Source organism: Coturnix japonica, chromosome 7, assembly GCF_054131305.1.
Source record: "Coturnix japonica strain WE chromosome 7, WE-NBRP24, whole genome shotgun sequence".
NCBI classification, from domain to species: domain Eukaryota; kingdom Metazoa; phylum Chordata; class Aves; order Galliformes; family Phasianidae; genus Coturnix; species Coturnix japonica.
The window spans coordinates 28,627,338-29,186,124 of record NC_140669.1 but is presented as its reverse complement, the minus strand read 5'-3'; the positions used below and the strand labels follow the sequence as shown (position 1 = coordinate 29,186,124).

At 38.2% G+C, this 558,787-nt stretch overlaps 6 protein-coding genes and 3 long non-coding RNA genes across 43 annotated transcripts; 7 read left to right on the top strand and 2 right to left on the bottom strand.

The window, feature by feature from the left end:
- The first annotated feature begins 12,816 nt into the window (after positions 1-12,816).
- SLC40A1 (solute carrier family 40 member 1) lies at positions 12,817-27,244 on the top strand. 5 transcript variants are annotated; one of them, XM_085552803.1, is made up of 9 exons: positions 12,817-13,073; positions 13,231-13,298; positions 15,859-15,969; positions 17,166-17,325; positions 18,112-18,227; positions 18,555-18,681; positions 21,764-22,006; positions 22,479-23,144; positions 24,083-27,244. In XM_085552803.1, the coding sequence occupies exons 1-9, from the start codon at positions 13,028-13,030 to the stop codon at positions 24,400-24,402; spliced, it is 1,857 nt and encodes a 618-aa protein (XP_085408929.1). In that variant the 5' UTR covers positions 12,817-13,027; the 3' UTR covers positions 24,403-27,244. The 5 variants fall into 5 exon arrangements, with proteins under 5 accessions (XP_085408929.1, XP_015723321.1, XP_085408932.1 ...); XM_015867835.3 differs by lacking the exon at positions 15,859-15,969; XM_085552804.1 differs by lacking the exons at positions 12,817-13,073; positions 13,231-13,298; positions 15,859-15,969; positions 17,166-17,325 and adding an exon at positions 17,361-17,494.
- A 10,147-nt stretch (positions 27,245-37,391) lies between these two features.
- Positions 37,392-43,894, bottom strand: LOC146760141 (uncharacterized). Of its 3 annotated transcripts, none has more exons than XR_014948115.1 (3): positions 43,798-43,894; positions 37,945-38,227; positions 37,392-37,839 (listed from the first exon to the last, which is right to left on the bottom strand). It is a non-coding gene; the product is annotated as an uncharacterized LOC146760141 (long non-coding RNA). The 3 variants fall into 3 exon arrangements; XR_014948116.1 differs by having other exon boundaries at positions 37,945-38,224; XR_014948114.1 differs by lacking the exon at positions 37,945-38,227.
- Positions 43,895-48,355: 4,461 nt separating this feature from the next.
- On the bottom strand, positions 48,356-67,959 carry WDR75 (WD repeat domain 75). Of its 2 annotated transcripts, none has more exons than XM_085552802.1 (21): positions 67,849-67,959; positions 67,632-67,761; positions 67,038-67,103; positions 66,856-66,949; positions 66,002-66,126; positions 65,533-65,603; positions 64,572-64,688; positions 63,975-64,063; positions 62,756-62,914; positions 62,392-62,451; positions 62,193-62,308; positions 61,571-61,740; positions 60,677-60,840; positions 59,207-59,390; positions 57,678-57,772; positions 57,179-57,274; positions 56,454-56,623; positions 55,650-55,709; positions 54,454-54,594; positions 54,282-54,373; positions 48,356-48,553 (listed from the first exon to the last, which is right to left on the bottom strand). In XM_085552802.1, exons 1-21 carry the CDS (start codon positions 67,932-67,934, stop codon positions 48,538-48,540), a joined length of 2,301 nt encoding a protein of 766 aa, XP_085408928.1. In that variant the 5' UTR covers positions 67,935-67,959; the 3' UTR covers positions 48,356-48,537. The 2 variants fall into 2 exon arrangements, with proteins under 2 accessions (XP_085408928.1, XP_015723319.2); XM_015867833.3 differs by lacking the exon at positions 48,356-48,553 and adding an exon at positions 51,277-51,543.
- A 7,663-nt stretch (positions 67,960-75,622) lies between these two features.
- On the top strand, positions 75,623-109,104 carry LOC146760140 (uncharacterized). The gene is made up of 3 exons (XR_014948117.1): positions 75,623-75,751; positions 96,386-96,465; positions 108,965-109,104. It is a non-coding gene; the product is annotated as an uncharacterized LOC146760140 (long non-coding RNA).
- A 12,302-nt stretch (positions 109,105-121,406) lies between these two features.
- Positions 121,407-226,124, top strand: COL5A2 (collagen type V alpha 2 chain). Its single transcript, XM_015867838.3, has 54 exons — positions 121,407-121,677; positions 174,889-175,113; positions 176,591-176,604; positions 177,747-177,779; positions 178,547-178,579; positions 179,184-179,237; positions 182,717-182,827; positions 184,137-184,214; positions 185,770-185,814; positions 186,310-186,363; positions 186,964-187,017; positions 188,303-188,356; positions 189,551-189,604; positions 190,338-190,391; positions 191,711-191,755; positions 192,919-192,972; positions 193,645-193,689; positions 196,578-196,631; positions 198,283-198,381; positions 198,838-198,882; positions 198,970-199,068; positions 199,348-199,401; positions 200,501-200,608; positions 201,213-201,266; positions 201,916-202,014; positions 202,533-202,586; positions 203,343-203,441; positions 203,551-203,604; positions 203,745-203,798; positions 204,296-204,349; positions 204,874-204,927; positions 205,259-205,303; positions 207,026-207,124; positions 207,816-207,923; positions 208,041-208,094; positions 208,942-208,995; positions 209,113-209,166; positions 210,168-210,221; positions 210,964-211,071; positions 211,160-211,213; positions 211,365-211,418; positions 211,949-212,110; positions 212,217-212,324; positions 213,614-213,721; positions 213,850-213,903; positions 214,252-214,359; positions 214,514-214,567; positions 215,808-215,915; positions 216,671-216,724; positions 217,414-217,521; positions 219,138-219,429; positions 221,396-221,583; positions 223,337-223,561; positions 224,483-226,124. The coding sequence occupies exons 1-54, from the start codon at positions 121,575-121,577 to the stop codon at positions 224,627-224,629; spliced, it is 4,491 nt and encodes a 1,496-aa protein (XP_015723324.2). The 5' UTR covers positions 121,407-121,574; the 3' UTR covers positions 224,630-226,124.
- A 16,252-nt stretch (positions 226,125-242,376) lies between these two features.
- GULP1 (GULP PTB domain containing engulfment adaptor 1) lies at positions 242,377-377,002 on the top strand. 18 transcript variants are annotated; one of them, XM_032445745.2, is made up of 13 exons: positions 242,377-242,434; positions 307,440-307,533; positions 310,463-310,545; positions 318,560-318,621; positions 341,172-341,243; positions 346,283-346,381; positions 348,629-348,766; positions 350,350-350,466; positions 350,848-350,940; positions 358,658-358,885; positions 361,723-361,861; positions 367,747-367,841; positions 369,714-371,424. In XM_032445745.2, the coding sequence occupies exons 3-13, from the start codon at positions 310,476-310,478 to the stop codon at positions 369,858-369,860; spliced, it is 1,260 nt and encodes a 419-aa protein (XP_032301636.2). In that variant the 5' UTR covers positions 242,377-242,434; positions 307,440-307,533; positions 310,463-310,475; the 3' UTR covers positions 369,861-371,424. The 18 variants fall into 18 exon arrangements, with proteins under 18 accessions (XP_032301636.2, XP_085408911.1, XP_085408915.1 ...); XM_085552785.1 differs by lacking the exon at positions 310,463-310,545 and adding an exon at positions 284,539-284,664; XM_085552789.1 differs by lacking the exons at positions 310,463-310,545; positions 369,714-371,424 and adding an exon at positions 374,941-377,002.
- A 1,081-nt stretch (positions 377,003-378,083) lies between these two features.
- On the top strand, positions 378,084-383,961 carry LOC146760139 (uncharacterized). 2 transcript variants are annotated; one of them, XR_014948112.1, is made up of 3 exons: positions 378,084-378,618; positions 381,975-382,090; positions 383,835-383,961. It is a non-coding gene; the product is annotated as an uncharacterized LOC146760139 (long non-coding RNA). The 2 variants fall into 2 exon arrangements; XR_014948113.1 differs by lacking the exon at positions 378,084-378,618 and adding an exon at positions 378,952-379,062.
- Positions 383,962-397,617: 13,656 nt separating this feature from the next.
- Positions 397,618-488,994, top strand: LOC146760138 (uncharacterized). 9 transcript variants are annotated; one of them, XR_014948105.1, is made up of 11 exons: positions 397,618-397,782; positions 412,355-412,542; positions 415,473-415,638; positions 418,091-418,176; positions 420,910-420,997; positions 421,178-421,323; positions 428,497-428,592; positions 432,700-432,895; positions 446,989-447,119; positions 447,695-447,832; positions 488,455-488,994. XR_014948105.1 is itself a non-coding variant. In XM_085552800.1 (8 exons), exons 3-7 carry the CDS (start codon positions 415,622-415,624, stop codon positions 424,436-424,438), a joined length of 378 nt encoding a protein of 125 aa, XP_085408926.1. In that variant the 5' UTR covers positions 397,618-397,782; positions 412,355-412,542; positions 415,473-415,621; the 3' UTR covers positions 424,439-424,444; positions 424,933-425,060. The 9 variants fall into 9 exon arrangements, 2 of the variants coding, with proteins under 2 accessions (XP_085408926.1, XP_085408925.1); XR_014948106.1 differs by having other exon boundaries at positions 447,695-447,836; positions 488,455-488,563; XR_014948107.1 differs by lacking the exon at positions 432,700-432,895.
- Positions 488,995-500,450: 11,456 nt separating this feature from the next.
- Positions 500,451-550,806, top strand: COL3A1 (collagen type III alpha 1 chain). Of its 2 annotated transcripts, XM_015867839.2 has the most exons (51): positions 500,451-500,656; positions 515,976-516,184; positions 518,031-518,063; positions 518,637-518,753; positions 520,844-520,918; positions 524,102-524,167; positions 524,691-524,744; positions 524,959-525,012; positions 525,728-525,781; positions 525,940-525,993; positions 527,540-527,593; positions 528,069-528,113; positions 528,299-528,352; positions 528,803-528,847; positions 529,503-529,556; positions 530,011-530,109; positions 530,236-530,280; positions 530,402-530,500; positions 531,180-531,233; positions 531,556-531,663; positions 532,618-532,671; positions 532,837-532,935; positions 534,479-534,532; positions 534,869-534,967; positions 535,121-535,174; positions 535,295-535,348; positions 535,874-535,927; positions 536,286-536,339; positions 536,576-536,620; positions 536,712-536,810; positions 536,905-537,012; positions 537,584-537,637; positions 538,685-538,738; positions 538,843-538,896; positions 539,540-539,593; positions 539,907-540,014; positions 540,188-540,241; positions 540,648-540,701; positions 541,623-541,784; positions 541,892-541,999; positions 542,693-542,800; positions 543,238-543,291; positions 543,441-543,548; positions 544,173-544,226; positions 544,339-544,446; positions 545,643-545,696; positions 545,912-546,019; positions 546,266-546,548; positions 547,085-547,272; positions 547,447-547,689; positions 549,656-550,806. In XM_015867839.2, exons 1-51 carry the CDS (start codon positions 500,578-500,580, stop codon positions 549,800-549,802), a joined length of 4,383 nt encoding a protein of 1,460 aa, XP_015723325.2. In that variant the 5' UTR covers positions 500,451-500,577; the 3' UTR covers positions 549,803-550,806. The 2 variants fall into 2 exon arrangements, with proteins under 2 accessions (XP_015723325.2, XP_085408910.1); XM_085552784.1 differs by lacking the exon at positions 520,844-520,918.
- The last annotated feature ends 7,981 nt before the right edge of the window (positions 550,807-558,787 follow it).

Genomic DNA, 558,787 nt, shown 5'->3' with positions numbered 1-558,787 from the left:
CTGCTTCTGGTTTTTTTCTCATAGAGCATCACTGGGGACTGAAATTTTTGTTCTGGTGGCAGAATATTTTTAGCCTGTACTGGTGGAACTGCTAAAATCCTTGTGCTAGCACCTCTTATCCTGTAGGATTTTGGTATGATGATCATGAAACTGTTTATAACATGGCAGTAGTGCCTGCTAATACGCTACAATCTCCTGAACAAGAGTGGGTTTTCTGAAGTTTGTAAGGCGGTGTCCTCTCCTTCCCATTTTCTTCTTATCACATTGCCACTGCTCTTAACATATGAATTCTGAAAAAATTAATTTGTCCTAGTTAAGCCTTATTAGAAGAATAAAAACAGTTCTGGGCTGTCAGTAGGAATGAAAACAAAACAGGAACGGATGCAGGAGATACTTAGCAACTGGAAGCACTAATTGATTCCTTGGTTAAGATAGAAAGAAGATGCAGATGAGGACAGTCAAGCTGTCAAGCAAGTTCTCTAGAGAGGTTTTGTCATCTTGAGTCTTATGGGTTTTCAAGACCAGCCTGGATGAAGTTCTGATTAACCTGTTCTCAGAGCTGACTTCGCTGGGAGCAGGAAATTAAACAAGTGACCTTCTGAGGTCTCTTCCAACCCAAATATCCTGTCATTCAAATCTGTGAGTTAAAGAAAAGCTTCAAGGCATCTAGCACGAGGCTGATAAAAACTGCCACAATCTGGCCTGTTGTTTACCCGCATCCTCCTCCTTTCTTTGATTGCCCTTCTTTCTAATCAGACTGCTTCCATCTCCTTTTTCTTTGAGTTGACCCATGTTTATGTGGAGTGCTATCTAAAAGAGAATCACAGGATGACTCAACTTGTAAAGGACCTCTGAGACCAAATGTTGTCCGCCCCTTCTGCTCAAGCATGGCCACCTAGAGCAGATTACCCAGGAGCATGTCCAGGCAGGTCTTAGAAGGAGAGAGACTCTTCAGTGTTTCTGGGCAACGTATGCCATTTCTCCATCATCCTCACAAGACAAGAAGTATTTTCTGCTGTTCAGCTAGAACCTCCTCTGTCTCAGTTTGTGCCTCCTATCCTGTCTCTCTGTACCACTGAAAAGAGCTTGGCTCTACCCTTTTTGCGCTTTCCCTTCAGTTATTCAGTGGCGTTGCTGAGTTCTCCCTGAGCCTCCTTTGTTCCCCACTGAGCGGTAGTAGCTCTTTCAGCCTTTTCTCCTTGGAGAGATGCTCCAAAACCTTTGTAAGCTTTGTGACCTTCTCTTGGATTTTCTCCAGTATTTCTATGTCTCTGTAGATGTTAGGAACCCAGGATTTTCTCCAGTATTTCTATGTCTCTGTAGACGTAGGAACCCAGAAGTAGACTCAGCGCTCCAGGTGTGGCCTTGTCAGCACTCGGGGATCTGGTGTCTTGAGCTGCTGTAATACTTGAGCTACTGTATCCCAAAGTATCATTAACATTCTTAGTGGTGAGAGCATGTTGCTGGCTCTTGTGCAACTTGGTTTCCACCAGGACCTCCAGGTCTTTCCTGCCTGCCGGCTTTCCAGCTGAGTGGCCCCCAGCATATATTTGCGCATAGGTTTGTTCCTCCCCAAATGTGGGACTTGTGCTTCTTGTTGAAATTCAGCAAGTTCCCATCAGCCCGTTTCTGAGAACCCTGTTTCTCAGATGAGTTCCTGTCAGTCCATTTCTCAAGACACATTTCTCACTTCCAATGACTTCCAATGACCTGCTCTGCGCTCTGGTACAAAGATCATATTGATGAGGTCTCCCCAAGACTGTTCACAGACTTTCACAAAGTTATCCTGGGGAAAGAAGTGAACAGGGCTGAGGTGTGAGGTGTACCGCGTTATATATTCAGGAAGTCTTGCTGTTTCCTTTCATGTACTCATGTGCTGAGGCTAATTTACATGCCTTTTTCATGCTGTTAATAATACTGTATGTGATTGGTTAACCTGTTTTCCCAACTTTTATGGTTTTTTCTTTTTTTTATTCATTGCTTCTGATAGGATAGCCTTTTTTACTTGCCCAGTCAAGCTGTTTTCAGCCTTTTTATCTGGCCATTCTAACATCCTCATGTTTACTCTTACACTCTCAATAAATGAATCACATATTTCATACTTTAGTTATGCTACTTCTACTTTCCCTCCTGTCTCTTCCATGCAGTAGATATGTGTTGTTTGCTCCTGCACTTGCTCGCTTTTCTGTACTTCTGTGTCCTACTGCACACTCACTCTTCAAGTTGTTTTTACTTGATATCACAATTCTAATTTGGGCTGGTCACCAAAGAGCTGTATCAAATCAGAACGCAAATAACAAGCACATTGGACAGACACGTTTTGAAGAGGTGGCTCTGAAGACCTTCAAGGGAGGTGCACTGAGTAGAACCCAGTATTGTGGACAGAGCACACATGTGTTTTAGACATGAAGATAACTTATCCTCCCAGCAAACTAATTAAGGCTTGTGAATTATGCTAATTGCACACTTTCCTCTGGGATTTTGCAAGTCCTCAGTATCCTGCTATAGGAATCTGCAGCAGAAGCCTGGTGGACATCCCAAAAAAAGGAGCTGAGTTTTGACTCATTTGAGTTTCTCATGTGTAGCATAGTAGATATGTGAACTGAACTACACATTTTCTCCTGTATAAACACTTCTCTACAAATAGCCAAACACAATTACCTCTGAGAATTGACCTCTTTTTAAAGAACTGTCTTATTTATAACGTCACAACTAATGGAGTACTGGGTGCTAAGCCTCAGCTGTTGTTTCACTCAGTTAATTGTGTATAATTGGCTTATAACGGCCATTGTTCTAACATCAGTCAGGGCACAATAACACCGCTGTTCTCTGCTTCCTTTTCCGTGGCCTGTCTTTAGAATGACGCTTTATGCAATATACATGTGGTGAAAGTAATAACACCATTCTTTGAGTATTGCCTCCCTTTTTATGTTTTCAGTATACTTAACTGACATTCATGAATTTAACCTCTTAGTGACCCTTTAATTATAACACGGGTAGTAATTGTCATTTTACAATTTCAGGGAATTGGAAGATCTAAATTAAACATGACTGTATATGACAGCAGACTGAATTTACTATGACGGATATTATTCATCTACAAATTTTAAAAGATTGATGAATTATCTCATTTTTCACAACATGGGACATTAAGACTGAATGTGCCTTTGTTCAGGAATACATAAAGAACCTGTTGTAAAAATGAAAATACCAGTAGGTGTGCTGCTTTAATCTCGGCACAGACAAAGCATCTGAGCATATACACCATTTTCTATGTGGACTATGTAGCTTTTGCTGAGCTCTGCTATCATAACTGGATTGATTTTTTTGGTACTGCAGTATAGGTGCACCCTGTGTTAGTAAAAAAGCCAGAGAGCGTGGATTCAACTTAGTGATTAGCTAGGTACTATGCTGTCTTGTTTTGGTATCAGTAAGGAGTGAGAAAGCAGTCCCATCCAAGATTTACTGAAGGCACATAAATGGGCTTTATATATATAAAATATATTCAGATGTAAATATTTGGTTTTAGTGTTGCTTTTTGAAGTTTCTCGAGCTGTGTTATATGTGGTGCTCTCAAATATTAGAGATTGCATTTGTTTGTGTTCAGAGACACAGCCCATGTTTACTTTAAACTTATCTGATAGTCTGTTTCTCTAAACAATTGTATCAACTGCAGGCAGATGTTCTGGTTCCATCCTTTCCCAGCTCCTTGGGCTCCTCAGCACTTGCTGGCAGTGTCATAGGAGAGACTGAAATGTCCTTGGGTCTATGTAAGCCCTGTTCAGCAAGGACTGACACATCACTGTGTTATCAATATTATTCTCATCCTAAATCCACGACACAGCAGCAAATCAGCTACTAGGAAGAAAACTAACTATCCCAGCTGAGACCAGGAAAAGAGCTTTGTAAGCTATTATTTGTATTTGAAAGAGTATTTTATCAGATTTTCCTGTAGATATTATGATAAAAGATGATTGCTTTACATACGCACATCGCTTAGATTAGAGATTGTAATCTGACAATCGGTTGGGCACGTGATTAGCTTTAGCTGATAAATAGATGTGTATGTGTGATTTTCTTGAATCAATTATTAGTTAGATACCAAGAGTAATTGTAGGAGAAAATAGATAGAGGACAGAGTAGACTGCAGTAGTAGAATGTTTTGAATTCTTTCTGTAGGAATAGGCTCTATTTGCCAAAAAAAAAAGCAATGAACAAGTTAATTTGTTGACTCCTAGCCTTTACTGAGATTTTGGCCTTTTATCTTCCAAGTGCTTTCCAAAAAAATTATTAATTAATCTTTACAACATTCCATGAGACTGGTAGATAAATACCACTGTGTTTTATGAGAAACTGAGACATTAAGGTGGAGTCATTTGTTCACAGCCACATGGTGAGTCAGTGATGAATTTGAGATGAGAATCTAGAATTGGCTGGCACCCAGCCTGTCAGTCACTGGATCCAGCCTCTTTCTCAGTCTTGTCTTTCTGTGTGCCAAAGCCTTATTTTTTTTCCCTCGCTTTCTTCCCATTTGTCGTCTACTTCTCCCAGGTCATACTAGGAGGACAGATTACACCCACGTTGGCAAGTTCTGTCTTGACTTTTTCCTCATCATCCTGCTTTAGTAAATGTGTAGTCTTCTTCTTTTAGGTGCTGTCTTTGGTCTGTGGTTCTTAAAGAAGGTAATAAGCCTAATTGAATATATCTTTCTGTTTTTGAATTTGATAAATCAGGACATATTTACATATTTTTTGCTAATTAAATGCCAGGATATAACAAAACTTAGTCACAAGAATGAATCCTGAGTCTCAAATTAGTTAATCAGATACTTTTTAATATGGCTTCCTTGAAGCCTCTAAGTCCAGGTATCTGCTTAAAATCTCAAGAAATGTAGTAGCTTTATTCTGAAGAGCGATTCCCAAAGCCCGTGTGTTTAATTTGATGCATTTAATTAACTACAAAACAGTAATTGTGAAGACAAACATCTTCCCCTGCCCACTTTGAAATGATCCTCTCCACCCTGGTAAGTAACTCCTGCCTCGTAACAGCACAAGATAATGAGTTGTGGAGACCTTATTTTCTCCCTTTGGTTTTCCTACTTAAAATAAATCAGGACGATTTCCCCATTAAGGCTCCATCCAAGGTTCTGATGGCTCCAGGCAGTCATCCCGGAGGAAGTAATGCATGTCCAGACTCAGTAGATCCAAACTAAAGATTTAACGTGTCTCCAACCTCCCTAGTAAGGTCTGTGGAGAGTAAGGATTTGGACCATTTTTCTAGATTTAGACATTTAGACATCTGCCTTGCAGTTAATACTTCAGAAGAGCACAGATTGCTTATAGAATCTGTCATGAATTTGCCATTTTGGTGTTTCAGACATACAAGGGAGTCTCAAACCAAGTGCCTATGTTTAGGTGGCTTAATTTGGGCCTACGTAGCATGTAGTCACTTCTGTTTTTCAGCTAAGTTAATGACCATCTTTATACTTGTGATGTTAAACAGCTTAAACAAAATGGTTGTTTTGCAATGGGAAGTATGAATTTGATTGCTGACAGTAAGAATGTGATCAAAACAGAAAGACCGCAGAAGAAAGGAATTCACAAACAGAAAACCTATGTTCCTCAGGATGGGTGTAAATACTGTGTAAATAGACATTAAACTTAGAGGTTTAATTGTGCCAGTGTTTTTGTCAATAATTATATGTTACATCAACTCTTCTTTTTGTTCACAAGGTTAACAACATCACAACAGCGCTTCTGACCGTGTCTGACATCCAGGGTTGCATATTCACTTAAGAAATATCCTCTGCCTGTTTGTGCTGTGAAATTTCCCAACCACTTTGTTATGACTTTATTACGGACTCATCCATAAAACACTTACAAGCACATGCATAATAAATACTTGAATATTTCTACTGAATACTGTAATGGACAATTATATGTTTTTGTAGGGCGGAAGACTTTATTAGGGAGCAGCTTGTAGTTAAAAGACTACTTACTTGAAATCTACCTTGAAAAGCAACTTAAGCCAGTCTTTGAGGCAGTGAAGCAAGAGTCATCCCTCAGCTGCAATAGAAGCCAGAAAAAAACAACAACAATATACAATTTTTAAGAGACAATTTGTAATCTGCTGGTCTTCCTGTTGGTTCACTTTTCTGTGTGCAAACCCATGCAGTGTAGCTGAAGAATACAGTTAATATACATCTGCCCTTCACAGTGTCAGCAATATCTAGATATCATTATATTGCTTTCTTCTCACTGTTTGGAAATATTTGATCTTCTTTTCTGCCACAAGTCCTGTAGGGAAGGAGTCTTTTCAATTCATGCTTGACTTTCTTGCCAGGCTACATGTATATTTAGACTAAACCCTGCCTCCCCCCTCCTTCCCTATTCCCTCCCCCAGTGTTACTGGCATTGGAAATCAGTTTCCTTAGTTGATTGATCTACTGATGTGCAAAATCTTAAGGATCTGATTCTGTTTATTATTGTATTGGCTTAAACTTGGTTTAAATGGAACTGGCTCATGAGCACTGAATATATATTTATTACTTACAAGCAGTTTGCCTGTAAGATCTAGTTATTTAGAACCCTTCCCTCAAATCAACAGCGCTTTTTCAAATAAACAGAACAATTTTTTGACCAATTCTTCCTTATGTGTACTGATGCTACTTAGTGGATCTGTAATGGGATTATTTAAACTTCCTCCAGAAGCGTAGTTCACAGCCTGCAGTTTGAGAAGTTCAGCATTTGAAATGGTGATTTCTGTGATTATGGAATAATTTAAGTTGGAAAGAACTCTGGAAGTCATCTTACCTCATTCTGTGTTCCATTTTGTGTGTTGAATATCTTCATGATGGGAATTCTGCAGGCTTTCTGGGTGATGTATTCCAGGATTTGACCACCTTTGTGCTAAAAAAAAAATAAATACTGCACTTATTAGAGTTTCTCGTGTTCCTACTTCTATCTCTTCTCATCCTATTGCTGTGCATCTCCTAGAAGAGTCAGGCACTGTCTTTTTTGTCTCCTCTGACAACATTTTAGTTTCCTCTTTGTTTTCATCTCTCCAGGCCTCTCTCCCTCAGCCTCTTCTCTTATGTTGTGTGCTACAGCCTCCTGACCATCTTGGTGGCCCTTTGCTAGACACAGTCCATTATCTCTATGTCTTTCTTCTCTGGAAAAGAGCTTTCTACAGGAACAACCAAAACAATAGCTAATTCCTGCTGGTGCTAATAAACATCTACCAGGTGACAAGAAGGTATTGGATTAGGCCTGGTGAGTAAAATTACTGTTTCAAAAGCTATGGCTAGGTTTTGTTAGAGTAGAAAACTACAGAATTGTAGAATGATAATAAATAGGTGGGTTGTTATGAATAATCAATCTAGCACTAGCTCCAAGAGATTATATAAATCATATTGCCAGATGGGAAAGACTGACAGACAGCTTAGTTACTCACTGTCTAACATCAAGTACACTAAGGTGGTAGTATGTCTTTTTTTTCTCATACTGAAAAATACACTCTAGAATCTTCTGTGCAGGTTTTGCTAAAGATATATTTGGCTAAGCATTGTGTTTCACTGCAGTCCCATTGACATAGGGTACTGCATGTGGGCCTCACTCATCTTGGTCCTCCTGGAAAACTGGTGCTGACAAAACTGATGGCTTTTGAGGTTGTTCTTAGTTTTGTACTTGCAGAACAGATTCTTTTATTTTAGGCGTAATCTTATTATCTCATTTAATTATTATCTCATTTAATTCAAAGTGTTTCTAGTACTTTTTACTTTGCCTTCCAAGAGATTAATTTAAAACTATGGCTGATTTGAATATAAGCAAGTATTGGCTCCAAAGTCAGAACATGTTTATGCAAGGATGGTTCTCGACAGCATGCCCGGAAACCAAAATGGATAGTGCACGTGGATGTCACAGAAGAAGCTCTTCTGAGGGATTTTCTTTTTTTTTTTTGTGCTGTGGGTTCAGTCATACCACAGGTAGTTCAGTTCAAACTAATGCGTGTCAGAAGAAACTATTATTCTCCACTTCTTTCTGTTCTGCAAAGTCTTTCAACATTCTCTTAAATCTAGGATTATTTTATTACCTTGAAATCAGTGGACGTTCAATACAGGCCAGATTTTTAAGAATGTGGGTATTTTTCTTGGCACAGAATCAGAATATAATATTACAGAGAGGTGAACAAAGATGTCAAAATCTGACTATATTAAGGATGTGAAGTGTAGTCTTCCATGGGAGTTGCATGGGAGAAGAATATCTTCTGCTTACAAGAGGGTGTTTTTTAAGAGATACAAATACTTTCTGACTTTCTTTCACATTTGGTTTAGTTGCATTTGTCGAAATTCCTGCACACTGAATTGAAAAGTAAAACCAAAATCCACAGGTGTCAGAAGGCTGAAGGGAAAATAGCAAATCTAAATGTTTTCATATTGCCTACTGAAATGTGGACAGGAAACCAAATACTGTTTCTTTAATATCACTGTATTGTTTAGTAACAGAACAGTGACACCCTGGAGGTGACTGGTTGCAGCAAATTCTAATAAAGAAAACTAAAGCAAATGAACTTGGCTTGCAAATAGGCTGTTATCTTACTCTTGAGACTCATTTCAGACTCCTGCTCGATACCAAGTGTTCAAATTTCAGTCAATAATTTTGAACTGAGAATTACTGTTCAGTACATTAGAAGGGGTTAGCAGAAATGTTTCTGCTGTCATTGAAGTGTGAAACATCCACTTATTATTAGGTCAGATGTCTGCCTTTATTTTAACTTCTTTTCTTCTCACTTGGTAAAAGATGCTTTCATTATTTGTGTTCTGTGTATATTGTTTTCTTATGACTGAAAACGATCTGACAAAAGGAGTCTTTGAAAACCTTGTCACAGATAACTGCATTTTAAACAAGTCTGTTTGTTCACTAGCTAGGCCATCACTTGCTTTACAAATATTTTGGATTTTGTATGTGAACAGAGAGCTGGTTCAGCCTTCTGATCTGGAATTTTGTATAAGCTATATCAGTCATATTCCACCCTAATAAACCGCTAATTTCTGAGTTTGCTAGAGCCTCTAAATGGTTCCCCTCCAAGGGTTTGTCACAGACATCCATCAGTGGTAGTGAGGCACCACTAGGTACGTAACACCACGTATCTTAGAGAAAGGTGGGAGGGATTAGATGTTTTCTTAATGTAGATTAGTACATGTAGATATTCAGGTTACTAAGCTATTAGTGAAAATAATGGTTTTTGAATCAAAAGCTCTCTCTCTGAATGGGAGCATAACACCTAAGAAACCTAGGGGACTTCTTCAGCTCACCCCCTCCTGGTTTGCTGTGCAAATGCCCTGCAAGCTCAGGACTCTGAGCATCAGCCCATATGGAGATGTTAATTGTGAAAGCTGGATGGATGGGCTTGTAAGCAAGAGAGCCACAGTGCTCCACTCCTGAGTCATGGCAGCGACCAGCTTGGTCAGGGGTTCTGTGCTTCACCCTGCAAAAAACCTTCTTGTATAAACTAATGAGTAAAAAACCACTTTGCACACTAAGAGGGAAGAATGGTAGCATCACAATAATGAAACATCACGAAACCTCTCAGCTGAGTGTAATATTTGAGCTTCCATGAGTTCTTTCACTACTATTCACACCTCTTTGGTTGAATCCGAGATGATGTTTGTTGGAAGTATTTTGTAAAACTGCTGTTGCACTACATTCGGAAGGTCTATTGCAAGCACAGAAACCAACTGTCACTGATGTGGGCAGTGGTTTAAAGCCAAACATATTCTTTCTTATTTTTCAAGACGTGTCTTTCCTGTAAGTGCATCTTTGAATATTCTTTGAATCATTGTTACGCACTTACCTTCTGCTAAAATATTTCCTGTTGTTGACATCTTGTAGTTGAGTTGTCCTTTCTGCCATGCAGGTTAAATGTAGGACGGCTTTTTTACTTGTGGATAGATGTCTCATTAGAAACACTCTGAAGAATGTCTTCTGAATTGGAATCCTGGTACATTTAATTTGAAACTTAAACAATCTCAACTATCCCAGTAGTTACATTTTTTTTGTTCTTCATAACCTGAGAGACAACATCAATCATATTCCGAAGAAATCAGAAGGAATTGAAGATTTTTGACTGTGAAGGCTATAACACAGGTACAGGTTTTGTTGATTCACGTGTGTCTCCAGAGGCAGGCTGGAAAGAACTGAGAGATTTCTATTGAAAATGAAATGCCTTTGTAATAGATACAGTAATAGAAATTCCAAAAGGGTTTTCCTCACTTGAAAAACAAACAAATCAAAGATAAATTATTTTGGGGCTGTCTAGTAATCTAGATAAGGCAATAATGAAATGAGTAATTACATCTTTCTGGGGAAAAACAGAGATGTAGGTAAGTTAATAAGTAGGCTGGGGTTGGCCTTGCAATAGAAGAGGCTACTGGGTTGCCCGCAAATGTGTACATGCCAGCAAATGGTGGAAAGCCAGCATTATCAGCATAGCAAGGTAGTCCTATAGTTTTGGTCAACCCTTGTAAATATGGTTTCTGCACATACCTGTTGCCCTTGTTGTAAAGCAAAATTTGAACCTTAATGTTTATAACTAAGAAACATTATTTGCAGACTTACTGCACCTTAAGATATCTTTTAGCACAAAGGAAAGGCCTTCTGTCTCCAAAATCTTGCCTTTTTTTTGGTCTCCAATTCTGCTCTGTCAATGACAATTAGTCAGGCCTGGGCTCAAATCCATCGCTTTCCCATTATGTAAATTACTGCTGTCAGAATGCTGAGTCTGGTCTATACCAAGTAAAACAGGTAAGTCCTCTTGCACGGCTATAAAACACCTCCCTAAGAGCATCTGAAATCTGCACATACTGTGCTGAGAAGACTCTTATGAGCCAGTCCTGCAGTTACAAGAACTGCCTCTTTACAAATAGTCGCAATTCCAGTCAAAAATATTCACAAAAGAATCTAATAATGTTTGGAGTTATTGGAGGTGTAAGTCCAAATATAAGAATCTTTTGGCTTTAGCATCTTTTTAAATGTACAAACCAAATGCTTTAAACTAATGTATGCGTTTTAACATAGGCATTATAAGGAATGTTGTGTGATTCCCCTTTTTATGGGGAAAAAACTGGGCATAGACATATTGTAATGAGCACCTGGATCACATAGCAAAGTAAGAGCAAAATTAAGGAGAACTGTTTGATTTCAGAAACAGATTCTAACATGTGTAAATAGCAGTGAGCATTCAACCAGAAATGGTTATTTCAACTTAAATTCATCCGAGTTATTCTTTAGTAGCAATCAAAGGTGTAACCAGCAGTGCTTTTCTGTTGTTACTATACAGGGGGTAAATCTCTTCAGGATCCAGTTCTACTGCTGCTGCTGTATTAGGTACTGCTGCTGTATTAAGCACTGCTGCTGTATTAGGTACTGCTGCTGTATTAGGTTCTGCTGCTGTATTAGGTACTGCTGCTGTATTAGCTGGCAGGCTAGGCCAGAGCCCAGATCCATCCCATTCAGTCACTAAATTGTATCAGCATCCAGAAATTCCACTGGTTGCAGGGATGGAAATGGTGCAGGTCAGCTGCGTTGCCCTGTATGGATCACATGGGTGTCTCTCAGTGCTGCTGCAGAGCTTGTTGCTTAAGGTGTAAGGTGCTTAAGTGCCAGGAGAATGCAGAGCTCATTCAGTGCCTCTGCTTGCAAACACACTTGAGCTTCCAGGCAGGGTGCAAGGATGGACAGTTGAGACATGGGCATGACAGTAGCTCTGTGTCTGTTGATTTGTATATACTGTAGATTATTTGTCTAATACAGGGTATTAAAATGTGAAGTTTTAGGAAAATCTTTTCTACGTAAACATAAAGAAGAATACAATTGAAGCAGTATGTCTACACCAATGTGGGGAAAGGTGTGCTTCTCCTAAGGAGAATACCAGGAGAAGAAGCACTTAACTTGTCTAGGATGGCCAATCCCATGAAAGTGGTAATTCAAGGCTTGCTATGTTTATATGATTTTATTTTGTGTGTTATTTTTTCCCAAGGTGGTTGCCTTTATGTAAAGGATGAACTGTGATTCATGCGTAGAAAGTCATCTAATTAATACAGCAAATACTTTGAACGGGGTCACAAGAGTGGCAAAACTAGAACAGACTATTGCTGTATTACGTAGGACATTTGGTGGCCTGTATAGTAGGGGAAAGGGAAAAAAAGGTTTGACACATATAGGAAGGAACTCTGCAGTGCTACACAATGAAAAATGTATTATTTCAGCCCTGGTGAGCAGAAGCAGTCACAGAGGCTTTAGAAGGACAGAACTCTTCAAATGTTTTCCGAGGATCCTTGTGTTCTGACTATTCTGGACTATTGCCTAAGTCTATAAGAATACTGGTTTGATGGTGGTGAGAGGGGGAGGGAGATCTTATGGTAGGAACTAGGCTACTTGGTCTAAGTTAGTATCAAACGAATGGAGTCACCATCTTCTTTAGAAGCTTATTTCAGTGAATGAGGCTTACTTAGTTTATTTTGCCTTTTGAAGGCAAAGAATTGGGAGCGCTGTCCTTTACAGGCTTGAGAGCCACAGCCTTGCGATACTCGGTGCTTATCTCACAGTTTCAGCTTCCTGAAGCGTTCAAAACTCGCGTTTTGAAAGATGTCAGGATAAAGGGGACAAAGCAGGAGCAAACCAAACCAGATCGCCGTGAGCCACGGGCGCTGGGGCTGCCCGGCCCGCCGCGGAGCATGAAGCGGTACCGCCCCGGGGCGGGGCGGAGCTGGGCGGTACTCGCCGCCGCCTACAAAGCGCGGCTCGGCTGCGAGCCCCCAGCCTTCGTGCTTCCGGCAGTGCCGCGCCGAGCCCACCGGGCCGGCGCCGGGCTTCTGTGCGCCTTAGGGTCCCGCAGGCAGCGGCGCATAAGGCTAGGGCTTTCCGACTTCAGCTACAGTGCTAGCTAAGTCGGGGAAGGCAACACGGAGAGAAGCCGCGCGTCCCCCCTTTTTTCCTCCCGGTGTTGCCCAGCGGCGGAGCGGGCCGGCATGGCGCGAGAAGCCGGGCCGAAGGGACAGCGACAGCGGCGCTGCGGTCAGTGCGGCGGTGGCTGTCGGCTGTCGGCGGCCCACGCTCGGCTGCCAGGAGCGGAGAGGGCTGGGGGGCTGGAGAGGCGTAGCGGCGGGTCCTGAACGGCCGGGGCAGGGAACCGCTGCCGGCCAGCCTCAATGTCTGTCTCTTTCTCGTTTAGGAGCCTTGGTTGGCTATTTCACGTCTGCGAAGTTTCTGCTTTACCTTGGACATGCGTTGTCCACTTGGGTAAGTGGATTGCTGGCCTGCTGGAGGTGGAGTGCTGCTGCTCCGGCACTTACTTACCTGCGTGTTTTCGGTACTTAGCATGAAAGAGTCGCGCAATAGCGCTACGCCGCCACTACGGAGGATTTGCTACTGCACCTTGTCATCGAAAGGATTTGTAAGCTTTTTAAGATACAAAGCTGTACGCTCAGCTTCTAGTAGCACGCAGGAGAGCAGTTTTATGAGAGCCCGATTCGGTATCTGTTAGTGTTCTGCTTTCTTTTATGCTTTAAGTAACTGCTGAGCCAGTGAGGCTTTCTGTGATGTAAGTCCAAAGTGTAAGTGTGGGGTATGGTCGAGCATAGGATGTGAATGGTAACCCACTGCACCTTGGGCTCAGAGGGCTCCTACTGCGTGCGCTTAATGATAGGAAATGTTTTCTTTTAGTAGCAAACCCACAGAGTGCCAGTTTGCTCTGTCAAAACACTGAACCTGCTGAAATGCTTTCTTTGTGTACTAAAGCAGCTTACTGCTCCAGTTCTTACTAACTGAGGGTTACAGTTCAATAAACTTAAAATATAAATGAAAAATAGAGAATCTGATAATATATAATAAAACCAAGAGCCGTATAACCTTGCAATATAATCCTAAGTCTGCTTCAGTTGGGTTGGTTCTAGAAGTGGACAGTTTCCCCTGTCGTTCCCAGCTCTCTTTCCAGCCCTGGCTGTGGACTGGATCATGGTGTGGTTTGTGCCACTCAGGGCAGGTTGCTGCTGCACCCCTGTAGTACCGTGTGCCTCACTGACAGCACCTTGCATCCACCAGCTCAGCAAATCATACTGGTGCTTTTGTTAAGGGGGTGGTTGTTCTGCATGGAGCACAATTGGATGCTTCTTTAAATAGGAGCAATATCTTAACAATTATTGATGCTATTGACGAAGCTATGTGATGGTGTTTGATTGCTTTGCTCTTCTGTAGAGTCCAGGGCTGTTATCTGCAGTAGCTTATTGGTAATGCCAGCAAGTTGCTCAGCTGGTAGTGCTGGAAGCCCAGCCTGGAGCCTGCTGGAGCTGAGCAGTGAGGCTACTCCCAGCATAACAGGTGAGGTGGCAGAGGGAAGCTGGGAAGCACTGGCATGTGCCCTGACAGATATGGACTGCAGTGTGTCTGTTCAGCTGGTTAGCAGGGTTTGTTACTCCTCATTCCAGCGCCTTTTCCTTTGTGCTGAAAACCTTGACTTAAAACAAACACCGCCAAAGAAAAAAAAAATAAATCTGCTGAAACAACAGAAATTTGGCTTGTTTTGGCAGCTCTGTTGCAGGAGTTCACCTTCTGTATCTTCTAAGGTTTAGTGTAATGTTATTAACAGAAACAGCAAGCAAGAACCTCTCTTCAGAACTTAAACTATTGTATATCTTTGTGGTGAACTATGTCCACAAGTAGAAATGTTGTTTTGCTCTGATTGAGCTTATTTGGTTTCCTTGTTACTAAGCCATTCCCAAATACAGAGAAGCTGTAAATGATTAAATGTCCTCTGTTCAGATTTGAACCAACTCTAGCATATCTTTTTGGCTTTTGTAAGTAAAAAGTTTGAATGTGTGTTTGGCTTCAGAGGACTGCTTTGCTCAACTGGTGTCTGAGACCTCCCACTGTTGCCTTTAGGTACTTAACTCATTCCTGTCTGTCACTCAGGACTAAAGAAACAGAATCTAATTGTCTTTGCTGGGTGATGCTGGGCCTCGCTCTTGTCAGGAGGCTGGTGGTGACTCCTCAGCACAGTCCAGGGCTCTGCTGGCCTCGGGAGTCTTGTCAGCTGGCAGAACAGCTGTAGTTAGATTAGAGTTGAAATATTCACTTTATGGAAAACTGGATTAAGTTATTTAAGGCTTTACTAATTTCTGAAGGCAGTACTTCTTGTTGAAAGTAAGTTTTAGCTTGAAATTGCATACCAGCTTAAAATCTCTGTGATTTGCTATTACTCTTCTTCTGCAATGCTGACTTATCTTACTTGCTCATTAAGTCTTTTAGTTCCTCAGAATAACTTGTGTTTACAGGTAGGGAGAGCTGTAGTTGTCCAAAAGTTTGCAGGGTGGCTGACCTAACTCCATTACTCTGGGTAAATGTTGGTTGGTGTAGCAGAATCCTGAACTTGCTGGAGTCAGGGGAGTCTTCTTATGAATATGAAATGAAACTGGGCTTCTTCCTCTGACAGTAATGGCTGTCACTGCTACCTTTCATACACTTCAGTGCTTGCTTAATTATTTCTCTTCAGAACTAACTGAAAAATCTCTGTGTAATCTCATGTAATTGGGGGTACAGTTCTTTTTCTGCCTGTGGCAAAGGAAATGCATTTACACAGTTTGAATAAACCTCCTTCAGATGACTCCATGTACGTTACAAGCCAAATACTTTGTATGTCTCTGTGCTACACTGAATACTTTAATCAAACGATCTGCAATTATTTTGACCCTCCAAATAGTACATGCCTTATATCTCTTTACTACTGCATTATTTGATAGTTAGATGTGTCAGGCTTTTGCTCTATCGATGATTTTCTGTTGCGTTTTCTTCCCCAACCCTTTAGCCCTTTAGCTTTTTTTTGTCTGGAAAGAGGAGGCTCAGGAGAGACTTAATTGCGATCTGCAGTGACCTCGAAGGAAGTTGCGGTGAGGTGGGGGTTGGCCTCTGCTCCCAGGTAACAGCGATAACACACCAGGGAATAACCTCGAGTTGTGCAAGGGAGGTTTGGGTTGTGTATTAGGAAAACCTGCTTCTTCAAAAGAGTGGTCAGGCACTGGAGTTGGCTGTCTGGGGGGTGATGGAGTCACCATCTCTGGAGCTGTTTAAGAAACATTTATGTGTTATGCCAGGGGACGTGGTGGGGAAATAGTGGTGGTAGGTGGACAGTTGGACTAGATGATCTTAGAGGTCTTTTCTGACCTTAATGATTCTATGATAATATTTGAGGTTCTTAGGAATTTGTAGTATTTGCTATTTCACATAGCAATTGCTTTTTTTACATGAGAAAACAGGAGAAAACAGTTTTGTCTCTTATTTATGAAAGACTAGGATTGTTTGTTTCAGAAGGATGCCTAATACTAGATTAAATAAAGCACTTCTGTACAGTACTTATAACATGCTTAGAAATGTGAGATGCTGACTCCCATCATGTGACAATGTGAAAACCTTGATATACTCATTAGCAATCTACAGGTCTCTTTGGTAACAGATCAGATGGTGTTTTCAGTAGTCTGAAAATGATGTCTCATGTAGCTTTTGGTCTTTTCTGCCTGTTGTTTTGGTACCCGTAACATGCAAGTTTTGTATTGCAAGTAAAAGTATTGCTATAGGCCAAACACGCTTTAATATTTCATCTCTTAGTAAAACGCCACTGTTGGCTGTTGTTGAAAAAACTGAAGTTAAAATTCAGGGATGTTGAGGACAACACCGAACCCTTGATTTGTGCCTTGCTTTGACCTGACTTGCTTTTGTTTTTCAGTACAGCATTTAATGATTATTATGAAGTATTACATTGTGTTGATAATTGTTACATCTGTTGCTAACCTGATCTCTGCTGGAGGCTTTGTGCAAGTTGGGAATCTTGTTAGCTGTGGCAGGTAGCAGACATGGTTTGGTTTTATCAAGAATTCAAAATATATGAAATAGTTATATTTGATCTTAAGCTTGTGCTGTTTTTGATGAGGTCACATGATCTTATTGGTGCTGGGGTAAAAATCAATGATAACAGGATGCATTTATCAAAAAAGCCCATGTTATGTATTCAGTAGCTTTCATACAGATATTTTTCAGGGCATTAGTAAATTATTTAACCATTATGCTTTAAAAGTATGAGTATTAATGCTGCACATGTACTTTCTGTTACTCTTGAAGGGAGATCGTATGTGGCATTTTGCTGTGTCTGTGTTCCTGGTTGAACTTTATGGAAACAGCTTGCTCCTGACTGCAGTCTATGGACTGGTTGTGGCGGGATCGGTTCTTCTTCTGGGAGCCATTATTGGAGACTGGGTGGACAAGAACTCGAGGCTCAAAGGTTAGATGTCCGGAGAAGGCTATTTACTTAAGGACAGCCTAAATGAGTGTCAAAAGGCAAAGCTGTTAGAGTCGACTTCTGAAATCAAGTATGAGAACTGGGCTAGCTCAGCTTATTGAGGATAGTGATTGACAGCGGTAATAATCATAAAAAGTTTCCAAGACAGGAGGTGGGTGGTTTTGATTGTGTTATTTGCTATTTCGGTAAGCTTGTACAATATGTAGAGATAAAGAAGCCACAGGTTGATGTAAAAACAACAGGCAAAGTTCTTTTCAGTCTAGTGCTAGCATTGCATGTCTCATATGTCTTTTATGTAGTTAAAAACCATCTTCCGCTTAATGCAAATGCAGTATGCTTTCACTTAGGTATAAGTACTTATTAAAACTAGAGTATAATGGCAAGTTCCTCATACATACTGGCAGCTGCCAGGGCTTTACACGATAGAATCACTTCTATGCTATGCTAAATTGCAAAAGCTTCAGCTAAGCCTTTTATCCCTTTAAAAAAGTTTCAGCACCTAAACAGTTGGGTTTAGTGTTTGTTTTTTCTCTGTGAAGGCTTAATCGGTTACTGCTTTAGCTTTGAAGTTGTCAGACGTCAGTTGATTTTCAAAGGCAATAGAAAAGTCAAAATAGAAAGTATATTTTTATCTCGTGTTTGAGTGAGCAGCGTAGGAAGCTAGAAATGCCTAAAGAATCTTTGCATGTTTCTTGATTATACCTTCTGTAGTTTAATTATTTGTTTTTTGTGTTAATGATCATTATTCTCTGTTTTGATTTAAAACAGTGGCCCAGACATCCTTGGTTGTTCAGAATGCATCTGTCATCCTATGTGGCATTATCCTGATGATTATCTTCTTGTTTAAGACACAGCTTTTGACCTTATACCATGGATGGCTTCTCGTGAGTGCTCAAATTCCTTAATAAGGAAATAATGTATGAAGAACTTTACTGGAGTATGGGAGACTGAGTTTTTCTTTTTCTGTTCTTTTGTTTTGTTCCTGTGAGCTGTAAGTGGCAAATAAACCAGGAGCTAGTTAGAGAAACAAATAGGTATTTTTTTCTAGGAACTGTAATGCAGACTTAATTGTGTTGTCTGAAGAGTAACAGTAGAACAGTAACAGTGGAATATATGATTGCAATGTAAAAGCCTTTTCTGGTTTTACAAGGCAGGGGTCAAGATCCCTTTATCGCTTTTCTCACCTTCTGACTTTTCCCCCGTTTCTCTAGACGATGTGCTATATCCTGGTTATCACGATAGCAAACATTGCTAATTTGGCCAGCACTGCCACAGCGATCACAATTCAGAGGGACTGGATTGTTGTGGTTGCAGGGGAAGACAGAAGCAAACTGGCAGGTGAAATACATTGCCTTTCTAATACTTTAATTTGTTTTACTTTATAAGATTGATGTCAGACTAGAATTTAATGGAGGATAGAGCATCTTGTGGTTCCTGGTACTATGAGAAAACAGCAAGTAAAGAAAAGGCAGCCTTTATTCCCTCCACTATTCTGAACTGTTTTTACAGAGATTAGAAGTTGTTGTTGTGATTACAACTGTTTGGTAGCCGTAAACTTCTTTAGTCCTTGTTTTAGTCCAATTGCAGCTTTGTAAAAGGAAATTTTTTTTATTGCTGGCTGAATAAACGTGCACCGTGCTCTGGAGTCAAATATCCAGTGTTTATCCAGGGCAGCTATTTGACTTTCAGGAACTTAAAGCCAAGTGTTGCAATACTTTATTTTTAGGTCCCTGGAATAAACAGTGCCGTGTAACTGGGCTTCTTACATAGGGGTCAAAGAGAGGTACATAGGAATGAAGTCCAGAACAGTAACGTGCATGGATTGGGAAGCCGCAGATAGGAAATACTGTTCATACAGCTGTATCTTAAATTCCATTAGTCTCTAGCATTGTGTTGAACTCGCTAAGAAAAATTCTTCAGTAGTACCTGAATACTCAGTATTCCTTTGACATCTGTTAACTTTGATATCAAGAGCTCAGACTTAATCTTTTTTTGCCTTCGTAATTATTTTTACATTTTTCTCTTTCCCTTCCCCCTCCACCTCCCACCCCCTTCTTGCACAGTGGTATGGCATTATTAGGAGAGCTAAAGAGTTCCTCTGCAAGTTCTGCTGCAGTTTGGTGTTGATTACGCTATTTGGCACAGTGAACCTGGCTGCCCTTTGCCGGAGAGTACTCATAGCAGCAAGGCAATTCATGCAAAGGAATGTGTGATTTATCTTTAGCTGTGCTGCTACACTGATAAATAACATAAGACTGGGAAGTGGCATCTTTTGTGATGAACTTGGGTGTGCTTTAAGGGCTCTGAATCTTTCCAATACAGAGGCAAAAGTCTTCTGTACAGAGGAACTGATACTGAAGTGCCAGCAAGGCACAGAGCAGCTTGACCTTGCTAAGACATTTATAGCTCCTTGAAGTAACAAGGGAACTGAAAGTTCCTAGTCTGAGATGTTTCTGGAGCTTGGATACTTCTAAACTTTGCATGATTTCAGCTTCTGGATTTTTATTTTGTAGGAAACTGCGTAAATTACTCATTAGGAATTAATCTGTAATATATCTCTAATGAAGGAATGTTACTTGACCAAATCATCCAGGAGAGATCAGCCCTTAGGCACATGAAGCATATACTTGGAAATGAAAGTGAGACGAGTTAGTTCTCCACCCAAGTCTTGTATTGATCTTGCGGTGCCTTTCTAGATTATGCGTTTTGTAGAGCAGCGGTGCTATTAACTTCCTTTATGTGTATGAATCATAAGTGGAAAAGTCTGATCTTTCCTTAGGAGATTTGAAGTGCCAACGCTTCTCATTAACCTTTCTTCCTGTGTTAATTCTTATTCAGCAAATCATGTCTCCAAACCCTGTACTCCTGCACGTCAGATAAGGTAGCGGCCGCACCTGCAGAGAACTGCTGTGTGAGAGGCAGTCCTGCCTCTGTGTTGCTTCTCAGCTCCAGGCAGTTTCATGACCACTATGTGTGGTATTGGAAATTCAGGCAGGATGTTAGTGGAAATTCTGTTGCTACTCAATTTAAAAATCAATATAAGAAAACAAAAACTAAGCATCTTGGTTCACCAAATCTGTTTAAAAGCAGGCTTCTCTCAGGCTGGATAGGGTTGTTTTATCTTGATTCGTGAGTGGTTTTGGAATTGCCTTTAAATAAAAAATGAGTGTCAGTGTTAACTTGACAGAAGACATCGTTGTTTATCTCTGCACTGTGAGGTTTCTTCCAAAAGTAGCCTTAGTTAAAAATGTGAGTAAAACAGGCAAGTACTGATTGCCTTGGCTGCCCCTTATTCCTCAATATTTTTTTCATTCACTTTGGTTACTTTATAGCTGTTCTGAGTTTGGAAATACTCGCCTTATCCAAGCAAAAGAAAGCTTTGTCATTGGAGCTTTTAAAGCCAAATATTTTGCAAGTCTCTAACTTGGTCCTTTTACTTAAATGTCAGTGGAATTGTTAGTATTGAATGGACTTTGAATTCTATATTGAATAACCTCAACATTTATTTGAACGACTAGTAACAATTCTTGATAGATTTAGCAAAGCAGCTTTTTATTGTTTATCCCAATTTCCCTTTATAAGCTTCATTTTCATAATAGGACTCTGAAATCAGTTTATGTACCTTTATGCAGACCAAAGCCCTGGTGTGTAATAAAGCTTAGAGCATTTGATAGCTTCTAAGGGTGAATCAGTGACACTGTTCATTGGGAGTCTGAAGCAACTTAGAGGGTGTGATGGCTGAAGCTGATTTGCTGGCAAGTGCCTTGTCCTTCCCATTCAAATGTAAGATGCATTCATGCTAAGAATGGATTTCTTCTTTTGACCATAAACATCCAAATGTGGAACAGAAGGGAGGGAGGACTTTGCTCATTAAGTGCTGAGTAAGTGTACAGCTGCCATCTATCAGTGTGACTTGATAAGAAAATTTAAAGCCATTTCAAAGGTCAGCTGCTATCACGTTGGGTGCTGTGGTCACCAGTTATTAGAAATAAATGGAGGGAGACTGTAGTTTGTAATATTATCTTTTAGGGGATGACTTCTACAGTGGATGGTTTCTAGAGTTGTGCGTGCTGTGTTTGAGTGATAGGGAGACTCAGGATTTCATAGTGTCACTTAACTGTAGAGGTAACCGGTGGTCTTGTGAAAAATTAATTTACCTGCAGGAGGATGCTTCCACTCAATGCCAAGAATTCTTAATGTGGATTTTGACAGAGATCTGGCTCAGAAACACCTGGATTGGTCTCAATAAGTTCAGATGCAGGAACACTTTAAAGGAGACTCTAGCGTATTTTTATTCTTCCTGGAATCACTTGTAATTGAGTCAAGGCTTTTTAGTGTGTTGTGTATACGTGTAATTCTCAGATGTGTTGTTGAATATTTTGCAATGGCTGTTCAGCAATTTATATAATCATTCTGACAGATATGAATGCCACAATACGAAGAATTGATCAGTTGACCAATATCTTGGCCCCAATGGCAGTTGGTCAGATAATGACATTTGGCTCCCCGATGATTGGTTGTGGATTCATTTCTGGCTGGAACCTGATGTCGATGTGTGTGGAGTATCTGCTACTCTGGAAGGTTTATCAGAAAACTCCTTCTCTGGCTCTCAAGTGCTCCAAAGTTGAAGAATCAGAACTGAAACAACTGAATGTAAAGAAAGGTATCGAAAGCGTAAATGTAACTGTTCCAATCCACACAATTCTTGCTATGGCAGTCAATACTCTACTACCAAAACATGATGTTTAAGTACTTCCTGCTTTCTCTGGTTAATGAATTTAACCTTACAAAACTATATAAAAATACCATCTAATGCTAGCTCATGTGTATGAAGTAAATTAATTCCTTAGGAAATAGAGTATTCATTAACAAGTTGGTTAGTTGAAGCATTCTTCAATCTGCATTCTTACTGGAGTTGCACTGAGGAAGCAGCAATTTAAACTGATAGAGAAACTTGGCTTGATCATACTATATGGGTCAGATTTAAGACTCTTATCAAAGTAGGGTTAGAATAGTTACCCAGTTTAACTGATGCACTTTTGAAACGCTGAATTTGCTGCAAACACTTGTCTTGCAGTTTGTACTCTGCAGTTTTGTGGTAGGAGTGTATCTAATGGTTGCGTTTCTGTTTGCAGAGAATGATGTGAAACCTGCTGAAGGAGTGCAGTTAATTGTTGAGAAAGATGTAAATGGCTTTGAGCCCCAGCGGGAGAAGGAAGTTGGCTGCACTGCCCGAATTGCTGAACCTTTCATCACATTTCGTGATGGATGGGTTGCATACTATAACCAGCCTGTGTTTCTTGCAGGCATGGGTCTTGCATTTCTGTATATGACAGTTCTGGGCTTTGATTGCATTACTACAGGCTATGCATACACTCAGGGTTTGAGTGGTTCTGTGCTAAGCCTCCTGATGGGTGCATCTGCAATCACTGGAATAATGGGAACAGTAGCTTTCACCTGGCTTCGTCGCAAATGCGGTCTGATCCGCACAGGCCTTATTTCTGGAGTTGCTCAGTTTTCCTGTCTGGTCTTATGTGCCGTCTCTGTATTCATGCCTGGGAGCCCTCTGGATTTGACTGTTTCCCCATTTGCTGACATCAGTGCCAGGCTGTTTGAAAATGAGCCATTACCAACTATTGCATCTCCAGGAGGTGAGCCTGGAGTGGCTTTTGCAACTGGAATGCCCGACTTGTTCAACGGGTCTGCTGCTCCTGCTAATGCTGACCCAGAGATGAGTCCTCAGCCTGTGCCTTTAATCTCTGTTAGTCTCCTATTTGCAGGAGTCATTGCTGCTAGAGTTGGTGAGTATTATGTCGCTATTAACATCTGATGTATTGAAGGCTTTTAATTCTAGAACCTACAATAACTGACAACAAAATGCCTATCTGAGTTCAGAGCTTTAGGCTACAGTGGAAATATTGCATTACAAATCTAGGATGAATTACATTTAACATGCAAATGAAATGATCTTCTGTTAGTATTGCTAGTGCAGAGGTTGCAGTTCTAACTTGTGTATCGTTCTGTTCTAATGTGAAAAATTGTCACACTTGGAGGTGACTTTTTTTTTTTTCTGGGAATCTCACCTCATTTTCTTTTTTTCCCCGATTTTATGAAACTATTTGTTGATAGGAAACATATCCGAACATCAGTGCAACAAATACCTTCTGTTTTCACAGCTTACAAATTAGCCCATTAATTAAAAGGATAGTCTAATCTTCAAACTTGTGACCAGCAAAGGAGATCAGAAGAGGAAACTGTGATTTGAATGACAGGGTTTTGTTTTGTTTTTATCTTTTTAATTTTGTTTAATTAAAGTAATTGACAGATAATGTAGTGTGAGGATTGTAGTACCTTTTTACCCTGTGAGAATTCCTGGGGCTTTTGCTGAATTTTGCAGGAGGGTCACACATAAGAATTGTTTTGCAGGGTAAACTTTCTATAAAATAGCTAGTACAGATGAGCAAAATGTTGTTAATAGATGTGATGAAGCAAGATGTGACGGGAAAGTTAATGCGTCAGACTGTAAGGGCTGGTTCAGGAAAGGTAGTAAAGGAAAATAAATGGCTCTTAGCTGTGCCAGTGTGAAATCTGTTCTACTGTGAAGGGAGGTTTATTTGACCCGACTTGTGTATCTTTAGCAGAACTGATTGTCCCTAGGTGTGAAGTAGGTTGTATCATTAATGAAAGCTTACCTTGAGCAGCTGTGTTACATGGGTAACTGTGTGTTTTTCTTCCATAGGCCTTTGGTCCTTTGACTTGACTGTCACACAGTTGCTCCAAGAAAATGTGGCAGAATCTGAAAGAGGCATCATAAACGGTGTCCAAAACTCCATGAATTACCTTCTTGATCTGCTGCACTTCATCATGGTCATCTTGGCCCCCAATCCGGAAGCTTTTGGTTTATTGGTGCTTATTTCTGTATCTTTTGTTGCAATGGGCCACATAATGTACTTCAGATTTGCTCAGAAAAGCTTGGGAAAACAGCTTTTTGCTTGTTGCACTCCTGATCCCGAAGCAGTTTCTGATAGTTCGATGCCTGGTAATACCTCTACTGTGTGAAAGGATCCACTTCCCTTACTAACATCCTACATTAATATCATGGTTAAGCACAAATTGCCTTTTGTGACCGTGCCTAGGGTGTTTCTCTAGAGTTGAATGCATAACTTAAACATGTCATGAAGCCTTCTGAAGGGAACTCACTGGTCTTAAAGGGACCCACAACAAGCTTTTCCATTTTTGGCCAGGGACAACTCCATTGAATCTTGACTTCTGGTATTTCAAAGGAAAAGCTAGTAGTCCTGCCTAGTATTTGATTATGAGGTCATGTTGGTTCTGTCCTTCTGCACTGCCCCCCCATGATGCCATTTAGCAGTGAAACATAGATACTTGTCCACAAATTCCAAACAGTTACTTGGCTCGTTGAGCGAAAAAGACTTTTTAGTTGCTTTAGTAAAGTTTGATGTACCATGTTTGTTTTTCTGTTTTCCCTTTCCATAAACGTGTCCTATTCCATTTATTGCCCCCCTTCCTTCTCAAAAGGCTTCAAGTGTCCTTTTTGGTTTCCTGAAGAGAACTATTTGTTCTGATGTTTCCTGGATGAGGTGTCTAGTATTGTATTTGTTCTGGTTTAACTTTACAGAAACACCTGTATAGGTTTTTTGTTTTTTTTTTTTGCATGTTTTCTCACAGAGTAACTATAGGTACAAGATATTATATTACAGTGTTGCACTTCATAAAGTAGAACATAACCTCATTTTAGAAAAGCTACTAATATACTGTAACATTATTAAGCATGGCTCTTTTTTTATGTTGTAAATGACAGGTCTGCTCGGGTTTGATGTAGCAGAGAGTACTAAGGTCAGGAGTGCTGGTACAGAAAAGCTCAAGTCTAGGCTAATTTAGCCTTTGCTTCAGAGTATGAGCAGCTTTAGTTTATTTTAAATGCTTTTGTGTTCGGAAACCTATTCAAGTGTTAAGTATCGGAAAATAACATGTGTTCCAGGCAAAAGAAATGAAGTGGATTACTTGCATTAATCTGTTTTACATTTATGTGAGGTTTGACTTGTTTAGAATGAACGATGAGATGATGGATTGTGTGGCCCTCTGAAGCAGCTTAAGAGAAACAGAGAAACATTTATCACTCTGATTTATAAGTTCTTGTGTTAGTTGACCTTACGCGTGTACTAACACGATGCTTTTAGAGTCACTGGCCATTTGTGCACTTTTGTAAATACTAACTAAGCACTTTTTCAGTACAGTTGAACCTTCTAGTGTTCTGAGTTTACCTTTGGTAAGACAGTATGACTTAGAAATATAGATCTTTATGAAATGTTCCTTGGCAAAGTTTTAAGCAATATACAAAACCATGAAGGATATTATTCATGTGTTGCTGAAGTATCTTGTAAGTGGCATCACTTCTAAGGTCTTTAATTTTAGCTTCCGTCCTTAGCAGTCATCTAAGTTGTCGTACCCTGAACCCTGGAATGTAAGCCTGTGAACTCTTAGCATTCAAGGCGAAACATCGGGTTGTATGTTCGCCATCTAAAACCTTGTAACATTACCTAAATAGAACGTAGAAAACCTCTAGTGGCTTTTGTCTCACCGTATTCTGTAAGGGGAATGAAAATGAAGGAATGGGCATCCGATGTACAACCCACTTGCAGCCCTCAGAGTTCTAGAACTGTTGTTGAGTAGTAATTTTTCTCTTCAAATGGACCAAAACCAATCGTTACTGAAAGGTTCTCAGGGATATTTTCCACTAGATTTATAATTGTTTATATTTTGACCAAGCTTTAGGGTTTTCTTTCAATGTAATAAAGGTAAAATGTGTAAATTAGAAGAGCTTTAAAATTTGTGACTTGATCCTGTGTTTATTCTTGAGGTAAAAGGGAACTTGGCTGTCAGCAGAGCTAGAGCCAGAAGTAAAATAAAACCAGCGTATCTAGCTTTGTAGAATACAGATGCCTAGAGAGTTGACTTTACAGTGTGTGGAAGAAGAGCAGGGTTGAACCGGTAAGGAATTGTCTGTAAATGTCTGATTTTCCAAATATATCGTCTTGTTTATGTAATATAAATTTGGATCAGTTTTTAATGTTGCTTGATATAAACAAAGGTAGCTTGGGTGTCTCTATGCTGTACTTGAGGAAAATCTAAATGCCAGCGTATCTATGGACTTGCTGTCCTGCCGGGAAACTGAGGTAGAAATGCAGTTCCTTGGGGGCTGCCCTCCAGGAATACACAGGGAAGTAGACTCGGGAGCTTCTTAGCTCTTCTCAAAGTGGTGGTGTTGTTTTTAAGATCACCATAGCCTTATTTCAGTAGAATAGTGGTTTATTTCACAAATAGTCCCACTAGGTATTGCAGCCTGGATCTCAGACCTAAAAAGTAGTATTGGGAGAGGGGGCTGGTCCTTCATATTTTGTATACATACTGTTCCTAGGATTTGTATTGGTAAATGATTGGCAGGCGAGACAATCCTGAAATGCAGAATAGCAACATGGATGCTAGTTTTTGTGAGGAAGAATGAGGTCTAATTTGGAGATGTAGTATGTTTTGGACCGAATCGGGTATGAGATGTTTGAAAACCAAATGCTGCTGGAGCACAACTATGTGTATGTCTTTAAAATGTACACAGACACCTGTACTGATGAGTGCTTGGAAGCAATGTGGAGCCTCAAGTCTTACTTAGCAAGAGTTTCATTAAGTAAGCATTTTTGGCCTCGTATTTATTTATTTTTTTAAAATATGTCCAATTTGGATGAAAACTGCCCTTAAAATGTACACACTAGAAATCAATATTTCCCAAATAGCCTATTTTGTTATACAACCTTATGCTGGACATAGTATTGATTTATGTATTAATCTTGTTAAAGCTAATGAATAAATTTGCCTTAAAAATGTTTGTCTTGTGTTTTTCAGTTTGTGTGTGTCTTGGTGTGCTACATCTAGTACTCTTTCCATAGCTTTTCCATAGACATGGGGTGGAGACCTGAACAAATTGCACTGAGGAGGGAGGTATCGGCAAGTTTTGGTTTTAATGTTCAGGAATAATTCGGCTGAGTTTTTTGTGCAGGACTTATGCTTTCTGTGTAAGGTGTGGGATTGCTTGCAGTCAGTCTTTGGAAGAATACCATACTTGTTTAATAGGATGTTTCTGAATTCCATTTTAGGCTGTGGGGTTTTCTACAAAGATTTCTTTGTGTAGTCCTCAGTTAGGTTATTCCACTGGGAAAATTAGAATTATTAATTGTTATTTAGTATTAGATTACTTATTTCCGTGTGAAAATGAGGTTGTAGGGGGTTAAAACTATAGGCTTTACATGTATCAGATTTGGTAGTGACAGGATAAGTGACTTAGCACTGTATAGTAGGAGCTGCCAAGATGTCAGTGCTGAAGTTAAGGTTCTAACTCGCGCTTCTTGTGGAGATGCAAGCCATGCCTGTGGAAAGCGCTAAGTATATTGCACACTGCATACTTCATTGTTATGCCTTGGATTGTTTCATTGGTTTTATTTTGTAAATAGTTGTTTTCAAACCTAGCACTGATGATTCAGGGTCAGAAAATTGAATCTTAATACAAGATGACAAATAGAGTGAATTCCTTCCCTGCAGTTTAAATGAGCTAACTCATCTGCTTAAATTGGCTGAGTGTACGTTTCCTGTTGTTTTCAAAGACAACATATTTTCATGTGGTGTTATGTGCTTTTCACACTGAGCGGAGGCTTTTTTTCCTCATAAGTTTTCTGAAATTAGTTGTCTGGAGATCGTGCTGTTTTTCTATCTGCTTCGAAGTCAACCGCTTTTCACATCCTCCAGGACCAGTGTTTGCCGTGCACACATTCCTCTGGCACTTAGTCCTGGTGAAGCTAGTAGTTCGTGTTAGTACACTGGTACTTAGTACTCTTATCCCCTCTACTCATGTTCTTTTTCCTCCACGCTGGTGCTATTAACTGCATGCTGTAGTAAGCAGTGTAGGATTAACTAAGAGGATTTTGCTCTTGGAGTAAGGCTGTGCCTCTAGCTTCTGCTTTCAATTTTGTAGTGCTGAGGAGCAGAAACAACTGGACAAGGATGTTTGCCTAAAGACTTGCAGAGTTTATGGACAAAGTGCAAACTATTCAGTAATGCTTTTTCAAATACTTTGGCTTGTCCTGTCCTTGTGTGGGTCAATATTTCTTTCTAGTTAAACTTTTATTGTGTTTGGTCATAAGCGTGCAGCCGTGTGCTTTCTACTCTTTTTCTAGGTAGGGAATGATGGAGCAATCTGTTTTCACCCAGAATTTGAGATTTTACTCCTTTGTTCAGAATGTTACTTGACTTATATTTATATAATCAGTTTTACTCCTTTGGCAGATAAGGGATGAAGAACATACAGTAGATGCTGTTGATAGGGCTTCCGCAGCAAACTGGGTCACTCATTTAGACAAAACAATCTCCAAATAACAGCATAATGCTTTTTCAAGTTGCACAGTTTGGTTCAGAAAACACAGGAAGCTGTTGGTTCTCAGTACAATTTATAGCATATCAGCATTCTCATAAGACCATTATCTGAGCCTGGAAATGAGTTTTCCAAGCAGTGAAGCTAGCAAAGTTTGGCTTTCTATGTCTGCGCGTCCTAGGCAGTAGCTTTAGCTCTTAGCCCCTGTTGTGCAATCTTGCCTCTTCCGTCAGCTCTCACAGCATTCCCTTGGGCCCCATGCTATCAGCAAGACCAAGCTGAACACACAGTCATTTCTCCTTTGGGAGCGTTGTGCCTGCAACGGGCGCGCAAGTGCTTGTGGGCTGATTAGCGAGCAGCCAGCACAAACAGGGCAGAGTCCTGCGCTTGTGCCTCTCTGTGAAGGGAAACGTCCCATATCCACTTTTTTCTCAGCCACTGATTCTCGCAAAACTGCTAATGGGTTTGGATACCTTTCTCTTTGGTATGTGTAGATGAAATTATCCAATTGGTCCAGGAGCTGTTTGTTAGGAAGTGACAGAAGAGTGTGACTGTGTCACACATCCCTAGAAAGTGGTTAAAAATGCAATGTGCTTTTAATGGGCTGTGTGATATGGCTTTAGTTAGTCTGTTGTCAACAGCACATCTTAACAATTGAATAATATCAACTTAAAGAGAATTAAGATGAAATCAAATGTAAGCAAGAGCACTACAGTTCTGCTGGATTAACAGACTGTTCAAATACTGGCCTATGGAATGCCTGGCAAATGTATTGCATGTTTATAGCAACAAGGCTAAATATAAGTCAGTTCTGCGACATGAAGAGAGCAGTGGGAACAGATGTGTTTGATTTGTCAAGTGAACCCTACAGGCACTTGGGAAGTGAAAGACAGGAGTACAGCAGCCCCTTTTTCCTTCATGACTTTAGTGAGCGTCAGTGCTGACTGAGGAGGAACCAGGGGTGTGCAACAGTTGTGATTAGAGCTCTACAAAACAAGACAGGAGTGAAATAATTGTGGTCATTTAAATACTGAGAGGTGATGTGTTCAACTATATTTGAGTATGTAAAAGGGAATGGGAATAATATGTAATGTTGTTTTGGAAGATGGGCATGAATGACACAGCTCACACCATGCTTACAACTCCAGGAGCTGTGTTACTTTTTTACTGATTATTTTCCATCCTGTTTTTCCACCTGTGCTTATCCCACTACACATAACGCATGTCCTCCGTTAGTATGCTTCAGTATTTCCCTTGGAGCCCTACTGAGATAGCAGACAAGTGCACACGGACTTCTGTCACCAAGAAATAGGCAATTAATTGTTCTCCTTTAAATCTTTTCAATGTATAACTAACCCATCAATAGATGTATCTCTTTGTTTAATGACTGAATGTTTGCTTTCTGCTTATGAGTGATCTCTGCATTCAGTATCTCAAGCTGCTCTGCAGGGTTGTTAAAATCTTTAAGCAACTTCTATGAGATTTAAATGTTTTTTGGTGGGTACTCGGTCAAAGCTCCAAACCAGTTACCAGTCAGCTTTCACAAAACAACAATTCAGCAGATCTGCCAAGGGATCCTGTTGAATTCAGAAGGCAGAACTCTGAAATATGTTGCTGAAAGAACAGGATGATAACTGTGAAAATCCTCTTTGTGCTTAGAGAGTAACACAGCCTCAGCACCTTCTCATTTAAGGATCTCTTTAAAATAGGACACCTAAAGCAAGAGAACATAAATTACTTATGTTAGCACTTTTGATACAGTTCAGCTCTTTCAGGTATTTTTTTCTGGAACTAAAGGAGTCAAAACAATGCCTCTTTCTTCAAGTTCATATTACTTCAGCAGACCATCTTAACTAAAACTATTCAACTATAATTATTTAGCATGACAATCAGGATTATTACATTTTCCCCTCAACTTATTTTGTTGTAACAGTGCAAACTAACCTGTTTTCCGAAAGGCTCACATGCTATAATAAACTTATGCAAAGCCTGCTGACATCCATATACGTCTCCTATACGGTCTGCTTCTTGAAGTGCCTTGGAGAGCTTTTGAACTTGGAGAGTTCAGACCATTTTCTCTGGGGATGCTCCTAGGAGTGTATGTTCTGGTTAAGTCTGCTGAAAAGGTAGCTGTGCTATTTGAATTCCTTCCTTTCTGGGAGTACCTCTGCAGGCTGACCACATCAGACATGAGAACTGACAGGGAGTTATAATAATGTGTGGTCTGTCCATCTGAGAAAGAGGGGAGTTGTGCATGTTAGAAATATTTGTTCAGCTGCTGCTGGAGTAAGGCCAGTCTAAATCACTGCTTACAGTATGAAGTGCACTGCAGTCCATTTATATTCTAAAGATAACAAAACAAGATAAAGAACCCATTCTTTGGGATGGTTTTGACAAAAGTTTCAGAGAAATAAAAATAAGTCAACTGAAACTTGATGAGTACAGATATTTTTATTTGCTTGGCTGCAAAATACTTATTCCATGTCTGCTTATGGTTACTTGGCATTGCTCAGTCATGCCCAAAAGGAGCAAACTGTGACACAGCTGGGGACCTTAAGAACCTTAAACAGCCCCTGTGAGGTGCAGAGTTTCCTTGCTGAAGGCCTAAGCATGGGGCAGCTTTATTCAACATTGTCTTTCAAGAGGTTGTGACTGAGCTGGCAGAACTGCTCTGCAAAAAACCACTGTAAGTTTTGGGGGCTTAAGCACAGGATTTTAGAGGACTGAGTGGATGGCACAAGGAATGAATTTCTACACAGCTCCTGAATATCTTGAGGCAGTGGGAACACGATCGGTGCCTGGAGAGAAACACACAGAACAGCACCAGAGGTAACATATCCCCATAGAAGGAAATATGAAAACAACAAGAAAAAGATTGAAGACTTGCCACAGAAAAGAGTTTTGTAGAAAAAAGTGTGCTTAGAGTCTTTTGAACAGTTTCTTCCTCATCTGGAAAAAATAATGTAGAATCGGTATATTAACATAATCAGGAAAAGTGTATTAATTTTTTTTTAATGCTACAATATTTCTGTTCATTTTGTGTGGAGTTGCAGTCCTAGAAATTGTCTTGCAATAAAGCAGTTGCTGTTTTTGTCACACAGGGTTCACAAACCTTCATTGCCCTTCTTTTACTGCCTTTCCTGTGTCAGAATGGCCTTTCCAGACATTTTCAGTAGTCTGAGAAATAGAGTCATGCTTTGGCTCCCTTGATTTCTGCTATTTTCTGTGCTTTCACTAGTGCCTGAACCTGGGAGACAGCACAAATCTCAGTGTGAAACCACTGCATCTACAGAAGAATGAAACACATCTCAGCACCTTGAAGTCCCTGCTCTCATTCTTAGTCAGTTGTTCTCATTTTGCCGAAAGAGGCAAGAAAGCAAACTGTGCTTCTGCTGTTTGTTTTCCCCGTTTCTTGCATTCAGTGGGACTATGTGGACAGATGGGTGAATATATTTCCTGAACAAAGGATTTCAGAGAATAGGGGAACCAGACTCTTTGGAATCATAGCAAGCGCAGCCTTGAGTAACTGATAAGAGCAAGACCTCTTTGAAGAGGATACATAGGTTTCTTCTCTCTCCACTGATAATTAGTTCTTATCCAGTTCTGCTTTGCTCACTGAGATTGTTTTCAGTAACTAAATGATAACTTGACTTCAATTGCTTGGGCTTTAACTTAAGGTACTGATTCAAACTCAGAGTTATGAAAGATTGTAGGGTTTCAATTTATTTGCTTAGGTTTGCTGAGGTAAAATCTAATTGTTTTTCTTATCTGAGTGGAAGAGACCCAGGCCAATAATTGGCTCTTTAGCAGAAAGCTGTAACTTAAAGCTGTATTTATGTTTCTTTCTGATGTTCCACCTTCTGTCCTGTTGAGATACCCCATTCAGATGCTGAGGATGTAGGTCAGGTGGTTAACAGAGCTTGGAAACTGGAGCACCAGAAGATGATATGAATAAACGCTGCACTTTCTGGCAAATGTAAATTCTTTTAAGTGTGATAAAGAAACTGAAGTACAGATCCACATCTTCTTTCCACTGTCCATGCACCTCCACAACCACACAGCTCCAAACCACAGAACGCTGCCTGTGTCTTCTGGATATGCACATTCTCAACATATCAGTTACTGGCTGAGGCTACTTTTGTTTTTTCAGACATGTTAGACATTGGAAAAGAGGGATATGGAGGAGCTACCCTACTTGCGGCGCTTTATCAGGGTTATCAGGAGCTTTCATGGGCTGAGTTTCAAGGAGCAGACTCTTTTTGAGGCCTAGTGCCAAACAAGTTGTTGAGGGCAGCTGCATGTTTTGTTTGTGTAGCTTTTGATTGTGTGTTACATTTCTTGAGGCCGAGCTATTATAAATTCCAGTGACCCTCATCCCTGGAAATGACAACAAGTAAAAGTACTGAATGAATAAAGATATATTCAGAGAAAGATTTCTTGGAGACCATTTTGGTCATTAAAAGGCTGAGCTGTTAATTAAAAAAATGCATTTCTGATCATTCTCACCAACCCTGCAAGATTTCAGTGTGTTATCCCACCTCTTACTGGCCAACTTACAAACAGTTTAACGGTGAGATATTGATACTTGCGTTCAGTGTTACCAACTAAAAATTTAAGAAGTAATATAGGTACAAATAGTTCAGTTCAGGAGAACTGCATACATTTCTTACAGTGTGTTCTCACTCAGCCAACTGCGCTCTTATCTACGAGCAACGCTACCCCCCAAAAAAATAAAGAACTAACGATTTTGCAAGACCTCTCAGAGGAAGCGATACAAGGCATTATTAGATGTACTTGAGCATGAGTCAGCAACTCTTGTCTGACATCATGCTGGATAAATAAGCCAGAAGTCTGGTTACAATTATAAAGCGATAAAATGGAGAAAATAAACACATGCTGGAAGTCTTAAGCACAACCCCTGGTTAGAAATGGAGAAGGTGCTTCTGACTAGGTTTTGGGGAGCACCATCCTTCCCTGCTCCCTCACCATAGCCTTTACTCTGGCCTCTGAACTCATCTGGAGTGAGATGGCTTTGCGCCATCCTCATGGCGCTGACTAAGGGTTAGTTAACACAGGTTAGTTATATCTCCGGCTTGGCGGCTGCAGGGAAACACCACTTCTAGACTTGGATAGTCTCAGTCATTTGTTGTTAAAAATGAAAAAAGTCTGAATTACATGGTTAAAAAAGAAGAAGTCATAGGCCAAGAAGAATTGCCTAAATACAGCTGTGTGGAAGTTCTGAGACCTATGTAGCACTAGTGGGAAAGCTAACTAGGCAAATATAGTAACTATAACCTCTTGTGCACTGTGGATGCTGCATGTGGCCTGTGCTGGGAAGCACTGCTCGAACAGCAAACTAACTCAGCACATCTCTTCAACCAGGTGTCCAACCTACCACAGCCTGAAGCTTTGTAAAGGAAACACCAGAAGTTCCATTCACTGCTTTCTGAGTAAACGATCTTCCAAGGAGACTGAGACACAGGGCTACCCACAGTTCCTGCCCAGAACACTTTCTTATTTTACAAAGATGGATTTTGTGCCAGAAAAATTACACAATTATATGTAAGTTACAGGCAAAATGCAAGAGCTGCATCTTCACATGGCTGTGTCACCACAGACAGTTTAATTTCTATTCCAGTAACATGAAATTTGTGGGAACTTTTCATTATGTGATACTCAGACTCTTACATTACACAGCAAATGGATAAGGAATAGAATACTTTCTGTTCTGTTGAAAGACACCAGTGTGTTTTCAATGGTCAGATTTTAAATGGCCAATAGAATCCTTATCTCACTAGCAGACCTTGCACTGTTTTCAGAGCACCAGCACAGGCTTGGGAGCAGCAGATGATGCCCTGGTCTGAGCACATGTGGTGGATTCAGTGCTGGTCAGCCACTGCATGGAGTTCTGGCCATGGCACATGAAGGGAGCACTGCTCCCAGACTGAGCTGAGAAAACTGCAACCATCTTCCTTCCTTATAATTTCTTAATTCCTGTCCCCTTGCGGCTCTGATGAAGGGGCTGCACTGCACAACCTTTCCCTTCAGCAAGGTTAAAGCACCGCCATGGGTGCCAGAGGACAAAGAGGAGATGAATCTTGGGCTGTAGAAGAGGGACGTTAGCCCTTCTTAAATGGACTTTGCCAAGTTCATGCCAGCAGCCCACACTGCGCTCTATGCTGATAAACCCAGGACTTCAGCCTGGGGCTCCATCATGCCAGGGCAGAAGGAATAAGGGAGGAGGTCACTACAAACCCAGAGATAAACTCTGAGAGCACTTCTTGTCTCTCCTACCGCCTGTAGGACGCCAGCAGTAGGGAAACAGTCATTACAAAGCCTATTAGAGAACATAATTAACTCCAGCTGGAACTTTTGAACTCAACTTTTAAAAAGCTCTCACCTCTCATTAAAGACATTAAGCAATCATCTTTTCAAAGATCTCAATGAGCACCACTTCCCACATAGTAATTCAGTCTTCGATTGATATTGAGAAGTTCTTTTTTCCTTTGAGTCTAAGAAATCAGAAGCTCTGTATGGAAAGTAATAGCCTCACCAGAGAGAACTGTAACTAAGTGGCAAGCGATATCTGCTAGTGTATGTGAAAAGGAAAGTGAGACTTGTTCTGAGGTGCCTCAAGCTCAGAAAACTCACAGAGTGGTTTCAAAATATTTTGGAGGCTTTTTTTTTTTTTTTTCCAATTTAAAAACTAGTGTAGTGAAAGTACTGTAGAAGAAGATATGCTTGCCATTCTTTTCTTCCCAAGCAAATAGCAAAGATAGGATAACACTTTCTCATCCTTACTGAGCAGCAGCTATTCAGCAGACATTAAACAATAGGGAATGTTAGTAGCTTACATGTGCTTTGCCAAATCAAATGCTATTTTCAGTGTGACTCAAAGGGAATGATTCAGCAGTTTCCTAGCCAGCAAATAGTTCGGACCTGACCCAGAGTATTTTAAGGTTTGTTGTCACATGTTTCTTAGTTGCAGCTTTCCCATTTTACTTTATCTGTGATTATGTGGTAACTCCATTAATGTATCACCCATTAGAAGTATGAGAGCACACGAGGCTGTGCAAGATAACGAGAGGATTCAGTTGTCACTAAAGTTATTCTTATTGAACATAATTATCTTTGGTGCTCTTTATGATACTTCAGTTCTTTTAAGAAAAACGATATTTGAGCTAAAGAAACCCCACACCCATGAAATATAATTGTGGCAAGGTGACCTCATTTGTATTACACCATATAGCTTTGTGCCACTCGGTACACAGGTAGGAGAGCAACTGAACAACACAATAATTAGAGGTCAGCTGTAAACTTGAAACAAGAAGGCAGAAACAATTTAAAATGCAGATTTCAGCTATCTTGAAATGCAGGATGTGTGTTGAAGGATGCTTTTGTTGTTTAATCTACAGCTGGGTGTGCATTACTGTAAGTATCACTGTAGGTGGCTGTTGAGAATTCATTCTGTGTAGCAGAAACCCACATCACGAGCAACGAGCAAAGCTGTTGCTGCCCATGCCTTAAAAGTTGTGATTAGAATTAAAAAGGAAACAAAACTCACGTGATGGATGGTTCAGCAGTTTGTAAATCCCCTTTCCTTATTCACACAAGAACGCCTCGCTCTTATCCCCTTTCTCTGTCATCTCTTTGGGCTAACATCACGTGCAGGAGCGTCTCCTCCATCAGCTTTGCCACAGAGTCCTGAAGTGGAGCTCTCCTGTGAGCCACTATTTGGAGCTCCCTGCAGCAGTGCTCTGCCTGACCTCTAAGCTGAGCTTTCATGGTCCCTTGTCAGTTTTCAATCAGAAAATAGAGTGCAGTGCATTAGATGCCCCTGCATGCATCCACCTTGGTGTTTGCAGAGAGAAGAAAAGCTTGTTTATCAAGAAGCATCCTCTGGAAACTGCTACAGTCTGCTAAGTTGTGAGGTAGCCCTGGGCCCAAGAAGCGTCCATGGAGCTTCCTGCAGTAGCACTTCTGCCAGGGACTGCTCAGCAGATTTGTTCTCTGTGGGGCATGAAGGTTGAATGGAAAATTGTGGAGCAGCCTCCAGTGTCTGTGTAATTGAATGTGTTCCTCTGAAGAAAAATTTCTGGATGTTTCTTTTGCAGGGAGGGGTGGGGAACAAGAGCAGGAAAGAATATGACCTGGTAGCAGTGCTCACTGGGAAAGCAGAGCGTGATCAGCATGGTTTGTGGGAGAGCTGGTGAGAATTCATGTGACTCCTTTTGCCTCTGTGGGAGTTGGTACCTAACTGTCTTTGCTAAGTCCATCCGTGACCTTGAACTGCAGTGAGTTTTCCAGCTGGGCAGTAAAACTAGATATGGGTTCTGTGATTGTGTTGGGGGTGAAAAGGAATTATTGAGGAAAGACAAAACGTGAATCTTGATCAGCCTCAAAAACCTCAATGTTCTTGTTGGAGCCAACAAAGAACAACAACTAAAGAGCATACACCCTGCAATGTATGTTGGGGAAGCCAAAGTACTAAGCCTGCTCCAAAATGTGACTTACAAAACATCATTCTAAGTTAAGTAACTTCAGAGTAGGAGACTGAAATGCTTTTAAATGTCAAGCCCCAAATGTTTCTTTAAATCAAGGGGAAAATCTGTTTATTGTAGTTGAAGCAGCTCAGTGATTTTATTATTATTATTATTATTATTTGTTTTCCTCGAGATTCACAACAGAATTTCCTTGCTGTTGTCCCAGCCTATTGATTTGCATTTAGGGTGGGGGGTGCGGTTTGTGACGTGTGAAGATGAAATGATAAGAATTAGTGCCCTGTGGCATCAAGGCCTTGGAATAGCAACAAACCCAAGAATAAAGAAAACAAACCCCCTCCAAGAATGAATCATTTGTCCTCTGCAGGTAGCAGCAGGAAAATCGCCACTGGGAGTTCTGGAGCTCCTGTGCTCTCTCAGCCACTCATGGGCAAGATGAAACATTTTGGCAGGAAAATACAAACGTGAGGCACTTTCTGTGAGCTTTTGTCCAGGCTGTTTCTGGCAAAGCAGGAGTCTGTGTGTCAAGACGAGATGAATAAAGCCAATGCTCAGTCACTGCAAGGGAAAAAAGTGTTTATGAGAAGGCATACTTAGCAGGGGCTGCATATTGTAGCAAAAGCTAACCTGTGACTACAGGCTTAACGCACTATGAATTAGTACCTTAAAATGGAAGCTTTCTTTTCACTGCATTCCCACAGAGCTGAAACTGCTGTGTGTGAGTAGAGCCTGATGAAGATCTGAAAGCCAGACAAAGCTCGGTCCGTCAGCCTCTATGTAAGGCAAAGTTCAGCTTTCTGCGTGCTGTCTCTGGGTTTGTTGGCAGGCGCAGCAGAGCTTCCTTCCCTCTCACCGCTGCTGGAACCTTGCCACGCTGCTCTGAACCTTGCCCCGTGGTAGCTGGCGAGCAGCTGGTGGACTCACTGAGTACTGTTACCTGTACCTGCTGGGAAAGGGGGTTAAAAGTGGTCCTTGGAACTGGTGTGTTAATTCCCTAAGAAATGAGTTCAGATCTGAAATTTTATTGAGTAGTTCCAAACAACAACTCAAACAAGCAGTTCTGGTAAACAGAGATCTATGGTAATCCTGAGCTCTGGTAAAGGTAACACTTATACAATGCCTTGTCCTTAGCTGACATTGTTTCAGGATGTTCCTCTCAAGACTTCCTTGTGGTGAGTGTTTTCTTTCTGTTTTTTCACCAAGTAGGAAAGATTTTTGCCAGCATGCTTTGATTTTTATTTATTTATTTATTTTGAATGGAGATATTACTTAGCTGCTGTAACTCATCCTTTTACCCAACACTTCGTATTGATTGACCTGTACATGTGGATGGCTCCTGGAAAACTAAGCACCTTCTGAGATCAGGCATTGGAATCTGTTCACACAGACAATACTGTTAATGAAAACAGAGAGAGGTGAACAAGGCCCTCCACCCTTTAAAAGATGAAACAATATAATCTTTACCACCCATCAACTGTTTCAGATTCTGAAAAGTTTTTTACTGAGTAAGAAGATATAAAGTTTGGATGCCATAAATCTGGTAGCTATTGGCTTGAGGCATGAACTTTTATTTTCATTTCAAGCCATTAACACGTGCAGCAAGTGCTTTACACAAACATGAACGGATTCCCTGTGTGGATTACTGCTGTTCAGGATGAGGAGGAACTAAAAAATACTGTTTTTCTTGATAATAAAGCATTATCAGAATGACAGTTGCAGCTGGTCACAGAATAACAGTCCACCTCTCCGGCTGCGAATACTGATTCTCTACTGACACAAGCCAAAGTCCTATTCACATGGCTGGGAGATGGATGCAGTCTTTTCTAAGTCAAGTTCATAACTAATTATGTGTATTTGGAATTGCACTAAACCCCGAGTAGGAGTTCTGATCATCAAAACACAAAACAGCTATTGCACAACATGGTAACATAGCTCATTATGGAAGAGACCATGTATTGCTTTGAGGTAAAATCTTAATCCATTTGTTAGGAGGCTTACGTTTTTTGGGAGGTCCAAGTATTTTTCTTAGTTATGCTTAACATACAAGGATGGGTAGGGGCCAATCAACAGAAGGATTTAAGCTTTCTAAACCTGGCAGTACTCCAGTGCTGATAATTATTACTTCCATGGCCTGTCTTAGTGCTCACTGTTGATTTTGCTTCTTGTGTAAAGCAGAAGTGCAATCGAAGCAGAGAGTCTCCAAGTAAGAAATGTGCACGGAGAGTGTTTTCCAAAGTGACCTAGGTCTTACTGACCAGCTGGGATACAGGAGTGGGCACAAGTAACTGCCAGGACTCTATGATAACCAACACCTGGAGAGCAGAGTGCTGCTACCCTGCCCTTTATACCTGTGGGGCACTTTTAGGCTGATGTCGTATCTTGGGCTTGTTCTTCCCCTGAGCCTAAGTCTCAGTTTCTTCTGCTGTCTAGAGGCTAGAGCCACTGAGTGGCCTTTTGGGCCCCCTTTTTATGCCACAGTCTTCTCATAGTGAATATGTTACCAGAAATTTTTAAGCACCATACCAAGCCTATGCTTAATTTAATCCAATAAACCTCAACTATGGAATATATGCAACTGTCTTTCACACTGCCACTGATATGGAAGAAATGAGCACTGGAGAACAGTTTACTCTGTTTGTCCATAGCCTTTGTATAGTACAAATGCTGTAGCTGCTGAAGAGTCTACTGCAGTGTTAAACGTCAGAAGAGTTTGCCATGACATTTAGCACAGGGGGCTGTCAACTCCAAAACCATATGTCTGTAGGAACCAGGAAATTCATGTGATGCCTCCTACCTTAACAAGGATCACTTGTTAGGATATTTGCTATTCCTTCTGTACTTAGAAGTATAAAGTCACACTACGCTGACACGTAGCAAATGCAATCGTGCTGATACTTGAAGCTGAGGAGTTTCATTTCCTCGAAACTCTTTTCTTTCCCCTGTCCTTGGAAAAGCAGAAATGCAATTAGGAAGTCAAATTGTTGTCTATTGGTTGTCTATGGAAAGTTGGCACATTGCTCACATGATCTTTATTTTTGTCTTGAAAAGAGCTAATGTGCTTCTTTGACCTTGTTTGTGATCTGGAATAAATCTCTGTAGCTCCTGTTTGTGCTCTGTCAGAGTTGGGGGTTTTTTGGAACATAACTGTTTTATAAATAACAAATATGTGTATAGTGTTAGTTTCAAGTAATTTCAGCTGGCAGGATAAGAAGGGATTATCAAATGACATTTCAATTTGAAAGTGGTTTTTGCAGTAGTTGGTATAGGGCTGAAAGTTACTGGTCATATCAGAGAGACGCCAGAAATGTGAGGATGAGAGGCAGGAGCTGAGAAATGAGTGAACTACCAAGAGACGCTGAGCGAAGCTGTGCAAGCACATTGAGAGCTGTGTGGAGAACGCTGAACTAGAAAAGGAAAAAATGGACGTGAAAGCATGTGTGTTGTCCGTACAGCTGCAACTGAAAACACATCTTTTCACGTCACCTGCACCTTTCTACCTTTTGGTGAATGTAATTGAATTTTCATGCCATGTTTCATGAAACTACAGTTTCAGAAATACAGTGGTTTATTACAAGTCCTGAACATACCTGGGCTTGGCCAGGGAGAATTGTGTTTCTTACCAGCTTTGGATGGCTTAGTTTGTTACAAGTTCAAGGGAAAGATAGAAGCAGCAGCATCTTCTGCTATTTGTTTGAAACAATCCAATGGAAAAATTGTTTCTCTGCATCTTTCATATCCTAATTAACGTCGTCAGTACCCAACCCATAGTATGTGCAAGGTGCATAGTGGCAAATCCTTGTAAAAGCATACATGTAATGTGAAGCTCTAAATGCACTAGAAAAAAAAAAGATTTCAGAAGGGGAAGTTTCTTCAAAAAGGGCCATTAAACTGTAAATAGTCTATTTTAATAGATCAAAATCTGAGTTTGGTGCATTGTGATTCCAGCAAGAAGCGTGCTCTGAGATCTGCTGCTGGGAGCAATCACGTTCATTGTGCTCCTGCCATGTACAAATATACAAGCAGCAGTACTTCTGAGGTTTCACATCCTTCTGCAGAGTAATCAGAAGACACAGCAGGAGATGTCTGAGCCGTGATGGGGTACTGTGGAGTCATATGTTTCCCATGGAAATTATTTGTGACTTCCCGCTCTTTATTGCCATTCATCTTCAAAGTGAAAAAAAAAAAACAACTTGTCTTTCGGGCAGGACAATCACTTGCTTTGCATCAAAGTTTTATGTAGCTCCTAATTCAAACTAGATTCCGAAGGAGTAAAGCTAGCAGTAGCAGATATGCAATACTGAGGATAAATGACCTTTCTTCCTGGTTCTGCTACATGCAGAGGGAAACCTCAACCTGCAGCACAAACCTCCACCTCAAGCAGCATCCTTCAGGGAATAAAAACTAAATGTATCATATTAGTGCTTGACTACACTGTCATTAAGACATCTACTTTATATATATTTTTTAAATCTCTACATTTCACTTTTTTTAATTGAGAATAATCCAGTTCTCCTGCTAGAGGCATTTCCTTCTGGGCCAGCCTTAGAGAAGTGTCTGAAAAACAAATAAAACTCTAAGCTGGTTTTAACACTGTGCTTTCTCCTTAATTTCTTTGGTTGCCCTCAGACATCTCCTCCTGCTTGCAGACCGCTGAACTTGCTGGATTCAGACCTGAGGGGAATAACATAAACTCTGCTAACCCTGATCTGAGTTCGCCTTCCTCATGCTGAACTCTTCAGTTCTTTGTTCTTTGTGACTCTGCTGGCAAGTTCCCAAGGCTAATTTGTGCTGTAAGATGCCAGAAAAGGCTCGAATTTTTTTATTTTATTTTTTTTTTTTCCTAGCTACTGAACCTTAATGGGTTCCATCACTCCCTTAAGCTGCAAACAGGATGAATATCCATATTCTACTTTTTTTTTCTTTTTTTCTTTTCTTCCTACTTTTCACTCTGTGTTTTCAGTGGGGACAGCACAGTGCATTGCAGGGGAGCCGCCTCTATCTCTGTATGAAATACATGTCATCTCATGAAGGAAGTCAGCTCGCAGGAACAAGAGGAAGGAAATGCTTTTCCTGTTTCACATTACCTCCAGAGCCCAGGAAGCTCCCTTTGTATTTAATCTGACTGAGCAGCGGTTTGATGGTATGAGAAGAGATGTGTGTAGCCAATATCTGATAATCTTTCCTCTTTGGCAGTTGAACGTGGGATAAAATCCCCGCCTTAGGTATATTATTAAAGGGATAAAGAGTATATATATTTTCCAGTCATATAGTTTGCTGTTGATCAGAAACTGAAGATAAAAGCACTCAGGGTGAGAGATGTATTTCAAGCTTTCTGCATCTCAGCTATTTTATAGTTCTTTTCTAAAAATATTTGTTATCTAGTCCAAAAGCTCTACTTTGAGACAGTGTAAACGATGCTTCAGCGGAATGTGGCCACACATGCAGTATATGTGGCAAGGTATGCCTAGGAGGAAGGCAGGATGGCTTCTGTGGCCCTAGAAGTCCTTATGGGGACATGTTCCAGTGGGTCTGAGGCCACAGCTTACTTCCTTTGTCTCCTGGGTGGTTCGTTCTCTGTCAGGATACTTTAAATAAATAAGTGGTATGTGAAAATGTAAAGCTGAAAATCATTATAAACTGTAAGTAACAAGATTGCTAGCAGAAGACAGTGCATTACTCAAGAGTTGCTTTTTGTGGTTAGTCAGAGTGGCTTTTCTCTGCACAACCATGGGGATTACTAAGCATGAAAGATCCACTTCAGAAAACCATCCAAGCCACAACAGTTTTGCTCTGTCAGCGCTGTCATCAGTTTAGGTGCTGAGAGCAGGAGAGAAAGGCTCTTGAGACTGGCTTAAAGGCCAGACATGTCTGAAGCAACTTTTAAGGGGTAAAAATTAAGTTCTTTTGATTTGGGCAATGTATTCTTGGGATCCAGGTGAAGTTAAGCATATTCTTCAGCTTCTACTTACTGTAACTGTACTGTATGTTTTTATAGATCTAGAAAGTCAGGTCTTTCTTCTGTCAAGCAAGACATATATACATACATATAATATATTGAATTCCCTCAAAGCTCAGAGATTCTGACTTAGAAGGGAGAACATGTTTCAACTCATACTTTCCTATAGTGGAGCCCAGCTATAGGATAATATTCTACCAATAGCAGGTACTGTGGTTCCTTCCCAAGCTGTCTTGGCCCTCCCCACAGTAACTGTTTGTCTGAGATACTGCTTAGCAGTTAACATGTTTCATTAAAGACAGTATGCTATAAAAACTGACATCTACTCAGTGCGTGTGTACACATATATATGTGTGTATATATATATATATGCATACATATCAGTATAGTTGTAGGAGAAGTAGTACTGTGCCAAACAGAGGCAGAGCTGCCAGGTTATTTATACAATAATCTATCTTGAAAGAGAGAAAAAGCAAAAGCAGCACTGAACTGTGACAGCTAGAAGCTTGGGCTGAAGGTAGAATTACTATAAAGAGAATTTGTGAAAGCGTTGCACTCACCTGCTATCTTTTTTTATTCCATACTCACATGTAGAAGTGTGATGTATCAAAGAGTTTGTTCCCCTTGCAATAGAAGATAGCACACAGATGATTAAGTAGGTAAATTCTCATGATCCACAAATATGAGCTTTCTGAAGTGATTTTTTAGTTACTCATTACTTTAATCAATTCATGTTTGTTTAAATGCAAACACAGCTGTTTCAGTTGTTTGTTTGGTTTCTGTTTCTTTCTTGAGGGACTCACGAGGTGAGCAAACAAATCACATTGGATTGACAAATCTTATGTCTTCACAACCCACAACCCAAAATGACAAACACATTGTTCTCCAAATGGCAGGGAAGGAAGGGAAAGAATTGTTACCTTATTAGCTGGCTTTGGGTTTCCAATTGAGACTTAAAGCTGTAAATGTAAACTAAATTGAACTTTTAAGATGGATCACATCTCCATCACCAAGTTACCAAAAGGCACAGACTTTTCTCCCCATAAGAGCTTTCCTATAAAAAAACACCAGAAAGGCCAGCTTCTCTCCAGTGACTGTAGGAAGTAACAGAGTTCTTCTGAGTTTCTGATTTGTTCAAGTTTCTCCAAAAGTTTCTAATAACCTACTTTACCTCTCTTTAAATATATATTTCCCTCATTTCATGATGTTCTCTTTTTATGAGCACCTTCTTAACAGTTTGAAGAAGTCATAAAAGCAGGATTAGCACTCTGGGTTGGTTCACATTCCTTCCTTTGCAACATGATCTCACTAACGAATAGTCAGAATGAATTTGGAAAATGAACATGGGATTAAAAAAAGGCTGTTTTGTACCTCTCACATTCTACTTTAGAAATAATTAATATTGACTGGATTTAATTTAGTAGCTTTTAATTTATTACTTTAAATTGAGCGTTTGCTCTGAAATTCTTTGTTCTTCTAATTTCTTGGGAAACAATACCCAGAGATTCCAAATCACTGCTGTGGTGCCCTGCTGCTTTTATTCTTAATGCATTCTATAGATCAGAGCCTACAGGTACTCTGAATCTTGAAAGAAAATGACAATTAAAGTGATTAAGTAAACTATTAAGAAAATACACTGATCTCTACCGTCTTTCTCTTCCCCTGTGGAGAAAAAAAAAATTAAACAAATGTCTCATTAAAAGATTTTGTTTTCTGAGTTCTGTCAAGATGCTTCTTTTTCAAATTTTGTGTAGATTGGAACTCAGTATGCATTCGGCTACATGTTTTTTTTGTTTTTTTTTTTTTTTTTCCAGTAGCTCTTAGATCTTAAGTAAAAAAGGAATGTCAAAACCTGCCATAGGGATTTGGATCTTTAATGGAATCAACCCACTTCCGTGGCTCAGTTGTTTTCTTAATGAAGGATACATGGCATGTCTAACAGGGTGTAGGTCTGTGTTCCCTGATGGCTGTCCAGCACCAAGCGAGCCCTTGTGATACACTGTAGCTATAGCTGTTTGTTTGATCAGTATACAGGTGTTTGTGCATGGGAAAGCTGGGTGTGCTTTGAGAACACAAGTTTGCTATTCCTGGCAGGTCTTTGATTGTGTAAGAGCAACTTAGTTATTGATGGCAAGTATTACAGATACAAGCTTGATTCTCTGGAGACATTTGATGAAAATTAAAATGAAGTAATTCCCAGATGCCATCTGTATGTTCCTTCGGAGACCCTTTTCTTCTCTGCCATGTTTTTCCTTTTCTGAAGATCACTATTTTGTCTTTTGTTCCTATGATGATCAACAAGACTGCAGACCTGATAGTTTTTGCCTACTGATGAGCTGAGGTGCCACACTTTCCCTATGCCACACTCTAAGAACTCTGCTCTAGGAGCTATGTGCCCTGTAATCTACTCAAAAGGTTTTTTTGTTGTTGTTGCAGGTAGGCAGCTCTATGGATTGTTCATATTTGAACCAGTGACCACCTTGAATTTGAGGCCTCAAGCCCAGCTGTGGTACATGCATACCATAAAGATAACTTTTTAGCACTGTTACCAGTGCTACTAGACTTCACTATGTGAATGGCTTATGGTTATACTAAGCTGTGAAGGGCAGCATGAAGCCTTCACCATTTGTATATTGTAGCCTATCTTTAGTATTTTTAAGTAATTATTTTGTAATTCTACTTACTGCACATGGTTCCACCTTGGACTGTTTTTGGAACATTCTTCACCAGTTAAATGGACATCTTTCATTTACTGCATCCAGATGATTTTTAGTGTTCTGTATCCAGGGTGGTTTTCTGGGTCCAACTAAACCTGCTGACTCAGAAGTGGCTTTTTATTTAGCAAACGACTTGCTTTCCATTCAGTCTGTGAGATCAGCAAGTAGATTTCACACTGGAGCAGCTGAACTTTAGTTTTCTGTATCCCCAGTCTGGTTGCTGTTTGCAGTCCAGAAATAACACGCTGATGGAGGAAGCAATGCAAACTTTCCTACTGTATGTGATAGTTCTCAGAAACACAGCTTTCCTTTCCCCTATGGCAAGTGAAAAAGAGCTCTTTTCAGTACGGGGTATTTTGGGTTTTAAATAGTCTCTTTGTACTGATGGCATGTGTGCTCTTTTTTTTACATGTGTTTCTACTGTTTGTAATTTACCTCTGGTGATTGTGAAGCTGCATGGGAAATAGAGCAAGCTGCAATCTGTCCATCTGTGAAAAATAAGGAGCAGAGCCTAAATCTGGGCAAAGACTTGCTCACACATTATGACCTCTTCTCCCTCGATTGCAGCAGAGCATCACTGTTGATCTGTTTCCTGCACAGCAGAAGGTGGCAATTCCTCCTTTTTTTCCACATCAGGCCTCTGATTCTATGAGACAGTTCTTTCAGATCTGGAAGTATTATTTAATTTAATTATAACAAATACACTGAACCTCCTGAGATATTTAGTTGAATTTTCAAAGTGCCAAAGTAGGACTGCAATGTATCTCCTACCCCAAGATCTCTTCCTTGATAGAACTAGAGCTCCAAGCAGGAGAAGCCACAGCCATAAGACATCCTAAGGATAGAGGGAACTTAACCTAAACAGAACCTTTCACTGCAGAAGCATTCCATTTGGGATAATGTTTCATTTTGCCTATGAATAACAGATTGCAAGACTACAAAGTTGCTCTTGCCTTTAGGATTCATAAAGCGGTGACTTAAAATTGAAGCGATGACCTCTTAGATAATGCTGATGGTTTCATCTGTTGTGCCAGCTTGAGGCAGAAGTGAGAGCAGAAAATGGCCAAGGTAGCTGAAGTTTTCATCACAGTATCTAATCTGAATTAAAACAAAGTAACATGACAAACAGACACAAGTAGAGGCAGGAACAGAATATACTGATAATCAGTTATTATAGTTTATCAGTTATTATAGATTATCAGTTATTATAGTTACGATAATTTAGATCATATGCTATTTATAAAACAAGGAGTTTAAAGTATAAGCAAGCCATTTAGAAAAGTAGGCAACAGAACTGGCTTTTTTAGGTTGTACCTTATTTCCTAAAACCTGCTCTCAAGAAGAAATTGTTCTTGGCTGTTCTCATAAGATAAACAGCACTAGGTTGTCCCCTCAGACAGATGCCTTGGGAACAGCCTGACCAGGGGGCTGCAGCAACAGAAGACAGGCTCTGTGTCTGTGTGAGAAAGGAGTGGGATTCTGCACATTTAGCATGGGAACATGGTCTCCTGAACACACAAAAAGCTCTTGAAGAAATGTCCTCTGTTGTTCTCAGTGGAATTTGGCTGCAGCTCAGTAACCACCTTACACAACACACTTGTGTATCATCTGGGATAGTGCAAAGCCAGATTTCTTCTCCTGGTCTAGTTCAGCGCAAGGCAATGGGAGCTTGCACCAGCACAAGGCTGGCAGTGATGCAGGAGCAGAAACGAGCAGAGGATGCAAGCTGGAAGGTGGGAAAGCTTCTTTCTGTGGCAGCCATTCAAAACATCTGAGAAACCTGTGACCTCAAGAAACTGCTGAGCAGCACATTCCCAGAGCTGTGCTAACTTCCTTACACCCACATCTTGTTATTTACCTAAAGGGCTTCAGTCCGTATAAGTAAATTTTTCTTAACACAAGTAGCTGGAGAACATGCAGTTTGAACCTAAAAGCAACAAGCAGTTGGAACTTAAAGCAACATTTAAGAACTTAGTACTTGCTGTGTGTTTTTTGTGTGCCCAAGGTGTAAAATCAAACTGGGCTTTCTCAACTATTTGTGAAGAGTCAGGACTTCACACTGAGCTGCTTTGGGGACACAGTTGGTGTTACTGTCAAGAAGTTCCAGAGGAGCATTATTGTGCTTCTCAGGGCCTAATGCAAAGTGAAACTGAAAGGCTGAAGAGCTGTTTTTTACCCTTGTTGCTGTTGTTTAAAGGAAACTTAGCAGCATACTGATTGCTTCCATGTTTTATAGATGATTAACAAAGAAGCTTACAACAAAAACGTGGAAGGAAACATATACTGCAGGGGAAAACACTACTTGCATGAGAAAAACATGGAACAGAATAAGCATAAAGTGTAGAATGCCTTTTGGAAGTTTACACAATTAGACAAATACCTGTCAGAAATAAGTATTCACCTCAACTTTCCTCTGTAAGGGCAATCTGCAGCAGTTTCCTGTCTCCCTAAATTATATTTCAGGCTGTCATTTTCCTCTTGTTGTCTTCTAACTCTCCTCCTGGCCGTTGCCTCTTGCCTGCATGGAATCCATCTCCATCTGCCCAATCCCACTAACCAACATCTCCAAGGGACTCCCCAGGGTCAAACTGTCCAGCAACTGTTGAACAGAAACACAGAACACACAGATATGGATGCTGCTTAAACATCTTCACACAAATTGCAGTTTGTAGTTTTGCCCTGTTCTTGAATAGCATATATAAAGCTCTGAAAGGAAAACGGTAGCCATGTTATGTCCTGTCCCTTCATGAAAGGGTTATCATTCTAAGAACAACACTTTTCAGCCTCCATGCAACTAGGCTTGTTGGGTTGGGAGGCAGCTACCAAACCGATCAGCATCACCTCTCATTAGAGCAACATCAGAGCAGGGCTGCCTGAAGGCAGTGCCACACTCAAACCCCACTGGTGCAGCCTCAATCTTTTCATTTGCTATTTATAGCTACTGAAGCTGCGGGTCCCTGCTTTCAGCTGACCACTTGACTGAGTGCAGAACATTGGAGGCAGGCAATTCCTGCCCTAAGGCTTCCACCCCCGCTCTCTGATCTGTGCCTCAGCCCCAGCAAAGATGTGAGTGACTACTTCCTTGAGAATCACTGACTGGGAAGGATGCCAGAGCTACTCCAGAGTTACTGAACACTGACCTCTACATAACAGAACTATTTAGTCACTTGTTGAGTTCCTGGTCTAATTGGAATCACGAGATTAAATTCAGTCTCCATGCTCTTTTGTATCAAATCTTTCTGATTAAAAAAAAAAAACAAAACACAACATACTTACAAACCATAACAAAAAAAACCAGACAAGCTTTGGAAGTACAACTAAAAACTGCTTTAAAAATAAAGCATTCCCAGGCAGCAAGACTGTGAGCAGACCAGGCATGCAAGTTCCAGCTGTCCCTCTGCATTCTTCACTCACATTATTGCCATTCCTTTCAATAAGCATTTTCAATTGAAGTTGGTAGAATATCACCATTAAATGTGGCATAACAGAACAGAAATGAGAAACCTACTTCAACACAAAAGTACGCAATAAGGACATACTGCGATCCCAAAACATGCAGTGGAAAACCAAATTGGTCAGGAAAAAGGATAGAAACATTACTTGTGATAGATGGATATTTCCTTAATGAAGACTCCTGGTACACTTCCCAGCATATACCTGAATGCCATCTCAATTGCCTCCTGGTCATACCCGATCACTTACCCATTAGACACTCTACTTGCACAAGAAAACGGCAACTCCAGGAGAAAACTCAACACACAAAAAAGCTTTTTCCTTACCTTAGAAGTATCACTAACCTACTGGTCAGCACAGCATAGCACCAGGCTGCAATGCATCCTTATGAAACTTATGAAATGATACGGGTAGATTTCTCTAATCAACTTCCACTCCTTTGCTTTCATATCTGCTATCTCTTGTTATTCAAGAAAAAGACTTACCAGGCTTTTCCAGTATAGCACATGCTTTGAAAAGGGGAAAAATATTCCAAAATATAAGAGAGACTTAAATTGAATTTTAACAGGGATTATTTTTTGTTTGTTTGTTTGGTTGGTTTTTTAAAAGTAAGGGTGGACAGGCACCAGAAGAGGCTGCTCAGAAAGGTGGTGTAATTCCCATCCTCAGAGACAGTCAGGTCAGACTGAATGAGGCACAATCCAGAGCAGATGTCCTTGTTTGTTGCAGGGAGTAGGACTAGATACCTCTTACAGGTCTCCTCCAACACAACCATATGATACAATGAAATACCTACTTCTTATTACCTGCTGCAATTATGAATGTAGTCCACTTACTCCATATCCACTTCTGCTAAGGTTGCACAGAAAAGTCAGGCAAACAACCACTTCTTTCCAACAACCTTCTGTATCATGGACAATACTCACAGACATAAAAGTTATTTAAGAGTTTGTTTGTTTTCTTAATAGAACTGGGTTCAGAACAGGCTACTAATTCCTGCCAGGGTAGTTCCTGGATACTAAGTAGAACACTGCTCTGTCAAATCCTAGGTAATGCCATGTTTATCTATCTTCATCTATCAACTGCTTGATACAGATTTGAATGATTGCTCATAGTACATAGTGTGGACCAAGAAACTACATTCACATTAAAGTACAGAATATAATCCTTACAGCAAAACCAGCATACTGTCCTATCCTTAAAGCTCAATTATGAATTACAGTACTGTCCATGCACATGAACAAGTGACAGCTTTTTCAATAACAGTTGCCATTCCTTTCAGTGTTTCTATTTTCAGTGTCAGAAGATTAAGTACTGGCCACTTGATTTTCCAATGCAGTACAGCAAACAGCTAAACAGGGAGAGCATCACTCTTACCGCCCAAGTTTACTTAATGACTGGAATATAATTTTCATTACAGCTAAAAACACACAAGTACTGTCAAAACAACTGTACTCACATTAAGACCACAAAACATGAGGAAAATGTTCTAGACTCAGAGGTACTGAATCACCCATCCACCATCTCAGAAGTAGAGGAACCTCTAAGCAGGAGGCTTATGACTCACCCATTTACAACACTTAGAAGAACTCTCCCAGACTGCCCTACCATATCTTGACTTCAGCGGGCCATAAGCTCAAGTTGCTTGTTGCTCTTCTTTGAGCCTTAAGTGGCCTGGTCCCATCAGGGGAGATTTGCTAACTGATCACAAGTCACTTAGTAAATTCAGTTTTGCTAGTAGCCTTTGAAATACATTTGCAAGGGGAAAACATACAGGTTAAGTATTTAAGATCAGATACAACTGAAAAAAGTTCTGTTTTCTCAGTGAAGTTCAAGTTGCTAAAAACAACAGCCAAAGGACTTGCAGGATTTTTGGAAGATTATTTAATCCACAAAGCTGCAACTTTAACTATAAAAAAAGCGTACATTTAGAAAACCGATATCCAACTGAAGTCCATTTTTCTTATTTTTCGTAGTTCTTTTTCCTCAGATTTAGACAGTTTATGTGTGGTCTCTCCTAACGATTCCATAGGCATTGCATCTTCCTGTTGCATTTCAGTAACAGCGTCTTCATCATCTGAATCATCCTCTGCTTCCTCACTTTCCATTTCAACTTCCTCAGGAGCTCCTTCAGCACTGAATGAGGATACAATTGTAAACAACCAGTGAAGTTGTTGGATAGTTGTGATACTACAGAGTAAATTATTACAAAAATAACTTCAAGAAGGCACTGGGTTTTTTGTTTTTAAGTATCAGACTTGTGAGGAAGCACTGTGCTTCTTCTGCCATCTCAATTACAAGCCATCTTTCAAACAACCATTTTCTGCTTTCAGGAAGCTTACCAAGCATACATTTTTCTTTCCTCTGCAGATCAGCATGTGCACATTAGCATTACTTATCAAGTAATGTAGCATTTAGCATAGAATAAACATGCAGACGAGACAAATAAGGCCTATCTGCTCTTAAAACCTGAAAAAGCTTAATTGGACTTAATTACTACAGCACCTAGCATTTTACTAGGAAATTTTCATTTTTTCTTAACAACAGTGTGGCTTCTGAAGCAGCCTTTCCCTTCTGACTTAGCATACTCAGAGTTGCACAGAAAACTTACCATTGGCAATGCAGTAATTTGACATTATTTGATCAAATGCCTGCCTCTTAAGTCTTAGTTTAGATATCATTAAGTTCTACATGACAGCAGAGTACTCCTTAATGTCACTTGTTTTTACTAAAGACTCATTTATCATACTTAAAATCTCAACTGAAGGCACACATAGAAAAAAACATTAAAATCATACTTGAAAAGAAAAACATTAATAAGGAAATGCTTCTGCACAGCTATATACAGTTGCCCAACCCTCCAGTTCCAATACTCATACGCAATTTAAAACGCACAGCCATACTAATCACCAGTGTCAAAGTACAAGCTCTAGAGCAGCAAATATTTACACAGGCCACTGACCTCCTAAATTCCTCAGTACTGAAACCGCAGACAAATTCCTGCATCATCTTCCTATGTGATTTTTAGCACTTCTGTTGATGCTGCAGGACTTTTACTTGGGTAACCTCATAAGAAAGCTAGCAATACCAGCTAACACAACACAGCAGAACTGATGACACTGCTGTGGTATCAGAATACAACGTACATATAAAAACATACCAAACCAGCATTTCTTCAGGCTAAGTTGTGCCTACGCAAACCATCCTTTCATTGGCCTTAGCAAATTTAGGATGGCCACTGATACCAGTGACATATTAGCGTCTTAATCTCAGTAGAGAAACATGAAACACTTAAATGAATAAACGGTACAAGTAAAAGAACACTCTAGTTGGCTTCACTTTAAGTGGCGAGATAATAAAGTAGCCTTACATTACCATTAATAACCTTGGTGTTTGTGACCATTTTCTAGGACCCCATCTTAGTCTCAAAGGAGCACACATCCACACACTTTAAGTCCTTATCACATCATGCCACTAAACTGGGATCAAAGCACTGTCTGACAAGCTTGCCTGTCTTCCCAACCTTATTTTGTGAGATTAATTAGGAATTAAATTATAACTCAAAACTAACTCTCAAGTGCTGACCTTAAGATTAGGACTACTAATTATTTAACGTCCTCATTAAAACATGGACAGCAGCAATGAATGCTCTTAGCAAATCTGCTGTCCACACTAAGCTGAATGAACACTGAACTGAGGCTGACATCCTGAAGGGAAGGGAAGCCATTAAGAGGGATCTCAACAGACTGGAAAGCTGGGCCCCCATACACCTCAGGCTGTTCATACAGGCCAAGTGCATGGTGCCATACCTGACTTGGAGCAACCCTAGACATGACTACAAGCTGGGCAGGGAAAGCACAAAGAGCAGCACTGTAGAAGATAACTTCAAGGCATCGAAGACAAGAAAATAAACTATGAGATGATGATGTGCCCTTGCAGCCCAGAAGGCCAACTGTATCCTGGGCTACATCAAGAGATATGTGACCAGCAGTGAAGGAGGTCAATGTCTCCCTTTGCTCAACTCTTGGGAGACTCCACCTACAATACTGCATCTGAGTCCAGGGACCCCAGCAAGAGAAAGCTCTGCACCTGTCAAGCAAATCCAGAAGAAGCCATGAAGATGACCAGAGGGCTGAGAACCTCTCTTAAAGAGAAAGGTTGAAGGAGCTGGTCCTGTTCATCCTGGAAGAGAAGGCTGTGGGGATACCTCAATGTGGTCTTCCAGTACTTGAGGGGAGTTAATAATAAGGAGGGAGAGTAAGTTCATCCACAAACTAACGACAGTGGGATAAGGGAGTAGTGATTTTTAAATAAAAGAGGGGAGATTGAGATTAGATGTCAAGTGGTAATTCTTGACCCAGAGGGTGGTGAGGCACTGGCACAGACTGCCCCAAAAAGACATTGATGCCCCATCCCTTTAAGAGTACAGGCACAGGTGGGATGGGGCCACAAGCAGCTTGACCTGGTGAGTGGCAGCCCTGCCCCTGGCAGCACAGTTGGTACTACATGATTTTTAATGTCCCTTCCAACTCAAGCCATCCCAGACTTCTACAAACCTTACCCAGAAATCAATTTAAATTTATAAAGAACATTGGAAAGTCAAAATACAAATTATGCTTAAAAGTACGTGATGCCAAACAACAGGAAAACTAAGATCAGCAACTGAAAAGGCCAACACATTTAGCAGCTTGTCTTGCTTATCTCTCTCAGTTGTGGGTTGTTTTTTTTTGGCCATTAACATGTTGCCTCAATTAAGTACTCACCTATATTAAAAGAATCGCTAAGAACGCTGGAAGACCAGTCTAATGCTTCAAATAAAGATTTAATTCACCTCAAGTAACTTAACACAGAAGATTTCTTAGAATCTCTCTTACCTTTTGTTCTCTTTGGAGATGAGCAATGAGTTAATAAATATGGGACACAGGAAGGAAGCAGATGGCAAAACGTGTGCTGGAGTGTGCAGGAGCTGAAGAGACATAGAAGAGGATTCATGAAAGCTTCCGCTTGCCATGATTTTGCTTACACTCTCAGTGTAATTTCTCCTACCTCTTTGACAGCAGGGGATTCTTGTTGGTGGTGACGGCAAATCATTTTTCCAAGGTCTACATCCCCTCGAGATTGTTGATGCCTGTGCTTTCCCAACAACAAGCTAAATGGGGTCACAGGAAGACTTTCCTCCACTGCCAGCTTGAATTAAAACAAAAACAACAGTTTGTAATTGAAAGAGAACAAAGTTATAACTGCAACTTAGTAACACAGATTGAAGTTGCATCTCATTTTCAGCTTGCATAGTTCAAGTAGAATTTAAAATCAAACCAACTGGCACAGTTCTACACTCAGGTTCAACTCTGAGCCATATGATAGCTCTTCAAACTCATTCTTTGTCAGGCATCTTTTCCAACAAATACCCCACAAACATAATAGAACTCCCTAGAACCCAGACTTCAGCTCTTGGAAAAGACCACAAGACATAAGTTCACTAATACACTACTTAATTTCCAAAACCAGAAGTTGGCACATGAGCCAGGAAAACTGAAATAGGGCTTTGATATGCCACTTCCAACTAAAAGATCCTTTATACCACACTATCTGCTGAGTCAGCCAATTGCTTATGTTGAGGTAGAACACAGTAACTTCCCCTTTGGCATTTTTCTAGATCAGCATCTCTTACAGAGAAACCCATGGCTTATAACCACATTCCAACTGAACTTTACCTAAGGACGACATCAGCTTGTATTTCCATCTACTTGCCTAGCAAACCAGTCAATTAAGCGCTACTGTTTTATTCCTCTCATAAGGCATACAGCAATTCTTCAAAATGAATTTATAAGACTATTTCACATCCTACCTCTCCATGTAAATACGTAACTGAAACCATTTGAAAGCTTTTTGCCACTGATAAATCAAAGGGGACTGACAACAGCTCCATCTTCACTAAGAATTAACAAACGTGCCATATTCTAGATTCCAAACAAAACAAACCAAAAGAAAGAGCTTGTTTTAGACCAGGGAAATAGGAAAGTAAGAGTATAGCTTACTAATACTTTACTTTCTAAAGGTTTTCCAAACAGTAATTCTGCCATTAAGTAAAAAAAGTACTGCTCCTTCAGATAACTGCCTGAAGCTTCACACTAATGTGATGAGTCTTCTCACAATGAAAGGTAATTTGTATCCAACAATGAAACACCAGGAAAACATGGACCCGCTCCGCTCACCCCTAAGAGAACACAGACAAATGTTACCTGCGTGCTTGATGGCGTAAGTCTTTCTTCTAGAGACTTTGTGCTAACTGTCAATAGCTCCTAAAATAAATAATGACATACAATTAAAATACATTAAACTGCTCATTGTATTTCAGTACCTTATCTACAAAAGTTTGGCCCTAGGGCTTTTGTTAGTCAAGCAAAATAAGCATACACCTCTTGATTTTTAGAAAGAACCCAAAGGAAGCATAAAAAGGTCTAAAGGCTCTGGATAGCCTTTATGGGCAGAATAGAACTCAAACTAACTGCAATCACACTAATAAAACAGATAGAACTGATTATTGTGGGAAGGATTTGCATAACTATCAATACTACAGCTCCTACACACTTAAGCTCAACAGTGTAAAGCTATAATGGCATAATAATATCAGGGTGGCAAAGTCTCGAACTACATCAAATGAGAATGAGCCCAAATGCAACAGCCACAGATACTATAAATGAAAAAAAAAGAGCTGCTAACCTTTGGAAGGCCTCAGGTAGGCAGGTATCTCCAGCAAGAGATGCCCTTATCTCCACAACCAAGCCTTAAACTAAGTCTGGGAAGGGATGGATTCTGGCTCCTCCCCTTCCAGTCCCTCAGATACAATGCACACAGCTGAGCTCCCCTGGCTCCATCACTGCTTATGTCCATGACTTAGCCTTTGCACTACAAATAGCACAGGCAGCGTTCCCATGTTACCAAGAAGTAAACTCATAGACTCAGCAGCAATTAAGCGTTATTCTTCATGTAGTATATTTCCACCCCCCTACAAACCACCTGCCCCACCAGTGACTCTTTCTTACTTGCGTATCTGTAAGAAAAAAGAGCTGGGAATTTCTTAGCCAAAGGTGTTTCTCTGAACTGATTGTTTCAGGTTCATCTCTTGGAACAAAGGCAGCACACTGGATCCTTTCCTTACACAAATTCCTCTGGATACAGACTGGACGTGGCTCATTTGGCTTAAATACAAACACTGCAAATACAAGAACACCTTGCTTTTAAATCATGAAATTCTAGATAGCTATCAAAGCATCATGCATCACAGCCAAAGTGCTGGACAGGACTGCCTTGAAACAGGAGTTTTATTTAGATACGCTGAACACATAATTTAAGGTCCTTTTCACAGTCAGCCAATTCTGACAACACACTTCAAAGTGAGCTTGTCTGTAGAACAGTAGTTCTGGAAATATTGATCTTGACTTAGATCACAAGTTTCATACCTAGCTCTAAAGCCAACCATGATTTTGCACTTAGAGGTGAGTGCTGAGACAGTTTATCTTACACCATAGTCTGTTCTGGAAACACATTATAGGAATAAAAGTCAGGAAACACGTTTAAAAACTGACATTTAACTGTACTTAACTGCCACTGGACAACATAATTCAGTTTTCCCCAGGTTGGCCACAGACTCAGGTCTGACTAATGGCTTTTACGGAGCTGAATTCTAAGAAAACTTTTTACATAAATTACACTTTTCCAGTTTTAAGTTCCACTGACTACTGCTCATCTAAAAAGCCTTTGTACTCACAGCTGGACTCTCTAAAGACCCAGGAGAAAGCAGCAATATGTTCAGAAAGGGGATCAGGTTGCAGAACTACGACACTGAGGTGAGCACTCCACTCCACTGCAAAGAAAACACAGCAATAACCAGATGTGAAAAGAGAATTTTATTCAGGTGTTTCACCAAATAAAAGGTCAAATGGAAACGACCCACACAGTTTAACCTCCACATAAGGCATTAAACTACGGTTATTCATAGATAAATAGAAAACACACAAACATTATAAACTGTATAAAGATGAAGGAAATGCTAGCTGTTGTGTTAACAACCATTTATAACATTATTCACTACACACGTGCATACTGGGCAAGACACTGCCTATACTCAGGAACAAAAGACAAATCCACAGGACATTTTGTAGGGGGTCAAACTAGAATCAGACACCAATAACTTTAAGGTATAAATAGTATATTCTAAGGTTAAACGTTTTCACTTCCACTCTAGCATGCGTTTAAGCTGATCTTACATGCACAGCTGAGCAGGTTCCAGCAACAGAGAAAGCCGTGGTCAGTGGCACCAATAAGGTATTTAGAACACTTTAGTCTCCCAAAGCAGATGCTCCTACAGAAGAAAACAGCCAAAACAAGTTAATGACCTTGAACTTTGGTTTCTGTTTCCCAACATAGTTTTGGTTCACTAATGACAGACATACTCATTAAAGATTTAGTTCTGATATTTCATCAGGTGAAATTTGCATTTTGTTTTCACCTCTGGCAGCAAGACTTGCACACACAGGACCCACACACAGGTCAGGGAGATATCAAGTAAACTAGAGTCTGTAAGGATTACAGAGAATTTGGAACCAATCATACAGTATTTTGACTTAAAACAGCAACTTAAAACTCCTAAGTAAGTGATAAAGCTTTAATTACTACAAAGTGCTAATACCAGGGCTGGGAAAAACACCTCTAGAATGTCTAGCATTGTGCTGAGCACTAGCAGAAGGGAAGTAGTAATAAATAAAGTCAATTTTAATCTAATAGCTCACTCTGACTGAAGATGCACCATTTGTTTCCAGCCACTCCTATTTCTTGTTCTTGTTTGAGAATAAAAACGGATTTCTAATGGTACATGAGAATGCTTTCAAAAAGGCAAAGAAATCCTCTCTATTTAAGCAGAGCCATTTAAACTTACGTATTTCACAGACACTTAATATAGTAAATAGAGTACCTTATTTCATTTTATTATAGCATATAGCAAAAGCTTGTAAAGGAAAAAACCTCTCAAAGGAAAAGCTTGCCACTGCAGCAAGCTACAAGGGAAGCATTTCCCTCAGATACAATTGAGAACTAACAGGCTCTCATGATTTTCCTGCAGACCTATTTTAGGAACAGAACTCTCTATCTCAGACAACCAGTATGAACAAAACAAACACATCCCAAACTTGAAATCAATTATCTTCCAGCAATACTGAATTTCTGAGTACTTAGAACACTGCAAACATGCTATATTTAGCTGTTCATTTTAGACGCCTTCTAGATATTTGGAACCTTCCACATGAATCCAGCAACAGTGTGGAGAAGCAGCTAAAGAACTGAAACAAAGCTGCCATTTAGTTGTAGCATCCTGCTCATTCAGAATCTGTTTATGTACAGAGAACTGGCACAGAGCTTCACTACACGGAGCAACAAAGTAACCTACTGGCCTATTTTCTTAAGACAAGTACTAAAACAGATAGTTGACAGGGATCACAAACCGCTGTACTAATTGCACGGCCCTAGAAGCCTATATTGAGGTCGTCCTATTCTTTGCATCTCTACTTTTTCAAGAATATCACACTTAAGAAGAATGAAACACTAACTTGTTAAATTGATACTCTTCCAGTACTTTGATTCACCTTCAGAGTAACAGGGAAGTAGATACTATGCTTGTTTATGAACTTAGACTATTAACTCAAAGCTTGGGTGAACATACTCCAACCTGAAATCCTACAACATGATTCTACCTGTTCCAACAAGTTCAGAAAGAAATAACAAGCTAGATGTAAAGCCGTACCTTATTTTTCCAGGTGGATGGCAAAACGTACACTTCAGATCCCAAGTGCTGGAATCCCATACAGTGACAGTTTCCTCAAAGCTAACAGCAAGCAAAGAGCCATCTTCTGAGAAGCAGCAGTTGGTGGCCTGGTAGCCATGGTAGCTGCCTACGAAGTCACAGCTCCAACTCAAACTTTGCTGCGCTGCAGTGAATAATCAAATCAATTACATTCAGGTCTATACACAGAAAGAGAAGAGCTCAAATTGCAGTGCTGCGAAAGTGGCTCAAGAGCAAGCAAATTTTCTTCCAGAAGGCATCAATTTTTGTTTAATACAGAGAACCTACAAGAAGCATCTAATAGGTTTCCTATTTGCTCCGTCTTGCACCATACCAGTGAATCCCATGACTGATATGGTACAGCATATGTAATCATTTAGCCAAATAACAGACAGACATAAGATTAAGAAAAGATACTCAAGTACTTTTGCTCAACATCTACTCTTCTTAAATACCTTATTCTTCCTAAACTGTAGCCAGAACACGAGCATTATTAAGTTAGAGCACAAGTTGCATTTAATTCCAAGAAAACTTGTGGGTCATTTATACAGTGTCAGGATAACAAAGAGACCCATCAGCTTGCTTTCTTGCCTTGTTTAACCTGCCAGCCTGTTCTACTGAGATATTTTTTCTATAGTTGATAATGACTATAACAAAACAAAGGGATAAACTTAAAACCACACACTCACATCTTCCAGTATAGAGTAATTTTTACAGCCTGCCTTTAAAACTTAAATAAGATAAGGAAAGAGAGCAAAGTAAGTTCAGCCCATATGAATAAGTCCTTGATATTTAAGTAAAAGCTGTGAGTTGGTGACCACAAGACTTAAAGACTAGAACCACATCCCTTCAACGGCTCAGCGCCCTCTAGCGGCACAGCAAGAGACTTGCTACAAATAAAAACACGAACTGTGGTCTACATATAACTAGTTTGCTTATTAATTGCTGCTAAAAGAAGCTGCATTATGTCAAATACTTGGACCTACACAATCTTCTCCTTCCCAGGACAAGCACAAGCAAACTCAATTTATTTGTACTTCCATGCATGTTACAGAACATAATCCCATCATGTATTGTGCTTCTGTAAGAAGAAATTTAGAATACTATACCTGCAAAAAAAGAAAATACAGCTTCCTAGAGTGGAGAAACCATTCTAAAAACACCCCTTTAAATAACGAATAGAGGCTGCCACACCCTTCTGCAGCAAGCTCTGTCAGGTCTTTATATGGAGGTTCCTTACACAACAAATTCTCATATCACATAACTACAGCAAAAGCCCATGGCAGAGGACACTCCGGAGAACACAATACTGCAAGCAATAGCAAAGATAAACACAGGGATAGGAATAGATGACCTAGTTTTGAAAGGATTAACTTAAGGTCAGCATTATAAGGTGACAAATAGAGCATATTATGCTTTGACCATAATTACCCTCTGGATCAGAGTCTTCTACTATCACCCAGACCTTGAACACGCAGTCTCTCCCAGTTGTCACCAGCATCAGAGAGTCATCTTCCAATTCCTCCATGTCACGGAAGCACATAGCCGTTATGTGATCATCGTGAGGCATACTTATTCTAGTATTCAGTTTAAAGCTAGAGAAACATTCAAAGAAAGCTCTAATTAGATAGTGAAAGTGCTAATGCATTTACAGATCCATTTTCTTCCATTAGTTCTGCACCTCTACAGATAGAAACTCAGCAGCTAATATTCTTGCTTATATGAATGTCATCCTCAAACATACAGCCTGAAAACAGGGAAACCTCTTCCACATTTAGGTTACCAGTCACACTACTACTGCTAAGCAAGTCAGCATTATTTTACTTCATTTTCTCTTTAAAAAGTTAACTTGTATTTATTTTTTTTTTTAGTCTATAAAGTTGGGGAAATGTCTGAACCAGGGGCCTATTACTTCAGAGAAGAAACAAACAAGAATTAATAATTTTATGTAACCTGAAGAGACCGATCAATTAACAACACATCTGAGAGGCACTAAAAAACCAAATAACCTGCACATCCTTCCCATCCAGCCCAATAATTTAATATCAAAAACATTACAGAATTAAAGCCCCCAGCCACCCTGTACAATTAATATAAGCAAATTAAATTCTTAAATTCAGAGCAAGTATTCACAATTGTCTTTCATTTAGTTTGAGGGTTGTTTGAGCGCTCCACACACAGTAACCCCTTCCTTGGGTCTTCTCTAGAATGTTACCAGTTAGTTTGGAACACCATGTCTTTTCAAGACAAAGCTTCTATAGGAATCTGCATGATACTTAACCTACAGACTTAAACACCTAGAGGACCAGCTCTAATTATCATTACCTTTGTGTTTTCTCATCAAAGAGCCACAGCTTCAACTGTAAATCCAGGTCCGTTTCTTCTCTCTCTTCTACTGTTGCTAACCACTTGCCTTGGGCACTGAATGCAACACTTACCAAGTCAAATTGGTTTAAACCCACTTGCTGGATGTATTCTTGCTGAACAATATCCAACTGAAAAACAAAGCAAAAGTTCTAAAGTTCAAGTGCAGATCTAGAGATACCATTCACTAAGCAAAGCAGAAGGATGCCTTGAAACGACTAATTAGAACTGAGTGGGCTGTGGCACAAAAGTAGCAACTTAGGAAATGCAATACTATGGTACGTAAATACCACAGTAACATTAGGAGGATAATGTAGGGGGATGTTAATGACAGATTGTTTATATGTAACATTTTACAAGGAAGAGGACATCAGCAGGTGAATGAATTTTTCCAAACAATGTTTACCTATGCTTACAAGTATTACAGATCCTAACAAAGCAGAAAAAAGTATCTCAGGCTGGAATCTATTCCCACAGCACAGCTGATGGCTTGTCCTTGTTTACCATATACAGTCTTCAAAGACATTCTGACATGTAAGTAGAACCAAGAAATGAAAAGTTAGCACAGGCCTGTCCAACTTACACTGTAGAGCTGTTTGTCACTTTGGAGACTGTAGAACTGCAAGTGGCCAGGCTCCCCGTTCAGGACCAAAGCTTTGGTTCTAGGATCAACCACTAGGCCAGTCTTGACATCCCTGGCTGGGAACAAGACAACAAATAACCGATGACTGAAAGAGACACACTGTACGCCACATGCAGAAAATAAACTTAATCACACATACCTTTAATTAGCCCTTGAATAGTTTTGGCAAATCTCAGGTTGCTGTTGATTATACTAATTCCTGAAAGGAAAAGCATACCAAGTAATGCAAAAACCTTTCATAAGTAAATCACAACTACAGCAGAGAAGGGAACTTAGTTATATCTACTTAACTAAATATATATATAGCACATACACAACTTCTCACAACCTGTCAGACTCCAAAAATCAAGAGGAAAAGCCAAGCTATAAGCAGTCCTCAAACAAAACTTGCACAACTAACAAAAGATCAAAAGACTGCTTTAAGCATCTGTCTGCTTGAGCTGAATTAACAAAACAGAGCTCATATACATTTGCAATAAGTTGTAGTTAAAATGCTGACATACTGTTGTCTGTATGCAAGGTGCAGTAGAAAGCGCCATCAGATGAAATGGTGACGTATTCAATAGCAGATCCCAAGCGAGGAAGGAAATCCTTGTTGTAGTCTGATCCACTGTGCCACTGAACTAGAACGGATTCAATTCCTCCACTCAGCAAGTTAGTTCCTTTTCATATAAGAGAAACACAGAGGTTTTGTTTTAGAAATAACATCAGCATACGCATGACAATGACATAAGCACAGATTCCCAGAAAAGCCTTTCTTTAACTGTCGCATACAAATGAATTGTTCCTCATATCCAGCCCGGGCACTACACATAGCTACACTTCTTGTTACCCTATGTAAAATTCATACAGAAACTTAGATAAATAACAGGAACTTCTGCCTATGGTACAATTTAAGAAATGCTTTCTAACTATTAAATCCTATTATCTTTTGGATTACCTGAGTACTTGTATTAGAATATAGAATATATTACTTGCTCTGCTTCAACTAGAAGTATATTGCTGTTAATACAGTGCTAAGGAATACCTTTATGTGATAACTGACTGGATTTGTGCCACTAGGCTTAAGCTCAGTCAAGCCTGAGTCTGTTTATTTGGATTCAGACAAGAACTTATTGGTATTGCTGGCAAAAGGGAAGAAGGTGTTAAGTAGGGTTTAAGATATTTTACAAGTTAGATTTGACGTTCTGTCAAAAGTGGAATGTCATAAAAATGGGATGATAATAGCAGGGTGGCAAAGGCTCCAGCTACAGCAAAAGAGAGCAGGCCCAAAAGCAGCAGCCACAGATGCAGAAATGAACAAAAACAGCTGCTTACCTTAGGAAGGCCTCAAGTAGGCAGGGATCTCCAGCAAGAGATGCCCTCACCTCCACTGCCAACCCTCAAATGAGGCCAGAGAAAGGGAGGAACCTAGGCTTCACCCCTTCCAGTCACTCAGATGCAACGCATGCATCCAAGCTCCCCTGGGTGGCTTGGCCTTCCCACCAGGTGCTCCATTGTACTTTTTCCATTGCACTTTGTACTAAGCATGTCCACTACAGGCAGATCTTAGACATAACAAACATCAAACCAATTTGTATAAAGAAAGCACAGCTGCTCTCAGTATTTTCAGATCCTTCCAGGACATACTTAGAGTAGTCAAAGTCAGTAAGTGGATTATATTGAACTTCTGTTGAATTCTCTGTTCCCAACAATTTGGCTTTTAAAGATCTTTGTACTCACCTTCTAGTGAAAAAGCTAGATCCAGGACTTGATCATGATGCCAGTGCAGCGTAGAGAACGTGTACTCTCTTTGGTGGTTGAAGTTTCTCCTGTGGAGAAGAACGAACAGCTTTTTTAAACACAGACATGGACAGCAGGGCAAACAAAGGGGAATGCTGAACACCATCCTTCCCTCTAACCTCTTGACTATACAGCCTTAGTTTCTTGAACTCATGTAGAACAAAAGGAAATAATCATACACCAGCAGCTTGCCTAATGCATGCTGTACACCACCCTTGGTTCACCACACAATGCCAGTAGCATGCTGTCAGTAGGACACCAGCTGCCTGCAACTGCTTACTACAACTGCTCTTACTTTTTCAAATACATTTTAAAGTAACAGTGTGTTCTCACAGGAGTATCTTCCTGTTTGACATTAAAGTGTACTCTCAAGTCAACACCAGGATCACAGATCAAAGGGTTTGCTATTCTTTACTCATTTTGTTTCTAAGAAAATCACAACAGCAAGAACCAACTAGACTTATCTGCTCAGATCTCACTTAATTCCCATGCTCAAGTCAGACTACAGGGTACACAGGTGAATCACAACATGCATACCAGAGACGAATCTTCCCATCAGCGTGGCCAGTTGCAATACAATCCTCCTGAGGATGGCAGGCTACACAAGTAAAGATGTTGTTTCCACCTTTTTTATTTGTTGCTCTCAGAGAAAACCTTCAAGTTAAAAAAGCAACTTCAATTATACAACATATAGGTATTCCTTTTTTTTTTTAAAAAAAAAAGCATTTAAAGAGACCAACTGATGCACCAACACACATGAGAACCATTCTGAGTAGCAAAATTAAAGACCCCGAAGTTCCTAGAAACCAACGTAGATAGTGAGAAACAGACATAGTCAAAAATCTTTCTTCCCATTTTATTTCATTAGATCTCTGACCTCAATCAAGCTGAAAGCCTTCTCTTTGTTCCACCGTCCCTGTCCACTTTTCCTTGGATTAAGCATCACTTCTTTCAGCCCAGCATCAGGCTAAGTAATTAACAGTAAAAAGTAATTACTTGAGCTAAAAAGTTCAGCTACCAACACAACTGCTGCAAACACTCTGACTCCTTAAGAGGAGCTTCTAATATACTGGGTTGAGCTGCACATACACCTCACCAGTTAACACAGCAGTTTAAACACGTCAAATAGAAGCAATAGTTGTGTAACTATCAGAAAGATCAACAGAACAGAAAGAAGATACAGGAAGTGCAATGACAAGAGGACCAGAGTGAAAGAAAGGTGCTATAAAGAGGACTGCTCAACCATTACTGACAACCCATACTTACTGCAGAAAACTTCAGAAGGGAGAGAACTCCTGAGGGAGATCCTATCCCAGCAGCAGTCAGCCCTTAAACTGTGTCTAAGAGAGCTTCAGCCAGACCCCACCCCCCCAGTTACACAGCTGAACTGCCTTCACACGTGCTCCCAACACTGACCAGGTTCTTCCCCCAGGTGCTCAATCAGTGCTACAAGCCTTGACTCAACACTTCCCATACAACTTAATGTTCTCACTCATACCTGTTCAATTGCTTCCTTTTAAGGAAATAAACTTGGAGATGAACATCCTTTACTGATGCCACATATTCACCCTGTTACAATAAAACAGCAATCAAGAAGTTAAAACATGCAGATTGGGTACTAATACATAAATGAAAAATAGAGAAAGTCATGTTTCACTAAGAAAGGACTTAAAATTGGCGAGAGATGTTAAATCATGTTGTGTTTTTTTCCATAAAAAAAAAGCACAGTACACACAGATAACAAAGTCATTTCTTCAATTAAACGGAGCTTCAAAAGCTTGTGGAGAAATAAGAACATGCAAGTAACAGAATACAGCCAAAGGTTCATGAAGGTATAATTTAAAAGAAAAGATTTGATCAAGGAGCCTAAAGTTCTGCTGTACTTCTATAAAAGCATAAACAGTATCTAAGTTAACTGTAAACTAAACCAACAAAACAAAAGCCAATCCCCCCAGAGGTGAATGTACCTCTCTTCCAAATGCAGTACACTTGGGTGATGCATCCACAACCTCCAAAATCACAGACAGTTCCTTGGCTTCCACATGTTGGCCTGCTACTTTTGTCAGCTTAACTGAGACCAGCTGGAATGTACCTGGACAAAGGAAAATCTGTTAACAAAATACTCGCACAAACAGGTTTATACTCTGTACACGTGGAATAATACAAGTATATAGTTGTAACTACAGAGTAAATAGCCAGAGGGTATCTAATAAAAAGACTCGCCAGTGCTGAGGCTTTCAGGTGAGATACATGCTCACCAGCGTTGAGGCTCACCACAGAAAACTCCACAGAGGCTATCTCCATAAAGAGACACTACCTTAGTGGTGGTCAGCTCTTAAATGGGATCTAGGAGAGGTGGAGCCAAGCACCACCCCTTCCCAAAGCACAGCTGAACTACCTTCATGTGCTCCTGTAGCTGATTCATCTCTTGCCTCAGACCATTAATCAGAGCCTGAATGCTGTGATCAACAGTTACCATTACATATACACACTATAAAGGAGATTTTCAACTATTCTACTGTAACATATTAGTACCTTTCAGTAGTTTTGAGCTGAATACCTTTCAAAAAAAATAATTATAAAAATTATATTCTAATTCCAACAACAGCACTGAGGTTCATGGCCAAGATAGTGGGTTCAGGTGCAGCTGCAAGCAGAACACAAACAAAACATGATACACACAATACAGACCTGCAGCTGATCTAACACTCAAAGAATATCAAGACTAACACATTAAAACACTTCACAGCATACAGCTCAGTCAGATGCTGCTGCTCAGACTGACAATAACACTGTAAGGATGGCAGCAATCACATCGTACCTCTGACACCACTCTTAGGAATGATAACAAACACTGAATCCTCAGAAGTAGGCAGTGCATACAGGGCCAGGAGCCGATATCCCACAGTGAATGTCTGGGGAAGAATACAAGTCCAACAATTAATGCACAACATTTTCAGCTGACCAAAAACAACATCACTCAACAGGAACAGCTCATCGTACCTTAATAAGAATCCCATCTGTAAAGTCCCACAGCTTAATGGTGCCATCAAGGGAGCAAGAATAGAGCTGAGAAAAAACAAAACACACACAATAAAACAACGAACCAAACATTAGTTACAAGAATCGGAATCACAGAATGACCCGGGTTGGAAGGGACCTCAAGGATCATGTAGTTCCAACCCCCTGCCTGGCAGGGCCACCAAACATACACCTTTACTAGATCAGGTTGCCCAGGGCCCCGTCCAACCTGGTCTTGAACACCTCCAAGGACGGGGCATCCACAACCTCCCTGGGCAGCCTGTTCCAGGGCCTAACCACTCTCCTAGCGAAGAACTTCCCCCTAACATCCAACCTAAATCTTCCCTCTTTTAACTTAAAACCATTTCCCCGTGCCCTGCTATTGTCAGCCCTTTCCAAGAGTTTACTCCCCTCCTGGGAACACAGCACGGTCAGGTTTTACATCGAATCCCTAACTTTGTACTGAAGCACCGAGACTCAACGCGGCTCAATCACCGCAGACAGACACGGAATAGCTCCGTGCCGCCATCGCACCCGATTCCTGCCTACACACACCCGCACGCCGCCCCATCCCACCTGCATACGGTTGTGCGGGGCGAGCTGCACGCCCGTCACCAGGTCGCTGTGCCCCCGCAGCAGCCGCACGAGCTCCTCGGTGGCCACGCTGTACATCTTCACGAAGTCCCCGGAGGCGCACAGCAGGAACCTAAGAACGGAGGACAGCCGTGAACGTCCCGCGGGGTCACCCGGACCCGGCCGGAGCCCCAACCAACCCCCCCCCGGCCCCGGTTACTTGTTGCCGACGGAGAACACGGCCCGAGCGCCGTGCAGGGACCCGCCGCCGCATCGCACCACGCGGAGCGCAGCGGGAACCACCATCTTGATCCAGCGGAACCGCCCGGCCCAAATTCCGGCACGGAGCTCCGCCCAGTTCCTGCACGGCTCGGAGCACGTGGACGGCTGTAGGGGCGTGAGACACCGGCGTTAGGGTGGGCGGCCACAGCAAAGTGATGTGCGGAATTAGACTCTGTAAGAGGAGAGTGGTTAGGTCCTGGAACAGGCTGCCCAGGGAGGTTGTGGATGCCCCGTCCTTGGAGGTGTTCAAGACCAGGTTGGACGGGGCTCTGGGCAACCTGATCTAGTAAAGGTGTATGTTTGGTGGCCCTGCCAGGCAGGGGGGTTGGAACTACATGATCCTTGAGGTCCCTTCCAACCCGGGTCATTCTGTGATTCTGTGATAACCAGAGATAGGTTATAAAGCATGTACGTGTTTATTCAGCGCTGGGCACATGGGGGATCACTCCTCCTATCACACGAAAGGCAGGAGCGTTACAAAGTTAAAGAGCAAGTGTATACATCATCAAATGTCTGAGAAATCATTAACATAATCATTGTTTATGTGGAACCTCATTTACATGCTGTCCCTCCTACTGATGCGTGCGCAGTCCGTAGTGGGGGTCTCGCTCCGGTGGTCATTGGGATGAAGTCAGAAGTCTTCCTCAGGTTACTTCGACCCAGCTCCTCTACTCAATCAGTCAAAATCAATTTCTTTGGTTCCCTTTCCCTTCCAGCTGTATTGTCTTAACTATAGACTCAGCTGTGCTATCCCAGCTGTGTTAGTAATGTTGACATGTCCCACTAGTCCTTCTGACATTCCCCAAGGCCTAGGATGCTTTATCTTCATGAAGGGTCCCTATTTTCTTGATTCTTGTTTTCAAAAGCAGCCGTCTGACATGCCGCAGTCGCACATCTCCAGTTTGCCTTTAGCTGGTTATTAAACAGCCCGAGGTAAAGTGACGTGTGCGTTCCAACTGCAACACAGGAGTGTCCATACAAAGATGAACTTAGCAGTGTCTGAGCTCAGGAACACGCTGTCCAGAGGCTGTGGGGTCCCTTCTGTGGAGACATTCCTGTGCGAGCTGCTGTGGGGACCTGCTGTAACTGCAGGGACAGAGTGATCCCACAGCTCCCTTCATACACCGCTGTGCTTCTATCACCTTTCTATTATTAATTGTGTGCTACAGCAAAATAACCATTATTTTACAAAGTTAGTCACAAGGTCTGAAATCTTGCATCATAAACTACACAGTGTTCCTGAAAACCATAAAATTAAGGTAAAGACCAAGCAATGGCACTACCAGGTCAGTGCAACACAAAAAAGCACAAAAAGCATAAAGAACCAGAACAGCTCCTTAGATTATCAGGAGGATTTGGGCACTAAGAGTTGCCCTAAGGTACCTGTTTCTTTTCTGGTTAATGAATGAGCAAGGAACAAAAACCAATCTCAGCTGTTGGCAATACTAATTTAGATTCACGTGGTTGAAGTGGGGCCTTAGTGCTGTATTTGAACTAGTTCAAATGAACATATGGTAACTACAATGTGCAAAGCCAAAGGTGTTGGCTAATGTTTCTTCCAGAGTAACACCTAGGTTCTATTAGGGACCGCAGTGCTTTCAGCATGGCTCTTATTCAAGAGGAGTTGTGATTTTCAAAGTGCTTCAAGGTATATAGTTCTATTGTGTGCACTGCAGTGAATCAAGTGATTAGTGGATACAGCAAATGGCTGTTTGCTTTTAGAATCCCCTGTGTGACTTAATGAGACATTTTAAATAAACCAATGAGATCAAATGCATTTGTTCTGAAACACTAAACAGCATATGGAGAAGATATTACTATATCAACTTAGGTGGAAAACTCCCCAGGCAAAGAGGCACATTCTAAACCAATCTTGCTTGTTTGGTTCACCTACAGTGTCAAGATTGTGCATTTGTTCACTGTCTGCAAACTTGCTACTTCAACACCAAAGCCTGCATTAATGGCCCAGTAGACAACCCTGACTTCAGGCAGCAGAATCAAGTCTCTTAAGGTAGGATGCGATGTACTTCTGTACCATTTTGATGTGTGAAATCAGTATCACAATTTAGGGTATAAGCTTTTGAAGTAATGATTTTGCTCCCCATTTATTACTTAGTGGATTTGCTTTTTTGAAACCTTGCTTCATTTCAGTCATGCAACTTAATAGAACAGCTGATTTCTTACCTCCCTCTGCTGAGGAATGCTCAGAATTGGCTACAGTCAGCTCCCTGCTTGTAAGCTGCATGCTGCTTTAAACTATGTAGATAAAGTATTTAGTAGACTTTAGAACTTGACCCACAGTTTATAAATAATACAACTAATCTTAGGTGTCTTTTGGTAATATATTAAAATCACAGGAAAATATACCTAATACTGATTATCTTCTATTAGTTGTATGTGATGTTCTAGGTAACTCATACAGTGGGGTAAATCAGGAGTTCTCCAGTGGGAGAAACAGCTCTTTAAACATCACAGATGAGATGATAAACTTTCTAATGGTGCTTCATGATGGCTAGGAACACTAGAGGGTGCTAGAAGGATAACTACTGCAATAAGAACTGAAAAACTAAGAAATAAAAAGCAAGTTGGGATGTCCCTTAAGAACCTCTATACAAACCCAACATTCCTACATACAGAGTTTCTTACTTTTTGCTACTACACCTCACTTCAGCAAAAAAGCAAAACCAAAACTGTGTTGCCAAATAATGAACTGATAGTATAAAATACTCTGCTTCCTTAATGTTAATAAGAAGATAAAGATATTATTTGAGACCATGAAAACAACAACTCATCAAAATAACAAAAAACAGAAAGAATTAAACTACAGATACTCACTGTATCCACTACAACATGCAGTATTCCTACTTTAGCTTTGATTATCTAAAGCAATCTCGTACTAACAAAATGCAACCCATTGTCTATAGTTGAAGGCAACACTAGTGTCTCCTTACCTTTAAAAATAGAGCATTAAGATCTTCTGTGAACATCCTTTCTGTGCGACTAAAGAAATAACGTACAGCATAATTGTTGAACAACAAAATTCAACAGTAACTTGAACAGCTAAAAAACAAAAAAATCAATTATGGATGATGTTTTATTGCATGCAGTACTATTCAGCATTCTCACCGCCTAAAAAGACTTCTGTAAATTATTCTTTACTTGTACCATAATTGTTTTAAGTAGCATTTCACACAATAACATACAAAATTTAAGTATTTCTTATTAAATTCATAGCAGATAACTACCTCTTCACACAAAGCACCATATTAAAACTGCTTAAGCTTGTAAAAGTTAACAATAACATATGAACTAACTACACAACTCTTTCTTTTTCCTAAAAAAGTTTTAATTAAATGTAGTTTTTAAATTAAATGATTAGCATACAGTAAGCAAAAGAACAATTCTTAAAACAACAAAAATACAACAATAGCATAATAACAACAGAGCAGTAAAGCTCTTATAATTATCCCTTTGACCTTCTGGCCATGACTCAGTATTTCTGCCACACCTCTATTAAAAACAGCATGTTTCAATGTATTCAGTATCAAATAAATAAATCTAATATAAAATTAATATTGAAATACCAATTATGCTATTGTGGAGTTTATCAGAGACTAAAGACAACTAATAGATGTTTGGTTGTTAAAGTGCAAATGCTCAGTCATGCCTTGAAGCAGTGATGGAGCACCTGGTGGGAAGGCAGGGCCAACCTAAAGAGTTCAGGTGCATGCAGTGCTTCTGAGTGATTGGAAGGGGAGGAGCCAGGATCCACCCCTTTCCAGACCTGATTTAAGGGCTGGCAGTAGAGTTGGTATTTTTTGGTGGTTCCTGTGTACCTGAGGTCATTTGAGAGTAAGTACTTTTTTCTTTTTGTTTTTGTAATTATTATATTTATGCATATTTTTTGTGAGCATAGTCTGGGGTTTTGTTATTCCCCCTTTGTTGTGTTGCTGGAGGTAGTGCATCTGCTTTGCATTGTAATGATTCTGTTTATGGTGCTGTTTAGTACAACCTGTTTTAGTTGTTGTTTTAGTTTTGTGGCTGTGTTGTTTAAGGTGTGTGTCCTCAAACAAGCATGTGTCATTCCATACAGTTGTTTCTTAAGTTGTTTTTGTTTGTTTTTTTTTTTTGTTTTCCTTATCAGTAATAAAGTAGGCTGAGGTTTGTGCAAGTAGGGGAAGTGAGTACTGCAATATATATAAAAAAACTGGAATGAGAAAAAGACTTTTACTCACTGGAATTCTGTGCTTATAGTCCAACAAATGTTCTTAGCCTTTTCTCTGATACAAACCAGCTGTAGCTATGCATTACTTTGTGTAAACAGTATTCCCTTGCTTCTTGCATTTTCAACCACAAAGCAACAGATTTCAAGCTGTACTGTTCTCTTTCTATTTGTCTTGTGCTCTTTCTTACTACTAGTAATCTCAGTCTTTGTTATGCCCTTTCCCATTCCTGCTGGAAACAGCAGCAACGTGGCCCAGCAGTGAGTTGAGCCCAGTTGCTGGGGAAGCAGGCCAGAGATATTATGGCTTGGGTGGAGCTTTCTGTGTTGTGAGAGGTTTCACTGGTAAAAACAAAACCAGCAAATGAACAAAGAATTGGAAGTTGTGGAGAGAATGTTTACTTTCTTACAGCAGTTTATTAAGACTAGCTTTCTATATTGCTTTCTGAGGGGCTCTTCAGAAAGGTGCTGTAAGGCTTAGGTTTTGTATATTCTTTAAAAAATACTGAGATAGAGCTCTGTTGGGGTGAGCAAACTGAATGGAGCCTTAATGTCTAATAGAAAAAATCAGAGGTGATGCCTCAGTACTGAGGTTGCTCTATCTTACTTAATGTAATATGTCAAGTCAGAACCCATTCTTCCTTGTATTAACTCTGTATTTTTTCCTGCACACCTATTTTATATGAGAGACAGGTTCTCCACTTTAGTGTGGTGTATGGCACTAATGTTTCTTTCATGCCCTGGTGTTTGCTTTATAGGTGTCTATGCTTGGCTGAGGGCACATGTTGTTTCCTATTACAGGTTGCCTCAGAGATAAGTGGTGCTAAGAAAACTCTAGTTAATGAGCGTATTCAAGCTGATGAAAAACGCTTCAGATTTCTTTCCAAGGAATCAAGTTCCAATGCCTATCAATAGACTTTTGTCTTGCAGCTCATGGGTAGATTTTAAACTGTTGCATTGAGTTTCATCAAGTGGGAAACAGTTTTGTCGCCCAAAAGTTGGTACTGTGATCTCCCTTCAGATGGAAACTGATAAGAGCAGGAGTCCTAATTTGCTGTTTCTTTTAGAATTCTGTTTTCTTATGCATGATTTTATTCTGATTAACTCCTACTTTAAACTATGGGGAGGAAAATAACACCTCAAACCATGAAGTATTATGAACAGGGCCTTTTTGGCTCTTAAAAACAATCCAATAATTATGGACTGGAAGTATGTTTTAGAAAATATTGGTCTGACAAACCAATTAGCAGGAGAGTACTGCCTACTTTATGGGTAATTAAGCAGTTTGAAGTGAATGTTGAACTGTTAAAGCTTTTTGTGCATATTTCTTTCGTGTAGATCCTAGGGACAGTTACTTGATCTGCTGCATCACATTCATTCTCAAGCATTAGTTTTTAGGCACTGATTCTAACAAGTAATCTTAAGTGTTGTGCACATAATAATCCATGAGGTACCTAATGTTCCTTTTCCCAAAGTTTGTTTATTGTGACTTCAGAGCAGTAAGAGAAATCCCTATTGCCAGTTACAGAGCTAGTGTATTTTACCAGGTAGTTGTTTCAACTTATCTATAGTTTAAGTGGTGAGGATGGCTAATGTGCTCTGTGGAGCACTGTATGTATTATGGAAGCCTTTATGTTCATTAACTTTTTGACAGATTCCTGTTCTAAACAATACTTAATGTGATTCTTTCTGTTGGTTTTAAATGTCTTGGTTTTATGTGACAATCACCTCAGATTGTGTTACTTCAAAACATCATAGGCAGTATACCGCCTGTGTATACAGTGTATGTTTATTTACAGTGTACTGCATTGAAACAGTCTTGAATTAAAAATAGTCTTTATTTCCTTGAAGCTTTTTGTCTCTACTGTGCTGGTTTTGCATATTTTCTGATTAGAGTGGGCTTTGGTTTTGTTCTAATTTAGAATAGTTTCTTGGCAAACAGTTTGAGGGTGGATCAGTTACTTCCATTCTTATTTGCTCATTTTAAGAATATGTTCCTACCCCCTTCTACTAGACTACTAGATGGTTGCAATCTATGGTAGGAAATGTGTGAGTGGGGTTTAAGTTCCAAATGCTATGGTTCTGTGACTCTTTATAGTGCTGTTCTGCATTTTTAATCAGTATCTAGGTAGCTGAAATTGTTGAATTATAATCTTTTTGTACCATGTACCTACCAATATCAGTTTTATTAACATGATGCTTGTATTGCCTTAGCTTAAGTAACATTGTATTTGAGGAAGACAGTTATGGATAGATATTTTGCCACTGTATCAGTCAGCCTGAGGGCAAATGCTGAAGTGTACTTGGAGTGCATTTAATGTGTATGGGTGTGTTTCAGGCCTGTGGAAGTGACTATTTGTTAGCTTTGTGGATTGTGTTTTAATTATAGGTTTTAATGTGAGATAAGTCATGTAAAAGAATTCAATATAAAATGCTTTAAGTGAGATTGCATGTAGTTTGCTTGGACACTGTTACTTATTACTTGGATTGCAATTATTTACTGAGAAGCCAAAGCAAATGTACTGTAGTACTAAACAAAGAAGTGTTTTGGTTTCTATTATGCTAGTTGCTTAGCTGGGAGACTGTATTTAAGATATATGGTTTTGTTGGTGTTCTTGACAATCAGTTTTACAGCAGCCGAGTGATATGAAAAGGGGGGAAACAAGTTGGGGAGGATAGAAATGAAGTCTTGTATTTTTACTGAAAAGGCAACAGGTGATTAGATGTTCATGTACTCTAAAGAGAGGAACAAGTCATGATGTGAATAGCAGCTGTCTCTGATAGTTTAACCATGCTATAGATTCTTAGAAGATCTTGAACAAAAGAGTGCATTTGGGGAAAAAGACGATGCTTGTACAGAAACAACAGATGTTCAGAACTGAGCACATTAAGCTGTAATTGCAGTACAAAAAGGAAAGCGTTAGGCTGAGACTTCCAGAGGAAGTCCTTCCTTAGCTACTACGAATGTCATTCCTGGAGTGTCATCAGCTTTTTAAGTTGTAGTTGATTGTTGATGTGTGGAATTGGCAGAAGCATAACGGGCTATGAGTGCTGAAAGCTGAACTACATACTGTTGACTTTTTTCCTAGAGATCCTGCCTGGCCCAGGGTTTTGAGAATCTGCCAGCAGAGCGATAGTGCAACTGGTGCACTATGGGAGGGTGCCACTTCTTTATTTTTTGTGTGTGGTTCTGTAATTTTCGGTTCTCGGGTCATTCCAATATAAATAGAAATGCTGGAAGGTTTTGAATGGGAATTATGCAGGGGATAAAGATTAGTTAAGTTAGATTATATGCATGTTGATGGTGTCTATGTTTAAATATACATTGTATAGGCATTGATGGCTGCCTAGTTATTTGGCTAAAGGATATTCCCTGTGTCTGAGCTTAAGGAAAAGTATACCTGTGTTGTCTATCACAGAACGTGCATCAGATCATACAGTTTCCTGATGCTTATTAGTTTATTTTAATCTATTTACAGGCCTTCTAAGTGCATTCGTCTGCTTGCTTTGTGCCAGTTCCTGTTGTTGGCTTTAGTGGATGGGCCTTAGGGTGAAGTTCACACAAGTTAAGCTGCTCGGTTGTCATCTTCACTGGTGCTGGTTGACTCATACTTGGGTGGTAAGATTTATGTAGTTCAGTTAATTGAAAATGAAATACTGGCTTTTTAGTTTTCAAGTAACCTGTGTTTGCACTTTCACAGTGGTGTCTTTAATCAGGTTGTAATGGTGTTTTCTTAAATTGCCAGATGTGTTGCCATAACTAACAACAGTGTTGGGACTAATTTGGTCTTTGCAGAAACTCTCAACTTTGCTCTAAGTTTGGCCACTGGCAAACTCAGGATCCACTTTACAGAATATGATGGCATGTTTTTGTTTTTGTTTTTTTTTTAAGGGAAAGAACATGCTTATTACTGACTGCTTAACCAAGGTATTTTAAAGGTAGTCTCCATATAACCTGACTGAATTCCTTTTAGTCCTCTGCACTCCAGTTTCCTCTATTTTTAGAAAATTTCAGGGCAGTTGATAAACCCTTTATAGTTGTGTTTTTAGATTGTGATATTTCTGAACAGAGAAGGTCCCTTAAAAACTGAAGCTCTGCTTATTGCTGTGGACAAGTCACAGATAAGTGCATTTCCGTTCAGCCTTTAGGAATACAGCTGTGGTTTACTTCTGCAGGCCAAATTGCTTCTGTGAGGGGAAGTTTATTACTGAGATGCAAATCTCAGATTTTTCCAACTTTAAATATTCGGTGTTTAGGGAGAAGGGCAAAGCCTTCTCTCATCCCAAGTTAATGGCTGATTTTAGGTGTACATTACTGCTTTTTGCATTAAGTCCTCCTGAGGTTCATGAGCTGCTGTAGCCATTAATGAGAATGGTGTTCACTTGCTGAAGGTTGCCTTGCTGTGTATCTTCTCTGTTCCTTTTTTTACACATCAGTTAGACCCTGTTATTTTTTAAAGAGAGGCATTGAGCTGTTCTGTTCGTTTTGCAAGTAAAATTTCAAGATAAATGTCAATTTGTGAAATGTGTGTAGCTTTACAACAAATAATTCTGTAAAGGCAGTTTCCTTTGTCATTTATATGTATTTGAGTGAAATTTACTACTTGTATTCTGCATGTTTATGTTATTTAGGCACATGAACTTTTGGTTCTTATGTTGGTTGCTGTTCTTTTAAGCATATTGAAGCTTGATGGTTTCTAGTGGTTACTGAGTGTATGGCTGCTCGAACCGAACCTTCCAGAAAGCAGAAGTAGTAGCCTGTGCTGTATTAAGGTGTTGCCGAAACCCCTTTTTAAGCCAGTTCTTAAGAGGAAAATGAAGTCATAATTCATGTACTGAACAGGATTACTTTTTTCTGTAGTTAGAGTGGAAAAAGCATTCCATCGTGTTGTTACACCAGCCAAGTGCATCTGTGACACGTTATTAATCAAAATAATATGCAGGCTTTTTTAGTAGGAAAAGGAGAAAACTAGGCTTCCTGCTCAAGAAGGTGTCCCAGTATTATAACCATACAATAAAATAGTACTTTGATGTTTCACTGTAACAAGGTGTGTGTAGGGATTTAGGACTGTGTTGTTTTGTTTTTGCTTTTGTTTTTGTTTTTTTCCCCCCCAGAAATTAGGAAAAACAGTGTAGACATGAGGATGTTATTAGGAAACAAATTCTTTGCTTATTTTATGTAGCCTAGGCTTATATGAAAGAACATCCAGTATCAAGTTTTTTATAAGTGTTTCTTAAATGTGTAGGTTAACTATGTCCAGTCATACTGTTCTTACCCATACTAGGAATGTTCACAACTGTCTGTATTCCTTGAGACATGATGAACCTATTTTGAGAACAAGGCTTAATGGCTGAAGGTTTCAAGCAGGGCATCTGGCTCTTAATATTGAGTACCAAGTCCCTATTCTAATATGGTTAATCTGTGCATGTAGCATTTCTGACTTACCAGTTAATTGCTGTAAAGTGCAGTGATTTAAAATGCATTGCTGCATTTGTTTAGGGTCTCATACTAGAGATGATACTATAAGTGCTGGGGATGGCAGTTGTCTGTATGTCTGCACTCAGTCTGCACCTGCTAAACGACATCAGTAATGCTAGAGTATGTGTAGTACAGGCAAATTGTATGCAGAAATAATTTGTACATTGCAAACCTGAGACTGGTTCACTTGTAAAGGCAGTTTTATGGGATCTTTTTGCAAACATCAGATTCCACACATACATCCTCATCATGTTAATACTTACACCTTGCTTATTTAAACTGCTTAGGTGTCTCTGAAGGCCATGTTTCCTTTGTATTTTAGTCAACACTGCAACAGATGCAAGGATGGCAATAATACATTTGGATAGAGCTAATTCTTAAATGCGAAACTCTGTCACAGTCACTACCACTAGTGCTGCATTTTTGCCAGAGGTAAGAGCCTGCATGCTGTGCTTGTTAAAATCTGCCCAGCTGTCTGCAGTGTGCTCTGTATTTGATGTTACTGTTGTGCACCCCACACCACTTGCTGTTAGGTCTCCATTAACATTCAGCAGCTATTGGTGAGGGACACTGGGTGCCGTTTTTCAGCAAGGAGGGCTCTAAAACCATTGCTTTGCTTCAGATGCACTTCCATGTCATCTTCAGTTTTGTTAGACTGCACCTCTGCTGCCACCTATCTCATGGCACGATGTGTCACAGGTATGGAGAAGTTTCAACCTCTACTCCTGTACCATTTAGAGGTCTCATGGAGTAATAAAATTAAATACATGCTGAGTAATTGGAAGTCTCCCACAAAGGTAGGTTTTATCTCAGATGATCACATAGATACAAACTTCTTTCACTGTTGTGGTTATTTTGCGATGCATGCAGTTGTTTTTGTTGGTGACAGATTAGATGGGGCAGTATGTTAATCACTGCATTTTTAAGTATAGTTCAAAATAATGTAAAAATGAATAATCTCTACTTTAGACTGAAGAATCTCCTGTATCAAGTCTGTTTGGAGCCACCATCCCCTGAGATTTAGAATCCAGAGACAACCGTGTTGGATTTCCTTAGATGTGGTTCTTACCTGGGTATGCAGTACATGAGTCATATGTAGATTCCTTATCAGCACCTGTTAAGGCTTTTGTGGACCAAAAGAAAACCATGTTTCACTTAGTACTTGCTTTAGCTGGTACTCTATAACAGGAGGAAGACTGATTAACAGATGTGTAGGGTTAACTGTTTACCTGGCCTTATGTTTGAGGCATTCCATTAGGGTTATTTCTTCTAAGTTAAAGAAGAGGAAGCATAATTTCCAACTATTTGCCCAAACTTTCCTGTAAGTTATTTCCATCCATCTCTTTCCCAAATATGCATGTGCTATTAAATGAGTGCTTAATGAATGAAAATTGATTTTCAGTAATTAGTTCTTTGACCAGTGTCAACTTCATCTTTGTAAAGGTTTTAGTTCCTGTGCAACATTCCTGCAGACTCTGATTTTGAAGGAACTGAGGTGTCTTTTGTGTTTTAGCTCCAGACTGATTCCTGATTAAGCTATTTTGGGAGAAAATCTGTCATTTTTTAAAAATTATCTCATATTATAATGATTTGAAATATTTAACTACTGAGAGAAAGGTAGTCAAGGAGTACTTTTCATAGAGCGCTTTGATTTTATTTTTATGGCTACAGTTAGGATCAGAAAATGTCTGAAGGAGAACTGCTGTTCTTCTAATGTTGAGAGTTCATATGGCATTTAAAAGCTCTTAAACTTGGCTAATACTTGACATTCCTCTGTAAGCAGATACTGCACAGCAGAATCCATTTATAAGGTGTAGCTTACTTTTACAATTGTGTATTTCTGCTGTGCTTAGCAGCTGAAGCTTTGCAATGAATGCCTTATTTTTAGTGGGTCTTCTGCTGTGGCAGCGGTGATATCAGTCCAAAGCAGAGCTGCACTCACTGGAAAAGGCACATAGCGAACTGGCCAGCAGTGACTGTGTGTCAGACGGTCGGTCTGTGCTGTGGAACAGATAAAAGGCCAAATGTAGCAGCTGCCAGATAAATAACTTCTAAAATAAGGAGGTAGACTTCTGCAATTGAAGAATCTGCTTTTCCTTAAGTTTTCTAGTCTGTAGCTTCTGTTTTAGACACACCACTGCAAAGCAGGCAGCAGTACATGTTTCAAATGTGATCACGTTAATGGAGTTAGTGTTATTACAGTTCAGAGCACTGTTTATTGTCAGTCTACCCAAATCTTTGGAATACTAAGATGAGTACATTTATTTCTTATAGTCTGAAGAGGCTCAAGCAATCTGTGCAGTCTCAGATGCTACTGCTGAGTACTGGAAATGGGAGTGAGGGCATCCTGGAGCTAGAGGTGCCTTGTGTGGTCTGAGGACTGGGCTGTCTGCATGTTGGAGAGCACAGGTGTAGAAGAGTAGCCCATAGAGCTCTCAAAATAGTTACTCAGTTATTGAATAATTTTCCTCTGCAATTAAATGTTAAGCTTGTTTTTGTACTGTGAAAATTATCCAAGTCCATTTAGTATCTATAGATGAGTTGTGTTACTGTTATCTTCTTCTATTGCTAGAAACAGATGTTGTGCAAATGAACTTGCCATTGTTTCTGAGTTGTGAATAATTACAGATAAAGCACTTTTAAAAACCAAACACGTTTCACTTTGGATTCCTATTTATGTGGTTCTTAATCGGTTGCAATTTGCTCATATTTTTGGCTGTACTTGCAAAGAAAGCCGAATTGTAGCAGGATCAACACAACATTTTCCATTTCTACCCACTTTTGGAACCGTCTGTGCTATTTAGTGAACTTTTTCCTTCCCCAGTGTATTCACTGGCAGAAGATGTGGTGTTACAGCTAAAATAACCTACTTCTGATTTTGTAATCTCAGCTCCAATTCCAGCAAAATTCTTCATACAAATGTTAATCCAAACCTTTAAGTTTGTAAGAGAATCTGGTGTGTGAAAACAAGGTTGTTTTATTAGCTGAACTTCTTGCTGCTTCAGAACCAGTTTCCAAGATATTTTGAGTCAAAAATGAGGGCTATGGCTACTAAGTCATAGCCTGTTTTCTTGCGTATGTTGATTCATAGGCTCAATGACACTTCATTTTGCTCACTTCAGTACTTGTTTCTTTTTAAGAGTAAGGCTTTAAGGAGTTGTATCAGCTGACAGTGAAGTCCCTTAATTTCACCATTTTCTAAGTTTTTCTTCTTCTTTGGTGTTTAAATCCTTGGATATCTGAATTGTTTTATTTTACTTCCTGGGTTTCTCTTACAGGAAACTCCAGAGATTTATTTATTTTTTTTTCCTATACAAAACCTCCATTCAGTTAAATTAGTTTTTGCCTTTGTCTGCTTTCTTTTTTTTAAAAATTTTTCCTTCCCAGTTTATTTGCTGTTCAACCAGAGCTGAGCTGAGATGTGTGTGACAGCTTGCCAGGAAACACTGAGGCAACAAAATCAGTCATTTTGTTTCCTCTTGAAATAGAACAACACAAATGCAGGATTCTGCTTACATGGGATTTGTGTTATGTTCTTGATTTTAACACTTATCTTCATGAATATGACTGCTCCCTATGCTCTATGTGTAAACAATACAGTTGTTGCATGTTTGTGAGATCAATCTACAGATCATCTCATACTCAGAACAGAGTATGCCTTGAGTTTCCTAGCTTTTCTGTATTTTACAGTAGAGCTCATGATGCCTTTTTGAGCAAGGCTCTTAAATGTAGGCTTGAACTGTGTTTCTGGCTTTCATTGCTTTCACTGCTGAATGTGTTTCTTCTTTGGAAATGAATGTCTGATCAGATAATAAAGCTTTTTAGGTTGTGACGGACCCTCCATGTCAAACTTCCAAGCCACTGGCAGTCTTTCAGAGGTGTTCATACCTTGTATCTTTTACCTCCAGCAGTTTAATATGCATAGCAGCAAAACTTGGTTAGATTGATACCTGCAGCTTTTGAAGACATAAAAATGAAGCAGACTTTGTACCTCTCTACTGAGCTCCTTAATTTAGCTTTTATTTTGTCTTGTCGAACTTCTTTACTGTAACTCACTGCAGTTGATTTAATTCAGTGTAAGTAACAACAACAGTGCTGTGGCATGCTTGTCCCCGCTTCAAAGTTGCATCACGAATCATTTAGATAGATCTGAAGCTCAGCACTTGGGGAAGCTTGATTATAAAGCAAAGGAAAGGAGTGGTTGGTTTGTTTCCTTTGTTCCTTAAAAGGGTTTTAAAAACTACAGCTGGAGAGGAGAAAAAAAGAAAACCACAACAAAACCTACATCAGTGCTTTTAGCTCTTTCAGAAATTATATCCATCTGGTTTAGAACCCATCAGAAGAAATCCAAGAATCATCTAAAGCTCTTCACAGTCAAAGAAAAAATACTCTGTAGTTCAGCTCTGATTTTCACTGATACTCCTTTGAGCTGCATGGAGCAGATGTCACACTGCTTTGCTACACAGGAGGCTCGAATCCCGGGGGTTGGACTCAATGATCTCTAAGGTCCCTTCCAACCTGCACGAGACTGTGATACTGTGATTTTATTTTCCTCACGACTTCAAGCTTTTCTAAGAGCTTGTGTCTAGAATAGTGTAAAACATTTCCGTGCTCTTGTGTCTGTCTTGCTCTAAGCCTTCAGCTTGCTGGTGCTAGCTTATGCTTAGGGCAGGTGCTTATATTTCTCCATGTTCTGCGCTGTCTCCCTTTGCCATGTTAGGGCTGTATTTCTGACTTGAAATGAGGATTCTCGAATTGTTTTTATTGTGCTTGATATGTGTAATATTTTCTGAAATGGAAGATGAGGTTCCTAGTATGTGAAATCATCATTTTGGACATGAGATGAATGCTTCAGTAACTGTACATCAGTGAAGTGTGAACCTGTAGGTCTTATTATAGTTTCTGGAAATGTTAATAATCTCACCCTAAATGCAGGTTGAGTTATTTTGCACAACAAAACTTAATTGCAAACTAAGCTACAGACTCTTGAATCAAATTTATATTGTTGGTTTCTCTACCCCAGAATCATTCACTGAAAATGGTAGAGAGAAGAGGAAAAAAAACAAACAAGAATAGACAGTATGAACTAACAGACAGGTGCCTGCATTTCTTGGGTTTTGTAGCAATTTGTGAACTATGCCACCCGAGATGTGGCAGTGCTGATTCTCAGTAACACAAGGGAAACTGTATGGACAAATTCTTAACTGTGTAAACACAAATCATTCTGAAGTGAGTGAGATACTGATTATTTCTGCTACTTAAGAGACTCCTCATAGAGCTATCTAAAGGCTTAAGTTGTTCTTGCCTGTTCTTCGGGATTTCAAGTAGAACTGTTGACCACATTCCCTTTGCGTTGCTATTCAGAGTTCGCACGTGCATAACAATGCAGTTAATTGCCCGTGTCTTGTTGACTTAACCTTTATTTCTACTGTTAGGTTTTGGGGTTTTTTTGTTTCTTTCTTTCTTTCTTTTTAAAGACTGTCCTTTTTCCAGGGAAATGAAAGGCCTATGAAGGCTTTACAGAAGGTTTTCTCTAAAACTCTTCTTGGCAGTTTCCTCCTTGTTAGTTGGTTTCCTTTGTTATGGTCACTTTAATGAATGCTTCAATAAATCAGCTACAGTGAAATCATAACATTGGAACTGGGCGGAGTAAGGGTTAAAAGTTAGACTGTGTGGATGTACTGGCTGGCTAGGTATATGCACAGTAATGTATGTGGCATGTGAGTTGAAGTTGTTTCTCTTAAAACAAACAAACTACACTCTAACTACAAAGCTGTGAACTCTCTGATCTGCAAACCACATGTTGGATCTCTTTGAAGTTTCATTTTTACAAGCAGACCCATCATCTACAAGAGTTTTTTTTTGTAGAGGCTTTGCAGAGCAATCAGTTTAATAACATTTTTTTAATCTGTGTTTATTTCATTTTCTGGTTCTCAGTAAAGTTAAGCTCTAGTATTGATCAAATATGTTTTAACTGGCTTTGCTCTATCAGAACCTTATGATAGGGTTGTTTGCTTGACTGATAAATCTCCTATGTTTTGGTTAAATGTCACATATTTCTGCTTCTGTGCTTTTCAAGGCAGCCTACACTCATGTGTAGGTGAAACTGTTTTAATCTGTAGTATTCACAAGTGATAATTTTCTGATGTGTGCTTGAGAAAGTTTGTGTGTGTAACATGGTTGAAGCAGAAATGCTAGGTCACAGCCTGAAACATTGATTGAACACCTGGTGGGAAGGTGGGGCCAACCCAGAGTAGCTCAGGTGCTTGCGATCTATCTGAGTGACCAAAATGGGTGAAGCCAGGATCCTCTCCTTTCCAGACCTCATTTAAGGGTTGGCAGTGGAAGTGAAGGGTTCTTGCTGGAGACCCGTGTGTACCTAAAGCTTTCTGAAGGTAAGCAGCTTCATTCCTTTTTGTGCCTGTGGCTGCTGTATGTGGCAAGTCCTCACTTGTTGTAGCCTGGGACAATGGTATGTTGCTGTCATAGCTGTGCTTACTGTTGTGTTGCGGTACTACAATAGGAAAACCAGTTCATTATATTGGTGTTTTCATTGCTTGTTCAACACGAGGTAGAAGAGTTCACCCATTTTTTTTTCACAGCCTGGATTGCATTATCACTCTTACTGATTTGTGTAACTTTCTTGCCCTTTTTGCAGTAGCACAATTCATTCACAGAGTGATTTATTTTTTTTCTTTAAGTGAAGTCGTGGTGTACATAAACAAAGTAATTGTTTATGTCCTTCTGAAGTTTGACTTTGATTTCCACTTGTCTTAACAGTGTAGACTGAGTGAGGGTTGTCAAGAAAGCCTGTATGTGCCTATCTTTGTCCAAACAACAAGAGTTAGTGTTTCTGAAAACTGATCAATAGCAAATGGGCAACTTAAGGAGTTATTTAGACTTGAAAAATGAAATGAAAGAAAAGGTTATTTATATACATTGAACATCCTGTTAAATTCTTTTCATTTTTTCAGCTGTCAGAAAATTTTTGGGTTTGTTTAGTGTGTTCAATTTGAATTCCCTTATAGAAAGATGCAGTGGCTTGAAAATGACCTTTATGTTTTGAGGTAATGACTGTTGTAATAAATGGGTTTTTTTGGATGCTTTTATTGTAATATCTGATGGCTGCACAGCTGTAAACCAAGTTTTCCCTTTATATGTCAAGCCAAAACATTTTTTAACAGCAGTGTTGTAAGTCTCTGATGAATTTTAAGTCTTCACTCTTTTAATTAACAGAAACTACTTAAGTCTTCAGATAACCAGTTGACTTGTTTTCTGTTTAGAATCTCCTTCAAGCTCTTGATAGAATTTGAACTAAGGACCTCAAATGTGTATCCATTAAAACTGTGTTGTGATCAGAGGAAATGTTTTTCATCTGTATTCACGTGTTCTCTTCTGATACTCTCTATTAAGTTTACATTAATTGCAGTACTTTTGCAGGTGCTACTCAAGTGTATCTATTTTTTCCCGAAGTTTGAATTAAAAAGTCACTGAGAGCTTCATAATTAATGTGGAAAGTAAAAGTGCTTTCCTCTAAACTTAAAAATGCTGTTGCATCTTGGTGGGATCAAGTTGCTGTGTTCTCCTTAGTGGCTGTTCTGGGTGTTTGTGTGTGCCAGGTAGCTTAGTACTTCTCTATAAATAAGCTGCTCCTCAAGGTGGTTTTTAAGTTAAGGTGGCTTGATTTCATGGTTTTTTATTGTTAATCATGTGTAGAACTCCTTAACAGTAGTGGCTGCTTTGACTACGCAACAAGAGAAACTCCTGTCTGTGATGAATTGCAGAATACAGCACACATAGTTTATATATGGGAATTTTTTCTTTATTTTAGGCAACTGGTAACAAACAAATCTCACACCCTGTTTTTCAAGCTTCAGTTCAAGTGTTACTGTTAAGCAGGAGGAATGCGTGAATGCTTGTGGCAAAAAAAAAAAAGTCCAGTGTTATTTAGTTCAAGTCAGTGTTATTGAAGTGTGCTGGAGATGTGTTTATTTACAGAAAGGGCAGATGACTTGTGTGTGGGAGAGATGTTATGATGGTTTTAGAATTACACCTAGAACAACTCTAGCTCATCTCTGTATGTTTTTGGGTTCACCTGGATGTAGAAAAGCTTTTCAGGCGTGGATCCACATCAGACTTTCATCCCCACCATTGAGTTGATGCTTAATGAAACTCTTGCACAGCAGATGTTTTTTTCCTTTTCCGTCAGCCGTGTTGTGACATACATTGTTACAATCAACCCACCTGTTTGATTTGGTAGTAACAATGGAGGACTGCACAGTCATTATACTCCTTCAGCCTCCCAAACTAATTGGAGCAGCTGTATTTTAGTATGTATTCAAGCACTTCTGTATATATGTATATGTTTATTTGAATTTATGTTTAAAAAAGTCTTTTATGTACTGGGATATTTTCTCTTCTTGCATGTGAAAGGATGCTTCTTATTTAAAAAATAACAATAAAAAAATTGGAAAATGCTTTGCCTCTGAATTGTGAGTGCAGAGTTTTCAAGGGTGGCAGACACTTGTTTTCCTCTGATAATCTTATGTTTCATGTTCTTGTAATGGAAATTACACTTGAACTGGTGTGCTTAAGGGAATGCTGGTCTGTTCCTTAAAGGTTTTAGAGGGAAAGCTCTCTGCATTTCTGTGATCTGCTTTGTTGCAGTAGCCAAAAAGAAAATAGCTGCTGCTTAGTGGCTGTCAGGGATCAGCAGAGCATTGGAAACAACTTTAGAGAATCTGAGGTTGGGCAAGTTAAGTGATATATATGGTTGGGGTACTGGAGTTATTTCATTGAGTGAAGTGACTTCTGGAGGCAGCACAACAGGGAGATGCTTGTCCATAGGTTTGGAGTTTGGCTGTTACTTATAGTTACTTAGAGCTACTTAGCCATGTGCTATCACGACTGTTTGAGGCCTGATATGGAGCTACTAGGTGCCCAACCCAGCCTGATGTTTGGACTCCACAGACAGCATAAAGGCTAGAAATGCAGGCGAGGGCTCTTAAGTACATCCTGAAATTGGAGAGCTGGCTAGCAGTTGTGTAGTCAGGTAGAGCTATTTTTTCTGAAGCTTGTATGGAAATATAAGTAGGCTGCTGAGAAAAAAGTGTATGTTTTCTGGCATTTTCTTGGAACAGGTATTATTGAAGTATCATATTCAGAGCTTAAATTGTGTCGTAGAGAACTGCACAGAAACCCAGCTATTTTGCTGCTGAGAGGGAGTTCACACTTAACTGAAATTAGTAAAACTGTTTAAAGAGTGCTGTAGACTCAAGTTAGTCTTTGGATGCTTATTATGTTTCCTATAGTTTTATTTTGGATATCATCTGCCTAATTCATTTAATAGGATTTATAAACTGTCATTCCGACTATAAAGGCAATGGAAGGAACAATGGTTTTCATGTTTCTTCTGTAGCTCCTGTGGAAAGTTCTGGTCAGTAGATCTTATTTAAGTACATAAGTTTAACCTTAATTCTGCAATACCTTCATGCTGTTGACTAAGAACAAAGGGAGCAGTTAAAGACTAGAATTGTGTTTCTGCCCTGCACTGGTTAAAATGATAGTCTCTTTGGGTCACCTCCATGCCAGTCTGATTTGTGGTAGCTGCTGATGAGAGTACAAGGCAGAATAGCATGTGTCAGTATGGGGTGGGAAGGATACTTGATGTTCCCTCAGCTGTATGAAACAGGGAAGGTAGAAGAAGCTCTGTGCTAGCTTCTTTGTTTAGGAGCCAGGCTTGTGTGTCATGGCAGGTTCAGGGAGGTAACAGAAGATGAGGAAGTAACTGTTTATTACAACTGTTGTGTGTTTGGTAACATCCTTGAGTAACCCAGGAGTATCTGGAAAGGAAATAGGCAGGGGCAACTTGACTGAATGGAAATTCTTCAGTGATGTAGGTGTATGCTAATGCTGCACGCAGGGTCTACTCTGTGTTCACTGAGCTTTTAGCTGTTGTGCTGGAGGCTATCCCTCGCTTTTTCTAGTGAATTTATTTTAGGCCTACAGACAGTTGAGCGTTAGTTTGGTCTCCAACTGGCACAGAAAATACATTTTTCCCAACCATCAATCCTGTGTTAGCGAGTGTTTGGGAAAGTATTTACATTCATTTTTCTTAAGTATGATATTCTTCATTGTAGAATCTGGCCTTAAAAATGCAAACCCCCATGAGAATACTTAGTTCACTTCAGGGAGACTGCGGAAATCTAAAAGTATTCTTGTATGTCTTGAGTTTACACTGTTCACACTCAGGACACTGACAGAAAAATGTGGGGTTTCAAGAATACAAAAATGAATGCCAATTTTTGGCTCATTGTTTTAGTTTTGCACTGCATTACCCTATACAGAGGTTATTTTTCTCCATGCTGTTGTGTTGTGTCAGAGGGTACCTGGTCACCTGTGTAGATTTCTGAATGTTTATTCTTAATAGATTTAAAGATGTAAAAGTCAACAAGCTGTATGCAAGTACAGGAGTAATTTGAATAGTTTAGTTTCTTTGGCACTGAGGGTGCAATGGGAACATTTTGTAGTGAGACAAATGACTGAGTAGCCAACTAAGTCTGTCTCTTGGCTAAGCAGGTCAAGTAAGAAAGAAAATAAATGATGCATCTTAGCTTAGCAAACTACTAGTCTGACATTAAAAAATCCAGTGGAAAATAAGTTAGAGAGGATAGATTGAGTCAGGTCTCTGCTGCTCTGCAACAGAACTGTTTTTAGACAGTGATCTGCTCTGTAAGCTTTTGCAAAAGCTGTGGTGGGTTTTTCATTTGGAATTGCTTCTTGCCCAGCTGTTTGCTGCTTTGGAGTTAAATTCTGGTACTCTAATAAATTCATTGTCTTGTCTGTTATATGCGAAGTGGTAATTTCAGTTTAATTTGCACCTCCTTTGAGTTAACTATTTTGAAAAGCTGCGTGGACTTCTAATACAGGGCTTAAGACCATTACCAGTTCAAGTACTATTCCTGTGAAGCTGCATACTGAATTTCTAAAGTAGATGAAATGTGTTCCTGCGAACTATGTACATCCAGTGCTCACAGCAGAAGTTAGAGGTTAGAGAACTGAAGTGTATTAGTGTTTTATGCAAACAGGAACATCAAAAACATCTGTTGTGTGTTCTGCAGCAGCTATGGTATTAAATAGGTCTTCCCATGTCAGTTAATTTGAAATCAAAACTAATCTATATCATTTTGCACTGACATGACAAAGCATGCTTGGTTTTCGAGAGGTTTGCTCCCATTCCCTAAATACGCACTCGGGATCCTTAATGCTTTTCTTAGGTCCCTAACTTTTGTAGAAGTAAATAATGTAGTTCTGGGGTTTCACTATTTTAACAATGGAAACTTACCAAAGGCTTTCTTCCAATGGATGCTTTTCTGTTTTGAGACTTGCAGAGCTTCTTGCTGTTTCTATGGCTCTCTAATCAGTTATGGTTACAGGAGTTATCCAAAATGTCTCCTATGTATAGAGGGTTGGTGTAATTCCAGAGGTACTGTAAAGATATTTGTTTTAATCTTTGCGTTTCTAAAGAGTAGCACAGAAACCTCTTTGTTTGAAACCCACAGGTTTTAAGAATAGTGAAAGCCAAAATGCAGTTTAGAAAAGAAATAAGAAACATCTGGTTAGTTCAGATTCTTTCTGCACTGGCACAAAGATGCAATAATGAAAAGCCATTCTTAGTCTGTTCTTGCAAAAAATATTATTACAGCAGTCTGGCTGCAGAGTACCTTATGGGAATGAGAACATGCTGCAAAGATAATGCACGGAACAGCTACGCTTCAGAAACAGTTCTCCATTGGCTAGTTACATGAGAGTAGAGTGAGGCTGGCATGGAATTGGGGCAGACTTGTGCACATGTCACAAACGTTTGGGTTAGCAGCTAGTAGTGGAACCAAGTGCAGTGTAACAGCTGGTTTGTTATTAATGGAGACAGACATTGTACTCTGTAATTGCTTATTCACAGCATTGAACAAGTCACTGAATGACCCTTGGGAGAATAGATAGGCATTTCTCAACCTGGCTTTGATATTTGTGATGGTGGGCTGTGTCCAGTAACAGAGCAGGTGTTACCTGCATATAGGAAAATTTCAGTCCTCAAATCCTACCTGTGCTAGGCTTGCTATAGCATGGGCTAAATTTCCAGTTGCTTAGGGTCAATTTGCCTTGGACAAGTAGCCTAGTCTCCTAGCACATGGTGATTCCTCAGGGCTCTAACTGTGGATTGGAGTGGCTATAGCACGGTGAGCTCATGGCAGCCATGGCCTGAACACTGATGATGTGTATATGGACCACTGTTGCACCCATGTAGTGTGTAAGATGTGCACATCCTGGCAAAGTCAATCCTAATGCTTCACTTTCAAAAGCAGTAGTCTCTATTTTAGCTGCAGTTCAGATGGCTTTAGTATATGACAGTACCACCATTTTGGAACGAGTATGTTGCAGAAAAGGTGTTGCTGTTTATGTGGGCTCTCACTGTCTGTCCTGGCTTTTAGTGCATTCTTTGACCCGTTTCCTTCATTTTCGCTGTAGCTACTCCTTGGTGCAGCGCTGCTTAATCTTACGGTCAGGCTTAGGTAGGCGTTAGAACCCATCAGTGGGCTGTAGCGTTGGACCCTCTGCCCCAGTGCAAATGGCTCGGCTGGCACCAGGGGTCAGTGTCGGTCCGTGGTAGCGGGCCCGAAGGGCACAGCTGCATCTCCTCTCTGTGTCTAAGGCTGGGTACGCACCTCCCAGTCCAGAGAACGTGCTGCTGGGCAGCTGACATCGCTTGGAGCTGAGCTGTAGGCGTAAAGTGCTACTGACATGCGGTGGTCTCCATTTATGAACCGAACTGGAGTTAAACCTCTTCTCTTTTGCTTGACGTTTTATGTGCTCCGTTGAATACAATTATCCTAATGATTCAGTTTCAGTTCAAGTGCCAAAATGGATCTGTATGCTAATTGTTTCTAGTTTTACATATCTTGAGGTGTGCTTAGCTCAACTGCTTGAAGAAGCTCTTGAGAGACACTTTAAAAGTTATGACACTATTTTAAATCTGGTATGTACAATTAGTGTGTTAAACAAGTTTAACAAGTACTACTCGTAGGGTCTCAGTGTTTTCCCTTATGCCTGTAATGATCTTTATTATAAGTTGTTTTTCAAAATAGGCTTTTTGAACATTAAGTTGGTAATACTAGCAGTCTAAACTGCTTAACAAGAGTACCACTCCAACTTGCTCAGTAGTACTCATTAGTTGTCATGTTTAATGTTAAGCTTCCAGTAGACTCCTAGTACTTTGGGGTAGTTCTTTGGTAGTCATTAAGTAAACAAACTAAAGAGTGAAAGAACTCTTGTATTGAATTGACGGAATGTGAGATGAAAGTTCCTCTGTATCAAGTATGGCTGATGTGCCAGATGCTGTCACCTCTGGGCTTCCCGATTTGCTTCTGGAGACCTTTGTATTTACTCAGGATTTGTGGTAACACTCAGTGGCACATCTTTCTATGTCTTTGTGTCTTTTACACTTGCAGATGGGTATTTATAAGGAGCTCATGCGTGTGATGACTCAGTCTCTTCAAATTATGTTTTTATTGTCTGTATTCCTGTTGTTCTAATAGGACTGTAAGTATCATTAAGTAAGCAGGGGGGGAAGCAGTAAGTTTAGTGTGGCAGGACTGGAAAAAAAACCTCTTTGGGAAGAGAAAATGCTAACAAAAGATTTGAACCTTAATTGGAAAGAACGCTAAACTAACGTTTATTTTAGAATAAATTACTGGAAAATACTAAAAGAAAGTATGAAAATATTTCTAGACCACAAGGTCAAGAGACTAAATTTTAAGAGGACACAGAAGGGAACCTGAAACTTCCTGTTATTCTCCTAGGTTAGAATTGAATTAGAAATAGAAAAGTTATCTTAGCTAGAAATGTATCTCATTAATCTCTCTGCTTCTCTTAGCACGTTACCTTGGAAAACTGTGTTCCTGTTTTGGTCAGGAATTACCATGTTCCACATCGCTTCTCTAAGACTGGAAATAGGAAGATTATCATGCAAACAACTTTACCATTTATATTCACAGAATCATAGAATCAACAATGATGGCAAAGACCTCTATGGTCATCAAGTTCATCTGTCCACCTAGCATCAATATTCCCGCTAAACCATGTACTTCAGTACAACATTTGTCTTCATTGAACACCTCCAGGAGGCTCTGTGACTCCACCACCTTCCATTTCAGAGATAGTCCTGGAGAACCTGCTGTTTTCTATGCGTTAAATGCATACAAGCTGGCTTTTACCCTGTTCATGTTTGGTGCCTTCTACTTACCTAAAACTAGAAAGTCTTTTAACTACTCATTTTTCTGTTAAATCCTAGTTCAGTTCCATTCAAGTGAGCTTTGTTTCAACCGAGTTTTATTAACTACAAAAATATTGCAAGGAGCTTTAAGCTTTATGTTTAGAATTATTACTGGAATCATATCTTCTTTGTGCAGTGAGTTCCCTGTCTTCCTTGGAGCCCATTTTAACCCTAATCATAGCTAAGTATAAAAAAATGACTGACTGGCTGTCCTTCTAACTCCTCTTTACCCTGAACTAACACAAAAACTCAATTTTTGGCCAGTGGATTAGCTCTGACTTCAGATTGCTCATTAGACTCTCTGCTTATGCCCTTGTAGTTCCATCATTTGTAGTCTCTCATCTGTGTCTGGCACACACTTCTACTTCCTATTCTTACCATGAAGCTGTGATGACGTAATCCTGGACTGGTATTTTTAAACCCCTCAGTAAAAGTAAAGTCATCTGCCATGCAGACATATTCTGATAGCAGTGTTGTAGAATGTTACAGCTGTAATAATTTGGTTTAAAAATGGGATTACTGGCCTATTTTGGAATTATGTTGAAGGCAAAAAGCACCACAAAATACATGATAATATATTATTCTTAAAAATTACTACTTGCTAGAGTATTTCTTGCTATGTAGTGGGTCTACGAATGAAACATTCCATTTAGGCTTTTTCTGCTTGGTTGTAGTAAGAGCAACTGATGCTATGGGAATGGTATTTTAATAATGCTGTGAGAGAGATTATGTAATACTTTGGTCATTTAAAGAGGTCATCTTTATTTAAGGATTGTTGTTTTGAATTGCAAAAAAAAAAAGCCCCTCTTATTTCTGTGGGTTTTTTTTTTTTGCACATCTTTTAGGAAGAATGAGAAGTACAAAAGCTATTTTGTCATTCTATAGCTCAACAGCACTTAGCCAAATACTGTTCTACTTGGAACACTTTCCAGCTATTTCCATAGGTTTTGTACCAAGTTCTAAATACTATATAAAAAAATCCTTTGTTCTTTCATGCGACTGAACAACTCATTGCTCAGATCATGAGGCTAATTATCATTGGGAGTCAGATAGAAAAAAGATACCTTGATAGTGACTGTGCTGCTGTGTTTATTTTTTTTTAAGTTTTTTTCTTCTGTGCAAGGACTAATCAACATGTTGGCTTTCCAAATGTGTTGGCTAATGAGTTCTGTGCTGCTCATTTTTCCTTGTTGAGCAGACAGATTTCTTTCTTTATTCCCAAGGCTGCCCAGCATTGTATCTTCCTAGGAAAAAAAAAATAAATAGGAGTATGGAGGCTGCTTACAGCACTTCCTCACATTTCCATTTAAAATGTTCTGTGCTTGTACTTCATTTTTTTTCACTGCATTTACTCCAAATATTTCTTTGTGAGTAGAGAATGTTACTTAAATCCTACATCTGTTAAATGAATCTATTTCTGTGTGGCAGACTGCTATAATGATTAATAATTCCCATCTCCTTGGGGACAGTTGATGCAAGACACAGAATAGCATACTCAAAGCTACACATTTCCAACTAGGATCATATTAGTCATCCTTTCTAGACAAAAATGCAGAGCTATGTCTGCACTCCAAGTGAGGTTACTTAAAAAGCAGACAGAAAAGAGTAATAGTGAACATTTTGAGAGTATGCATCAATGTATGTAGCTCTAAAAAATTCCAGGGTGTGGATTTTCTTCCTTCTTTCTGGAGGGAAGACAGATATTTGGATGTTACCCACAGCACTAGTCATGTTTTCCAGCTTGGCTTCTTGGATCAACTGTGGCTTCCAGTATATATCAGGGGTTCCTCTTCATCAGCCTCTGGTGCAGTAATTTTAAACAGTTTGGTGATTATTTTCCCAATTAAAAGGCATGTGATGTTAAAAATGGTTAAAGGTGGTGATAGATGTGAACATACAAAGCAAAAACAGTTTGGGCTGCAAAATACCACAGCTGCTTTAATGGTGAAATGTAGTTTATTAGTTGTGGGATGTTAGGGAGTCTTGTCATAATTTACTTCCTCTTCTTTTTTTGGCTTGTGTGAGTACCTTCATCAAACAGTTGAATAATTAGTGATCAGAAAGGCATCTGAATAAAATTATTGATGAGATGGAGTAATTACCTGGAGTCAGATCAGAAGGGTGTTTGAAGAAATAAGCAAAGGCAAAGCGTGGTTCTTTTTCTTTTTACTTAGGGATAGTAAAATAGGAAGTTAACCCATATGTTGCTGCATTTGAGCATGATACTAGTGCATGAGATGGTGAGTTTGAGACAGGCAGGAGGTTGATGAAATCACAGCTGACAAAAGGTAGCTCCATTTGTTCAAAAACAAAGTTTTTGATCTGGACTTCTGTATGTTATCATCTTGTAGCACCCAGAGTGCGATCTCCTTCTTCAGCTGTAAGTTGTATGTCCCTAGTTTATGCCGCCTTACCATGATTTTTCATGTCATTTTAGGAAAGTCCTGCTTGTCCTAACCAGATATGTTTCAATTTCTGTGATTTGCAGTACTGTGTGTTAGGAGTTAAATTAGCTGAGATGTCAGAGTGATTTTTCCCATTATGTGTCTGGACTGCACAGAGTTGTATTGCAAGGACTTAAAGACCACAAATTATGCATGAGTCACTCAGAAGCCTGAACATGGTGACTTCCAGGAATACTGCTAAAGAGGGTATACCCCTGTCGAACAAATCAAGTTTCCTTTTTAGATTATGGGAGAGCAGAGAAGTGGCTGGCCAAGCTTTTGTGTTTTCATTTAATTTTGATTTAGCTTATTGTCTATTTAAGTCATTGAGAGTCTTGGAGGTGGGTTCAAAAAAGAAAAGTCATTTAAAATTAATACATGTGATGTATGTTTGTTCTTACAGTTAATCTAGTCTAGTCTGATCCAACAAACTCTGGTACAGAGGCCAGCTTGGTTTTCTTAATTTACCTTTTCCCTTTTGTCCTGCAAGTCTGTCTTTTTCACTTGCTTGAAAGCAGTCCCTTCTGAGAAAGAAGGGGGGCAGGTGATTTCTGTATGTAGCAAGGAATGGAGCATGACCTCTGTTCCTTCCTGAGTGCCTGCTAGAACTTGAATTCAGAAGGATATCCAAGAGTACCTACGAATGCTCCTTTTAAAAGTCTGTCATGACACTTGAGTCCTCTATATAAATATGGAAAACTGTTTCTCTGCAAAGAATGCATATGAATAAATAAATACATGTAGTAGTCATGGATTGGTACCAGTTTTGCCACTGCAGTTATGTTTTGCTTTTTTATTATCTCCAAAGTTTCTGAGTATTTTGAAGGATTATTCAAACCTTTGAGTTTTCTCAAATGTTTCTGATTTATTAATGCAGCCAGTAACATTTGCCAGAATTTCTTATTGTAGTCATTTCTGTAGCTGCAGTCATGGCCAAGTCTCTTGTCCCGTGCTCCCCTGAGAGTGCCTCTTTTTGGGATTCCTTGAGAATAAATCAGCAACTGTTTCAGCCCATGTTCTAGTGAGTGGAGGACCTCTGTATCCCTTTGGATTGCTCTGTAGTGACTCATAAGTTTTGTCCAATCCTGGCTTTCTTAATAATTTCCATTTAATTAGGCTGCAGAACAGGGTTGCTGTTACATTTTTCCCAACAGTCCAGATGTAAGCATATGGGGGAATTCTGTTTAGCATAAATAAAGTCCACTAAATCTGTGTTTCTTGCTGGGTTATTTGTGTGGCTGTTCATTTCAGTTTCCTTACTGTGAAGTTTTATGTCAGGTTAGCACTGTCAGAGGCTAGCTAGCAGATGGGCATCTTTCTGGCTATCGCTTGCTTGTATGTGTCGGGGTATGGAGTGTTACCTGTGTTTTGAATGCCCTTTTTGTTTTAAAATACATTCTCAGAGTTTATAATATGTGGAGTGTCTTTTTTTTTCCTATTCCCTTTTTGTTTTTAGTATGAATGCAGTTGGACAGCATGATGTCATTTGGCCTGTGTCAGCCACCTGAGCTTTTATAAAACCTGTCTGTGTGTGTGTGCTGTCCAATTGTAGCTGAGGATTTTGCCACAGCTTCGCTAACCAAAAGACTGGCCCAGTTCTCTTTGCTCACCTGGAAGGAGACAAGGCAGTTGTTTTGTCTTCCTCCCTGGGATGGCACTTAAGGTTTCTTTTCTGGCTGCAGTTTTAGGTACTGGATTGGACTGCCATGATGCTAGCAAATACCTGTCAGACAGAACTAGATACTAAATATTATGGCATTTCTTGTAAAAATGTAACTTGTCTAATATGCTGAATGGGTTTGCTATTCCAGTGGCTGGTGTATTGTATGAAATGTAAACCACTGAACTTCTGACTGAAGCAGGCAATTCATTGCTTTTTATGCATCTAAGCCCTGAAAATTGTTCTATGTATAGATGTTTCTTTACAACCATCATACAGGATGAGGAGAAAATGTATGTATGTTGCACGTGTTTTAAGAGAAAATTGGTTTTTTTTAACAGATTTGATCAAATCAACTATTAAGGACTGTTTTTATGACAAAGGCTGCTTCTGAGAAACTTAATTCTGAAGATTACGTGCAGTAAGTAGCAAGAAAAATTTCTAATTCTTAATTAGTTCTTAAAATTTTGGTTTTCTAATTAAATTTGAGAATTAATGCTTAATTAAAAAAAAATAAAATAATTAGGGTGCATAGCTTCACAGGTTGCATCCGGGGCACTGGCACATCCCTGTATTTACTGAACATGCTGCATTTTTCTTTCACTTCTATGGATTGATTGAAAGGAAGAGAGGCTGATATGGAGCACCATTAATAAAAAACAGGTTCTCAAAGATGGTTGATGTTAAATATCTTAAGGTTAAGGGCTCTTAAAACCAAACACATGCTTTTTACTGTCAGAGCCAGTCTTGAATTTTACATGTTCTGTTATTAAGTGATAGTTGCAATACCAAATCTATGCCCTGCTACATTTAAATTCTTTTTAAAAAACACCTGAGAAGGCAGTTACTTCTTGTGTATGCCTACCTGGATTCATTAATGTGAATGCTAAGTAGAGGAGTTGATCTGTGTTTCTGAAAAGTGATAATGTGTGTTGTTGTGTAAAAGAAAAAAAAAACAACAACAAGAAAACCAACAGGAAATGGGGGAAAACAAACAACCAAATACTGAAGTTTCAAGGAGTCTACAGGAGTTGGGGTGGTGTTGCTCCCAAAAAGTCCAGATGTTATGGCAGAAAATACCTGTTCTGATTTCAGCTATCGTCATTGTGAACCAACAGATAATTGGAAGTGAGTGGTTTCAAAAGTTTGACCTCAATCGGACTGTGGAGCATATTTTTGTCAAGTAGTAATGTAAGTTTAAGGGAAACGTTAACTATGATTTCTGAAGTCCTTCATACAAGTAATATTTAGTTTGAATTAAAGAGTACTAAAAATATGTAGATTAAAACTTGAGGGCAAGGGGAGTATGAGAAATCAAATGATGGCATTGGCTGTTGTGTTCCCTTCATGTCTGGGAGGATTTATGTGGGCTGTTTGTGGAGCATAATTAGAACTGAGACTAATTTTCATTATCTAGTTCTGCTAGAGGTGTAAAACAACAAGCTTTCTATAACTGTAACTACTAGCCAGTATTATTGGAACTGCAAGTGTTGATCAGGTTTTGAACTGGTAATCTAAATAGAATTGTTTGAACCACTTGCCTGCTTTTACATGCAGGGTGCATGTGGCTTTTGTCTGGATACCTGTTATATCCATTTTTCTAAGGTATAAAGACATCATTTGACATGTTACATGAGCAGTATTTAAGGTTGTGTTTTGGTATTAATTCTGGAAGCAGTTAAATTGCACAAATGGTTTGCTTTAGCCTTTGAAATCTCTGCTTTCTTAACATCTTATACTCTTCTGTGACTTCTTGGCTCTGTAATAAAATGATGGTAGTAACTACACTTGAGCCCATTTGCTCTAGTGTATTGGTTGTACAATGTGGTACTTATGTGAGCCATAGAAACAGTAATTTTAAGTTAGTAGGGATGAAGGAGTCTCACCTGTTGCATCAGTAAAAGTAACAGTGTCTGTACCTCCTGCCTGTTAGAAAGGTGGCGTGGTTGGACTTGTGTGAGTTATTTTTTTCATTATTCTATGTAGTACAGAAAATTCTGGAGTTTATCTTTAAAAATTCCAAGTTTGATTGTTTTTATTCCCTCAGCTTGACATCTGATTTCTAGCAAACCTGTGTTTGAAGTATAGTGTGATGTGACTATAGGATTCATGTTCTTCCATAGTGCATATATGTGGTTTGTGTTAGCTGTTTTTCTCATCACATATTTGGACTCTTTAGTAAGATATGTAACAGAAAGGACAAGGGAAGTGGTTCGGGAAAATAAAGAAATTTGACTTTAAAATAAAACAATAAATGAGGAAAACAAGAAAAGCTTTGTTATATTTCTCCTTAGCCTGTGAAGATGTTATTTTCCACTCTGACATATTTGAGAGGTCCTGTGAAATGTGATACATAGCAAGCTCAATTTCTATGTTTACCTAAAACTTTTTTTTCTTATTTCCTTAATTGAATGACTTGTATGTCATTTGTGAGGCCTTTAGGAATTGCTCTGGGTATTATAACGGTGGTTTTCACAGCTGTATATAGCGAGCTGTTTCTACTTCTGTTCTGTGAAACCTTCCAAGAGTACTTGCAAGTACTGGGACAGGATTGCATGGCTCTCTGCATGTTTGTGTGATGACTGAGGAATGCAGCTTTGTTTGCTGCTTCTAGGAACATTAGATGTGAAAATACATCCTTAAAAAACAAAATGGCTTAGAGAATGTTGCCAGTGGAAAAAAATGTACAGCAGAGTGTGTTAAGCTCTGAAATGCTGACATCGTTCTACACAATTTAAGTAAGTTTAAAAAAAAAAAACATCCCTGAGACTGAAGCTCTGTGATGTTGTAAGAGCATCTCATGCTGTGTTGAATGTGAGCTTTCTGTTTTGGTTTGAAAACAATTTGAGATGGTTTTACAACATATTAGAAACTAAATGTTCTTCCATGGTGGGTACTTCATAAACTTACAAGCAAAAAACATGAATTTCTTTCTGGGAGTCTATGAACAATTTTCAGGTTAATTTAATGAACCAGTAACTTTGTGTGTACTTAGCATTCCGCTTTCACAGTGCGTTGAACCATATGCTCAACATCCTTGGAAAAATGTCATTTAAAATAGATATTTTTGGGGAAATATAGGTATTCCAAGATTGTGTATTTGGTAAGTGGAGATACAGGAGGAAATGCTGTGCAAACAATGTCAACTTATAAAGGAGCTCCCTTCTCTTCACAGGAATATGGTAACTCTTGTAGGCTTGCCATACCTACCCACTTAGTGCATGAGAACTGCTGATGACTAAACTCAGAGCAATCAGAAGAAAGAAGCTCTGAAGTACTAGTACCTTCCTGTAGTTCCTTGCTTGTATGCTGGGTATAAGCGATTGAACTTGGAGTTGAACTGTTAATTATGTGCCTCTGATGTAACACATTGAAAACTAGTTCGGATTGAGGTCTTAATTTTTCTGTTGCCTGGCACTTTGCCCCGTGTGCATTTTCAGAGGTATACTCTAGAAATGCAGAACAAATGGTTTTTGTCACAGCCTGGTAAAATCCGTGTGGTGCATTGCTTTTACTATGCCAAAGACATCAAATGCATTGGAAACTAAGGAAGAAGTTCTGTGCATTTTATTCCCCCTATGCCAGGTCTCAGCTGTCGTTCTGGTCATTGCCATGCTGAAATACTGCATGCTGCTGCTCTGCTAGCAGCAACCAGATTTTCTGCTAATATACTGGGGAACTTAATGGTTCCTATACAGATCTAGGGTATTATGGTTAGGCTGAGGTTGGACTTAATCTCAGAGGACTTTTCCAACCTGGGTAATTCTGTGATTCTATGATCTGTGGTATTGCTCTGTAGAATACTAGGGGGATTTAGTCATCTTGGACTGTGAACAGTAAAATAAAACAGTAAAGAATCAAGAACAATGAATGAGGTACAAGTGGGTATGGAGTAATTGGGGACTTGACTTGAGGTGTATAACTGGACTAGATCTTGGAGGTCTTTTCCAACCTTTTGGGTTCTGTCCTTCTAAACACATTCAGAGCTTCTGCCTGCCCGGTCCTCTGCTGTAGTCTGTTAGGTTAAGAATGTAAAGCAAGATTATCTTTTTGGTGGAATTATATAGACAGCTTTATTTGGAAGCAATTTGAACAGTCTATAGCATTTAAGATACCACAAAGGCTTTGTGATTTGGAAATGATTTAGTATTCCATCAGTCTAAACCCTTTAGTAATTGTAGACGTGTAGCTGTTGCACTGTTAGAAGTGGAATGGTCTAATACTGTATCGCCAAACAGAAAGTGAGGTAAATAAGTGATATAGTCAGGGACTGATCATATGGGGAGAAACAATAAATTGAAATCCAAAACCCAAATTTTGTTTTGGTTATTAATATGCGGTGTATTTTTACATGTGGGATAAAATATAAACACATGTGCTTCACACTTCTGTATGTTTTTTTGTGATTATCAAATGCATTTGTAGTTGGGAAAATACTTGCGTTCTGTTACCAAATGCAGTTCCATGGGAACTCTGTTTACAAACAAGGTTTAACATGAACTAGAAATACCTTAATGATTATATCTTTCTTCTTAACGCTGTATCCTGGTCACAAACAGGACTGCCAGTTGATGGAGGAGAGGAATGGTGAATGTATTTTGGGTGCAGAGGAGGCATTTTCTATGCAGTGGCTGGGGTTACAGAGCTGCTTGGAGGAGGGCATCTTTACTCCTTCAGGATGTTTGTTTCTGATGCTGTCAGTTATGCTGTCTTCTCTGGCTGAAAAGCAGAAAGTGGGAAAGCACCGTTATAATACAGCAAGCCAGAGGGTTTCAGATTATGTGAGCAAGAAAACGTACACTGCTGGAGGAATGCATTTAACTCAATTCATAATCACTGCTTAGCAGCTGTAGCAGAAAGCAGAGACTTTTTCTGAGTTGACACCCACACGCCGTGCTTTTTGTTGCAGTCTGAGGAGCTCCTGAAATAACTTAGTACTCTGTAAGCAGTTTTCCATGTGAACTGAAAGAATAACTCAGCTTCACCATTACAGCTGTGACTTTTATCCAGTTTCAAAGTGGAGTTCCAAAACTGTCTGTGTTTAGTCTCTGAGGGATGAAAAGTAAGTTTGCCATTCTTACTGCAGCCTCTCACCTTTGTCAGCTCAAATTAATGTGAGGCAAAAGATGTTCCTGAGCAGTGGAGATGGTGGCAAGATGTGCTTCTTGGGCTACCAATGTGCTCTGTGTTGTGTGAACTTCTCATTTCTGTCCAAAAACCATTTCATTGTTAGTCACTATTAATTTTGGTTTCTGTTTTCAGTTCATCGTAAGTCACCTAAAACTTTCCAATGTGTAGATGTTTAGCTATTTTGGAATTAACATTCTTTTTTTTTTCTTTATCAGTAGTTGAAAATGTGCCTCCTTGAAATACAAATAAGTGTCCAAAGAATGAATCAGAGGACAGTCTCATTCTTGTATTTTTATGTACTTTAATAGCTTTAGCCTGTTACTTTGGGTGTTCTTTCCTATTTCAGAGAAGGGCTGTTAATTGCACGTTCTCTCAGGGAACTGCAGAACTTCATTTACTCAGTTTTCTCTTGCAGTTGCAAATAGTTCTGTTTCTAAAATAAAGCATCTGCCCTTGAAAGAGTTTCTCAAATGCACAAATGATACAGTGAGTATAGGTTCAAGTATTTCATTTTCATCTAAGAAAGCTCTCTATTTCAGCTGTGTTCATTCTATTATTGTGTGGATGTTTTGGTGCCATCAAGTTTTCTGAATGCTGCTTTACTTGTTTTTTCTTCTGTTTTGTGAGCATTACTTTCTGAACTTGACTGTGGATTTGATATGGATGCATTTTAAAGGCAATAAGTGAACACCTTCTGGACCTAGAGGAAACTTTGACTGTATCAGCTTAAGTACAGGGGAGGAAGTAGGTAAATGTTTCTCCTTGTAGCTATGACTAGAAGAAACAATTGCAATGTGAGATAATTGAATGGAGCTGGCATTGTCTGAGAGATAAGGTGGAGAGGGGAAGGTCTGACTTCAGGAAGCCTGCAGGTAGTGCAAGGAATGTTTCTTCTCTCTCCATCCAGACTAGTACTTGTACTATAGTATGTTCTCACATAGGAAGCAAAATATCTGTCTTTAGAATGCAGAGTCTAAAACTCTTTTCCAATGCTGTATCTGCATTTGCTTTGCTTCTTTGAAACTGTCTACAAGGATAATAGGAAGGAAACTATACAGCTGTCTACAAGCCCCTTCTTCCTACTTGGACCTAAAAAGAATCCTGACAATATTTCTACCTTAGTTCTCTGTAAGAAGAAAAAGGGTTGTACTCTGGAAGAGGTGTCTTAAGGGGGTGGAAAATAAGCTTGCATGGGGTTGAATGAGGCAATGCTCTTCTGTCATGTTGAATATCCTAGAACAAAATGTGGATTAGCTTTCATTTTTATCTGCTACGTACAGCATAAAATTTAAGAACCTTTGTCCAGATAATTTGTGTTGCATGTGTTGTATGCATTTTCCATACCTGACATCTGTGATGCTGAAAGTGTATTTACTTTTCCTGCTAATTTTTTTTTTTGCTTTAATAGTATTTAAACTTTGCTATTGCTTCTGCAGTCCATTAAAAGTGACTGTGAGAGACAAAATGAGTTTCTTAACCTCTACCTTGTTTTTTGTTTTGAAGGTTTAAGAAGGCAATCCATCTCCAAAAGACACATGAGCAAACAATTATCTTTGGAAAATATATCACTTCAGTGGGTATTCTGATTTCATTGTGAAATGGATAAAATACTGTAAATATTGAAATCTGGGCATCCTGGACATAAGTAGGACTTCTGACATTCACAGTAACAGGATTTCACTTATAGATCACATAGAGAGCTCTTAGTCTCTCCCTGAGATGCCTGAAAGCTTTTATGGTTTATTTTGTTTTTTCTTAGGAAATAACAAGTCATTTCAAGCTCATGTCAGAATTCATCTGTGTGTGTGTAGGAGGCGATAAGTCCCCAAATCACTTTCCATTAAAATTGAGGCCACTGATAGTTTGTGTTCCCTGCTGGCTGCCTCTTACGCTTCTCAGTATTCAAACATAGCTTTAAATTATGTGGCCGCAAGGAAGGATTACCATTATTATCGTATGATAAATATTAAGTAATCTATTTGAAGTTTCTCTGGAATTTGCCACTCCTATTTTTGTACACCCTTGGCGACTCCTGGAGGAACATGAGCAAAAGGAATTTCTCTGATATTTGTATGTGTGAGCTCCTGTTCCAATAACCAATGAGATTTTAATTTACATGGAAAGCGTACTGTAGAATCTATTTTCTCTTTTATCATAACTGATAAATTAAAGATTGCTGTTTCACCAACCAAGAAACTGTCAGTCAGACAGATCATCTGTGATAATGAGTTGTTTACTTTTAGAGTGTTCAGGAAAGTAATTGGGAAGAATACATTCGAGTTTTCATTCTGAAATGCTATTTTGTACAAGGGCTTACAAAGACTGCCCTCTAAGCTATAGTGAGAGAGTAAGCAAGTGAAGAAAAAAACTGCTCAACTATTTATGTTGCCTTTTTCAATGTGTTCGAGGTATTGCAGGCTGTAGCTTATGATCTTAACAGAAAGTTCATGCAATTAAAATAGTGTGTGAATAAGGAATGTACATATATATGTCTAGAAAAATTTACACTATGGTTCTTTGGAGTAGGTGGCACCAAATGACTTCACGGGTGGTTGTCAGCTCTCATTTGGATGATTTCTATTCCTTATGTGGGCCGAGACACTGATTAGGACAATTATTCTGGGAAGCATGGGGTGTACAGTGAGCAGTAGCACAGCAATGGGCTTCAGTGCAGAAGTGGAGTTTTGTGACTCCTGAAGCTGTAGGCACATCTAAAGGACACGGTTTTTCTCTTAGTAGTACAAGTATATCCATGCCAATTTCTGAGTTTTGTGAATGGAGAGTTCTTATTTGGCTGCATGTTCACGGAATACTTGAGGACTGATGATATGCTCTGAAGATGGTTAGGCCTTGGAGTTTTTTAATTAGATACAGTAATTGTGAAATGTATCATTTAACATGGTTTAAAATCTGTTTGTTTTTTCTAAGAACTAATTTGGCATGGATAGGCATAGATCAAGCTTATAACTTACTCATCCTAATTGAGAGACACCTGAAAGCACACTGGAGCACCTAGGGCATCTTCTGATGGTGAGCTGTGATGGTTTATATACCAAATGACACTTGTTCCCTGGAAAATCATTTTGAAAACAGCTCACCTGTGTAGTCATCCTACAATTAGAGTTATGTGAGTGACTTAGCTTTCAAATACATGCTTACAAGTTAAAATCCATATGTTTCTTTATCAAGTGTCTAATTTCATAATTTCACTACTCTTTTTTTTTTTTAAGTAGTTAAATGAGCTTCCTTTAATTTTAACTAAATGATGGGAATTGTTATCTTAGACTTGATTTAGGTTTTATGGGATTGTAAGAGCTGTGAAGTCAAAATGGTGCTTGTGAGGTAGGTGACATAGAGTGAATATATGTAATAGCATATTGTGAAAAGATGACCCTATATATCTGTTTGGTTTGGTGTATTCCTTGCATTTTTGACAGTGCTATCAGCAGAATTACACATATTTCTAATGTGTAATGTGAATTTTTTTAGCATAAACTGAAGTTCTCAGTTATTTTTGCTGTTTACACTGTAATAGGCAGATGTGCATCTTCCCATCCCATTATGTGGCAGCGGTCTTTGTTGTGCTTTGGAAAAGTTGAATGTTGCTGTTGAATCATCTGGCCTGGGACAAAAGAACTTGTCTGGAGCCATCTTACCCATCTTACTGCTAGCCAGGTGCTAGCAAAAAGCAGTTTCAAGAAGACAAGAAGTCTTCTTGGTCTGCTCTTCAGATGCTGATTTTCAAACTCATTCTAGAAATAAAGTGCTTTGAGCCACTTAAATTATGTTGCATTTTATTGTGTCATATTCTGATCCTTTTACTACTTTCTTAAGGGAAATAAGCATGAGAAACATTAAACATGAAATTGCTGGCAAAAAAACCCAAAAAACAAAAAAAGTCATGTGAAACAATTGGCACTAGAAGAGTTCATTTTATTGCTTGTGCTTGTTGCAGGTTGGTAACTCTTCATATTTTAGTAGCACTAGTGATACATAATCTTGGAGAGCAAGGCTGTGTTCAGATGCGGATAAAATATCATCTCCCAAATGCTGTAATATGTTCAGGTAAAGCAGGCATATTTTGTTCTCCACTGCAGACAAGAATGTTTATGATTTCTGCCCTAAGCTGAGCAAGATTATATGAATTCATATATGGTGAGATGAAAAGGGTTGTTTTCAGAAGGGAGCTTGAGAAAAAGAAAACTACACTATACTTCTCAGGTATTGGTGGTTAATCACAGCTGCTATGGTGACCTTCTGTAGGAATTTCAGAGATACAAGGAAGACATACTTTCAATGGCTGTATGCAGCATTTCATAAAGAGCTTTCTTAATAGGACAGCTCACAATTAGTTTTGGTCATTAAGCAGCTTGGAGTGATGACTTGAAAGATCACCTGTAGTTAAACTTCAGTGGTTTCTCCACTGCCTTTTCTTTCTTTCTTTCTTTTTTTTTTTTTTCTCTCATGTGGAACAAGATCTTATAACAATGAAAATAATGGTAGGACATTGTCATGCAAATGACTATTTTTCTAACTGAGAACTAATCTACGTTAATGCAAAAAGATTCTGTGAAATGAATTATTCATGGACGATATATACTAATTAAAGCAGACCTCCAAAGACACAGAGGGTAACAGAAGCATTTTTAAGGATTTGGTTGAGAGATGCCTTCTCTTACAGGTAGAAAATGTGTTCCCTTAATGTACCAAAATTGGTATTTGCTCAGAGAAGTACATCCAGCAGAGAGCGCATGGTATATGGAAGTTGAAGAGGTAGTGAGTACTGCTTCACTTATTGCTGCAGGACAAATCTCCAGCTCCACTGTGGCAAGCCTTTGTGCAAAGTGCTTTATCCAAAGGCTTCTATCTAGTAGCTGTGTACTATTTCCCTTGGAATGCAGGTTTTGATGTCTCAAATTAGTTTTATAATTGTATTTAAAATTGCCTTTATCAGTTGTGTTAAGTCTTTTGATGCTATTTGCTCTTTGTACTAAAGACACAAAGAAATCCTCTTTAACCAAGTATGCCAGTGAGAAAGGCAGAAGGTAGCAATGCCTGCTGGTATCTTGTTGTAGAATAGAAAGTGTGGGCTTGCAGTCAAGCTCTGAGTTAATAGGTGCTCTGTCCAACAGGCTGCCCCACTACTGTAACTTGCTTACCAGGTTGAAAAGGAAGAGTAAGAATTCTATCCTTAAACAACTAAGGTTGTAGTTAAAGCCTGAAACAAGTGTTTGGCTTCTAGAGGACATCTAATAGAGTCTAGATCTTGCTGGCAAATAGAAAGAGTAGCATGCAGAATAAATACCATCTTTTTTTTTTATCTCTAGATCAATTTGATTTTTATTCCTGGTTAAAAATAATTTTTCTGACAGTACTAATAAGTTCAGAGCTTTTTGAGTGCTGAAATTGTTTGTGTTAGCTTTGTCTAATTTGCTTTTTGAAGGCCTGTATTGTTTTTACTGTCTGTTATCTGTTTGCTTACCTGTTTTACTAATTATGATGTGAAATGAGTTCCAGAATGAGGTTAAGGTTTTCTATGTACTTTTCAGATTCACTTGCATGCAGGTTTACCCATCTAAATTTCTGCTTTTTGGACTATAAGAAATTTTAAGTGAGATTTACAAGTTAAAGTTGGCCACAAATGAAAAGTCGAAAATCACCAGATGAACTGATTCATGGAAACATAATAATAATAAAAAAAGGACAAAAAGAATGAGCTTTGCTTCCTTTTTAAACTGGAAAATATCCAGCTTTTTTTGGGGGGGTAAGAATATTTGTGCTGTGATAGTTGTGGTCATTTTAAAATATTCAGACTGTAGTTCTCTCTCTTTGGTCTGCTGTTTGTGAATTTCCTTCAATCGGACATAGTTGTGGAGAAGCATAACCACCCTGAAATAGCAGACTTCTTGAGAAGGAACATAAATGATGACAGCTGGAACTACTTTAAAAAAATGAAGACTGCTAATCCATGTAAAAACATATGGTGTTCTAGAAAGGATATTTTGTATGCTGAAGTGAATGCATCTAGTTGCTCACTTTTGATTACCTTAGGCATAAATACTCAAAGCAACTTGAGTTTGCAGGGACTCACAGTGCTCCCCAAAAGTGAAATACATAGGTCTGAGTTCTGAAGTAAATTTGTCAGATTTTTCTGAAGTAGGGCACAATGAGAAAAGAGTTTCCTGAGGTGGAAAGGTGATCTTTGACACAGATGAGCTGGTTTTGATCTTATTTTCTGAAATGCACATGAAAAGACATCCTTACATGATCTTATTATTTATATCTTTTCTACAGTTTCAGACTCTTTACTTGAACCAAATAAATTCATTAGATTGAATGGGAAGCTTGGTCATAGAAGATGACTGTACTTATTACCATCCCCAAGTTGATATTTAGAGCTACTGTTTTAATAATAACTTAAAAAAAAAAGAAGTTAATTATTCAGCATTTCCCTATGGCTTCTTATTCTACAGTTGCCATGAAATTATTCCTAACATTTTTTTTTTTTTTCCCTTTCATCCTCACAACCTTGTCCAATCTTAATTCAAAATTGGATTAAGTGGAGAACATTTCTTATTGGTCTTTGACTGTCATGGCAAGCTCAAAATCTGAGACAGGTAAAGAATAAAACTATGAAGCTAAACTTTAGGAAAGCTGACTTGAAACACTTCAAGGAGTTAATCAACAAAACACCCTTGGAAGCTGTGCTCATGGGCAATGGCTGTAGAGGTGAATCTGGACAGTGGCAGTCAATGGCTCAGTGTCTGGATGGAGATGGGTGACAAGCAGCATCCCCCAGGGGTCAGAGCTGGGGCCACTACTCTTCAGTTCCTTCATTGGTTGCATCAGCAGTGGGATCAAGTGAACCCTCAACAAGTTTGCTGATAACACTAAGCAGTGGCGTGGTCAACATATGAGATGAATGGAATGCTATTCAGAGTGATCTAGACAGGCTTGAGCAGTGGGTCCAGGTGAACCTGATGAGGCTCAACAAATGCAAGTGGAAGACCTGCACCTGGGTCAAGGCAATCCCCATTGCCTATACAAAATGGGGGATGAAAAAATTGAGAGCAGTGCTGCCAGAAGAGACCTGGGGCATATGTAGTGGTGGATGGCAAGCTGGATGTGAGCCAGCCGTGTGGCCTTGCAGATCTGAAGGGCAACTGTATCCTGTGCTGCATCAAAAGATCAGTGACCAGCAGGTCAATGGAGGTGATCCTGCCACTCTATGCTGCACTGGTAAGGCCTCACCATGAGTAATGTGTTCAGACATGGAGTCCTCAGTACAGGAGGGATACGGACCTGTTGGAGCATGTGCAGAGAAGAACCACAGAAATAATTCAGGGAATGGAGCACCTCGCCTGTGAGGACAGGCTGAGAGAGCTAGGACTGTTCATCCTGGAGAAGAAAAGTCTCTGAAGTGACTGGATAGCAGGCTTTCAGTATCTGTGGGTGAATTACAGATTAGTTAGTTCCCTTCCTGGTTCAGTCCTTCAGCAGTCACATGAACATGTCATACTGGAACATGCAAATCAAATTGGAGTTTTCTGAATGAAGCTGTAGCTTTTATATCCTTCATGAAGAGACAGAGATTCCTAGCAGATGACTGTGCAGCTGCTGTAACCTCATTGTTCAGGCCAAAGGGTTTCTGCTTAGCATAAATCTGGATTTCCATTATCCCTTTGCATTTTCTGGGAAACTTGGTTCAGAAACAGAAAAACTGTTTTGTATGTAGCACTGTTTAATATATAGAAAGTTTATTTTTTTCTTTGCTGGTTTCCTTTTATTAGCCTTGTTGGGAAAAGACTGGGGAAGGGGATGAAGAGGAGGAGCTGCATGCAGGCAAATAAATGTCTGGGAAACAACTACAAAGCTGTGGAATTAGCTCCTGGAACAGCACTGCTGAGTGAGGTGGACTGAAGAAGAAAGGAGAATGCTTGGCTGTGTGTTGAAAAGGGGAAAACTCAGGTGGGACTATTAATGGGGTGATTTATTGCATGTTTCTCATTTCCAGTAACATGGCTTGAATCTTTTTCCTTGGAGTTTGCACATCTTTTAATGTTCTGAACAAGGTACATGCCTGCATGGGGGCCCCATCTTTGCAGCAGTGAAGTCCTGGTTTTGCTTGTCCATGTTTACTCTTTTGCTCAATTCTCTTATGTGTTCACTTGCATGTCTTGCTTTCAGATCCACTCCCTTCTAAGTTGGGATATTAACCTGTGACCTTCTATTTCCTTCATTTTCTACTATGTTAAAACCATCTGGTGCAAAATACAAATTAGCAGGAAGTTTTAAAACAGCTTTTTCTGTTGCAGTGATGGCTTTTAAAGTACTACTGTGTACTACAGTTTTGTTCACAAGAGGACAGGACTGAAGTTATCTGCTGTTCACCCAAGTCACTAAGCTGTCCATGTGCTTGCCTAACCCTGCAGGACTTCCATTTCATAGTTAGTAAAATGACACACATCTTTCATTTGTGCAAGTAATTACCACAACAATCTGAAACTTAGTTTTAATGTAGCATGACCTGGGCTTATATTATCATATTGTTTAAAAAAAAAAAAAAGTATTTAAAAGATATATCACACATTCAGCAGCTTATTTCCTTTAGATTATAAAGCTCACTCTTGGCAAATGTTTTACTACTGTGGTATGAGGCAGGTGGGAAAAGAATCAGAGCAGTAATCTGAACTTGCTCTTTCTGAGCAAGTGGGACTGAAGTGTGAGGAGCAGAAGGCTGCCCCACATACATGTTACGTTTCACATAGATATCCATTAAACTGTGAAGCCCAGCACTGACCCTCTGGCAGGGATGACTAAAGGAATTGAGGCCTTGAGCCACAGCTTTTTCCTGCTGTGGACCTCAGATGTGGAATGAAGTCTTCAGCTAGCACATGCCCAGAGCCAACCAAGTTCATTAGTCCACTGAAACATATTGCATTTTTTGCCCTTTTAAAATGTAATTTGGTCTACAGTAATAAAAAATCATGAAAATGAGCAGTCATTGAAGAAGTGTTGCAGCTGTAAGAGTTGTTTTTTTGTTCTTGACAAATGTCTGTATAATGTCTATTGAGCTTAATGAGAGCTACACTGGTATGATGATGACTAGATTTCAAAATATTTTGGGTTGGGTTCTTTTTGTTTGTTTGAACATTAGTGACAGAATTTTCCAAGCTTGCCCTGCTAGTTGCCTTACAAGAATGAAGACTATCATTAAACTCTGTAAATCCTTCCCCATTACTACAGCAGTAAAAAAATATTGGACAGATGAATTGTACTGATTCCACTTGATTTTCACAAGCATGTCATGTAACTAGTCATCAGATTCTTAACTATACACATGCTATCATGTTACATGAAAGCTATAGTTTTCTTAGTAAAAGTGTGGAGAAGTTATGTGAATCCATTTCTAGTCTTTTTTTTAAAGTATGCTTGGATTTGCAGTCATTCTGCATCAGTACGGAAAGCTCTTCAGTGAGCACTTGAGGCTAGAGTGCTCAAAGAGAATTAGAGGAGTGTCTTAGGCTTCATAGGATTCACAACGATTACCGCATTAAAATTTGGTGAGGTACTTCAGTACGTTTTGTACATTTAGTTTAATTGTGAACTCTGGTAATGGCCAGAACCTGAAGTTTTACTACTCGGTTATTTATTTATTTATTTATTTTGCCATTTTTTTGGTGTCATTTCTCACTGCCATTGGTAAAACAGCCTTTGTCTTTGCCTTCTTCCGTGTTCATAAAAAGTGCTCGGTGCTGATAGGAGTCTGTCTATGGAAAAGTGACAGCAGGTAAAAATGGAAAATATACAATGGCAGAATGCCTTTAGTTGGATTTGAGGGATTTTAGTGAAATCTACTTGCTAAGAGAAAGGAATGATCCTTTTGGTATAATTTACATGATTTAACATAGAGCATTTCAAACGTGTTATGATGAGCATTGTAAGAAAACACATGCTAATAAATCTTTAGAAAATAATCCAGCTTCATATGAATGAAGATAACATTTTTAGTTACGTGTCCATTCTTTTGTTTCTTTGTCTGTACTATTACTTGAGGTAGCTTTTTATTTTTTTTCTTAGTAGCTCAGACACTTTAGATCCTGTAAAAGAAGCAGGATTCAGTTTCGTTCATGTTTATACAGGCTTGTTCTCTACCAAAGAAAATATTCATTTGTGTGCCACCCTAACTAAGCATTTCCTTTTGTCTGTGGCTGCTATGAGTTCAGCTTGGGCTTCTGTGGTGGTTTAAAGACATTAAGCTAAGGTGAGGTGCTTAATAAATTCCTTTGTTTAGGTTTAGTAGTAAATGTTTAAATAGCCATTACAGTTCTAAGATAGTAATCATTATGTGGCCTCACTTATTTTATCTTTTGTCACCATAATTTTTTTTGTCACTGCTGACACAAAGAAGGCCTGAATATGGGTTATTGGCTGCTTGCTTTTGACCATAATGTAAAGTCATTTTCAAAGATGTACTTTAGCAGGTCAGTGGGCTGGTTTCTCTGCTAAATTTAGGATGTCTAAGCAACAGTGCTACAAGCCCTCTGATTTGCATGTCCACCTTGACAGGATATGTTATGTAGTTTTAAAATGTTACTTCTTAATTAGTCTAAGAAGCATTCTGCACAGTATAGGTTCTCAGCTGTCTGTGGCACAAAGGTGAGACTGAGTATCTCTGTTTTGACCCTCTCTCCTCTTTATTTTCTGTATACTATTGTCACAAGATGATTTGGAGACAGCCTATGTACAAAAATATCTGAGGCTTTAAAAAAGACCAAAACAATAGAGATACATTAACTTAATAAAAATTTGTGGAGAAACAAAGCCCTAGGAATATTTGAATAAATGCTGCTGACTTTTGAAGACTTGACAATGTTCTTCATTCGCTATCTGTACAGAGCCCTACCAACTTTTACTGGGGCTTGTGACTGCTTTGACAACTATTCTGAAGAGATTCTTACAAGATAAGGCCGAGATTCATTGGTGTTTGCTTTTCCTTTAGAGAAAGTTTGTTGTGGACTTCTTAAATCTGAGTAAGTGATGTCAAGATTTTAAATTGAAGATTTTCCTTTACTTCAGTAGGAGAGGACTGGGGTTTCATACCAATCCCTTATTTGTATATATTATTATAGTAATAGTTAAGAAAGAGGATGACAAATGCAGAAATGTGTTCTTCACTGATAATATGTCAGCTGCCATATTACCTACTGCTAATTGTGTAAACATACATGGAATAAAAATAACATAAAGCTCATGTTATAGCTGCAGAATCATAGAACCATCATGGTTGGAATAGACCTTCCAGATCAAGTTGTCTGACTATCCACTTACCACCAATGTTTCCCTGCTGAAGGTTTTAGATGAGCTGTTTCCTGAATATACTAAATAAGAGCATCTGTTGTGTTCTCTTTTAAAGTATTGTTCACTGAGAATTTGTGCTTTGATTTTTGTAATAGTGAAATTACTGTAGTGTAGAATGTTGGAAGAGGCTGTAATAAATTTTTCATTCATTTATGTTATGTGAGATATTAAATACAAGCTTAGAATAGCTAAGTATAGTAAAGTATTTCTACTGTCCTACATTCAGTGCAACAAGAAGTATGTTCTACCAAGTAAAGTCAAATAATCATTTTTAAAGTAATATGGAAGATTTTTGTGAATACTTTTAATATAATAGAACTATACAAACAGTCTGTAATGAATAAGCGCAATTACAAGATATATAACTTGCAATAAACTCATACCTGTGCTGCTTTGTTTTATTTTAGAGTGGCTTTTTTTTTTTTTGTGTGTGTGCATGTATTTATGCTTAAATTAAGTGAATAAAGCTTAAGTAACAAAAATTTGTGGCAATGAAACCTGTAAAATAGCAAATATGGAATGAAGCGGATACAAAGTGTTATAAGTAAAAAGCTATAGCACTTTTAAAATCTGCATTGTGACTTAACAGCGAGTGCTGTGCCATTCACTGAGCGGGGGAGGCTTTGGGTGGATGGTGGCTGTTCGTCAGTTTGCCAAAGAATGACTGCACTAGTGACTGGGTCAGGAGGCTGTATGGAAAACATTAGGTGGTAGGAATCTGCACGGAAAGAGATCTGTAGGCTTTGCTCTGTTACGTTCTAAATAGACTTGATATTTGTAGTGAACTGATGAGGATGTAAACTCATATTCTGCATGATTCAAATGTCAGTTTACGTAACATGGTGTAATACTTTTCAAGTACTTGAATATGGATCCTTTATGCAAACCCCTCATTTCTAGCAAGAGCTCTAAGTCTTTTGAAACCATTGTTGCCTGAGTAATGCAGAGAAAAGAGTGATCCTGTCCCTACAATGCAGGATTACTTATCTCTGGTTTAAATCAGCCGATTTCTGAATTACAGGGCTCAGGTTACAAGGTAACTTTGTGGTCATGTGTTGCAGTGCTGTAAAATTTAAGTATTTTAGCTGCTTGGATTACTAGCAAGAGTTATGAAACAGTAAGTTCCTACCTATTATAAGAAGTTTAAGCATCTTTAATGAGAAATAAGACAAGCTTCTGAGGAAGTGTAAAATGGTCTCTAAGCATTAGTAACTATTTTATAAAACATCTCAGGATCATCTTTAAAAGGCTATCAAGCTGGTTTCCTGTAATACTTCAAGGAGTTAATGAGTTGCGGCAAAATAAAACTTGTCAGTGAGTACTCAGAGTGCATATTCTCCTTGAACTATCTGCTTCAGCCCATTTATCAGATGAAAACCCATTTGCTGATGGACCGTAGCTTTGAAAATAAGCCTATCTCATGGATAGTTATGGCATAAAATCCCTAAAAAGACTCAGTTCATACGTCTTCTTAGCAAAAATTAAGTGTAGGCTTGATGGGTTTCTTCTGAGGTAATTACATTTCCAATTATCACTTAATGATTACAAGCAGTGGGAGATGTGCTTAACCGATGTATTCAAATCCTTATGTAATAAGAATCATAAATGCAATAGGATGCTGGGAAGAAGACAGAGAGAAAAGGAAATGGAAAAGTAAAGGAGGCAGAATTGAACCTTTTAATAAATCTGTTTTGCATTCTGTATTTGAATCCAGCAGAAGGAACCAGGCAGTTGAACTCACATTTGTGTTGTGTTGTCTTGGCCTTATAAGTCTAATGACATCATCAGTACTCCCACTGCTAGACCCACAGCTCTTAGTTGATTTTTTTTTTCTACTTCAGTTTTGGCTTTGTGTGAGTGTGATGCACGAACTCAAATCTTGTATCCTTGCTGTATTTAAAAGCTGATTCCTGTATTTGTCTCTCTTCTCTATTACTTCCTTCTGTGGTTGTTGCTATTTCTTCTTCTGTTAATCTTCTTTTTTGTTCATCTTGACAGTATTTTTCTGCACTGCTTTGGCATGGTAGCTGCATTGGTGTGGTGTCAGGGAGACCTGCCCCAAATACTGTTGTTTTCTTTTTACCTTGCAAAAAACCAAAATGATTCCAGTACAATACCCTGAGCAAGCTCAATTCCTTCTGTCAGTAGAGCTCAGGCATTTCCTAGCTTCAGAGTGAAAATCAGATGTTCTTTGACTTTTTGGGATAAAAAATATAAAAAAGTAAAGGAAGATTAAAAATGGAGATTTTCTGGCGAATGTAAATTTAATTTATGACATTATATCAAACAGTCACTAAACATCTGCAAAGATTTTTACATGGGAAACAATATCCTGTGTAAATGGATCCCTTTAAGTTTTACTTTATTGCCTGTGTAAAGTCACAGGCTCTTTGTTTCACATGGGTGTATTTATTGTTCCTAAGTGGAAAAGAATATGGTGTTGTAGAGGAGAAGTTAACTTTAAGTCTCTGGCCTTTTTCTTTAGCATTTTCCTCCTTGGAAGTGAAATTCTCCTTGGACTTGTCTCTACTTCTGGCATGCCAATGCCTTATCTGCTTGGGATATTCCTTCCTGCAGACCACCCATTGCTCCCAGGTCAACAGCAGTCTCTGAAACAAGTGGTGGAAGATCTCATGTTTGAGCTAACAAAAAAATTCCAGTACATTTGCTTACTCTGGAGTTTATGTATTTTGGCATCTCAATCTGTAGAGCATGATCAGCTTTCCTTGGGACATTATCTGCATATTTTCCTTCAAGATTATTTTCAATATACATTTACTGTGATTCAAACATTTCCCCCAGAGCACAGTTGTGTTTTTTAGCCATTCTCAAATCCCATCTGTAGGCCAACTCTCTTAATCAGCTTATAGTAGGTACAGTTTTTTTCAGCATCCTTATTTTGCTAGGAAGTGGTGACCTGCATATTGTCTTCCCATCTTTTCACTCAGTTCATTAATAATGCTTAGGCATCATAAGAATAAATTTAGTAATATTTTAGAAGATGTGAAATCTGTGGTCGTTGTATGATCTTGTTAAATGGAACAGACTAAGAACAAATAACGTTGACAGAAACGATGGTTTGAATGTTTAAGATTTTAACTGTGTAATTAATTAACATATTTTATACTAGGCAAGTGTAGTATTTAATGTCTTAAGGGCATGGTATGTTATACTAGGAAGTGGAGACAAGTTGTCAAAGGGCCACATGAAACACAAAAGCACAGTTCTTGGGTCTGGTACATGGTATGATTGACAATAAAACCAGTTAGGTATATCTGCAGTTCTTTATGCTGTTTGTTTGTCTGTCTCTTTTTCTTTCTTTCTTTTTTTTTTTTTTTTTCTTTGTTTTTTTTGGTTTTTTTTTTAAATAAAAGATTCCTTTTTGTGGATGAGTGAAATGAGCGTAAAACATTTTGAGATGATGATCCAGTACTCTCTGTGAGACCCTGAGTACAGAGACACCTCCTAACCAGCCTGAAATAGCAGAGAGTAGAAAATGGACTTTCAGCCAAATTCCTGTTTACAGTCCCATTGTTATAACTGAAACCCACAAAACCAAGAAAAACAAAAACCAAGAAAAGATGAAGGTAGTTGGTGCCTGTTTGAATTGCAGATTAGCATTTGTCCTTGCTATTTAAAAACATAGCTTGCTGTGTGTGTATTTTCACTTAATCAGTGTAAGTACTGCAGAAGAAGAAAACTAGGTTGATAATGAATTTGGAATAAACACTGAAATGTTTATTCTGTAAAAAAGCATAAATGATTATGCTGTTTTTCCTGTTCTAGATAAAAAAAAAATAAATGTAGGGTCTTTTTTCTTCAGAATTTAATGACATTTTCCCTTATTATTTCCCTTATTTATTCTTGATCTTTCCCTTGTTACTAGTGTTGAGTTTAATTTAACTGAGGCATTCTGAAGGAAAGGCTGCCAGTGCTAATAACTTTACATAGCTTATTAGGTTTGGATTTGCTCATAGCAAAAGCAAACTTAAAATGACTGTCGTAATCCAAGACCTCACACTAACATTTAAAACAAAGTATCATCCTACTTCCCCAAATTAAAACTAGCTGTGAAACAGTATTACGTGATTTAAGAGTAATCAGGAAAGAAAGCTTTCTTCCCTGTCCTCCAAAAGGACTCGAGTTCCACTTCTTTAAACCTCCCCACCCAAACGTTGATGGGAAAATTCTGCTGGAAATGGGCAGCAACTTTTCTGATGTGACAGCATTTATTGTTTCTAGCTGCTACAAATAGTTTTTTTCTGTGGAATTTTAAGCAGGGAAACTGGAATCTTGAGACAGTGCAGTTTGGAATTTAGTCTTTTTAAAGCTCCAAGTTACAAGTAGCATCATATTTCTCTGTTTATTTTCTTGCCGTTTTTTTGCAGTTTCCTATTACATTTTCTGATCTTTAACATGAGTATTTTCTGTCATTTACTTTGTAGAAAACTAATATAAAACAAGAAAACGGTTTTCTTACGCACTAAAGAATCTTGAAAGTATGATGTGAGCATGCTTCAGAGGAAAGGAAATAATTTCTCTCATACTTGATTTCAATCATGTTAATTTTAATGGTTGATTCTAATAAGACCGTAATATTTTATGCTGACTATATTTTTAAGTTAAAGAATGTGGCATGTCTTTTTTTCTTTCTCTCTTTTTATTTTTAGCTAATTGCACGATCAAAGAGCTATTATTCAAGGTGGAAATTTCTAACAGCTCTTACCATGGGTTTAACTACCTACATAAAATCTGATAGCAGCTCTCACATTCACTTAAGCTCTGCTTCAAAAGCAGCACTTTGGAAAAGCTTGCTCATTTTTGGACAGATATTTTGAATTCAAACTGAGTTTGAATTTCCCCGATTCCATTAATTTCACGTTGCTACTAAAAGTAAGGTCTGGCATCCTACTTTTAGTATTAGATTTTTGTTTTATATAAATTTATTTTTATCACATTGGTGCAAAAAATTTTTAAAGAGATATATATTCCTTGTAACCACATGAGAGTCCCTTATATTCTATTGAATACAATGAGCTTTTCATAGATATTGAAATTTTAATTGCTCATATGTATATATACTCTGAAGAAATGAAAGCTAGTGTTTTTATTTCCTGACTTGGATAATGTGAACTATGTAATCATATGCCTTTTATTTTAATCTATTTTTGAATCATCAAACGTACATAATGGTATTCCATAGCTTCATCTATCAGTAAAAATGCTCTTTGAGTATGAAATATGACTTTGTATGAATTTTAGCCAAACTTATTGGCTAAAATGTAGGAGCTGATATCAACGGACTGGATTTTAGGGAGTATTTAGCTGTTTCTTTCTTCAGGTTACTGCGTCTGGGAATTTCCAGGAGCATCCCAGCTTTGGGGACAGTTGTCATTCCATGGAGATGTATCCAAGCATACAACAAAAGAGGCACATGCTTCATCTGATATAGAGATCCTTTGAACCTGGTTGCATCTTGAACCAGCGTCTGGTTGCTCTTGAGTGAGGTAGGATGCACTGGAAAGTCATTTTTTAATCACTTATCTTTTTTGGTTTTGTTTTGTTAATCTTCTGGGAGTCAGAAATTGACCATAAATCGGTAGCTGTGACCATCCCAATTGCAGAGAATTTCCAGCCTAGTTTTATGGCTGTGTTTCCAGATCAGTTGCTTTACTGAGACAGACTGGAAAGAGGATAATTCTCAGTCCTATCACTCATGCAGTGTCTCTGTCTACTAAATTTGCGTTTGTTGCATGCTTGATGTTTAATAAATAGCAATGGGTAGAATGAAGTGTGTTGGAGGAGAATTTATTCCAATAGGCAGAGATCTGGATTATTCTGTCTAGTAACTTTCATCCTGTATAGGTTTTCCTTGGCAAGGAAGAAAAATGAGCTCCAAAAATATGTATCTGATTTTACTTGTACTTAATGCATGACCTTAGCTTTGCTACATTCCTCTGCTCTTACAGAATCTTAGGAACTGTGGAAAGAGTGAAAAATGGTTGGAGAGCAGCTGTTCCATAAATATACAGTATTATTGTATACAGTGTTGGTTTCTTCCCTGTTGAGATGAGGAGAGGGGAGGTGTTTTTGTGCATACTTGGAATTATTTATCTGCCCACTCTTAATTGCTGAGTCTGACTCTGCTTACAATGGTGCTAACTAAAGAACCATTGTGATGCAGTCGCATACTTTAGACCTAGAAAGGAATTTGCTTAAATTTAAATAAAACAATAGACTTAACGACTAAAGCTGTGATGCCTGTAATAAAATTGAAAAGCTCATCAAATGTACAGACACAGTGAAAGGAAGTATTTATAGGGAGGCACAAAAGGATTGATTTGGCAAATCATTTACATCCTTCTCTATTTTATGTTGTTAAACTTCTGTAATTATGTGGTATAATTTATTAGTGAGATTGTGGCAGAAATGGATGTGAAGGGCAACTTCAGATATTGCTATAGGAAACTCTTTAAGGGTCTGACCTCATTGACTTCTCAGAAAAAAATGTTGTACTTAATATAGTAAAAGAGGTTTTTCTGATTCTTTCCTTCTCTCAATGAGCTGTAGAGAGGAAAATATCATCGCTGTGTTCTTGTGATGTTTGTCTGAGACAAAGGATAATGATGGGAAGGCTCATTCCTGCTGCAGGTACACTAGGAATTTTCAGACCTGTTGCAGAATAAGACTTAGGAAGCACTTTTTACCTAATTTTGAAGACAAGGCTCCTAATGCTAATGGTAAGTTTTACCAGTGAATGGACATTTATATAATTCCGTCAGAGTCAGTATCTGCTGTGGTTTTATCGTAGCTTTCCCCAGGCAGTGTGCAGGATTTTTAGCCGAGTTCTCTGAGTGGCTGTCATCTTTCTTTTAAGCGTTTTCACATAAATACCCTACAGTTAGTAGTACATAGTTCACAAATGTCTATGTCTTTGTCTTAATGGTTTTTCATCAGAGTGCATGAAGAGTCTTCAGAGCAGTGCCTGCATTCTTCTCCATTCTCCTCTTAAGTTATTAATACCAATTTTCCCGTTCTTAAATAACTATAGAACACTTTTATCTGTGGGAAACCTTACAAGGCATGGTTCTAAAAATACGTTCTTTCTATTTTCTCATTTATGTAATGATTTTGTGCTATGATTAATTTTCATGTGGTGATTTAATAATAACAGCTTGCTTTATTATGGCTCTGAGCTACTTGTTTGCTGCTTTCTTGTTGCTAATGTGTGTACAGACCTGCGCCAAAGATAAGGTTTGGACCTATTCAGAGAAGATCTGGTGTTTCTAGCCAGCATCACATAACCACAGCTTTTCAAGGGAGTTATGCCTTTGATTGAGAACGATATCAACAGTGTATGATTTTTTGACCGGCAAACCATACTCATGATCCTGTCAGAACTGAACTTCACCTGTGACTGGGCAGCTTAACAGATACTAAATTTTGTTCTATCAGTTGTGAGTTTCTCAGCTGGTACTCACCAATGATTCCACTTGCAATGACTCACATTCCTTCAGTATTTTCTCTTGTAGTTTCTGCTCCTGAGCCATACTGATTGTGGGATGCTGTGCTTCTGCAGTGGTTACTGTGTCTAGACACAAGGCAAACAGAATTTGCTTTTCCAATTTGTTCTGTTTCAGTGTCAATTAATCTTTGGTGTTCCTAAATGAGCAGATTTTCTATAGAATTGTAGTTCTATACAAGTTCTGGTGTTGCCTTTCCTTTCCAGGGCGCAGAAGAAAACTTCCTAGGCTTTAGGCTTTTGCCTGACTTAGAATGGTTAAATACCATTGTGATAAGCAGCGGGCCAGCATATATTAAAACTGGTAAAGAGATTTACTTCTCACTGCAATTATTTGGAATGGGATTGTTTTCGAAGTGTGATGGCTGAAGATAAAAAAAAACAATAACAAAGCCTTCCAGCTGACAGATGGGTATTTCCCTGTAGCATGTATTGGCAACTCCATTCTTAGAAGGGGAGGAGAGTAGTGATAGAGCTTCCTTTCCAAACCATCAACTTGAGGAAGAGGAAATCTAGCATCCTACTCCCAGTTTCAGTGATGCAGAAAAATGAGATTTACTTAGTGCCCATACTAGGATGCTAATGCAGGGGCATTATTAAAGGAAAAAGATGAGGTTAGAAGTGAGGAAGATTTCCAGTTGTCACTCTCCTGGGGGGAGAGATGAGGGAGAAAGCAGGTATCTGATCATTGTTCCTGTCATTCTCATGCTTCAAGTGTAAAACAACTTCCAGAGGTTTACAACAGTCATCCCAGCTGTCAGGGCTGTAAATATGGAGCGCATCAAGCATTTAAGAAAAGATTACACAGAACCCCGTGGCAGGGGGAGGAGATGATTTTACAGGTTCCTGAATCACGCGGCACTGATAGCTCAGTGGCCCCTCTCTGTAGACTGCAGTCACGTTTCCCAGTACAGCTGGAGCGAGGCAGGGGGCAGGTACCAGGGAGGGAGGAAATCCTCCTCTCTCAGCGAGCTGGAAGGGATCAAGTTCCTAATAAGTGAATCAGCTCCTAGTGGGGCTCTACCCTTCAGTCCCAGGAAGTGCTTCGAGGGGAAAAGCAGGGCTTTTTTCCTCATGGCAGCTTCTTACCGAATTATGCTTTACTTTCTTAAGAAATGGTTCTGACGCAGCACACGCTGCTCTGTAACAGGAAAATATTCTGCAAGTATATTCTTACAGAGAAAAGTTCAAGGAAGAGTGAAGCTAGCTCTGATTCGGTTATTTACCATCAATCAGATTCTTGCTTGGCAGGGAGTGGATGATTATGAGCCTGAACAAGCCGAAAAGGGGCAGGAAGAGAAGTGGAGGCAGCATTCTTCCTATTTAAAGCTGCATCCCCTGAAAAGAGCGCTTGCAGACTGCACTGGAGCTGGTGCTGAAAAAAAGGGCTCTCAGACTTTGTCTCAGGACTGATGCTGAAAGACGGAGAGATTCCCCAGCTGGCTTCATGGTGCTAAAATAACCTTCAGTTTCTGCACATTTTGCTGCCCGGGAGGATACATGTCTAATAGCTAGGCATGATGGCAACCAGGGCAGAAACAAGAACTTTTTTCATCCTTGCTGCTTTGTTAGGGCTACTTGTAGCCGTAAGAGCACAAGAAGAGGAAGATTATGATGCCGGTGAGTTTTTTTCTCTCTTTTTTTTACTTTTTTTTTCTTCTTTTCCTTCTTTCTTTGAGTGCTGAGTGCTTATTGTGTTATTTGGTTAATGAGAGAAATTCAGAACTTTTTTTGGGATTTGTAGTTTATATGCTAAGAACGGGACTGTAAGGCTCGCAGTTTGGGAATATAATCAGAAAACAGAGGTTTTAAAAGCTGGACTTTTTTTTGGTGTTCTCGGGTCTCTGTGCACAGTCCTGTGAACATAGAGGAGAAAGGAATGATTAAATGCAAAATGCAGCTGTGGAGCACCCTGAAGTAAACTCTGCTGCCTGGCACAAACAACACGCGGGGCTGGAAAGTTTGCAACAAAAGAAAGTACTTAGGATGAGGCTAAAGGAGGCTCCGGGGCTGGAGACCAACCAGAGCTGGGAGAAGTAAACACAGGAGCTGTGCAGGGTGGAGTCTTTTTGCACCAAACGATGTCTGCTTTCTTATGTTCTTTGTTTTAAAAACACAAAAATGTCATTTTCCTTTCTTCTCTTTTCTTTTGTTTCTTTCTTTCTCCCCTTTCTTACCCTTCTCTGTCTCCTTCCCCCTCTGGCCCTGGCTGCAGAGGCTGTTTAATCCCCAGTGACAGGCTGTGATGGAACACAGCCTTCCCTGCCTTCGTGCTTTCCCACCCTTTGGCTCACTTATCTGAACAGCAGAGGTTTTTAGCAAGCTGTCTTAAAGCGGGAGGTTCGGCCAGCTGTGTACCCGACCTGTGCAACTTGAACTTTCTTAGGCTGTTCTGTTTCTTTTCTTATTTAACATCATTTCAGTGTATGTAGGGGAGAGGGCAGAAGAATCTGTAGTAACTGTTCTCTTTCATCAATCTGAGTGCCCTTGCTGTTTGTTGGTTTCCTGAAATGTGAGAAGGCTGGTTGCAGGACAGTTTGTCGCTATTGTACTCCTGAAAATGCTTTCCAGGCTTCTTGTGTGTTGCGTTTTTGGATGTTACGTGGAAAAGAAGCCAGAAGGGCCACTCTGTTGCTGTACAGCACAGTTAGTAATTATTTTATTGCATATTTACAAGAGATTTATTTTTCTTGCAGCTGTATGTGTCTTGCAATACCCTGAGTTGCACCAGAGAGCAAGTTTCAAATTCTGGTGACTAAAACAACACAATAGTTGTGACAGTTTTGTTCTACAGAGCAAAGCAGGACACCCCTGACTCTGTGTGACTGTCTAAGAAGTCCCATAGAGGGGGCAATTTGTATAATCTTGGGAGTGTAATTCAGATACTTGCCATAAAGGGAGAGCCATGGTACAGCTCTTTCAGATACGTAAAACACAAAATAAAACACTTTTGAAAATACTGATTTCAAATTTGGGGGGTGGGGGGAGGGGAGAAAAGCAAGAAATGTTATGTGAGACGGCTGTGGGTTCAAGTTATTACGTGCCATTTATTAGGTTGCTGCTATTATGGAAATTAAGGGATGAGCCAGTAATGTAGCAACACCTTCTGGGGTGTACTTCCCATATGCTGATGGCTGAAGAAACTGAGAGGTATGTGGTAACTCAGAGAGTAAAATATCCCGTAATAAATTAGTAACATCTGTTTGCACTTATTTCACTCGTTCCTTTTCCTGTTTGGGAAGTTAAATAGCTTTCGTCTACATGAGAAAGCTGCCTATGTGAGAAAACTGCTTCTTGTATACTCAGTATATTAAAAATGAAATCACAAAAAGAAAACAGACTGTGCTGTGAGGGATGGAGCACAATGAGGAGGGTAGGTCTGGTTTAAGTGCATAAATAAGGGAGTTTAAATTCTGATGCAGTTCATGACTGAAGCTCACAAATGCTTCTGCATGGGGAGGTTTGGGTTTTGGCTTCAGTGTTAACCTGCACGGAGCAGTGCATGTTGTATTGTGCTGCAAGTGGTTTCATCTTGGCAGCTGCTTAACTTCTACCCATTCAGTTGGTCACTGTCACTGGAACAAATTCCAGAGGCATGTGGAGAGACAATGACGGCATTTGAAAAAGCAAAAATTAGAAAAATGTATCAGATTTGCAGAAGGTATTTGAAGTTGTATTATACCATTCAGTTTTCATACCAACACTGGAGAAAAATGGGAAGAATTAGAAGCTGGTTCTGTCAACTACAGTGGAAGAAAGAAGAAGCTTTTCTAGAAGCATCTTAGAGAGTTTATCACAGCAAAGGTGATATCCGTATATTGATAGATAAGTTAAAACCATAAAGCAGGTAAAATTGCTTTAAAACGAAAAACAAAAACATGCAGTATTACAGCTTAACCATTTTTTTTTTTATTTTTTTTTCTGACAGTTACCTTGTACGTTTAAGTAATGCCAGTTTTATATTCTTTTTTTTTTTCCTCTTGGAACCATTGCAGGTTGATCTGTTTTGCTCAAGAGCACTTGGCTGGCAGTGCTGAATAGTACACACACTTTAGAATGCACATCCAGAATGTGAAAAACAGATACTTTCAAGTCTAGTTCAGCAAAGTTGGTCATTTTGAGTCTGACTGCTTTGAATGTGCCCATTAAAAAGTTAGATGGGACTAAAGCCTGCCCTACAAATGCCTAGGAATGAATGATCTGAGTTTTATGTTCCCTGTAGGGGCTCACACAGGCTCAGAGATGGAATAAGTAGCCAGAAGAGGGCTAAAATTACATTATTTAAGCTCTGAACCTCTGGTGAATGGTTTTACACAGTGTTGACTTTCTTTTTCCCTTAGGATTCAGTACACAGGAAGCAACTGGCAGAAGTAGTATGTGCATCCGGGATCCTTTCCCACCCACTCCCTACAGGAGTTTAAATGTGGTTACTCTATTCAAAGCTGTTCCTTAAGAAAAGTAGAAACGTACTTCTAGTGGAACATCTCTTGGTCTCTTGCTCAGAGCTGTCGCTGTGGGAATTACCTCCTTCAGGAGTATTTGTCTGCAGTTGATTTGGGCATAGTGGTGGTGATCTAATGTCACAGTCTTCTATATTTCTCACTTTACTCTCAGACTTGTCATTAGATTATCATTAGTTTCTGAATAATGCTCTTTTCTGAAAATTTTGAGTTGATTTATCCTTCCCGGTCTGTCTCTGGTAATGTCATCCCTATATTAGCTGAGATCAGTGCAAGCTCTAGTATTGATTCAAAGTATCTGAGCTAATTTCCTCTTGTTCCACTGTGTGAACAAGAACAAACAAATGAGGGTCATTCCCTCTGAATTCATGATCCTCTCTGACCTCTTTGAATTCATCAGGTCTTTCAATTTGTCTGGAAACCTTACAAAGAGCGAGGAGACTGAAACAGCCGAGCTGGTTGAATAGGGGCTATTAAATATGCCCATCTACCCCTCCCTAATAACAGAGATAGTATCTTCAGGGGGAAAAGAGGTTAATGTGTTGCACAGTATCCTCTCCGTGACAGGTGCTGGAAATGTGGTAACAAGTCTGCTTCATCTAAGAGAAGGAAAGAGAATTATTGAGCCTGCCAGATGCTCCTTTGATTTTCATAGGTGTTTCAACCTTAAAAAGGAGTCGTCAAAGTTCCATTGAATGATATGAAAGAGGGGAGAATAGTCTGTCCTGATAATTCTCACTATTTTAATGAGGATCTCATAGTGCTTTGGTTTTCTTTTCCCTTTGTTCCATCTCCCAAGATCACTGGCATAAATGCATACCTGTGCTTTCGGTGAGAAAGTGTGTGTGTATGTGTGAAGATACTAATGACCGTGGGTCTAATTTTTGCAAATATCTGGGAAAAAAAGAAGAGATTTTGGGTTCAAAAAAGCAGAAAATGTGAACCCATCAATTATATTTAAAAAGCAAAAAAACAACGTCAAAACGAGCAACCCACAAAAAACTGTTCTGCGGGGACTGACTCATGATGTGACTTCTGAATATCTGTGGTTGGTTCCCCTGCCCATGACAGTGTGGGGAAGAGAAATTTCCAGAGTCCTCAAGAAGATTCCTCCTACTCAGACTGAGTAGTCTCTTGCTCAGAAATTCCTCAATCCATATAAGTGAGGTCTTAAGCCATCCACATCAGCTCATATTCTTTCTATTTTGTTTTTTGAAGTTTTTTTTTTGTGTTTGAAGAATTACACGTGATGGTTGTTATTGTAGACAGTTTTGCCATCATGTTTCCATGCATAGATCATTTCCCTACAAACCAAATGGACATTTCTTTCTGTCAATCCTCATTCATGTTTTGGCACTCACAGGTCATTCTGTGATGAAGTCCTTTTATCTTCCCAGTTTGTTTCACCGTGATAACATTTGGGGTGATTTGTTCATGTAAAACACTGCAGGGTTGGTTCTGTTTAGCAGTATATATTAACTGAAAGCTTGGCCTTTTTTTGGTTTATGTCAACCTTCTAGAAAAAAAAAAAATTAAAAAATTCAGTTTATTATGGATGCACCTAAGAAAATTTCGCTTAATAGCAGTTCCTGATGTTTAAGTAGTATTTAGCCAAATTCATCTCTGGGTTAGCTGGAAGTTGCAGGACTTGTGTGTGGTTAGAAGTCAAGCTGGCCAACTCACCAGATTGCTTGGTTTACAGTGTTTTGTGAGACAAGAAACACATGGATTCTTCTGCATACGTGTGGGGAAGCAGTTACTCTGAAGGCAAACCTTTATGCAACACTACAGTCCTTTAAAAGACCCAAGCAGATGTTCATGGCCTGTCTGCAACTAGTTTTCCGTATACAGAGAAAGGCAATGAACTCCGTGCCAAAAAATAATACAGCAATAATAAAAAATAGTTGAAATTCCAACTGCAGGCACGTGATCTTTCCTTATATGTACACTGATTGTTTCACCCGTGTTTGTCTTTGTGAATCTGCTCATTTTTGAGTGTAAGCTCCTGACATACAAGAATTTCTGAGGAAAAATTTGATTAGAAAGAAAATCTCCATGTGCTGATCCAGTGAATTCTGTTTGATCAAAGAAAGACTGAACTTATACTTTATTTCATAGTCAGGAGAGCCTGTCCTCATTGGAAAGTGTAAGGCAAAAATAAATATCCTTTATTGTAAAATGAAAAAATCATCAGATGAATTTGGAATTACTTTTTTATTTTTTTGATAAGGCATTTGGGACTTGGAATCTTCGATGCATGAGGCAAGTGGCATTGCTGTGTCTGCCTGAAAGCTAAGCTGCAACAGACTGCAAACCCCTCTTGGTTAGATTGCCCTTCTCAAGCCCTACTGAGAGTGTCACATGCAGAAGGTCAGATTTAACTTGAACTGGAACGTGTGATACATATTTGGTCATTCATTCCAAATGTAATGAGAAGAAGATAAAGAAAGCGATGGAGCTTTTAGTACTGTAAAATAAATGTTCTTCAGTTATTGAATAAATGATATGCTTTCAAGCTGTGAAAAGGTTGCTGATAAGTCACGTAACATTCTGGGTAAGAGTGGTACTTGAGTGGTGCCATTGTGTACTGTTTACATATCTGATGTAGTCAATACAGAATGTGTGTATAAATTATACCTCTGCTATTTTAGTCATGAATTTTATTACATGATTTATGTTGGGTTTGTTTTTCTGATTTAAATTTGGCAATTTAAAGAGTTAGCGCAGTTGTTCAGCTACTAGAAAATGTAAAGCAGTGATACTGTCCATAGGAAGTAACACAACGTTTTCTACTTTCTGCACCTTCTCTGAAGCAAACTTTAGTGGTAAGTCTCTCCTTTAGATCATGTTTATTCCACTGAGGGACTTTCACTGAATCACAAATTCCTGATTGTTCTGGTTTTGTCTGTGGCTCATCCATGCCTATCTTTTATTTTCATGTGCTTCTTCACTTTGTAGTGCTAAGAAATTAAAGCCAGTGAAGGACTGCTTGCTACTACTATAAGAATGTAGTTTGGTGTAGAAGGTGTAGAACTCCACCAGCCATTGTCTTGCACCTCTCATACTGCTCCAGTGGCTGGCTGGGTCTTGAGCTGCGTGCTTGTGTGTCAGCAACAGGAATGATGGGCCGGATTCTGTGTAAGTGCACTGATAGATGGATCAGATGGACACTAAGGAGGTTTGACTTGCTTAGATTATTTTAAAGCAGAAAGTGGCAGGAAACATTTTTTTCCCTAAGTCACCCAGTATGACTTAAAATTGTCTACTGTGAAAGTACATGTTGTGCCATTTCAAGAGATCGTTCATTGCTGGAGGTCCTGGAAGGGAAAACTCTGTATTCTTTGTCTGCCCCGTGACTGATGCATTTCTAAAATTCTAATGAACATTTCTGCATGTTTTGGATATATTTCAAGTTAATGGCTTAAAGAGACCCAAATATTTAGACTTTGTTATTGCTGATTGCAAGGAAGAGCACGGGGGCCCTCATGCTTCTAAACATTTTTGCAAATGTTAATTTTGAATAATTACCAAATCAATATGAAAGCCTTCTGCAGATAGCAACCAATAATGGGAAATCTAACCCCCTGTTGCTTTTTCCTAGTAATAGAGGTTTTTGATGCTACGATGCCCTAACGCATCCTTGCTATAGGCCAAGAAAATGATTGAGAGTTCTGAACTTATTTGAAGTCTATGTTAGAAGTTTATTTTTTTATAGAAAAATAAATGTTAAATGTTCTGTGACTCTCTTTAATGCTCAGATATGATTGGAAGCTACACATTACTCGTACAAATAGTGATAGTGCTTTTTCACTTTGGTTTCTTACGCTAACTGTACATCCATCTCTTACTTACTCCTGAGTTGCATCTGCCTCACTGAAAAGTTTGACGTGCACCATAAGCCGGGGGAGAGGTTGTCTGCCATTGGATTTGCTACTAAAATTCTCATCTCATAGGTTAATTTACATTTATGAAAATAATAGTATACACGAAAGTTTAGATGCTGATAAGCACTCAGTGCTGTGGTAATTAAAATCTCTAAACAGTTGCTTACAGTTATGTTTCCTTTCCAGCAACCTAAATTTTTCATAGCCTGCTGTGCTGTCTTTTATTCTCGCAGTGTGAACAATTCCATTACTCTGCTCTCCCACCCGCGTTTGCTGTGGAAGGGTCATGTGTTATGTAAGCATGAAGACTAAGGAGGATTGTCAGGGGTCAGCGGCGGTGTGCTGCTGTCTCATACAGGAAACCACTGTTCTTGCAGACCCTTGAGATTCTTTTCATATCAGCTGCTGAAGAAGAGACTTCTCTCTGGAGAGTGAGGCTCGTGTGGTTCCTTGGCCATGCTACTGTCAATTGTAGGTAGACTGGTTTTGGAATTTGGGAGAATTTGTGTTTCCCAGTATCTTTCTGTAAATAGTAGAGTGGGGAAAATGATACAATGGGGCCATTTTTGTACTGAAAAGCTTCCATGGTATTTTCCATGTTCTGTGATTTTCATTTATAGCATAGCATGAGCAGACTGGAGAATTAATGTGAATCTCTGTGCCCCAGTTCTTGGGATAATGGGGCTAAATAGAAACACAAACAGCGACTCTGATACTGCTGGCAGGAATTCAGAGTTCTGGGCATGAACTCATGGAGAGTAGGAACAAGAGTAAACTGTTTCATTGAGGCGTGTTCCCTGCTGTGCAGTAGATGGCTGATGAGAAGGTCAACACGTTATCTTTCTCCAATAAAATATTTGCCAGCATCCTTCAGGAAGCTGAGAATCTTAAGTGAAAGATTTAAGGCGTAATGTCCGTATAGTGTAGAAGGAGATTAAGGAGGTAAAATATGTCATCATGAGACTATGTTTTGGCCCAATTGGTCCAAGATTAATACTGTGCTCTGAAATTACAATGGAAGGAAAAAAGACAAGAAGAATTTGCTTCTTATTTGGGAAAAACTTTAGCCACTTGACCCTGGATGCCTTCAGGTGCCTTTAGAAACTGTGCTGAGAGTTCACTTTAAAGCAGTCCTCCCTCTTCTTGGAGATCATAGTAAACCTTGATTGATCAGTCATTTATTTTATCCCTTTACAGTCCAATGTCTTATGTCACCTGTTTTGTTAAATATCTTAATAGGCCAAGGAAAAAGGTTTGGGGAAAATACATTGAAACAGGATCAACAAATGGAGGCTTAGGTTGCTTAGCTGTTTTATATTCAGCTTTGCTCAATTTCTTTACAGGGTTCTAACAAATATTTGTATGTATGAAAATACATGATCAGTATCCTGGGGTGATTATTTTCATCGCATTTTCTTCCTATCTTAGTGATTCTTTCCCTCAGCTGCAGTGCCTTAGGTTTTCCAAATATACTGCTTTGCATGTGCAGTGGCTGGGAACCAGCATCCTGTGGCACATTGTTGAGATACATGATTGAAATTTCACTGCCAATTGAAATCTTACTTTAAGCCATCAGCTTAAAGAAGTTAAGGCCCAATAAACAGGAGAGCATTTTGGTGGTATCTGTAACCAGGCCCATAGAAACGTGTCAAATGAATGAGTTTCCTTGAAGGTAAACTGCTGAGGGCTCCAGCTGGCAAAGCATGACTGCTGGTGCTACTCCGAAGCTTTCAGGTATCAGGCCATTGATTTCTTCTAGTGCTCTAGGACTGCACTTGAGACTTTAACCATAGTGTCTACGGTGTGTGTCATTGTTGTCACAGGGGAAATAGTTTTGTTTTGTTAGAAACCTTTTTCTCCAGATCACTGCAAAATTTTGCTGCTTGATGACTTTATGCTGCACTGATAATGTTGGAAAGCATTTCACTGCTAATAAAGCATTTGGTACTGGCTTGAACGTTTCTGGTGTGAATGGTGGGAAAATTAATTAAATATACATAGTTAACAGAAATCTATGGTGGATGATACATTAAGTTTAGGAGTGGTCTTCTGGAGTCATCTACAAAAAAAGCAGGTTTTTAATGAATCTCACTGATGACAATAAGGAACAAAATAATTGTCATCTGTGCGAAAATGTGGATGAGAATTACAGAGAACAGAATTATTGTAAAGTGAAGTCTGGACTGAAGGTTGTTTTTAAAAGAAACAAATTAATTTTGTGTTTTTTTATTCTTTACAAATTTTCCATTGAAAAAACGGCTTCTTATATTAAACAATAAAAAAATTAAACAATTACACATAATAAATAAATTAAAAATCTAGTGGATTTCAGTCTAAAAGATTGTTATCATCTTAAGTTCATGATGCAGACAAATAAACCCTACAGTTAAAGGTATATTTTTTTTATTGATACACAATCTTGAAACGTGGAAAAGCTTTCCATGTCCTATACATCAACCCTGGCAGTGTTTCTTCAGGAATGTCAGGCATTGCAACAATGTTTTTAGTGACACGCTTATAAGACTAAATTGGTGCAGTAAGTATACATTGCCTCTTATGAGACATAGTAATCTTGTATTTTATAAAAAAAAAACCTGTAAAAGCAGCATGAATTGTCTGAGTAGTGGAGTAGCATGTGAGAGCAACTTCTGAAGACATGGTTAAGACTTTCATAGGCCCAGTATCGAAATCAAATTACTTTGATTTCATTTTTATAAGCAGCTCACAGAAAAGGCTCTTGGTTTTGCATCTGAAATCCAAGTTTTATTTATCCAAGGCATTCTTTACAGGAAATCTTAGTGGAAAAAATATATATGTATTTTAATTTCAAATTGCATGCATTAGAAAAAGAACACAACTCTGAATTTAATCTTATAATTCATATTTATTTAGTAATAATATTACACCCTAATTCAGAATTCTTTCAAATCAGGGATCTTTTGGATGAGAAAGCTACTTGAACTTAGTACTTAGAAATTCAGATGTGTTTTAACTTAATGTTAAATTTTAAATGGGTATAATATGTAATGCGTTTGGTATATATGTTTGTGTGTGTGTATGTGTGTGTACATATATATATAATGCAGTTTATGTAGTGTGAAGTCTCAAGGCACTGGTCATTTCCATTGCATGGGAACAACGTTGCAAGACAAATGCATCTCACTGGTGAAGAAGGTAATGTAGGATGATTTCCAGATGTTAAAATGCTTGTTTTGTCAAGAGTTGGAAAACACTGAAACTTGCATTGGCAACAGAAGAAAAAAGGAAGCGAAGAACCCAATGTAAGAGACATCAGGCCTGGTGACAAGGAAAGCAGAGCATGGAAAATGGAGTTGTATGGAGAAGGAACAGCTAACAAAACAGTATGGCTGCTTTGGCAGCATCAGATATTAAAATTACATTGATGACTTGCAGAGTGCAGGGCTGCAATTAGACAAATTGTATTTTATCTATTTTTCATTTTTCTGATTGCAACTTTTGCTCCAGTCAGTCTAGACCTCGATACTGAGATTGAGTAGTTTTGGTGTGATTTGTTTCTGTGTTGTTACTGCAATTTGCAGGACTTTCCTATGAATTTCTGTAGTGCTTATGAATGCAGAGCATCCTTGATCTACTGTCATCTGCATACTGAGTCATCATGCTAATAATATTTTTGTTGAATCACATGGATTGCCATGCTGAATAGCTGATGTGTTTCGGAGGTAAAATTTGGCTCCTCTGCAAAGAAATCTCTAGATAGTGAACCACAGGAATTGTGGCTTCTTCTCAGGTTTCAGTACATAAACCTCTCTGTTGGGTTTGTCTTTGTTTTAGTACTTAGACCCAAACTTTGCAGCTTTACCACATTGTGTCAAAATGTGCACACTTGAATTTTTTTAACTTTTTATCAGGGGGCTGGGCGGGAGAGAAAGGTTAAATCTCAACCTCTTCGGGACATGCATTTGCCATTATGAAGAATGCCAGGGCCAACCACTGTGAGCTCTACTGCTCTAATTTTTATTAGTGATATCATTCTCATGGTTTTACAACGGAGGATATGGAAAACTGGATACTTTTTTTTTTTCTTTTTCTCCAGCTGTTCTCTGTTTCTTTGAGCCTGCCCTGGTTTGCCAGGAAATCTTTGTAGGATGGAATTTGTCTGTTTTACAGGCACTGTGCGAGACAGGTGGTGTATTTTGTTTGTGCTTAAATGTAATGAACACAGAAAGTAAATATTTGGTGATTTTAAAGCTCCTATTCAGCTGAAGACTTCAGAATCTATCTCCACACACGTCAATAGCTTTTTTTCTTAGAATGGGATGATTTGTATTTCTCTGTGTTTCCTAAGTACCATAATGAATGAGGATTTTAATTATCTCCATTTTTCATTTGAAAGAGGGCAGCAAACATCAGGATCTATTCATCTGAAGTAGGAAGCAATTAGGAAAAACAGTGTAGCAAGGAGTTGCTTCAAATAAAGGAGTAGTTATCTTGGAAATCTTATGTCAACTATACTGAAAAGAATGTAGGTGCACACAGTGATTATTTTAACATAAAAATATTTCATGTTTTTGTATTTTAAATCTATTTAGATGTTTACAGTATTAGAGGTCTGCAGGCTTTCCATAATCCACCTCGATATTAAATTATTCTGAGTTTTGATCTCTTTCTGTTGAAATTGTGAATTTTTTGCCATCAGCTATGAGTAAACACAAGGCCATAAACTCAGCCTAGTTTCTGGTTTCAGCAGCTTTGATTTGAGTCAGATTTGAGTGAAGGACAGGTTCTTGTACAGACACTACAGGATTTCTGCAGTAAGAACTGGCAAGTATGGCCTTGAAGGCATGAAAGGTAATCCGTGTGCTTAGCTATTGTAGATGCAGTCTTGGTGACAACGTAATCCATAGGACTTGGAGTTGGTTTAGGTAGAGTACACTTTTATTAAAACTAGTTTCTACTGACAGAATTTCCATAGATTGTACTTCTGGTCACAAAGAAAATAAATCAGAATGTATTTTTCGTGAATTGGATTTTATTTTTTATGTGATGACTAAATTCACTCTTCATCTTGCCCTTCCTTGCTCTCTTTAAAAAAAGTCAAACAAAATCTTGTCTATTATGAAGGCTGAAAGGCTGAAATTCTTTCCTGAAGTTTGGAAGTCTAAGTCATTTGTTTATACAGTGTAATGCAGTTCACAGTGTAATGTAAATACCAGGGCACTGTGATGCTCCAAAGTCTGCAGACAAAACTGACTTAGAACTGTTTATTCCAAGGCAGAGCTGGTTTTAGGACATCCTGTCATAGGCAGTGCAGACAGCTAATCATTTTGAGCCCTTCTGATTTGCAATAAATTATGATGTTTGAAAGTAGAACTATTTGCTTAGGCCACATTCTCTTAGTATCTGTTGCAGTAAGTAGATTTTTTTTTTAAAAAAAAGTTACCTGGTATAAATATAATTGGGATTTGGCAAATGATTTCTGAGCTAATGCAGGAAAAGCTGCTCTTGCCCCTTGCAGCGTGCTGTAGAGGCACTGCTGTGCTTCTATTCCTGGCTGTGCTCTGAGAGGACAGCAAATGGTATAAACCGACTGTGGCTAAAGCAAGCTTATTAAAGGAAATTAGGCATAGTTTTTGTTGACAGTAGCTTCTGTTAAACTGGAAACTGAACTTATATCCTCAGTTTAAGTAGGAATAACGAAACCTTTATTTTATTTTATTTATTTTATTTTTCATTTTTCAGGAGCACAGTTATTTAAAAGAAAAACAGCTTCTGTGTATGTCATTACAGGTGACATAAAATAATAGCAATTGTATTAATATGTTTTTTATGCAGTACAGCAAAATCTTTGCCAGCATCTGAAATCTTCCTGAACTAAAAACATCCCCTGCTCCTACAGCTGATGTAGGCATTCATCATGTGTAGCTTTGCCATAACTGCTGGTAACCACTGGCTTTTGGGACTGGAAAAAATTTATTATTTCTTCTCTGTTCCTCATCCTGTGGGAAACATGTAGGAGCGTGCTACCAGATGGCTCTGCTTTTGGAAATAGAACCGTCTTCACACAGAATGCCTGAGGGGCAATGTTTTTCTTTCAGCCCAACTACATGCGCAACGAGTTTTCCAGCACCTGTGGTAATGCACTCCCTGCTGTATTACAAGGAGTCTGGAATGCTTACAAAATTCAGGTTTTCTTAGCCTTTGAAAATTCTGGGTGTCAAATGTAATTAAAGCTCAAGTCGTATGTTGCGCCAGTGCTTTGGGTAGTGATTAATGAGAGAAGCTTTCTGCACCAAGGGGCATCACTGCTATGTGTGCTAGCATATACTATTTGGTCTGGGCACCAACATCTGTTGTCCAGTTAGGAGGAAAGATTTAGTGAAACCCTGAACAGGCTGGTATGTCGATGAAAATATTGAGAAGGGCAGAACAGAGAGTAGTGGGAAAAACAAATGTATTCCAGTTGCCTTTGTACAACTAACTTTGTATTTTTGATTTAGGAATATTCTCTTTGAGTCACTGTATGTTTGAATTTTTATTTATTTATTTATTTAAATACAAGATGTAAATAGTGCAGCAATTACCTGAAATTAAGCATTGACCTTTCTAGGACAGTTTTCTACACAGCTGAAGCTGTAAACTTTGTTAATAAGAAGCTTGCTAGTAAGAGATGCATTGTGTTTTCCATCCTGAGCTCAAACTGTGTGTAATTACATAAATCTAGGCAGCATAACAATATGCAAAGAGAATATAGATTTTTATAGAGCTTGCAGCACTTTTAAGTTGAATTTATGTAGCATCTTATAGAAAATTTATAGTTCTGTTCTCTGCTGTACTCTACCCTGGTTCTATACTGTGAAAGAAATGCATTGTTGGTGTCAGCGTGGCTGTGACGCTGGCTTTGAATATTTTGGCTATTGGATTTTAATAATGGCTCGTGCTGCCCTTTAGTGCCTGTATAACGACGTTCATTTTGCAATTAAGAGTTTAGGCACAAAATGACTTGTTTCTTTGGTATTTTCAGTTCAGTCTGTCACAGTGTTTGTAGTTCTGTCTCTGTACACATCTGCATCTCTAGATACCATTGTCAGCCTGTTGTTCAGACTAAGAGCAGGGCACAAAGAGCTCTCAGAAGGTGCAGTCTCTCTCCAGTTATGAGTGAAATAATGAAGGGAATTTCACTCTGGTGATGTGTCATATATTTCGGGCATGGGAGCAGGATTTGGACTGAGATTTGGCTGGACACCTTCTCTGCTGATCTGCTTTCTCCTTAGGGCTGGGAACTTGCTTTAGACAGGGTGTGAGCTTACCCCCTTGGCTTTATATCCCTGTAATGAGAATATTTTCCTTGTAGTACCAATTGAAATACTTTGTGGGAGAGAAACCTATGAAGATCTTGTTAATAACTGAGAGGGCAAACATTATATTTGAATGCAGTGTTCACAAGGAAGATTTTAGCTTAGAAAATAAGGATTGAAGTATGCCTTTTTTTCTCAATGCAACTCTCAGAAGATTCACATTTTATGTGTTTCTCTTCTGGTCTGCAGAACATAATGAAAGTTCATGTCTTGAGAATGGCCTTAAGAAAGTGGCTTGGGAGCTAAAATCCCTTTCACCAGCAAAGCCTGTGCCTGGGGCTGGTGCTGAGCTCCAGGAGCAGGAGCTGACTTGAGGGTGACCCCTGGGCTGCTGCTGTGCAGAGAAGCCTTTCCCAGCCCTCTGGGTCACGTCTTCTAAGTCTGAATGGGTCTTAGTCGTTTCTGAAGTCAGCACAAAACAAGTGAAATAAAGGCAAGCCACCATTTATTTACTTCAGCTTCCATGAAGGAGGCCTATCTCAGGCTCTAGGCAACCTGCCATCAATTATCCACACAATTCATAACAATAAAAGCAAAAAGCAGCAAACCACATTTGCCAACTGCCTTAGGTTAGGGGAAATGAAATCATCCAGCCCCTCATGTTCCCTTGGGCCCAGCAACTCTGCCCCTATCAAACGTTTGTTCCAGAAACAAGCTCAGTCTCTGTTGGAGTTAAAAATGTACATGTTAATATATTCCAACAGATCATGAAATTTCCTAGCTTAGAAAGCTGGCTGTGCCAAGCTCTGCTTGTGCAGACTATAATTTCCTTTCTAAAGAGAGAAGAAGCATCTGGACCCACTCAGCCCCGGCGCAGTGTGCCTCTTCCACGTCAGCACGTCGGCACTGCTCGACTGCAGCCTGCCCTGAGCTGCCTTCCTCAGCAAGCCCTGTGTCTGAGATCCAGACCAACCCCCCAGCACTGGACGTACCAGAATGTTCACAAAGTTCTGTTCCTAAACCAGCAGTGGGTTTCAAGACTGTCATCGATGCTTGCTGCAGACAGGCACGGTCCTGTGCTCTCTGAGACTCAGGATTTGAGCACAAAGACTTTTCCCAACATCGCTAGGATTGAAAATCCACTAAGTACAGGAGTCTGTTTTCATTCATCTATGCAAAAGAGAAGGGAAGAGGCTGCACTGAACTTCTTGAAATCCAACTAGACGTTCAGAATTATCTCAGTTCATTTATGAAATTTTGTTTAAAATTTGTTCTTTGTTCTTTGCCAGTGCACCTTAGCAGAAATGTTATCTTAGTGAAATTTCTATCAAAGAGCAAATTTCAAGTATGATAATATAGGGTTATATTTGGGAGGTATGATAATTACACTGGGGAGAGAATTGTGTAATATCTAATTCCAGTGCTGGTTTCATATCCTTAGTTTTTTCTAACTACCCTCCCTTCTGGTTTTGCTAACAGAAAATAGTCACGTTATTCTTGGCACTAGTTTAACCCGGGGATAGTTGGCTACTGGCATGCTAGGGTTAGTAAAGATATAAAAATGTGACTCTCAGAAGGCATTAAGCATGGAGATTGGAACAAGATGGAAAGGAGCCGTCTCCTGACCTTATTACCTTAAGAGAAAAAAGCCAATAGAAAAACATCACATGCAAATCACAGTAGTGCCATTACTTCAGTGGAATAACTTACACAAGCCAAAGATCTGCAACATTTTCCACAGATAAGATGATTAAATGTTTTGTTTTGTTTTTCTATTTTCTGTAGAATCACATTGTATCTATTAACAATCTGAAGGATTTCTAGCATGGAGCAGGTCTGTTTGGGAGGCCGTGTGTACCTATTGCTAATTACATTCAGCAATCATGCAATGAAAATATTATCCTTACTACTGCCTACTTTGCACATAGAGTTCATCAGTAAGTTAAACTTCAGGCTGTAACTTGATAATTGTAAGAATTCATTTAGTTCTTTACTTGGTCCTTACCCATCATAGCCCTGTAGTATGTAAATGGAGCCCAGGATGAACACCTCTACATAGTTGTGATATTGTCACCACAATGTACACCTTTTTGTGTCCTGATTGCAGAAAGTGAGGTTGCTTTTCTGTCTGCTCGGGTGAGCCCAGTTTTGACTTCAAAACTGAGCACTTAAGAAGTCAAAGTGGATGATCTTTCAGACATTGTTTAATGTTATGCATGAAAGCGGATGGATTTAGGGCCCTTTTAAGTTTACGTTAGAGGTGGAGAGTCTGGGCAATGAAACAGGTGGGCTTTAGTGCCTTAATTCCCACTCCTGCAGCAGATTGCCTTGTATTTCCACTGATGGCATAATAATTTTTTTGAGAAAGGACCAGATTTTTTTACTGATCCTGTGACTCCAGCTGTTACCATAAAACAGATTCCAGGGCTGTTACTAATAATGTAACCTAAAAACAGCTATAGGAAGCTAGTTTGTCTCCTCCTGTCTGAAATGTTTTACTGGTAAAATAAAACATTTGAGGTACCATCAAGCTTATGTTTCAGTAAAATGAATAAGATCAAGCAAATGATTTATTTTTGCAAAGAACCATGTAGTCCTTTCCTGTATTTCATCAGATAGTACAGCAGCTGATAAGATTAATGCTCACACAATCTAATTGGTCAATAATTACATTTATTTGAACTTGTGGTTATGTCATTTCTTGGAAGTATAGGAGTTATCTGATTGTTGCTACATGGCACTTCTTGATAGAAGAGGGTGGGAAGCATGTTGAAATTGTGAAGAAAATATGTAGGAATTTGTGCATATGTGGAACAAAAGTAAAAGGAGAAAAACAAAGTAATATATTAATGAATGAGTATGTATCGTTTAGGAAAGAAATGCAAGATAATTTTGAATGTTGGCATCCCACAATGTTGCTATCTCTTCTTTCCCAGCTTTAAGCATACATTTAGGAATTATTTAAGCCTCAAAATTCATTGATCCTGTTGCCAAATTGATGCATCCCTATTGAGAGGCAGGAGATAGTACAAAATGTATTTCCCCTATTTTGAGACATTAATGAATTTAATTTCAGCACACTGTCTTTACTGGTAAAAAATGGAGTTAGAGATTAGAATTTTTTGCCATTGTGAAAATCCTTAAATGCTTTCCATTTCCATGCAGTCCTCTGAGCAGAGAAATAAGCTCCAGCCCTGCCATAAATTCTATCATCTGTACCCTAAAGCCAGAAAGGTGGGTGTTTTTACTGGAGCACTATAGTGGATGTTGCTAGTACTGTTGACTTGACTCGAATTTATGCACACAGGAGGGAAAAAGGAAGCAGGGCCAGTGAATTTGTGAATTGTGAAGCAGAAGCTGAGGAAGAGCCATGCTGTAAGGAGACATTCATTGTTCTGCTGGCTCCTTCCATAGCAGGACGACAGGCCAATGCTGAAATGCAGAGGGCAAAAAAAAAGCTCAGAATTATACCTTTCTTTTAGCATTGTTCTAAATCTGTGTGCATTTCCATTTAAAGCTTGAATTTTTTATCAAGGTTTTCAATTTTGGTGATATTAAATGTTCAAGAGAATTGACTCAAAGCTGAGTAATGTGGTTGAAAGTAGTTTGTTAAATATTATGTATTAGTTAATACAACACCTCATGTTCCTCAAGAAAGATATCTAAGCAAATATACATAAAGTTAATGACCTGACCTACTTTTGCAGTTAATAAATTACTATAATGAAATGAGATTCCCTTAATAACTCTGTTCAGTTCATATCCAGTTGGTAAGGTTAACTGAAGGCTGGAGTGGTTTGGGAAAATAAAGGATGAAGACATAACTGGAGACACTGATGAGATGAGCAAATGTTTCTACATTTAAGGATGTCTGTCATCATAATACAAGGTTCTGGCTTGTGTAGCTGGAGAGTCAAGGTAAATGCTTAACTGAAAAAAAAGTATGTGATCTTTTATGATCAAAGCAGTGCAAGCAATTACATCTGTAGCAGTTGATTTCCCTTTTCATGACTGTGCTGACAAAGTTTGAATGTGAACAGTTCACATTTCTCTTACATTTATGGAGGGAAATAGCAATAACTGGACAAAAGTTTACAGTGTAGAACAAATAAGCAAAACTTACTATATGTTGTTGAAGAGTAGAATCTGCTCAAAAAGACTGCAAAGTGATTATACAAAACTATCTGCTGGGTAAGTGTGTCATTATGGAAATGCTGCTTTCTCCCAAGACTACAATTAGACAGCTTTGAGTCAAGAAACCTTTTTTTCTTTTTCATCTGCATTGAACATGGCAAAGGATGAAACATCCTTGAGAAAGTATCGCTTTCAAGAAAAGACAAGGTATGAGAAATTGAGGACTGGACATGTTTATTGGGACTTGCTAATGGCAAGTGAAACCATGCATTTGCTTAGTGTTTGTCTTCCAGAAATGTCAACCTTAATTTGCTGCGTGACAAAACACAGCGTGTTAGAGGCTTCTGTTTGTGAAGAGCACGGATTGGTTACTTTCTAGTAAAACTAGGGGGGAAAACAGATACTTGTAGAGTGTTATAGAAAAGAACAGAAGGTGTTTCTTTTTTTTTTCCAGTGATCGAAAAGGCAGGTGTTTGGTTGAGTTCGTCGGTACTGGTTACTGGTGTCGCATATTATGCAGTGGAATTTATAAGTGATAGCTCTTTCACTTAAATCTCTAAGACACTTTAAGATGTGTGTAACAAAACGTAATCAGCAAATTTAACATGCTCTTGTTCATTGCTGCAGTGTAATTACTTTCTTTATAGCCTATTTCATTTATTTCATAATTTACTTTTTGTAGTTAATGTGACATGAAGCAAGATTTGTGAGATACAAGCTGAAATGAAAACTGATGATTATAAAATAGCCAGATGGTGTAGTTGCAAATTACATAAAGTTGGGACATAAACATGGCCTTCTGCTCTTATTATTTGGTGTGCCCTTGCTTTATATCTTGCATCTTTGAGGTCCAGAAGTGGGAGGTTTTTAGCTTGCTGTCTCAGATGTACCTGCTTCATATCAAAATCAGAGGGAAGTCAGCCCAGTTTCCTCAAAAGTTTTTAGTAGAAGACATGAACAAGGGATGCAGGTGAAATACAAGCTTAGCAAATTATAGGAGAAAATTGCTTTCCAGATTTGTAAAGGTATTTCTTTTCACATCCTAAGTGTTAAATAAAATGTAGTTCAATTTTTTATTTTTTTTTTAAATTATTTATTTATTTTTTAAACATCATTTTATCTTTCCAATGAAGTGCAGGCTCAGGTCAGATTTCTGAAAAGTGACCTCTGGTTGGATCTTTCATTAGCCAGCTAAAAAAAGGAGGAGGAATTTACTTGATTTGTAGCTGTCCTCAGAGGGTCTCAAGATGAATAGGCCTACTATTTCAAAGAGGTAAAGATTTCAGTGTTCTAAATTGGGAGATTTTTAGGCCTGAATTTGAAAGGAGCAATTTATTTGCCCTTTTTACTTCAGGTTGAATGATAGTTGTACATCATTTCATTAGGAAACAACAATAAATGAAATCTTTCCAGCTCAACAACCAGAAACAAGGGACATCTTTCAAATATTCCACATTCCTCCACTGTAAAACAGGAACAAAGTAGTATTATATAATGTAAGTTTTTTTGAAACTTGAAAGCACTTAATATCTTTTGATGGAATAAATTATACATTTAAAATATTTCATGTTAACAACACCACCTTAAAATATTAAGCTTTTATAATAAAAAATCTTCTTAAGTTATGAACTTCACAACTAAACCTTACAGAACATTAGTAATTCTGATATATGTATGATCAAACTATACTGACACTTCTGAAATGCTGTAAAACATATACAATGTATGGATATTATAAAAGCTATATAATGTGAAGGTAAGCATCTCAGTCTCTTAGGAATGGATTGTACAGCATACCTGGCACACAGGCTGTCTTCCTGAATTCACTGAATGAACAGAAAAAAAAATCATTAAGAAAAACATATTTTAAAAGAGGTTTCTCAGTTTTATCATTATCTTAGGGATGGGGTATCTGTTGATTCTGTCTCTGATTCCATTATGTGTGATGCTAAGTACAATGAGTGACCCCAGGCGCTAAATAATTTAATACTAGGAGATTACCTAATTGTCACGGGTTACTTAGATTTACCTATGCCCGTGACAGGGGAAGCCACCCCACGCCCCCCCCCCGGGGCCTGGAAAGGAGGGGGAAAAGGGGAGTGGGATAAAACAGTGACAATCTAAGGAGGAAAAACTTATTTTACTAAATATGATATCGAAATACAAGATAACACAATATAATATAATTAAGGCTAACAAAATCGAACGAAACAGAGAGAGAGAGAGTCTCCGAAAACCGAGAGGCCTACTGTGAACTCTAGGCGACACGGCTGGAACGCTTCCCACTCTCCGAGAAGCTCGAGAGAAGAAGGAGGGCACTCCAGCCTGGGAACGAGATTATATAGAGTCCTGGTCCCGTGACTTATTGTTACTCCTGTTGTTCTCTGGGATATGTAGTCTTCTTCTGTGGACTGCACATTCAACAGAAGTATCCATACTTGACATGATGTTATGATGTGGAATACTGATAGCAAAATTACAAAATTACAAAACCATGACATTCCACCCCTTATTCTACATTATTACATCATGGTTAATATATACATATATATACATATATATACACGTATGTAAAATTGTGATAGCTAAATAGTAGAATTGCATGTAACATAACTAAATGTACAACTATAATAACTAAAATACACTACACATGCAAACATATACATATATATATAGATACATAAAATTATTGACTGCACTCCCCCAGCATCAAATTCCCTTGTGGCACACATTGAACATCCCCATCCTTCTGCATTACCCACCAAGTGCACCCAGGTCCCTGGGCAAAGACAGTTCCACGGATAGGTTTGCCCTTTCCAGAAGCTGGAAGGACCCAAACAGCTTTTCCCAACATGTTCTTTACATGTATAACAGGGACCTTATCTCCTTCTACAGTGTGTAGGGGGCTAGATTGACTAGGACCATCACGATTGACAGATCCTCTAGTATTGACCAGCCAAGTGGCTTCTGCCAGATTCTTCTCCCAGTGCTTAAATGTTCCACCACCCATTGCTTTCAACATAGTTTTCAACAACCCATTATATCGTTCAATTTTACCAGAAGCTGGTGCATGGTAGGGAATATGATAAATCCACTCAATGCCATGATCTTTGGCCCAAGTATTTATAAGAGAATTTTTGAAATGTGTCCCATTATCAGATTCAATTCTTTCTGGGGTGCCATGTCGCCATAGGACTTGTTTCTCAAGACCTAATATGGTGTTTCGAGCAGTAGCATGGGGTACTGCGTATGTTTCAAGCCACCCAGTGGTTGCCTCTACCATAGTGAGTACATAACACTTACCACTGCGAGATCGTGGCAAGGTGATATAATCAACCTGCCACGCCTCCCCATATTTATACTTTTGCCATCGCCCTTCCTCCCAGAGAGGTTTCATCCTTCTGGCTTGTTTAATTATGGCACATGTTTCACAATCATGAATAACCTGCGCAATAGCGTCCATGGTTAAGTCCACCCCTCGGTCTCTGGCCCACTTATATGTTGCGTCTCTTCCTTGATGGCCTGAGGTCTCATGAGCCCATCGAGCTAGAAATAATTCGCCCTTATTCTGCCAATCCAAGTCGATTTGAGCCACCTCAATTCTAGCAGCTTTATCTACCTGATGGTTGTTTTGTTGTTCTTCAGTAGCCCGAATTTTGGGCACATGTGCATCCACATGACGCACCTTTACAACCATATTCTTTGTTCGGGAAGCAATGTCCTTCCATAGTTCAGCGGCCCAAACAGATTTTCCCCTCCGTTGCCAGTTATTTTGTTCCCACCGCTGTAACCACCCCCATAAGGCATTTGCCACCATCCATGAGTCAGTATAAAGATATAGCATTGGCCACCTCTCCCGTTCAGCAACATCTAAGGCCAGCTGGACAGCTTTTACCTCTGCAAACTGACTTGATTCTCCCTTACCTTCAGTGGCCTCTGCAACCTGTCGTGTGGGGCTCCACACAGCAGCTTTCCATTTGCGATGCTTCCCTACAATGCGACATGATCCGTCAGTGAATAGGGCATATTTCTTTTCATTTTCTGGTAATTCGTTGTATGGTGGGGCCTCTTTAGCACGTGATACCTCTTCTGCTGGTGATGTTCCAAACTTTTTATCTTCAGGCCAGTCCATGATTACCTCTAGGATTCCTGGACGATTGAGGTTTCCCATTCGCGCTCGCTGTGTAATCAGCGTAATCCACTTGCTCCAGGTGACATCGGTAGCATGATGGGTGGAGGGAACCTGTCCTTTGAACATCCAGTTCAGCACTGGCAGTCGAGGTGCCAAAAGGAGCTGTGTTTCAGTCCCGACTACTTCGGAAGCAGCCCGAACCCCCTCATATGCGGCTAAGATCTCCTTCTCAGTTGGAGTGTAGCACTCTTCAGACCCCTTATATGATCGACTCCAGAATCCCAGGGGTCGGCCTCGGGTCTCTCCTGAGGCTCTTTGCCACAAACTCCAAGTGGGGCCTTTCTCTCCAGCAGCAGTGTAGAGGATGTTCTTTACATCCTGTCCAGTCCGTACTGGCCCCAGGGCTACAGCACGGGCTATCTCTTGTTTAATCTGTTCAAAAGCCTGCTGCTGCTCTGGGCCCCATGCAAAATCATTCTTCTTCCGCGTTACCTGATAAAGGGGGCTTACAATGAGGCTGTAGTTTGGAATGTGCATCCTCCAAAAGCCTACTGCACCCAGGAAAGATTGTGTCTCTTTCTTGCTAGTTGGTGGAGACATGGCAGTGATTTTGTCGATCACATCTGCTGGGATGTGACGACGTCCATCCTGCCACTTTATACCTAAGAACTGAATTTCCTGGGCAGGTCCTTTTACTTTGCTTCACTTAATAGCAAAGCCAGCTTGTAGAAGAATCCGGATTATCTGCTCTCCTTTTGTGAAAACTTCTTCTGCTGTATCGCCCCACACAACAATGTCATCAATGTACTGCAGGTGTTCAGGAGCACCACCCTGTTCCAGTACAGTTTGGACCAACCCATGGCAAATGGTTGGGCTGTGTTTCCACCCCTGGGGCAAACGGTTCCAAGTATACTGAATGCCCCTCCAGGTGAAGGCAAACTGTGGCTTGCATTCTGCGGCCAAAGGAATAGAAAAGAAGGCATTGGCAATGTCAATGGTGGCATACCATTTGGCTGCTTTTGACTCCAGCTCGTACTGGAGTTCCAACATGTCCGGCACAGCAGCGCTCAATGGGGGTGTGACCTCATTCAGGCCACGGTAGTCTACTGTCAGCCTCCATTCTCCACTGGCTTTACGCACTGGCCATATGGGACTGTTAAAAGGTGAGTGAGTTTTACTGATCACTCCCTGATTCTCCAACTGGCGAATCAAATCATGAATGGGGAGCAAGGAATCCCTGTTGGTGCGATACTGCCGTCTGTGCACTGTCTTTGTAGCAACCGGTACCTGCTGCTCTTTTACTCGTAGCAGCCCCACAACAGACGGGTCCTCTGACAGGCCAGGCAAAACAGACAGCTGCTTAATGTTGTCCATGTCTACAGCAGCTATCCCAAAGGCCCATCGATACCCCTTAGGATCCTTGAAATGCCCCCTTCTGAGGTAATCAATACCCAGTATACATGGAGCCCCTGGGCCAGTCACAATAGGATGTTTTTGCCAGTCTTTGCCAGTGAGGCTTATTTCAGCCTCCAGCACAGTCAATTCTTGAGAGCCCCCAGTCACTCCAGAAATATGGATTGATTCTGTCCCTTCATGACTGGAGGGCATTAGGGTGCACTGTGCACCGGTATCCACCAGCGCCTTATATTCCTGTGGTTCTGATGTGCCAGGCCATCGAATCCACACAGTCCAATAAACTCTATTATCCCTTTCCCTCCCCTGACTGAGGGCAGGGCCCCTCTATTGGTTACCTGTGATGACTGGAGCAACTCCACTGGTGGTTGGTATGTCTAGTAGTTCTTTCACCCGTGCTCGTAGTGCAGAAGTGGGCTGATCATGCCACTTCCTCATGTCTTCTCCACGGTCACGTAGGTAGCGCCACATGGAAACACGCGGTGCAATCGTACTGTTGTTCTTTGCTCGAGCTGGGAAGCGTGTGCGTTTAACAGCTGAGACTTTTGATGATGCAGGTGGGGAGTAGGACTGGACTAGTTTGATCAGATCCTTCATTAGACCTGGTGGCCCGTATGAGGACTGACCTTCATCAGTTGTTTCTGATACTATTACAGGATCATTACAATTAGTTGATGGAAACAATTTCTTGCACATTTCATCTACTCGGTTTTCTAGCCGTGAGATGGCAGAAACTGCGGCATGCAGTTGGGGGAGCTGCTGATCGATGGTTTGAAGCATTATAATCAGCTCAACAACTCGGGGCCATCTGTCCACGAATCCTTTAGATCCTGATACCAATGACTGTGCAATTCTCTCTGGTGCTGTACTTGTGATTTTCTGCCACATGTCAGGATCGGCCCTCACTCTCTCAGGGTCAAGTTCGCTTGGATCAGGGCTGTACAACATTTTCGCCATGGCCAATTCCCTCAGGCGCTGAATACCTTTTTGGACGGTATTCCAACTATCAAATTTAGGCTTCAAAGCATCCTTATAGGGGTACCTTTCTCTCACGGCTTCTAACAGCCGCAACCAGAGAGTGGCAGCTCCATCCGAACATCTGCTAATCCCTCTGTCGATACCTGCATCTTGGGCAATGCTTCCTAGTTGGCGAGCTTCATTACCATCTAGAGACAAGCTGTTGGCCCCGTTGTCCCAGCAGCGAAGCAACCAAGCAAGGATACCTTCATCTTGACGCCGTGTGAACTCCTTTCTTGAGCCTTGGATTTCAGTCAGCTTCAGAGGTCGACAATAGGTGATTTCCTCCTCATCATCAGTCTCTTCTTCATGCCTCTTGGTTTTTGCCTTTGCTTTTTTCGGTACTGCTCCATGCCCGGCACCTGGGTCTTCTGCTGCCCCCCCCTGTGCTTCTCCTTCTTTTCGTTCTAGACGCATGGACACCCGTTTCCATTTCTTGCCTTCCACAGGGGCAACTGATATTGCTACTGATGCCTCCTGTGACTGATCAGAATTAACTTGGGCTTGAATCTCAGATCGGAAACTCTCTCTCTCCAGAATAGTATGATACAAAGCACGGTATGCATAAGCCAAACCCCACATAAGGTTTACCTCCTTAGATCTCTGACCCAAATACTCACTTAATTTCTTAGGGTCCCTTAGGTGTTCAAGAGTGAAATCCCATGACACTGCGGGTCCCCATGCTTCTAAGACTTTTCCTAAACCTTTCCATATTCCCTGCCAGTCATCATTCTCTGGTTCTGGAGGAGACTTCCGCATAGAACGAATGCATAGGAACATATATGCATGCATTGATAGTGATAACATGAATGCAAGTATGAACCCTATCTCAGTTATTGAAAAGCGTGTGGAAATCTGAGAGTACAACCTAAATAAAAAGGGTCTTTTTAGCCTGTACAATGAATTAAACATGGTGGTGTTTGTAAAATTGCCTGTTCCATCTGGGATGCAAGTATTTGTAAAATTGCCTGTTCCATCTGGGATGCAAGTGTTTGTAAGATTCACAATTCCATCTGAGGTGTAGATGCCAAAATTCTGACCATACCACATCTCGTAAAAGTACCAGGCAGGTGTCTCCATCAGTATCCACCTTATTAGGCTATATATCTGCACAATTCCACAACACCAAATTATGGTGTTAATAGTTGACCAATACTTTAAGAAGATCATAATTGCTTTCAATCCCTTAAACAGAGCAACTGGGATGAAGAGTGGATTCATAGCTGGCAGGCTCTGTAAAAGTCAGAGCTAGCTAGCTTTGCTCTAAGGGAGAAAGAAATCCCTTTGTTTTCTACACAAAAGTTAGATAGCAATGCTGAGAATGTGCAGCAGCCCTTAATGTTGACAATTTGTCTGGTATTTCAAGGTCACGTTCTCCGTGAGCAACTACGGAAAGATAACACTCCCAACACTCCCGTAACGAAGCTCTTTAAGAGCAAAGTGAGAGTTGTTCTAAAAGCTAAAAAGCTCTATGCCCGCATTCTCCACCAAAAAATCTGTCACGGGTTACTTAGATTTACCTATGCCCGTGACAGGGGAAGCCACCCCACGCCCCCCCCCCGGGGCCTGGAAAGGAGGGGGAAAAGGGGAGTGGGATAAAACAGTGACAATCTAAGGAGGAAAAACTTATTTTACTAAATATGATATCGAAATACAAGATAACACAATATAATATAATTAAGGCTAACAAAATCGAACGAAACAGAGAGAGAGAGAGTCTCCGAAAACCGAGAGGCCTACTGTGAACTCTAGGCGACACGGCTGGAACGCTTCCCACTCTCCGAGAAGCTCGAGAGAAGAAGGAGGGCACTCCAGCCTGGGAACGAGATTATATAGAGTCCTGGTCCCGTGACTTATTGTTACTCCTGTTGTTCTCTGGGATATGTAGTCTTCTTCTGTGGACTGCACATTCAACAGAAGTATCCATACTTGACATGATGTTATGATGTGGAATACTGATAGCAAAATTACAAAATTACAAAACCATGACACTAATATTTCCATTTCAATTCAGACATCAGATTTTTGCAGATCTAGATGTGCAAGCTGAAACTGGAGCTGAGTCTAACCAAAACACAAGTTATTGTACAGGTATTAAAAGACTTCCAACCTTATGCAAAGGTTAATTCAAGGTAGCATGAGGTTTGCTTACTAGTGCCAGCAGTGATCCTGAGTAGTACAGCAGCATGACTGAACATGGTTGAAGAAACCATGTGGCAGCCTGTCTGATTCAGCCTGGCATTTGCACTCCTTGGAAAACATGTTTTGTGTCTGTTGGGACAGAACCCTAATAATGCAGATTGTGGATCAATTGAATACGGCAGTGCTACAGAATCACAGGGGTTGGAAGGACCTCGAGGGATCACTGACACTAACTCTCCACTAAAGCAGGTAAAGCCAGAGCAGGAACAGGTGTGAGCACTCGGGAATCCCAAGCTCAGCTGCACCAGGGGGTATATCATGCCAGATGAAAACACGATAGATTTCCTTTATATAAATAGCACATCTGATGTGTCAGGCTTTTAGTTTGAGGAAAATTGATTGTGAGTAGTTGGACCTGCCAGAACCTGATGGTAAATGTGCAACTGGCTGCAGGTTGGGACTCATCATTGAACTTTTTCTGTTCTCATGACTTGGAATGCATTTTACAGCAAAATACCTGAGCTCTCTTTTTGTTATCAAGTTGTTTTCTAAAATCTGGGAAGATAAGCCAAACCAAGAGTTTCTTGATAATGCTATGAAGGAATGTTCCATCAGATGCTTTTGCATCACTTAAAATGATAAACATTTACTGCCCATGAAGTTGAGTAAACGTGAATTCATTAGTGTTTTTTTGTTTTGTTTTTGTTTTTTTTGTGACTGCTGTGTTGTGTATGTGTAAAGATAGGATATAGGAAATGTTTACATGCTGCTGATGGATATATTTTATACGTAGGAAACCATAACCTCTTAGAATCAATAGACTAAATCCAGCCAAATTGGGGGGAGGACATTTTCTGTTTATGTACGTTTATTTGTATGGAAGGTAAACACATGAATTTATAAATGCCCTTGTGCACTACATCTCAGAGTCTGCAATCTGTGATTGAGCATATAGCAGAAACCTTTCCTCAGCTTTATCTTTACTTGGTCCTGTCTGATGTGGTACCTCTCAGTGGGTGAAGCTCAGCTGGGAGCCCACTGGGGTTTTGGTGGTCTGCCTTCTCCCCTTGCAGTTGTGGAAGGGACCACGTTTTCATCCCTGTCACGCTTTCCTTGGGTCTCTTGGCATGGCTCAGGCCTTGCTGGGAGGACTAACCCAGCCTCTGCAGCTTTAAAAGCTGTGAGACATAAAATGAAGAGACAAAAATTAAAGGCAGGTGGGCAGGTATAGCTAAATGTGTATATATTATATATAAAGTTATTTTTTTGTATCTGCGTATAAAAAAACCATTCCTTTCTGACAGAAAAGGCCCAAATGACGGTAGACAGAAGGAAGCCAGGGTTTTCAAACTCTGTGCTTCATTCTAGTCTTCATAGCCACCACTATTTGGGCAGCAGGCCAGTGTATTTAGTCTTCCTTATGGCTTATTAGTGCACACAATCAGCTGTCTAACTACAGTGTTAATGAGCAAGTTCTGGGTGCTGGTTGTCCTTTCAGTAGAGTAATAAGGAATGTGCTGGCTGTTGGAATATATTAGTTACAATTTGTCTCATGCATTATTTTTTTCTTGCATGAAACATGCCAAGGAGCTGGGTTGCAGGGAATGGACCAATTTTCAATTTTCTAGGAGTACTAGAAAATAAACTGAGGTGGAGCCTTCCTGAATGTTAGAAGCCTACGAAAGGCACAGTTGAACAAACACTTCAAACAAGTGTCAACGTATAATTCAAGAACACCTTGACAGATAATTTAAGCTTTTGCTTAATGTGGAAGTAACCTGAAAGTTTTCCAATTGCCACGACCTCTTTCTAGATTTCAGATTTGGGTGGAATTCTCTTGATCTTACAGTGAAAGACAAATGTCTGCTTGTCTATAAACAATTGCAATTTTAGCTTAATGTATAGGCTTCCGGATTGGTGTTCTTCACTGATTCAGTCTGTTACAATATGAAGGACCACAATATCAAATTCTGGAATTAACCTGTGTAAAATGTAGTTTTTATGTAATGGTTTTTTAGTGACATTTTAATGATATCTTTTGTCTATCTGCTTTCAGCTGTTTAAAACTGCAGTGCTTTAATGATTGGCAAGTCTATTGATATGAGGAATTACGAACTGTTCCAATTAAATAATAACCAGCAAAGGTGCTTTATCAGTTACCAAAATGAGAGCATGCTTATTCTAGATGATTCTATAAAATGCTTCATAAGTATGAGATGAAATCGGTTTGGAAACTGATTTTCTTTTTGTGCCAGAGTGAACAAAACAATAGCTTTGTCCTCAGTGCCAAGTAGATGCGTTTTCACCACTAGATAATTAATATGCATTTACTCATGCCACCGTAGAAAAAACATCCTGGATTTTACTGTAAGGTTGATCTCGTCTCCACTGAGATCTTACAGTACTTTTTTAATAGTAGTTTTTACACTGTTTAAAAAACAAAACCAACAACACTAACAAAAGAAAAACAAAACCACAGAACTTGGCCAACTGGCAATGAAAGCACCCAAATTTCTATTTCTTTGTTAAGAATTAGGCCCTTCCCCATAATTATTCCTTTCCTACCCAACCACAACTGTATCAGCTAAGGAACACAAATAAAGTAGGAGCTGTTTGAAACTTGCTAGTCTAGTTGCAGAGCAATGAAAAGATGGGACTTAGAGTTATTCTTTCATTTCTTAAAGGACTTTGGAGTATTTTAGGGGGTGGTGAATGAATATTTTTTTCTGTCAATGATTGGGACTGAAGTTCAGGAGAGGAAGCTGGAGATTTGGGATGAAAAGGCATGGAATCCTGAATGTGTACTTCTAAAAATATATATCGGTACTGCCAATCCCAACCTTTCCGCTATTATAAGTCATGCTAAAATAACTGAAAGCCTTTTTTTGTTTGTTTTTTAGGTGCTTCTGGGCTAGCTTGAGTTTGTGGCTCCCCCTCTCTGTAAAACAAACAGAAACCACAACAAAATGCATAGAGTTTATTATTTAAAGCTTTCCTTCTTACAAAAGCAAGCTTGGGGATAGAAATGTCTATGGTGTGACATGGCCCATGTTCATTACTTCTCAGTATTGAAAGATGTGGTTATATTTGGAGTGTAAGTAAGGTTGTAGTGGGACATACTGTACTTAATATTTGGTGTAATTATGAAATAATTATTATGAAATAATTATTCTGCTTAATGTTATGTGGGAAGAGTTTTATTATTCTAGTTAAGATAAAACACTCAGGAGTAGCAGGTGAAATAGATCATTTCCTAAGTCAGGATGAAAGCCAGAAATGTTAGATTAATCTGTGTTTTTCTACAAGCAAATGTTAAGTGATGCTTTTAAAGCTTCTTTTGTTTTGTCTTAGACAGTTATGTTGAATTACATAGGTCACATATTTATTCAAAACACCAATGAGTTAGAACGTGCGGTGCATGTGTTTGATATCTTGTAAAGGCCCAGCTGCACTAAAACTTAATGTGTGGCTTGAAACATTTCCCAAACAGCTTTTTGTACCATTGTTTTTAGAAATTTCTGTGCAGATGAATAAGACAGGATGTTTCCTTCTGTGTACAGCTGATGCAAAGAAGAAGGGGTAGAACACAGCTATGCTTTGTGATAGTGCTTTACAAAATATATGGTCATTTATAGATAACTAAGGGCATGTGCACAGGGGATGGACCTGAATTTGCCCCAGTGTCTCAGAAGCTTTCAGCTCACGGACTAACTACTGTGGCTGGTAGAACCGGGGATCCTGGGTGGTACTCGGCTCACTGAGGTGTCTATGGCAGCTGAAATATCACAGCTACATTCTGGAAGTCGTTTTACTGAAGAGAAAATGCTCTGCATGTGCCTGCTTCTCATTTTCCAAACAGTCTGTTTGGTGAGTGTTCAGGCACCACCACATTTAGGAAATGCAAGAAGGGCTCTTTGGAGCTCCTTCTGCAGAGCCAGCTTGTGGGCTGTTCCTGCTGCACCTGGGTTGCCACAGATAGCTGGAATCTCTGCTATTTTGCTGTGCTTCACTTCTAGGTTGCTCTGTGAATTATCAGCTAAATGCCCTGTGTGGCAATGGAAATATTGCACTCTCACTTCATGTTCGGTAGTCCTTGCTACACTTAAACTCTGGTCACCATAAACTCTCCTTTGGTGACTGATATATGAGGCTGAAAGCTGAAGCTGAATACGGCATCTCATCACACTGACTCTTTTCTCTTTTGATGCAGGTTCTGTTTTTGGTGAGTGCCATGGCCTAGATCAGGACTTTGTTCATTTTATTTTTATGAGTAAGTCAGACAGAATAATGAAACAAAATAGGAAGAAAACATAGAAAAAATGGTTTCTTGAGTGTAAATGAGGAAGAAAAAAAACCGTGGTCAAGGACTGAAAACAAATCTCATCAAGCTTTGTGCTAGCCTGGGCCTTCAGACTGATTTTTATTCCACATTTTTTGAATTTAATCTGCCTTGGGATTAAGGAGATGTTTATAAAGAAATGGAATACTTTTCTGAACTTTGGAATACTGAGGTTTCTCTGTGAAACAGCCTTCTTTCCTGGCTACATCTTGAGTTCCCCATATGTATTAAAATAGTGGAAAGTGTGCTCTTGTACTGACTTGTTGTCACCATCAGGTGTTGCCGTCATTTTAATTGATCTCTTATGATACATATCTAGTTCTATTCAGCACTAGGGAGGCTGTAAATATATAGAACACAGCGATGCAGTCTGCAGGAAAGGAAAATGAGAGATTGGAAAATAAAACCAAGTATTTGCTTATGTTTTAGATGTACAGACAGACACATCCTCACGTGAAGGTAACAGTTCAAAATACGTCAGTTTCTTATAAACTAAGGTACCTGGCTGAGCAGATGATACCGAGGCACTGTAGAAACGATGCTTTCATAAGAAACTGTTGAATATTATTATTCATATAGAGATACTATGTGATTACTGTGCAATTTCATAATGTTACCAAGAAGGGACTTGTATTATTTCTGTTCTTCTCTGAGCTTTAATGCTGATTTCATGGAGTCTATCTGGAAGTATATTTTGGGAAATTATATAAATAATTGATTCTAGAATATATTCATGTGTAGTGGAAATGCAGAGTCACGTCCTGAAGCACTGATTGAGCACCTAGTGGGAAGGCAGGGCCAACCCAAGTGAGCTCAGGTGCATGCAGTGCATCTGACTGATTGGAGGGGCTGGACCTCATTTCAGGGTTGGCAGTGAGGGTATGTGCCTGGGGTTCCCTGCCTAATGGAGGTCTTCCAAGGGTAAGTAGATTTTTTTCTTTGTTTCTTTGTCCACTGCTGCTGTATTTGGGGTTGTTTTCATTTGCTGTAGTCTAAGGTTGTGCCACCTTGCTAATATTGCTGTACTTTCCATTGCATTATAGCATTACATTGTATCTACTTAAATTTATTATATGTGTTAAATATAAGCTGATATATAATAAGTGATTGGCATGTAATTCATTTAATAGATATAAAATGCAGTACTATATAAGCAATCCTGTGCTTTCCAGTTTGGAGCAGACATAACGATAGTAAAGATTACAGTGGAAAGCTGGTTGGGGAGGTATTTACACAATTATGCTAAGAAGCCTCTTTGAATTGAGTCTTGCCAAAAAGAAAGTGTCCATTTCTCCAAACACAGGTGTAATTTTTTTTCCTTCCAAGATTTCTTTCAACTTGTTCTATTTTTCCTTTAAATTTTGTTTGTTGTTGCTATGCTTTGCTAAAGACTCATAAAGAGACGGGGCAGAAAAATGACCAGTAATGATATCGTTTGTTCCTAACGCACACTTAATATAATGGGTGAATGAATTTCAATATATAGTTTTTTAATGCAAACCTACCAACCCAAGCTGATAGTGGCATGCTTGTCTGTTTCAGTGGGCAGTGTGTAATGGTTGGGAACATGCTTCAAGTGTGTGTTAGGCACAACGTGCTGAACCTGGTGTGCTTCCAGACTAGAGTGTTTGAAAGGCAAAAATTGTATGTATGGAAATAGAAAATTCGGAAGGAATGTGAACACAGAGCAGTTGTCTGTTTTCCATTTATTGTATATGCTACCCAGTACAGAGCAGGATATTATAAAATACTTTAATAATGAAGCTGTAAGTAAAATTTCTATGGGCAATTCTAATTAATGGAAAAGAAAGAAAAAAAAAAAAAGAAAAAAAAAGGTATTTCAACCTGTGACTTATATTCCTTGCAGTCACTGATTGCTCTCCATATTCAGCAATTAAATCCTCATGTGGGGCAGGTCAGCACAGTTGTGCTCAGCCTAATGTGGTTATGAATAGCTACGCCAAGTGTTCACGTTCTTTGTGATTCTGCAGATTTCTGTACCTTGTCCATGTTTATGACTTCAGTAAACAGTTGCATCATCCACTGTCAGTAATATAGTTAATCAATATTTGTATTGGCAAACAGAAATTGTTTAAGATATATAAAAAATATTGGATTAGGCTTGTGTCTGTGTTTTCAGAATTTCATAATTATCAAGGGTTTCTCTCCTGAGAGTCAAAGAGCAAGTGAAAAAGTGTTATTTATGGAATTTTCTGTTAGACGTAGACGTCTAAAGAACCAGAAATTACTTTGAAAAGCAGTTAAGATTAAAAATTAATACTTTCTACCAGATACTACATGTTGAACAGCACTCTCATTAGGTGCAGGTGTGTATCTCATCCAGCTGCTAAGGATTCCTTCCAAAGTAGTTCAGCAGGGAAGGCAGGGCTGCTGCCTTGGGTTTCTAGTTCTAGTAGCAGGGTGGTCCTTAGGGATGGAGCGAGGGGGTCTAGCAGCTAGTGCTGAGAGACAGAAGCAGAGTATGTTTCTACTTGCTGTGTGAGGGGTGATGCTTAAAAGGCAGCACTGCTAGTAAGGTGGGAGGGAAGGAGGCTGCAAGATCAATTCCTGCAGAACCGCTGTGATATTTGCTCTGTGTCTGAAGGCTTTGAAGTTGTTCTGGCTTGTAATGGTTTGGTTTGCTGTTAGGAATGTGTATTTATTATGGTTTCCAACAGGCGTGGAGATAGCGAATGAGTTGTAATAACCCATTTAAAAATATGGTATGTGCTGTAGCCAATGGAAAATTGAGGAATGCACATGAATTTTAAGCGCTGACCACCTATTTGCTGGATAAAAGCAACTGGTGGATAGTCATTATTTTGTGATCCTAAATTGTGGGGTACTTTTGAGGAAGGGTTTCTCTCATGTATATTTATACCTCGGGGTATTTTTCAAAGCTATGTTTCAAGTTCTTTCATGCAGTAAGTGCAGCTGATGGTCTTAAAGTCGGCTTTTTGGACTTCTTGGTGGCTAGCAAGAGTTGTGCCTGATGTATTTATTACATTTAGTGGTGATGTAAGTGAAGCAATCTTCTCCTCCAGGCAGAGGAAAGAATATGAAGAATAAAAATGGTGTTAATTGTGTAATTTCTTAAGTCAGCTCCTGGCGGTCTGCCATTTAAAACAATTCTTTTGAATTAAATGAGTCTTGGTACTTAACATGAATGCAGGAAATGCAAAGCCAAGCATCAGCGACAGTCTGCAGCAGTGTCTCTTCATGCATGTTGATCTGAGCAGCTGATCTAGAAACAGAACAGAAATTGTGTGGTAGAACTTTGTGTCACAAAACTTAAATCAGTGGTTTTGTTAGGTAGAGAGCTTTGATCTTTGCTAGGCCACAACAGCTAGTTTGGGGTGTTCTGTACCATGAGAAGCTGTACTGTGAGTGGGTGGATGGAGCAGGAAACTACCACTTATATCCTAGAAAAACAAGCTCTTATGATACGAAAATAGATATAAAACGTGGCACACAAACTTCTTTGTCTCTAGGGACTGCCAGGCTTTCTGTAAGGACAGGACTTCTTGCAAAGTCCTTTTGGAGGTGTTGTTTGGTTTACTGATCTGTCACTGGAGAAAATGAGATAATAACTTTACAGGGGCTTCTGAACCAGTGGAGAATTTGAGATCCAAAAAATACATCTGCAATAATTGAACAGAAAACTAATCATCCTGTAAATCACATTAATCTTACCTTAAACAAATACAACTGTGCTTTTTTTAAACAAAGTTCAGCTACTTCTCAGAAATACTTGATTAGAGGGCTCAGTTTGGGTTTTAAAGCTTTCATGAAGTAGGAAAGAATTGCTGAAGAATAATAAGCCAAATTTTAGGTTTGGATTGAAAATATAGACTCACTGGTTTTTAGTGTGGGCAATTGTAAAGCATTTCAAGGTACAATCCTTGTTTTTATTTTGGATTGGAGAAGTCATTAGTCATCTAGGCTTCATTCATGCTCATTTTCTTTCAGGCAATCTGGAGTTTTTGCTGGGTCTTCGTAGCTGCTGGGCAAGGTTTTGGTTTGGAGTTATTAAAAAAGATTTCTTTGTGCTTTCTTTGATTGACATTTTTGAGATAAGGGTTCTCAGTCTGAACAGATCACAGTTTATAAAAATGCATAGTAGTGACACAATTGGCTTCTATTTTCAATTAGGTTGCATCCTGTAATGCTTGCAAACCTTACTCAGATTACAGGTCTTGCAGGTTGTGTTTGTGTGGCGTGTTGTGACTTAGTGAAGGTTTCCTTCTTTTTTCTTGTCTGAGGTTGAATCTCTGGTGCTGGATTAAAATAGTTCCCCACTTGTGAGTAAGTTCGCACTCTGAGATAAGCCTTACAACAGAGGAGCAGTATGGCTGAGTCTCAGGCTATTTACTTGATTCTTCGATGTTAAAGAGTACAGACTGCATAGTTTGATCTGAAAATAATGCTTTCTATTTATTTCCATGGAAACGACAACAGATGCAAAGAACGCGATAACACTATTTGGTAGATCAAATTCTCAACTCCAAAAAGTTATTTTGCAACACAGTCACCACTGTGAGCTATGCTTTTTCATAAGCAATGAAAATGTCTGCATGCTGGGCTTATAGAAATATGCATGGCCATCAGGAAATTTGCTTGTCACTGCTGCAACGCACCATCCTTGACCTCACTCTATTCATGTCCACATTTTAGTCCCTGTTAATATTGAGCAGGTGTTGATGAATGTCTATGGATGCCATTTTTCCCACGAGGGAATCCATTGACTCTGGGAATCCAGACTATTTGCTTCATATACACTTCCTGTCCGATAGCCATTTAGTCAGACTGCCTCTCTGATGCTATCTGTCACATGCCAACAGTTTACAACAGGACATTGATGGGAATCTTAAACCCCTGCTGCCATCCCACAACCGTCTGCCTCATTTGAAAAAAAAAAAAAAAAAGAAAAGAGTTGCAATTAGAGCAGCCCTTATACATCAAGTAAAGAATGAAGCAGCAATTTCAGAAGGTGAACAGTGGAATAATCTTGCTAGTTCTATATTATAAACGTATAGAGCTTATGCACAATGGAAAATATTGGGAGACTCTTTGGGAATTTGCCCCTTTTAAGGGGCAGGTCAGCCCAGCTGGTCAGCCCGTTCCAAAGAGCAGATGTGTCTGCATTGCCAAAACCAGTATGTTGCTAATCTGGAAGGCGTGGATTTAATCCCAGAAGTTTTCTGCAGTATTAAATTCTTGTAAAACATTTAAGTGAAGCACTCATTATGTAGCAGAAATGGAAGTCCCTGTAGAAATCTGTAGTTTGGAATGAAATCTAAACAATTACAAAATGCATCATGCTATTCAAAGATACATGTAGACATGCACAAAATTATGTTTTCTGTGGTATCTTATTAAGTTTGTGAACTCCGCGGGGTTCTTGAAGGTGAAAGATGTGAAATGATCTTTGTCACTCTCTGCATCACATTTCCTTCATTCTTGCTGTTTTTACTCTTGAACCCAGTAATCTCAGTTTGACTAAACTGGTTTTGGTTACATCGTTATTAAAAATTTTGGTGTGCTCTGTTCTTCTGGGTTCTTAAGAATTACCGAGTTAGTTTTCAGTTTTTTAGTGCTTCCTCAGCTCTTGATCTGTTAGCACAGGTGAGTTCTTGTGCATGTTTAGCTCTCATCTGTATATAATAAAGTCACTTGGGTCTGATTCCTTGTCCATTTCCATGTTATTTGAAGACTTGAACCCTCCTTTTGTTTCTTAGTATTTAAACTTAAAACATGAAATACATTTTAAAATGTATTTTTTCCTTTTACTTTTCTACCATAACATGATCTGTTTTCTTATGTGTCTCAATGAAAGCATTAAAACACAATGATATCTGTTAGATGTTATCTATTACAGTGTATCAGTATTCATAGATACTAAAAATCTTAGTGTTTTCCTTGCATTCTGGCAGTAATTGGTTAACTATAAAACTGATCATGGATCAAGACCTGAAAACACTTAGAATTAGTTAGACTATGTTGCTTATTCAAAAGTGAGCAAATGCAGGTTCACTAATAAAGTAATTAAGAAAAATTACATTAATCTCATAAGGTGCTTCCAAAATGCTGTGTGGTCATTGTGCAGAATGTAGCTTTTAGTAGTGTGCAAATAAGATATTTACTAAAAGTTTACACAAGTTATTAATTCAAGCAGCATCTCGCATAGAAGCATTGATACATGACATGGTCTAGGAATTACAGTGGTGATTCATTTTAGAATTTAATTACCTAATCTGAAATAATAATATTTTTTGTTTAGCATTACTTTTTTTGTATTTAGTTTATTATTTTTAGAATTGACAAATAATAGCTAATGAATTGGGATGTTTCTGTTTCTTTGTATTCAGCAATGGAAAATAGTACGTTTTTAACCAGTTTTAATGGTCAGGTCCTCAGTTCTTGTGTGACATTATTTCTTTAGAATTGCCTCTATTATGTAGGGTTTTGTTTGTTTTTTTTTTTTCTTGTGCATTCTTTCTAGGATGAAGTGAATGGCTCTTCACTTATTATTGCTCCTTTATTTATTATTACTCCTATATCAATTTGCAGTTTCTGTTTTGTTGGAAAGATGTTATAAAGCATAAAGAACAACATCTCAACTACGTGCTGTTGTAAACAGTGAGTGCAGTCCTTGGTGAGAAAGGTTTTATAGTCCAAATATAAGAGAAAATTCAAATACCTGAAAGGTAGTAGTAGAAGATGACTAGAGCTGGTCTGTAGAAAGTGAATTGAACTTGACTGGTTTTAATCGTGCTGTCAAATTGCAGGTTTGATCCAGAACTTAGCAGTACTGAGTGAGAAGCTTTGTTAATTTCACCTTTAACACGGATCTTAAAACATCAGTTAACTTTCAGTAAATGCAATTAGTGTATATGCACCTATGCAGGAGTGACCCTGGCTATCTGTACAGACTGAGGGGTGAGATGCTGCAGAGCTGTGCTGTTGAAAGGGATCTGAGGATCTTTATCAACAACAAATTGAACGTGAGTCAGCAGTGTGCCCAGGCAGCCAGGAAAGCAAACCATTGCTTGGAGCACACCAAGCGTGGCATTGCCAGCCAGTTGTGGGAAGTGAATGCCCTGCTCTACTCTGTACAGGTGCAGCCTCACTTTGAGTATTTTGTACAGTTTTGGGTGTCACTGTACGAAGAGGACTTCAAACAACTAGACAGTGTCCAAAGGAGAGCTACAAAGATGGTGAAGATTGTGGAGGGTAAGGCATGTGAGGAGAGTGGGAGAGGTCCTGAGGTTTGTTCATCCTAGAGCAGAGCAGGCTGAAGGGAGGCTTGTGGTGGCTGCATTTCCTTACAACAGTGCTGAGCTCTGCTCCCTGGTGACGGCTGCATGATGGAGGTGGACATGTCTGAGCTATCGTAACTCAACAAGTATTTGGATAACGCTCTCAGTAAGACAGTCTGGTTTTAATTTAATTATTATTGTGGGTTGGTTTTCTGCGGAATCAGGAGTTGGGCTCAGTGGTCCTTATGGGTCCCTTTCTAACTTAATGTAGTATCACAGGATCATAGAATACCCTATCTTAAGTAATTATTTAGTACATCAAATGTTGCCTCTAGGTCTCTGCACAAATTCCATCATGTAGTTCAGAGCACAAGTTGGGCCCTAACTTCTGTTTTAGGAAAGTATTCAGAGTTAAATCCTGTTGAGATAAGGACTGAGCTGAACTAACATTCTCTGGAAAGTATCTGAACATTGTTTGTTAACTTGGGGTTAGTTCTAGCAGTAATGTAGCTTGTTTGGCCATCCATTAGAGGAAGGGGTTTTCTTTTAGGACCTAGTCTTTTCAATCATAAATAGCTGTTTTACTTTCTGTTCCTAATGGATCGTATGTTTGTTTTACATCTTTTCATGAAATGACGTAATGCATATGCATATTTATTTAGGCAGTAAATGACATACAATATATGTTATTCTGCAGATGCGCTGTGAACATCAAGAGCTGCAGATGAGTACTTCCTTGCTCATTTAACGGACTCGTTTCTAGTGGAAGTCAACAAACTAACTTCTCTGTCAACCTCCTTCCCTAAAATTTGCCTTCTTTCTTCCAATATTTGTTTAATAACTTACTTTTTCCTAATTTTTCAGAGTACCGCCTGGGATTGTGTCTTGTGAATTGACGTATAAACTTTGTCTGCCAGCTTGTAAACCACAGGAAACAGGGAGGCCTTTACAAAAATGCTGACACAACTAAATCTATAGCAGAGCAATGTAAACCATCTGTTTCATATAAGTAGATAATTAACTTTTCTTGTCAAATTTATCACTATGAAAATTTTTTACTCTTTCTTAAATGTCTGTAGCATTCAGCTGTACAGTTGCTGAGATGCAGATTTATCAAAATGGACAACTATCTGTAGACCGTGAAGTTAATAGACCAGTTCATGCTTTTGCAGAGAGAAGGTTGCTGCTTTTTATTTCTCTGGTTTTCCAGTTCTGGTGGCTCTCTGGGGATGCGGTGCATGGGGTCACACTTGCATCTTGTACCATTGCTCTTAATTAAACTTACTGCTCAGTCCACCTGTTTAAAAACTGGTGTACCAGCTAATTGCACTGGAGAAGTGCAGTAAGTAGCAGGTGATGCTGTCTATTCTTCAGCTGAACTGAATTGTAATGCATTGGTGCCAAAAAGCACAACCCTGAAGCCTTGAAAGTGGACTGGAAGCATGAAATAAGTTGGCCACGCTCTGTGCATCTTGTACACTTCATGTTATTACTGTAAGTCTGAAACCTCACATCACTTTCAGTAAAGAGCCAGGCAACAAAGCAATCTAGCAAGGAGGTGTGAACTGCTAACACAGCGATACTCTTTTTGATCTTTTTTTTTTTTTTCTTTTAGGCAGAAATACTCAAGTCATACTTGAAAACAGTTAGAAAGCTGGTCTTGAGTATGGGGTGTTCATCGATTATTTGGCCTGGGTGCTGTGCAAGTGCATGATAGTCCTGACTGTCATGAAATACAGGGCTCAGTCTCACTTGCACTTGTGACAGAGTCCAGCCCACTGATTTATTGTCTTTGTATGCGCAGGTCTTGTGGTTTGTGTGTGATTACATCTATTACTGTGGTAACAGAAAATGGTTGGAAGTAGCTGCGTGAGGCTACAAGAACACAGATTACTAGTGGAGAAAGAATTGGTGAGGACAGGCATTGGCAATACTACCATTTCCTCACTACTGTGAATAAGTTTAGCAATAGGACGCTGTGTTCTGGAAATTATCACAGACCTCTACTGTGTTTTGTGGATAGATGCCAGCTATTTCTGATTCTCTGGGAACTTTCTTAGAACTGAAGATAGCTGTCTATTTGAAAAACAGATGCTGGTTGAGGGTCTAAAAGTCAAAATGTTTATCTGGGGTTAACTGGGTCAAGTGAAGCTCCAGTTTACTGACAGCTGCTCAGTTTTCAGATCTGTTACTGATTGTATCATCTAAGCATGCAGCACCTCATGTCCAGCTTATTTCTTCAGAAGTAAGAAATATGAATACCTTTGGAGATGCTGTTGATGACTGTAATGCTATGAAGGAGGTGAAGGTTAGAGTTTGCTCTAAAGCTGTGCAGAATCAATTCCTAATTGATGATCTGAATTTCAGTAATGGGTAGAAGAAAACATTGATTTGCTTGCAGACATCTGAGCTTATTTTATACGGAACAGGGAGTAGTGACTCAAGCAACCATGCCTATTAAGGCACTAGAATGTATAAACAGGAGGAATCAGGATAATTCACTGTTCTGTGCACTCAATCATAATTCATTTTGGATTTCATTGCTGTTACCAAAAGCACGTCCCCACTTATTTAGTATGTCAGTGGACTGGATTTCTATTTATAACTTGGGAAAACGTGTCGAATGGTTGTCTATTCCTGACCAATGAGTAGTAATACCTCTTGCCTATGGAATTACTGGTGCTTTGAAAATTGTATTGAAAATTATCTCAAATGTGTATTTGTCATGTTAGCTTATGCTCTTGGCACCTTAAATTTTTTAGAATGCTGCACTGAAGAGTAGGAAAGATAGGTCAGTTTCTTAGAGAAGGACAGCAGAAATACAGAGGATAAAGCTGGGGTTTGGAGGAAAAGGGTGAAGTGGAAGAGCTTTGCAGCTCTAAAAGTTATATTGTTTAGAAACATAGAAGACTGGAAATTGAGATGCCCTTTGAGGAAGATCTTGAAGGGCTCGGTGTGCTTCTGTTAAGCTGGGATTCAGCAAAATGTTATTTGAAATTCTTTTGAGTTAAATGATGCAAAAACATGTCAGTGTTTCTAGAACTCAGCTTTTTAAAAGAAAGTTCTTATTGGCTGGTTGCTGCCTTGTAGGTCTTTAAAAGGCTTATATTGAAGAAACAAAGAATAAAATAAAAAAGATAAGAAAAATGGCTAAATAGTTTTGAAAGGAAGAGCTAAGGGAAATAGCAGATCAAGTTCAAATGAAATAGTAGTTGGAGTGATGATGGCTGGTTTGCTTTAAAGTATGGAACTTTATTTGAATTTTAATTCATTCAGACCATTTCTGTTTGTCTGACCAAAGTTCATAATGCTTCATCCCTGAAGCATGGAAGATATCCAGTGAGTAAGAGCAGGAGAGCCTGCAGGAAAGCCTTTCATTTCCTTTGTCCTAGAAATCTAATCCTGCAGGAGAGTGAAGTAAGGCCTGGTATGTAGCTATTAAAAAACTTTTATTAACGTTATGCATCTAAATGGCAGCATGGACAGGAGTTTGTTTTTTTTCTGACTTGTTTTTAAACATGCAGTGTCATTTTTTGTGCTTTTCACTCTTAATTTCTAAGTATTTATGGACTAACAATTGGGGCATTAACAGAGCTAAGGTAAATGTGTAATTGAAAAATTGGATTTCCAATAACAGGATGAAGTAGCAGGGAGTCTCTGCACTGGATTTTTCTTACTATGCTTACCTGTAAATTTATAATGTTAACATTGCCCACGGTTGTGCAAAGACTAAATAAGAAAATAGGCTTTCCCCCTTCAACTTAAAGAAGTTATGCAACACTTACAGAGTAGGGATTTTCTTCCAGGTGGAATTAAGTTGCATTAGTCTACAAATAGGAGACTCTACTTGAGGACACTTTTGGAGTTGCCATATGCAAATGGTAGACTGTGCTGGAGAGGAAACTGTTTATAAATATCCACTTTTCTCCCTATCCAGTCAGATGAAGTGATGCAACCTTGGGAGGCCTCATAATATCAGTAATGATGAAAATGATAGAATCAGGTCAGTGAGAAAACTTTCCCTCAACTTGACTCAGATGTCTGTTTTTATATGGGTTTCTTGGTTTGAAGATCTCCATAACAAAGTCTTGAATTAACCAGTATTTTTCAATTCTGAAGATAAAAATGGCTATCAAGTGGGTATGTCTAGTAAAATTACCTTATTTGTTGTTTTAGTATTTTAGTGCTTTCCAATAACAATCTAGATCTTACAGTCAGGAAGTTTAGCATGGTGAAAAGGTGAAGCAGGAGTGAAGTGGTAAAAGGGAGAAACGGGAAAGGATCTTTCATGAAATGACATTAAAAACATTAAAGATGTTAAAATGTTGCAGATCCTATCTGCAAGGATCTAATTTGGGGGGGGGGGGGGGGGAAGTCTCCGTAAGGGAGGAATCTCCAACCACAGATCCTTCCTTAGAGGCAGTTAGCCCTTAAATGGGGTCTAGGTCTAGGAGAGGTGCAACCAGGCTCCACCCCTTCTGGTTACACAACTGAATTGCTTTTACCCGGTTTCCCAGGGCTGGCCAGGTCCTTTCCCCAGGTGCTCAATGAATGGTTCAGCCATGTGACTCAACAGTCCCTATATAGTAGAAAACTTTCTGTCTGGTTCTGGTTGTCCAGCTGTCATATTCTGTCTCAAAAATTTTCTCATACCTGATCTTTATGGAAATGAGTTGGGTTCTACTTACTTCTTACTGACACTTCTTTTTAGACACTGAAGGAATGAAATTGATTGTTGCTCCAGTGTCTTTAAAGAGTTGAATTGCTGCAGAAGCGTAACTTCTTCTTGGCCTTGAGTTGCACTGAAATCATTGCCTCTGTTCTCACACATGTGCAAGTGACTTTAAACTGCATTTGAAAATAAGCTCTTGCTTTATGATGTTCCTGCTTGATGCTGCACTGAAAACAGCTAGTATGTCCCGAGGGCTGCTAAAGCTTGTTCCATATCATCTTGAAACCAGAAGTTGCTGACTGAGCTGTCTGGTGTGTGGTAAAGGTAGTGGTAGCAGAAAAGAAAGGTTTTGTCGCTGGAAATTGTGTAGGCTTTCTTGCTCTTTTCTATTTTCAGAGGCCAAGAGTTTCAGCAAATGAATAGCTTTACTGTACAAACAACATGTTAAGGGTATGGCCTTCCAGTGCTACCTTCCTATTCTACTCCACCCAAACACTGGGTGGTTTTCTGTCCTTTTCGAAATGCTGAGCCTGTTGGAATGTAAGTGTTTTTAATTATGGAATTGAATTTTTTTACTGATCACAAATGTTTATTTTTAGCTAAGAAAGGGGATATTGTTAGTCAGAAGGGGATGCATTTAGGGATTGTGTGAACCCACTTTGCAAACCATGATGTTTAAGAGGTTTGTGGGAAAGGCTGTGTGATGATAGGTTTCTATGGAACTTTGATGTTTATAGCTTCAAAGAATGAGGGTATTTATGCAGTAGCAACTGTGTTTCTCTTAGATGACATAAGATGATATCTATGCCCATTTTGTCTTACTTCAAAAGAGATAAATGTGACCGTGTAAGAAAGGCAAGCTAGTTCTTTTACAAAGCCAAGTATTATTTTGTCAGTTAGACTTTCAGTGTTATTCCGTATGTGAAGCTAGAACAGTGGAATGAGCCTGTAAGAATTGAGTAGTTGGGAACACAAATGAGATAGGCTTGCAGTTAGGCGGCTGCTTCATGAATCTTCCTGTTGCTTTTGAGTTGGTGCAGTCTGCCTTGGGTAATGTGATAATTCACTTGGTGAACAAAGAGAAAGCAGTGTAATGCATCTTTATCTTTTGTAAGGAACAGAACAAGTTTTACTACATTTGTTCCCCATCTTTTTCTTCCAAGTTTGCCGTCAGTTTTTATTGTGGTATTTAGTCCTCCTGGGCTCATGCTGTGGTGTAATGTAGTCACATAGGCTAACTTCATTGATAGTTTCAGAACAGGTGGTAGCTTACTTCCCTGCTTCACCAGAGAGGTTAAGCCATTTAGACTGAAAGGGACAACACTTAAAAATTTATGCCAGAGTCAAGAATGTGTTCAAACACTTCGCTCAGAAAGCTAAATGTTCTCTGGTTCCTCAATCATCTTTTGAAATAATGAAGTTTAGTAACTTGTTGTGGTAAGCACACTAAGAGGTTTGATTTCCCTGAGCCGGGAAGTAAACAGTGGGCTGGGTGGAGTAGAGCTGAACTGGATTTGGAACAGTGACTTTGAATGACGAAGTCATCCATGCTGGTATGGATGCCAGCAGAGACCAGGCACCCTGTGTTTTCAGCTGATTTTCTCCAAGTGCTGAAACCTGCTGTAGTGTTTTCTCAGCCATGCCCTGAATGCCTACCCATTATGATCTATGCATGGCCTTAGATATTTGGAAGTTAATATATATATATATATTTTGCTTCCACTTTTTGCCTGATGCTTAATTGATGTTTTCTGAGACTGTTTATGTATGCACTTCTGGCAGATCAGGCTCTTTACCCTATTCCTCTCGAGGCTCTGAATAACATGATCAGCCATTCTACCCCTGAACCAAAGTAAAAACAGGAAAACTAAGTAAAAAATCCTACCCTTATTTATGGAATGACTTAAGTGACTTAGATTAAACCAAGTGCTTCCAGAGTGCAAGGATCCAAGGCCGTGGAGTGACCAACAGAAAATGACCAACCTGAAACATCTTTACAGTTCACTGCCCTGTTAATAGCATATGAAGGGGGTGTTTAGAAGGGGTGAGTCTTGTTCATTAATTAAGTCAGTAACAATGAAGTCAATATGCAGAAACATCATCAGATGGTCTTTGTGAATTGAGCAGTATAATAAACAGTGGATAACGCTGTAGGACCAGCAAGAGAAATCCTTTTTAGTGGATAAGCTCCCAGTATATTCTGCCTTTATATCCAGCATGTGTTGGACCTTGTAATAATAACTTTGTTCTTGACTGTTGTTGTGGAAATTAACTTATTTCCGTGGAAGATGGGCAAAACTTGAGTTCTCAGTGATTGAGACATGAATGTAGGAGCTAGTGAGTTGCTGGAAATATAGACTAACATGATAAATGTGCCATAGTATTGTTTCCAAATAGTTAATAAAAATTAGGGAATCAGATGTTTACAATGTCAAGTGAGAATTCATTCAGAGGAGTCTAACCATATCCAAACCATGCTTTTCCCTTTTCAGTTAGGATCTTTAGAATCACCAAGGTTGGAAAAGACCTAAAAAATCATCCAGTCAAACTGTTCATATATTACCAATAACTCCCACTAAACCATGTCCCTTAACACAATATCCAGTCGCTCTTTGAACACCCGCAGGGTCGGTGACTCCACCACCTCCCTGGGCAATACATTCCAGTGCCTGACCACCTTTTCTGGTAAATAATGTTTCCTAATGTCCAGCCTGAATTTCCCCTGCTGCAGCTTGCAACCATTCCCTCTGGTCCTATTACTAATGTGAGGAGAGAAGAGGCCGACCCCCAGCTCACTACAACCTCCCTTCAGGAAGTTATAGAGAGCGATAAGGTCTCCCCTGAGCCTCCTCTTTTCCAGGCTGAACAATCCCAGCTCCTTCAGTCTCTCCTCATATGGCCTGTGCTCCAGACCCCTCACCAGATTTGTTGCCCTCCTTTGAACACGTTCTATGGCCTCGATGTCTTTATTGCAGCGAGGGGCCCAAATCTGGACACAGCACTTGAGATGCAGCCTCACCAGTGCTGAGTACAGGGGTACAGTAACCTCTCTGTTCCTGCTGGCAACACTGTTTCCGATGCAAGTCAGGTTGCCCCTGGCTTTCTTGGCCACCTGGGCTCACGTTCAGCTGAGCATCAATCAATACCCCCAGATCCATTTCCTCAACACAGTCTTCCAGCCATTCTACCCCAAGCCTGGGGTTGTTGTAGCCAAAGTGCAGGATGCTGCATTTGGTCTTTTAGAACCTCATCCCATTGACTTCAGTCCAGATCTCCAGCCTTCCAGATCCCTCTGTAGGGCCTTGCTTCCCCTAGGCAGATCCACACTCCCAGCCACTGTTATTACTGTTCAGCTAAATCTGGAATTCCAGTGCTGAACTGAAAAGCAGTATTAATTTTTTTGGCACAATTTTTGGGAGCATACAAAAACAATTGCCTGATCACACTCGGAGTCCTTTAGCTGTGAGGTTACCCCTTCACCTGAGTCCAGATTGGTTTTTGCCTCCAGTCTGTTGTTTAGATTGAATTTTCACAGCTGACAAACCTTAGTGAGTGAACTTGTTCCCCTTACTGCCACCTTGAAGTGGCTGTTAGCTGCAAATTGTGTATCTTCAGTAAAGCTCTGGTCAAGTGCTGAATTCAATTCAGCAGTTAAGTCCCTTTTTAGGAGCCTGCTTGTGTCTTGATGCTTAATAGTATTATTCATACTAATGGTATGGTAGTGGACTCGGCAGGAAGAGCAGCTGAGTCTCCGTAATTTTCCATTTCTAGAGTATGTGTTTTAGAATGACCAATGCTAGTTATCGAAGTCCCAGAGAATAGTCTCATTCTGAAACAAGGCACGACGGCTTTGTCTCCTTGCCTAGGTGGTTGGCTAAACAATCACATTGAAAGCTCACTGGGAACTAAGACCACTGAACTACTTTTAATGTAGAGAATGCTTTTAAAAATCTTGCAAGGATTTCAGGAAAGAACTCATGAAACTAATTGAAAAGGCATGCTCAGCTTTCCTGAGAAATGCTTCTGATGAAGCCTGGTTTCTCAAATAAATAATGATTTTATTATCCACTCCTTTTAGAATGGAACCTCTGTTGTACTCTAATGTGAGCCTACCTTCTCTTCCCAGTTGCATGTTAACAAAACTTATGGGAGTGCAGTATTTTGGTGACTCTGTTTCTCACAGAGTCTCTGTCAAACATGGTGGAAACCAGGCTCTGAAATCAGATATGTGTGGGGACACACAAGCCTAATTTACTTAGGAAAGCATGGGAAAAACACAGAATGAAATGTTCGTTTGGACCTTCAGATAGTGTAAAACAATACAGAGCTTGGACTTGGATGAAGTCATTTTAGACCAGTGAATGCCTTTGTTAGTAGTTTTTGAGGCGTTCTGATAACAAGTCAGTCCCTTAAGCTGTAATCATGATGGATTTGTGTGGTTCCTAACTTAACTCTCTAGGCTGTGCAAAGGGACTTAAATTGGATTTCAAGCTATGAGAGAGCATTTATCTTCTGTAATACTTGCGAATTAACAGTGTGTTAAAGGCCTTGTTAGTGATGAGCATTTCCAAGAGAATGCTGTTATTTGCATTTACGTGCATCTTTGTACTGTAGCTATTATGTCTAGTTCACTGAGGTGCATGATGCATCCTGAATGGAAGAGGCTGAATGCAAATTTGATTTGATGGTGCCAATTGGGTCTTTCATATAAAGTGAATTCTGAATCAATTCACTTTTTTATTCCTAAAGTATTCTAGGCTTATCCTTATGTCTGTTACTGTAGGTTAGATTTTGTGTAAATAGTGTTGATTGTGAAGAACAGTCTTTTCTGTGCATGAAGGCAAAGCCAGTTTTATTTTCATCAGCACTCCTGAAAAGTATAAGAATTTTCAAAATAATTGATATTCATGTTACAGTTTGTGTGATAACTTAGATAATGCTGTTTATTACTGCTCAGAAAAAAATGTTTTCAAAAGATGATATCTTCACATATAGTGCAATTCCTATAGGAGTAAATGACGGTTTTTTCCACTGATTTAATGAGAACTGGACCAAGTCCTACATTAATGTCCCAACAATCTGGCAATCAAGTATTATTAACACCAAGCTCCTCTTGTCCATTTCTTGGCAGTCTGAACACATACCCAACAGTACATCTGCAGAATGGTTTTTAGCACGTATTGCCTTTCACTTCAATTTTCTTCTGCACCTCTGCTCGTGAGTCATACAATTTGATTCTTGTAGTTCTTAATGTGAAACTCAGCTTTTCTTATTCTTCAGCTTTCTTCCAAGTTGTTATATATATTTTTAAACTAAAATGCTAGATGTATTTTACTGTCATCTTATATTTCCATATACTTCTCATAAACTAGAATCAGGATGAACATATGAGAAGCTACCTGCAGAAGTTGTTGCGTCTCCAGGCAGTTTTCTTAAATAATCCTACCTTTTTCATTCCATACTTTTTATGTTAAGTAACATAAAAATGCTGGATTTTGTTTAGAGTGTGCATCCAGAAGTTCATCTTGGCAGAAGAAAGAGTACAACTGACAGACTATGTTTAAAAGACCGGCCATCATCTACTCTGGCTTTTATTAAATACATTCTGTACTGCTTGTAGGACTATCAGACTTTAGCTCCTTTAATTTTGATTACTTGAACTAGTAGAAATGTAATGAAATGGAGCTGCTTTGCTGCCAAGTCCTTTTCCTTACCATTTTGTAAATCAGCCTAAGTTGTTAATGTCTGTGGGTAAGCTGTATATCTGCAAAATTTGGAAGACATATATCCTGGCTTCTCTTCCTATTTGTAATATTATGTTGTTTAATAAGCATGGATAGGTAACATGAGAGCACAGCGTGAGGCTTTGGGGGCTTTTGTGCAAGGGAAATTAATATCTTTGGAAGATACTTCTAGAAAGCTGCAGACTGGCTTTCTTCTTTGTCTTTCAAGCTTTCTTGAGTATTTTTTGATGTAGAGACTTTATTTTTTTCTTTTTCCCCTCCATTTTCTCATTTCTAGGTGTTATTTTCCTTTTGTCCATCCAGGTTCCACGCTAAGGCCTTATGTTTCTTGTTCATATACAAGACTTGAACGAGAAATCAATGAAAGCAGTGAGGCAATGTGAATAATTCTGATTACTAAACCAAAATGCGTTCTCTCCCACTTTTTCCTCTTATTTCCGTTTTTTCCTTTTCCTTCTGCCCTTGGAATAGCAGTCTGATATCCACATTCTGCTAATTGACCATGTGTGCAGAAAGCACAGTGTCAGTAAGCATCTTGGATCTCTGGGTTAACTTCCACAATGGTTCATACCTGGTAAGTAATTTTAAAAAGGTTAGTGCTGTCCTTGGCTTGTTGAAGAAGGGAACTGTTCCAGAGAAAAGTCAGCTTGAAAGGAAAAGATGCTCAGCATGGAGTGCCAAAAGCAGGGTGTGGCTTGTCCGCTTTGGCTGGGTGCAAACTAATTTTGGATTTACTGATGGTGAATGATGGGCTTTGACAGCCATCTAGTGGCTGTGATGTTTGTTTCCCAGTAATTAGCACAATTTCAGTGTTCTGACAGAACTGGTCCTGCATTATGGTAGTGTGCGATCTGATTTTTACCTCAAAACTTTTGACGATTGTTGTCTGAAAAGAAGACTTGGTGCATCAGCTGTAGCTCACTTTGATTTCTGGTTGAATGGTTCTTTCTTGCACAACTGATATTCCAGGAAGTTAAGATATAATAAGGAAAAAAATCACTTTGTACTCATGGTGGCTCTCAAATGAAATCAGTTTTCAGAAATATCCTTCCCGTAAGTATATGAATATGAATGAAAGTCTTGAAATATTTCATAGGGTTTGTTTGGTTGGTTGGTTGGTTTTTTTTTTGTATCTTACCTTTTATATCTGCACATGATGTGAGACTCATTTTCCCTGGCTGAAATGAACTGATTACCCTGTAGATTCTCCAGTCAGATCCAATAGTAATAATAGTTTTACATCCTCTTGGTTGAAAGGAATTGGTTAATGGGCCATCATCTCATTTTGCAATATTAACAGTTTCAAAGCTGCTTCTGTAGTCATTCAGCAGCTTGTGTTAACAGCTGCCAAGGTAAAAAGGACGTGTGAAGAAAACAGTGCTTTGGTCTCTGTAATATAAAAGAACAACCAACCAAATAAAAAAGCTGCCACCAACAAAAAGAGCCTGTTGATTTCCAGGCCAAGAAATAAACAGAGAGTAAAATTTCCTCTGCTGTCTTCCCTGGTTTGGGTATGGGCTGATGACATGCCTATGGTTCAGGTCTGCTACTGAAGTAGCAAAATGTGCTTGTAATGAGTTAGAATTGTAATGGCAGCTCTTCACATTACTGTTAGTATAGCACTGTCATAGCATAAAAGTAAAGCTAGAATCAGCTAACACAATCAGAAGTTTTAACACGAAGAACGTGCTAAATTTTTCCTTTGAAGTTAAAGGCATATATGCAATCTGGCAGTAAATTAGACCTCTCAGTACGTTTCCAGAAGTTGGGGTGTGTTCCTTTTGTACATCTCTCTGAGCTAGTTAGCAGGACTCCATCAGAAGCAGTCCCCTTCTGGATTGGCTCCTATTTGCCAAAGCATTTGTTGCTATGTGGTTTATTTGAAGTTATGACAGAATGCTGACTTTGGGCTCGGTAACTCAGAAATTTCATTTATGCAAACTGTTGCTCTTGAACAGCACAGTGAGTTCTCCTGGTGCTACGTTAAGGAAGACGGAGACCATATGCCAGACATCTGGGGGGAAAAAGGCTAAAGATGTCAGACAGCGTGTTATGTCATGCACACAAGGGAGAAGTGAGAATAGTGCTTTCCAAAACGCATTCTGCAGTTTGGAAAATGATTCTCACAGTGTCATAAATGGACTGTACAGTGAACTTAGTTGATGTCTTTACTTCACACTGAAAACATTTCCGCCTGAGCTTCTGCAGCACCCCTTTGAGCCATTTGGTCAGTTTATGTGATGAGTTGGTCACGATCAGGAGATGACCTGGTATAAATTTTGATTTCAGTTTCTGTTAGAAAGCCGCAGGAGCTGACGATGGCAGGCAACAGTTAATGACACATCTGCTCCGTTTCTCTGAGCTTCTGACATTGATGGAGTAACTGGACTTGAGCTAAGGCATGAAGCCAAAATCCGAAAGCTGTTCCTATTTATTACTTTGTGAATTTCTGTTTACATCTGGTTCAAATTAAAGCAAAAAGGCATAGAACGGCAAAGCTGGCCTTGTGCTTAGTGCTGTTAATTTTCACACAAATAGCAAGTTTTCTTAACAAATTAAAAATTGTGATCGTTGACTATTGGGACACACTCAATGTATATATTTATAATTGTCTCTATCCCCCATCATAAGATCAGTTAGAAATTAGAGCTGCTTGGGAGGCTTTGCTTAGCAATTTTAGCCCAATTGTTGCAGTTGTGAAGACATTTTTCTTAGGAGATTTCCATGGCCAGATGGAGCTCCCACCCAGGGTATGACTAAGCCTTACTGCGGTATCTCATGGTCAGGAGAGTCCTTCAGAGCACAGGAGCCCGCGTGGGAGCTCTGCTGCCTCTGTGGCTCAGAGGGAATCATGGCACTAGAGTTTTGAGTTGCAGGCTTGTGACCTCCTGCCTAGGGGCAGTTTAGGGACTGTTGATTGATTCTGTTTGCTGGAGCTTGTGTTCTTTCAGAGGATGAAATACTGATAGGCCAAAGTAATAATAAAATTTTATTCTGCTGCCAGGGCTTTTTTTACCAGATTGGACAGCAGAGGTAAACTGTATTTTGTTTTAAAAGTGTATTTTGCTTTTTGGGAGAAATACTGGTAGTTTCCTTGGTATCTAAAAAAAGCAGCAACACCAAAAACACAAAAATATACATAGATATTTGGATAGATTGTGTACACAGTAGGTAAACAAAGGCATGGACTTGACTTTGGGTAGGACAACATGTGAAGAGGTGGTTACTCCCTGCATTCCCCAACCAGTCTAGTAGGGAACGTTTTGAAAATTTTAAGTTCTTTCAGGAGTATTAAACAGAAAAGAAAAAGAGAATTCAACCCCGACAAGTTGATCTGTCTTGCTGGCAGTATATTGTTTTGAGAGGAGAGAGTAAAATCTGCACTGAATAGATTTCTAAATGAAGCTAACGAAAAAGAAATAAAGATGAGTATTAAAACAAGAAAGTTAACTTGTGATGAAAGAAATTTATTACGTTAAAAAAAGGTGTGCAACTGATGTGAGAATATGTACACAGGCAAGAAGTGCAAACATTCAGTAGCTGTTGCACCTGTAGAAATGACCACTTCGGACATTCTTTCATTTATAGTTATTTGAGAGTTGATTGGTATTTAGTTAACATATAACAATGCGTTATGCATGTGCTGGTGTGATCGTGTGTCAGGAGACGGTGAGCTGGATTATAAGAACTGAGTAAACTCAATGGTTTGAAGAGTCTCTCTTCATTCAGCTGCTGCTGTGCATACCCTTGCAGTGCACACTTTGGTTGCCACTGGACACTGACTAACCGTCTTGCTGGGATGGCCTAATTCTGTGATGCTATTACCTTAACCATGATCCTAACAAATAAGGTTTCTTCCTTTTCGCTGAGTGTTCTTTTGTATGTCTTCCACAAATACTGTTTAGTCTGGCTGTGTGAAGTGTATGCAGCAGGGTATGGTAGCACATACAGGTTCTTTTCCACAGAAAATGCCCTGTTGCTCTGTGCACAACAGTTGTTAAGAGCTGACATGTGGCAGGAATTTTTGACTGCAAAGTTGTATCCCACTGAGCAAAAAGGCATCCAGCAACTCATAAAGCAACATTCATTGGAGACCACATAATAGATTTGTGTATTTGCTGATGGCTTTATTTTACTTCCTTTTGATTGAGAAATAAGCATCTACTCAATTTTACCATGTTAAGTTGACTGATATTGAGAGCTTTGTAATACTGACTTCAGCTATACTGGTGGGCTGTGTTTAATTCATGTATGAGGTACTGCTTTTGATCTCCAAATGCGTTCTTTGCTCATCCAGACCTACTCCTCCTTTGATTTCACAGTTGGAAAATGCTTTGTATATTCTCTCTCCTTACCAGGAGAAGATGTTGAAGAGGTTGCCTGCACACAGAATGGCCAGATGTACCTGAACAGGGATATTTGGAAGCCCTCACCATGCCAGATTTGTGTCTGTGACAATGGAGCTATTCTTTGCGATGAAATCCAATGTCAAGACGTGTTGGAGTGTGAGAACCCTCAGGTGCCCCCAGGAGAGTGCTGTCCAGTGTGTCCCCATACCACACGTGATTTTGACCCTACCATTGGTAAGCTTGCTATCTAATTTACTTTTTGAAACATGAGCCGATCAGGCTGGCCTTGAGAGTGAAATTTGCTCTGCTTCTGTGGCTCAAATTGGAGCAGGGAGGATAGTGGTGAGGTTCAAGTTTTCTGAACTCAACCAAAGGAATAGGAAACTGTGGATACTGAAATTTCTAATAGTACTGCCATGCTGAAGATTTAAATCCAAGGACAATAAATACCAAGAAACTAGTTTCTGACTTGATTCACATGCTGAAAAGTTTCCTTTGACTGTGAATCTGAGAAAGCCAAAAGGCCTTAGAACTAAGAGGCTGATCTGAATTCTATCCTGATGTTTTGAGGATAGTTTTTGATTGTTGTGGTGTTCTTTTTTGTGGTATTGAAAAATTAGTCTGCTATGATATACAGTAATATAAGCCTGTGCTTTGATAAAATGCTTAATTTCAAGCCTCTCCAATAGCTGAAAAACTTTGTGTAACTATAAGTAGTCAAATATGAGCACTATTAAAGTGGTTCCCCAAAATAAAATGATGGACAGACAATTCTCTTGTGAGATATGAGAAAAAAGCACAGTATGAAGTATTCATACTCTTTATGTACCTTCTGTGATGTACCTTCAAGATGATATCTTTTCCAGTTCATTTTTTCTTCCGGAAGAGGCTTGGATGAAAAAAATCTCTCCAAATAGTTTCCCAAGAGAAAATCTCTTACCTTGCAATAACTATTCATTAATAGAGTCTGATGCATTTATTTTTTTTTTAATAATTTTATATGTAATAATTAAAGCATTTTTTTTACGAGAGACATGATTAATTTTGATTAACTTAGTATAGGATGAAGTAATCATGTGTAGTATAGACACGTGTAACTGAGCAATAAAGCAAGATGTGTCAAGCATCAATAAACATGGAGCCTCCTGCTGTGTTTTGAGAGGTGTTAGGCCAAGGGCAACAGATAGACCCAAAAGATAGAAGAACACTATCAAACATTGCAGAATTCCCTACTGTAATTTAAGACATTAATATTTATCAGAAGGATTTTTATGAGTCTGTGTGTAGTTATATAGCTCTGTACCCAGGCACAAGTAATATTGCAAAAACTTAACAAAGGTGTGGAAGATCCTTCAGTCAGTTCTATCTTATGAAAAATACCAAGTTGTTTGTTATGGATTCATCAATATTGCTTGTTTTCAAGTAAGTAATAAAGCCAGCTCTTTAGACAGTGCAAAGAGCTTCTAAGAGTTCCCCCCATGGATATTCTAAAGTGTTTTTTCTTATACTGTGCAATGCTGAAAAAGGCTGAGGATCAGGGGGCATCTGATTCTTCAGACAAGGGAGTATGTGTATCCCTGGGACTTCTCCAGCTCCTTTTAAATCCAGGATCTGGTGTGGCTTTATCTATAATACCTTCACTCAGCTCTTTCTGTCTCTTGAAATAAAGGCATTAATTTATTCTCTTTTCTTCTTTTGTCCTTTTTATTAGGTAGAGGAAGAAAGGTAAGATTTCCTTCTTTCTTCATTTTTTTTTTTTTTTTTTATCTATTAGAACTGTTAATAAATCTCTTGCATTTCTTCAGATCACTTCACAAAAATTAGTTATAAACTCTTATTAAAACATATCTTTTTTCTGCTGGTGTTTTTCCTCAGTGGGTAGGGAGTTTACATTAGAAAACATCCTGGGATACAGTAAAAATCCTGGTCTTAATGTAGAGAATGTCCTTACTGAAAATCCCTGATGTTTATATCAAAGAAATCCCAGTTTAAGTAATTTGGTTGTCTCATCTTTAAAAGTGCTACAAAATGAGTGAAGGGACCATTAGGTTATTAGAAGTCGCAGCTGTAGAACTTGCAGCTGCCTGCTGCCCAGTGTGTGACAGAGGAAGCATAACCACTCTTTAACCAGCCATTCCTGTTGAATTTGTTAAAACATGGAGCAGAAGACCTGTCTTAAATTCTGGTGCAAAGTATTATTGCTTCTTGTCTGGGCTTTCTTGTGTTGGCTTAAAACTATAAGTAATTCAAATGACAATCATGTATTTTAATTAGTATATTTTATCATTGAACATACTCAGCACAAGAATAAGTAAATTGGCAAATGCAGTCCCCTTCATTTTGTGACTGGGTGATGTTGGTTTGTGTTCTGTCTCCATACAGATAGACATGTGTTGTTGTTGTTTTTTTTTTTTGTACCTGTGATGATAGTAATACTAGTTAATATTTGAACAAATAGCAGCTGAATGCTGTGGTTGAGTTCGGCATCTCAAAGGAATCAAATCATCACGTAGCAGAGTGAGAACATGTGGTTTTTGGATTTTTTTACTACTGAAAAGGTTGTGGTAATGTTTTAGTCTATCACTTTTGTTTATTTTTTTATCAGCCAGTGTTTTGTGGATTTAGAGGAAGTTGGTTTAGAACCTTCATTTAATCAGTCCCTGTACTCGTTAAAAATAGTACAGGTTACCTTTTGCAGGGATTTCAATTTGGTTTCAGGTGTATCTTTAGATAAGTCTTTGTGTTTTTCACAATCACAGGGATGGAATTGGCCTAATTGTTACTGTTGTACTTTCATTTGTCATCTAACATCTGCAGTTTTCCTCTTTATTTATTTTAATAATATTATTATTGTATAATTTTTACAGGGGCAGAAAGGGGAACCTGGAATAGTTCCACCCGTGAGTCCATTTTCTCTTCATTTATCAGAGCTCTGTTGAAGTGTATATTTCAGAATGTCAAGCATGCAACAAAAACATATATACTGACACTGGAAGGAATTGAATGAATTACACTTACATATGTGAAATTGTAAAAGCCTGTCAGTTGAATTTTGAGGAAAACAAATCTTAGAGAGAGATCTGTCAATCCTTTATTTTTTTACTTCAGTTCTGTTTAGCCATGTGCTATACTAGCATTTGGAAAATGCATTTAAAAATAGAGAATTGGTGCTAAACATTCTCCCTTTACACCTTTATCATTATCTTTTTTGAGAATCATAGAGCCATTTAGACTGGGGAAGTTCTTTAAGGTTATCTGAAGTCTCTCATTAAACCATGTCCCAAAGTGCTACGCATACACATTAAATGCCTTCAGGGATGATGACAGCTGCTTCCCAGCCTGTTGGGTGGAGACAAATTAAAGGACTAGATAAACTTCAACTATCTCATTATCATTTCTTTATTTAATTTTTTTCCTTTTTGCAAAAAATAAATAAATAAATAGTGATGATGCTTCCAAAGACTTTATTCATGTAGCGTATAGAAGTTGTGCAAAAAGGGATAAGAGAGGTAGTAAAAATTACTTTATTTTCAAATAGCTTTAGAACTTACCTGGTATCTTAATTCTCTCTACTGCTATTTATTTTTCTAGAAATAGTTTTCTGTAAGTCATGAGAAATATGGGCATAATATTGTGTGTTAACTTCTATTTATATTACCTACTTCAGGTTTCAGGAATACGGGGACGCCCTGGACCTGCAGTGAGTTACCTTAAATTTGCTGATAGCTTTTTCCACTTTCTCCCATTTCTCTTTTGTGTTGTGAGAATGATATAAATGAGGAATCTTGTTATGGGATGTTGTGTGCAAAATTGCTGGATTTTGGGAGGTAACAAGAATATGGAAATTTGTACAGCATCAGCCCATGACCTAAGCAATAGATGTGTGCTTTTAGCACATGCTCTTCCATGGTCATTTGAACATGGTTTTTGCTGAGAAATACTTTTCTAGTGGGACAAAGGAGGTGCAGTCTGCTCTCCAGCTGTGAATAAGCAGAGAGCTTAGTCACCTCAAACCTGGACATTTCAATATTGAGAGCTTCCAGCATTCAGAAAATCTGTGCTAGATTAAGCTGTGGAGCACATGAGATATAAAACCATTCTGAAGATCTCTGCATCCTGTTGCTACTCCCTTCAGGCAAAATGCAATTGAGAAGAGATGCTCAGTGGTCATAATTGTTTTCTTAATGATCACATGGGGGAAAAAATTAGAAATTACTGTTCATGCATGGCTTTCCATATTAACAGAGCTTTATAGATCATTAGCTAGTTTAAAAGGCATTTAGTATTTCTAAACTTTCTTTTAGGGACCTCCTGGTTCACAAGGACCACGAGGAGAACGAGGACCTAAGGGAAGACCGGTAAGTTATTATAAAGTATTAGAAATTAATTGCTGGACTAATTGCAGTATGTTAGATGGCTTTAAACTTTCTGTTTTCCAAGGATTAGCTAACAAACGAAAATGTTTTGTCTTGCTATCTCTGTGTTTTGAGATAATAATTGAGACTAAGTGATAGTTTCACTACTGGCTACTGATTACTGCAGTGTATTAGTGGCAGTGTGGGCTGTAAGGATTGGAGTGTTTCAGAACAGACAAAGCTCAGGAGGTTAGCAGGAGTTAATATTTGACTACGTATGTTGGTATGCTGGTGAATAATATAATTGAGATTGCTCAGTGGAAATAAAGACTTCATAAGGGAATTTCAGACGTCTGCATGTGGAGAACCACAGAAAGGCTAAATGGGAGTGCTGAAAATACCAAAGGTGGCATGTTCCTGTTGAAAAGGCTAGGACACAATAGACGAGCTGTTTTAGGCAGGTTTTAGAGAGTTGTGTCCTTGAAGTTTCTATGTGGATGTTTTCCTATCCCTCTGGATAGAGCAAGCCGCTACTTCAAGTATTTTACTTGAATAACAGAGCTGAGGTTTAGGCATAGGCTTGAGGCTGACTCTCTTCTGCTGTTCCTCTGGTGAATGTCTGCTGTCCATAGATGGTAATAACACTGCTTCTAAAGATGTGGAATAGCTGTGTTGCCTCTTGAGATAGATGCCAGGCCGCTGCTGCTCTCTACATCAGGCAACATTAAGACCTTAGAATGGCTGACACAGTGCATAAAGGAATTCATGAAGTAATTGTGAAATTTTGTGGTGTGTAGAGGAATCTCAAATGTGTTTGCAGAGATGTCTGACGTGTCTTCCCAGTGTGCAGTTTTATCAATGAGACACTTAAATTCTGATCTTGTGCTGTATATGTCTTTACAAAGTGATGGTTGGAAACACTTTAACTACCAAAAGGTTGTGTTTAAAAAAACAAACACAGAAAGAAAGGTTTGAGTTCCTTTGATGTGGATTATTAATAGTGCTTTGAAGAGAAATCAAGGGATTAGGAACCACTCAGCTTCTTTGAAAGTGTTATGACAAAGGTTTTGGTGAGACCGTATGTCAGACTGCAGATCTGAGAGCACAGGGCAGTGCTTTAGATATGTATTGACTGCTAGTGCAGGGTTTTGGATTTGTACTTCTGGGAAACAGGAAGTTAGCTTTCACCTCCTGTTTATAATATGACCAACTTCTCACGTCTTGTTTATTATTTGTTTAAAAGTTCTAATGGAACAGATAGCGTTTTGCAGACACCCTCTATAAAATCAATAGCAAAGCCACTAAAGCACGTTCCCAAGCCTTTTATTTGTTTGGATATATTTTTTTTTAGGTCTGTCTAAGTGGATTCCTACTGACTAGTGAGTAGTAGGAACTCAATCTTGCAATGCATCTCTGCGTTTTAGCATACACTTGCATAGACAGTGAATTCAGAACTATTAGCATAGTATTTACTTCCAGTTATTTGCTTGTGTAATAGTGAGAAACATAAAGGCAGCAGTATGTTTGGATTTATAAAATGCATCTGGGGATGGGAAGTTTAAGAGTATGATAGTACAAATGAACAATGTACAAATACAAATCAACCTTTGAAGACAGAAAATATACTTGAGCATGCTTGGAGTATCAGTATGTTTTGTTTCAGTATTGTTACACTAGACAGTAATTGAAGCAGAAATAAAATAGTTTTGAAGTGCTTTGCTGTAAGCTGCATTTCCTGACCAGCAGCAGCAGTGGGCCAAAATTAATGGATAATGGATAGTTAATATTCTAAGCGTTTAAACGATGCCACCTTGTGGCCTCTGCTGGATTTTTAAAGCGTTTGGTAAACCTCTCTGACTTGAGCTGAGCTGCTGAACAGAAAGGTTGCTACATGCACATATTAAATATATACCATCAATTAATTTTAATCTATATCTTATTGAAGTGCAAGGAGATCTTGTTATATACCACTGGCTAGTTAACAGCTATAAAGAAAGGAATGCTCTTCAAGGACTTCTGGGCTTCTGGGGTGGTTGCAGTGTTGCTCTTAGTGACTAAAAACATGATTCTTTTCCTAAGCAGGAGCTAAAGAAAATAGACATTTTACTATTTCATATCTTGTTAAGGTATCTTGGTTTGGGCATTGACAAATTGTAGTCATTTCATAGAAGCTTGCTGAATCCCTTCAGGCAAATCGTCATAATTTTTCTGCTTCAGATATTATACTTCCTGTTTTGTTAGAAATATGGGATAGTAAAGTTTTTTGATAGAACCTTTTGTTTCTGTACAATATTCAAGAATCTGCACCATCTGTCTCAGAATACCAGCTTTTCACAAATCAGGTGTGGTAAGTATATGTATGTGTGTATGTATATCTGATAAGTAAAGTTTTCCACTGATAAGTTGTCATGGAGGAATTTAGACCATAAAGATATATTGAGAATTAGGAGAAAGGAATGGCTTATTCAATGGAAGTTTCCAGGAATCTTAATGCCAATACCATTTGAACATAGCTCTTTCCCAAGGGAATGCTTTATCTTCAATGTATAAATCATACGAGTTCAGACCCTAAATTTCACCGCAATGTGTTGCAGACTTCAAGGCAACACAGTCCTCATCTTTTGGAAATATGAGAAAGCTGTCTAATTATGATTTTGTTTATAAAGATGAGTCATTAAGCCAGGCTTTCAATGTTTCATGTGTAAGGATCCTTAAAGTAGAAGTGCTCGTTATATAGCATAGACTTTTCCCCTCAGTGTTTTCCAGCCTTCTTCTTTAATGAAGAAAGCAGCAGTGACAAGTACTTCGAAGTCTGTATTTAGAATTGAGGAATATCTTTACTGCTCTTACTACGATTGATTTTGTTCTACTCAAGTTTTTATTAGCTGCTGCTTTATTTAATTTTGGTTCTGATACAAGATAAGATCATGTTCAGGAATCAAAAGTTGGATGATAAAAATGGGGGCAGTGGAATAGCCTCCCTGTCTAGTCTGCGAACTGTGGTTTGAAATAACATCAACACCGGGGGACTTGCTCTATATTTTTGGCAGTGCGACTGTGTTGGGAATTGAGCAACAGTCTGAGCTAAACCGTTCTCGATGTCAGAAGGCTGCAGAAATCAGTGGAATTTCCTGAGTTTCTTATGTGTGCATAGTAGTCTGAGCTATCTGTATTTTGGAAATAAATTCTTGATCTTCTCTCTGTACAGTGCACAAAGCCAAATAGTTTTTCAGGAATAGCATACTCTAATATAGAATGATAGGAAGCCTGAATTTCCAGAGTAGTTTTGGAGAGAAATTACTGCCATTTACTGATAACTCATGTTAACTACTGCTTCTGATCTAAGAACAGGTGTTGGTGGATGTAGTTTATTTAAATTTCTTCCTCTACTGATTCAGATTTATTCAAGATGAGTGTTTGTTGTTTATAGGGTTTTCCTGGATACCGTTGTATTCTGTTGGCATTGTTTATTTTCTTTCTAGGGTCCTCGTGGTCCTCAAGGGATCGATGGAGAGCCTGGTATCCCTGGCCAGCCTGGTGACCCTGGTCCTCCAGGGCATCCTACCCACACAGGACCAGATGGACTAAGCAGGGTGAGCTTTACATTTGCTTTCATGGAAAGTCAAGTGTATGTTGGTTCAGATCCACATCCTACACAGTAACTTCTGTTTACTTCGGCAAAGGCAGAATGCTGTCCTAACTATTCCTGTCCCCCACTTGGGGGGACAATGGAAAGCAGGAATGAGAGATCTGCAAAAAATTGAGATAATTTGAATGTGAAAATACTCTGAAAGGACTCTTGTACAATATGTTTTAACAAAGAAAAATATGTCTGGTAAGAAAAGACAAGGTTGCCGAATCTAAAGCCCTTAATAGAGCTCCATTAATTCCACCTGACTTAAATGCAAGAACAAATCAATAGTGCAGGGTAACTGATATGCCAAAGAAGTAGTACAGCAAAGAAAAAGTAGGATTGACTATAAATAAGAAAATAAACTATAGGGACAATTAAAATGTGGTTAAGTCTACTTCTTGCTGAAATTGTTCAGACCTACACTTTGATGATTAATCAGGAATTATTTGTGGAAAACAATACTAAGCAACCCTACACAGGGACAAAATATTCTGCAAGATTTTACTTCTTCCCTAAATTTTGTGGAAGACCAATGACGACTGACAATGATGTAGATATCTGAATTTCTAAGGGACATTCAGTTACATATTTGTTTCTATCTGAAAGGTACCTGCTCTGTTTCTTGATCTATTGTTCCTGCAATATTGCTGAAAACAGTAATTATTCTGCAGTAAGAAGGAATATCACTTAGGCCAACAGCCTGGAAGTTCAGGAAGCTTTTCTTGGCTAAAACAACTTTCTGAATGGGCCCAAATCTGGCAGTTTCAGTAAATCTCTTCAGCATGGAGGAATCTGTTAAAACCACAGAATGCAGTCTAATGTAGCTGATTTTATGATTGCATATTTCTGTTTGCCTTCAGATAGTTTTCGGCTTGAGGCACAGGAAGTGAAAACCAAGCAGTCTTAGAAGAAATAAAGAAGTAATGCACGTGAGGTTCAAGTGTGATTTAAACTTGAGAATGGTGAAAGAAACGTAATTACTTTATTTGGAAGCTTTTCTGTTTTTAGGTCATATTCTTTTTTTTTTTTTTTTTTTAATTAAAGTGAGTGTAGAGTCAGAATAGAAAGCAGGTAATTTGATGCATTTGACTGGCCTTAGATGCCTTAAGGCACTTCAAATAGGTAAAACGATAAATAATTTTAATGTTTGGAACAAGAATTTACTCATAGTGCTGCAAAGCCACTGTAAGCGATGAAGACGTTAAGTAGAATTTTGCTTTGTGAATCAACATGATTGACAACTCAAATCACCCCTCTTATTTTTTCAGCCATTTGCGGCTCAGATGGCAGGACTGGATGAAAAATCTGGACTTGGTAGTCAGATGGGATTGATGCCTGGTGCAGTGGTAAGACCAGATCAGCCATGGAGTGCATGTACAAAAAACAACAGTAGCATCCATCCTCTTCAAATTCCTGTGGCTTTAGAAATTAAACATACAGAGTTTTCTAGTGAAGCTTTTAATGGTATCTGAAGACAATGAGAAGATGTTCAATTGTCTCTCCCGTTATCCAGCTTTTTGTCTTCCTTATTCCTTGTGAAATTCAACAGCTATTAGGGTATGTGAAAAAGCAGTGCATCGTTTCCTCATTTACTGAGTCACTGCAAAGATACTGGAGAGTGTCAGGTATGGTATGAAGCTGAGTAAACAAATGTGCAAGTTCGGAGGTATTTTTTTCATGTTGTGCCATCGAAGATACTTATTCTTGGTAGCAATTTGAAAGGGTATTTCTGAAACCAGCCGTGAGTTTATTATTTTAAGACAGGTGTTATTTTTCTACAGTGAGTCTGGTTTTCCCTCCCTGTTTAGGTATGCCCTTCGTTTTCAGTGCAATGGGAACTTACTGGTAACATGGAAATGTTTTAGTCATCTGTGAAAGCCATTACACCACCCTAAACTGTCTGTTTGGGTTGTTTTTAATATTATCTCTTTTTGCTACATACATTTATCATGTTGTGATTTCTTGAAGGTATTGCTGACTTTTTTTTTCCTGTCATTTTTAGCAAAAATTCTTGAGGAAACAGTCCTGCATTGACTGCCCTGTCAATGAATTTGCCTGCGTGCATCATATCCATCCAAGCCCTCACCAGTTAGAACTCAGTTTTAACACTGTTTGAAAGGTTCTCAGTAAAACTCAGTAACTGTTATTCAGTGAACCTGCTGCTTTTTTTTTTTTTCTTTTCTAAATTTTGTTTGAAAAAAGGGCTTAAATGCAATATAAAATTCCTAAAGAATAATGAATTGTGTTAAGGAGGAATCTTGTGTCTGTCAAAATGGAAGTCATTGTCTGCTTCATACTTTTTGTCTTGCTGTAAGTAAAATAATCTTTTTGTGAAAGGAGTTTTTATTTTTACTTTATGTTACAGGTTGCCATTAAACATAAGACTGTTTTAAAAATACCATGGAACTTTTTAAGGGCAAATCTATGTTTTTCAGTAACAAACAACAACCATTAGGAACCTGTTTTGTGTGATGCATAAAAATATATCCTTTCATTTCTGCTTGTTTCTGCTCCTGGCTGAGAATAGCAGTGTAAATTTTTTTTATTATTGTTTCCAGTAGTAAATCTAAATAATCACATTCAATTGAAGGGAAAAACTATTTCCTCCTAACTATAGATGTAGTCTTAAATTTTTCTAGTAAAGTTATGTACTTGTAGGTGTGACTTCCCAAGCCCATTTTTTTTCAGTGGCTAATGAATTATGCTGCTATGGCTTTTGAGTCTGAAGATTTTCATTTGATGTGCTTTATTTGCATTTCATAACTTAAAAGCTTTTCAGAGAGTTTGACCCTAGAAATGTGAACTAGGAGGTCATTACCAGGCAATTTTGCTGTCTCCTAAGGATGATGGTTACTTTGGGAAGTATGTACATCCGTGTGTAACATTGTATTATTTTGATAGGGTCCGGTTGGTCCAAGAGGTCCTCAAGGTCTCCAAGGAAAACAAGTAAGTGTTTCATCTTGGGGGTTTTAAAACACTTGGCCAAACAACATGCTGGAGCACGTAGTTACTTGCACGTGTAGAAGAGAATCCCACTCTGAGATGTATTTGTCTCAAGCATTGCTGAATGTGTCCTTGAAGTGAACCTAAATGTAATTCCCTTAATTTTCACTTCAGATCTATAGACTCTACAGTTTGTCACATCCTTAACAAGGCTTTGACCCAACACACATCTTGTAATGAGGGAGTGAAAATCACATTTATTCATTTGTGATTTTGCCATTAGCACTATGTTAATGTCTTAAGGGACTTCTTTATGGCTCAGGGCTTCTGTAAGGGTTGAGGTATCTTAGCACTTGCCTTTTGCTCATCTTATTCTTTATGAAGTAAAATCCAGACTGTCCCATATTCTGTTGTTTTCCTCATCCAGAATTTTAGTTAATATCTTTTTATTTTTGCTTTATAGTATATGTAACTGTAGTCATGTCTCATCAATTATAGGGTGGTGCTGGCCCCACAGGCCCTCCTGGTGAACCTGGAGATCCAGGACCTATGGTAAGACTGTTTAAGTACAAACACTTAAACAACAAAGTAACAAACGGTTTAGTACACCTCCTTTAGAGATCTTTTTTCCTGCTGTCTCAAGCAAAGCTAGGTAGTGAATACTTAAGTAAAGAACTGTGGTGTTCAAAGCATGCTTTTGGGGACCAGTGAATTTGTATTATTTTGTATCTGAAAGATACTATAAACAATCATTTTTTACTTTGCCACCACAGACCTGAGGACAGTTAACCACTAGTAACACCATAGCTGGTAGGATAGCACTTAAAGGTAGATGAAAATATTCATCTTTTGGAAGTGATATAATGACTCAAAAGTAAAAGTGAGAGACAGACTGAGAACAGTAACTGATTTTTGGTTTGCTTTTTCTTGAAGAATCCATCCTACGTTTTTATACTATATATACACATTTTAACTTAATGCAGCCTTATTAGGGGAAGAATGGTTAAAGCACCACAAAATATAGCAATCGTGCTTAGGCATATAATCATCCTTTTTCTACAACTGTTTTATTGTGAAACAAGGCATTCAAATAAAGCAAACAGCTATTTTAGCGATTGGATTGACTTCTCAACAAATCTGTTTATTCCTTAGGGTCCAGTTGGTTCTCGTGGACCAGAAGGGCCTCCAGGCAAACCTGGTGAAGATGTAAGTTTGTTATTGCTCGTATTTTGTTTTATTTCTAATAAAACAAATATTGGCTTCTTTTAAGGAATGACTAATCAGCAGATGTGTCTGCCGCAGCTACATCTTTTCTATTTCCTTTTCGTAATCATACTTCTCTTGTCATAACAATAGCAGTGTTATTCTGTTCAAGACCTTCCTTTCTTCTCATTACGTTACCACGATACCCAAAGCACTGTCATTTTATTATGCCTTTTCTCAGCCAGTTCTTCACTAAAATGTCTGTCTTGAAATTGAAGGGCAAATTGCAGCCCCTTCTCTCCTTGGAATCATGCAATGAGCTAGAAGAACTGTAACAGTAACATGCACCTGGCTATAAAGCATAACACTTTACTATTAGAAAACTTAAATAAGTGATTTATTATATCCATAATTGATTTAGTGGTTATTTAGATGTATGTTTATATTACGTGTGAAATACATGCATATGAAAAAATGTATACAGTACCTCACAATAGTAAGCTGGGGATTTTCCATTGGACATGCATTCTGTTTGCAAAGCATGTTGAATTCATCTGAGTGGCAAACTGTAACTGCCAGGTGAATTGAAAGCTGGAGATGCCAGATGTTTTAGTATAGAAATTACCATGGTAATGGTTGCTTTCCCATTAAACCATAGAAGACATTGTAAGAATCTGTGAAAATAGTTTATTCTCAGTGCCATGAAACTAATTATCAATTCTACTTGAGGAGTTTCCTCCATTTCCACTGTTTGTGTGGGTTTCTTTAATTGTATCTGTGTTGTGTTTTCTTGTCTCTTTGTGCAGAAATGACTTTTCTCAAGCTTATCATATTTTTACGGTCTGATGTCCTAGATGTATGTCAAGTACTTGATATGTATGATGACTATTTGATTGTGTGCTAGATTTTCAGTCTTTATTATACTGCTTTGTGGAGAAAATGGTCAATGACAGACTGATGTAGGATTAAATTACACTCATTTTACAATAGAATTTGAGAAGAAACAAGCTGTGATGCAGTTAGTTTATGATTTCTGTTCCTAAGGACAATCAAAATGATGCGACTGTCAGTACAGAGATGGCCGAAGGCTGCCTGCTTCTAAATTCGCAGGCACGCCATCTCGCAGCGCCACCTGGTGATGCTGAGCTGCACGTGTGTGCTTGCTTTATGTTACTGACATTTTGTGCTATGTATTTATTTGATTGGAAGGTAGAGGTGACAAAACTGAATTTTGTTTGCTGTTTTCATCTATCTTTTTTTTTTTTTTTTTTTTTCTTTTTCCTTTTAGGGTGAACCCGGTAGACCAGGACAGTCTGGTGAGCCTGGATTTCCCGGATCTCCAGTAAGAGCATAAGTATTTGCATTTTAGCAAATGGCCATAATTATGTCATCATCATCTGTTTTCATGGGTGCAAAACTTGCCCATTCCATTACGTATCACCTAACTCTAACAACCCAGATAAGTGTAATTGCTAAGAAACAAACAGGTATTTCAACAGTTTTCTCAGTTAATCCTGAGCATTATTTTAGATATGAAATAAGCATGAAGCAGATGACAGTACCTGCAAGTTGTACAGTTCCCAGTAACACACTGTTATTTGCAATCATATATATTATAGAATAAAATGATGTCAGGTTAAGGTGGCAGTGTTCTTTCAGGTTTGAGAGGCAGGGGGAGAAGTGATGGTATCATGAAGGTTATCAAAAATGCTGTTAGACATTTTCAGTATGTAAACATGATTGAAGTATTACCAAGTAATAGGTACTTGTACTGCAGAGGATGCTCATTGTGGTTCACTCTAGAAATAAAAGAAAGCTGTTATTTCTGATAAGCCATTTTACCATCACATATAATGTGATAATGTTATATTCGACCTGTATTGGTCATGTTTCTATACCTGGAAGGGAGCTGTAGTGTGGCTGAAAAGGAGACAGATAAATTCAAGAAGCTGCCTGATACACATCATCTCTTAAACTTCCTCCTTTTCCCTCAAGCATGCAGTTTTTTGCCAGTTAAAATTTTTAGCAATAGGAGATAAAATTTCTTCAAGAGAGAAATGATCTTTTACTGAGGCAGCAATATCTCCTAAGCCTTCCTTCAAAATTTAATGGATCAAAGACAGTGTTTTGTAAGCTGCTAATGTAGTCTATGAAGTATTCTGTTCAGATTAAGCTGTTTCATTTCTTACTCAAAATCATTATCATTATAAGCTTTTAGAATAGTGCACGCTGTTAGGCATGTTCTGTATTTAAAACCTCTAATGAAAGTCTGGAAGAAGTGTCAGTATCCGTGAAAATGCACATAATGTTGGCATCATCTAGCTTCATAGGAAGTTACCTTTTTTTTTCTCTGACCTTTTTAAATGCTGTACCATGCTGTATCAAGCCACTATGGTGAAGGAGTTTTTGGAACATTATTGCTCATTAAAAAGAACATCTTTCCTGTTTGCAGTGTTGTAACTAGTCTAATCTGCGGAAATCAGTTGTGTTTTACTTGGTGTGTTTGTTTGTTTTCTTTTCCCTTTTCTCTTCCTAGGGGCCTCGAGGCTTTCCTGGTGCTCCAGGTCTTCCAGGTCTCAAGGGTCACAGGGTAAGAAACATGGTCTGCCCCTTCCTTATTGATGATGTTTCAAGACGCTTTCAGAGTAAAGACATTCAGCTGGTTTTGTATTTGTGGTGAATTTGACTACACTGTTAGTCCTGCCAACAATAGCAGAACCGCTGCCATTAGAGAGAGAGAGGGCCTTGTAGAAATTCAGCTCTATTCCCCATTAAGCTGACCTCAGTTGTGTTCTTTTCTGCTTTCTTCTCTTTACTTTCAAATGTTCTGGGAATCTGGAAGGAGCTTGCATGAGCCCTGCCAAGCTTCAGGAGGCACAAAGCTGACAGTTCTCTCACTCAATTGGCAAGTCTTCCATTAGGGTGGGGAACCTGGGAGGTGGATATGTTTGCAAGATGGGGTGATTACAAACTAGCAAGTTTTCTGGCCAGAGCTTTACTTCAGGGAGAAATAAATAGGTTTCCTATTGCTCAGAGCCTATTCCTTGTTGTTCTAGAATATATTTATTTTTTTTAATTTTTATTTTTTAAAGGAAAATTAATCCAGGGAAATACACCTCGTACAGTTTCCATTTAGGAAATGTTTAATAACTTTTTCCATAATTTTTTCCTTCTGTTTTTTTTCTCTCTTTTTCATTCTTGCTGACTGGAGACCATTCTTGAGGTTCTGGCTTTGAATTATTTTAATAGTGGAAATGCTGTGTGTGCACGTGTGTGTATGTGTATAGAAATATAATTTCACCAGATTTTTATAACTCTTACAGGGGTTAAAAGGTCTTGATGGTCCAAAAGGTGAAATTGGAGCTGCTGGAGCAAAGGTATTTTTGTGGCCTAAACAGTTAAACCATTAACAGTGTTTTGTGTAAAGTCAGAGTAATGCAAGTCAGTAGATTATAGAATAAAGCTTTGTACCCACTTCTGTTGGTGCTGCTTGCTTGCAGTTAATGTATTTTTCTGGGAAGGCTATGTGGAGTTGTCCATTTTTACTCTGTGCTCCAACAGTATTAACTATTATGAAATTACACATCTGGGCTTTTTACAAAAAAAAAAAAAGAAAAGAAAAAAACCAAAATCAGTTGAGTTGGTGTTGGTCACAGTTTGACTTGGAGTTTCCCAAGGTGAATCTGTTGCCTGTCTGTGACACCTATGTAATATTGAAGATGCTCAATTCTGTTAGCCCACACGCGTTGCCACTTGGCCACTTGGTCCATGTTGGTGTTGTGTGAGCTGGTTGAGGCATCATTGTGTTACTTCTGTATGAGTTCCCTTCGATAAGCACAGACCAAACAAGTGACTTGTAACAGACAGTAAAAACAATTTTCTATTATTTTGTATAGTGTATATAATAAAGCAATGCACAGTGAAGGTCTGATGTTCCTCTCTTAATTTACCTTACTAGGTTTAAACAAGATTGACTTAAAGGAAACAGATGTTGAAATGGAAAGAAAACATTTTATCAATGCAAATTTTTTTCAGCTAACTATTTCTCTTGAGAATACTCTGGTTCTGTAGCACCCCTGCTGTTTCAGCTCAAAGCAGGATAGTGAGCTGCTGCCAGTGCTTTCAAGAGAGATTATAAGTTATTTTTATAAAGCCTAGAAACCTATTTTCAAGCTTTTATTCCTTAATTAGTGCTCATGCTAAAACTTTTTTGGCTTGCTGAAGGTGATAATCACTGGTGGAATAGACATATTCCTTCAGATTACAAATGCAGTGAATGATGAGTATTTTCCAAAAGTGTGTATATAAATGTGAAAATAGAGCTCAAGAGAGTTTCTCTAAGATGAGGTATCTTGGCTAAGTCTAACGACGTGGAGACGAGAACAGCAGAAACATTGGACTTGGTAGTAACAGCACAATAGTTGGTATGGGCTGACAGATAGGAGGAGAATAGAACAATTTATTGCCTGTAAATCCTGCTGGCTGTTGTTTTGTGTTGCTTTTTTCTCCTGGTCAACCACTGTAAACCTAGCGTCAGGGTGAAATTATGCCTTTGGTGCATGTGTGATGCACCCTGGTGACTGTTCATGTTATCTTCTTAAGCCTTATGTAGGTGCAGATGAAGGGGTTGGGTTATGTAATTCTATTTTCCTTCAACATGTGTCTTCTTACTGTTCTATCTCATTTCCTTTTCTAGGGAGAATCTGGACCAACAGGTGCCATGGGTGCAACAGGTCCTCTAGTGAGTATTATGTGTACTAGTACTGATCAGTGGTATATGTAGGAATTTCATGGTTTTGAAATCTGTACGTGATGCCTTGAAGTTTATCTTTGTTCTTAGCTCATGCTTTGTTTTCTACTGTACTAAAAGTAGTGTTGGTACCCTTTGAGATATTTTGCTTGACAATTAATGGACCTACAAGTAGTTATGATAGATTTAACACAAATTTTCATGTAGATTTTGTAATTATTTGCCTACTCAAAGAAGTTTAAACATTTGGGGTAACTGAAGTATGCTTTTGCCATGTTAATGCTTCGTTTGAATTAGGTTGATCTTAGATGGAGTAATTTAGATCGCACATGTACTATGTATGAAAAACATGGAGAGTGGATTTTGGACATTATGGTGAGGATAAGCCCTTGTGGTATTGAAGTGGAGAAGCTTTTTCTCAGCATAGCTTTCCTTCAGATGTGTTTATGAAAACTGAATGCAGTACAACATGTCAAAAATTCACTTTCAGCAGTGCTTGCAGACATAAAGCACATGCATGATATCAGGTAATGCCATCTCTGCAAAACGCATTACCATGTGTCATGCAGAATTTAATATCCCTGAAGGGGATCCTTGTTTGTGAATGAACCGCAGTAAATGAGATTTCATTATTGACCCTGGTAAGAATGTACAGAATTCATTCTAATGCTTTTAGAACTAGAAATACTGTTGGAGCAGGAAAAGAGAAATTACAGTCTGTTGAATTTCTGCTGTGGGCAAGCCTGTGAAGCTGCAAGGATCGGTGTAAGATTCTATTAATTTCCTGTCATTGAACAATATAAAATACACCCGTAGGAAGAAAACTAACCAATAAAGAAGCTTGTTTTCTATGATGATAGTTTAAATCAGCTGTCCTTTTTGTCCTTGAAGTTTCAGCGAAGCTTATCATGATCTAATTAAAAACATATAAACAAGACTGAACAGACAATTCCTAAAAAGCAGTATAATGCGAAGGGAATTTGAAACAAAGGAAAAGTCAAGAACTATTGAAGAAAAAGTAAGAGTAAAAAAATGGATGGTGGGGGGGAAAAAAGAAAGGTCTCCTCTGCTATGAGGAAAAAAGTTAAGTAAACCACATTCTTCGCTTCTTGTTGTTCTGTACTTGAGCATTGTGTTTCTTGCTCTTCTTCAAGGGACCTAGAGGAATGCCAGGAGAAAGAGGTCGAATTGGACCACAGGGTGCCCCTGTAAGTAGACTTGGTTTGACTCCTTGTAATTCCTATTATGTTTTAATTTAAATTTAAAGCTGTGAGCCTGGAGGCTTGTATGTGACTGCAAGTCACTTCAGGGGTGAGTTGTGCTGTAGCTTCAAGTTACAGCCTCAGTGGAGTTTTGTAGAGAGAGATTTTTAATGTGTATTTCAAATCTGTTTTAAGAGGAAAATGCCATCTGTATGCTAGCATTGTGATATCTCATGCTAGAACTTTTCATCAGGACAAATATCCTCATAATCCTGTTTTTTTTTCTGGGATTCGTTAATTTCTCCTTTGTTTCTGTGAAAATTCTGTTGCAAGGCTATTTTCAACAGAAAATGCTGAACTTGAAAACAAAAATAGGGATTTGCCTATATGTGAAATGAAATTTGAGTAGCAGTTTCCTTCTGTTGCTTTGTTGAAGTTACTGCAATGTACAGTGACACTTTCCAAATTTTAGAAAGAGAATTCTATTTCTATGAAGGAAGCATGATATCTTCCTGAAGTTTTATACATCGGTGTTTGGATGGGTCTGTAATCCAGCATTTATTTGAGCACTGTAGTCTGTGTGGTTGGTATCACAAATGGTAACGATAAACAAAACCAAAGCAACAACAACAAAAGGAGTTCTTACAGACTTTTTGTCTCATCCATTTTAATATCTAGGGTGGACGTGGTCAGCATGGCATGCCTGGGAAGCCAGGGCCAATGGTAAGTTGCTTTCTTAATCATGATTTTATTCATCTCATTTTTACCACTTAACTTTGGACATCATCGAGAGAAACACAAACAACTGCTGGCCATTGTTGGCGCCATAATTGATTCCTGATTCTCACACTGGACCAGGAAGCATCTGATCTTGGCTTTACTGCTGTTTTCTGAAAATGGTGCAGAGTATTTTACTTAATTATAAAGGTTTTAATTTGCAGGGGACTAGGATAGCATTTTCCTTGGACAGATGTTTTGTTGGTTTTTTTTTTTGTTTAAAGTGAGATCCATGTTATAGGGTGATTATCACCTTATATAATATATAATGTAAAACAGTTTATAATTGCTTATATTCTTCCTCTATATGCAAAGTTGACAAATGCCATTTTACCCAGCAAGCGGAAATCCTCACTGATAGCAGAAATTGATACTTGCAATTGCTCTGTCGCAAAACATAGAAGCCTGTCTTTTAATTATTAACAGTCACACACTGAACTGCAGAACCAGCAGCATGTGTATGAATGTCTCCAAGCTGATGAGAAGTTCCTCACTGAATAAGCTTGGTATGCACAGTGGCCAGATGTCTCACACAATTGCAACAGAATTGCAGCTGATTGTGACAGTGCGTACTGTGGGTGTTAGCATATTGAAGGACAGTAATTTGAGCCCTACAATCCAATCTCAGTGCATTTGCTAGATACATTTGAGTCAAGTCACAGGAGCGAAGGTATAAGGAAGCCTGAGGATTTATTTACACACATACTGTAAATTATGTGCTGCTTTTGCAAATTGAGTTTTAAGATGATTTCATAGTATTTGTGCTAGGCCAGCTTCTACCCTTAAAATACAGCCAATGTGATTCTTTACTGCTTTTCGATATTCAACTAAAACCCAACTGATCCCCAAGCATATCTGCCCACAATTAATTTCTTTAAGTAAAGGCTTCCATAGTCTCAGAGTGATATGAGCTTGAGAAACATTTATTTACACGTGTTGTCTCAATGACCAAGCAATTTTATAACAAAATTCGTTAAATAATAACTGTAATATAGGAGCTTGAAGATGAGTACTGTCTAACAACTTCAAAATGCAGTTAGTGTATCAGGGAGGAGGATAACGTAATAGAAGAAACTTCAAAATAACACTGAAATAAAAATGTCAAGGTTAAACAAAGCTTGTTCCCAAACTATGAAATTCTGCTTGAAGAATAAAACTCTTTTTTGGTGTAAAATGTGAGTTCAGTTACACTGGACACAACAATTGGTTGGCACACACTTTAGGCAAATTTACATGCATACTCACAAGGGAGATAGTGATTCTTAGTGCACATGTTTCTAACTGGGGGAAGAGTTAATGAAAAGCATTGTTATTTGAGTCAGTACAGTGGCCTACCCTAATTCTGGAATTTTTGAAATCAAAAAGATGTAAAAGATATTTGGCGTGTGTGTATTTGTGATCCAGCTAACTGGGACATAGGTTTTTAAAATTATACTTGGGAGATATTACGTAACTCTATAGAAATCCAGCGCGAGGTCATGGCAGAAATGTCTGTAAGTAATACTCTCTGGGACAAATTGTTCTTAAGTTGGTCAGCAAAATTTCATTACATAGAACATTTTTTCACAATGTGCATCAGTTTATGAAAAACTAAAATAAATCAGGAAAAGAAAGAGGGATCATCTGGAACCCCAGCATTGTAGTGAGTATGTATAACCACTGTGTGTCACCACTCAGGCGGTTATAATACAGTAGAAGTGGTCTTCTGTTGAATGTCATGTTCAGCACAGGAGGTGTTGTGGAAGTGGGAACCATTAATAAATTTTACTGCAGGGTCCTTCGTTGGAAGTCTTTCTGTTGAACAAGTTTTGCACCATAATATGCACGTGTACTAAAGTACATAGGCTTGAAGTTTGCTTTGCTGTGATTTTTGACTGTCTGTCATGTAAGACAAGTCTGGCTTTTGCATCCATGCCCAAACAGAGGAGCCTTGTAAGGGTGAGCCAATGCACTGTATTACAGTGCATCCAGAATTCGATTCTAGATCTAGAAATAGTGTAGCCACATAATAATCTGTCTGCTCGAGCTGTCAGACATCCTTATGTATCACAGTGACTGTCTTGAGGTATAAAACTATTTAGAAGGAAGTATACTGCTTTTTGGAGCTGAAGATGCACCTCTGCACAGAAATTCATTTCATGGTGTGCCATAATCCAGCTTTTACTTCTCTTCCTTTTCCAGAAATATTTGCTTGTTCCAGGACAACTATCTAAACAATAAGCTGTTCCTACTGTGTGTCTTTTTATAACTTGAAAAGCCTGATACGAAGTTTGCATTGTAACTTTAGCAAGAATTTGGTTGTGAATTTGAAAATTTCCATGAGAGAGAAGTGTAGAAAATAGGAATGTGGAACTGCACAGCCTTTCTCTTTTTTTAACTATCTTTCTAATTATAATTTTGCTTGTCATATTCACATATTCTCCTCAAGTATCTTATCAAGGAACAAACTGTTTGTTTGTTGTGATTGCCTAACTATTATCTTTTCCTTGCTATACTGTAGTAACGTGAGTGTAGAAAGAGGAGGTAAGGCTTTATTACAAACAAAAACTGAAAAATTATGATAGTAATAATGAACTGCACACATTGTGATTTGCACATGAGTAACCGAATCAAGAGCTGTAAGGTGGCTTATAATTCATTAAATACATTTTAAAGTGCCACACCGTTATTTCAAAGAATGCATATATCACTCAGAAAAATAAAATTTATTTTTCTTTTTAATAAATGTGTTATGTTTAAAGCTGTACTTAATCCTAGAATCATATTTACCCAGTGATTAGATACTAGTCTTTCTGAAGAGTGGGATTATAGCTTTGTATGTTCATCTTTTATAGGGTCCCCTTGGCATAACTGGTTCTCCAGGATTTCCAGGTGCTCCTGGTATGAAGGTAAGAATAAGTTCAATTTCCTTGTATCATGTTTAACAAGAGGAGTTCGTCTTAGAGTTTTTCATACTGACCTGTGTACACCTCCCTAAGGGTGACTGTGACATCAATCTTAGTCTAGGCCTTGAGAAAGAAGTTAGAAACAAAATAAGGCAATAGCAATTTCTACATTTTTGATTTTTATCATTATTTGCTTTGTGTTTTCAATAAGGAGTGATAACAAGATACTTTTATCCTGTAACCCAAAATCTTGTCCAGTGTATTCAGAGAAAAACAAGCTGTACTCTGCAGGGTGAATTGTAGTAATTAGTTCAGGTGAGCGTGGAAGCAGCATCTTCCAGTGGCCAGTTTTGGCCAGTAATACTTACTGAGTTGACAAAGACATGTAAAGAAAATACCTGAAATCCCAACAGAGATTTGCCGCAACTCACCACAGTAAGGCAAATGATGTTTTCAGGCTTTTGTGGTTCTTTGTGATTGGGCTGGTGAGGAAAACTTGTACGATCTGCAGTGATTTCTCTGTGGGATTTTCTTCTTCTGTTTTTCAACCTCTTCATACTACTTTCGCTTGCTCCCCACCCAGCTCCTTCCCAGTGTTCCCTTCCAGTCCTTAAACATGACATGAAAAATGTATTGTAAAGAAGTTTTTCTTCAGTTTGCCAGGCAGCCAAGTTCAGCAGATGTTTTGTGTTGTTGTGAAGCTGACAACACTCATGGAACAGTTTTTTGGAAAGGAGTCTCAATAGGAGTATTAAGATAATGTATAATTAAATTACTTTGCTTCTTAGTGCATGTCTAAACTGTACTAAAAATCAAAGTAAGTATTTGGGGAAACTTTTATGTGAAGAATCAATGAAGACACTGTGAAAAAGCAGGCTTACCTTCAAGCTTGATCATCAGGTTAAATTGGAATAGCTGCTATGGACTTACAAAAGATAATCAGACCATATGTCGAAGATGTTGACTTAATATTATGTGTTCTGAAACTAATGGACATCAATTCCAAAAGGCATATTTCCCTTATTAAAATAGAATTCTAAGTAGATCCCAGGAGGAATAATATTGTTGGAGAGTCTGTTCCACTGTTATAGGGCTTTACAAAGTCTAATAATGTTTGTTCTGTTCTACTCTGACCAGCATGATGGTGTGTGACTATCAGTGTATTACATCTATCTTTGTATCATCTGTATCTCTCTTTAAAGATATTGTGTTTAATATACTCAGTAGTGCTGCAACAGCAAGTCCTTCTGTGCTGTGCAGGAAAGCCAACCAAGTGTTTTGTTATTGTTAAATCTCAATCTTTATCTGCTAACAAAGCAAAGTAAAGCTGTTAAATTACAGGTATGGACAAGGGTTTTCAACAGAGATATGTCTTTAAAATATTTGATCTGATTTGGGCCACAGGATGCATCAATCCTCCTCTGTGTAAAGTTTTCTTATGAGCATTAAGGGATAATTTTTTTTTTGTAGTTTTAATGTCTGTATACGCGTAGAAGTCGGATTAGGTAAGTTAATGTATATTTTAAGGATAATTAGGTATATCAAGATCTGAATTGTTTTTCTCTTGTGAGCATTCAGTATTACTCTAGTGTTAGTTGCAATTGTTACTTCTTAGCAGAAGATAATCTCCAGTTTTCTTCTGTGGAAATCTTAGGGAGAAGCAGGTCCAACAGGTCCTCGAGGTCCTGAAGGCCCCCAAGGACAAAGAGGTGAAACGGGTCCCCAAGGCCCAGCTGGATCGCAAGGTCTTCCTGTAAGCATTTTACTTTGAATTCCTCTCTGCTCAGTATGTGCATGTTGCCTGTTTATTGGGTATTTTAACATCCTACTTGGTTGACAGTGAGTTTTGTTCAAAGTGCTTTTTCCCAGAAAAAGAAAGGTATCATTCATCTATTTTCTGTTTTTGCTTGTTTTTTCAAAACTACATTTTATTTAATTAAAACAACTTAGAAAACTGGAAGTTGTGCAGTATGATGTGGTCACAATCCTATGGATACTTGATATGCTTAATGTGATTTTCAGTCTTTAAGATCATTACTTGTACCCTTTGTTACTCACGTTTGCATTTGCAAGTAGATCTTAGGTTTGTGTATATATTTAATAGCCTTTGTTGTCTGCTATGCTAAAGTGTATCAAATAGCTATCTTCTGCTTTTGTTATCAATGTCCTCCTCAATAAAATTAATTTAATGATTGGAATTTATTTCTAGGGTACAGAAGGGACAGATGGCTCTCAAGGTGCCAAGGGCCCAACTGTAAGTAAACGTATCAGCTGTTGAAGTAGCTGTGTTAGTGGATTTATTAGTATTTTAATTTTTCCTTGCTGTCATTTCTGTTTGTAGGGATCTCCAGGCACTGGGGGCCCCCCTGGCTTATTAGGTCCACCTGGTTCCCCAGGACCCCAAGGCAGTACAGGCCCACCTGGTATTCGAGGGCAGCCGGTAATGACGTATTTTCTGTAAAAATTATGGTATCTATCAAATGTGTTACTCTATGAAACAAAAACGCTGGTTAGCAGTGAGATGTCTTGAAATGAGCAGTATGGTGATGAGTATGCTGAGAATGAGATCTCGTAAGTCTTCTATGAGTCTGACATAATTTTATTGTTTTCTTGGAGATATGAAAAGCGTGTCTGTTTCTATTTAGTACCTTAATACAGAATGAATGAATTACTTATGCAGTTTTAACTTCATATGTACTAATTGTGTGCTTGTTTTCAGGGAGACCCTGGTGTTCCAGGTTTCAAGGGAGAAGCAGGACCCAAAGGTGAACCAGTAAGTCTCCATATGATGTGTAAGAAGAATCACAAAGGTTATATGTGTGCTTTGAATGGGCTTTAAAATTTTATGACATTTCTGATGTTATTTTTCATTATTACTTTTGTTTGTCAAGTAATTTCTATTATGGAAGACCAGCCACAATGAAAGTTAGAAAATCTTCAGAATGAATAGCAAAACAGTTCCTTTGATATGATGAATCACCTATCCTGTGTAGGCTTTATAAACCTGAAATTGCTCAGGGACCAATTAGTACATTTACTCGGGTTTCTATAGTGCTCAAAGTGACTTTATTCCAATTTCTTCATTTCAAGAGAAATGGATCTCATGTGTTTCTAGACATTTAAAATCACTCAGATCTGTGTGCTAATCATAAGAACAAAATAGTTTTAAAACTATACTTTTAATACATCCTATCCAGGTGTGCATAGTAGATATAAATATTAAAATAATAGAAATGTGTATATAATTGTATGGCATGAATAGCTGCTTATCCTACAGCTAATATTTCATAAGTATTCTCTGGAAATGTGGCTAATTTCATTCTTCATCTGTTTGAATTTTTGGGGAAAAAAAGTGATTCTACACAATTGGGGTCTGTTAGGCTCATTTATCTTCAGTCTTTCAATAGTTTAGATGATTGCATAAAAACTGACAAAATCATGCAGATGAAATCACGGTTTCCTTACTATTGACTGGCTTTTCATTTCTTTCAGAATGTCTTTGAGATTGTCATTGAGTTTTAGTTCTTTGTTGCTTGTTCAGTTGATGATTGTGATGAGTACAATTACGTAGTACTGTGTCTGAACAAACAGGTCTTTTTAATAACTACCATAGGGCCAAATGATAGTTGGAGTTCACTCGTATTGCCCCTCTTACTGAGATCTTTGTTTATAAATGAAGAAAAAGAGAAAAGCTGGTTCTGAAATGTTTTATTTTGATTATTCTATTTTTTAACTGATTCAGATCCTAGCCATATTTTCTTTCCTCCTTTATTTAGAAAAAGGTTTTGATATTATAAAGATTGTCTGTTTCAATATGCTTGATAATTGGTAAGCTTAGAAAGAAATTTTTACAAAATTTTAACTTCCGATAGGGCCCACAAGGTGCCCAGGGTCCCATTGGCCCCATGGGTGAAGAAGGAAAAAGAGGCCCTCGAGGTGATCCAGGGTCTGTCGGTCCACCAGGTCCTGTTGGAGAGAGGGTAAGCAATCCAGAAAAACAATGTTTTCAACTATCCAGTATTTCTCTCACAAGATATCTCAGCGTGACCTAACCGTGTATTTTCTTACGCTTAGATTGTGGGTGTGATTGGACTTGATTTTCCTAACAGCATCAAATATTGGTATACCACTTGGTTCTGTACCAGATTAGTGAATTCAGGGTGCTGTCTTCTGTGATAGACTGTAATCTGTGTGAAAGTTACGCTTTGAAGCTCAGGATCTAAAATTAGGGTCCGATTATTGTCTTATGGGGAAAGAAATTGGTGATGCTTCTGCTGTGGATATTGTAATTCATAGATTCAGTGCACAGAATAACATGGTAACAAATGTTGGAAATACAATGAAGTAATCTCAGATTCAGTACTTAAGCTCTGTACAAATGGTCATCCTTCATTGAATCATGCTGTTCAGTGTGCATGAATAAAACAGTGGTATTTTCATGTCCCCAAGTGAATGAGAAAATCCCAAATTTATACTGTTGAAGAAAATAGCAAGGAAATAAATTGAATTGCCAAAGTAGAAGTCAGATACCTTATTTGCAGTAATGTATTCAGGCAGTAATCCAGTGTCTGTGACTTTTCCCAGGGTGCTCCTGGGAACCGTGGTTTTCCAGGTTCTGATGGCTTGCCTGGACCAAAGGTAAGTGAAATAAGTGTTTTTCTAAATGCATCTATATAGAGAGAAAGGGTTCAATTCAAAATACACTCTTCCGGGCAAATGAGCAGGTAATTAAAATGACAAGTAGAGTGAAAAGGAATTGGAAAATGTTAAAAAGAGGTTAGAAGTCTTTCAGACTAAAATTTTATGGGGAGAAAACACTTCGAATTCCTGTGATGATGTTCAGCTTTCATTTTATGTGCCTGAGTTAATGGTCCCTCAAGCTCATAAGAGAAACTGACCTGTTTATATTACTGTACTGTTACAGAAATAATTCTATAATGTGGGACTGCTTGAAAAATTGTGTGGTTTTTTTGTTTGTTTTTTTTTTTGTGGTGTTTCTTCATATTCTTGTCTCTTGAACAGATCAGCTAATCTGTGTTTGGCTTTCTGAAGTGTTAGAACTCTTGCAGAGTAGTGTCTCACTAAATACTTTTCTAGTGTTTCTCTCAATACCTGACTTTTTGGTAGAAGTACAGGAATTATAATGTCCTCGCATGAGTTTGCGTTATGGAAGATGCAACTTTCTGCTCACCAAAAATACGTCCTAAATTGAAGTTAGGCATTTTATTTACCTTTCTCACTGTGACTGTTCTATGTCCTAACTAATAGCTTATTGATATCTCTACAGGGTGCCCAAGGAGAGCGTGGTCCAGCAGGTTCTTCTGGTCCTAAGGGAGGTCAGGGAGATCCTGGGCGTCCTGGTGAGCCTGGACTCCCAGGTGCAAGGGTAAGTAACTAATAGCAGTACACTATAAACCAGGACTAATGTTTTCAAAATGTGAGCATGCACTTAATGAAACTGGGTAGTTGTTAAAGGATGGACCTATGTCAGTGGGACAACTTAAAAGCTTAAGGCCAGAATACCTGTCTTTTTCTTTTTTCTGCTTATGTTGGAAGGTGCAAGTTGCATTTGTCTTTCAAAGAGGAAGACACTTGATTTGTAGACTGGCTAGTGCAACTAAAGGATGTGACCCTGTTGGAAGTTTGAGAGGTGTAAAAGTAACAAAAAGGGGGAATAGGAAAAGGAAGATCGAAAACGGTGAGGGATGAAGGTGTTAAGTACTTTAAAGATAAGGATGAGGACTTCGGATACAAAGAAGAAAACTGTGTGCAAAATGTTTTGGTGTTTTTCATCATGGTAGTAACAGCATATATTCTGGGTTTGTTTACATTTTCCTTGTGTTTTACTTATTTTGTGATAGAATTGTATGCACAATCTAATACCATTATTATTCCCATTTTTAGGGTTTAACTGGAAACCCAGGCGTTCAAGGCCCTGAAGGAAAACTTGGCCCCTTGGTAAGCAGCAGTTGGTCATTTCAGCTGATGCCACAGTTGTTTGGAGATCCCACCTCACTGAAATTACTTCTGTTAATCCCATTTTTCTTGATTTCTGGAACTTTGCCTTCTCTTTTAAGTGTTAATCTTGGGTTGCTAAGTTGAGATATGTAGTACAATTAATAATCTTATAGTCAGTTTAGCTGCTGCTGCAGTGTTTTCTAAGTGCCTCTTGTTTGGGATCAATTAATTGCTTATACATAATGGCTTGATGTTAATAAACATGATATTTATTTAGCTCCAGCTGTCTGACTGTAGCTCTGTCTTAGATACACTTTGATAACTGTAGCACAAAACAAGGCTAGTATTATTCTATTTACTTAAACAGTATAAGATAACTGTGTATCCTTACTTCTTGTTATATTCACTAGTTTTGAAGTGAAAAATTCCAGCACCAACAGCCTTTTTTAGGTAGGATGTTCAGTATTATGTTGGAAAGCACTTAGTTGATGAACTTTTTCCTCTATGACACTTAGGTAACAGTGTGGGTTCAGTTACTGATCTACGACACAATTTGTACCCTGTATTTTAATTTCGTTTAGGACAATTATTTAGCTGAAGAATTAGATGTGAATATCTTGTCACTTAAAGGTTGTTCTCAAATTCAATTAGAGCTGTTTTGTAATAGTAGTGCTGTTAGTCATTTTCTAGAGGTTAATAGGCTCACATAAATAATTAATTGTTTGAATTTAATGCAGAAAATGTTTTTTCTGGTAGGGTGGCCCTGGAGAAGATGGACGTCCTGGTCCTGCGGGTTCCATAGGAATCAGAGGTCAGCCAGGCAGCATGGGCATTTCTGGGCCAAAGGGTAGTAGTGTGAGTATGACACTTGGTACCCAAGATTTGCTTAATTTCAAACATTTGTGCAAATGTTAATGGCTGAAAACAATATGTAAAACTAATCGTTTCTCCTCCTGTGAATTAGGGTGATCCTGGTAAACCCGGAGAAGCAGGAAATGCAGGTGTTCCAGGACAAAGAGTGAGTGTGACTGTTACCGTTTTTCAGTGATTACAGAAAGTATGCATTTCTGTTAAGTCTGCTCACTATGCAAAGCTTTTTTCTTATGTCCTGATTTTTTTATTAATTTTTAAATTTCTTTTTCTTTTTGTTTTTTATAGGGAGCTCCTGGCAAAGATGGTGAAGTTGGTCCTTCTGGTCCTGTTGGCCCATCAGTAAGTCAGCTTCTTTAGCACTGTCTGTTTACCTGCCTGTCCCTCCATCCCTTCACTGATCTTTCTGCCTCCCCGCTTTTTTCATCTTTATGCCAGTTGTTGATTCCAAACAAGAATAACTGTAATACCAAAAGAAATCCTACAAAAAAGTGTTTAATTAAATATTAAGACACAGATGTGTTGGTAATACAATTTGTGTTATGGCAATTACAAAATAAAAAACCAAAACAGCACAAAGGAGAAATTTTTTTCCAAAGTTCACTTTTCTTGCTTTCTTGGTTTTAGTGGAGCTGGGTGTCTTGCCATTAGCAAAGAATTGCAAGTGAGAATCTTAATTGACAACCAGATATTTCCTTGTTTTTGATAGGATTTACTTGGTCTTCTGTAAGTAAAAATGCACAATAAACAAATGCATAACTGCAACAATGACTATTCAGAGAGAAGGAAAATTGCTCTACTGTTTTTCTAATGTGCACTTATTACTTCCTTTTGCACAGGGTCTGGCAGGAGAAAGAGGAGAACAAGGCCCTCCAGGTCCTACAGGGTTTCAGGTGTGTGCATTAATTTTTCTAAGAGAAAAAATAAATAGTCATCTCTTTACCAAATGAGGTTAGGAATACAATGAAATTATGTGTAACAAAACAGAGCATGAGAATTGATGACAATAGTATGTAGAATAATTACTGATAGCTTTCATAACAGCTGTATGGTAAACTTAACTGGAAAAGCAGCTCTGTATCCACTGAGAAAACCTTTCCTGTTTATTATTAGGAGATTTTCCAAAGATGTTCCAAGTATGGAGCAAAAAAATTGTTTTGATGATGAAGTATTAATTAAATCTATTTATAGACAACATGATTTCTAGAGCTGATGTGTATATGTCTGACAAATGTTAAAGAAGGGCTGCTATTTCATTTAGAGCGATGCAGTATTGATGTAACTGTTTTGACTGAGGACTTCTGACTGCATAATCTTGTACTGTATTTAATATATCTGTATCATCAGTGTTCTAAATGTGACTTCAACTTTTCCTATTTTATTGAAACCATATTTTATGTTTACCTATTTTTTACAGGGCTTACCTGGGCCACCAGGTCCCCCAGGTGAAGGAGGAAAGCCAGGTGATCAGGTAATTTCTGTATATTTTTACAAGAAAATCACTTTGTAAGGTAGCTTTACCTTTTCTCCTCTTAGTAATTTAATTTCCCACTCTATTTCAAAATACTTACCGATGTAGTCTAGAAGCTGTCTGTGACAGGACTGCTTTTGGAAAAAGCAATGAGTAGAATATAGCTATCTTACTGTTCTTGTTTGGAAAGTCTTCTCTTGTTCTGCCCAGATATTATTCAGAGCTAGTCATCCGCATTCACTTCATTTGTAAATTAAATGATTATTTCTAATTTTCACAGCTATAAGGTTATGAATAAGCTTTCATCCTAATGGTGAACTCTCTTCTGTAGGGTGTTCCTGGAGATCCTGGAGTGGTTGGTCCTTTGGGCCCTAGGGTAAGTATTTTCCTTCAGAAGTTTATAACAGTTTTCTGAGGATGAAAGTTGATGTGAACTTTTATGGGCAAAATGAATGTTTTGTCTTTCTAGGCCCAATAGAGTAATTCAAAGCGTGGGTATATTTAAAGTCGGTGTGTTTTCTATAAAACAGACCATCTTTAATGGTTCCATAGCCCATGAACTAGTGTTATTATCTGCTGATTGAACAGATATAATTATAAGCTATTTGGATACAGTCTGTGAGAACGCTGTTTTGCTAAGCACTGTTCTATATTGCCTACCTTTAACAATAAAAACATAATGCTGTTTGTTATTTCATCAGTTAGCCTATGTAGGTTGCTCTGAATGTAATGCTTTCTATTTATTTATGTAGATACTACAATAGATAAAAAATGCAAAATAGCACTATTTGAAAGGGCAAATTCTCAGCTACAAGATATTTTTCAGTATAGTCACCACCATTAGCTATACATTTTTTACCAGCAATGAACAATAATCTTTGTGCAGCACTTAAAAATTCTGTACTTGCAGAGGTGCTTCACTGTTTCACAGCTATATGGTGGCACTGTTTCTAGGAAAACATTGCCTATGACATCCATCTTGGCCTCAACAGATAAAAGTCAGAGGGCACCAAGTGCAGACTGCACGGTGGGTATTGTAGGACAGCCCCGCCAAGATTGGCAGAGTGCTTCAGGCTGGTAAGGAGCCTGGTGTTACCATGTCACAAGAGAACGGTTGTTATCTTTTCAGACCTAACTCTGAAGGTTTGAGCCTTCAGCTTAGTCAGCAACATGATTTAGTGGTCAGAGTTGATGGTTTGTCAGTGTTCCAGAAAATTGAAGGAATCTCTTACTGCCAAAGACAGTGCATGTCTCTATAACCTCTAAAGGCTGCATCCTGAGCATATTATTCAATGGGAAATTAACTTGTCATTGCTTCAAGGTCTGCTGTTTTGTCTCTGGTTTAGAGTGGTGACGTGACATCACTGATGATGATGCAGATGTCACCATCTGTCATGTATTTGTTCAGTAGGTTGTCACAAACTTGTGTATGGTATTCTTTCTGTTCCTGTGTTTGTGGAAACCACCTGACACAAACTTTGTGATATTACAGTGTTACCACCATTTCAGTGCACTGAGGATGATGTTTGGCTCTGTACACAGTTCCCTGGTTGTAGTCCTCTGGTTGGCACAGATCAAGATGCTCTTGATTTCATGGTGTGGAAGTGCATGGCTGTCCAGAACATGGCTCATCTTTCACATTGCTTTTGCCACTCCTAAAACACGCCACCCAGCATCTCATTGTGCCACATCCACTTTTTGGTCTCTACAGAATTTATGGAAGCATCAATGAATTCCCTTGGGTGCCTTTTTTTTCCACACAGAGGAATTGAGTGATGCACCTTTGCTTCATTTGTGCTTCCATGGCAGGTGCCATTCTGTCAGACTGCCCCTCTGCTGACATCTGCTGCATGGCAACAAAATATAACAAGATATTGGTGGGAAGGTTCAGTCTCTAATACTGTACTACTAACGCATACCTCTGACAATGTGAGCCAAAGTAATGAAATAGGAGGCATTACTTTTGGAGCAACCCACGTAGAATTAGTTCACAGGCTCTTTTTTTACATAATAGTTCTGTGCTTATAGTGTACTTAATGTTTTTGCTATCAGAATTCTGCCCTGACTAGTAAATAAGAAACAATTATCCATTTTATAGGGAGAACGTGGCAATCCAGGGGAACGGGGAGAGCCGGGTGCGTCAGGACTTGCAGGTGAAAAGGGTATGGCTGGAGGTCATGGTCCTGATGGTCCAAAGGTAAGCTACAGTGATATTTCTGTTGCTGAAGTGATGCCTTGTATAATTGCTTTTCAGAAGAGCGTCAGAGAAATTGTTGTGTATGCTTTTCAGTAGATCCAGGCAAAGCCATTTCTAAACTGCTAAAGAAAAAAAGACTAATAATGGCTCTGTGTTAAGAACTATATCATTTTACATGAAGAGAGTTGGCAGTGTTGAGTATTTAAAAGTAAATGCTGCAAAGTCTGTATCTTCCCTTCACCTGCAGTTGACTTAATTGATCCTTTGAAGATCACACCAATTACGTGAGATCTGTATTGGGTGTGCACTGTGAGAAAAGAGGTGTCAGTACAAAATCTCTTCCCCTTGTTACTTATACCTGCTGCCACTTTGTGTAATGAACTGGTGAAGCGTCAGGGTAAAGGCAAAGAGAAGCTCAAGCTTCTTTTTTGACTTTTTCTAACCGCCAGTGTGCAGTGGTGTGGTCACACACTAATGTGTTTGGGAGGACTATGGTATTACAGCTGTATTTCCTGAGAAACACAATGGGAAATGAGAAGTCTTTGGACATGAATAAGTTCAAAATTTAAATTAAATTATTACTTAAAACTGTGCCCAAGAGGCTTCAACACAGGCACAGTGTGTTTTGCACCCTGGAGACAAAGATACTTCTCAGATGAATAGACAATAACTTGCACTTAATTCATTTCAGGGAAGCCCAGGCCCTAGTGGGACACCTGGTGATCCAGGCCCGCCAGGTCTTCAGGGTATGCCTGGAGAAAGAGGGATTGCTGGAACTCCTGGTCCAAAGGGTGACAGAGTAAGTATTTCTATTGTGCCAGGTAGAATCACCTGTCTCTTAATATTGCATTTGTGCAGTAGCATGAGCTATTCAGCATTCAGTGTCATAACTTAAAGTTTCTGGGTTTTTTCGTAGGGTGGTATAGGTGAGAAAGGTGCTGAAGGTACTGCTGGAAATGATGGGGCAAGAGTAAGTAAAATCTGTAACTCTTTTAATATGAGCCCTCCACACAGAAAATTATTACCCCTTGTGGTAGGGGGTACTGAGATCAGATTTAAACTGTACTCAACTTGAAGATATGATGAGTTGACACATTTCTTCTGATGTTTCAAATCTGGTCAAATTTTGCAAGACAATTGTGCAAAGTGTACTTGTATGTCCATTTGAAGCACGTGTTTTGTAATTATAATAATTGGAGTTCAGACTTTAATGGTAAAGATTTGTGGAAGTAGCGTGTTAATTTGAGATTTTAAATACACAAGGAAGCCAAAGTGTTAGTGTTGTAGGATCCGGTGTGGTTGATCAGTTTGGATGGAATGACTGGAACTCACTTGCTCAACAATGCCATAAAGAGAGAGTATGCTTTAGGGGAGCGTGCAAGATGTTTGCGAATCTTCAAAGCCATGACAGACACTTTAATTTTGAAGTGTGAACAAATAAGATAACAGTTATCGAGGTCTTCTGTGTTAAGTGGGTAAAAAAAGAAGTTAATTTCTTCCTAAGAATGCCAAATAAAGCCAGGGCTATTATTGTTTTTTATCATTGGCTTTACTCATAAATGCAGAAAAGGATAAGTTGAAGTTAGTGAAGAAACAAAGAATGATGGAAAGGAAGACAACAGAAATATGGAACTTAGGTCATTGTGAAAGGACATGAAAATAAATTGTAGTTATGAAGGACCTGGTAAATTTTCAGATAAAAAGAAGAATTTAAAGGAAAGAAGAAATAATGGGAATGGTATCATATCAGAGGCTTTGAAATAACTGTTTTGAAGCATTAGTTACCTAACTTTCTTTCTACTTAATTTGTTCAAAAGGGTCTTCCTGGTCCAATAGGTCCAATGGGTCCAGCAGGGTCCACTGGAGAAAAGGTAAACATATTTCCCTGCCATTCCCTACTCAAGTTTCTTTATGTCATCATACCTTATTGGCACTTCTGCTACATATCAGATAAATTACTGGGAACTAACTTCAAATTTTGTTTGAAGGGTGAACCAGGTCCTCGAGGTCTAGTCGGTCCTCCTGGTTCTCGTGGAAACCCTGTGAGTAAATGTTCAGTTTATATCTGACATGAGTTAAAAAATACTACAAATATATAATTCTGATCCAAGCATCAGGTGTTTGTACCATTTGCTTGTATAGATTCCTGTTTTTCTTTATTTTATTTTATTTTTTTTTTAAAGCCAAAGTGTGTAGTTCTCATCTTGATATTGTGCACTTGTGAAAGTGTTGCCAGGTCTTGTTCTTCTGTCTTCTACTTTTTTTTTAGGGCAATCTTTACTTAGAATTACCTTCTTTTACCTCAATTCAGAAAGTATAAGATCACTTCTAATCACTGATATCTTTTTTAAAAGATTGCCAATTACAGATATTACTGTATCCATAAAATTATTTAGAAGGACAAAGCGCAGAGATAAATCTTGATTCATCCAAAAGTGTCAAGTCTTTTCATCTATTCTTCCTTCTATTTGTGATCTTAGAGTTCTTGATAGTTGGCCTGGATGACTAAAAAGTTAAAAGCTCAGCCCTTCTAGATTCTTCATACTGATTGGAATTGATTATGTCTGTCATAAATTAGAGCAATCTCAATTCTGGTATAAATTGAAACAGCTTGCACCCCTCTGGGGAATGCTGGAGTTTGGCAGCCTTCAACTCCTCCCTTTCCAAACAAATGGTATGTGAAAAGCTCAGCTGAAGCAGTTCACAGCCCATTCTGATCTTGCTGAAGAAGTATGCCTTTGAATGGTTGGTAGTTTGTTTTTCTTTTTTCCCCCGGATGTATCTGACTGGAATGGTAAATTCTTTAGAATGTGTGTTATTAGCTAATCCTGATACTACTGGAAGTGGCTGTAAGCAGAATTCCTTTTGTTGTTCTACTGCTTGCATACATCTTATGTCTCTAGATTCTAAAAGTTTATGTAGTCTTGACTACATGGCAGACCTAATTGTTATAGTCAGCATCTTTTATTGTGTGACTAAATGGTCGTGTGATTTGGATTAATAATTTAATAATAATTTAATAATTTATTTTGTTTCTTTGTAGGGTTCTCGAGGAGAAAATGGCCCAACTGGTGCTGTTGGTTTTGCTGGTCCTCCGGTATGTGTTTCGTAACTCTAATGAGTTTCTTTTAGTCATACTTTGACATTTTTAGTTTCCTTCATTATGAGTAATACTGCAGTGTTTTAGAACGTGAGTCACATTTTTGGAAGAAGATCTGCTTTTTTTTCCCCATCATTATACAAAGTAGTGAACAGGGCTAATGAATACCTTAGATAAGTGAAAAATAGATTTTTGGAAAAGATGATGTAATTTTTCACTGGATTTCATATCTTCATGAATACACTGAGTTGTTCCTTTGAGATTAAAATGAAGCAGATTGTGATGTGTTGTCTAGTGAAGGTAGCAAAGGCTTACTTTATGGATGCTGGAGGAAGGCTTGAATTCATGGATTAAACAGAAAATCTGTGAGACTTTTCAGTGAGTACCTCAAACTTCCTCACAAGGAGTTAGGCGCCTGCTTTCCCTGATGGGAAGATAGACTGGAGAAGAGAATATTGGTTCTGTTTCTTTCAGAAACGTAACAGGTTCTGAGGAAAGCATAACATGTAAATAACTAAAATACTTAATTAGAAAATATTTTCTATGGAAATCCCAACTTCACAGAGTTTTCAGAAAACCATACCTGTCATTTTTGGCAGACTGTGATGAACAATTACATTTCCCTTGAATTAACCTACTGATTTTGATTTCGAGATGTTCTCTGCAAAGTGACCTGTTAGGTTAGAAGGAGGTGGTATTCTCTGTTCTGGTGCTGCTTCTATAATATAATTTCTTATAGGGCCCTGATGGTCAGCCAGGTGTGAAAGGTGAACCTGGGGAACCTGGACAGAAAGGAGATGCTGGATCTCCAGGACCGCAGGGGCTTGCTGGATCTCCTGGCCCACCAGTAAGTACAAATAGCATCATCAGATAATAGTGTCATAAATTGATTCTGAATGTTGGTTATCATCCCTCTCTTTCTTCTTTCTTCTTAGGGTCCTTCAGGTGTTCCTGGTTTGAAAGGTGGTCGAGGAACTCAGGGTCCCCCTGTAAGTAGTTTATAATTTTTTGTGAGTTAACTGTAGACAATCTAATTTGACAACCTAATTCAGTGTGTGTGCCATCCCCTTGGTTAAGAGCTCTTCAGGTAACTCCGTTGTTTTATTTCTTTTTGTAAAGTTAATATTAATGTATTTTTAGGGTGCTACTGGATTTCCAGGATCTGCTGGAAGAGTTGGACCTCCTGGACCTACTGTAAGTCAGTTGATGTTTTAGTAATAGATGTATATTATAACTCAGTCATTGAAAACCTGAATAAAACAGGAAGCATGAAGCGGTGTTTATCACGTAATGCTACAGAAGAGAGCAGTTTGTGAACACTCACTTGTGTGACTGTATTTACATCGTACTTTATCAAACAGAATTCATTCATCTTGCAACTGTTCTGTTGTGTCCAAATTAGCACAAGGCTAAAATAAAACACTGAATGCAAACTTGCGCTTGATATTGGAAACAATATCAAAAAAATGTTTTAGCAGTAGTTATGCAATAGAAGTTAAAAAATAAAAAGTGTCTTTTAATGGAGTGATTTGAAATTGTGATGGGAGGAGGGAAGAAGGTGTGAGTGTGGATGTAGTTGTAAAATCCTTGGAGTTTAGCACCTCTGCAAATGAGATTGTATGACCTCCATGTTCCATCACACGTGGTTCCTCCCTGAGTCTTTGGTGGTTGTTTGTCCTGATCAGATAAATGTCCATTGTTTAAAACTTTTAAACTCTTATTAGGGAGCTCCAGGGCCTGCTGGGCCTATTGGTGAGCCAGGAAAAGAAGGACCTCCGGGTCTTCGTGGCGATCCCGGTTCTCATGGTCGTGTGGGTGATCGAGGACCAACTGGGCCCGCTGGTGGTCCTGGAGACAAGGGTGATGCAGGGGATGATGGTCAGCCGGTACGTTTGTGTCATTACTTCTTCCTCAACTAACTTTAGGTTTGGTCTTGTCATATTATTGCTACAAAAATGATGGTAACATCATTTTATCTCATGTGAATTTCAGGGTCCAGATGGCCCCCCAGGTCCAGCAGGAACTACTGGTCAAAGGGGTATTGTTGGTATGCCAGGACAGCGAGGAGAAAGAGGCATGCCAGGGCTGCCAGGTCCTGCAGTAAGTAACAACCACATGGATATACTGATGTTGCATTTTCTCATTGTCTTTATGGGATTGAGAGCATAGTGCACCGCAATGTGAAGAGAAAACTGGACAACATCAGTTCTTGGTGTGAACATAGAGAGAACAGTGAATAACTAGATATCATAAAACTGTATGAAGTGGGAGACTTTATTTCTGATTCTTCGGATGGCCTGAACCTGAATTAAGACTAAGTGGGTTATATGCTAAGACATATACCTAAAACATTATTAGTTGACTTGAAACACAATATCCTTGGGGAAAATAAAACAAAACAAACAAACAAAAACAACCCTACACCAGACTACTTAACTGCCCCAAAGTCACTTGAATGTGAGTAAATGTTCTATAACTGCTATTTCATAAATTGTGTCCAACAACATTCCCAATTGCCATTTGTGCTTTTTACTTCCTTGTGGTATTTATGAGAAAACCTAATTATCCAGGAGACAAAAACATTAAATAAAGTATCAGGAAAAATGGTAGTACGGAAGTTCTGTCACTAGTACTACACCCACAGAGTCACTTTGTAGTTTGACAGGTGGAAATCATTCCAGGGTAAAAGAATTCATTTTTGTAAATTACTTCCAAGTGTTTTGCATTCTCCCAGTGTTGGGAAGACTTCACCTACTGCAGATGAGGCCCTAAGACACTGACAAAGAAATTGTTGTACTAGTGATCTGCTACTAGACAGTGAAGCTTTTAATCAATGCAAGCCAGTTTAAAAGTGAGCGACATAAATAAATTGCATAAAAATGTTGCAGTATATTAAATATTATTCAAAGTCTTTTAAAATACTGTAACACTATAAAGCGATGGGAAGCACAGCGATAATAGCAGCTTAAGTCCTAAGCTGCAGCAAGTGAGGATATGCCCAAATGCAGCAGCTGTGTAAGCAGTAATAAAGGAAAGAATCTGCTTATCCTTGGAAGGCCTTACGTACATAACGATCTTTAGCAAGGTCCCCTTGCCTCCACTGCCAGCCCTTAAATGAGGTCTGGGATAGCATGGATCCTGTCTCCAGACCTTCTGGTCACTTGGATGTGTTGTGTGCCCCTGAGTTGGCCCAGCCTTCCCACCTGGCACTCAATCGCTGCTTCAAGCTGTTGTTTAGATTTCCATTACAAATACTTACCTTAATTTTCTGTTTTAGTAAGTCAAAGATGTTGAGATACTCATAAGCAGTGTTTTATAGGTGTTATTTTTCTTGTGCTTTCTTCTTCAAGTGATTAAATTGTTGATGTAATATTTCTCATTTCTTTAAGGGTACACCAGGAAAACAAGGTCCCACAGGGCCACCCGGTGATAAAGGTCCCCCAGGACCTATTGGCCAATCAGGTGCCACTGGACCTGTAGGGGAAGCTGGTCCAGAAGTAAGTATTAGAGCCTAGTAATGTGCAGAAAAAAACCCAAAACAAGAGAAAGACAACTTCATAATTTGTCTTTTAGAAGCGTGAGATAATGGAGCTAATCAGTGATTGTATATGTCTCATATCTCTAGGGACCTGCTGGAAATGATGGTACTCCAGGACGAGATGGAGCTGTTGGAGAGCGTGTAAGGATAAGTTGTTTTCTTAAATCTGAAAATCTCCATTTCATTACCATATCTTTTTTTAACAGTTCTGTTTTTTTCATTCAATTAACTGTAATGAGGAATTTGCTTTATAAGCCTATTACAGCTTTGAGTAAGAAGAATCTCTCAGAATTGAGAGCACCTGTCCCTGGAAACTGGGACTTGAGTTCTTAAAGAATGATTATCTTTGTAGGTTGCGGTTGTGAGGAAATAAATTAGGAATGCTAATGTCTTACTGCTTAGGGGAAAATACGTCAAGAATGTAACTTCCTATTATTTTTGTCTACTTCCATTGTCTTCATATAAATAATAGTGATTTATGTTTTGCAGGGTGATCGTGGTGAACCTGGCCCTGCAGGCTTACCTGGTTCTCCAGGAGGTCCTGGAACTCCAGGTCCTGTCGGCCCTCCAGGAGATGCAGGTCAAAGAGGTGAAACTGTAAGTGACTTGTTTTGGTTCGGTTTTAATAATTTGTTTATGTGTGTATGTATGTGTGCATATATATACATATATATATACAGATAGATAGATATATAGTATTGTGTCTACTTTTGCTGATCGAGTCACATGTCATCTCTGTGCAATCTTTCAGGGTTCTCGAGGGCCAGTGGGTCCCCCAGGCCGTGCAGGAAAAAGAGGTTTGCCTGTAAGTTTTCCATGATCTCTGATTTCTTCTGAGATACTTCTAACAGGGTAGAGCATGAGAAACAGAACCCAAATCAGAACACTGAGCAAAGCTTCAACATCAAGTGTTTTGATGTCCAAATGCTTTTCAGTCTCTTTGGAGCGTGATGCTATCCAGGGGATGGTAGAGTTAGTAATTGGCAATGATCTGTCTGAGAATTCGGCTTAAGAATGAAGAAATGAATGCTAAAGAAAAAGGCAGATAATTAGGTCAAAATGGCAGAAATGTATAAGAGAGAAAAATAAAAACAAACAAAAAACACCTGTTCCCATGAAATTGCCTTTTCAGCTTAGAAGATTCTGAATTCAATCTAATGGAAGAGCAAACAAACCCCTTCTACTTGTGTTCCATAACACTTATAATCCAACATGGGGAAGAAAAAAAAAAAAAAAAAAGACTAATGAATTGCAAACTTGGGAAATTCAAAGAATGTTGTCCAGAGCCCAAGCAGAAGATATGAGTCAAAGGAAATGTTTATTGAGTAGTTAATGATAATGATACATCGATAAACGATTTGGTATTCGGCACTGAGAAATGGAGCATGAAAGCTGTGATAAGAAATACAGAACTGAGAGCTTAAGGCGTGTTTTGTTTTTGTTTTTTTTTTTAACACTTTTTCAATGAGTATGGAAGTTTTCAGCCTATCTAAAATGAAATGAAAGAAACTGAAAGCAGGAGAACTCAGCTGCTTGTACTGGGGAGCCCAAACTCTGTTGTCTGCATTTAGACAGTATAACTTTAGTTGTACTTCAATCATAACGGAGGCAAAAGGAGCTTCAAGAATTCAAAGTGCAACATGGAGGCTTTTTGTTTATTGTTTAAAAACCTGTGGAAGGTACATCATACTTCATCATACCATGGAAATAATTTCTAATATCCAGTAATACAGGGGTGTTTCTCAGTGTTAATTTCGTGATGTAATTTATTTAGTATTATTATTACAGTTTTTTGGATATTTTTTTTACTCTTTTGTGATATTAAGTAGACTAAGCTTATCACACTTGTAATTAAGTACAGTATGTTTTTGTGTATTTGTTTGCTTATACTTGGGTAAAAATTGCAATTCCCACAGCTGCCTCAGCAGCGTATTCTTTTTATCTTTAGAAGTGAAGGAGGTCTGAATGCAGCTCCTGAAACAAAACAAGTTTTTTGTCCTTTTTTATCAGTTTAGAAATTTACATATAATTACTGATTCTTACAGGGTCCTCAGGGGCCTCGTGGTGACAAAGGTGACAATGGAGATCGAGGTGACAGGGGCCAGAAAGGACACAGAGGTTTCACTGGTCTTCAAGGTCTTCCTGGTCCTCCTGTAAGCTGTTTTGTTTATACTAGAATCATATTTGCTTGGCAGTTAAACTGTGTATGAGAAACGTGTTAAAAAACAACAAGAAAAACTCAAAATGGAAGAACAACACTGCAAGTTTGTTTGGTTTTTTTCCCCCACTAGGTATTTTTGAGTGTTTTATCTGTATGCACTTGCTAATATTTTATTGCAGTATGACTGTACTGCTTTTGTAGTAAAGTAAAACTTTGCTTTCCAAGAAATGCACTTTTCTATTTGGAAGTTGGTGCCTTTGGGTAATGTCAGTGTATTTTAACAGTCAAGGAATCAAATCAAAAAATCTCATGACGGCTGTGGCAGTCTCTCTCTCTCTCTCTCTCTCTCTCTCCAGTACTTGTAAAAACTTCATGAGTTCAGTGGTAATTGATAGGAAATAATAAAAAAAAAGCCTGCTGAAACAAATAAATGACCAGCTAAACCATCTTTAGACTTGATAATAAACACTGATTCTAAATGACGTGAGGCCAGCCTATTCTGCAGAAACAACTTTACCAGTATCTACATATCATTATTCTGTTCATTTGAATTGAGATTGGTGTTGTTACCATGTTTTTATGACAAAAGAAAACTAATCAGAAGAGAGAAAGGTTATTACCTTAGTTCAAATATAACATAAACTTATTCACACATAAAGTTTATATCACACTTTTTCTTTTTAAGGCAAAAAAAAAAATAAATCTGCTTTAAACATTGCAATTAAGTGGATAATTTCTTCTGTCTAGGGCCCCATTGGTGAACAGGGCAGTCCTGGCATTCCAGGCCCGTTTGGTCCTCGGGTGAGTGTAAAAATTCGGTCTGGTACTTTTTCCCATTTTTGTTTTCTACAATTAGATTTCTGTTTGAGTTTTATTTTTAATTTAATGGCTTTTATTGGTATCATTGTTATATGTTTATTACCATATCTTTTGCTGAGAGATGTTGCCTTGCCAAATAAATGAGGCTTAAGATAAGATGCAGTTAGATGAAAATAGCTAGTAAAAGAAAGATAGATGAAGAGAGCTAGATGGAAAGTTCAGGTTAACTACCGATCTGCAGTCTCTTTGTACAGGTGCTTGAGCTGCATCTGATGCGAAGCCACATATGTGGCAGTTCTACTTTTTGGACCATTTTGCATGGTGCCCATCAACAAGACAAGGAGCTTCAAGTGCAAACTCAAACACAAGTAATTCCATATGAACACGAAGAAAAACTTTTCATTTAGAGCTTCAGAACACCGAAGTTCAGGCTGCCCAGATAGATTGTGGATTCTCCTGTTCTGGAGATAATCTAAACCTGCCCAGATGCTTTCCTGTAAAAACCTGCTTTAGGGAACCTACTTTAGCAAGGCGTTGAGCTGGGAAATCTCTAGAAGTGCATTCCAGTCCCTACAGTTCTGGATTTCTGTATTTGTTTGTAGAAAGGTGGTTTTGTATAACTTTGGTACTAAATGCTGAAACAGATTGCTTCTTTCTCCAATTTTGTGTAGGGTCCTCCAGGTCCAGTTGGTCCTTCAGGCAAAGATGGAAGCCCTGGACCACTAGGGCCAATTGGGCCTCCTGGTGTTAGAGGAAGTGTAGGAGAAGCTGGACCTGAGGTAAGTTGATGGAAATAGACAGGTTACGTTCAAATAATGAGTTATTTTTCCATACTACATTGCAGCACTTTATCAAACATCCACACACTCAAGACAAATCACAATACCAAATATAGTATCTCCATCAGCTAACTGGAGTGACCATGCATAAAAAGGACTAATACCTCATTCACTGTCGTCTGAACCTCTTGGTATCCACAATCTTATTCACCAAGATTTCCAGCAGCAGCATAATCTATCATGCTTTGCATTCAGCAAATAGTCTGTGTTTTCATCACAGACTAATACTGACCTCAGCTGACCTTCAGACCAAAGCTGTAAGCCATCCACAATGAGCGACTAAGAAAAAACACTCTCTGCTTTGATAAAACTCTTAAACTTTTCTAAATCTAGCAGGCATATCACAAATCTATCAATCCATGACATATAAAATATATGCTATATCGTCCCCCAGAAGGATAGCTGGAAACCGGAGGGATTTGAGAAAAGAGTGGCATGGATGCCCACGTGAAGATTTAAGAAATGAAGATACTTGTTTTGAGAGATAAGGTAGAAAGGGTAGAATACATGTATGTTAATGTACAAACAAGTTGGTTCCTTTTCTGCCACATACAATAAATATTCATGGTGTTTCTTGTCTTTATCGTGTGGTAATAGTTACTCTGTTTCATTTTAGTTTCTACCATTTATCAGTATTTCAGTTTCTGCTGGAACATCAACAGTGAATGAATAGTCTGTGTAGAATAAAATGTGTATCCAGATAGTTCTTTAGTATCATGAGACAATACAAGAAATACTATATAGCAGTATTTTAAGTTTTGCTTCTCATGTTGACTTGCATGCAACTAATAATTGGAACAAAAAATAAATAAATGCTGTGTTTTGTTTGAGAGATGCGGTTTATATCACTTTGGCTGTATACTCTGTCTTACTTAGGAACTTCAGTCGTGAATTCTGAAGTAATTTACCTCAAAGGAAATGCAACTTTATTGTATACCATCTCATGCGCTAGAGCATCAGATGTATGAGATAGATAAATTGCAAGCATTCTGCTCCCAAAGAAGAGCTCTCAGAACTTGTAGGTGGACATATAATGCTTGTTGGCAGATGTCTTGCATCTGAAGACTCACTTACCTCTGTAGATAGCACAGTCTAGAGTGTCTCAGGGTAGGCAGGAATGTTAGATTGCTCTGAAAACTGCTTGCAGCTGTGTGGAAATAAAGCTATTAGGCTGGGATTTGAGAACAAGGAGGGATGGATGACTTATAAATTGAAATTGTGAGGCTTTGACTTCTTCCAGCTGTTGTCAAAAAGCTAAATTGAGAAGTTGAGCAAGATACTAAGACAGACGGTGAAGAAGTGAAGCAGGGCACAGCTCTAATCTTAGAGTGTGGTACCTCATGTGCAGTACTAATCTGTGTTCTCTGTTCCTGGAAATGTAAAGTGTTTATCTGTATATGATTTTTTTATTTTTTTTTTTCCTACACATCAGTGTGAGTGACCCCAAAGTTTTGGGTTTTTTTAGTGACTGACTTCTCTGTTAGTTTACTTAGTATTTACTCTCCTGTGTCTCTATTGCCATTTTTTTTGTTTTGTTTTGTTTTGTTGCACTTTAGGGTCCACCAGGTGATCCTGGCCCTCCTGGTCCCCCAGGCCCTCCAGGACACCTCACTGCTGCCATCGGGGACATTATGGGACACTATGATGACGCTATGGCAGATCCACTACCAGAGTTTACTGAAGATGAAGCAGCTCCTGATGACCACAATAAAACAGACCCAGGAGTCCATGCCACGCTGAAGTCACTGAGCAGCCAGATTGAGACTATGCGCAGCCCAGACGGTTCGAAGAAACATCCAGCACGGACTTGCGATGACTTGAAGCTGTGCCACCCGTCCAAGAAGAGCGGTGAGTGTGAACGCACTGCCTTCTGTATGTGCTGTGGGAGTCTTCTTACTTCCAGTTTTTACTTAATCATGAAAAATGTGTGTAATATCTATTTTGATTTTTGTCTAATCCAGCATGAACACGAGGAACTGAAAAACTTCTCCCACGTAGGAAATGATATCTTCTTGCCTGTGAGATATGTATTCTGATATAAACCACATTTATTCATTTGGTATGTAGAATAGAATCATTAAGGTTGAAAAAGACCACTAAGACCATTTAGTGCAACCACCAGCTCTTCATCACTAGGCTCTCTAAGTGTGTCACTCTGTGTCACATCTCCATGTTTCTTGTATGCCTCCAGGGTCAGAGACTTCCCTGTATCCCTGAGCAGCCACTCCTTCTGAGAAGAATTTTTCCTATATAAAACCTAAGTGCCCTTGGCACAATTTAATGCCATTACCTCTAGTCCTCTCAGTTATGCAGGAGAATCATAGAATTACCCAGGTTGGAAAAGACCTTAAAGATCATCAAGTCCAACTACAGCCTAACCATAGCACCTTAACTCTAACAGCCCTCTGCTAAATCATATCCCTGAGCACCACATCCAAACGGCTCTTAAACACGTCCAGGGACGGTGACTCAACCACATCCCTGGGGAGCCTATTCCAATGTTTAACTACCCTTTCTGTAATGAAGCGTTTTCTAACGTCCAACCTATACTTACCTTGGCATCACTTGAGGCCATTTCCCCTCATCCTGTCACTTCTCACCAGTGAGAAGAGACTTGTCCTACTCTCATTGTAAGCACCTTTCAGATAATGGAAAAGAGTGATAAGGTCTCCCCTCAGCCTCCTTTTCCCCAGACTAAACAGCCCTAGCTTCCTTAGCCTCTCCGGAGAAGAGGCAGACCCCTTCCTCACCACAGCCTCCTTTCTTATTTTTATGTGTTTTTACATCTGAAATACAACTAAGTGTTACCAGCAGGTAATACCACTTAGATTATGACAGAGATAGTTACGTCAGTTGTGAATATTTGCTTAATTGCTATTAGCTCAAAATATTACCATCAAAGTAGTATTGATGATGTGTGAGTGTAGGTGGTAAAATGCTAATGTGCCAGTTGGAGTTGCCCTAATTAACATGAGTAGCCACTGATAGAATAGTCTGGAAGGCAGACAGTTTTTTGTACCCCTTACCATCTTCTCCCTTGTTTCCTGAAATGCTACAACTGGCATCAACACTAGGAGAAGCACCCACAGCAAATACTTGTCTAACCCTTCCATGTTCTTTATGCACTTGGAGCATCCAGAAGCTTTGAAATAGATTTGAGCAGCATTAACCTTAAACAACTGTCATGTCTCGATTCCTCAGTTTGGTAATATTTGTGTCACAGGAAAGGAGGAAAACTTATTTTACTAAATATGATATTGGAATACAAGATAACACCATATAATACAATATGATTGAGGCTAATAAATTGAACAAAACAGAGAGAGAGTCCCTGAAAACTGAGAGGCCTACTGTGAACTCTAGGTGATGTGGCTGGAACACTTCCTACTCTCCGAGAGTCCAAGAGAGAGAGAAAGCCAGCCTGGGAGCGAGATTATATATGTCCTCCTCCCGTGACTTATCTCTGGCTGTGAAGTCCTCTGGTATACGTAGTTTTCTTCTGAGAGCTGAGTATTCGGGACATTGTTATTCCACGGAACTGGAGTATGAACCTTTTTAACGATTCATACTGCACTTGATGTTATAATGTGGAATATTGACAGCAACATTACAAAACCATGCCAATTTGAAATGCTGATTCGCTCAATTCTGAAGCGACTTTAAAGTGAAGTATGTGTCAAAACATGTATTGGATGCTGACATGAAACAAATGCTTGTGTTTTGTACTGTCAGGACATGGTTTTGATTGTATTTTCCCTGTTATTTCAAGTATCCAGGTTATATAACAGAATTTTATGTTTTGTATCCTTTGCAGGTGAATATTGGATTGATCCTAATCAGGGATGCGTTGAAGATGCTATCAAAGTTTACTGCAACATGGAAACGGGAGAGACCTGCATTTCTGCAAATCCATCAACTATCCCACGTAAAACATGGTGGGCCAGCAGATCATCTGACTCGAAGCCCATTTGGTATGGCCTTGATATGAACAGGGGATCACAGGTAACTAGACGTATTTATTTTGAAGAATTAGCTACTTAGGATGAACATTACTTCCTTTTGATGTGGAATTTCATCTGCTCCACTGAGCAAATTTGGTTTAAATTAGAACATTTTGTTTCTTGATTTGACTGACTTAGTATACAATTAGTTATCATACAGTTATTACAGGAAAGGGAAAAAGAGTGCAAGTACATCTGAGGCAGAATTGGCTGTAAGCTGCCACTGCTGGTAGATGTTTATTTCTATTGACCTTAAAAATTTGAGCTTCTCTGACAATCTACTTTAGTGACTTACTTTCTTTTTCCTTAAAGTGTTTTGTTTTCCGAATATGAGATTGAAATTGTTCTTGTTTCAATTGATTTCTTTTCTTTCTGAAAAAAAGCTCTTTACTGCTGAAAACAAGACTCACTTTATAGATTCTCTCATTGAATCTACTTTTATAGAAAATAAGCCCCATCATTCCTTTTAAAGTACACAGTGCTGAATCTGTCGGTCTCTAGGCAGACGAAAGTTTTGTCCTTTGCTTCCCATTCAGTTTTCTTTCTGTGGTCAACCTGCTTTTAAAGATAGGTCCGGTGGTCCTGCCAAGTGACAGAAATTTATGCTATGTACAACATATAATTAATTGACCACCTTTTATCATTTTTAGTCCTGGTTTGTTAAATTAAAACCAAATATATTTTTTACTCGTTATTTCATATAGAGTATTTAAACATATTTAAAATGAACATGTGATGGGTAAATACAATAGGGCCTGTATCAATCAGTTCCTGTAGACTAGTCATAATTGAGAGCAGGTGTAATGTTAAGAACAGATGTGATATTGATTGCTTGTTTTGAGATGCTTTCACCTAACTGTGAAGTTTTGGAAAACTGTCCTTGACCCAAGAGGTAACAGTTGACATTTAGCTGCCTGCAGAGCTATGTCTGGAGGTTTTTTGGTTTAAGTCCTGTGCTCTTGGGAGGAAGTAATAATCTTCTAGCCTGGAGAAGTGAAGGCTCTGGGTAGACCTCATTGTGGCCTTCCAATACTTGAAGGGAGCGTACAGGCAGGAAAGGGGAAGGGCTGCTTGTGATGGTGGGTAGAGATAGGACGAGGGAAAATGGCTTTAAAATGAAGCAGGCGGGAGATTTGGGTTAGATATTAGGAGGAAGCTTTTTTACTTAGAGGGTGGTGACTCACTGGAACAGGTCACCTGAGGAAGTTATGGATGCCCCATCCCCAGAGGCTTTCAAGGCCCGGTTGTATGTCACTATGGGCAGCCCGGTCTGGTGGTTGGTGGCCCTGCACATTGGTAGGGGGGTTGAAACTGTATGATTGTTGCGGTCCTTTTCAACTCAGGCCGTTCTGTGATTGTATGATCTTGAGTAAAACTGTAAAAGAGTATTTTGTGTTTGGAAACACTGCCCATTCTAATAACTGATGTTAGGAACAGTATAGTAGTCAGATGCCCACGTTGCAGATTTTAACTAATACTTGTCTGAGGTTGTTGTAAAGCACAATTTCATTCCGCCTTTCAGCTTCAGAGCTAATTGGCCAAAATTCTCCCAAATGATCCCTGCTGCAAGTTGCCTACATTTCCTTCATCCTCAGCATCCATGAAATTAAATAACAAACCTGCTTAGATTTTACGTCATAAAGCTCCTACAAGTTGTGTCTGGAAAGAGTTAGGATAATGGCATGTTTATAGAATTTACAAGCTGTTAATGACTTCTTATGTAATTAATGGTGATTGACTTCATGTCTTCGCAGTTTGTGTACGGGGATACAGCTGTCACTCAGATGACGTTCCTGCGTCTCCTGTCAAAGGAAGCTTCCCAGAATATCACTTACCTCTGTAAGAACAGCGTTGGGTACATGGATGACCAAACTAAGAACCTGAAGAAAGCTGTCATTCTGAAAGGGGCCAATGACCTGGAGATCAAGGCGGAGGGAAACAGCCGATTCAGATACACTGTTCTTCATGACAGCTGTTCTGTAAGTTGCCTCTCCTTTGCTGGTATGGAAAAAAAGAACTTCTGGCTCTTAAAGGTGGCATTTCTTGATTTGTTAAGTAATCCATGTAAAAGGATAAATAAAACACTGCAGAACTGCACTATGAATTACAGAAGTAACTGAATAGGCATTTTACGTCAGTTTTCAGTTCATGTAATTGATGTCTTTGGAGGATATTTATGAACTATTAGTTATTAGTCAGCATACTGAGATGCAAATGATCCCAGCTTGCATTTTTGCAAACAGTATTTGTTGTTTCTTTGTGGAATTTCATAAAGAAATTCATCTGAAGCATTAGTCTAAGAAATAGATAGGATTATTGCAAGAATACTCTAGAGAAAATGCATTGGTACCAAGACGGACTGAATTGGAGAGGAAAATGTTCCACCCCCAGAAGGTTGTAGTAGCTTTGAATCCACCAAGTGAGCATAGTGTAGATTTTGTCCACAGTTTTCTCAGCCAAATCCAAGGTCTGAGCAGAATTTGTCTAAGATCAGTTTTGCACTTGATATAAACCAGAGTACTCTCTGTGTTTTAAAGGAATGTACTTCAAGTGTGTGTGTGTGCAGGTACATATACATAGAAAGCATAGAAAGAATAGAAAGAAGTTAATAATGAATGGAAAAATCAGTCCGTCATGAGCGGGTAATCATCCCGTATCAATTGGTCAGGTCCATTCATCACGATGAAAGCAAGACGTAGACAGATGCTTTAAAATAGTGAAGGTACAGTGCAGGAAGGAGTGGACTACTCAGCAGAGGTACAGTGAGATAATCCTGAAATGCCTCAGACAGTTGACTCACCCAGCTGGACTTCAGATGAGATCTGGACTAATCTTTCTCCTCTTTTTTTTTTTTTTTTTTCTTTTTTCTTCTGCTTTTTTTTTTTTTTTTTCCCTTTCAGAAACGTAATGGCAATGTGGGCAAGACGGTCTTTGAGTACAGAACGCAGAATGTGGCACGCTTGCCTATCGTAGATATCGCACCAGTGGATGTTGGCAGCACTGACCAGGAATTTGGAATTGAAATTGGGCCGGTTTGTTTTGTGTAAGAGGAAGGGTGGAAATGAACACAGTACTCAGCCGCAACAGCAATTAAACTCATGAACTTAGACTGATTGAAGTTAATCCTGAGACTCTTGAAGTAATGGCTGATATTGGATCAGCACTGTATATACAGTTTCTAAATGCCCGGCTTCCTTTTGAATATTTATTTTACTTGCAAACCTTCCATTTTAAATGGTTGAGCCCTCTTTTTGTGCCACAGTACAGTTGTAAGAGAAACAATGACCATCTTTTAAAAATAACATTACTCCTTTTCATCGCTTTTTTTTTTTTTTTTCAGATGACTTCAGAACTTGAGGTGTTCAAAATAGGTAGTTTTTATGTGGGACTATGTAAACATCTAGTGGTAATTTCTTTTGCTTGGATACATACCGAATAACAGGAAAGTGGAGCACTTTTGTGAACCGTTTGCTATATTTCAGGCATATCTACCCTCTCTACCCCAGTTTATCTTCCTGTGGGTGCCAGCGTAATAGCTATTTGTGTCTCTTGCAGACAGAAAGCTAGCTCTCAGACAGGGTCATCTGAATCTGGCATTGTCTTTCTTGCACTTTCTTATATTAAAATCTGCTAATAAGAGTATTCTACAGCCATGATTAATTTATGAAGTAGAAGCACTACTGGGGTAAATACAAGATTTCAGAGTAAGTGTCCCATTTCTTCAATTTTGAGAACCGATTTTACTTCTCACCATGTATCTATGCAGTTCCATTAAATTATTATTGATCTTCACAATATATATTAAACCCTACACTTGTTGATTTTTTTTTTCTAATAATTGCCCATTTAATAAGCCATTACGTATCAAAGCTTCTTATATACGGTGCCAATTTACGTACATTGCCAATAATTCACATGTTTACCAGGCCAATGGCTAATAAGGAAATGTTAGAAATCCCTGATTTTTAGCTGGCATCCTGACACGAGTTACCAATAATTTTGACTTGCTGGTCTTGAACTGTCAAGGCAAGAAAATTCCATCATTTCTTAGCGTGAGCTACCTCATCTCTGAAAGTTGGGATGCATTTAATATTCATATCGTTATTTTAGGTATTAAAAGGTGCTATGCTTCTGTTATTATTTTGAGAAAGGTGACAGGCAGGGCAAAAACAAAACAAAAGCGATGGTGCTAAATGGCTCTGTAGAAGGCTGATGAAATAAAGATGCTGACTCAATATCGTTTTCAGAATTTAGCTGTTAGGCTTACGGTGTTTGAGAGAACAATGATACAGTGCATTTATTTGTTGGTCATACAGTGTATAAAATGTTTTGTACCACCAACATGCTTTATTTTGTAAAGTATGTGGGTACAACATTACTTAGTTCTTCATTTCTTAATTGCATCTGTGCTCTCTGAGTTTTTTGTTTGTTTCTTTAAAAAATAAAAAATAAACATCTGGGGCCATCCCTAAAGAAAATCATGCACATAGCTTTATTCATGTATCTTTGCAAAGCATTTAATTAAATACGTGCTTCTTGCTATTTAAGTGGTTTTCTTTGTGTAAAACTCCTTCTAGTGTGTCCCTTATCAGTCTATTTCCAGAAAAGTAAATATAGAAGTGTTATAGTAAAAATAGAAGTGTTATACATATTAACATGTAATATAAGTGTTATAAGGGTGCCTTTAAAGTTACGCATACAACATAGACATTATTAATAACATATAATAAACACACATTGCTCCAAAGAGTTTCCTAAAATGAAAACAGAAAGACAAAACTAGAAAACATATTTTTAGTAGGTAATATTAAAAGTAGGTAATGTTAAAGGTCCAAGTGTATTAATTGGTGTTTAAATACTCTGGAAACTATATGATCAAGGATAGGTTTACTTTTCCACTGTGAACTGCAACAACAAAGATAACAGTTGCCTTCCACTGTGAAATCTAGTCTATAGAAGAGAAGTGCTAAACATATTCTGGAAGGAGTTGCATCATAATTTTGGATGAATCTGAAAAGATATCATAATTGCTGTGAGGCTTAATGTTATTTATGCAGAAGGAACTTCATTACTGTGTTCTGTTAGGTGTGAGGGTATATGTAATCAGACTATAAAAGCAATTTTCTGTTCTAAAGAGTCTTTTATTATTTCCTTGTGTAGTAGTAGACAGGTGACAGTACAATTTATATTTCTTTAGAAGATACTGAAGTTTGGTTTTTTTTCTGCAATATGGGGAGTTAAACTGAAATTAGCTTTGTCTGGTATATGCTAAAAGTCATGAAATTGTATTCATAATAGGATATTCTACAATGAAGAGAGATAAATTTGATAAATTTTGTTTACCTAATAAGCTTTCAGGGAGAAGAAAAGCTTTTTAGTGCTACAGTTGAGATGTTAACTGCGATCTTTGCTTTCATGGCTATTTAATCAAGCAAATTTCTTTGAAGAAGGTGTCATTTTGTAGAAAAGTTACCTGTTTTTAAATGTCAGTCAATAATAGCAAGGTAACTGTATATACTTTGCTTGGAAACACTGTATTTGGTCACGTCTTGGTGTATCATATTAAAAATCAGACTACTTATTTTATTCCACAGTTTTCTGAAGCATGAAGTATGTCATACACTTTCATATGCAGGTGCACTGTGGAATTTTCTTTTTGTTTGCAAATGGACAGCAACATGTTGGTTTTGTCTGTAGAATGTAAGTACTGGGTTAGAGATGCAGTTAACTGGCTGTGAAGAGAGTTTTGTGGTTATTTGTTTTCAGAACATTCCACCAGATGTTCTTTAAGTTGTTTTGTGGTTTTTTTTGTGTGTGTGTGTGTTTGGTTTAGTTCTGGCTTTGACTTGGCAGATTGGGTCTATTGGAATTGACTTAATTGTTTGATACTTTGTGGCCTTAATATGTCCTATATTAGTTCAGAAAGGCTAAAACTAAATGGACATTGGATGGACATTGGAAGACTATTTTTGAACATAAAGGTAACGAGAAATTGCTTTTCTTGTTCCAGAAACTAAGTGAATGTTTGCTTCACTAATGTCAAAACTTGCAGACTGATTTGTTCTGTATTTCCAGTTTTTTGCTGGAAGCACTTAGCATTTCACTACTGCCCTGCAGGTTGCTGGTATTAAGAGCACTGAAACTGAATAGTGGCTCTCAGGCATAGTCTTGCCTGGATTCTATTATCCCATTTTCTGTTTGGTCAGATACCACCAAACATAGGTTAAGATTTCATAGCTATTTAATGCTAAGTAACGCCTTAGTTGTTGGATTTTCAAACAATATCAGCAAGAAGGTACAATGTGCTTGTTAATTTCAACAGCATTGTTGGTATCAAATATAGTTGCCTCCATAATTTCCTCCCTTCATTCCCCCGACAAGATCCTAACATCTCCAGCAGTTGTTTTCAGGCTGGTTGGTTGGCATTATTTTGTTTGCTTTCAGCTATATGTAGCAGAGATAGAAGGATGGTGGGGAGGTGCCTCAAGGCAGGTTTGAAGATGAAAAGAGTAATGCTAATGAGCTGCAACTCTGAATGTCACACAAATGTGAAGCAGGTAACCACTTGCATTTTCTTAAGCTGTTTTAAAAAGAAAAAAGCAAGTTTAACTCCTCTGCATTACTTGGATACCTTGCAATGGTGTGTGCTTGTCAAAAAACAAACTGGAGTGGAAAAGGATGGTGCTTGACTAATGTGTTTGTAATACAGCCTTGCGTTAGACTATTCTAAAAATTTACAACCCAATATGCAGTTATGCAGCTAGTTCATCTTTTGCTTTGTAAATGTCTAATTTAAGAAACTGTATGGAAGCATAAAAAAATGTTTGAATGACCAATTTAGTTTATTGCTTTCCCCTTTTTTTGGAGTTCTCTGGTCTCTCACTGAGATAATGTTAAAAATCTGCCCTTCAACTCTGAAAAACAGATGGTATCATTTTTAGGAAAGAAATGATTTTTCATTTTCAGGGAGAAAACAGATGTAGCATGGAAGAGCTGTACAGCTAAGTGAAAAATTGTGGAGCAGGGGGCATAGTAGTTAGTGCTTTGTGAATTGGTTGTACTTTCAGTGTGTGAAAAACGTTTAATTTCACATTGCGTTGTGGAGAAACACTGTGCTATTTTTTTCTCATGTTTGCTGCTTTCCAGAAGTGTTTGCTTCTATTGTATTGTATTTATAGCTGCAAACTTAACTGCAGTTAGAGAGAAAAAAGAGATATCCCAGATACTATTTTAAGGTTTAAAGCAAAACACTTCTTTAAAAAAGGTCAGAAAACCATTAAAACTTAAAAAAACAAACAAACAAACAAAAAAACCAACAAACAAAGAAACCCACAAACAAACAAACAAAAAACTTAAAAAGTCAGAATTTAATCAGTTTACAAGTTGTTCTTTTCTTTACATGTTTATATAGAGTTTTCTTATCTCCCTACAGTAATTTTTATCAGCCTTTAGGACAGAATTACTTTCTTCAGGCTTCAGTGACACACGCTGTAGTTTAGCAGTCGATGGTAATCCACACTGTCCAAGGGAAAAAGTATTCACTGTTGCTTTAAACTTTTCTAGCAAATGCCCTTGAACCCTTCAAAAACTTAGAAGGGAACCATAAAAATACAAGTCCTGTAGTAGTCTCATTTTTAAAAGATGAGAGTGATGATGTTTTTTTGAAACAATCTTAAAAATATTTCAAGTTCCTGGTTGGTTTTTCTGCAATTCATCTTGCCTTTTCTGAATTAAGACTATATGCAGAATGTTACTTTAAGTTTATTCATTTACACCAAGATATAAAAACCTGACGCGTGACATATACTAAATTCTTCAGTCACAAATTGCTATCACAGCTTGAAGCTAAAAAGTGTAGTTGTTAAAATTAATTGTGTTGCTGATATACTCTAACAATTTACTTATGAGGTATTTATTTGGCAAGGAAGAATGGATGTTATTCCCTTTGTAAACAAAAATTCCAGTCTCAATTAGGTTTTACATTGCATCTTGAATTGCTCATAATATCACTACAAAATACTATATACTGTACTTATCTTCTATGGTTGGACTAGAAGTAAATCGGCAGGTAAATGAATTCTACTTACCTTCAAGTCTGTAGAGAAGTGTCTGCATGCACAGACTTGATAAAAACCCTTAAAAATGTTGGAGAAGTTTCCCAGTGAAAACCAAAGTGGAAGATGGGGTGAAGTTCACAATAGTGGAATTTATTGACGTTTATCAGCTCCATTCTTAAAGAAGGAACAAACCTCAGCTGAAGACTTTTTGAATAAGTAGCTAGCCATAAAGCCACAAGTCTAACTTGCATTAAAACAGGTATTTCACTACTTGTTCCCTGACCAACTTCTTAGTTATTGGTTTATTTTATCCTGATAGGGTCAGGATTTTGTCACACAGAAAGTTTTAACTAATTCTGGAAAAAACACTTGATTGCTAACATAATTTTCATGTGAAGAACAGTATTTCTGTTAAATGCATGTCCTGTAGTATGATTTGTATTAATGCATGTTTACAGTTTTATTTAGGTAATATTTTAAGCTAGTTGTATGTAGAACCTTTTTTTTTTTTTTTGACCTTTAATTTCTCCCACCTCCTCTCTTTCTACTATTTGAACCCTGAGCCAGCTATAACCAAATGTAGTAACTGACAGTACCTTTTAGCCACTGTAAACTTAACTCAAAGGTCTGAGGAGACAGCAGGAACATCAAGTACAAGGTAAGCTGTGAGTTGAAGCTCACTACAAGAAAATGTACTGAAAACACTGCATACCATATCCATATGGCATATCAAGTTTCAAGCCTTAGACTGCTCATAAAGTATTTTAACTGTAATTTAAAGTAAGGTGGAAAAAGAATTGCTGATAATATTTAGTGAGAAATGGCATTGATCAGGCTCTTGGAAAAAGAGGTGTGTTAGAGGTCACAAGCAATGTGTCACATCAATACTTGAATGTTTCTGAAAGTGACTTTTCTAGTTCGTTTCTTTCTTTTTTTCTTACAGTTAACCATAGCAGGTATTATTTGGAAGATCTGAAAACATTCCCTGTACTTTTCTAGACCATGTTCTTCCTAAAGGAAAGCTTTTCTTTTGAAAAAACAAGAAATATCAAACAAAAAGGTTTTCCTTTAAAATAAAAAATAATCTTTCAATTCATGTGCCATGGAAAGACCATTTAAAACTAAGACTGATTTTCATTTTGATTATTTTACCTGGCATATCTCACTGGCTGTGTGAGGTACATTTAGGCATTTATGAATATGTTTATGATGGTTAGCAGGTCTTTTTTGCTTCCAAAGTTCTATGATTTCTTTCTGTGCAGAAATAATTGAAGACATGCGGTAGTTGTTCTTGTCAAATGCATAGTTAATTTCAAAGGCACATGAAAAGTTATTGAGTTCTGTAGGAAACATCTGCCCTGGATGTTTATTTATTTATCTAAAGCCAGTTTAACTTATTTTCATTCCAGTCTACTTGATACTCATGATGTGGGTGTTCGCATGATGTTTTGGTCTACTCTGGTAAATCAATTTCTTTTTAACCTATAATGTAATGATGTAATGACAGTTTCATCAGTTTTATAAATTCCTCTTGGCTTTTTTCTTTTTCCCCCTTCAGGGCTCTTGCTTAAAATTACTGCTCTCAGGAAACTAACCTGGAGAGAAGAGAAGGGGTTTTGTTTTGTAGGACCACAGAATGATAGAATCCTTTGAGTTGGAAGGGATCTTTAAAGACCATCTAGTCCAGCTCCTCTGCAGTGAACAGGGATGGCACACCTAGATCAGGTTGCCCAGGGCCTGATTCAGCCTTGCCTTTCAAGTCTCCAGGGGTGGGGCATCAACCACATCTCTGGTTAACCTGTCCCACTGCCTCAGCACCCTCCCAGTAAATGATTTTGCCTTTATCCAACCCAAATCTACCCCTTTTATGTGCAAAACAATTTCACGTTATTTTATCAGCTCAGTTTCCCATTTCAATTAAATTATCTTGGCATTACTCCTGTGTTGTACATATCAATGTAATCTCAAAGCTTTAAGTATTAATTGCATCTCTATCTTGTTGAAGTTGCACAAAACTCATTTCTGAAATCAGAGCAGGGATTGCACCTGTTTACAGAAAGAAATATCTGCACTAGGTTTTGTTTTGCTCAGAATTGGAGCTATTCCATCTCCAGTCTGTGGCTACCTTTGTTTTGAAGCTTAGGGTAAAAATCCATGCTGAATAATGGAGGAAAAAGAAACCCACAATCTGATGCATAAGAGATTGTGCAAGAGGTTATGAAGACGCAAATGATGTCCTAGATGTTTATTAAGAAAATTTAGTGTAGTATTGCACATTTTTTTTTCTAGCAATATCCTTCAAATCATTTTGTCTCTCGTTTGTTTGTTTTTTTTAGGATTATTCTCTGGAGCATCAGAATACAGCACACAACATGTTTTTCCTGCACTGAAGTACATTGGCTTGCACTTTTCCCACTAGGGTATGCATGTATGAAATGCAGGTAATGCTTGCCCTGAAAGGGACGGCTCAGTAATATCTGAGAATAATTTTATTGGCTCCAGAGGTTCTTCGCAACAACTTTATGTGAGTCTTATAATGAAAAGTTCTAACAATGAATAACAAAGATAATTTAGTTTAATGTTTGGCATTACATGCACCAATGGCTAAGTCTTCATTTACTTAGTGAGTCTAAGTGAATGTATGGAGATCAAGAAATATCATATATTTTTCAGTTAATTTTTGTTGTAATGTGTATGACAGATTGATGGGTTTTTATATTCTTATAATCAGATTAGTCTTCAGGTGAGGTAGGTATGGGGACTACCTTGTGGTGTCATATGCCTACATTAACTACTTACAGGCTACTGAGTTTAATTAACAGGTAGGTGCAACAATAGATTAGTAACCATCTTAATTACTTGATAAAAGTTCTCAGCAGAGAGGCTATGAAAGTATCCTGCTAGCTTCCAGAGGCAGGTGAACAGCCTGTGTACAAATGGATTAGGAACTAGGTGATGGTACCTACTAAAGATGAACGAGTAAATGAGTTTTATCCTTGTATTAATCAGGTTAGTAACAGTCATTTTGTATAAAGGGTTTTCACTTGATTGATATTATGTAAACAACCTTCTTAAAATAAATAAATAAATAAATAAAATCCAGTGGAGTTGTTGCTCTTGAGATTTTCATTTCTTCAGTATGATTTGTAATATGAACTACCCTTTCTAATGGCTCACAAAAGAAAGGTAGGAAATCCTCTGAAGGATATTTAGAATCCAGTTAACTGTGCAGAAAATCCAGTTTGGTTATCTTTTGATCTGAACCATTTCCAGAAAATTCACCTGCACTTGAATGTGCTTAATTAATTTGGGGGCTTGCTTAACAAAGAAAAAAACTACTTATGATCATATCACCTTTATATGGGTTTGAAAAGGGAATCAATTAAGTGTGGGGTCAGTATCTTCATTCTAGGTAAGATTTCCCGTATGTGTCTTACAAGTGTTTTGCAGTAGTGCTTGGAACTTTTGGTGTTTGCCTGCTTTGTAGACAGTTATTGATCTAAAAAAATAGAAGAGATGACACTAGTAGAGTGCTCACACAGAAACACTAACATTAAACTTCTTCATTTTGAAAAACTAGCCTGCAATTCTGTGTTTTGGAAATGTATTCAACTATTTAACAGGGTATCTCTGAATGTGTGAACAATCACCCTGTTTCTTGATCTCAAGGTTTTGAGTGTACTGCAACTAGCAGAAAAAAATCTGTTGAACAGGACAGGGAGGTCAATCACTTGAGATGCAGAATTAAGACACATTTTGTAGACTGTGTAACAATGATTTGAATTTAACATAGCACTTAAAGCTTTCTATTTGCATGAAGTGTAGGGAAAAAAATAGACTAACTTCAAGAAGTGCATAATGTTGTATGCAATTTGTATGCAAATTAATAGCACACTTTTGCTTAAGGTAAATGTGTAGTTTTTATCGGTTTTGCAGCAGTGGAAGTGTTATTCAAATTAGAGTTAATATAGGTTTCCAGGCATTCTCAGTCAAATCTGCAGTCCGGTTATGAAAAGCAAGGGCCATGACCTCACCTGTGCTTTGCAACTCTCTGATATATTTTAAGACATTCTGTATTCTGAGGCTACAAAGTAGTAGGTTTTTATGTTGTTAAATGTGCTGATTTGAACCTGTTGCAAATTCAGAGAGGAGAGACCTTGTTTCTGCAGGCAGATTTCCTCCAGAATTTCCCTGAAGGGAAGTTGTTACTTGGTTTCGATTTTGAAATGTAGGATAACTGTATCTTAGTGTAACTGTTTTGGTAGTCAGGACAGGCAAATGTAGTTGAAAGAAGCAAATTTTATGCTTATCTTTTAATTATACTGTATAATTATATGTTATGATGTACCACTAACTGGTGTGTATTCACTGGTATAAATAGTATATTACCAAAAAAATCAGCTGACGTGTGAAACATGTACCTTAATTGCTTCATGGTTTTCTCCTTAACTGGAAGCAATTAGATAGAACTTGAACAGAAAATGGCTGGTTCTTTATTCAGGTAGTCCACATGAAGAGCTGTAAATGATTTGTGTTCTTATTCAAGTTTAATCTGCTCTCAAGTTCTTTATTTTAATAAGGTTATAAGTCATCTTTACTTGGCATAGGACTGGGAAGGAGGGCATTATCTTCTGTCTGCATGCCCTTTTGGAGTGAACGTGTTCTTTTGTTTTAGTTTTTTGGTTGGTTGTTGTCTGTTTTTAAGTGTGTATATATACATAAACACTACTTGCAAGATTTGGTGCAAGTGAAGGGACGTCAGAATGCAGACCTGAATGACAGTCTTGTTGTATAAAGCCTGTTCAGGACAAATTCCTTTATAATGGGAATACATATTCTGCAGTGTATTTTGTGTCCCAGTTAGTAAGAAATATGAAGGCGATGTGATAGAATACTACTAGTAATTTTACTACATTTGTTGCAGTCTTAAGTCAGGTATGCTCTTAAAGGTCAGCGTCCGATGTATAGTTTTCAATCAGCAGCTATCTTTGCTAGCTCTTGCAATTACTCAGTCTTTAACCCGGAACAGGAGGACTGTTAGGCTTTGAACTGGTGATTGGGCACTTGATAAAGGCTTGTGTCTGGCTCAGAGAGCACAGGCAGTTTGCTTGCACCTATGATTCCTACATTATTGGAATGGGTGAGCCCAGGGTGGATCCACTTGGAGCTCATATGATGGGCAGCCACTGAAGGGGAAGAATTTCTTGGACCTGGGCTGTTTCTTGTTAAGAGGTGCCATGTATCCTGGAACCCCTTTCACCTGCCAGGTGAGGTCCATTCTTCTTTCTGTGTGTGCCTGTTGAGCAGTCTGCAAGTACTTTGCCTGGCATTGCCAAGAACCTTTCAGAAGCTGTGTCAGTTCTTTATAAGCCTAATACCCAGTAAGCTTAATTGAAAATGCAGTGCAATGTAGTCTTTGAACTTTCAACCTCTTGACATTATTTTTCAATAAATCCAAGTATGATTATTTTCTTCCTTGTGTCTCTATTTCTTGTCCTTTCTTGTGAATGGTTATGTGGTATGAATTTAAAAGGATGAAGAGCTTTTTCTTCTGTGAACAAGAGTAGCTTTGCAAGGTATTTTTGCTGATTATTATTTGAGTACAAACCAAGCCAAAGAGGAAAAAACTAGTTAGTCAAACTAATTCAGTAATTACTACTTTTCTGTATGTACACTCTTCCTTTAGGGTAGAATACATTTTCTTTGAGAATGATGTTTCTAACAGAAGCCTATGATTTTGATTTTTATCAGAATGGTCCCGATTATGGACATGTCAGATCTTTATACAACACTGCTGTCTGCAAATAGTATTTGTTTCGTACAACAAGCGAGCTGGAAAAGGCCTTTTTCCTTCCCAAGGATCAATATGGACTGCTTGGCTCTTTGTAGAATTTTTTATGAAGTATTTCTAACCAAGTGGATCAAAGTACCTTTAAATTAAACTGTTGACTTGGAACTCTACTTGTTTTTACTCTGGAATTTTTCCTTTTTCTAATAAAATATTATTGTAGTGAATTCAATCTGTTCTTTCTGGAAACAGCTGTTTAAACTTGCAGTTTTGTGCAGTTTGTGTCTTCTGCTTAACTTCAGTTAAATCTTTAAAGTTTCTTTTGGAAATGAACACATGGACTTAAGCACAAATTTTGGTTGCTGTTGATATCAGTTTTCTTCAAACCTGGATGTTTTTATAATTTTTTTTTTTCTTGCGATACGGGACAAATAAACAGGCAACAGAACCTCTGTGTTCTGCTATCCAAATGCTGAACACACGCGGTCTTTATGCATTATGACTGGGAAGTAACATCCAGCTGGTGTTGATTTCAATAAGGAGATATTAATCAAACATCCTATTTTAAGAGAATTGCAGAAGAATGCTCCCAATTGTTGACACTGATGATGTCTCCTAAACAATGAAACTAATGTGAAAGCAAGTGAGCTCTGTTTCTATGTAAAACTTTTTAAAAGCCAGTGTTTCTTGGCTTTGAGTGGCATAACAAGTTTTGAGAGGAAGAGGTGAACAGGGGTATGTGATAGATGCTGAGGAAGGCTTTTGCAGAAAAGTACATAGTGCTGTAATTAAGGTTTAGCTTCACCTGTACTTCTATTTTTCTTGTGAAAATCATTCCAACCTATAACACTTCCACTCTATGATGCACTCTTATTTGGTAAGGTCACAGTCTGAAAACTCAAAAGTAGACTAAAATATAGTTAGCAGAGGAGAAACTTGAGGGAGCAGGAAATAGCCAGGTATAGAGAACAGCACTTAGCCTAACTCCTCAGTATTTGATTCAGAAACCTAACTCAAAACAACTGTTCCAATTAATTGTTTAGTTGTGGCTTAAAGAGTAAGGCTGGTAGAAGGAAAACTATTGAGAGCAGGTGTGTTTATTTATTTTTTTATTTATTTATAATGATATGGATTAATCTTTTTCTCTTTATCACACAAATTCATACTGCTGCTGAGGCTCTAGTAAGTTCTCTCAGTAATAAGAAGTCAATGTGTAACCTGTAAGGAAATTAAACCCCAAACATTGAGAACCCAGTTGCTTTCATTGTCATTTCCCTTCTTTAGTTATCTGCTACTGCACTTAAAATTCTCTTTTGCTTTCTACCAATTTTCCTTCCCTAACTCTTTCTATTGTCCTTTCCCATTGCTTTCATAAACGTTTTTAAAAGTTGTTATTTTTATCTAAAAGGGGGTCTAATGATCCACAGGATATGTGAGGGTATAAACCGACACTAACTTCAGTTAGGACAAAACCACAGGACCGTCAGAGTGGAGGTAATGGGTGAAAAGTTAGGATTTTCAAACCACCTAAGTACTTCGACTGCATGGTTGTGGAATTAAGTTCCATCCTAACTATTGCTTTATCTCAGGCATAACTTTCAGCATGTTTTAGGGTGTTTTCTGGTTTTGTGCTTTTTTTGGCCTAATAAAAGTTGGTACAATTGTATGAGTCTGTACGTGAAATAGATACTGAGTGACAGTTTTGTGTCTTATTAATCTTACCAAGCATGAGACAGTTCTGTGCTTTCAGTGCTGATATTCCTGTGCTTCCAGAGTAGGAGCTACTGCAACGCTCTAAGGAATACTTATTTGAAGGCCATTTATCCTTACAGAGAGGTTCAATTTTATGTTGTCTTGTCCAAGAACAAGATGGTGGGGCTGAAAGGCTGGGAGAGAACAGGACAGGGACTCAAACCCTGATAAGTGAGTAGTGAAAGAGGAGGCAAACAAAAGAGGGAAAACAGGTTTAATATTTACTGATATTTATTAGGGAATAAATAAAACAATCTGCGATAATCTTAAAAAATGGGAAATAACAATGGGAAAAGATAAAGAACTGGTTTTAGGTATGAAAAATAGAATAAATTTTAAAACAGTGTTGTATTGGTGGTAACTATACAGGCGTTAACAAGAATGATAATTACAAGGATGGTAGTAGAAGTATAGAAGGTATAAGGGAAAAAGGGGAACTCACCAGTGATGACGCTAGGAGCTGAGGCAATCTTCACTAGCAAGCGATCTTCAAGAGATGCTGCCTTAGAGAGGGTCAGCCCTTAAATGAGGTCTCAGAGGAGGTGGAGTCGAGCTCCACCCCTCCCGGGAGCACAGCTACATAACTTTCACCTGTGCTCCCGCAGCTGACCCCACACTTGCCTCAGCTGATTAATCAGTGGTTCACGCTGTGATTACCAATCTCCCATACAAGTGTGAAATAGGAATTATAGAAAAGGGAATGGAAAAAAATTTTAGAAGTATTTGAAGTCAGAGACAGGAGTAGAGAAATTACTAGGAAAAAATAATCCTGAAATGTATTGCAGAAATGAACTTTCTGGAAAGTTTATCTAGTGACAGTGATGAATGAGTGTATTACTCTAGAAAGCATGCTGTATCTTTGAGTTATAGAAGAAAGATTGCAGCAGGCTGATGAGGAGGTTTTCTGAGGGCATTATTAACCTTCTGTTACTAAGATTGGTTATATACTAATGAAAACTGATGGGCAACATTGGAATGCTACTTCCTGAATATGCAGATCTTTGACATTCTAAGTATTAAAAGATGGAAACTTCAGAAAGGATGTTTTCCTTCAGGGTAAGCAAGGAACTTAAAATGCCTCATGAAGAAATGGTATTAACTATTTATATTTTTGGTGATCTTCTAGCATTTAAAAGAGAAAATGAGTTCCCATTTTTTTTATTTTTATTTTTATTTTTCGTTGAAGTAGTTACTTTACCATTTAAATTTAAGTGGGAAGATTTACATGGTCCAGAGATATTATGGGAAATTGAACAGTAAAGTCTTTGATTTAGAGAATGAATTAAGATGATAGGAAGGGAACCTGAGAGTTCTTAACCTGTTTGGGAGTATGTAAGAAAAGTGCACTTCCCATTATGCCCTTCCACTGATTTATTGGTGAGGCTTTTTATCTCCTACTTTATCATCCAGATTGGCATGGGAATGCATTTTTTGGTTACAATTTAGAAGCACTCTAGCACAAAGAAGAAAAATGATAATGAAGATAGGTATTGTACCATTAGGACAACATTAGGAGGCCTACAAGTTAAATAAGGAGCCTGGGGCACAGTGTTCTCTAGCAATTTTTCCTATTAAGAAATGTAGAAAAATATTGTTGCTTTTCTTTCTAATTTATTGACTGTTTCTGCAGGGTAATGCTTAGTTAAGTTCTGCTGTCTTTGAGGGGTGAGACTGCACTCAGCAGGAAGGTGAAACTTTTCAGGTTGTGTAATTGGTGTGATCCTTTAATCTTTGTTCCTTCTAGTAACCATTTTCTGGTAAATCAATGCAAGCTATTAATATTGACTCTTTGATCTTGACCTAGGTGCAGATCTAAATGAGTATGGATTCCTGTGCTTTTACTCTTTGTGAATTATCTCCACCTAATCATGACTGTTTACGTGACTGACAGCTACTACCTCAAGAGAACAACAAAACAAATCCATTCATAGGAGGAGCCAGGCTGCAAGTGTATTTATATAAATGTGTGATTACTCTCTAGGATACTTGGGGTTTTTTTGTGTGTCTTCTGTGTCTGGTTCTTTGCCCAGTTTCTCTGCAACACCCAAGAATGATAGCCCCAGTGATTAAATGATTTTGTCCACTTGAGGTTTTGGGGGGCCTAGGCCATAGAAGTTGTCACGGTTCCATTGAGTTTTTTTTATTCTTAGACTTCTTAAATGAATCATACCATTAAAGTATTAAGATGGAAACATTATTTCTCTAAAATCTTAATTTGCTGTATTTCTCCTCTAATTTTTCTCATTGATTCATGTAGGTTGCTGGTTTTGATGGGGAATAAATGTCAGGAGAAGGAAGAAATATAACATTTTTCTTTATGTTATTGATGGAGTATGCACCAAATTTCAGTTAAAAACAGATGTATTCTACTTTCCTTTTACTTAAACTTTACAATGTGGACAATGTTAAAAATAGCAAAGAAAGAATATGAAGCTTCCCATGTACACAATATTTTTTCTTATTTATAAAACCTCTTAAAAAAAAAAAAAAAAAGAAATTTGCACGCAGGAGGAATCCAGAAATAGGTCTTTTTCTGAAGTACAGAATGTTATGAAGCTATCTGTAAATCAATTGTGGACAGGACCAAGTCTACCTTAACTTCATTGTACACAGTTGCCTTAAGAAAGCAAAAGTTATAACTTATAATGGTATGTATTTATTTCAACCTTCTCTGATGAACAATCTGCCCTTTCAGAAAGTTTCAGAAACTTTTTGAGATCATGAGATAATGTATTTCTATAGCCAAAACATTTTTCAGTTTGCCTATTGTATTTTGCTTTGCTGTTGTAAGTCATCTAAAATAACCTTTAAGATTCAGTAAAAATCACCAGAAGCTTAATTTAGGAAATCATAGAATATGTTGAGGAGTCTGTGACTTCACAAATACTTGCACGTTTCTGATACGTAGATAAGAACTTGGATAGTTAATCTAGTAAGCTGACTGCAACTAAGCTTGTTAATTCAAAGTAGAGTTAGTACTGGATGTGTTTCAGTACTTACTGGTTACATATTTCAAAAAGCAGGACTGGATGTATGTTTTGAAAAGCCCAATATAATGAGATGCACACTGACATTGAAATGAACTGGGTTTTGCCTAACATATCACCAAATGAACTTTTATGTTTCTTGTTTGTTTCACATAGAGCAGTTACTTGTACTTGTTGTATCTAACACAGCCAGCCAATATGAAATGGAATAATCTCAATATGTTTCTCAAAAATATGGTTCTGGGAAATATTTGCCTTCATGATTTTTCTTCCATGCTTGCAGAGAGTTCAGTGAGTTCATTCTTATCCTTCCTGTCACCATTTTCTACTGGCATGAGTGGATGAAGGGATGCATGCAGTGCTGCTGTCAGTTCCAACAAGTTGCCGAGGAAGAAGTGTGCATAAGCATAGCTGTCGAGATGAACAAAAAGTATTTTAGATGTTGTGTAATGACCACTCAAAGATCAGCTGTGAATGAAATAAATGCATTTTTTTTCTGACTCACTGTTTATTCAATACTTGTAATATTTCAGCAGACATGTTTGCTAGTGTTTTTCAGAAAACTGTTTATCCTTTCTATATGATGAAAACAGTTACTAGTTATTTTGTTAACAAAGACACAGTTCACAGATTTAACTCCCTCCAAAGGTTTCCTGTTTTCCTTCATTTTGGTTCCTTTGCTGAGTTAAATTTGTTTATTCATCTTTTGAAACGCGGTAGATGCGAATCTACCACATTTGCCACTTTGTACGCAATGATCCTTTCCAACTATATCACAGTCCATTAGTTTCCACGTGCAACCGGATGCGTGCAACATGCCTGAGTTTGTTTCCCTTTTGGGGAGAACTGAAGTGATGGATATTTTCAGAAGCCTTACAATGATATCCAGAGCAGATAAAAGCACTACTATTTGTCTCATTGTCGTATATGCCATTTTGGAGGATCTTTATTGAGGTTAGGAGTGAATGGAAAAGGCAGCCAGACTAATTAACTTTTTATATGAGTCACATATATGCTGGTAATTATCTAGAAGCTACTGATCTAAAAAGCTGCCTGGTGTTGATTTCTATACTTGATGTTTATTCTTTCAAGATGACTCTGCTATTAACTAAATTACTGCCTCCAACTGCTTTCTAATATAAGAACCTAACAACAGATACAACAACAAACAAACAAGGAAACAAAATGCCCGCAGCAAAGAAAGCACCATTGCTTTGGTTCCCTCAAGGTATTCATCCCCGTTAAGTGGCCGTTCTTGTGCTTTGATGACAGGACTTCCAAATGGTGCTGTGCTGTGGGAGAAGGCATTGAGGGATGAATTCCTGCCTTCCCACGCACTGCAGGGGACCCCAACGACGTAAGGGGCAGGGCCAACAGGAATTCCTTGCTTTCTATAGAAAATATGTTATCTCTAACTTGTACTTCCTGCGGCTATTATGAAAACGTATTGATGCAATGCTTTGGTGTTTTCTAAATGCGTTTTGACAGGGATTACAGGCCTCAGGCTGCACGATTCAAAGTACATTCATCTGTACCAAAAGGATTGCTGCAGATTAGCCCCAGATTCGTACAGGTGCCTCTGTTAACTTCCTCTCCCAAGCACTGTTTTCTCTGAGGAACCGTGAGCTCCCAATTCACACTCCCGTTTCTTCACCTCATCGCTTTTTCGGGAAAGAGGTCAGAGCGCAACAAAAACCAACCGCGGGGACAGACGAGGTGCTGAGTTCCGAGCATCCCTCACGCGGAGGAGACCGTTTCCATCCTCCTGGGGTCCGACTGACGGAGCCTCGTTGCCCATCCTTGTCCCGGCCGTAACGCTTACAGACAGGGATGGCGTCACCGGGGCCGCTCCGCGACTTCACGCTCCGCCGCGCTTCCTCAACATCCCCCCGGTTCCTCCACCTCGAGCCCCCTCCCCTTCCTCGCGCTTCGGTCTCGTGTCCGTTCCCCTCAAAGCACCGCCAGATGCGCCCGGCACGCGGCTGCAGTAGCGCCCATAGCTGAGCGCATCACCCCTCGGCGCCGCCTCCTCCTTCTCCTCCTCTTTCTCCTCCTTCTTTTCTTCTTCCCAACAACCGACCGGAGGCAGGGGGAGCCCGGGAGCAGCGTCCCGACGCGCAGCCAGCCAGCCGACATCAGCGTCCCGACGTGCAGCCGGTCGGCAGCAGGCGGGGTCCCTCGTCCGCCCATGCTGACGTCAGGAAACTTTCTGGGCGGCTGAGGCGTGAACCGGGATCCGAGGCATCGGGCCGCCTCCATCCTCTGCAGGTACGGGGCAGCGCGGCGGGGTTCCGGGAGCTGCGGCAGCTCTCACCCTGGGGGTACCGGGTGCTTTTCCCGTTGTGCGCTGGGCGGTGGAAGAGGGAAGGGAGCGCCTGTTGAGCGCTGCAAGCAGCTTGAAACTTCGCCGGAGATGGGGACCGACGCGGTCCTGGAGCCCCGGGGCGGTGTGAGGAGCCGGGGGGGTTCGTGGCGTGGCCACAGGCTGGGGGAAAACGCACTTGGGGGAGCGGCAGCGGTTGTGGTCGGCGCACGGACCCGTACGCTCATAGCGGGCTTCTGTAACTCCCGCTGTTGGCTGCGTTGTTTTCTCCTTTAACTTCACTTCGCTGCGGAGTTTGCAAAGCAGCTGAACAGCGCGGCGAGCTGCGGGCGAACCCTTTGCTCGCCGCGAGGAGCTGATCGCCGCCTCGCTGTCCTTCCGTAGCTGCACCGCCAGCGCTCCCCGTGCGAGGTGCTGCCGGCTCGGGCTTAGGAAAGGCATCGATGGGATCAGAGGCCCGTAATGGTTAACAGCTTTCTTCCTACAGAGGCGTTTTCCCCTCTCAAACACCGGTTTTCCTTCTTTGTTTTTTTGTTTTTACTCCTCTTCTGAGTTGCCCTGCAGCTGCAAGTTGTTAAAAGTTACCTTCACGTAAAAGCGGCTAAAACCAGACTAAAATACCGAACAGACTGAAAAGGCTGGCGTGTATGAAAGCGGTTATGAAGCTGCTGTAAATGTGTACATGCACGGAATATCTTAACAGAACACTTGTGCTGTAGTCACTGTAAATACAAACAAACACTAATTTTTGCATACATAACGAGCATAACTATGAACTTATGCTCTGAAAAATAGTTTTTTAGTAGTTTTCTTCCCCTCTGTCTTAGTAACATCTTGGTGGTACCTTTTGGCTGTTGAACCGATAAGGCAAACTGCTGTGTTTCTGCTGGGAATAACGATAGTTGACGCACATGTAGAAATTCTATTGATACGGAAAGAAGTCTCGTTGGAATCTCAGTCTTTTATTTCATGGTGATTTGGAAATGTGCTGGAAAGTTTGCCTGTAGTTATTGAACTACTGGGTTGATTGTTATGTGAGGGACGACTTCTGATCTTTAGAGATTATTCACATGTTCTCAGTGGAAAGAACCACAAAATAGTGCGAGAAATGATAATAGTAAACACGTGATTGTTTGCCATACACTTTTTGGCGTGCGTTTTATTTCTTCCCCCCACTCCCTTCACAGACGTATTTATCTGAAGAGGTTGAATAAAGTCAGCGTTTTGCAGATTAAAAGCCTAGGAATTATTGCACAGTTGAAGGATGATAAGGAGCAGCCAGGTCTGTGTTTTCAGTGGAGCTGTCAAGGCAGGGATATCATGATGACAGCTGAGAAGTAAGCAGAAGTGAGTAGGAATTAGGCTGCCTTAGCAGTGAGGATGATAGTCTTAAACGTGATCTGGACAGCTCTGGGTGTGTCTTAGGAGTGGTGAGTAAAGAAATTAAAGTGATTCTGATGCCAAAAAATAAAAAATAAAAGCAAAATAGCAGAGTGCAACAGTGACCTCCCAGTACAGGGCTCTGTGTACCGTGTTTTAAGCTGGGGAGGGAAATGCCAAGCTGGTGCTTGATGGCTGAAGCAATGAAGATGTAGCTGATAAGAGGCTCGCTGTTCACACAAGCTGATGGCTGGCACTGCATTTTTGGGCTCTGGGAGCTTAGTAATCTTTTTGAGGCTTGTTTGTTGTAGAGTTTAGAGACCGCATCTACTGCTGTGCAAGATGTTCACCTAATGGGACGTTTCAGAATATCTTTTATGAGCTCTTTAAAGTCATTTGTTAGTCCTTTGCTTTTAGACAATGCTATGCCTCATGGCTTATGAACAACAGTAAGTAAATGAGTGTATTTGTGTAGCACTTGTAAATATTACTGGATGCTCCTGAAGTCATAATTAAAAGTCTTCTATGAAGAAGTGGAGGAGTCAGATGCAATAAACTGGTATTTATGTTATGGTTATAAAATGAGTTTTTTTTCTTGAGGTTATTTGTCAAGAGTGTATTTCTTGAACTTATCTTAAGAAAATAATTAAACTACAGCATGAGGAAATTAAAGGCCAACTTCAGCTTCAGTAGAGAGATTAATATAGCTTGAAAGAGAACCAAACACAAGGCTACCTTCCCCTTGAATTGTTGCCACACCCACTGTGATTTGTGGCAGGATGCTAACTGAACAGTTTTCTGAGAGTTACGGGGCACCGCCCTGATCCTGAGATGTCCAGCAAGTTCCTTTTGCCATAGTTGATTTCTTAGCAATGTGTCGTGGTTAGGGAGCAGCTCAGGCTGTATTTCATGCTAATCAGCTCATGAGACCAAGTATCTCAAATTAATCATTTAATGGACCAGTTGCGTAAGAATATACTAATTGTGCACCAAGAGATATTTTCCCCATCCCCTTTTTAGCATTACTACAATCTGATTTTGGGAAGGATAAGCACCTTTACAGGATCGGATTGTTGGCTGGATAAGAACAAACACTGCTATCATTGTTACAGTGTGCAGAGCCGCTTTACCGCTACTTAAATCCTGTTTTGCAGTTCTCTTGCCCTGTATGTATACGTATAGATGTCTTTCATTGAGAAAGAGTTGCTCATGTCCTTGTTCCTGATATGTATCAGTCTACTCAAGGTGCAGATCCTTGTTCCTCCATGTAGGCAGTCTCACCAACCAATCCTCAGTGCTTCACAGATCGTGTCCCATGACTGATGTGCATATCTAAAATGAAGAACAATTTGCAGCAAGTGCTGTCTCTGTACCATTTCTTTTGTGTATTGAGGACTCAGTCAGGTTTTTACCTTTTCCGTGAGCACTGCAAGTACTCCAAATATGATTGTGAACAGATCTTGTGTGTTAAGAATTATTCCTACCGAGGCTGCAACTCCACCCAATCTAATAAGCAGAAGGTCACCTGAAATGCCTCACCTTGCCTTAAGATTTCGAAACCTGTTATGCTAAATTGAACATGAAGAGCAAGAGGTAATGTTATTTCATAGATTTTTCTCCAGCATTTCAGTAGGGAATTTATCCAGCTGGAAACTCATCTTGAATTCCTCTTCTGGTTTAAGCAGATGCTCTAATCACAGAGCTAAGAGGGTACTTTGGATTATTATAATTTCTGCAGGTTGAAATAGCTTACTTTGAGGGAGTTTAATTGCATATTATGCTGGGAAAGAATGTATAAGTTTGCAGTTTAGTGATGCAGCTGCTTCTGTAGAAGAGTAGCATGAGTTACCAACAGGTACGTAAGCAGTATGCTGTATGCTTTCACTGGAGCAGGAAGCAGAATTCAGGCTTTATGATGCCCATGGTTTCTGGCAGCTTGCTTGATAAGGAGGCAAACAAGCAGCAGAAAGCTCTTTAGAGTAAGTTACTGTATTCCTTGAACTTTTGCAAAATTATATTCTACTTTCAAAGCCAGGCACTGAGAAGTACTGTTTCTTGAGCCTGACTTACTCAGCTTAGTAGTACTGTATGTGCTGCTCACTTTTTTGGTACTGTTTGTGTTTTAAGTTGGACTCTGAGCTGTTCAGGTTTTGTTGTCAGAACAGAGCTGGGTTTTTTGTTAGTTTGTGGTTTATTTGTCTTTTTGTTTGTTTGTTTTCTTTGTTTTCCTCTTCTTTCCCTGTGCAGCCAAGTGGTTTTCCTATCATTTTGTCAGTGATAACTGGTTAACACTATTGTTGTGCATGAGTGTGTGCAGGCTGGTAAGCAGTTCTCTCCCTGATGCGGATACTGCAACTGGCTCTATCTTTTTTCAGCTCTGGAACTCAGAGGTTGCTAATTTGTCATCTTTGCATTTATTTATACTGTTGCTACAACTGCAGGGTGACTGTATCCAGTAAATATGAATGCAGTGTGACCTGAATGCAGAACTGTCAGGGAAATGCATTGGGCATTCTGGTTATTCTTGTGATATAGGAAGGTCCTGTCTCATGCAAGTGAAGAATACTTCTGTTTTAAAAACTGTGTGATATTCAGAAGTGTCCTCTGGTTGTTTAGAGCATGCTGTGTTGCTGTAGAGGTGTGGGGCATGCAGATATTCCAGTGTCTGGCAGTAGCTTTGGATCAAGGAGCCTAGTTTCCAGGGGTATTTGTGTCTCTTCTAATCTCAAAAGTAACATGGAGACTTTAAAACTACGTTCCAATTCCTGCATGTTATTGTTAGATAAAATCAGGTAGTATTTGTGGACTGTTGGACTCTCTGGAATTGTTCAAGATCTTTAGTGTGTCTTTTTTGTTCTGTTCTCTGGCTGTTCCAATTTTAATATGGGCAATCTTAAACAAAGATAAGAGGCAGCGGCAACATGGTGTGCTAAAGGCAACCTGAAGTGCTGCCCTTTATGACTGTTTAACAAGCCATCCTATTTTCAGTTTTGTCCTTTTAAATGAAGGTTCTAAATCTCAAGCTCTTGCTAGGTAAATGCATCACTGGGAACTTAAACACTGTGCTTGAACCAAGTACTGTTGGGTGCTCTGAAGTTGTAGCAGTAAATGCAAAGTCCAGAGCTGTGTTTCACCCACCACCCCTTCTGCCCTTCTTGTAAGGCCTGAGGGAGCTGGCAGACCCCAGGTTGGGCCAGGTGCTGTTTCCTGGCTTCCAGCACCTTCTGTGAGCAACTCATTTCTATTGCTATCTATTTGTGATCTGCTGTCCTGCTGGACCAGGCCTTTTCCTGTGTGTCACTTAATGGGAATCTGAGTAGGTTTTTTTCTGTGGTCCTTATACAGAAGTTATCTTGAACCAAGGTTGTTTTCTTAATCTATTGCGAAATCTTCTGGAAGGAAGATCAGAAGTGAGGTAATGAGCCTAGATAAGGGACTGTGCTCCCTATAAATAATAGTTTTTCCTGTGATTGCATCTCTAAATGTCCTTTTAAGCAGCAGTCATCTTTGCATGCCAATTACGTTAGGAGTTACTTTAAAAAGTTTGGTGTGTCCTCAAACATTTTTCCTAGTTGTTGTCAGGAGCATCTTCCCAAAGTGTTGCTGTGCAGACATGTGCTGTCTCTAATGCTTTCTTCCTACATGCTGTGTTGGCAGCTGTGTGCATTCAAAGATTGTGAGTCAGGTCCCATAACAGATGATCAAAAAATAGTCTTGAAAACATGACAGGCCTTTACTTGGGCGTTGTTGAATGTTTATTATTTATTTTTTTCCTTTCTTTCCTGTTTTTTCTTTTTTTCTTCAGAAACTCTTACTAAATTTAAACAGGTTGTGTTGTGTTGTTTTTTTTTTTTTTAAATTATTTTTGTTTCTATCTTTAATACAAACCTGATTTCAGGCCAAGTCTTCAAGAAAAACATGTCTTGCAAGGCTTACACAACAGTCATGAATGATAGTAGCATTGTATCTGACAAGGATATTTGTAGCTAAACAAGGAAAGTATGTCAAAATATTTCATTGTTACTGCTGTTTATATTCAGGCATAGCACAGCTCACAGCTGATGGTTCTATCTGCTTGTAGACATAGAGAAATGAAGCAGATTCATTGCTAGAGATGAAGATCCCAGCTGATAGTGTTTTGTTTTCTTCTGCTTGCCACCTTGTAAGGTGATAGCATGGACATGGTGTTCATTTGCAAAGCTGTGGAAAACTAAAGTTATTAATAAATGGTTGTTTCACGTTGATATGTTACAAACAAGTGTGTTTATGATGGCTTACAGGAGTCATTTTAGAATAGTTGCATTTAAAACATTGCGGATAAGGAACCCCAACAAAACAGTAAGTAATGAGAAGTGAAGTGGGTATGTTACTTGGGTCAGAAAATAGTAGCAATGTGTCCACTGTGTGTAGGCAGCAGAAAGTATTTAGAGAGTCTAACCCCCACCTCTGTGCCCCTTAATCTATTTCACATGTGTAAGCTTTCAAGTAGTGTGTACTGCAGATTTGTAAACACAAAGGTCTTTAACATCTGAGTTTAGGGTGATCTGGCTTGTGATTCTGAAAGCTTAAAAACTGCAGTGCTAATTTTGTAAGCTGGGTGTTGTATTAATTTTCGCTTTATCCTGTTGCACAAATAGGCTTAAGATCGAAGAAATACTTTTCCAGCACATTTTCTAGCTGGAGCTGATACTAAATCTATTATCTTTCTGTACCATGCAGTAATTGTACTTAATTGTTTGCTTTTTTTAACCCTACATTTTTTTTGTGCAGTCTGTTGTACAGGTAGGATAACAGGCATCACATGGGCAGGACCTTTTCACAGCTGGGAAAGCAAAACATAAAAAAAACCAAGTAATATTCTTACACGGTCACTTAAATATGTTGGAATTCTCATTAAAGTACTTGATATTCATATAATGCAGTGTGCCTCTCCTAAATTCAGTATATCCCAGCTTTTCGAAGGCATTTTAGTGCTTTTGGAGTCCAGGAGAACTCACCTAAATGCATTCCCATGTATCAAACGGGTTCTGCAGCCTCCCTTTGGCACGGAGTGATGGGAGCTCCATTTCTGGCATGGTCCCCACAGGTACAACAGCGCACTTCTGGAGAAAACAGCTAGGCTGAAGGGCTCTGGGGGACTTTGCATTCCTAACTTCAATTCTATCCAGCTCTGTCACTTTCTGTGCTGTAAGATAGCAGAAACTTACATAAAGATCAGAGCACTAAGGCAGTTTTTTTTTTCCCTTCTGTAAGCTACTTGTTTTGTTTGAGAGGTGGGAGGAAAATAACCTGTTGAAAGACTGGAAATCATGAGGGAAGATAGATAGCGTGGTTTTAGCCCATTGTTAGGACACAGCCATAGGATGTGGTCACATGAACATAAAGGGAGGCAAACTAGGAGAAAGACAGAGGAAAGCCAATGTAACTTGAATGTTTTATAAACAGTCTGCTTATGTTACCTCTGCAACAAGTGGTTCTTTGAGGGGAGCAGATTTCCTTAATATCCAAGTTTTATTTATGTTCACGAGGCTTCTGGAAACTCCTGTGATACTTCAGTTCCTGTGGAAAGTGGAGTCATATTCTCCAAAATATGCTGTTTTGTTTTAATGGGACTTTGTGTACTTGTGTGTTGTTTTAAACCAGGATGGCCTGAGACAGCTCATGGCTACAGACGTGGCTCATCTGCAGGCATGGAAAATTGAGTTCAGATGCAATTTTCATAGGTGTAATGGTCATTTGTCAGGAAGTTCAAGCACAATTGACAGCGGTATTGATAGCTTCTCCTCAGGAAGTTCTAGTGCTTGCTTTGTTCTTATACTGAGTGGCAATACAAAAGTGATGTGGCTGCACAGAGGACATGGATGCAATAAGGAACTGGGATATCTGTATCAGAGTGGGCAGGGTAGCGTGCTGTTATTCAGTAATGATCTTTAATTGTTTTCTTGTGAGTTCTGCCCAACTGCAGCAGGGAGTGTCAGCTTGTTACCTGCGGAAAGTGATGTAAAGCTGCCATGCTGGTGGGATTTTCTATTCTGTTCTTCAGACTTTCAGGGGGCAAAAGCAAAGGAGAGAGTGACTACCTATCATGTCAATCTATGCTTTTGTAATAGTTAATATACCCAGCCATCTCTCTTAATTATTACGAGTTTTGATATATGAATGTTTTGTATTTGATGCCTTTCTCCAAAATTAACTACTGCCTTTCAATCTCTTCTATTTTCAAAATGTGTTATAACTAGTGACTATGTCACTAGTTCTAGGAATGCCCTTAGATTCCAAACATACTGTCGCTCTGGAGTGAAAACAATTTGCAGAGACTTATATAAAGCCTTTGTGTGTGTGTGTGTTATTCCCAAGCTGTAACTAAATTGGTGAAAGGCTGACCTAAAACAAAATGTTTTTTTGGTTGCACAGGAATGCACTTGTGATGTTTCTTTCTTTACATGATCTTTCTTGTTGTGGTTTTTACTTCTGTGTTATTCTGTTTGTGGTCTAATTCCCGAATTTCATAAATAAAGATCTCTAAGTAATGAAATGTAATCATTGAGAACTGATTGAAGTAGATGCAGCATCATCTGCTTAAATCACAGAATCACAGAATTGTAGGGGTTGGAAGTGACCTCTAGAGATCATCGAGTCCAACCCCCCTGCCAAAGCAGGCTCCCTATACCATGTCACACAGGTAGGTGTCCATGCTTACATCTTTGATACAAAGCTAGATGAAAAAATGACAGAATGCTGACAGAGATGACGGATGGTATTGTTCAGAGAAAGAAGTAATTTGGAAGTGCAAATAGACAAGAGCACTGATGAAGTAGGAAGTGTATTAATTCTTACCCTGGGTAAGGTCATCAGTGAATATGGAGTAGAAATCTTATTACTATGGGGGTATTCTAACAACAGAAGTTTTTTTGGAAGCTTTCAATGGTTTGTGCACTCTCTGTGTTCAAATCTCTTTTGTGGCAAGTGATTCAGTGTTTTTTAGGAATTTATTGAATTTGCATGAACCTTAACCTCTTTGAGGAGCTTGCTGATATTGAAGGAAACTGGCATGCCAGAACTGTTGTTGTCAGCAGGATGGTCGGCATCTGATCTCTGAACATCCGGAGTGCTGAGGTGATGAGCCAGACTATCAATCTTTTATAAAAGATGTGGCAGTGATTCCTTTGTGGTCTCTCTTGATACCCTGTTTAGATGCATCAACACGATAGGAGGCACAATCTTAAATTATAAAAAATAAGATCAAGCCCAAGTTAATTCTTTCAGTAATACTCACATGTTCAGAAAAACATCTTCATTTAAGAGTTGTGAAAGCTGACTCTTAAAACATCAGATAACCTTGTATTGTAGGAGTAAGACTGTCCAGCTCATTTTCTAAGCAAATGGTAATGTGTGAGCTTTCTCAGAGCTTCCACTTCATGGTGAAACTTCCAGGTTTCAATGAGATGTACCCAAGTCTGTTGCTTTTAGCTGACTTAACTATGGATGTTTGAAAACAATTTGTTTTACCTGTAGTATTCATTTCATTACTGTTTTGGCTTCACTGTCACAGAGCTGTTGCAAGAGTGTATTACAGAATTGCTACTTTTTAATTAAAGATTTTATTTAGTTGCTTATTGAGCTGTCTGTGGAGGGTCCTTCTGCTTATCTTCTCTGGGATGTTTCAATATGGAAGTAGTGGGCCTAATCTAAACTTTTTTGCCTTGCTTTCTAACTTAAGTGTTAGTGTCCAGATGAACACCAAGTTCTTTTCCTCAGGCTCTTCTGCATATTGTGTGCACCAGAAGGGTGTTTCCATCCATTGCTGATATTGTTGGCCCTGCTCTGCTTATCAAAACTGAAATTTACATGTTAGTGGGAGTTCTTCCTTTTGCTTTCAGTGGAGGCAGGTGAGAATATCTTTTGCTACTGAGTTCATCTTTCTAGATTTGAAGAAAGTATGGAAGCTGCTCATATTCTGATGATTTAAGGGTATTGCACTTCAGCTTTATTCTAATTATTCCTGGCAGATGTTCTGAGTGTTTAAAATCTTGTGGCTTCTGAGGAATGCCTACTTGAGATTTTTATCCTCCTTCCCAGTCTGGAGTTGTTTCCTCTGTAGCATTGTTAGGATTGGAATCTAGGAACTTTCTGAGCAGTGAGTCAGAAAGAAAATAAACAAGAGCCAGGCGAGCAAAAGGAAAGGAATTGGATATTAAATGTTGTTTAAATACTTTCTGCTGTGGAGTATAGGTATAAATTCCTTCCTTTCTGTGTACACCTTCTGCTTCTTTTTCATTTGTCCTTCTGCTCGTATTACCCTCACGCTTCCCAAAAGTTGGTGTGGATGCTGCCGTTGCATCTTCCTCAGACCAGTATGTGGCAAGTACTTAGGTCTTTCAGAAAAGCCTGAAGGAAGAGCTTTTAACTGTGATGAATTTGTTTTGTAAAATATTCAAAGCAATAAATACGCGTATAGTTGTAAATGTTTGTGTTTCCACATTAGTCCCAAATGCTTCCCATTCATTTACCATTACTGTGACTGTATCCAATTTTCAGCTTGGGATTGTAGTTTGTTTGTTTGTTTGTTTGTTTTTAGCATGGTAACTAAGAGATGGTTTAAAACAAATGAAGAAATGTACAATTAAGTATTTAGCAGAAGAAAAAACAAGACATTCTTAAGGTTAGTGGAATATGATTGACATGTATGATGTTATGGTGTCATACAACATGCTCGTGTCTTCTCAAACCGTGAGATGATCTCTTGGTGTTTAATCTGGATCCATTCCTTTTGGTGGTTTTCTGTAAGTTTCTTCTGCTGAATAAAGTTCAGAGATTGCTAAGCCTGTCAGCAAGGGAAAAATGTCTTAAGGACTGAAGAATATGCCTGTACATCAAAGAACAAAATGAAATGCTCAAGACAGTTCTAGGGAAGCATAAAAAAACCGAAAGAGGTGGTTTGCTGGGGCTGCTCTGAGTGTTTTGAATTTATGCTGGTGAATTTTGTCAGATGTTCTTAAAAAGCATTTGTGTGTGTTATAGTGTCAACAGTTTCTTGTGTTTGCTGGGAGGCATCTGTGTTTCTGGGTCACTTAATTCTACTTAGTTATGTATGGTCTAATTTTTTTTATTTTTTTTTTTACCCTAGCAGTAGTATCTGGCTGTATAATGTGTTCAGCCTGTTATTGGAAACTGTGCCACAAATTGAAGTCCTACCCAGTGCTGGTGTAAGGAGGAACGAGTGAAGTCTATTTCTCTTCTGCTGACAAATTTCTTTTGAATTTTGCCATGCCTTAGTTGATATGTAAAACTTGCCTTTTGCTGTTTGTATAGAAACACTTCACAGGGTCAGGTCTTTTGGAGATGTGGATATCTCCCCAGACATATTTTATAGCACATCTGGATAAGTCAGCTTATTTTAGATTCTCTCAGCATGCAAGGATGAATGGCAGAGGGAGGGTTCTGCACTAGGTGTCTTGTCACTCACCTGGCAATGTGTTAGTACTTCCTTTTCTGTATGAGAAAATATATAGCTACTAGGAAATCCAATATTTGTATATGGCTAAGTAATAGTTAAAGTGGAAGAACTGCGTTGTGAGTAATGCTGATTATATTGTTGGTTTTGTTATGGATGTGTAAATTCTGTTTGTATCTGAGCTTTAATTTTTTTTTCAGACTGTGTAATTCTGTAAGTAGACTAAGACAACAGTAATGCTGCTAACTTGGTGGTTCAAGGCTTTACCTGTTGCCAGCTTCTCCTATCCTGGATGCCTTTCTTTGGGTCTTGGCTCTGGCGTGTATTACATTGCAGTGGAAACTGGGCCAAGCAGAACCAAGCTCTTGGAAGAGCAGGGCAATTTGCAGGCATTCAATTGGTTTGTGATGTACTTTATAAGGCAAGGAAATAGCTTTTTGTTTTAGAACCTGTTTAATGTGCTAAGCTGAAAGCCCTCCTTGCTGCATTTGGGATTTGTTCACTGCTTCTGAGGAGTTTTATCAGTGATCTCCAGTGTGATCAGAGCAGACTAAGGCAAGTTAACAGTCTGCCTATTCCTCACTGCATGATGTTTTATATTCATCGGGGCATGTCCACTTTAACAAGTGAAGATAGACAGTGCTGTACAGTGGGAAAACAAATCTGCTTACACCCAGTTTATTCAGCTTTGTCTTGAATTCAGGTTACTAGGCATTTGTATTAGGAAAGTTGGTTTGTTTTCCTGCAGAGCTCCATCAGAAATACAGAAAAGCATTTTCTACTGCTCTCCTACTTTTTCAAAATGAAATTGCATTGATTTCTGAATACAACTGAGCACTTATTTTATGCATTAGAGAACCATAGGGAAAAAAAAAGTAGAAGTTGATGATTATCTTTACTTTTTAGAACTTTATTGACATAGTGTATATCACAGTGAGTAAGCATTGTAGATCCACTGATCTTTTCATGGTAAATAACTGTGAATATCTTGGTGTAATCTTTTCGATTTCATCATGTCAGCCATCAGGCCATTTGTTGTGTAGATTGACTTTCATGGCAAAGAAAAGTGTATTTCCTCAATGCTTCTATTCTATCAGTAGTCTTACGTTCATTATCTGTGTGTTTACATACCTGTACTTCTTCACCAGAACTAGTAACGAGTGCCTCAGGTTCATTTCACGTGTTGGTAAGAGATTACTGAAAGCTTAAATTTAAGATAGCTGTTTCACACTGTGCAATTAGAATTAGTTGAATACTGATATTTTTGGAGAACTGAAGCTGATCCTCTTTTTATTACTGTTTAATGGATCATTCCAGACTGAATAGTGTCATATTGTAGTCTATTACCTTGTTGAACAGATTCATGGGCTGGTAGCTTTTCAGGCCATAGCGAATGCTGGTATGATTCTGGCTTGCATGGGGGCTTATGGCTGTGGTGACTGGCTCAATCAATAAAACATGGTGTATCTGAAGATTTGGTTTTGCCTTCAAAGCTTCTCTGTTCTATCGTAATGTAGAACACAGCATACTAGTGCTTAACTGCCCCTCGGGGTAACTCTGACGCTGGATGCTATTGCTGATGCTTGGGTAGAGAAGGACTCTGATGCTTTTGGATCTGATTGATTCTTAAAAACAAAGGAACACAAGTTAAATTTGTGATTTTCAGACTAATCTCTAGTGGTATTGGACTACAACAGAGTAGTCACTTGTTTTTTCCCCCCATCTTTTGCCTCCCTCCCTGACAAAAAATTTGGGACTTTTAGCGTATTTCACTCCTTTTTTTATATGTTTGACATGGATATGAAGAGTGGCCTGCTGATTGTTAGTGACAGAGGCACCTGTAATAAGATATCTACTGAAAATCCTGTTGCCCTGCTCTTAAAAATTCATCCATTTAGCTCCGTCGTAATGCCTAGCAGGCACTTTATTTTGGAGTGCTTTTATTGGTAAACAACATTGCAAAATTTCTTACTGTTCCTTATCATACTCGTACAGTTCACTCCATCTTTTCTATTACGTATTATTTGTTTTCTATTTGTACCACATACCATCTCATTCTCTTGTATTGAGTTTTTTCATTTTAGCCCTTTTCAGGCTGTTTCTTCACTAGATGGAAGTGTTAACTTATAATTCACTGTGTTGCAGCAGAATTGGTGTGATGTATAAAGTATATTTAAGGGATATATACACCTCTTTTTTAAAAATATCAAATTATATCAAGTGTTCCAGATTTGTGATGTGCGTGTCTAAATCAAGTTATTTCCATTTTTTCCTTTGGGAATTTACAATGTATTGTTTTAAAGATACATTACTAACTTCATGTGCTCCTAGAATTTGCAGTTTATTTTTTCTTGTGTTTTTCCTTCCGAAAACTTTATGGCTTTGAAACCACCAGCTATGTTTGGTTTGGTTCTTCTTTCTTATCAAGGAAAAGCTTATGGTGTCATTGGGGCTTTTTCAGCTACAGCTTCTGTAGTGCTCTTTGTTCAGTGGTCTCCTGGATGACCCTTTTCTCTGTGTGCCAAAGATCCAGACTTGTCAGATTTTCTTCTTTTATTTTTTAATTATGTTGTGTTTTGATAGTTTGCTTCCTATTAATTGCAACAAAAACTGATGGACTTGGAAATCTTGTGTGTTGTCCTGGCTATCTGTTCTCCCCTTAAGAGCAGCTATGTAGCAGTGCATACCAAGAGACTATAAAGGTAATTATTCCATGAAAGAATTTTAGGTTCATTCTTTTACCAGTGAACTTCCCAGGGTCATTTCATCAGATGTTTTGTTGGTTTTTGTTGGGTAGCTCTTCTATATATTTCTTCTGTTTCTTCCAGTTCTTTGCTCGTGCATTTTATTATCTATTCTTGGAGGGATTTTTTTCCTTGTTTATTGTTATCCTTTTTAATCAGGTGAGCCATTAACTTTTAGGGTCAGGTGTTTTAGTGGTCTACTTGGTTCCCTTTATTCCTCTGTCAACTGCATTCGTGTTAACCTTGGAAATGCAGGATTCGGTCACTGATTTTTACAGTCACTTTTGCTATTTGCTGCAGCTCTGTATCTCTTTAATATTCTTTTCTTCTTTCATTGAAACTGTATGGTTATGTCTCTCTTTATCTCTTCATTCATTTACTGAAAGTGAGAGTATTTAATTGGTGCAAAAAAGAATTTGGAGGAGTATCAGCCACACTAGATTGTGTTATCTAGCTATGGTTCTTCAAGAGTAAAAAATGGTAAATGTGGCTGAAACAACACATTATATTCATGTCTGGCTCTTCTTGCACTTTCTTTAATAGAAATGCTGATGGTACATTGCCATTGCAGGTCAGACTCTGCAGTTTTAACCAGGAATACAGTTTTGATCTCTACCATCTTTCAAAAATATTCTTTTCCCATCACCACTCTGTTACTCTCTGCATCCTTTGATTTCTAAGTTGGTTTTTAAGGTCTGATGCAGAATGTATATGATGAAATAAAATGTGCTAAAGCTTCTTGGGTTAAATATGATCCAGTGCAATCATCTGGATCACAAGGAAAGGCCAGTCCTGTTTGAAATTGTTTTCCCTTCATCTGAAGCATTGCAATGATGTAATGTAATGGGACACTTTTAACCTCCTGTGGTTTTTAATACTTAATGCGTTTTACAAAGGAGGCCTTTCCTATTATTGTTCCTTTGTCCTCTGTGATGAGAAATGCAAATGTCCTGCAGAAAACGCAGTGTGTTATTTTCACTGGAACACATTGCTTATTGCAGTAGATGAGTAGGACTAAAGATACATGTGTGGGAACATCACAAATTCCAGCAAGATATTCTGGACATTAAAGGTGAGTATCAGGTCATATATGTTTAAGTGTGATTTTATTTCCATTTTTAATGCTGAAAGAGAAAACAACCATTGAAATAAAAATAAATCTGGGGTATGAAATTCAGTATTATTGTAACTTTTTTTGTTTGCTTGTTTGTTTGATTTCCACTGCACTAATCCTTAATCAGCTGTACTTTAAAATAATAGTATGACACAATGAGTGAGACAATCAGCAGTTCAGTATCTTGGAGCTTTTCCAGTCTGAAAATACCCATTGAGTGCGGTGATAGTTGTGAAAGGAGAGTACTTAGAATGGTACAGAGCTGTGGGCTGCACTTTTAAAGAGTACGATGAAAGACCTCTTTGTGATCTAAGAAGGGTTTTCAAAGCATCCCTTGCCTAAATGTCCCTAATGAGCAGATTAGATGTTTTGATGTGACAGACTTGGAAATTGATGGCACAAAAACCAATGTTTTAAGATTATTGATCTATGTCCATTTGGTTCATAGCTATTGATAAAACATGAGTTTAATTACTATTTCCAAATTCTAAGTATATTTTCCAGTCTGTATGCTGACTGTATGGGAACTCACACTTGAACTGATTAATTAGCTGAGGCAAGTGTTGGGTCAGCTGCGGGAGCACAGGTGAGAGTAATCTAGCTGTGCTTTCGGAAGGGGTGGAATTCAACTTCACCTCCTCTGAGACCTCATTTAAGGGCTGACCACCACTGAGGCAGCATCTCTTGGAGATTGCTCCCCAGTGGAGACTGCCTCAGCTATCTGGTCCAGGCATCGACATTGGTGAGTTTTCTTTACTAATAACCTTTGACTATTTATCACCATCTTGGTCAATATCTTTATATTAGCCACCTTTAAACCATCCTCTGTTTTCACCTTTACAGCTGACTCTGTAGTTTTGATAAGGGCAGATTATACGATTTACTGTGGATGTGTACGCAAGGGCTTTTGTTTGTTTTCTTTTCTCCCCTGTTTTGGGATTGCTTTTGTTTTCAGAGAACATCCTTGTCCCCATTGACAAGGGATTCATGCCTGTGTGGCTGACCAGGAATGCTTGCCAGGAACCATGTTTTACTATATTTAGTGCACAGTGGCAGGGCTCTGCCCAGTATTCATTACTTTCCATGTGTGTTTGAGCTCAAAAAGGGGACTAGCTCTTTAACTATCTTGATTAAGAGTTGTACATAGCCAGTATGACTGTGCCTGAATCACTGTCAAAAACATTTCTAGTAATTTTTTTAATTTTTATTTTAGAGCTTAATATAATGTCTGTGCTTAATACATTGCAATATTTCAACTTGATGTTGACTTGACAATTGATCACCTTGACCCTGGTGACTTTTTAGAAATAGTTGTTCCTGTGACAAATTGTCTGTTTCAGTCACATCACTTGGATAAGCCCAAAGGAGCGAAGAACACTGAGAATCCTTTTCTTAGCAGTCTACGTGCTAATTCTGGTACTGACACCAAGTGGTTTGTCCTATTGGAAAGCCTCAAACATCCATAAGGAAAAGGGTTGTTTTTGTAAATTCAGAATTTACGATTTTATTCTATAACATCCAGAAATAGTTGTATTTTCATGCAAAGCAGCAAATATGTTATCTTCTGTAGTAGACAACAACAAACAGGCTTAGAGAATTCTTAGATGATTTTGCTTTGATACAGGAGCTGCTTCTGCTAAGATGAACTAGAGCAGTTAGCAGTTTCACAAAGGTGGGTGGCTGTGCATAGTTTTGTATGCAAATCTGTTGATCACAGCCTGAACCTCTGATTAACCACCTGAGGCAAGCACCTGAGTCAGCTGTGGGAGCACAGGTGAAGGTAATTCAGCTGTGCTACCAGAAGGGGAGGATTTGGCTCCGCCTCTCCCAGATCTCATTTCAGAGCTTACTGCCACCAAGGCAGGGTCTCTTTCTCTAGAGTTGGCTGCTGCGTGGAGTTTATGGAGAATGTTCAACGCTGATGAGCATTTTCCTTTTATAATGGGTTGTCTTTCTATCATGATAATCTTTCATATGAATAATCTGTTTAACCTCTGTTTACTTATTGACTGTGTAATTGTGTAACTGCACAGGTGTGCACCTTCTGGAGGTTTTGATTTGCAAAGTAACAAAGCCAATGTTGTTTTGGAGTCATATTTAAAATAATAGTAATAATTTCTTTTGTATTCTTTATTTGTAGCCATAGACCTGAGACTTGAGCTGAAATTATTAGTTGTGAGTCTGTGCCAAGCTTTTAATATTTTATTTGGTACTTAGTCTCATGTGTCTATTTTTAGTAGTAGTTGCTGAACCCTTATGTTCACTGAGCAGTGTGTAACAGTGACAGCACTGGCTTGCTTAGTCACCTATGCTAGAGAAGGAGGAAAAAGTGAGAAACATGTTTATTTGCAATTTCTGCCGTTCTATTGAGAGTTTTGTAAATTAAGATAAAGTGTGCAATTGTGTGTTTGTGGGTATGAATGTACTTGTTGATCCAACATGTGCAAGAGTGCAGACAAATCTGAGCACGTCAGCTTCTGATTTGAGCAAACCATATGGCAGATGGCTTAATTCCAGAAATAGGGGGTTGGTGTCTCTAGAGTTATCTTACCATGCTTCAAGTCACTCAGAGGAGGATTCACAGGAGGCTAAGTTCATGATATCAGTGCAGAGTTCCAGAGGTTGCACATGTCAGCTGGGTTTCAGTTATGATATCCATCACCAGTGGGATGCTGGAAGGCAACTTCTGGATATCTGTTTCCTGTAAGTAGTGTAAGTATTTATTGCTGCTGCTCTGTTTGTTCTTTGTAATTTTCTTACCGTAATGTCTGGCTGTTTCTACACCTCATTGTTAGCTCATGAGAGTACTCAGAATCTCTCTGTGAATTCCTGACAGGTACATCTGTTGTGTTAGGTTTTCTAGCATATGTGCCGTAAGTTATTTGTTGTAACATATGTTGAGAAGAGGCTGCTAGGTTCATTTTCTCATTTGCCAGGGGGCTGTGATTTTTAAGAAGCAAAGCTTTTGTATCTATGGAGAGCTGTGACTTAATGAAGGAGGTTGTCTGTGTAATACAGATGCTTGTTTTGGACTCTTGCATAAGTATTAACTTGGGGATTTGATATGGCTTCTCCATATAAAAATAATAGCAGCTGAAATAATTTGGTTAAGGTGAATAAATTAAATTAGTTGCATGTGCCAGATGGGCAGGAACTGTTGGCAGTCATAGAAATTTTGGGGGGTTTAAGAGAACAGAGGGGTGAGGGAGCTTCAGAGAGAATATGGGCACATCTCAACTAGCTGGTTTGTGATTTGCAGGCCCACAGCAGTACTGTTTTTAAGATCAAGTAATGAATTTAAGAACTCATTCAGAATGCAAACGTATCCTTAAAATATCTGCAATTGCTCAAGAGAAAGATTTAGCTTTTCTTACTCTATATGGCTTTTGTTATCAATGTAAATGATTGAGGAAAAATTGATACTAAAATGCCACTTGTCTACTTTGTGCACTGGTCTCTTGATGTTTGTTGCATTTGTGAAGTTCTTGATAAAATTGGGAGAGATTGTGTGTAAAAACATTTGTACTGGTGTAACTTTAGAATTAACTTCTAACCTACAGTAAAGGTAAGAGTGGCTGGAGAGGTTAAGCAAGAGTTGTTGAATCTGTTGCTTATGGAGCAGTAATGTATGGTTAGAGCATTAGTTGTCTTTTATAATATAGCTTCTCAGAGGAACTCTTTATCACTTCATTTGCAGCTTTCAAAAACTGCCTTTTCATTGACATGTGTGAGTGGGTCTTGTGATTGATTATACCCTTGTCATTCTGCAGTCATCTTAGAGTGAATCATACCTAATCCACAAAATCTAGAATAGATAATAATTTTAGTAACAAGTTTGCTGTACTAGCATTTGAGTATATATGTGTGTATCATAAATGGAGGTTACTGAATGCAATTTCTGAGGTTTCCCTAACCACTTTCCACTTTAGAATCCTACTTAAAATTGCTTATTCAAGTGATATCTTATCATTTAACAGTGCATTACTCAAACTATGAACAAAAAAGAAAATAAACTTGTGAAAAGTATGTGAGTAGATTTGGTCCTTGTTGTAGAACTTTAAGTTGTCTGGTAAGATGCAGTGAAGTCCTGCTGGGGAGCACTTGACATTTCTTACCAACCTTTCATTAGGGCTGTGCTATGTTGGAGTTGAGGGAATCTGCAGAGTTCATTTGTATAAACTAAGATTTCCTTCAGGTTTGTGTTATTGTCTTATATTTGTTATTGTGTTATAGTGTTATTGCAGAATGAATTGGGTGTTACAGCTGGGGGTTACTTATTTGCCTTTCTATTCTGTACTTAAGTGAAGTAGGTGGGCATGTGGTCAGAAAAGGGATAGAATGTAACTTGGATTAAGATTATAAAGCAAGGGGCTGGAGGTGGATAGAGGTGAGTACTCAGACTGGAAGCTCATACTGGATCATGTGGCAAATTTGAGAGGAACAGAACAGTTCCACACAAGAGGTATATCTGATCAGATGACATGTGAGGGGCTGGTGTTCATAGTGAAATTTGGATTTAGGGGAGGAAAAGATGGAAACTGATTGGAGATGACATAGAAAAGAATCAAGGAGCTGTTGTGGTCTCTTTTAGCAGTGAGGAGCAACAGGGCATCAGGATCATTGTGGTGCAAGAGGAACAAGTAGTTTGTACGTAAAGACTGGAGAACAAGCATGAATTACATTGTAAGGGATTTGGGCATAAAGTGTTGGTCTTGCCTGTGATGGGAAGACAGAGCTTTTGTTCTTGAACTTAATCCCCTCTCAAGAGACTGAGATGGAACTTCATCCATCAAATGTGCTGGAGAATGTGGTTTTTCTCCCTTTTTCTGCCACTTGATGCTGGTCAAGTTGCTGTAGTAAGCTCTTAGTTAATGTTAAGAATACTTGAGCTCTTGGCTCTGACTTGCTGAAGTGCTGACACTTGTATTGTACCTGAAATCAAAGGCAGCTTCCTTTCAACATGAAGTACCTCACAGTTTGTGAATAACACCTCAGGGCTCAGACACACATTTCCTTGACAAAGAGTTTCAGTATTCTTGCCAGTTTACTGCACTTGCAGCAGCAAGTGTAATGTTCGAGTGTTCTCTATGGGTACAATACCAGACCAGTCAGGTAGTCCTCTTCAATTCGCTACTTAATTTACCAAGTTTGGTAGTGTCTTAATTTGGGACCTCTTACTCTTGTCTGTTAAATGCTGAATTGCCACAGTGACTAAAGGCAAAATGAGGACAGAAGCTGTTATTTGAAATGCATTGCAGTTTGTGTAACAATGGGCTGTTTTAGTGGAAGATACCCCAGTGCTTTCTTGTGGATTATTTCTTTGTTGTTCAGTCCCTGTGTAGTTATCTGTTGTTTAACATCATTGCTTCTCTAGTTAAAAGTATTGGTAAATACTGCACGTGTGAGAAATATGCAGAAGTACTTCTTAAATAAATGCAACATACATTCCCATTTATAAACTACTGCTTTATACACCTGAGGGATTTGATGGTCATAGTGTTGCTATGGTAAACCTAGGGCTGTTTCTTTTTTTTTTTTTTTTTTCTTTTTGGTTTATTTTCAGTAGCTTAGGGAGATTTAAACAATATATTTTTGTTTTTATTTTTGTTGAATGATTGGTTTCTGGATCATCTGCTTCTTGTCTGATTTTTGTGACTAAATAGCTTATTGGAAAAATGTCATTGAACTCATCTCAGAGGAAAACCTGTGATGTTGCAGTTGATCCTCTAATTGCTGTTATTATATGTGTTCTATAGAATTGTTCTTTTATGAGGCAGGGCAACAGAGCTCGTATGTTTTATTTAGAGGGGTGGAGAGGTGTGTGTGTGTGGGGGGGGGGGGGGGGGGGGAAGGGTAGTAAGGGAAAAGGATTGGCAGCTGATTCTAGTTTTCTGTCCAGTACGCAGTTTTACAAGACTGTGGGCTATGGTTTTATCCAATTGTATCTGTTAAAATTAAGCATGCGGATTAAGTATGTAAATTTCTGCATGCTGCTCAGCATTAGCAGCTGCGTGGGTTAATGGTTAAGCTGGTAGATGATATCTGCTTTACTGATGTTTAAACTGATGTTGATGAGAACGGGTGTTAGGAAGTAATGAAGTGTGTTGTATAGCAGCAGTATTTAATTGTGGCCCGTTTCACAAATTATAGATTGTAGTTTTTGGTAGCGTTGGCAGTCCTGATCCATACCAATATTACCAGTTCTTCCTTCAAAGAAACAGGAAGTGATTGTAATGATTGGTACTCAGTGTTTTAATCCTTCTATCTGTTTCAAAATAACATGCAGTGCTTAAATGCTGCCTTGCTGGTAGAATTTAGGTCTTTTAAGAGGCTGTTGCTGATGGTCAGTGATTCTGGTAGATATCAAAAGCTGAGTAGCTGTAAACAAGTGACTGCTTCACTGTCATCTCTTTTTTTGTGTTTTGAATAATGGAAGCTTCAAAACACAGATCAGCTGTTCTTTTGTCTCTTCACTACTTACATTCCAACTGGCAATGATATTAAGTTAATTTTTTTTTTTTTCAACTTTGTGTATTCAACGTGTTTATGTTTTAGGATACTTTAAGCTTAGGCAAACCTGGAAATATAATTATACTGATGCTTAAGTAGTACTTGCTTTGTTTGGTTTTGAAATGTTTTGGCGTGTGTTTTCCCTGACTGAATGCATGACTAAAATGAGATGTACAGTCCCTTTGTCCGTCCTGGAAACACAGGCAGCTCTGTGGTAGAAGGCAGCTTGAAATGTCATGCAGTTATCCTGAAAATTCATTCCCTGATCAGTGTTGATAATAATCAGTAAAGAAATGCTACAATTATGAGTGACCTATGGATCTAAGTTATTTCAATGTGTGAGCTTTGAATTAAGCTGATTAAACACCCCAGTCTTTAACTATTACCATATACTTGGTCTGAATGTACAACTTAGCTCATTTGCAGGTCACCTCTGAACAGTACAGTAATTGCAGATTGATCTGTTTAAGTTATGGTTACAAAACGGAGCTTGTTTTCAAGCCTCTACAAATTAGAGGCAGTTTTCAGAAACTGTATGCATTTTCTTTTAGTAATGGTTACAATGCATGTGTAATGTGAGTAAAGACAAAAGAATTAATCAGCTATTTCTGGTTGTATTCATCCTGAAGCTGAGACATGATTAGCAAATAAGTAATTGACAACGTAACGCCTTTGTATGATTTATGTTTTCTGGATCCCAGAAATCTTTTTTTTTTCCCCTTTTCCTGGTGTTGGAAAAGATGAAGGACTTAACGTTGATGTTTTCCTCTAGTGGCAGAGTGCTTAAGCCTGACTTCAGGGTGTAAACCCATGGGGCTGTGAATGCTGAGCATGTTTGTATGAAGTTCACAATGATATACAGTATTATCTGAATTCCTCAGCTGAAAGGAGTGGTTATCATTTTTTTTTTTCTTTTTTCTTTTTCCTCGCATGTACTTGATTTCAGTTTCAAGTGATCTTCATATTGTGTTGCTTTTCTTTTTTTTTTCTTCTTCATTACCCTAAGACATTATTTCAGTGATTTGTGTTAACAGCTCTTAAGAGCCCGTTAAATTCTTTGAAGAGCTGCAGTGGGCTGTGCCTCACAGAGTGCATACCTCTCTAGTATTTTTTACATGCATTCCTTCCTGGGAAATTAATTGGTTCTTGGCACCGCTGCACTTTTCATTTTCAGGTTTAAATGGAAGGATCAACTGTACTACAAATCACTTCTTTGTTGATTTGACCAAATATTTGGCAAGATAAATCTGCTGTTCAAGCATTGGTACTGTATGCAATCAAGAGATTAAGGTTTTGAAGCCATTTTCTTGTGTCAAACTCTTCTTCTAAGCTTGTGTTTTCTAGATTTTCTGATAGATACCTTTCAGGTGAGATGGGAGATAAGTGGGAAGAGATTAATTTAAAAAAAACCTCTTTTCTTGCCTACTGTAGAGTTCACAGAATACCTACACCCAGTGATAGCATTGTGCTTGCTAACTTAAATGGATAATCAGTTAGGTTGTTTACTGTGTAGTGACAGGGCGAGTCTGAGTTATGCATCTGCTTGTTTATTCCTGGGTCAGAAATGAGGCGGAATGTTTTGTGTGTTTTGCTCAGGTGGAATTTTCCAAACACTCAGCAGTGCTTCCAGATTTTCTTCTCTATTTTCTCAATCTTCTGCACTGTGCAGCTGTTGACTTTGTGACAGTAGAAGCTGCAGCTACACTGAAGTAGGAAAAAACGTGTGTTTTAAGATTTTAGTACTTAGTAATATAATGGTTTTAGTGAACCTGGAAGTGTTTGTTATCTATAAAAATTTGTATTGGATTATCTAGTGGCAAAAACCACACAAGTTCAGTATTGAAGTGTGTGCTGCCCCTAAAAATATGACACAACAGGAAGAACGATGGTGAGCAGGGAAGGATTACTTTTTGTGAATCTGTCATTTGCTCAGGGTCAGGTGTGTATGGCTGACTTGTTCATAATTACCAGGGTGCATGTGGAGTTCTTAGCTTGTTGATTGCTTTGGTACCACTTGTAACCTTTGAGTAGAAATGTGGTTCTCTTTATATTATGATGTGATTGACGAGAGTAGTGATACTGCAGTGAAGACTTGCGATTTGTCATGCATGCGTTCTGCCATCTGAATGCTTTCCTTTGTCACTTTAGAACTGAAATGGCAATAATTAGGAAATATTAAAAAATAAAAATGATCCTTATCCTAGGCTGATGTAAGACTTTAGGCTTGTGTCAACTGTTGTTATTCATTTAGAATTGTTTTCTATTGTGTTTTCTTCCTTGCTTTCACGTACAGCATATTTTATCTGTTGCTTTACTTTTATTTCACAGCTACTCCTTACCACATTAGATCACAGAATGTACAATTATAGTTGTCAGGGTGTTACATAAAATTAAATTTATTTATTCAGAATGACTTTGTCATTATTCTTGGAAGGAGAAGAGAAATCTGGCTGGTTTGCTATGATGGTTTCCCGTGTAGGTAAAGTACTCTGAATTTCTGTTGCATTTGTTCAGCTTGTGTCGTATCCATTGTGGTTTGCATACTTGCTGGAGGTGCCAGTATAGTGGCCTGGTTTTGAAATTGCTATGTGTCTGTTTCTGAGATATGCTGTGTGAGTTTTCCTAGTGATTTAGTTTTCAGGCTGTGATATGGGGGTGAATGGGGGAATCCCTTTTAGAGCATGCAAAGCACTTTACGTGCTAAAGATGTTTAAACAGTTCAGTATGGACTCGTTCTTGATGAGCATGCAGCAAGAGGTAACCATGAAACAAACAGCAAAATATTTGGTCACTTTACCTGCTCACAAATGTGACTTAATCATTAAAGACCAAATGAATTGTAATCTCTATATGTTGTGTAATAAGATTGTGGCTGTGTTTCAGTTATGAGGTCTATGATTAAATCAAGAAGTGAGAGGATGTGTTCACGCACTATATCATGAGCAGTATTGTGGCATAGGCAGTGGGATGGGCTGTGTTACCTTTGTTCAGCTTTGATTTAAGTCAAGTATGTGATACTGGTATTTCTTCATTGAAACATTTCTGTGAAAGAACGCAAAATCGTGAGCTTTGACCTTTAAGCTTAGAGGAGATCTTGTAAAAACATGAGTTGAGTTGCTGTGTTATATTTCAATCTGTATATTTATTTTAAAGATATCTGAAACCATCAGAGGTGGTGTTTCAAGGCAGCATTCAGTATATCTCCAGCTTGCACTGTGGCTTCCTGTGCATCATACTAACTTCATCTGTAGCACAAACTGGAACAATAGAAACAAAGTAGTATGCCAGAATCAGGTTCCTAAAGATGCATTTTAGCTGTAATTGTTAGTGACAGAGAAATATAAATGGGCCTATTTCTGCTTGCACTTCTCACATGAGAAGAAGTGTGGGAATGCATAGAAAACCTTTGCTTATATCTATATTCCTTGATTATGTTCACTGGCTTGCCAAATATCTAATGAAAAACTGCCTTGTCACTTGTTGAATGAAGGTTTCTCTGCCAGCATAATGTTATGGTACTGTTCTGCTAAACTAACAATAAAAATGGCATTCATTTGATGTGTTGTCATGGCCATTGTGAACTCTACCTATATGTTTAATGCAAGAGTTTATTTGCTTGCCTTCTTTCTTTTTTCTGTTAGTACTTATTTACACAGGGGTATTGGAGGCTCGCTATGTTGAAATCAGACAGGTTGACATTTAAGAGTATAAGGAATCATATTTTTATATACATACATATGTATGCGTATTTTAAAAACTGATAGTAGTGGTGGTCCAGGTGGAAAGTAGAAACAGTGGGCTATGTATGAAAAGTAAAAGGAAATAAAGCTCCTGACCTTGTAGCAGAGACAAATGCTTTTACCACAAGTTAAGTATTCTGCACATCAGAAGTCTTTTTACCTGTTATGTTCATCCTTTGAGGTTACTTAGTTCTTTGTAGCATACTTATGGGCCAGGTGATAGTGATCTGATTAATGTAATGCATCCCATCATCTGTTGGTTTCCTACTGTACAAATCTCTTGAGCAGGGAATATTTGCTACAGTGACAGCATGAGTGTTACTGTACCTGTGTCTGGACCCTAAATATCCTTTTATATAATTGCTGTATATGATGCCTGTAGATTTAGATTATACTTTAGTGCCTGCAAAATTGATAAGTCTCTTTACTATCTACTGTGTTGAAATCATTATTAAACTCCCACGATTAGCATAATAAAATCCTGGATAAATGCAGGAAAATCCAGGCTGGCTTAGCCTCTAATTTGCTGCTGCTGCTATATCACTGTGGCAGAGGGTTTCTGTGAGCAGATCTGTTAAGTAACTGAGGCTCAAATAGTTAAATAATAAGTTTCCTGTTTCAGTTTTTTTTCATGGGGCTGGGGGAAGAACCTTTGCAACCAAGGTAGCCATTAGTGTGAAGTAGCAGATTAGCTCTTCTAAGAGTTAAATTTAATTATTTGGGAGCAGTTTAGCTAAAATAGTCTGAATTGGTGGGAGGAAGGGTTGCAAAGACAGTTTTGTACCAGAATCCTGTAGTTAATACTCTTTCTGCTTTTGGATTTCAGTGAAAGAAACATAGCTTTCATTTTGTCTTTTGTCATCCGTACAAAGACAGCAGGTTCTCTGGCTGTTGCTGCAACTGCTTGGTTGTGGGTTTGGTACCTGGGGTGGGTATTCCCTGCCGGGTGAACTGGGAAGCGGAATGCCTGCAGGCTGATGGGGCTAGTGCCAGCTGATGGCAAGTTCTCTGCCTGACTGCCCTATTGCAAGATAAAATGCTTCACAGCACTTTCTCTTGAGTATATAGAGGATTTAAGGTATTCATCCTGCCCCTCCTCCCCACCCCCTGTGTAAGCCTGTGTTGTTGTTACTGCATTGTATTTTGGCACGTGAAATGTACTGCATCAGATCTTCAACGAGTGTGTTAGGTTTTAAACAATGCTGCTACATTGAGCTCCGAAGAATCCCTTGGTTGTATAGGATTTAAATATTTTCTGCTAGGACAGTAGGCTTGTATTTGGCTGTTTTAGTTAAAACTAATAAATTTTTCAGTTTAAGTCTGATAATTCTGTGAAATTGTGTTAGGGCTTTTATTTTCTTTATATTCTTTAAAAGGAGGTATGCAAGTTCAGCGTCTTGCGTTTCCACTGTTAGGCCATTTTAGTTAGTTTATTTTAACCATAGTGTCTTTAAAATTTCTCTTGCCATATTTGTGAGCAGATCACCCATGTGTCAGTCAGCCAGCTGGATTGTGACACAGCAGTCAGCAAAGGGGACCAAAGAAATGTAGTCATCTGTAACTTATTATTAAAGCCTCTGCATTCTGGTGGCCACAAGAATGAGGCTGGAATGTAAAATGAATGCAAAAGAGCTGAGCTCTGCTGGCACTGCTCCTCCTCACAAATTTACTGTGCTGTTTTCTACACAGAACACAAACACACAGGGCTGTGCTTTAAGTGATCTTTCTCCATAGCCTCTTACATACCTGGATGGAAAAAGCAAAAAAGGCTCTTCCATCTGCATTCCTTCTGTCTTCTGGGCTGAATTTGAACTAGGAATTGATAATCCTGCAGCTTCTCTCTGTTATTTGCTTTTCCTTGGGGGGCCGGGGTGGGGGGAGGGGCTGAGATCCTTGGGATCTACCTAGTTTTTAATGCCTGTTGATTCTGTTGGGGAACCTGGCTGCGATACTGCTTTATTTCATAGCATCCTTCAGACAGCAGCACGTACACTGTTTTTGCGGTACTAGCCAGTGAGTATGTAACCTGACGGATTTGCTTCTCAGTGCGGTTGTGAGTAGGCAGTAGTCACATTTGTAGGCTTTTCTTTTTTGTCTGTAACTAAATTCACTGTGCAATTGGTTAATTTCAGTCTGAATGCAAGAGCAGATGCTTTGCTTTAAAAAGGGTATCTTATTTATAAGCCTGTAGTACAAACATGCTTTGGGAGGGACGTCTTTTCAGGAAGCAGGGCAGCCCCCTGACCTTCCGGGTAGGAGGCAGCTCTGGGGCAGCAAGGACCAGGGACGAGTGTGCGGGTATTTTTAGAAGTGCTTCCAAAGGGTAGCGTGCTGTGTGTCAGTTTGTTTATGGTCCCGTTATGCAGAACACAGTGTATTTCCAGCTGGCTTCATGGTTTTAAGTTCTCAGTCTGCTGTTATCTGCTCCCTCTGAGCCACTGACTGGCGCAGCAAGAGGGACGCAGGCAGATAATGGAGCTGTCTTTTCACTTCAGTTTCCTTCTAAATGGCATCAAATGGTGATTGTTTCTCATTCTGCACAGCAAAAAGAGCAAGACACAGAGTTAGGGTTTGCTTTTCCTTGAGGTGGTGTGGGTGGGACTGCTGGAACTGAGCCAGAAGAATTTGGCACTGTAGCAGACTGTAAAGGGAATAATCTGTCTCTCCCGATGATGGATGGCACTTAGAAGGCAGCTGAGCCTGAAAGCCATTTCTCGTGCTGAGACACTGAGATGTGCGGGTCAGCCATTGAGCAAATGCGAACCTTTAAGTGCTAGCTAATAGTTTGGCAGGTTGAACCTGACAAGCAGAAAGTTTCTAGTGTAGGACCTGGGCATGTGCAAGTTGTGTTTCCTTTTTTTTTTTTTTTTTGGTATGTGTAACTTGTAGCCCTTTCAAATTGTGTGATAATTTGCTACTAAGTTTAGACACACCTTTAAGAAGTGTCAGCTAATATGGAAATGTGTTTTAGTTCCTAAATGTAATAAATTGATACAATGAGAAGAACATAATTCTGTTTAACTGCTCATAAAAATATAGAGTTAAAAAAAATGTTACTGCAGCTGAGCAGGTGTTTTAAAATGTTGGCCCCCCTTTTTCCTAAGGACATCTTCAGTAAATCTGACAGCTAGCTGAAGCACAGCATCCTTTAAAGAGTTGGCTGTGGAATACTGACACTGAGATTTGAAATCCTGTAATGGTGGAAAGCTACATCCTTACAGGGTAACCACAGCTGTAGGAGATGTTTCCAGCCTGACTGGACAGGCAACATTCTTAGCTCTTGAAGAGAAGGTTTATAAGATAGTGTAATTTAAGTAACAACTTCACAATGAATGTGTTAAATATGTCTGAAACTGTTATCACGTGTTTCTATGTGTTTGCTTTATTTTTACTTGTTCATAACAAAGGTGAACTTCGGTTTTATGAAAAAGAATTGACGAATTAAGTACGATTGCAAGTTTTTCCTCTTTATTGATGCAGAAGTTTAAATAGGCGATATATTAAATATTTGTGTATAAAAGACATACATTTGTATCCTGATGACTATGTGCTATATGGAGTTTTCATAAGGATGTTTCAGATTGTCAATTCACCTTAATAAAGCACTTAGGGTAAGTAGGAAAATAAATTGTGATTTCCTTAGCAGTTATGAAGATCATTGTGTTATTTTAGAATGAATTTGTATTACTGCTTTAATTGAATAAAACAACAGCATATGTTAGCTAATAGTTAGCACATATGTCGAGTACGTGCTACAAATCTGTTTCAATTTGATCAATCTGTTTTTTGATATGAGACCAGGCAATACTTTAAGTTCCAGTAGAAATTCTGTGTTTTGATGGTCCTGGGAAGCAGGTTTTTTTTGTTTTGTTTTGTTTTTTTTTTTCTGGATCTAAATTCTGAACTTAAATGTGCTCCAGCTTTTCTGTTTATTCTTAATTGGATGTAAAGAAGACAGCCATGTTAATCTTGCTAAACATTTGTATCCTATAGTTGTTGTGATGCTATAAGATAGTGTGCTAAGAACAGGATGCTTGCATGCTGATGGAGTTAGTTTGATCCTTAAATATTTGTTCAGCAGATGCTGGACTATGCTGCCTGAAAGAGCTCATTGATATTAAATACAGTGCAAGACGCTGACTTTGTAGTTAATAATTGAATATGCTGATGTCTTTGAAAAAGTTTCCTAAATCATTGAACTTCAATATCTTTAGAAACATATTGATGATATGGGCATATTAGACTTTAAGAAATCCTCTTTAACTGATCGAAGTAAGAGGAATCAGGGTGTCCAAATGTAGTTGTGGATACATTTTAAGTAGGTTTATTATACCTGTTATTGGAAGCCATCAACTATGGAAGTTATTTGATGATTTACGGGGAGTTAAGTGTTGAAAAATATTTGATTGACAGAGAGTATGTTAGTTAGAATGCCAATGTCAGCTTCTACACAATGTAAAAATAATATGTTTGTCTTTTATTTACAAAATTACATTATGGAAAGGAAAAAATCAAGGGAGAAATATGCTGTATACAGCAAGTTCAGGATGTCCCTTGTTAGAATGATTCTTTTCCATCCGCACTTGAAAAACATAGTGATACTACGAAGTTTTAACCAAGAAGAAACAAATTGATGAGTCTGCATATAATTTCAATTGGATTCAAGTTCACAGTAATCTTTATGGTTTTTTCCTGATTTTGAGAGAGAACAAATGTGATGAAAGGGGTAGGGAGCATGTCAAGTCTGTGCCTTGTTTCCTTAAGTGTTTTTCATAATTATATTTCTTGTTAAATTAATTCTGCAGACTTTGACTGACTTTTTGCTAATATTGTGGTATGTTTTCTTATCAGGCTTTTATGTGCAGCTTTATTATGTGATTAAGCAATCAATTGGCATTATGCATGCATTTCCTACTGCAAGTGCTCTTGGCATGGCCTTACCATTACTTAGTGTAATTGGGTTTACCAGTGTTGCTCTGATTTTATAAATGAAAAGGATATTGGCTGCCGACTTCCATCAAATTCTAACTGAGCCAAGTGTTTGCAACAGATTATGAAAACTATTCGTTTTCGATTTGCGTCTAATGCTTTCTCCAATGTTTCATGTTGTTTCAGATAGTAGCTGTGATTTGGATAAAAAGCTGTGTGAATGTCACTGTTTCTTGAGAATAACCTTCATTTCTCTTCTGCAGTGTCTTGGTATGGTTGGCAGCTTTCCTGGCTACAGCTGTGTGTACCTGGATATGTCTGTCTGTTCCTGTATTCAGAGCTGGATGGTCCCAAGTTTTTTATCTTCTAAGTTCTTCAAGTCATTTTATTTTGAAGCTTTAATTTTTAACCTCCCTTCATTGTGAATATTCCTGGGAAGTTATGAGGAAGAGATAAGATGGTTCTTATTAAGTTTGTCTTCTAAAACGTTGAACAGCTGTCCTATTTACAGGCAATGGCATGGGCATCAGTCATCCTATGTTTCTTGTGGCAGTGGTACACTTGTCCTGCTGCTGTGCACTAGTACACGTTGAAAAAAACTTACAGAATAGTTGTGGAAGAGAGCAACTTCTACAGATTTATGTGACAAGGAGTGCCTGTTTGTATCTACTTCAAGGGTAATGAAGACTGATCCGTAACAGAATTAGAACAGCGGGAAAGTTTATATCAGTGCAGTTATCAGAGTTTACTTTCCAATTTTGGTTGGTTTCAGAGAAAAAAAAAATGCTAGCTTAGACTGTCACTGTTACTTAAGAGTTAAACCACTATGATCTGATAGCTGTCTTGGGTAGAGGAAAAAGAGTTTTCACTGAGCAAAGCACTTCATGTCTAAGCAATAAAAAGACTGCGTTTCTTTATGTTAGTTGGCACTACAAAAGGTATTTGTAGCACAAAAGCGTTCAGAAGAATAAGATATTTTGACTTCAAGGAGGTATGTCTTAGCACCTAAATTCCAAGGCTTTCTAGCAGCTCTGTAAGTTCTGTGATCAGTTGACAATATCTTCATGAGTGTTTCTGGTTTTGCAGAACTTATTATTTAATTATGGTAAAACTGTTTTTGAGTTTAACATGTGCATTGCATTGAAGGTCAGCCACATGGTAGTTGTTAGCCTAACTTTTTTTCAACATGTTGTCAGCTGTCCTACAGTTTCTACGCTTACATGATTATTTCATAGTTGTAGATAGGTATAAAGACACAAATCATTTCATCTGTTAGACTACCTACTGATTTATTTTTTCTATGTTCCTTGCATAGCTAAGTGCACTGCAGTGGTTACTGCAGCTGAATTGTTGAATTGTGTTAGATGGTTGAGGAGATAGGTGTGGCTTTGGCACTGTAACTTTTTTTTTTTTTTTAAATATTGAAACGGGAACTAAAAGTTCCTGCTTTAGCTTTTCAGAGGTGCTAATTTTCACACTAGGTGAAGAGTAATGGCCTGTCAAGTACAGAGGGTAGTTTTGGCCCTTAAATCTAGGGATGCTCTCGCTTTCTGGCTTCATTTTCTGGTGTATTATTGACAGCTGCATATGTGACAGTCTCTGTAGTAGTGTTTGGTTTGTTTTTGTTGAAGACTGTTGTAGTCTTGGGTTTCAAATACAAGCTCCCCAAACTAACTGCTCTCTTTTTGGACATTACTCAAGCTGCCATCTTATTGAATGCCTTTAATACATAAGTTAGAGATGCACTTTTTGCTTTTGTCATTGTTCAGCATTCAGTTTTGTGTCATTATTTTTGAAGAGGATTATTTTTAGGGTCATTATGTGTAGAGTGTTTTTTTTTCCCCTATCCTGATAAGCTTTACCAGAAGGAAAGCTAGGCCATTAACTTAATGATGTCGTTGCTTTTATTATTTATGAATTCAGTTTTCACCTGGAAACATATTGCTATCTTCACTAGTGCATTGGGATAATCTTCTGGCAGAGAGCTCTCTAGCTTCTTCTTAGCACTGTGTGCCCTTCTCATACTTGTGGAGTGGTTATTTGATGGCCGTGGGTTTGTCTAAAAACTTTAAGTACTTCAGAGTCTTGAGCTTACAGAATGCGTAAGCTTTTCACATCGTCTTAAGTCAGAAACTTGGTATGCATATATATTGAATGTACATGGGAAATTTTTATTAGAGTGGTATAGTTGCCTAACTGTAGTACTGAGGTGTTTCTCTCAGCATGTGGGCTTAAATTGATTACTTAAAAGATTTTGTGGTTATTTTGCATATTTTTTCAGGGGTCAGCTACCTGATTAGTGGACATCTGTTCAATATTTTAGCATGGCACTTGAAATAATCAGTTGTTATATGATGCTAAAAAAACGTTTCTATTACAAGTAACTGATGGAGGGAAGAGAAGAGGTACTGATATTTCAGAAGTTCTGTGTGCTGAGTTAAATGTTTTGTTGCCTCCAGAACTATGCTGGCTTGGTGCAGGGTTACTTCTGAAAGCACATCTGAAAAGGAAATTAAGCACAAAAATGTTAAGTGATCATCATTTCATTGAATATGAAATATGGAGAAGAGCTGAATCTTGAGAGCTAAGAGGTGTTGTAGGAATCATTCCTTTTCACTGAAAATCTAAGCAGTGGTGTTTTTTTTTCCTGTCTTTGTACTTTAAAATGTGAACAGCTGTATGATTTGACAAAATATGCACAATCTGCTTGTAACACAATGCTGTGGTAGGCATTTAATGTTATACAATTGGCTCGTTAACTTGGATTTTTTATATTTCTTTTACGTGATTAGTTGCAAATCAATGTTTGCATCTATCAGTCTTAACTAAATTAAAGTCCTAACTGGACCTCCCTGTCTTCATAGTATTTGCTCATGTAAACTTGGGAATGTCATACCTCAGTTGACTTTTGGAAAATTATGGCTCTGTGTAAGATTGACTATTTGATTTGGTCTTTGAACAAAATTCAGTTCTCCAACAAATGAAGCTTCCAAAATCATAGCACTGGAAGAAGGTGTGGAGTAATGGTGCTAGAGGGAGAGAAAAGCTGCTCCTTTTCTCATTTGTGCAGGGAGATATTTTGCAAGAAAGATGGAGGAGTGAAAAAGTTTGTGATTTTTGTAAGTGAATGAAGGAATTTTAGAGCTTTAGATAGGAAATGGGTTACAGAAAAACCCAACTGGATTAGCTAGAAGTTGTAGCAAGTGCTGATGTTAGACACTGTTAGTCCTTTTGATTCGTCTTTCACATCTGATGTACACAGGAGTAGCAGCTGTGGGAAGGGAGTGGGTCTGGGTAGCACAGGTAATATGCAAGAGGAGCCAATTTAAATCATTTGTCTTACAAATCTTACTCAGAATGGTTGTATTGAATGAGACAACTTAATCTATAGCAGTCAGAATGTCTCAAAAGCTTACTCTCATACTCTGTTTACTATATTTCTACCAGTTCAGTACAATACATTGCCTGTTTGTTTGCGCTGTTATCACTTAAGTTGAATTTACACAGTAGCAGGTTTTGACATCTCTTTTCTGTGTGATCATCAAGCTGCTGTTTCTTGCATTATATCTCTTGTTCAAATATCTTCACTGTTTGGTTTTTAGTTTTCATAAAGAATATCCTGTTTTAGTATGATGATAGATGATAACAGTATGAATGTGGTACCCAAGGGTGTCCTTCAAATTATGGTTTGTTTGAAGATCTGCTTTCAGAAAACCCTTTTTGACACATACTGGGCTATGTCTGAAACTGATTATTTTTTTTCTACAGATAAAGCCAATGAGAATTAGTTTTGGAATGAATATATAACTGGTATCATGCCTGTGTTAATCAGCTAAAGTGTTGTTAAAAATCATATGTTAATTATGTTAAATTGGTGACTTAGGAATTGGATTCAAATTACACTTTTTTAGAGAAAGAGGCTCTTGTTAGCTTTTCCCTATGCCCTAGGTACCTGTCAGGGATGTTTAGCTGTTAACCAGGTACTTTAATAATTTCAGATGATGTCCAAGGCACTTCCTGCTCAGAGAGACGGTTAATCTGCAGAGCCTTTCAGGGCTTTGCCTCATTTCACCCTGCTGAGATAAATCCAGATGTCTTTACTTTTGTTCACCCAGCAGTCATGTTTGAGGTGAATGCTCCGTTTGGAATACTGTAGAACATGCTAGAGTATCTTTGCTGTTTCTCTATGAATAAGAGGTTGGGTATGAGTGTGTGGGAGAGTATCAAGAGGGATGGGTGGTGGTTGTTTTTTTTTTTTTTACACAATAGTAAATTAGCAGATGATGTGTGGATAGGCTTTCTTACCTTCGTTTTTGGTTCCTTTATTGTTATATTTAATGTCTTGTTACCAGCTCTTGAGCAGTTGGCAATTAACTTCCTGCTGTGATGATTTCTAATTAACTGGGAGAAATTTGATTTGGCTCAGAAGCCAATAGCATGAATACAATAAGGAGTAATTCTGCAGTGAGGCTTTGACCAAAGTTTGGTATTGTAAAATACAGTTTTTATTGTTTTTGTCAAGAATTGAATGTAGCTATAGAGAACAAGATCTTAGACTAATTCCTATCGAGTTGTTAGAAGGAGCTTGTGCTGTGTCAGTAGGAGTTAATCTTTGAGTTGGCTCCCCTGTTTTCTTTGTAGAGGTGAGCTTTGATGAATGGGGCTTTGCTGCGTCCGGATCACACAGCTAAGTTACAGTCAACCATCCCACCCTGTTCTGTGGAAACTCTCAGCAGTGATTATTTTTTTTACGTGCTATGGCTAGTAGAGCTGGTTTGGGGCTTCAAATTGAGTGTCTGAACAGAAGAGCTCTATCTGTGTTTTAATGTGTTTTGCTTTGTTTATCTACCTAAAAGAAACTTTATTTTGTTTCAAATTGTTCTTAAGGTCATAACATATGTACATAAACATCATTTGGGTATAACTCATTGTAGTGGAACATTAGTTCTTGTGAAAGTGAATGCCATGTTGCCTTCACAAAACTCACAAGTCAGTAGCTAGATTGTTTTCTGTAGTACAACCTGAATTTTACTCATACCAATATTTTTTTTTTGTGTGACAGCATTACAGTATGCCTCTGGGTGTGAGGAATGATGCAGGCCATATATCAAATGTAGCAGCAGCATGGAGGAAAGTAAAATTGTAGTGTCCAATGTGTCTTGGAGGCTCTTAGACTCTGTAATACTCAGCAAGGAAGTGTATGACTACATGCTTGAGTTTTACTGTGTTTGAAGCAGATACATCTGTAATACACCAAGAAGGAATAGAGACATTTTTACAATTTTTTTATTTTTTTGGTTTTTTCTTTTGCTGATTAAACATGTCAAATAATCAAAACAATTAGTAAATGAAAGAATATCTTTTAGGTTTTTTGTCTGGTTTGCAGCAGGATTGATTCAAACTCTTAACTGGCAAAAAAGGTACACATGGGCTGAAATTAAAACGTTACTTAAACTTTTGTTTTAAACATGATGAAGAAGAAATGTAGGTTTTGAGACTCTCAAGTTGTTTGTTCATATGGCCAAGAGTAAATATGGACAGAGTTGGTCCAACAGAATGATGTAGTAAGATCATCTAGAAGCGCTATCTTCCCTTATTCAGACAAATGCTTGCGAAGCATGATATTACCAGTGCTCCGTCATGCAATACTATATGATAATGAAGTTGTGTTTAACTGGAATAGATAGCTATTGCTGTCTAATGCGAAGTATAGTAGTCTGTAGCAGTGCACAAATTGCAAGGTATTTGTAGCTGTCATATCAAAAAATTGTGGATTACTGCAGGCATCAATAGCCTGTTGTCAGTCCATGTGAGTTGTGGTTTCTGGCTTCTCAGCAGAGTGGGGTTTTAATCTAGAAAGCCATGGAGGCAGTAATTCAGTATGCATAGCAGCCTTGCGGAACTGTATTTTAATTTTTGTTGCTCTGATTATTGGAACCCATTTGTCAAAGAATTCTTAATTAGTTATATAAAATATTAAGTTTGTTATAATGAGTGTTTTGTTTCGTGTGTGTGTATATATATATATACTGCATCACTTGGAACTTTTGTCTGTGGTGTTTAAATTAATCCAGTTAACAATCATGGTTTGGGACTACTGAGTTACTTGTCTAAAAGTGGTTTATCCATCTAATTTTTTTGTTTGTCTCCACTATTTTTTTGTTTTGGCTTCTCCTTGCAAAAAAAAAAAAAAAGTTCAGATATACGTCTTTAAGTCCCGGACTACAGCTAAATGGGCTTTTTTAATAGAAATTGTTCAATGCCTCTGAGAGCTTTTAAAAATTTTGATGGAAATTGAGTCTATAGATTTAAATTAATAAAAACTATGTGTCCACACCTTAATACCTTTTCCTGATGAGAAATACTTTTACCTCATTGAAAAATCCATCTTAATTATCTTAAAAAGATTCTTTCATTTTTTCTGGCTAAAGGAGCTCTTCCATGGAGAGCATACCTATGCAGTATCTTTATTCTGGATTGAAATGTGCCAACAAATCACCAGTTATCTCAATATGCTGTCTTGTTTAGTAACTGATTATTAAATATAGTGTTTTAGTTTGGCAGTAAGTTTTTTATCCAGACAGTATTACTGTCTGGATAAAGTGTACTTGACACTTAGAATATATGTGAAGATTGAGATTTCATTTTCTATCATATAGGTAACCTGCTGCTTAAGAAACATTTATCTGAATGGCTTATCATATCTACGGGTTGTCAATACCTGCGTCAAAGAAGTTACATTTTATCGTAAAGAAAAAGGAATATCTGTGTCCAAGGCAATCTGAAATAATGCCAAGGAAGTTGTCAGGGATGTAAAATATGTTTCAGTTCTAGTGCTCCCAGCACTGTTCTCTACAACTTACTGTGCTCCCTTTTGTTGTTACTGTTTTTGTTGTTTTATTTTCTTTTCTGGATCATGATGAAACATCCAGGATGATTCTTGGTAGTGCTTCTGACATCTTACTATGTCTTGTATCAGCCAGAGCAATTTTATTTATGTGGTGGCAGTCTCCTGTGCGTGATGATGCTGCTGAATTGGTGTAATCATAGCAGTTGCAGCAAAGCTGATGGTATTTGTAGCTTGCATTGCTCCTGTTCACAAGTACAGTCATAGCTCTTGTCTTACCTTTAGTTGTACACTCCAAGATCGTAGTTAAGGATAAAATGCATTCAGACACCAGCAGGTTAACGTTGTTTCTAATTTATGCATTGTAGTCAAGGAGTATCTTTGAAATGTGATCACAGCAGATAAGTACAGCCCAGAAGAGATTGAAAATCTTTGTAATCCTCTGTGCAAGACAGTCTGAGATTCTGGCTTTTACAAATTATTATAAACATATTTGTTCATGCCTTGCTTACAAGTGATGTGCTGCATGACATCCGGGAGGCTATGTATATTATGAAGGTGTTATTGTAACTGCTATAGGAATATTGCAGGATGAAACCATTTTTATCTTTGAAGGGGGCTGTATTTATTTCAGTCGCAGTGACTTCAATATTTACTTATTGAGTAATCGAGTGACAGGCATTTTTATGCAGATGGCAGAGACTGATCTTTGAATCCTGCTGGTCCTTAGCAGTTGGCAAGTCTTGCTGCATGAAGACCTCCAGCTTGAATACTGAAAGCATTTTTCTTAATCAGCCCAGAATGATATTGAAACAATAGACGTTGACCTGACGTTTATTCATAAAAGCATCAATTGATGTAACGCTATCTGATATTAAGTCAGAAAGGAATTTGATCTTTTTAATTATTTCCATCAGTTGAGATTTTCTGTGAAGAGAGTGATCTAAGTGTCAGCTGCATTAGGTTTGTCTCTGTATCACTGTGATCAGGTTGAAAGACAGCAATGAATTGCTTGGGACTGTGTGTTGAATGATTTGGAGCTCCTACAGTCATTTTGTTGTTTGAGTGTCCTTCCTAAACCTAGAATTGAAGATGTGAACTAATGTGTGTTCTGATGTTCAGAGCATCTACTTAATACTTTTTTTTCTCTGGATACAGAGAGAATTTGTTTTATTGTTGGAAAATAACACAGCTATTTGGAAAAATACCCAGGCTACAGTATTCGTGTTGACAATTTTATTTTCTAGGCATAACAGTTCTGTTTCCTTTTTATTCCCATTTGTGCAGAGATAAAACCATGACAAATCATGTTTTTTAGGGGCTGTGATGCTCAAGTAATATAGTTTTATGTGATTTTGGGCTGTGTGGATTTAGGCAAGCTGTCTTGTGTAACATGGCATTATTTTAATGGTTTTCCATAAGTCACAAACTCTATTGCTGGGTAAAACCATTTTTTTTTCTTAGAAATGGGCTCCAAATGAGTAACTTGTCTGAGCTTAAATCACAGTTGCTATCTAAACAGGAATATGAAACAATATCAAAAAATATAAACAGAGGACTATTTGCTTCCTTCCTTAAATCAGTTTTAAATGAGCAGATGTCAGATTTTTAAGAGCAGACTTAGAATGCTAATTTCCCTTTTATGCTTAAGGGACTGTTTAGTGGATGCAGAGAACCTGCTCTGAGAAGTCACTGCATTCAGTGGTTGGGCTCACCCTGGCTCTGGGGATGCAGTGGAAATGCTGAGGCACAGCCTGAAGCACTGATTCAGCACCTGGTGGAAGGCTGGGCCAACTCAGGTGCATACAGTCAGTCCCAGTGGCTGGAAAGGGAGGAGCCTGGATACACCCTTCCCAGACCTCATTTAAGGGTTGGCAGTGGAAGTGGTGATCAGTCTCTGGAGGTCCCTGCATACCTGAGGCTTTTCAAAGGATGGATGACCTAGACCATACTTATAATTACTGTTGTTTCGTAACCAGCGTACACTCTGAATTCTAGTGCTGTACAACAAAGGTGGTTTATTTGTTTCAATCTTTTTGCGTTAGTGAAGATGGTGAGGTTTCAGAGATACTTGCAAGTTGCCAGACTTGAAGCAGCCCTCTGAGAGACCCAGCTCTAACGATGAGTAAATCTCCTACTACTCAGGGTTACAGTGTAAACCTTTCTGAAATAAAGGAGTGCAGCACAGTACAGATCAGCTCTGGAGTGTGGAGCTGTTTTCGAAGGACTTCTGCTGTTGTTTTTCGAAGGACTTCTGCTGTCTGGGGATGAACTTGGGTTCTTCACCCACTTGAGCCCGCATATGCCTGTCCTTCATGTTTTGGCATGGTCTTAAAGTTTTGGTATTGTTTACAGTGATATAATATGTTGATTTTTTTTTTCTGTGTTATTTTCATATTGGACTGTAATCTGATTAAGACTTTTTCATCTCATAGATGTGAGAGGTAACGTGGAGACAGATAAGAAAAGTTTTTTATACAGTCTAACTAAAATATTTTAGCAGAGAAATGCTTTGATTTGGATTTTTTCATTGATGGGTTAAGTAACAAGGAGTTTGTCTTTTTTTGTTGTTCTTTTTCTGGCTGAATTTAAGTATTAGCTGGTTGGTGACATTTTCTTTTTTTCTGGGGTGTGTGTTAAGATATAATGCCTTTTTTTTTTTTTTTTAAACTGTATTCATGACAGGCTTTTTGTGTCTGTAGTAAACTATTAGGATTTTGTTCTTGTGTAGAGACTGGCAGTGGAGCAAAGCATGTGTAACCTCTTAGGTGATGCACTCAGAACTGGCATTTATAAGGCAAGGAGCTCGGTATTTTTTGCAGTAGAACTGTCTGGAGTTCTTAATTGATTGCTTTGATACACTTTCTTATGAATGTTTTGAAGTTGAAAATTAGTAAATCTGATGTAGATGTAAAACACTTGCCTTCACATGTGGTTATTTATATTAACATAGCAAAACAAGTGTTCATTTATGTCAGTTTCCCTTACCTGTTTTGCAAAAGAATTACTGCTACTAACACTTCCAGACTTCTGTGCATCTTTCAGATTTTTCCAGGTATCTTCTGCTGACTCATTTAGCTGTGTGCTCATGCTGTTTCCGTGCCACAGGTCAGCAGCTGGGGCACAGTTTGGTGGCATTTAATGATCCGATAAGAAATGAACACAGCATTGCATCTTAACTCCTGATTCAGTGGTCTGTCAGATCTTTACCGTTCTTTCTTGGCAAGGTGGAAAATCCTGTGTTTTCTTTTTTTTCTTCTTTGTTTGTAGAGATAATAAAATTAAATAAAAAAAAAAGAATACAAGCTAAAACCAGGAACAGTATTATAAAATTATAAAACAAATGTAACGTGTCATCTAAAAATAGATTTGTGGACTGCTGCCATTGTGGCAGGTAGATTGCCCGAAGTCACAGCATTGCTGCAGTGTGAGTGCCATTTGGTTCATCTGTGCTAAGCCCTGTAACTCTGGATTACCAGATGGCTCATTTTAAATATTCTCACAATGGTGTGTTAAACAGCTCATGCCTGTCCTTAGCTGGACCTGCTGTCTGTCAGGAAGCCGTAGCATCTCTAAGATTTCCGACACAGGATTTCTTCAGTTTGCCTTCAGATTCAGGCTTTGGGCATTTCTCTGCAATCCTAAGAAGATTTTTCTTTGTCAGGTAATTTCTAACTATTATTTGGGCATAAATAAAACAGTAATAATAATCGTTGAGGGAAGTCTGCATGTATTCCTTATTTCTGTATTCTTAGTCATCTTCAAAAAAAATCCCTGCAATTAAATTTTTCTTGTACAGAGGATTTAAGCTGTGTTCTACTTTGATATTTCTCTCTTGCTTCAGAAGGCCTGCATCAATTTCATCCTTGCAAATACGTTATTGTATCTACATTGCCAAATTTGAAGTGTAAGAAATGAATATGTTTTATCTGGGTATTTGCCTAATCCTTTATGATGGCTTTTTTCCTTATCTTTTCCTTACAGGTAATTTTTGGCTGTGAGCAGTCAGAACTACGGTCAAGTGCCCTTACATTGAGCTTTCTGAATTAACCTTAAATGAAGAACTTAATGATTTCTCTGGTTTTCTTTTTTTTTTTTTTTCCCTTAATTGGTTTTCTCATTTTTGTTTCTTGAATAATTCTAACCACCACATCAAAGATTTAAAAGCTTCCTGTCCCTCTTCCTTTGTTAATGTAGGTTGTCTAGACAGCCATCTAGTTGTATGAAGAGGCTTCTTGTCTACTTGTGCATGGCTGTTATCTCGTTTGTGTTCTAGTTGGTGCTTCCTTTTTCAGTCTGCTATATCTTGTTATTGGGTGGCCCTGTTGTTGCACTTGTACCACATGGCTACTTTCCTCTTTTGAGAACTTTAGCTTTGCTTTCTGTCTTCCATCACAAACTGTACACTTGACTTCAGGCCTTTGCGTCCACCAGTTCAAGTGGAATTTTTTTCATCCTGCAGTTCCTAAAGAATCAGGTTGAAATAACTGGGAACCGTTAGCTCTAAGATGTTATCAAGCATCATGTGTCTTGCTTGGATTAGACCTTGACTAAAATGCTGCCTTCAAGATTTGGGTGGCTTCTATCAGGTTATAATTATAAAGGTACCAGTGGGGGGATGACAGCATTTGCTTAGAGTTTGGTGCTGTCATGACAATTGAATGGTGCTAGCACTTAATTATGCAAAGGCAAGGGAAAAGGTTTTGTGTTGGAAATTTGTAACATATTCTCTGATACAGATAACCTCCAGTATTTATTACTTGAGTTTTCCTACAAAGGCATTTTCAAAACAAATGAAGTATGTGAGCATGATGCATTGTGTAATTAATAATATTGACAAGTGTTTTGTTTGGCAAAGTAACAAGGTAGTGAAATAGCAATTTTGTGGTGTAGTATACAGTCTTTGAGAAGGTGTTTTTGATATATTGGCACTCAACTTTTGTTCTATTAATATACTAAATCGTTAGTCTGGCACATTTGGGGTATGTTTTGGTCTTAGCTTACCAGGTTACAGGAAAATGTAGTAAGACAGAATGCATTCTTTTAAATTATAGAAAGCAAAACACCCTGTAGCAAATGGGAACTGTTTTCAGACTAACTGATATTTTCATTTTCTATTTTCTCTTAGCTTGGTGTTTAAAAAGCAGTAATGTGTCATCTGCTCAATACAAATCAGCAGGTCTGAAGAACTTGCTGTATTATTAGAGGATGTAGTCAATAAATTTGCTGAACCATTTGTAATTAATTTGAAGAAGATAGGTAACTGATGATAGCAGTAACTTATGAAAGTAATTCACTTTTAGTAATATGCAAAAATCATGCTTTCTTCAGTAGGTATGGCTTCTGTACCAGCCAACTTAAGTACAGTGTACTGAAGCCTTTTTGCCTATGTTGCCATTTACCTGCTCAACTAGGAATACAAAATCAGCAAAAAGAAGTCCTTATTTTCAAGTTGAGGTAAGATCTGGACTTGTACTACCACCTGCCTTGCTTTTGGGAGAAGCATTCTGAGGTTCAAGTTAAATACGAACTTAACTTTCTCAGCAAGTTGAGATGGTAGTAAAAATTTTTAAATCTCACTTGATTAAACTGCAAGATATTTGTACAAGCTTTTAGCTATATATATTTATATGGAATTTATAATATATGTATTTCTTGCAATTATTCAGTACATATGGAAATACGAGGAGGAGAACTAGGAAGAAACAGTGTCACCTTTGTTAGAGTTGATGTACTGAATTTAAATAGATTTTAGAATCTCTTGGCTGGAGATGAGGTTACCATCTTATTACTGGCATTTTGCGCAACTTTTGCTCAAATTATTAGCTGTTTATTTTCCTTTTTTCAGAAGATAATTCTGAGATGTCATCTGAGGTAATGGTGTTAAACTTGAGGGACAGTGCTCTCTTGGGAAGCAGGGAATCCAGGCTGGAACAATTAGCTGGCTTCATGCTGTTTTTTCATGTCTCTCGACATTTGTTTTCTCCCAGGTATTGGAAGAGAAGTAATAGTGGGATAGCAAGCATTGTAAACCAACATAAATTGCTGCATCTGGTAGTACCAAGTGATAGAAGATATTAAGGTCTTTCCTGACTTAGCAGGTGCTGACACCACCCTCGAAGGAAGCTGAGAAAATATTTTGAGTGAAAATAGATGATGCTATTTGCTTGTGTTGTATTCTGAGAGATTGTTTTATTGCGTTTTTTGAATTGCATTTCTTCTTTATTCACTATAGTAGAGTGAGTTTTGGTTTTGCTTGAGTACTTTAATTTGGCACTTTGTCAGGCTGAAATGCCTTTGATGTTTGTTTTCATGGATTTGTAAGCCTTGAGTGTGAAGCTCTGTTCTTGAAATGAAACACAATGACGGATCTCATCAGAGCATGTTGTCAAATAGGAGGCATTGGTGTCTGGTCCGATTTTACTAGATACCTTAGTTTGTTGTGCCTTTTTCTTTAAGTAACTGTTAATTAGGTGGGTTTAGTTGAAAAACAGTTGAGAAATAATGGGAAAATGCTGACAGTGAAGTCAGCGAATGAAGGTGTCATATGATGAGGACTGTTGACTTACATATTAAAGAAAGCAAGGCCAGGTAATAATTATGGAGAAAAAAAAAATGACAGGACTGTGTATTTCAGAAAAGAAGAGTTATTACATAAAGGCAGCAAAAGGCAGAGCACTGAAGGTTATTTTTGCATGGGAGATGCCGAGTCCATTATTTGATGGATCAGAGAAGTAGCAATCTGCTGCTGGTTATGTACAAGTTCTAGGTCTTGGTATCTCTGTACCTGAACACTGTAAGCAGATCCATGGGGGCTGAAGGGAATAGTGTTACTGAATGTTTCTAAGTGAATTATCAAAACTTTAAAGATTTAAATTGGTATATCTGCTTCGAAAGTATCTTACAATTTAGAACAATGCAGTGTGAAGGCTGGGCTCCTTACTTAGGAGGGACTGTCTTATGCCACTCTTGTACAGTCAGAAACAGCAAGGGAAGGCTTCTTGGGCTCCTGTTTTTGTAAGAGTGGTTTGAACTCCCTTATAGTGAAACAAGAATTTCTACATGTGAACTGAGAGTATAGTGTTTACATTTATTGTTACAGTGAGGTTAACAACCAACTTTTTGTTCAAGGAAAGGCATTTTAGTCTAGTGCTGCATACCTTGCTTATGTTTAGTGGAATTTAACGAATAAATGGTTAAGCTGTTAGATGTCAGGGGTTTCTTGTTTGTCTAGAGTAGTTGTAGGTAAGGAAATTACAGGTAAGCATTTGAATCAGAATTCCTATCTGAAAATACACTTACATTTCTGTTTTAGAACTTCCCATCAGAATTCCATTGGAAAGGTTGTGTGAAGTGTTGTGCTATTAACCTGATAGTAGTGCATCTCCTTAAATTGAATAAGTTGCATGACTTAACACAGCAGTTCACATCTAATTTGTTTGTTTTAGTGCATGAGAAACTATGAAGTTAGTAGTGACAAAGGTTCAGATGTGTTGACAAATTAGTGGTAAATTCAACATGCGAATAAGTGGCTGCTGGTTTTCTTTGCAAGTAATCTGTATGTGAAAGTGTAAACTGTTTTAATAGCAGCTGTTAGCTGTACGTTGCTGTAGTATCTGTATGTGTTAGAAAACTCTGGGTGGAGAGGTTCTGATTTTCATTTTGGTTTCAAGTCAGTGGAATTTATATTGGACTTCTCTTATTGTTTTCTGTTTAAAGTAGTTCGAACAAAGCCAAAAGGCTGTTTATGGCCTGTGTTGCTCCGTTCTGTTTTGACTTTTAAGCAATACTCTTGGCATGGTCAGCCTTTGAGTATGGCAGCTCCAAGCTGTTGACTCAGAGCTCTGGCAGTCCAAGTTACTATGTTTAAGTAACCATGCTGCTGAGAGAGTTGATGCCTGTTGGCATGAATACTGCATATCTATTTTTCTTTTCCTGCTTTTTTTTTTTTCCTGTTGATTTCTCTCCCTTCTCCACACCTGTTAACTTTGTGCTTAGACGAGAAGCATTGCTGCAAACTCCCTGCTTCTCTTTGAAGTGGAAAGAAAAGCTTCTCTGGATAAAGAAAAGGCAGCAGCTGTGAAGTTCGTATTGATTTATTGGAAAAAATGCAAAACCCAGCAGCTTAACAGTGATGAATGAGGTTTATTTATGGATATGTCTGTGGTACACTTGTATAAAACATGAAATAATGAAGCTGAATGTTTTTTAAGAGTGTGTAGGGAACTAGGAGCCTTTGGGAAAGTGAATTTTTTATTTAGCTCAGTGAAAGGAAGGTAAGGTAAAAGTTTGCAGCTTTTCTTTGTCTGACGTGAGAGTAAACATGTCATTTCAATATACATTCAAACTTCCAGTGAAGGTACTTCTGAGGAAGTGGGCAACTAAAAGACAGGTTCAGCTGAGTCACCCTGATGCTGCTGGCTTCCTGAGCGTGTCCTTAGTCTGGCACCAGGATGGTTCTTGCTCTGTTACTACAGTCTGCTAAAAATGCTCCCTTTTTCTTTCCATGCCTTCTCAAAACCTATTTGCTAGTTCATGTTTCTCATTGACCTCCCTCATGCATCTTGATGACCATGGTGGTTGGTGTATGCAAATACTTGCTACTTTTTGCTGAAAAGCTCCTTAGATTTTGAATATTTTCGTGACGTCTTTATTTGTTGCTGTTGTTGAAGAAGTCTGTGTAAGCTCATGACTTTATGCTGGTACTTCCCAACTCAGTCTCAGACATATCATGTGATTCTGATTTCCTGGTTGGCTAGCGTGAAAGGCTGAGAGGCTGTTGTTTTTTAATCTTCTTTCTAAAATAGAATAGCAGATAAACTCATCCTTAACTTTCTTCCTTAGATGGCATTACTACTTCGTCAAGGTTTGCTGAAAGATTTTTCTCACAGGACGAGTGAGAGCTGAGACAAAAAAATAACTAAGCTTGTGAATTGCAAATGGATCTTGTAGCCTGATGCTAAGTGGGAGTACATGGATTTACTTTTTTCTCCTGACAATATCACCTCAAAACCTCACCCACGCATGCACTGGATTCTGCCTTAATTGCTGTGCTTGAAAATTATTTCTGCAGCATGGGGCGAATCCAGACCCATAATAGAATAATGTTATTAACAGAACTGCTTTCCTGACCAAAATGTGGAGCCATTTTGTAGATGTGGATTTACTCAATGTATTTAATATGCTTAGATACTGAAACCTACTTGTGAATTTGTTATTTGTAGCTGGCTTATGCAGTATGTGGACTCTAGAAACTTAAATACCAAGCAGTATTTAAGAGCGAAATCCTTTCTTTAAGAGCACTGAGTAATTAAACTTTAATAGGTGCGTGTAGGTTTAGTATCCATCCTTTATTGTGAGCAAGGAGAGAATATACCATTGTAAGGTTACAGCAGAAGTTAAATAGAATACTCATACACTCTAACCTAGAAATGCTTATGGCCAGGATTGATCAGTGTCATCATCGAGGTCCGAAATAGACTGGTGATGGGACTTAAAAACTTCTGCCTTATGATTGATTTGTAATTTTACTGTATTGAAGTTAAAAGAAGCAGTACAGATTTCTTGTGTTATTTTGCAGAGGCTTAATTTTTCTTCTTTTAGTTGTAATGTATTGGAGTAGTAGATGGTGGGAAACTCTACTATGCATGACCTGTTTCAGCTAGATAACGCTATTGACTTTTTTGTCTTTATTTCAGTGCCTCTGCTTCAGTTATAATTAACTTCATTTCTGATTCTTGATTAGCTTAGTGGTAGGATGTCATTAAAGCATTTGATTCCCTAAGGACATGATCTATAAGGCAGATCTTTCCAGTGGAGAGTCATGATTTAGCTAATTTAAACATAATTTAAACAGCAGTTGGCCTAATACCCTGGAGTGGAATTTGAGATACTTAATGTCCAAGAGCTTAATACCATAAATTAGTTGTTGAGGTTAAGTGCTCTTTAGAGATCTGCATGAAGAGCCAGGGGAACAAATAATGCCTGTTTTGTTCTCTTTATAATAGACAAGTCAAGATTTGAAGGAAGATGAAGGCAGGAGTCGTGCTTAATTTACAATTATCATTTTGCATGTTATTGGAAAGATTTTGTTTCATCCAAGCAGTTGTAATATTTGGCTAGACTTTATATTTGGGTTTTTATTTTAATGGCCCATTCAAATAAATTAACATAATAAAAATGTCTTCATGCAGTTGGAGCAAGCTAATGATCTCTGACTTTGGTGTTCCCTGATATTTTGCATTTCTTTGAGGTTTTGTGCGGAGATGCTTGTAGTTACACAAAGCAATTTTTATAAGATGCAGAGAATTGTTCTTCATATTAGCATCTAAATGGTTTTGTCAAGCTGAGCTGATAACTCAGAATGCTGTGCGGTGGAGTCAGACTTGAGGGTAAATGAGTTGGATTCATAATTTCCTGACTGTTTTGGCCCAGCCCCTGGAGTGTAACTGCCATTTCTCCCAAGAAGAGATGGTTATACACTGTAATGTTTCCAATGTAAGTTAACACTGTGGTTTGCAGTTCAGTAGTGCAGCACAAAACAGTGTTGAAGCTGGTGGAGGCAATTCTGCTGTTTTTCCACTTCGCAGTGTATTTTGTTAGCCCACGTCAGGATGGAACTGCAGCACATGTTTTGGCCCTGACTGGTCCCCTGATAATTTGCTGTTCAGGATAGCATGAAATGCCCTAAGTGCTTTAGGAAAGAATTGCAGGGCATTTACCTGCCTGGGATTTGTTGTTGGTTTGATTCCTTGAGAGCGTTTAGGTTACACAGTGTGTTCCTGTGTACCAGTAAAAAAAATATAATCTAACTTTGTGCTTGGTGGTGCTGACAAGCATGTTTTTACTTGAAGTTTGGTTTGTCTCTGCTGTTTCTGCCAGACTGACGCTGCACCTCCCGTCTGTCTGTCACAGTATCTCTGCTCTTCTCAGCAGCTGGGCTGCTACTGTTACTGCTTTTTCTTGCTTGGCTGTATTGCCTGTGGCATCATTGACTGGAGATGCACATTTGCTTCCAGGTGTGCTTTATGTTCTTACTTCGAGCTGCTTCATATACCTATATTACCAGCATCATCTGGCCATTTGGGAGTGACTCATTCTTTTTTAGAGGACCATTAAACTTTTCTGAGATTAAGCAGGTGGTAAAGGTTCTGCTGAACTTCTAATTAATTTCTTTTTTATATCCTTTCTCTTAGTATGCTTTTAGGTTCTAAGATTTTTATTTTTAGTCTAACTTTAGGCTTTAGCATCTCCAGAAGTCAAGCAGTGTTATTAAATGTTTTAAAGTAATCTCTATTTTTTGTTGTTTTATTAAAAGATATGGGTGCATTGGTGTGCCTGTTGGCAGTGTGTAAGGTCAGACTCTTAATTGCCCTTCAGTTTAAGGTACAGTTGAGATGCCATCCTCACTGCTTTATTCTTGTTAATTTAAATAACCATAAGAATAGAGGATTCGCATATAGAAGAAAGGAGGCCAGCAGAACCAAGATCTGCTCTGTCATCAGGAACTGTTAACGCTGCAGGGACTGTTGGATGCGGATGATGAAGTTTTTGGATGATCTAGTGCGTTGTTGCTTGCTTAACAGAATGAACTGATTGGCTTAGCACATGAACAAAATGTTTCCCCATTAGACTGCCAACACTTGCTATGCAGTGTGGCAGTTTAGTGTTTAATCCTCACTCATTCATGAAGCTACAAGTGCAAGTATGATATTCCAAATTTTTGGGTATTTCTTGTGCTTCAAGTAGAACTTTACTACAGTGTCACAGTGTGTATCTGCCAGGCCAATTGAGTATTTTGTTTCATTTTCTCCACTGAGTCTTCTTCCTTGATGTGGTTGTTTATTTATGTCTTCCTGGTTAAACTTGTCTTTATTCTTTACGAAGTGATTTATGCTAAATTGCACTTAGCTGTTGCCTGTGATTTATACACTTTCCTTGGCATTTCTGGTTTCCTGTGGTTCAAGGATGCAGTCTCTGGCATGGACTTCTTGCTGCTTTTTTCTTATGTCAGTTATGATCAGTTCAATAGGAAACTAGTCTGGCCTCAGAAATGTTATAATGATGATGTCTGAAGTGGCATTAATGCCTGACGTAGTTATCTGCTTTGTCTATAGAGTTGTGTTTTGTATGTTCTTTGTCTCTGTGCTGTTGAATAAATCAGCAAGACAAAATTTGCTGAGGGGGGAAAAAGGTCGATTTTACTGGGATGCTTGGAAATGGTCCAACGTCATGTTCTGAGATGTTACAGGTAGGAGTAGGAAAGACTAAGATCTCAACTGTGTTGTGAACTCCAGATAACAAGGGTAGCATTGAGAAAAGAAGGTTGCCTTATCTGCCTCCCATCTTTCTGTTTTCTTTCTCTATCTGTGTTAGAAACAAAATAACATAGGATGAGGGGTAACAGCTTCAAAGTAAAGAAGGAGAAACTGAGGTTAGTTATGAGGACAGTATATTTTTTTACTTGAAAGTTGGTAAGGCACTGACACAGGCTGCCTAGAAAAGCTGTGTATGCTCCATCCCTAGAGGTGGTCAGTGCCAGGTAGGATGGGGTTCTGGACAGCCTGATATGATGGTGTTAGCTATACCCAAGGTGGGAGGAGTGAAACTTGGTGGGCTAAAGTCCTTTCTAACCCAAGCCAGTCTATGATGATGTGAAAATGTAAGACATATAACTTTAAACTTGGTGCACTTATTTCTGCACTAAAGGTGACAGCAGAAACATCTCAACTGTTTTAGCTGATGTCAGCCATTTGGATGTGGGTTACCATTTGCCTTGGTAGAAGACAGAACAACTCAGAACTCCATGGAATCTCTTGTTACTATTTGTGTTTTATCTTCATCTGATAACTAAATTCAGCAAAATTCTTATCTCTATTTTTTTTTTAAACTCTTGTATCTATTACTAAGGATGCTATGTAGTTAACTGCAGCCTTTCTTTGAGGACACTTGGTAGAGATCCTACTTGAGATATACATCAATGCAAGGTAACTTAACTTTTCAAGTAAGTGAAAAACAAGTCAGAAATGAAAAACGATGTGATCAGTCCTCACATAAGTGCAGCGGTGTCAGCAGCCTAGCTTGTAGTTTTTAATTGAATTGATTTCATGTTGTGTTCACATCCAGACTGTTCCTACAAGTTTAGTAAACTTATCTACTCAGCTGTGCGTACACAGTGGAAAAAATCATTCATAATTGCCTAACTATCTATAGCTTGTATCAGCCTTGTCCTTATTATCTCATGTTTCTGTTCCGTGACTTTATCTTTCTGAATACTATCAGAAGTTAAGACTCCTGTGTGCCTGAGGGTGAGAGAGAGGGGTTGGAAATACATGATGGTTGAGGTCCTTTCCAACCCGGGTCATTCTGTGATTAGCCTTGTAACCAAAATGCCAGACGCTTCTAACAACTCAGTTTGATTTTAGTGTAACATGGAAGATGACCATGAGGCTAGTTTGAGTTAGTGAGCTAGCTTTTGTTTCTGCTAACAATGGTATAATTGCTGTAGTCTAAGACTTTGTCTGGCTTAGGTTCTTGCAAACAGTTGTTACCTCACTGCCTTCTCTTTTTAGAGTGAGCAAAATGTACTGGTAGCTGTTCTTTACATTGAGGTGTAAGTGAAGAAGTACTCAGCTTTTAGGTGGATGGATATGTCAGAACTCAGGGGGGAATGTTAAGATACCATTACCTTTTGGTTTCCAAACCAGCAGACAATTACAGGTAAGTCTGTTGAATGAATCCATGATGACTGTGACTGTTTTTAGCTTGGCTCATCACTTGTTCAAGTCTAGGTCTGCTAGTGCTGTGTTGAAAAGTGTGTACTTAAGGAACAGAAATTGGATTTCTGTTCCTTACCTCTGTTCAGGTAGTCTGCTGTAGTATTGAACGTGGGTATTTTAACTGTCCAGTTAGATGTTTGAAAGTGGAGTCTTTGTGAGATAAGATGGTATCTTAAAGTTGTAGGCATCCTTTGCATGTTTGTGAATATTGTCTCCTTTAAAAATTCTCTGGACTGTAGAAGTAGTAGTAGTTGCAGAGGGTGATGTATTTATGTTAAGAAAAGTACATGGTCTTGGATTTGTATTTCTTTAATCTTGTAGCTTGCCTGCTGCAGTTAAGTAATATTTCTGTATTTGAACGTTCTGTCTTTAGAACTCACCAGCAGAAACAAACAAGGGTGATTATGGTGTTTGCATGTTGGGAAACTATTTTAGAGTTTGTTGACTTATTCATCTTACAAATGCTGTTGACTTACAGATGATGGCAGGCAGGCAGTATACTGGAATACAAGTGGATTTTCCAACTTTTGAATGATAGTGGTAACCAATAGGCTACCAGAGCTTTGGGTCAGTATCTGTTAACTTTTTCAGCGCATGCAGTTGCAGTTTGTTGCATCTGGAAAGTGTTAATAGTATTTCCACACAGTGAATTGAGAAATACCTGTTTTTGTCGTTCTAAATCTCGCTGTAGTAGTGATGGTGCCCAGCTTGTGTCTAAGCTGTTTTCGTTGGCCTCTCATCTGGAACATTTAGCTGTTGTGCTTCCATGTTTTTAGTTTTTTGTTCCCATCTTTAAACTTGGAAGAGAGCTGTAACCGGATTTTCACACTTAGAATCGTGGTTGTGCATTCATGGTTTTTTTTTCCTTCCTGGTCTGTTTGTCTTGAAAAAGTAAAATGAAATTATAGTAAAACTGCGTATTCAGACACTGTTTTAAATGTTTATTACTACTGCATGCAGTTTTTGTTAGCTAAAAAATTGTTTTATAAGATGTCCTGCATGGTATTTCTGTGTAAGTAGGATTATTTTTCTTTTTAAGTGGTTATATGTATTCGTGCTGCTGACAACATTTTTGGAAATACTATTTTTAAAGCAAATAAGCAAGGAGAAGTTGATGGCTTTGGTTACTGCATTTGAGATTCTTGTCCTTTTACAAAACAATGTTGCATGAACCGAGATTGGAAGAAATAACCATGCCTGTATCTTGCCCATTATCTGTCTGTTAGTGTCTTGAGCAACTAATATTTTGCCTTTGAAATTCCTTCTCAAGGCGACTTGCTTCCCTTATTTACTTAACTTCTATGGATATGACAAATGGCTAGATTAGGTGTTTATATTGGTTGTCACATTCTGCATTTATAGAGGTATACTTCTCAGTGTGACCGAACAAATGAACCTAAGCATCAGAGGCCAGCTGGGATAGTTCCCTGGGACAAGTCAGTAGCGTTTTGTGTTTTTATTAGAGGAGACGCAGCCCTCCCCATCTGCTCAATTATTTATTTTAATCAAAGCAAACCTCCACAACAAAACAAGTTTGTTCACTGAATTTCAATACTTTTTTGTGAATATCAAGTCTTAAAGTAAAAACCAACCAATCCCACTGTTGTGAACAGCTCAGTGGCTTTGTACAGTTGGGTATTTATTTGTTAGCTAATTTAATCTCTCTTTTAAATGTGAATTTGATGGAGACTTCGTTGTAAACTTCCACATGCCACCTGTTGCTACTTCCTCTTTTCTTCTATAATACACTTTAATATGCCTTTCCCTAAATATTTCCTTCTCATATTTTTTTTTTTTTTAAAAAAAAAAAAGGTTTGTATTGCTTGTATTCTCCTGGAAAGAGAAAACAATTGTAATTGCTGGCCTATCTCAAGAGCAGTCCAAGCACTATTGTTTTTCACATCTCCCCACTTGTGGCTAAAGCATGGAAAAATAGTGGTGTTGAAAACAGTCAAGGTACTGTACTGTAGTGCATTTTCTGTTTATTTTGCTTTATCTGGTTTCATTTGTAACTTTGTAAATCACTGCCAGGAATTCAGTACCAGAATTAGAAAATTCAGACTATTGTGTAATCTAGGTTACTAAGTTGTTTATTTCTGACTTCATACAGACCTAAACAGTTGAAATACTTTTCATATATCTGTTTGGATTTATTGTAATAAGCTTCATTGTCATTGTTAAGCTTGATGTGCCATGGAAGTGGTAAGGCTGGAGCTGTACCAAGTGCAGTCAAGGTCTTTTGTGCATTGTCACTTGTTTCCATGGTTCTTTAACTTATTTTCCTGATTTTGATTGAGTTTTGTTTTTGCAAGGGACGTTTTCACTTGTTTCTGGAATGGAAGTATGAATGCTGAGTATGGTTACTCAGGATTTGTTGCTTCACCTAGCTACTGTCTGGGCTGCTAATGATAGCTTACGTAACAACATTATGAGAGGTTCTATGTAAATCCTTGTTTTGACAACTAAAAAAATCTTGATGTGTGATCAGCCTTTAAGGAACAAAAGCTTAATTCACTCACCAGACATAGATGGTACCTAATAGCTCTGGTTCGTTGTTTTTTTTGTTTTTTTTTTTAGTGACTGCAATTCCAAAGGGAGAGGACAAATCTGAATGAAGGGGCTTTCTGAGCAGATGTTACTCATTCTTGATAACTTTAGGACAAAATGCACTTTGGCAATAATGTTTACATTATGGTCTATTTTAGATTTTTACATAAAAACAACGTGAATGTCAGAAACATGGAGATTAATGTGCTGCTTTGAAATACTTTTTATTTTATCTTGCACTTAAATCAGGTAGCAACGAGCAGGGCTTTTCTTAGTTTTTATTCTACACGCTGATTTCGTCTCTTCCCTTTTTAAGTATGCTTCATTTTCCTGAGTGAATCGGAGACTTGCAGCCTTCATTAGAGATTTCTTTTACTGTTCTTAGGGTTTTTCTGCTGTGCTGGGATATGAATTTTAAAGACTTAGACGAGTATGTATGGTTGGCTGCCTGTCTGCCTGTGGTGGGCTGGGCAGTGGCAGTCAGTGTTATGATCTTCTATGGAGAGTCCTCTGCTACCTGTGAATAAATGACACAGCTCATTGCTTTGCAATTTCTTATTGGGAAGGTGCTATATACTTGTTGAACATTTATTCATGCTGTATTTCAACAGATTATTGAAAATATCGTGTAAATATAAAACTGCCAGCCATACAAATGTTAGTTTTGTTCCTCCCCACTGAGCAGTTCAAAATATAAAGCTAGATTTTCCCTGAATGTGTTTCTGCCCCTCTGACTGCATTGTCTTAATGCTGGTGACCTTAGTGTATGTACTCTGTGGCTCTGTTCATGGGATGTCTTCAGAAAGCTCAGTGTGTGTTTCTAGCACTGTCTTCCTTCCATGTCATTTTTCACACTTCATATATATTCAGTGAATTACTTTACCCTCAGTGTCTTCCAACCGTTACTGCTAAATGATGGGGGAAATGTGTTCTCCAGAGCATCTGTCTTCCTGTCCTTACTCTGCTTTTTAGAAAATGCAACTCTAAAGTTGGCAGATGCTTACTATGTGATTAAATGAGGTGTCAAATACTGCGATAGTGTGGGAGCTATATGGATAATTAGGACAAGCAGGTAGCCAAGATGGATGCGTTCCTAGTACTTGCAATAGCCATAGAGCTTAAGCAAATGATAGAGATAAGTTCCTGCAGTTCAGTGAATCTGTGTTCATCAGATAAGTAGTGTTAATTGTGCACATGTTTGCTATCAGGGGAAATACAAGACAAAATGTGACATTTTGGCCCTGAGTGAAATCAGTACTTTGTTAGCATTTGAAGTCAGTCACTTGAGGTAAGTTTAAAGACAAGTTCAGGTTACTTGATTTTCTTGATTTGGTGAGTTATAACCTATGATTCTGGCTTGGTACTTGGCAGTGCCACAATTATGTTGTAACACAGCTTGAACTGTTAAAATATGCAGCAGAAAGTTTAGTGGCGAATATCAGAGTACATTTGAGGTCTTAACAAGAATTTTTTATGCTTAGCATTTGGTGCTACTTGGTATGTATCTTTTCATCAGCAAAAATACAGTATAAGTTTTTTTGTGAAGAAGAATTTGCATAGTACTATTAGAGCTAACAGTGTGAGTCAAGAAAGCTTTTTAAAACATCTTTTCCTTCTTTTAATTAAAAGCAGAAAAATGGTGTTGTCTTTTTTGCAGCTTTCTATCAGGGAATGAAGTTATGTACCACCTTGTTAATGACTTGGGGTCTGGGAAGCGTACCCGTTTGCTACTGTTAGAATATAGGTAAAGTAGAACGAGATATTGAGGTGCAGTTAGTTCCTTGTGCAAGTAAAAAGAAAATATAGAATACGATAAAAATTGTAATAAAAATATAATCAAGTGAAATTTTCCCTTCAGGATGAAATGTGCATGTTTTGTAGTGCACAGAATTATCAATTTAAACTATTTTTGTCATTGTGTTCTAATGGAGCACTCATGAAACAGGTAAATCAGTAGTCATAAATGTAAAGAGTGAGGTTGTTCATCACCCTGAGCAAAGCCAAGGTTTGGATTCATGGAAGTGAGCCTATTCTGCACAACAGAACAGGGACTTAGTGCCAGACGGTTGTTGCTTTCACATGTATTTTACGAAAAATAAGTAAATGGGAAAACTCAACCCCATATTTAGTATGAGGTTGATATGTGGCATAGATATCAGGGCGTAAGTTATTTCTGATGGAAAGCTAAAGGGAAGGAAGCATAGGAAACTTTTCTGTTTTCATGCATTTGTTCTCTTTCCTTTTAATAAGATATTCTCTTAACTTTTTTACAGCAGCAGTGTAAAGGTTTTGCTTTGTTGAATGCAGATGGCAGTAAACAGCTTTAGGAAATCATATGGTAAATATAAATAGTTCAGATCAATACAGGATTATTTCCTCATAAGAGAGGTTTAATCAGGTAGCTGAGCAGAGTTCCAGATATGGTGGTGAATCAATTCTCTTCTTCCACAAATCTAACCAAGAAACACCTTGAGTAGAAGTTCCTTAAGTGAAGATTTAGCAAATAACTTGGTCAAGTAAACTATTTTATGTTCATCGTAACAACAGCAGGAAATGTGATATACCTCTGATATCCAAGTGTTTCATAAAGATCAACTGGCCTGTTAGGACAATTTGGAAGACCAAATATCAGTGTCAGCTGAAAATGTAACCAAGAGCAGAGGTAGAGGGTGTGTACTATAAAGCTTTGGAGTCCATGGCGAGTGCCACATGTACAAGTTCTGTGTTTCACAGCAGTACCATGGGCAAAGTAGTTTTGTGAAGTAGAGGTCTGTCTTCTTTGGTTGATCCTTACTACACTCTCCATTCTAATGGGAGGAATGAGGCCTTAAAATGACAGGAGGGCAGCGCTCCATCCGGCCTTTAGAACTACCTTTTATTCTCCCATAACCACTTTGAAAATGCGGCTTAGCTTTTAGCTATCGAAGTTCTACAGTAACTTAAATGAAAGAGGCATGGTCTTAGCTTGCCATAAATACATACTGAGAAGAAATTCCTGTCTTAGTGGATGTATAAGAAGTAGACAGTATTTTCATGTAGATAAATTATTAAACAGGGATGTGGGACTTCAAAGTCTTGGGTTTCACTGCAGCTCTGTTAATTCTCTTGATGACCCTGGGTGGCTTTATATTATTTCTGTATTAATGTAACTACCTGCAAGATGGAAAAATGGAAATTCCATATGAGGGCTTATACACTTAATGCCACTGGAAGCCTCTACTTTATTTGTTTATAATAAACCATGAGTAGGGGAAGCAGCTTCACTGTTAAAAAACATTAAACTACATTCCTTTATTATGCCATTTTTAACTTTAGCATTACTTGAGCTTATAATATAGTAGTTTGGCCAATTACCTTGAACTTGCTTGTATTTTCCTAGGGGTTGGAAGACACTGGTGGTGTGGCTTGTGAAAGATTCCAGATAACCTGAAGGACATCTAGAAGCTAATACATTTGTTTAATTTTCAAGTTGTTTTCAAACTGCATGTTTTCCTACTGACTGTATTGCAGTTTGGTTCTGTGTATATATTACAAATGGAAAAGTCTACAACGTATCTCCTGTTTCCTAGTTGTTTGATGCAGGCTACATTTAAAAGTGGCTATCTGCAAAACTGTGTAGGCTTCTTGAGGATAGTCAAGTTACTCAGGCTGCAGTGCTGATGTTTTGCCTCTTGAGAAGAAATCTTAGTATGGAAGTGATATTCACCTTTTAAAGAATATACAAGTAAGAAGGATATTCAAATTTGGCTTCTGTAGTCAGCGTGCTGTTCTGAGTAGGCACAATCTTGCTGTTCCTGGTTATGGAAGTTTTAAACTTGAGGCTTGTGACTTGTTCAGTGGAAGTCCAAAAAAGTTTTAAATCAGAGTAGGTCAAGGAACGAATGACTGCTTGCATGCACATTGTCATAGATGAAGTGAGAAACAAGTAGCACAGAGGTTTTGCAGAGTGATCTGATACCTTTCTTTGTAAATAAATTTGAGTACTTAATGCTGCCCATTGCTCCTGTCTGTTAAAACTTCCACTTCAGCTCTTTTCTGTCCTACCAGGGCACATATATAGTTTTCTCTCCTATCTGAAATAATGTTTTGTGTTTCCGTGACTTGCATCAATATTGTTGAAGAATATGTACTCTTTCCTTGGCAAGTACTGTTTTCTCAGGAGGGACATATTTGTGGTTGTCCTGCAACAGCTACTCCACAGTTTACATCGCAAAGGGTAAAGGTGTTGATAAAATGTCAGGTTTTTTTTGGTCTGCATACCATCAGTGGTCCAGTTTGTGCTGCACACCTATGCAAGTGCTTTTATTTAAATATTCATGCATTTACCAAAGGATGGGCTTTGCTTCAGTTTTCTTACATAAGTTTTGCACTAGAACACAATAGATGGTGGAAAAGAATAGCTGAAGATATGGTGTGTTGCTGAGCTGAATTTTTTAGCACTGTCCTCTAATGACTGTTCCTTACTCTAGAAGTTCTTACAAGGTGCTTAAATTTTCAGTTATTCCTGTGCTCGGTTTTTTTTGTGATGCCACAGGTTGTTCTTTTAGTACTTGTAGCTGTTGCCTTCGAAAGGGACTTCTATGAAATACATAAGTATAGGTAAGCTCAGTTCTTTTTTCTTGTGCTGCTGATTTTTGGAATTAAATTGTTAAAGAAATGTGGGGTACTTTTTTGTATGAAGTTGTTCAGATATGCATCTAAAACATTAAATAATTTATTTTTCATTAGCAATACATGTATTTTATGTGGAATTGTCCAGAGAATGTCATTAAGTAGTCTGAAAATGTGTGCATAATTCATTTTATTGGAAATGAATATGTATGTTTTTGCAGGGACAAGAGAATAGCATGTGGTTTGGTGTAACACTTGGCTATAGAGTGCAGTTTTATGTTGGTGGTCCTGTTCTTATTATTTCCCCAGCTGATGCCTACTTTTAGTTTGCTTTAGTACTGTGTCCTTTAGCACTTAAATGCACAGGGACTCAGTCCTCTGGGGGTTATGCTGTGGTTTCTTGTCTCTTGTTTATAAAGAAGGTATCCTGATGTCTGCAGTACTGTTTTCTTGTATACTGGCATTTAGTTCTTTGTGTGGGGGGCACTCTTCATCTTGAAAAAGGATCTTGAATCCATATTTTGATACATTATGAATACATATGCTGAATTTATATAAAACTTGGCTGCAAAGCTTAAGTAAAGCAAAAAAGATGGCGAGGGACCTAGAGAGCTAAGTGTATGTGGGGGGGTTGTTAGGTGTAGAGCAGAGGAATCTGAGGAGAGACCTCGTGGCTCTTCACCAGGAGCAGATAGGCAGCGCTGAGCTCTGCTCTCTGGTGGCAGTGATAGGACTATGAGGGAATAGCATGGAGCTTTGTCTGTGTATTAGGAAAAGTTTCTACACCAAAGGGTTGTCTGGCACTGCAACAGGCTCCTCAGGGTAGTGCTCATGGTCCAGTGCTGCCAGAGTTCAAGAAGCATTTGGAGAATTACCTGTATTTGTTTCTTTCATGTGATTGTCAGGATTCAGCACAGGGGGATGCCTTTCCTGTACCAGGTATGCGTTTATGGCTTAGTAACCTTCATATTGTTTGCTACACAAAATGGTGTATAGGTTGTGGCCCAAGTCTCATATGCTTAGTGATGGACAGGAGAAAAAACTCATATCTGCATACTGAAGATATCCCATTGGAGTTTTTTTGATGCAGATCTTAAGCTCTATCATAACTGTGAATTAAGTTTTCACTGTATCTCAATAAGGTGGGAAGTAATTGGAGCAGGAGTGGACATTGTGTCATCTGGGTCTCAAGAAGCCAGTGCTATTCTCTGCTTTAAATGCAATGGGTGTTTAATGAGTTTAAATTTGCAAATCTGTCAAGATGTTTAAAACATACACATTTTTCTTTGTCACAGGAGTGTTAAAACATAAAGATCATTCCTAGTCAAGAAAGCAAGAAAATTTAAGCCTTGCTAGCAAGGAAAGCCTACTGTGTGGGTTTCTGTATTCAGTGATTCTTATCACTTGTGTTTCTTCTGGGATGGATCACTTAAATAAAGATCTTTACATAGGACTCATAGTAACCTTATCGATGTGCGAAATCTGTATGTTTCTCCTTTATGCATGCTGTACTAAACTACTTAAACGCATATGTCCTTTATAAGAGATGAGGAGATTAAGAAATATGATTTTGCTTTCCATGCTTTAGTGTGCTTTCGTATTTGTGCATACCACCATTGTCATATCACACTCTTGTCACCAATGTTGAGACTCCTCTAGACTGTATTCAGAAGGGGCAAAGAAAAAATCAAAACAACAAAGGTAAGCAAAACTAATGTAACGTGAGTAAGGTTAAAAAGCCAGTATAACCTACTTGGTGGGGTACTTGCTAAGAGGTTGTTTTAGTTGGACTGATGGAATGGGTGTTGATAGACACTTCTTGCTTTTGAAAACGGTCGCTATCACTTAAACCTCTGCTCATCTGTACAAACATAACTTAATGTTGTCCTTCAGGCTAAACAATTAAAGCAATCATTCTGAATGTATTAGTGTTAATGAGAAATACAGCAATTTGATTAGCAAGGGATCGGTGTTAAGTATTTCAGTCTACGTGTGTGTGAAGGTAATACCATATATTTTTTTAAAGTATGGTTTTGCATGCTATAATTTCACAAGGATACGAATATATTAATAAATTGGTAATGAGAAAGTCAACGATGAGCAGCTGGCAAGGCAGTGTTGTTTGTTTTTCCACGTGACTTAAGGCATTTGATGGGAATGGGCAGCTTAGGAACTGTACTGTAAAATACAAGCAAGTGTTCAGCAAAGCTGTCTGTATGCCTCAAGTTCTTTTATTTCTTTTCTTTGGAGGAAGAGGTGAAATGTGTCCCCAGATGAATGACGGTATGACAAGTTTGACTTGAGGCCCTGTAGGTATATACAGGCTTAAATAATGTAGCCCTGTTGAGGAGTTGTTGTTTTTTGGCCGTGGTTAAACCTGATTCCAGGATGTACTTATCACTTCTTTGAGAGATTAATCCATTATTAATAATATTGACCTTGTATGCTTTTAAAAAAAGAAACATACATGTGAATTTAAATAGTTAAAAAAACGTTTTGTAGCATCCGTGTTTAGAGTTATGGGGGAATGTAAATTTCGTCTTTGCCTTTACTAGTGATTTGTGGCAAGCCTCTTCAGCAGTCCACTCTCCCTTCCTCCAGAATTACAAGTTTTTCTGTGTTTTTCTGTTCCTGGTTAAACCCATCAATGAATCCACTCCATAGCTTCTAAAAGCACTAGCAAAGCTCAAGTCTGAAGCTTTCATGTGTGAAGCTGATGGGTAAAGCTAAGATCTTGTTCAGATCAGTAGAGATGATCAAATGACTAGTGGTTGACACTGGCCCTTCTGGGGGTGCAAGCAGGCAAGATGTTTGCCATCTGTCTGTCTTTTGGATGCGGACAGCAGTGACTGCGTTCCTTTTGAGTGAACATGTGGAAATCTGTTTTCTTTTGGCTCTAAGCATGTGACATCTGTAAGTTCTTGTACAGTAGAGAAAAACTAGGTTGTCATGACTGAAATGCATTACCTAGTTTCTCTGGGTGCTAGATCTTGTAGGTTTAAAGGAAAAGGAAGCTGTCTTTACTGTCTGCCATGATTGTGTTTTTAGAGGGAGCAAAATGAATCTATCACTTTTTCATGCAAAATTAAAGAAGTTTGGGAAGAATGTCACATTCCTGGTTTTAAAAATGCTACTTCGACTATGCAGTGTCAGCTCCAGTTTGGTCCATAAGTAATGCAATTCCTAATAAAGCGCAGTGTAACCTTTGATTTAGTAAATTGTACTACTTTAAAACAATATTTAGTTCTAATGCTGCTTAGGAAGTTGTTTCTGTTATATCAGGTATCTCGTTATCTGCTTGTCACCTATTAGTTTCTTTTCGCCAATATTTTTCTAATTAATGGAGTAGCTTATTTTTGGGAAATGGAGAGATAAAAAGCTGGGGTGTGAGGTCTCATTGGAAGACTATTTCTTAAAAATTAGAATGATAGAAGTAATTTAATAGCATTAGATGGAATTGCTTGTAGACACAATAAGAATGTCTGCACAGACTACACAGAAACTTGGTCACTGACATGCCAATATATTTTCCTTTAGACGGTCATTTCAGGAGAAAGGGTTTATGGCAAGCTACTCTTTAAATGGTTGCTTAAAAGGGAGAATACCCTCATATGGAAATAAATTGATTTTGTGTTTCACTTCATGTAGTCAACTTTTTTTTTTTCCCCTGCCATTATGTTTTCTCATATTAGAATAAAATTTTAATGGTGGTGTGGTCTTACCAAAAGAATTTCATAGCCTTTATGTCCCAAAGCTACTCATCTAACCTTCAACAGTAACTTTATAAGCCTACTTTTCATTGCAAGTCAATGAATCACACATTCCTGTGTGCTGCAGCCCTTTGGAAAACAGGATTTAAGGCACATTGTGCTTCATTTTCTGAGAAATTTTATGCAGTATGCTCAAAAGGCTGGGATCTGGTAGGGAAAGCAGTTTATAACTTCAATGTTCCCAATCTTATTTTGACTTATTGTGGAATGTTGGTATTTGAAAGGGAGGAGGGCATGTTTGACCCTTGCTTTTTTAATAACTGTTTTTTATAGCAAATTCGTAGGTGCACATTGGGGTGTCCTAGGGAGATTTTCAGTGAAGGATTATTTGTCCAATGAAGAAGACTTAGGATAATCTGCTTCAGCTCAGGTAATCATTACAGCCTGTGCCTTTGGAGGGCTCAGGTTGCAGTGTGGGGAACCCCAAATAAATCCTGAGTTCAGCAATGAAGAGTAAGTAAGAAAAATGGAGCGAGTTACATTGTTGAACTGTTTTATCCCTTTACTAAGTGCTCCCTCGTGGCTTGTCTGAGATGGATCTAAATTTAGAAAACAAATTGATATGGAACGTGTTGGAAGGAGGTCTCAGGTGCACACACAAATCTATGGTGTTCCATTCCGTTGCAGCAGCAGGACAGGTTTCAGTTGCTTGTATCTGGCTCTGGAAGGATGCTGCTGCTTCCCTTTGTTCTATCTCCTTTGCTGCGTAAATGCAGGCAGCAACCACTATTAACATTAACGATTAGAAGCAATTAATGAGGAGACAGCTTCAGCTTCAATCCTCATTAGCCTTGTGCCCATCAGACTGAATATCTACGAACACCTTATTCACCCACAACCCTGGTTGTTTTGCAGTTTGTTCATCACTGTGAAAACTAAGGCCTGAATTCTGAAAATAAAGGGAAAGGGAGATGAAGGCAATGGCTTTCTTCTGTTCGTGTTGCAGTTTTCTATGCCAACTTACATTCTCAGCTTCCCAAGCCACAAGAGAGAGGTGTTCAGACTGACAAAGCCGCTACTCAGAATTCAGCTGTCATTTAAATTTGTGTTATGGTCAGCTCGATGAATTGTTTTTCTAAGCTTCCTTCTCTCTCTCTCTCCCATCTTTGTTTCTTTCTGCCCCCAAATAATCTGAAGTAAGGTGAAATTTGCGAAGTTCCTGCTTAATTGCATTTTGTCTGTTAATCACTTTGTGAAATTACATAAGTTTGCTTTTTAAGTAGAGTTTGGTTTCTGGCTGAAGCAAACTGCTAGTAGGAAAGTGCAGAAACATTCTTGATGTAGGTGTGTCTTCCTTCATGATGAGTAATGAAATATTTTTGCCCACGTGCCTATTCCCCAGTGCCTCTGATTGCTGGAGTTGCTGTTCCTTGTATTAAAGAAATGAAATCACAGGAAGGATTCCTCTGTCTGCACGGGTACCCCCTGCTCCATCATGGGATTGTGACTTCTGTTTTGTTATAAGCTTTTAGCAGAGTGCTTTGCAAGTCTACTTTGTCCAGCAGCTTTCTGTATTGACTTCTCTGAGAAAAAGCATTATATTTTATCAGAAAATCTCTTCAATATTTTTGATCGGAGAACAGTTTGTTTACTCTTAACACTATTGTCTGTGGGTGTCTACTAATCGTAACTTGACTATATTGCTTATAACAGCCTAATGACTCTTTGCCCCATACAAAACTGAGGACTTGTATTTTGGAGGGAACACCAAAATTTTATCGGGTGTGGAACCATCTGTTTCTTCTGCATTGGAGAGGTTCAAGGTGTTTTTTGTGTTAGACCTAGAGGGAATTTGAAAAGCAGCTAGTTGTAGCTAATCCTGTTTCTTTCTCTTTTTAGCTGCTTTCCCATAGGAATTCAACAATTTCCAATGGAGTAGGAACCACTGACGGAGAGTACTTATTCTCCTGATTTTTTTGTTGCAATTAGAATTAGGGAATGTTCTTGATAAAGTAGTTTGTCACAGAATCATGCAATTATGGCTTTTATTAATGTCGATTGTTCGAATGTTGCTATATATCTTTATTCTTGTAAAGCAAATCCATTACATCTCCCACGTATTTTCATTAAAAAGAAAGAAGTAAAAACTTAATTGCATTTTAGTACATTTTCTGGGGTCAACATGCATATTTCTGGTAGTTAAACTGATGTGTATGTCAGATATAAAAATTAATAGCTTTCATAGTTACACTGTGTTTTTAACAAAATGCTTTTATTTGTGTTCTCTTGAAACACAGCCAGCATCTGACTGGGCGCAGATGTTGATGTCTGCTCAGAGGACAGATGTGTGTGTCTGTTGGGGGGTAGGGAGGGGAATAGGGGTTGGTGGACAACTAAGATACTGTGATCCCCCTGACCTTGGATGGCAACTCAAGCAGTTACTCTGTCATTCAAGAAAACTGACAGGGCTGTATGAGACAAATCAGAGTTCTGGCTTGAAACTCAAAACTGTTCTTATTCCTGAGCCTGCTGTATCTTTTGAATATGGCAAGCACTGCCAGCTCTTTGAGCTGCATTGAGTATCTTTGTTGTCAGTGTATTTATGGCCTTCACTATACTGGCCTTCTAGCTAATTTTAGGGTTAATTGATACCAAATGCTTTATTTTTTCTTCTCATTTGAACGGATTGGTTTGTGAGAAGGGTGGAGGTGTAGCTTTGCACTGGATTATTTGAATATAATTGAATGAAGCGATAGGAATATTGTGAAAATAAGTGAAGTTGAAAAAAAAAAAAAAAAGCAATGTTATGAAATTTTTTTGAGGTTTTTTTTAGGCTTATAACTGTTTTTAAAGATGAAAATTCTAGTAATAGTTGTTGAATTTAAAATTGGGGTAAGAATCCAAGGGTTTTTGTGAAGGAAATGTAAAATACACTTCAAATTCTGGTGAGTTATAAATGCATGTAATTGTATGACTGGTGTTTGCACATGACCAAATTTGAGCTGTTTGACATCACTGCAGGGACAAAATCTGAGGTAACAGAAGTAAGAAGTTAAACTGATAGAATGCAGTTCTTTAACGTCAAATCTCTGGGTGAAGAGTTTTTTTCTTCTTTTATTCTGGTGTTTTGTTTGTTTTTTTTTTCCCATTGTCAAGCTCATATCAAGATTAGATGATAGCTTGAAATAATACAATAGCTTAAAATAACACAAAACAGGGTGAATGTCGACTGAAGGGTTTAATGGAGTCTTCTATTCAATATTAATTTTAAGGCTTCCTTTCCAACTTATTTGTATGTGGTGTTTGTCTTTGGTCATAGGTATAAGGCACCCTGCTCTGTTTCTTAGATTTTAGTGTGATCTTTAAAATGTATTTCTGTATAGTATGCCACGTAGTGTTAAAAAATCTTCTCAATACAGCTCGTTCTTCTTCAGCAAAGCATGTCTCCCCTTTTTATTTTCTGGGTAATTTCAGAGTAATTAAAATAGTTTGCATTGTATTTCATATGCAGATAGCAGACTGATTTCAAATGTAATAATGATATAATAATGGACTTTTCTGTTTTCTTATGCATACTGTTCTGCAGGTTAAAGAGTGTCAGGAGGAAAACCTACCAAAATCAGAAATACAGTTGAGTAGATACACTTTCAACATGAACCGTGCTTTTAGTAGGAAGAAAGGTAAGCCATTTTGATTCTGTTGCATGGGTGACATGAATATCCTGCATATGTTCTTTAGCATATTAAGAATCATACGAGAAAGTAATTAGGAATATCTAATCAATGAAGCAGAAATCAGCAACTTTGTGATGTACAGAGTAAAGTTTTCTTGATAGTTACAAAGAACTTATATGCTAAGTTTGATGTGAAATTTTATACTGTTTTCGTCAATGCAATGTCTGCCTATATACATAAATAGACATTTATGTTGTTTTTTTTTCCCCCTGTGCTCACTGAAGGATGTTCTAGAGAGTATGAGAACTTCTGAAGAGTTTGCAGTGACTTCAGCATTTATGTTATGTGTACCCTGGGTTCTTGGATAAGCTGCTTTAGTAAGCCATCCTTTAATATACTTGGAGTATCTTATGCTGCAGAACATCTCTTAGCTTTGAGAAGCTATTCCAAATTTACAGCAATTTGAAATGCACCCTTTCCAAAACTATATCAAACCACTGTATGTTCAGTGTTGTGCTTCTGGTTTGCTTGTTCTCTGCGTCTGTTTAGGATTAAGCATAATTTTTAGGTGAAACAGAAGAGTGCTTTCTATTTTCTATTTTTTTTTGTTAACCTTTTTTGCTATTATTTTCACTTGTTTAGAATGTAGGAAATCAGTCACGCTTTTTTCTTTTTGTTCTTATGTTTTCTTCTCAAGATTCCTAAGCATTACGTAGTAAGCTTGAGCCTCTGCTTTGACAATCATCTAAATTCTACTGAATTGAGTATAAAAAAATTCTGTTTATGTTGCAAGATTTCCTGCTTTTGTATCAATATCAAAGCTGGGAAGAAAAGGAATCTGTCATGCATTAAAGCAGCACGAAGTGATAAACATCAGTGCATCCTTTCCTGTCTAGTACATTGATTTGCTACAATGAGATGAACAGAGATAAGCGAATCAGAATACCAGAAGATGTAGTTTGATCTTGGAGAAGATAAACATATCCACAAAGGCTACAAAAACCAATTCAAGATCATTTGATATCTCACAAAACAGACAGATATGTTGGAAATGAACTGAAATCCATAACCCATCTTCTTAACCACTGATGTATTTTTGTAACAGCCCTATCAAGAAATCAGTACATACCAGTTGCTTGACAATACTATGTGCCTAGTTTATATATGCCTAGTTTATTCCAAATAATTTAAGACTGTTCCAATATCTGTTAATTGGGGATTCACTTATCATGGGTTGGAATGAGGCTTAGGGTTTTAATTTTTTTGTTGTTGTTGGTGTTGCTGCCGCAGATGGTTTTTTTTCTTTTCCGCTTCTTTCTAATGATTTCTGGTAATTAATATTTAGCTTGCTAAATTTTGCAAACAGACCGCTTTTGTTTTATAGTCTATTTATGGGCTATCTGAGTTGTACACAGAGCTCTGTAATATTCTTTCATTAATTCAGCTTGTTCTTGGTGGCAAGGGCACATTTAATCAATTCTGAGGTTGTACCCTCTGGTGTCTGAGCTCATTTGTTGGGACTGGATTATTTCCTTTCTGTGTTCACCTGCTCTTGGTAGGAAAGTTCTTACTACCCTCACCTAAACTCTTGGGATTTCAGTGTATTCAAGGGCATCTTCTTGGATGTTCAGACAGTTTTTTTTGTGGGTTGATCTCATTACCCCAACAAGAATAAGACTTTTATCATAAAAGCAGGCATGCACAGTGAAATGAAGTTATTGTGGTTTATTAACCATATTTCAAAAGTTGAGGGAACAGAATAATTAAATACTGGCATCTGTTTAGTTAGCCAGTAGTAATGCAACACATTCACATTCTCGTACTATAAGAGAAAAAGCTAATTTCCAGATGAACAGTTATCAGGAATAATGTGTGTGTGTATATATATATATATATATATGTGTGTGTATGTGTGTGTATATATATGTATATATATATATATATATATATGATATAAACTGGAAATCAAATCTGTTCAAGAGCAGGCTCCAAGAGGTTCGGCTGTTGAACTTAAATGATGTGTTTCCCAATTTCACTCTCAGATCTCAGTATTAAAATGGTTTCTATACCTGTGTTTGAAGATTATATGAGTTTCTTTCTTTCACAATAACATGGATATTTTGAGGAGGTAGATAGGAGTGCAGACTTTATCTGGCAGCTCTCTATAAATGTAAATTAGCCTCCAGGTGTCAGTGCTGGTAGGCTTTTCTCTAAGTAGAAGGTGACTGCAGTTGATTACCATGGTGCTGTTTAAAACAGTTGTTTCAAATGTACAGACTTTCTAGCAGAATTCAAGTAGGTGTGATAGATTTACAATACCTAAACATGATCTTGAATGCGTAAAGTTGGTATTGGCCTTAAATCATCTTCTTCATGGTCAGTGTGTACTGGTCTTTTAGTACAATGCATGTACAGAACATAGTAGGTCCTTGTCTCCTTGAATCAATTATACTGGTGACTGGGCTGGTTAGGACCTTGCTGCACTTGCTCAAAAGTTTAGTTCTTGCTCCACCACCATTCAAATGGCAGAAGGTTCCTTTTAAGTATTGATTATTAAGTACATTGATTATTAGCAGCAGGTGTCAATAGGTAAAGCAAAAAGAAAGGCAAGAGAAAACAACCTTATGGAAGGCTGGCTAACAGACTGTACCTTCACAAAGGAGCTGTGAGTTTGTAGTAGGGAAAGGATATGAGCTCTTGGTTAATTAGCTTGTACTAAAAAAAGGTATCTCACAGACGCTGTGTGACAGGAGTGTTTGTGTATTGGGTGTTACAGAACAATGGATTTGTACTCAATTGTAGTAGTGCTTTTCAGTTATCAGGGCAGGGGTAGGTGTGGCTCTTGGCAGCCTTGTCAAGTGGTTGGTGATCCTGCCTGCAGCAGGGGTGGGAGATGATAATAAGTGGTCTTTAAATTCCTTTTCCACCTACACAGTTTTTATACTTCCATGACCAGACTCTCATCTTTGGTACTCCTGCCTCTACAGTGGAGTTTGGCAGTATGTGGGATGCCAGGAGGTGAGTACTTTGTGGGGGTTTATTTTTGAAGGCGATTATGCAGGTGTGAAAAAGCTGTTTCCAATGCCTATAGGTGTGCTGCATTCCTAAGAATGGGTGTTACAGTCATTGGCCATATGATACACAATAGAACTTGTAGCCTGAATATTTAATGCTCATATTTCAGTTGAATTTTTTTTGTAGTTGACTGATAGCCATTTTAGTTGAAATCCTAACTGATGTAATAAAATCTTAAACTGAAAATAAATTAAATCAAGCTTTAGTCTTTCCAACCTAGTAATGTCAGTGAAAAATATAAGAAAATGAGAAGCGTGACCAAATTTAGCTTGTTTTAGGGAGTTCTTATAGAGGCAACCAAAAATACATTCAAGTTATAATATTTGTTCTAATTAGTTTGCTCATATAACAGGGAAACATAATTTATGAAATAATATTGATTTGGAAAAAAATGTAAATTTCTGGTATGAGGATGATACTGCCACCTGCTGAACTCTCATGCTTTAATAAGGGAAAAAGAACCCTTACTTCCATGCCTGTTCCAAGTAGAAGAGCTGACCTCACTGGGAGTTGGTTGGACTACCAACCATATATATATGTTACTTATATCAGGGAGAAAGCTTTCTACTTTAGAAATCCTGTATGACTTAGTAACTGCACAAAAATGTAAATTCTACATTCCATTCTTTGGACTATACTATGAAGGGGTTTTATGGATTATTCTGTATCTCCTTCCTTTTCCTATTAAAAAAAAAAGAAAAAAAAGCAGGCATAATGAATGAAGAGTAATGTTTTGTATGTTCATATTGCATTGTTAATATAACAATGCTTGTGAAAATATATATCAATTTATCCACAGTAGCAGGAGCTTTTATTTGGATTTGATCCAGTTCAGGGTTGTTCTGTATGTCTGTACTTTAATTTTTAATTTAAAATCCTGTGCAGTTGCACAGTTGCTTTGAAATACTATGATGTAACAAGTGACTGATTGGAGTTAGGTGAAACTTGAAGTGTGCATCTTCATGATTTCAGTCTTCTATGTAGGCAATTGAGGAATAATTCTTTGTAGCCTCATTTAATTCTAAGTGACATTTGTAAAAGCTGCATTGTCATTACCTTTTTTTTTTGATTTTTTTGTTTTTGTTCCATTATTAATTAGATATCAATACTGGAATATCAAACTGAATTATTTTGTTGATCTTAGCTTACATGGCTGTTGTACATGTAATGTGTATACACAACAAGAAACTTAAGCTGTGTTTGAGTTTTGTTGTTGCTGTTAAGGGAGTGTGTGTGTTTTGTTCTTCACATTACTCTTCTTTCTGGTTCGATGGTTTTTCATCAGAGACATTGGTACAAGAAGGGAAGTATCTGTTAAACAAAAATGAGCTAGCATTGTTTGGGTTTTGCTACATTAGTTATGAGAAAGAGGCATACTTGAGTGTGGAGTATCTGTAATTCAGACTTCCTTGGATAAAACATATGAAATTGTGTTTCAAAGTATTACGTATATGTATAGGTCCATGATTTCTCTTCTGGCTAAGTTTAGCTGTGAATTACGTTGTGTGACATCCATACCAGTTTACTTAGTTTGTGGACGACAACAAATCACAGCTGATTTTAGTTCATTATTGCTTATACCCCAGTGTTCCTATTTGTTCCTAGAGTAAATGTCAGCCTTAGTTTACATATGGCAGAAAGTTGAATGCCAGTGCTGCTGTTGGCTGCATTTGCCCATGGATGGGTTTATGCAGCCTATGATTGTTGGTGATTGCTGCCAGATTATCAGCTCATGAGATATAAATGGCATTCATAATACTAAAAGGTATATATGAAACAATTGCCTATTGTAAATAAGTAAGTTTCAGAAATATCTGTCTTTTTTTGTGAGTGTAGTCTATGGAAATGTAGACAGTTGCCTTTAATGGTCATGTTTTATTATATGGAAAAAATCCAATCAGATGTTGTAGGACCACTTTTACATGAGTGGACTGTCTCTAATGTGGTCTTTATTTGTACTGTAGATTTGTACTTAAGACAAGTGTTAAGTCTTATAAGCTTTGTAGTGGGCTGAATGGTTGTAGCTGATCTGAACTGTACTTGAAAAAATTGGCTATAGTATGTTTTCAGAGGACATATGACTGCAAATGAAAAGTACTTATTGGGAATTCTATAAGGGTTCACGTAGAGTCTGTGCAAATGAGCCTTTTTTTTTTTTTTTTTTTTGTTTTCCTTTAGAGTCTTCATGATTCTCTTCTGTCTCTCTTTGGCCTTGCATTCTGTTTTGCTCCGTAATGTATGTGAACAGTGTGGCAGTTGCTGGGTAGTGTCTAATTCTTACTATTTTTGTTAGCTATGAATGAATATTTTTTCTCCAGCTGTTAACATAAGGAGGACAGGATTATAATTTCCCATTGGTTATTTTACCTGCATTATCTTAAGATGATAGCAGAAATAATTTATTGCCTGCTTAAACAATATTCGAGGCATCTCAAAGAACACGTCTGTTAATGTTTACAATGATACTTCGCAAAGTAACTTACCTTTTTCTTCTTGCAAAGTCTTAAGAACTCTTTTCAGCACAAATACATATTCCTTAACTGTAGAGCACAAATTCTGTTTCTAAAACAGGAATAGCATTGGAGGAGACTTAAGCCTTCTGTCATTTCCACCCTATTGAAATTTATGCACCCTCATTTACTGGAGTGTTGATTGTTATGTACAGCAGTTAGTCAAGGGTATGCTTTGAGATCTACAATCAAATTTTTTTTATTGATGCAGAATTGTTATTAGCGTGTGATGTGGAGTAGTTGCTGAAATGTACTGTTGAGGTAGATAGCTTGGGGAGGTTACACTAAATATGCTTCATGAGTTGTATACATAACTTGTTATTTAGCAGTATGAATGTCTAATCACAGACAAGATGCGTTATTTTGTGTGAACGTATAAAGCTCAAGATGCAATTTTTCAGCTTGAGTGCAACAGCTTTTTAAAACACATCAATGAGAGATCAGCCAATACTTTTTACAACTTGAACTTCTCAACTTAGAGCTTCTTCTGCAATGTTTCCCTTGGAGTGATTTTTTTAAAATCAAGATCGATGCATTCCTGCATTTCTTTATAGTCATACGGGAGAAGGTTGGTGCACTCTGAAAAGCGCAAGCTGGAGGGTTCATTTGAATGTACTCCATAATGAAAGCTTGTGAAAAATGTTATGAGTTCTGATAGGATGTACTATGCCAGTCTCTTTCACCTTCAATTCAAACCTTTCAGCCAAGACAAAGAGTACTACTACAAGTCTTTCACTGGCAACGAGAAGGTATAGGCTAAAGTTTTGTTTTGTTGGCTGCTATGATTTAGGAACTTGTCAAAGTCCTTAACATCAATGAATAAGGAATAAAATAAGTAGTGAATTGTGAATCACTGATTAGTTGCACCTGTATCTTATTTTTATCTGTCTTTCCTCTTGTCAAAACTGTCCTAGATGCTAACACGGATATCTTTAAAATGCAGTTTATAATCACTAGGTCATGCCATGAGTGTTACTGTGCATTAAGTGCAAATAGTAGACTCAATTCATTGTGTAACTATTATTCAGCATTGCTCTGATATCTTTTCACTATTGAAATCTCTTGTAATCTCCTTTCTATTGAATCTCTTTTAAGATCTTCCTCTTTACAGTAAGATTTATAAAGAAGAAACGACAATTCCAGTACTTCTGCTTTTCTGTTACTGAATATCTACTGATGTCAAGCAGATTCTGTGAAGAGTAAAGGCTTTAGTTTCTACTTTCTATAAGGGATTGTGTTTCCACTGGGGTACTAAAAATACATTCAAACCAGAGTCTTTCTCTATCTGTTGTATTAACTTAAGCATTAGCCCAAGTGGCCATTCAATAAATACTTTGGAAGCTGAGTTAAGCAGAGCAGTGTATAGAATCAGTGATGAGTCTGGGATTTAGAGAAGCTTAATGCAACTTGCGCTACTAAGCATTGTTTTCCAATTTTGAATAATGGGCGAGTTCACCTATATCTCCCTACAAAATCCATTCTACAGCGCTGTAGTGTTAAGTAATGCATGAAGGAATCTATCTCTGAGAGCAATTTCTTGGCGCTGTTACTTCCTTGGTTTTTGCTAGATAAATGGTAAGTTGTGCTGTTACTTAACCTAATGTCATTCTCTAAGTGCAGTACAGTTCATTTGGGTACTTGATGAAGTCTCTGGGTCTATCGACTTTAGTGTGGGATTTGTCTGCATGTTCTCCTTCTGCTCTCTTAATGCCACCGAGGCCTGTAACTGCCTTCTTTTTTCTAAACAGTGTGACAAGCTGGTACTCATGGAAGGCAGATTGTGAAGGCTTTTCCCCTTTGTGCTAAAGAGGGACTGGTGTGATTCAACAGGACTAGAAAGGAATGAATTGCCCATACAGTTACATCATGATTCATCTTCTGAATGTTAGTTTTAGGCAGCTTTCCCACTGGCAGAGGGCAAAACCTGAGAAACTCTCGCAGCAATAAAATCTTCTTAAAATCTAGTTTAGGTGCTGTCCTTCTGCTATAGGACATCCATCTCCACAAGTCTGTGCTACACAGCAAGCATGTAATATGATAGGTAAATATTCACGTATGGGCTTTCAGGGTTACTGGCTCTCTTGAAGCAGTGCTAAGGCTTAGTCTGCAGCTGTATTGCCAACAGCGTATATTCTTCCCATCTTTTGCTAACACCATGGTTCTGTATGTCTAAACCACCACATAGTTAGCATTTTTCCTCCTAGTGTCTCTCATGCTTCATTCGCATTTAATTCTTCTTATGCTTTAATGGCTTTTGGATGGGTCCTAAGTCATTACTCTCAGAAGAAAATACACAAATTGGGCACTTACGTCAACTTTAATGTGAATGTTAATGGAGCTTAGGTTAATAGCTTCATACCAAATGTGGAACAGCTGTGGTTTTTACCAGGTGAAATAATAGTAGTTTTCATTTTTTACTTCAGATATGTGTGGTGTGTGCTGGTGTCATTTTTTGTGTTGTCTAGGTTTTGGTCCTTCCTTTAGAACTTGCTGATGGATTTATCTAAAAAATGTTTAGCTATCTTGCCTCTATGTAAATAATGAAATCATAATTTGAGCAGTATTTTTCATTGCATTTCTTTGTAGGATTTCCTAATTTGGTTTACTGCTTTAGAATTTGTAACTACTAAACTATAGTAAGCCTTTTTAATTTTAATAGTGAGGAACAGTGTAAAAAGCAACTACACTGCAATCAGCTGTTGAAAAGAATACCAGTTTAATAGGATTTCTTATTTTGTTGTTTTGTGGTTTATTGGTTGTGAAATGCCTGATATTAGATATTTTGCAAGGGCTATGAAAATTCAAGCTTAGTAGTATTTCAAACAGATGCTGAAAAATAGATGCATAAGTCCAAAATCAGAGCTTAGAACTCAGAGGGAGATGCTGTTAACAAACCTCAGTAACATGTACTCTTTTATTGAAATCTTTTATTTTTTCTGTCACCGTGAATTTTGCCTTGTTGTTTCTGTTTGGCTGTCAAGAGAGCTTTCAAAAATGCCACAAGCTTGACTGTTGCCTATCCCTATGAAATAGGCTTCAAGCATCCATAGAATACATAGTGCCTGTGTCACACTGTCTGCAGATGTGCATGTGGGGGTTGGAAACACTACGTTTTGGCTTGCTTTAATTAATGCCACGAGTCTGCTAAAATCTAGGTAGCTTTTTGGTACCCAGTGAAAGTTACTGATTTGCTTTTGAGAGGAGAGAACAGGCTTGTATTTCTTCTCTTAAATAAGTATTCCCACAGTACTAGGAAGCTTCCTAGCAGCATTATCCTTTGGTCCAGACCCTGTAGTGCACAGATAGGTGATGTGACAGTAACACTTCCAGAAAAGTTTAGTGCCTCATGATAATAATGGAAAGATTAACTTTATCTTAATGAGATCAGTATTTCCAGCCTGGCTCCTAAATGGAATCATGTCATTTTTAGGTGTTTGAACTTGTCTTTCATGAGATGAGAAGTGACGAGGGAACATTTTTAGAGTAGACTTTTCTGCTATACACTTAGTTGAGATTTTTGAAGCCACAGCACTACTGCAACTTTGTGCCTGTAATAGACTGTAATGACTTGGGGGGTTCAGTATTTTATTTTGGAACATTTTTCTTTACTAATTGTTATGTACGCCAGTATGCTGATCAAGATAGTGAACTGCTGATGTGGAAGAAACTGGTAAATAAAACTGACTTTTTAGCAGTGTGAGTGCATGTTTGAGAGCTTAACATTGCACTGGGCAGCTCTCCACTCTGCCGTGGTAAGCAGCATGGGGTAGAGAGCGGGTCTGTCCCCTTGCACTGGGGGCTTCTGGTGGAGGCCTGTTAGTAGTTTGCCTCCCAGCTTCCAGCAGTGCACAGACTGGGCTCATGGAGCTTGTGGTTAGTTTTTGGCTGTTGGGCTCTATTCTCATGTTCCTTTTTCACACCAGCGTCATTCCTTTAACGCTTCTGGATAACTTCAGCATTTGGTGTTGTACTCAAAATGGAGATCAGGCAGCATTTCTTCGAGTATTCTGCAAATTGGCAGGTACTTGGTTCCTGCACTGCAGTCATAAGGCATGCCTGGAAGGAACTGCAGTTGCTGCAGCTCATGTTCTGTATGCCTCTAAGCAGAACAGTCCTGCTTCCTTAATTAAGAAATGATATCACCCTTCAGTGACACATCTTAACCCACTCTCATCTAGGAAAAAAAAATGGCTTAATGATAAAAAAATTCCTTCAGCTTTGCAGATTTGTTCCTGTGTCTGCAGTGATTATCTTGTTTAAGTCTTTTTGCTTCCCAATTTCCTAAAATTGTTCTGTTGCTTTAGTGTCAATGTCACAACTTTTGCTCCTAATCAGTTTCAAGTGGACTGGATCTTACTGTTCTCATGCATTGCTAATGAAGAAGTCATTGCCACAACCAGCTCCCGTTAAGACCAAGAGAAGTGCTTGTAAACATTCAAGGGGGAGGTTTTGCTTTAAGCTGTTATCCTATTAGTTAATAATGAAGTTCTAGATCTGTGACTTGAATTTATTCTAATTAAAACGGGAGTTGAGTTGTGTTATAAATAATACTTAATACCAGGTATATGGCATATTAAATACTACTTAGTGATACAGGCTCTCTCTTGTAGTTGGTAATACAGTTCTATTTGTTTGGAATTTGCACTTTTTTCCTTTATTTATTTCAAATGGGGGAAAAATATGTCTGGATTCCTGATAAAAAAACATTTTTTTCCTAATGTTACTAATTCCATCCTAAGTTATTAGAGCATTCTAAATTGAAAGGAAAATTTATTACACTAACAGTCAAGTCATCATGTCACAGTGTTGTATTCTCAGTGGGAAAACTAAGACAACAACACAGTTCTGTGATGCCAAAATCATCAGAAGGAAAATAAACACTTATTTAGGGTATGTAATGAAATATTGAAAAAGTTCTAAACTTCTGAATTGGTTATTATAAGCTGACTGCTTCTGTTTGCTCATAGGAAGATTAAGGCTTCATTTCTATTAATTTTCACTATGAGGCATTTTTCAAAACCAGTCTTCTTACTCCCTTTAGTGTGTTGGTGATCTGTCAAAACGCAATGAAATGTCACACAAACATCTTTAGAAGTGGAAGATGTGGTTAGTGCTTTCAATAGTAGAATGCAAGGAATACTGATGTTGAGAAGCGTCAGCAGCAAACTTCCTTAGAGCAATAAATCGAAGGGGAGGAGTTAGAATGCTGATAGTAAATAAAGTCAATTAAAATGAGCAATGTACCCAAGAGAAGTAATGATGTTCTTTTATGTGAATGGGAAGCTGAAAAAAGTAACTTATTTCTATCTAGCCCCAGTAACAGCTTTAGACAGACGCGTATGTGAGTATAATTAGTATTGTTGATGCTTTCCTGATCGCCGTTTATTATAGGTCAATTAACAATTGAATAATCTATTCTGTGCTTCTTTTATTTTGCTTTTCTGTAGACAAAACATGGATGCACACTCCTGAAGCCTTATCAAAGCATTATATTCCCTATAATGCAAAGGTAAGAATATACAAAGTTATTTTCTCTTCTTACCTTTAAAGCACAGCACTTTTGTTCTTGCTTTTCATGTAAAAACTGCAGAGACATGGAGTATCCAAATACCAACGGAAAACTTATTAAGCAAAAGGTCTGTTTTGCAGATGGAATTTCTTTATTTCATAAACAACGTCACAGAATTTTGTTTCTGTCTGAAATATTCGAGTTTGTAGAAAGTGATCAGGTGTTTCTCTCCTGCTTGATGCTCTGTTTCCTTTTAGTGGATGCCAAATGGATGGACATCCTTACTGCAACGGAATGTAATGTCAAAGTGCTTTCTTATTGTGTGTAAAAACGTAAGTTAATAACACAAGATTGTTTTGAAGAATAGCAAAGTCTATGAGTAACAATCCTGTCTTACTGATACATTGAAATGGCAAATGCTCTCAGAATATTGTAGAATAATAATGCAATTTTTGTGCAATGAAATGCCAACTATTATTCTAATTTTCTTTCATATCAGCTACAATGAAGCTCTGTAATGGTTTTTTAATTAGCCTAATGACATCTGTTCACAGGAAATGCATTTTTTTCCAAAATAATTTTTAAAAAATGGTCTGCCAAAAGGAGATGGGAATGTATGCTATCCTCTAGGAGTAGGGCTAAGTGTCTTATTGCTTGTCCTTTTACTGGGAGTATACTGTTCAAAGTCCTGTTCTGGATGAAGTTCTCTAATATTATCCTGTAGTTGTTTGGGTTTTTAACTTATTTTTTTTAACATAAAATAGAAAACAATGTGTCAAACCAGAACTCAGTTTCCTATACTGACATTCTCCACTGTTGTTTGTGGTATTTTCTTTTGGTTAATATTCTTAGCAAGTGAGCAAATGTTTGTAGTGGAAATTTGAATCTCATTCTGGTAGTTGCCAGGCGAGCGTGTTTTTATTGTGTGCTCTCAACCTGAGGTTTACCAAAGAATGTATTTCCAGATGTATCACCATTTAACTGGATAGCCTTGCCAGATAGCTTGGCTTTCATATTACACTTTTTGAGAGCATGGAGTGCATACTGCGGGTAGTGCACCATCTGTTTAAAGAGCAACTTGAAACTACAGAATCTACAAATTCTATTAATGCTCCGATGAACATTAGTTCATCTGTGGCCTTCTTGTATTAGAGTTCTTTCTCACCTTCCTTTGTCTCACTGTCTTTCTTAGTAGCATGTGTTGAAAATAGGAGTCATTATAAGTAGGCAGAAAAAAAAATGAGAGTGAAGATGAGAATGATGGAGTGATGCTACCTGCTGAAAGAAGTGTCAATAACTGCCCTTGCAGAGGAAAAGGCATAGGAAATTGCCTTTCAAGTCAAGTATTGCTATATTTAGGTTAACAAGGGTACCAGTGTCTTCTGGGTTAATTGTTGGTTCGGACCTCACTGGGGACTCCTGCTCTGTTGCCTTTGAGCTCTGTTATAATGCTCACACTGTGTTGTTTATTTATTTATTTTTTTTAATTAAAGGTAACTTTTTATCTAATTGCTTTAAATGAGGTTTTCACCTCAATCCTCAAGCACGGAGTTTTTGTGGTTTTTTTTTTTTTTTTTTTCCAAGTTGATTGCAATATCTTTTTGCTTAACAGAACACAATGGTTCTATTAAAGTATAATTTGATTTAGGTAATATCTTGATGTTTAATATGTTCACATGATTGCATACCTTGGAATTAGGTAATGAAATGATTAAAAACTCAGGCAGCACCTATAAAGTGAAATTAAGGACGCGTGGTAGGTTTTTATTTGTTTTGTTTTTATAACTGTTGATTGTTATTTTTTTATCCTTCCACTTCTTTAAAAATGAATCCATGCAGCTTTTTTATTTAATGGGAGGAAATGATGGTGCTTTTCCATCTGTTTTCTTTGAAAAGTAATTATTGTGAGTGAAGAATTATACAGATGACATGCTCAGAAAATCAAATTTAGTTGATGAAAAGCAATAGCAGAGGTGTTCTTCTTTCTGTGGACAAGTGAGCTTTGTTCTGATGCATAGTTTATTCAATGCAAATTACTTATGAGGTAAAATCATGTTTTCTGATCTTTATTAGAGACAAAAAGCTGACCCTTCTGATAAGCTCCTGAGATTATCTGGAAAAATACTAAAAAAGAAAACACATCTATTGAAGATGGGTCGTTATTTTTCTTGATACTGCAGACATTCTCTTAGCAATTAGTGAATTGTTGTTGATTAAAAAATGCACTCTGTGTGTGAACTGCTGACTACTGCAATTCTAATCAAGGCAATACAATGTTAAAATTCACTTGTGGTATTACTGAGTTGTTCTCTGTATGAATTGGAGAAGTGTCCTTAAGTGAAAGTTAGTAATGTCTGGTATCTCCAAGGATGTGCATCTACAGGATGATTTCTGACCACAATCCTCTTTATCAGAAAACAGTTGTGGTTGTCTCTTCTGCAGGACACACAAGTTTCATAAGATGCACCCTAAACAGGAGGGAGTATTGAATCTTGCTATACTTCTGAGCATGCCCACTTCTCATGGCATTTGTTATACAGAATTGTCCTGCATTCCAGGGTGGTTTCTATACAGCATGAATTGATGAGGGATTTGGAGTGTTTGGATTCAATGGGTTCAATGGCTCGAGTGGGTTTTATTAAAGTAGGGAGGTGTAATGTGGGCCTACTGAAGCGACAGTTTTGCAGTCCATTGCTTGGTGAATCCTTGTTGTTCATAAGCATGCTCTGGCTGCTTTTATTTTTCAGAAAGTTCGTTTACGATCTTGGTAGTAACAGTTTTACATGAAAATATGGAGGTATAGGACTCATTTAGGTGCAACAGCAAAGGAGATTTCACTTAAGAAAAGCTGTGTATAGTCATGCAATTACTGTAAGTCAATCTAAAATCTCAATTTGTCTTCTGTAACACCCCTAAATAAGAACAGAAGTTTGTATTATTTCCTGTACTGTGGTGGGGGAGAATAAAAATGCTCTCTTTTGTCCTCAATATAATTCTCTTGATATTTGGCCAGTTTTTCTCTAAAACCAAGTGTGATCGAAGTGAGGCTTTTTAACAGAAACTGACTGCAGCCTTAAAAAATGAGCTGTCTGTTGTCATCACGTAACTGATGCTGTTCTGACTGAGGGATGTTTTTCTGCTAAGCTGCTGCTCTAAACAGCATGAATTTTATCTCTTTCTTGTAAATTACATATATGCTACCAAGATTCCTCTTATGATCAGTTAGCTATTTTTTGGTTTGCATCACATTTCTATGTGTACATCTTTCCATTTTGCAGATTAGAGGTTCTGCTTTGTAAGTCTAGTGTTTATGTTGCCTCCTAGCAGCCTGCAGAGCCAGCAGCTTTGATCATATGCAAGACCTGGGAAGCTGCTATTCTATGTAGTAACGTGGCAAGTTAAACCCTTTGGAATTTATTTTACAAAGAGATAAGAGAGCTTCCTATTATCTAGGCTTCTGTTCTTCCTCCTAGTGCTTACTGAAGGCTTACTTTATATTATTAGTTCACAAATTGTTATGGATATGACATTGGTATGACTGATCTTGTCTCCTGGGAGCATCTTGAAAATTAGCCTGTCTAGCCTGCTGAAAAGACTAGCCCCATTGCTTATTTACCAAACGTTAAGTAGCTTGGAGACCTCATGACCACTATAGACCTCTCTCCAAATGCATAGCTATAGTTGACCTAAGTGTGTGTAAGGGATGTACCTTTGTTCTGGTGTGTGCCATTAGGTGGAGTGATGCCCTGTGTATCAGTGCGGTAATCAAGAATGCCTGCTTCTTAATGTTACATGGGCTATAAGGAGGCTTGTTTAGGCTGGCGTTTGTCTGACGGCAGGTATACGTATGATTCCAGATGAAGTTCAAATCTGAGTCTTTGAAGAGCAAAAAGTCATTCCATAAAAGACCAGTAACCTGGTTTTGTGTTCTTGTAGGCTTTTTATGGCATTTAATTGTGAAATGTTTGGCAGCTTCATGAATGATTTTTCAATTGCTGAATCTGTGTTTTGGATCAATACTGCAAGTGTAATATAGTGCATTGGTTGCACACGCCCTATCTGGCAGTACTTAGTACTATTGACCTTACTGTGGCATGGCAAACAGAGTATGATACCTAATTACTAGTTTCTCTCTCTCTTTTTTTTTTTTTTTTTTTTTGTTATTCCGAAATAGCAAATAAATACTTGCTCCTGAAATTTATTAACTTAAAAGTACACTGTTCTTGCTGTGTGCTGCTGTTGTTCAAGCAAGTACCAGGCTCTTGGTGTTCTGCCTTACAACATCTCTATCATTTGTGTACTCTTCTTATCAAAAGCATATTGTCATGAGAAACTCTACTCCTACTACCAAGTGATGTATCTGTACTAGCAAATTCTCCTTTTTCCTTTTTATTCAGCAAGCATGTTGTAGAATAATCGCATGTCAGTCAAAGTAATTATGAAAGAATATCGAAGAGAAAATTATTTATTTTTTTCTAAATAAAGGAAGGTACAAGGCATGCTATTAAAAGTCTACTTAAATTTATGCGGTGAAATTAGATATATCAAAGTACTTTAAACAGAGCAGGAATGTGTTGCAAATTAGTAACTAATGAAATGTAAGAGGGCATTATAGGAAATGGTTTCTTTTTCCTGCATTAAATTGATTATAATTAACAAGTGAATTTAACTTCCACTATTGTCAAAATACCTTGAATGTAATCGTTATAAATGTTAAACTGAAAAAATAATGAGTGTCGTGAAAATATTCATATAAAATGTGAGTACAGCACATTATTATTCAAGTGAATGCAAATCTGCACTACTTAGTTATTTCTGATAGACTGCAGTCATTGAAATTTGGGCTTATTATTCCAGGAATAGAATAATAAAGAAATTTATTTAAGCATCTGAAGAGTGAAAGGAATACTTTCAGAAGACTTCTCTGCCCTGGGAAGAGGAATCTGTTCCATTTTGCTTAGAAGTTTACACTCTTTTAGGAGGATGGTAGGAGGGTGAAGTTATATCCACAAATACTCTACAGATGAGATGACTGTGAAGCAGGAGGATTGTATTTAGGCTTCCAGAAGCAAAAAAGCACCATTTCTTGTAGGTATTTTCATGTAGGGAGTTGCCTCTAAGTGTTGAGCCCTGAGTAGTTCCAGTTGCTTGTTTTATTCCATATGGAAACAGAATGTTTTTGGCTTCCGTACAACCTTCACAGCCATTAAGATCCTTGGAAGGCTCTGTGGTTTGGAATTCTGTGGTATGCCTTGCCTGAGATAATGTCGTCTTGAGCCTCAATTTAGTTTTCTGAGTGCAGATCCAGACCTTATCTCCAGTCATTAGAGTAACACTGTACTCAAATGGAAGTTGAATGGTGTTTGCAGACAATTGTAGACCTCTGTCTGTATATGAATGGTCAGGGGTTAAAAGCTGTGAATGCGTGCTGTGGATGCTTGAGTAGCTCTCAGTGCCCAGGCATGTAAGTGTGTCAAACCCATCTGCAGGAATTAGTGGTCATGTGCCTTTATGATGACTATGTTTATCTCCTTTTACGGGTTTGTGTTTTGCATTCACTTCTGCTTGTGTGATGGCTTTGAGAAACGTGACGTTTATAATTAGGGCACCAATATCTTGTCTAACTGAGTACTGGCTGAGGAATTTAGAAAAGAATTAGAAGAGCAGCTGTGCAGTTTCGACATGTCTATGGCAGTGTTCCAGGTGTCTGTCCCTTTTAGTTACATGTGGAATACTCAGCTACACAGCTTCAAACTGGGCAGATCACTCTTCTTGTCTGAAAGTCGTCTTGCTTCTAGGGAGGAATGAAGTTTATAAGTTCATGAACAATTTCTTTTTTTTTTTTTTGTTCTTAAGATCCATTTCTGCTTGCAGCTTTTAGAAAGAGCTTTAGGTTTTATTGAAGCTCCCAATGCCATTCTTAAATGAAATATATCTCTTAAAGCATATAGGTGAGAGAGAATGTTTTGATCTAAGAAGTAAAATTTTGCTAAGCTGGTAAACATTTAGTGGAGGTGAGAGGATGAGATGTGTTTTGTATGATACAGTAAAGTTACAGTGCTAATGCTATGGTGCAACAAATGAATAGGTAGATGGGTATCTATTTGTTGTGCAAGCAGGGTATGAGCCTGATACTCTTTTTGGTGGTGTTCTTCAAGGTCTGTTGTGTTAATGGCTAGACTGTACAGTAAAAGGGCTGCTACCCCAGAATGCAACTTATTTGCTGCGCCCATCCTACAGCCCGACCTGGTGGGGTAGTTCCATCTGACTTCTCAGGGCTATGAAAAAACAGAAATTTATAGAACTGTCTAAAATAATGTATGATTTAATTTCTTGTTTAAGAGTGGACATTAAGTAGTTTTTAATTGCAGGAGTGAGATCTGTTCTTCAGAGTTCTCATCCATTAACAGGTTCAGAATAGCATTGGCTTTCTAGTTTTTAAGAGCACAGTGCTGGCTCCTGCTTTTCATCCACCAGAACTTTCAAGTCCTTCTCTACAGGAGTGCTCTCAATGAGTTCTTCTCCCGAATTATAATTGTACCTGGGATTGCATTGACCCTAATGCAAAACCAACACTCATGAGATTTTTGTTGCTTAAATATTACCTGTGATAATTATTCTATTAATTTTGGTGTCGAAGAGTTTGGAATGTAGGACAACTCTTCACTGAGATGTCAATCCAAGAAGTTCTCAGAGTATATTTATGCATATGATATACAGAGAAGGCAAGTGTATGTTCTATTCTGGTAGTAAAAGCAAACCTCTTTCAACAGCATTTATTCATAATATGGCATCTACTACTGCATCTAAAACCTGTCTCTAATGATAACATTAAATAAAAGATGGAAAATAAGCTTTAAACATGAAAGCATAACTGTCCTTCCCATTAGCTGTCTCAAAGCTGAGAAATTAAACTGTTGAGACAAAGGCTTAAAATCCATAACTTTATATCTATTCTTCTTCAGTGTTTTATTATTCATTAGAAAAAAATAAATGTTAGAGATTTTTGACTATGGAAAGGTACACGGAGTGCTCATTCCTTCAGTTTGTCTGCACAGAAAAGATCAGACATCACAGGGATAACGGGCATTGAAATGTCTGCCCAAGGCAGCTGAACAACATTCATGTTTGTCTACGTAAAATTAACATAAGATGCAGTAGAATGCAGGGGAAGAGGATAGACCTTTCAAAAGCTTTATAGTCAGCAAAGTATGCACAGCTCTCTGAGTTCTTTTATGTTCGTTCTTTGTTGCTGGTACTAATTCCCTTGCCTCTCTTTACGTCTTCTTGAAACTACCAATTAGTGCGACCTCCAGGGATTCTTTCTGCAGTTATATCCCCATGTGAGCTATCATCTCTGAGAGTGCCAAGTTTGCTTAAGCGGACTTTCTAGCCTCTGGACCATCAAGTGAATTGCAGTCTGACGCTTGATCTAGTAGGCTGTAGAGTTGAGATATCTGGATTATTGTACCTTTGGGCTATGTGGCCTATAACTGTTTATGTATTGCTCTTGCTTGAAATTAATATCAGGCCTGTGGGTGAATTAACTTATTCTTTTCATCCCCTCTTTTTTACTTTAAACGTAGCTTTGGATTTCTGTTTTCTGAGCCTTGGCTATATTTGTGCAGATGTTCCTTCTTGCATTTACTCTTCATTAAAAAAAAACTCAGGAAATTCTCCCAAAATAATCTGGAAAATATAAAGCATAGAAATAGAACTGGATCATGGAAAACATGAAATTGACAAACCTTTATGAGCAGGAATGTCTGTAAAGGCATACTCAGTAAAATTGTGTCTTAAAAACTAAAATTCAATTTTAGAAATGTGTCCAACAGCCAGACAAACCAGCATGCAGAATGTAAAATTTATGCACCACTTGGAAAGCATAATAGGTGCTAATTATTTATTTATTTATTTTTCTGTGAGTATTCATCATTAGGAAATCATTGGACAAGTTGCTAGCTGCAGCCTGTGACTTTATGAACTTTGCTGGATTGATTATGTGAGCAGTCAATAGTGGACTGTTAACTTCAGGGAGTATTTGTTCCAGAAATCTTTCTTTGTGTTCAGGAAGAGTAAAGCCCTTCTTGCTGTATATTAATAGTCACATTTAACTTGGGACCTGAGGACTTCAGCTGCAACATGCTGGAGGAACAAGTCATTGCCAGGGATCACATAGGCATGAACTAATTTGTAAAGATTTTGTTTTTGCTGGAAATTATTGGCTGCTTAGAGGGAGTGGGTGCTGGGCTGCAGTGGTGTAAACCTTCTCTTTTCTGCTTAAACTTATCAATGGGTAGCATTTAGTTTGCTTCAGAATCATTAAGGCAAAAAAAAAAAAGTAGTCCATTCCTATAGTTTTACCAATTGTTTTTCTGTTTGTTTTTTTTCCCTGTCATCTCTGTAAGAAAAGGAAAAATGGGGAATTGAAGACAAACATGAAATCTTGATAAGTGTGGAGCCAAGAATTTTATTGGAATAAACTCATAATTTCTATCATAAGCTTAAAATGTCCAAAAGGCATATTTCTTATTGTTGTAGTAGCATTTGTGTGTATTCAAAATGGGATATTCTATAGAGAAAGGGAAGTTACTTAAAAAGTCACAGTGATTGCAGCATTCAGGTGAAATTAGATGGGATGGAAGCCTCATCTTCTGCCGAATGCAGGATTATTTCTGAAACTCCACTCCTCAAGTAAAAAACATGTGGGTTAAGTCAACTTAGAGGCCATATCTAATGTGCAGTTTAGGAGGCTTTGAAGAATTGCAAGGCATACTCAGAATGGGAAAACATAATCCAGGACTGCACTTGCATCTTAATGTTCCAAGCAGTTTTAAGAAATCATAAACCAGGTTGAGTTAAGTGATTTTAGATTTTGTGTGTTTGTCTTTTTTTTTTTTTTTTTTTAATAATTGTTGTCTGAGTGACTTAATATGAGTAGTCATCTTTGATTAGTGATCAAGTGAATCCTTTGTGCTCCTACCCAATGTAGTGTAGCGGCTTGCAGTCTTCCCCTCCACCCCTTTGGGTAACCAGGAGAGGGAGGTGGAAAAACTGGAGACTCAATCTTCTGTTCTCAAAATTTGAGAGTACTCTGTTCATTTTGTAGTAGTTACAGCTTTTTACTTGTGTTTATTATTAGAATGTCATGCTCAAGGAGGAATAGGGCTCAGTGTTTTATATCAATTTTTCTCAGTAGCGCTCAGAAATACTAACAGAAATTGTACTGTGCATTTCCAAGAAGTTATTGTCATTTATTACTGTTCACTGGATCATAAATTCTTTGAAGCTAAGAACTATCTTGGCATTGCTTTTGCAGTCTCTAGAATAATGAGGTGGAGCCTGTAGGTGCTACCCTGATGCAGTCAGATCAAAGTTCAGAGTAAGGAAGCATTAGAGCACCTTAGAGCTAATGAGGTTAGTTCCCAGAATAATTAGGTAATAATGCAGACATGAAATAGTGGGGGGTTCAGTTCTTTGAGCTCTAAACTAAATATGTTCTCAGTGTAGTCTTTCTAAACATGTTTTTGAGGCTATTTTAAAGACTCTAAACCCTTAGACAAAGTATTTTAAGATGCAGCATTTTCTTTTGGTAAACTGAGCTATAATTGATCCAGGTAGATTAATTTTATAACTTAGTCACCAGAAGACAGGTCTTTTATTGGGAAGCATAATATTTTTTATGAAAAAAATGACAACTAATATTACACTGTTGGATTAATTGCCATTGTAATATAATTTATAAGGTACTTTCCAGCTCAGTTATATTTTCTTTGAATAGTTCACTTGAGATGTTCAGCTCATCTACTGAATCATCTTTAAGTTAACAGACATGAAGGTCAAGAAGACAGTGGATTGATTTCATACATTATGCTGACAGGTTGAATCAGTCACTGTTAAGCACCTTTGTAGTAGCTAAGATCTTTCTAATTATAAATCCTATAAAAATCTATATTGCAGAGAAGAAAAATACTTTCTCTAGTTAGAAAATGACCTGCTATTTTGTTTCAAATAGCTGTGGGAATGGTGGATTTAAAAGGTAGTGCTGTGTTAAGAAATTAATAGCTCCCCCCACCTAGTTGGGTTTTTCTTTTTGGTGTTTTTTATAATCCTGTTAGTTACTGATGCTGTTGAAACTACTAAAATGGCAAGTCTTGAGTATTAGTAATCACTATAGGTAAGTTTTCTAGCTAGTTCCAATGTGTGATCATGAGAAGATTATTTTGTAAGAAATAGGCATGTAGAACAACAATCCGCTGTGTGAAGAAAGCATTCAGCGTACAATTAGGAATAAAAAGAAAAATGCAGTACAGTTGCACTAATAAAAGAAAATGAATGCTATCTTCACTACTGCTTTTCTTTTACGACAGGATACCTACTTTATTTAAACATGTGCTTTCTTGAAGGTTCAAATTTAATGCAGTTTGAGGGTCATAATTATTTTTATAAATTTATAAAGCGTTGTCATCTTTGCTTTCGTCTGCTGGAGGAGTTTCTCCCTCTTTAACTCCCACAGATGTGCAGCTCACCTGATTTTAATGTGGCTACCTCAGTGAATTATCCTTTGAAACTGGAGCGTGTTCTGACTGTAATAACTCAGGAAGATGCTACAGATGTCACTTGAATAAGGTTAACTTGTCACAGAGTGTATGTAGCTTAGGAAGTGGATGTTAGGAAAAGAGGAAATAAGGATATTATTTTAGTGGAGAATGTATGTTGTGGTTTTTTTTTTTCTTGGCCCCCTTTTTTTCCAAGTACTGTGTGAGTACTTTGCTTCAACTTATGTGCATTTATTTAAGCACATCTGTGTAGATTATTTATGTGAGTATGAATTATACCTTACTACTGACAGCTTTTTTTTTTCACATCACAGTTGTTTTTCTAAGGCACTGTTAGGCTCATTCTTCTTTTAAATATGGTCGTTCTCAGCATCTTCTATCAGAAGTACTGTGTAGAAAACAAAAGCAAAGCAACAATGGAAAAACCTCCCCAAAGCTAACTCACTTGATGTTTCTGTATTCTTATGTACCTTGTTACCTGCACCTCTCTTGTCCATTATCTTCTGCTTGGACTTCATGTCTAACTATTTGTTACACAAGTTACAATTAAAACACTAGAACATAAAGACCAGATAATCTACAATAACAGTGCTTAAACAAGTTCAGATGATGTTCAAAATTTTTGTTACATGAAATAATTCTTTTAAGCTTCCAGTATGCTAAAATTAAAGTGCAGCTCTACATGTTCTTTATTCTTTCTCCTGAGTAGTTACTTTCTGGTGTACTGTTTGTTCTTGATTTGGCAGCCAAGTGTTTCAGCGAAGCAAGAATTAACATAAGAGTCATTCATTGTCATCAGTGTTACAGGCTCGCAGCATCACAAGTACTAAATTATAAAAGCTGCAATGTACTGAAAATCGGCATCTTGATATTTCAGATAAAGCTGGAAAATGAATTCAATAAACTGAGAGTACTGGACAGTAGTTTCTTGTTCCTGTTACTAAGTCTGTTTGAATGGGAGTTATGTTCCTGACTGTAACTTTTTTGTTTTATCCCACAAGGATTGCCTGTTTGTGTGTTTATTGTCACTGCACGTTGTCATGGCAAGACTGTGATACTGCAACTTCAGCATTAGCGTTTTAGTGAAGGACAGAAGTTGTAGAAATGCATTTAGAGAAAAGTGAACTTCGTTCAGAACACTAAAAATGTGTATAGAATTTTGCTTGCTTTAAGTTGTTTATATTTTTCAGTGCTAGAGAGTAACTTCAGTACTTCTGTTTCACATATCCATGTTTTAGGCATATACATAAAAATCAATTGCAGTTTCTTCCGTGTCTTTTAGAATTGATTTATGTTGAGCAGCGGCTCTAATGATTTTGTTTCTCGGTTTGACTAAAGAAATTGTGTCAGCTGAGCACTTGGAATTGCATCATCTCACCTTGCAGCGCACATGTGAACTTCTGCTTGTTCTCCTACATGTTGTGAAGGGAAAGAATGCAGAGCCTGTGTTTCTCCAAATGCGTGCCTAATACTGAAATCATCTGATAAGTATCTCTGAACAGCTGTTCTGTGAATGACTTGGTGACCAGTTTACTCGTGCAGCTCAGAAATGCTCCCCCAGTTCAGCAGCCTTGCATCTGCAGTACAGTGGTGAATTAATTTAAATTCCATATTTAGTTTCATTTTATTTATAAAGAAGATATTTGCTGTTAGTCTATGAACTCAGATATGTTCAGTTATTCAAATACTTCATAATGTGTCTTGTTTTTATTTCAGTGATTTTTTTTTTTTCACCGCAGGTCAACTTTCATTATTCCTAGGGAGGTATTATTAGCCTGTACACTTACAACAGTAACAAAATCAGCAGGACAGATGGATTGTGAGTATAGGAGGTTCAAGCTTTAACTTGCTGTGTTTTGTTGGGGGGGGCGGGAATCAACAAAGCTAGATTACTTCCAGAAGGCAAAGGCAGCAGACCAGAACATGGTACAGTTACAGGAACAGTGACATTATGAAAAGGATCAGGTTGTTACTTAGGGCAAAGCAGAGCCAAAAACTAGGGCAGCAGTTTTGCATGTTGTAGTGGGGCGTTATGCTGAGAATTCCTGAGTATGTGGCAGTGAGAACAACAAATCCTGGTATCTTCCTTGTGCTGTTACTTCAGTGGTAGCACCATGCCAGTTTGTGAGCTTTTGTGCATTTTGGGTTTAGTGGGGTGTTTTGGGGGCTGGGTGTTCCTCCTCTATTAAGTTCATGTGAACAATGAAACATTCTGTAACCAGAATGTGGGTAGGCTAGCAGTGCTATATGAGTAGTAATAATGAAATCATTTCTTCATGCTGCAGTGTAGTTCCCTCTAGTTTGACCAGTGTTGCTGCCTAGCATTTTCAGGGATTAAGTCTGGATTCTGTAGATGTAGACCTGTTTGTACTGCTTCAGTGCACCTGAGTGGAATATAGTAGCTGCTGAAATGGTATCTTAGTGTTAATTTGATTAAGCCACTCTATTGTTAGCTCCTTTATGCAAAGTTAAAAAAAAAACAACAAGGTGTCAGCTTTGTTACATGAAGGCATACAGGTCCAGCCCATGAGCTGTGTGGGGTCACGGACAGCTCATGTTGGCCTCAGAAGAAGGTAAACAGTTTAACACTGATTTATGGTGGTAGCTTTTTTTTCCCAGCAAAACTTTTTATGCATCACTTGCACATAGATTGAATGTGGACTGAGTAGGTGGTGATGGAATGCTGCAGAAGACAGAGCACAGTGCGGTGCTAACTCCATCTTGCATGTCCACCACGTACAGTCAAATCAAAACTCACTTCTTATGCAGAGCATGTGCATATACTTCTAGTTGTGTAAAACCAAATGATTGCTGATGGTAATGTTATAATAATAATGCAATAACACCAACAAATGTATGTGCCTGTAAAGACAAATGTTGTTTTTCATAGATAGACATGTAAGTTTTCTTAGTTAATTATTAACCTTGGGCTTCTGTTGGCTCATAAAATAATTTAAGGGAAGTTAACATGCTGATACTAAAAAGCATGTTCAAAAAGCAAGGTCAAATGTCCAACTAATTGTATGGGGGTTTTTGCCACCTTGATTTCCTATTTTACTAGTAAGTATACGTAAAAATAGAGATTTTGTTACTTACATACATTAACTGTGTTATGTTTTTTAAATGTGGCCCAAGACAATTCCCCTTAACTCAGTGCGACCCTGGTGAGCCTTAAGTTAGACACCCCTATATGAAGGTACTTGAGAGTATCTAGGACCTGGTGAAACAAAAGCATGGCAGTAAACATTGAATGCTTAGTCTGACTTAATATCTTCCTTTTTTTTTATGTTTTATTTTGAGTCAAATCCAATTCCTGTGGTACAGAGCTAAGTTGACTGTCTAATTATGGTCTTGTAAAGCTGAAAGTCTGTCTGCTTTTTTATTGCGTGCTTCTCAAGCTAAACGTCTGAAATTTGAAGTAGTGAATATGAATTATTTTAAGTGGATTCTTTAGTCAAGGCAGAGTTTTCTAGAAACATAAAGAGATGATGGTAATACTTCTGTGCTGGCAACAGTCCACTTAAGAATACAAATCTTCTGATTTGAGGTATTCTAGCAGTATTTTGTTTGCTGACAGTGTCAGAAGCTTCAGGCTCTGAAAGGAAATGCTATGTTCAATAATTGGTCCTGTTTTCCCTGCCTGAATACATGGTAAAAGTACCCTTTTTAGTGCATCTACATAAACAGTTTTAATCTGCTTGATTAATCACCGTTACTGAATGTCATTTCAATGGTGATAATTGTTAAGGCAAAGTCATGTCTGATCAGCCTAGCTGTCTTATATTATGGATTGGCTGCATCAGTAGACAACTGAAAAGTTAATGATGTCATCTACCTGGATGTCAGTAACTACTTATACGCTGCAATCCCACAGCACATACTGTTGAGTCCTCAGTACAGAAGAGACATCAGCTTGATAGAGCATATTCAGAGGAAGGTCCCATAAACAATCCAGGGAATGAAACACTTTTCCTCTGAGAGTCTACAAGAGCCTGCGGGGGGAAAAAGAAAAAAAGGCTCCAGGAGGAGTTAGGAGAAGCCTTTTAATAAACCTATAGAATTATATTCTCTTTATTAAATATTACGTAGATATTCTGTATTACATATATAATATGTTACATTTTATATAGCTGTTAAAAAAACAAGTGGGTAGGCTCTTTAGTGGGGTCTGCCATCTTGGGGAAAGTGATGTTTTCAAGCTAAAAGAGGGAGGAATTCAAATGATTATAGGGTAAAAGTTATTCACATTAAGAATAGTAGAGTACAGGAATTGGTTGCCCCAAGATGTAGTAGATGCTTTGTCCTCGGGGACAGTCATGGTCAGGCTGGATCTGGCTCTGAACACCTGGTCTAGCTGTAGGTGTCCCTGTTCATTGCAGGGAAGTTGGATTAGCTGACCTTTATCAGTCTTTTCCAACTCAAATGATTCTGTGATTCAGGGCTGACAATTCTCCTAGTCCTCAGCGGTCAGGAGCTAATAGGAGAGTAAGGCTGGAGGACTGTAGCAGCTGGTGAGGATGTTAAGCATCTGTAGATAGGGCTGTCTTAATCATTAGTAGTCAAGTCACAGTTAAATGTTGGGACTGTTTGTATTTTCAGTTTATTATTCTGGGATATTTATTTTTGTTACTTTGCTGTTTTATCCAGTCTCTAAGCAAAGGGTTCTTACATGTAGAACATACGAAGAAGGCACGCTGTCAAGAAATTGCATGCCCTGGTCACAGGCAGGGAATATGTGATAGATTATTTTTCACTAGAGTAAAATTTTCTCCTACTCCCTTCTTCCCCTTCCTTTTCTTCCTTTTTTCCCCTTTCATGCCAATTATTTTCTTTGTTTTTGTATATTTTGCTTTGTTGATGCATCAGCATTTATAGGAAGTGTACCTATGATGAAAAGTAAAACAGGCCTTTGAGGAAAGAGTTACTGCATGCTTAAAATCTTACTCATTCAGTACTTTACCCATACATCAACAGCTTCATAAGCATTTTATAAAAGTTATGTGAGCTTTCAGTTATTTTCCTCAAACCTGGAGTTGCAGTCAGGGATGCACTTATGACCATGCCTGTGTGCCCCCACCAGGTACTAAATGTTCTCTTCGAGCAGCATTGAACCTTTCCAGGTTGCAGGTCTGCAAGGCAATGCCACAGAACTGCCTTTTCCTCTTCCAGATGTTGGAGGAGGTAGCAAAACTGCCTGCAGCTGTGTTTATTCTCAGTTAGCTTGTGGCTAAGACCTGGGTGGCTGATAACAGTGTGTGCTGTGGAACTGCAGCGTACAGCCCTTCTGCTCCATGATAATGCTCCAGGATAATCTTGGGATTCAGCCTGACAACTCTGCAGGGCATGGTAAAGTTAGAGATGCCCTTCTGAAATGGTCTGTAGAGACTGATAGACTGAGAAATACCAAATGTTTTCCTTTTTTTTTTTTTTTTTTTTCTTTTTTCTATAGAAACAGTCCTGACAAGATAAGCTTTTTACTTCTGCTTTCTTTCTCTACTCCAGCCTGCTTTTATCTTCCTTGTGGAGGTGCTTGCTGTGTTTCTTTACATTATTTTACCTTTGAGTCTGGATGTTTTTTTGCAGAGAAAGTCTCTGGTACTGTTGCAGTCTGATTTTGTTTCAAATCTGTCCTGATTGATAGCTTTCCCAGCGCATCATCACTGATTCTCTGGAGAAGGTCTAAGTTTTGATCTCATAGAAATTGTTTCTTATATATTCTCCTAAATTTCTGCTTACAAGTAAGCTGGTTAATATTAATTTATTCTTCTGCTGTATTCCCTGTGCTTGTTACTTTTTCCCATCTGGCTATGGATTAAAATGCAGTCGTGCTGAAAGAGTGTGACCGTGTGTAATTATTCTTGTTATTTTGCCCTGAAAATCATAACAAGCTTGATTGACATAGCTTGGACCAAGTTTGAAGCCTCTTCTTAGTGAATGGGTATGTAATTTCTCATTAGATTTAACTGTAGGCTAAAGTTGGGTGGAGTCAAGATTAGGACTGCTGTATATCCTCAGTTGCTTTGTTACATTTACCAGAGTGTCTCCACATATTTTCATCTCCAACCACTCTGGTTTCTGCTGAGAACCACATCTGTGCCTGCTAAGGTGTTCTGTAGGTCCCTCAGCTGAACTGCTCAAGGGCCTGGAAAGCTGTACTGTTCAAGTTCTGTTCTTTGTTTGTTAGTCATTGCAATGAATTTTAAGATGGCAGTTATCACTAACACACTATTTAGTAGAGGATTCTTAGTTATTGCACTTGCAGCAAACAGAAAAAAATTAAACCAATGTAGTTTGTTGGTTTGAGCAACCACAAAGATTGCTTTAAATGAAGCACAACATGTTTAAAGTAACTGCATCTGGCAGATTCTTTAGATGAGTGTTCTTCAATCATTTTATGGCCGTTTCTTTAATGTTGTTTGTTAACATTTCAGTAGCTTATCAAATATTGTTAGACTTCTTAATATTTTACTTGTAAATAATTTCAACTTTTTCTCAGTTGCTTTTGTCTGAACTCTTGTGATGGATGAAATACTCGGTCATGTTGGATTTCCATTAAAAAGCACTAATTTATCGTGCTCTCATTGCTCTTGCAAGTAGTACTGAAGCATTCCCTCAGAAAAGTGGGGTAAACTGTTTTTCCTCTGTTGGAGTCACCATTTGTGCCTGTGTTACATGTCAAGCTGGGGTGATTCAGTGGACATAATGATGTCTAGGGCACATCTCTGCATGCTCTCATGCTTTTAATTTGATTTCTTCTCTCATCTGAGCAGTAGTCATGCCTGAGACAGACCCTTGTTTTTGAGGTGTTTGGCTAAGGTGTGCATGGCTGCTCAATAGCTCGCTTTCTAAATAGTAAACATCAATAATGGAAGCACAAGCCACAACATATTTTAGAGAAGTGCAGCTCCTCTGAAGGCTGAAATACAGTCACTTATGTACTCCAGCAAAAGCTCAGTAGTGAACAAGCTAGGTTGTTACAAGTGGTGGAATCTGACTGTAGGGAATGGGAAGAGATGGAAGACAAAATAGAGTTGTGTGTTTTGCAGTCCATGCTTGTGTGCTCCTTTGTGACAGTAAGGGCATGAGTATTCAAGGCTGAATCAACACTCTTCATGTCTTCAGACATGATTAACAGTTAAAAACATACGTTTGTTCATTTCCTGGGTAGATTCAGAACTGGTCCCCCTGCTCCTTCATCCAGTTTTTTATTGTATACTGTCATTCTGTTGCTATCAAAATCTATACACATTTGCCTTCATTTTGTCAGTAAATCAACATCCCTACAATTAGTGCTGTAAGAATGGTATTTTGTCAAACCTTGGCAGCAAGTATGCAGTACTTCTGCATTGCTTTTTCATTTTCTTTGGCAAGTATGTTTTTTTTTTTTTTTCATGTAACTGCATCTAAGTCTATATAGTGTTTTTGTCATGTTCAAGGTTTTCTTATGATCATAAAGAAATGTGTTGCTCTGAAAGACTGATTTATTTACTTTTTTGTGTTTTAAAGGTTGAAAAAGGATGACAAAAAAAAAAAGTTGTGTTTTTCTTTTATTATTAAAATATCCTACACTGCTCCCTACTGGAGGAGTGGAAGTCTATGTTTAATATTCTAAACTGCACCTAAAATGCATTTTGTTATTTATTTTTAATGATGTTTTTAACTTGGAGAAATCCTCTTCCTGAGGGTGGGTTTTTTCCCCTTTATGTTCTGAAGAAAAGCACCAGGATAGAATTGGCATGGGATAACATTGAAGTGAGTAGCCAAAACTGAAGCTGCTGGAGGCTTTCTGGAGTGTATCTTAAAAATGGCAAAACAAAAACTCTCCAACCTGAGGTGGCCTTATTAATAGCTGTTCTTTTTCATAGTGTCTTCAACCAACATAGAGTTTCTGAAGCACGTGGAATATTTTCACCATGGATTTGGATCAAATCATTCTATGGTTCTAAGTCTTGCTTGAGTTAAATGCATAATGAAATATGCATTTTTTTTAGTTCTGTTCAGGAGTTATTGCCTACAAGGGGGTCTGTATCCAAAATCTGCTGTGTAAGAAATTCCATCTGGCCATCACAGGGTTGAATCATTTTCTCAGTTACTGTCAATAACAAAAGATTCTAATATGATGAAAGAGACTCTGGTAATTCTCCACAGCTGTGTTATCTAGCAAATCTTAGCATGGAGCAAGCACATCTGGTCCTCTGCTAATATTAAATTAGAACTTCATCTGGGGTGTTTGTCTTGTATACCACTGTTCAACAGTTCACTTTTCTAATAGCAAACATCAGTGAGTTAAGGACAACCTTTAATGTTCTTCAAGTGAGAAGAATATGTTAAACTGTTTGAAAAGATTTGTTGACATCATAGAAGTTATTTCTGACTATAGATTGCTGTGAGATCAGAATAAACATTGCTTTAGAAACAGCCTTTCATCAGTTGTGGGTTGTTCTTTTTTTTTGTTTGTTTGTTTTTTTTTGTTTTTTTTTTTTTTGTGGGGAATGTGTTTGGAAGAATGGCAGACTGAAATGAGAAAAGTCATGTGGGAGTGAAATGTCACTGATTTGCTTCACGTTTATACAGAGCATTGGTTGTCAACAACTTAAAGCTTCTTTGAGTATCCAAAAGACAATTAGTATGGTTCTGGTAAAACTTCTTGTTAGCCCTGGCCTCAGTAATACAGAAATACTGGCAAAGATGAGTGTGGTGGCACGCTCGACTTAAGCCTTTCCCTTTGAATTAGCTTGTTATGCTTAGAGCACATGAAATTCATGAAATTGATGAAACAGTTCATGATAGTTGCAGGGAGTAGACATTGCTAGCATAGCCCAAAAATGTTTTTTGTGGTATGAATTTGATGTTAATGAATTCCTAAGAAATTAATACACTTATTAAAATGCATGTGGTGTTAATACTGAAAGATCTTAAGGGTAACTGCTACCTTATCTTTTTAACCTCTCCCTGTTTGTGTGAAGTGTAAGAGGAACTTGGCTTTTAGAACAGTTATACCTTGTGGTGTTAGTTGCTTGTCAGCTGGCTCTGCTGTAGGAGGGAACATGAAGTGATCAAAGCAGGTGCTGACTTCACAAGCTTCCTCGCTTTGCATTATTATGCCTCAGTACTGCTTTCTAAAGGACCCTGATCTTGAAAATGTCTTAATTTTATCAACTTTGCTTTCAAGTTTCTGCTGCAGTACTTCCCTCACCATGAGTACTTGTATTCTTCATGCCACACTGTGCTGCATTCCTCCTATGCTGTATTAATAGTTCTGTCTGTGTGTTTGTGTGAAATGTGGGGGCACAAGTCTGCTGAAAAGATGATAAAGAAATGGCTTTCTCCTGCTTTTGTGAGGCTGGTGAATTCTTGGTTAATTACTTCAGAAGTCCCAGAGAAGAGAGAGCATCTGGATGGTTAGGGATTGCACAAACACGTAGGCCTTCATCCCTTTAAGCTCTTGCCTTAAAGTCTCTGTTTGCAAACACGTATGCATTTGCTGAACTTAATTATTGCAGGTAGGATCATAAGAATTGAGACTTAAACAAAATGTAGTGATGTACCCCATGTAGAAAGTGTGCAGAGCAGATGAAAAGAAAAGCTGTAAAATTATGTTAATATTTTGCCTTAACATAAACAAGTCTAATTAATATAAAAATTCAGAATTTTTGCTCTGTATTTTTCTCTTTATTGGTACATCTTAATAAAAAGAGAGCAAGAGAAAGCTTATGGAGTTTGAGTATGTTTGCAGATATGCAAACATAACTATCAGGTACAGTGTATCCCATTGCATGCATGTTCACAGCATCTCTGAGTGTTATTGATACCTATGATAATATCCTTTTTATTTATAGATAAAACATAGCTTGCTGTTTTTTCCTAAACTGAGCGGTCTGTTCCATGTAAGCTCGAATTCCATCCTATCCAGTTCGAGTTGCTGAGAGCTATAAAAATTTCAGTAGTGATGCTTAAACATCAGAAGGGATGCTCATCTTGAAGATGGTCCATGTTCCTTAAATATGGATAAAAATACTTCTCTGTCTCCTTATCCTTCAACTCTTTGGTTATTTCATTTGTAATATTTTTAGCAGATTTAATTCATATGTAAGAGGTGTTGTCAATCATAAGTGTGCACTTTTAGCTGTTAATTGTACCTCCCCCCACACACACACCTTAATCAGGAAAGTGAGATAGGACAGACAGTGCAGCTAACTGGCTTCTGGAAGCGCACTTGGCTCAATCCCAGCCGAGGCCTGTCCTAAATGAGAGTTGGTAAGCACTGGTCTGCTTATGTTGATGACTCCCCTGGAACTGTGAGTTTCCAAACCCTCTGAAGAGGAGCAAGCTGAAGCACTCCCAGCCTCTGCCAACTCCCTGCAGTTACCAAGGACCTTAACTTGCTGTTAGGCTGAACCTTAAACTTGTTTGCAGCTGTTATCTTTTATGCTTATGCAGGAGTTATGTAGTGTATGTAACATACCAATTCCTCACCCTCAACTTGTCACAAATGCTACTGCAGTTAATCCTGCAATTATAATGATGTTTAAGATATATTAATGTTGTGCTAAGCATGCATGCAGGTGTCTGGTATTGCCAGAATTGCTCTTAGATTACCACATGTCCTATATACTGTCTTTCTTGTCCTTTTTTATTTTTTTTTCCTTTATATTAGTGTTGTTATTATTGAAATCCACAGACATTGTCATCTTCCCCTTTCTGTCTGTTACACATAGTTTCTGTATTGTCCAGGAATCGTTCTTTTTCTCAATATGCATTTTCTTCAGCTGTCACCAGGGAAGAGCGCATTCTTTATTAAAGTGTTGGGAGTTGCTGAACAAAAGACATCAAATCAGTAACCATAGTTTCTGCTTTGTTATCAGACAGCCATGGACTGCTAGGTAGAGAACTGCAATAGCAGAGATCATTGACAGTGGTTGTGCTTGGATTACAGTGTTTTGATTTGTGTTCCAGGTGACACAACACATATCAGAGTCAGTAGCAGATTGGTAATGAGACTCGATCACTGGTAGAACACCAAAGTTTTTTGCTGGTATAAGTCTTGAGCATGTTGGCTGTTACAAACTTTCAACATGGTATCGAAAGCGTCTTTAGTTTTACAAACTTAAGTTGCTCTCTAAACTGTAAAGATGTAATAATTTAAGATACCTTCATGCATCATCTTTTGCAGAGATAAGTGTATTTCAGAGACAAGTGTGAGTTTGTGCATTTTTGCTAGTATTACACTGGCCTTTTACAGGTATGTGGTGTGACTACACCAACTGGACCTCAGTTTGGAAATCAAAGAGGTGATTCATGCTTAATTTATCACACAAACAAATGCTGTTTGAACAGGATTTCCATACCTTCATAAAGTTTAGTAGAAGTGAGCAAGCCCATATTGGTGTATTTAAAGGATTTTCAGTATAAAAATAAAGAAGTGGTGATGTGCCCTAGAAATACCATGTCAACAGCTATACACTTAGGCTTTATTAACAAAAAAACTTACTAATTTTGCATTGAAAAAAATATGATTTCTAGTAGAATTTCTTTGAATCTGAGCCTTTCTTTGTTAACTTCTGCTTCCTGTAAATCTATGAAGTTCCTGTACCAAGAGGCTGTAAGAGCAGACTTGGGCCTTTTTACTTTCTTGTACCACAGTATATTAGTTTTAGTAACGTAGTCCAAACCATATTTTGATCAGTGAGAACTATCTTACATCCTTTGTTTTTGTAGGATTATTTTCCAAAACAACACTTGCAATATTAAATTTGCTTAACCTGTAGTTACGGATTTCTGTAGCATTGAGTTAAAATGGTTTTAAAAGCTTTTTGGTAATGCTTATTGTTGTCTAATCAGTTGGATTTCTGTTATTATCCTGATTATAAATAGCCATATATGTGTTATGAAATATTGTAATGGCTATCCTTCCAAAGCAATAATTGGACGTCATTGGAAAGTATGATTACTGGAGTTGGGCCTTTCAACTCACATTTATACTTTCTCCAGTTTCTTGGCAGCACAGAAGTGGAGCAGCCCAAAGGCACAGAAGTTGTGAGAGATGCTGTGAGGAAGTTGAAGGTAAGGAACCATGAAATACAAATAGAAGATAATCTTATTTTATTTGGATAGACAAGACACTTCTTTAGCACTGCTAGATAAATTATGTTCCAAAAGCAGCTGTTTTTACTGGTATGTATGCACTTTGCTATTGTCTGTGTTACCGGAGGTACTAATATTTAGTTACAAGATTGCAGTATAAATTGGGTGTACCTTAACATGTAATGCTTGTTCTTTGCAAATTTTAGAGCTTGCTAAATCCTAGTCTATGGAGCAGTAGTTTCTATTAGCTGCCATTCTTACACAATGACTATTGAATGCCTCTAATATAGCTCATCAGATGTTGCCAGAGAATTTCCTTGACCACATAATCAGTAGATTCTTTAATATCTATTTTGCATTTATCTGAGCCAAGCGTGCTTCCTATGAGCCATGGTGAGGTGACACTTGTGTTACAACACCTGGGGTAGACATATAAGTTAAGCCTTTGCTGCCAGAAGCCAGCAGTGTGAATATCCTACCGAGACATAAATGACCTGTCATGGGTCTATGGGCTTTGGCTGTTCCTGACTGGTCCACATCTGAAACTCATTTATTTATTTCTGCATAGAGTGGCTATTAGTCTCTTGGTGAGGGTTTGGACACAGGTGTGAGTAATAGTCACCCTCCAGCTGTGCTAAATTGCTGTCTGTTTGGAAATAGACCTGTTGTGGTATAAGAAAAATGATTACAAACTGATTGACATGTGCTTGTGACAAGGGATGTTACTGCCCTGTTCTCCAAGTCTTTGTTTTGTTGGAAAAGGTTTGTGCCTGCTGACTCCATCCTTGTGCTGGCATATACTGTTAAGAGGCTGAGAAAATCAAGTAGTTATCATTTATTTTTGACTATATACTTGAAAGACAATGAGAATTTAGCTTAAAGACGTGACCCCAAAGACAGAAACAGGAAAATAGTGTTCATGATGTGCTAATATTCTTTGGTTTTAGCTGTAATGTATTAGCACTTCCTAGTTACAGACTTATTGAGGATTAATAACTGATAACATCTTTCATTTCACTGATAGCGACAGTTAATGTGCTTTGAAGCACTTTGAGTACTATGAATTATGCTGGAAAATGCTGATGTGATTTATGTGTCAGTTGATCTCACAGCAGACTTGAGCTATTTTGTGCTTAGCTTCTTAATGCTACTGGAACATAGTTTTTCTTAGCTGTAAGAAGTGCTCTGCTTGGTATTTCCATAACTGTCTGAAGGATGTTCAGTGTTCTTCTAATCAGAAGTCCTCTGAAATGGAAGGAAGACTTTGAATCAATATTGAAAAACTTGCTTTTGTGTGTAATGACTGTCATAATAAAAGTAACAGGGGAAAGACGGTATGAACCAGACTTCATATAGCTGAACTTGTAAGAAAGAGGGTTCCCTCGAACAAGCTTTTTTCTTTGTTACAGGACTGATTAGTAACTTTATTTTGCTCTTCCAACATAGTTGAGCTGCCATTAAATTCTAGGTTAGTCAGTGCCTAGTGTTTCATGTCAACAAACTGGACTGCAGTTTGTCAGAGGTTATAACCTACTTGTTTTGCTGCACAAGTGTATGCAGGCATGATCCTTGTTTAATAGCTGTGGCATGATTATATGGGTTGTTTCTAATCACAAGGCTGTTAATTGTTCATCGGTTTGTACTTGATGAAAATTGTTAGTTACTGAAATGACTTCTATTTAACATACTTTTACAACTGGAATACATTGGAATATCAATATTTTAAGCACTATTACAGCAAGCTATTTTTTCATCGCATCATCTAACTATGGGGGAATATAAATTTGATGTGCAGCTTTACTTCAAATCAGGAAGCCTCGGCTCATACTAGAACAAAGAATTTTTCACTTCCTAAGAACTGTTTGCAGGACTAGCGTGCAACTCTGCCAACTTGCTTTTACCAGCAGGTGGAGTCCTACAGTAAAATATGAAATAACTTCGAGGAAATTACTTGCGGCTTCATTCTACTTGTTCTATTTTGTGTACTACTGTTCAGTCTTTTTAAATGCATTTTGATTTCAGTTTATTGGTTAAGGTTTTGAATACAAAGTCGTTTCAAGCACCTATATTTCATTTTCTTGGATTATCCAACAATTTGTTTCCTAGCCAGGATTTTCTCTTATTTCCATATTTCTTGTTACTGTACTGCAGGATAAAGAAGGATTTTGGACACTAATACTTCTGTTCCTGATATCAAGGGAGTTATTCTCATAATGTATTACTATCACTTTTTCTCTTCATTTTCTAAATAGAATTATTTCTAGTGTGAATTAAACACGGAAATGTTACCAAGTTATTGGTTCAATGTGCTTGTATTCAGATGCATGAATGTTAAGTTGAACTTCATTAAATAAAGGGTTATTTCTTTTAATTTATAAACAAAATAATGTTGAATTGAGACTGTATTCTGCATTTCAACCTTCTCAAAATATGGTAGTGTTGCCAGAGATGAGAAGATGAGCAAGATCAGTGTAACTAATGGAAACGGCAGCCTTAGGAAGTTGGTTATTTTGTTCCCTCCCACAACAACAACAACAAAAGAATAAAATTAATTCCAGAGTTGTTAAATAAAAGCCAGCTCATCCCCCTGAGCTGCTCAAACTACAATTGGACCAAATTTGAGTGCCTTGCCTGAGAACAATAAATGTATAAAGTAACAGCTTAAGAATTTGGGCCATCCTATCCCTTCCCAGGCCATGTTCTTGTTAGTTATAATTTTGTATCATAGTCCATTTTGATGCCAATGGGAGGCTACAGATTTTTACCCTCTTATACAATGTTGTTTATGTGTGTGATATAAACATTTGTTTCAAATGCTGAAAGGACAGAAGAATGTTTCTAAGTCTCCCGTGCCCAGAGGCACCTGAATGTCTATTTCACAAAAAAAGGAACAAGCAGATGGAAGGAGAGAGTGGGGAAAAAAGCCAAATGGCAGCTACCTGGGTGAGAGTTAGGGTTTTTTAGGATTGAGTTTGTGAAGTGGCTGAACCAGGCTTTCTGGGGAGGTCACCTGTGGCATTACCCTGTGTCTGGTATCTATTGTTATACAGAACAGGGAGCAGGCAGGAAAAGCTTCAAGAAAGCAAGCCACTATACATACAGATGTTCTGGTTTTATCAACGTGTGCATTTCACTCATTGGACCTCAGCAGATGTTTGATTAAAAATCTCATTTATCTTTCCAGATGTCTTTGAAGAGTCCTCTTGTCTTTTATCGTAAACTTGGTTTTGATTTGCCCCCTCTGTATGTCTGACAGAGCTTATGATGTGGCTTTGCTGTTTCTTGCAAGTTTTCTCAGTTGTATCAACATTCTTCTGGCTTTGGAGACTTTGGAACACAGAATTAGTTGCCGTTTCACAAGCTGCTGATTCGATGTGTCCTTTCTTAAGGATGCATTTAAAATATCCAAGGTTTGGATTCTTCCCTTCACAAGGAGAGTCTCTAGTTTGCATAAAGCCAGTTGTGACATCAAGCCATGCTTAATTCTGTAGAGTTCATTTTTGTTGTGTTGCTTTATTTGCAACTCCATCAGCATTGGTATTCTGCAGACTTTTTTTGCAGTGGTTTTAAGATTCACCACAGATTACGAGTAACTTTTCTCCCCATTTTCCTTTTTATCCTTTTTCAGTCTGCACATTTTATCAGTTTTCTTCCTGGTCATTTTTCAGTACTGTCTTTCTTAAGAAGTAAACACTGCTGGAATACATTAGAAACATACCTTCGCAATGACAATTTCCTGTTTATAACTGCATCTGGAGACTAATGTAACTAACTTCACTAATGCTTTCTTGGTATTGCTTCATTTCCTAAACATAATGGCATGCAAAGCTCAGCGAACTGCCTTGTCTATTTTGAGAAGCTGCATTTTAATTGTTGGTGTAAAATCCATATCGATCAGCATTAATTTCATCTTGATAGAGTTACTCTGTTCTTGTGCCTGGTTTATACTTTTGAGAGCAGAGATGTGGTACGGTTATTCTTTTTATCCATACTTAGTATTGGCAAAGAATTACCTTCTGGAACTTCCGTGGTGTTATAAGACTTCTGGGCTACTTGGAGCAAGCTTTGACCAGCTGCTCTAAAACTTGTGCAAGTTACTCAGATCATTGTTTTCAGTGTACACTGTGGCCCTGAGTAAAATTAAATATTCTTTATGCCTGTTCTTACTGCACTGAAATACTTGTGTACATGTGGATGATGAAGGGGACATTTACAAAGATTTCATGTAGGTTTGAGGCTGTTCCAAATCAGTGTGCACTCCAGGATTATCTGCTGTGAATGAATGTAAACTTGATTTGAGAAAGGAAAGGTCAAAGGAAAATATGCTAGCATGTCACAACATGCAGGAATGGTATCGTATCACAGGAATGGCATCAGCCAGGCAACCCTGCTGTGAACAGGAACAAATCCTCCCCTAGACCCGGTCTTGTGCTCACTGCATTCAATTATACAAGAGCACAGCTTTCAGGACAATGTGCTCGCATGGATGACAAGCCCTGAGCCTCAGTGAATTGTCTTATTTATTTGACGTTTAGAAATAAAATCCTTGATAGTCAGAGATGAGTGCAGGGACAGGTAATGGAGCGAGAAAGTAATGCGGAGTCTTTGCTAATAATGTTACTTGAATTCACAAAACTTATTTTGAGGTACAGTAGCAAATTTGGGACCCTGCTTATTTTAACAGCAGGGTACACGATGGAAAGGCAAAAGATCAGATCCAGATGCTGAAGCAAGTGTAATAAAAGGATCAAAATTGTAATAAATAAGATATATATATATATACAAAATGTCGTCTAGCGATCTGAGAGTGAACAGATCCTGAGAATATGATAGGGAAGATTTAAGGCATCATTGATGTGGAAAGCTGTACTACATTGACAATGAAGCAAAATGGTTTTCTTAAAACTTATGATAGTAACCTCCATGAGTGTACAGGAATGAATACAGAGTTACTGTGGTGTGGGGGGAAAAAAAATTTCCTGCTAAATTTTCCTGCAGTTATGCTTTTCTTTTTACAGTTTGCGAGACATATCAAGAAATCTGAAGGCCAGAAGACCCCTAAAGTTGAGTTACAAATCTCTATCTATGGTGTAAAAATTCTGGATCCAAAAACAAAGGTAAGAAATGTATTTATCTGTGGTGTGAAAGGAATAATTATGCATTGTTTCAGAGGATGTAATTGTTTTATACTTTAAAACTGCATTGGAAGCCCCTTCACTGCTATGAGCATTTTCTACTTCGCCATTTCTTCTTACTACAAATGGGTGGCATCTTCCCCAGAAAGAATTTGATGCTCAGTAATACGGACCATTTATAACGTGCTATTGGATTTTCTTTTGTAATCCTTAAACACAAGAAATTTCGTGCAAGTCAAAAACATGGTGACAATTACACATTGATACTGAATGTGGCTTGTGCCTATGTTTGTTTGCACTGACTTGTTTCCTCTGTTCTTTTTTCATTCATCTTTTTCTCCTCTTCCTGTGCTTTTGATTTTTATTGTGGTATCCTCTCTTCCCTAAAACGCTGATGGTTTTTCAGGTGTTATTCATTTGTCTGTAAACTGTAGGCTCTACATCTGGCCCAGCATGAGGATGCCTTTGTTTTCAGCATTTGTGGTCCTTCCTGTCATCCCATTGATGGGCTTTTGGTTTGTTTGTTTGCTCTGGTATTTTGGAAGAGGTTACATACTTAAGGAAACATCCTTCTCAAAGACTTCAAAGAAGCAGCTAAATGAGTAATTATTTAGCAATCGGCAATTCTTAACATATGAATGCTCTTAAGCATTTTATGCAAATGTTAAATTTTGAGTTTAAATGTACTCTTAGTTGCTGCTTTTTAGTTCTAAATTCATTATGACCATTCAGAGAGTGACACTGCCTTTTTTTTTTTTTTTTTTTGCTTCTAACTCTAGACAAGACCACGGTTCATAAGCCCAAAGGGAAAGAAATATTCATATCATCTTTATTGCAGCTTTTGCATTTTCTTTGTATCGTAGGGCAGAAGGGGGTACAAAAACACATATGCTTTCTAAAGCTGTTTTAGTGTAAGAGAATTTAATTGTAAAATACATTAGAGATTAAAAGAAATCTGTGGGACAGACAGTACGGGGGGAATAGGACTTAATCTAGTAACAGTGTTATTACAAACTCTGATGGTAATCAGCTCTGAGAAGCCTTTTTATCTCTCCCCACTTCTTTTCCTGAAGCTAGATGTAAAAGCAAATGTGAATCAAGGTTTCTGTCTTTCTGCCAAGTTTATCTGTGCATTCTGATTGCGTACTTGGCATACAGGAGAACTACAGAGAAGTGCTGTCCTTTAATGATAAAAAGTAATTACATTGATTTATGAAGCCATAAGAGCTCACACAAACACATGCTGTTACTGTTTGGGCTATAGTGGAAGGACAAAATGTGAAGGATTTGGGGACATGGTAAAATAGGATGTGCAGAAAAATAACTGTAAAGATTGAGAAAGAGAAATCTTTCTCAATCCTAATTGGAGTAGGGGGAAGAGAAGGGGAAAGCATTGGCTGTAGGGTACATTTGTGGATAAACTGCTGAGTGTGGAGAAGGCGTGCCCTTGCATATGAGGTTACAGCAATCTGTGCACCCCGGTGGCAAAGAAACACTTGGTTCTGTAGATGATAGTTCACATCTAAACCACATATTTTCCTTTAAAGCAGATACTGCTTTCCCATGTTAGAAGCCAAATAAAATAAAAATACCAGGACTTGGAGAACAAAAGCAAAAACAGCAAAAGAAAAGTGTTTACAATGATTATATTTCAGTTTTATTGAGACCTTAAAGCTGAAGAGCATTGCCACTGCAACTTAAAGGTATCTGGGACGCACTTTTTAATAGACTTAGAAATAACATTTAAAATATGCAAACAGTTATGTTAAAAAGTTATTACTATTGCATTGTGTTTCTGCTTTTTGTCTCTATTTCTAGGTAACAAAGTCTGTTCTCTGTGCTTAAGGTAGAAAGATAAGGACTCATTTCAGCACAGCTGTTTTAGCAAAGCCTAGATGATGAAATCCAAAGATGGGGTGCACCTGGACAAAGAGCAAATTCTTTTATGTAATCAGTTGCTAAATAAATTGCACTGGGGCACAAGGCAGCAGTAAAAACTAATTTTCTATAACAGAAATTACTGCCCAAATAATTGCTTCTAAATAAACACTGTCTGACTAAAAACTTCCTGTTTACATTCAGTATTAATGGGAACATTTCTTCAAGTAGATGTGTAGAACTTCTGTTATACTTTTAGGTTCATTTCTTCAGCTCTCTCGTGTATGGAGATTTTCAGTACCCCACGCAACTATAGCATTTCCTTGAAAATCATCTTTGTTTTTTTTCTAGGAAGTTCAACACAATTGCCAACTCCATAGGATATCATTTTGTGCTGACGATAAAACAGACAAGAGAATATTTACTTTCATATGCAAAGACTCAGAATCAAATAAGCATCTGTGCTATGTATTTGACAGTGAAAAGTGTGTAAGTATGCAAGCTTCTTATTACAACACTGAGTGCCTATTATGGAATTTTTTTTAAAATTAGGCAAGAACAGTTAGCAGAGGGAAACAGCCTGCCTGCTGATTGAGGTCAGTTTGGTATGACTTATAAAGCTAACGTAGTGCATTGTAAGTTAGATGCCTTAATTTGTGAAGAGTTATTATTTCCTTTACAGTGGTTTTCTGGGAGAATTCTACTTGCTACCCAGCTCAACATCCTAGTCCAAGCATCTGAAATACTCAGAGAGCAGTGCATCCCACCAAGCTTGAAATGTTTGCACAGCTGTTTTGCAGAGATTACTGTAACCCTGTAACTCTGCTATCATCACAGGCACTTCTGCCTATGTGTCAGCCTCAGCCTCTACTCAAATGTTTTAAGTATTTTTTTTTTTTTTTTTTTCATTACAGCAGAGTTCCCCCTACCCTCCGCTCCGCTACATATCAAGTTTGTAATGCTGTGATGCACTTCCAGAGAATTTATTTCACCAACCACTGACATTCTCACGTGTCTGTGATAGAACAGGGCAACTGCTCAGAAGTATGCAATAGCAGAAAAAAAAGTTATAATTCGGGACAGAAATTGAAGAAAATGGTGTTTAGTCCAAGTAGGGTCATGTGTTTTCCTTGGCAGAAAGCAATTACCAAATTAAAACAACAGAATCAGCACAGAAACATGGATGCTTGTTCTGTTGTTATTTAGAAATCAAGATAGTTTATAATTTATTCTGACGTAGGTGAAAAAGTAGGAAGGAAACTTTTTTGATATTGAAAAAAAAATTACATCTCCATTGTCACAGAATTTGCTTGTAATTCTGTATTGCTATGCCATTTATATATATATATAGATTTGTTACACACATGTGCACTGCATCTCTTTACATTTCTATCCTGTCAGTTTCATTCATGTTTCTGTCATTTCATTTGACACTGCACGTTCTGCATGCCTGTGCCATTTCTTGTCCAAGCCAATGTTGTACTGTTTTTCCTCTGTCTGATATTCCACTTAGTGTTTTTTTTTTTCTGCTTTCACTTTTCTATTCATTGACAGGGATACTGTCTTGTTTGGTACGTTTTCTTTTAACCAACCCTCCTCCTTTAGAGGAAATAGCAAGGAATGCATAATCCTCCTGTCCATCACTGTTTTCTTTTACTAACAATAACAGTTACTCATTAAAGCAGTTCCAGTTCAGCTTTTTGTCTGTTGAGGCTAATTTGATTACAGTGTCTCTGGTAGTGATTTGATTATTATTATTTCCCACTTAAGATATAGGTAGAAGCACTAACTCTCCGTAACTGCTGTAGGAAAGTCTTCAGATGCTTCTGCTGAGTGACTTAGCTGTTGTGCTGATGGATAAGGGGCTGGGAACTGTTCAAGTTGCATTCACAGTTGTCTATTTTTTGCAAAGGAGTTTTCGCCGTGCCTCTTTGCAGTGTTGACTTCATGAGAGATGAAGCAAACCATTTGTACATAATATACAGTGTATGTTATTTTGTGATCATCTGAAATGAAAGTAATTATATAAAATATTTTTAATATGCTACTTTTGATTTATGTTTTGTACAAAGGCCGAAGAAATAACTTTAACAATTGGCCAAGCATTTGACTTAGCTTACAGGAAATTCCTGGAATCTGGAGGAAAAGATGTTGAGACAAGAAAACAGATCGCAGGTTTACAGAAAAGAGTAAGTTCTGGTTTATGATTTTTAAAGACACAGTAAGAACATCCTATCGTACTTGTTACCTTTTCCTATGACAGCATTATTTTCAGCCTTCTCAGGCTGCTGTGAATATTACCAGATACTTAAAAAGAAAACTGAATGAAGACTTGATAACTGTGAAACATTTTAATTTCCTGTTTTTAAAGGTGACTAAGAGAAGTGAAGGACTGAAATATGTATGATGTAGGTCTTCAAATTTTTTTTAAGTTACTTGTTGTAGTCAGATAATTATTGCTACTAAATTACCCGAACTCCGTTGTTTTAAATTCTAAACAGACAACTAATAGATATAATTGAAATGAATTAATATTCCAATAGCTGTTGCATTAACCACTTGCTTTATAGATTCAAGAATTAGAAACTGAAAACACAGAACTGAAGAATAAAGTTCAAGATTTGGAAAACCAGTTAAGAATAACACAAGTACACGCGCCTCCAGTAAGTACATGAACTTTGCTCTTATTTCCAGTGTTACTTTGAATTTATAATCGTATCTATTATAATGATCATTTATGCTGTTTCCAGTGATGGGTTGACATCAAGTGATGACATAACAAATCTGATGAAATGCAGTAATGAAGTAATAGCAGGATTGTGACACAGGTGCAAATGCCAGTCTCAATAAGCTGCAATTTTTTATGCGTCTTGTTATATGTATTTGTTGCTGCATGAAACCAATATGTATATATTCCTATGCAGACTCCTGAGTATACTATGTAGGGATTAGAAACTCTGTTTTGCACGGATTTGGAAAAGCTATTTTGGATTTTTGGAAGACTGTTCTGTCACGAGCTTATTGTTACTTATACCTGCTGTATTCTTTATGACCTCCTAAAACATTTGTCTTTATTTCAAAGGAGTCCTTAGGGTCTTGGTGAACTAGAAAGGATGAGCAGGTAGAAGGGATCAAATGAGGGTATTCTACCTATACACCATCAGATTACTGTAGAAATAAATAAATAGAACTGCATAATGTAATTATATGCAAGCCTTAGAAAAGAAGTCCGGCTGCTTTTAATCTGTGTCCTTTGGGCTATCTTGTTCATGCCCCAGATGCACACCATTTCACTTCCATAAGTCAGGACAAAGTAAAGATATGCTGATAGCAGTGATGGCAGTTTTTCTGTTGGATCTGTATGATGCTTTGAGTTGATGAGATGTTTGTTTCCATCCAGTAATTATCTTCCATTTTACAAAAGTCTGTTTAGCAGGGAAAGAATCATAAATGATTAATATTGTGTAACTCTCACAGTGAAAACTGTTAATACTGGGTGTCTTCTTGCTTATGAAGAATCCAATAAACTGTACCCAAATACTAGATTTTAAAAATGAATGTGGTAAATTATTATTCTTCCTTAACTAGAATAACAGCTAGTTGCCTTTAGTAATGAATATAAATAATTTAATTCAATTAAAGAATCTTTCATAAATTCTATTAAAGATACACTCAAGTTTTTTTATGACAGACACAGCTCTCTTTCATTTATATTAAAAAACTTGCTGATTGCATTTGCTAATAAAGAAAAGTATTAATAATGATTAAAACAGCATTTTGGAGTGGGGACTTGAGTTTATCTTTTAGGACAGTGTCATCTCATTCCTTATTAAAGATCTAAAACAGAACAGTAATTTGTAAGGTCTAGATAGTGCTTTTTATTGATTTTGGTTCAATTAAATGGATATTGCTTGAAACTTAGGCTTCAACAAATAGATATTTTAATTATTCATGTTTACTAATATTATAATAATCACTAATTGACAAATATGTTTGTTATCATAATAAGAATTACTCAACGATGTAACAACCTATTTATGTTAAGTGGGCATTGATTTTTGCCACCGATTAGACTGAGATGAATGATTTGGATAAACACTGGAAGAGGTTTCCCAGGAGGGCTGAGGTGTCTGTGCTATTGGAATTATTCAAAGCTTTGCTGATTTAAGCAATTGCAGTTCAAGGGATCCTGTTTGAGCAGGAGTTTGTTAAGTGATGTTCCAACCGAAGGGAGTTTTTTGATGAGTTGTGTAGATGGCAATTACAAAAAAGAAAACAAAAAAAACCAAACTGAAACAAAAAAACAAGGAAGATGAATTCATTTTGTAAGATGATTGACCATTTTGGCCATGAGCCAACAGTGTGCCCTTGTAGCCAAAAAAGCCAACGGCATACTGGGGTGTATTAAAAAGAGCGTGTCCAGCAGGTCAAAGGAGGTGATCCTCCCCCTCTACTCTGCCCTGGTGAGGCCTCATCTGGAGTACTGTGTCCAATTCTGGGCTCCCCAGTACGAAAAAGATAGGGATCTCTTGGAAAGAGTCCAGCGGAGGGCCACTAAGATGGTGAAGAGCCTGGAGCATCTCCCCTATGAGGAGAGACTTAGGGAACTGGGTCTGTTTAGCCTTGAAAAAAGAAAGCTGAGAGGGGACTTGATCCAGGTTTATAAATACCTGAGGTGTGGGAGCGATAGTGGTGAGGCTGGTCTCTTTTCAGGAGTGCATGGGGATAGGACTAGGGGTAATGGGATGAAAGTACAGCATAGGAAGTTCCGCACGAATGTGTGGAAGAACTTCTTTATGGTAAGGGTGATGGAGCACTGGAACATGCTGCCCAGGGAGGTGGTGGAGTCTCCTTCTCTGGAGATATTTAAGACCCGCCTGGATGCCTACCTGTGTGACGTGGTGTAGGGAGCCTGCTTTGGCAGGGGGGTTGGACTCGCTGATCTCTAGAGGTCCCTTCCAACCCCTACAATTCTGTGATTCTGTGATGCTGTTAGAGGTGAATTAGTTGGATTTTTTTCTGAACTGCAGTTTAAACATGGAATTGCCATGTTATTAAAAATACTTGCAGTAGTGCTGCAGAATTTCTCTGAAGTTGGAAAAGAAACGTGACAGCTCTGTTTTGTGATCACTTTGTCAAAGTAAAATTTTAAAATCTGCTGACAGTATTTTGTTAAATATGGAAATACAATAACTCATATACATAAAGAGGCAGGATATTCGTCAGAGGGAATCATACTTCAAGTGAGTCCATTTCTAAGAATTTTCTGTTGAACAGGTTTGAAAATATGCCTATCTGCAGACACTATTCATGCTGCATGTTATCTGCTTATCTCTTATGATGTGAAACGTTTCTTAAACAGTCAAGTCCTTTTTTCTCACAACTTTCATACCCCTACATGGAGTTATAAAGGGATGTCAGTGCCAAACCAGAACACTACCACCTTAGTTAACAAGCGTATATTTGTAGAAGCAGCAAGGGGTTGTGATGATAATTTCCAGAACATAACAAATATAAACATTTAAATGTTGTGCATGGCATTCTCACATTTAGTTCCCTATCCTTAAGGAAGGGAGCTGTAAGCTGTGCAGCCTAAGCAGGCATTTCAAACTGACAGCTGATGTCCCATATTTGGACTTTAAGTACTTACTGAGCTTGTAGTGTGAAACAGTGAGGTTAGATACCAAGTGATGACATTGCTGTGGTTTGTTAAAATGTTGTTCTAGAACAGAATGTCTTGACCACTTGTCAGTCGCTTGAAAACCATGGGAGTGTTCGTGTGCAGCCCAGCGTAGCATTTCTTTAATCCCGCTTCTTCCTCCTGAAGTTGATCAGTTTTGGTTTCTGTAATCCTTTTACACACATTAGTTCTCCTGTAAATTGTGAATGAATCACAGAATCACCAAGAGTGGAAAAGGTCTCCTAGATCATCCAGTCTGATTGCCCACCCATCACCAGTGTTTTCCACAGAATCTTGTCCATTGATGCAAGAAAATGAAATTGATGGAAAATACCATTAGAAACTTCCATTCCTACTCCTAATGTATTATTTAATTGCCCTCCCTGATACTAAAACATGTCCAAAATCTGCAAGAGGGGAAAATGCAAGCAGTGTGAGTTGGGAAGCTTCACATTAGGTACATAGTTAAATTATTGAGACAGTATTTTACCAGCTAAACCACTCATTATTACCTCTTTTAAATCCATTCTTTTTTCAGGTGATGAAATTGAATGTCTGTTGAGGTGTTAATTGCGAGCCCTTGGTCACTTGCTTAAAAAGCCACTCTTGAAAATTGAAAAAAATAACAAAAATGACCTTTAAAAACAAGGCTTGATCTTTCTTTAGGTCAAATTATAGGCTTGTATTTTGTGAAGTACAAAGGAAAACAATCTAAAGAATCAGGTGCTTTCCTGATTCTTCTCCTCCTAGTGATCTTTTGAAGGACGTGTAATGGTTTATTTGAGGACTTCTTTTAACTGATAGCAGGCTGAAATGGGCAAATAATTTACATGAATAATGCAGTTATGTACCCTTTTATGCTTTTGCTGAATACAGACAGCAGTTTGTTTCTGCTTCTGAGCAATACACCTTTCAAAAGTTTCTTATTTCTTGATAGATGGTGTCGCTACTAAAATGTTTCCTTGGTTGCTCTATAAGTAGGTCAATTGCCAAAGAAACTTCAACCCAATTTAGTTGCTTTTTTTTTTTTTTACCTGTTCATAAATGGTTTAGGAAAAACTTCTTTCTGAACCCATTAAAGAAGCCATTAAAGTAGTGAGAACATAGTTGGAAATGGAAAGAAGGAAAACTAAGGCGTATAACAAAAATCAGTAAGAACGTTTATTGTTAAAATTGAACACAAAACTGTCAGTCTTCTTGATGCTTTCTGTTTGTGCTATAACTATTTAGCTTTAAGTTTTTTTCAGTAAGTTCAGTAAAAAATTACTTAGCCATTTTTTTTGGTTGGTGTTTTCAAGTATGTTGGTCTTGCTGAAACTTTAAGATGCCAGTCATTAAAATATAAACATAATTGTGTTATTCAGTTGGAAGTGTTTCTTTTTATGATTTCCAGTATGAATGAATGAAGGTCATTATGTCTTTTAAAGTATGGTCTCCTTAGGATGGTTTGCCTTTCTAGCTGTGCTTACGTAGGCCATGGGAAAAAGTTGGTATGGGATGGTTGTGGTTTTTTTCATTCTCACCCCCCTTGCATGTACAACTGAAATTTCCATTACTCATGTATCTGTGCTGTTTACTTTACGTCTCTTTTAGTGGTTTGGCAATAGATTAATCACAGGTCTTTCTTGCATTTGGTTTTAGTTATATGAGGATGATCTGATTTTCATTTTCTTATTTGCCTATGATGAGGCTGCTTGAGTTTATATCATGATTAGTACTTGGATATTGCTCCTATGCATAAATCCAACTTCAAAAGTCAGCACTTCCCTGGAAGCGCTATTTCATGATGTCTTACTTTTTTGCTCATTGTTGGTGCAATACCACTGTTGGTGGTATTAAGAGAGCAGCGTGGGTTTGCTGCTAGCTGTACAGGCAACCTTTGTGTGGCTTAGCAGCTGCTTACAGTGAGCACCTTCAGGTTTTATAACATAATGAATGGCAAAGCCCAAGAAGCCACTAAGAAACCTCTGAAGAGACCATGGAGTTAGAAAAGCGTTTTGGTTGAAAGGAGCCTTTAATATTATTTAATTCCACCTCCTCCCCTGTGCTGTATAGGCAGGGACACCTCCCTTTACACCAGGCGCATCCAGCCTGGCCTTGAAAGATTCCAGGGAGGGAGCATTCACAGCCTCACTGAGCAACCTGTTCCAGTGTCTCACCACCTCACAGTAAAGGATTTATTCCTAATATCTTGTCTAAATCTACCCTCTTCCAGTGTAAAACCATTTGCTATTGTTCTGTCACTGCATGTCCTAATAAAAAGTCCCACCCCAGCTTTCCTGTAGGCCCCTTTTAGGCACTGGAAGGCCACTATAAGATTTCTGCCAGGTTTTCCCTCCACCAAGCTCAACAGCCACAGCTGTCTCATTGCATCCTTGTAGCAGAGGTGCTGCAGACCTCTGATCATCTTTGTGGCCCTCTCTGAACCTGCTCCAACAGCTCTATCTGGGTGGTGTTTCGCAAGAGCAGAACGGAGGGACTAAGTCACCTTCCTCAACCTGCTGGTCACGCTTCCCAGGATGGGTTTGGCTTTCTGTACTGCAAGTGCACATTGCTGGCATGTGTTGAAACTTTCATCAACCAACACCCCCAAAGTCTTCTTGTCAGGGCTGCTCCCATGCTATTTGCTGTCCAGCCTGTGTCTGTGCTTGTGATTGCTCCAGCCCAGATGCAAGACCTTGCGCTTAGCCTTGTTGAACTTCATAAGATTGGAGTTGTGTGACTTCTCAAGCCTGTCTGAGTTCATCTGGATATCATCCCTCTAGTGCATTAACTGTACAACTCAGCTTGGTGTTGTCTGCAAACCTGTTGAAGGTGCACTTGATCTCATTGCCCGTGTCACCTACAAAGATGTTAAATAACATGGGTTGCAGGAGCCATCTGTGAGGAGCACAACTCATCACCAGTCTGAAAAGAAATTGTTCATCTATTCTCAAGCATGGCTGAAAGTTTTCAAGTGTACCTTGAAGGTTTTCTCTAGGAACATGACTAAGCAAAGAAGGAAGTTAAGACAACTGCATGACTCTCACTTCAGATTGGGGAAAAAATAAATAAATATTCAGGAACATAGATGTGTAATATATATGTGACAGCTCAGTGCTTCTTACTCTGGCATTGTTACCAAAGCCTCAGGTTTTTTTTTTCTTTTTGTAAAACATTATGGATTTGACTATTCTAATGTTAAATAGCAACTTAGAGGCATAGGACACCTCTTAGCTTCTTCAAAAGCTTTAGCATATGCATGTAGTGCAGAAATGAAGCAAAGCCAACATAGAAGTTGGAACTGCAGAATGCAGAAAACAGTTCTGGAATGTGTAGGCAAATCATTTGGCTCATCTTTTTCATTAAGAGCACCAAGGGGCAAGATGTTCATGTTCTTTCTTCACCTGTTTTCTGACCTTTCAGTTTTATAATACTCTGTGTTCAGTTCATCCTAAATGGGTTTTGTTGCTATTTCATTTGATGTACTTGCAGAAATTAGTTTGGTCCCCTAAAAGGATTCCTTGGGCATGTTTCTTACTTCAAGTGCTTCAAGACATGACTTTTTGGCTTTTATTTCCAAACCCAGTTATAAAATGCATTTCACCTGGATAAGATGATAACTTTTGGTAACCTGTTAGGGTTTGCAGACATCTTCCATTCAGACAGGAAGTTATTTATTATTTATTTATTTATTTATTTATTTAAGGTGGAAAAAACTCTTGTCTTACCTTTCAAAATGCTGAGAATCTTGCTGGGATGTAGAAGTAAATAGGCCTTATTGGTGTGAGACAGACTGATTCAAGCTCATGTTTGTCTAATTCAGACCAGAGCCTTGCAATTAGCACTTTGTCAGCCTAGATTGATGCTCTTAACAGCTGTTGCAGTGGTTATGACTGTTATTTGTCTCTGAGACAAGCTGTCTGTGAGACCAGAGATCCAAAAAGTGTTAAACACCTCAGCATTTTTATTTCTTCAATAGTGAAGTTTTTTTTTTTGTTCAAGTTTTGGATTTGTGCTGCTGTTGAGCAGTAATAAGGATTTATTGGTTGCTTTTGAGATACCTACTGAAAATACCTTTTTCTGCACTGAATTATTCATGTGCACAGAAAAGATGGCAAGAAGGATATTGCTGTCTGTATATGTTTGCTCCTAAATTTTACGGTGAAGGAAATGAAAGAGTCTCATGTTCATGTATGATTTATAATGTATGTGCTGTTAGCTCCTACTGTAAGAAAGTTTTAAGTGCTTTTTGTTGTTTTTTTTTCTATAACTGTCTGTGGGTTTTAAATAGTAGGTTTTGCTCCTAGTATAGAGCAAAAAAGTCTGGCCTGTGCTGTAATCACCATGGTTACTTTATCCCCCAAGATATGTGCTTAACTGCCCATGTAAATATGTAGATGTGAGATACTGCTGCTTTGTTTGTGAATTCAGTGCACCTGACACGTCCACTTTTGGAAAGATGCCAGTTATTGTTTTATTTTAATATAATTATTGAGGTGTAAGTAGTCTTTGTTACATTTAACAGTGGGCTACTTTTTGTTGCAGCACTGTTTAGTTTTGGTTCTGAAGTATTATTTAGTTTTGTATCCTATCACTATAATACTGACCAGCAAGTTGCAGTCTTCTTTGAAGTATGAAATGCCTTCTTATTCTTCTTTCCCTGATGCTGCCTCATTCAGTTCCTCAGAATGTTTTCTTTTTCTGTGATTCCTTTTCAGCTGCTGCACGTAAAGTGTGATAATGATGAACATATGTTTCAAAGACCCTCTACTTTTTTCTGGTGTAACAATGAGGATTCACCACCTCCTTGTTTAGATATCTCTTCCATTACACTTACTCCTAGGAGTTCTCCTGACTCTAGAATACCAGCTGGGTTGTTAATACCACCACCTTCCAAAAGTGGTCTTCCAAAGCCCTCCAGTGAATACAGCTGTCCAAGACCTCGTGTAATCCTGCTGTGCAAAACCTTTCTCTGTTTTGACTTTCCCATGTTCTTTCTCAGCTGTGTGTTAGCATGTTTAAATTACGCATTTTGTACAGTGATGAAAGGACAGACCAAATTTATCTTTGATTCTCTTGGAATTTTCTTAAAATAAGGAATTTGGCAAGACCTGCTCTATTTTCTACGTAGCTTGTTTCTTCTTTACACTATTAAAATAAAAGGTTTCTTTTAAGCAGCCTTTTTAATTTAGTCCATTAATGATCTCTCATCGATCTTTTATTAAAATCCCCATACGAAGGATAAATGTTCAAGTAAAGCAGTTCTAAAGGTCTAGTCTGAAGGCCTTTTTTCTTGATAAATTAATGGAAAAGTAATCAGCTGTTAAATGCTTTTTAGTGTACTTGATATAAGCTGTGCAAAATGAAGGCTTGAAATTATTTTGAAATACCAGCAATGCATATTGTGTGCTTTGCCATGGCAATGTGCTAAAATACTGTGGACATTTCTTCCATTTGCTAATAACTTCTGGCTGTATTTGGCAAACAGTGGCTTTCTGCATGTATTGATTTAAATACAAATGGTTTGTGTGTTAATAAGCATTTAAAATGTGCATTTATTTAAATTATTGAATTTTAGTTACAAAGAAACTGTATGAATAGTATCAAAATGTTTCAACTAAATAGCGTATAAACAGAAAATGTCAGTATAAATTTGGGTTGTTGCTTCGGTTATAAAAGAACTTATGACTAAGCATAAATGCTGCTTATTTATTGTAATATTTATGTATCCATAAAACACTTAGCAAATAAGGAGAATCTATTTTAACATTTATTATCTGAGGCACTGTAGGAATATTCATGAACATTTATGGGCAGTGTAGGTTAATGTACATGGCATGTACTTATACTGAAGCTGATCATGCTTTCCTGTTGCGGACAAAAACTATCTACAATCAGACAGGTATTTCATACAGTATGTTTATGATGAGTCAAGCATGTGCGTCTCCCTGCTTTTAGTGGCAGCAGATGACATTGGGCAATCTCCTCCAACATAAATTTTATTGAATATCTGACAGAGAATGAAAGCACCAGAAGGTTAACGCAAGGTCCATAAAAGCCACTTCTTTCTAATGAATATTCAGTGATAGCTCTTACACAACAGTCAATCTTTGAAATTGCTAAGTAAGCTCATACTGAGGTCAATAGAAGTTCTGCAAATGTAAAAATCTTGCTAATTAGATATTTTTAAAATGCAGCTCTTATCTTGCCAGGGAATATCAAGATGGAAAGAATTCTAGTTTTTGGTTTTTTTTAGTAGAAAAAAGCATCATGTGGACATGTCTTGTTTTTATACTTGCCATTTCGATACTCTTAGCTAGGAATACCCTGTTTTTTCTTTCTTTTTTTTTTTTTTTTTTTACAAAATATTTAAGTGTTCAAGATATTTCCAAATCCAAATTTAGATGTATGAACTCAAAATACTGAAGAAATAGGTCATGTTGGATTTAAGAGTAGAGTTTTCTTTCAAAGCACTGTATAGAGTGCAAGATCATGGTTTGAGGTACTTTCCTTCTCTGTAGCTGCTGCAGTCTCCAGAGAGAAGGATTGCCTTAGGGATTTGTTGTGTGTTATGAGTGACACATCAGTTACTGCAGCAGAGATGCTAAAAGAGGCACTGCAAATTCAGTTTCAGGGCCCTGAAAGTCTCAACACTCCAAAAGGCAAATTTATTTACCACATTATGATATTCATCTTTTTTTTTTTTTTTTTTTTAATAAAAGAATCTGACTAATTAAAACTGCACCTGTGAACTTTCTGGCCAAACTGAGTCGTATTTTAAATGAGCAGATTTTCCCTCTGCCCAACAGCGCAGTCTTTCTTATACATAGGATGTTTTTTTATGTGTTGTCTAATGAATAAAATTAGCTTCATTTATGTGCATATATTTTGTCTTCAGCTTTTCAATCACAATTCTCAACTGTTTGCTCACCTATTTTAGTATTCAGTATGGTTTGACTTGAGCATGTCTCATTTATGTCCTCAATTCAAGGACTGATGACAGGAAGAATGAATGATTGAAGGATAAAAAAAAGGCTGTAGCACGGTCAAGGTTGTTGTATTTAGGGTTTATTTGATTCTATAGTGTTTTGTAGAAGCCTGTTACTGTGTTGTGTTTTATGAATAACATGACTTCTATTTCACGTAAGATGATAAGAGTTTTATTTCTAAAATCAATATTCAGTGCACTGTGTATGTACAGATTTTTACTAATCAAAAAAAAAAAAAAAACCACAAAAAAAAAGAAACAAAAAAAAAACCTAAAAAAACCACAAAACTTGATGTTTCCATTACTGTGTGTTTTTAGATAGCATGAGAAAGAATTAGTGAAGAAGCAATAATTGGGATTGTGTCTTTTAATTTTAGCTGCTTGTTCCATGCATTTGGGAGCGTAGTATACCACTGTTGCCATATTTTCTTAACAGGGTCTTGTTGAAGACATCTGTATTCATACTTCTGGAGTGTAGAACTGCTAATTACTGTTTTTTCCTGGTTTAGCTGTGATATGTGTCTGGTTGTACAGGATTTATTGAAAATGCAACAATTACAGTGCTGCTTATGCGTTTGGAGAGTTTTAGCATGTCGGTGACTATACTGCAAAAGTCGTTTGCTTGGTGCCGGGAGCTGTTTTGTGCATGCTGATGTTTTGGGTTTTTTTTTGGTTTTTTTTTTTGAATACTTTCTTTTAATTGTAAATCTGCATGCTGAAAAAAAAAAATCAGTGTTGTGTTTTGTTTTTTTTCCATGTGAAACATTGCCCTAATATTTATTGTCCTTATTGTAGGCAGGCTGTGTGACACCTAAATCACCTTCCACTGACATCTTTGATATGGTACCCTTTTCTCCCATATCCCCTCAGTCATCAACACCTACTCGCAATGGTACACAGCCTCCTCCAGTACCCAGTAGATCTGCAGAGATCAGTAAGTTCTTTGACAACTGACCTAATTTTTGCTTTATCTTCAATTTTTTTTAGGAAAACATTAAATAAAAGAAATAATTACATATGTTTTGCATGAAAGGCTAGATACAGGTTTTCTAAGTTGCATTTGTTAATACCATTCGATTTTAATACCATCTTCCCAAAGTCATTACTGTTGCTGCCAAGTTGTGTTATAAATAAATATTTGCTTGCTGAAACTATTATGTAAATAGTTGGAAGGAGTCTGTTTGGGGACTACAACGTGGCTTTTCTTTTGCTGTGTGTTTCTAGTTAATTTAGGAAATATTTTTCCTTCCTTGTTCTTTTCTTGCTACAATCGTAGCATCTAAAAACCTGTGTTTCTTGCGAATACAGTAAGTGAGCGTGGTGATGATGATACAAAAGGAAGAGCTGAAGAAATCCATCAAAATGTAGAGTCATGAAGTAATATTTTTAACATAACTTTTCCTATCGAATACTGCTTTGTTTTTCAGTTAAACTTGATTGAACTCTGCGGTTTTGTGGAGCTCTCCTGAAAATCTCTTAAATATGTTTAGTAACAACTATTTTAGTTTTTAAATGCTTGAAGGTGTTTAGGATAATAATCTCTGCTTAACTGGAGAACCTTTAGGAATCCAGAGATAAATTAGTAAGCTTTAAGTAAGCATCCACACAAGCAGTGCTAGAGGTTGTAGGACTGTCTGTTAGCATGTAGCAATTTTTCTCTTTCTTGCCTATCATAGTATGGATGAAGAACATTAGTGTCACTGGTTGCTGCAGTGTAAGATCATGTTTTGAGGAGTCTCTGCCTATATTGGGGAACGCTCCTCATATATAGAATTTTCAGGTATGAAAGCTGTGTGCAGTCAAAACGATACAGTGTATAACTTCAGTTTATGAGCATCGTCCCCAGTGCCTTACATATACAGCTTTAACTGCCCCCGCTAAAGAGAAAGCAATGGAAACCATAAAAAGAAAATGCATTCCGTCTCAAGAGAAGGTTTAAAATGGTTTTATGTAGATTTCTTAAATGGTGTCTTCAGAGAATTACGAACTATTCTAATAGTTAATATAGCTTACTAGACTATTAAACCAAATATTATAATACAATTCTAAACTGTTATAGTAAGAATTTTTTATGGCTTCATAAAAAACAGGTAAACAAAATGAATCCCCCCCCTCCCCCCCCCATCAGAAAAAAAGACTACTTATGATTTTTTTTTCATCAAACTGCAGGTATTGCCATAAAATTCATTTCTATGTGCATATCCAGCTTCACAAGTAATAACTTGGATTACAAGATGAGTATTTTTGTTGTAGCTGTTGTCCTGCTTCATTGCCATTGAAGTCACTGCTAGAAGTTTTGCAGGCTTACATGGAAGTCAGTAATTTTCAGTAACCTACTTCTCTGATTTCTCTATTTCTTTAAAGACTGGGCTTTACAATACAGAAAATAATTGGGGTAACTTAATGAACTTAATGATATGCACTATTTAAGTGTTTTTATTCTGCATTTGTTTCATTTCGTTTTCAGTTGTGATTACAAAGTTCAGAGACATAGCAGGGCAGTGCTTCATCTTTCCAGCCACCTGCTAATTCTGTGTACTCCTCTGCGTGCCTTGCTTCAGACAGAATTACAGAATTATATATTGTTCTGTGTATATTACTGAGCTGTGCATTTTCAGGCTATGTCATGGAATCATTGTCATTAAGGTTGGAAAAGACATCTAGGATCATCTCATCTAACAGTCCGCCTACCACCTCTACTGCTCACGAGACCATGTCCCTTAGTACTACACCTGCCTTAGCCTTCAGTGCGCTCAGGGATGGTGACTCAGCCACCTCCCTGGGCCACCTTTTTCAATATTCACCACTCTTGCAGAGAAGAGGTTTTTCCTAATATGCCAGTTTCCTAATATTCCCCCCAACTTGGTACATTAGACATCACAAATTATTGCATTCATCAGCTATTAACATCTTTTGATGTTTATAAAAAATGTGGTTATGAAGTAGAATATTTTATAATTGAACAAGTACTTAGTGTGTTAGATGAGGAAGTTCTGATCCCATAAGAATTTTATTCAAGCTGTGTAATTTTGCAGTACAGTAATACATTGTTTTATATGTTATTGGTGCCAGTAGAGACATACTGGCATTTCTTTCTCCAGTACAAGTCAGATGGGTGGCAGCCAAAGGAGACAAAACGCAGTCTTGCTTTTTCTGAGCTCATCTTTTCATGTTTTTCTCACTCCATTTGCTACAGACCTTGAGAATTATATGAATGTAATTGGTTTTTCTAATACTTTTTCTAACATTTTGTAATTTTTCTAACAGAGTTATAAGTACCTTTTGCTTTCACCCATTCTCAGAGAGGAGTTTGTAAAGCCTAGCATGCTAAGAAGAGTGCAGTAGTGGCCTTTCCTTGGAAAGATAGTTGTCTCCAAATCATTTAACCTTTTTACAAAAAGAAAAGGTTCTGTAAGTTTTGAATTCCTGTTCATCAGTATAGCAACACAACTACTTGAAAAACATGTATGTGCTACTGGATATGTCAGTAATAGCAAGAAGGTTATTTTTGTCCTATTTTGCATGATAAAATGTCATGTCTTTTGGGCAGGAATTTTCAGATTGAACAAATACATGCTGTCCTTATAAGTAACAATTACAAAAGGGATGATTCTTTTACAAACAGAATCTCTTTGCAGTGTTGAATTCTTATCCAAAATGTTGCAGAGAATTATTTCTCTTAGTTGATTTTATAGTCACTGGCTTGCAGGCTAAATGTAAATATTGCAGCCCAGTATAATAATTGCTTAACTGGAAGACTGTTGCACACATAGGTAGAACATCTAAAGATGCAGTGTTGACACTATACTGCTGCTTCCTGAGAGCATTCAGTAAGGGACTTTTATTGTCCTTGTAGGTTATGGTGAAGAGAAATTAATTTGTTTCCTGTTGGCACAGCGTTGTTTCCTCTAAGAAAGAACTGGAGAGGAGCATTGTGTTGAATTGCTGAAAATTTATTTCACTTGATGGACCTACAGAAATCCAAGATCCTGACTGACAGGTGTGGAAATCTGCTTCAGGAGTTATCTTCCCAGAATCTGTTGTTAGAATAGTGGTGGAACCATTTCTTATGCTTTATTAATTCCAAAAGAAATAAGTATGGATTAGCCTGCAGCTAAGGGAAAGGCTTTCTGGCCCCCATTACCTCAACTTATTCCAGATATTTTCTTGGGTACTTAACTTCAGTGTGATAAATTTTTATTTGTCAGTACAGCTGCTCCAGGAAATATGGAGAAAGCATGTATCAGCATAATGCTGTGTCTGGATGATAGCAAATATAAAGAGGTTTGGGATGCAAAAGAAAGCAGAAGTGCCAAATATTTGTAGAATTTTGTTTGTTCTTGCTAGTTCTGAGTTTATTACAGAATGTAAATTGATATTCTCCAGTATTACTTTTTTCGTGACATGGATGTCAGATCAGTCACAGGAAAAAAGGTATTTAATACTTATTCGTGAATAGAAATACACAGTTTGAGTTAAAGATGTAAAGCATCATTTTTTTATAATTTTGAATTAGATAATTGTTTTCCCAAGCAGTGAGTTTATTTTCCTCCAGTAAGGTAAGGGGTTGGCCAGAAGGAGGTAAAAGAAATTGTGTTGCTCAGAGTGGCTGCTTTCAGAGACTTAAAGATTTGTACTGGAGAAAGAAATGCCTATCTACACTACAACTATTTTGGAGAGCGTGCCAGGCAAGATGTTATTGTTATATTAAATATATTTTCTTGCCAGTACTTCAGCATGAAATAAAACATTACTGATTTGTATTATTTCTGCTAAAATGAAGCTTAAAAAGTGAACAGTAAACACCAGCAGCAAAGACTATGGTAATGCCATGCAACAGCAGAGCTCTGCAGTCAGAAAATTTCATCCAGTTTCCACATATTCATCTTTTGTTTCAAAGATAAATACTGTTTGGAAGTATTTCACAGTACTCTGACTCAGCAATGCCGTCTCTCTGACTGCACACACACTTAAAATGCAGAAAAGCAGCAATCCTGATGTCGTAAGGCCTTTTACACCTATTTCACTGAAATGGATATCAAATTGTATTAGGGATGGTTTTCCCAAAGCATTTAAGGGAAGTTCAGCTAGGAAATACCTGTTTTAAAAATTAGATTCCATACAGGACTTTGTAACTTTTTAATTGATAATAAATTGTTGTGTTTAGTTTTCAAGTCTGCCTTGAATAACAGTATGAATGAAATAAACTTGGACATGAAGGCGTGTTCCACTGAAGGAGTTAAACCTTCTACCATTCTACTGTTAATTAGCTCAATACTGTCATAAATAAAAACATCATACTTAGGCATGAATAAGATGTTCTTAATGCTTGCTTTCAAAAATAGTGATGTAATTACAGTACTAGGAAATTACAGAGCTGTGTTCTTCACTGTTCTTCCATAAATGCATTCCTTGAATGCTTGCTAAGGCTTGATGCTGAAACTGGCAGTTTTAAGCTATCTGACCACATAGAAAACTGTCGTCTCTTTGTGAATCTGTAATTCCCTTTTTAGGGTACCATTAACTTGAGAAAAATGAAAAAAGAAGGGAAAAAAAAAAAAAAAAAAAGACCTAAATAATGAGCAAATAGACTTAGGAGGGACATTAAACATAACCATTTTTTTTTCCCAGTAGAGTACAGGTTAAAAATTAAAGCTGCTGCTCATCTAAATATCTTGAGTAGGAGTACAGAGATGTGTAAAGATGGTGATTGTACTTGTGCTGACCCATTTTGGTTGTGAGAAAGGCAGAGGATGAGGTTGATCCTTATTTTTACATCAGGTTATCCCTGTTGATCTCTCTTTTGCATGAGGGTCATCTGCCTCTGCCAGGAAAAACTAAATTTTCTTAATTTTCTTTTTTTTTTTTTCCTCAAGTGGTATTTAGAATTAGGCTCTCAGGTCTGGGCCAATTTTTGTTCCTACATGGTAGTCTATAGCTGTTAAGTCACAGCTTTAAGGAGTAATTAATACCTGTTTGTGTATGTTATTTTGGGAACGGTGATATATTTTAATTACTTAAGATATATGCTATGCAATGCAGTAACAGAAAACACCTCAGCAGTGAAAAGGATCCTCCTTTTAAAAGGTTAGAAACTGTATGACATGACAGAGGACTAATTGTAGTAATTGAATTTATGGATCCAGTTGAAGTGGATTTTGAAGGCAAGCAGCATGTCATAGTTGTCTACATTTTCTTTGATTCTTCTTTGACTGTTTTTTGGTTGAGTATTATGACTCCAGTAATTAGTTTTATTTGCTGTTACTAGCACACTGAGGTACTCAATGAAATGCAGAACTGAAATTACACAGGTAAGGGTAGTTGTCTTCACAAAAGTCCTTAAACTAATAATCAGAACTGGCAGATATGAAGAGATATAAAGGCTAATTTGTGAGATTTTGCTTCTGACATAATGGAATTTGAGAACTGACATCCAGCTGTTTCCTCTTCATATATGTAATACTCATACAGACTGATTCCAGAAGGCACTTCAGTAGGAGTTCCCTTATTCAGACTTGGATTTCTTCTTCTCAGGTTCCTGAAATTCCTCTAGAAAGCACAACCATTTAATGAAGCGTTCACAAAGGTTTGAACAGGAGTTGCTGGTATTACTGGAAAAAAAAAAATAAAATGTTTGTCCAATCTTTTGAACTGATCAAGACCTAACTTTTGAATTTGGATGTTAAAAAGTTACTATTGATCATTTGCATGTCCAAAAGTGCTGTTATTCATCTGGTAAGATGTAAGCTGAGTTTTTCCAAGAGCTGTTGTCATAACTCTTGCCTTTTCTCTCAGTGACTCATTTTTCTGTTATTCCAGAGAGAGACCTTTTTGGAGCAGAACCTTTTGACCCTTTTAGCTGCGGAGCAGGAGATTTCCCTCCAGACATTCAGTCCAAGCTAGATGAGATGCAGGTAACCATGGAGTTATCAATTATGTAGCTTTCTGTGGATACATGAATATTATTAAAATACATTTTTACAGTGTTTTAAAAACATGTTCTGGACTCCACAGTTACATAGGGGTGGGGGGGACAAGTACAGGAAAGGTGACTGGTATTCTTAACTCATGGGGAACTGAAATTTTTCAGCCTGAAGATCTTGATAGATGTTATCACATGGTAATAATACAGACAGACACCTGACGTTATTTAAGGCTTACCAGCACTGTAAACAAAATGGTTACTGCTGCTCCTCTCTAGGAAGGGTCTGAGCCAAGTTTTAAGGAGAGCTGTTCTTAGAGGCCTACCTATGCATTGACCTTGTTATTCCTCAGAAATTTCCTACTGCCTTTAGAAATTTTCATACCTGATTGTTGCATTCTGGACCACAGCCTGTTGAGAACTGATTCAAGTACTCAGGTCTTTTTTCATCTGGAAATATTTGTTGAGTCTGAAATACTCTATGCTGTTTGTTTAGATATTGACTTCAATTTGAAGCAGTTGTGGGAGAAAGCCTTTAAACTGCAGGCTAAGTCTCAGACTTTGCAAACTGCTAACTCCTTGCCAGCTTTCTTATCTGTTTTTTTCACAGCAGCCTTCCAGCAAATGGAAGGCTGAGAACTTTGGGAACTTGAATTTCTAGGATCCTGGCTCCTCAGCAGGAAGCGTTCCCAGGGCTTGCAGACATCTTGTGGCTTGAGAGCCCACAAAATATGAGAGCAAGGTCTCAGGCGCACTGATTTTTGCTTCTGCCTAGAGAATAGCAGAAACGTTTTAAAATGGCTTCAGTACACTTAATTACTGTTGAATTTTCCTAAATAACATTTGCAAATTCCTCTTCGTTGAGACATCTGAATGTGTATGTGGAGGAGTTTTCCGTGTGGATGCCACCGCTGGAGAAAACTCATCTCACTGTGAAATAAGTAATATATATTCTTGCTCATCTGTGCTCTGGCCTGTGTAATTTCAGAGTGCAACTAAAAGCCAAAGCTGCTTTCTTTGCAGCTACATTAGAAATACTTACGTTCTGTGAATTTCGTAACCAAGACCTTTTGTAGGAAACACAAAATAAATCAACCAAGACAATCTTCGGAACTTCACATTGACAGAGACACGTTTCCGTTAAGTATATATAGTATTAAGTATATAGTTATAGGTGAAAATGAGCTATGGTGTCTGTGAATGCTATGGAGAATTCTGTGTAAAGCATTTGTGTAAAGTATCAAACACAATTCTTACTACAAACAGTGTTTTCTCAAAGTTTTATTTTGTTAGGCTATGACTCCTGTGTGCTATCATGTTGTGCAGCATCAAGAAATGGTTTGGTAGAAATCTATCAGAGATTTTTGGTCAGTCATGAAATGGAGAACTTGCCATCAACTTCACTGTTGACACGAGACAAAACAAACTAGTATTTATCTATTTCTAGGTTCTGTTGCAAATAATACTGCATTGGTTAAGTAGTCTGTTGTGTGCATACATGTGTTATTCTTTTTTTTTGTTTTGTCTGTAAACTTGTGTCACAGAGAACCAAGCTTATCTTGATTGAAAGTTTATTAGTAGACTTGCATGTTGGTGTACAAGTTGTTGTTCACATATAATTCAGTTAAGTCCAGTGCAAAACTGATAGGATATAGAAAAAAAACATATTTGACTTTGATCAAAGCAAAAGCGATGTTAAGTGACTTTCCTGTGATGTTAATATATCACTGTAGATCGTTGTTATATTTACTTGCCACGCATAAGTTCTTTTTGTAAATTGTATGTATCAGTCTTGCAAAATGCAAATTGAAAAATGTTTTTCCTTATATCTCTTTTATCTTCTTATGCTTTCCTGGGTGCCTAGCGTCAGCGATGGTTGGTATTTCATGTTTTAATAATGGTATTTACAACTTTTATAATGGGAAAGTTCAGATGCTCTTGTCCAGTGTTTTTAGGCTTTAATTTGATTTATAAATGCTTTATATTTTTGTGTAAATGTAGGTATGTATAGAAGTTAGTAAGATTTGTATTTTATATATGCAATTATAAAATGTCAAGGCCTTTCTCATTTTTATAAGCCTACAATTTTTAAGGTGAGGATAGCTGATTTTCAACTTGTTTCATTTGTTTGATCAGCTCTTATCAACTCCTTGGTTTTTTTTGTGTGATACTGAAATGTCCAGCATTGTTCTTTGGAAGTCTGTGAATGAAATGGTCTGTGTAAAACCTTTGGCTACATAGATTTTTATACCACTACAGCTGTAAATGTAACTACGCTTTCAATTGGAGATTTTAACTTAAAAATTTAAAATGAGTCAACAATGCCGGAGGTCAGTTGTTACTACAAACAGCCTTTGTGAGGAAAGGTGAAATGGCTGCCACAGATGGTCAAAGAACAAAGAATGTGGTGTCCTCTGAGAAATCTAAAATTCAGAAAAATTTCAGAGAAGTGTGAGCTGCTTCCTTCACTGCAATGAATTCAAAGTTAAGGGAGTTGTTGTCTTTACGTTTCTGTGGTCTTCCTTTTTTCCAAAGTACAGCCTGCATTTCAGTGAATATTTATTTCAATTAATATTCAAAGGTTGGCATCCAATAGTTAGGAATATGATATATAGTATACTATAATATAATGTTTAATTCAGCTTAACCCACATTCAGAGTGGCCAACAATTGACCTCAGAACCAACCAGCAGCAGGTTACCTGGAAGAACTCAGGCAGTCCTTTAACCCGTTCTCAGCAAGCATGCCCTAGTCTGCAGAAAAGCTGTCTTAGAGAAACGTGTGTTGGATAGGAATGCGCAAGCAAAGTGGGAGAATAAAGCACAAGAAAACTGAGGCGGCACTGGGGATAAACTTTCAGGAGCAGGTGCTTTTCCTTTGCATCTGATATTCTGAACTTCATGCAGTCAGATCCAGTTCCTCAACCTCTGGCAGAGCAATTTATGTTTAAACTTTAGGGAGGATCCAAAATTCAGTTAAGCTCTTTCTATTCTGTTTCTTAGTCCAACCTCAGCCAAATTTTTTGGAGAGCTCAAAACTCCAGCATGTGCTGAGATACGAGTTTTACAGCTCAGACATCGCTCTGAAGACTCTCCAACCTCCTGTTTCCTCCACCCTTATGCTGAAACATATTTTCGTCCCTTCTATTTTGACTGCATCCAAACATTAATAAAAGAAATCTTGCAGTGAGGTGAAGTTTGCCTGGATTCTGAATCATAGTAGCGACAGCTGCTATGATTTATCAAAATATCAAGGTAGTTAATATTTTAAAGCCTGCAGGATCTGCAGACTGTTCTCCCTGCACAGCCAAATGTAGTCAGGAGGCTTGTCCAGTTTCCATCCAAAATGAGTTATGCTCAGCCCTCTAAATTATCTTCTCAATACATGTTGATTTACCATTGGTTCACTGAGTTTGTGCTGACTTAAGGTCATTGAGTGAAGTCAGGTGGTGAAGGGATAAACAATCTAACCTCAGACAGGGCCATATGGGTTGACTTTGGCAGATTTACCTTGTGATAAAATTGAAATAGTTTGTGTGTTACTGCTTGTTTTTAAATGGAATAGCATAAAAGAAAGAAGAAAAAATAATGGGGAATTTTGGAAGATGGGTTGTTTTCAGATTACTTTTCATATTGGAAATAAGCTTTGCATCTCTAGGAGACCCATCACATGTTAGTATAATGTTGTTATTTTTCTGTGTAACTAAGATGTTCCATCATCTTGGAAGTAAAAAAGCACTGTCATGTAGATATGAGCACATAAGCAAAGCACCATGTAGGTGTAGATTCTATAGCTCTTCATGTTCCATTTCCTGCCCACCATCAGGGATGGTCTTTGTCTGCATTCCGCCCATTTGAGATATGTTGCTGTTTACTGAGCCCTGGCAGTACAAGTTGTGGTGCACATGCTTTTTAATGAAAAGGCAATGTGCTATGCTAAGAACGTATTATGAGAACCCAGAATGTTTGATATTTAAAATAGTATTAAAATTGATGATGGATAGCATGTAATGTGTACCAAGTACTTGACCATATGTCATTTTTAAGGAAAAAATTTCTACCTAACACGTTAATCCAGCTTAACAGAAAAGCATAAAAATGAAGCGTAATTTATAATTACTCAGCCATTCCAACTGACATCATTATTATTACAGCTGTGAATGCTGGGCTTTAGAGTGGAGAGTAGAAGGTAGGCGTATGCTGGGTATTATAATAAACGTACAGCAGCTTCAAGGTGACATAAAGCTGTAGGCTTTGTGTTATGTTTTCCTACCTACCTTAATCACCTTTCAGTTGTCCTGGGCTTAAATGAGAATCTTTTCATAAAAACTTACATCTTGGTTGACAACAGCTGGTTGGATCATTTTCTTGTTGTTACAATTAACATAAATTTTCTGAAGTATAGGTTAGCAGATTCCAGAAGTACTGAAGAATTTGGAGCTAGCTGGCAAGAAGTGTGGGGCTGGAATGGAGGTGGCTGTGGGAGATTGTGGAGTTTGTGCTTTCTTAATCTTTAGGAATTTGTTTGCAATGCTACTCCAGCAGACAAAGGCAAAGGAATGTTTTGAAGTTTTCCCTTTTTGAATGCTGCATTCAATGGGAATATTGATTGAGGCAATACTTCTTACTTGGAGTATCCTGGTTTATAATCCTACGTCTCCTTTTCCTTTACCTTAAATACTTGAAATAATAATAATAATCTGAATTCTTTAAAATCCTGAAAAATGCTCTGAGGGCTCTGCAGATTTCTCTGATATCCTGCTTATGTGGTTTTTTTGACACTGTGGTTGCCATGAAAATGTGGACCTCCTAGTTACTGTTGAATCTTATCCAGTGACTTTTGTGTGGTCTATGATGGATGAATATCATGCACATCCACTCCAGTCAGTATAACAGCGAGATGAGTGCACATCTGACAAGTACAGATCTGGTTTGCTCCAGGCTGACCAGAAAAACCTCACAGCTATGTAAGATGTTACCAAGCAGTTCTGAAATGTATAAAGGAAAGATAGAAGCATGCAGAAAATGAACTGGATGTGTGCCGCATCGTAGGACTGGTGGAGCTTTGGAAGGGCTCCCAGCAGAGATACAAATGAAATTGTGTCCTTGTTAGACCAGTCGCCATACATTTTCTACAATTACAGCTGCATGAAGACTCTTCAGGTTGAAGCAGAAACTGTCCCTTTTACAGCCTCAAAACTGGCAGCTGCTTCTAAATGCTTAAAAAATATTAGAGTTTAAGACGCACAGGAACTGAGAGGTTTATGATTCAGCAGACTGAACTGTCGAGCTAATCCTAGGACTGGTGCTTCTTTGTAAGCAGTCTTATTCTGAATGCTGTTACATCAAGAAACTGCATCCTTTGGTTAAATAACCAATGTCTCATTTATGACAGATTGCTGGCTTGGAATTTCACACTCTGTTTGCTTGAAATATCTTTTGCACTGTATGTTCCTCCTGTTAGCTTGTTGAAAAGTGCAGAAGGGAGGGGGAAATAAGTCAAATATGCCAGTGAGCATTGTCAACATCATGTCACCCAGGCAAGACAAACCTGGCAGCACAGCTGCAGGCTTACAACCCAGTAATGCTGCTGGCTCACTGTCTCATAGTATGAATGTTAGGAAAATGTAAACTTTGCCTGAAAAAATCTCAGACCACTTAGTAATCATCTCCAGGAAGTATATTGAATTTTTCAGCATTGCAGATGGCATTGTCTGGAGGGTTATTAAATATTCAGTCTCTTAATACCTAGCCTGCGGGTTACATTTGTTTGAAATAAAGCTGTTTTGACTTGTGAATGATCTTCTAAAGCCAAAAGGTATTCTCCTGAGGTACTCCTATGCATTATGACAAGTCATGAGTTTCTGCCAAGTCCCAGTGCAGGCTGCCTTAAAAGAAGATTTGATTTGATTAAAAGATGCTTGGTTTCGAAAAGCACTTAGTATTGATTTCATAGCACATAATCAACATTCTCCAAGTGAATTATAGGCTGAGAGTACTGAGCTAAGCAGTGTGACAGGTGCCACTGGAGCCGATGTTCATGTGGTATCTATATTTGGTGGCTTGTTTCCAGCTGCTTAAGGCTTGACAATACCTTTGCCTAACAAACTGGACATCTCTGGTTTCAAAGGTGACTTTACTTTTGATGACCAGGCCATAAATATTCAGCTGCTTTTAATGAGAAAAATGAAAACAAGAGCCTTTTCCATGCTTTAAAGTGCTGCTGTTGCTTTGGTGCAAGCAAGGTGTGTTTTGTCAGCCAAGGTGTGTACTTGTGGAAATGATTCTTTACCATGCAGGGAGAGGTAGCATATGGCTTCTAGTAGTGTTTCTACCAATGAAACTTGAGAAATTTTGAATTTACCTCCTTTAGAATTTGTTTGCTCCTTCCAAAACATTGTATTTTGATGTTGCTGATTTATTCTTGTATTTGAAATCCATCTTTCAATCATTCATAATGAAACAGGTATGATTCTATTGACCTTGTATTGAAGCACAGATGACCATAGGCTGTAAAGCATAACACTTCTCAATGTAACTGCACAGTGAAGGATTCACAACAAACCTCTGAGGTTTTGTTGGGCACTGCTACATTTATTGTGAGACTACTTCTAATTTGGGGGATTGCTGAATATACAATATGTCTGGTATTAATAGCAATGTCCCTGATGTACGTCTCTGTAAGGTATAAATATAATAATCTTTTTCCTCATACAGCAATCTGATCTTTCCTGCTTATAAATTGTGTGGAATTTTGCTCATGTTCAGTATAATTCAAATCAAACTTGTTTATTTTTATATCAATTTATGTATGCAAGTAGTCAGTGTTTTTATTCTAATGCTACTTGATATAGGCACAGTATTTCTTTAGAGTGAAGTCCTTTTGTGTGTTCATGGCTTAAAGAAAAGTAAGACTAATTGACTGACCAAATAGCATAAATGTGAATTATCCTGTTAAGCAACCTCTTGAGCAGTCTCAGCTAATTACCCTGAAGTTGATCTAGAATTAATCTGGAATTTAGATATTTATAGAGAAAATAATCCCCTAGGAGTTACTTTGTCTTTTATTAACGATGTCTTGTTTCGTTGCAGGAGGGGTTCAAAATGGGATTAACTCTTGAAGGCACAGTATTTTGTCTTGACCCACTAGACAGCAGATGCTGATGCCAAGAAACTAAAAGTGAAATTCTCACACAGTGTTTTTTAATTCTGAATGTGTATTCACAAATATTATCCATGTGCCAAAACATGCTTTTTTTTTCAACATGTGAACTCTTATGAGGTTTGCTTCTGTAAAAAAAAAACACAAAACAACAACAGAAACCAACTTAGTTCCACTCCTTCCCTGTACAAATGTATAAAGTTGTGTTGTTTATGAAATATGAATTAAATCACACTGTTTCTTTGCCTCACACTTTGGCCCAAGTTGACTATGCTTTACTACTAGTTGCCTGAAGGAGTTCTTCAGAAAGCTGACACGTACCTCTGTGCAGAGATGCAAGCATGAGTTTCACCTAATGCTTTACTTGGCAGTATTTTGAAAGTAAGCTTTTAAGCTATTATTTAAAGTTCCGTCAGTAAAATGATTAATTGCAGTTGCAATGAAAAAGCAGAAAACATTAACCATTAATACATGCTTTAAGAAAACTGGAATGCTGTGTAATTAATTTCTATTACTGTGTACAGTTATACACGGTATATCTGTTGTTATTAGTTTATAAAATCCAGAAGACCAGTAGGTCATTAAATCACATTTTAGAAGCTAACCAATAGTGTGTTACTTAGTGTTTAGTAAGAGCTGCTAAACTGCAGAAATGAAGTACTTACCCTCTGTTTTATTTTATAGATGAACAGTAAAGCGAACCATTTAGAATTCATTGCAAAACAAAATTCATAATGATTACTTGAACATTAGACTTTGAATTTGCTTTTACTGAGGGATTTATGTAATTTCATACACAAGCGGGCACGCTTTGCAGAGGTTAATTGTGAGCTGCTTTCAGCACCTGAGTGTTCAGTTCAATATTGTTTTAATCGTCTCCTTTGATGTTATATGTCTTAATATAAGTTTGAAACTTGCTGCAAGGTTTCGGTATGTTGGGTAAGTCCCTCATACTTCCTTGTTTTTTATGTTATGCAAGCAACTGCACACCAAAACTTTCAGCTGCTAATGAGTTTAAAGCTGACCTTTCTATGCATACTCTTTGCTAGCCTTCAGCACAAGCAATAAAATAATATCCTGAGTTTATTTCAGATGAGTATTATTGTTAATTTTTCAATGCCCAAACTCCACGTTAGTTCAATTTAATCCTCTTAAAAACTCCTGTATTCTCCCCTTGTAAACATAACAACAACAACAAACAGCCCTAACAGTGTTTTGGTTATTTTCTCTTGTTTTCCAGGGAGGCTTTTTGTGACCCTTAGGGTTTTTTCCTCAGGGTCCGCAGTTTACACAAAAAAGTATTTTGCAGATTCTTTCAAGTGTGTATATTTTTACACCCCCTTCAACAAAGTCCTTCAAAAAACCTTTCAAAAGTCTGCTGAAATTAATGATGTTATTCCTTCGCTGAGTTTGGCTCTTGCTCATATACTCTGCTAAACTGGGACCCCAATGTTCTGCATTGCTTTAGTCTTCCTCTCTATAATTTTTCATTGACTAGTCACATAGACCATTATATATATTAAACAAAATATATATGTATATATAAATCACTAACAAATAGAATAGTATGTTTCATAAAGAAAAGTCTTTATAATTTTGTTTGTCATATAGTATTTTGGAATTTGTATAATGAGGATGTTTAGTAGCCATAGTAATGGCCTTTTTTAACAAATAGAATTTGTATTTTTATTGTACTTTAAAAAGCTTTACATAATAAACATATATTTAGTGGTCATTTATTATCAATTGTAACACCAAAATAAATAATATTTGCACATTTTAAGAAATGTTTTTCTTTACTGGTTTTTATGATAGTTGACTGCAAATGGCATGATTAAATATTGCATAACTGGTCAATCCATACAAAAATACTCAAATCGACACAGCACGGCATTTTAAATGAAAAGGTTGTGTGATCCAATTGGAAGCTGTATTTCTATGTAAATTCAAATGTCTGTTTAATTTTGCCTAAAATAAATGTTTTTAAATAAATTGCATCGTGGGACACAGTGTTCATTTGGTTGCATGTTCACTGGATGGGATGGAGTGGAGGTGCGTAACAAGCTGCTGTGAAGAATGCTTTGCAGTGACATTATATGGTGAAGTCAGCAAATACCAGGTGTCAGCCACTGTAAAAGTACATCCCCATTTTTTTGTCCTTTATTGAGTTTGGTCTGAGCTGTTATCATGAGAGAAAAATTGGTTCTGTGCACAGTTACCTAATATAAGTACTATGGGAATTTTGATTCCTCTTTCTTTTCTTGTCTTTCAACAGTACTTCATGGATTTAATGGACTCTATATGATGTTTTGTTTTGTTGTTTTTCCTTGTTATACTTAGCTCATAAGCATACCTACCTAGTAAATGACTTAAGTGGCTAATTAAGGAATACAGAAGGCAACTTCTCTAAGATCTGCCTGTGTTAATGGGATGGGCTGCAGAAAGTGGTGTTGATGTGTCTGACAAAACTAATCTTAAATAATCTTAAACCTTCTATTAATTGCTTCTTCAATAACTTTCATTAAGCTAATACTCCAAATCTATTTAATTTCTTGCAGAAATAGGGCTTGGACAGTTTATGGGACTGGACACTGTCAGGGATAGCAAGAAAGGGGTATGTGTAATTTGCTGTGAGTTACAAACACAACCTAATCTTCTTTCTTACAATCTGCACTGATATTCCAACTAGTATTGGTGTTCTGTTACAGGTAATGCTTTAGTATCATGAGCTAAATGTTCAGACTGTTAGTGTAAATATATGTCTTTGAGACCAGTACAAGGAGTGTGGGTAATTGCTCTTGCTTTCTTTAGAGTGAATAGGAGTTCTTGCATCGCTTGGCAGAGCTTTGTCTTTGGAAGCTCCCTTTTGATTATCTTCTACAAGCACTGCCTGGTGGCCTGCTGATGGGAACATGAAGTGCTTCCACTAACTGTGAACATGGGCATCTCGCTTAATGGAAGACTTATATGTTCAAGCCTGAAAAAGTTAGTAGTGTCATCAGTAAGGTTAGGAAAATGGTTGGTAGCAAATGGCACTTGTTGCTTTTGTTTGAATATTTTCTCTTCGACAAAATTTTTTTTTTTTTTTTTTTTTTTTAAGTCTGCTAACATTGCTGACCTGGTTGTAACATCCCTTCCTGATGAATAGTGCTGGATTTCAGTTCCCCACTACACTGATATGTATTCCCTAAGTTATATTAACAGCTGGAAAATTTCTCTTTTTCTACTCTTTCTTGTTAAATTGACTGTTTGTTCTCTTCCTGTGTGCTTATCACACCACCACGAGTGTAAACAAATTGCTTAGGTCAAAATACTCCTTAAACCAACTAAGCTCCTGTACATTTAGTTTATGTGTTTGCTTTAGCACATGGTAAGTTAGTGAGCATCACTGCAGGATGCTCTTAGCTTAAGCCCTGGCCTTTACTTCAGCTAGATCAGTTTGTAAGTGGCTCTCTTTTGTCTCTCCATGTGACAGATTGATCAGGTCTTTCAAATTGGCCATGATAAATCCTTTATGTGGCAGAAAGAGTTATGTTTTATTTTGGCTTCCCATATGGAAAGAATGAAAGGAAAAAGAAGGTGCTCGAAGTCTTCTCACACTTCCAGAGGTAAGTGTGACTGTGTAATTCCCAAGGTGATTGAACTTGCCAAGAAATGGAGTGGATTCTGAGACTTCATTATGGTGATTATTTTTCAATTTGCTGCATTAAGCATGGTTTCACTCTCACAGAGCAATTCTGCTTCACAAAAAGAGTCTCTTCTGCAAACGAGATGCGTGCCAGTACCTGAGAAATCTCTATCCAGAGCTTCAGTTTTCATTGTATCCTGTTGGTCACAATTTGTCTCCTTTTGGACACTCTCTTAAGAAATATTATTAATGACTACAGATGAGCTCACATTTATATTAACTTACCACTTAAGAATTCTGTTCCTGCTTTTTCAGATAGAGAATGCAAAAGAAAAGAAAAAAAGCTTAATAAGTGATCATACATTTTAAAAACAATCAAAGATGCCTACAACTTTTTCTGTAAGATTTAGCACTAAGACAGAAAGTAAGTAAAACTATCAAGTGACCTTCAGTTCCTGATTACCCTCCATTTTTTTTTTCCTGTTATAAGACACTCTTAAAGGGAATGAGATGTGTTCCATTGTCAGCTGGTGAAAATATGTAGCGCTTCTAATCAACAGAATAGAGTACAGAATCTCTATCTTGTCTGATTATTTGATGTTTATGGGGACCTTTTTGTTTGGAGTAAATCCTAGCATTTATAATCTATGCATAATTCTTGAGATGCTTTAATATTTAGCGTTGGTGCAGAGATTTAACAAGCTGAACATTTTTTAATTCATCATACCAAAGCTTCCTGGGACTTGAAATGTTTTCAGTGAATTTCATGGACTGCTTAACGATTTCATTGTGGTGCATAAAGGCTTCTGAACATATGAATATGCAGATTACCATTTGTATTTGAGAAATATCTTGGGAGCCTAATTTATGAATAGTCTGGGCTAAAAACAACCTGAACGCTTAATCTCACAGTGCATTTTGGAATTCTAATGCTCGCATGAATGGCTGCAAATAGAATCTTTGCATCCATGGCTTGGAGCTCAACTCAATTTCTCCACTATTTAGTTCAGAAAAGCTTTATCCCTTGTCATGAAGAATGCAAAGGAGTAGAATAGAAGTGCAGCAGAAAGGTAAAGAGGGAAAAAATGTCATATTGTGCAGTTTAGTGACTTTTTTTTTTTAATAATGTTTTTTCCTGCCATGTCAGCATTTATGGCTAATTCAGGATTATGCAAGGGTCACCAGCCAGCAGATCTGACACATTTGCAGAACATGGGAACAGGTAGATCTATGTGAGCTGAACTCCTCATTAAACTCTTTATTTAAAAAGAATTTGCCCCAAAAAGAATTCTTAGAATAGAACCTCTATTTTTTTTCATGTCACTTTTTTTGCAGTTTTTTGCCACCCCAGGCTCTTCTGTCTGAAGAAGTAATCAGAACTACTACTATAATGAGTCTTCATAATGGCTCCTTGGTGCTCTACCACAAATGGTATTAAAATAGTTCCAAGTTTCATTCCATATAATTATTGAAGGTGGTTGTATTAGAGGGTTGATGAGCAGCTCTGAGCTTCTAAGCAAAAGACCTGGAGGCGGTACTAATTTGATGTAAGGGTGGAGCATAAAGTTAGTTAGAATGGAAATATTTCACTGAAAATATAGCATCATCTTGGAATCTGTACTGGTTCACTTTCCAAAATATTAGTGTGCATTTTAAATGTATTTATGTGGCTTTTTAAATTTTTGTTTGTTTGTTTCTTCATTTTTTATTTTTTTTTTTCAAATAGTACTAATATTTAATACTGGAACAGAATTGCTATTATGATGGAATAAAATCTCCTGGTATTTTAACAATAAAGAATTAGGTATTAGTGGCTATGCTCCCTGTTCTTAAAACTGTACATGGGTTATGATACCTTGAAGAAGCCAGGATAGTTTTTAATTTCAGTGACTTCAGTTGTAATTTGGGGCAGTTAAATGTGAGATACACAGTGGGGGGAAAAAAATGTTTTCATGAGATGAGTGAGTATTAATGAGAAATTTTACATGAGAATGAGATTTCTTTCTCTGTTGACACTTAGTTATGGCCTGGTCCCAAGTTAAGCAACATTAATGTAGCCTTTAACTGTGGATCAGACATGCTGCTTCTAAGAAGCAAACTAGTGCCTCTTGCTATTTGTAGGTTATCAAAAGTGGTGCCTGATTGTCAGAAATTTTAAACTTCCATTTCCTTGTTGAGTGCCTGTTTTCTCATTGTTCAGGGTGTTAAATCGATACATCAGGGTGTCCAAGGATTGTTAGGATTTTCTGTCTGTTTTATTAGTACCCAGATTGTCATAATATTTAATGCATACTTTAAGAGTGTTAGTCAAACCTGTGAAATTGTGCCATCAAAATTGAATGCTGTCATAACATCACAAGTATTGAAGTATAAAACTGAAATAATGAAACCGTCTACACCATTTTAGTATTTAATAGGCCATCAATGACGTAGGTTTTTTGTGAGAACTAAGTATTATTAAAAAGAAGTACGTGACTGGAGTTCACTAAGTAAACAAGATAAATTACCTCCTGGCAATATAATAAATAAATCAGTAAAATCACTAAAGCCACATGAGTTGTATGGCCAAAATTAATGTAGCAGAAATGGGTTTGTTTCTTTGGACCACAGAGGTAGTCTGTCACAGCCCTCCCTGGTTGAAAACCAAAGAGGAAAAAAAATCCCAAGCAATTTTCTAAGCAGTACTCGACTCTGATCCAAGATATTAATGCAAATAATTTTACTGTAAGGTTGAGCTAAAGCAAGATTATTCCAAGCAATAATACAGACTGCATATTGAGGCCATTTGTGAAAGGCATTCTCCACTGAAAGTGTGAAAGGTTATCTCTATTATGAATTCAGCAGTCTGATGTTAACATGAGAATGTGAGGATAGTCCTAATTCTTGCTGCATTTGCAAGCACTTCAGGGTCACAAAAGACACTGGAAAGCAATGACAAAGGCCAAGCATAATGATGAAGCTTAATTCAGAGAGGCTATCAACAGGAAAACTTGATTTGCATGACAGTATATACTCCAGTAGACACTTATGTGATGTTTAACTGATCTGAAAAGGAGATAAATTTAGGAGTATTTTTCAACTCACAGATGATTCAGCAAATGCTACTGAACAGTATTTATCATGTCCTTAAATACTATGCTGTTGTGTTACTCATTTTATTTTTCAGTGGGGGAGAAAAAAAAAAGTGGACAAGCTGAATGTTTACAATAACTAAGGTGGCATTTTCTAATAGTTTCATTCCCATAAGAGTTGAAAAGCCAACATCTGTTGCTATACCTGCTGCATGTTGCAGTATGCAGATAGTCACAACTGGGTTTACCATTGCATTTTCTACAGAGACTGATGCCCTCAAATACACTGGAGTTAGGAGGAGAGTTTGAGAAGGTGAGATGTGAATGTGCTTCATACGCTGCAACTTCCAGACAAGGATAGAGATTACCAAAGCTAGCACTGTAAGTAGAAATGTCAAATCATTTCAGATCAGGATTTCAAGCACAGTACTACTACTGTACAGATACAAGCACCCCTCTGATTTGTTATAAAGCAGAGAACAGTTCAAATTCCATTTTTTCTCAGTCCCTGGAAAACACTACCTTTAGATAGATTCTTGCAGAATTTACATGAATCAGAAATACGTTCTGACTCACCATACACGATTAAAAAGCAAAAAGCTAGGAAAGGAGGGAGAGGTTAATGGTATCCATGGAATATGCATTCTCTGTTTCATAAATGGCAATTATTGAAAACTGAACAGTTCAGTATAAGACATTGAGGCTTCTATGCTTGTTTAATTTATTTTTCCCACAATTCTGTTCTTCTTAGAGAATGTGTGAAGTATGCAGACTATGTATATTTCAATTTTTAAGACTACAAATAATGGCAAACACCTTTCTTTCTTAAAACCTAAAACCCGGTCTTCTTCTGAAAGATCACAAGTTGCACATTGATGTTTCCAAGGGTTAGCAAGCCTACCAAAGAAAGTTGGAAAAAATACTGTGGTTGGCTCCAAGAACTGTACTGACTTCCAGGAAAGATAAATCAGTTTGTAATCTACAGCTCCATGTGTTCTTGTAGTTGTGCTTTTTTTCCACACCATATGAAACAGCATCACCCAGCTTGAGTGTTGCCTGAAACTGCTCCAATATTACATGCTTGGATGGCAGTCCTTGCAGTGACTCTCCAAAAGAATGTGATTTTAAGCACTAATAAATGAGGAGTTTGAACCCAATCAGGTGCAAACACACAGAGAATCAAGTTGTGTATGTTCTGAGAGCTATGGGAAGACAGGGAAGTGTCATAGTTTCTGAAGATTTGCAAACTCCTTCAAAAGCCTTGCTCTCCTTTTTTTCTGATGCAAGATACCAGAGACAGATAACAGTGCCAAGACAACCTGTGCAGGTTGATTACAGTTTGATGCAGTCACCTCTGAATCTATTTGTATGGCTTCATGTATGAATTCATAGAATTCATTTTTCTCTCTTCTTTCTTTTCTGCAGTGTGTCCTTACTTTGCAGTAGCATTCTGTCAGATATTTATCAGTTTCTTTTCACTTGTCCCTATGGTAGGATAAAGACAGAAAAATGTTCCTGCCTCTTTTTGTATGTCTTTATGTCGCTGGGTTGTATACCATTCCTTTATGGTCACATGTATCTAAATATCTATTTGTCAACAGACCAAATGGTATGTGTCTAAACACTTCTTATATCCTTCCACCACTGTGGCCCATAATCGTTTAACCAAAAAGTAAAAAAATAAAAGTCAGATTTTGGATAAAGCCATTAGAAGTGTATTACATAAGAGCTAAATTCAGTCATACACATGAGATACCCAGATTCCAGGTGTGCATGCTGTTGAGGAGATACACCCCAGGCTGCTGCTGATAACGCAGGGCAACCACTGTCTGCAAAATGGTACAAGCTGGAGATCGCTGTCACTGTAAGGGTTCATCAGACCCAAATGTTCAGGAAGGGATGTGTGGCCTGAACTTCTCTTTGATGTTTTGGCTCTGAATCTCTTCTTAGCCTCTCAGTTCTCCTCTTCCTCACCTCAGTGGTCTCTATACAGCATCAGAATCATACCACATCTGTTAATCTGATCTCTTGACTAGTTTATGCAGGACTTTCCTTTCTTCACTTGAAATCTTGCATTTATACTCACTCGATATGTCTTAATTTTACTTTTTTTCTTCTCCACAAGCTTTAATTGTGGACCATCAGTCTCCAAAAGGCTTCCTAACACCACTGCTGTAGGACGTTTTTGAAGAGTAAGTATGCAAACCTCATGAAAGACAGACTAGATGCTGACTATGAATCAATGCCAGCCTCCCCTTAAAGGCTGTCTGGAAATCCTTTCTTTGCGTGGCTGCCACTGTGGTCCTTAGCAGTTTGTTTGGTGAGATGCTGTGTGAGGCCAAGCCAGATGTACTCTTGATTTTCACAGTGCTCTCTCAAAATCGGTTTGTGGCTGTGGTAGATTAAATGCACATGGAAAAGTGAATAGCTGCCTCACAGCTTTGGCAGGCCTGACTGCTCTAAGTCCCCCACCCACACTTTTCTCCGTTACCAATATTCATTTAATGTTTTAATCCTCTTTTGTATCACTGAAGGCTTGTGTGTTATTTGTTAGAAATCCTCTCCAAAAAAGGAACAAAATACATCTTCCAGACATGTGCATTAACTTGGGAAAAGGTTGTAAAGCTTCCAACTTCATCTCCACCACCAATGATTGGATTAACTCCCAGTGAGTCGTTGCTACACTTTACTTTGTGGAGTCCTGGGAACTCCAGGGCACTATCGGGAGCTCTGTATGAGGGATTTTCTTGATGTTTGAAAGAAACACATCAAAGATGGTGGAAATTCAGGCTTTTAGAAAGCTTTTGTGGTCACAGTCCTTCCACAAATATCTTTCCTCGTGTACTGTATTTGATGTAAGTCTATTTTCTTTTGCGTCTGTGCCAGCGTGGTCAGAGACCTTCCTGGCTTTTGCTGCGGGTAAAATGCTCTTTAGTCAGAGATGTCTCTGGTATAGACGTTCCAAGTGTGAGCCAACTGTAGAATGCAGCATATACATTTGGCCTGCCAAGGCTTTTCTTGGGCCAGGGCAGGTTATGACAGCTTTATCGGTTTCCTTCAGAAGCTTCTGCTGGAGCTGGTGTCTGGACAGTCTGGCTGAGCAAAGCAGCACAAGCCACAGAGACTGGTTTGGATTGGGGTAAAAAATGCAGGGTTTCCAAGAGTATCTGTGTATATTTAATCAAATATTGAATGAACAGACCAATACGCGCTATGTATTTGTATATTCCAACACAGAGTAGTGAGTCAAAATTCCACCGTACTGATTTCTTTTTTGCTTTATACTGAGTATTTGAAATAACTGGTGGCACTAGAAACCTTCTTAGCCTTCACGTTTCCCTGTACTGTTAAATTGTTTTAATTTAATCTAAGGTAATTAATGCATCTTATATCATATCCTTTCTTATTTCTTAGCCATATTTTCAATCAATCTGCAAATTTCAGAGCTTTGCCACTATCAAGAATGTAGAGAAGGCTGGTATATGGTAAGAGGCATTTTGTTATTTATTCTTCTCTGATATGTGAAGTTTTGAATCAGCGTTTGGTTGTTCAGTCTGTCCTGGATAAAGCTGTCCCTAGTTCATAGGTTAGGCTGCAGTGATGAAGCAGCAGGGAGGTTTCATCTTATATCTGCAATTTAATGTCACAGTACTGGCTGCAGGCCTTTGAAGAAGTGCTCCATGTTTCTGAAGATATTCTATAATCCTCTATGCAGCCTTTAGCCAGTGCTCCTCCTTTCAGCTTATTATCAAAAGGAACAGATTATAAAGTATTATGTGCTTAATATTTTTAAAAGATCCATGGTAACCAATGTTACGGTGGAAATATAAAGATTCATTTATTTCACATGCAAAAAAAATTTCTCTAATGAATGATACTATCCCAATTACTGCATTTCTAAATACTGCATTTCATAACCCATTAAGTTAGAACAAAATAAGGAATTTATGTAGATCAATGTGGAGCCAGCAAAAAAAAAAGAAAACAATGTCACTGAAGCAACAGAGTGGTTTCTTGGTGCTTTTTCTGGCAGACAGAATTGTTTTATTCTCCTGATGGATGTTTTAGCTGTCATTAGCAGTGCATGCCCTAGAAAATTTTGACTACAATTAAATTCTTTAATAATGCCAGGCTGCAGTGTTTTTATCTGTGATGTTCTCATATCCTGAAGATTTTTCTACTTTTTATTCTGTTAAAACTTTAAGTGCTGTCACAAGTAACTCGACCTGCCATTTTGTGACCACAAGCTGAACTCTGCCACAAAAATGTTACTTCTTCAGTTTTGTCCCTGATCTGAAGTGATATCATGGTTTTGCTCTTTCTGGAAAAGCTCGAACAAAGCTCAAATTTGTGGTTTTAATGTAAGTCTGAACACACGGATTGCAGATCTCAGACTGACCTACTAGGAAAACCCTCACAACCATCTGCTTCACTGTAGTTAGCAAAATCTCAAGTAATTTTTGTCACTGGCCTAGACTCACAGCAAGGGACTCAAGTCAGTCCCATTTACATCCGACTGGCTATTTACCCCTTTAGCAGCCCTGCAGCACATGGAATGGACTCCCCAGGGCAGTGGGCCAGGCCCTGAGCTGCTGAAGCTCAGAGAGCATTTCAACACTGCTCTCAGACATGGCGTTTGGGTGGTCCTGTGTGGAGCCAGACATTGAATTTGATGATCCCTGTAGGTTCTTTCCAACTTGGGATATTCTATGATTTTTCCTACAGCCGTACCTTAATGATGATTATTTGCAACTCTGCGATATCTCATGCTATCTGTACGTAACAGAAAGAATCTGAAAAGGGCTGAGATGCCTCTGCTGAGAGAGCAGGCCTAAGAAACCCTTCCAAGACACACAGGTTTCTTCCAGTCTTTGTGAGACAGAAATAATTTTGCCTAAGACAAGCAGTTAGGATTTCATCTCAATTCTGTACAGAGTCTGCACGCCGGAAGAATATGAGGGCAACCAGAGAAGAAAACCTACAGGAACATGACAGTGGCAAGTATGCTCAATGCACATATAACACCTGGATGCTTTTGTTTATGTATGCCATTAATCATGACAGCACCAGGGATCAAAACCCCAGGCTGATTTAAGGGAAAATACATTAGTTTCAGTTTCCTCTGTTTGCACCTGTGCCTGATGTATCACCAAGCAATTGTTTTGAGTTGCTGTGGTTCAGCATGGCTGCTGTGAGCACCTCCTGCTGTCCTGGGAAGCAGGAATGTTGTGTCATCCACATTTTCTAAAACTGAAGTTTATATTTTTTTTAATTAGTTAATTTTAAAAGAGTAAGTACTAGCTCTAGCTATAAGATTAGGAATGAGGCCCTTCTGAAGGATGGATGGAAACTGAGCGTTGTTCGCTTTATGAGGAGGGAAGATAGGAGTGATGAGCAGCTAGGACAGAACTCAGGAAAAAGCTCCACTGCACTCCTCTGTATTTCTCACGACAACTGTAGACAAGGTAATTTAAACCACCGTGCTTCAAAGCGAGAGATTTAAAACTTAGCATCTGGTTGTATTATGCTGTTTTTGTGCTTCGTGGTATTAGCTTGTGTAGACTTGACAGGAATTAATAAGAAATACCTCCTGGAAGAAGCAGCCAGTATATTTCTGTGATTCTTTCAGCTGTCAAGAAATGTGTATGGGCTACTTTATTCTACCACCATAAACTGCAGATATAACATCCATTTGGATATGAACATAGACATGTGAATGGCAGCTTAATCTCACAGTGAAAATCTGCGGCAGGCTCAGTAGCAGACTGCACAATTGCAAATGATAGCGTAGGAAAAAGGGGCAAGAATAATGCTATCTAAACCCTAAACAGCACAAGCATCTTCATTTCAGCTGATTCTGTTTGTTACTTTGTAATCTGTATCACTCATCTAATTTCATTGCTGTCCCTCTCTTTAATAACGTTTATCACAACACTGGAATTTTAAACAATTACATGGGAAAAGACTTGTAGAAACAGAACTGAGGCAGGAGCCTGCGATGTTCATAGCGGCCTTTTGAAATGATTGCCTGGTGAATGCTGACCACAGCGCAGTTGATATAGCTTCTATCACATGCAGATGGCTCTTTGTGTGGTTTTCTTTGCTGTAACAGCAATACATGTCAAGGTGACACTGAACCAAATTACAGCAAGAGTTAGCAAACAAAAACCCTTACTAATGTATTATCAGACTTTTTCATTTAGGAGGTTTGTTGATTCTGGCTATATTGATATCCCTGGGGAAAATTCAATGTGTTTTTTGCTCTAAGTCTTTCACATCTGAAATTAATATTGCCAGAGATTATTGAATTATCTGGATTCATCTGCTCTTTCCATCTGTTAATAAAAAGTGCAACCACATGCTTTTCTTCTGGATGGTTGGCACGTGGTTTACCTTGAAAATATATAACACATCTAAAAAGCTAAATATTTGATAGCTGATGAAGCACTGTTTGGCAAAAATGCACTGATGTAAGGAGTGAGAAACCATGTACTTCAGCTGTATACAGAAAATAGAAGCCTGGCTAAACTCTGACAGAGTATGAACAGTAATTGATGGGCATCCTGTGAAGGATAAGATTGAGTAAATTGGATTGAATTGGTCCGAGTAGCAGGGTCAGTAGAGGACAATATTAGTCCTTAGCAATTCTAGAGGGAATCTTTACTATTCTAAGAAAAATAGGTTTGAATTTCCATTTAAGAGTCATTTAAGGATTGAAATATATAATTTGTTATATTTGTTATTGGCCCCAAATAAATAGCAAACATCAAGTAAATTGTGAAGGCTTTTGATGTGCCAAAGATTGTAAAAAGTCTCAAAAGAGACCGTGTCAGTAACACTGAAAAATGAGCTTTATGGAATATGTACAGATCGATATTTATCTTAATCTCAGACAGTAAATGTGTGAATTGTTTAATCAACTCTAATTTTGCTAGATGGGGTGTATTCTAAATATGGCAGCTGACAATGATTTACTGAACACCTGAGGACATGCTGAGTTTTTTTTTCAGTGGAGTGATTATGGAGTCACTGAGGTCATAATCCTTGCGATCCCCAGGGACTGCAGCAAGAGAGACAGATCAGGAAAAAACACAAGAAGCTGAGTCCAGGAGCTTTTTAAATCAACATTGCAGTCCAGCAGGAAGCAGTGGTGAGAGTAGCTGTACTGTATTTTGAATGATATACTTTATTCTCAGTTCTAATTTTTGTTATTCACAAACTGTATTGCTTTGTTTTCTGACCTCCTCTCTTTGCTTCGTGTCCTTCAGTGCTCTGGTTCCCTGTCCCCTTCCAAGGGGTAACCTTTTCCCCTCGTGTGCTCATTTCCACCTTCCTTCTCTCTCCTCTCACACACTATCTTCAGCACTCACTTCCCCAAAGCTTTCAGCTTTGAACCATGGTAGTAGCTCAGCATTCCTAGGCTTTGCCATGGTGACTTCTTAATTCCACGGACCCTTTTCAAATAAGACAGAGAAGGGGGACATAATAGTTAAGCCATCGTTCTTTTTTTTCTGGGAAGAAAAATTGTGCGTTTATACATAGTGGTGTGTAAAGTTCTTGGATAGAGTGCAAAATCAAGCAGCTTAATGATTTCCTTGGCCAAATAAGTCTTGGATCATTTTTCTGGACACAACCAGTTGATGCATTGCACATCCCTCTGTCCAAATGGAAAACAGCTCATTCTCTGGACAGATTCACAGCTGATTTAAACTGTCAGAGCACTCTTTTATTCAACTGAGTTTTGAACAGTGTCTAGCTATATATCTAGAACATAGTATGTTCTCTATATCCTGTTTCCTCCTATCAACATGTATCTGTGCAGATGTAAACATTTAATCACATATTTTCCAATTATCAGACTTGGTATGATTGAAAAGAATATCACTGTTAATTTTGTTATTTTTACTATGTTTATTTTGACAGTTCCTCATTAAAAGTGTATAAAATTTTAAAAATTAATTCAAATCTTGTTTAGGAATAACATTTAAAGCTCATAAAATTAATTAACACAAAACTCTTTAGCAATTCAGTCCTCAGAATTTTGTAACAAGTGGTCTCTGAAACTAGGGAAGGGGAAAAAAAGGGAATGTAATTTTTGTCTTGTTCAAATAAACACAAAGTTCAGACAATTTGCTTTACCAAAACCTAGAAAATGTGTTATACAGGGCTGTAGTAGAGGTGCTGCCATTAGAGTAACTGCTTGCTGGAGCATCCAACCTTGAAAATAACATGCAGTTTCTTCCTCCATCTCAGGGAGGTGCTGGTACCTCAGAGAAGTATTGGATGAAATTATACCGTATGTTGTCAGGAGGCCATTCTATCCCTGTAATTTATGTGTGATACCTTTCATTCCTTTAAAATACACAGCAACCCTTAATATTCCATAAGAACAGGATTTGCTTTTTGTAACAGAGGTTTATGCATTTCCAGTGCTTTTCTATTTCAGTCCATAGTCTCTCCTTCCCAGCTTCACAATCAGCAGTTGACCGCATGGTAGGATGCGAGTTGCTGATGAAGAAGGGAGCCACTAGGCTTAGGCAAGCTTTTAAGTGACAGAGGCAGTTCTCTCTTTATATGCATTTTTAAAGCTTGTGATTAGCTGCAGATAATTTTTTACATCCAAATGGATGAGTTCTAAACTGTAGCGAGTGAAAACTAATATCTTTGGAACAGTGTCTCCTTGTGCTTATTGTTACAGATGATTATAAGCTAATGTGCACTTTCCATAAAATTTAGTGTGTTTCATGGCCATAAAAGCATGACAGTGAGAATAAAAAATAAAACATCCTGTTGTACTGCCTGCAGCTCAGTTTTCCCTTTTGCTGCAAGGATGGTTCACACAAAATAGAAGCAGTGATTTATCTTTTCACGTGAAAAAAAAAAAATTATTTTTCCATGAGAGTCAATATGCCCTGGAGAGAAATGAAGTTTGCAAAAGCTGTCAGCCTAACTTCTTTACCATTTACCATGGGAAAGCCAGTGTTAACAATCTAGTTTTACTGCTTTCCAATCAGGGAATCAAAGTGTATATCCTCACATTCATCTCAGCTATGGTTCCCTTTATAGCCATGCTTACCTATGAGAAAAACCATAGAAGAGACACGTGGATTCTGTTGTTTGTGTCAGTACTTTGCTTAAGGGTCATTACTCAAGCTGGCACCAACTTCTTGGCTTTGTAGTCTCGGAGAACTGTGGTGGCCATCTGTAAGATCTGAAATCTGCAGCTGGATTCAATCAGATACTATTGGAATAAACCTTGGAAAAAGAGTGGCTAATGCCAAGCTGTCTGTCACTGTCAATTTAGCTCTGCTTTAAACTTTCAAACCTAAATTTCCGTGAGCTGCTGGGAAACTATAAAATCAAACATCTTATTAAGCAATGCATGTTTCATCCTAATGAATATATCACATATGAGATGAAGGATGAAGTATAATTTGTTACATGCCTGACAGCAGAGACCGCCTGGACCACACTGGCCTATCCTTCTGCTGTAACTCTTAGAAGAAAGTGTTTGCTTTACATAAAAAGGGCGAGGTCATCAGGAGCTTGTCCAAACCAAACTGGCCAAACAAACTGAATTATGACAGTGGAGTCACGCAGATAGCAACTCACTGTAAACTGAACTTATGTAAGGTCATTAGACATGAGAAAGTTTCTAATTTGTTCTAAAAGACAGATAGGGGAAGTGGGGTCATAATCAAGTGCCTTCAGACAATTCAGGCTTAAATCAGTTCTTGACTTTTTTTTTTTGGGGGGGGGGAGGAGGGGGAAGGGAGAGGGGGAATAACATATAGATAATAAAGTTTATAAGTAATTTGGTTCCAGACCAATGAAATAGGAAGCAGTTTAGTATTTGCAAGATTACAGTCAATCCTGAATCATTCAACACTAATGACACTTTATCGACTTCATAACCTTAGATTTAGACACAACAAGATTTTTTGGCTTCCTGATGACTTTCTTATAATTAAAGTAGAAACAATCAATTATAATTTAAAACCATAATCTAGTAAATGTCATCAAGGAGGAAAAAAAATGAGTGATGGATTTCTTTAACATAAAAACTGGTGTTGCAAACCCTATTTCATGTAGGTGAAAAACAGGAGATGAAAAAGCATTTGCTTTTAACGGGTGCTTATATTGCGTAGTATAGTTTTAAAGAGCTCTTACTATCAAAACTGAATTAACAAGCTTCGACTATAGTGATGTTAAAATATAATCCAGAAATGCATCATTATATTTATTTGTTCCATTACTGAAGCATCCTACACTCATTTTGTAACCATCGCAAAAGGCTTCCTCTGTTAATGCTGCAATTTCAAGGCCAAAAGTCAAACTGGAAAAGAAAAGGAAAGGAAAGGGAAAGGGAAAGGGAAAGGAAAGAGATGTTGCTGTTCTGGGAGCACCTTCAGCTTGCACTGCCCCCTGCATTGCTGTTGATCAGCTTGTTTCACAATGCGCTGGTTGTGGTACAGTTCTGACTTTTTAATTGTGTCATTTTACAGCAAAATTTTAATGAAGAAAAATTTTTAAAGCATTTTGATAAATACTGATCACACCTCAAGTGTGTGCTCAGTAGAAGTTGTTTCTAACTGAAACCGAACATGGCATTAATAACAGTAAAATTTGAATTACAGGCTCTAAGCCTGACTAATGTAACAAAGAAATGTTTCATTATTCTCCGGTTTTCACATCCTTAGCGCTCTGGTTCTAAGAAGCAGTTAAACAACCCTTCCCAACTCACCTACAATATGGTGCAATATGCAAAGTCTGATGATCCTTAGTTTAATTAAGAAGTTTAAGTTTTGAGATATTTTCTTACATCACGTGAAACGTCACTAAATTACAGGGATTGGGTATAGATAACGTAAAAATGTTATTTTAATATATCAAGACTGATAGAAAACCATAGCTCAGATATCAGCACATTTGCCCCCCCGCAGAACAGTTTTTAAATAATTCTGCCTGTGTTGTATGTAATGCGAAGCACCTGTGGCTCAAGAAACCATCTGCTGAACCTTGCAGCGAAAGCTGGTGAATAAAAGACTCTGATTAGGTCTGATTAGCATTTGTTCTCTACACATTACAAAGTGAAACCACGCCGGGCACAGAGCCTTTCTGTTTGTAGCCTAAGGGTGAACATTTAAGTATTCCTTTTGTTGTGTTGATATTAGCAGGAGACACAGTTATCTTGTGTACTTGTATTGAAGTGTTCTATAGGGTGTGTCAGCTAATTCAAAGGTACGTTTCTGTTGTAGGTCAGAGAAGATTTTTGTTTGGATCTCAGTATCGATATTTAGGATGACATTTCTCAGCAGTTACGACCTAACTGAGATAAATATCACGTAAAATGAGTTTGTTGAGTGCTGAGACTTATGAGCGCATTCAGTTGTTTCTGTCATAAGACTTTTTTGGAGTAACATCACCATAAATGAGCATACTGTATTTCTTCTGTCCATCTTTCCTGAGGTTTCCTTACTGATGAGGGAACAGTTGTAACAGACTGAGAACAGACTGAGGAATTTTCAGCAGCTTGCTGCCATGGTAAATATATTGACTGGATGATTGTCTAAGAGTACACTAAGAACTTAAAAAAGTTTTGGAAAGACTTGGAAAAGACGGTATTTGTGTTACTGTAGTGTTGTGTGCTATAACTTTACCATTTGTACTGGAAACCCCTGTAATATGTCTAAATTTTTAACTTTCTTGCTTTGGCAGAAAGATAGGCCTTGCAGCCATAAAGCTAGCACAGTTTATATTTTGGGTTACATGGCACTATGAGTGTATGATGGAGTTGGAATCCTGTCAGGCAGACGAAAGATAAAAACAGTGCAGCTGAGGTGTGAATCCAGGAAGGACAGGCTAAGGGTCAGGCTGGAGAAGAGTAAAGTCTGTAGGCATCCTAAGGCAGGATGCAGACAGAGAATCTTCTATTTCAGAGCACTTGAAGACATGAAAGAAAGGGAGCGGAATGTGGGCTCACAGGTGGTCCAGCAGGTGCAGTGAGGTTTGTGTGGGTGAAGAGCAGCAGCAACTTGCCATTTTTGTTGGTGAGTCCCCATCTTCAATACTAGTCACAAAGCATGCATCTTCAGCTCACAAAGCTAAATGCCACCTGGCTGTCTCTTGTATTTCTGATTAGTTATGTTTTAAAGGAAGATCAGGCAGCTTTGAGAGGGTAGTCTCTAGCTCTCATATTGCAAAATCAAACGTAGAAATCCATTTACAAGTTCATATTAAATTCAGTCATTGTAATTACTTGTACTGCAGATTGCTTGTTACAGCATCTCTCTGTTGATGTAAAGCCTAAATAGCATACTGATGCTGTTCAAAGCACAAAGATCTAGAAATTCTCCAGAGAATTTCTAATGTGTCTAAAGAATGATAGCCACAAATATATAATTTCCATAGGTACTCAAGACTATCATCTATCAATAAATGGCAGGTAAGAGTATTAGAAATCATGTGTTCACAACTCGTAGTCCTGTGGCTAGGTTTTTTGCTTGCTTTTTTTTAGGAAAGCGATCAAGAAGAGTCTGTGATAAGCAGCCTTCATTTTGTTTCTTGACCAGCCTCCGTGTGTTACTTATTTTTTCTGTCTTCCCTTCAACAAAACTTCTTTCTGGGAAATACTCATAGGACATATGTTTTGAATACTTCTATTAATGTTAGCTGGCATGGCTGTCTCTCGAGCCTACACAGACCTGGTGTGCGTGTTTCATAAGACACACGTGTCACTCCCAGTCTGTAATTCAAAAAGCTCTTTAAGTTCGGCTGTGCTTTACTGACAGCCTGGCTTTGTGTCTTATTCTTTTATCATGTTTTGTTTCATGGCCGATTTTCTTTTCTATGTTTTGTTTTTCTCATTTCCTAAGCCAAAATGGTTGTTGGGCTCATTTTATTTCCGTTCTCAGTTAATAGAACAGAAATGTTTTCGAACATATATGCTCTTATTAGTGAAATATATCAGGGTTTATTGTCTTCCATGTTGTGAACAGTTCTCACTTACAGCTTTGTCTGCTGCTTAATTCAAATCTGTATTACTGGCACAATTTGCCTCAACACCATTTGGAGGATCGAGGCAAACATTTTTGGCTGAGGGATCATTTGGAAACAAATTTTCTGAGTTGGCAGTTTTTCCATCCGAGTAAGTCAAAGGACTGCTCGCGTGCATGCTGCTCATGTGAGTAAAGGATTTTAAAATGTCTGTTTCTCTTTTCTAAGTCAAACCTCTGTAAACAAAAAGGAACTGAGGATTGGATCCTTGTGCTGAACTTAGTGGTTCCACCACCCTCAACGTGTAGCTTTAATAATGATTTAATTAACTTGGTTAAACTACATGAGCAGTTTAAGGAAAAGATCATTCTAGACTAATAGGTTTTATGAAAACAAAAAGATTGATAAAAGGATGGGTTTTAAATGAGGCTGAATGCAATTCATAATAGCAATTATTCCTATCGACAACAGCTTGGTAAAAAAAATATGGTGCCTATTTTGTGAAAGACTTCATTATTGAACAAAGCTGTGACTTCGTGCTTCAGCATATGACAGTGCTTAAATACATTAACAGCTTGTACCGAGTGCAGACCATTTAGTCCCAGATCTTTGGAATTTTTATAGAAAATAGGCAAATGAAATAAATCTAAAATGCTTTTATGGCCACTGAACCTTCTTGTGAGTAGATACGCATAAACATCCAGAAAGTTTCTCTTGATGGAGGTCCTCCCTAAGCACTTCAGCCCTGTGGGAGAGGCTCCTTTGGAAAATAAGCAAGCATTTCAACAAATAGACCCCCGTATTTCTGCTTGGTGCATGGAAGGCCAGGCATAGGGAAGTACAATTATTTGCTTAATGGAACTGGCAGTACCAAAGGCAACATCTCGTGGTGGGTAGAAAGTCCTCCTCATCACCAGAGTCCTGCACATGTTGCAGCTACCACTGAAATGTTGCTAAAAGCCACAGTTTGCTGCAGACAGCTTTCTAGCAAATGCTTTTCTTGAAAGCTCGTGATATGTACGGATCTCTTTTAACAGAAAATCCCAAAGCACAGGGAATCTCGTTCTTTTCTTCTCCATTTGCTCATTTTTATTCTTTGCTTATTTCACATTTTAAGGAAATGGCAAAGGAAATTTGGTAGAGATAAAATATTATTATTTAAATATCTTTTACTGTAAGCTGAATAATTCCATTTTATTTTTTTACTTAAAAACCCTGCCACCTGGGACACAGTTATTATTGTTTATAAAATCTAAGTAACTCCAGTGCAGCATGAGCTAATTAGATCCCTCTTTTGTTTAAATCTTGCGCTGAAGCTGAGAGGAATTTTGGCTCCTTACTCAAGCCTCTAAATCAGAATCTCCTTTAGCCAGCCTTGCTTATGTATATGGGATTTTACTAGCAATGAAAAAATGCATGTTCCTGTTCTGCTTGTTGTTTTGTTAAAAGAAAAAACAAAGAAAATTGAACACCAAACTATAAAGATATGACATGGATAATCCTGTCATTGCTTCTGTCACATGGTACAGTGAGGCATCAGGATTTGTTTGATTTTGGTCATGAAAAATAACATTTCACTAATCCTGTGCATTAATTGTGATTAAATCACACAACAAAACACTGGTGAATACAAACGTGCTTAAAGGCTGCTCCACACACCAGCTTTTCCACTCAGAGATTCAACAGACAAATGAGATGCAGGCTGGTGGGTTTATCCAGTGCGCTTCTGGGCCATGCTTAAACACCGCAGTGAGATCATTTTTTCCTCCTTTATTTCAGACTGAATTCAAACACAGATCAGCAGCAAAATAAAAAAATATATATATTAAAAAAAAAAGTAATTAAAAAAAATCCTAACTTTAAAAGAGAAAGAGGTATCTATATATACTATAAAAGGTAGATTTGTGGACCCATCTGTGTCCTGAGATGGCTCAGCTTTCAGGATATCTTCCATGGCTTATCTCTAGTCCAAAGCTTTTAGGAAAGAAGGAGATCTGGAAAGGCATTGTTTTTATAACCAGAATTACAAGTTGACCCCAGGGATTTTTCTTTCCTGGAACTGGTGAACATGGGCTTAGCTGACTGCATCAGTGAGCATAGTGTGAATGCTGAATATGTAATAAATAATGTGTAATAAAGTAATATACTTCCCCTGGTAATTGGTACCAACACAAATAAATAATTATACAAGAAAAAAACAATAGCTGGCGTATTTGTAGGAAATGTTGCTTATGCTGCTTCTAACTCTCTGTTGTGTGTGACAGTTATTGCACTTCGGGGATTACAGATTTTAAAAGAAATTACAAAAGCTCTCTTCCTCCAAGGTGCACACTGGGGCCTCCACGTAGGTGTTGACTTTGGCCAGTGTGAGAAGTAGAGCATGGACCCTAGGTAATGCCAGATGTCTACCCTGTTTGCCACAGAAATGTCATTGGTTTATTCATCAGTTAATTGGGTACCTGAACTTTCTGGCTTTTTGCAATGTACTTTTAATTTCTCTGTGCTTGTGGATCTGCTTTCACCTGTGAAACACGTGTTTGATTTTCTGCTTGGAGCAATGTTTTTGAAGGGCAGTTTAGCCAGATGTGCCATCTCTCCCACCTCTGACTTCATATGGGATAGATTGATATTAACACTGACGCTGAGTTCATTCTATATGCTACTTTTCAGTTATGATCATAGGGTACTGATTTGCTGTAGGTAATATTTAACAGCAGTTTAAAATCCTGTTCCAGAGCCTCTTTGGTAAAGTGGTGTTACATCTGAGCTCTTCAACATATACGCGAGACAAAGCTACTCCTTGAAAATGTAATCCAGTATTCACGTGGATGATGTTTTGCTCAGAGACTTGAATAGGATAGTCCAGTTCTGCATGATCCTGGGCTCTTTCATGGAAACTCTTTTCATATCAGGTGTTCAAGAAAATGACCATGGATCACTCTGTTGTTGCTTCATTGTATGACTGAACCGATCCTGGACCTGGGAATTAGTTTCTCCAAGATGAGATATTCACCTGGATGACCAGTGTCGTCCTCCTGAGCTTCTTTGTTTAACTCAGCCAACAGAACCTCATACAGGTAGGTGTAATAGCATCCAGCAAACAGATCTGTGCTAAGAGCAATGGCCAAGTTATCCACTGGGTACAAAGATAGGAGCTATGGACAGATGGCAGATAAGTGCTTGGGATGGGAGTCTTTTCCTCTAATTTCCACTAATTTCCACTAATCAGAGGTGATGGATATGTGCGTTGTGCCAGTTGTTGATCGGTTTTGGATTTTTTGTTTGGTAATGTGCTGCCTTCTGCCCCGTTTCTCTGACAGTTTACTCTCAGCAGTGCTAGAAATGAAACCTCCAAGGCTGTATCTGGGGGTATGATTGCTGACCACAGGAGCACCCATCCCAGCTACTGATGGTTGCTTCACCAAGTGCATTTTGCTATTCGGTTATCTAATAGATAGGACATATTGCTTCATTCTGCTCTCTTCTGTAAATCTGTAGTGGTGCTATCTGCATCATGCTGTAATCAGTAATGTTGCAATCAGTGAAGTACCTAGCTGTTTCTAGGGCATTTGAGTGCATTTGGTTAAATCATTCACAGTTTCCTCTCTAAAGTTTGACAGCAATTTTAATTTTTGCAGACATTGTCCAGTTGCTAATGAACATGAATTTAATTAAGGTATAATTCTTTGCTAATGAGAGTGAATCAGGCAGATACGTAAACTGGTAGTGCCAGGGATGCTCCTTGTTTACAGCTCAGTGCCATACATTCTGTGAACTGTGCACACATGAAGGAATTAACAGTTTAAGTCTGTGTGCTCTGGCTTATATGAGAATTGTTTTTCCTCTATGAAGTTCTGACAGAAATGGGAACATTTGACCAGTCATTTGCTCTTCTACCACAGTAAAATATTGTTTCACAGAGTTCCCTAGCAGCAGATAATTGTGTTCCCCAACCTGTAATTTCCTCCCAGAATTAATAGATCTTCTCCCACTGCTCTGTCATCTGTGTTAACATGAGTCTTCAGTTTTATTTTTTATGGACAATTTTATTTTATCTTTGTGACATAAATAATTATTCTTGGACGATCAGAGCAGCTCATCAGATAAGGCTCTTTGGCCTTCACATGCTTTCCTACCCTTTCTAGCTAGGCCAAGCAATTCTTGCTTTGCCCTGATATGAGCTCCTGACAGCGTGATAGCCCTCTGCACAGGAAAGGGAATATTTGATCTGTTTTATTGTGACTGTTTTCATTTACTTGTCTTCATTTTGGCAGGCTTTGTAGGAAACAGCAAGTTGACAAAAAATACTTAACTCTGACTAGTAAGTTGTGTTGCATCTGTATTTTGAATAAGAAAATAAATACTAAAATATATTAATTCTATATGATTAGTATGGCATCTATATGGCAAACCATGTGGATATACAGGGACTAATTTCCCTACAGTTTGTTGTGTAAAAGAGAATAAACATTGGCAGCCAAGGCACAGTCAACCAAAACCATCCAATAGGATATAAAAAGGCAGTGCAGAGACTTGTTCTGGTTTGGTTTGGTTTGGTTGGGTTTTTTTGGATACAAGACCATGCACGTGGTTTAGTACCTTCACAAGTTATATATAGCACAGAAGCTTCCAATTCATGAGGACATTTTAGTCACGCAAACAAAGGAAAAAAATATGTTTCAGTCTGGATTGCTTTTAGTTAGCAAATTACTCCTGAGAGGCACAACCACTTAAGCCCCAGCAGCCTGGGAGCTCTCTTTTTTTTCTGGTAGAGATGTAACTGTACAGTAGAAGGCAAGATGGTTGTTTCTCAGTGCTGTGGATTAGGTCGATACAGGTCCAACAAAGATAACCTATAGGAGGTTATATGCAGGGGCTGCTGTACAGATATTGGAGATACATGTTGAGGTACCAGTAATCAGATGATTTTTCATCAGAGTAAGTATTAATATAAGTAAATGGGTGATGAGGGAAAAGCTTAGGAGAGGGTCCTTAGCCTTGCTATTTTAAAGATAGTATCACTTTAGAAAAAATAATGGAAAAGGTGGAGAGTAAAACAGTGCGCAGTAAGGCCAAAGAAGGCTTTTGTTATGTTCTGTTAAGGCACTTTATTTTTAAAACACTAATTCAAAAGTTTCACTAAGTCATGCTTACAAAGGTAAGAATAACAAAAAAAAAAAAGTATTGAATTAACTACTGTTTAAAATGCAAAGTGCTGATGGTGAACACACAAACGATGACGACACCAGTTAGCTCTGTTACACCTGAATTACAGTGTTTATAGCACATGGTGCAGGATCTGTAATTGTTTCACATTCTTATTACTCATTCACTCATAACTTCATGAAGGTGGGGTTTTTTGTTTGTTTGGTGTGTTTTGTTTTGCTTGTTTCATTTTGTTCTTTATTATATATATATATATATATATAGAACTGCAGAACTGCAGATTTCTTGACATAAATCACTGAACTAGAACTAGAAAAGGTCTATTCTGTGTGTTGAAATAAAAGACTTCAGTGCATTATTAATTCATAGGCACTCTTACTGAAAGAAGCTTATGAAAAGATACTGTATCTACCAATTTAGAAAGACATATTTTATTCTAAAGGACTTTCTGGAATTGTCTGAGTGGTAGAATAGTGAACGTTTTCACTATTTTCACTTAAACTGTTCCCAGCTTTAGCCCATGAGACAGAAATGACAAGTCTGGTCATGTGATTGAATTCTTTAAGCACATGCTGAACTGCTCATACAATCTGATAAGTGTCGTATCTAGATAGCCAGCAAAACAGCACACCACTGAAAACTAGAATTATGGCTGGTCTTTGCCTGCTAGTTTAACCTGCATATTTACCGCAAGGATTGCTTTATATGTAGCCCAGCACAAAGAAATGTATCTCATAGAAGACTTGCAAACTCCTGTATTTTTGCTTATTTCTGTTCTGCTGAAGTTGAAATCTGATTCTCAAGAATCATTCCTTTAACTTAAACAATAGAAATGATGACTTCCACTGTTCAAGAGGAAAGTAGCAGTCATAACTGTATGTTTCTTAGTCTTTATTGTATGGAGAACTTGAATTTAACAACTAATAGTGTTTAATCAAAGTGAACCATAGACAATCAGACCTATACTTTGTAGCAGAAATATGCTGTTCAGTTGTTAAGCCTGTCCTCTACTAACCAGAGGAAAGGAATTGAAGATGGCCACAGGGCAGGAAAGGTGATCTGTGTCCCTCCATCTGCTTTAGGGGAAGTCAGCATGGAGTACACTCTGCTTTGTGGGCAGCCATGATGTGCTTCTATAACTTCCAGGGAAGAGAGGTCATTTTTTCATGTCTGCAGCATGCACTCTTACCTCTTATAGTCTGGAATATCTCAAAAAAAAACCTAAACGATACACCTGCCTCCTCTCCAGTGTTAAAACAGTGCTTAGACTGCATGAGAAGATAGATGAGCATGAAACACAAATATGGAGCCTGAACTAACCCAAGCTAAAGAGGTGGAATGCTATTAGAAAATCCTGGCACATCTTGAGTGAGGCAGATCCTAATAGGGAGTGGGAGTGTCATTCTTCTTCTTTGCAGTTTTAAAGAGTGAGCAGGGCTGACACTTCCTGGAAACCAGAAATCCCAACAGATGCTCTCAATTCCAGCTCATCTTTATCTTATTAAATAACTAAGTCAATCCAACCATATCAGCATGAGAAAAGCTCAGTACGTGCAAAATAACTTATTGTTCTTCAAGCAGGGCCTTGTTCTGGACTTAGCAGTATCTTTATCTTCAACCATCTACACAGGACATGAGATCTGACTTTCCCTGTCACACAGGTCTTTCGCAGTTCTAGAGGTTATTTGAAAGGAAAAACATTTTCAGAGAAAAGAATGGAATAAGTGGAATACAGCTAAGGTACATTTTCTTCTTTTAGAACTACTTGAAGTATTACACTACAAGTGGGTCTTCACTGTAGGCTGTGCTGCCCAGGCTGCTGTATGTTACTGGCATTCACTGCAATGGATATATTAACTTCTTTCTCTTCTGTAGAAATATTACACATTTTTCAGCCAGAAAGCTGGATGTGCTCTGCTTGTTAAATAGGAAGGAGAGGCAATGATGTGCAGAGGAGCCCAGTTCTACAGTAAATGCCAGCAAGGCTTCTTGTGACAACAGGGCTTCAATCCCACCTCAGCCAAGAGGAATGCTGAATTGCATTTCTAAATGTACCGAGCATAAAGATGGTCATGCAACACAGATCCATCCAGCTCCTTATAAGCCTAGCACACTGGCAATGAGAGAATTTTCAGAGGCCTGCATAGGCTTAGGACACAGCTCCAGCTAAAATGCAGCCAATGAAGTGCAGGAGGATGAAGTACAGCTTAGTCCTCAGGGAGCCAAAAGCAGAACTCAGGCGTAGCACTGCAAGCTCAGCTGTGCAGCTCTAAGCTAAGCTGGGAGGCTCCAAGTACACTGCTGTTGGATGGATTAGCTGTGAGCCTCGTGCTGTGCTTCAGGTGGGCCACGTGCTTTGGCCAGGCTGTGTAACTCCTGTGTGGAGGCTTGATGCCAATCAAAGTTACTGTTGAGTCAAGGATGCTTTTGTCTTGAGTTGCCCCCTGCCAAGAATGAAAACGCACCAGATATCTTCACTAGGATTAACTTGTTCTGTGTCACATTCTTTCTCCTTTTAAAGGTTACATTGACATCTTACTGATTTGTTGCATTTGCTTTCTCTTACAAGTTATGTCTGCTCTTCTTCACACAGGGAGAGCCCACTGCTTTCCTTCATTGAAACATTTACTGTAAGAAGGCTGAGATCACTTTCCCAAGATGTATTAGTTGGAAAGTACTGGCTGTATGTTTAAAGCCCCATTCATTCTCTGTTTTTATCTAAGGACAAGTATAAGTGAGATCTAATCATAAATAGACAGACTGATAGCCCGATAGCCTCTTTCTGATGTTTTATACACTCTTTACCTGCTTGGTCAGGAGGCTTCTGCTACTGAGCATTTTTTCTGTGCCCAGACATTCATTACTTTTGATGCCTCCTTTTCCAGACCTGTATTTTTTTCAGGCAGCAAGATAGCAATGCATTGGAATGGCTGGTTAGATATGAAAAATCCTAACAAATGATTTCTGCAGGACTTTTTTCATCACAATTCTCAGTTTTTAAAACATTGTTTCTTTAAGAGCTGAGAGCAGATTGCACAATGTATTGCTTTAGTCCTACATCTGAATCATCTTCAATCCTGCCCTCTGCTCTCCCAAGCCAAAATTGTAACAAATAGCACAATTTATAGATGGGTATTGAGCAAGGAGAGATCTTCTTCCTGCTGCTGCCTGACAGCCACCCACAATTCCACCAAAGCCTTCCATTCAAAACAAGAACTTTATGCTCCTTTTTGGTTGCAAATGTGAGGCTATCAGGAGTGGAAACGTAATCGTACAGTTACACTTACTGCCTGTGGAGGAGCTGCAGAGCCAGGAAAAGTCTGACTCACAGTACAGTTCTCTGATGCTATTACATGTACCCTGATATTTTTAGACAAGAGTTATCATTACTGTACAGGATCAAGTAATCAAAAGTCCCTACATTTGTGTAAGTAATGCAGATGTACTAAAGAACTTAGTTTTTAAGTTCTCTGATACAAACTCATGTGGATTGATTCTTGTTAAATCAAAAGCAGCGTGTCATGTTGTGCTTCCCGTATTTGTTACTGTGTCTTCCTAAGGAGATGAATTTGGGGAACATGATGCTCTGTCTTTTATTTGAAGTTGACCTGCTTTTTCTTACCAAACATAGAAGATATTATTTCAACCTACAAGGCAATACTGATGTCAGCATGAATGTTTACACATTGGAAATGACCTGGTTTTTAAAGTGGAAACAATTATAGCAGAAATTGAGGTTTCCTCATAGGATTTTATGATTCATAACAATTCATGCCACATAAATAAAATTGCTTCCAGTCTGAAAGCACATGTATCAGTTTTGTGGAATAGCAATCCCAAAATGGCAAGTAGGAATTAATTTTAGATTCAATTATCATTTTTAGTAAGGAGAAGTTGCATAGTTTTTAAAAATATAAACAAGATATAAACAAAGAGGATATATATTTTAGTAGATGTATTACGCCAGAGCAGTAAAACTTATATAAATACTTTATCTCAGCTAGAAAGAATCCAGTAGTGTTTGTGGAAGAGTATTTGTTCTATGCAAATTAAATTGGATATGCAGAGCTAAAGCAGTGCTTGCTGCATCAATCTTATTTGTAGCACACTGAAGTCACTCAGCCATATACGTGTCTGAACCAGCGTTCAGGCATGCCGGATCACTGGCAGACAGTCAAGGCACAGAGTCTGACATGGAATTTCTCAATGACTGCACCCACTGGCAAGCTGCATCTAGCAAGTGAGGCTCCTTCTTGTCATCTTCTCCAGTAGGGTCACACAAGGCCAGAAGGAGCTGGCTTGAAACAGGCTCCTGCCTCACTTCCATGCAAAGGGAAGAGGAGAGAAGCTCTGATGTCTTGCATGCGGAGGAGAAACAAGCTCTTCTTCCAAAGGGATCTTGTGGCTTTGGAAAAGTGTCTTGTTTACAGCCTTTCCTTAGTTCCCTCTCACCAGCTGATATCGCTCCTGCCAATGAGCATCTGTTCTTTACCATGTCTCTTACTGACTCAGGAACAGCTGAGTAGCAATGGCCAATACCTGTCCTTTGTGGTGTGATCCTATCCCTTCCTACATGTGCAGTGTTCCTTCAGGCTCACAGCCCATCTGTTTGACAGATTGCCTCTTGCCGTTGACACGAGATTCACAGTCTACATGCAAAGTCAGAAATGAGTAATAGGATATTTCTGGGGTGCAAACGGTTAGCTGAGTGTGTCAAGCCCACGTTTTGTGCTAGTGTTTCAGAAGGGACCTTGAGTCTTGTTGCAAAGTCTCCAAGAACCTGGTCATCTCTCATAGCATGAAAGAAGTTATAATTGCTAGTTCTTATTACTGAGCAATTACTCATTCTTATTCCTCTTTGATTCTTTATCTCTGAACAGTTGCTCTCTACATCTTATTTTGTATGTAACCGATAAACTAAAAATGCTTTGCAACTTACTTGCAGACCAAACAGACTACCATGTTTTGGGTAAGCCAAATCACTTGATCTCCATTAGTATCCTGTTTGATAGTCTTGCAGCTACTGCAATATTGTTGGGATTCTTTTATGATTTTGTTATTATTATTATTATTTTTAACAATAGTACTGGAACTGCATACATGGTGGGAATTTCACAGTGGTGAGGTATCACAGACAAGTGCAGAATGAGTTTCTCCTGATATTCTGTATCTCCTTCTATGCTTCTGTTCCTGTAACTTTATTACCATAAGACTTTTTGAGTCATATTTTTCCTAACGTAATTCCTAAACCATAGGAGTGTCTTGCCAGTCCTGTTGATTCTTCATTATGTAATGGGAAATATTCTTTTGGAAATTATGTGCTGCAAAGCTTTGAATGAGTTACCTTCTGTTTCTGTGAACTCTGGTAGCCAGCATACAGAATGCTGGGGTTAAAGAGGGAGAGAGTGTTTGTTAGAATTAATTTAGGATGAATACTAAAGACAGCCTCAGGAGGTTGGATCCCTGAAGGATGTCAGCAGGATGAGCTATAATGTATAACCACTTGGGTTTTTAGGATGATCCTCCCAGGCACACTCAGGGAACAAGTGTGTTGCCTGTGAAATGGAAAACATAAAGCCCATCATCTTTTAAAACAGATTCTTAATAGAAATCTGAACAATACTGATGTTGTATGTCACCTTGTTCCTATGGCTGTTGTTGTTGATGTTTCTTTTTAACTAGATGAGTTGACTTCAGATGATTCACTTCAGGTGCAATAGCTTTATGCAACATGTTCTTAAAAGTTATCTCCAGAACTACAGGATGCATTTTGACTGCAAAATAATTCCTATTCAGTTTTTCAGTGCAAACTCAGGCCCATGCATACTACTGTTTTGAGTAAAATATAAAGTGAATAATTTGCAATGTTTTATTTTCAAGGGAACCCAAATTTAAACTGAGTATGCTCTGTTGAATAGGATCACCACCTTTGGGAAAAGGAAAAGCATGTTTCTTAACATGCTTTCATGTCCCTAGATTACCAGAGTACCTGGGCAGGCCGAGTGAGCAGTGAGTGCTGGATGGGGTGTGTAATATCTGCAGATAGATCTAAGCCCATACAGCAGGAGTGCAGCATCTCCAGCTCCAGTGCAGATGTTTTTCATACAGGAAGTCTCTAATCCAGACTTTCCCTCCTCTCCTCTTACTGGCCTCACATTGCCTCATTGTACTTTTTGCTCCTTCTGAAACAATTATCTACATTTGAATGGCAGCCAGCTCTTTTACAGCCTGCGTTTTTCAAAACGTAGCTGTTAGTTCCAGTGATTGCATTTAGTAGAGCATTCAAACTGACCAGGCTGCAGGTAGAAAGTGTTTTTTGTTGTTGATACTGAGTATGAGCTCCAATATGCAAATCCTCCTCCTTCCTCAGTGTTTCCCATACATCCCACTCTGAGGTACAAACCATATACATGCATATTTGTGTCTTCTTTTGAAAGCTTTCATAACTTTTAGAAGATAATGAGGGATGCGCAAGGGAGGTATCTTACAAAGTGTTTTCCTTAACAGATTCCACTTTTGAACAGAAGTCAAGGCAAACACTGAAAATGCTGTGCTGCACTTAGATTGTGTCATACCTTGCAGAGCCCCATTAAACAAACTAGTTTCGCTGAGGTAAGATGTTACATTCTTGTCACGAAGTGGGAAGATGTCAGAGTGACATGGATTGCATGAGGAGTTGAATAGCAGACCTGAAATACCATGTTGCAGAGGACATATGTATTCCTCATGTTTCCAGATTTAGAAGGCAGTCTTGTACTTTTTTCCAGTGCCAAAGCTTACAGGAAAGCATGTGTAATTTGTTGGAATTCAGTGGGATAAAGGAACCTTTTAAAATATTTTGTTTAGGTTCTGTTCTGTTTAGAATCTACAGCCAGTTTAGGGCTACTTTTCTTTTTTTGTGATTAGCTAGTGTGCCCATTGTGTGTCTTACCTGCAACATGCTTCCTGCAAAGTGATATTATTAAACAGCCCAAGCACCCCACATTTATCCCCTCTTTCTCATGTCAGGAAAAGTCAGAATGGATCTATCAGATAATTGCTCCCGCAGAGATTTCAGAGCACCACTAAGTACATGAAACTCTGGTCATACACACACTAAGTAAATCCCTCCTGTGTGGGCCCCCTTGAAATGCTGTTGTCTCTACTAGTAAACGCAAGCATGCTTGGGAACACTCCCAGCACTGGGATGTGAGTGTCTGTGCTAGTAAACAGACCTTCACCTGGCACAAGTTCAGCCTTCTCCAAAAAGTACTGTACCCGGGCTATTCCTGGCATGTTTTGGAGCTCTGGCAGTTAAACTGTTGGAGTGGATGCTTCCTGTGGGCAGACCCCTGGAAACTCTTGTTTTGGAAGCTACCAGCAGTTGTCTAGCATAGATGTAGGCCACCTCAGGCCACTTGGCCTCAAGGCGCAAACACATTCCCTTGCAAAATCAGTTCTCTTGAACAGATGTAGCCAGGGATTACTACAAGAACAAGCAGAAAATTATCTTTCCTGAGAGCTTGAGCTTCATGGAAGGATATTTTGAAAAAACAAAACAAAACAAAACAAAAAAGCAGAACTATTCTCTCAGATAAAGAACATTTTTCCTTTGTGATTTTAAAAGCATGAGGTATCACAAGGTATATCGAGGAATTCCTGTATTTGGAATAAATGGCACCCAGTGACATTCATCAAGAGCTGCTGAATGTTTATGGAGACCAAACAGTGGATGTGAGCACATGAGGCAGTGGGTGGTGCATTTCAGCAATGACAACAACAGTGGTTCACCTCCACTTGTGCAGATTTTTATGAACATGCAGGCTCTTGTTTATCACTGGCAAAAATGCACAGACAGTGGTGATGACTGTGTTGAAAAAGAGTGTTTCATAGCTTAGAATTTGCTCTGTCTAGTAGCAATTTTGTGCTTTTTGTTGTTGTTCTTTTGTAAAACAACAGGAGGCATTACTTCAGTTTCCCATACACCTGCTGAGCTCACTTGTGTTCTTGCAGATGAGTAATAGAAAAAACTGCATTTATCCTAAAGTTTCAAGGCAGAATATTTAAGAAAAAGAAAGTAATTTCTCTGGCTGTAGATTGGATACAGAGGAGTGGTTTACTGAATGCAGCAAAGAATGAAATTCCTGTTCTGATGATGTTGCTGGTAGAATACTGGAGGTTGATGATGTTATTAGAAATCTGACGACTGATAGTTGTGCTCTTATTGCTTATTTGGTATTTATTTGGTGCTTTTTTGTTTTGTTTTGTTTTTTTGTTTGCTGGGTGTTGTTTTTTTTTCTTGTTGTTGTTATTTACTGTTAATTTATTATTATAGTCATCCATTTAAAATATCCCCTTTCCCCCAACAAACACACATATTTTGTTGTCTGTTTACTTTGGAAGTGCATTTCAATAATCTCTCTTTAAAATATATATATATCTCTTTAAAATATATATCTCATATATATATATATATATATATATATATATATGTATATATATATATATATATATAGTATACATACAAAGTTTTTGAGGTTTTTACTAATGCATTAGTAATTTATAACATGGAGTAAATTCAAAGTCTTCCAGTATTTTGAAAAGGAGCAATGTTACAAATTTGTTCTTGGGATGAAATGTGACCTGACACATCTGCTATCTCTTGTCTCGCTCCAATTTCTAGGAGGGAGGCAAGGTTCTTTGATATGTGTATATACCCGGTGTGAGATTAAGAAGCAACAGTTCAAATGTTGGTCCAACCAGTTTATTAAAGTCCTAGCCGTTTTTAGGGAGATGGGGAAGGGAAGGTAGGCGATAGGAAAGGTAGGAAATATAAGCAAGGTGTCTCTGCACAAAGCAAAAGAGATAGTCACCACCATGGGTCCAGCGAGGTACACAGTAGGTCCGTTGATCTCAAGAACTCGTCTGATCACCGTGGAGGATAGGAGAAAGCCAGGGAGCACCGCAGCAAGCGGTGGGAATTCTCCGTTAAAGGTGTCTTTGGGAGTTTGTCTCCAAAGTCCCCAGTTTAGCGAGGGCCTTTTATCCCCCATTTCTGTGGGGTCTCTCTTTCTGAAGTTTGAGGATTACAGCTCAGCATTTTTGGGAATGTATCTCGAGCAAACACTGAACTTCTAAACAAGCAGGTAAACACGCTTTGTAAAATGATTTTAAACCAGCTTTTGTGACATTCCTGGCCCACAGATAAGCCAGCAAGGAGGGGAGGGTCTCTGTTGCCAGACACAAGCATTATCGCCTTCTGCAGTGGTCCACTCCTTCGAGCAGCACCCCTGAGGAAGACTGCTCTTCCTGTTTCTGCTTATCTTTGCAGTCGTAAGCAGAAACACTATGGCACAATGACACCCACCATAGCCCTCCAAGATAGTTAACAGTTGCCAGTCAGCGTCTTATCATCAGAAAGGCCTCACAAAGCAAGCATTGAGACAACAAAAGAAAAGCAGTTCGTCCTTTACATCTCTTAAAACTGGAATCTGAACTTCTCTGTACATAGCTTGCTCCAATGCAATAGAGCTGTGGCCTTTCCTTTGTCTAAGGGATACATCACAATTATTGTGAACTGACTATTGCGTTAGAGAAGCCATTGCTGGGAGCCTAGCTTAATAGTCAACTTGTACGTATTGCCCTCATCCATTACATTTTGTTTTCAGTAGAAAGGAGAAACTGTGATAACTGAACGTTATGATGGCATTATTTCAAATGAGATTGACTTATTAGGAGCAGCTCACGTGTTTATTGCCTAATGCAAGTTAAAATTTGACCTTCTTAAGTGGAAACTACAAACTGAAAAGCAGCCCTGTATGATAGAATATTGCTGGACTGTATTAAGTCCAGAGACACCATGCACCTGCCGTCTGATGTTTGTTTGAGTGTTTGACTTTGGATACTGATCTCAGCAGTATTCAAGAAACTGTTCAGAGGGATCAAAGAATTCTAACACCACACTTTGGATGATTATTGGCTTTTCATTCAGGCAGTAGCCAGCAGGATATATGAGTTTAGTAGTAATAATTATTTTCTGTGGTTTTTCTGTTTAATGAAGCACTTTACTGACTTTACCTTAAATTTTTATTTTATAAAGAACAAGGAAGCCGTACTTATATTGAAAAGAATAGAAAATACTTCCATATCTGTCTTAGCTGCTCTGTTTGGCCCTAGACTATAATTCAACTGAGAAGCAGCCTGAAGGCAGGAAGCTTCCACCAAATTACTAAGCAAGAGGAACTGCCCAGCAGTTACCTATCTGCCCCTGCCAGCTGGTACTTCTGACTCCTTGTAAGCCTGCACTCCTAAGGCTCAAAGCAAATCCTTTGCATTTCCCAGTAAATGTAAACCACAACTGGACAGTCTCTGTCCTACATTCAGGGCTGGCATCTTGCTGCGATAAGGGAAATGAGTCAGAGGAATGCAAATCTCTGCTTAGGTTGTTCATGACTTGGAGTCTGAAAGGCAGATGCTTTAAAACAAGTAACTCTTGTGGTCTGAGTCAATTAAGCTGCATTAATAAGGTGCCAAGAATGGAGATGCTGAGCATGCAATGAATGCAGGTGAGGTTTTGGACTCAGGTGACAGATGACAAACTAAGATTTTTGTAGAAATAATCTAGAAATATACAATTACATGTCTGGTTCTAGATTGGAGCATGCAGAATACAAGTGAAAGAAAGTTCCAGGCTGGGGCAAGAAATTGCAGCAGGACCATTTCAACAGATAAGGTTCTATAAAATTTATTCTGCTGGCTGTGGCAGCAGTTGCTGGCCTGTGATTAAGGTTAAGGCTAATATTAGGTTAAGTTTAATGAGTATGAGGGCCAATAAACAGCAGCTCCATATGAAGCTGCTTGCCTAGTTGTTGTTTTGGTTTTTTTTTTTGCAGGGTCCAAATGTTGAACTTAAACCCAGGTCCACTGCCCAGAGAGGATGCTCAGTTAAGTTCAAATTCATGTTTTAGCTGGCAGTGCTTAAGGGGCTTGAACTACATACAATTGAAATATGTTTCACCCTAACAGAGAAAGATCTAGTGCCAAGAGAAACACCCTAATTAGGTTCGTGTAGTTGCCAAGAATTTCAGATTAGAGGAAAATCAGTTTATTGCTGGGTTGAAATTAGGGTTCACGTTTGTTGAGGACTGTAAGACTGTAACTCCACAGGGTAGAAAAGCTTTCCACATGGATAAATCAAGAAGGAACCTCCTAACTAGGTTTAATCTCTCGATTTCATGTTTAATGAGATGAATAAAGCTGAAGACTGCAAAGACCTGACCAGTAGTGCTAAAACACTGGGTATAAGGCAGTGTTGGAGCTGGGTCTCAGACAGGGGAGCTGACCCATGGTGAAATACAGTGTTGTTAGCCGTTTCAAATTATCAGCATTTTTGTTTTAGCAAATGAATTTTAAAGTGGTAATGTATGTGGGCTGACACACAATAAAGGTTGAAGATACCGGATTAGGCATGGCTGAAACAATGTTCCAAATGGAGACTGAGTCATAGCTCCTTGTATTTTCTTCCTGGCCATCTCAGGCTGTCCAGAGATCTCAAGCCCAAGGGAGGACTGGAGTTAGTGCTGACACACAGCCTGTAATGGCTTATGATTCAGTGCTCCACGCTAGGCAGCTGGGACAGAGGACTGAATGCAGGTGGATATTTCTGTGATTCATGATGGTCTTGGATGTCCACAGGCTCTGTTGCAAGGGTTTAACCACAGTAAAAAGGTCAGTGAGCCAGTGTTGGCAGAAATCCTAGTGAATGTGAAGGTTTAGGACTGGTGCTGAGGGTTTCCAGTTTATGCACATAATTTCTGTGAATATAGAAGAAAACACCTTGCCTTTTGACCAGAAATATTGATGGATTCTGATATCTGATTCTTCCCCTTACAAAGCAGAATTATGTTGTGTATTTATACATAACCAGTCTTTACGGATCAGTTTCAGAATTATGCAAAAATTGTCTGTGATATAAAATAATTTATGATTTTTAGCATTACTGTCTTCAGAGTTACATCACAGATTACAAAAGAGTATGTTTTCTATTAAAATAGTGCACTAGCAGTAGAACTGTGCAGTGTTAACCCTGGACAAAAGCAGGATCCTTTGTGTAGGCATTGCATTCTGAGTGGATGTGTTAGTTACTGGGTTGGATGGGTAGCAGAGTAATCTCTTGCTTCCACATGAGAAGAATTGCTGGCTCAGGAAGCCACTTTGAGAACAAGTTTGAGTATATAACCTCTTCCTATTCCTTGAACAGAGAGAATAACATAATAAAAGCAGTATCAGAAGAGTTCTCACCATAAGTCTTCTCAAAATAAACAGACATATCTTGTTTAATGAGTTAAATTTGCACCAACAAACAGACCGTGAGTTCCCACAAGAACTTGCCCATGGCAGTCTTCCATGTTCTAAAAATCATCCTAACAGTGATGTAAATAATGCCTTGGAGTTATACTATACAACAGACCTGCAGCAGTGACCTCTGTGCTCTTTGTCCTGCAGTCTGAATTCCTTCGAGGAAGAACAACACTATCAAAACATCCAGGCATCCAGGAGCAGACAAGCCTGGAATCTGTCCCTTCCTCATCTGCATAGAAGCTGTCATGCTGCCATGAGAGGGATGTCATGTAAATGATTTGTTTGATGCCAGCTCTTTCCTGAAGAGTGAAAATAAGCCACATCGAAACTAGGTATGGATCAAGTCTTACAAATCTGGTATAAAAAGCAGATTCAGTTTGCTATCTGCCTTAGCATTCAGAATATTTTCTGTTTATCTTTTCTGAAATGGATGGGATAAGATTAGCCAAAAAAAGATTTGTTTGTCTAGCTGCTAGAAAACACAGCATAGCCTATATTTGTGGGAATTCATGATTCAGTAACTAGCACGTGAACTAGATTTCTAAATTAGAGCTCCACTAGAAACGATTCTAGATGGTACAGTGTAAGTCAGGAAAATAGAAGGCTTTCTTGTAGGAATGAATTTTATGTCTCTAAGTGACCACATACAAAGCCTACTAGTCCTACAGAACACGTGATTAAGTGCATTTCTGTTGAGGTCTGATAGGTAAGGGCTATACTGTTTTGAGTTCACAAATATTTCCAAGCATGTCACCATTCCCTTACTGTAGTCATTTTATTTTATCTGTATATCTGACACTAAAATAAGATTATTGCACACTTATTTTCAATAACAGCAAAAGGTTTTCAATGAAGACTCATGGTTTAAAAGCATTCAGGAATGTTTTTGAGTAAGCAGTATGGTAATATCGGGCCTCTTTCCCATTCAGTTCCAGCACTGGCACTGGGGCAGATCTTGTTAATTCAAGGAGGCTAAAATTAGTATTAACTAGCCAGTGATAATTCATGAAACAGAGCGTGAAATCCAAAATATTCCAGTTTGCTTGTAAATGCTCACATATTTCATATTTCCTATTCCCAATGTGATATTTATGATGGCGCTCTCTCTTATATGTCCTTAAATGTTTGTGCAACATTGAGTAATTCTGGCTTTTTATTTCAGAAAAAAAGTAACTGGGTAACCTGTAAGTTTCACTTCTAATATGAAATTTTTAACTCTAAGGGTGCCAGAAGACTTTTAAGAATCTGTAGCTTAATAGTTTAAGAAAATGTACAGGATGGGGGATAAAAAGCATTTTACAATGTATTTCATTTAGCTTTATTCTGTTTCATCTAGGATGAAATCCTTAGTCCTTTTGGTGACACTATTGTAAAAATGAAAGCTATGAGAGTAAAATGAAGATATAACTGACGTTTAGACCTATATGAGTAATACATCTTTTGGCACCAATGGGATTGCTGACATTAATAAGCAGTGTGGCTGATTGTCAAATGCAGTGTTGCAGAATCACTTCAAAATAGGTCCTATGACAGTCTCGATTCCTCAAATCAAACTGGTTAGAATATTCTGTATTTCATTCTGAGGCAAACTCTGGTTCAGATGATGCTAAAATATTCTCACCTTCCTTAAGGCATTAATATATTTTTTTCCTTGCCTCACTCCCAACCATGGAAAGATCCCTGTATGCAGAGCTCCCCCTACAATGCTACAACAGAAATGTTGTAGCGTTTTGGCATGCCTTTATTTTTTTAATTATGTGTTAAGATGATGGCATGGGTATTAGTAATGAATTCGGATTTTCCACAGCTGCACACAAAGCTGATATTTTCTGTAAGGTTTAGAGGAATTAGACTGGCAAAATCCAGTAAATGTCAGTGAGTGCTGGGCACCCAACTGCCTCAGCTGCTTTGAAAATCCTAAACGGAGAATGATTTTATTTTAACCTGGTAAATTTAGTTGTCTAAGATAAATGTTGAGAAATCAATTGAGACACCTATTCTGGTTCTAAATAATACCAAATATGTAGCAGTTTACTCTTGAAATAGTCTACACATTCTCTTTTCCATACCTCCTTCTTTTGTAAATTGAGTACCCAAAGAGCTAGCAACTGAAGTCAGTGGAAAATATAGCTGCTGAGCAACTCTGTGAACAAACCCTGACAGTTCAGTGAGATATTCAGAGAAATATGGCCAAAGAGTGATTTTTTGTTTGTGTAGTGTCTAGATGCTGGGTCATCAGTAGAGTCTCTAAATACAACTCTGTGCAGCTTGGAAAAAAAGGATACACATTTGCCTGGACTTTCTTACAGGTATACAGCAGAAGTAATTGTAAAGTAGGAGCATCAAAAGCAAGGCGTTGACAGCTGCTGATGCTAATGAGTTTCAAAACACAACTGTAGCAGAACATGATTCTGTACATGGTAGCTTTCACTAGCTTATTCACTGTGGCATACAGTAGGCATAGGAAATACTTGTGTCGGTTTGTGTGTTCTGTTTCAAAAGTGTTACTTCTCTGGTTTCATTGTAGAGGATCTCCATAGATCAACTGTTAAAAAGTTTTCCAAATGAAGTTCTAAAGCGCTGTTTTTGTGCTTAATTGGAATTTTAAAATTACATTGCAGGAAGTGACTTTATAATTTTCACTGCTTTTGAGAATGCATATTACACTTTCTATGTGCTTTATCCATTCTCACCAGGCAGTCATCTCGTGTTCCACTTACAAGCAGTGATTTTAAAAGGTTAACTTAAGTGTGGATTTAGTATCATCATAGTATCATAGTCATAGTCTCATGCGGGTTGGAAGGGTCCTTAGAGATCATTGAGTCCAACCCCCCGGGATTCGAGCCTCCTGTTTAGCAGAGCGGCACTTCTACCACTTGCGCCACCGGGGTCTTCTATTAATAACTTATAACAGTACTTGACTTCAGACACTAGATTTAATAGAGTTACATTGGGTTCAAAAATAGTTCAAAACAGACAGCACAAATTGTCAGAATTAGTAATCCATTTCTTCCCTAATTATCAGATGGTGCACCTTTAAATAAGCATGACGACTGTATCTGTGTGGGGAAAACTCTTATCATTTACCTGCTTTCATGTGTTCTTGGCTGACCTGTTTATATTCCCATTCATCTAAAGATTCACAAAGCACAGAGGAAAAACCACTGATCCTGTGCTGTGCTAGGGACTTCAAAATCTGAAGAACAGGAACAAAAAATTCTGATAATAAAATGAATAATAGATGTCCTTCCTCACTTCACAGTTTCCAATTCTATGGTGTGCCAGACCATTTGGAGAGAGCAGTTTCAGGGCTGAGATGAGAATCAATGTGGGTGAGAGACTGACAGGACGCCAGCTTCTCCCACTGTATCTTGGCTTCAGTGTCAAGCTATCTGGCTGCAAAGCCAACTCATGCACATCAGAGAAAGGCAAGTACATTTATTTAGGCTCAGGTCCATAACTTACAGTGTTTTGTTGTTTTCTGTGTATTCAGGGAAACCTGATGATTTAATTTAGACTTAACGTCCTTACTGGTTTGACTTCTCAAGACCTGCTATGATTCAGCCACTTTATGGTTATGATAGCAAAACTGTTATAATAACTCAATAATTTTATAGTTTATATTCTAGTTGATTGTTTGAGTTGCTAAAGCTGTGCAGTGCAACTTTGAAATAGCAAAATATTTACTTTTAAATGAAAAAACATTAAGAAATTAGATGTAATCTGTTATTTCCCTTAAGAACTGTTGGTCTAACGCTCAAGTTTATGTAGCCGTTTAAGTTATGGTGTCTATAGGTTTCCTTAAAAAGAAAACAGATTTTATTTAGGGTGTAAGGCAGAAAGGCACAAGCCATTTTTCAACACTCTGCCTGAAGCCATTTCATGAGGAACTTGCTCAACTCTAAAAGTAGTGATGTGCTACACACACAAAAAAAAGGTGTCATTAGCCCTGCCTACCCCATAGGTCTATTAGAAAAAATGTTTTCTGCTATTGAGGTATTCCCACCTATTATGGTTTTTACATCTCACTGTTTCTTCCAGAAAGCTGGTTCCCATAAATTGTGCAATGAGAGTATGACTCAAAACGAGGATAAATGATACTCTCCAAAGAATTAATTTGAGGCTTCAACTAGATCGCTGTTGTTTGAGGATATATAGAACGCTATTTTTAACATACCCCAGAAAAAATAGCCACGCTGCAGAACATCTAGGGAAATAAAGAAAATCTTGAGAATTTGGCTAACACATTTTGTGCTGGAAAAGTTACTGAGGAGGAAGCTACTTTGGGAAGAACGCTGCAAGAAAAAAAACAAAACAACAACAAAAAAAAATCAACAGCAGAGAAGGTGAAGGATCAGCTTTCAGAAGCCTGCAGGGTGTAATTTTTCAACTCCCTTATACAGATGGCAGAATAAAAGCTGTTCAACCTCTCTCTGGGAAGGTACAGGAGGGAAAGAGGAGGGAGGAAAGGAAGCATTCTATCTGTATCTGTCAGAAAGAAGTGTTCTAATTCATCTGGCATCAGTCTTGAAGAACTGGGGCTAGAGATGAGACAAAAAACAGTTTTACAGTTCAGTGAATGCTTCACCCATGTATTATCTTAATGTTCCAAAATGCATAGTATGGTTTTAGGAAAAGGTTTTATAAATGCAATCAATACAATAATCTAAGTATACTGAATTGAATGAACTCTTGCTGTCCACAAATACAGGTTTAGGAGTCCCAAAGAAAACCAAAATATTAATTACAATGTGCCAAACTTAAGGGAAAGAAGCATATGCTTATCTTATGGCAAAACATAACTAAAAGTATTCAGATTTGCAATTTTATACATTTGTTTGCTCTTGTTCTGTTGTTTTCTGTGTCTGCACCAGAATATTCTGCTCTTCCAGCAAACTTTGCTAGCTGGTCACAGAACTTCAGCAGCGTTCTTTAACAACAGACATAGCAGAGTATACTTAGCAACTGGTGCAGAAGCCTTGGCATGGGAAGCCATGAGCATTTCTCAACAAACACTTCCAGTGAGGGCTTGACATGGTTTCTCCATGCTAACTCAACAACCTATCAAACAAAACATTTCATTATGTAGGCTCCACGGGACATGTGGGAAACAGAATAGAGAGCATGGAAGGGTAGGAACACCTATTATTTTCTTATTATTTTGCAGCTAAAGAATGTTTGGCAAATGACAGTGTGTACTGTTGCAATGCAGATGCTATAAATTGGGTCAGTATGATATGTGTGGCTGCTAAGGAGCAGTTTATGTTTTCACTGTTTCCAAAAAAAATAACAAGAAAGAAGCAAAGGCATCCTGAAGTAATTATATCATTTGGAAGGAAAACACGGCCACAGTTTTAAAAATATACGTGCAGAAGGAAGAACAAATTGAACACATACCATATTGAAAACCTAATGGAAAAGGATTACCTGATGAACAAAAATGAAGCTCTTCAATTAAGGATTATCTTACCCTTACTTAAACCTGAAATCCAAATCAAATCCTGTGCAAGGTTATTAACAAAATGAAAGGCTCTTTCTAGTTTGGATACCATTTTCAGTTTCTGCTCAAGGAATAAGGAAGCTTGTATTGCACATGTTAATAAATTAGAAATTAGTTAAAAGGATAAAGCATTGAAGAGACAGTCAACTAATCATTTGTTACTAGCAATTAGCATAGGCCATTTATTCAGTGTCTGAGATATAGTTTAAAATCATCATGGCTTGCCGTGATAAAATCAAATCACAGCTTTTTTTTACAAAGCTCTAGCCTTTTTCTAAAAGAATAGACAATAAAAGACAAACTGGCTTGTTTGGGGCAGTAGGTTACAGCTCACTCTGACTTAAATTCTGAACAGATTGTTTTTGGACTTTCCTTCTCAGATCCTTCAAAAAAGGCATTAGGAACTGCCAAAATATGCAAACAAGAAGAATAAGAAATAGACCAAAAGGCCCAGTTTTCTTCACCAGTAAGTGGTTATCTTTAAAATGTCTTAAACATCATCACTGTGGAGACTGTTTCTGTATTACCGCTCACTGGTAGATGATAGTGCTTGGAACTAGCATTTCAGTGCTATCCTGATGACTCAGGCAGGGTCACGCTCCAGCTGTAACCCACATTTTGGAAAACAAGCACCAGTCAGCAATCATTTGAAAACTATCAGTTAATAAGCCTCTTTCCACACCACTAACTCCAACCCATCTATAACTGCAAGACTCTAAAACCTACATTGTATGGGCTTGATGGCATTTTGCATTCCCTCCTGAATAAAAAGCGTTACTCTGCTTCATTAACTTCCCAATGCAATACCAAAAACCTTTCTTCCTTACTACCTGTGAGGTCTGTCCCCACAGGGGAAGTGTTACACTGCTAACACACCTACTGGGAAAAGTAAAAGTGAATCAGAGTACGTAAGATAGAATTTTACAAAGATTAAAACATACAAAAGAGAGTAAGGGACATTCAGCATCAAAGAACAAAAGGATAGAAATGAGCAAAGGGTCTCCATGTAGATCATGGGGAAAGTAACCCAACAGGAGTGCCTGGAGACGGTACCATGGGAAAATGAAGCAAGGACTCGGATCAGTCAACAGTGCACTGGGCTGGAGGACTGTGTCTGTGACTAAGTAAATCCTAAATGACTAAGTCAGTCCTTTTCATCCCTAATGGCTCCAATGAAGCCTCTGCCCTAGCCTAGTATCTGTAGAGAAGCCAAATAAGAAAAAAATGTTTCCTCCAGAAAGGATCCCAGGGCCTTGTGGGAAATTTAAGGTTTGGAATTGTTTTGGAAGGAATTTACATGGCCACAGTTTGTGGAGACAATCAAAATCTCATAAGTGAACTTACTAATTGTGAATGCTTATCACCCATGCAATTAAAGGAGGTTGGTTGCATTACTTGTGTAGACCTCTGAGGTATCTTTGAAAGACTCCTGTATCTGTAAGAACACAGTCTTCTCTTATCAGACATCAAGGACACTTTTTTTGTTTCTTTTCTTTTTTTCTTCACTTAGCAGATGATGTTTTTTAAGGACTTGCCAGCAGGTTTGCCTTATTAAGTTCACAAGCTCATATCTTAATGTTCTGTTTGCCATGCTGCTTTACTGAGGCCCATCAAGAGTATTATTTCACAGTGAAATAATACACAGGGAAGTGGTGAAACTGTTAAGTATTAAAATGTATGTGGATTGCTGGCACTCTCTCCTCTGAGAGGTATGAATGCCTCCTATCTGACTCTCTTAGCATTCCTATCTGCTTTATGCAAGTCCTTGTGAGAGCTTTATGGCCAGCTTTCTACAACATGCAGCTTTTCATGCTATTCCTTTTTTGGTGTGGAAATTTTTTTATACCATACTCTGTAATGCTGTATTACTCACAGCAAACTTTCATATTTAACCATTTTTTGACACAGCTGACAGGCCTGATTTTTGCTGCAAACTTCCAGAGTTACAGGGCTTCGCTCTCTAATGATCCAGTTTCCTGTGCTCATGCTGGAATCACTTACTGATCAGGCTCTTTCCACATATTCTGAGCGTTGGAGTTCTTTGGGAGCCAGCACTTCTCATAATATGGACTTTCCTTTCTTGATCCTTGTTTTAAACATCCTGTCTCCCGCTGCATCATACTAAGCAAATCTGAGTGAGTGCAACAAGGAATAAAATGTCATGAATACCTAGCAAATGGGAAAAATCTGATAGAAAGGATTCCCTGATTATCATTATCTTTCTAAAGCTGAAAGTTTCATCCAGTGTTAAAGGTAGAAGAAAGAAGCAGTTCACAAGTGAAAGATGTATGTATTATTTCCATAGTCTTGTCTTCTGGGTCTGCTTTTTTTGCGTATACAGAGAATAATGAGAAATGCTTTTTCTCAGGACTTGCACTTTTGTTATTTTCTTTATTACATCCCAACAGCATGATGTGCTGTGCCAAGATCTCAACCGAAGCCTTGGCCCAGTCTCCAAAGTTAAGCAAGTAAATGGATGCGAGTCAAGCTAGGGCTTTTCAGAGAGCTCAAAAGTGAATTAAGTTGTCCTGTAGATACTGACACAGCCCATGTTGCCCTGTGTTCAGCAGTTATTGAAATGAAATACAGTGCAGTGCTACAGACTAGGGCCCTGGTCCCACATATCACTTTTTGTCTGTTTCTTTTTTTCTTCAAGCCTATGACCTCAAAAGGGTGGGAGTTTTTGGAGTACAATACTTTTCCAGCTTTCCTTTTTCTCGCCTGTAACACCTGTTTAGCTCGCTGGACTTAATCAAGCACTGAAAATGTCCTTGCATAAATGTTATGTCTGTGATAAGATTTTCCCAGGTAATGAAATAAAAAAGTTATTTTTACCATTTCCACTGATAAAAAGAACAAGCCACGTCCCTGCAGGTCAAACACACATCCAAACCAGCTTTGAGTGCGCATCCAACCAGCTATGAAGTTGCACATAAGCAAGTATTAATTTTCCCTCAGCATATGACGAATAATGATTGGCAAATATTTTCTTCTTCCTATTTCAGGTGGGTGAGAAAAAGTGGCAGGAAGCATGCAGATATAGTTGAGCATTTTGTAAAAATTTCATCTGGTTTAAATAACTAAATGTTTTTCTGTCATCTTGAAGTTATCTTATGAAGCTATTCATAAATTCTCCCACTATGGGATTTGAAATGATACTTCCTGCCACCCAGTAAAACTGTATGTTTTGAATCCACAGAACAGGCGGAAAGGGCATTTGTTCCTCCTTCTTGGGATACCTTTGCCTTGTTCCATGGAAAGACTGGGAGAACTGCAAAGGCAACAAGGCAAGTGCTATAAGGTTACCAGAAAAATGCTCTGTCAAATGACATGTAGCTGATAAGAAGAATACACTATCAAAAAGGCGGTTTTATTTTTCACAAAGTAATAATTTGATCTTTGTTGCACAACATCGAAGTGTAGCATTTCTCACTGATGCTATTTTATTTTACTTTGTATCATAACAGAAGTTCCAAACCAAAAACGATCTACTGCAGTTTTGTATGGAATGCTCCTGGGTCTTTTGAAGTTTCTTCTGTGCTTGGAATGCAAATGCTGCTAATCCCACCAACCTGTCCTCCACTGCAGGATAAAGCCTGGCTTTTGAGGAGAGGTAGGATTTGTTTATGGCTCCTGTATTGTTCAGCATCTTCAAAGAGCTTGAAGGGTACCAGTCTTCAAACGGCTCATGACAAAAGTAACACAGAACAGGGGCAGTTTTGTACAGTCCCAGCATATGACAATGCACTCTTTAATCCCTGCTGTAGCCAAAGTATTTTTACTTTTAGTATTGCCTGCAAAAGGTGAAGGGACCATCTTCCCTGAAAATGAGCGGCTGTTGTTTGTTTGTGATCAGTAAGCTGGGAAGTAACAGGCAGGAGTGTTGTGTCTTGTCCTCAGGATCTCTTCAACATCTAGGACTGTTGCACACAGAGTACATGTCAGGAAGTTACAGTTCATATGGGAAATGTATATATTTCTGTTACTGGAGATAAAACAGTATTTCAGGGAGCTAAGGGAGAGCCAAAGGGGCACTGAAATCAAATACTTAATGGTGCTGGCATGCTTGGGGGCATTGTGCAATTTGATCATCTTGGAAGAGCACTTCTTTGCAACCTGTAGCATCAAGTCTGAGATTTTAGCTTGTTCTTATCAAAAGCCATTATCCCAAAATAGGCATCTCAGTACACCTCATGCAACCTACAAACTTAATATTCAGGAGGAAACTGCTTGGTTCATTCTCTTAAGATGGGAAAAACACATTTCCTAATGTTGTTTAGCGTAGCTTGTTTGGTCTGTGCTGAAGGTATCCCTGGAAAAGCTGCATTGTTACATTTCCTTCTGGACTTGATGCCATAGCTAGGCACTTGTAATGCTGCCTCTCTCAGAAGGAAATGCCATAGGAGGGGAACAGATGCAAGACAGTACAGTTTTGCTTTTATTTCCTTGAATGATCCCCACAGTGATGCCAAGAGGAAACAATAACAGTCTAGAAAGCCACGTGTGTCATGGTTTTGTATTTGTATTGTTTTGTATTTTTTTCCTCCTTAGATTGTCGCTGTTTTATCCCATTCCCCTTTTCCCCCTCCTTTCCAGGCCACGGGGGTGGGCCCACGGGGTGGCTTCCCCTGTCACGGGCATAGGTAAATCTAAGTAACCCGTGACAACGTGGTATTTGGATTGGATTTTCAACAAGTCTATTAGGCAAAATTATTAATATTTTAACAAAGTAATGAAATGTTCCATTTGCCTGGTTGCTTCTATTCAAGCATCTCTGTGTTGCATTCCTTTGCATTTTAGTCTAGTCATATCACTTGACTTTTTAAGCTTCTTGGTAATTTGTTTACTCTATGGTATTTCATCTTAATGTGGAAGAGAAAACAGAAAATTGCTAGGGGTGTTGTTCAAGTAATCTGTGATTTATACTAAGTCCTTTCTTGAATATTGCTCTGTATGTAACTACTGTTGCAGCAGAAATGAAGAAAAAAAATTCTTGCCAGTAATTAATTTCATAGTTATATATAGTTTAACTGCATTCATAGTGCCCTTCCTCTAGGATATCATTCAGTCTCTGCACTCTGTTCTATAATCACTTTAGATCTGTCAACTTATGGCAAGAGGCAACACCTGGAAAGGAGATTTAGAGAACAAACTGCAGCAGAAATAGCATTGGCAGTTCAGTATACATCAATCACCCTTCCAAGTCAGTGCTAAAACATTACTGCAGTATTAAGGGAAACAGTGCTGTTAGAGTGGCTGAGAATATAGTCTTTTCCAGAATCTTTATGCCAAGTGAAAGGTTGAAGATGCATAAGGTATTCTCAAAGCCTGCTTCCTGTTGAAGGAAAATTGCCTTGGCACAGGATCTCTCTGACAGCTGCATACTGCTCTCTGGAGAGCCCCTTCCAGGCTCCAGCACACCAGCTGAGGATGGAGCCAAGGATGATGGCTGAAAGAACATGCTAGCAGCACAGTATTAGAATTTCCTTAGTGCAGATGTTTGGAGTGGCATGACAATCCACCAGCACGAGCTGACATGTGGCCCAGGCTGTGCAACTCTTTGAGTTATATTGCAGTTGTGAAACAGATGTAATCAGGTGGATGTGAGAACATTTTGACATTTAAAACTTAAGCTACTGCTTTTTTTTCTTTTTCTCTTCCAACTCTTTGAGTCCATGGGCTCTGTGCTGTGCATTCGTGGCCACTTTGTATACAAGAAAGCTAGGCAGAGACCTGCAAGATGATGAGCAGAAATTATCAACGTGCAAGGCTGTAATGCTGTTCACATGGCCAGCTTTAGAGTCACACTTCTTAAAAGAAGCTGTGTATGGGAATCAGCACAAGTACTTCTGTGCTCGCTCTGTACTGCAAAGCTGGTTGCTGTTAATTTAAGGTTCTATGAGTTCTCTCAGTAGGACTCTAATTTTCAGCGACTATATCTTGTTTCTATTTGTCACGTACTATGCCTAACCTCTCTCACATTGCAATTCTTGTGCTGTCTGGCATCAAGTATTGAATTTTACTTCCGCACCAGTGCATCGTGACCCTGAAAATTGCCATCAATTAGATTAGAACAGGCTACTTTAGTCTTCTGATCTTTGTAACACTATCGCAGCATTTCCAGAAAGAACTGTAAAAATGGATTTAAAAAGATGTTGGTAGCATGTAAGCTTGGTGCAATCTCCATCATAAATCCAGCCACATCTGTTATTGATGCACGGGGACCAACCTGAAAAATGTCCGCTTCTTTTATGCAGGTGTGGGGAGCTGTTCCCTCACTGCAGCAGTGCAAATGTAATCAAAATTACTTAGCTGTTGAGAGGACACAAAATAGACATCTCATGTGCCTCTCCCTGGAAATGAAGTTACTATCTGTTACAGAAACAGAATATAAGATGAAACATCAAAACCAAACTTTTTTACATACTAAAAAGGGGAATTTAAAATATATATATATATATTTGCATTATTTCTGTAGAGATAGAAAACATAATGACATCCTTGCTTAGTCGATCTGTTTGTGACACCCTGTCTTCAACTACAGTTTTTATTAAGCTGACTTGAACAGGCTGTAAGTGAAGTACATTCACAAGTCTGACTAAGGCAAATAGCTTTGCAGCATGAACAGAAATCTTCTCAAACAATGCAAATAGATGCAACAGTTTGTTTTTTGTTTTTTTTTTCTAGTTGCATTTAAGTGTTTATACAAGCTCAGTTCTGCCCAGTGACTATTGGTGAGTGTTCCTTTTCCTTCAAATATTCCTGCTGGGTTCCTCTGGGATATTTAATGAAGGGGAAAGCCCCCTCTATGCAAATTTATACTGCTGGGGGCAAATTTCAGTTTCCCCAACTGCACATGCACAATGATTTAAATACATTTCTGAAGTGCATGTGCTCGATTCATATGCTAAGAATCACATTTGTCAGGGTTTTTGGCAGCCGTGTTCTCTGAATGCAGAAGAACAGCTGTCCAAGATCCTTCTGAAGGATTCCTGGACTCCAAGGCATTTGGACTCCAATTCTTCTGTGTGCCCTAAGACTTCCATATTGGCTACCCAGCTGATCCAGACAGCTGCAGAAATATTGCTAAGATCCATTAGGAGACAGTGGGAGCACAGCTAGCTTTAGTAGTTTTGCTCTGTGTTCCTTTTCAATATCCAGCACATAACGGACATGTTTTGCCAAAATATCAATTCTTATCTATGAAAATTTGACTTCTCAGGAGCAAATTTGTTACCAGCGAGTCCAGGTTTGGGTCATCAATGAGAAAATAACTCCCTATTTCTCATGGGATGGTGTTTTGGCACATGGCAGAGTAAAAGAAAACAGGAGAAGGTGAAGAAAGATACCATTGTGGAAGAACAGACCATTCCAAGAAAAAGAAATCTGCACAATAGCTCACAAACAAGTATGTATTTTGATGTTACTGCAGGAGTTAAGCTACAACACTCTGAAGTTAGTGTAAGGCTCCCATTTCTATTTAATCAGAGATTTCCAAAAGGAAGAGCAACACTTTGTTTAATACATCCTCTCACCAGCAAAGCGTTAGTCATTACAGGGTTTTGCTCAGTGTGACTTAGAAAGCACTATGTGATGTGGTTGCTTCTCTCTGGCTGCAATGAGGCGGGTAATATAGGCTGAGGTACAGAGGTAGGAGGATTCATAGAATCACTAGTGCAGTAAATTGTAAATTAGGCTTAGATTAAATTGTGCTGAAATAACTCGATTGCTTTCCAGAAAAGATTATAGAGCTACTAGCTGAAGATTCATAAAATAGGTGAGCTAATTACATGCTCACTTAACTCTTTGCTAAGCATGATACATCAAAATAAATTTCATATGCTTGTTACAAGTACAGTGTAGCTCTACAGTTTACATTACAGATGTAATTATATTGCAAACAATTTGTTATTGTACCTTTTAAATCCTAAATTGTCTGGATTATAACAACTGCGAGGACAGAAAGCTGAATCAAAGACTGCAAATAAGGCATATTAACTAATTGGGCAAATCTAGGAAGTATGTGAGGAGGTAACAGAAGGTCTATGCAGAAACAGAAGCAGTTAGTATCATGCTTCCATTAGCAGCTTCATATGCTGTTCGAAACAAAGCAAATATCACCTTAGCAATGCAGTCCCCAAAACTGCACCACATACACAACATTGTTTGCTCTTGAAAGTGAAGAGCATGCTTTTTGCAGGAACTCTAAGTCCATTGATTGTTAATTTCCAGGTTGCTGATACAAAGTTTAGAAGCTTTTATATTTGATCCAAGTCCTTACGTTGATGCATTCTTTTCATTTGTTCAGAGTGTTCGCAATACAGACTACATTCATCTGAAGTGTTTGAATTGCATTAAGTAAGCATCATCATCTCACAGTTTGTGGGAAATAGCGATATTACGAGCAGAAATGCATTAAGTTCTATGGTAACTCTGACAAAACCAACTTTAAGGAAGCTTAACTTTTCCACTCAACATTTTTTCCAGCCATGTGAAATAGCACACTGAAATACTTGTAAAGTCTTTCCAGAGAGAGAACCTTTGGATTTCTGCATTAACATGACCTTCCACTGCATGCTGTGTCTGTCTCATTGACAGATGCATCAGACCATGCTCCACATTTTGTTTGAAACCAACACAGAAATTAATGGAAGAGCTGGTAGCCTTTACATTTTCAAGAGGCTGAATCTTTGAGATGTCTCTGGATCACCATGTGTGTATCCATACAGTGTGTAAACAAAGTCTCATTTTGCAAAGCTCTGTGAATACAGCTGTTTCTCATTTTAATCTTGCAGATGCTATCCTGCTTACAGGGCAGCTTAGTTAAAGAGCCGTGTTTATTCACAAGGCCAAGATGTACAATATTCAGTTTTGATTGTAAAGTGAAAAACTTCATCATCATTCACAGGCAAAATCTTCATGGAAAAAAATAACAACTAACAACTGTGTTTTACTCAAAGCAGAAAACTGTAGGTTTAGAAGGAATGTTGAAGATCCTAGTTTCTGAGAAGCAAACATAGTTGACTCTAAAAGCCCAAAAATATGCTTATTCATCTTATTATTATGGAAAGTCCTGGTGACTCACTGCACTGGCGAGGGAAGCTGGTTTAGTTTAGTTATAGCTGTTTGTAATTGACTTTGCTGTTAAGATGGCAACTAAACACAAACAAGATGGAAGATTCCCTGTATGTGGAGATTCCTTCTGCCTCTTGGTGTTCAGCTGCTCTTTGGGCTAGGGTGCAGGGTTAGGGTGTAGGGAGTGTTCTGCAGGACATAATGAATGTGAAGGAGAGTGTCTGGTGGTCAGCAGAGCAAAACAGACCTGATTTAAGAGCTCAGAAAATAGAAGAAATGTCTGGCATCAGATAGTGCAAAGAGTTCCTGTGTCCAACCGCAGCCAAAAGAAGGCTCAGGAGGACTGAGGCAAAGGAAGCAGAGATGTAGATGTTAGCATGTTTTGTATGGATTTGTCTGTTTGAAGACACACACAGATATTCTCCTAGTAGCTAATCAAAGACAAAATTTGTGAATCTATTTTGTGTTTGCAGTCTCCCGGTGTGTGCTTCTATAAATAGCAGCGAATGAGGTGTGAGAGTAGATTTGCTGAAGTCTCTGAGGAATTGGAACTAGACTGGGTAATGCAAACCTAGGGCGGGGAGGATGCAATTTCAGTGATGTCTGCAACTGGGGAACCTATTCCTCTCAGTGTTTTTGTGCTCCAGGAAGAGCAAGAGCTGAAATATTGTATGAAGAAAGCACTTGGCTGCTGCTCCAGCTTCTATACACAGCAGTCACATGTGAAGCTCTGCTAAGGTTGTGAAAGAGAACAGCATTTGTCCTCGGAGATAAGTAAATGAATTATTCTTGGTAAAGAACTCACTGCAGCTCTGTTTTATCTGTTTTTACCAAACCTGACTTCCTCTGAAACCTGAGAGCTATCAGTGAAAGTTAATGATCTCTAAATTAAGTGTCAGTGCCCTCCCCGAGGAATACAAGCCAGCTGAGAAGGAATTGAAACCCTCATGCTAGCAGTGTTTTCATACCACTCGGTCCAAGTTTCTGTTCTTGTCGGTGAATTTTTTGGGCTCATGACTCAAGTGCAAATTCCTTTTTTTTTCTTTTTCTTTTCTTTTTTTTTTTTTTTTTATTTCCTATGAATACCTTAATAAATATAATTTGGCATTTGAAGGGATAATGGAAGTTCTAGCTAGGACTTCTTACCTTTATTTTATTTTTTCTTTCCAGTTCAGTAAGCAATATACATTGCTTATCCAATGCTCTCTCAGATTATATAGTATGTATACAATTGGAAAACAATCCTCAGGGAAAGCAGAGGACCAAGAGTGGTGAATGAAGCAACAGGTCTTCCAGAAACAATAATGAGGAAGCGCTGAGCTACAAGGATGCACAGGGGTACTGGTGGTCTACAAACAAGTCATGCAGATTTTTAATGAGGAGGCAATTATACTTTTTGAGAGTATTTTCCAAACACTAAAGATGGCTTGATCCTAAATTTTCCAGGCGAAACAGATGAATCAGCTTGCTAACATCACTGACCAGGTCAGCAGCAAGCTGAGGAGCATGCCTTTTGAGGTTTCGGTTATTATTACCCTGCTTAAAACATACATCTCCTTCTATCTGAATATTTGTGCTCATGTGAGAGGAGGCAAAGGAAAGTTATGTAAAAAGATGTATTGGAAAAGTACCGATCAGTTCAGATAAGAGTGCAAGCAATCACTGTATCCAGATTTTGCCTTTTTTTTTTTTTTTTTTTTTTTTTTTTAAGATGTCCTCTTCATTGTCTTGAAGTTAAAGTGATGTTGGAGTGGAAAAGAGGAGCTCTCTGATATGTTTACAAATCATTAGTCACTGCATCTGGGAGGTAAGTTGCCTTTGGCTTTCAGCAGCTGGCCCCAGTGTAAGCAGATAAAGGCAAATATTTTCTTAATGCCAGGTCTCCACAAACATACAGCCCTTTCTACCACAGCTCTTACAGTTCTCTCCACTCTGCGATCTCTTCAAAAGATGCTGTGCTTCAGAAGAGCCAAGTTAATTATATTAAAAGTTCCAATCATTTATTTTTCAGTAAGATTCTCAGACATATGAATCACCAGGAATAACCGTCGTTCAGGAAAAATTTCTGGGAGTTGGACATAACTGCTAGCACTTGGTCAGAGTCAATTATAGGGGACCCGGAGGCACAGAAAAAGGGGGAAACAATGCTTTGCAGTGCCCTCTGAACACACAGGGAAACCTCAGAGGCATCTCATCTGTGTTTGGTGTTATAAATGAAAAAGTAAAAAAAACAGGGTAGGAATTTGTGACCCTGTTTCAGTAATCCCTTTGTGCTAAAACAAAGCACTTGCGTGCACTTTTACTAATCACTGCCTGAACAACATAAGCATGTGCTTAAGAGGTTTGCTGAGAATTGAGAAAGATTGGTTGCTGCATTTTTCCCTCTCTGCTGAATGTTCACTGTTATATTTTCCAAAGGGCATCTGATAGGCCCTCAGATGGCTGGTGTCTTAGAGATGCTTTCCTAAAACATGGTGGTCAGTGCATATAGATGAGTTCATATTTCTTTTTCAAATCAGTTACAACTGAAGACCAAAAAGACAGGGATCCAGAGTGATTTTCTCAGACTTTTACAGTGGTACAAAGCATTCATGTGAGTCGTATAAACTCTGTGCCTCTATTAAAAAGTTCAAGCAACAAAGAGTAGTTTTAATACTGAGCAGAAGCAATAAAAATGAGGACGCAGGCTATGTACTCCAGCAAAATATGTTTCTGCACAGTACAGAGCATTCACGGGATTCAGGGTAACAGTACATGGAATCAATTTGTGCCTGGCAAGGAAAATAAAAGTATAACATTTCTTATGCGAAGTTTTTTCCATATTCGCTCCAACAGTGTGTGTCATTAGTTACATCTGTGACAAAAACATCACTTAAAGAAGGCTAGGAAACAGAAACCTTGGCTAGCTTACACTATTACTTCATCTCTAGGGTTTGCCCCAGTGCACTTTTCCAGTAATTCGATATTTGGATAGGCTTTGTATTGTCTTATATAAAAGAAGTTACTATCATAATTGTCTCCCCAAAATCTGTGAAGGATCTATTACTCTTTAGTCACTAGGGTTGCATCCACTACTTTGAAAATAATATAGAGGTTAGCCAACGTGTTGTACATCAGCTTAATTAGCAACATCTCTTGATTTAGGCCATTATCTGGAGTCCATATCTGTCTTTGCAGACTGAAGGTTCTGTGTTCACTGTTCTCACCGTGGTTTTATGGCAAAGTATGAACTGATTCCAGAATGGTTCAATTCTTTCATTTGTAATTGTTTATGAAAACTATGACTGTAATGAGGTTATAAAAATGTAAATGTCTGCAATGTAAGGTTTTAAAAACAGAAACAATTCAATTGCACGTGAACATGACACAGTTGATTTTTCCTTAAAAAATATCCTAGAACATGTTTCAGTGTTTTCTCATCAAGACTGGGTAGCAGCCAGTATCATGCCTTACTCAAATACATCATATACCTATGAGCTATTTGCTGTTAAATGTAATTCAGTGAAGAGGGACAAGGTAACCAAGCATTTTATGCAGAAAAACTTAATCTCATATTAGATGCTGGCCTCCCATCTGAGAATCCTTAGCAAGAACTTTGAGAAGTATAGGATTTAATACATTGAATATTACCTGTGCTTTGTTTTGTGTAACTCCCTATCCTCATGTACAGAACAACTGTGAGGCACTGAGAAAAGAGGAAATACAAAAACAGGGGAATAAAAAAACCACAAAAACAGGCAGTCATGATTAAAACACTAAGGAAGAAAAGCAGCTGGTCTAAAGCAACAGAATGAATGAAGCATAGCATGGCTACAGAGATCCATATATACATACATATATTTGGAAGTATACGAGGGGAGTGTACCTCAGACTGTATCTTTTCTTCACCTTAAATTACAGTTATGCATCCTGTAATGTATAACAAAGGAGAAAATGCCGACCGAAGCATGCAGGGCCCTTGAGCTGGTGGAAAGTTGGGCTCTTGCAGCAGTTGTAGATCAAGTTCAGCTGGGGAAAATTTCCTGATCTCCAAATTGTGGAGCTGGATATTGGCACAGTGAGAAGGTCATTTGAGCTTATTTTAAGCAAAGTAGTTTGTCTGTCTTTTTTTTTTCACCCTTTCCTTGTTCTTGTTTATATTCTACAGTGACAGATGGCGTTTTTCCTGGGAATTCCTACTGCAGGAAATCATTTGTTGTCGTGCAGATTTCCTCACTTTCAAAAGAAACTTTGCAGGTCAAGACACTCCTTTTCAGCTGACAGTGATGCTTACAGTAGTAAGATATATAACAAGAAATCCATAACATTATAATGCTAGAAGGGCTGCTCCAATAAATCCAACTACTCTGAAACTTCCTTGAGTAGAGGACAAGAATGGCAGATAATGGTTTTATAGTCCATGTTGAAAAAATATGTGTTCACTCTGATTGAGAGTGAAATTAGACATTTTGATATAATAGGACTGTGTTACTTCCTTCCAAAAACAAAAGATAAACAATGCTTTTTAATCTGTGTTTTATAATAAGATGAAGTATATAATCATGGCACAGTAACAGTGAAGAAGCAAACAAACAAATGAAAATTGGTAGAATACAAAGATAATTAAATTCATACTGTTGTAGCAGAATTGAATTACTAAACCTGTCCTGGTGCAAAGTATGGAGTTATTCAAAACTACATTATCCTATATTAGAATTGATCTATCAGATTTATCAGCACAAATGCTCATATACTGAGACAGAACTAAAATTATTCTACTAAGCATCTGACCATTGAGACTCTATGATCATTTAAATGCAAAATTTATCATATTAAAAAATGTTGCAGTTCTTTGAAAACTGTTTTTAACAGTGAATATAGCCAGCTCTCCAGAAATGATCCCCTTGCTGAGAATTTGTTTCCCACAGCTTGAATTATGGATCTAAGAAGTAATAAGCCACATCTTCTATAATAATTCAGCAACAGAGTATAGTTTCCAGGAATTCAGTACGCTAATCTCCACATTTTCAGAAGGAAATTAAATTTCCAGTTTAAAAAAAAAATAAAAAAATCAGAATACCTGTATTTCTCAACTTGGAATTTGTGAAAACTGTTTATATTCCCAATTTCAAAGGAAAAATGGATGGCATGTGTCATAGTAAAATTACAAAATTACAAAACCATGACAGCATGGAAGAAAAAATGGACAAAATGAAAGCTAATGTTTATTTCTGAACAGATTTTGCAGTACCTAACACCTACTTGGCGACTGATGTAATAATGAAGTTTGCTTAGATAGTTCTCACTTGAACTGCCAAAAGCTGTTGTAGTCAATACTGTGCTTCTGGCTAAAGTGTTGACTTAAAACTCTGTGCAACCCCACCGTAGTAAGTAGCCTTGAAAAGCACAGAGGTCTGCAAACAACAGAATGTTGGCTGTGATACAAACTTACTGATACCAAGGAAAATAATTTACTGGTATATCCCCATTAGATAGATAGTTCGCATCATGTTTTCTCTTCACATGACACAGCAGACACTCTTAATTATTGGGTCTTACTTGTTGTTGTTATTTTTCTTTCTTTGCCTGGTTACGTTGCACCGAATCTCAAACCATTATGACTGTGAGAGCAGAAAGTCCTCTCTCCTCATTGCTAGGGGAGGAACAGTGAAGCAAGGGGTGGGATAGACAAATCATCTCTTACATGAATAATAGTGTCAGGGCATGCTGGGGACAAAGAAAGAAAAATATCTGCTCAGGAAAATTCTGGCTGCTGGTTTCATGTCAATGTGCTCCCTCTATCCAGATTTGTTTAAAACTCTACTGAGAGATTCTGACCTCTTGGGCTTTATAGGGGTCCAATTGTAAAGAAATAGTTTTAGATTTTTAAAAATTAATTTATATTTCTGTTCTGATACATATTTCTCCTCTGCAGATTGCAAGGACACTGATTTCAAGTTTGCCAGCTGTGGGTGCCCTCCTGCTTGTGAGAAAGGAGTTAAGAGGAGTGGAGATAAAAGCAGCTGGGATCTGTCAAGCAATCAGGGCCCTCTGCCAGGGAAGAGAGGGACTGGGGCTAAGAGGATGGCTTTGATCCTAGAAAGAGAGGACTGGAGGTCAGGAAGTATGAAGTAAGGCTAGCTCTGTTTAATTTGGCTCTTTGAGTGGTAACATTTATTTCTTTGCATAGATTTTTATAATTTTTCCATCTGTTTTTTCTGTGGTTGTGGCTTAGAACTGTGGGGTGACAGTAAGCATGATGGTGGCTAGGAATGGCATATTTCAGTCACTAGGATGATGTTTCTAGTATGATGTGGGTTCTGTAAGCCTTTAAGCCCTTCAGGAATCTTCCATTAACAACTTCATCCCTTAGGAGAAGGAAGTTGTCCCTGTGTACAATCAAGTCTTTGTGTTCAGTCTGGTTACATAATATTCTCCTATGCAGAAAAAATATACTGCAATTTCTTAAACATATGTGTGATTCCTACTTATGACCATAGAACAGTGCCACAACACTTAGCTATGTTCTCTGAAGACTTTTGTGTCTCTTTAATGTTCAAAGGAATGAGGTTTGTGCTAGTCTTTGAGAATGTCGCATAGAAGATAGAGCAGCTCTGGGAGTACTTGTGCATGAGTAAGCTGGTGTGGAAGTTGGTGTTGTAATGTGTACCATAATGCTCTGTGGAAAAGTTTGGCAAGCAGACAATTATTCATCTACTGAGCATAACACAAAGATAGTCATTAGCAGGAATCAGAGTTGAGAGAATGAAATCAAAAGCAAAATGATGAACTTTGCACATAAGGCTCTGAGTTCTGAGAATTAATGGGTCTTCTGTTTCTTTATGAGAATACACTGAGATCAATCATGGGTGACTGCCTTGAGTTATTAGTTTTCTAATATATTCTGAATTCTTGCTACATATCAAAAAGAAAATGCCACTAGGCTTTCTTTCTTTCTTTTTTTTTTTTTTTTTTTCCCCCTTGATATCAAGTCAGACAAATTCTTAAGCTAGAACCAGTGAATGTGATGCTTGTTGCACAACTGCTGTTTCTGTTGTACTGTCATTCAGCTTTTAACCTGAGTTTCTCTGCAATGAGAAAAAAATATGGTTAAGAGTCTTGTATACAAACTGAAACTGACTTGAAACATAGTAAGTGCTTTAAAATTGATACGGTTTTTAGTTCAGTCATAAATTAATTATGCAAGAAGAGGAAATAATGTCTAGTTTTATTCCAGATACTCTCTCTGTAGAGAACTGAGTCTGAGCAGCAAATGCCATCATTTTAGAAATCTCAGGGGTGCGTGGGTGGAGGGTGGTATTTGCCTCATTAGTAAGGAGGATTCAAATACCTTGATAAAATAAGAGATGTGGTAATCATGATGATTTGAGAATATTTGAAAATTGCAGCATGGACTGCAGTTAACTTCAACTTGCAGTAGCTCTCGAATACGAGAATACGTCATGATCAGACTGTGCAGCTGGCACTAATTAGTTCTGGCAGCAATTTACATTTTTTCAGTCAACTGTAAATTGCCTTGTTATTATCAGTAGAAGATCTGAGATCAAAATACAGCGGGGGGATTAAATTATTCTGTAACTTTGTAATAAATGCAAGTGACTTCTAAAGCGAAGTCAGCCTTGTAGCTGATGGAAGCATTCTCTGAAATTAGGGGACTGGGAAAGAGGCTGTGGCTCAGAAAATCACAGCTGGAGAGCTGCAGAACCTTGAGCACCTTGGAAAATGCAATTTAAAAATTGAAGCTTCTACGTATGTATCAATTTACTTAAGGAATAGACTTGTGAGGTTTTTTTGTTCTTTTTTTCATTACTAATTTACAGTACCATTTGCATGCATGATCTCAAAAGGCACATCAACTTGAACTTTCTGCAGTACATAGTGTCTGTAGAAGCCAAAGCCGGCTGACAGAAATCTTGTTGTCTATCACTCCTACTGCACAGTCTTTTAAATGTAGAAATTAGAAATGCATCTCTAACTTTAGATGATGCTAAGGTGAGGTAGAACAGGCAGATACCCTAAAAGGGAGGAAAACATTTATTTATTTATTTATTTATTTATTTATTTATATGGAAGTTGGGTTAAAAAAAAAGCCAACATACAACAACACTTGAAAACAGTGCAGAAGTTCATTACTAGACTAATTATGTCAACTCTAAATGTATTGTAACATGTTCTTTTGCTGTCACTGTTGCAACAATAGGTTCTGATGTGGAGGACTGTACAACAAGTATTTTCTTTTACTGAAAACAACAGAAAATGAATGCTTAATTTGCCTATTTCTGCATCCAGAGTACACAGAAAAAGGAGTTTAAATAGGATATAATTTTACGTATTTTGTTCTTAGAAGATATTGAAAGAATGGTATTGTGTAATACTGACATTGATATAGACCAAGTTTTTAGTTTTCTATGATGTCAATGTAAGGATTTGTTTCTACAGTTGCAGTACCAGGAGATTCATATTGTAGACTGAAGTACTTTCTGTTGCAATGAGATAAGATACCAGACTAGTGTTTAGAGTTATCTTGAGTTTAAATTAGTTGCAGTCTTGAGGTATTGCCTTCTCATACCTTTCTCCCATAAGACTGCACCTTCATAGGTCTACTTGTGCAACTTGTTTTGCACAATCTCATCATTCTTTCTCAACATTATCATGGTGATAAAAGAAGACTTATACTTTGTAGGAGGAAGGAAAACACAGATAAGTTGCTTTAGCAGACACCAGTTGGTACTAAAAATTGCTTGACATTGTGTATTGTTGATATTTGAAATCCTTATTCTTAGGTCAAAATGTAGTGCTTCTTATCCATCTTTTCATTTTTCCAGCACTGTGTGGAGTGAACTTGCTGTTTCAGCTCCTTCTGTGACTCAGAGGGCAAAGAGCATCTCTTTTGAGGGGGGAAAAACATAGAAGCTTTATGTCTCTACTACTCATGTGATGTGTTTCTCCAGGTACATTTGCTGATTTGAAGTTCAGCTTTTTCTTTCTCTCGGACATAGTGTTTACAATCTTATGTCCTCATCACTGGCATTAATAGTAAAAATATTACATCTTGAAATACTTTTAAGAAAACTAAACCCGGTAAATACAAGGTAACCTAAAATACATCCAAGATTTCTGTTATACCAGATGAAGCGAAATGGCTGTTTTTAAACAGCCTCTGTAGCTAGTTGAGAGGCCATAATTCAATGATTTTATTTATTTTTTATTTTCAAAAGGCCCAGGCTACTTCAAATTAACAAGTCTCCACCTCACTATGCTCAGTTTCACTGACTTGTTTCCATAAATATATAAATATAAAAATAAATATAAGTGTCAATCAGAGTCAATAGGTGCAGCCTGTATTCTATGTGGAAGAAAATGCTACACCTCTGGGTCAGATGAGAATTTGTCAGACTGCCCCTCTAATGCCTGCTGTCACGGCAACAAAATGTAACAGGTGGGAAGGTTCAACTTCTACTGCCATGCCAATATAATAACACAGGAGGCACTACCTTTGGAGTAACCCATGTAAAACCTCAGCAGGCTTCTTAATGGAATCAGCTCATGTGGAGACAAGTCAGGTATGCAACATCTCCTGGAAATGATTCCATACATTGCAAGTTGCTATTGCCAGACTTTGTTGGTTCACATGAAGTCCTAAACTCCTGCCTTTTCCTGCAACTCAAGTCCTTAAAACCTTGACTTTCTTGTGGGTAGTTTTCCAAAACACTCTGGTATCAGCATTTTCTGACCAAGATTTGAAACAGAAGACATCAATGTGCAGAGGAAAACAAAAAACAGGCTCACACTTCTCAGTGTTTTTTGTTGGTTTGTGTACTGCTTAGTTTTCTATCTTGGAGTCAGAACAGCAACAGAATTCCAAACTTCTTTTTTCTGAATGCAGTAAAACCCTAAAGGACATGGGGAGAGAACTTCTCCATATTAGATTTTTCGTAACAAAATTTAAGTAATGTTTCACCAGGATACCATGTTTTCAGTTTTAGGTATCTATTCCTTCCATTCAATACTTTATTGTAACGTTATTCATAGCTACAGCATCCTTTACAGTCACATTTTGTCTGCTGGCATGTCAGATCTGAAGAGCCATTGATTCAAAATGCTCAGTTCTGGGAGACAAAAAATGTCCAATGTTGTTCTTTACATCAATAGATTTGACACGTGTTTATTTTTGAGAAATGCATGTCCAAACTAGGATGCTAAGGGTAATTATTGAATCAAGAGTCTGTTCTGAATTACAACTAAGCAGACAATCCCAAGAGATATTTGTGTTTTTTTCCTTTAATGTTTTTTTCTTCTCCCTTGCTTCTAAACTCATGCGCTCTCACCAAAAGTACATGCTGACTTAAATTTGCTGTTGCTTAATATCTTGCACCTAAAAGAAATTAAAGCCTGACTTCCTTTTAATGTGTAGGGACACTTAATAGCAATTATCTCCATGCATTTAACATTAAACCCTTAGCAGTTCACATGAAGCTTGTGTGTTCCTAGTTAGGCAACATCTCAATGTTAGAGGCAAGCCGTCTGTAATGGTGATTTAGTACAACCTCGAATGCTGTGCCTGTCCTTGGAAGCATTCACTATTTCTAAGATTTTTATTGAATCAACACACAGATTCTCAGATGAAACGCATACTTAAAGATGCAGCCTCTGAAGTTAGTCAAGTCAATAAAAGAAGGAAACAAATTTCCACTGACGTGAAAACAGGATTTCACACATGTTCTTTGTGCTATTTTAAAGGTCTGGTTTAGCCCTTTGAGATGTTCCTGTGAGAACACGATGATGATTTTATAAGAAACTTCAAAGCTCAGCTGCTGCTGTACTAATTTGTCTTTAAGAAACAACTGCTTTTGTTTATCATCTACCACGTGTGCCCTTTTGTCTAGAACATTTTGTTCTAGAATCAGGGAATCAGTAGCATAACACCAAAAAAAAGTATAAGACTGGTTCAGAGGAGAACTACAAATCTGGTTAAGGGACTAGAAAAAAAGACATGAAGCAGCTGAGGGAATTGAGGTTGTTTAATTTGGAGAAAAGGAGGCCGACAGGAGACTTCATTGCTTTCTACAGCTATCTGAATGGGGCTTTTAGTGAGGAGTCTCCCTTTTATTAGGTGACAAGTGGCAGAACACAAGGAAGCAGTCTCAATATATTCTAGGGAATGTTTAGGTTGGATATCAGAAATGATTTCTTCACAAAATAGCATGGTTAGGCATTGGAACAGTATGCACAGGGAGGTGGTGGAGTCTCTATCCCTGGGGGTATTTGTGGATTCATGCTTAGGGATGTGGTTTAGTGGTGGACTTGATATAGTTAAATGGATGATTGGACTTGATAGTCATAAAGTCTTTTGCAACGTAAACCTTTCTGTGATTCTAGAAATGGCATTTGCCTGGAATCTGATGCTTAAGAACTGTACTTTTTATGCAGACATTTCTGTAACTGTAATGAAGTATCAAGACAATACAATGAAAAAAATTTACCTACAGTCTTTTTCTTATTTAAAAAACAAACAAACAACAAGAAGATATTGAAAGTCCTTCATCTTTAAAGAAGGGGCAGGTGTTCTTTTAGGACACTTGTCCTGATTTTTTTGTAAGAATACCTGCTAGCATGCATTACATTTTGGTGGTGGCGGCAGTGGCTTTGTTTTTTCATGAACTTTATCTTCAGCAGAAGGAATGAGAAAGGGGAGAGAATCTTAAATGTAGTTGACTAGGTCTTCTAATTTCTTCACACAGATAACTGATGAACTTCCACAGAGTAATTATGTTGGTGAAACTGCAATAGCTCTAGATTGTTAAAGGTGACTCCCAATTAGCACAGTGACAATAAATCAAAGGTACTTTTAATTCTTCCTCACATACAGAAACTATAATCAATGCACTCCCAACAATCCTACTATATGCCTTTTGTTTAAATTACCTCAGGTATGTATTTTTTTTCACTTTACAAGCTCTGGACATAACATTGCATCTCTGTGAGAATTTTGTCAAGGACCGTGTGACTTAGAACTGCAGGAAGCAGACAGCAGGCATCAGAATACATGCATCTCATGCTGTCCAAATAGGCTTGTTCCAAACAGAATAAGTCCACACTGAGAAATTAGCAAGTATCCTATCGCAGACAGCTTGGAGGTGTGGGGGAAAGGTCTGCTTCAGCTGTAAAGATGAAAACTGAGAGGGTCTTTAGCTGTTGTTTCCAGCTATTTACTTGAGGACTCTTTTCCATGGTGAAGATTTGCATGAGAATAAAAGTGTACAAACTGGATCAAAATTGTTTTAATCTGGCAAGTAGAAGGAAGCTTTTAAACCTTCTTGGAGTAAGAATACTAGTAAGAATTAACTAGTAAGTAATACTCAGTAAGAATACTAGATTTTCAAGATTTTAATACTGGTGAAATTTCAAGGAAAAAAAAGGAATTTGAGTTTCTAGATTTCTGCTGCCAAAGAACACTCAAGAAACAAGATGATCTTGTCCTTAAATTCCTTGGAGTAATGAGTCTCAGGAATGCCTCTGTAGCATTGAGTCATTTGTCTGAACCCTCTGCTGTGTAAACGCAAACTTTTTTTAAAATTTATATAACTGACATTTGATTCCAAGAATTCTGAGAAAATGCTCAACAAATTAATAATGCATGTAAACTATTGGTCATAAATTTATCTAAAAGAAACTTTGGCATTGCTTTTGTTTAAAAATGCACCTGACCTTCTGTGTTCCTTTGTGTAGTGCGTGCGTGAGTGTCAGTAGGAGTTTAACAAGACCCAGACAGTAGAAGGTTTGCCAAAATCTCCTTACAGTATATGTACTTAATCCAGTATCAAGATCATTTTAGTCAAAGGAACATTAAACATTGAAAAATATCTGCTTTTCAGATGAACTTGGAATGATAGGATAGGGAGTGAAGGAGGGCATTTGGAAGCCCAGAAATATGAAGCAGTGCACGCCCTGCTTTTATCCTGGGAGCCCAAACTAAATGAGCCTTATTTGAACTGTGTATTTTTAATGGGAACGCTCTATGTAGTCTGTATTCATATTAACACATCTCTTATGGTTCAAAACTCAGTGATTATCTCTTGAAGTTTTTCTTTGTCTCTACAGAACTTACCTGTTTCTGACTTAAAAACAAAGGCAACAATTAAGTATGCTTTGAAAGACAGATTTGGAAAAGCTAAATGAGACTAAAATGGAATAGCATACATTTAGAAAAACACTGTCCTGTAAATTACGCAAGGCAAACGTGGGATGTTCCTAGAAACTCGTGTTCACTGGAGTCCTCCTTCCTTGTGTGTGCTTTTGCACTCAACTGGTGTGGTGGGAAGAACTTTCTTTCTTTGTTTTTTTTTTGTTTGTTTGTTTGTTGTTTTTTTTTAATGTGAGCTTCTTGAGTGAACATAGTCAATTGGTCTGTTGTGTTTGCCAGGAGGAGTACAATGTATTTTGCACGTTTCACTCATTAATTATTTGCCTTTGGCTTACCTGAATCACCACTTGTCCTCCTTAGGCAGTTTGTTCTTTGTGTGCAGAGCTCTTCAAAGTGGAATTTACCGCACATGCAACTCGATTACTGTCGACAAATCTTTCAAGGAGGTCTCTACTAAGGATCAATAATGCAGGAGCATGCTTCCCATCAGCTTTGCTGTAGCACCGTCTTGTTAATGGTCTGTGTATGCTGTATGTTACTTCCAGTTGTGTAAATGTTTAAATCTGAGGTCTCACTTTGTGTCCTTCTTGCAGCATAGTAGTATTCATTCCTCTTAGGAACAAACCACTCTGCTGCAGCAACACCATGCCTAACAGAGAGCAGAAGTTTTTTACTTCTGTTCAATATAGCATGTATCAGGTAAATGATATCAATCTTTTGTTAAACTTGAAAAAGTAAAGCTCTGGAAGAAGCATTTAAAAAAATGATTTTATGGAGTTCAAAAGATCTTTGTGAACTCTGCAACAAAATGTTTTCACTGGAGATTTCTGTGGCTGGCTTTTCACGAGTCAGCCAAGTGACAAATTCCTATTGCAATTTGGAACATCTACATCTAGAAATTAAGTCCTAGAAAAGGATGCAAAGCAGAGTTTCCAAACATTGACAGACATCTTCATGAACGATGTCTGAGTCAAACTCTGGCTTGAGGTGTTGAGTCATCCAGGATGCCAGTGGCACTGCAGCATTTGATGATTTAACAATATTGCATTTGTTTTCTAGCAAAGTCATGAAGCAGACAGTGTGAGGCTAGCTGCCAGTTGGTTTTGTTCATTAGGTTATTTTACTTATTGTTCTGTCTTATTGTTTCAAAAAAACATTATATTATTTAATATAATCTTGAGGTAGTATTAAGATGATCCCCTTTAATGTCCAAGCTCGGTGTTAAGTGTTTGTTCTTATACCAGAAATTTACTTAACTGTCTTTTTTAATTGGGTCTAAATATCAGTTTTCTACGTAGCCCTAGGTCAAGTCAGACTGACAGATAACTGCACTGTCTTTGACCTCAGCTGTGCTTTGGATCTTTGAGAACTGAGATAATTCTGTTTCTATACCAGGTGAGAGTAGTTTAATTTATGAATTAGTCCAGGTCTGTGAACTAGCTTCTCTCGTGTTAAATATGCTGAGTTTGGGTGACTTGGTATTGGTAGATGACAGCTTACTTTGCTGTAATGAACCTTTATTTTCTGCGGATTACTTGCTCTTTTTGCTTAACAGTGCTAGTATAATCCATAACTTTAAGTAAAACTTGTCTTCTTTTTATATATAGCAATGAGGGATGTATATTCTATTTTATTTTTTTCTAGCGTACTAAGTCTCTTCTACTTTACAAACCTGTAATATATACTGAACATCCTCACTTGTCCTGTCATTTGCTCTTTACATTTCATTGGCAAACTTTTTTTCATCACGTGGGAAAACTGTCACTGAAATACTGCCACCTAAAAGCATATTCTATCCATTTGCATTTATTTCTTACAACAGTAAGAAAGTAAACAGTAAAAACCGTTCTTGATGGTTAGCATTTAGTCTTCAGTGAAACATCATACAGTGATCTGTCCTGCTCCGTTCTGCTTTACAAGGAAAGATTCCCAACTTTCACACTGCGGAAGTCAGTGACAATAAATACTAAGGAACATGCTGTAATATAGGAATGGGAGCAGAACGAAGCCCTCGTACTTAAAAACAAAATGGTTAGCAACCTGCTATATCACTTAAGTGCATGCAAGTCTATGGGGCTGGATAAGATCTGCATAGGGCAATGAAGGAGCTAGTAAAGTGCTCATCAAAACACTTATCACAATTTACCTCCTGTTCTAGCGATTTGTGGAGATCCCAGATGTTGTCACTGGCTTGTCAGACTGACTTCAATGCTAGGGAAGATTATGGAGCAGATTGCTTTGAGTGCTATGATGCAGTGTTTACGAAACAAGGTGACCAGGTCCAGCCAACATGGTTTTTGAAAGGCAGGTCCTGCTGACTAAGCTGATCTTGTATGACAAGATGGTCAGCTCAGTGGATTAGGGAAAAGGCCATGGAGGATGACTAGTTAGACCTTAGTAAAGCTTTTGGCACTTTTTCTCACAGTATTCTCTAGGAGAAACTGGTTGATTGTAGCTTAGACTAGTGTACATTTTGCTGGATGAGAAAACAGATGGGTGGCTGGGCTCAAAGATTTGTGGTAAATGGAATTAAATCTAGTTGGAGGCCAGTCACAAGTAGTGTTCCCCAGGGCTCGGTGTTTGGACCAATTCTCCATAGTAACTTTACCAGTGGTCTGGATGAGGGGATTACATATGCTCTCAGTAAGTCTGTAGGTAGCATCATGTTTGCATGGGTGTGTTGATTTGCTTGAGGGTGGGGAGATTCTGCAGAGGTGTCCAGGTATGTTGAACCGTTGAATTGAGACCTGTTGTATTGGGTTCAAGAAGGCTAAGGGCAGGGTCCTGCACCTGAACTGCAGCAGCCACATGTAATGCTATGGGTTGGGGGAAGAGTGACTGGTAAGTAGTCAGTAGGAAAAGGACCATGGGGTGCTGGTCAACAGGAACATGAGCTAGCAGCGTTCCCCAATAGCAGCCTGGCTTGTTTCAGAAACACTGTGGCCAAGAGTGATTTGAAGTGATTGTAATCCAGTACTCAGCTCTGGCGAGGCTGCACCTCAAATGCTGTGTTTAGTTTGGGGCCCTTCTCTATAAGACGTTGAGGTACTAGAGCAAGTACAAAGAAGGGTAACAAAATGATAAAGGGTCTAGATAAGAAGTGATATGAGGTGAAGTTGAGGTAACAGGTTATTTAGCCTCTCATCTTCCAAGCAAGAAGATACTCAGGCAGGACAAGAGGAAACAGCCTCAAGTTGCACCAGAAGAAGTTTAGGTTTGATATCAAGGTAAGTTATTTCACAGAGAGAGTTGTTAAGCATTGGAACAGGCTGCCCAGGGAAGTAGTTGAGTCATTATCCCTGGAGGTATTAAATGATGTGTAGATGTCGTGCTTAGGGACACGGTTTGGTGATTGACCTGACGGTGCTACTTAATGGTTTAACTTGTTAACTTCAAAGATCTTCTTTTACCCAAATGATTGTATGATTCAATCCAAAACACTGCATACAAACTATTCAGGAGCACCCTTTCTCTGATCTCCTGGCTTCAGTATTAAAAGAATTCTGAAGTTGTCTATTAAATTAAAGAAAAAAACATTAGACAATTGTAATCCTCTGCCACCTACAAGTTACAAAATCTGAACATATCCCTGTAGATGAGATGGCTAGAGCAACTACCACAAGACAAGATGTCTTAGCAAGGTATTTCCAAGTAAGAAAAATAGCCAAGGGACAGAAGGTTAAATGTAGACAGTCCAAGTAATGAAGTATTCTTAGGTATAGGGGAAAAAAAATGCAGCCTAAATAAATATTAAGACTTGCACAAAAAAGACATTTTTTTTTTTTTTAGTTAAGTGAAATACATTTAAAATACTGTGTTCACATAACATTCTGGCTGAGTTAGTGGTATGAAAAACAAGAGTGCCAAAATCGAGTTGTAGACTGCATCCAGAGAATCAGAGTTAAAATGCCAATTCTGCTTCAATATGCCTAAAGCAATACCGCTGTAAACATGAGAAGATGTTCTGTGGCAAAATTATGGTATGCATTATTTTATTTTTTTAATATTTATATTTTAAAGTGAGATTCAAAAATTTAGAGTGGTTATCCTTATATTTCACTTGTTAAAAGGGTGGTGTATAGAGTGGATGGATCTGATTTTTGGTTGCTGCTAAAACCTTAATCATAATCATAAATGGCTTTTTCAGTGAATTTTTGTAGTGCATTAGATTAAGAAATGAAGGAGTTGTTATAGTTATTTAGTTGTGTATGCATATTATCAGGAAGCATGAATAGAGTCCCTTATTTCAGTAGAAGTGTATGATAGGGAATTAGACAGCATGCAACAAAATAAGTCAGATTAGAATACAAGACAGAATTTTTTCCATAAGATAAAAGAAGTGCTGTAGTGATGACTTATTCACAAAACATCAGAATATAAGGAAAATCATTTGGCTATCTGATAGCCAAAATATTTTAGGAAGGGATTGAGGGAAAACAAGGGGCATACTACTGAAATCTTGAGTTACTAGAATTTGCAAGCTGTTTAGAGTATGGCATTTGTTTTTTCTTTTATTTGTTTTTGTGAAATAGGAGAACGGTCAAAATACAACTTGATTGTATTATTATTACACATCACTTCTGTTTTTCCTCTCATGTTTTTTGTGTGTGTGTTTTTGTTTTTGTTTTTTAAACTGGAAGCAACTAAAGCAAGTCTATAATGTACTCCCAACATTATTTTCTCTGCTCTAGGTTGGACAGGTTGATGCCATGCAACTTTGCAGAATGGGTACCTTGTTTTCCTCTATAAAACTGCTCTCTGTGAAAGGATTAGCTACAGAAGAGAGCTGGGCAGGCAGAAACTTTGGAAACTCTCATTATATGCGTGCAGTGATTCAAATGCAAGTATGTTCTGCTAGGTCTGGCCAGTGAACAGCCTGAATAATGGAATAAGTGATTTGTGCTTCTAAGAATGAGACAAACTTGTTTTCCACTCTCAAACATTTTATAAAAGGTCTGTAGATGATAATCTATATTACTTACAAGCATTTGTTCTCATCACAGTTGAACAATTTTTAGTATAGAAATGTTGAGTCTATTGCAAAATGTGGTTTCAATTCAGACTTTTATAACATTAAATTATTGAGCCAACTGAAACCTTCTCAAGTACATAACTAGGTGTACAGTGTAAAAATAGAAATAGGGTGGTGTTTTCCTGTACATCAGATTTCTAAGGCTGCTATTATACCATCTGGGTATGATTAAGAAAATATTAATCTTTTCCTTAGTGTGACTTTAAGTAGCACAGCGAAGTCTTGAAAGATCCATAAGTAGCACAATTTTAGTATGTCATATTTGTGTTTGATATCAGCTCTTTATCATCAGTGTTGTAAGTTTCTTAGTTTTTGTATTCTTTTTAGATCTATCACACTTACAGTTTTGTTCATTTATATATTTAAGGAAGGTTTCTCCATGTTAGCCTAAATTAAATAGGATCTGAAAAGCAGGTACCAGCACTGGTCTCTTGGCAGCAGCAAATACTCAGTTATTCTGGAAAAAAAAATGAAGAGGAAATTTCAAGGAGACCCTGCCAGTTCCTAGAGCTGGGTGAGGCTGAGCTCTTAAGTTTCACATACATTGATATGATTTTGGGTTATCTCCAGTTGTGTAGCAGGGATGATTACCCTGAAGTATCTGTTAGATTCTAAACTATCTGTTAGCAGTGTACTAAGCTTGACTTATCCCAGGGTTGTGGCATGGAATCAGCACACTCTAATGCTTTTCCAACATTGGGAAATCCATCTTAGAGAAGATGGTCATGGTGTCCCTGAAGGAGTAGGGCATGTAGTAATGTGGGTACAGCACATCATCTGCACCAGCTCTGCAGTACTGCTTTTCTAGGGCAATGTTTCAGGTTTGCAAAACACTTCTGAATGCCGTCAGCTTAAATTTGGATTCAGCAGTGCTGTTGGCCAGGGCTTGTATACACAGGGAAGATGTTTTTGGAAGTCTCAACACATACGTGGAGCTCCACCAAGATGAATCAGCAGCTCAGGAAACTGAGTACATCCTTGTAGAGCCAATGTTTTAATTATTATTTTATTTCTTTTGAACAAGAGAAGACTTAGTGGTGATTATTATTATTCTTTTTCCAAGCATTAAATCCTTCTCCCAAAACTTTGACCCTCTCTGATTAAATGTCTGTTATCACCAGAATAGTGGTGATGCCAAGTGACTGTTATTACCAGAATGTAGTCTTGAACCCAGTTTTGTCATGTTGAAGATGTACTGAATATTGTAACTTCACATAGAAGTCCGTTAGCCTGTATTACTGATGGATTTAAAACTGTTGATAAATGTTGCTCAGCATGTTTACTTTTTAGAGTATGCAGTTATGAATTGGATGTGTTTTGATGTCCCACATGCACTTAATTATCTTTGTACTTATTTTCATCTAAGATGCTTTAGGTTTTTGCTAAGTGTAATTGTGAGGGGAAGATGCCTATTACCTTTATTTCACAGGAATTAATGGTCCTTATAACTTACTTGACTTAACTGCTTTAATATATACATTGCCCTTGGAGACATTAGTCTTCTTCCTGATGCTGTGGTATGCTTTACAGTTGTTCTTTCTTCTCATCTACAAACCCAGAACTGTATTTCCAGTCTTAAACATTTGGTTCCTACTGTAGAATATTTGCAGGTTAAGAAATAGTGTTTTGCTTCTCTGATGTTATTTTCCTCAAGGAAAATATCCAAGTATGTCTAGATGTGGAAAAAATACATTATTCATACTGTGGTAAGCTTGGCTGGTCAAGGGGGTGGAGTTCTGGGAAGGAACACTAACAGCAACACCAACAATCTGTTGTAGTGCATTAATAAAATAAGGTAGCTGCATTCTAAATAAATAAATCTGCCCCCTGTCCTGCTTTCCTATTTTCATGGTGTTATTCTCATCTCTTTGATTATCCAGTACATTTTCAAATTAGAAGTTCTTCAACTCTGCAGCCTGTAGGCAGCTATTTGTTTGTTCTTATGATACTGCATAGAATTTTGTATGTCTGAAGTGCCATGTAATCAATACACAAAAGAATATTTTTCTTCTTTTTTTCTTTTTTAGTTTCCATGGTAATCAAGTAGATATGAAAGAAAACGAATTTAAAAATGAAGTGATTTTAGAGGGAAGGAGTCCTGTTCCTCTGTCTTGCCTTCCCTTGCTTGTGGAATTCTAAGGAAAATAACCTATCTAAGGTAAGCAAAGATGAGAAGCTATTGAAGAAAAAAACAAAACACAAAAAACCCCAACCACATTATTTTTAGATAGTGAATGCCTCAGTCCTTCTCAGTCCTATTTGTCTTGCTTTCACTAAATCCAATCTGACTAAGAAAGGAGTAATTCAGATCACTGCAAATCAGCAGTTTTAATAACAAATGAACTGTTTTTCCATTCTGTCCTGTATCCCCAGATTTCAATGCCAAATTGCTCATACCAGGAAATTATCAACGGTTCTGAAATGAAAACTATCTGATAAATCACTGTTCTGCTGCAGGATGTTCTTGCTAGTCTTCAAATGCCATATTTCAAATGTGCAAATTAATGATCAATCCCACCAATGTCAGCAGAAAGCCTTTATACAACAAAAGTGAATCTAAGTGTTCTGCAGTCATCACTACAAATGGCTTAAAATTCATCTCAGCTTTCTCTCATCACTTAACGGTCACACAGCTTCTTTAGAGGAAGTTGAGCAATACATTCTTGTGAAATCAGTAGAAATATTGAGCAATAAGAGTGATGAACTGGCATGTGCCTTTATTTTCATTCACAGGAGAAGGAAAAAGTCCCTCAAAAAGATGATTTATCTTGTCAAGAAGAGTAAAAGTGAATGAAGTCCTGCTTTCTACCCTACTCTGGCTCGGATAATCCACTGTCTGAAATACAAAGGGAAAATTCTGCATCTTTTATTGTAGGTAAAGTTACATAAATGAAAAAAAAAATTGCTGATTTACTACTGCTAGTGAGAATTTCCAGATCCCAGACATTACCTCCATGGTCTGCTGTGTGTGTGTGCTCCACCAAGTAGCTGAGGGTCTTGCAGAGCACTTCTCATGTTGCTGTCTGCTTACAGTCACTGCAGATTTGCCATTCTGTCATCTCTTATTTGGAAAGCAAATTGTCTAAGGATAAATAAGTGTAGCATTAACTAATCAGGATGGCAACAGGGTAGAATCTAATTGTGTACTCATGCTTTCAAAGTGGTCGAGTGTGACTTAAAATTAGGTGGTAAATTCTGAAAATGGTAGCACGTAACAGTGCTTATTCTACCCTCAAAGCTTTCATAGGAAATTTCCAACAACCGTGGAAACACATTCCCTCTGTGTTATGGGATTTCTTCAGTACAGCTTGTATGGCAGCTTTTTGTTTTCCTGGTGCTTTCATGTTTGTGTCTGATTGTCTTCCCTATGGTGCTCTATTTGCATTCTGCATACTTACATTCATGCAAATCTTAGAACTACCTAGAAAATGACTGATACTTTGGTAAGAATGTAAGGCAGTACATATACTGAAAGGAAATGCTTTATTAACTCAGTTCATTATTAAAATGTATGTCAGGTAGAAGTGTTTGTTCTGCCTGCACCTGTGTGTCTGTGCTATTTGTCTCTGCTGCCTTCTTGATTAGTCTGTTTTTAGTGTTGCATCTCTCTGAATATTCATTAAATCGCAGATTATGGGTTTGGGGCTAATAGAGAATACTGCAGAACCTTCCTATTTTTTACCCAGGAATTTAGAATCCCACAATGAGTGGGAAAACCTATCCTTCCATTGTGAACTGGTATTCCATGACTCACAGACGACCACCATAAAGTTCTTTGTAACAGACGTTACTGAAATCATTTTTGATTTTATATGGTGACCAATTTTGATTTAAAACAAACAAAAATAACTTCTGGCTGTCTAAAGAAAAATAAGTACTTGTTGCACTAACATTTACATCAGCACCAGTAGTATAAATAGAATGAGAAAGTAGGTGAGATGCACTAAATACTTGCACAATTCAGGCAGAAATATATAAGTACATGGATTTAATAAACGCTGTCTGCTATTCTGATTTAATTATTTCTCTCAAACACATCCAGAAATAACTGTTAATGCTAAAATAGTTCAAAAATGCGCACTGCAGTCAGAAGCTTCTACTTCAGGCTATACAATTTAAAACCATGAGTAAAAATAGGTGAGCTCAACAAGGATAATGCTATTAGTGTCTAGTAACCCCAAGAAGCAACAGGGAGAAAACACACTGTTTCCTAAGTACTGTTTCTCTGTTTCCTTACTCTTCCTTAATTTAAGACACCAATGGTTTGGTAAGAAAAGAATTCCAGATCTTCCTGGAAAGAAGTAAATCCTTTTGTTTACTTGCATGTATCTATACACTGATTTTTCTTCAAGCCATTCTGTGTTAAGAAATTGAAGGATGATGGACGACAGGCAGGAAAGACATTGTCCCTCAAGGACTGGATGTGATACGATTCCAAGCATTTAACTATCTTCATTGATAAGTACTTCTACTGATTTAGTGAAAGCGCTTCAGGTACGAACTGATAAAGTTGTTGGGATTGGGTGCATTTTTAGTTAGTTAGGCCTTAATTGTCCTGTTTCATTTTTTCTTTTCAGCACAATAAATAAATAAATCAGGGCAAAGTGGAGTTGTTCTGAGTAGCAATTATTTTTATGCATGAAGTCTTAATCGTAGTTCAGACTGAATGTCCTTTGCTTTTATTATTGAAGTAAAATATTTCAAATGAGTATTAAAAAGCTGAAAGTATGGTGACTGAGAGCAGCCTTAGTACATTAATTCAGATGTTACAGAGGTGGTTTCCTGGCATCAGTGACTCATCTACTGCTCTTATTTCCTGCTCTGGCTCCATTGTGCTTTGTGAACTCTTCAGGGTATGCTCAGCAGGTCTAGGAACTGGAAGAAAAGATGGGACAGATATTTAATGGCATGAGGTAACGATGCTCCAGACCCTGCCCTCTTCCTCCTGAAATGTCCTTCAGATAAGATAATGACTTTAGGTACGGTGGAGGAAATTACAGCATTGAAGGTGTGCAGCTGGAATATAAAGGGACTCCAAGTTTGAAAACTATCTGGAAGTTCATTTTCTTTCCACTTGGATTATTTCCATGTGAAAGATGTAGAAATTAATGAGGTGAAGGTCTATAGCATTTAGAACATTCCAATCCTCTAAGCCATAGTCCTTAGCTCTTACTTTTGATTTAGGAAGTAATTTGGAATAGTTAGGCCATGTTCTTTTCTTGCTTGAGGTCAGTGTGAGAATCCAACCAATGCTTTCTCCACTGTTTAATATATCTGTCAGTGTGCCTATTAAAATATTACCAAAACAGTCTTGTTTTTCGTCTTGTTACCCTGTCTCTCAAATAAGGAGGATGGAAACCTCTTTTTCCAGGGAATCTGCAGCCTAGTTCAAGTCCTGTCTGCTATCCCTTGTGTCCCATCAGTAGCAAACATAGGCAGACCTTCCAGATGGTGCTATGCTCCAGAGGCCTTGATTCTTGCTAACAGCTTTTTCTCAAACCCTTTCTTAAAAGGCAGACATGGATCATAATTAAAATGAAGCAGTGTATTTTAGAATCAACGTATCATAGAAACACAGAAGGAATCATGTTGGATGAAGCTTTAAAGACTTAGATTTAAGATTTAGGTCTAATTTTTACCCACAAGCTCTCAGTTTGCATGTTTCTCAGAGGCAGCTGCTCCAAGTAACCGTGTATCCACTTCTCAAGTTAAAGGGCAACACTCCCTCTCTTCTCTACTAATTTTTCCTGTAAAACTTATACCCTTCAAGTGCACTGTTACAGTTTTGTGGTACATCCCACCAGGTTTCCATGACAGCAGTGTGGTTCATAGTTTTCTAATTGCACCATGGCTTTCATGTTTTACTTAGTTCCTGTTCATAGTACACTAGTGTATATGTTTAACCTGCTAGTTCTATGGGGTGTGTGCACTTTTAATGTGTTTTAATTTAAAAAACAAACTAAAGAATTCTGTTAGCTATTGATAATAACTATATTTTCTTTATGTTGCTAATACTGCTTACTAAACCATGTCCCTAAGTACTCTGACTACTCTTAAATATCTCCAGGTCTTCCCCCAATGCTTACCTATAACAACTAGATGTTATTATTCCCATATAGAGCCACCCTACTGCTCTTTCTTCTTCACCTATCCCTCTGATGGAGTTTATAGCCCTCTGCTGCAGTGCTCCGGTTGTGGGAATGATCCTACCATGTGCCGGTGATGGCAAATGAGTTCTAGCTCTCCTTTCACAACGTGGCTTGAAGTTCCTCCTGTTTGTTGCCAGTCCTGCACACAGTGGTGCAGATGCACTTCATCTAGGCTATTAGTCTCACCTCTGACCCTGAAACACTACTTTTAGGGTCATCTCCAATGAGCACGGTTTTATCCCCTCACCCTCTGAACCTAGTTTAGAGTCCTGTCAATCAGTTCCAACAACATCTGGGTCAGAATGCTTTTTCCCCTTTGACCTAGGTGAACTCAATCTGCTGCCAGCAGGCTTGGTGCTGAATCAACTGCCCCACGATCAAAAAAAAAGAAATAACAAAATTTCTCCAACAAGACCCTCTTAACCACAAGTTGATCAAGTGGGTCTTCCTACACTCTCATTATCTTTCCGTGCTACAAAAGAGGTGGCAGATAACGCAATCTGAACTCCCACTACATTAACTAAGGAGCTCTAAGCCATGAAGCCATAGGGCTTCTCCCTACAGCCTCATTGGTGCCTGCCTGAAATACAGGGAGCAAAGAGGACCTTGTCTTGACTTGAAAAAGCAGTAATGGATAGTAGCCCTCTTGCTTTCCTGGGGCTGCTAATCTTTTCTTTTTATCACAAATAAAGGTCACCAGCAGGAGGAAAACCACTCTTGAGAGCTTATCTGGATGGCAAATGAATGCTTCATTGCCTCTCTGTGTGGACAGCTGGTCCTCAGTCAGAGCAGCTTAATGTGGCTTTCCCTTCCTGGCCTTGGCTGTTCCCCATGCCCTTTCCTTTATCCAGCCCCCCAGGATCTCTGTTGCTTAGGGGGTACTTTTTGGACAAGGGGGTGCTCCTCGTGCTCTGAGCAGAGGTATGGGTCCATTCTGCAAGTTTACTTGGTCTGTCTGCTCAGGGCTGGTAGCTTTCTTATCTCTTTTCACTGCCAGCGAGGTCTGTATCAGCCCAGGAAGGGAAGGCTTTGCTTCCCAGTCTGAGTTTCAACCTCAGCTTAATGTTTCAGCAGGTGCTCCCCGTGTTTGTTTCAAGAGAGAAAGCAGGCTGCCTGCCGTTCTCCTTGCAGGCAAGCAGCGAGCATGCTGTGCTCCTGCACATGCTTTGCTCCTGCACGAGTGCTCCCTCTGGAGCTGCTTTTGGACACGTGGGTGTGATTGTCGGTGCTCCTGGTCCTGCCCGCACCTGCTCAGCTGCTCTCTTCTTGCTTTGGGACCCCTGCTGGGTGTGCTGAGCTGGAGCCGATCACATGAGCCACCGTTATAGACGGGAGCGTTACGCCGTTTAAATATTCCACCCATGTTTCTGGCCACCACCATTGGGTCCTTCAGCGGCTCGCAGGGCGCTGGTGGTTCCTGGCTGTCTGCTCACCCCAGGGGCTCCTCGATTTTGGGACTTGCCCACACATACTACAGTCCCCCCCTGCTGCAGGATGTGTCTGCGCCGGAGCCGATGGCTTCAGAGCATCGATGTTCTTCAAGTATGTGAAATTAGGTGGTGCATGTCCAAAAAAGGTTGCCGCAGGGATAGCCAGGTCAACTAGTGTGTCTTTGCCTGTGGAATCAAACGGGATGTTTTACAGGCTGTGCCCACTTGGGTGCATGAGGCTGAGGCAGAGTTGTACTTATTGAAGTGGAAAGCAGTAAGAACATAGAAAAGGTTTGTTGTTTATGGTCTCCCCTAAAGAGGAAAATGTATGGAAGTGGAAGTTGCGTCTTCAGGGGCTTTTTGCATCCTAGCTACGTTAATTATGTTTTTGCTGTTTTTTTGTTGATGTTGTTTGTTTGTTTGTTTTTCTTCTGTGTGCCCCTGGTGCATTTAGGTCAATAAATCTTTGTTTGAATGGCATGCAATGAAGTCATTAAAGAAATCCATAGCAGGGCAGTAGTAGCTTGTGCTAGATTAAAGGGTTTTTTTACAGCACTGTCAAGCAAAGATGGCTGTTAAGTGTTGTTAGACTTGCAGGGTGCCTTTGAGGAGCCTGGCCTTGGCATTTGCTGTGCACTGCAACTGTCCACTTTGCAACAAGTTTTGGATGTAAAAATATTCTCTTGATTTGTTTGAATGTGCAGAAGAGATGGGTAGATCCTGAACAACCAGACATGCTTTGTGCTTGCTTCTTGCCTTGTTAGGACATCAGAGAGAATTAGAATGGCAAAAACAAAATAAAAGTCATGAGTCAAGATTATATTAAAAAGATAAATAAATATATGAATAAATTAAAGGGGACAGCAAAAGAAGTAAGAATGGGGGAGAAAATTATGCAATGGTAATTGCTCAACATTTCTTTATACCAAACCAATGCTTAGCAAGTCTTGGAGTAACAGGTACTCGGTAAAGCCTCTTTGTTGCATTTTGATATTGTATTTTATTGTGTATATGGTATTATATGGTGTGTGTAAGGGAAACTGTTGTTCACAGCCTGAATCTCTGATTAACCATCAGAGGCAAAGGACGAGTCCGCTGTGGGAGCACAGGTGAAAGTAATTGAGCTTGGTGGAGCTTGACTTCACCTCTCCTAGATCCCATTTAAGGGCTGACCACCACTAAGGTAGAATTCTTTTTTTTATGGAAGTCGTTACTTTGTGGCATTTTTGCGGTGTGCCTTAATGTTGGTGAGCATCTGTTTCTACTGAAAGCCTCAGCACTGGTGAGTCTTTTCTTTGATACTCACTGTCTCTTTACTTTGTTCTTGGGCATTTTCTCACTGACACACTAACTTGTATCGCAATTGCAGCATTTGCGTATTACACTTTCAATGAACTGTAATAATTCATAAATGGCTCATTTCTTTACATTCCTTAAGGTTTTGTGTTTTTGTGAGGTGTTGGATTGCATTATTTTGTTACATTTACTTTCTTTCTGTAACAAAACTACTTTCTTATTATTGCAGCTGAAAATCTCTTTAAAATCATGTGATTTTATATTTCTGTAAGTGCATGGTCTCTCATCCTGCTGTGTAGGGAGACCGTTGTCCAGTGGCAAAACTCACTTAGCTTTTCAGAGGGCTTCTGTTTTCTATGCGACTAGGGGCCAGCTGTATTTAAACTGTTATTATATTGGCTGAAATCTTAGACTTGTTGAATGGCCTGGGTTGGAAAGGACCTCCAAGATCGTTTAGTTCTGTAGAAATTATTTTTTACACTGTAGTTGCAGTAAATTTTTTTCCAACACGGTATATGTTATGTGTCAGTCTCAAGAAAACCTGGAAATACTGCTGACAGTTTTAAGTATTCATCTTGACCCTTCTAATGCTGAAATATAGTTTGTATTATTTTAAATGAGTGGTTTTTTGCCTTTGCTTGTCATCTTCCACCATTGCTGGTCATGTAATCTTTCTGTAAAACCTATGTATGCTATGAACTGTGCTGTACAGGAAACAGTCTATTTGGCAAACCTTTATAACTGGAGTGATAGAGGAAATAAATTTATTTATTTATGATTAATTGTTGTGCATCCAGGTCAGTTGTGCTTCAAGGCACTGCATAGGTTAACAGCTTAGCTGGTCAGCAGTCCAAACAAGATCCTTTCTGTTCTGTGGTTCTGTAGTGTTAACCAGCATGGTTTCTGTTGGCTGTCCCAAGGAAATGGAAAAATTGAATCTATGACTTGAGCAGTTTGCTGAGAAATGTTTACATGTTTGGGAAATAATTTTGTTACCAAGCACAGTGTTGTCTTGTAATCACTTCCAGGTGACAGTGAACTTTTTTCCCCCTTGCTTTCCAGCATACACTTTCAGTCAGTCTTACTGGGCTTATAATTGTATGCCATAGTTTCATCAGAGGTGTTTTTTGCATGTTTCTCTGTGAAGGCACTCCTACATCCTAACGATGGTGGCACGTGTTTGCTGAGGTTACGTACATTTTAGATTACTACACTTTGCTAATTTACGTAGCCTTCTTCTTTCTAAAAGTAATTGGGAAAATAATACAAGGAAGGTATATATGTGCGTGTGCTGAGTGCCCAAATAGGCTCTCTTAGAAAACTATTAAAAAGAAGCTGTAAGGAAACTGTCGGCTAAAGTTGGTTTTTAAGTTACCTTATTTTTTTTGTGGCCATTGAGTTCATTGGCTACCACAATTTTTGTTGGTTTCAAATCTCTAATCTTTAAGAATTACTAGGACTAAGGATCCTTTTTATGTTACTTGAGTCTGTGTAAAGGCCCATTATATTGTTAGGTAATCAGGCATAACATTAAAGAGCAGTGGAAGGTTTTGTGATACTTAGTTTTGTTTTTCTTTCTGTTCTTTCCCAAGTTAAATAATTAAATGTCTGCTGTGTTTCACTGGAGCTTGTTGAGCCCTGCTCTTTGGGTTGGCTGTGTCGAGAAAAGTCTGAAGACAAAAATATCTTCAAAGTAGTGAACTATAGACCAACAAGCTTGGCATCTTAGTGGGTTTGGATATGTACTGTTCTTTTGTTCAGCAACTGTGTTAAGTGAACACTTTTCTATCCCATTTTGTAAGTTTAGCTTTGCTACAGAAAATGTGCAGTGGTTTTATTGTGGGCTATGGCTAGATATAGTAGTTTAGCAGTAAACTATTCCCTGCTGTTGTTCTCTGGTAGTACTACAGTGACTTTTGTTTACTGATATTTCTTCTACAAAAGAAGGAGCTGTGTTTCTTTCCAGTGTTTAAATATATGTAAGTCCAAATTCTATGGCTTGAATAGTGCAGTTGATGAGATTGTAGCTTTTGTTTTATGTTAGTTCGAATGATGTGGGGGAGGAATACAGGATTCTTCCCAGTGTAGCTAGATAGCTCTGAGTAGAAGTATTTAGGACAGTTACGGATGACTCACTGATTGGTGGAGGATTAGTGGTCATAAACTGCAGCATCTTTGATCCTCTTGCAGATGACTTTATTTGGATTTTGGATATGCTGTAACTTATGCTCATTAGCTTCACAGAGCTAATTGAGTCTTTTTTTTTTTTTTTTTTTTTTTAATGTCTACATAAGCAAGCCCAGATGTTTCTACAAAAGATCATGAGAAAATTCTTATAAAAGATGATGTGGATTTGTTTATAGTACTCAGTGTGTCTGACAGTAGTTTGGAGGAGTCATCCCCTGCCTGTCCTAACCACAGTTGTAATATACAGTGTAAGATGAAATTGTCTGTTTGGCTTTTCACAGATGTAGCAAAATGTTCTGGGGACCTTTATGACATGTTAATCAACAGTAATAGAAAGTCTGGGCAAAAAGTGATGGTCAATTACTAAACAGAATCCCATGCTATTAGCAATTAGAAGTAGATGCTGAAATCGAGGAAGTTCTCTAAAAGTAAGGTGGACGTAATGTTCTTTTTGTGATACGTGGAACTGATGTTTTGAAGCTGAAGCAACAATGCGACTTGAATTTCAATTCCAGAAGCTGGGTGTTGATATGCATTCTGCTAGTTTAAAATGTGTGGATAAACCTTATTTCATTTTAAAGTAATTAAATTGGCAAGAGATTGCGTAACCAGCATTTGCTTATATGTAATATTTCCCAGAAAAGTAATGTATGATAATTGTAGTGAATCTGCTTACTTTGCTTTAGGCAGTACCAACTAAAAGCAATGGCCATGATATGCGTTATTTACAAATTTATCTTAGGGAGACAAAGATAATCTGTAGGCAAGGAGAACAAAACACACAGATTGTAGGCTGTACCCTTCAAATATTGTGTTTACAAGATAGTTAAGTATTTTTGGAGTGGTGATGACTCTACAGAAGATAGTTCCTGTAACATGCATTGTACTGAATGAAAATAACCTGAGGTCATGCCTGTGGCATGCTGCGGTTTTGCGCTTAGTATTTCACAGATCACGTTCAGGTCAGATTTGGTTTTTGGAGGGGTTGAATGGGAGGTGTGGTTTGATTTCGGTTTACTAACAGGCTGGGTCTTGATGCTGAAAGTACCATATGCAGGCTTCTTCCTCTCCTAGAGCTTCCTTGGCAGGCAAAGCATCAGCTGCCCAGTCAACAGTTTTGTTCATGATACTCAGTTCACTGTTCTGCAGAAGCCTTGTCTCTAACATCAATCTAAGTATGTCTTTGGCCAAGAAAGCAAGCAGTTATAAACTACAGATTAATTGGAGTGTGGCAAAATAGCAGCTTCACCTTCAATTTTTTAATGCTTCTAAAATTAAGTCAATGTTCTAGTAGGAGTATTCTATAGTGAAAGGTTACAGATGCTTTAAGCATTTGAAATCTTTTTACTGTGAACTTGAAATAATGCTTTGCAGCATTAGAATAAGCTCCTCTGGACTTAAGTGCATCAGGATTTTGCAGGGAAAGCATTTCGGCTACTCCTGTGGACTTTCCACAGAGCTGAAGACACAGTAGGTTAAATGGATGGTAGTACTGCATTTTCCAAAATGATGTGATGATTGATAATATCAAAATAACAAGAATGAGAATCTCTTGTTCCGAAGATATGACAACCTGAACAGGATGATAAGCCAGAATTCCTCCTAGGTTTCAAATTGGTGATTCATGTAACAAAGCCTCGATGTTAGGGAGAGAAACAAAATCTGGAGAGTTTTGTTGTCTCTTCTGTGTACTTGCAGCATTTTTAGATAGCTGATCTTCAGTGCTGAAAAATAAATACTAATGGCAGCATAATTAGGATTATATGTAAGGAATGAACTATGCTTTGTGAGGTGAAGTATGTTTGGAAGGCACGTATTTTATCACTGATGCTTTTAACAGTTCCTATGCATGGCTGCTGAACTGAAATGATATAGTCAAAATCCAATCAGTCTCACAGTATGCTTGCAGTGTGTTTTCATTTGTTTCAGTATTCATTTCAAAATAGAAAAGTTTGTATTGTTCACCAGAAAAGTAAAGGCCTTTGAAATCATACAGCTAGCATGTACTGTGTGAAGTTGTAAATTGCTGGGCTGATGTTAGTGTTTCAGTTAAGCAATAACGAGTAATGTGAGAAGGAGGCATGTGTCACATACTTTGCTTAAAAGCATGGGTTACTTTCATCAAGTTGGAATTCAAAAATGAATATAGTTAAGGGGGTAAAAATATTAGGGATGCTGAGAGAGAGAGAGAAATGAATGTTAATAGTTGGACCTTGGACATTCTGCAGAAGTTCCATGGGGCTGAGAGAAGCTACCTGCAGTCAGAGAGAAAGATGGCTGTTAACAGTCTGAGGCTGAGTGCAGAGCCAGTGTGAAGCATGTGGAGGCTGAAGTTATGCACACTTTGCATGGAAGGGGGCAGAGAGGCAAATCCATCAAAATTATTATCCTAGTAACAGGAAAATTTTGTGGTTTAATTTTTGTCAAAACTATTTGTTTGTTGAAAAGGTGAATGTGGTTGGCTAAAAAAATTAAAAGCTCATATGAAAAATCCCTGGGAGGAAAAGATCCTGAGGTGATAGAGACTATAAGAGAGGGAGTGGTAACTAAATGAAATGGCAAAGCTCTCTGGCCATGTTTGTCATGTGGACAGGAAAAGAAGGAGCAGCAGGCAAAATGTAAGGATGCCTCTAAGGGGAGAACAGCTGGGTACAACGTGGTGAGTGCCACGTGCATAAAGCAATGAATCAACAATAGCAGCTTAAGTTTTCCATCTCTGAAGAGAGTAGTTATTTTAATTTGCTCAAACCATGCTACAGAAAGTTTTTGATTAAGATTTCCATTAAAGTATTTTGATAAGCTTTCAGACTCTTCAGTATGGATTTTTAAATGAGTCTATTTACTGTTGATGTTTTCCTTTAAGTTGCTACACATCTACTCAAATAATATCTGCGGTATCAAATGAAACATCTATACAGAGTTACTGTCCATGTTCCCATCTATGTTCCAAATAGCAATCTGTTATTACTATTATCAGTTGGATACTCTTAAAACCACATTATTCTTTCATAGTAAGGAAAATATTTTAGTGACTAACTGTGGTTGTCTTTACTAAGGGAAACTTCATTTGTTCTGTCAGATAGTCACTTTCTGGAAATAAAACAGTCTGTAAATGCTTCTGTATCCCTGATGGGCATGTGGCTGGCTTTAGTGTTTTCCAGTTACTCTTTGGGTGTTTCAGCTTCTCGTTTCACACTTTCCCATTTGATGTAATGGGTTTGTCTGGGTTTTGTTAACTATGTTGTGACATTATTAATAAAACAAATAAACACTTGTAAAACAGTTCTTGAAAGCACCTTACCATTATGCCATGACTGTAGGGCTTGTATCCTCCTAACAACATAGAAAACAGTGATAATAGAAGAACTGTACAGGGGAAATATGTGATTTCAATATGGGCAGGCTTGAGTTATGTAGTTCTTTTAGATTTTTGTGGTATGGACATGGTGGTGTTCTTTCTGAAACTGAAGTTTTGTGTTTATATTTGATTTCTCAGCTACAGGAATCTGCTGTGATTACCTCAGGGTGTTGTCATAGACATTGTTTCATGCTTGGTTTAAGATATGAGTCTTGCCTGGGCTTCTATGCTGTCTGTGTTTAGCAGCAACTGAAAGTATTTATACATGAGATACTACTTCCTTATATTCTCATTCTTGTTCCAGTTTGTGCCAGCAGCAACTTTTACTGCTGTTAAGGTTTTGTGTATAGGACTGTCCTTTTTTTTATTATTTATTTATTTTTTTATTTTTCTTAAAAAGCCATGAAATACCCAGTGGTATTATCCAGTCTGTTATGTCACTGTTCTTGATTCTTCTGAGACCGTTTTTCAGATTCCAGTCATTAGATTAGTTAAGACCATGCTGCTGGGGAAGTATTAAATAAAGACAAAATCAGGGGGTAAAATGTTTGTGCTAGTTCAGAAGAAAAAATGTGATTATATTTTTGTTCTGCTTAAGCCACAAAATTTGCATTCCTACAAAAATCCAAAATAGAATTTTTCCTTATTTCTTCACTGGGGCAGAAGTTGCACGTGAGTTTTCAGATGTTGATTGTGTTCAGCTCTGCCTCTGCGTTTGTGTCAATGGATTGAACCCAGTTCCCTGTCTCATGAAGACATAATTGCATCATTAGGAGAGGATCATTGTGTCCAGCTGTTGGGAAATTAGTTTGATGATAGTACCCCTAGTGAATATTGATGGCTTCAGAAAGCATCAGTGCAATTTCTAGTGAACCAATAGACTAGTGGCTGATGACATACTTAAGCACTGCTGATAATTGTTACTTAAAGCAATGTAATCAATTTTTTCTAGTATTTTTACTAAAGAAAGAGAAGTCAGTGTTTGAAGACTAATCTGTTTCACTGCCTTTATGATGGTATTTATGGCAGGCATCGAGGAACATTGCTGTTCCTGTGATCCCTGAGGGCACATTTGGTAGCAGGAGATGCTCAGGGTAGCACTAGTTTCTTAGAAAAACTCTTAATCAGGCAGGATGCTCACCAGTAGATTACTTTTTTAAAGCATTTTCCTCGTCTCAGAGGAATTGTTTGTGAGCCTCTTGGTTCAAATCATTTGAAGACTGGTCAAACCAGTTAGATACTTCTCAGAGGCCTTAGGTTTTCTGCCCCACAAGATTTAAGTGTTAAGTGAAGATTTAAGTGTAGGTACTCTAGTAGAGCACTACTTCAGACGCTGCTGCATCTTAACAGCATCTGCTGTTAAGTTTCTTGCAGCTAGTAAAAGTCTTTCCTTATTGGGAGTGTACGTGGCATACAGTATCTCTGCCCTGACAGTGCTATTTTATGGTTACACTGTTATCTCCTGATTCAGCTGTACTCAAGTTCTCTTGGGAGCCGTTCAGAGATGAATCACCACTAGGAATGGAAGCAGCTGTATTTTGTATATCAGATTCAAGATAACTGGCAGTGGCTTTCATCAAGAATGTAAGAAGAGAAATACCTAAATTGTCATTATCGATTAAGATATAAATTACTGAGTACAGTTTTATGGAAAAGGTTATGTCAGCACTTATATAATATGCTGTCTGGTCAGATGAAGTGATATTGTTATGTTTAATAAGTCACTAAGTGAACAGGGAACCTTTGAAATACCTTAACATAGCTCTTACTTGAAGGCCAAATCAAATTCTCCTTCCCCGTGGAATGACGCTGTGTCAAAAATCTTTCACTTTTATGTACACATAAAATATATTATTGTTACATCTGGCCTGGATAGACCAAGTGTGCTTCAAGTTTATTGTTTACCTACCTTTAAAATCAATAACACAGTTACATAAATCTCATATGTAGGATTCTTTCAAATTTTGTTTGAAAACAGTGTTTCCAAAAAGGGAAAAAATGAAGCTTGTTGGAGCAATTTATGTCAAAAAAAATCCAAAAAACGGGTTTTCCTTACACAGCAGTCAAGGACTAGGAAAGCAAATAATAAAAATGATGTTTATGTGTAACTTACTCTTTTGAGAAGTTTACATATATGAAGGTCTCTAAAACTGTGCTTAAATTTAAGAATTTCTAAGTGTGGCAAATCTCATCCCAGTCTCTGTGGAGAATATAGTAGTAAAATGTAATAAAAAAAATGCTCTTCAAATTACAAAAGGTCAGTTAAGAGAGAGAAGACAGAAGTGAGAAGTTGTTAAAGTACATGAAAAGGTATGGAAACTGGTCTAAAACAAGAAGGTTCACCTTAGTGTGTCATCCACTTGGCCACCGTGGTGACCACACAGTACTATCTGCATGTTCACTCTATAGATAGATAGCTTAAGTTTTTGCTTTCTGTTAATGTCTGAGAAAATGTTTCTACTTATGCATCTGGATTATGTCCACACCTGCCTAACATCTGGGTCCAAAGAAGAGAGGCCTCAGCTGGTTGCTATGTGCAAGTAGAGTTTGCCTGAAAAGATGTGTGCATTCATAAGCAGTGTAAAAGCTAAATGTATGTATTTTTATCCGAGCAAGGGAAGTTATCTGGAACCAATGTTTTGTAGGCATCAGCCTAACGGAGGGCTAGTTTCCTTCTCCTCATTTGTGGCAAGAGATGAAGCCTCAGGCTGATTCTGGCATACTATTCCTAAGTTTTTTTGGATTAAAATAATGTGTACTGTGACCCTGACAGGGTCATCATGCAGCTGAGTAAGAATAACAAGTCATTCTGAAGAACAGCTGGTAGGCGGAGTAAGGATTTCAGTCTCAACTTTAAGTGAGCACTCTCTTAGGTCGTGTTAATTTAAATACGTCTTAGTCATGCAAACTGCAAGACTTTACACTCCAGAATCAGCTTGCAGTGCAGACTCCTTTGTAGGTCCCAGAGATCCATCAGCAAAGCACTTCTCTCCGTAATTGCTGTCCAGAGTCTGTAGAATCTGGAGGTGATGGTTTAGTCCCAAGAGGCTTTGCCAGTTTGTTCACGTTGTGTTGTGCATAGAAATGGCAAGTTTAAATGGTGTGTTCCGAATGTCTGTGGTAGTAGTAGTGTAACATTTCTGAAGATTAAGAATGAGCTCTCTATAAGATGTTTTGACTTTTCCTTTTGTTTTCTTGTTTTTACTCTTATCCTCTTGGTCTTCAAGAATATGAATGGAAGAACAGAAACATTTGTTATGGCACTGAGCTACCAAAACAACCTCCTCTGTCAGCATTTGCTTGAATATTTCAGTGTGAAGTATTCTGAGTGCTTATGACGACTCTGTTTCACAATGAATAGCGCTATTCTGCTATTCCTGTATAACTTTCTAATTCCTTGATTCAGCCTACAATTGTATTTGATTTGCATTGATTATCTGTACTTCCTGGAGCAAAGTCCAGGATTCTAGCTGGAGCTAGCACAGTGCTAAGCAGAATGAAGTTCTGTCATTTACAGAAGGTAGTGAGTAGTGTGGAGAGTATGTATGAGCTGTGTTAGCTACCCATGTCTTGAACATAAGAAATGTTCTTGGGTTTTTTGAATAAAATAGTAAGTTTTTCAATAATAAGATTTGTTTATTGATCTCGTAAAAACCTATCGTCACAAGCTGAATCGATTTAAGTCCAGGATGTTATTAATAGTGCCAACATTTGTAAAGATAAAATCCAGAAGAAATGTCCGTATCTTAAGGAATTTGACTTCCCGTGAGATTGATGGGTTGTTCCTCCTACGTAAGAGGTCTTTAATTGCCTTTGGAACCTGAAGTGATCAGTTAGTTTGGAGTATCTTAGTCACGTAGCATTGACTGATGTGTTTGCTCTTGATCTTGGCAAGAAAAATCCTATGCTATACCCAATGTACTCTTGATTAAATAATTTGAGAATGTAATTTACTGTTTTGGATTGGCATATCAGTTTGACTTGCAGAAATACTTACTGTGCTCCCGCATAAGTTTACTGCTAAATTATGGTGTTAATATTTCATCCACACCCATCTATAATTATCAGTTTAGGATGTAGATGGAGCTTGAAGCCTCGTTTCTTAACTATCTCTACCACAAGCTTAGTACGTCCCTTCTCTGCACTGTTGTAGCAACAGTGGAGTCAGATACATTGTTAAAGCCTGCAGATGTAGTTACTGTGCTGTAAGAACTGGCTGATATTTATTTTTTTTAGCTGTCACTGGAAAAATTCTCAAGTGCTTCCTACTTTCCCTTGTCAGAAATTTTCTGTATAATGGTAGTCAACATGAGTAAATATTACATATAATTAAAGTGAATATTTATTATAGAAAATTAATTTTCTAGCATGTATGAGTCTGTTGCTTTCCAGTGTGTTATGTATTTTTAGTGTGAATTGCCTTAATACCTTTAAATCATCTTTCATCTGTTTCCTTTGATTGCTGTCTAAAATACCTCATTTGAGAAGATGCCTGAGCATTTAAAGCGAGTGATGTCTGATTATTTATAAGCTAGTTATCCTTATGAATGGTTTGTGTGTTTGAGGACAGCGGAATTCTATTATTACTGCTCTGGTATTTTGTTTCCCACTGAGCGAATACCTTCTATTTTTAATTTGGTTATTTTCTAGTAAATTTTTTTGCTCCTTTTCCCTCCCACTGTATTCCAAGCCTTTCTCCCTTTCTCCTCTTAGTGTGACCTCATCACAGTGATGAAATTTCACATTTAATTCACTTCTTTTTCTAATGTGTCTTCTCTTCCCATCACCAAAAGTAAGTGAGTAAATAAGGTTTTAATTAAGACAATCCTTAGAAGAAGTAACTTTGCTTGACCCATTTATGTACTTTCTGAGTCATCTTCCTGGCTTCAGAACCCTGGGTAGATGTTATTTAGAACTAAACAAAGGAGTGTTGAAATACCCGTTATTCAGATGGTGAGGTTTTTTGTAGGAAGTACACAAAGCTGGAGATGCAATTGGATTCTTCCCCACCCTGTGTGCTGTTCAATGAATACCCATTCTGACAAAGACAGAAAACTGTGGCTAAACAACATTAGTAGATGTGTCACTTAAAGACAAGTTGAAAGAAAAAAGTTGGCTGCTTGATAAGAGGCAAAATATTTCCAGATGGTCTCAGTGAATCTTCCCATACTTGCCTGAGGATTGATGGGCAAAAACATCCAGAGTGGTGGTTATACTTTCAGTAGTTCTTGTTATCTTGATAGAATAAGAGCTTGCTAGAACGTGAGATTTTTCATTAGGATTCTGCATAGATTAAGATCAGTGAGGTCAAGCTGAGCAGCACATTGTTTCCACAGATGCTGAAACTTACAGTCAGCTTAATAACAGTTGTGTAGCATTACTATGGAAAGTCAAGAGTTTGAGTAGACTTCACAAGTATGGGTAACTGAAAATACAAGAGAGGGACTTTGTAGTGCCTAGTGCAGTCCAGAGCTCCAGTAGCAGAAGTAGCAGCAGTAGCATTCCTCAATTCTTGGAAGGGCTGCTGGAATCTTTGGGATTTCCCTAATTACTTCAGTAACTACTTGCAAGATGTCATGTTTTGAGTGTGTATTGGGCATGTTTTGGTGGTTAAGATAAGAAATATATGTCGGGATGGGTACTTTAAGATACCAATTTTGTTACCCAGCTTAGGTAACAAAACGTTCTTCAAAGGAAAAGTATGACATTCTCTTTATCATTGTTTTTTAGAAGTGACAAAGCTACTCTAACAATCTTGCTTCCTCTTGACTCGATTCTTCATCAGAGCAACACACGTTTGTCCTGGATTATTACAACATAAGGAGGTAGAATTGTGGAAAGATCCAGAAATAGAAATATGTGAGGGTGTTCTTGGGTCATATGTGATAAAGGTGATGCTAAGTTCATGGTGATGATTTGAGAAATAATGCTATCCTAGCGTGGACATGTGTGCTTGTTTTCAAATCACATCAAGGTTATCAATATTTTGCACTTTCTGTTGTCTCATTTAATTTACTCTTGAAAACTTTCAGACAAATACTCTTGCACTGAGAATCAAGAATGTTTAAGTAATAAGCAGCAAGATGCTTGGACAAATGAGCGGAGAGTTGTTGCTGAAATGCTCTGATATCCAGGTCATGAAATGGCGTATCTTTTGTGTGGTGTATGAAAACTCATGGATATAGTGCTAATTCATGTAGATTAGGGCTTCTCAGAGCTGCCAGTTTGTGCCCGAAGCTGTCAAACAAGACTGACTAACTCATAGATGTGCAGAACCACTGGGCACTGTGGTAGCAGTGTGTCATTCACCACTTCCTAATCATTTGCTGAAATTAACCATAAAGGTATGAAAACTGAAGTGTATTTTTTGTTAACAATAACAGTCGTTTAAAAAACAAACAAACAAACAAAAACCAAAAAAACAACTTCCTCTTAGTTGCTTTGTTGCTTTGTAAGCACCAAGTGCAAGCATAATCACCTGAAATACGTATCAGGTTGACAGGTTTGGGCCTGGAGTTCTTGGCTCAAATATTACTGTAGGTTGGTGTCAAAATAAACAACTGAGCATGGGCCAACGTGAAGAAGTGCTGGAAGCATATCTTGGAATTGGCTCTGGTGAGGCTGTGAGCTGAAAAGTGATACTGCAGAACACTGCTTGAGCTCCTCAGGACAAAAACAAGCACTAACTGATTAGGGAAGGTGTGGCTATGAGAACATGTGCCTTACCTTAGACAAGCAACAAACATTGAACTTCTAACTTGATTCCAGTTTCTGGTTTTTGGCCACCTGCTTTCTCTTGTCATGCCTGATTATGGCCCTGCTTGGCTTTTATCAGGATGCAGGCACTGTGGGACCCCCACTGAAGAGTTTCAGTGAATTGCTGGGTTTCTTAAGCATATTTTCCTGACCAAGAGTGAAATCAAACACTGGGAGTGATGATCATAAGTTTGTTTCTCTGTAACAGAGACCAACCTGCAAGTGTTCTTCACTGGTCAGTGCTGCTGGCTTTGAAAATTGCTGCACAGTTGCAGTGTGCCTTGCAGGGAAGGTAATTAAGATATTTTGTTTCTTTGGGTTTGGTCAGGCTTTTTGATCTCAAGGTACAAAGCATCTTCTACGTGGACTGAGAAAAGAAAAAGAACTATTTCCAGGCAGCCCTTAGAAACAGAAGCTTATGTGTTTCCTTCCTTTTCACTGTGAAGAGCACCACAAAGGGGGAGATGGTTATTAAATGTTTTTTTTAATACATTTGTAGCATGTGTGTTTGTAGGGGGTGGGGAGGAAAACCTTCTTTCTGTATGTGAGATCATGACAATTCTGACAACAGCGGTGACAATTACATCAAATAATTATGACTGTCTACTTATTGCAGTGAAGCTGCGCAACAGAAAACATGCTTTATTTATGGCTTAATTTCCAGACTATGTTTTTGTGTTTCTTTTGAAGGAAATAAATAAATAAATCCACAAGTTCTTGATTGTTTCCTTAGAAGTATCATTGAATTGTTTTGCTGTTTGTAACGCAGCTTGTCAAATACAAGAAATGTGGGCTAGGGTCTTGAACTTGGCAGGGTCAGCCAAAAATTGCTTTCTGTAAGTTGTCTTATCTTTCCTTGTATGTTCACTGTGAGGGTGTTGTGAGAATTCATAACCAATTATTTGGTCAGGTAAGAGATATAAACATGAGTAACTGATTTCTGTAGCCTTTTCATGCACTATTTTGGGTTGCCTTTGAGAAGGTGCAAGTAGTCATGATTGTAGGGAAGATCATCATCTGGGTTATCTGAAGAATGGTAACATTCAAAATACTGCTGAAAATAATCCTGTTTTGGACATGGGTATTTAGAGTACTCAGTCAATAATATCTGCTCTCTGGTTGAGAAAAAATGCTTGTTGTATCCATTTTCTGCTTGCAATACGTTCCAACAAGGAAGTGTGAGATGCAGAAATGCGTTCCTTAGGTATCTTTTTTAAAGAACAGCACAGTATCATTAATGTTAATATCAACCTCAAATATCATATGAAGCATAAAACTCGCTTGATGTTCTTCCCGTAAAGCTTTGTTGCAATACTTTTATAAATGGTAAGAGCTCTATTTTTTGGATACAAGGCATGTTAGCTTAAAAGATAGAAATTAGAAAAACACAAGTAACTGAAACACAGTCAAGTGATTTTGGACAGACATAGACGTGGATTACCCTTTAGGATCCGTTTGTGTTCTGGATTGATCATGGTTTGTTTCCAGCTAAGTCTGCTAACTGCGTGCAGGAGGCAAGCTATTTTAAAAATCTAGGTCCATTTAACTGTTTTCTGCTGTGATTTTGCTCTTCATCCTTGTTAACAAGATGGCCCCTCCTATGAGATTTCTCACTAACTAGTTTTCTTTTACCATGAATGACTTGCACATGGTCAGCTGGAAGACAGAAGGGCCATTCAGCTGTGAGCAGGACTACTATTAGAAGACATGGATACCAATGCCTGTCAACTTAAAACTTCTGTATGTGACTGTGCCTCACAGTTTAGCCCTTGGATTCAGTCTCAGTTTATCATATGTTATTAGAATGGCATGCTTTTGTTTCTCTCTTTTTATGTTTTGTATTATAAAAGAGGTTTCCTGGTGTCACAGCTGCTCTCATAATGTTTGAGTTATGGCAAACACTGAGGAGGGCAAAGCAGATGCAGAGGCAAGGAGAGTAAGTACAAAAACAGTGAATACTGCAAAAGTGACCATCTATAGAGATATCTCATGCAGTTTCATTGAAAGACTGAATGTAAGAATGGGGGATAAGCTGGAGGGAAAGTTAAAAGTTCAGACATATCAGTGCTTAAAGCATGCCTGGAAAAATGGTCAGAAAAATGAACTGCAGTGTGATTATTTCATTTTTTTTCTCCAGAACTGGAAGTTATGATACATTGACCTGAAGGGAAAGCTAATGGGAATTTGGGAGAAAAAAAAAAAACAATTTCAAAGAGAACATACATCTGAAAATGATTTATGATGGACAGCTGGGGAAGGTATTGTGTAAAAATGAGTCAGAAGTTCTGTTTATTTGGAACCCAGGAAAGGACGAAGAATGTAAATGTGTTGGGACTGTGTCCTCTGCACACAAATGCGTGTTTCCATCTTTCCGTATCTTGAAACAGCTTAGGAGTTCATCTCACACCTACCGGCAGCTGGCAACAGGTAGCCACTCCTTTAATCGAGTATGAAGTGTTAGTGGTGATGGTTATTACAGTCATCTTCTCAAACTATCTTAACTAAGCTGCACATTAGTCAGCACTCTGGCACAATTCTAACTAAGCCAGAAGCAGATGGAATTGTTTTGTGATGAGCTCAGATGATTAACAGCTGAAGGAATTTGGAATATTTCCAAAGTTCCATTCTTACACACACAAATACATTAGCATGGTTTGTATGTCATATATGTTTAAGCAGCTTTGCAAAAATGAGCTGAAGAAAATTTGGTGGTCACAACCTTGGTCTTTGTTTAATTGCTGTGCTGTGTCCTTTAGAAATCCAGGGATTCATTCTCTCATGTAGGCAGATCTTTGTAGCTGCTGGGTTTGGGATATACAGCTGTATCTCGTGCTCACAGCTGCCAACTGCTATAAATAAAACAAAAGCATAAATGTTAAAAGAAAATTATTGCCACAAAGCTAGAGAATGAAATTTTTTATCAGGATTATGCAGTAAACCTGTCTGGAGTGTAAACGATTTATAACAGACCTGGAGGAAGAGTGGATCACTATGCAAAGAAAGCGCAGTGCCTTAGCAAAGCTGCAGACCAATCCTTGTCCCTTGAATAGCCAAAGTTCACACAAATGCTGCCTGAGTAGTTTGAGGAGAAAAAAAACCTGGAAACACAGCAGACTACTGGATAGCATGACTCACACAGGTTCACAAATGCAATAAGCAGCCATCCTTTTATTTAAGAGCAAACCCTAAGTGTCAAAGATCTAATGGACAGTTATGTATCTTTATCTCACCTGTTATGATTTACACTGCTCTGAATAATCTTGTATAAAATTGTAGATTGATGCTCTCTCTTCCAGCAGTTAAGTTGAAATTTAGGAATAGAAACAAAACCAAAAACCATTGTGCACATGTGGGTATGTCAGCATTGTGCATTTATGTATGTTTTTTTTAAAAATAATTATTTTAATCTGGATTTTTTTTTAATTTCTATTTTAAAAATCAAGTAGTGTTTATTTTCAAGCTGCTATAAAAATATTTCAGTTCTAAAATAGGCAGAGTAAAACAAGACTGATTGGGAATATTTGGTTTATGCAATCAAGCATTCCTATTTTTATTCTGCTCTATGGACTATTCCACAACTGCTCTAAAGGAGTTTGTGTATTCCCATTAATTCGTGTTAATATTAGCAATAAAAAATGCACTAAACTTGAAAGGTTCCTTTGCAAAATATTAATCCCATGAGTATCACTTATTCCTCTAGAAGAAGAAGTCCTTGGAATTATGTTTAAGGCAGAGTTCCATAGAGCGATGGGTGTTGAAATACTGTCAGTTTTGGATGTGATAATCCAGTTTGAAGATGTGCCTATATTTTCTAGAAGGCCATACTAGGAAGCAGGTTCTATTGGAGCAAATCTACATTCAAAAAAAAATTTGAAAACTATTAAGATTGTTTAACAAAATGAATTAAAAATTACAGTTTAATCATTATAGTAACTTCTTGGATTTGTTGCGTGAAACAAAACGTGTGAGGAAACTGTGAGGGGCATTTGTGGGTTGTATCCTAGCCTGTGAAAATATATCCTAAATACTTTTAATTGTCTATTTTTGTTATTTATTTATTTATTTATTTACTTTGATAAGGCTTAGTTCTTAGGTGTCATTGTGGCTGGATTTCCTACTTAAGGCCCATTTTGTGAGTGTCTCATCTTTTGAAGTCTTAAAATTAAGGTTTAAATGGAAGTAGGTTAGGTAGTATATTTTATCTCCTGAGGGATATACCGGGTTTTTCAGGATAGAATTTAATATTTATTTTAACTAACTCTGTAAGAACAAATAATATCAATTACACCGCCAGCAGTTTGGACAGATCCAGCATTGTGTATTATTCAAATAAGCAATACTCATCTGTAAGTTCTTTATCCTGATGGCTTCAGGCTTCTTTCATTTAGGTAGTAAGTCTACATGTAAGGATATCATATGGTCAGTTCTAGCAGCTATACTGTAGTTACTGATTCGGAAGTATTTGATTTATCGTACAAGTATTTGACCTTCCTAGCCCTTGCCTGGCCCAAATCCCCATTTTCTTTTGCATCATATCTGTGCAGTATTTTGTTTGTAGAAGCCCACCTTGCAACCTGTGCTTGGGTTTTCATTAGCTCCTGAGATTACATAGCTTGTGTATTGTGTGAAATTGGATAGAAATCAGTTTTGAACCCTAGGGTAATGTTGTGATACTGCTCCCTTCTCACAGGTCTGTCCTTTATGAACTTCAGGGAGCCCTGATGGTGCTGGGTGGTGGGAGTACACTTTGGAATCAACAGATGATTTACTTAAACCTGTACTACAAAGTATCCTGAAATTACTAAATGGCAGCAACAGAGTATTCTTTAAAAAAAAAAAAAAAGTAAAGGAGATAATTCCAACAAACCAACTCAGCAGCTACAACCAAAAAACTTATTAGAATATAGACAATTATCTGTTATTTTAGATTTTTTTTTCCCACTAGAAATGCTGCTGTTGTTTTCAGTTTATCTGTTTTAACAGTAAGCCTTTGGCAGAAGAAGCAAGACCAGAATAGTTCTTGATCCAGTATCATAGTATCATCATAGTCATAGTATCATAGTCTCGTGTGGGTTGGAAGGGACCTTAGAGATCGAGTCCAACCCCTTGGGATTTGAGCCTCCTGTGTAGCAGCGTGGCATTCCTACCACTTGCGCCACCGGGGCACACAGTATATTCCATGCTCTTATAATTTTGAGGCAGGAGAAAGCTAAGTCTTGTTGTTTGCATGTGATAGTGAAGGCTGTGTGGGTATAGGGTTTAAAACTGCAGCATTATAATCAGGGGAATGTGGTAGTCTTAAACATGTACATAGACAGTAGTGTCACTAAATGAGTCTGTTGTTTTTAAAAGAAGTGTGGGTAGGTTTGGCACACTGAGAAAGCATCTCTGTAACCCTCTGAACTCTAAAAAGCATGAGTGATTTTCAATTCTTTTCCATAAAACCTATTTTGGATGTGGTATTAGGTTCATCTAAATGTGCCGTTTGACTCATTGAAAGAAAGTAATGTAAATGAAATCTGAATTACAGCTGTGATGTGTTTATAATGAATAATGTCTGCTTAGTAAGACAGTGAGTCAAGGACCTAGTTCTTTGTGGAAGGAAAATATTTGCAAGTTTCACTGGAAAAGCTGACAGGCATACCATCTGTGTGTTCTGTTTCACATACTGAATGCTAGAAATAATGCAAATTGTTGACTTGGCTAGGAGCAGTGAAAACATGACTTGAGTATTGTACCATGTTCTGCGTGGCTGAGTTTGAGAAGTGAATGTTAAGCCTAAAGCATTTATTTATTTAACAAAACTTGCATTTGGTTTGCCTTTCGTATTTTATACTGGTTTTGCTAGCTGCGCTTTTAGCTTCAGTCTGGAATGCCTTAAGAAAAGTTCAGCAAGCAAGTCAACACTTCCTTGAGTCCCAGATAGATTACTGATTAGCAAAGCAGGATTTAAAAGAGCTGGTCTGGGTTTTTCATGTATGTTCATGCAGCTTTAAATAAACATGTTAGCTTTCTGAGTGCGCAGATTCTTACAGGGTTTGAGGTTCGTGTGTTTTAAAAGACTGCTTCCCTAAGAGAATGGGGTCTTGTTTTTCAGTTTCGTTTTGAGGTCAGCTCTGGGCATGAGCAAAGATGCAGCATGTCAGTGGACTTACCTCTTCATGTGTTCTATTTGCATCAGCTATTTGGAGAATGTGCAAGGCTTCTTTTATCATTGTGTGATACTGACAGCCAATAGTTTCTAGCAGTCACCTAACAAATATATATAACTTCACCTCTTCAATTTGCATTTTATATATGCCCATGCATTTAATGCTAGTTTTAAAGGTGCAGGCATTATTTAGAAAGCTTTTTTAGAAAATGTGTGCAGAAATGTAAAAACCTGTATGACCTGAAACAGAGCGTGATACGCTTAATACACTAGTGATTAAATTAAAAACATGAGAGTTGTGTAGGAAATACAGAAGGGTTTATTTGTTTTGAGCAGCTGCACGATAACCATCCTGTTGCTACTAAGAGGATGATGGAGCGCTTGGGGTACTGAATCCTGCTGCCTGGCAGGACCAGTAGAGGCCTACTGTTGAAAAAATCTTCTAGGAACAGGACTAGAAATTCGAATCTGTGCTGCTAATCCTAGTGCCTTACTTTGTTCGAGTATTATTTGACTACCCATGCTAATGGCACAGGCTCCAGTAAATCTTAAATAGTGCTTACTCAAATAGTTCTTACCACCCCAAGGAAGTCGTGGATTACCTGAGAAAAGGAATAAATGCTGCTTCAAGCTATCATCTAGGCATCTTCTTGTTTGATATTGCAGTCTCTTATATACCCAGAGCGTTTTTCTCATGGATTCCAGAGCTGCTTTCATCTGGATATTTCACAGCCTGTTTTTTGTCCATGAGCTAGACAGTGGAACATAAAAGTGCAAGGTACGTGCACCCAAGCTTTTTTGTAAGTTATATTGCTATTTAAAATTAGTTATCATACTTGATTAGCTGTAGTTCTCAAGCACTTAAGTATTGTTAGGTTGTTGTTTTTCTTTTGTGGTGTATCTTCATTCCAGTTGTGACCTCAGCAGTGTTGGATACTAATGAAAGCCTATGAAGCCCTTTCTGAATGACTGTACTGGAGTTTGTATGCTTTAAAAACAATATTTAAAGTGCCTACGATGGAATTTCCCACTAAAAGTTAAGAACAACGACACTGAGTAATTTGTACCCAACAGTAAGGGAAGTTTCTGCCTAAGTCCGTTGTAGCTTTTATGTCATTTGATCTGAGTTACAGAATGAAATGACTTCACCTGTCGCAGTACGTGTTGTATTTCTGCCTTCTTGATGTTTTTGTTTTGTGTTGGTTTCTTTTTTAACTAAAGTCAGTGTTTTCAGTAAATCAACCTCAGTTAGGTGGCTGGATTTGACTGAAACCTGTAGGACGTGAGGTTCTAAATAATCAAACTTGATATCAATGGAAATGTGATTTAAAAAAACCAAAATCTGCGTGTGTGTTCTTGAGCAGCAAATAAAGAGGGAGGGACAGATGAGGACGTCGATTTCAGCTGCCTCAGAGCCTTTGTGCTCAGCACTACTTCAGTGTGCATCAAGCTTTTCTACTTCAAGCGAGGTGAAATCTAAAACCCAGTTTTCATCTTCATGTGGACAGTTGTGTTATAAACTGTAAGTTGTGGCTTTGCTCCTCTCCACTGTGAGCTGAATCACAGTGCCAGATATTCTCAAATTTGTATGAAAAGAATCTGAAGTACACAACTAGGCATGAATCCTGCCTCTGTGTGATTTCTCATTCACTGAAACTTTTATTGCTTTTTGTTGCTATTAAAAGTGACTGGTGCAGAGGTATAGGAAAGCGCTTACATCAGCCAAGTATAACCAGCAGCGTTGTGCTCTGTTTTCTGGACCTTTACAATTGTCATGATGGGAGAACTACAGACTCATCTGGCCCAGTTGCCTAAATGCAAAAAACACACTTAAAGCAGAGTTGTAGTCTGGCAAGCTGAGTCACTGTGATTTTGGAGCCAAATGGGAGAGACTGCAAGAGCAGCGCTTTGAGTAGAGCAACCACCTAGGTCTATGCCAGGAGTGCACCGCCAGAGTAGGCTTTGACAACTTCAGCAGCCCTTGGCAGTAGTGTCACAGAAGCAAAAACCTTATTTCAAGTCACAAATCCAGAATGGCCTGGAAATGCTTCAGAGCAGTGTGTTGCGTAAATTGATTGGTCTATCCCAAAGTGCTAAAATTCAGCTCAGGTATGGTAGGTTTCCCAGCTCTGAAGTGTTCTGTGTAGCAGAATACTTGAGAGATTCTGAAGAGTTGGTCAGGGCATCTATGACTCCATGAATGTTGAAGGTGTTACAGTTTTGAGGTAATAGTTTGACCACAACATTTATTCAAGGAACGTGCAAGGGTCTACACTCAATACCAGCTTCTGCTTATTTCTTTTTCTTAGTCTCTAGAAGTCTGTGAATGATTAATGGGAGTCTATTATTAGTTTTTCAGCATATGAACGTCTACTTAAAATAATCAGTACCATAGTGACAAACCAGAAAGTGCTGTGATATTTCACTGCAGTAGAGAGGAATAACTCAAAATAGTTTTGAAATGTCCCACTGAAATTGTATATTAGGATCAAATGCAGAAAGCTCAAGAACTTAAAATGAGTCAAACATTCTGCATCAAGCAATTCTATTTTCTCCTGTCAGGATGTTCTGCAAGTAATAGAAGTAAGCATGCCTCAAGAGTAGCTTTTAATGGGTGTGTGGTTTTGTTTTTCTTTGTTATTGATGCAAGGTTTTTGTGTTTGTTTTTGTTTGTTTGTTTGTTTGTTTCATGAATGAAATACGAGGTTTCTTGATGAATTATTCTGTTATTTATGGTGTTATTTTCTAAAGTCAAGAACACCATTATGATTTCTTAAATTAAAATATCGTTTTCTTTTAAAACATATCTGTGTTTTATATAATTTATTTCAGTTAAGTTTAATTACACAAATGCTGCTCCAAAAGTGGTGCTGCCTACTGTGTTGTGTTGGCCCATGACAGCATAGGCAGGTATTGGTGGTGTGGCTCCTGAGGTTAACCTTCCTGACAGTGTTCCCCTACATTTTGTTGCTGAGTGAACAGCTGACAGCAGAGGGGCTGACTGACCAATTATCTCTAACATGAAGCAAATGTACCTCATTGAGTTCCTCTATGAGGATAACATGGTGCTTGCTGTATGGTTTTGGAGAGTAAACAGTGGCTGTGTGCATAGTGAGGCTCTGGGTAGTGTGTTTCATTAGGGGCAACAGAGATGTGAAAGGTAATCCATGGCCATGCAGATTTTTATGAGTGCTGCATGCAGGCTTGTGTTCATGGCTGGTAAAAAGGCACAGCTGATGATACTGGCTTTGTTGAACAAGAGTGTCTTGTAACTAGTAATTTGCTCTGTTAAATAGTGTTATTTTGCTCTTTGTATCGGTTGTAATTTCTGTGGAAATAAATGATAGGCCTTATTTTCAGAGGGACCTTTGTAATTTAAAGGTGTGCCAAATTTCTGTAAATGCCATCAACGGAACTGGGCTTCTGTAACTAACTTTCCTAGTTGAGCTTTCTGATTTACTGCTTTGCTGGAAACACAGGAAGAAGTAATACGACTAGAATTTCTTTCAAGGCTGTTTTAACCAGGTATAGAAACAGTCTTTTTCATGTTCATCATCCCTTTCTGCTTTGTCTTTTTTGTTTGAAGAGTGAATTTAATTCTTTCTGTTAATATGTGTTTTCTTTTATGTATGCGAGATCAAGGTTCAAGTGAGCTTAGAGTGAGGTCAAAGTCTTACTTAGTGCTATAACTTTCAAAGTCTTGTGTATTCTGCCATTTTCCAGCCCAAACTATCAGCAGTCATTTAGAGAGATGAATGAGAAAGCTGCTCAGCCCCGAGAAATTTTCCTAAGTTTAATATCCAGAACTAAAAAGACTCCCAGATGAATAGTGCAGACCAGACAACCCAGCAGACATGAACCTTGGCCCATAACCTGCCGGTAAATCTGTTTGCATGGACAATTACCTTCCCAGTCAAATGATGTCAGTGGAAACAAATGCAGAGGTAAGGATTTGAGGGCAGAAGGTGGGCTCTGCTCATGCTAGGGAGGCTACTCAGTTATTTCGTTTCTTTGTAAGGTGAGAAAGAAGATGTGAGATGCTTCCTTCCATTACACCTTTTTTCAGTATGCCATTATTCAGTTCAAGCTGCTTAGAATTCCTGGCTGTCAGGCTGAACTGGGTATTGCGCTTATCCGTCATCACTGGGGAGCTGGTTTTGTGTTTTAGATAAAAGCATGAGTAGGAATAAGATTTTTTCATCCATTTATGATCTTGTGCCACACAGCAAGATTTTACTGAATTTTGTGTGGGTTTTGGTCATGCCTTAAGAAATATATGAAGCAAAAAGAAGGTGAACTGGACTTGCCTCTGAGTTTAATGGAAGATTTGGCTATTATGTAACAATTCCAAACAATGGCACTGGAATTTTGTGTTTTCATGAGAAAATGGTTTGTTACTTAAGTCCTGCAACAGCTTATAAATGCCAATATTACTATCTGTGCTTATTCTTTTATAGTCTTCTCACCAGTTAAACATGGAAATGTGTTTTATTAACTTCAGAACTGTTTTATTCTAAACTTAGTTATGTACTTGATAAATATTTTTAGGTCTAATTCCTCTTATTGTCCCTTCTTGCTTTTTCTCGTCCTGATTTTGTGTAGTAGCCAAAAAGTAACAGATATCCCACTACTTATTAATAGAGAACATTGAATTTCCCCCCAGAAGTCTTCACTGGAAAAAAGAGAAGTCTTCAAAATAATTCAGACTTTCTCGTCTCTTTTCCTTTACTCTACTCCTTTACTTTACTCCTACTCCTATACTTACACTATAGTTCCCTCTGCTCCTTAAAGTAACTTTTTCTCACTATGTTCACAATGCTCTTCTGGTAGTGTTTTCTCCCAGTCATCAAAGTTTAGTTGAGACTAGCGTTTGACGGGCTCAATCCAGATGATACTGAGTGCCCAAACTTTCCTGTAACATGTATGTGTGTCAGGTTCAGACCTTTCTTACTAAGTTCAGAAACTAATTCTCTGAATGCCCTTCATCCTGTAAGGGGCTGCACTGAAAATCTAGCTGAGAAAACTGACACAATACTGAGTGTGTGTATGTGTGTGTGTATATATATGTGTGTGTATATATATATATATATATACACGTACATATATACACGCACACACATATTTATGCATATATGTATTTTCAAGTAAATTAGTTTTATTTTAAACTCTCTTGTGTCCTGTAAGCTTCTGTGTTTATGGAGTAGTACTGGAGTAGTACAGGAAGTATACAAGCTTTAATCTTCATACACTTAAAATGTATGTGTATGTAGGTAAATGTGCTTATTTCCATTATTGCATAGGCAAAATTCTCACTGACTGCAAACTGTAAAGCAAAGTTTCTGGCTTGACTTTCAGGTGGGTGGAAGAGGAACTAGTCAAACTGTTAACCACCTGAAAGTTTGTCTCAAGTCTGTCTATGACTAGATATATTGCTTATTTCATTTTGTAACAATAATTTAATTTTATTTTGCTTCTCTTCCTCTTTTGTTTTCAGGAATAGGTTTGAGCTGTCATTCATCTCATTTTGATTGTAATTTGTTTAGGTCTACCTTCCAGCTTGGAAGGATATTTATGTTAAACAATTTGTAATCTTAATTTCAGTGTGTGACATTGTGTGTACATTCAGCTGACAGTTTCAAGGCAATTTCTTAAGTAATAACATGTTTTCATATAGAACATGTGGCTAGGAACGAAGCAAGGAGTTCTGCTGTCCATGCTGTTGTCCTGCTTGATTTTTTTAGTTTAAATTACAAATTAATTTAATGACCATTTAAAGTCATTTGGCTCTTTCATTGACAAATCTCTGAGGTAAAATAATTCAGTTGATACCTGACATAGATGTCTGTAAGAATTACGGCTTGATAGCTTTTGGAACACTGATGGGTAATGATACTTCATAGTTTAAATGAAATTTTTGAGTTGATTTTTTTCAGCTGTTGTCTCTAAATAAAACTCATTCAAGGAGAGTAAATGTAGGGAATAGTAGGCCAGTATCTCTTAGAGCATGTTGGGAAGGTTAAAGTTTCCTGTATGACGTTGCGATCTTACTTCTATATGAACAAGGCTATAATGAGCTCTCAGCTTCTCTAGTAGCTATTTCATGTGTTTGTTTACTTTAAGAAGATACAAGCTACTCTGATTTTTGACTAATTCCTTTATCTGACATAGCTGTTTTATAGGATGTGAATCTTCCTGTGTTTCAGCCCAGATCTCTGGCAGTGTACCCAGGCTCTGCCCCTGGAGAGCCAGGATACGTGGAAGGCAGCCATACAGATGACAAAGGTAGATGGGAATCAGCAGAGAGTTGTTTAAAACGGATGGTTCTCAGATGAGACCTTAGGCATTGTGCTTGAAAGACCTTTCCATTCATTTTTGTCTCTGCTAGTAGCATCCAAGTCTTTACAGGACATGCTTCCAGAAACACTTGTACTAAGTGCAGAGTAAAAATGTTTTACCTGCTGCATGCAAACTTTTTATCATGGATGTGTGTTTAGCATTCAGAAATGGGTGTAGTTTATTTTCTTCTTTGCCATGTGCTCTGGTTGTCTTTCAGGTATTAACAGAGTGGGTTGCTGAGTAAACCATCGAGAGCCTTTGCTCTCCCTATGTGCTATGTGTTCACGAATTTAACGTGCACACACAAGGACATTCACAGGAAGTACATACATTATAAATTGTGAATATCCTTGTGGTTTGCTGCTGCATAGCATCCTGGTTATGCGTAACAAACAGTATTTTAGTGTACTCCAGGGGATGACTTTGTTGTTCATTTGTGTTGTAGTCCAGCTCTGTTGCTCGTTAAGCACTGTCTTCACAAGAAAGGTATTATTATAGAATATGATGCTTCCTGCGTGTTTTGTTACTGATATATTTCATGAAAAATTTAGTTAAAACATAAAATTATGCCAATGTTTTATTGCCATTTCTAAGTTATGTTTATTTTCATGCAACCATTCATGTTTTAAGGAAGATGTAATTTTAATTATAAATGAAGCTTAAAATAACAGTTAATGTTTAATTTAGTTTAGATGGAGAAGGTTTAAATATAGAAGGTAGAGCTTTAGACCGTAATGCTGAAGAGATTTTTTTTTTTTAAATCCCCTGACCAAAGTGGTGTTATTCTAGTATTTAATATTTAAGTGTAATTGTGTTATTGAATTAGAGCGTTGTGTTATTATTATACCTTTAGTGCTTTTATAGACTTAAGAGGAAGTACAGGAAAGCTAAGCGTAACAATCTTGAACAAGATCTATCTTAGTTCCTTGGTATATAAATATTCCTAGACCAGATAGAGAAGCACAACCAGAAGCAGCACTAGAGAAATGCAATTCAAGGCAAATGTGGGTGAAATCCTTTTCTTGAAAAACTGTACTGAAAACTCTTGAATTTTTAAAAAACTGATACAGTTGTGTATTTCTCTTTATTACAAGCATAAGAAATCCTCCCCATCCTCAACTAACGGTTAAGCCTAAAAGCTTCCTCTTACCCACTGAGAAAACATCTCTAGAGAAAGTAGGATTTAATACCACTACCACTTCCTGTGGCGGTAAACTCTGCATTCATTGGTATAAATAAATAAAGGAGGAGAAGCACTAGTACATATAAACAGCTTTGAACAAGTTTAAAGATATTTTAGCTATTTCATGGATGATTAACTCATAGGATTATGTTTTGAAAAGATAGAAATTATGATATATATGAGGTAGCTTTTAGGTTAGTTTTAAGAGAGTACTCCACTTAAGAGTTCATCTTCCTCTGCTCTTCATAGTTTATCAGAATGCATAAACTATGATAGGATGTTTATGTATTTTGCTATGTGTTCTTTTTAGAAAATTATTGTTTGTTTTTTGGTAGTTTCTGATGAGTGTGTCATATGATTCATCCCTATTAATTCCAACAACCATAATCAAAACAGCTGATTTTTTTGAAGGGAAAATATTTTGGATGTTCCAGTGATTACTGTCCCTAAGACCAAACTGTTCATTCTGTGTCTTCTAGAGGTTTTGACTGCTTACTTCACATACAGTTTTTGAACAAAGGTGTGATCTTTTATGATTCTACAACCTTGCATAGTAATTCTAAAAAGGTATAAAAATATAGGTTTCACAACACCACTGAAAGGATTCTAAAATGACTATGTTGCAGTATAATTGACAGGAAATATTCTGAGTCTTCTTTTCTCTGTCCATTTCTGACCCTTCTTTGTTGTCTTCAGCTTACTAGGTAAGTCTGTGGTTCTTATTCCTGGCAGGATCATCCATATTCTTTTTACCAAACAGTGCACACACAGACAACAAGCTGAACTCTGTGGGAATTAAAAAAAGGTGATGGAAATTTTCTCCTTCTTCTGAAGTCCTTTTTGCTGAATCACAGAGCAGTTTCATACTTTGGTCCCCTGCATATTGTTAAGAGACCATGAGAGGCCAAGAGCTAGTGGAAGATGTTGCAGAGGTGTATGATAGAGGTGAATAAGGAATTACTGTGTGCAGGCTTTAACTACATTGGGTAACAAATGTGACTTTAAAATAGCCTTGTTAAAATACAGAATTGATAATTTTTTGTCATGCAGTGTAGCTAAATGTGTCAAGACCTTGGACCTTGCTGTGGGATCTGCTGAATGCTGGTTGTACAGGTTCACACCCCTCCTAGAAGATTCACAGGGAGCCAAAAAAAAAAACAAACAACTCGAAACATCAACAACAAAAACAAACAAACAAAAAAAAAAAACAGGAAAAAAAAAATTGGAAGCTATCGAACACTTGTGGCTTAGGAAATCCCTTAGCTGCTAATTGCTAGAAACAGTCTTACTGCCAAAGGGTATCAGTTGGTATTTACCCTGTTATTCTTCCTGACAGGTATGGTGTTGGTCATTGCTTAGACTAGCACATGGGGCTGAAGGTAGCTTTTATTGATCCATTACAGGGAAAAAAACATTTATGTGCCAAGAGTGCAGAATGTATGCAGAATTAGTGGAAAAATTCATGGTATACCACGTTTCATCATTTAATGGACAGCGTTAAGTGAAATTTAGTATCTGACCCTGCAACACATTCAGTGAGGGAAAGAATGTGTAGTATGGAGTAGTTAACTCATTACTAAATCACTGTTCTCTAGTAAAGCTACAGAAGCATCTCTTAACACGAAATGGATGTTTGGCAGTAGACATTTACTAAGTCATTATACCTAGAGAAGTTCCAGTTTTTTAAAATGATGACCTAGATTTCCTGTTGTGATGCTTTCATTATGAAATAAGGCCAGACGGAGAATGCTTGTGTATGTTAGTGTTAAATGGCTAGAACTGTATGTGAATTGGATGATTTCTCTTGAAAATCCTAGGCATGTAGTATTTATGTTTTAATTGCATGTAGTAACTTGAGTATATTCCTTGGGAAAGTTCAAGAGCGGATGGAGCTGTTTAAAAAAAAAAAAAAAAAAGTGGAACAGATTATAAGAAAAAACATGCAACAGTTTGAATGTGTCTGAAGCCTAGCAAAGTAGTCCTTCTCATTACTGAGTTCTTTAATTTAAAGTCTTATTACAGCAGATTGTTTCACAGAATACTCTCAGGGAAATGAGAGTAAATGTAGTAAATGAGTTACATACTGTACAGCATACAAAAGTGTATGAGGCAATAACAAGTTATCTGTGAATGCAGAAACAAAGTGTGCACTAAGTTGATAGGTTTTGTAAAGCTTTGTGTACGTCACAGTTACTGGTGATGAAGCCAAGCCAAAAGGATTGTTACTGATATAAACTTAGGTGATTAGATGTAAGTAACACACCACACTCTCTTTCACAAGTGCAGTCATCAGAATTTTAGAAACCAAAATACAATTGGAGGTTGTTCTTTAAAATAAGAGACTTTTTCAATACTGATTTCATGTCCCTTGCTTAGGACTTGAGGATGAAGTTTGCCTGCAGATGTAATTTGCCATGGAGACAGAGGAGGGAAGACGTAGTTTAACATACTGACGTACTTATTCATTCCAAAGGCTGTAATTCAGCCTGTTCTTTTAACTTAACTCCAAACCTAAGTCTGCAGAAAGATGATCTACAGGTGATCATGTGAAAGCATTCAGCCTCTGCAACCTTCTCAGTTCTATAATCCTGTTTCAAAAAGTAGTGAAGCTGTAGCAATAACTGACCACTGCTCAATTTCATGTCCTCAACTTTTAAGAGCTAGTTAAAAGTCCTATTCTGTTGCCTTACCAATAGATCAGTATGTTTTGGCTTAAAACCTTTTCTCTCATCTGCCTGAGGTGTTGATGTTAGATTGGCTGTTTTTGTATCTTATTTCACGTCAAAGTTCATTTCTATTTCGACTCTGATGATGGTCCTACAGGTAGCTGTTTACGCAGAGTTGTGACAACAGCTCTTAAGAAAGTAAGTTTTGTACAATATACTATTCCACTATGTTTTTGTGTTCTTCCATAACCATGTAATGCTGTTTGATTTTATTTTGTGTTTGATTTACTTTGATTCTCAATTTTTTTACTGAGCTCTTGAAGTGTGCTCCTGAATGTATTTTATAAACAACTCTCACTTACATTCCTGATCATAAATATCTACTGAAATAGTCTTTGACATAAAACATAGATTAACCAAGATCTTAGAACCACAGAATGGCCAGGATTGAAGGGACCACACTGATCTTGTAGTTTTTGCTCCACTGCTATGTGCAGGATTGCAGACCATTAGACAAGGCTGCCCAGAGCCACATTCAGTTTTGAAAGCCTTGTTCCTTGAACTAGCTTGTATTTCTCAAGAAGAAACACCAATTCAAGGAGCAGTACTACAACAGGAGTGTTGTCTTCTGCGTTGTTTGGGTTTTTTTTATGTTTTTTTTTTTGTTTGTTTGTTTCTTTAAACTAGCTTCTACAACACTAAGCTTTAGAGAAAGTCCAGTATGACATCTAATGCTACCCACGCCATCAGGAAATAACATTTTCCCTTAGGTAACATCTCACATCCCTGAAGAAAACATGTGGGCTAAGAACTACAATCCTGTAAGACTGCATCATGTTGCCTTAAATTCATCAAGGGCAGCTTTAATTTAACTGTTGTTGTTTGTAGTTTATGTCCTACGTAGTCGTGTTACCTTAAGACTTTGATACTTCAGTTCTACATCAGCATTTTTTACAAGTCTTTTAAGTTAGTGATTGTTTATGTATCAAACCACCAGCAACAGCTATTTCCTGCCTGAAATTCTACATTGACAACCCACCTCTCAGTCTGTTTAGAGGCTGCTTCTACACCGTGCGTTATAAGTATGTGTAGCTACTCATATCCATGGTCTGGCCTCATGTAAGTAGGATGGATTTTCACTGCTATCTTCCAATCCAGTGTTTGCTCAACAGTTGGTTTGGGGTGGCACAGAAATTCCAATACTGACAATTATGGTAGAAATTACAAAAAAAAAAAAAAAAAAAAAAATTAAAAAAAAGCGCAGTTATTGTCTGTTGTGAAGACTGTTTTTGCCAACAGCACACAGTGTTGTAATTGAGTGTTATTAAGCTTGTGTGTGGGAAAGCAATACCAGAATTTTCTTTGACAGTGCTGTGATTGAACTGGCATGTAGGAAGTGCAAATAGCAGTGACTGACAGGTTTTCCAGTCATTTCTAGCCAAATCATGCACAGAGGGTGTCATTACACTCAAATCATACTGTAAGTAAGATATAGGTGGCAGAAAATGGTAGTGTTATCAGTACAAGCACTTCACAAGCATCACATTGTAGTAAAATGGACATTTTCAATAATAGTGTTATTTCTATATCAGCCTTATATTACAGGAATATATATCTCATTGAAGCTCTGAATGAAAGCTATTTTTTAAGTTGCAATTGCAACACTTTATCTACAGGCTCTTCATTTTGCTGAATCAGAAGATATTCAGCTTTCTGGAAGGTGCATAAACCTAATGGAACGTGCTTGAGGATGTGATGCTCGAAAGCACTAAAGTAGGAATAAAATCTCCAGGGAAACAGAAGATCCACAGTGTGGTTGGGCTGAATTAGTGCCTATTTATCTATAAAGTATTAGTTAGGGTAATGTAATACTGATGACTGTTTTTTGTTTTCTGCTCAGTCTTTGATAGCTTCCACCCAAGTACATTGTGTCCTCTTAAACATAGCTATTGCTATGCTCACAAAGCTGCAAACTGTGGTGTGAAGAAATGTAAATGCTTTGATGTAACAATCATCTGCATGGAGATCCAGGGTCTGCTTTTTCAGTTTCCCCCCTAAACATAGGTTATTTCTCCTTGTAACTGTTCGGTACCTCTATTTGGGGTTTTTAACCAACTTTTTCTAACTTCAGTACTCTGGTCATAAGTACTCTAGTGCTTTGCTGTTTACTGGAGCTTATCTACCAAAATAATTAATGAAGAGTGTGAACTAAAGTTGTTACTAACATTGTGTATGTTCTCTTTCAGTTATTTTTGTTTACTGTGGAAGTCTAGGAGGAAAAAGATAATTTCTAGCATATACATGGTTTTATGTAAAGCAAAGCTTTGGAACTGAACAGTTTCTGTTCACTGTTAGAATATACATTAAATGTTAAAAGTGTTTATACTAAGGTATAGTTAAAGGAGAGAAGTAATGGCATGTGTGCAACTTTACGTATTTCCTCAAACAACTGTATTTTGGATGCAGTTTCTCAAAAGCTCCCCTTGTGCTGATTTTGAAGCTGACTTGATTCCTTTACAGAATCACAAATTTGTCTGTGTAAGGGACCAGTATCTTTGGGAGAAAGCGAAACATTTACCGGTAACAATGGGGAGATTCCATCAGATTTTCTTGTTGGTTTTGAAGGATGTTTACCAAGAAAGTGAAAGTTATTAGTTGGTGTGAAGACACTGAATCAAAAATCAAGTAGTCTTTAAATCTGATAGCTAAATATATGGGTAATAAAAGCAAAAATGTCATAATTGCATATTTGAGTTATGTATCTATGACATCAAACCATAGAATGCAGCCATTTATTTTTTTCAGGCTCTCAGTAAGTGGACAGGAGTAATAATAAACTATTTAAACATTTGTTATTTATTCTGATCTTTTTTGTTTGGCAGCTGAAACAGCTGAAGCTTGTTTGCCCCCCATAGTTTTTATAACACATATGTAGTAGTTGATAGAATGTTAGAAAGTAACTGGCATTTTGGGGGTTTTCTAGAAATAGCAAGTCTACTGTTCATTTTTTCCCAGACTTTTACAGTTTTTATTGCTATCTAATCTGATGTCCTGAAACCCACTGTAAACACAGACAGATATAAAGTAAACACAGAAGCCTTGGTTTCAGATAAACAGAACCCTCAGGATTCCAACTGTTTTCCAAACAAGACTTCCAAACTTAATTCACAGCAAAATTTACATTTATGTATTAATTTCCATGAGACTTTATAAAGTTTATATATTTTGTTTCAATGAGGTCTGCAGTTTTACTGACTGCCGTGGGGATTTGATGGCACCTGGACTTTCAGTAGATTTAATTTCTTTCAGTGGATGTGTATTCATAAAGCAAATACAGTATTGTGTTCAATAACAAAATGTGTGAATGTCAAAAATATTTTCTTCACTTCTTCCACACAAAGAAATACTGTGCAGAAACTCACATATAGAGTAAAACATTTCTGTTTCTCTGACAATATGCTAGTGGAATCTTCTGTTGAACTACAGAAGGAGTTGTTGATAAAAGCAGCCTTGTGATAATTTTTGCAGAAGCTAAGGAGAAGAAAATAGAATAGAAAGAGTGGAAACTGGTTTACAGTTAGTTAAGTGAGGGTACTTAATGGGTGTTTAATAGTTAACACTGTATAATTGTGTAATAGAACAATGAAATGTTTTGTGGAAAAATATGATCTTCATAATTTTATTATCAGTTTATCATTATATGATACTTGGGAAGGCCAAAGTGATATAATAGGAAACCAAAAACTGAAGACTATGGGAAAGACTAGGAAATGGCTTATAATTGTGTTTTCCTTAAAAAAAAAAAAAAAAAAAAAAAAAAAAAAAAAAAAAAAAGATTAGATATTTGTTTGGGTTGTCAGAAAACAAAATATTTAATAGGAACACTGTTGAGAGAAAGGAAAAAGATAGTGAAGAGAACTGAGGTGTAAACCTCTGGCTCAAGTGGAAAAGGCAGATGTGGATGGGATCAAGGAACTGCAATCCAAACATTCCTGAGAAATGTGCAACAGCTTTTGTGAACTCTCCCCTTGATAATTAGTGCCCTGCTTTGCATGTTCTGAGGGTCAGAAGGATTTTCTAAGCAGAGAAGGCAAAGAATTTGAACCCTGATGCCAATTTCTAACTGTTCTCACCCTAAGTGTAGTTAGGCACTCTGTAAATCAAGACATTAATTTTATATCTTCTAATAAACTTATGTCCACCTATTGCATAATGCAGAAGTTTATCCAAATGACTGCTGTTCCAGACATTAAACAGGAAATCAGCGAGTGCAATGTCTGCAGCTCCTTACAAGGAATGAACAGATCAAAATTCAAAGCCAGCATCAAAAATTCCAATTTACCCCAGTGCTTAGAGCAATCCTTGTGTCTATGCATGTTTTTTCTGCTCCTAGTACATTCATGAAGAAATGTTGCATATAGATATATGTGTAGGTAGATAAATAAATACAGATGTGATTGAAGTAGCATTTAAATAAGCATATGTCCTTAAGGAAAATCATACGCAGAGAAACAACCAGAAGTTTCCTTATGTGAGAGGTTAGAAGGTCAGCAGGCAGATCCATATCTCCGTTTTTCTGCTGAAGAATTTATGAAGAAATTGGCTGGTTGTTTTATGAGTGGTTCTCTTGCTTTTTAAAGTCTCAGCTGAATAGCTATGGCTCTACCCAGGCCCTCTGCTTCCCAAAGTACACAGAGAATTGGGGAATAACTAACAACTGAGAAAATAACTCAGACATCCAAATATGCTATCCGAAGCAGTCATCTCAGGAGACAAGGCCAAACCTTTGAAAGTAAAGGCCTGTTTATAATAACATCTGTTAAAATCTATTATTTTAAGATATGTTATTTACAGAAAACTGTTAATAAGCCTCTAAGAAGCATTAATATAAAATGTTGCTTTGTGTCATTAGGGTAAACGGTGGGAGTTATCTCTCAGGATTCAGGTGTAGGAGACAAAGACAGCTCAGGAAAAAATGTTATAAAAAATCTTCAAATAATTAAATGATTTTAGTCTCTGCAGACTGTACATAATGTGTTATTGTATTTATCATTAGGAAAATCAGGTATGTACTATTTGAATGGAGTTTAAAAAGACATTTAATCAGCAAGTTGAAAAAAAAAACCAAACTTCTGAATGTACTGAACTCATTTTAAAATATATCACGTAAGAGTTTTACGTTACTTGTGGGCTGGTAATCCCAAGTGGTCTTCTAAAACTACAGATCTTTTTGTAGCTAACACTAAAATCATGAAACTTGAGTAGATAATTTGAGGTAGAACAAATTGTGAAGAGCAAAAGCGAAAAGCAAGTGATACAATCTATATGGGGCAAAATGTTTGTTCTGGGAATACACTGTCTACAAAATAGAAGCTCGCAAGGAAGCACTTATTTACGTGCTTTTCAATCTTCGTTACTAAGCAGCAAAAACTATAATGATGGTGATGACTGTGGCACACTGAAAGGTTAAAAGAAAGGGTAGCTTCTCACTCTTGATTCCCTCCAGACAGCTGAGAGACTGTATTCTGCTGAGCGGTGACTTGTTGATTCTGTATGTCAACCTTGTGCCTCTGGTGGTGGCTGTATTATTGCCCTTTCCTTCTGTGGTGGCAGGGATATATTGTTGGGAATGCTGGCTCTCAGCTGGTACAGCTCTGAGCAGCTTATCTAAAGCTTAGGTTTTTCCATTTTTGCAACCTGACTGATGTGCAGTAGGATCTTTTGTTGACAGAGTGAAAAGCTTTGGAACAAAAAATGTTATGTGTACAAACAGCCAGCAGGCATTCCTTTCACACATTAGTGGATTGGAGGAAGCCTTTTCTTTTAGAGTTAGCTGCAGAAGCCTGTGCTAGAAATAAGACGATATGTGTAGGGTCCTACTTCTGCCTCTCAACATGTTAATGCTATATAGAAATAAGTTAGTAGTCATTTTTTAAATCTTTTCTCCTATATTGATTTGTTTATGTTTGATTGCTTGGCAGTGTGCTGTCTCGGTGGGCATTTGCCTGTATTCCCAAGGAGACTGATCCATCCTAGATGTATTACATTTAAATTTGGGAAGTCTCAAGTGTTTCAGTGATAAACAATGTAGTAAGTCTTTGTGCTTCCACGGTTGGGCTGTGGGGCTTATACTGTGTTTGATGTGTTCAGGGGTTTAGGTTACATGCTGTTCAGCTCACTGAAAATAATACACTGCATTTAGCGATTGCAGAACCGAATGTCTTTTCACCTTCTCTATTCTGTGTCGTTTAACATAGCAAGGTGCTAAGAAAATTTCTGAAGGGAGAGAATATTGTTCCTGTGCTATTTCTTACAGAAGTAGAAAATAAGACTATGTTCTTGTTTACTTAAAGTTTGTTTCTGTGAATCAGTTCTCTAAAAAGACTTTGCTGTACGTAAAAATGTAACTTCTACCTACTCTGAGGTTAGGAAACATTTGCTTAAGTGAGTAGACACTTTTCTGTGTTGCACTAATTTATTCTAAAGAGGATGTATTCAAAATTTCCTTGCGTTTTGAAACCTAGCGGTAGCTCAGCTTTCAACAGAAGTTTGGTTAGATACAGTGTTTCTAAGAAGTAGCTCTCTTTCTGTTTTGAAGGGTCATTACCTCTACACGAAATAGATTAAAACTAGCCGTTGTCTTCTAAGTCAGCAAATTCACTCAGAAAACTTGTGCACATCATTAAGTTGATAGCATTTAAAGTTATTCGTGGACAAAATTACTGAGTTTTTATGGTCTGAATTATTTTTCACTCTTAGCCTAATGGAACTGCAGTCTAAACTTCTTATGTGTATTTTCACAACTACCACGTTAAAAACTTCTCATGAATGTTGAATTGTTTTGCTGCTGACAGCTTTGCATCTTTTTTCAGAGATACTGAAAGGTGAGTTTTCTCAACTGTCTTTTACTTGAAAACATAGTTTTTATAAGGTTTTGGGTAAAAGTGTGAGCTATCTGATTCTAACTTAATGGAGATGTCGTTTGATTTGTTGATTTTTATTTCTTTTTTTTTAATTTTTAAAGGCTAATTCTTTCTGTCTCCTTTCTCAGAGCTTGTGTTGGATATGTTTGCTTTAAAAATATAATGTTTTTCCACCTATGTGGATTTTTTCACATTTCATAAAAAAGTTTATTACCAAATAAATTGGAATGCTGTCTATTGTTTGTCATTAGGAAGTTGCTATAAACTAGAATTCAAAAGTCCTTTCATCTCTAAAATGGTGGTGCTGGGAGTTTTTTGGTTTTTTTTTTGTTGTTTATGTGCACACATGCTGTACTACAGGGTATAGCGAAATATGCTTGTCTGTGCTGTTGTTCCTCATGTGCCTGTGGAGAGTGTGTTGCAAAATGCAAGTTCAGTACAGCCCTAGATTTGCAAAGTCATGAACTGACAGTATGTAGCTTTATATAGCTTGAGGTTTCACTGGATGGTAAGTTTTTGGGGTATTTTGGTAGCTATCTCAGAAAAAAACCTAACTAGTATGATAACTGGTGTTTTATTGATGTCACCTGCACAGAGAGGCAGGTATGCTAGGGCTTAACTACAACAAATTCTGTGATATTTTATGTGAGAAATAGTGTCATTCAAATTATTTTAATGGTTCTATCCCCAGGCACCCAGCTTTTAGAGCATGCAATTTAGCTAGCTGTTTTTAATTCCTACCAGATTTGTCAGGCAAGGTCAGTTTTCTTGATGTTTCTTGACAGTGTGTGCACTGGCAGTTGGTTCTGTCAAGGTGCATGATATATGCAGTGTTCTAGATTTGGGTTCTTGTCACGTGGACAGCAGTCAGCATGAGAAGTGGGGGCAGATCTAACACAGAGAATAGTCAATATTAGTCCTTGCAGAAGTTTATAAGCTTTGTTTTGATTTTTCTTCTTCCTTTAGTTTTAAAATCAAAGTGCAATAATGCATTAACGTAACATGTAATTTAATCCACAACTTAATTACACAATAATTCTAAGGTCTTATTGGATTGGCATCACATGATAACTTCTTGTTGCAATACATAGTAAGTTTACTTTTTCATTTTCTCTATTGAGGTTTCAAGGTGCACCTGTGCCATAACCCTCTGCAGGTCTCACATCACTCCTGGTGCTGGGCCATCTCACTGCTTTCTGAGGAGTGTGCAAGAAAAAGCTGAGAGTAAATATTTGTCAGTGTTTTCTTCCCTATGAATAACCAATGGTGTTCTCATTTTATATGGTGTTTTTCTCTGAAATCACTTTTGCACTGAGGCAGATGTGTTGCATATATCTGCAGGAGGCAAACATAAAGCATCATTCTGAAGTCCTTTTAGCTTAAAAAATTAAAATAATCCAGCTCCAGAGAAACCATCAGGTGAGTTCCTTTAATTTTTTTCTCCCTTAGGCAGGTGACCAGGAGCCATGAAAATGAAAAGAGATTGCTCTGAGAAGAGCATTCATGAGGAAAAAAAAAAACCACAAACATGGCTGTCTGCAAGCATTATTGTCTGTATTGAAAAATTTTAACTAATCAGTCTAAACTCTAAGTTTTATTTTTTAATAGATTTTTTAATTTTTATTTTAATACCTGATTTAGCTTGTAACATAAATATCACCAGCAGGACAGCTGTTTGTCAATTGCACTCATGCAATTCTTTATAGGTGCTAACTATTCCTATGATGATGTTAGCTACAGCTTTATTCAGTAGTGTTTTCTACTTGTGTCTGTATTTAAGAAATGTGATCTCTGTTTTCAGAAGTCCAGTAAAAATGCAGGTGGCCTGAAAGTGATGATCTGTGCTATTGAAACAGCAGTAGAAGATAAACTAATAAGTAGGATAACTCTTTGAAAACATTTACTTTTTCCTTTGGTGATGTTAAATCTGTGGTACCAGAGATATGAGTTGGACAGAAATGCCAGTGATGTTTCTTAGAAATAACATTGAATGGCACTCCTCTGATGAGGATCAAAATTGAAGTACGTGGCAGTCTTCACGTATTTTAATTCAGTAAAAACAGGACTAGATCAGTACCGGGATTAATGTCATCAAACTGAGTAGTGCAGTTGGCACAGCAGAAGAAAAGTATGCCATCCAGAGAGATTTGGTAAACTTGAGAGGTGGGCTTAATGAGGTTCAACAAAGCCAAGTGCAAGGTTTTGCACTTGGGTCAGGGTTATTCCAGCTATGTGTACAGACTTAAAGAATAGGTTGAGACTAGCCCTGCTGAGAAGGATATAGGAGTCTTTGTAGGTTTAAGTTAACAGGATCCTGTAGTGTCTGCTTACATTCCAGGAAGTCAGTGGTATCCTGGGCGGCATCAGAAGAGAAGTGGTCAGAAGGTACAGGGTAGAAATAGTCCATCTCTGTCCTTGTGAGACCCCATCTGGAGTACAGTACCCAAATATAGAGCCCCAGTTGAGGAAAGATGTGAAATTTTTAAAGATGGCCCAGTGGAGGGCAACGAAGATTATGAGAGGGCTAGAGCACCTCTCATATGAAGGCGGGCTGAACGAGCTGTGCTTGTTCAGTGTTGTGGAAGCGACCACTGCATGGAGATGTTATTACAGCCTTCCAGTAGTTAAAGGGAGACGGTAACCAAGAGGGAAATGAACGTTTTGAAAGTGTGGATAGTGATAGGACAAGGGGGAAGTTTTGAACTGAAGGTAGATTTAGATTAGATGTCAGGGGAAAGGTTTTCACTGAGAAGGGTGGTGAGGTGGTGAAACAAGCATCTCTCAGAGGGGTTTTGAATGCCCCATCACTGGAAGTGGTCAAAACCAGCTTGGATGGGGCCCTGGGCGACCTGATGTAGTCCTCAATCTCATGGCTGGCAACCTTGCTTGTGGCAGTGGGCTTGGAATGTTACAATCCTTGAAGTTACTTCCAAGCTAAGCCATTCTGTGATTCTACTCATATCATTATTTTATATTTTAGAAAGTGTTCTGTTTTCTGTATGTTACAGTTTGTCATTTGCCTGATGCAAAGACGGCACTTAATAAAGTTGTCAGTGATCTAGAGATGGCATATTAAACTGTTCTTCACTCTGAAATTTCATTAAGCTTCCAAAAGAAAATATTTTCCCCAGTTTCTGAGCAGTTGTTAGTGGTCATGGGTGATCTTGAGAGCTGGAAGAAATAACAGCATGCAGTGATTTTGTTCACAGTGGCGAGACAGAAAGAGGCACAGTGTGACTTCTTATGGGAAAGATAGTACATTAACAACAGTGACCTCCTGACCTTTATAAATTAGGAAGTGCAATTTCTAAATCAAAAACAGTTCCAGAAGTGCTGGGAATGGAAACAAGCTTAATTCTCTGTTGTGCAAAGAACCCTAGGTTTTCATAACAGCAGGTCAGATTTTTAGTCCTTATTACGTGTCCGTTAGTTTCATAAATTCCAGACAGCTGTGTGCTTGGAATGGCTCTGGGAACAAGGACAACAGAGGGAAGAAGGGAAGACAAGAGGAGAATGGCTGGGGATCAGCACTCTTTGTATGCCAAGGAGATGGACAGTTTCTCTGGAGAGGGAGATTTCAGTGTTTCTAAATGAGGATTTTCTTTGTGGTTGAAACTCTTTTCTCCTGTAATATCTATAAGGCTGATTCAAGACACAGAAACTGAAGAAAATCAGTATGTGTTTATCATCGGAGAAGAATGACCCAGACCTGGTCTCTAATTTGAACACTATACATCTGCTATATCTTAGTGACATCTAGCAAGAAGTATTTTTTTGCTCCTACTTGTTCTAATTTTCAATAAGGAAGATTAATTAAGTATTGTGGATACTGGAACTTAAATGTTTTCTATCAGGAGTTTAGCAGAATGTCCTTATGAGGTTGGGGAGGTCAGCTGGGAAGGTGGAATTAGGTATATTTTTCTTGTTTGAAGGTATACTATATTTATTTACTTTCAAAATGGCTTATGTAATCACAGTACTAGCCTTGTAGATTTGTTTTTCAGTCTAGCCTTATAAGTCTATTCAGTGCTCTGCCATTTGGAAAGACATGTTGTATGCCTTTCAATGGCGATACAATCTAAGGACGCTATGGCTTTTTGTTTGTTTGTTTGTTTGTTTTACTTTTCCAGTGTGAGAAGAACCTGTTCTTATGTTATGGAGTAAGAAGATTTTTTCACTTCCAAAACATTATATTGTTATATTAGTAATGTATATTTTTTTCTTTGGTACTTATTTCTACTTTTCCATAACACAGCAGGAAAGGGTACAGAAATATTTCTTATTTTTGAATATTTTAGCTAATTTCTTATTTCAAACAAAACCTTTCTTATTTATGACACAAGTAAATGGATCTTGATGAGTATACCAAGTTTTGTATTTGCTAAGTAGTTAAAATGCAGGTGTTTGGGCAGGCAGTGAATTTACGTTTTATGTGGTAGCTTGTCTGGGGAAAAAAGACTTCTTGGCACATAAGTGTCAGGACTGCCTAATATCAACCAAAGCCTGGATCAAGGCAGTGTAAATATTGCTACTGTAGGAAAATAAAGATAGGGCAATCACTTCTGATGTTTAGATTTTGTAAATGCATTAAATGTATGAACTTTACAAAATGCATAGTTTGCACATTATAAGCATGGGTCTTTAGGGTAATAGGTGAGATGGAAAAGTATATGGCTGAAGAGCATGTAAATGCCTGTTTAAACAGAAGTCCCCACTGTGTATGTGAAGTCTTGTTATGTTACAGTAAGACAGCGAGGAGGATGTGCTTATGGGCAGGCTGGAAATTTGGATGTTCTGAGGCAAAAGGAGTTGCTCTAGTACAAAAAAAATGGAATTCAGTGTTTGCTGGAATCACATCTCTGTTACTGCAGTATATTCACTTTGCCTTTTTTGATTATTTCTAACTACCTAACTTTGTTAGCAGAGTCTGCCACAACTTTGTTGTTATTACTTGGGAGTAGTTTTGTGGCATCTTTTTAACTCAGATTTTCTGTAAGAGCTTTCCCAGACTTATCTGAAGAGTTGCTATGACGATTGTTTGTATATTTTTCTACACTTTACATGTCTGAGTATAAAATAAAGCATTTTCTGTTCTGTGATATAAAGAAACTGCAAGCCAATGGTGAGCTTAATGATAAAAGAGGTTCGGATAAATAGTTCGAGTTCTTCTGTGCATGGCAATGCACAATTAAATTCCTAATTTTTGCCACTTTCCAATAGCAGATACATCATGGGCTCTATGAGAGTACATTAGAGTTAATAACAGAGGAATGCATGTAACAAGAGGTCATGGATCAGAAGAGATCCCATCTAGCAGATGTGAGGAGCCAGCTTTCAGGCCACCCAGCAGCGGTGCTGGTCATCTTCCACTCCGCTCAGAAAAGCAGCTGACTGACCGCTGCCTCTCTGTTCTGGGAAACCCGTGTGCTCATTTGACACGTGGAGCACTTCTGGTCCAGAAGACAACATCACACCCATCTCATGCAATCAGTCAGGGAAAATCATTCCAGTGCTGCTCCTGAAGACCAGAATTTCAGTATTATTTTTTTTGCCTTTTTTCATTTTAAAGGCCAGGAGTTAATTACTTGAGGAAAAAAACTTGTATTGCTGCATTCTCTTGACCTACTCATGTCTTGATTTTCTTTCATTTTGAATGGATTCTTCTTCTTAAAAAAAAAAAAAAGAAAAAAAGTTTTTTCCTTGCTAACTTCTTCTGCTTTGAGTTGTGTTAATTCCAAACAGATCAAGAGTTAAAACACTTAGTCCTGCGTTCTTTGCTTTTTTTTTCCAAATGATGAGTCATATGAGTACAGATAGCCTTCTGTTATTCTTTAAACTCAAACAAGAATATTTATTCCCTCATTAGAAAAACAATAAATCAGAGAACAGAAAAATGTGAAGCTGTAATTTGAAATAATTCCTGGCTGTATGTTACAGTTGTTGTTCTTTGTTTGTTTAGAAGATGAGAAAAAATGAAAAACAAAAACTTCATGAAGTGTGCAGGACATCAAGTGTGCAGGATTGCTAGTCCTGAGTCCTAAAATCTGGAACCTTTCTGTGCTGAGATCCCATGTGGACCAACAGCTGAAGTGCAGCACTCTTAAGTGCTGCTGGGAACTCCATGTACCACCTGGAACTGCAGAGCTTTGAGTTGAGGCAGCAGAGCCAACAGCACAGTTGGGCTTACCTGGTGTACTCCTGCTTCCTGCCCAAGTTCTGTGCTGCAGGAGTTGCCTACCCTTTAAGTGTGATCTCAAGCTGCTCTCTTGACAGACATGATAGATTCCTTTTATGTTACTTTGAGATAAAGGAAAATACAGCTTTCTCAGTCATGTGTAATTAAGTATAGCTCACCACCTCACAATCAAATTTGTTAGTTATATGTTTTCTGTCATTTTTCTGTACTTTTGGTGCTCGTTTAACAGCTGAATACATGGAGTGTAAGCATAGTCTTACCCAGAAGTTCTATTATTTTCTTAAGTGGATGGAATTATGCTATTTCTTTAAAAAAGTGAATGTCTGTTTTTTTTTTTAGTTGACAGTTGAAATGTGAATTAGAGATTAAAAGAAAGGATTCCTTGCAAAGGATGTCTGACACCCCAGTGAAAAGGAGGAGGGTGTTCTCCAAGGCAACGTGCCAGTGTTCAAAATTAACAGATTTCATCACTGGCGACAAAAGTAGGTGTGTGTTCAGTACAAAAACCACGCCCTGGCCACAGATCTTGAATTCCCCAGCATTCGATACACCCAGAGGTCATTAAACTCGTTTGGCTTGCATTCCTCTTGCCGTGAAGAGAAAATGCTGTGGGTGCTGTCTGCTTCACCCTAGTGCTGTCATAATGTTGGCTCTACTTTAAGAGCCTTTACAGCTGTGCTGTAACACAGTTAGTTCCCAACATGACTCAGAAGAAGGGTTTTATTTTATCTGCAGCAGATTTTTGCAAAAAAAGAATTTTCATTTGTGAAAGCAGTTGAAGCAGAAGAAGTGCAAAGCTGAAAGCAGAAGCATGTGAAGAGCAGGCTCATCTCAAAAGATGACTTCCCATTGTCTTGGGAAATAATTTCAGTGAAATGGAAAGACAGGAGACTGTCTTGATTCCTGGGATTGTCCATAATTACATAAGTCATCAGTGTTATGGCTGTAGTTTGCATTACTTCTCGTACTTAAAGGGCAATGATTGTTGTGCTAGGTGGCTGGTTGGTTGTTTTGTGGTTTTGCTTTCAGCTTTTGCTATAGATCAACTGTTCCTAAAAAGCAGCCAGGAAAAGAAAGCAGTGTGATGGATGTATCTTAGTGGTATGTATTTGTTCAGTAAGAATACAATCCAAGGAAGTAAGTAGTCAATGAAAGAAACTTTGAAGGCCTTAACTGAGACTTTGGTGATGTGGTGTTTGAGAAAACTCACCTAAACCAAGTCTCATTTTCATTTTTGCTCACTTTTGTCTTTGGTTGTTATTCATGCTGTCTTCACCTTCTAATTTCTGTGAAGTTATACACCCCTTCTTAAATTCCACAATTTTCTACTGTCATTAGAGGACAAAATCAAATTTCCTGTTTCTGTCATTGTGGTAACTCCAGTGACAAAAACTGTAGACTGACAGTTCAGACTAAATGCTTGGGAACAAGTGATAGCTTGTTTTATTGGGGAACTTTCAAACACTTAAGTAGTTTGCTTAAGGAGTGATCTTTGGTGCAGGTGGACCCAGAGTCACCTGGTAAATACCAAAATGTGCATCTCTTATTTGTCATTCTGAGGTGTAATGTTGCTGGCCACAAGACTCCAACATACATGAGTGATTTCAAATTACAGGAGAAGCGTGAATACTCTAAAAATCAAGTGAAGCTGGGGTTTGTCAGTAGTTTTGATCTACGTGTCTTCTATGTTATCCACAGCAAAGAGACAATATCTTCAGTAACAAATAAGTGTTCCAGATACTCTCTAAATTTCTATGTTCTGTTTATGATATGAATATTTTTTTCCACTTTAATCCAGATGCTGAGACAATTACATTCCTGAGGAAGAGAACTGCTCGCTAAATATTCCTACCTTGCCTGCAAGAATCAAAAATCAAGATAACAGAGTGTTTTCTCCTGCAAAGGGGATGTGAAAAGGAAACACTTGCTCAAAAAGTGCCCGTGATTGCTCAAGGTAAGCTGTGGCACTGTTTGTCTAGTCCAGGTAATTAAAACCAAACAGAACTGTGAATGCTTTATCAAACGGAGTTGACTCACAGCAATTAAAGGCAATTGCCTTGTAGTTAGAGAGTGCTAATATAAAATCGTGTCTACAACCATTGTTACTTGAAGCTAGTGTTAATGAGTAACTCCAGTGAAATGTGATTGTTGCCATTCATTGCTGAGACACAGCAAAGATAATGAAGAACTCAAGGAGTGTAAGGCCCATATGCAATTTGGTTTTTTATGGGGTGTAATCATCGAATGATACTGTTTATTTTTCTGCTCAGGAACCTGAGAATTAATTTTTGTACCAAGTGAAGCATGGAGATTGATTTCACAGTGCCTATCCGAAATAGCATGTCATGACAAAGCCAGCTTTGTGGTCTGATTGAGGTGTAATTTAATGTAGCAAGTGAGCAGTCCAGGTTGTCCTCAATTTTTTTGAAATCTAAACTCAGGAACTTTAAGGAAATGTTTGGTGTGGTCACACGGGCAGAAAACTCCATGGAATTCTACATCAAAGTGGCATTAAATGAGAGACCATAGTCAAATATCTTGCATTTTTCTTTGGCTATTTCTGTGCGAGCGCTTAACGTGTAATAATCATGAAATTCCACGTATACTAGGTAATTACTGTGACAAACATTTAAGGGTTAATATAGAGAAACAAAGTGCCAATAGAAAACTGACCTGAGTACAATTTTGATAAATAATTAATTCAGTTTAACTATCATTGTATAGCTGTGAATGGTTTGAATCCAGTGTCCAGGTTTGAGGAACCTCATAGAGATAGGCAACTACAGAGCATTTTGAGCCTGGGTTCAAGTGTGCACTAATCCCAATACAGCTTTGATTTAAGATTTGAGTTTGTACCCTTGTACACAGCTACATTTGACCCATTTTTTTTTTACCTTATTCCACAAAGATAAAAGCCATTTTGACTGCAGGGACAGGGAACTACAACAAGCCAGTCACTCAGGTAGGCAGTGAATAGAAGTTTTGCCAACCCACACAGAAAAGCTACCAGGTGCTGTTTGGACATTGGATGCTCTTACAGGCTGGTCCTGTTACAGAAGTCTAGTGAAGAGCATGAAACAAATCAGTACAGTTATTAGTAGATACTGTGCTTCTGAGTTGTGTCCTGAGCATACCTTCAAAAGAAGAGAAAGCATACAGTTTTGGGGCATAAGCGTAAAGTTTTGAAGCATTTTAACTTCCCTGCTAGGGTAGCTCAAGAGCTGGTGGTCAACTGTTTATTTATTGCAGCTACTTGAAATGTATAAGCCAGGTAACCTAGCCTATTAAGTAGTAGGATACTGCATATGAAAATATAAAGCTATGTAAAGTAACTCTGCTATCTTAACAAAGACAAAATGGGCAATTTAAGGGTACTTAGTTCATTTAAAAAAAAAAAAAAAAAAAGCTGCACATAACACTATTGAAATGCATGAAGCTATTCACACCTTATGGTTGTATAAACACAGAAGAGACCCTTTGCTTATGTTGAAAGTGGCATTAAGTTATTTAAGACCTCTTCATACTTGTTTCTGCCTGCTTCACCCTAGGTGACCCAGGCAGAATAGAGCTTTTCCATTAAAGTGCAAATAAATGTTTGAGATAAATAGGTTTTGAAGTAAGATGTTATACCTATCAGATTAAAAGATAACCTCAAGATTTTTTATTTAATTCTATTTATTTATTTTTTGCATGCAGAAACATGGATCCATTTTTGGAATTAGGTTTTTTTGGGATCTCAGGGTGTAATGCAAAAATGCATTATTGACAAGAGACAGTTCCCTGGCTTATTGTAATCTTAGTGATACTCAAGAGTAAATGAGTGAGCGCTCTTGCAGTTAATGAGCTGGAGTAAATTAATTGAGAGCAGTAATTCATTTGATTCCTGGTTTATCAGAGGTGCGCTTTGATATAGCTTTCTGCCTTTACTGTGGAGTCCCCCAAACTTTTATTTAATTAAAGCTACATAGTGAACAAAACTGCATTAGTAATGAAGTCTGTTTAAAGCATGTGATTTGGAAAATAGCTTTCTACATGCCGATCTTTCTTGTTCTCAATGATGTGTTAAATGGAACAATGAAAGAAATGAGGCTAATGAAAAATAGAAGTCTCAAGATGGATTTTTAGCTGTGCCCTCCTGTTTGAGGAGCAGACAGTTAGGAAAAAGCTGGTATTTGTTCTGCATTCCTTCCAAATACAATAATCATATCATCATGCTGAATTATTTGAAAAGTATTAGTTTGTGAAATCAGTGCCTCTGAATAAGATCTATTGAAATTATTTATTATATTATGACATGTCTCCCTAGGTCACACTAAATTCTGATGTGAGAAAAGCGCTGTCACAGAAGGGTTGCAATTTGTTGCCACTGCCCTCCCTCCCCCCAGCCCCCCCCTTCACTAACTGAGGTGGCTCCTCAGCAAAACTACCTAGGTATGCATAGCTGAGATTTCTCCCTTTGTGGGGTTACGTAAGACTCTCACCTTGTGTTTCAAATGGGAAACACTAAGAATTAAAACTTGTGTTTGGCTGTACCCAGTGGCTGCTGATTTGCGTGAAAAATACTTTGCCCCAGGGAGGTTATGGCTGGATTCCTTTTCTCACTTCCATACATCTCGCACACAGTGTGTACTAACTGCGCGTATGTAGGCTCAGCATGCACTTCAGGCACGCACAAAAGCTCCAGATGTGCTGTGTATCTTGTTTAGTTGACTTTATTCTTCTGTAAAGCCAAAAGAAATATTAATCATTCATTTAGTGTTAGGGGATGGGTCGTCTTCTCAAATTACAGTAAAGGGGGTGGAAAAGTAAAGTAAGCCAATTTTTTTCCTATTTAAGGCCAAAGCTGGGGAATGCTTGTGGCTGAGTTCTGTACATGGCCCGATGCTGGAAGGGCAGGGAACAACCAATGTCGCTAATTTGAATAGATTTTTCTTTCCCCCCCATTTTTCTTTTTGCACAGAGAGTCTCATGTCTAATATTTAGACATGATGAGCTTTGTGCAAAAGTTAAGTTTTCTCATTCTTGCCGTGTTTCAACCCTCAGTTATTTTGGCACAACAAGACGGTGAGTAATTCAAGCTTTTTATGATTTAATATTTTTATTTTTTATTTTCACCAATCCTTTTAATAGCTGGTAAGAAATGCGTACTCACAGATTTCACCAGAACACTTTTCCTTTGCTAACCCAGCAGTCAGGCAGGGAAGGCTGAAGCTGGAAGCTCCAGGAGCGTGCTTTACTCTCCCAAGTTTGCTCTTTGCTTTGCTGTTTTTCTGAGGCTAAAGGAACTGCATGGCGCTCTCTGCCTGTGCTGCATTTCTTCTTGTTCTTACTTGTTTTCCTGGTACTGACATGGAAAAGTTTTGCGACTGTTTCCTTTAGCTCTTGGAATAGCATTTGAACTGCTGGCTGGGTGCTGTCTGTAAGCTATTTGTCAGAAAAAAGTCTTTGCTTCCAGTTTTGTATCTGCAGCTCTTCTTTGTACTTGCCTGTTTCTCCCACTGCAGCATGAGGCTTTGTTTAAGCTATTTGTGCACAGAAAACAGCCGAAAAGCTCTCCTCGTTTGTGGTGAATTACTTTTTGTGGTGGTTTTTTGTTTTTTTTTTTTTTTTTTTTTTTAGAGTGATACATGAAAAATATGTCAGGGTGCAGGATTTTTTCTTGAACATAAAGCAGGGGAGTGAGAGAATTCCCCAGCTGCAATGGTTTCTGTTGCACATCTGCAGACTGCTTTGGTTCCTTTTGGGAGTGAACAGTGGCTGAGGGGGTTTAGGAGTGCGAGCGGGTGTGTGTGTGCCCACTGAGCAGCAATGAGCATGGAATTTGGAGGGAGGAAAGAAATACTTCATACTGGATTATTGAGCTTACTGCGGAGATAAGCGTGATATCGTTATTTAAGTTAAACAACTGACATTCCACAAGTGTATCTGACCATTTTTGGATGTGTTCCGTTCCTACTTGCCAAGCAGTTTAGACCAGACCTTCCTTAAGATAAAACATTGATCTTTCTTGTAAATTTAAAATATGTTACTTATTTATTCCTGTATTAAGGCAATGAAAAACTACAAATCACTTGTTTAGTGGCAGCCAGATAAGCTATAGCAAAAGAAAGACAAATGCCTTTAAAACCACACCCTCCCCTGGTCTATGTGCTACAAATCATGGCAACTACTCAACCGTTCTATGGCAAACCTACCTGCCTTGTCCAGCCTAGAAATGGGGAGGATCCCAGAGACCAGCGGCCACCTGTGGCAGCCAGGTTGTATTGCCCGCAGCAGCAGCAGCCCTCCTCACTGTGCTGTGAGGCAGCTGTGAAGAAAGCTGTCTTGTGGGCAAGAAATGGAGTTTACTGTACACTTACGCTTTTCCTGTTTCTCTAGTATATACTCTGCTTTCCATTAATCCCTGTGATGACAATACTGTAAAATTTGGGCAATTGTTTGCATTGAATTATTTGTCTGCTTACACCAAAAGGTAGTATACATATATAATTTGTATTAAATATGTGTTATGTATTATCTTTCACTTCAGAAGGATAAGGAGTATCTAACAGAAAAAGAACAAGCATCAGTTTTATTTATTCTGATTAAGTGAGTCCACCTGAGTGTCAGGTCTCTTTTTCTCACTCTGGTTGCATCCCTGGACAATTCTGAAGTGAAACACTTATTTGGTTTCAGAGACGATCTATCTGGGGTTCAAGAACAATATACAAATGAAGTGTGAGGGACTACTCTCATTTCCCTGCCACATTCCTATTTCATGGTGTAGTAACTGGGCTCATTTCCATACTACTTAGATGCAGTTACAGAGAGATTGATAAAATGTGTGTTAGCCTTTAGTATGTCCAGTGCCGTCCCCTCTTTGGAATGCGCCTTTCCATGCTTCTCAGTTTGCTTGTCTTAGAAGGAAAGAGGTTGTAATTGTTGGTTATTGGCATTGTGAATCCACGTGCGAGGCGGTGATGGACTGAAACCAATTTTTCCACAGTTCAAAATAGACTTTCCAGACATGCGAAAATGCTCTCTCTTGTCAAGAAAAATGTTTATATGGTTAGTATCAAATGTAAGTCAATATGAAATTTTCCTTGGGAAAGCCTGCCAGCAGGCAAGACTTGGAAAGATATTAAGGAAACTGCTCAGTATACACTTAAGTTTAGGATTGTCAGATGTACCGCTGGGCTATATGTCTCTTTGTATTATTGTAAGAGATGGAATGGCAGTTTGAGTACAGCCTCAGACTGAACTTCTTCAAAAGCTTGGGATCTGGATATTGTGGAATATGAAATTATTTGCAGCTTTGAGGAAGAAAATTTATGTATCCTAGTAATCCGTTTGAGCTTGTAAATGAAGTCAGTTTGAAAAGGTTCATGTTTTCTGATGTGTATTGTGTCTTGCAAAACTGAGTGTTTAGGCTGATATGTCTGCTGGTGTCATCATTTGGTGGCACCTTTACCTGCTGCACCTAAGACTATCAAATAGCATAAGAAGTCTAAAGCCTTCTTCGGGGAAGAAATCCAGCCCCTATCTAGCCCACGTGATTTGTGTAACATGTGCTAGTTTTAAGGCCTACATTTATTGTGTTTGACTTAGGCTTGCACTGTCAACACAGACAGTGACTTATAGAAAATGGTGTTAATTTTGGGGAACTGGCTGGATGAATTGGCAGATTACACTTGCTACAAATGAAGCACGTGTACATCCCCTCTCATGGTCCCAGAAGGGAGCTGAGGTGGATGTGGGCCTATCTTAGTTGTATCCGGGATGTGTAAATGCCGCCTGACTAACCTGTCACAAGACCCTTCCAAGCACACCTAGCAGTCTGTGAGGAACTCTGTTGAGGTCATTAAGAAAGCACATCTGTTCTAAAAGCAGGAGGAGACCAGAGCCAGAAACCCTTCATTGTTATTCCATCTAGTTTTTTTGCTGTAATGTAGTGTAGTGTTTCATTGTGATGTATTATCTTGAACATCCGGTCAGAAAGTTCATTTCTGAGATAATTACTAAATTTTTAAATATCAGTGGGAAGACATATTCATATTCCTTATTAGACTGAGTTCTGAGTTACAGCTTTAAAATAAAGTTTAACTGTTATATATATGCTTTAGGAGACAGCGTGCTAAGAACTCTTATTGCTAAGTCCCTATTTGAGATTAAAATACCCAGAAAGGAAGGGTGATATATTAGAAACACTTAAAAACAGGTTTTTGATGAATTATTTTGTGTGCTTTTACGAGAAAAGAATTAGATGAGGAACGGAGTAGGTGGGTATGGCTTGGGTGCAGTATGAGTTCCAGTGTTTTTAACACTTACATATATGCAACCTTGCAATATTCATTCTTGGTTGATAAATTTACTACTAATAATGACAATTGGGACTGTCTTTTCTTAAAGACTGTGGTAGCATGTAGAAGTCCTCTTCTGGGTTGTTAAATAAATATGTAATTATCTGTTTGATGGATACATGCTCTTAAATTGTCTTGAAGACTGAAGGCACAAAAGGTCGTGGGGTTACTGCTCTTCTTCCATTTTTCCTGGCTGGTTTATAGGAGCACGCTGCAGGCAAGGTTATGCTTAGGGAAGGTTCATACATCCCTTTGTATCTTGGATAAGTCCAGGTCAATGAAAGCCTGGGGAACACATCCCCTCAAAACGTTATATATATATTCTTGGAAATGTGTCAGATTTCATAAACACACTGTAGATCACACATCCCTGGAATATATTAAACTTAGCAAAATGAGACCATTAAATATCCCTTTCATTATTTTCCATATTTGTTTCTTATTTGAGGCCAAGTCTGTGCAGGCTGAGTTTTTAAAGGAGGAGCTGGAATTGGAAATGTCTCTTGCTTTATTAAAGGGAGAGGAGGCAGAGGTGTTTGTCTTTGGCACTGATGTTACTAATGATGCCTCAGAGCCATTACATTTGCTCCCTTACTTATATTGCAGATTACACAGCGCTCATATTTCTTCACCCAGCTTAAGCCAGAGTTTTGAGATTTGTATTAGGCAATTGTCACTTGCAAAATCTTAGCTGATACCGGTCTTACACAACTGCTGGATGTTAGATGCTCTTCAGGACCAAGAAAGAAAGGAGTTATTATGACTTCTTTTGTTTCACAGACTAGCTGATCAATCAGGCTGTGGTGTACTAGTTATTTTCACAGCTATGTGCTAACGATCATGCCTTGTTTAAATCAGAAATGTATGTATCTGGCTTGATAATCAAGAAAGCATGCTGAAGATCAGTAACCACAGTGATGCAGTCACCTAGCACTGTGGATTAGAAATAGTCTCTCTAGGGTTGAAGCGTTCAGCCTACCAGTACAGGAAGTAACAAAGAACGTTCCCCAGGCTGGTGGTCAACCTGAGAGCTGCCTTGCTCCTGGTACTCTTACAGAGGGTTAGTTGTCTGGAGAAGAGCTCAAGCAACAGCTGCTCTTGCAGTTGCATGTTTTAGTTTGTTGATTTGAAGCAATAATTCCTCAGAGCCACCAGAAATGGAAATTAGTGAGATAGTATTGTCCTTTAAAAGTCCAAGTTGTTATGTTTTAGCTAAGCTTAAGAAACAAAACAGATGTCAGCTTAGGAAAGCAAAACTACTGGCAAAGGCAAATATATGTTGTTAGGAAGGTTTTTTTGTTGGACTTGAAGTAACTGAATTAATTTCAAATTAATGGCCTCATTCTCCTTGAGGTTGCTTGGTAAACTGTCATTACACAACCTTAAAGTGGTTTAAAGAGTTCAGTATATGTAGCCTAATTGTATATCTACAGTTCTGTGACTTTGCGGTTTTGAGTTTTGTCAGCTAAGTAAATAACCTTCAACCCAAAGTGGATCTAAAATGGAAATATTTTAACAGCAGTGTTTTACCTTTGAGTAGCTGCTACAGTGGTTTACCAAGTTGTCCATACATCAGTACATCCACAGTGTATGTACTGTGCATAGGGAGCACTGGGCATGGATGTGATTCTGACTCCAGGAGGGATACGAGAAAAAGAGTTTTTTTGTTTCTGTTCTGTCATGAGGGGCTGTTGAAAGAAGTGTAGATTGCTGCAGAAGGGCATGTGTGCCATAGCCCCAGCCCTCAGTCTGCAGCCCATTTCCAGCATGAGGCCCAGGGAAAAAAAGATATTTGAGGTCATGCTGCTTACAGTGCTGTTCTCTCTGTTGTAGGGCTGCCACAAGAAAACTCAATGCAGTTGTTTTCCCAAAAACTCATAGATGGGGTAGCTAGATATGGCTTAGTTACTGCTGCTGGACAGCCTGTACTTCAAGTAGTCTATTTCTTCCATTGAATCTTCTGATGCACAGAATTTTTGAAGCTTTGCTTTCTGTCTTGTTCTTGGCTTTTGTGGCAAAAGATGGTTTGTCCCTCTATAATTTAGAAGGGATTCCCACAGAATTTTCTGATTCTTCTCCATTCAGCCCAGTCAGACACGTTATTACAGGGAAATAAAAATTCTGGGAAAGTGTGCCCTTAATATTTCTCATGTTGCTTTGAAGTTGCATAGCAGCTTCAACAGCTTCAAAGATGATCCCATACTTTTCTCCTGATTATGGCTGCCAGAGTGATCACTGCCACAGCCATTTAAAAATTACCATATTTGTAACACATTACGGGAGTTAGAAAACTTCTTCTGTAAGTACAGTAGAGTTGTGCTTATTCTGTCTTCAATGCTAGAAGGATACAAGGAGCAATGAATTCCGTCACTGACGTAAGCAATAGATCTTCAACACAGAGACACAGAAAATTGTACACTGCATTTGTGTTTTCAAACAACTTTTACTTTTTCTCATTTTATATGGCATAGGAAAGGTTCTTCTCTTTTTGCTTGGGTAGGGGTACCTTAGTTCCAACCAACACATCTATTTATTTTCCCTTATTAACAATCTCCTTGTCTCTGAACGTGCAAAGTTGAAATCTCTGCCTGCTTCATGTCAAAATGACATTGGAAAACATGATATAACCCCCTCTAACAGCAATCGTTTGTTGGCTTTTGTTTGGATAAACTTCAATTCTGGGACTTCTGGCTTTGTTTAGTGAAAGGACAGCAGAAGAGATTCCTTTCAGATTAGCTGAGTGCTTCCATTTTTCCCTCATTTAAGTCCACCCCTTCACTTAAGCACAGGCGATCAGAAGGAGAACAGAGGCAGTACCTCCTTTAAACTTTAACTCCTCCGGTGTTGTCTTGCTTTACATCACACAAATAGTCCTTTAAGAGGTGGCTGCCAGGGGAGGTAACATATGCAGAGGACATCAAGTAGGAAGAATGTAAAGATAATGAGCACTTATATGTATTTAACACTGAAAGCGTTGTGGTATTTTGACAACTAACGGTGGAGTGAAGTTTGTTAATTTAAGAACATATCTGACTTAGTACCAGAATAGCCTGCAACATAATGCAGAACACAAGGCTGTCCAAACTCTTGTCTGCTACCACTTTTCTCCCAGTTATTCTTCATCTCACCCTGCAGGGTGGTGCAGGCACTTCTGCTTTCCTACAAGAATAGCCAAAAGTATGGTTCCATGTGAAAAACTTGTGTGGGCCACTGTGGCAGCTTCAGGCTCTGCGTTATTCCTAACCCCCACACTACAAAGGGCACCAGAAGCCAGAAACAGACTGTGCATGTTTACAGCAGTAGATATCAAAGGATGATGATCCATGTCTGAAAGTTACATCCCACAGCAACCCAGCACTGCAACTCTTGGAAAATTTCTGGACGTAATTAGTTCCCACTGAAATTCACGCCCACTGACTGGATTTTGCAAACCATATGCAGTGAATATCTATTTTCCCCCTATTCTTTCTCATCTACTTTATGCCACTTCTTTTGCCCTCTCTTTTCTTTGTTTTCTTTTAGGGAAAAAAGTAAGAACAAAGTCGGAGCTGCTTTTTTTAAATGGACATACAAGAAACAATTGCTTGCTTGCTCACATAACAGCTAATGGAAAATATGGGTGGCATCACTGTATTTTTCTTTGATGTCAAGGGTAATAGCTACACTGAGGATCAAAGGAGAATGAACTTCATCTTCTGCATTCTCCTTCAGCTATAAGGACTGAAACAAAAGCCTTCATATTCTCTTGGAAAACACTTCTGTGTTCGCGAGAGGCTCTTTTGAAAATCTGTGGTTTTTTCTGGGCTTGTCTTTAAGTCTGCTGTATGGTGCTTGCTCTCTTCCCTGCAGAGCAGCAGTCATTCTGTGCCAGTTGTTTAAGAGAGGAATGTTCTAGTGAAAGCAAACAATAGGCTGTGCAGTGGGAATTGCAAGTCTTTGAAAAGAGCAATTGAAATATGCTCAGATGTTAGCAAGAGTCTTTGTGCAATGTTCTGAGCCTTTTGGTAGCTTCAGTGTTGCAGTGTGGTCCTCTTGTTAGAGCTTCTTATTTTGCATGGTCAGAATAGCGTGAATATGGAGAAGAAAAATAAGGAAAGCAGAGTACAGATCCAATTGATTCTTTTCTTGCTAGAGCAGCTGCACAGAGAAATAGTGTTGTAAACTTCTTTCAGTGAAAAAGAAAAAAGGGTAAGAAGATAGAGCCTGTTCATCTATCAGGTTTCCTCTTGCTCAAGCACTTTCTCTCATACCTGTTAAGAACTCCAGAAAATAAACGGTTTCATCTGGCTGCGCCTGCTCAAGATGCTGCAACCCTCCCCTTTTCTGAGGAGGTGCTTATCTTCGCTGAGCACAAAGCATGCAAGATGCTGGGCAAGCAGCAGAACCTTTGATAGGGACAAAAATGATCATTTAGATGATTCATTTTGGAAACTTTTAGGGCTTCATTTGGAAAATAGAGAAGCAGTCTTTTGTACCCTGAGAAAACCCTTGTAGTACTGACTTCAGTAGGCTCATCATGTTGCTACTAAGAATGTTGTGCCCAGTGTACAATAAGCCAATAAGTATCTGCTATAAGAATGAAATACAACCATGTGTACTCAACAAACTGTCCAAACTGAATGTGAGGTGAATTAGTACAGACTGGAATAAAGAGTAAATGAATACAGATCATTTAGCAGATGAAACTAAGCTAATGATGCTCTAGGCATTCAGAGTTGCCTGATGGGTTTTCTTTTTCCCCTGACCTTGTGAATTACAAATACCCTTTAATTTATTGGCAGTCAAAGACATGATTGTTTTCTGTGGAATATATGCCAGAGTACTTTAATCCATCACTGGAATATTAAATACAAGAACCAAATCCTTCATTTACTTCCAACTTCTGAAATTACAGGGAAATCAATAAAACTGTGCAGGGAATAATGTGAGTTTAAAACTTGACCCCCTGCTGTTTTACTCATCTCTGATGGAAATCCTCCACAGCCATGGAGTTACAAGGGGGCTGACTTTGCCCAATATATCTGAAAATATAAATGCTGTTTCCATATGTAATACTCTGCACTGTAACATTTCCCATCTGTTGTAGTCTCAAGAGAGGAGTATTGAACTAAGCCAATATCTTCCAAGACAAAGAACAGAAACTGCATTGCACAAAGTTGTTAGCTCTCTTACTGAGACACGGGGGAGGAGAAGGTCATGTCCCACTCAAAACTTGAATCTCTTTTTAAAAAAGAACTTTAATGCAGTATTCGGGAAATTTCCTTGTACAGAATGAATATCCAGGTTTAATTTAGGCCTAAAGCAAGAGTAGGACAACAAATTAGCCATGTAGAAGACAGTCTTGTGGTACACATTAAGATCATTTGGGGTTTTTCTTGTTGTTGTTGCTGTTTTTATTTTTGAAATTTCTGACAAAATGTTGTGCTGGATTTTTTTTCCACTTAATTAATCCCTGTATGTAGTTGTTGCTCCTTATTCAAAAATATGCTAGGCTAGTCTTTGAAGGGATAAAATTAACATTACCATTACACTTGAACTCTAACCATACACCCTTTCATCGACTGTCCAAGGAGTGGACAGGGTGTATATTTAAGGAAACTAATACATCCATAAAATCATCGGTAATCAAATCCAACCGTGGATTTATGTCATTTTCCATCTGGTTGAGGATTTACACACAGGCCTTTGTGCCATTTGGCATTGTCTACTCTAAAAATGAGGAACACATTAAAATCAGATCAGCAGTAAGAATTTATACCAGCACTACTGATTGCGGCTTATTTCTTATTTTTAGAGTGGCACCAAATGACACTAAAGGTGATATGTCAAAATATGTTGTAAGAACAGATGGAATGGAAAAGTCTCATAGGCACTTTACCAGTAATTAGAAGAGTGGTTGACAAGTTATACAATGGGCCCTCTAAAAGTGTGCGCTGAATTGAGATGAAATATTTCTTCCTATGTGTCCTACTAAAGTTGTGAACAGTTAAAGTGTTGGATTTTGTAGGAGACTGAAGACCTTCAGTTCCCACCAGAATAATTAGATTAGAAACAAAGGGAGTTTCTGAGTTTCTAATCAGCTGGTATTTACAGAATCACAGAATCGTAGAATAGGAGGAAACAGTAGGGACCTCTAGAGATCATGAAGTTCAGCCCCCTCTTGCAAAGCAGGACCCCCACTATAGGCTACATAGGTAGGCATCCAGGCAGGTCTTGAGTATCTCTGGGGAAGGAGAATCCGCAGCCTCCCCCCACAGCCTGGTCCAGTGCTCTGTTGCTCTTACTGTAAAGTTCCCCCTTAAGTTGAGAATGAATGATTGTAAGCAAACAGGTGTATCTTTATTAAAATAAAATAAATAACTTTATATTTTATTTATTCCATTTTATTTTATTTTATTCCATTCTGTTAAAAATACTATTTCTTAATTTAACCTTTTTTCAGATGACTTTGAAGAGCATATCCAAGGATAACATTGCATTATATACAGTTGTTCAGGATTTATACTTTACAAACAAACAAAAAAAAGCATTTAGTCTGTGATGTTTTTGAGAAATAGTTAATGATGAAAGGTGAATAAGCATCTCTTGCATCCATCAGGTGCCTTTCCCAGCATGACTTCTACAATTCCAAAAACAGGAAAAAAAATTCTTTGAGCAACCATCAGTAGGCAGCATTGTGCTGTACCCTGCCCCTCCTATGGCTACATCTGAAATGACAGTTCTGAAAAATATAAAGAAAAAATACCCACCCAACAACACAAACTAGACCAAAAAAGTTCTTCACTTAGTTTTCTTATTAGCAGCTTTGAATAAAGAACTGTCTTTTGCCATTTTTCTCTACACCATCCAGTAACTGAAGGCAGCGAGGCTGTCATGCAACAACATCCCTGATAGTTTGGCACTGGTCCCTGATTCAGAGCAATGCTTTTGTGGCAGGGTGACCTTTAGGAGTTGAATAAAGAATGCCATTCAAGGATGTCACTAGACTGAAAAGAGCGGTTTGTGAAACATGACTGTTGAAACAGAGCTGTGGCAACCCATATCACTTCAAACTTCAGAACAAACAAGGAGAGCAGCAGCCTTCTTAAGATACAGATACAGAAAAATTGGAATCCTGAACATAAAAGAGGAATGTGCCTGGGACTGGAGCAGTGGACAATACTTAGAAGTTGGAAGGCTTCGCTTTCAGTCTAAAAGTCTTTTTGCTGTGAGACTTGGGAAATCTGGGAGCCATTTAGTCACACTCCCTTCCATTGCACCTAGTTACATCACATCTTTCTGCAGATGGTGGAGAAAGAGAGACTTTTAAGATGATATGTCTGATATTTCTTGATGCTACTTGGTGTTTTACCAATGAAGTTTTCACCCTGGATGCATCTGTTTGTCCATACACACAGTACAAGATTTGCAGCTGTTATAGAGCATTTCCAGCTGAGAACATGTCTGGGAGGCTCAGTTTAAAAAAGTCTTGTTAAACAACTTCTTTTCTTATATTTCCACTTTTTTTTCCCTAACTGCTGTAAAATGCAACCTACCTCAGGCTTTTTGAGTGCTCAGCACTTACCTCACTGGCGACTGCGTGGACTAAGCGGGACCAGCCAGCCAATTAGTTGGTGAGGAGAGTCCATTTGTTTCCATTACACATCACAGGATGGAATGAACATGTTTGATTTTCTTATAAACAGTGTTATAATGCCAGACAGTAAGTCCAAACTGCTTGCTTTGAGGTAGGCTCTGTAGCATTATTTTTCTGCCCTGCGGATGGAAAGCAGACGTCATTCAGGATTCCAGTGTCAGGGAAAATGGGGCTATTTCCACTGAAAGGGAACTTCATCATCTATCTTTAGTCTTTTAATTAACCGGTATATACAGAACATTGCTGGATGCACGATAGTGGATAGCAGTTACTCTAGAAGAAATGTGTAACTAATTTCTGAAGTCATACAGGAAAACAAACAATTAGGTCAGAGTAAGGAATTAGAAGCTTTCTATTGTTTCCTGACTCCAGAAAACTTTGGATGCAGTTAAAGGTAGGGGTAAGGCCTCCTTTGTTTCAGTCCCTGAGACTTGACATTAAATAATTGCAAAACTCTTGATTGGCTGGTGGTGGTGACCAGAATCTGGCAGATTAAACCTCCTCAGTTCTGTTGACCGCTGGGATGTGTGAGTTTGCATCTAATGTAATAGCTGGAATTATGCTTTGTCTGAAGTGGGAAAATCCTGTGGTTTTTGAGGATGCTGTTAGAATATTTTTTCCTTGTGCCACATGAATGTGGTTAAATTGTGATCACAGTGCTTGCACAGGTACAAAGCCAAAAGCTACAAAGCCAGACTATAAAGAAGGCCAGCTTCTCAGGTCATGGTACTTACTAACATATTCTCATTCACCTTGATGGTATTGGAATTATGTCATCAATTTCCAGGCTTAAATTACCATATTTATTTCATCACGTACCTAGCTGAGCTCCTTTATTTTCCGCTCTTATAGGTCCTTCAAGACTGGATGGTGATTTTCCTTTTAGCTCTGCATGATTCATATGCTTGTGCATGGCTGCTAGTCTGGTTGGTTAGAAAATAGGAAAACCAGTGAATGTCAAATATATATTGCGTTGCCTTTTTTTTTTTTTTTTTTTTTAGTTTGACCCAGAGAAATGTTACAGCAAAACATAGAAATACTTTAAAATGTGAATACTTAGCAAAAGGCATAAAAGCCAAGTTATTCAGAGTTAATGTTTAGTAAAACAATTCGGAGATTGGCACGACTACCAGCAGGCCAGTGCAATAACTGCCAAAGAAACAAAATTCTCCTTGGCCACTATATTCAGGTTTTGAGGGGCAGAATAAGATTCTGTGCTGCCTTAAGACAATGCTGATCAGTTCTAACATTTTTCTGAAACCTGAGGCTAGTGTATATGTTTAGGAATCCATCAGAAAATCTGGTTAAGGCAAATACACGAGTGTTTCACCACAAATCCAGAAGCAGGAAAGTCAGCTTTTTTTACAGCCTTATTTCCTATATATTGCTTGCCAGTGCTTTAGCACAAATCAGCTTTCCAAAGCATTTTGGAACTAATGTTTAATCTTTATGAGCGATGCAAAATGCATTATGTCATAATATGCTGACACACAGATCTACATCCGAGCTCAGAGGGGGTGTCTTGAACAGACTAAGTCTTCCCAGATGTAAGTTTCCTTTGGAAACCTATTTAATACTTTCATTGTGCCAAAGGCCACAAAGATTCTCATTGCAACTTTTCTAGCTTATTTCTTATTTCATTTAACAACGTCCAGAAAGTTAGAGGCAAATGTGAATGTCATTATATCCAGATTTTAACTTTTTTCCTCTCTGTCCTGTTGAATGATGCCGCCTACTGCAAAATAATTGAATGGCAGCCTTGCGACAATGGTGAAATTTGCTTTATTTCCATTCTCCTGTACAGTTAGGTTAGTGATTTAATTTGAGTGTTAAATGTACATGCTATAACGACTTTGTTTTTAGGTCTATCTAATGGCATTTTTATTTAACAGTGCTGTCCAAAACTTTATTTTACCCTAAACTAAACAAAAGAGATCTCTTCCCTTTCTTGTGGTGTTAGTAAATGAGAAGGACTTTATAACCTGTAGAGCTAAGTGGTGTCTGCTGGGTGGATCCATATGCCTGCAGTTCCCTCCTTCCACAGGGTCAGCAAGCTCTAGGGTCCCCAGTAGATCTGAATGTATCCTGTCTCATGAAATATAATGCCTTCTGTGTCTTGAGTTCAGGAGCCTCTCGCTCATACACTGACTTACTCTGCTTCTGGTTCATTATAAATCATTTTTTTCAGGGGTTGTTAGGCCATAGAGAAGACTTCATTCATAATGCTACTCTTTTCATTTGTAAAGTACTTTTTAGCTTTCCTGTTTATCAGAAGGCATTTCTCCTTCATATTGTCAAGTTGATTTTTCACTAAACATCCAAAGGTAATTGGTGGTTTTATAGCAGAGGAAAATGTTTATTAGACAGACAGTGAGTGACTGATCAAGGAGATAATTGGTGTATTTTCATGAGACCCGCTGACGTGATTCTGTAGGGTGGCTGCTGGGAAACCAGGCAAATTTTTTTAAACTAAATCTAGCCTGAAAGACTAAAGATGTCAGGACTGTGGCATAATTGCTGTATTTATCAGGTGTAGTGTCTGCTAGGTAGTGTCTTCTGATGCTGTGACCCTGTGTGCTGGAATTCAGATGTGCGCCTCTCTGCCAGCCAAGAGGTCATGGTAGTTTTCCCCATTGCCTTCCTCTACAAGCTCAGCAGAGGAAGAGGAGGAGGAGAACTTCACGGGAGACATAAGGGGGAAAGTCACTTCAACAGGGACAAGAAAAAGAGCTGAGTCAGATATGTGATCTGACTCAGAAAGTAATCTCAGTTCAATACAGGGCAGAAAAGTAAGCAAACTGTTCAGGGTCGTGCCAGGAGGATGAAGGGCTGATCAGAAGGGAGGTTATGTATTATGGAACTGAGTAAATAAATTGGGGAAAAAAAGGGAAGTTAAAAAAGCATGAGAAAAGAGGAAGCACATAGAAGTGGGAACCTGCCACAGAGCATGGGTTTGGGTATTGAAACAGAGTCTAAGAAAGGCAAAGAAAAAGAAAAACAGAAGAGAAAATTGGATGAATGTGCTAAAGTGGTAGTGGAAAAATGAAAGGTGCTGTATGTGAGAAAAGAAAACGGGGCTGCATAACTAAATCTGGTGGGCTGCAGTATAGTTTTGGATTCAGTCTCATTCCATTACAACAGCGTCATGGCATTCAGAATTTTTCATGTGGAGCCAGAGGCAATTTTAATGTCAGAGTTCTGAATTATGTATTCTGGCATCTTTCTGTGGTTTTTTTGGGTTTGGGTTTTTTTTTGTTTTTTTTTTTTTGGGGAATTATATGTAGTAAGACAAGTTTTTATAATACCACAGCTTTATGGATCGTGTACGTACACAAATAGCTATTGCTCTATCATTTTCTGTTTCCAAAGTTATTTTGAATCATTCGTGGGAAGAATTTCCATTTCTGAAAGCATTCACTGATACTTGTGTTTTCAACCTGAGACTTCTAATATTTCTACAGAGCTTATAGGGAACTTAGATAACTGTGTGATGTTGTTTTTATATTGCATTATTAAATGACGAGCCTTCCTGGATCTGGTTTCTTTAAGAACATACAAACCCAAAATTTAATGTTTAAAGCTGCTTTTCAACAGTCTCTTCAAATTCATTGCAACACATTTGATTAGTAGAATAGCTTTTGGAAGGAATTCCCAGTGACGTGAATATTACAGATGAACAGTTTCCCAGAAACGCAAAGACTTGTGGCATTTGAACAATCCAGATGACAAGTATATGGCAAACCATTTGGGCGATTAATTAATGTGGGTATTCTTATAGGTCTATTGCATATGTCAGCTTTCAAAAGCCATTTTGAAAAGGCTTGATGCTCTCTATTGATGCAAGATGCTAGCAGTGAAAGCTCATGCTAGACAGACCGCTTATTCTGCATCCCCGTGTAAGTGCTCATGTTGGCAGAGTGATGCCACTGATCACAGAATCACACAGAATCACAGAATTGTAGGGGTTGGAAGGGACCTCTAGAGATCATCGAGTCCAACCTCCCTGCCAAAGCAGGCTCCCTACACCATGTCACACTGATACACTCATCTGAGAGATTTGGCACATTTTCTTTTTATCTGCATCAGACAATTCAGTTGCTAATTATACTAGAATCCAATCTGACACAGAAATTACTCAAAAGATTATTACAGAGTTAATTAGGCTTTGGCTCATCTCCAGGAGGTTTCTGTTGATGTCTATTCATAGATTTAGAAAAGACTCTACCATTAATGTAACAGATCCTCACAGTGCATTTAGAGAAGCTTTTAGCCTTTTACCATTCACAGATAAACTACATTGCTGCAGAAAGCAAAAGAGGCTATCTAAAAGCTTACATTTTATACCTCTTTGATTTAGAAAACATGCCTGAAATAATACTGAACATGACTTTGTCTTTATTTCCAATAGCTTTAGGAGGATGTACCCATCTTGGGCAGGAATATGCTGACAGGGATGTTTGGAAACCAGAGCCATGCCAAATCTGTGTGTGCGACTCTGGATCTGTTCTCTGTGATGACATCATCTGTGATGACCAGGAGTTAGACTGTCCCAACCCAGAGATCCCCTTTGGAGAATGCTGTCCAGTTTGCCCACAGACAACACCACAGCCTACAAAAGTAAGTTCTCAATATGGTTACTTTGGTATTGCCAACTCTGATTTATTTAAATAAAAAGGGTATCGCTTCCTGGCCCCTGGAAAATACTTAGAGTGGACACATTTTACCAAAACATATAAAAAGCAGCCTGAACTTACACTGTTTTCTCCCTGTTTTGGCAAATTTGAGAATACTTCACTGCATTTGTGTTCCAAAAGAGGATTAGTATCAGATAATAAAACACTCATTAGTCCCTTGAACCATACAGCTAAAAGCATGAAGTACTTAAGCCCAGTTTTACATCACCAATAGGCAGAAATAAAAAGAATAGGACAGAGGACAATGGTCAATTATGAAATGTTTCCTTTTATGGCAAAGCATAAGAATAAAGGTCATGGCTTGTTTGTTGACATCGTGCTGTAGGTATATCTATGAAATTAATGCCAACACACTTTTCACAACATGATACAAGTCTTCCTTTCTTATAATCTCAATTCTGTATCATCATATAGTAAATTTACACAATTATTACGTGACTAAGTGCATTGTAATTAGAGCATGCCAAATCTCCCACCTGAACTGTTAGCTTAAGCTAGCTGTATGGAGGTCTGCCTTGTAGAAATACTCAGAGCTTGTCTGAACTTTTCATGCTTGTTTATGATCTATGAGATTTAAAAAAAATAAAATAAAAAAAAAGTTGAAGTATGTCTATTTCTACAGATTCATAAAGATTCTTACATGAGTATTTAATTGGGACAGACTTCTGAGATTTTCACTGCTTCCAAGTTTTGGCTGGATGGTCTGTCAGTATTGCAACTTTGAGCATGAATAGGAAATACAGGTCATTATACAGGGATTATCTGTGTCTGTGCATGGGAGAGGAGAGATATATGTGCTTGTAAGATAAAAAGAGGCTGAAAGAGTTGTGTAGGCAGAAGAGGGAGGCAGAAGATGCACTACTGCAGTGCTAAAAATAGTGTATCTTTTTAACATTAGATTCCACATACACACCTGTCACCTAGTGCTGCCTGCATTATGGTAGTGCCTTGTTACATCTTTCAGAATTCCCAGAGCTGCTTCACTGAGCAGGTTGCAGTGGTGCAAAGGAGTGGTCCATACAAGTGTGATGGGCATTTGAACACAGCTTTCTCTCCCTTGAGTCTAGGAGCTGCTTTCTGGTCAGCATGTGGAACATGTGGGCTACCTTCTTCAGTCTTCAATGTACAACAGTTTGGTCAGCCAGGACCAAACAGGAAACTGTCCTGCTGACCTTGGGTAATGGATAACTCTGCCTTGCAAATCCAAGGCAGTTCCAGCTGAATATCCTCTGCTATCTTTATCAGCTGAACTCATTAAAAAAAAAAAACAAAAAAAACCCACACTGTTCTGAAATATAAATTAAGTATCCAGATATTAATCTATAAATTAATAATTGAAAAAATACATAATCTTGGAAATTAGGTCTGAGAGAAAGTTAAAATTGACTACATCATTGCATTCGTTAACATGCTTTTTTAGTGGACTGAGAAGAATATAGAAAAACAGTCCCTTATAGACTTAGTGCGTTCAGTGGCAAAATTCTGCTGACTTCATTAGTGCCAGGTTTTTACCTAGAGCAGATGCGCACATTTTATGAATGCACCATAAAAATGTAGATGATAGGCTGACAAAAAATCAACCACCCAAAAACCTCAGCTTCTAAATATGCTGAACAACAGTAAATGAAATGTGTTTGATGAATCTGTATTCCAATATTTAAACGTATTTTCATCTTGTTTCATATTTATATATTCATTTTTCACTTTGATTTTGGTTTGCTTTCTTCATTTACTTAATTTCCTTTTTTTTTTTTTTTTTTTTTTCCTAGCCTTCGTATGCACAAGGTCCCAAGGGAGACCCAGTAAGTAAAGGGCTTTTTTTTTTTTTTCTTTTTCTAATTTTCCTCAAGAAAACTAACAAAACTAAAAGCCACTTCTTACAATGTTGTATAGCCCATTCTGACTGCTGAGATAGCCAGCTTTACATGATGTCTGCATTGTCTTTAAATCTGCCTTAAAGGTACATTGAAATAAACTCTTTAGCTTCAGTAACAGTAATTCAGATTGGAGGAAAAGAAAGATAGAACTGTATTACTTGCTATGGTGTTATTTCTTCCTAGTAAAAAAAAGATCTGGATTCCACTTGCAGTGCTAATTTCACATTCACGAATTGACTAGTGTAATATTCCTGATGTGCTTGATAAATTTAGGTTGCAGTAAGGCTCTACCTGCTAGTAGCTTTTTCATCATGTGAATTTTGCCTTCTGTCTGCCTCTTTCTTGAATGATTAGGTGTGCAAGTAGTTATGTTTCACAGAGGAAGCTTCCCCCCCAGTTGCATATACTTTGCTTTGAATTGAAATGTTCGTCACACAATACCCTTGCACATGGAGGGAAGCCTGGATGTCCATATCTGCTACGTTTGTGTCTTGGCAGGGCTCTCCTGGTTCTCCGGGCAGAACTGGTGCCCCTGGGCCTCCAGGACAACCAGGGAGCCCCGGAGCTCCCGGTCCCCCTGGTCTCTGCCAGTCATGTCCCAGCATCAGTGGAGGTGTAAGTAATTACTGTAATCAGCTTCTACTTGGTTGCTCATAAGTATTACCTAACCTTTGCCAAAGCTACGCTGATTTCCAGAGGTAAATAAAGAGTGAGTGGGGTAGCAGTAAATCTTGGGTGTCTTTCAGCCTTTTACAGTCATCAGCAAACCATCAGGCAGGTAAATCAGAACGGTGTTACAAGGAGTCCCCTACGGAAATACAGCCTTGTCCTGGAGAAACTTCATACACAATATGATTAATAGCAACATTTTATTGGATGCTTCATTACACCCGGAAGGCTTGTGGTGAACTGGCAATCGGAGACATCCTGTAACATGTGAATCACAGTATTGTCCCATTGTTTTTGTTTTAAAAAACACATATCAGGGGGATTTTCAAAACAGTGAAGAACCTATTCATTGTACCTTCACACATATGATGCTTTCAGAGGCATCTGATTGCAATTTGTGCCTTTGAAAAACTCAGTTGAATAACAGTCAGGGTTTGGGTTTTTTCTTTATTTGTGATTTTGTGAGATTTGAAATGTGAGATTTGACTCAAGTGCAGTTAAATTTCAGTTTTATCATATTTTATGAAACTTCTGGTGCTGTATCTGATGATGCTCTTAAATGACTAAGAAATAATCTGATCAGTGTGGTGGAGAAAGTATGTTCCCTCATGTTTAAATAAGAGTCATCTCTCACTTTCATTTTTCTCAGTGCATATTTAAAAAGAAAATATCCCCAGGCAACTAGACCAAAACTCAGGCCCTCTGTTTGCAGACAAGTGCCATTTTGGTTGCTATTTGTTGTTTTTCCTCTTTATTTCCAGCCGACCAAATCCCAAATTCTCTTTTCAACAGCAGACGCAGCTAAAGAGCTCCTCAGATCTTAGTGGAGTAATGGCCCCAAGCCTATGACCCCAATATAGCAGTGTTAGCTGAATAAAGAAGGCATTTTAGTATTGTTGATTCAGCTTTAGATATCTAAAAATCCATCTTCTTGGGAATTAGCCATTATTGTTAGGCACAAGTAGCCTTGTGAGCTATGCTCAGCAATGTATTTTAATTGAATTATACATTTTCTTCAACTTAGTTTTTTTCAGCATGTGGCAGTGTTCTTTGTTGTACTCTTAAGTGGTTTGTGCTGCATCATGGACATTTCAACCTGCAGATCCTTTGCAGCTGGATTTGTTGTTTATTCACAGTTAGCACTTAGAGAAGAGGTCTCATTGTCTCCCAAGCAATAGAACAAGGCCAGCTTTACAAGAAGCAAAGTGCAAAACTGTTACAAATTAATGATAAAACAGTTGTTTTATCTTAACTTAAAAAAGTTGTTCCTTTTGAGTATAGGCCATGGTTCTTAGCTTCCACATGTTCTTCCCATTCAGAGGTGAGCCAGAATCTAAAGAAAGATGTGGGGTGTTTTTGGTTTTGTTTTTTTTCATAGAAGGTTAGCTAACCACCCTTAGTGGACATCACAATAATTCAACCAGACAGCTAGCACTTTGGGCCTGGCAGATGCAAGAGAGACTGAGCTGGTTTCCCATTCCAGTGGTGTTGAAACCAAGTACAGTGACTTGAAACCAAGTACAGTGACATCCTTCTTACACCTGGACAGTGGAAATGCTCAGTCCAGGGTAGTTTGGATTAATGAACAGAACATCGCTTATATTCACTCTTTTCTGTTCAACCACTTACCTGCAGTAATGCCATATTATTCAACTAAGTTCCCCAACATATGAATAACAAAGTCAGTGTCAAATAAAAGGCTTACCTAGGCTTTTCTTTAAAAAAAAGTGATGGTGAGGGGAGTTGGAAGAGAGATAATAAAGAATGTAAAGAGGAGAACAATAACCGTTTTGGGGTTCAGATGATGCCCAGCTGTCAGGACAAGCAGTGGATGCTCACAGCACAGCGGGATGATGTTTCCATGACCAAAAAAGGTACTAGCTGGGCTAGTCTTATGAATGATACTAAATGATATATATAAATAAGTTAATTCTATTCATTTGCCATACAAATGTATGAAAATGCTTGATTTGTAGCAAACATCTTTCTCTCTTTTTTTTTTTTTTCTTTTCTGCTTTTCTTTATTTCTTTTGCAGAGTTTCTCTCCACAGTATGACTCCTATGATGTGAAGGCTGGATCAGTTGGCATGGGTTATCCTCCCCAGCCCATTGTAAGATGATGAAACCTTTTCTCTGTCCTTTAATTAAAAAAAAATAATAATAATTAAATTTAAAAAAAAAAACTTTTGCTTGTAGATTATGCCTTGGATGTCTGTGTATCCTGATTATAATTTAACAAATTGAGTTTTAATTGTTGCTTGCAAGTGCAATGTGTGCAGTTGACTTGGCATTATCATTTTAGAAACTAGCTATAGATTATCTATTGTGGTTTTTCTTTGCCTTTTTTCTCCCTTTTTTCCTTGTCTCACCTTATGCTTTCTAACCTCTCTGTGATTCATTTTCTTATGCTAGCCAAGCATTTATCTCTTTTTCCTTTGCATATCCTCATCATCGTTTTTCTTCTTGGTATTCTTCTCCTAATAGCTTTCTTCCACCTCCGCTTACCTTTTCTTCTGTGCCAAATCTTCCTTTATTAATTCAACAGTGTCTTGTCTTTATTCAGTAAGACTTTCCATACTTGCTCACATTTTCAAAACTCACGTTCACCTGATAATGACTAAATAAAGCTCTGCAATAATCTTCTTTTCATCCCAGAAGTCAAAGCTCTTCACATTTTCATTTTATGACTTTTTTTTACCCACAGCTATTCAGACTGTGTACTGTACCTCCCTGCTAGGCCTGACCCAAGCCTTTCCAAGTTTTTTTTTAGTGAGCTAAAGCTTGGATTGCTTTGTTTGCAACATAAAGTAGTTGGTACTAGTTGAAACTCACAACTTTTCTTCTAGGCGCTAGGATTTTTAGATACTCACCACCACTGACCTGGAGCGTTCTTGCAGCAGTGATATACTGACATCTGAAAGTGTCTTTCTTGATTCAGACAACCTGTTATGTGACAGATGTAGTGAACTGCTATTCTTTGAAGTGAGCTGCTGCTTCATTTATGTGTAATCATGATTTCTAACCTTGTGCTGCATAGCCATGTTTGGGTACCGCATGTTGCATTGTGTCCAGACAGTCTCAAGCAAACTTGTTGTTTTTCAGGGTTGCATCAGATCATCCCATGAAATAAATTTTGCTTAATTCTGGCAGCTGTTTATCCTGAACAGTAGTTCATTGTTTTCTTGTCTTTAATTTCACCTGTTTAATTCTAGCTCATTCATTTGCTAATGTGATCGTTCATGCATTGGTCTTATTAAGCCTTTCATTTTTGCATTTATTTGTTCATTACTTGTTTTCAGGTCCTTACAGTTTCTCCTACAAGTTATATCATCTACATTTTTAAACTTTTGGTCTTTATATGGGATGTGCTGAACCAGGCTGATAACAGAGTTACCTTTCAGTTAACAAACACAGTTTCTGCTCTCTAAGTAGGCATTTTTCCTCTAGAAGCTTGTGCTTCGATCTCAATTTAATTAAAGTCATAAATGAAACTAAATAACAATTTAATTGGTCCCACTAGAATATTTTCAACCAGAATTGTATATGTTTATATATATATCTGTCACCTGTCCTTTTATATTGCATCATGCAGTATATATATGTGTCACCATCACATGAGGGTGACAGTGAAGGACCCTGGAGTAGGCTGCCCAGAGAGGCTGTAGATTCTCCTTCTCTGGAGATAATGACAATTCACCTGTGTAACCTACTGTAGGAAACCTGCTTTAGCAGAGATTGGATTGTGTGATACCTAGTGGTCCCTTTCAACACCCACAGTTTTGTAATTTTACGATCATGCAATACATGACTGCAGATTAACTAGCGGAGCAGTACTAGGCAGATGTGACTAAAGTCACTGAAGCTAAGCGACAGCTATCGTTAACCTTACATAGATTCTTCCTGATATTTATAATAAATATCCAAACTAAAATAATCTAGAAGCATAATAAAATTAAAAACATCAGCTGTAGTATTGACTTCTTTCAATGGATTCTTACCGTGCCTGGCTTTTCCTCAGTCACACATCTCCATTCCTGTCTTTCCAATGTCTCTCTACTGCATGTGGACTGATGTTGTATTGTATGCATTCATTTCTCTGTACTTGTTTGTATAACATCCACATATCAGTTTAGATCCTGTTACTTAGTATGCATGTCCTAACTAAAATGCAGTCATTTATTCACAGTCTGGAGACACTGATAGCGAGCAAATGCTATTCCTAATAATGAGTTTATCTCTCCAGTGTGCACCCTGAAAAAGAATAATATCTGTTTGTTTGTAGGCAGATATCTGACCAATGGAATGCAACAGTTGAGTTGATGATTCCAGTCTGCGTTGAATCGAGCCTTAGTTTGTGCCACTGTTGCAAGTTTTGCAACAGTTAACAGAGAGGGAGTGCCCATTGTACTCTTGTATTGAAGGCAATCCAATCTACACTAACTGCTCTGCCACTTTGGTGCACTTTTGGATTTAGAAAGTAGCGGCTATTACAGTGATTTTCATCTTTAGACAAAATGCAATCAGTGAAAGAACACTGTCATCTATATCCAGTATAGTAATATACCCTATTACATATACTGCTGTAGTAGAATTATACCATTAATCTGGTATTATGAAAATAAATTTCCTGTAACATCTGTATTACATGACCTTTTCTGACACAATGTAACAATTTCCTGCAAAACACGCTGTACCATATATTGCTGTACGGCAGCACAGTGTCTCACACAACTCCTGTAATTCATTTTTTTTTGGCTGTACCGAATCCATGAGAAATTAAATTTAGCACAAGTGTTGTTTTTTTAAGAGCCATAAATAGCTGCAGTAAACTGCTGTGATAATTTTCCAGTGTTTAGTGTTTGCAGTATCAAATGCTTCTGCAGTTGTTATTGCTAAAGGTAGAAAAAGTAACGTTTTTCCCAAATTTGGAATTTCCTTGCTTTTTTATTCATTTTACTCTATTTTCTATCCATTAAATACTGATTTGTTCTTTATGTATACAGAAATCTCATCCTCTGAGTCCTTTGATTAGTACAGGCAATATGTATGCTTTATGGCTTTGCGCTGTTATGTTCGGGAAAGAGATCACTGCAAAAAGTACATGCTTTGCTGACAAGCTGCAAGAAAGTGGCCTTAATTCGTTAAATCCTGGGGTCATAAACAGAGATCCCTTACTGCACCAAGTGCATGTCACTGTGGATTTTTCTTGGTACTAATAATTATTCGTATGTAAAAATTTAGCTTTCTATCTATATTACACTGATATAATGACTGTTTTTCAATCTGCAATACAGAGTGGCTTTCCGGGACCCCCTGGCCCCAGTGGCCCACCCGGTCCACCTGGTCACGCAGGTCCCCCTGTAAGTAATATTGATCTTTTCATAAATGTCTGACTTTTTTTATCTTGTCCTTTTCTCTGTCAGAAATACTAGATACTATTTTGACTGTTAAATCAAGATACTAAGCTGAAGAATTTTATGGATAGATGTCACTTCTTATTTTGGGGGCTCTCCCATCTCAGTAGAAGAGTCAGTAGCTGAAGGCTTCATACTGTGCTGAAGTCCATCTATGCCCTGGCTTCACTGCAATTTTGTGGGGTGTCGTTTAAGGCTAAATGTTGCCCTTAAATATATCACAGCCTATGAGCCTTTGCAAATTTCCATGTTTGTTCACACAGAAATGTCATAGGAGATAAATGGAAATGGAAATCCTAGTATGCACTCAGTGAACACACAAAGGGGTTGAGGTTTTAGAGATGTAGTTTTAATTCTGTTTTCATAGAAGCATAGTCTGATTGGTTATGAGATCATTATGAAATACAGTTGCACTATAGCACACTGCATAGAATTGTTCATGTCTTAACTGCTTTTTGCTGTGTTATAGGGCTCTAATGGATACCAAGGTCCCCCTGGAGAACCAGGACAACCCGGCCCTTCTGTATGTATACATTACTTATCAGGTTATTTGTCAAAGGCATTATCTTAAAGCATGCATCTCTTTGTCATTGCTGAAGTGGGTTGTGATCTGACAGTTCTTCCTATCTGTTTACTATTGCCTGTGTCAAATGTACAAACATTTTATGGCAACTAGTGCATTTTTAATTTGAAATTATAATATTACTTTATATTTAATATTCATTATTTTTCTCCAGGGTCCTCCAGGCCCTGCTGGAATGATAGGCCCAGCTGGTCCACCAGGAAAAGATGTAAGTTTGCTATTACTTATAATATTTGAAGGTTGAAAAATGGGAAAATCAAGAGTTCTTTAAATAGAAAAATAGAAGAGCTAACTGATAGAACTATATTTAAGAATTTTTAACTAACTGATTTTTAACTTGCCAGTTTCTTGGTTGGTTATCTTGACTGTGAGAAACCGTATTTGTCTTACTTTAGGTATTCATTCCAAAAAAAGTTTCAGTTTTAGCAGGCAATTTGATTGAGGAGAAAACAAACCGATACTCATAAAACCCTCTAACCAGGAAATTTGCATTTTTGATCTGGTTCAAAATAATTACATTAGCACTTAAAAAATGAGAGGATGATAAAGGTGTTACCTGCTCCCTGCAAATCTTGCTGTGAGAGTTAAGGTTTTTAAAACCATCTTTTGACTCTCAGCTGGGAGTCCTGGATAGGTATAGCAGAAAGAGGGACGGTCAAGTAGTTAGTATTCAAGTGTTTTGCCATGAAACTTACATTGATCTGTGGTGATTCCACTTGTTTTTAATGGATGGACTTAAATTTATTACTTGTTAATCAGTATCTTCTTAAAAATTGAGTTAATAAATCCTGCCAATGTTTTTTCAAAAGACATTCACCGTGGTGTAATTTTCCCTGCTGTCTCTGTCTGATCTACCAGGACCAGTTCTTTGTCAGTAACCGAAGCAATAGCAAAGAAGTCAAAAATTTACTTTCTTTCTATAGGGAGAACCAGGAAGACCAGGAAGGAATGGAGACCGTGGAATCCCTGGATTACCGGTATGAAAAAATCCACAGCAAGCAGTTATCTAATGACAGGATTTGTTTTCCCAGTTTATGTTACCAAAATGAGCATGACACGTAATGAGCAGAGGTTTGTGCCACCCTTTGTACAGTCAGCATGTAACTTACTCATCTTTCTGTGTTTGTGTGTTTAGGGTCACAAGGGACACCCTGGAATGCCTGGTATGCCTGGAATGAAAGGTGCACGAGTAAGTACAGAGTGTACTGAATATAATGAAGTCTATTGGTCTACATGAGCCATGGAGTCTGTTGCTCAGTCTGAGCTGCAGAATCGTAGAATCAACAAAAATAACCTTAAGTTATCAACTGCCATTGAAGAGGTTGGATTAAATGCTAATTTCTGGATAATGTAATCCGACTTTCCACAATACAGACTATTAATTTTTATCTCAGTTACCACAGTTTGTATAAATTTACCTCAATTGTATTACCCCATACAAAATAATGGGTTAAAACTTGAATTCCATAAAAACATCTGCTCTTACCTAATGCAAATAGAAGTGTGGAGATATCCAAGCTTTCCTTCAGAAAATTTTCTGGTAGCTGATAGCACTCATTTTTTTAAATAAACTCCTTTATAAAGAATCTTCTGTTATCTTGTGCTGATGCAACAGTGCCAGTGAAGTAATAAAATACCACAGGTGGAAGTTGTTTCCTCCATCTGCACAGCACTTAGATCAAGATCCAAGTCTACCTGAAAGTGTTTCAGTATTATAAATGTATGTATATGACATAATAAGTCTAAGCGATTGTGCAGCTCTTAAAAAGAGTATTATTAAATAGAATTAAAATCTTTTGCAAAAAACAACAGTGTCTGACCAACAGTTGCAATATACGCTACACTATGAAAGTGGCTAGAAACCAATATATGTCAGCCAACTAGTTAAACTATTGTGGTAACTGTTTTTTAATTATAAATTGTAGAAAGTGTAAGACAACATACAGTCTAAAAATAATTGTTATAAAAGCAATTGTAGTGCCAGAATAATTAAACATTATTTCATATATATGTACGAACTATACTGATGAAGATGAAAGCTTGATTTAGGTTAATAGCTATTATATAAACAGCTGTCTGTTTTCTGATTCCACCCACATCACACTTCTTCAATTTTATGATGTTATAGCTTTAAATATGAAGGAAAATGGTGTTAACCAAAGGCAAAGCAGGCTCTTCTTTTTGTCACTTCTACCTTTTATACTTCAGAAATAAAGCGGCACATTTTAGAAAGAATTGTTTCCTCTGACTGCTTTAAGAACTCAGCTTGCACCTGTTAAGCTAATGAAATACTAAATATTTGCTTTTAGCATTGCATTTATTCTATGTATTTTACAATATGCAGTCAGTCAAATGTATTTGAACCTCTCTTTTAATATCAGTATCTGGGCTGCGTGATGGTAGGAAGACAAGCTGAAATGATACTGAGAGCGAACTCTCAACAGTGTTAACTGGAGCCCTCAATTTATTCCATACACACAGAGATACTCTCTCACTCTAGTTTTCCCATGTAGCATTTTCTTTATAAATAAACAAAAAATCACTATTTGCTACTGCAGTTCTAAAAGAATATGTAAAATATCTTCCTATTTTTCAAAGGCAGTTTCAATTCTTTTCTGATTTGAAATAATCTTAAGAAACGATGCACTTGAAGCTTGGTATTTGTCCAAAGGGAATCAAATTTTCTACCCCACAAGAGAAATACTATTCACAGATCTGATTTTCCTTTCCCACAGGGTTTTGATGGAAAAGATGGTGCTAGAGGTGAAAGTGGTGCTCCTGGTCCAAAGGTAAAATAACGAGTATAATCTTTATAATAGGTACAATACTGTTCCCCATTATTGAAACTCATTGCATCTCTCCATGAAAAGAATGAGATCCATTCTGAAAAGAGTTGGACTTTCTGAACAGTATAATGCCCTGACTTTCTAACTGTGAAAGAGGCAAGATTAAAAAATGGGAGGATGTGCTCAGATCCTTTATTGACTTTATCTGCTGATCATTATATTGACTTTATTGTGTAATAATAAAATACCAGGTTTTCCCAATTTTTATTTTTTTTCTGTTCAGATATTTTGTTCTGGCACTTTTTTAGGCATCTCACCCCTCACAGACATCTGTTCATACTGTGGACGCTCAGCACTGTGTGAACAGGGGCAAAGAATTGGGTTGTCTTGATTCCATGTCTTTTCCTCTTCAATAAATCAGTCAATGTTCTCACCACGGTTAATTCTGTAATTGCTTGGTGTTTTCTTTACACCACAGGGTGAAACTGGTCAACCTGGAGCAAACGGATCACCAGGCCAACCAGTAAGTATTTGTATCGTGCAGCATGCAAATGAAAGTGCCAATGGTATTTTTTCCTTAATATATAAACTCATTTTTCTTTTCATTACCCAACTACACACATTGCCAATACTGAGCTTTGCAAATAAAAGGTGCACCCTATGTATTCAGGAAGCCATGTGGTGAACTAGTTTTTTCATGTTTTCTAGGGACCGAGAGGTCCGACTGGTGAAAGAGGAAGACCTGGAAATCCTGGTGGCCCTGTAAGTAGTTAATTGCAGCAGTTGTTCTTATTGATAAGCAGCATATTTTATTTTGAGTATATTGGGAATTCCCTGGTCATGGATTTACCTTAAAACAGCTGTATTGCGAGGGACTAGAAAACTACGCAGCATCTGTAAAATCACATATGGAAACATATTAATCTTCAGCTGAAGGTGACAGTATGCATGACACAATATTAATATACAACTTGTGGGTGGTTTTATTACTTCCTTTTAAAATGAATAGGTTAATTTTGTGGGGAAACTTAGTGTTTCAACAAAAGCTTAGGTTCAGCCACTATGAACAGGGAGGCAGGGAGGAAAGAATGATCCTTGGATTTTGGTATACTGAGTGGGTTAGTACAAATACAAAAAGATACTTTGTGAGTGATGGGAGTAGAACGTGGTTCTACTCCCAAGCAAATGTTCTTACCTCTGTTCTTTCCATAGGGTGCCCATGGCAAGGATGGATCTCCAGGAGCAGCAGGCCCACCCGTAAGAAGACTTATCATTGTTTGAATTTAAATGCTTGCGTTGCTCAAGTGTTAGTCAATATACTTGAAGCTTACAGTGAAAATAGGAGGCTTAACACTGTAAATGAAAAGTGCATAACTCTGGTGACAGATTCTTCTCAGGGAACATACAGATGTATAGAAATGCATTTCTATATGCAGAAAAAAAATGTCTTAGAAAAGGCAATATTTAGCTGAAGTGTGCAGAAGGTTTTTTTTCTTTTTCATCTTCATGATGAAATCTGAGCATGCCCACGTGTATGTATTCCACTTCCACAGGCTTGTTTTTCTCTTACATCTCTTAATACAAACTTTAATCTATTTTATAACTTAATCTCTTTCATGGTAAATTTATGTGGTTTTTTTGTGTTTTTTTTTTTTAATCTTATAACTCATAAATTCACTGAACATGAACATGAAAGTCTGGGTAAGTGACATATAGGCGTGATATTTTAGGTCTAGCCAAGCTTCATCTTCTACAAGGTGATGTATTTTGGCTACTTTGACAGGCGTTTCTTTATTCAGAGAATAATATCATAATCAGACTTTTTTTTTTTTTTTTTTTTAAAACTTCATGTTAATTCTATCCATATGGCTTTTTACTTCTTGTATTAATAGTATTTCTTTTGCTTTTTAAGGGTCCTCCAGGTCCCCCTGGAACTGCAGGATTTCCAGGCTCTCCAGGTTTTAAGGTAGTTAGCTAAATATATATGCTAACATTAGATTTTATCCTTTTTCCAGTTGGATGACTGTCACCATACATCTTCATTTTATGGGCACTCCTTTTTCTGGCTGCTGTTACAGTGTTCACATAGAACTGATGTGTTTTCATATGCAGCATGAGCTAATCTTCAAAAACACCCACCCTAAAATACAGTCCAGTGGTATATACGCTGCTTTTTGCAGCTTTATGGGAGAGTCTCAAGTGAACTTTCCTCAAAGGAGCCATGCAGCATGCATTTATTGGAATGTATTGGAACTATGTGCCTCAGCTTTGGGTAGCTGAAGTGATCTGGCTTTTGCGCTCAGGTGATGAGGTAGTGTTTTTCTTAAATCACACAAAGGAGAGAAAGAAGCCATGAAGATGGTTTACATGCAGTCATGACTAAAATTCAATCATTTTTCATTTCTGCTGTTTTTTCTTAGGGTGAAGCTGGTCCTCCTGGCCCTGCTGGTGCTAGTGGCAGTCCCGGTGAGAGAGGAGAACCTGGTCCTCAAGGTCATGCTGGGCCGCCTGGGCCTCAGGTATGGAAATATCGAAGGAGAACTAGGAGGTGTGGGGCCAGAATCTCTTCACAAAGCCCAAGAACTCCTTTGTTTTAAGGACACTAGGTTAGCAGCATCACTTATTTAGATACTTCTCTTCTCCAGGGTCCTCCTGGAAGAGCTGGAAGCCCCGGCAACAAGGGCGAAATGGTAGGTACTTCTCACATCAGTGTATTTTGCTGCACTGTGTTAATGAGGATCACTTTTAGACTGGGCAGAATCCAGCCATGCTGAACTCTGTTAATCCTGATCCTCTTTTGGCTCTCCACAGGGACCTTCTGGGATCCCCGGTGCTCCTGGTCTTCCAGGAGGCCGTGGTCTTCCTGGTCCTCCAGGAACAAGTGGAAACCCTGGAGCAAAAGGCAGTCCGGTGAGTTACTAGTATCCATTACAACAGTTGTACAAAATAATGTGGTGAACATAGTTCTGATACCATTAAAAAGAAAACACATTGAATTATACTGTTTATTTGAGATGGACTTAATAAATTATTTTATGATAACAACAGTAGTCAATTACTTTTTATAGCTATATTATTTAGCTTTCATGTATTGCTTTGTATATTGGTATAGAAAATGACTCAAAAAGCTGTGCTAAGCAAATCTGTCATTTTGAAATGCTGTTTTCACCTGCTTTAATTTTCATGGGCTTGAATCAACAGCCCAGCATACCCATTAAGTTGCACCTACTTTTACCCTGTTGTTTACTTCAATACATGCTCTCCTGGCAGCTTTACTCCACACGTTGTTCTTAGAGAAATGCTCAGTCATGTCAATGCCTACACTAGCTCAAAAACAGATCTAAAATTATTCTCAGTGGTGCTTTGGATTGCATCAGTTCCTTACTGGAGTTTTAAAGAGTCCTGTACATTCAACATTCAGGTCCAACCGATACACTAATTGTGTTGCAATAAGTTATTAGAATAATAAAAATTAGTCAGTATTTTGAAATATGTAATATGTTTCTCTTAGTGTTTTAGCATTTTATCATAGCTCCAGAATAAGAACGTACTGCAGTCAGTAACTTTAATGAGATTTTCTTCTGTTCAGGGAGAACCTGGTAAGAATGGTGCAAAAGGAGATCCGGGCCCAAAAGGCGAGCGTGTAAGTAATTGTAAAATGCCTTCAGAGGCTTCTTACGAGGAAGTCTGAGCTCTGAATTACACATGCACAATAAAAAACAACACAAAGTGGTTTGGTGGGCTTTTTTTGGTTTTTTTTGGGGGGGGGGAGGGGGGTTGTTTTTTTTTGTTTGGTTGGTTGGGTTTTTTGGTTTTTTTTTTGTTTGGTTTTTTGATTGGTTTTTTTTTTGTTTTGTTTTGTTTTTTGTTTGTTTTTTTGTTTTTTGTTTTGTTTTGTTTTGTTTTTTGTTTTGTTTTTTTTTTTGGAGATGTCTAATTTTGATGGTGGCTTGTGTTGTTGCCAGGGTGAAAATGGCACCCCAGGTGCTCCTGGACCTCCTGGTGAGGAAGGCAAGAGAGGTGCAAATGGTGAACCTGGCCAGAATGGCGTCCCTGGAACACCCGGAGAGAGGGTAAGCCACTGTAGATGACCATGTGCACTGTGTATATTTTGTGTTTGTATGGTAGTAACAAACTTTGGGGTTAAAATGCTTGGAGGAAAAACTTCGCTCCTAATCAGTTCTCACCAAGTTCAACATGTGGAGTTGGGTACAGAACTTGGGACTTAATTGGGACTTAATTGAGGAAGTAATGTGGAAGATTGAATAAAAACTCACTTCATGGTGTGTCTTTATGTCATCATCTTTATTATCAGTGTACCTTAAAAGTGGATAATGTCAACAACAGCACAATCACAATCTTATAATGTCTTCACTGCCAACAAATGTTTAGCTCTTTCATTCAGTAGCTTTCCAGGGAATGTTCTCTCAAAGGAATTCTTGGATTGATTTATTGAAAAAAAATGTAGCAACAGCATTAATGACTTTTGTAATTTTTGTTCCCACCGAAATCAAAGAAAATTACCATTTTATTTTTAACACCTAATTTAAGAATGTGGTGCTGTATTTGTTGAAGCTGTAAAGGACCTATGTGTGCATAGGAAAAAAATTACATTAAATATACAAATATTTATGCAAATGATATTTCATAGTTAAAATTTCTTGGAAGCAATAATAACACAATAGAGTAATTGTCAGAATAGAATTAGAAGAAAATAATTCTGCAAGTCTACACTGTGTTGTTTCATTTTTTATATGAATTCATTTAAAAAATTCTAATGAATAAAGAGACTAATACAGGTCCTGTAGATATGAGTGAAGGACTGCCTGTTAAATCAACAGGAGGGTTTTATCCAGGCAAAAATTGTTTTTCTCACCTTCTTATAACAAAAAAAAAAAAATATGTATTTTCAATAAATTTCATCCATTGGTTTTCTGAAAGTCTAAAGGTAAATAGTTCTGAGAAGGCATTTTCCCCTGCTTCAGTCAAATTGCCTGAGATCCACTTTTTCTTCATTTATTTGGCAGGGTTCTCCTGGATTCCGTGGCTTACCCGGTAGCAATGGACTTCCAGGTGAAAAGGTACGTAGTCTTATATAGTCTTCCTATAAATCCATCCCAAACCTTTGTGGAATCCATGTTAATTTGAATGGACATTTTCAGATTCAATAAATGAGTATCACATCAAGTTTAATAAAATGAGTATCAGCTCATTTTCTTGCCCTAAATTTTCATGTCTTTTTTTAGGGTCCTGCAGGTGAACGTGGCAGCCCGGGTCCCCCTGGTCCAAGTGGACCAGCAGGAGACCGTGGACAAGATGGAGGCCCAGGACTTCCAGGAATGAGGGTAAGACAGGATGTCTGCAGAAAATAAATTATATTAGAGGTGCTTCATCGAAGCTGATAAAGAAAGCACAACTAGAAAAGAACTCTAGTGATGTTATTCCGTCCTTTGAATTTAGTGCCTAGCTTAGATAAGAATACGATAACATGGAGCATCCAGAAACATTATGTGGTATGTGAAAGCATGCAGTTTATACAAAGCTCAAAATGCTCCACAGCTCTCCGAGCGCTGTTAAAACAGATATGGCATTCATGTGAATATTGTGTCTTTTTATGTTTTAATAGATTTTTAAAATTTATTTTAAAATAAATTATGCTTTTAATATGTAATAGAAAATTAAATTCGTTTATTAAATAAAAAATATTTATGAAGGTTGCTCCGAAAGTAATGCTTTAGGTTTTATTATTTTGACCTGTGATGTCAGAAGCGGGTGTTGATGGCATGGCTATAGAGATTGAACCTTCCTGCCAGTACTCCAGGATGTTTTGTTGCTGTGCGATGGATGGCAGCAGATAAGCAGACTGACAACATATTATCTGTAGCAGAAACACACTGTCACAGCAGAAAAGATGTCACCTGCTATGGAGACCAACAGGGGGATGTGAGGGCAGTGAGGTGATGGGTGGTGAATTTCAGCAGCAGTGACATTGGGCCACCTCTGCTGGTGCAGATATTTGCAAGCATGGCATGCAGGCTCTTGTTCACCCCTGGCAGGATGCACAGCCAGTGATCTTAACTGTGTTGAAAAACAGATGTCTGTAGCCAAGAACTTGCTCCATCAAACAGAATTATAGTGCTCTTTCTATCTGTTGTGTTTTCCATGTAAAAACATAGGACACATTACTTTCGGTGTGTCTTACATATATTCATTACTTAAGTAGAATTAATTTTGATTTTAAGCAATAGTTTATATTATAAATTATATATTGACTATTTACATGTTCTTAAATATTTAATTCCTTATATATTGCTTAGGTGCAGTTAATGCAAACTAATGAAAATCTATTTGGTTGGATTTTCATAGTCTGTATCAAGAGTTTATGTGCAGAATGTAATTACCTTGTGAGAGCTGTATTGAGAATTAGCAAATGCTGTCAAAAAATGATATTGAATGCAGAATCCTGAGAACTGAAGATTATATTGGAAATTGATACAAATTATTTAAAATAGAGCATAATAAATTACATTTAGAAGATAAAACATGAAGGTAAAATACTGTAGAAAATTTGGTACTTTAAAGTACAAAACAGTGAAAATTGTTTCATTCTTAACTTCTCAAGTAATGGAAATACAGTTCTTGTGCGTTTTGTTTAATATCTGATGATTTGATCCCATGTAATGAAGCTAAGAGAATGATATTAAATCCTGGCAATATAATTTGCTAGCTTTCTTAAATTCTTCTCCTTAATTAAAGAATTTTAATAAAGAAGTTAAAACCAAGAAAATATTTTAAATATGTTGTTTTTAACAATATTTATTTTTATGTATTTTAACTCATTTTAAGCTGATGAATTATATATATATATTTATTTTTCTTCATTTGCAGGGTTTGCCTGGGATTCCAGGTAGTCCTGGAAGTGATGGAAAGCCTGGCCCTCCGGTAAGTACACTGTGCATGGATTTTATGCTGTTATGCCCACGAGCCTTAATGTGATCTTACACTGTCTACTTGGTACATTGTTTTCATAGTCAGATTAAGCTTCTCTTCTTTGCTTCAGTTTACCAGAGCAGTTCAGGTGCTGCTTCTTTGTAAGAGCTTTTTGCAGTCTTATCTTTCAATAGTCCTTGAAGATCAGCATATATAAAGGCTCAGTTGAAATCTAAAATACGCCATAAATCTTGAAGTGTCTCTAGTCCACTCTTTAATGATTCATAGGTATGTATTTATTTTACTTAACTGATGTTATGTGTTTCATTTCTTTCCTGTCTATCCCAGGGTAATCAGGGTGAAACTGGCCGTTCTGGCCCCCCTGGCCCAGCAGGCCCACGTGGCCAGCCAGGCGTAATGGGTTTCCCTGGTCCGAAAGGAAATGAGGTGAGTGGGCTTTTTCTGCTTGTCCTTTGCTTATGCTTGAGCAGTCACGTGGTAAAATTATATTGCTTCATGGGAGATTTGATGCCGTAGTTGTTAAGTTATTGTATGTGGACTGGAACAGGTAATTTACACGTGGTCTTTCTCTTTTGTAAGGGTGCCCCAGGTAAGAATGGGGAAAGAGGCCCTGGTGGACCACCTGGAACACCTGTAAGTTTTATTCATAATTTCTTTTTAATAACATAGTAAAACTGTTAACTAATAGTAACTCAGTTGATATTATAGAAATTATATCAACCCATAACCTTAGCCAGTTTTGTCTTTCTACAGGGTCCTGCTGGGAAGAATGGTGATGTTGGCCTCCCTGGTCCTCCTGGACCTGCTGTAAGTGTGGGACTCCCATAAGAGTCATTTACTGACTGTTGCCATGGTGGACTGGTGCCATGGTAATTGTAGGGCAAAGAATACTTTCATGTTCTAAAGAAACCTGCTTTTGTGAAGACAAACATGAGAGCTCTTCCCCAGTTTTTTCATACGTTAATACTCAAAACTTTGTTAGAAGAAACCTGAGGCGGGTATACCCAGTGTAAGTAGAATAGAAAAGTCAGTTTACAGCTTTCAGTGGTGTAGCAGCTTTTCTACTTGAGACGCACTAGTACTCCCTTTGAAGTATACCAGATCTAGCAATTTTAGACTAATGTCAAGTATTCCTGTGGGATAAATATTTCTGCTGAATGAATCTTATGGTTAGAGTGAAAAGAGCAAATTGGAAGATATAGTACCCTGGAAATTGCACATTTGCTTCTTCAGTTGATGATAAGGAGATGTAGGTTAGAGGTGCAGTGTGACTGTTTGAGAATATCTCTGCCTGTAAGCAATTTCCTTTTTTCCTCTTTTGTTTGATTCTAGGGTCCTGCTGGGGACAGAGGAGAACCAGGACCATCAGGTTCACCTGGCCTCCAGGTGCTGTGTGTTTGTTGTCAACTGCTTTCTAACAAAACAAGAAAAAAAAAAAAAAAAAAAAAAAAAAAAAAAGAGAGAGAGAGAAATCATCTAAACATTTTCACTGGGATTCATGTCACAAACAGATGAATTAACTGACAGAATGGATTGATCGGTGTTTCAGAATTGCAAAGCAGACAGTTGGCTGAGGGAATTGAGCTGTGTTAAACCTCAAGCTATCAAATCAGCTCGTCCTCCTTTGTAAGGGATTGGTATGGGTGGGGTGCACTTCTGTGTCCAGAGAAATTTGCTAGGGAGGACAATGCTTAATTTGCTTATGTAACATAGACTTACGTAGTGATATTGTTCCTTCTTTCAGGGTTTGCCTGGAGGACCGGGACCAGCTGGAGAAAATGGAAAGCCTGGAGAGCCAGTAAGTAGGAGTTCTTTTTTTTTTTTTTTTTTTTTTTTTTTTTCATTTTTCCCAGGCACGCACAAAACGATTAAAAAAAAAAAAAAACAAATTAAAAATTATGCAGCTATTGGCATTCTACAGAGCAGGGAAGACTGCTTTTAGGAATCAAAGGTGGGAGAAGCAGCGTGTCAACCACAACATGGATTTATTAATTAAAGCTCATGGATAAGTTGCATTTATTTTCTCTTAAACAGGGGCCAAAAGGTGATATTGGAGGACCTGGATTCCCAGGCCCTAAGGTAAATCATACAGCTTCATTTCTATAATTACAGTAATGAATTAACAAAATATGAACCTGATGACGAAGAACAACATCTTTCTTTGTCACAGGGTGAAAATGGAATCCCAGGTGAACGAGGTGCACAAGGTCCTCCTGGACCTCCTGGAGCGAGAGGTGGGCCAGGTCCTGCTGGCTCTGAAGGTGCCAAGGTACCCACAGACTTCCTTGCTTTTCCCTTGCTGTGTGAAGCATTCAGATGTTCTTCATTGGGTTTTCTTCCTAACAATTTTTGTCACTTTCTAGGGTCCTCCTGGTCCCCCTGGTGCCCCCGGAGGCACAGGGCTGCCTGGTTTACAGGGAATGCCAGGAGAAAGAGGAGCTTCTGGAAGTCCTGGACCAAAAGGGGATAAGGTAACACATGCATCTTTAACATCCTGTGTGTTTAAAACTAACTCAGTGTTAACCTCCCACAAGGCACTGGATTTGTTCATGTGCTGACTTATGGACTGATTTCAGAAGTGTTAATGGTGTAGTACCTCTGCTTGTTGAATTAGCAGTGTTGTATAGGCCATATACATTTAACAAATACAGCATTTTACAACTAGCCTAGTATATGCTACATATGTAGCTCTCACTGGGGAAGAAGTAGAACAGAATGGGTCTAATGGAGCTAATACCAATGAGAGCACTTCATGCCATGTTCTCTGCCCATTGTGGACTCCATTTTAAAGCAGTGTGGGTTTTTTGCATCAAATATTCAGTATCTGATGATGAATACTGGGCAGAATGTCATCCCATTTGATATTTATATGGCCACAATAGTAAAATCTACTTATTTGGATATGCTCAGTATGAGATACTGTGAAGGGTCACGTTTTAATTTGGGGGGAGGGGAGGTGGGCTTAATTTGATTATTATTATTATTATTTTCAACTTTTGTTTGCTTTTTGCTTACACTTCTTTCACTTATCTTTCTTTCTAGGGTGAACCTGGTGGTAAAGGTGCTGATGGCCTCCCTGGTGCAAGAGGAGAACGAGTGAGTGTTTAAGCTTTGGATTCTGAGTTAATTTCATATTGTCTACACATTAAATGCAAGTAGAGTTATGGTGAATAAACACTATCTAGGGAGAGAAAAAGTAGTAACCCCATTGCATAACATTCTGGCTATATTACTATTCATGACTATTTCAGCCAAAATAACAGAATTTTTGCAAGTGGAAGATGATAATTAATAGAGGCCACACTTCAGAGTGAAAGTACCAATATAAAAGAAGTAAAAACGTTAATTTCCTGAATTGAGCCAACTGAAGAGAAATATTCTGGCTATAATGAAATATAGGAAGATGTTTTGATAGCAAGGGCTGCCATGCAGAATACTTGCACAGTTTACTATCTATTTCTTTATATGTATGTCCACAGTATGTTCAAAGTGAATTACGTACATGTGTCCAATAAATATGTACAAGCTGGACATACATCAAAATAATGAGAGGTGATAAATGAGTATATTACTGCAGATTATTTTAATTGAAGAAGTAGAAAAATGGATTTCAAAATGTAAGGTATGCATCAAATTCTCAGGGAAAAAATAACAACAGGCACTGGAGAATTCTGAAGATCTATGGGCCAATTATTTATTGCCCTCAATTTCATATAGGTAACTTTCATTTTCCCACTGAGAGAGACAGATTGACTTCAGGTGCCTTTATTTCAGGTTCATTTGGTGGTGGGGTGGAAACGAGGTCTCACTTCACCAAATGATGCAATCTCATGATGTCAGTCCAAAATGTATTGTGCAGCAGCACACTGGCATTATAGAACCGCTTTCATTTAAATGCTGTTAACAGCGTGTTTACACTGAAATATAAATGTTATTGATCAAATAGATAACAATGTCATTTTTTAATACAAAATGTAATATTTTCTGCTATATGTATATATATGTGTGTATATATATATATATACACATATATATACATATACACACACATGTATATATGTATACACATATGTGTATATATATATATATATATATACATATATATATATATATAATATTTATTATTTATCATTATTATTTTAGGGTAATGTAGGTCCCATTGGTCCTCCTGGTCCTGCTGGGCCCCCTGGAGATAAGGTAAAGCATCTTCCATGACACCGTGTGACACTGTAAGCAGCAACGTTGCTGTTTGGCTCCTGGGGAGAGGAAGAAATCCTGGTAACCATTCTTTTTCCTTACAGGGAGAGACTGGTCCAGCTGGTGCCCCTGGTCCTGTGGGTTCCCGTGGTGGTCCGGTAAGTGACAGCACTCCTCTTTCCAGCATAATTTTAGCATGGTTGAGGTGGAGACAGTTTGCAACACTGCTGTCCATCCAGAGCAAAAGCAGCTTGAGTCCATAATAATTAACTGAGTGCATTCAGCTCCTGTTGGACTCATGAGCTTTACTTCTGCTATGGATTTCAGAAAAATCCAATGCTTTTAAACAGAGTAAAGAGATTAGAGTGCTGCAGTGACAGATCAGGGAAGAGTCTGAACCAACTGTTGGTAGATAAAGCGGAGGGGTGTTTGTGTTTTGTATCCATCTTGCCATACAGTTAAATAAACATACTAAAATATAGTTTCTTATATCTTTGATAAAACAGCCATCAATTATATGTAGGGACTACCACGAATTGTGGTCAGGGTTTATATAGGCGTAACTGAAACCATTTATTTATTTATTTATTTATTTATTTATTTATTGATTATGGTTTTCAGATAATTTTGAAGCAGTTCATTTTAGAGCTCAGGAGCAGCTGTTAGCTTTGGTTGTTCGCCTTTTCTCCCAAGACTGCTAAGACAAAGAAACTTCAGCTTTGTTTAGCAGTACTCTGTAACTTCTAATATGAAACCTTTTTTTTATTAACAATTCCTATTGCTGACTTACTCTTTCTACAGGGAGAGCGAGGAGAACAAGGTCTTCCTGGACCTGCTGGCTTCCCTGGAGCTCCGGTAAGTATGAATATTTAAAGGCAATAGAATAGGATTTTGGACTTCTCATTTTTGGAAATGCACTTCCATCTCCAACATATTTGCTATAACTACTCTAACGCATACTTTGATTGCAGACGCTGATTTCCTTGCATGTTATTCTATACTCAGTCACACATATTGCAACATCTTTTTTTTTTTTAATCTTTTCCATGCTGGTTGACCAATAAAACTCTTCCCTTTGGAAGACAATCCAGATAACGTTTCTCATCTTAGCATTATTTTCTGTGTTTTAATTATTCATTAATTTAGTTATGTTGCACCTTCTATACAGGGCCAGAATGGTGAACCTGGTGGGAAAGGAGAGCGAGGTCCACCTGGTCTGAGGGGAGAGGCTGGGCCCCCTGGAGCTGCAGGTCCACAGGGTGGCCCTGGTGCACCGGTAAGTCTGTGCTGCTTTTAAAACTGCAGACAGAGAGGCTTCTTTAGCCTTCACTCAGCCTCAGGGTGACTGGACCCAAGCACAAGCATTTGAACTGCTTGCTGCCTATTGATGCTACCTACACTTTGTATCTGTTTTTCAAATTATTTCAATATTGGTTTCCATCTACATAGGGTCCGCCTGGTCCCCAAGGAGTAAAAGGAGAACGTGGATCTCCTGGAGGCCCTGTAAGTACCTCTTCAATACAAACTGAACCATTTCTCACTGACTGTTACAACAAATGTAATGTAGATTAATCACAAGTTATAATTAAGTCTAAGGCATTTGGTAATCTGGAGGAGGTGCCAAAATAATTGTTGGGGCAAAACAGTACCTGCTAACTTCTTCAGAGACAACTGGTCTTCCTTCAGGAACATAAAGGTCATCTCCTTGGCAAAGGAAGTTGGAGAGTAGGGTGGAAAACAAATAATTATTTAAGAAACAACAACTTGATATTCATATGCAGGACCTTTAGTGAATTCAGATACTAAGCAAAACAAATCGGAAGAACTGAGAGTCAGCTTTTGTACAGAAATCAACTGTTTCACTTGTTTCTATTCTTCAGAAACAGATTTAAGTATTGGTTTCTTGCAGGGTGCTGCTGGTTTCCCTGGTGCTCGTGGTCTGCCCGGTCCCCCTGGCAACAATGTAAGTTGTTTTGTCCCTTTTCTCTTTTGTTCTTAGCTTGCAGGTATCTTTTTATAGACTTACTGTTATATTAAATTTTATTAAACAAAATGTATATTGACATGAATAGTGAGCAGTCCGTGTTATATTTGATGATTTCACTTGCAAAAAAAAAAAAAAAAAAAGAAAGAAAAGAAAAAAGAAAAGAAAAGAAAAATAAAAAAAGAAGCATCCTTCGGGATTTTGACTAGGTATCTTTTTCAAAACATTCTGTACTTCCTTGAGAAGTTTTTTTAGTTGCCTGTAAAGCAGAACAACATAAAACTCAGTTAGTACAAGACAGAGGAGTATGGGAAAATTATTGTACCAAAGTTCTTTGTGTGACATTTGATTTTTGTTTTTTAAAGATGAAAAAAAAATACAAAGAATAAAATGCATCTATCAGTTATATAAAATAAAAAATACAATCTATCCATCGTTGTATTATAATTGCAATAAGTTATCAGAAAATGTCTTATGTTTGAGTAAACAGGTTTGTTGTGTAGTTACTGATAGATGTCCAAGGCATTATTAAAGATGTCTGGTTTGAGTAATTCCGGAAATCAGACTGGGCCATTACTGCTTCAAATTTTGGTGTCAGAGCTTTGGCTGAGGAATATGCTACAACCACCAGACATCCCAACGTGCAGGTGTTTCTTTATGGAAACCATGTGTCCAGAGAGCGTGGAGGACAAAAGCATGAGCTGCAAGCAGCAGTAGACAAGGGGATAAATACTCTTTTTAAGATCAGATCAGATCTTGATGTACTGGGATTGTGCTCTCAGTCTATCTTGAAGCAGTTAAACCCATTTGATTGGCTTTCACGAGGAAAGATCAATAGCAGTAAGTATATCGTACTTTTTTAGATAATAGAGCTCATCTTCTTCTTTTTAAAACTCATAGGGTAGTCCAGGTCCTCCTGGTAATGCAGGGCCTGCAGGCAAGGATGGGCCTCCTGGACCACCTGGTAATGCCGGTCCTCCTGGCGGCTCAGGACCTCCTGGACTACGCGGTGAGCCTGGAGCACCAGGTGAAAAAGGGCCTCCAGGTGCACGGGGAGAGAGGGTATGTACATGTTCAGCCAGGAGAGTTCAACGATAGGTAGGGGCTGAGTTTATCAACTAGCAGAAGCCTGACACTTGGTGTTGACTGGCCTACCTTTGTTTAAACAGGGGACACCAGGTGACCCAGGACCCCAAGGTATCATTGGCAGCCGTGGCAGTACTGGTTTACCAGGTCCACGTGGCCTCCCCGGCCCAGCTGGCATGGCGGGTGGCAAGGTGAGTGTATGCACTGACGTGACGACCTCCTAGCTTTTCAGTCCAGTTAAATAACTTGCATCCCTAAGATCAGGCTTTTAAACATCCAGTGGTTACTGGATGTCTCTGAGGTAGTCTTAAATCTCTATTCTTAAGACTCTTGGATCAGATTATTTGTAATTATACTACGTATATAACCACCCTCGCCCCTTTGAGAGAAATCAACTATAAAAGCTCCTAGAGAGAGTTTAAATCCTAGTTTCAACTACCACCAGTTATCTTTGCTTAATTATCAATGTTTCTTGTTCAAACATTAGGGCCCAAACAGGAAAATACTTCTAACTGCAGCAAAAAAGATGGGAGGCTTGGTTTGTGTTTTATCACCATAAGCTAGTATAGCCAGTCTTTTTTTTTAAATGCTTTGGCCATTTTTTTGTGCAATTAAGAAGTAATATTCCTCCTTACTATTTTCTAGTTGAGAAAACAGGAAAGTATGCTCCTCAGTTGTAAGTGTCTTCTACGAGTATTACTACTAAGGAAAAGAAAGTCTGATTAAATTCTTCCTTTTCGTATTCCAAGTATTCACAATCACCAAAGTCTCAGTGCATTTTATCTGATATCCTTCATTACTGCCTACTTGGTTGAAGATGTATAATACAATGGCATTAAATAAGCACATGATCTGCAATTAAATCTTCTTCCCTTTTTTGTCAGGGTGAAGATGGTAAACCAGGCGTCAATGGCGTCCCAGGAGAACGTGGTGCTCCTGGTCCACAAGGTCCTATGGGTCAGAGAGGCTTACCTGGAGAGCCTGGCAGAGATGTGAGTGGATGCATTAGACTGTTCTGCTAGCTTTTGAGTTAAATGCAGAAAAATCAGAAAGTAAACATGTTTGAAGGTTAACAAAGGTTCCCTCATGTGCCTGGTGCACAGTCCTGTGCGGGTTACCTTTATATGAAGGAGGTGTAGCCTGCAATATCCGTTATGTTTTTTCCTACTTGGGGATCACATCTCTGTCTCACTTGAATGCAAGTGAGAGAATTTTCTACCTGTTCACTTACAAAATAGAATGTCTGATGGATCTTTTATGGACCCTTCCACCTTCAGGGACACTTCTCTGGTAAAAATACTTTGTTAGACCGATGAACACGATTTCATTTAACTGGAGAAAATGCTGCCTATCTATAATCAGGTTATTATTATTATTATTTAATTAAAATACTGTTTTCATTCCCCCCACCCACCTTTTCCCTTTCTAGGGTAACCCTGGCTCAGATGGCTCTCCTGGACGGGATGGATCCCCAGGTGGCAAAGTAAGGAATCACCAGTGTCTCTGAACTGCCATACCTGACAATACATCAGTCTAGTTCTGTGCCACATAACTTGAATCTTTTAATACTCTTTATATGATAATTCTATAAAGCATTTGATTTCTTACTCTAATTCCTGTGACTGTCTGCAGGGTGACCGTGGTGAAAGTGGCCCTCCTGGTGTTCCAGGACCTCCTGGTCACCCAGGGCCTGCAGGTAACAACGGTGCCCCTGGAAAAGCCGGTGAAAGAGGATTTCAGGTAAAAACAGAACAAATTTACATTTATATTTTACATTTAAATGTTAAATTTACATTTATTTGCATTTACACATCCTTCCAGTGCACCGTCTGTTTTATGCAGTTGTAGGTGTGGAAGTTTAGAGTAGTGATGCTATAGTTACTTGCATTTGTTTCCCTAAGGTTTCTGGGCATTGAGGACCTCTTTTATAAGAACAGGAAAGTGGGAAGACATCACAATTTATATTGCTGATAACTGTACGTTGAAAACATTAAGATACTGAAAAGCACCATCATTTCACCATTAATTCCCATCCTGTGTGATGGTTGTGAAGAACAAGTAGTGTTATTTTCTCAAACTGAAGGGAGTAATCTTGTATATATTCAAGATATTTTTGTCAAGTGCTGACATTAGCACTGTGAGCACTGAACACCTTGACAAATGAAGAAGGGGTCTCACACTCAAGGTATAGCATTGGTGCATACAAGCATCGGTAAGACTTTGGTAGAGAAAAAGACTGGCCAAAATTCAGCTTATTCTGTGTACGGCACTACCTTGGGTCTTTGAGTGTACTGCTTAACAGCAAACAAAACAATCTAGTCTACTGCAGCTGTTCCACGCTATCTTGTTCTTATTGTGTCACAGGGTCCACCTGGACCTCCTGGCTCTGCTGGTCCTGCTGGAGCTCGTGGACCTGCTGTAAGTCATAATTTAAGTATTTATGATGTCATACATTCAGCGTTTCCTGAGCTTTTTGCATTTTTCTGATTTTTTTTTGCATACTCTTTGTACCACAAATCTAATCTTAAAGGGTCCTCAAGGTCCTCGTGGTGATAAAGGTGAAACCGGTGAACGAGGCAGCGCTGGCATCAAGGGTCATAGAGGATTTCCTGGAACGCCAGGTCTCCCTGGTCCTCCTGTAAGTATCTTGCATTGGATGAGAAATTTAAGTGATGTCAATGTATGTGGGTCCCAGATAACTACTTAGTTACTTAGCTCATTTGAAGAGGAAGATAAAAATTGCCATGAAGTAATTTGATTTTTCCGATGTGTTCAAGAGTTGGTGGTTCATTAATTAATCCCCAAAAAATGAATACATGAATAAAGAACCAGAAGAAGCTGCTAGGAGCCCAGTGTCTCTGACTAGCAAAAAAACACTTTGTGCATTAACTTATATAGGCTACTCATGATTACACTGGGAAGAGAAAAATTTTAACACATAATTCTATCTAATAGGTACCTATGCTAAACAAGCATCTAAATCTATCAAATAAATGTTATTCGAAGTCCAACAATGTCTTTTCTGTCATGTATTTCATTCAGTAATAAATATCAGAGCATAACCAGCATGTAAAAAGTAAACTAATGAATTGTAAGCACGCATTACCATTTATAATAGTTACCGATGACTAAAACTGAAGGGTAGTAGACAGGCACACCCACGTATTTCTGACAAAAATTGAAAGAGCAGGTTATACTGGGGAAAAAACAAAACAAACCCATTAATAGCACTGATGATAGAATTGAGAACCAAGAAACCAATACTCATCTAGATACAGTGCCAATTATGGCAGAAATTTAAGTTAAGTTTTACTTATAAATGTCATCAATATTGAAATATTTAATGGGGCATGCAGTGTACGCTATTGAGTCACTTAGGAATAAAAAGAAGTTTGATTAATTCCCATTTAAACCATGAGTTGTTTTAAAACACACGATTTAGCTCTTAGTGATTCATGCAAAAATAAAAAAGCTGTGTCTTAAAAAACACACTTAGACATGAATGTTTGTCCAGTTCCATGTAACCTCGCTGGTGATGTGTTTAAGTCTGCACTGTTTTGAGCCTTTACATTTGTGTTCTTATGGATACCTCACTCACTATTTGTTGGTGTCAGTTGGCTGCCTTGCAGTTTAGATGGTATCACTTTTTTAATCACGTCATAAAACATTTTCCAGTTATTATAATTGTTTATAGTCTTAACTGGTATAAGAGTGGCAACTATTCTTTCTCATACGTGACAGAGTCCTTCTATAAGCTTGAGTTTCAGATAATTACATAGATGTTTTTAGTATGTTAAGATATATCTACCTTACTTAATTTCCTTTTCTTTTTAGGGTCCCCTAGGTCCACAGGGTGCAATTGGAAGTCCAGGAGCTTCAGGCGCAAGGGTAAGAAAGACTCTTTTCTTAAGATGATGGGAAAGGAGACTGAAAAAGTTGGCATTCATTTTTAGGAAGGCCATCTCAACAGGCAACTATTAAAGAAAAAGGCAGCATATGAGAAACTGTATAGCAATGTTAGTAGAAGTGTCTCAATTTTTTCTGAAATTGAAATTATCCAGTGACCTATTTTGATCAAAATGTGTGTGTTCACCTTGTTCTAGGGTCCCCCAGGACCAGCTGGGCCCCCTGGAAAAGATGGTACAAGTGGCTATCCGGGTCCAATCGGTCCTCCTGGCCCGCGGGGTAACAGAGGTGAAAGTGGCCCTGCAGTAAGTAAACTGTACACACTCAATTAATCCTTTAGGGGCTATTCATTAAACAAAATACTCTCTCACATTTAAATATGTCTCTCAGCAAATTGTGGTAGGACACTATCTAGTCATTAAGGCTAATTTCAGATGGTTCAGATCATTTTTAGTTTGGCGTAATTTCTGATGCATTGGCTATTATGTTAGTCACAGATAATTACAGACTTAACCACTCCTTTTTTGCTTTTATTATATTGTTCTTTGTAGGGTCCACCAGGCCAACCTGGTCTGCCTGGTCCTTCTGGCCCTCCTGGTCCATGCTGTGGTGGTGGCGTAGCTGCCCTGGGTGCTGGTGAAAAAGGTCCAGTGGGCTATGGCTACGAATATCGAGATGAGCCAAAAGAAAATGAGATCAACCTTGGTGAAATCATGTCTTCAATGAAATCAATTAACAACCAGATTGAAAATATTCTTAGTCCTGATGGATCACGAAAGAATCCAGCCCGCAACTGCAGAGATCTGAAGTTCTGCCATCCTGAGCTCCCTAGTGGTATGTCAAATTCGTACTGGCAGTAATGGTAGCAGATCTTGTTGGTTTTTTTTCCTAAATGCTATGGTCTTGAGTATTTTAATGCAGAGACTTGCTATAAAACTATTTGGTTTGTTTAACAAATGATAAATACAGTAATCACTCACAAATTACAGTTTCTATGCTTTTACATGAATGTCTATAATGACTTCAATTCACTCCTCACTTCTTTTTCAAAGAAAATTTGTTTAAATCTTCTCCAGAAATATAAGAATTTTAAGTTTTGTGCTGACTTAATTCAAGTGTCAGATTACAGTTTATGATGTGAAATATTGACAGTAACACCACCAAGCCATGACACTCATAGACTCAGTATATTTTGATATCATCTGATTTTTGTTGTTGTTGTTGTTTCTCTACTATCAAAACTTAATATGCTAATTTGGCAGGAGAACCTGGAATGGAAACAAGCCTGTTATTGTTTTTTGTAAGCCTTCTCCATCTACACATACTGAGCCCCTGACTAAACTTTTTTTTTTTTTTTTTCTCTTCTGCAGGAGAGTACTGGATCGATCCCAACCAAGGCTGCAAGATGGATGCTATTAAAGTATACTGTAATATGGAAACTGGTGAGACATGTCTTAGTGCTAACCCTGCCACAGTGCCAAGGAAAAACTGGTGGACCACTGAAAGCAGCACAAAGAAACACGTGTGGTTTGGAGAGTCTATGAAGGGTGGTTTCCAGGTAAGAAATCACCTCAGTTATTAGACCAAAAAATTGTTAGTGTAACGTATTCAAAAGGTCTGGAGAAATACTTCCATCGATGAGCTAAACTTCTAATGTGTGAAAGACTGACTATACAAACAACCTATAGGGGTGACTAATTGAGAACTGTTGCTCACATGTTGCACTTTGCAGTTTAGCTATGGAGATCCTGACCTCCCTGAGGATGTCTCTGAAGTTCAGCTGGCATTCCTCCGCATCCTGTCCAGCCGTGCCTCTCAGAACATCACCTACCACTGCAAGAACAGCATTGCCTACATGGATCAATCCAATGGAAATGTTAAAAAAGCACTGAAGCTGATGAGCTCTGTGGAAACTGAGATCAAGGCTGAAGGAAACAGTAAATACACATATGCTGTTCTGGAAGATGGCTGTACTGTGAGTAGATCTTATCCTTTATCTTTCCTTTCTTCCTTCCATCTCTCACCTTTCCCCTATGTGCGCCCTAACTGTCAGGAGCTAGTACACTTTGCTAGTATGCCGCTTTGCTAGTACGCTCTTACCCACGACATGAATACGTAACAAAAATTTACAAATATAGATATTGTTTATTTTTTTCATTTTTATATCTATATGTTAATTTCTTATCGTAACAAATGTTATTAATATTACCAATTAATAATAATCATTAATTATAATTATTAATATTAATCATTGAAAAGTTGTACAGAATCACAGAATTATCAAGGTTGGAAAAGACCTAGAAGATCACCTAGTCCAACCATTACCAATACTTCCCGGCTAAATCATATTCCACCATATATACACCACATCCAAACATTTCTTGAATACTGCCATGGTCAGTGACTCCACCACCTCCCTGGGCAGTGCATTGCAATGCCTGACTACCCTTTCCAAGAAGTAATACTTCCTAATGTCCAGCCTGAATCTCCCCTGGCACAGCTTAAAACCATTCCCTCTAGTTCTATCACTGATTACACGAGAGAAGAGGCCAACCCCCAGCTCACTACAACCTCCCTTCAGGAAGTTATAGAGAGCTATAAGATCTCCCCTGAGCCTCCTCTTCTCCAGGCTGAACAATCCTAGCTCCCTCAGCCGCTCCTCATAAGGCCTGTGCTCCAGACCCCTCACCAGCTTTGTAGCCCTCCTCTGAACATGTTCCAGGACCGCAATGTCTTTCTTGCAGTGAGGGGCCCAAAACTGAACACAGTACTCGACGTGCAGCCGCACCAGTGCTTAGTACAGGGGGACAATTACCTCCCTGTTCCTGATAGTAACACTGTTTTTGATGCAAGCCAGGATGCCGTTGGCCTTCTTGGCCACCCGGGCACACTGCTGGCTCATGTTCAGCCGAGCATCAATCAGTACCCCCAGATCTGTTTCCTCAACACTGTCCTCCAGCCACTCCTCCCCAAGCCTATAGCACTGCCTGGGGTTGTTGTGGCCAAAGTGCAGAACCTGGCATTTAGTCTTGTTGAATCTCATCCCGTTGGCATCGGCCCAGTTCTCCAACCTATCCAGATCCCTTTGCAGGGCCTCTCTACCCTCAGGCATATCGACACTCCCTGCCAATTTGGTGTCATCCGCAAACTTACTGAGGGTGCACTCAATGCCCTCATCCAAGTCATCAATAATGATGCTGAAGAGGACAGGTCCCAGCACCGACCCCTGGGGAACACCACTCATGACTGGTCTCCAACTGGATTTAACTCCATTTACCACCACTCTCTGGGCCCAGCCCTCCAGCCAGCTCCTTACCCAGCCAAGAGTGTACTCATCCAAGCCACGGGCTGCCAGCTTTTGCAGGAGAATAGCATGGGAGACAGTGTCGAAGGCTTTGCTGAAGTCTAAATAGACCACATCAACAGCCTTTCCTTCATCTATTAGACAGGTCACAGGATTGTAGAAGGAGATCAGATTGGTCAAGCAGGGTGATCATTTCATGGTCACTCTGTCCAAGGCAGCCCCCAACCTCCACATCTCCCACCAGACCTTTCCTGTTTGCAAACAGCAGGTCTAGTGGGGCATTTCCTCTTGTGGGCTCTCTGACCAGCTGCATCAGGAAGGCATTCTCTATGCACTCCAGAAACCTCCTAGACTGCTTCTTTTGTGCCATGCTATACTCCCAGCATATGTCAAGGAAGTTGGAATCCCCAGTGAGGACAAGAGCTGATGACCGTGCAGCTCGTGCCAGCTGCTTATAGAATATCTCATCTGTCTCTTCATCCTGGTTTGGCAGTCTATAACAGACGCCCACTAGGATAATAACAGACAACAACCAGGATGACAGACTCCCACCAGGATACCAAGTACACTAAAACATAGGATAACTTCCATGTTGCCTACTGCTTTCTGTAATGTTTCTGTTGTTTGTCTTTCACAGAAACACACCGGTGAATGGGGTAGAACTGTCTTTGAATACAGAACACGCAAAACAATGAGATTACCTGTGGTTGATATTGCACCCATCGATATCGGTGGTCCCGATCAGGAATTTGGTGTGGACGTTGGCCCGGTCTGCTTCTTATAAATCCAGATCCTGCTCTTTCTGAAACCGCAGCAAACAGAATCACACTCCAACTGTTCTCCTTTGTTTTAACCCTATCAGCTACTGCAGACGATCATCTGTATCCCAGTTATTTATTAACAAAATTTCTGGGGGGACATCAATTTGCTATCAAGGGTTAACTGTTTTTTGCTCTAACACGAAGTACAGTAAAAATGCTTTTTGCTTTTTTTTAAAACCAAATTCCATTTTCAGAACACATCTTTGTGGTGCTATAATGAAACTTCAACACTTAATAAAACAACACTGTGTTCTATTAGTTGAATGTCAGCCAATTTCCAAAGCACTGATCGCTCCCAATAAAAACGTTTACTCTTCTTTCTAAGAAAAAGCTAGAAAGGCTTCCCTGTTTCAACTACCTCAACATGGCCAGAAACAGGGCTGTCTAAGTCACACAAAATTGATCAAATCGGTCAAAATGCATTGAATCCGTTGGTCAACTCAGCAGAATGGTGTCACGCAAATTTCCCCTTTTCTGTACTGATCAGCTGTGAAAAAGTACAGTCTACTTTAATGAGTTTGAAACCTTACTGGCAGTAGTCACCACCGTTTTATTGTTGGATTGTATTCTGTTACCAAAGGTGCTTCTCTACTTTCCTGTCATTGCTGGTCAAGACCACTAAAATTAGGGAAGTATAAAAGACTAATATGATGGTGCTAAATGTGTTGTTCACTCCTAACTCTGCAAGTCGGGGTTACTGACTTGCTTGGAAAACCAAAATAAAGGATTAAAAGTAATTGCAAATGTCTCCTGTCAAACATTGCCATTGGCATGTCAGAGCTGAGAACTTTCTTCCTTCACCCTGTAAAAGTCACTAAAGATGCAAACTTGTGAACTTCCTTTGTCACATTAACACATTTATAGTGTTGAAGGTTAACCATCTTTGTAAGCTTTTATACGGTTGTTCCTCTATTCCTTACAGAGACACATAATAAAATACCTTAATAAAACTCCTTGTTTCATAAAACTGACTTGCCAATTTATTGTTTGTAAATATTTTATTGTTTCCTCACACACGTTAATAAGAAAGGACATGACTTGGACACCACTTTAAAGATAACTGTGTAATCCTAACAGATGCAACTTAAGGCATAATACAGTAAAATGTTTTTGACATTTCTATTCCTCTCCTTCCAGAAGCTCGCGTTTCAGAATGTGGTGAGCTTCTCTGGCAATCAGCATGGATTCAGCTCTGACAGCAAGATCCCAAACAGCATCCGTGCACAGATGCATGTCCTGGGAGGACATACATATTAGCGCTCGATCCTTCTTTACTCACCAACTCTCTGTCTAAATAAGCAGGCACTTGCAGCCTTGCAAGATGGCTGCTTAAATTAGCAGCCCTAGGGCTGCTATTTGAAAAAGCTCAGCATTTAAGCATCTTTATGCTGTCTAAAGCTGTTTAAGATGTACAACTTGCTCATCTCTCACATCTGCTAGCCGACGGAAAAATGAATCAGAAAAACTTTTCTTCAACTGAATCGCAGAAAAAAAAACAGCTTTGGTGATGTCTAGTACTACTGTGGCTGAGAATACGGCAGATAATGTTTATTCAACCCTAACACTGAGATTGAGGGCATAGTTGTGTTTTATTCAAGTCATCAGGTCTCTGATTACTGGTTTCTAGCTGACATAATCACAAAATAACATCCTTGATTCAAATGCTTCCTTTTTTTGTTAATTTTTTTTTTTTTTTTTTTTTCCAGAGGGTCACTTAGTAGGCTGACATGATTCTTTCCTATTTTTATAGAAACATCTTTCAGATAATAGAAATATAGGATAAAGCTGGTTAATAAGGAGGAATGAGCTTACCAAGTCAGGCTGGGCTTTGGAAGATTTAAATGAATTCTATACTTGTTTCTTTCTCACTGATTTTATCACCCTGCAAAATGCTCCAACTGTTCTGTTATTCCAGTATTTCTCACCTAAAATAGACCTTATCTGACACTAACAGAGTAGCAGCAGCATCACACACCGTTATTGGCAGCTCATCAAGTTCACAGGCTACTGTCGTCGTGGGAATGGCACCTTTTTGCACACGCATCCAGTAGAGATTTGTCAAGGATGGACAGAACCACCAACGTCTGCTTTCAAGCTCTAGGCTAATTTTATACTTACTCAGGAGCATCTTCCTTTGGCATGTAAATTTAACATCATATGAGAAAACAGAGTCAGCAAAACAGAACATACTGCTTATTATGGATAACACCCATTTCCAACAAGACAGAAACCTTATTGGCTCTCCACCCCACAGTTCTTTCAACATGTCGATTTAGGGTATTGAACGGCTGATTTTATTTTATCTTTGGTCTTGCATTTTTTTTCTTGGTTATAATACCATCATTTCTATTATCATCATTTTTATCTCTTTTTCTGAACAGTTTTTGCCTGCCTGGTAGGGAATCCTTTTTTCTCTTCTTTATTTCTTTTATTTCTTTTTATTTTTTAATGATTAACATTTCACTCTGCTGTTCCTTCCACACAGATTTTCCTCTCCTAGTCCTGTTCTTTTTATAAATATGGCCTCTCTCCTGGAGTCCCGCTGCCTAGCAAGTATCAAGACTCGAGCTCAGCCTTCATTTCCTGACCAAAAAATTCACGTGTAGATGGAATGATGACCTCAGTGATTAGATAAAGTATTTTCACCGCTATTTTAAAACCTAGCAGATTTCTGAGGCAAAAAGAAATCTGCTGAAGGCCACCTCTGTACAGTAACACGTTTCCCAGGCAGGAGAATCCTAATAACTTTGCTTAAAGTTCAGGTAAGACAATGTAATTAGTGATTTCTTAGTTTTAGACTAGAAATTCTCTCTGGAATCCTATCTGAGATTCCAAGAGTAAAATATCCAAGAGATATTTTACTAAGTATCTTTATTGCTTACTCAGCACTAGTGAGACCACACCTGGAATGCTGCGTCCAGTTCTGGGCTCCACAGCACAGATGGACATAATGGAATGAGCCCAGCATAGGACCCCAGCAGTCAATACGTATTAACTACCTGAGGGACAGAAAGCAGGCAAAGGACCCAAACTCTTCTAAGGTGGTGCCCACTGACAGGGCAATAGGCACAAACTGAAGCATGTAGGATTACATCTGAACACAACTATAAGGGTGTTCCAACACTCATACAGGTTGTCCAGAGAGGCTGCTCAACACCTGACCTATCTATCCAAGTTTCAACAACTTTCTTATTTCTCATGTGTACTTCATTCTCCATATGTGCCGGTGTGCAATAGTCTTCCCACATTTACCAGTCTGATAACTGCTCCACCAAATTCCAGGCGACCACAGGACAAAGAAAACCTAGAGTCCCTAGAGTTTTTGAGAAAGGGAAGAAAATAACCCAAATCCTTCTAAAAGCTGGTTCTGCCATAAGGCAAATCAAGGCACTTGCACAGGAGATCCAGTTTTCAGGAATCAAATTGGAAGATGGACCTTGTCAGATCCCCACAGATGTGATCAACAAAACAACCACCATTTCTCTGCCAACTAACAAAAAGGTCAGAGAAGAGCACAAATGCAGCCCTGCAACCCTCACCAATCCGTCCTGAATTTACCCCGATCCCTGTGACAAGCCCCACGTTAGGCACCACATTAAGTTGACTTCTGCAGCTTAATCTGCCACGTGGCTCAGTGCCACGGTCATTGATTGACTCCCTCTTCCCAGCGGGATGAGGGAGAGAACTGGGGGAAAACGGAAAAAATCATAGGCTGAGATAAAACTATTTACCAAGAGAGACAAATATAAGGATAATAATTATGACTATTTATGAACATATTTTTCTCCCAAAGAAAAAATTCTTTTCAAGATATAAAATGTAAGCAATCTGGAAGTAAAATACACCATAAGAAGTCATCAGCGTTCCGAGTCATTGCATAAGTAAAGAAATACAAGACGAAGGCTAAGTATAAAATCAAAGCTATGACTGTGAAAAATTAAGGAATTCATAACTCTAGAGTTTATACTTGGCTGCTTCTTTGTTGTCAGTGAGATCTTAGGAAGGACGGGATGCTGTTGCGCTGATAGGGCCTCTCACAGGAGCTGCATAATTACACACAAAGTCCAATATTTTATGTGAATAGTTCAGTGACGCAGGGATAGATACCAACTTAAGAACAATCCAGATGCATCAGTTAAAATCTTTTTAACATCTAAATACAGCTTACCCTCAACAACGAAGCTAAACTACATCATAATCAACTCCACCATTATCACTGTTCACTGAAGTGCCAAATTACCAGCAGTGAACAATGGGATTTTACCTTCTAGATGAGAAGTTAGTGGCTGTTGCACAGCTGCATTTGAGAGGTGCCAGCTACTACCGGGAGCCCTATGGTTCATCACTTACTCAGGCCAGCGTTCTACAGGACAGTTGCTTAGGAAAAGCAATACCTACCTCTTCTAACTATGAAGTTGACTGCGATCCAGCCTTTGACATTTCATTATCTGTCCCGAACTCTTCTGAAGTGCCTTTTCTACTATTTCTGAGGCCATCTGCAACAAAGACAGGAGAGACGCACTAACTGTCCTAATAAGCCGGTATTTATTTAGTGCTACTTTATAAGCTAATTAACAACTTCCAAATCATCAGATAATTCATCTATGTTCTTGGAATTAAGCATGTATTTACCTGAGACTGTGCCACGCAGCCAGGTGACAAGAAAAGCCATGGTTCTCCCACCCACTGTTCCACCCACACCTCCTCTTATTATTATTTAATTTACTATAAAAGCTATTTAGTTAACTTGATGGGAGGGCTTGGCCTTAGTGATCCTCCCATGATTTCTTGTACAGAAAAGCACCTTGAGGTGCCTTGCAGCTAAAGCTCTCTTACACTACTTGAGGCTCATACCTGTGGAAACAGTGCATGCTTTGTATGGAGGCAGAGGTGCGATGAGAATGACTTCAAAAGGAAAATAATAGGTACTCATATAATTAAATATACTTCCTCAACATCTTAACAGAAATATTTATAATAAATACAGATTACGATGCTTTACTGACAACATATAAGAAATATAAAATAATTTCTAATATTACCCACACAACAAATGTTTTTACGTCGTGTATCTGTCTGATGCTTAGAGGCGTGATCAAGGCCACTGTATAATGCATTTACATGAATGTGTTAGGGAAAGGCAATGTTCCTCAGACTACTTCCTGCAGTTAATATCATCTTATTTCTTATTAATTCTTATTAAGGATCCAATGCAATATGCCAACTCCTGAGTCACATATTAATAGTAACCATTTCACACTAGTGAAAAGAGAAAATTAAACTCTTCCTGACAGGGAAATGAAAGGAAACAGATTATGGCGATGTGCATCTTACAGTTCTGTGTTCCTAGTCCCAATGGATGTGTGTACAGACAATCTGGAAACTTCCTAAGCTCCTACATTTTCAGAAGAAAGAAAGGAACGTAAAATCTTGCCTACCTTGATACAATGCAGCACTAGGGCTTGTCCAAAAGCTGATATCTGTCAGAGATAACTCACACTGACACGTAGAATTAGTTAAGTCATGCATGACTCAGTCTTAAAGAAAACAATCTCTACCTCTGGAGTCTGGAGAACAATACTAGTTTGCCAGCCTTGCTAGCACTTCTGGTGATGGCTCCATGCAAACTGACAACTACCTTGTGAAAATTGTCACAAAATAAGGCGTTATTCAACATACCTCCATTTCCCTACATGTGAAATATTTAAGGCAAACACACAGCAAACAAGTTACTCAGATGAATGAGTAAAAGTGCTATATAAAGAGGAATTGTTTGAGTTGTACTGAAGAAATTCAGTTTGAATGTTAGGAAACATTACTGCTCTAAGAATGGTCAGGTGGTGGAGTCACTGTTGCTGGAGGTGTTCAAGAAATGTTGTTTTACTGAGATATGTGGTTTAGTAGGAAATGTTGGTGATAGGTTTACAATTGGACTGAATAATCTAAAAGGTCTTTTCCAACCTCGGTGATTCTGTGATTCAGTATTGGACTATCTAGGGAAAATTAATTCCTATTTTCGCATGCTGCTTGTATTTAGTGGGGCCCAGAACTCTTCATGCATGTTCATAAGCTATATTATACCATAGGTTGTGTGGTATTTCAAAATCAACTTGTCAGTTGTTTTTTCTTTTATGTATGTTAAAATCTGTGAAATGGGTTGTTTGAAGTACATGAAGTTAGCACAGGCTTGCATTATGTTGGTGTCACTCAGAAACTGAGCCTGGAACAGGTGGCTCTTGTTAGCTTTTTAGGGATGGGGGGCTAATGTAGAAGTGTCTGCAGCTGCGTCTGCAAGCAGGTGGCAGAGAGGAGGTGGTAACAGCTTGATTTGTGATGGCCATTTTGAGAAGTGAAGATATGAAGAAAATATATTATTTAGAGTTTTAACTTTTATTTCTTCTAAAAAGACAACAACTGGGCTTCCAGGAGGTAGAATGAGGAAAAATAAACCAAGAGAAAAAGTTTGCAAGTCAGTAACAGTAATTTCTGAATGTGGAGTTAGAGGGGTGGCCAAGAATGCCTGTTAAAGGTGATGGAAAGATTAGCTCTGTTGTTTTAATGTGGAGCTTTCAGAACAAAGCTATTTAAAAATGAGTTTGTTTCAAGTAAATTTATAGTAGACTTATGGAGCAGGCTCTAAAGTGACTAAAATACTTTCAGTTTAAATTTAGTAGTGAGAAGATGTTACATTTACTGTTAACTACTATAAAATGTGTTAGCAGACAATGAAGATCTAATGCCTTAAAATTAAAATCTTTTCAAGCGAAAGGACACTTAGAAGGTAAGCTGGAAATAAGATGTCTGAAAACTTAATCAAGGGGTTTAATTTATATCCAAGTGCTTTAAATTGCACTAGTGATCAGTTTTCAATAAATATATTTTTGCTTTAGCATAAATAGGGCAATGTCTTAATCTTGCAGCCATACAAGTAAAGCAGATGAGCAAAAGTATTCTTTTGAGATTTGTAATTAATGATTATGCTGAAAGATAATATACTAGAGGATACAGGCTCCTGCTAATTCCAGGTGTGATAAATGAAAGCTCAATGGGGAATTGAGCTTTAAAGTGTTATATATAAAAATGCTGTAACATTTCCCTATGCATAAAAAAGTAAATATGGTTAGGCATATCCTTGTTTCAAAATACAGGGCTGTGATTCTAGAAAGATTTTATGCATGTTTTGTGCTCCAACTGCACATTTAACTTGAAGATTTTATGCCTATTAATGTAAATGTGAGATGTAGTTTTTAAATCAAGTGGTCCCAATTTATTTTGTGTTAGTAGCTGTGTGGGTTTGTGCTGCTGAAATGTTGAGTCTGAGGGACTGATCTCTGAAAGGCTTTGAGGTGTCCTTTAATCATATGGGTTAACTGGGTAAACTGGATGAATTTTGGGGGCATTTTCTCCAAATGCTCCTCAAGTTGTTTAATTCACATGAAGAGAGTGCAGAAAGCAGTAGATTGAAGATGCTTTTAGGTGGGGACAGAAAAGCCAGGTAAAGAGCAATGGTGAAGGTAGTATCAGATGTTTCTCTTTTAATGAATAAGCCAGCTCACAGTAAAGGAGTTGATGTTGTAGAGTCTGTTAACAGGCTGTTATTTTCAGAGAAAAATCAAATAATAAGAAAATGAGCACAGAAGAATGATTATACTAAAAATCTTTATTTAAAACCTGAGTAATAATGTAGTGCAAATGCTCAGTCACAGCTTGAACCATTGATTGACCACCTGCTGGGAAGGCAGGGCCAACCCAGGGGCGCTCAGGTGCATGCAGTCTGAGTGATTGGAAGGGCTGAGGCCAGGATCTCTGCTAGACTTTATTTAAGGGCTGGCAGTGGAGGTGAGGGGATCTTGCTGGGGAACTCTGTGTGCTTGAGGTCTTCTAAGGGTAAGCAGTTTCTTTTGTTTCTGTGTCCTTGGCTTCTGCATTTGAACAAATCCTCGCTCTGCAGCCTAGATCTCTGCTACTACACTATTTTTTCTGTGTTTTCTATTGCTTTATATTGTTCCAAACATCTTTCCACGGGCAGGTATTCTCAGAAGCCTATATATAGAACTTAAATAGTTTTCCACATCTTCTTTCAGGTATACTTGAACAGTTTCTTTTCCCATACCTGTTATGCAGTAGAGGAATGAGACATAAAATAGATTTTTTTCACTTTTTCAACAGATTTTCTTGCATATTTTATCCCTACTGTTCGATGTTTAGAAGTTCGGAATGAGTTCTGTTTAGGATATGGAAATTAATTCTAAGGATAATGTCCATTTTATGTGGACAGCTGTGGTACTGGCAACCTCAGATGTTTATAAGATTTACTTGAGATGATTTTGATTATCTTAAAGATACTGTTGTGATTCCTTTTCAACAATTGTTTTGGCTTTCAACCAGAATTTTTTTTATATATGTTAGACTACAGCTACAAGAATACAGCAGACATTTTCTGCCTGTTTCTTGCCTTTGAGCTTCCTGGTTAGGACAGTTCAAATGGTACACTGGGTTTTATTTACATTGAAGAGTTTAGCTTACGGTGGTAGGAGATGGAGTGCAATTCATAAAAACTTCAGCTATTATTGTCAAGAGAATTCCCTGTAGCTGAACAGCTCTTGTGCTTGTTTACTTGTGAAATATGGTTTTGTTCACCAAGAGTTAAGAACTCTATGGGAACTTCAATATAGGACTTGGCATAAGCAGTTTGTCTTGTTCTTTCTGACCTCGTTTGAGAAAGGGGGAGGGAAGGTTTCTGGCACTCGGTTTTTTTTCTTAGTAGTAGACTTGGCACATTGTTTATTTGCTTTTAGCTGTTTTTTGAAAGGTTTCCTTTGTAGAATGTCTGGAAGCTTTTCTTTTCCCTTCAAAGCTTAGACTTGGTGAATGTTAATGATTCTCAAGTGTGAGAAGGGACTGTTTTGTCTTGTCCCTTCTCCATCCTAGTCTGCTTGTGAGGAAGT

Excerpts from the sequence above, each read along its gene's own strand:
- SLC40A1 (XM_085552803.1), top strand. The coding sequence starts at position 13,028 with ATGGCGCGAGAAGCCGGGCCGAAGGGACAGCGACAGCGGCGCTGCG. Across the intron at positions 13,299-15,858 it reads GACATGCGTTGTCCACTTGG|CCCTTTAGCTTTTTTTTGTC; the intron begins GTAAGTGGATTG and ends CCAACCCTTTAG. Across the intron at positions 17,326-18,111 it reads CAAGAACTCGAGGCTCAAAG|TGGCCCAGACATCCTTGGTT; the intron begins GTTAGATGTCCG and ends GATTTAAAACAG.
- WDR75 (XM_015867833.3), bottom strand. The coding sequence starts at position 67,934 with ATGGTGGTTCCCGCTGCGCTCCGCGTGGTGCGATGCGGCGGCGGGTCC. Across the intron at positions 66,950-67,037 it reads CAGATGGGATTCTTATTAAG|ACATTCACTGTGGGATATCG; the intron begins GTACGATGAGCT and ends ATTCTTCCCCAG. Across the intron at positions 57,773-59,206 it reads CATCCACCTGGAAAAATAAG|GAGCATCTGCTTTGGGAGAC; the intron begins GTACGGCTTTAC and ends TTTCTTCTGTAG.
- COL5A2 (XM_015867838.3), top strand. The coding sequence starts at position 121,575 with ATGATGGCAACCAGGGCAGAAACAAGAACTTTTTTCATCCTTGCTGCT. Across the intron at positions 186,364-186,963 it reads CTGGAGATCCAGGACCTATG|GGTCCAGTTGGTTCTCGTGG; the intron begins GTAAGACTGTTT and ends TTTATTCCTTAG. Across the intron at positions 199,402-200,500 it reads CAGGACCCAAAGGTGAACCA|GGCCCACAAGGTGCCCAGGG; the intron begins GTAAGTCTCCAT and ends AACTTCCGATAG.
- GULP1 (XM_085552785.1), top strand. The coding sequence starts at position 284,596 with ATGTTGCCATTTACCTGCTCAACTAGGAATACAAAATCAGCAAAAAGA. Across the intron at positions 318,622-341,171 it reads ATATTCCCTATAATGCAAAG|TTTCTTGGCAGCACAGAAGT; the intron begins GTAAGAATATAC and ends TACTTTCTCCAG. Across the intron at positions 367,842-369,713 it reads CCAAGCTAGATGAGATGCAG|CGTCAGCGATGGTTGGTATT; the intron begins GTAACCATGGAG and ends CTGGGTGCCTAG.
- LOC146760138 (XM_085552799.1), top strand. Across the intron at positions 420,998-421,177 it reads AGAACTGCAAAGGCAACAAG|AAGTTCCAAACCAAAAACGA; the intron begins GCAAGTGCTATA and ends GTATCATAACAG. Across the intron at positions 421,324-424,932 it reads AGCCTGGCTTTTGAGGAGAG|GAGCAAATTTGTTACCAGCG; the intron begins GTAGGATTTGTT and ends TTGACTTCTCAG.
- COL3A1 (XM_015867839.2), top strand. The coding sequence starts at position 500,578 with ATGATGAGCTTTGTGCAAAAGTTAAGTTTTCTCATTCTTGCCGTGTTT. Across the intron at positions 524,168-524,690 it reads CTGGTCACGCAGGTCCCCCT|GGCTCTAATGGATACCAAGG; the intron begins GTAAGTAATATT and ends GCTGTGTTATAG. Across the intron at positions 530,281-530,401 it reads CCGGCAACAAGGGCGAAATG|GGACCTTCTGGGATCCCCGG; the intron begins GTAGGTACTTCT and ends GGCTCTCCACAG.